This window comes from Lissotriton helveticus, chromosome 7 (assembly GCF_964261635.1).
Source record: "Lissotriton helveticus chromosome 7, aLisHel1.1, whole genome shotgun sequence".
Lineage (NCBI taxonomy): Eukaryota > Metazoa > Chordata > Amphibia > Caudata > Salamandridae > Lissotriton > Lissotriton helveticus.
The window spans coordinates 526,830,398-527,407,113 of record NC_136068.1 but is presented as its reverse complement, the minus strand read 5'-3'; the positions used below and the strand labels follow the sequence as shown (position 1 = coordinate 527,407,113).

General features: G+C 44.5%; 2 protein-coding genes across 2 annotated transcripts; both read left to right on the top strand.

Annotated features, from left to right (window-relative positions):
- Window positions 1-47,153: 47,153 nt before the first annotated feature.
- On the top strand, window positions 47,154-118,131 carry LOC144769146 (serine protease 27-like). Its single transcript, XM_078653154.1, has 6 exons — window positions 47,154-47,235; window positions 60,953-60,973; window positions 61,756-61,918; window positions 93,581-93,852; window positions 99,168-99,337; window positions 116,960-118,131. Exons 1-6 carry the CDS (start codon window positions 47,154-47,156, stop codon window positions 117,287-117,289), a joined length of 1,038 nt encoding a protein of 345 aa, XP_078509280.1. The 3' UTR covers window positions 117,290-118,131.
- Window positions 118,132-297,786: 179,655 nt separating this feature from the next.
- Window positions 297,787-576,416, top strand: LOC144769145 (serine protease 27-like). The gene is made up of 7 exons (XM_078653153.1): window positions 297,787-297,853; window positions 298,090-298,255; window positions 470,185-470,256; window positions 504,639-504,835; window positions 531,307-531,476; window positions 560,962-561,172; window positions 576,049-576,416. The coding sequence occupies exons 1-7, from the start codon at window positions 297,787-297,789 to the stop codon at window positions 576,414-576,416; spliced, it is 1,251 nt and encodes a 416-aa protein (XP_078509279.1).
- Window positions 576,417-576,716: the final 300 nt, after the last annotated feature.

The window sequence follows — 576,716 nt, the reverse complement described above, 5'->3', positions numbered from 1 at the left end:
ATAGATCATTGCTCCTTAAATATTTTCAGGAATCGGCAAATTTGAAATTGCTACAAACTACAGACATAGACTTAGTACGGATTCTGAAGACAGAGGGGGAAAATTTAACGAGGGTAAAATTCTATTCCAAATTAGTGGTAAATCTAATTTTACAACGGTCGAAAGATTTCCAGAGTAGAGGGATTGACGTTATGCCTTTTTGGGGGAATTTCCCATTTGTTAGACCTTCTAAGTCTTCAAGGCCTTTAGGGTCTTCTTTATCTCTCTTGCAGGTAGCCCCTGGAAATGCAGAACAATCCGGCGGTTTTGATGATTTGAAAATTCGCATATCACAAGATCTTCGTCTTGTATCTTACCCTAATCCTCCTATATCCCTCCCCCAGGATAAGGTTGTAGATGAAACTCTCTGTTGGAACTGGTTACCGGGTGTTCTTTCGAAGAATTGACCATTAAGTACCCGCCGAATCCCCATCTTTAGCGATAATATAACGTTATTATCTTGGAACTGTGCTGGGTTAAAGAATTGTCCTGAAAAAATTCAATTCCTGATGTCCTTAAAAGCCAGTGTGATCTGTCTCCAGGAGACTTGGTGTTCGGAGAAACTTCAGATAGGAAGGGATTATTTTGTTCTGGAGGGTTATGCTGTTTCCTCCAGGAGAGGCCATGCTAGTGGGGGTATTGCCTGTCTATTATCCAATCGGATAAAATGGAATTTCTCCCACTATTTGGATCCTTGTAACCTTTTTCAGGCTGTAACACTGTTTAGCCATGACAATGTTGAGGTGTATACACCTTTAGTACTGATTAACGCTTATATTCCCCCCGAAGTTAGTTTTAACGTAACTTTAAAAAGGGTTTTTGTCTATATTCAGAGTCTTAGGGTGAAATCTCCTCCCCCCAATATAATTCTAGTAGGGGATTTGAATTGCAAAATCTCTAATTTAAGTATGAGCCTGTTTCGCGATAAATACAAAGAAGAATCATTACAGATCCCCCAAGCCCTCTTCCCCGAGAAGATTAAAACAAACAAGCGAGGGAAGATACTTCTCAAAGAACTGTCCGATATGGATGGGATCATAGCGAATGGAAGGCTCCCTTCCGATTCCCCTGCAAATTTTACTCACAAATCTTATCAGGGAGAATCAATATTAGATTATGTGATAGTCGAGAATTCTACCTTTGCCCTATTAAAGGATCTCAGGGTTATTGAAACCGTATTCAGCGACCATAAATTACTCTGTGAATATAAATCCTCCGAAATCCGACCAAGGGTCACTTAATAGTGACCTGGTAAGTTTTGGAGTGAAATCAGGAAGATGCTATTGGAACACAAAAGCTGAACGAGATTTGGAGAGTGTTCTTGATGTTGCAATTGATGACCTTGCTATGTGGCACGGTTTTGAAATTGTGTGCTTCCTAGATTTTATGAAGTTAGTGATTTTGGTAGCTAAAAAAACTAATAAAAAGAGGAGTTTGGCAATACCCTCTTGTTCCCTGTGTTTACTCAATATAGAAATAAATAAGTTAGTAAGGGAGCAATATTTGTGTAAATCGGCAGAAGGATCGCGTATGGTAACTTTATTAAAAAGAAGGAGGAGAAGGTTACAAGTGAAATTACGGAAAGAAGGGGAGGATATTATTTGGATAAAACTAAGAGAGGCTGCCTTTAAAGGAGAAATGAGACAGTTCTGGTCTCTCATAGGTGAGGGCTGCGGATCGAGAACAAGACCGCTTCCTATCCCCATTGAAGAACAAACATGGGTGGATTATGTCACAACCCTCTCTGCAAATAATGGAGCAGCGGTTCCCCATATAGGTTCTATTGAGAGTGTTCAGCTTTTGGTCCCTTTATCTGAAAAGGATATTGAATCAGCCAATAAGGAAATGCGCTCTTCTGGGGCAATGGGGCCGGATGAACTTCCAATCTCTGTTTTAAAGCAAAGCGGCGCAAAATGGAGCAAATTGTTATGCCCTGTGTTTAACATTTGTTTTTCTAGCGGAAAGATTCTTCCCTCGTGGAAAGGGAGTATTTTAGTGCCCCTTTTTAAAAAGGGTGACCGATTATCTCCCCAAAATTATCGCCAAATTGCCCTTTTGGATGCAATTGGCAAAGTCTTTGCAAGATGCCTTTTGAAACGACTTAATGATTGGGTGGACCAAGCTAATATACTTCCCCTTGAACAGACGGGATTCCGAAAGAATCATGGTACCATGGATAACTTAACTGCTCTGCAAGTAATAACTGACAAATATATCAGGGTTAGAGGAGGGGGAGTCTATGCAGCCTTTATCGACTTCTCCACGGCTTTCGATAAAGTTGATCGCCCTTTGCTGTGGAAGAAACTACTTACCTTTGGTATGCCAGCTAGGCTGCTAAATCTAGTTCAGGAACTCCACTCTGATACCTGGTGTAGAGTATTGTTGGGTGGAGAGAGAGGCCTATCCCAAGCAATCCCCTCAGCCAATGGTCTTAAACAGGGCTGTTTATTAGCTCCTTTATTGTTTTCCCTTTATGTTTGTGACCTCCCCCAGACCTTATCTTTAAGAAAAGGAATTGCCCCCACTTTAGGGGACAAACCGGTTGCATGCTTAATGTATGCAGATGATATTCTTCTTTTAGACCTTACTCCGAAGGGACTTAATAATCGTCTGCATGCATAGCATTTATTTGCTGAGTGCCACCATTTGAAGATCAACATCTCTAAAAGCAAGGTAATGTGCATCACGGGGAAGAAAAAATTGAAATCCGGAAATTTCAGTTGGTTTTTAGGCAGTGAGAAACTGGAAATTGTAAAATCTTATGTCTTTCTGGGGAAAATAGTATGCGGCAACTAGAGCGACAAGGCTCACATAGATAATAACATTAGGAAAGCTAAGACACAGGGAAATGGACTGAGTGCTCTTTATAAAGCCACTGGCAGAAGACATTTTGTCCATTTACTAGAGGCCTTCCGTGCAAAAATTCCAGCCTCTCTGCTCTATGGCATCTAGCTTATTGATCTGGGGCAATGGGGTTTTTTAGATACTATCGAGGGTAGACTTTTGCGACATTTAACTTTGGTCAATAATGCTTGTACAGTGGAATCCCTCAGACTTGAATTGGGCATACGAAGTAGTTGGGTTCAGGCCCTGGCAGGAGTAATACGTAGGGTCTTTTGCCTAGCCAAGGGTAAATCGGCTACTTTAAGATTTCTGATTAAAAAAGAATTACTGGGTCCCCTGAAAGAACATTCTTTACTTATAAAGAATTTCAGAAGGGCTGTTATTTTACTGGAATTGGAGGAATCAACTTTTTTTTTGTTATCTCCACATCAGCTAAAGTCGTCATTAAAACTGGCTACATGGGAGTTAAATTTTAGGAGGGACAGAGATGTCCTTATTACAAAGAAAGGTATTACTGAGGTTTTGAACTCTTACTTATTTAAACATATACAACCTTATGCATCCTGGAACCTCCCCCACGGCCTACGCCGTTTTTGGTTCCTCTTGAGACATGATCTTCTCCCTTTAAATAAATTACTAGCTAGATGGTATGGTTCTTCCGATAAATGTAATTTATGTAGCAATAACAACCCAATTCAGGATATTGCCCATATCCTTTTCATATGCCCTGCCCCAATGGCTCATCGCCGAAAGTGGGTGAGACCAATATGTCTACAGTTAAGCATTTTCTCTGCTAAATCCTTACTCGATGCCATTTTCAACCCTCCTAATGAAATGTTTTGTTACAGAATATTTAACTTTTTTAAATGTTTCTTAGAATTATATTAATAGACATGATTTCCATTTTCCAGTCTCTGTATAAATAGAATGTATTTTAGGGATTTTATGTTTTGTAATTTTTGTTGTCATTTATGTCTTGTTAATATGTGGATCTCAACCGAGTTCCAAATCATATTCAAATAAAATTGAAATCGTGTACTGCCTCCAACCGAAGGATTGGTAGAGCAAGTCAGGATTGCATCCTCAGTAAATCTGAAAGACTGTATGAAGTAAACAAAAGAGCTGAACCTGCCCGGGCTTTCAGACTGTCAGAGGCACAGGTCTGACATATGACTGACACAATCCCATCCCTACCAGCCTATCAGAGGCACTGATCTGGCCACTGACTTTTGGTCTGTTCACCCTGCCTTCCCTAGCATCCTACAGTAGCCACACTGCACACATGGCATTAAGCAGTATAAGAGGTCATCCTCTTTTTATGCTGGTCTGTTTCTGTTGGTTGGGTGTGCTGGGCTTGAGGGTCAGTTTGCAAGCAGACCAGTCTGAGGATTGGGCACATCTTTTATATATGTCTAATGTTTTCTTCACACTTGTGCTTTAAAATGCTATATTTGGATCCCTTTTTTAAACAAGTTGCAGTAACTATGGGCCAGATGTAGGTAGCCCTTTACCGATCGGAATCGGCCGAAAATACCGATTTTCGGCCGTTTCCGATCGGTAAAGGGCTATGGAGATGTAGGGGCACATTTTCGGTAATTTTACCGAATCGTTATCATTACCGAATCGGTAAATTTACCGAGTCGGTAATATTTACCGATTCGGTAATGATAACGATTCGGTAAAATTACCGAAAATGTTATGTAGGTAGCCCATGTACCATCAGCACATGGCTTACAGAATCGGTATTTTACCATGGAATACAAATCCATGGTAAAAAACCGATTCCTGTGTACATGCACATCTGTGCATGTACACATGTGCCATGTGACAGACAGACGTGCCCTTAGGGCATGTCTGTGTGCCACATTGCACACATGGCCGTTTTGGGGGTGCTAGAGGGTGTCAAAGTGACACCCCCTGCACCCTTGTGAATTCTATAATTACCGATTCGGTAAATACCGATTCGGAAATGCCTAATCATTCCTATGGGCTTCAAAGCCCATAGGAAAGAATGGGCATTACCGATTCGGTATTTACCAAATCGGTAATTATAGAATTGTTAAGGATTCGGTAACGAATCCAGATGTTGGGACCTACATCCCATTTACCGATTTTAAAATACCGATTCGGTAAGATTCGGTATTTCAAAATCGGTAAATGGGATTTACCTACATCGGGCCCTATGTGGCATAAAAGCCACAATTTGAATCAATTTTTTTCAAAAAATTCTTGTGGGGGAGAACCCCCCGCACCCTCCTTTTACACTTCGGGCTCGCTTGCTTCGCTCGCTCATTATACTAGGGTACAAAAAATTGCGGCCACCACTTCCAAAATGCACCAGCCACCCCTGAGTGGGACACCGGCCAGTTGCCTCCCTCCTGCAAGGGCTGTGCGAAGATTTGTCTTGGTTTTGTTGTACGTCAGGAAAAGATCCTTATCAGGGCAGAGGCGCAGGACAGAACGTGGTGTTAATGCAAGGGCTGCTGGCTTTGGAACTGGGGAACGGGGTTCGAGTCTCGGCTTCGACTCAGTGTCACAAGACTTTGGTTAAATCCCTTAATGTCCCTGTGTCTAAAAATTAATGTGTAATGAAACTGGTGCTCATGTATAGAGCTCCATTACCTCCAGGTCGAGTTTGCGCTGCATAACATTGCATAAAAACTGGATACCTTCACGTCCCGACTTCTGCCATTCTGTTTGGAAAAGAAACCACGCACCACCGCTTACATTCAAGCTGATCCTATCACAGTGAATACGTTATCAGTTAAAATACTCTGCTGCTCATGGGGCCTCGGTCTATGATATATTAAATATCGTTAAAAATGAAATCCAGACTTCCCCTTTCACAATTTTAAAATACATCCACAGCACTCAATTTGTTCTGTAAAAAAATGAAAGTTCACAAAACTGTAGTCTTGTTCCATGTGAAATATCTAAGTTTCAGAATTTGAGAATATTCCAAAATCGTCTCTATTATCCTTACATTCAAGCCAAAATGTTTTTAGTCAATTCCGACTTCATGAGGGCTAGAAGACCATATAATATATGTGACAAATTAGTTATTACAATTTCGTAAACTCCCAAACACCAGGTGACACACACTTAAAGGAAACAGAAGACCTTATCTAAAATCCAAAAAAAATGTTTTAAGAAATATATCAAGCTATTGAAATGCTTAGGGGCAGATTTACAAGAAAGTGCAGCAGTGTGGCACAGCAAGCCCTTTTGCTTCACCGCGATGCGAGCACAGAAATGCAACATATTTACAATGATATGTCACATTCCTGTGCTCTCCCCTGTGCTGGTGCACAAACTGCTGCCATGCACCGGCGCAAGCACCCTTGCACCATGGTGCAAGGATGCCTGCGTCGTGGGGAGTTTGTTTGTGTGCAGGAAGGGGCACCTTCCTGCATGAAAACAATCACTACAGGCATTTTCCTCATTCAATGCATGCTGTAGAATGCAGCACACATTCAAAGAGGAAAAAAACGAGAAGAAATAAAAAAAATTCTCCTTGTTGCTCCTTGCTATGCCACCCCTAGGGAGGGGAAGCATACTGACCCATTTCCAGGCTTACGATTCCTAGTACATCTGGCAATGTGTCTGGTTCCATGGGTGTTGCGTGGGAACACCCACAGCAACACCCATGGAATGCCCGTTTCACGTAAAGTGCTATGTGTAAAGGGACCATATTTTCAAGGACAGGAAATGCCTCGCATGCTGGCTTTTCCTGTCCTTGTAAATATGGGACAGTGAAACGCGCTGGCGGTGCGTCACGAAAAGTGATAGACTGGCAGACTACCATTAATGCCGGAGAACATCACACTCACCTCAATTCATGGAAGTACAACCCAGTTCGGGCATGAATCACAAAGCAGCCACCAAATGTGTATATATCATATCTGAAATACAGGTATATGTATATAACATATCTGATATACAGATATATGACAAGTCAGCCAAATTCCATCCTAAAATAGAAAGCAGTAATCTGGGTGTGCATAATCCTTAGAATCCAGCATGACTCCAATAGTACCACGTGCAATCAAAAACACATTAATTTTTTCACTGCAATCTCAAATCAAATAGCACTTCATAAAACTGGGTGAGAACATATCTGAGTGTAGTCTAATATGTGTCCTCTGCTTTTTAAGATGGAATTTGACTGATGTATCATACATCTGTATTTCAAATCTGGCATACACACATATCTGTGATTCAGATAGGGTAATTAGACATTTGGTTGTTGTATTGTGATATAGTGTCTGAACTGGATTGCACTTCCATTAATAAAAGGTGAGCGTGATGTTCTTCAGGCATTAATGATACTCAAATGCATGGTCTGAAAGTGTTGCTTGGCTCACATTATACTGGCTGTGATAAAAAGCTCAGCTCAGGAGTGGAACGCGTTTGTTGTGACACATCAGGTCTCTCCGGTATAATTCAACTTAATGAGTGTTTGACAGGCTAAGTTTTTCAATTGCTTGATATAATTCTTAACACTTTTTTAATGGGTTTTGCTTATGGTCTTCTGTTTCCTTTATGAGTGTGTCAATTGGTATTTGAGAGTTTATGAAACTATAATTGCTAAACGTTAATGTGTGACACATTATATGGCCCAGCTCTGATAAGGTCTGAATTGGCGAAATACTTGTTTGTTAGAATGGAGGAATAATAAAGACGACTTTAGAATATCCTCAGAGACTGCAATGTTCATTCTTTGGATGACTGGAAAAGGAGAGTGCTTGAGGGGTCATTGTTTAACTGTTTGGGATCTTCCCACTGAGCAGCCAGTCACTCATTCCCTCTGGAAGCATTAAGGGGCACATGGATCAATTTATTTATTTTTAACATTTCTAGAGCGCACTGTTACCCGGAGGTGTCCTGGCGCTAACATGGTTGAACTGGTGTGTGAGGGTAAGGTGCTTTATTGGGTGAAGAGCCAGGTCTTCAACGCTCTTCTGAAAGATAACAGGTCGGGCAACTGTCTAATGTTGAGGGGTAGTTTATTCCAGGATACTGCTGCGCCTAAGGAAAAACTCCTACCCCCCCCATCTTGCTTTCTTGACTCTGGGGACTGATACCAGTGCCTGCTGCCCTGATCTAAGGGTTCTTGCCAGCTCATACCAGTAGAATAGTAGCTTCATACATCTAGGGCCAAGATCGTGTAATGCTTTGAAGACCACACAGAGTGCCTTAACGGTTATTCGTTTCCGCACTGGCAACCAGTGCAGTTTCGCCAGGTCCTGGGCCACCGATGCGAACTTAGGGGTGTCTGTTATCAGGCGTGCGGCTGCATTCTGTAGGATCTGGAGCTTATTTAGTACGCTCTGTTGGGCGTTCAGCATAAGGCTGTTACAGTAGTCTAACCGAGATAGAACTAAACCGGTTACCACTGTTTTTCTATGCTCTAGTTTCAAAAATGGTAGCACTTTCCTAATTGTTTTGAAGATAAAGTGCGTGGACGAGGCAAGTGCGTTGATCTGAGGTTTAAAGGATAACGAATCATCAACCAGGATGCCTAGATTTTTCACCTTAGTCACTGGGGAGGGAAGAGTTCCCATTTCTTCATGCCACCATCTCGGGACCAGAAGTTGTCTTTGGAGCCAAAGAGTAGCACTTCTGTCTTTGAAGAATTTAGCTTAAGACAGTTTTGTGCCATCCAATTACCCACTTCTCGCATGCAGCCTTTGAAACTGTCCGCTGTGCTATCTATTTCACCCGGCAGCAGTGACACCACTATCTGCGTATCATCCGCGTATGCTGTGAGGTTAAAACCGAAGGATCGAATTATCGGGGCTAGAGTGGAAACATAGACATTAAAAAGGGTCGGGCTCAAGGAGGAGCCCTGGGGCACTCCACAAGGAAGCGCAAAAGGGCTTGATTCAAAGTCCCCCAGTGCCACCGTCTGAGTCCTGTTGGAGAGGAAGGCCTGCAAGATCTTCAAGACCTTTCCTTGAACTCGGCAGGCCCTCAACCGGTCCACCAACAACTTGTGATGGACCGTGTCGAAGGCCGTGGAAAGATCCAACAGGATTAGGGCGGCTCTTCCTCCTCCGTCCAACACTCTTCTAATGTCTTCCACAGACTTGATTAGGGCGGATTCCTGCAGTGTTCTGCACGGAAACCATGTTGGCAAGGGTCTAGATGTTCTCCTGTTTTTGCATTCGCAAACAGTGCGAATCGCAAAATTCAACGTTTGCGAATGCAAATTCCTTTTTTGGGATGCATTAAGGTTTTTGCTTTTTTCGCAATATCAGAAATCCCAATTTATTTGCGATTTCTTAAATTGCGATTGTATTTAAGAAATCGCAATTTTGCGATTTCTTAAATGCAATGCATGATTGTTTTTAAATTGTGAAATCGCAAATAGGAAGTGGAAAATTACCATGAAAATTACCTTCATGGTAATTTGCGAAAACTTTCAAAAATGCACAAAAGTGCATTTTTGAAAGTTTCATTTTACACACACACATGCCCTTGGGGCATGTGTGTGTGAAAAATGCACTTAAAGGTACATTTCAGGGGTGCAGGGGGGGGTCTGCACCCTTGAAATTGCATTCTTATTTTGCGATTCCTTAATTGCGAATCGCAAAATGAGAATGCCTTCACATTCATTCCTATGGGCCTCTAGGCCCAAAGGAATCAATGGAAAGAGATTCCTTAATTGCGATTTGCAAATTGTGAATCGCAATTAAGGAAAAATAAGAAATCGCAAAATAAATTGCGATTTTTTGATGCATAGCCGTTTGCGATTTCTTATTTGCAATTCCTTAATTTTCGCAATTAAGAAATCGCAAACGGCAACGTTGATGCATGTGACCGTAAGAGTTTAAGCCTACGCAAATTGATGTGATTACATAGGTTGTGTGCGACCATTTTCTCCTGGATGCCATTGGGAGTGATAAAGCTTTTCATGTACATTTTTTTAGATCCTTCCTAAAGACACTACTCAACTCTCATAGTATGTAGTCTCTGTAACTATAGATTTATGGGATATTTCCTCAAGATATCTTTCAAGGTCTGTCTTACATTCCAATAAAGGTGCTCACTTCTTCATGAAAACGCGGGCTGTTTTGCTTTTTATTTTAACTGCCAAGATTTACGCTGACTTGGCAGGGACCATTTATAGAAAACTGCTGAGTTTTGGGGCGTGAACCAGTGAAAAGTTAATTCCATCTCGCATAAAGGTTCGGTTCCCCTTCACCTCTGCTAGCAGATGTACACCACAATCTCACAGCCCGTCTTACCCCTCTCCATTTCTTAAGCCCACCAACAAGATGTGTCCGTAAAACACAATAAGAATTTCTCCCTGGAGGTCACATAACTGCTTGGAGAAATGGTCACCTTGCCCAAATATTTAACTTATTCAAAAGCTCAAAGACTGTCCAGGAAAATGGCAATAGTCGGACATGTTAGGGGAGAGGAAATATTTTGGGATTTTAACTGCAGTATTGTACGAAGGAGCTTAGATTATTACAACACACTATCTTCAGTGTCCATGTATGTGGGTCTGTCTGATTCCAATCTACTGGATAATGTCACGACAAGAACAAACACAGTAAAAAAATGCACTATAAAGTCTCAATATAACAACCCTTGCCTTCTTTACCCCCGTTGGCCTGTCTTAGATGTGTACAGCAGAATCCAAATTTAGCATCCCTATTTCCACATGCTGTGGGCATTGTCTGTCATAAAGTACTTTGCCCGACTAAGTCATCTTTAAAGATGTGCTTCAATTACCCAAATGTTTTGCAGCTTTTGGGACTTATTGTGATGTAACGAACATGCTTAAAAGTCTGAAGTGAACAACCTCTTTGCCCAAGGGTTGTGCCCAAAACAGTGGCCCCTCACTTTGCGCCACCTCCAACTGAATGTGATGCCACAAAAAGCCCTTGGCAGAGCCAAGAAATAAAATGCTTCCTACTTGGTGTCCATGAGTTTCCCTCTTCTCATTCCCTCTTGTCAGCAGCGAGATTCCTTCATTAGGGTGATGGGTGACAGATAATGTGACATGGGCTCTCAGGGGTTTGGGGTGCTTCTGAAACCAACTTTTTTGTTAATAGGAAAGTTTTCGTAGAAAGACGTTTCGCCCGCATTATTTTCTCGGGCCATATTTATGTAATCTGATACCTATTTTCTGCGTGCTGTTGCAAGAGAACACGAGGACTCACGCAAATACTTTAAAAGTGGAGGGAAGTATCCTTTCGGTTAGAGCTGCTGACTTTGGAGATGAGGAACCGGGTACAAGCCTTGGTGTCTTCTCAGCATCCTGTGATTCTGGACAAATCACTAAGGGGCATATTAACAAAGCGGCGCTATAAAATTATCACCGTTTTTGCCTAATCAGCAAAGACACGCTATTGCGTGTTTTGCTGACTTAGCACCCGCTTCCAGCACGCCTAACTTTGCATCGCTAATGAGATGCAAAGTAGGCGTGGCTGTGAAACCAATCAGGGAAAATATCGCGAAGGCAGCTTCGCGATATTAACAAGGAAGGGTAGCGAATATTTAAATCGCGTTAAGTATGCCTTAAGGCAGGAATTTAACATCTGTTAAATTCCTGACCAAGGCATACTTAACATAGGGGGTGGATTCTGTGGCTAAGACCACAACCCTATCATCTAGGTTATCGCCGTTTTCCATGGCATGGAAAACAGCAATATCCACACAATCTCTGGAACTTTTATCACCTCGGCGATGCCCGCTGTTGATAACGCGGTACCGGGCGATAAATTCCAAAGATAGCCGGTGATAAATATGCAAGCGCTAAGCGCGCTTTGCAATATTTATCGCCGGCCCTTGTTAATATGCCCCCCTATCTCCCCACGCCTACCATAAAACAACTATTTGCAGTGCCATAGGTCTCACATTTTGGCGGGTTTGAGCTATTGGCATTTATGTTATGGTTTTTAAAGCATAAATAACAGGCATTGTAATTTACAATGCCAATAGCTTAAACTTGCGTAAATGCGAGACCTATTGATTTGCAAATGCTTGTTTAAACTTTGCAATTGTGTAACTCCTAAAACCAGCAAAAGGTCTTTTTGTTTAAACTGTGAAGTTCTGATTTATCAAACTTTGCTAATTAACACAACCCTTGAATTAATTAGGGCCACACCAGAGGCAGGGACAAAATCAAGAAGTAAAGGCAGCAAGGGAGACTTGGTCATCCCATATTCCAATAATGTGTGCATGTGTACTTACGGAGTTCTAGAAAGACCCAGTTCAAGGTACCCTTTAGTAGAGTTAGGGATATATAAGTAGAGATGAATTGAAAAGACAAACACGGAAAGAAACAAAGTATAAACATAGTAAAATACAGTTGAATAAAGAAAGATATTCCTAAAATACAAAATACAGAGAGAGTCAGAGCAGAGCCTCGGGGTGTTTAATTCGATGAGTAATTGATGTTTCCAAGCGTGGAAGGTGTTTGGGCCAAGGACGTGTCAGAAACCGGTAAAACGGGTTTAATAGTCGCTTTCCAGGTTATTTTTAGACAGACAGTACGAGCTGTCCAACTGGCTCGGATTTAGGTCTATTGAAATTCATTTCACAGATAACGTCATTGCTTTCTTGTTTGCTCAGCGTGTCAGTGCGTCTGGAGTAGTGATGTGCGGCTCTTCTGAAACATGAGAACTGCCAGCTTTCATTGGTGTGAAGGAGAGACGGGAGGGCGGCGCCTGCGAGCACAGCGGCTGTGTTACAGGTGCCACACACCGGTCTCAGACGGCTTCCCAGTTGCATGTTGCCATTGTTTTTAAGGGATCTGAGGAAACAGTACCAGTGGAGCAGCAAGGGGCGGTGCGGGGGACCCAAGCTTACCCATACTGTAGGGGGCCCCTCAGCCCCTGCTGATGTGAGTGTTAGGGGTCCCTTCGGCATATCTTTCAGGGGGGGGGGGGGGGCTCACGTTTTGTTACGTCACTGGTGACATAGGCCCTGGTGCAAGCAGGCAAAATGCCATGTCCCCCCCCCCCACCCCCGATCCTTTGTTTAAGTGATTACAGAAAGTCATAATTTGGGTTCAGCAGACTCCTACGCCTATCTATGGCACCACTGCAGCTGGTGCAAAACTTATAGCTCTACTATTGAACAGCTCAGACTTGCTGCAAACTAAACAGGAGTTCCTAGTGCAACAATTGGTGAGCAGACGGGAGGGCCATTCTGCTCTGGAACAAATCAGGAGTTTCTCAGAGCCGGGATGAGACAGCTTCCCTCCCGGGGTGGCGACTTTCTAATTGCGGCTGCAGCTGAATATTTCACAGGTCTTTAAAAGACAATTTGCTTGTTAATGAGGTTTTGTTGTTTTTTCACCACTTTTTAGAGCCCCTGCATCTCCACTCTGCCTATTGCTGGAAGAATTAGCTGCCCCACCCCCCCAAAATTATTTCTTAGCAACCCCTCCCCGAAATTTGGCTCTAGTTGCTCCTCTGCTCAGAGCACACCTAGCAGCCTAGCACTAATCATGTTCACGCTCTACCTGGTATGTAACGTTTACAACGAAATTTTTACAACGCACTACCATTACAACGCAGGCATTATCACGCATGCTATTACAACGCATTGCGCTGGGGGGGCGCTCTAGGATAGGGAATAAGTTTAATTTTCTATCCAACACTTTCTCTAGTGTCCACAGGGACTGGAGTTGGAATAGAAAATTATACTTACCACTATCCAGCACCTCTAAGCGCTATGCGTTGTAATGGTATGCGTGGTAAAAACCGCGTTGTAAAGGTATGCGTGGTAAAAGTATGCGTTGTAACGTCATACATCCGCTCTACCTACACCCATCCTCTGCCAATTTACGATGCTTTGTCTGAATCCATCATTTAATCTACTCCAGAGCTGTACCCTGCTTCTTTCCTCATTTCCTTGCATCTACTGCCCCTTCACTGTCTCTCCTTCTCTGTGCTACCACTTATCAGTGGCGTAACAAAGGCCCCCGCAGACCCATAGTGCTCCCCTCAAGGCAGTACCCTGGCCCTGAGAGTTCCCGGAGTAAGTCAGGAAGGGGCCCCCTTCATGCACTTTGTGGGAGGGCCTCAAGTTTCGTTACGCCACTGCACTATATCATTATCCCCTTTAGCTGGGCTGGGCATGTTTTTTAGAATTATATCAACCAAAAGGAAGGGGGGGACCAGGAGCTGATTACGGTCCAGTGTCCGTGCTCCTAAATCTAGTCATCAACTCAAAATGGGGGGGACACTGTTCTGTAGGTGGGGATGCCAGAAGTCACCCACTCAACCCTATGAAAAAGAGAAAAAGAAAAGGCATACAATTACGCCTTTGATGTATGTTTGTTGTTTGTCCCTTTCTTACTGTCTCATTTCTCTCCTAGGTCACACCAGGAGGGGTTCAACTATTTAGTTGTAGCCTTACTGTAGGGTACACAGCTGTGGTTTTCCCTGACCTCACAGAGGGTCGTTTTATCCCTTTAACTCACTAGCACTTCTACACCACGACTTGTTTTTTGGTCCTGATGAAACGCAATGGATCATTGTGACCAACCAGGTGCAAAACATGTAGACCTTTTAGTTACTTGGGCACATTACGCCTACTGGAGTAACACACCACCTTCGTTTTTTTATTCTGACAAGGGTACCACCACAATAAATATCCCCTTTTGGTAACCCTTAGCCAGTTTTAACTTACACACACTCTCTCACCCTCCTCATAGGACTCCCCCCAACACACCAGCACCCATCTGACGGCAGTTCTTAAAAGATCTCCGCTAAAGTAACCCTTTGGGGGACCCGTAGTGCATTGCAGCACCGGCCCGACGAGGAGCAAACGGCCAATGATGAAGCATGACCTTCCTTCAGGGTGTGTGCGGGCAACAAGAGACAAGACTTGTTCTTGCTTCGGATCAGTGGGTTATAGACCTAGGACTATCTCTTTTCTTTCTTTTTCTCTTTTTCATTGGGTTGAGTGGGTGACTCCTGGCACCCCCACCTACGGAACAGTGTCCCCCATTTTGAGTTCATGTTGTCAGAATGTCAAATGAGCGCATCCCCAAACAGCTTTTCTATGGAGAACTCACTTAGGGAAATCACTCCCATGGAAGGCAAGAGAAGCGGTTCAAGGACACGCTGAAGGCCCTCCTGAAGTCCCTCGTGATCAACACCTCCAGATGGGAAACTCTCGCACTGAACCATCCAGCATGGCGCAGCCTCATTCATAAAGGCTGCCAAACATCTGAGGCGAAGTGTACTGCTGAGCCTCAAAGAAAGCGTGAGCTGTGCAAGTCCAGAGCTGCCTGCACATCACTGACGGAGTCATCACATGTCTGCCCGAATTGGACTTCTCAGTCATCTTCGGGTTCACAGAGCCAAATCAAGCAATCAATGAGATGTCATGGTCTTCATGGGCAACAATGGATAACGATGGACGATAATCATCTCCTTTTGGCTGCATTAGCTGCTTTACATCCTCCTCTTTTACTATACCCATCTTTAATTCCATGCCTTTGTCTTTCTCCATCTATTCCTTTATTCTCTCCTCCTTTGTCTTCTCTCCCACTTGCTCTTTACCTTTTGCTCTTCTGCATTTTTTTACTCTTTTTCTTCTCTCTCTTTCTCGTTATTGCCTTCAAATAAACACATAAGCAAACAGCTATTGAGACACAGCAAAGGTAGTTTTTTTTCACCTGATTGAGTTTAAGGTGATACACTTGTGCCAGAAGGTGGAAAGGGAGAATAAAATAGCCCAATATGGCCTGCTCAGCCCTTCTATCTTATAGCTCCTCACCTGCAAATATAGATGAGCAAAAACTGTCAACTATTTCATATCACGTAAGTAGTTCATCCACTCCCTTTTATTTATTTATTTATTTTATTTGGACATGACCAGCACATTTATAATCGGGGAAAAGAAATACAAAAATACCCGAATGAAAATGGAAACCACATCTGTGTGAACTGCTCACAATGGATATGGACCAACATTAGATTACTACAGTGGCATCAAAAGGCCGAAATTGGCGATAGGTGCTGCAGTTATCCTTTCCTTGCAGCCTTCGCTACCCCCCAACACTCCCACAGCTTCTGGAGTGGTCGCATGAAGTGGGGAGAGCTATTTTGTCAGTGATCAATAATCTTCCACCCTTAAACTGTGCAGAGACATCATCTTTGAATCTTTCTTATAGGCATCCAGCGTTGGTCCATTAGGGCCAAATCTGTGCTAAATATTAAGGATACTCACACGGAATTTGCATATAATAGAATATTAGAATTATTTTACAGGGTCAGTGTATACTATGAAAATATGACCCGGACCCTGTCCTCCTGAACCTATATTGAAAATAGCAGACTTATTTAGCAGCTTCTCTGGTCAGGGAAACTGCTCTCCCATTGCCCAGCTCTGTTGTTGGGCTCCTACCCCCGCAACTCTCTGCTCGCAGGTAGGTGGTCGAGGCCCTCCTCTACCCACAGGCTCCTGCCTGCGCCTTATCCCTGGTGATCCAGTGGTAGAGCCTTGCTCTTCTGCTGGTCCGCTCTGCCAGCATTCCTGGTTGTCTTCCCTGCTTTGTTTGCCTGTGCCATGTCTGTCTGTCTCTTGCCAATTGACCGTTGTGCAGAATATTTCTCTTTGTCTCTTCTGCCTGTCTCTCTTTGTGCCTCTGTCCCCTGTGCCTCGTTGTCTTTTTTGTGCCTCCATTGTCCTTTTGTGCCTCTGTCGCTTGTGTCTTTTTTCTTGTTTTTCTGACTCTTTGGCCCATTTTTTCCCTGCTGCCACTATTGCTCTCTTTCCACGTGCTGCTGCCCCCGCGGCCACTCCCACCCCTGCCTGATCTCTCTCCCTCCTCCCTGCTGCTCTCCCTCCCCCCAACCCCAACAAAATGGTGGCCACTGCACAGCTGCACCACCGGTGTGCCAAAGGCCAGTGCCAGGCACCCTGGTCCTCCGACCACCCATAGCTACGCCTCAGCTGCCCACCACACACTCAACCCCGGAAGAAACAACAACTGCCAGTGGTCAATGCCGAAAACCACACATGGCCAGTTCTCCTGCCGACAATGCGGCCGTACCTCCCCCCACCTCTGGAAGCACACTGCTACCTCCAACCCACAGGGCAACAGTGTGCTTGAGCTGCATCCTCCTCTGCATCCGCTCCCTACATAGACACGCAGTAGACATTTGGGACCTCCTCAACACCCTTTCACCCACCATCACCTTCCTCACAGAGACCTAGACCACGGCCAGCTCTGCACCCGACATTGCAACCGCTATCCCTGAGGGATACAAGATTCAGAGGAAGGACCACCTCATCCATCCTGGAGGGAGACTCGTCATCTTACACAAAAAATGCCTCCCCCTCATTACAGCCAGCACGAACGACTCCTCGTCCCCCATGAAACACCTCAATTTCCAGATCCAGACCAAATCCAGAATGACTCCACGCAACACCCTAGCCCACAGTCCTCCTGGACCATGTACCACATCAAAGACCTTATCGCGCCCAATGCCCTCACCTCCATGGACCACGTACTACTTGGAGACCTGAATTTCCACCTCGAAAGCCACAGCGACCCCAACTCCATCGCCTTCCTTGACAACCTCGCCAACATCAAACTGAAACAGCTCATCACTACCCTCACCCACAAGGCAGTAGACACCCATGACCCAATCTTCACAGGAGGAAACAACATCTGCTTCAGCCATACCACGCAACCCATCTGGACGGACCACCACTGTGTACATTTTTAATTTTTGAAGCCCATCGCACACAAGCCTACATCACAGCTCCCGCACAGGATCTGAAGCATGGTCACCGAAGAGCACCTCAACTCTGCCCTCAATCATCCCCTTCCAACCGCCACGACAGACACCAACTCAGCAGCCTGTGAACTCCACAATGGATCACAGAATGAGCAAACACGCTTGCCCACCTCCGGAAGCCAAACAGACAACCCGTCACAAAAGCCACCTGATTCACTACCGACCTCCGAGAATCAAGACGTACGTGCTGATGACTCAAAAAAGCATGGAGGAACAGCAAAACCTCTGAAGCATGCACAGCCTACAAAACTGCCATGACAGAACACCACAAACGCATCAGATCCACGAAGAGGAACTTCATCCAGGATAGAATCCTCTCCAACTCCCACAACTCTATGGAACTCCTCAGCATCATACAAGAATTCACCAACCCCCCTCAGTGAAATCTCAGATGCCCCTCCCTCCCAGGACCTCTGCAAAAAACTTGGATCCTACTTCCATCTGAAGATCAAGACTCTCTACGATAACTTCAACTAACAGAACCAAGGCACAACACTTCTCCCACCACAGGCAATGCCACTCAGCCTACTATCACCATCTGGACCCCTCTCACCACAGAAGACACAGCTAAGACCATGAGGAGCATACACTCTGCCTGCCAGATGTCTTCTACAGAGCAGCCACTGCCATAGCACCCGAACTACGATATACTATCAACTTCACCTTCAAAACCATCACATTCCCTGAGGACTGGAAATACGCAGAAGTTAAGCCCTTCCTCAAGAAGCCCTCAGCAGATCCGACGTACCTCAAGAACTACAGAGCCATCTCTCTCCTCCCCTTTGCAGTCAAAGTCACAGAGAAGATCGTCAACATCCAGCTCACAAACTTCATAGAATTCAAATCCATCTCAACACCTCTTAAACCGGATTCTGCAGCAAACCACAGCGCTAAGACCGCCCTCCTAGCCGACATCCGCATTCTCCTGGGACAGAGCCACATGGCTGCCCTAATCCTACTAGACCTATCACCAGCCTTCAACACCATCTCCCACCGCACTCTTACAGCCAGACTGACATACAGGGAACTGTCCTAGACTGGATCCGCTCCTTCCTCAACGGTGGAACCCGAAGAATCAGACTCCCACCTGTTGGACATGGCCCTTTTTGCAGGGTTATCCCCAAACTTTTTGCTTCCTCCTCTGTTGTTTTTCCTGACCTGTGGTTGTTGCCAATAGGACTCTGGGCACTTTACCACTGCTGATCAGTTTTAAAGTGCATATGCTCTCTGTATACATTGTTATTGTGATTGGTTACCCATGATTGGCATATTTATTTTACCAGGAAGTCCCTAGTAAACTGCACCATGTGTGCCAGGGCTGGTGACTCAAATGCTACTAGTGGGCCTGCAGCACTGATTGTGCCACCCACAGGAGTAGCCCTAAAATGGTGTTTCAGGCCTGCCACTACAGTGCTTGTGTGCAGTTGCTAACTGCCATGCTGACCTGACCAGTTTCCACACTGGCCAGGCCTAACCCTTCCCTTTCTGTACAAATTGGACACCCCTATGGAAGGCCCAAGGTACCCCCCTGGGCTGGGTGCAGTGTATGTGAAAAGTAGAGCATGTACTAGTGTGGGTGACATGCTCTGGTAGTGAATTACATCCATTTTCGTTTTTCACTATTGAAAGGCTATCTTGCCCATAGGCTATAATGAGGAATGCTGTGTATAATGTTTACCTGCATATCTTCCCATAGGAGCAAGATGGAAAATTGAAGTCTGGTATCCCTAAACACAGAATTTATTAACACATCTTTTAGGAAGGACGGTTTATATATCCTGTGAAAGTGGCACTTTTAGAAAGTGGCTGCTTTCTTGTCTGACCTTTCTGTGTGCCTTTATCTGTTTGTGAATTGACTGTCTGGTTTGTGAGTGACAGGGCTGGGGGATTCCAGGAGACAGAATGAGTCCGCCCAGTCGTGAATAGTGAGATCTGCATCTAGATGGGAGGGAGGAGTTGCACCTGGGACCTGAATAGGACTGAGCCTGCCCCCCAGAGTGCTGGCTCCACCCCCTGTGGTGCGTCTGATGTCTCTGCCCTGAACTGTGAAAGGAGATAGGGAATCATGTCAACAAAGTGCTCCAGGGCTGTGCTTTCCCTCCACAATGCTGGCTCCACCTCCTGTGGGGCATCAGATGTTTTTGCTATGCACTGTGAAAGCAAAGAAGTAGTCATGTAAACAGAGTGCTCCAGAACTGGTTTGGACCGGGCTCAGAGCCCTCCTGCACAAAGGGAACACAGACATTTTGGGGTATAAGTACAGGACCCCAGACCACTGAACTTTAGATCATCCTGGAATCAAGAAGGAACCTCTGCCAAGGAGAAAGCTGGAAGACTGAAGAGGAAGGACTGTCCTGCTGTGTGCTTGTGGACTGACCTGCAGTTGCTTTGCAGCCAAGGACTTTGCTGTGTGCTGTGTCCCCTTGCTAGAGATCTCCAAGGGCCTGAGGGGAGCTGGCCTCCTGTTAAGAAGGCCCAGGAACAAAAGGACTTCACTCCCAGCTTCCCCACTTAACTCTGCTGAGTGAGTTCTGCCCTTCCTAGAGTGCTTGATCCAATTGTGGGGCCTCTGGAGGTTGTTGCCTGCTGGACAAGGAGAAAAGAAGACAATCTGCAAATTTCACGCACCGCTCGCTTGTGGAGCGCATCAGCGACGGTGCAAGGAAATTCCCAACGCCGCGTAGATCGAGATCGTCGTAGCGCCTGTTGCCGCTGCGAGAACTGACGCATCGTTCACTTGCGGAACGCATCGCCCTGGTGCCGAAAGATTCGTGTCGCTGCGAGTATCGTCGCAGAATCTGTCGTCGCTGGGTGAGATCGCCGCACCGCTTGCTTGCGGACCGTATCACGTCGCTGTGAACATCGTCGCAGAGCCATCACATCGATTGGCCACGAGAGGAGAAGATCGACGCTGCGCAGTGCATCACCGCCGTACCTGAGATCGTCGCCGTTCCGAAGATCGTCGCATCGTGCCTGTGCGAGACGCTACCTACCGAACCTGTGCACCGGAATCCATACAAGGTATTGCATCCATCCCCATACAGACCGGATTCATCGCAACACGCCTGCTGCATCCAGCTGGGCTGTCGCATTGCTTTCCCAGGGTCTCAGGAGTGACGCATTGCTTCTTTTTCAACGCTGCAGCTTCCATTTGGACCTTTAGTCTCATCTACAGGTACTTTGGGCTAAACGTGACGCAACTGTGGATTGATTTGATGCAAACCCTAGAACTCTTTTAAAATCATATTATTGAACTGTGTATGTTGGATTTTTGTTGTTTTGGTCTTGTGTGGTTTAGATAAAGTTACTTTATTTTTCTAAACTGGTGTGGAAATCATTTGTGGTGTTTTCACTGTGTTACTGTGAGTGTTGGTAATCATACTTTACACATTGCCTTTGATACGCCTGTCTGCCCGTGCCAAGCTACCAAGGGGGTGGCAGGGGTTATCTAAAGAGTGTATCCCCCTTACTCTGACTAGAAGCAAGGGTCCCTATTTGGACATTGGTACCTACCTCTGCCAACTAGAGACCCCCAGATCTAACATTGGTGGTTATCGGTGAGGATTTGAACTTGTATTTGTACTTGACCCACAGTAATTGGTGTACACCACTAGTCTAGTGCAGACCACTACGCAACCACATACTGTGTTTTGTTTTGGTTCTATTTTTGATCGTAACCCTGAAAGTATCCACGCATCATGTCTCAGAATCGTAAACCAGCAAGTGAGGTTGCGGAACTGGAGTTTGATATTGAAATATTAAGTGATTACAAAGTAGGTCAACTCAAGCAGTTCTGCAGGAGCTTTGAATGTCCCATGAAGCGCCGCTCCAAGAAGGAGGAGCTACAAAAGACCTTAAGGGCCTGATGGGAGACCAAAGAGCCTGGGGAGACAGATAGTGCAGAAGTGGATGAGGATGCAGAAGGGGATGGTGTCAGGTGATAGGATCTGCCTGTGTCCAGAGCAGCCTCCAGGGCTGGCAGCAACTATTCCGCTAGAAGTTTTTCCCCAGAGGAGTTGGAGGAAAACCAAAGGGTTAGAGATCATGAATTAGAAGTCACAAGGCTTGAGATGATGCTGATGGAAGCAGAAGCCCAGAACAAGGCAGAGCAGAGCAAGAAGATGTATGCCTTGGAAGAATTGAAATTTACCTTGGCACATGAATTAAGAATGAGGGAGATTGATTTGGAGCTCGAGAGGCTTGAGGCCATGAATGTCTCAGCTGAAGAAGAAAAATGTGTAGCTCAAGAAGTGAGCTTTGCTGAGTTGGAGGAGGAGTTCAGCTCAGATGGTGGCAGCAAGATTATAGTATCTAGTGCTGAGAGAAAAGTACAAACACCCAGAGATGTGGCGCCTGACTTGAGGGAGGGGGTTTAGGTTTATGATGTAGTTCCAGTGGTGTGCGGTGTCCCTGAAGTATATTGGGGAACTGACAAAGGGGACCATATTCCTAGTGGTGGGAGGGACACTCTACTGACTCTAGATGAGAGGGGCAGGGAGAGGGGTTCCCCCATGGTAGAAACCTTGGTGTGTGAGTGTGGAGACCGCCCAGAAGAGTGTGGGTGGTGTGACAAAGACAGTCTGACACTTTCTTGAAAATCTCAGGAGAGTGGTGTGGGGTACTTGTGTGAGGCACTGGAGGGTGAGGCAAAGGATAGCTTGGTTAACAACTGTGGGTGGCTGTGTGATTCATTTGTTTGAAAGCATATTCTAAGTCCCTGTTTTCCAGAGTTATGCCAACACCCGGTGGATTGTGAGTTCTCTAATTCCAGGGAGCTTGCATTGGAGGCAGACCCCTTGGTGGATTCCAGAGGGTATGAAGAGGCATTGGGGAGTGATCCCAAAAGGAGTGGCACAGATATCTTCCAGACCTGTGAGGTGGAAGAGTTTCAGAGTAGCACAGTTAGGTCCCAGTGTAGTTGGAGGGGTGTAGGGGCTCACGTCCTGTAGAGAAGGAGTGAGTGTGGGACTGTGGGTCCCAAGGTGCCCGAAACCCAGTCTCGGGGCCTGGAGAGTTCCTTAAGGGAACACTAGGTTGGGGACCTAGGCTGTACTTGCAGGCCATTTGAGGAAGATCTCCTAGTGTCAGGAGAACCTGGGGCCTCTGTAAACAGAGCTCCAGTGGTTCTGGTGTCTGGCGGTGCCACTCTATTTGGGAGGGTGCAGAAGTCCAGAATGAGGGGTGAGAGGGGGGATGTGTGCCCCAGTGGGAGAACCAGTGGGTCAGGGACCAGCTAGAAGACTGAGTCTCCTAGGAGTGACCATGGTGACACCACTTCTGTCCTAGGGGATATTCGTGCACTGTCAGGTGGACAGGGGTCGGGAGATCTGCACCAGGCAGACTGTCACAAGACACATGAGTCATGTGTCACCCTCAAAGGGAAACTGTGTGGGTCCCCAGAAGTCCTGGCATGCCAGGCAAGTGAACGACCACAGGGGTTAGTCCCTGGGTTGGGAGACCAGGTTCAGGATCTGCCTGACCTGGAGGAATGGACATCTGTAATCAGGGTCCTGACCGGTTTGGCTTCCAGGGGTACCAACTCCAGTGGGGAGGGTGCAGTACTCCGGAAGGGGGTACAGAGGGAGGGAGTCCTCACCTCTGACCCCGGTGCCACCGTAGGATTTAGACCCTAGATTGGGAGACCAGTTGTTGAAGAAAGGTCCTGAACTGGTAGGAGAGTTGTGTTCTGAGGGCGTCTCTCTTGGGAGGAGAGTGCGGGAACCCAGAAGGAGGGGTAGGGAGAGGGAAGCCTCACCCGTGACCTTTAGTCAGCCTGAGGGTACAGACGGGCTGGCGAGCCAGTGTCAGGATATCCTACCTTACTTGGCAAGGGAGAGAGTGGAAAAAAGGTGCCAGGTACCTGGGGCTACTACCCCCACTTTCTGACGCCACAGAGGTTAGAGAGGCTTGAATGGCATGAAGCCTAGCTCTCATCACTGACTGTTGTCAGTGGCCCCTGTGGCTGTTTGTCCTGGTGGACAGGGTGTCCCCTGGAAGGGGAGCAGAAGTCACACCCTTGGTGTGAACTGGGCCACACCATTGTGTTGGCCAGGTGGGTACTGTCTACCAGTGTGGCCACATCGGTGAGTGAAGTCCTGGTGCGCCGGGCAAGTGTTCAACCGCTGGGGTTGGTCCCTGGGTTGGGAAGCCAGGCTCAGGTGTTGCCTGACTTGGAGGGAGGGACATCTGTAAGCAGTGTCCCTACCAGTTTGTCTTCTAGGGGTACCACTCCAAGTGGGAGGGTGCAGAACTCTTGAAGGGGGTGCAGAGGGAGTCCTTGCCTCTGACCCCAGTTTGCCTGGAGAGTTTAGACCCTAGGTTGAAGGGCCAGGTTTGGGGTGTCCCCCCAGACCTGGAATCCCAGTTGCAGGATAGAACCCCTGAACTGGTGGGTAAATGGTGCAGGACGCCTGCCACATGTGCCCTCACTATTCTAGAAGGGGGTACCGCTCCAGGTAGGAAGGTACAGAGCCCCAAGGAAGAGGATGACTGGGTATGGGGAAGCTCACCCAGCCTCCTGTCCAGCCGCCGGATACAGGCCCGGGACTGGTGGGTCAGTGCCAGGATGTCAGACATGACCTGACAGGAGGGAGAGTGGATAAAGGGTGCCAAGCACCTGGTGCTACTGCTCCCCACCCTCTGACGCCACAGGGGTTTGAGAGTCCTGGGAGGCATAAGGCATGGGTCTCCTTCCTCACCACTGTCAGTGGCCACTGTGGCTTGCTGTCTGTCTATTGGGACACACCTGTGAGCAAGTTAGGTTTAGGTGCTGCACAGATGGTGTTCACAGAGGAGGAGAAAGGTTCCACATGGATTGGCTTGGTGGACCCTGAGAGTATGGATAGAGTTATCCAACTGGGTTCAGGAAGGCGTAGAACAGGAATAGTACCCTGCTGTTCGGGCCAGTTTCCGTGTTCTATCGCCCTAAGCAGGGAATCCCATTGAGGTATTGTTTGGTCTACCCTGGCATTAGGCTGGAAGGGGGTTGTGTAGGAAATGGCACTTTTTGCAGAGTTATCCCCAAACTTTTTGCTTCCTCCTCCCTTTTTTTTCCTGACCTGTTGTTGTTGGCAATAGAACTCTGGGCACTTTGCCACTGCTGATCAGTGCTAAAGTGCATATGCTCTCTGTATAAATCGTTATTGTGATTGGTTATCCATGATTGGCATAGATGTGTTACCAGGAAGTCCAAAGTAAAGTGCACTGGGTGTGCCAGGGCTGGTTACTCAAATGATACTAGTGGGCCTGCAGCACTGATTGTGCTACCCACAGGAGTAACCCTAAAATGGTGTCTCAGGCCTGCCGCCGCAGTGCCTGTGTGCAGTTTCTAACTGCCATGCTGACCTGACCAGTGTCCACACTGGCCAGGCCTAACCCTACCCTTTCTGTACACATTGGACACCCCTATGGAAGGCCCACGGTACCCCCTGGGCAGGGAGCAGTGCATGTGAAAGGTAGAGTATGTACTAGTGTGGGTGACATGCTCTGGTAGTGAATTACGGTCATTTTTGTTTTTCACTGTTGAAAGGCTATCTTGCCCATAGGCTATAATGAGGAATGCTGTGTATAATGTTTACCTGCATATCTTCCCACAGGAGCAAGATGGAGAATTGAAGTTTGGAATCCCTGAACTCAGAATTTAATAACACATCTTTTAGGAAGGATGTTTTTTAAATCCTGTGTTTGAAAGCGGCACTTTTAGAAAGTGGCTGCTTTCTTGTCTGACCTTTCCGTGTGCCTTTGGCTGTTTGTGAATTGACTGTCTGGTTTGTGAGGGACAGGTTGGGGGATTCCAGGTGACAGAATGAGTCCGCCCAGTGGTGAATAGAGAGATCTGCATCTAGATGGGAGGGGGGAGTTGCACCTGGGACCTGAATAGGACTGAGCCTGCCCCCACAGTGCTGGCTCCACCCCCGTGGTGCGTCAGATGTCTCTGCCCTGCACTGTGAAAGGAGAGAAGGAATCATGTCAATGAAGTGCTCCAGGGCTGTGCTTTCCCTCCACAATGCTGGCTCCACCTCCTGTGGGGAGTCTGATGTTTCTGCTCTGCACTGTGAAAGGAAAGAAGGAGTCATGTAAACAGAGTGCTCTAGAACTGGTTTGGACCGGGCTCAGAGCCCTCCTGCACAAAGGGAACACAGAATTTTTGGGGCATCAGTACATGACCCAAACCACTGAACTCTAGATCATCCTGGAATCAAGAAGGAACCTCTGCCAAGGAGAAAGCTGGAAGACTGAAGAGGAAGGACTGTCCTGCTGTGTGCTTGTGGACTGACCTGCAGTTGCTTTGCTGCCAAGGAGAGTTGAAGGACTTTGCTGTGTGCTATGTCCCCTTGCTTGAAGAGATCTCCAAGGGCCTGAGGATAGCTGGCCTCCTGTTAAGAAGTCCCAGGATCAAAAGGACTTCACCCCCAGTTTCCCCCCTGAACTCTGCTGAGTGAGTTCTGCCTTCCTAGAGTGCTTGATCCAATTGTGGGGTCTCTGGAAGTTGTTGCCTGCTGTTTGGGAAGCTGGACAAGGAGAAAAGAAGACAATCTGCAATTTTCACAAATCGCTCGCTTGCGGAGCGCATCATTGACAGTGCGAGGAAATTCCCATCGCCACTAAGATCGAGATCGTCACAGCGTATGTTGCCGCTGCGAAAACCGAAGCATCGTTCACTTGTGGAACGCATCGCCCCGGGGCAGAAAGATTCCTGTCGTTGCGAGTATCGTCGCAGAGCCTGTCATCGCTGAGTGAGATCACCGCACTGCTTGCTTGCGGACCGCATCACGTCGCTGCGAACATCGTCGCAGAGCCATCTCATCGAGGGGCCGTGAGAGAATAAGATCGACGCTGCGCTGCGAATCGCCACCGCACCTGAGTTCGTCGCCATCCCGATGATCGTCGCATCGTGCCTGTGTGAGACGCTTCTTACTGAACCTGCGCACTGGAATCCATACAAGGTATCGCATCCCTCCCTATATAGACCGGATTCGTCGCAACACGCCCGCTGCGTCCAGCTGGGCTGTCACATCGCCTCCACAGGGTCTCAGGAGTGACGCTTCGCTTGTTTTTCAATGCTGCAGCTTCCATTTTGAACTTTTGTCGCATCTACAGGTACTTTGGGCTAAACGTGATGCAACTGTGGACTATTTTGATGCAAACCCTAGAACTCTTTTAAAATTATATTCTTGAGCTGTGTATGTTGAGTTTTCGTTGTTTTGGTCGTGTGTGGTTTAAATAAAGTTACTTTATTTTTCTAAACTGGTGTGGAGTCCATTTGTGGTGTTTTCACTGTGTTACTGTGAGTGTTGGTACAAATACCTTACACATTGCCTTTGATAAACCTGTCTGCTCGTGCCAAGCTACCAAGGGGGTGAGCAGGGATTATCTAAAGAGTGTATCCCCCTTTCCCTGACTAGAAGCAAGGGTCCTTATTTGGACATTGGTACCGACCTCTGTCAACTAGGGACCCCCAGATCTAACACCGCCCTTCCTCTCTGAGTCCACAGAGACCAGCTGAGGAGTACCCCAAGGATCCTTACTGAGCCCCACGCTCTTCAACATCTACATGGAACCCTCGCTACCATCGTCAGAGAGCATAGACTCAGCATAGTATCCTACGCAGATGACACCCAGCTCATCCTCTCCCTCGCCAAGGAACCCATCATCACCAGACACAGCTTTGAGAAAGGAATAAAAGACGTCGCATCCTGGATCCTTTTCCTTGGATCCACCCACTCTGCATGGGCCAACACCTAGTGGCCCACCACCCTCAGCAACCCCCTGAATCCAGAAAGGCGTTCACACAGGCACTCATAACCAATAAACTGGACTAAGGGAACACCCTCCACGCTGGGATCAACAAATCTCTACTCCTCAAACTCCAGACCATTCAGAACATGGCAGCCAGACTCGTCCTCGGCATCCACGACAAGACCACATCACCCAGCACCTACGAGACCTCCACTGGCTCCCCGTCGAAAAGAGAGTGACCTTCAAGTTGCTTATTCAGATCCAGATCTCTGTACTGGGGTGAATGTATGACATTGTTCTGCATTCTGTACATCAATTGTTGTTTTTCCATTTGTCACCCCGAGTGGGACGGGTATGCCCAGACGTGGGTCCCCGTGCTCTCCATGACATTGGAGACAAGCTATCCTGGCAGAAGAGGGGTGAAACCCCGAAACCAGTCCTAGGATCCTTGTTTCCAGTCCAGCAAGGACTGGCCTGGCAGTTTGGGCTGGACTATTCCCATTGGGCACAGTGTCAAGAATGATTTGCATATGGCTGGGTTCAAACTGGAATGGCATGGTGAGCAAGCAAAAAAACGATGGATTTTGGCCCAGATCTCTGTACTGGGGTGAATATATGACATCGTTCTGCATTCTGTCCATCAATTGTTGTTTTTGCATTTGTCAGATTACTTAGAAGCACTAATTTTCTCACTTTAACACCAGCAATTGTGACATTGGTGAATTTTGGTGACTATAAAAAAAGACTGGTAATAAGTGTTTTTTTAAAAATCTATATTATCATTGTACAAACTAATGTCAAATGATCTAGTTGGAAAATTGCTTTATGTGCCTAGGTGACTTAGTCCTCAGTTGTGTATGCTCTGCTTAGTGATATATATCAATACAAAACCAATACCTCAGGGTTTAGAATTCATCAGGTGTGTTGATATATCAAAAATGTGGCATAACACACAGATTTAGATTTCGATACTTTATGGAATAAGGACCATATGCCCTGTGATTTTACAGGCTTTTCAACTGTTCACTTTTGGCAGGTTTAACCTGCAGAAATTTAAAGGTGCAATCTTTATCATTCCTAGGGGTGGGCAGAACTTGCAGAGTTTCACTCTGTGGAATACAAACAGGCAGAAAATATGCAAGTTGCACTGCTCATTATGTAATTTAGCCCCAGGAGTTGCACAAAATAACCAGTGTGAATTGCACCATAAAGTGCGCAAGAGCATGCTACCATTTTGGTGAATTTCAGTAGCACTTGAGTAGAAGAACTACACAAGAAGCAGCCCTCTGAGTGCAACCACTCACAACCATCTGTGACTGCCCTCATTGGAAAATCACATTAGGAGACACCAAATCTCACTCATGTCTGCCAGCTCGCATTTCTGGAGCCCCGCAGGAGAAATATTCTGCCTCCAGAGTAATGAGGAGTCACCAAATTCTGCCAATACCACGGGCGGAATGAAACATTCCGTCCACCCCTGATCGTACCCTGTAATTACTAAGTGTGAGTTGCATTTCACCACTAGCAATTGTGATCACAATTACAGGGAGTATGAAGTTTGTCTCACCCCTTGTAATTACGATTGCCACACAAAATGTTGCACAAGGCTTAATAATTAACAAGGTAGTCATAATCACAGACTCAGAATGAGCACTGCCCAAATAGTTCATAATGCGATACTGTGTTTTAAAATCTTTCTACAGAATAATATACTTTTAGATTCCCCTTATACTCACATCTAGATAGCATGGTCTGGCTTCTTTGTAGGAATGAGAACAGATTCAAGGAGCAATAGTGGTGTCCATTTGTGTAGTGCATATCACAAACCAAAATGCCTCTTGCCGATTAAAGAATGTGTTATTACTGTCAAATTAAATGGTACTCATTTTATCACAATGTAAATCATATCTAGTTTCAAACCTGTGCGCTTTTGTTTCTGCTTGACTAGGGCCCAGTCATCTTCATCAAAGACTGTTCCCTGAGCTTGTCGACACCGATCGGCATATGTTTCCATTTTGCACTTTCGAGAAGTGTCCGTGGCCCAAACCTTATCAGCACTCAGAGATCGGTCTACTGTCCACTATGGTCATTTGGTTCCGATGACTCTCCCAAATAGCACGGTGGAAAGACTCTCATCAGCCGTGGAATGAGGAGTTGAACAATAAGCCCAGAGGACTTGACACAGGGCCTAGTTTAGCTCGATCACCTCCATAGATGCTCGTTGAATTACCCTTTTCAGTGTATCCAAGAATCTTCACACAACAACATAGGTTTGGGGCCACAGAGGTGTACTCTTTGATGCTTGATATTAAGTCTAACCAGACTCTCCTTGAATTATTTGCTATTGAACAGCAGACCACTGTTAGATTTCAGAATGGCACGGATATCCCACGCTGCAAATATGTCATTCAGCCGCTCAATGACCTTGTCATGGGTTGTTGATTATACCTCCTCTACTAAAGGAAAGTGTGAATGCTCATCAATGATTACCATAAGATGATTTCTGTATTTCCAAAGCCTGTGCAGAAAGGTCAGATATTGTCAATGGATGCTGCGTCACTTTGGGGGGAAACCAGGTGAAAAGATGGCACTCTTTTAGTTCTTCCTCAACTCACTCGTAGTGGTGCGGGAACCACAATCGGTCTCTGAGGCTTCTTTTGGTGGGTAAAAATCATGATGTTCTTCATGGGCTAGTTCAGTGACTTGCTGTCTTAGGCTCCCAGGTATGATGATCCTCAAGCCTCTCAATACAACACCTTCTCTGGCCATGGACAGTTCATCCGGTACATTTTTTTAATTCAACTGTGTCCGCCAAAGGGCTAGTATGTTTCTTCAATGATTGAGTTTAAATTATGTCTTTGTGGACAAGCTTGCTCTTATTGGCATTAGTAGCAGTAATAATCTGTTCAATGGATAGGGCTGCAGGTGTGCTAGACCTCACAATGAAGTGAATGTACTCCTCAGCTGTTTTGGATGTTGAACGGTGACGATGTAGTGGTACTTGTGAAAAGTAATCAGCAGGGTTCTGATCTGTACCTGACTTGTGTACAGTTGCAAAGCTGTATTCTTGAAATCGCAATCCCCACCTATCAATGCAAGGGGGCATCTTGGCGTTTGGATTTCCAAAAATAGTGAGCAGCGCTTTAGTGGTCTGTAATGATAGAGAATTATTTTTCATGCAGGAACACATGAAAATGTTTGCAGGCCACACCACAGCCAGGCTCTCCTTCTCTGACTGAGAATAGGCATGTTCTGTGTCAGACAGGCTTTGACTAGCATAGGCCACAATGTGTCTCTGAGCATTCGGATGACCATTGTAATGAGCAAGGATTGTCCCCAGCCCCATCCGGCTTGCATCTACTGTGATCTCAGTATGTAACTTCGGGTCAAAATAGGATATGTTGGTTGCATTTTCAATCACATGTTTTATTCCTTTGAAGTTTTGATCACATTCAGCAGAACACTGGAAAGGGACATTTTGTTTTATCAAGTCTCTCAATGGGGCACTGACAGTAGAAAAATCACAAATGTACCTTGAGCAATAACCGGACATACCTAAGAAAGATCGCAGCATGGGAATGCAAGATTGACTAAAGCATGTAACATATAAGCAGGAACAACATGATTGCCTTTATGCTTTAACACTTATTATTCAGAAATCTATGAGATTTTGCCTGAAAGGTTGACATAACTACAGGGCCTGGAAGGGACCCGTTTAAATGGCCACTGCTTATATCCTTACGAAACATAAGCAGTATGGTTTAATAACACCACTTTCCTTAACACGCAGTACACATTTTATGAACTAAAATAAGGAAAACTGCTGATAAGGGTCACAATAAACATTTCCCACTCCATTCATCAACCAGGTATTGCATTACCTCCAGGAATGGTGCACTGCCCCACCCAGTGAAAGTAATGTTAAAAAAAAGACGAGAAAACAAAAGTACTTCTTCACTGGCAAACTCTGTAAAGTGGCGCTAATGTGTTTGGGTGTGAATAAAGCCAATCTGGCCACTGTGGGACACTCTGTCATGCTTCATTTAGTTATTTTTCATATTTTAAACTTTTTTTTTCTCTCTGTCCTGAGGCTGCACTTTTGAATACACAAATGTCAGAAAAAGACGACATTTCCAGCAAAAGTGTTTCTTTCCCCCTTTTGGGGCCATTTCATAGGGAAACAAATGAAGGAAAGGAGAGGAAAGAGAGGGTAAGAGCCAGTGGTGTAGCTAGATCTTGTGCCGCAAGTGTTGATCCCTATATTTGCCGCCTGCGCCAGCCACATGTAAAAAGGGGGGTGCTGGCAATTCCTGTGGTTGCTGCACTGCGACCGCTGCAGGTAAGAGTGGGGGGAGGCCGCTACTCTCAATACTCCTGCTGCTCAGGACAGACCGCCCCCCGCGTACTACGCCACTGGGAAGAGCCATTTATTGAAGTCATGGTTTCATTCCGCAAGTTAGGAGGAGTGAGACAGAGACTGAAAGAGAGGGAAGAAGAGGAAGAGGAAGAAAGAGAGAGGGATGGACAGCCGACAGCAACATTGCAGGAGAAGGGGACACTGTCCTTGTCTTCTCCAGGGCAAGAAGGGAAGGCAGAGTCCTTTTCCTTCCCTGCCCACCCAGCCCGTCCCCAAAAGTGCACAAATGGCCGAGCCTTATCTATAGCCCTTTGCTATTTCTGCAGTCCTGGGACGCATTTTTAAAATAAAAAAGTTTGGGAATAGATTCTGCCTATCCTGCCCTCTTCGACCACTAATTGTACTCAAAATTCTAACATAGAACGAAAAACAATGTAATACCCAATTTCTGGTGTGTGTATGAAAACAATCCCTAGGGTCAAGTATGGTGACCAGACATCAATTTCCCCTTCACACTCACTAACATCCTCATAGGGCTGTTACTCCTCAAGATTATTTTGATTCTAGCATATCTTACTGAGTGCTGTGTTGAGAACTGACATGCTGCATACAACATGAACAAACTGCGTGTTGTGCCTTAACCTTAGATTCTGATTCATTTTATAGGCGGAGCTCTATCTACAAGTTCTAAAAAGGTGCACAGACCATAGGGGAGGTAGGGTGAAGCACAGGTTAACATTGTGCCTGAGTATCAGTAGACACCAGCTTTATTGAGAAACCATAATCATCTGAAGCAAGGTTACAAATGTGTCCACTTATTATTCACCCTTCAATGAGGGCTACCTCTTTTGGAGGAATACTTGTTCAGATACGCAGCTTGATCTCTTTTAGGGCTTGGCTAGGCAGCGCATGCACTGTCTCGTCGAGAGATGCTGTATACACTATAGTGGGGGAAGCTGCACCCTCTTTCAACCCATCTTTTTTATTGGTTTTAATAATGAATGCTGCATTGTGATTGGTGTTTGGCTTGTAAGTCCCTCCTCTTGATGTCTATGTCATCATTTTGATCCTTTCGAAGCTAGCAGCCCCTTTACTTCAAAAAGTAATTTGTTCCCATGGATCACCCCCTCCACTTTTGCAGTACGTAACTTCTTGGGCCACCACCACCCCCCTCGCACTCACGTTTGTGACTTTTTTCCCGCCTGCTCTCCCATTTGAAATGCAATAGAACTTGCGTAAATGTGAGTTCTATTGCATTGCAAATGCTTGTTTTTAAAGTAGTGCGCGAAACCATACATCGTACAAATGCGCGCCAAAAAGTGTTCATGTGGCGCGCATGCGTACGATGTAAGGCATCGGGTGCATGTTTCCAATTATATTCAGCTTTCTTTATTTTCATATAACACAACTACATTATGCATAATTGTCTATCTTACTTATTTTGCCGCATGAACCATTTTCTAGAAATCACACCTACTGTGCTGAAATTCTGCACGCCTACAACTTTCCTCAAAGACGCTACTGTAATTCAGAATTCAAACATGACTTCCTTTCTGGTTCGAGGTATTTTCATTTTGTTTCCCACTCATGAGGAAAGCGCTCCCAGATCCGAGATGGCGCCATGTTTAGTCCGATAATTATGATTGTCCTTTCTCTTCGTCTCATTTACAGTCCACCCTAGAACTAGCTTTTATACGTCATAGTGTACCGTTTCCTAGCAACTACCCGCAGGCTCCGAGTCGCCTCAGAGTACAAGAGAAACTGGTCTGAGCGCTGGTCACCCGCAATAGGGACTGGGAGTAATGTTCAGATCTAACTATGCCGACCATTCGAAACCCCCTCCCGTACCACAAGTACGAGAATGATGGCACTTACTGCTGCTTTGGCCCAGTAGAACAGGTATTGTGCATTAAAAGCCACCTTGGCGCAGTGCCACCCCCCCTCATCCCACCTTCTGCAATTCTATTTCTCTCTAAAATAATTTTCTGATCTATTCCGTCTTCTTTGCTTTTCTGTGCATTGTGTGCAGATGTGTATTGCTATATGGCAATGAACAGCGCTTTGCTTGCTTAATGCCTCAACAGTTACCTGCACAGCCTTCATATCCCTGGAAATGGCAAACCAAAATATTTGAAACTCAATAGAGGGCAAGAAAGCCTATTTTACCACAATTTGTTACTATTACTTGTAGGAAGTACATGGCGGGTGTACATCTCACACCACCGTAAGCTTACTACAAAGCCATAGACATATTTCCTGGGCTAAACAACATGGGAACTTCGGTGACTTGCAGTTGTAGCAAGCTAAATAACAGTAGATGTTGTAGCACCAAAAATAATGTGTTGCAATTTCTAAATACTTATAAGGTCCCAAAGCCGAGACCACTTGCATTGCAAATGCTTGTTTACAACTTGGGCAATTAAAAAAAATATACACTATTTTCCAAAATGCTTTATTGCTCGTCTTCGGTGATGCCTACTGACAGACAAGAAAACACTGCATTCATAACGAAAGAGAATGTTTATAAAAGGGCACGTTGTGCTTCTGGACTTGCTGCATTCCTTTAGTTAATAGGAGCACAGCTGCAGGGCACATTGTGTGCCTTTTTGAAAGTATTGATGGTAATTGCAGCACCATGTGGAAGCATGACGGGTGCTGTGATTAACAAGAATACTTTAAAAAAGACATAAAATCTGCCCTGCAGCTGCGCTCTATTTACAAAAGGAATGCAACAAGTCTAGAAACACACCGTGTGCTTTCAGGATCATCTGAAAGCACAAGTAGTGCTTCTAGACAGTGAAAACTGTGTGCCTTTGTGAAAGTATTCATGTTAATTGTAGCATATGGCGGGTGCTGCGATTGCCATGAATACTTTCAAAAAGGCACACAATTTCCTCCACAGCTGCACTCTATTAACAAAAGGAATGCAGCAAGTGCAGGAGCCACTTGCTGATGAACTTCAGTTGTACTCCTCTTTAACCCCACAGGCAGCCGTGTAAGAAGGACACTTACCATCCACTCATGTTCTCCTCTTCCAACAAACAAGGAAATTACAGTTTTTCACACTGCTCGCGTTTTAAAACTGATGGAGCGAACGGTCTGTCATGGGATGTGCTGTGTGTGCGTGCTTCACACACGACACTGCGCTCTCTGGGTAGCATTGATAAGCGCTTGCACGCACACTTTACTTGGAACAGTGGCCAGTAGTCATTCCCCCATCGGAGAATATGTGCCCAAAGAATATAAGTTTGGTCTTGTGAAACTCTCACTTTGCTGCGTTCAGAGTGAGACCTGCATCATCAAATAGCTGGCACACTTGAGTTAGAGCCTCGTCATACTCCTTTTGTGTTGCTCCAAATATCAATATGTCATCACTGTAATTAAAAACATGCGTAACCGGTTGAATTATTCGACGCATAACATCCTGAAATATTTTTGATGCCGATGACACTCCAAAGCTCAACCTTTTGTATCTGAACAAACCAACATGAGTCGAAAAAGTAGTGATGTACCTACGTTCTCTTCCAACTCAAGTTGATGGTATTCCTTGTTCAGGTCAAAATGTGAGAAGACTTTGGTACCATTCACTTGCATATCATGTCCGCTATGTGTTGACTAGGATGTCTTTCTCTCTCAATTGCTTTGTTGATTTGGAGCATATCAAACAGATGCACACTGCACTTTCATTGTCATTTTTTGGCACCACTACTATGGGCAACACCCATGGCGTAGGACTGGTGGATTACTCCATGATGTCAATCTTCAACAGCCTTTCTAGTTGTTTCTCAACAGCTTCCTTTAGGTGAAAAGCTACTCTGCCGTTGGGCAACAGGGCGAATATCCTCAATAATATGAAGTCCCACTTTCATGGTCTTGAGCCTTCCTCTGCCATGAAAGAACAAAGGGAACTGACTCACAATTTGAGAGTGAGTGTGGAGATTGTAATTGAGAGATATCGTTCCCATGATCGCAGCAGTAGCAAAAGTGAGTAAGCATGCACTGGACAAAGTTCCTTGAAGAACGTGAATCGGCGCTAGCACTGATCCTGCTTTATTTCGTATTGTCACTGTGAATGACCCTTGACTCTGCAATGGTTTAGAAGCAGCCCACTTATATAATGTCGTGTTTGATGGGTTGAGGTGCGGCACATGAGATAGGCTGTTGAGCTTTTTGACTGCCATGATGTTAATCGACACACCATTGTCTGTCATGAAGGTCATGGGGCAACTGTTACATTTTATTGTGATCTTAAGGCAATGTTGAAATTAATTCAGTTGTTTCCTTTGGTGGTGTACCCTTGTCTTTTGTTCTTCCTTGCAAGCAGCCAAACCATCATCGCACATCTATCTTCTTCACTGGCGTTTGATAATGAGGTTCAGGAGCCTTTGTCGGATGAACTTGACGACAATTGGCTTCATCTGGTTTCTACTTCTCATAACTGATGTTGTTTTTTGGCTTTGTGGGCGTGGCAAGAATGCTTTTGGTACCTTCTGGCATCCATTTTCTCTTCTCTCTGTTACAGTTTTGATTTCTCTTTCACTTTGCATCATCTTCTGAAGAGGTTTTTTTCAAACAACCTCTGCACAGCTGTCCTAAGGCTAGACATTTGCCTTCGTGGAAAAAAGAAAACGCATATTGGAGACACAACGTTGTGTTCTTTGGAGACGTCAACTTGCATGCATCTACCTTGTGCCTGCTCTTTCATCGGCCCTTGCAGCTATTTGTGCTTTCTCTAAACTGAGCATCTCTCTTAACATTTATATACTGAAAGTGTCTGACAGACAGCCATCGTATGGCTTCGTCATCATTAAATTCACTAAACTCATAGTGCTTGATAAGCACATCAAGTCTTTCAACAAACTCATCAATCGTTTCACCGCCTTGCTGTCTCGCTTGATTGAAAATACACCTTTCATAGTTGACATTCGGCATTGGATTGAACTTGGCTTTCTTGATTTGACGGTATTATACTGCATCAGTTTGTGAAATTTTCGTTATCACTTCTTTTATTCTAGCACCAGCAAGGTTTTTTAAGTACTTAATGATTTTCTTATTGTCTGCTTCTTTCAGCACACCTATGAGTCATCGAACATCCTGATCCATGCAGTACACCTTACACCAATATTCTACTTTTTCTGATGGTGGTTACAGGGACACAGCTGCATCATATATTGCACGCTTTTCTGCTGCTGTTGAAAGCAAAGGATGTTTGGGCGACTGTTGCTGCTCACCCATACCTGTCACTTCTTCAAGCACTGGCCGAGTTTTAACACTTGAGTCGTCACACCAGATCAGAGGTCGTAAGGCAGCATCTTCTTTTTTGACGGTGTGTAGTGCTTTCGTCTCTCGCACTTGGTTTTCTCTGCCTTTAGCTTCTTGCTTTGTTGAGTTGTGGTTGCCTCTAGCATTTCGCTTTGTATCAATGATGGTTCTGTGTCATGATTTGGTGCAGTATCTTTTATTTTGGTCTTACCAGTGAGTTTCTCGCATGCTTTACGAATCCCCTCCTCCACAAGGCCCTCAACTTCTTCAATGGCCGTATATGGTCTGGAGCAGGGTTTCATCTCCACACATGCCAAATTCGATCTGCTTATCATCGATTTCGGCGCACCTGGTACGCACAAGCGATTTGCTGAAGCATTGCAGACTCTCAAGGAGAGCGGTCTCATTTCTCGGGGCACATATCCCCACTTCATCACCAGATGTAGTGTCCTCCCCAGCCCGGGAACATGCAAATGAATATGCCACACACACAGCTCTGTAACATACATCTTTATTCCTTAGCATATGATCATACATTGCCCTCTCATTATGTCACAGCTGTTAATAACCACACTTTAACACCTCCAGAAGATTATGTAATTTCTCTGTTAAGTCCTCCCAGATCCAAAAGGGTCCTTGCGCACATAGTCTCACAACACTACACTTGTTAGCACTGAGTGTTTTTTCACTATCAGATAAATGAGTAACAACAAAAATATCGTAGTGAATTATTAGAATTATTAGAACTGACAATGTTTAAATTCTGATAATATAGGACTGTGATTTCAGCTTGTGGACTGGGGAATGGTCTTCGGAGTGTAAAACCGACAGCAACACCCATGGAACGCCCCTTCCACACAAAGTGCTGCGTGTGAGGCCATATTTACAAGGAGAGGAAAAGTCAAGCAGGGTGGATTTTGCTCTTCTTGTAAATATGGAGAAGTGAAATGTGCCTCCAGTACGTCACAAAAAGTGACGTACTGGTGGTGCATGGGGCTTTTAAATCTGCCCCTATAACTCTCCATCACTTCCTCCTCCTTTACCTGATTCATGGCTGAATTATTTAAATCCCCAGTGACTGCCTCTGCAAGCCCAGTCAGTTCAGCAATGCCCAAGGACAAACAGCTTCCCACCAAGTTTCTTTCTTTCAAAACGTCTGAAACTGCTCTAGCAAGGAATGAGTCAATAGTAGTAAGATTCGCATACGTCGCAGACTCCACACTCACAAGCTTTTGCTTGCCCATAATGTCCAATAATCCAATAATGCCCTAAGTTTTAAAGGAGTATGAGCCACAATTAGGATAGAAATACAATCTTTAACAGCAGATAAAGCCTGAGGGAACAGACAGGACAAATCTGAACACTGCACTCCTCATAGAAAGTATCATCTTACTTCTTAGATGGAAGTCCTGGCTGGGTGCAATACTTTTCATGAAATATTGACAGTCCCAAAGCACAATAGATGGGAGCAAAGTAAAAAAAAAAAACAAAGCCAAGAAGCAGGACCATCCCAGCCTTATCCGTCTGTGGACGGACGCAGATGGCCCCGCTCTTGGCCCAGGCATCCCCCTGGCATGGCCCCCACACATCTCGCACCGGAGTGGGAGAGGCAGTGTTATAAGCGCAGCCGCAGTGGGTTCGTAAATTTGCACCCTGAGACTGGAAGTTACACCAGTGTGATGAATTGCGTCGTAAAAACAAGAGGCGTGTCAGCTACCTGCCAAGAAAGTTTCCCGCGCTGGGGTGGGATAGACAGCGCTACAATCATGATGGCCACAACTCTCCCATGTGACAGCATGGTCAGTTAGGGCAGTTTCACCCTGGGACAGAGAGCCCCACCAGGGTGATGAATGGTGGGCAAAGAAACAAGAGCAGTGTCAGCCCCCTGCCAAGAAAGCGTCCAAGTTAGCCCAAAAGTCAAATATGTTTCCAACATAATTCATCAGTCAAACTATCATGCTAAGTTTGTTGTAACCATCCCTCTAAAGTTGTGTGCTCATGGGAGATTGAGGTGGTTCGGTGCATGATATATTTGTGCAATGCTAAAAGAGAAAGGATGTCAACCCTGCATCCCAAATAAAGAGGCAAAATATAAACATGGCTCCTAGCACAAGCAATGTCATGGCAACACAACTATGAGTCATTCAAGCCTGGTTAATTTAGTGCTCCCAACATGGGCAAAAGGAAAATGACTGCTGTGTAGGCGGCCCCCGGTAGGCAGCACGGTAGTGACCATTGACTCATTTTTTACGAGGGCAGCATGTGTGATAATGCAGGAGAAAGCCCTGAATGGGAGAAGGCTCTCGCACAGGCAGAGAAACTTGCCCAGGGGTCTGCTGTGGCCATGAATAGTGAAGCGCAGGAGATCACAGAGGGTTATTGTGGGGATGTCAGCAGGGATTTTAAGCTCCCTTGAATATGTGCCCAGACTCCTGGTGGCCCATCCTGGTGAGCTAGCAACACCTTCAAACATCTTGACAGCCAAACCGATAGCGGGCAATGACTTAGTTTTGGACTGTCCTCCAGCTAAGAGGAAGCAAATAGGCTGTAACAAGGCCACACGGAAGTCTCCACGGTCCAAATCTCCACTACCAGCCGGCCCCAATCTTGGACAGTTGTTGGACACTTTCCTTGTGAGACTGGAGTCAATGACTAAATCCCTCCTAGCACTGATCATTTTAAAGTTGAAGGGGTTTAGAGGAGTGTTAATGCTTCCATCCCCACATGTAATAAATGCCACATAAGGTTAGAACCAGTGGGTGGGGGGAAGGGGGAAATCCTGTTCTGTGTCTGACAACTCGAATCAAACTTCACAGGCTTCATGCACTAAAGACCCTGAGTTCGGGGAAGTGTCTTGTAGATCTAGACATAACAGGTTGCCCGGAGAGCTGATTCCAACACCCCAGGCAGCCCAGGTAGCCCAAATGGGTAGACCCGTAACATTTAAGGACACCCATTACTTACACGCACCCTGCCCCATCCCGTTATGTCCAAGGACTAAAACCAACGCATTCTCGACTTGCCCCCGCATCCACTCCTCTAGTTGCAGTTTTGATAGGGGTTACCCCAATTTTTTCAAGCTTCTGAGGAAACCTCCCTGGAAGTTATTCACAAGGTCACTCACTGGTGTGATAAGAATGTGGTAAATGGCCATAACATATCCTCTGATATCATTATGGCCAGAAGAGTGGGATGGATTGGCCATTGGTCAATAAAAGTAGAGGGGGATTGCATAGTTGTCAATTTCAAGCACTCTGTGCAGGCTAAGTTGCTAGTGGGTTGTGTTTATAAGAGTAGCTCTACCTCCACAATCAGAATTGTCCCCTTACAGTTCTTCTATCCCCCAAGCAGCCACTGGCCATTCCTCAATGGCAGCTACCCTCAGAAAGAGACAGGCCCGGCATATAAGTAACATGGATACAGTCCTACCCATGAGTAACTGCTTTCAACCCCTAGCCAGTCTTCAGGGCCTGGATGAAAACGACTGACTAAAGCTGGAGGATGAAATTCAGGGCAATAAATCACCTCATATGGTCCCCAACAACTTAATCCCACCAGCTTCTATGGGATGTATGTCATCACAACGCATGCTTTTACTCCGCATTCCATTACAACCCAGTTTTTACAACGCAAGCCGTTACAATGGCTTGCGTTGGGGGCGCTGGATAGTGGAATAGTTTAATTATCTATTCCAACTCCAGTCCCCGTGGATAGTAGGGAAGATGTTGGATAGAAAATAAACTATTCCCCATCCTACAGCGCCCTCCAGCGGAAGTCGTTGTAACGACTTGCGTTGTAATAGCTGCATCGTAATGGTAGTGCGGAGTAAAAGTTGCGTTGTAAAGGATGTTTCCCGCTTCTATGCCTGACCCAATGTGCGATAAATCAACCAGCACTATTCCCCTATTAGCCTTTTCTGTTGCTCCATGTATAAAGGCTCTCTCGTGGAACATAGCTGGCCTTAGGTTGAAAAGGGGCAATATACTTTGGGAAAATTTCCTTTTAATGCACCACATTATTGCCCTGCAAGAAACTTGGGAGGCAAATTAATGTTTTTACCTAGACGGTTTCATCTCATTTTGTAAATATGTTACTCCATCGAATATGGGATGAGCAAGAGGGGGCTTGCTTTTAATGTTTTCACTCAAACTTTCTTGTAAGACCAGAATGATTGAATGTCAATCACCACGTGTGCTAGCAGTAGCGTTGTCTTCTAAGAATCTTCCCAACCCTGCTAGTGGTCAATTTTTATAATTACTTTTCCTGAAGTCATGAATTAGAACACCTTCTAGCTCTAGAGGAACTCTTGGATCACTATGAGGAAGATAAACTACTTTATCATGACCTGATAATTCTAGGGGATTTTAACATTCATTAGTGCTATTCTAATTGTATTTTAACATCGCAGCAGGGGAATCCTTTACCTCCATCTAATCATTTTGAGCACAAACTGCCAGGCATATTCTTAGAAGGTCTTCCTTCAGCCCACAATTTACACTGCTTACGGCAAGCAGACACGTCGACTTCGGATCCTACTTATGCAGAAAACAGAAGGCCCAGTTTCATCAATCTTATTATGTTGTCTGTGTCTTTAGTCTTGGTTGCAGAGAACCTGAGTGTCTCTTGGTCTGGCCTCAGCGGTCATAATCCCCTCACACTCACAAGTCCCTATTGACTTTACCTGAGTCATTCCAGTCAATCCTTTCTTTTTATTGTATTCGACTTCTTCTGCCAGCCAACATGTATTCCATCAGTGGGTGTCCCCATGACTTTCCCAGGGCCGGGAAAGCACTACAATTAGCTGCCTAGGGCTAACACAGGCACCCTTGCACCATAGGGCAAGGGAGCCCGAGTTGCAGGGAATGATTGTTTATATGCATGACGCGATTTCTTACTTCTATGTGTGCTTTTGTTACTTCTAAATGTGCAGCATTATTCAGCACACATAGAAGTGGCAAATCGAAATGATTTAATGATTGTTATGTGCCAAAAGGGACATAGAGAATATTCAATAACGATGTTTTGCTCTTTCTATGCCCACAGCAACACCCATTGCACACCCTATTTATGCAAAGTGATGACTGTAAAGGGGCCGTATTTACAAAGCGGCGTTAAGCCACTCAAAGTGGCTTAGTGCTGCTTTGTAAATATCGAGATGGGTATAACACCACCAGAACTAAAAGTGACGTTCTGGTGGAACTATCCCCTTGTAAATATACCCTTTTTGTTCACTAGCAAGATTGTCACATAATTCACTTTACTTTTCTTTCTACGACAGAAAATTGAGAGCAGTTTTTAAACACCATTCCCCACTGTTAGACCTCTCAGCCTTAGGGTGGTCTTTCCCCGTGATTTTTTGCCCTTGCCTCATTTTTTCCTACCTACTTTTTGTTGGCCCTTAGGTCTTCGGGCACCTTTTCATAGCTAATCTGTGTTAGGGTGCAGGTGCTCTCTACTTTCAACATGGCTGCCACTGGCCCCTGCTACTGCAGCGTGGTCTTTTTAGTGTAGCACCCTAGTTGCCAGGAGCAGGCTGGGTCCCCATACATTGTTGCAACACCAGCCACCCAGCCCCTGTCCATAGTTAGAGTGGGGAAGCTCCTGGAACCTTCCAGAAGGAAGGCGGACCTGACTTTTCCCGCCTTAGAGAGTGGTCACCTGACCTGGGCATATATAAGCAAGGGAGGGAACTTTTTCTAGTCAGTTGGGGCATCACTGACCTGGGGAACCCACGCCGGAGTTTTAGGCGGGAGGGCCTAGTGAGGAACCTATGCTACTGGGAGTGACAGGATCTAGGTGCTGCCTCTTAAGCTGGGTGAGGTGTCCAAAGCTAGCCCCCTGATCTGGCCCAGTGGTAGGGAACCCCAGGGTCCATCTGCAGTGACTGAGGAGAAATTCTTCAAGCCTTCAACTCATCTTCCCCCCCTCTTCCACTTCAAGAAACAAGCAACTAAGGACGCAGAATCATCCAAGCGCCAAGAAACCTGCTTCCTGGGACCAGGTACTGGACTGTGCTGCCCTGCCTACAACTGGGCCTACCTGTCTCCCCCTGACTGAACTGTGGGCCAAGCGCTACAACTTGCTCCCATCCTGCCTGCCCTGAGCTAACTGTGCCCACGAGACTCTAGCGCTGAAGCCCCTGTGAGGCACTGGTATTCTAAAGTGCTTCTCCTCCTCAGGAAACATCTTGTCAGCGAGGCGCTGCATTTGCCCCCCAAGCGCTCACCTGCTGTCCCCAAGCGCTGCGATAGCCTGTCGCTGTCTGCCGCTGTCACGCCGGGCCTGGAGGCGCCAGTGGCCCCCTCCTTCTGCCTAGCCGAGACTGCCCCTCAGGCGCTGTCGCACAGCGCACTAAATCACCGCCGTAGCCCACGGAAGCACTGGGATACCCCTCGGCGAACCCCGGTACCAGAAGAGGGCCGCCGCAGTGAGGCCGGGCCCCACCCGACTAAGAGGAGGTCCCGCGGCGGGCCCCCGGAGCCTGAGGAAGGCCGCCACATAGTCCAGTCAGGCCTCGTTAGGCCTGAAGCCAAGTCGCTGCCTCCATCACGTGACGAGGGCGCTCGGCCTCGTCATTGGCCGCGCCCCCGTCTTCCTGTGCCGCGATTGGTCCCGCGGCCCGGCCCACATTGCTCTCTCATTGGCCGTCACCGCGGGCCCCGCTGACACGGCCCGGCGGCCGAAGAGAGCTGCACTCCACTACGGAGGGGGCCGCTGAGCCTGAGAGCCCCCTCCGTAGTGGAGTGCAGCTCTCTTCGGCCGCCGGGCCCTGCCGCCCCAAATGCTGGTCCAGCTTCGCCCCGGTGCCGGGGCCCCAGAACTTCCCCCGCGGCGCACAGGGCCGGAGCTCCTTTCCCCCCTAAGCGGACACTTCGCAAGGGCCCCAGAGGGCCGAAGAACACAAGGTAACCCCCTGGGGAGGAGGGCGGTAGGCCGAGTAAGGCCCGAGGTCGCCCCTCCCCCGGGGTTAGCTGAGACTGGGTCCTGTTGGCCCCCTTCTGAATGTGCCTCATTATATCGTTTTGACTGCAGATCTACAAGCCTGAGTTATTCATAGTGAACCATATTTACAAGCCTGAAATGTGTATAGTGTACCATATTTACAAGCCTGAAATGTTCATAGTATACCATATTTACAAGCCTGTTAATGAGAGGGAGAGTCACTTCCATGTACTGAATTTTCTTGCAGAGGTGGACTTCCATAGTATTCTGATGATCTGATCTGGGTCGCAACCCGACCTGTATTCACAAGAAGAAAGGCTTGTCGGGGATGACTAAAGGCTGTGTTCTTTGAAGTTCCTTGTTAGACTGAGATACTTGCTGATATGTTTTATTCCTTTCCAGGAAAATCGTCCATGAGAGGTTTGATGTGTTAATTAGACGCATTACTATAGTCGCCTCTTGTAGGATCCTCCAGGTTTATACAATTACCCCTTTGCCTGTCAAAGAGTCGGATGCGACAGGCGGGGTTAGTTAATGTTTCACTGCATAGATGAGCTGGTTGTTATTTTAATGAAATGTCTTACTGAAATGATTATCTGAAATGTTTACCCCTTCACAGGAAATGCAATCTGCACGCGATTCATGAAATGTCTTAATGAAATGCTTGTCTGAAATGCTAATGAATTACCAATGCATTGCTCCAATTGAAAGCCTATATAAAAGATCTTGATTTTTCAAATGCAACTACTGGTGTGGTCTCCAATATTGCGCCACTGTGTGTTTCATTGGATGTGTGTGTTAAGTAGCTGCTTTACACGTAAGCCCCTGGCTGCCTTCCTGCTCGAGCCATGCTACCCCCCGGAGAACTGGCGTTCCCAGTTCTTACATTGGTGGCGAGCGGTGGGATCCAGGACCTGTAGCTACCTAACACCCTCCAGTGGGACAGAGTGCGCTGCAAATAATTGGACACCTATCGTGCTACAAGCAAACCCAATTGCTCACCACTGTCTAGCCTGCAACAAAGTGTGTTGAACCAGTATTGTTGCCTTCGTCCTAGAATTTTTCTTCCAGGTTATCTAGGTCCTCACCTGACAGAATGGAGTTCCAGCTGGCTGACCTTGATAGGTACACGGCAGTGCAGTTAAGGGAGTTTTGTCAGGGGATGGGGGTGCCTGTGGGGACGAGAGCTGTAAAAGAAGAGCTCCGTACCGGCTTAAGGGCATGGGTAAGGGCCCACCCAGAGGAAGAAGAGGTTGGGGAACAGGTCACACACGGGGAGACGGACACTTAGGAAGACCCAGGCCTACTCAACATTGACATATCAGACAATGCATTGCCAGGAAGACGTTCCGGGGCAGGGAGTAGTGTATCTAGGGGGAGTGTGTCACCACAGGAGTACAAGGACAGGAGGGAGGAGAGGCGATTGAGGTGGAAGCTTACCAAGTTAGAGCACGAGAGGGAGAGAGAAAGGGAAGATAAGAATCTAGCTTTAGAGAGAGAAAGGGAAGATAAGCAGTTTGCTTTGGAGAGAGAAAAATTAGCATTGGAAGAAAGGAAGTGGGCGCACGAGCTGCAGCTCAAGGAAATGGAGCAGCAAGCATTGCAGTTGAGTGCGCCAGGAAGTCCTAATGGTGGCATCGTACCAGGAGCTCATCAGGAGCCCAGATCCTGGTTACCTAAGGAGGTGATAGCGAGCTACACCAAGGGGGATGACATTGCCAGGTGGTTGGAGGCGTATGAAGTGGCCTAACTGCCCATGGGGTGCCTGAGAAACACTGGGGAGGTGGTTTGCACCGGTATATACCTCCTGATGTCAGGGACTCACTCCTGTATTTAGAGAAGGCAGACCAGTTTAGGTATACCCCCATGAAGGAGGCGCTTATCAAACATTTTGGCCTCACCCCTGAAAGGTATCGCCAGAGGTTTCGTGGCAGCCATAAGCTGTCCACGCAGAATTGGGTGGATTTTTTTGAGTATGCCCGAAAGGCTCTGGATGGTTGGGCGCGTGGCAGCGAGGTGTGTGATTTTGAGAGCTTGTATAACCTTTTTATGAGAGAGCACCTCTTGGATAAGTGTTTTCCGGAGTTGCGCCAACATTTGGTGGATCGCAAGCTTACTGATTCCCGTGACCTCGCGGAGGAGGCGGATATTTGGGTTAGCACCCGGGTGTCACACAAGGGCCCCGGGGGAGATGGCCAGAAAGGCGGACAGGGCGCCCCCCAGAAGAAAGAGGGTGGTGATAAAAGAACAGAGTTCTCACGAGGCCCACAAACTAGACAGTTTGGGAAAGGAGTAGGTACCCCACCTCAGAACCGTTCCCCAAAACCCACTTACCCTGACAAGAGTCAGCAGCCAAAAGTGGTCCGGTGCTATGAGTGCGGAGAGGTCGGACACTACAAGGGAGACCCCCAGTGTCGCAAACGGCCCCCAGCCCCCACTGGTGGCAATAGTCCCGGGGTGGCTAGTATAGCGCTTGGGTTGGAGCTGCCCCTAGATAGGGAAGGGGAGTGGACAGGCCTGACCCTGGTTTCACTCGGGGATAAGGAGATGGTCCCAGTGACGCCCTTACCATCAAATACTGCTAAGAACCAGCAGAGGGTGAAGGTCAATGGGGAGGAGGCGGATGCTCTGAGGGACACAGGAGCCAGCATGACCACCGTAGTGAGGCGGCTGGTGTCCCCTGAGCAGGTTGTTCCTGAAGTGTACCATCCGGCCGTGTTGGCTGGCGGCAGAATGAGCTACTATCCCGTGGCTCAAGTTCCCTTTGAATGGGGAGGAGTGTCAGGCCCGTTGAGAGTTGGGATCAGCCCTGCCTTGCCTGTGGACTGTCTGCTCGGTAATGACCTCGAACATACCGCCTGGAAGGAAGTGGAGTTTAAGGCCCACACTGAGATGCTGGGATTACCAGGGTGGACGTGCGTAGTCACGCGGTCCCTGGCTGCCCGGCAAGAAGCTCAACCCGGGTTGGAGCCTGAAACAACGGCCCAACCCACTGTCGGGCCAGAGGAGAGTGTTGTGGAGGACACACCCCGTGTGACGCATGGGGAGCCCACGGAGGTAACCTCGGAGTCCGTGGAGGTGGATGTCGTTCCCGGGGGGATTTGCCGACCCTTGCTGGGTGGCATGTGGAAGGAGGTCCTACCAGGGAGGAATTCTGACGGGCACAGAAGGAGTGCCCCACGCTTGAAGACATGCGGCGACAGGCCAAAGCCCAAGCGGTGAACAAGGAGATCGGCAACTACCACGTGTATTGTGAGGATGGCCTCCTGTACAGTGAGCCAAGGGTTCCGGTGCATGGATCCTCGAGGGCCTTAGTGGTCCCCCAGTGATACCGAGCCTTTTTGATGGAACTGACGCATGAGATACCTCTAGCCGGACACCTGGGCCAGGACAAGACCTTTGCAAGGCTAGTCCCCGATTTTTATTGGCCTAGGATGAGAGTTGCCTCTGACTCCTATTGCAAGACCTGCAAGACTTGCCAGGCCAGTGGCAAGACTGGGACCAAATTGAAGGCCCCATTGGAACCACTCCCGGTGGTCGGGGCCCCTTTCGAGCGGGTCGGAATCGACATCGTTGGGCCATTGGACCCTCCGACCTCTGCGGGGCATCGGTTCATTCTGGTGTTAGTGGACCACGCCACTCGGTACCCGGAGGCCATACCTCTGAGGACCGTTACTGCACCTGTGGTGGCGTGGGCCCTGATGGGGATATTTACCCGAGTGGGATTCCCCAAGGTCGTGGTGTCGGACAGGGGCACAAATTTCATGTCGGCCTACATGCAGGCCATGTGGAAGGAGTGCGGAGTGATCTATTGGTTCTCCACTCCTTACCACCCCCAGACTAACGGGCTCGTAGAGCGCTTCAACAAGACCTTGAAGGGGATGATCCGGAGTCTGCCAGAAGACCTGAGGCGGAAATGGGACATCCTCCTCCCTTGCTTGCTGTTCTCGTACCGCGAGGTACCCCAGAAGGGAGTCGGGTTCAGCCCCTTCGAATTGCTCTATGGCCATCCCGTTAGGGGACCCCTCAGTCTGGTCAAGGAGGGTTGGGAGAAGACTTTAAAGAATCTTCCCCGTGATGTTGTCAGCTACATGCTGACCTTCCGCAGCCAGATGGCTAAGCTGTGGAAGGAAGCCTCAGACAATCTGGAGGCTAGCCAAGCCGTCAATGTAGGAGTGGTATGACCACAACGCTCGGACGGTGGAGTTGGACACTGGACAGAAGGTGTGGGTCATGGAGCCTGGGGAGCTTAGTGCCCTCCAGGACTGGTGGACCGGTCCGTATGAGATTGTGGAGCGTAGAGGCCAGACCACCTATGTTGTGGACTTGAAGACCCCCCTACAGCCCCACCGGGTGCTCCACGTCAACCGCCTGAAGCCTCATCATGAGCGATCGGAGTTTGCTCTCCTCATGGTGACGGATGGGAGCGAGGAGGAGGAAAGTGAGCCTCTCCCTGACCTTCTAGCGGCCCAGGAGAAGGATGGTTCAGTAGAGGGAGTTGTCCTCTCTCCATCCTTGACCCCAGAACAACAGAGGGACTGCCGCCAGGTTTTGGCGCAGCACGCCTCGTTGTTCTCCCTCACGCCTGGAATCACACATCTGTGTACCCATGATGTGGACACAGGGGACAGTCCGCCAGTAAAAACCACGTCTTACCGGCTGTCCGATAAAGTAAAGAACAGCATCCAGGGTGAGGTGACCAAGATGCTGGAGTTGGGAGTAATCGAACCCTCCAGCAGCCCGTGGGCTAGTCCGGTCGTGTTGGTGCCGAAAGCGGCCCCACCGGTCGCCACACCAGAACTTCGGTTCTGTGTGGACTATCGGGGGTTCAATTCTGTCACCAAGACAGATGCTCACCCGATACCCCGGGCAGACGAGCTGATTGACCGGCTGGGAGCAGCCAAGTACCTCAGCACCATCGACTTAACATCAGGGTACTGGCAGATTGCCATGGCCAATGGAGCAAAGGAGAAGACAGCGTTCTCCACCCCTGAGGGCCACTTCCAATTTCGGGTGATGCCCTTCGGGCTCAAGAATGCTCCGGCCACCTTCCAGCGGTTGGTGAACCAGGTATTATCTGGCCTAGAGTCCTTCCCAGCAGCTTACCCGGATGACATAGTTGTCTTCAGTAGCACCTGGGAGGACCATCTGCAGCATCTCCAGCAGGTGCTACGGGTGTTACAACAGGCTGGCTTGACCATCAAAGCTAGCAAGTGCCAGATTGGACAGGGCTCTGTCGTGTACCTGGGACACTTGGTGGGCGGAGGTAAGGTGCAACCCCTCCAGGCCAAGATTGAGACCATCATGGCCTGGGAGCCCCCCAAAACTCAGAATGAGGTCCGAGCTTTCCGCGGCCTCACTGGCTATTACCGCAGGTTCGTCAAGGGATATGGCACCATCGTGGCCCCCTTGACCGAGTTGACGTCCAAAAAGCAGCCACGTCAGGTCATCTGGACGGCTGCTTGCCAGGAGGCATTTGAAACACTGAAGCGCGCGATGTGCACCGCTCCGGTGCTGGCCACTCCGGACTTCCAAAAAGAATTCATCGCGCAGACAGATGCCTCAGAGCATGGCGTAGGCGCCGTGCTGTCGCAACTCAACCATGATGGCCAAGACCGACCTGTGGCCTTCATCTCCCAAAGACTCCTCCCTCGGGAACGGCGATGGAGTACCATCGAGCGAGAAGCCTTTGCTGTGGTCTAGGCTTTGAAGAAGTTGAGGCCCTACCTTTTTGGCTCTCACTTCCTGGTTCAAACCGACCACCGACCCCTTCGCTGGCTCATGCAAATGAGAGGCGAAAACCCAAAGTTGCTAAGGTGGTCCATTTCCCTACAGGGGATGGACTTTGGGGTGGAACATCGGCCCAGAGCTGACCACGCCAATGCTGACGGTCTCTCCCGGTTCTTCCGCCTTAGTGATGAGAACTCCCTAGAGGTTGGGTAGCTCTCCCCACTTTCAGCTGGGGGGGACGCATGTTAGACCTGTCAGCCCCAGGGTGGTCTTTCCCCGTGATTTTTTGCCCTTGCCTCATTTTTCCCACTTACTTTTTGTTGGCACCTTTTCATAGCTAATCTGTGTTAGGGTGCAGGTGCTCTCTACTTTCAACATGGCTGCCACTGGCCCCTGCTACTGCAGCGTGGTCTTTTTAGTGTAGCACCCTAGTTGCCAGGAGCAGGCTGGGTCCCCATACATTGTTGCAACACCAGCCACCCAGCCCCTGTCCATAGTTAGAGTGGGGAAGCTCCTGGAACCTTACAGAAGGAAGGCGGACCTGACTTTTCCCGCCTTAGAGAGTGGTCACCTGACCTGGGCATATATAAGCAAGGGAGGGAACTTTTTCTAGTCAGTTGGGGCATCACTGACCTGGGGAACCCACGCCGGAGTTTTAGGCGGGAGGGCCTAGTGAGGAAGCTATGCTACTGGGAGTGACAGGATCTAGGTGCTGCCTCTTAAGCTGGGTGAGGTGTCCAAAGCTAGCCCCCTGATCTGGCCCAGTGGTAGGGAACCCCAGAGCCCATCTGCAGTGACTGAGGAGAAATTCTTCAAGCCTTCAACTCATCTTCCCCCCCCTCTTCCACTTCAAGAAACAAGCAACTAAGGGCGCAGAATCATCCAAGCGCCAAGAAACCTGCTTCCTGGGACCAGGTACTGGACTGTGCTGCCCTCCCTACAACTGGGCCTACCTGTCTCCCCCTGACTGAACTGTGGGCCAAGCGCTACAACTTGCTCCCATCCTGCCTGCCCTGAGCTAACTGTGCCCACGAGACTCTAGCGCTGAAGCCCCTGTGAGGCACTGGTATTCTAAAGCGCTTCTACATCTTGTCAGCGAGGCGCTGCATTTGCCCCCCCAAGCGCTCACCTGCTGTCCCCAAGCGCTGCGATAGCCTGTCGCTGTCTGCCGCTGTCGTGCCGGGCCTGGAGGCGCCAGTGGCCCCCTCCTTCTGCCTAGCCGAGACTGCCCCTCAGGCGCTGTCGCGCAGCGCACTAAATCACCGCCGCAGCCCACAGAAGCACTGGGATACCCCTCGGCGGCCCCCGGTACCAGAAGAGGGCCGCCGCAGTGAGGCGGGGCCCCACCCGACTAAGAGGAGGTCCGGCAGCGGGCCCCCGGAGCCTGAGATAGGCCGCCACGTAGTCCAGTCAGGCCTCGTTAGGCCTGAAGCCAAGTCGCTGCCTCCATCACGTGACGAGGGCGCTCGGCCTCGTCATTGGCCGCGCCCCCGTCTTCCTGTGCCGCGATTGGTCCCGCGGCCCGGCCCACACTGCTCCCTCATTGGCCGTCACCGCGGGCCCCGCTGACACAGCCCGGCGGCCGAAGAGAGCTGCACTCCACTACGGAGGGGGCCGCTGAGCCTGAGAGCCCCCTCCGCTTGCCACCCCAAACGCTGGTCCAGCTTCGCCCCGGTGCCGGGGCCCCAGAACTGCCCCCGTGGCGCACAGGGCCGGAGCTCCTTTCCCCCCCAAGCGGACACTTCGCAAGGGCCCCGGAGGGACGAAGAACACAAGGTAACCCCCTGGGGAGGAGGGCGGTAGGCCGAGTAAGGCCCGAGGTCGCCCCTCCCCCGGGGTTAGCTCAGGCTGGGTCCTGTTGGCCCCCTTCTGAATGTGCCTCATTATATCGTTTTGCCTGCAGATCTACAAGCCTGAGTTATTCATATTGCACCATATTTACAAGCCTGAAATGTGTATAGTGTACCATATTTACAAGCCTGAAATGTTCATAGTGTACCATATTTACAAGCCTGTTAATGAGAGGGAGAGTCACTTCCCTGTACTGAATTTTCTTGCAGAGGTGGACTTCCATAGTATTCTGATGATCTGATCTGGGTCGCAACCCGACCTGTATTCACAAGAAGAAAGGCTTGTCGGGGATGACTAAAGGCTGTGTTCTTTGAAGTTCCTTGTTAGACTGAGATACTTGCTGATATGTTTTATTCCTTTCCAGGAAAAGCGTCCATGAGAGGTTTGATGTGTTAATTAGACGCATTACTATAGTCGCTTCTTGTAGTATCCTCCAGGCTTATACAATTACCCCTTTGCCTGTCAAAGAGTCTGATGCGACAGGCGGGATTAGTTAATGTTTCACTGCATAGATGAGCTGGTTGTTATTTTAATGAAATGTCTTACTGAAATGCTTATCTGAAATGTTTACCCCTTCACAGGAAATGCAATCTGCACTCGATTCATGAAATGTCTTAATGAAATGCTTTTCTGATCTGCTAATGAATTACCAATGCATTGCTCCAATTGAAAGCCTATATAAAAGATATTGATTTTTCAAATACAACTACTGGTGTGGTCTCCATTATTGCGCCACTGTGTGTTTCATTGGATGTGTGTGTTAAGTAGCTGCTTTACACGTAAGCCCCTGGCTGCCTTCCTGCTCGAGCCATGCCCCCCGGAGAACTGGCGGTCCCAGTTCTTACACCCACGTTAACAGAATAAGCAGCACTTTGTCAGGAGACCTGATATTTGACCTCTATCTTTGAAGTGGAACAAATGTGACAAGATAAATACAGAATTTAAAGGAATCTTTATTTATTGCTTTTACTTTCCTCACCCAATAAAAACTGGCGCGTGAGCAACAGTTTGGGAAACACTGCTTTAAAGGCATGGCAGGCTAAGTTTTGAATCATCAGCTGATATACTAATATATATATATCCCAAGTCATGCAGTGCCTGCCAGCATCCCTTAAGGTGACGTCAGGCTTGAAGCTGGAACTTTATGGTTTAGTACTCCCTCCAACAACCGGTCTGTGTATTTGACCCTATCCCTATACGAATGCCTTATATACATTTTCTGGCATGGTGTTCAATGAAGCAAGGAGCTTTTTAAATGATAGCGAAACACTGTGAAAATAGAACAATGCTTCTTATTCAAAAACATGTATGTGGACATCTACTGTTCCCTCCCTTCCTGTTTGCCACAGATCAGAGCACATAAGGTCGTCTGTTTCATAGCTATTTCTTCAGCTGCTGCTTTTACAAAACCATGCTGCTCCAGACAATGACAAATATCCTTCTAAGTCTTGCTAGCATCAGTTAAAAAGAAACATATTCGTTCAAGCAGAGATTATTGGCTGGAATAAAATTACAAACAAGCCTGCTTTCTGCTTTGTAGACAGTGGTGTAGCTGGTGGGGGGGGGGGGTAATCTGCCCCCAGGCAGCACGAGGTTTGGGGATGGCAGCCTCTCCCTGCTATCAACTGCCGTCTCAGAGCGGCAACAGAAACCCCCCGCTTCTCCTTAATGCATTTGCCGCGACAGTGGACACTGGCAGAAAGGCACATTGGGATTAGGCAATAATATGACAACTTTCTAAAAGTGGCATTTTCTGATTAGTAACTTAAAATCCTACTGTACCATTAATTAGATTTTTTCAATTTCAATTCAAATGAGTGAAAGAAGCATTTTTCTAGCTGTCCTTAAACTGAGGTTATCATTTAATAAGTGTAATAAGGTAGCGCAGGGTTAGTCTATGGGAGTGACAGCCTTGCTACAGTGAACAAATGACTTGATATCATCAGGGACTGCCTAAACCTAGAAGATGAACATAAGATTGTTTGGCTGCAATATGGGAAGTGTACACTCAGAGCTTTGAGTTTGGAAGGGTTATATGTAAATCCACCTAGTTGTACGACTATGTCCAAGACAAGAATTAAAGAAATATTTTTAGCGAAGGTCATGTGTGAGAGAGAGGATTGAAGTCAACTAAAATCCTTAGTAAAGATGTACCTTATGTCCTCCCATCACACAGACCGATTAATCGTATTTTGTGTTTGTGACAAACCCCCAACATCGTTTCATTTTAGTGATGTTTTGTATGAATTTCATTCCCCTGATGATGGCCTTTCCAAACAATATGCACTCATTAACTGACTTGCCAGCCTGTCCTTGTGATGGGAGTTCAACGTAGTCGGATTTACACATATTGTTCTTTTGCAGTTTCATTGATCTACAAAGGAAGATGTTGATTCTCCCTTTTTTGTGCAAATACAATTTGAGGCAATGTCGCTCAGCCTTTTCCTTTATAACAAAACTGAGTGATCCTTTTGTATGTTATGCAACTGGTCTAACATGAACAGTAGGAGAGCTACTATAGGATAGGAGACCTAAGGTTAGTAGTGGTGTGTTTATTAATTAATTGTGATGGCACTATGCACTTTATGATGATGTCCTTCCTTATGGCTTTTTAAAAATGTTAACCTAAGATTTTTAAATGGGTTTATTCTTATTTTTATATTAAGTATTACATGTCATAGGTATACTTTTAGTGCTGTTATTATCTTGTGTACTTTGTATGCTTTGGAAACATTGCAAAATAAAGAATTTTGACTGACTGACTGACGAGGAGTTTTTCACTGTCAGGTCATGGAAAACATAAATACACCTCCCACACATTTTTAAATACCATGTACCTTGTGCTATACGCCTATAGGGGCTCCTTCAGGGGTGATATATAAGAATTAAAACAGAAGGCTTAGGCCTGGAAAAGGTTTATTTTGCCAGGTTGAAATGACATATTTTCACTCCAGGCCACAGTGACAGGTCTAACACATGTTTTACAGTGCTTATTTAGCAAGTGACACAGTGTGTGCTGCAGCCCCTTTGTAGGATTTCATGTACAGGCCCTGACTATGGCTACACGAAGTACCATATACTAGGAATTTCCAAATAATTTAAATGCACCAATGGGGTGTATATTGTGAGAAGTTAGCCTGGCATATGATGTTCACTAGTTCTAGTGGGCACCTTGCACCAGTCTAATCGACCCATATTGATGGTGGTTGTAAAGTCAGCCTTATAGAAAGCTATTCTATTGGTAGCATGGGCCAGCAGTCATTAGGCTAAGACTTTAGAGAGCGCATTAAGCAAGTTGTTTTACCAATTATAATCCCTTGAGTACCAAATGAAAGGACACCACACAAGATATATATCAAATATATATGTATTTATTCTACACAACCCCTCTGCTCTCTTTATGAGGGCAGAGGTAAAAGCACAATGCAAGTTACTCAATTAGCATACGATAAGTTGCACAGTATACGTTTTGCCCAACGGGCCTCACAAACCATATACTAAAATAGTGATATAAGAACCACGTCTGGAATAGGAAGTAGGCCTGGGCCCTAGGGAATCGCTGGGGCTACACTAAACAGCAAAAGGTTAGAAAGTAGGAGGCCCATGGGAGACGCGTGCAGTGTCTATACACAGCCGTGAGTTACCATTGACTTTCCATGGGAAACAAAGAAGTTAAAAAGTTACTGTTTAAGGGCACTTCCGGATGGACTACGACAAAACCCCTTTAGACTAGGACACTTCGAGAGTCAAGACCCATGGGAGCACCGGAGTACTCGTGTTACCTCACCCAGGGAAGCCGGGTGCATAGGTGCCTTTTGGTGTTGGGTTTTGTTGTCGTTTTCAATGGAGATCTGCAAATAAGTGCTGCAGGTGACCAGAGGAAAAGTGTCCGGGTGGATCCAAGGGTGGATCGAAGATCTGAAGAACCTGAAAGCAGAAGGTGAAGCTTGTCTCTGCAGCCACGAGGTCCAGGAGGTGTCGATGACAACTAGGAGCTGGATTTGAGTTGTCCCACAAAGGATCTAGTTGACTGAGGTGTAGGTATCCGGATTGGACCCAAAAAGCCTTAGCAAACGCAATTCACGCGGGAGATGAAAATTGGCTTCGGCGCAGACCAGCAAGGTCTGTGGCGCTTCTCCTTTGCAGGGAAGCTGGAGCAATCCTGGAGCAACCAGGAAAGCAAGTTATAATTCTTCAGAGGGCTCACTAGCCAACAGGCTAGGAACCGGGAAGACGCGTCAAGCTGAAATGCAAGAGCAGGCCCCACGGGACACTCGTAAAGTGTGGAGGGCTGAGCTTCGGTGCAAATGGTGCTCGGATCTGGGGCTTCTTGTACCCCAATGCACAACTGCGAGATACCTCAGGAGTCAATGCAGTTAGCAAAATGCAGGATGTCCAGGAGTTCTGGTCCCACGTCTCTCGTGTTTGCCACGGGTCTCAGCTTTGCTGGGATCGTTGAGCAGGGACAGAGATGTCTGGAAGTCTGTGTCCTGTGTCGCAGAGTCTTCGAGTTGCGGCAGGAGCCTCGACAATGCAGACTGGCAAGTTACTGGTGGTGCCTGTTTGCACAGGGTGGTCTCTCCTTGACCACAAGGGAGATGTCTTCCATCTTCCAGTCGAAATGGAACGTTGAAGGTCCAGGATATGTCTTTCAAAGATTCGTCCAGTGTAATCTAAAGTCCTAGGGACACAGCTCCTATACTTATACCAAGTTTAGGGGTTGGACTATGTGGCAGGTCCCTCCTATGGGTGGACCTGAGAAGGGGGTGGTTACACCCCTTTCCCTTTGTCCAGTTTTGTACCAGAGCTGGGGCTGGAGTGCCCCAGCAACTGGTTTGAACCGGGCTATGCATGGAGCACCTTGTGTGCCCCAGGCAGTGTCTGAAAAGCCTTCACTGAAGGCAGCCCTCCCTGCCCAATACACATAATACTGTCTGGGGAGGTGCCAGCACCTCCTTGGACAGGAAACCTATTGTCCAGGCCTCCCCTGCCGGAGTTTCATCCAGCAGCAGGAGGTCAGACTTGTGTCTGTGGCAGCAGCATCCATTTTGTGATGCTGAGGCTCTGTTTAACTTTAACCAGGTTTACCAGTAACTACATGTCTTCTCCCTCTAGAAGTGTCGAATGCTACCCCCGCCACCAGAACTGGTGGGGGGTAGTATTCCAAAGTGTTTGACACCTTACACAACATGTTTCGATAAAGCCAAACCAAAGTAAGTATTAACCACGAGGATTATAATTAGGCTGTCCTGTTTTCAATTTCTATTTTTGGTAAATTCTGGTGGGGTTTTTTCAGTGTTTTCAATATCATAAAAAACAGTTGTTATCAGTGGTTACACATTTTCGCGCCACTAAAAACAACAGAAAAAGTGTTTTTTCGGTGTTTATGGAACGTTTTGCTTTTACTATTGCTTGCTTTCTGCACTGAAAGAGCATGGTATATAGACAGTGTACTTATAGTGTATATGAGGTCCAAATAGATTTTTGCAAACTAATCTTATTGTAGTACACCATACAATACTTCTTCAGTGAGTCTTTGGGTCATGTGCGCTCGCTCTTTCCTTCCCATGTAATCTTCTGTGAAAATCCCCTCTCAGCATTCATAGCCCCTTGGGCTGAGAACCATCAGCTAAGGGACACAGTAGGGATGACTCTTTCTTTGATAACACATAAAGCACGAGAATGATAAGTATTTGCGTTTTAGTTCCTGTGAATAAGAAAAGAGTGCACCAGAATGGACTAAAAAGTCAATAGCATCCCTCATTAAGTCTGAAGATGGTAAAGATGCTTTCAGCATACACTCTAACAAGTGGCAATGATCTCCTACAGGGAGTCACTTCAGCTCGGGTATCAATTTTGACAGGTCATCACGCAACTTTTTTATATACGTAGCTGAATCACTGCAAATACAAACAATATCACTCCAATCTTTGTTGAACTTGGAAAGAACCTTTTTTGCAGAGCATTACAAGTGACACTGAGTTCAATGCTTTCCAAAAGTCTGGTGTTATGTTTTCACCACTATCCCAGATGCTTGGTGATACATATACTTGTCACTATACCTTGCATTGAATGTTTAAAGCCTGAGGTGTTGGCAATTCACCTACTATCAATACTGACCCACTAGAAACTATGGTCTGATGTATTAAGAGTTTTTACCCATTCTCTGTGGGTAAATGTGATGACACATATTAGGAAATTTTATTATGAAACCAGCCATTTTACCTACCAGTGAAAGAATCAAATGCAGCCAAAATATCAAATATGAGTTTGATATTTTCTGATTCTCTACAGTTTATAAAATAAATAAACTAGACCTAAAACATGAAACTAAACCCTGCATCTTTAGACCAAAAGCCACAAAACTGAAAAAAAGTAAAAGGAAGAAGAAACAAAATTTTAGTGGCATCCCTAAAGAACAAAATGCAAGCAGAATAATATTAGCCAGTCTTCCTTACTGCTAGCTTGTATAACAAAGTTACATGGTATTGACACCTTCAGGAAGAAAAAAATGCCTCTTTCACTCTCTTTGAATGGCATTTAGTTTGTGGATGTGCAGGTGTTTTTTCAGTGTTTATATGTTTTCACCGGTGAGGGCTATTTATCTTTCAGTGGGGTTTTATCAGTTATTATAGGTTTAAACTTAAAACCCCACAGCCTAATTATAATGCACTTAAGAGTATATGGTATGGCTATATCATAGAACAGCTATGAGGAGATGGTTCCGAAAGCTGCATAGGGGCTCAGCTCATGCTAGGGCACCCTCTCACATAAAACCAAGCATTCTGCCTCCAGGATTGATAAGGCCTGCCATAGGAGTGGCTTATAGGTTACTATGTGTCTATATATAAGGTAGATATAGGTATACTATATCTAAGTAAGGGGTGATTACACCACCTTACCCAGGCTGTGTGAACAGACCTGTGGTGTCTGTTTGGAGGGCCAGCCAGGGGTGGCATAATACATGCTGCAGCTCCTGGTAGGCCGTTGATGCACCTATGCCCTGGGTACCTATGGTACACTGTAGAGGGGCTCACAAGGGTGACCCAGTAACCAATCTGGTATGTACCTAAAGTACATGGAGTCCATTTTATAGAGAAAGCCGATAGACTGGGGCCCTGAATAGCAGGGTCCCAGGCCAACTAAGTCGAAAACCAGCAAAACACTAGGCAAAAAGTGGGGGTAACCATATAGTCAGATATCCACCTTCCTACATATATCACTTTTACAATGTGTAAGGGAAAGAGCACAAGCACTTTGCCACTGGTTTGTAGAGGTAAAAAGCATAGTAAGAGCCAATCAAAGTGAATACAGCAAAACATGGGGAAGAAATGGCAAAAAGTCCGGGGAAGTACCAGGGCAAGGGTGTCAGGTCTAACCATTTAATTCTCCATTTTACAACTTAAAAAAACGAATCAAATTTCCATACCTGTGCTATAACAGATCTTGCAAACAGGGACCCTGAAAAAACTAAACTATGTATTTCCTTCTGAACCATGAGAATTCGACTTTGCCCTTGATCAGATCTATCCTTAAGCTGGGTTCAACTCTGACCCCGAATACTGTGCTGCACTGATGGAAAACGTGCTGGCAGAATTAATCTAAACCTAGGTAGCTCCATAATAAATACTCCAAAGTCCAAGGGTCAGGACCACAGAGTGTGCAGGCAGAGGAGGGTGAATTCAATTTCTCTCAGGGGTACTAGAGGTGCATCAGCTTGACATACTGGATTGTTCTCCGATTTTCTGAAAGTGGGATCTTATGCATTTTCATAAGTGCATGTAGCTATTCGTCTTCAGTAATCTGCCTGTCCTTATAATCTTTACTAAAATATTGATTTAGCTACTTCTGCTTCTTTAAGAAACTGCCTTTCCTAAATTCACGGTTTTAAATATTAATATTCACCCCATCACTTTTTTCAAACCAAAATAACTCCATAACTGTAAAGGTTTAAAAAAACTAAACTAGGACTGCCATCCTGTGACACTCTTGAATAATTCGAAAGTCATGAAGCTCCCACTTTCTTGTAATTGGCTTAGTTCCAGAATCAGTTATCTTTTCAGGGAGCTTCAGATTTTTCCATACGAGGAGCAGATCGTTTCTTCAACTCAGGTTTTCAGCCTTGTCAGGTATTGATATGATAGAGCTACTAGCACCTGAAATCTGACCTTCAGGAGCCAAACAACTGTGGTAGCCATATGGTAGCCATTCTCCTGGATCATCAGATGTAACATCACACAACTGAGCAGCCCCTGAGTCATGGGAAGCAGCATCCTTTTAAACACTGCACAGTTGAAGTAAAGAAATAGTCATCTGTCTTCAGACATGCCCAGACCCCTTCATGAACCCAAACCCCTTTATCCAATGATGCTCTAAGTTTTCATCTGCTTATTTGCCTGGAATTTCCAGATCAAATTAAGCCCCTGCCATAAGATTTAATTTAAAAAGACCAGTGACAAAGCTCAGGTTTTCTAAATTCTCAGAGCAGATCTTATTTTGCTCTGTACTGTCCTATGCAATTTGCTATTCTAAACTACTCTTTGGTAGTTTCGTTTTTGATTGGCATTGTCTGTGTCTAAGCAAACACAATCAGAATAAAAGGAAAATGAAATGCTTATGTGTGGAAGGTGAGAAGTAGGGGCCAGATGTACGACCATGTCATTTTGCAAGTCGCAATTTGCGATTCGCAAAATCATTTGTACAACAGTGTCAGAGACACTGTTTGCGATTCTCAATGGGGGTCGCAAATTGCATGCCTCATCAATATTCATGAGGCACTCGCAATTTGCGACCCCATTGAGAATGGCTGGCCTTCCCAGGTATTGTGGGCTGCTGGGCTCAGCAGACCTCCATGTCTGTGACTGCTTTTAGATAAAGCTGTTTTTAAAAAAAAAAAATGCAACCTGTTTTCCTTAAAGGAAAACTGGATGTATTTAAAAAAAAGAAAAATTAAATGTTTGCGTTTCATTTTTTAAGGGCAGGTAGTGGTCCCTGGGACCACTGGATGCCCCAATAAATATTTTCCCCAGCCCTGTTGCGATTGCATTACCACCCTCTGGAAGAGGGCTGTAAATTGTGAGTGTTTTGCGTCCGCAATTGAAGTCACAAAACATTCTTCCATGGCTTGTGGGGTCGCTACTAATTGCGAGTCGCAAAACTCTATTTTGCGAGTCAAAACTTATTTGCGACTCGCAAGTTAGTGTTAGTACATGGCCCAGAGGATTTTTGCATGCGCAAGCGGGTCGCAAACCCGTTTGCGCATGCAATTTTCCGTTGTACATCTTGCCCTGAATGCGCTATCGGATAAGTACATCTTACTTTCCTTAAAAAACAGTTACCAGTTGAGCCACATCTGTATCTAGTAATCCAGGATCAAAATCAATTAATACATGTTATTCTTTCCTTTCAGGTGTCCTGATGTCTGATCAAGGTGAGTCGACATTTTTATTTCTGATTTGTAATAGGCAGAAAAGAGTTACTATAGGGCCATGTCTGATAATGTTTCTCATAGTTTAATCAACACATTCACTGGATGAAGGCATGTTTACACACTTATTGATTCGGAGGAATGCGCTCCGATCTGCACAGATCTGCCAAAGTTAGCTTGAAACTCACTCACAGCAGGTGTTTCCAGTTTACCTTGTGCACACCGTGTGATCCCAGCTCCTCGCCTGGTGATCCTGTGAAGGGGGCCTACATCTTGTGACACACAGTGGCATCATGTGTGTTGAAAGGTCTGAGCTTGCTGTGCAGTTGTCGAAATAAAATCTTGATGTCCCTCATTGAGCAACAGATTAAATGTGATTCTAAGGTTGTTGGATTTGCAAAACTTGGGCAAAGGAGATAAAGTGTCCTGTGTCCTGTAGCAAAACCTAAAAATCACAACAACTATGAGTTTCGGGTAAATTATGACAATTGGAACAAAAGACTTTAAAACAGTATTTGGACTTGCAAGAGACTAGGAAGAGAGCAGAACTGTGACTTTTTATCCAATACTTTTTGTACTGCAATCTCCAGTTTTCAGACCTTAAGCATTACTATGCGTTTTTGAAGCAAATTGAAATTAAAAACATATTTTCAGAGAATTCCTAAATCGAATGTAGCTGATTCTTTACTGTGTGTTTAGTTGTCACCCAGGATTGAGTTTTCACAGGTTTAAAAAGAAAAAAGACTGCGAGCATGCCTTCATCAAAATCTTTGTTTTCTTTTCAGTATGTGGGAAACCAGCTTTTAATGCTCGGATCGTGGGTGGGCAGGGGGCCAAGAACGGAGAGTGGCCCTGGCAGATTAGTTTGCGCTACAACAGTAAGCACCTGTGCGGAGGGTCCCTGATATCAAACCAGTGGGTGGTGACTGCTGCACACTGTTTCCCCAGGTAAGCACCTTAAAGAAGATCCTGGCTAGCATTAAGGTCTCCATTTGCAAAGATAATTCTTTCACTTCTGTTTATTCTCATTTGCATTTGTAGGAGAGAAAGTGAATCATGTACTAACTGCATAAGTAGCCTGTTTGCAACAGGCACTTGTATATGTTTTTTTTTTTGTTTAAGAAATTTATATTAATCATTTTGAAATAGGAAACGATACATAAATCATAAATATTGGGAAAAAGCACATATTAATAAGTATTATAAAACAGCTGTATCGAGAAATAAATAAAGATTGAGAAAGGAAAAGAGAAAGGGAAAAGGGAGATAGAGGGGGGATAGAAAAGATAGAAGAAGAAAGGAAAGTATGAAATGAAAGGAGGGAAGGAAAAGAAAGAGAGAACAGGAGGAACACGTGGGAATAAGATATGGAAGTCAAATAGTAGAGTTGGAAGAAAGATAAGTGGTGAAGGGGAGCCAGAGGAGATCGGATTTGATTTTTAGGGGAATAGAAGAGGATGAAGCGATAGCGATCCTGTGTTCATCACAAATGTAGTTCCACCAAGTATGAACAGAAAGCTTAGAGTTATCTTTCCAACACGATAAAATAACTTTAAATGCAAGAGCAATAAACAGGTCCAATAATCTTGCAGAAGAAGATACAATATCAATATCAGTAGACAAAGAACCTAAAAAAACATTCTGTATGGATAATGAAGCTGAACAACAAAACATTGGCATGCAAATATTACAAACTTCATTCCAAAATGACAAAACAGGGGAACACTCATATTATTGATGTTTAAGCGTCCCAGTTTCTGTAGAGCATGACCAACAAAGTGGAGAGGAAGTATGGGAAAACTTATGAATACTAACAGGGGTAATAATAACTCTATGATATATGAAAAATAAAGATTGAGTAATACGAGCAGCAATAGATACTTTAAACAATTTGGACCACAAACGATCCCACAACGAAACGGGGAGGGAAACATCAAGGTCAGTTTCCCAAGCAGTCTCAATAGTTGATTTAGGACGATTTTTAACAGTTGATGACAAAATTGTATAAACAAGATGATGTATCTATGTAAGTAAGGTAGGTGGTACACACAGCAGGTTATATTTATATTGGTTTATTGTCAGAGAAGATATCAGGTACATGAGCCCACGCCAACCGCTACACTGCTATGCCTGGAATGCCAACACCCTGGATTCCAAGTTCCAGTGCATGCGGCGGGTGCGAGACACAAACACGAGGATACAACACATCCTCCTTTCTTGAAAAGAAAAGAAACTATTACAACAAGAAAGATGCAAGCAAAATTATACAATGAATAAAAGTAACTTAACAGTCCAATATGATGAATTTAATTTCCAACATTGTAGTCCTTGTGCCAGGTGGGGGGTTTCCTAATCCGGGGATTACCCACATTGCGAGCGGAAATGGGAACAGACAAAAGCGAATGAGAAGTTGTGGGAAAACGACAGGAATTGGAAGAAAGAGAAGCTCCTGTTAGGTTAGAAGGGGTAGGACCTCTTGTTGGAGACATTCTCATACATATAGAAGTAACCTTAACAACCTTGGGGAGGCTCCAAACATTTCCGTCTGACAATTGTACAACTTGCCTTCCCACTCTAACAACCAGCAAAGGATCTGAGAAACGTGACATACCAGATTTAATAAAACCTGACTTTCGCACTCGTACCCAATCTCCTACCTTGCACGGATTGATGTCTGAAGCACAAATCACAGGCGTACTACGTTTCTTGTGATTACCGACAAACAGATCCCTCATCCAGGGCTGGCTCATATTATATACACCCCTTCTCCCCCTCATTTTTTCAAAAGGAGACAAGTCTCCTTCAGATTTTGGGGTGTTCCTATAACTCCACAAGAGTTTTCTAACAGCATCGTAGCAATTCTCTCCGTTGCACACTGCAAGTTGTAAACCCTCCTTGAGCACCCTGATCCACCTTTCTACCATGCCATTACCTTGAGGATAATATACTGAAGAGCGTTTGTGTAATATTCCATGGTTGTTGCAAAAGGATTTCATCTCTGCAGAGGTGAACTGTGTACCATTATCAGATAGGATGGAAGTAGGGAAACCTTCTTTTTCAAAAACTGATTTTAAAAAATCGATAAGTACTCTAGAAGATACATGAGGTACAAATTTCACCTCAGGCCAACTGGAGAACTGGTCTATTAACACTATAGCATAAACTGGACTATGACCTAAAGACATCGGACCAGCAATATCTACAGAAATGCATTCCCAGGGCTTTGAAGGTCTCGAGACAGAATCATGTTGATATTTTATGGGTTTCTGTGCTTTATCACTCACACAACATTCAACACAAGATCTAACTTTTTCCTCAATCAACCTGTCGACCCCAGGCCACCAAAATTCACTCCTTATTCTCCTCTTCATACTGGACATGCCCGGGTGACCCTCATGTGCCATGTCTAAAATAGTGTTCCTCAAACCGTGAGGTACAACTAAAAGCAAACCCCTCAATAAAATTTCACCCTGGATGGATAATTCTTGAGCTACATGGAAGTACGGTAAGGTAGTAGAAGATAGGTTGTTTTTGGGAGGCCAACCATTTTCAACGAAAGACAAAACATCCAGGTAATCACGATCCTCACCACAAGCTAATGCCCAATCATTTTCGCGAATGCAACCTTTGGACACTTCACAAATCGACACAACTTTATCAGGATCATTATCAGGAGCAACTTGATTGTCATCTTTTACAGGTAGCCTAGAAAGAAAATCAGCTAGGACGTTTTTTGCTCCTGGAATGTATTCTACTGTAAAATGAAAGTCTTGTAATTTATATTGCCATCTGGCAATCCTAGAAGTGGCTTTACTACAACCTTTAGTTGTAAAAAGATCCACCAGAGGACGATGATCAGAACGAACAACAAAGTCAGTACCATACACATATCTGCGAAAGTATTCAATACCCCACCAGCAAGCCAAAGCCTCTTTCTCCAAAGTGGAATATTTAGTTTCTGCACCTCGTAATGGTCTTGATGCAAAAGCAATGGTAACGAAACTAAAATTTTGCTTCTGCATCAACACTGCCCCAATACCAACATTGCTTGCATCAGTGACAATAAATGATTTACAATTGGTGTCAAATGGGGATAAGGCAGGAGCAGAAATGATGCATTTCTTTACAAATATAAATTGATTCTTACAATTGTCATCCCAAATAAATTGTTGTTGATTTGTCATCAATTTCCGTAAGTGAGAAGTTTTATCAGAAAAAGAAGGAATGAACTTTGCGTAGTACTCGGCTAAACCGAGGAACGATCTGAGCTGATCTTTGTTGACAGGTTCGGGAGCATTTTCAATAGCCTTAACTAAACTTAATTTGGGAGAGATACCTTCTTTGCTAATTGAATGGCCTAGATAATCTACAGAATTTTTTCCGAATTTGCACTTTTCTTTGGTAAGGGTTAAACCGTTGTCTTGAAGTATGGATAAAACTTTAAATAAAATTCCAGAATGCTCACATTTGTCTTTACCGAAAACTAGTATGTCGTCTTGGAAATATAGTACATTAGAGACATTTCTTAACATATTGTGCATGACTCTCTGAAACACTGAGGACGCGGACACTAGGCCAAAAGGCATTCTTTTATACCTGTAAGCACCCTCAGTGGTTATAAAAGATGTAAAATGCTTACTGTCCTCGTGGAGAACTATCTGATGGTATGCGTTAGATAAATCCAATGCGGTGAAGACTGATGCATCCTTGAGTTTTGAGAACATTTCTCCGATATTGGGTAGGGGATGTCTATCAACCCACACATTAGAATTTAAATCGCGCATATCCACACAAAGACGAATTTTCCCATTAGGCTTGTGGGCTACAACTACTGGAGAAAGCCACTCAGAGGATTCAATTTCCTCAATTACATCTAGATCACATAATCTCTGAAGTTCTTTCTTAACAGATTCTCTTAGGGCTAAAGGAATATTGCGTACCTTATGTACTTTGGGAACAGCATTGTGTTTCAGAACAATTTTATGTTTGAAGTTTTTTAGCATACCCAATTTAGAGGAAAAAACTTGTGGAAAAAGAGTTTCCCATTTGTTGTCAGAAGGTACATCCACAGAATTGACAAAATCAGAATACCCCAGAACTTGATCGGGATGATTGGGATCAAGTTTCATCATTAACTCTCTTTGTTGTGGCCAACCCAATAAGCACGACCCATCTTTGGCAACATATACTTTTGCAGGAATTGACTTGCCCTTAAATGATAAAGTGGAATGAAAATACCCAAATACATCGATAGGTTTTTTACCATAACCTCGTAACCTAATATCAGAAGGAAATAAAGATATGACATCAGGAAATTCTTTCAATAAAACATCGTCACCAATCAAGGTGTACTTTGCACCTGAGTCTGCCATGACTTTTATGGATTTAGATCCGATCTGTAGCATACAGAAAGGTGAATCTTTTTTTTCTTCTCCTACTTCGTATACGGTGCGCACGTCATCATATATGTCATCATCCTCGTCTACAGCTTGAACTTGGGAAAACCTAGGGCGTCTCGAATCTGAAGAAAAGTTTTTTGATTTATTGCGATTCTTGCACATCCTCGCAAAATGACCTCTAGATTTACAATAATTGCAGAATTGTCCCATAGCCGGACATCTTTTATCTGTTGCGACGTGTCCGGGAAAACCACATTTGAAGCAAACCACTTCTTTTCTGAAACCTTGAAATGATGAAGAATGTTGTGTTGGTTTGTTAGAAGTAGCTTCAATCGGACTTTTCTTGACAGTTTGAACCAAAGAGACATTGGGTCTATCCAGAACGATGGGAGATTCTTTCAGTTTTTTATCGGATAATTCTTTGATGCCTAATTTCATGTCTTCAAAGCGATGTGCAATGTCAAGGGCTTTTGAAAGAGACAAATCTTTTGCATCAAGTAATTTTTCTTGAAGTTTCACATCAGAAACATTATGTACAAGTTGGTCTCTCACCATCTGATCATGGAACTGTTGGTAGTTACACTTGGCAGCAAGAATTCTTAAGTCTTTTACAAAGGAATCGATAGGTTCAATTGGCAGTTGTTGTCTACTTAGAAATTTATGCCGTGCCACGACCTCATTGACTTTCTTGATGAATTGTTTATCAAGCTGCATTATGGCATTTTCATAAACATCAGTGTCTTCTTCGGAGGAATTGTCTAAAGCCAGAGGAGGAAGGTGAGAAAGAACTTGTCTTCCTTCAGCGCCAAGTGAATGTTTAAGAATGGCAAGTTTACGTTTATCTGTGTAATTCTCTCCACCAATGGCCTCTAGATATGCTTCAAATCCTTCACGCCATTGTTTCCACTCTAAGGTTGGTTCACCTGGGCTTGCTAAAAATGGAGGAGGAGCGTTGAAACCCTCCATAATTGTAAATAAAAGATACTAAAATTAATAATAATAAAATGCCTGGTTTAGATAAAGAGATTTCTTTTGTATGAATTGTTATGATGTCATAAACAAGATTCTGCTGTATTCAGATTCTTTTAAATTTGTTTTAGAGAAATGTTTATTGTGATGTAGACAGAGTCTATTGTTTAGTTTATCAGGAACTTCTTTGAAACAGTCTATTATGATGTCACAAACACGAGTGATGCTTTGTAAAATCTGGCAGCTTTAGAAATGCGCTTGTGCTGACACAGCTTGCAGGTTCTATTTAGAATGTGGAGCGCGCGTTTGTGCGCATGCGTCAATACGCACGTTTTTATTAGAATTTTGAGCGTGTGCGCACATAGAGAAACGGAAGCGTCTTTTAGAGAAACGGTGAAAATTGAATAAAAGTCTCACCGCTTAATAGGAAAGAGCGGGATTTTCACCAATACTTGAAGTTGACGATGGTGAAGCTTCCGCAATGTTCGCTGAGGACATTCAAGCTGCAACACTCGCAACGGTAATCTTGGTCCGGAGGTCCCGTGTCTGTGGGCTCTTCAATCGCGTTGGTTCACTTCTCCATCGTCGCCAGTGATGTATCTATGTAAGTAAGGTAGGTGGTACACACAGCAGGTTATATTTATATTGGTTTATTGTCAGAGAAGATATCAGGTACATGAGCCCACGCCAACCGCTACACTGCTATGCCTGGAATGCCAACACCCTGGATTCCAAGTTCCAGTGCATGCGGCGGGTGAGAGACACAAACACGAGGATACAACACAAGAGCAGCCTTAGGTTGATGAGTGGAAAATAGAGGGTAGAGTGGAGTAGTAGGGATGAAAAAGGGAAAAATATCAGGCAATGAGAGAGAAGATAAATGAGATTGAATGGCAGACGTTATAATGGTATATTCATTGGTAAATGATGAAGGCAAATGAAATAAATTTTGCATTACCTGAAACGGAATGATAGAACCATCAACAAAAAACTGGTGAACAAACAAAATATCCTTTTCTTTCCAATGTTTAAAGTAAAACGATTTGCCCTTGTATCTAAGAAATGTGTTATACCACACAACAGATGATAAAAAACATTGTAAAGGGGAAAGAGTAGAAGAGAAAACATTATGTAATACTGTTTGGGAGTATTTTATAATAGGGTATTTAGTTTAAAAAGAACAATTTGACATAAAAACAGTATGTTGAAATGAGAAATCTTTCAAGAGAGAGCGTTCAAGGAGAACCCATTTCGTAATGGGGTTATTTGTAAAGTCATATGCCAGGGAAAAGGTTTGTTTAATCAGGAAGGCGGAGTGGTATGTTTTAAAATTGGGAAATCGCACACCACCTTCAGTTTTGGGACGAGTCAGCTTATGCAAGGCTATTCGGGGATGCTTGTTATTCCACAAGAATTTAGTACAAGTAGAAATAATGCGGGAAAAATATGAATTGGGAATTTTAAAGGGGAGCATGGAGACAGTATAAAGAACGTGAGGGGTACACATCATTTTAATCGTGTCTAATCTACCCCACCAGGAAATAAATAAGGGGGACCAAAGTTGAAGGAGGGACTGGAGTTTCTTTAAAAGGGAATCAAAAGTAAATTTAAGGGTATCAACAAGGGATGATGAAAACCATATTCCAAGGTATTTAATTTTGGTGGGACAACAAGCAAAGTCAGTATTATTGAACATGTATTGATAACAAATCGAATTTAGGGGCAGAACTTCCGTTTTGGATAGATTGAGTTTATATCCCGATATAGAGGAATACAACCGAACCTCATCCAGGAAATGTGGAAGGGAAGATTCAGGGTTAGACATATAAACCAATACATCATCCGCATAAGCAGACAACTTAATCTCAATAGAAGAGAGTTTAAAGCCAGTAATTCGAGGGTTTGAACGAATTCTTTCTAAAAAAGGATCCAGACATAAAATAAATAATAATGGGGAGAGGGGACATCCCTGAGGAGTGCCTCTGGATAAAGAAAAATATTTGGAGAATTGATTGTTAACAAAAATACTGGCACGGGGTGACGAGTAAAGGAGTTTAACCAAGGAGATAAAGGAGGGACCAAATCCAAACCATTTTAGGGTATGAAACATGAACTGCCAGTTAATACGGTCAAAAGCTTTTTGAGCATCTAGGGATAGAGCTGCCAACGGAACTTTAAGATTTTTACTATGAGCAATGACATTGGAAAATAAGCGAGCATTGTCAGCATTAAGTCTACCTTTCACAAACCCCACTTGGTCCGTTTTGATTAGTTGAGGAATAATGGAGTCAAGACGTGAGGCCAGGATTTTAGCAAACATTTTGCAATCATAATTAATTAAAGATATAGGGCGATAATTTTTACACTGTGAATGATCTTTGTCGGGTTTCGGGATTATTATAATTAGAGCATCCAAAAAGAACCCAGAAGCCTTAGCAACTGAAATAAAAGAATTAAATAATTGTAGGAGTTTTGGTGCAAAAAAAGTATGAAAGGAAGAGTAAAACTCAACAGTAAGCCCATCTTGGCCGGGTGCCTTTGATTTTTTGAGAGAAGAAATGGCCCGAGTAACTTCCTGAAGGGTAATATCTCTTTCTAATGAAGCAAAGTCATCTGGAAGGGAAGGGGGAGGAGGAAGACCATCAAAAAAGGACGCTAAGTTTAAGTCTGAAGGGTGCGTATCATCAGTGTATAAGGACTGGTAATAATTATGAAATACTTCAGCAATATCTTCATCGGATGAAACAAGCTTATTACTAGAGTCATTAAAGATAGGACCTACATTTTTACGTTCCAATTTGATTTTTAAATAATTTGCCAGCATTTTCCCCGCTTTATTCTGGCCACCATGGTATTTCGATTTTATTTTATGGAGAGTGTTGCAAGCTTCATTAGTGACAATTTTGTTTAGATCCGTTTTGGCTAGAATTAGGTCTTGTAGGGCAGAAGAGGATTTAGAGGAAAAATAAGAGTGTTCAAGACACTTAATTTCCTGAAGTTGATCTTCATTTTTTTTCCTATTGAGTTTCTTTTTCTTAGAGACATAGGATATAGTAAACGCACGAAAAGCAGCCTTAAAAGCATCCCAGTTATTGGGAATGGAGGTGTCAGAGGAATTATTAAAGGAGAAAAATTTGTTAAAAAACTCCATACTTTCCATCATAAAAACAGTGTCAGACAAAAGAAAGGAATAAAATTTCCAACGACTAAATTTAGATGGGCAGAGGGATAGGTCAAGTGCAGTGGAAACAGGAGCATGGTCGGAAATAAAAATAGAGCCAATTACAGATTTTTGAAGGGAAGGGAGTAAAGATTTACTAACCATAATATAATCAATCCTCGAGCGAGTATGATGTACATTCGAGAAAAATTTATATTCTAACAAATCAGGATTACACATTTTCCATGAGTCGAATAAAGGACGTGAGGCAATGGCAGATTGAAAACTCTTGTGAGATTTATCAGGTTGAAATTTACTGGAGGATAATCTATATGAGAATGGATCTAACCATTGGTTGAAGTCACCAGCAATGACAAAGTCAGGACAGTCTATGGACGAAATCAGGACTTTGATACCTTCTCAAAATTTTGGATCAGGGCGGACCGGGCCATAAACGTTTAGTAATACCATTGTCTTATTGTGGATGACAACCTTAGCCAAAGCCCAACGCCCTTCATCGTCATTCTGAGAGGAAACAATCTGAACATTTAATGCTTTATGAAATAAAATAGCAACCCCCCTTTTTTATGAACAGCAGGAGAAAACACAACCTGACCAACCCACTGCCTTTTCAGCTTAATAGATTCAACATCAGAACAATGCGTTTCTTGAAGAAAAACAACCTGAGAATTAAGTTTAGACAAGTGAGACAATACCTTTTGACGCTTGACAGGGTGGCCAAGACCTCGAACATTCCACGAAACAAAGTTACACATGATGGCAGGAAGGAAGGATGGGCGACACATGGAGTAGACACATGGCAATGGGATAACTACAAAAAGGGAAATAACAGACAAATACGTTACATGAGAAGGGATCTCCCAACACACTCATATTACGGATGTAAAATATACCTGAAGTGAAAAAAAATAACAACATGAAGAAAAAATGAGAAGAATAGACCACTTAGGAATAGAATAGAAGAGAAAGAGGGAGAAAGGGCAAAGAGGCCAGGTAAAAGAAGATAGGAAGACAGGAGAGGAAAAAGGGTAAGAGATAAAGAAAAGAAATGAAAAAGTAGACAGATCAAGGCAAAGGAGCCTGATCGGAGAAGAGAAGAACAACCAAGACATCTGGAGCGAGGATACACCAGAGAGGGGACACAACCCCACGAGCTGCCAAAGAAGGGACATAAACAGGAAGAAAGAAAAAAGAAAAGTAAGTAAGAGCGGAACCACGAGAAGAAGAACAGAGATTAGGAGAAAAAAGACCAATGGAGGCCAAAATGACATCAAGAAGAATCACAATGAAGAGCCAGAGAAAGAGAAACATTAGGCAGCAGTGTCCATATTGGAAGGAGAGACACTCTGTAGGTAAGTGCGAAGCGTTTGTGGATCATCAAAGGATCTGGTGCGGCCATTATGCGTGATTTTGCAAAAGCACGGATGTAGTATGCCATATTGAATGTTCAGCTGCCTCTTTAAAGGGTGAAGATTCAGGAATTCCTTGCGTCGGGCGTTCGTGGCAGTCGAAAGATCTTGTGAGATAAAGATGTGGCCGGACCACTGGAGACATCGCTTGAGTCTAGCGGCTTTCAAAACAGACATTAACTCTGTGAACTCTAAAAAAAGCCAGATGATTCCGCGAGGTTTGGAGGAGTTGGCGTTTATACGGCCTAGACGGTGAGCTCTCTGTATATTAAGAGGGTGAGACGCAGGTTGAAGATCCAAAAGTTCCTGTTGGAATTTACGAATGAAAGACACCATGTCTGGACCCTCCAAATTTTCCGGAATACCATAAACGCGTAGATTATTTCTTCGATTACGATTTTCCAAATCCTCTGTGTGTAGTTTGAGTTTGTGGATTTCTTGCTCCAGTAATGGGATTTTAGCTGAGGCATCTTGAATAACCCCTACACGTTGTTCCACATTCAAAACCTTGCCCTCCATAATCACCCAACGTTCCTCAATTTGCTTAAGTTTTTCATTGGTAGCGGTCATGAATGGTTGGAGACCACAAACCTCCTCAAGAATGGAATCCAGGACAGGGTTCGAGGAAGATGGAATGGGCGAAGGCGGGTCATTTTTAGGTCTCTTAGGTTTGGCACCAGTGTGCGACAGTTTTGGAGTATGTGAGTCATTAGCCATAGTGGAGATGTAGAGGTGTGCTAAAAGCAGGACAAGACGTGCACCACAGAGACTGCCAATAACCCTGACGAGACGTCACAACTCAAAGGTGCTCAAGCAGCAATAAGTATGTGCCAAGAGAACAAGTGTGACAAAAGGAGCTAAGGTAGATGACCAAAAAGCTCTTGAATGACTGACTGAGCACTATGCTGATAGACCATAAGTAAATGACGCAGAGGTGCACATGGAAAAGACTGAAAACCTCATAGGAAACACCAGCTTGATCCAACAGCAGTAAATTGTGAGATTATAAGGCACATTTCACTTTGCAGATCACCGTGATATCAAAGGCATGATAGAAATAAACAGCCTCTTCAAAACCGGCATTCCTAAAATGGCGGCCGATTTTCCTCACAGAAAGTATATGGAAAACGTTGCACACTCAAAGGCACGAAGCACCCCACAAAGCACATCAAGGATATAGTTGAAGAGTCATTGAAGCAAGCAGCGCAAACATGCCAAGCAGTGTGAGAAGCATTACAGCTGAGGCGGTAAAAGAAATGACCGTATAAACACTAACTCGGGCTCAGCGGCCAAAATGGCGGCCGCCCGCGTCGCAGGAGAGAAGAAAATTACCGCCGATACTTAATGAAGGCACGCTGCACCAAGACCTCCCATAACAGTGTTCTTAGGGTCTCTGCACCTTCCGACGATGATTGCAGCAAGTACAGCCGTTCAACGAACGGCAAAAGGGGCTCTTACGGCATCCGCGGGTCGAGTCCGAAGCGGAGCTCACGGAGAAGCCATCCTCTCCCATTGGCGTGCAAGCCACGCCCCCCTTGTGTATGTTTTTAACATGTTAAAATAAAAGGATCCACACGCTAGTCCATATATAGTTTGTTTTGTGGGGATGTTCAGGTTGTGCTTTAAGTATGGTGAAAAAGTTGGGGAAAGGATTTCTCAAGAGTCATTAAAACTAGTTTTGCTTGGGGGTGTGGCATAAGAACCAACCATAAGAAAACTAGATCAGAAGTATGGCTTATATACCTAAGAACGTGGAAAGTGTGGCTAAGTGCATGGTGTATATGACTAAGTGCATGGTCTGTGTCATTTGTAACATGGCCATTGTAGCTACATGTAAGGCCGATATAACTAAGAGCATGGTATAAGTCAGTGCTTCTTAACCTGGGGTCCACTGACCCCTTGGTCCCCCTACTCAGAGGCTACGTAACTAGTTAGGCAAATAAATAATATTAGCAGACTAAAAAAGTATATACTCGTAAAAAGCAAGGCATAAAATTGAAAATGCTCTATAAGTGTGAAGGAATTTGAAATTGTAGGCTAAATTAAAGTTTGTATCCTTAACTTGACTCATAGGAATATTACAAGTACAGCAAACAAAATCTAGTGTAGGAAGTTGGTGACTTTAATCGAAGCACTGGAATGTGCCAACTTAAAGAGAGGATGTTTTAGGAACAAACATGCAAAGCGTCTAGCACATCTCGTTGTACTTTAGAAATAAAACCACATTTTGAAAAGCTCCAACCTTCCCATTTGAACTAAGGTTTTGGCTTCTGCATATCTTTTGTTTTAGAATTGAAGCAAATATGTCATAATCTCTGTATTTGTTTGATGTATTCTTGATCCGTGATTTTTATATTGGTTTGAGGTTTGAAAAGTAGATATTGCTTATCTGGTGGTCCCTGGCTTCCAGGAGTGATTCAGTGGGGTCCACAGAAGTCAAAAGATACGTGTCTGCTGATGTAGGTAACTAAGAGCGCTGTATATGTAAGTAAGGGATTTGCCGGAGTTACTAAAGGCATGACCTTTTAAACATTGACTATAATTCTTTGCCCCTTGCTCTCCCAAGTCTTTTTCGTCTCTTTATTTATCTAAGTTTTGTAAATTAAAGTGGCAGATTAGAATCCATGTCAACGCACTACAGGTGAAGATTGACAAATTTGAAAACAGTCGCAAAAGGAACAAGCATTTGCAATGCAATAGGTCTCGCATTAGGAAAGTTCGAGCTATTGGTATTGTGAATGACACATTTTGTATTTATGTGTTGGTTTTGAAAATAGCTAAATTATTAGCTTTGTCATTTACAATGCCAATTGTTTTAACTTTCGCAAATGTGACACCTATACCATTTGTAATGCAATATGTGTTGTATTTACGTGACTTAGATGTATTGATATTACAAATAACAATGGCTTTTAGTTTTTTTTAAATATTTAATACTTAAATAAATGTTATTGTAATTTATAATGGCAATAGCTTAAACTTTTGTAAATAACTTTTATGAAGATTATGTTCAGTGTATTTTATTGTGACGAAAATCCAAGAACAGAAGTAAAATTTTAACATCTTTTTGTGACATTTGTAATAAAGCTTGAAACATTGAGAGAACACATTTGAACCAGTTGTTGTTGAATGGTTGCACAGATTGATGTTGTGGTGGCGCTGAGTGATGTTGTGGTGGGCCTAGTGATCCTGTGGCGTTCAGTGATGCTATGGTAGCGCATAGTGATGTTGCGGTGGTGCTGAGTGATGCTGTGGTGATGCGATAGATAGAGGGAGGGCGATAGATAGATGGAGGGCGATAGATAGATATACAGATAGATAGAGTGAGGGCGATAGATAAATAGACAGATAGATAGAGTGAGGGCGATAGATAGATAGAGTGAGGGCGATAGATAGATAGATAGAGTGAGGGCGATAGATAGATAGATAGAGTGAGGGCTATAAATAGAGTGAGGGCGCTAGATAGATAGAGTGAGGGCGATAGAGTGAGAATAATAGATAGATAGAGTGAGGGTGATAGATAGATAGATAGAGTGAGGGCGATAGAGAGGAGTGTAGAGAGAGGGGTGTAGAGAGAGGGTGTAGAGAGAGAGGGGTGTAGAGAGAGGGGTGTAGAGAGAGGGGTGTAGAGAGAGGTGTAGAGAGAGAGAGGGGTAGAGAGCGAGGGGGGTGTAGAGAGGGGGTATAGAGAGGGGGTGTAGAGAGAGGGGTGTAGAGAGAGATGGGTGTAGAGAGAGAGGAGGAAAATTGTGATAGAATACGAGTCCCAGCATGCAAAGTGCTGTCCAAAACAGCTTGAACTAGCTGTAGGTGTTCCACGTGGCAGATGCAGTGACGTAATGCAAATAATGCCCCCTACCCCACAGAATGCTAAAAGGACCCCCACACCTCACAGATACTCACTGTCCTTTTGGCTTATGATGGGTCAGTGGGCCCCTCAAGGGTGGCACCTGCCGCTCTGCAGGTGACCCGTGTTACTCCACTGGGGTGATGCACACTTCAGTTCTGTATGCAAAGTATAAGGCAGCATCAGGACAGACTCTTTCAAGGAGCCTCAAATGTTATGATAGGAGGGGATTAGGGTACAGAGTGATAAAGTGCTTTGCTGAGGATCAGAAGGAAACAGGGCAAATTTAAAGCGGCAGTAGGCCACGTAGCACTGCACATTGTTGAAAGTATCGGCAGAGGGGGAAACGGTTAATGACTTGAAAATGCCACTGGCGCCACCAAAGTAAACAGAGGCTGGCAACGTGTTAGTGCTGGGGGGGAGTGGATTTGCAGTGCAAGGTCTCAACGTTGGCTCTCCTCTGTGAGAAATCCACAGATGCGTTTGTGCTTCCAGGGTGGAGAGGGCTCCGAACAGGAGGAGGGAGCAGGAAAGCCAAAAAAACTTCTGAATTTGTAAAGCACTGCAATATTTTGTGTGTAAGTGCATGATATAAAAAACTGCATTCCCCCCCAAAAATGGCATGCAGGGCTAGGGACGAAACAGGCACTTATAAAACAGTGATTTATAATATACCACTGCTTGTAAAGGCTTGTAGGGTTAAGGGTGAAACCATTTTGATGGGTAACAAAATGTGTATAATAAATGGTTTCCTCTAACCTTTTGGTAGGCTGGAGATGAAGCAACCATTTATGACGCAGTGGTATCTTTAAACAAACACTGTTTTTGAATAGCCAGTGGAGGTGGGCGAGTAAAACATAAAGTGTCTTGCTTTGAACGGCTACTAGGGCAGAGGAAATAAAACATGCAGCGCCTAGAAAGGGCATGTGAATCGAGTCAAAATGAGTGGATTTTAAGTGGAATAGTGTGTCTGTCAATTATATATAAGAATTTGCTACTACTGAATGGACAGTACATCTGGGGAAGTGAAATATGCATGGTTTTCAAGGGCTGGTAAAACATGTGAAACATACTCAATTGTAAGTGGAATGTTTCTTCCGAAGGCCCGAGAAAGCTGAACATAGTGAGCAGCAATTGAACAAACCAGCAAATAAATTATATAAAACCCATGTAAACACAATGCTATAGGTGACAGTTTGGAATACTGACAGCAATGTAAGTTTAGGAATAAAAAATCCAGCACAACATGGGCACGAAGTCCCGACTGTCAACAAGGCATCATCAATAGAAATTGAAACATGCTGATGCATCAGCTGGATAAGCGAGAAACAAAGGCCCCAATTATCTGAGACTGAAATGGTTAATAAAAAGTGTGCCTGTAGCCAGATGGTTGAGCTAGGTAGAAAATAGTCTGCTTCAAAGCTGTTACATACAATAAGCTGCAGCTTCCAAAAGAGCGTTAGGGTTGGGGATGAAGCTGAACTATATTTAAATCCTAATTTAAAAAATGGTATCTATGTATGTTCCTTAGGGCTGGGGATAAGGCAGGCATTTTAGAGTGAGGGCGGTAGAGTGAGAGCGTGAGGGCGGTAGAGTGAGGGCGTTAGAGTGGTAGAGTGAGGGCGGTAGAGTGGTAGAGTGAGGGCGGTAGAGTGAGGGCGGTAGAGTGGTAGAGTGAGGGCGGTAGAGTGGTAGAGTGAGGGCGGTAGAGTGAGGATGGTAGAGTGGTATAGTGAGGGCGATAGAGTGAGGGCAGTAGAGCGGTAGAGTGAGGGCGGTACGGTGAGGGCGGTACAGTGAGGGTGTTAGAGCTGTAGAGTGAGGGCGGTAGAGTGGTAGAGGGATGGTGGTAGAGTGGTAGAGTGAGGGCGGTAGAGTGGTAGAGTGAGGGCAGTAGAGTGAGGGTAGTAGAGTGGTAGAGTGAGGGCCGTAGAGTGGTAGAGTGAGGGCCGTAGAGTGGTAGAGTGAGGGCGGTAGAGAGAGAGCGGTAGAGTGGTAGAGTGAGGGCGGTAGAGTGAGGGCTGTAGAGTGGTAGAGTGGGGGTGGTAGAGTGAGGGAGGTAGAGTGAGGGTGGTAGAGTGGTAGAGTGAGGGCAGTAGACCAGTAGAGTGAGGGCGGTAGTGCGGTAGAGTGAGGGCGGTATAGTGAGGGCGGTAGATTCAACGATTCTGCTTATCCAGCTACATAGAGAAGACGTGTTCTTCTCAAGTCTCAGTGGGGCCAACTCACTCAACTGACGCAGTGCCTGCTTGCCACGGTACCTGCATTTCAATGCACACCACCTGCTTAGATTGAAACAAACTCCTGCACCTCCATCATTCAATCATATTTGATGTATGGAAATCACACCCGTGCATTTTCAATATACACGTATTCAACCATGGGGCAAAAATGTAATTTCATAGAAATCGTTAATAGAGAAGCATGTTGTGAAATTGCAACTCAAGAAAAATAATCGACCCTCCTCAGCTTCTAAATAACCGCGCCTGCTGGAACCTGAGACATGGGTCCTTGGGACGGGTTTGGTTGAAATGCAAAGCAAATCCTCCATATAAATTCCACATACAGGGCACTCTGATCAGTAAGAAGGTAAACAACTAAACAAACTAAGTGCAGGTCGTCAGAAAACTACATCTGGAACAGATATTGCTACCGCCAGGCTCTTAACAGATACATAGAATATGTTTTCGATAACATAGTATATTTTTATTTTGAAATTTACAAGGGTGATCCACCGTTGGGGCTTGTAAAAAAAGAGCAGTGCAGAGCGGGTGGGGGAGAAGGAGGCTGGCGACAGAGCAACATGGAAAGTAGATTTGGAGAGAGGTGCACATGAGCGACGGCTGAAAAGCAAACGACACTCTTATGAATATAAAAATAAATGAATTAATGTACGAGGCACAGAAAAGCTGTATTGAAATGTGCACAGAAACGTGGGGACAATGGACTATGTAAAGACTTTCATTAGGGGAGTAGCATTGCTGTGGCGGGGGCGGGGGATCGCATTCCTTTGAAGTCTGATTGGCGGGGGAGCGGCTTGCTTTGAAGTCACAGACAAATGGTGTATGGAGTGCGATGTGGCTGGTGATGTGCACGCGCGTGGCTCACATGAGCTGTGCCTAATCTGCAGTTTGGGAAGACTTTTCGGAAGCCTTACTAGAATCTCGCCGAACAATGCTTACGCATTGGTTCAGCGAGACCTAAAAAAGAGGTGCAGATGAGCAGTAGACCAAAAATGGACAGAAGAAGGGATGTCAAATATGTGTAGGATATCACAGAAGACTTATGCCTTGATTACGAGTTTAGATGGAATTTATCGCCCCTGATAAATTGCAATACCACTGGGTACGTTATTTATCAGGGGCAATTTGTAACACCTATTACGAGTCTATGGGGAATAACATGTGGACTTTGGTGTTTAATGCCTCAAAATATGCATGAGACAGTAAATACCGTATGTTTTACCCTGTTAAATCTCATCAGGTTTGACCTTCAGAAATGTAATGAAGATTGAGCTATTTAACGCATGCCATAAATATTGGGTGAGTTAAATACCTTGAAATTCAAAGGTCTGAGCCATGTGTAAACAGGGGTAGAAGCAGGAGTCAGAATATTACGAGCAACTTGTAATCAGGCCCTTAGCAGGCTCATAATAAGTAGCAATTCAGGTGATCCATTATTGTAGGACTTTTTCATGATATTTTACTTCTACTCTGTTCACCTTCCCTTGTAGGCGGTTCTCGTAGGTTTCTGTATTTTCTTGTGTCCCATGTTTCTCGTCAATCACTGCATCCTCTCCCTTCTGACTCTCCTTCCACATATCCATTTCCATTGACTGTCCTATTTTGGGTAACCCCCTTTGCCTCCTCTCATTCTGTTCTTTGTTTTGTTTCTATGCTTTTGTGTGTGTATTTCTTTTCCTTTGTCTTTCACTGACTCACAGGCCCTCTTGCCCAAATCACTGTCTCGCTCTCTATTTCTGTCTTCCCAATTCAGTCTGTCTTTTCTTGCATTTTTTTATCATCAACATTCCCTCATTTTCTTTCCTTTCTCTTCTTCGTCTTTCTATCATTCTCTGTAGTTGCTGAACTGCGCCAGCATTGCGTTTTACTCAGGATTTCTTTTTACATCTAAAAGTTGAGATTTCAAAACACTGAGCTGAAGACAGAAATAGAAGAGTTCTAATATGTGTGGGCACCATCTTGGATTCCTATTTTCAGCCCAGCTCAAGATATCACCTGCATTGTAACTCCAAGTATAATCCAAGTCTAGATAGTGGGTTTCCAGTTCCTGCTGGTCCTCCTCAGCAGTGGTTCCTATTTAAGGACGCTTGCTATTAGTGGGCCTGCAAAACATATTGTGCCACACACTAGAGTAGCACTTTAAAGCATGTTCCCGGCCTAGCATTGCAGCCTGAGTGCAGTTTTAAAAGGCCAATTCGACTTGGCAATATAACCCCCTTGTCAAGCCTTAAATTCCTCATTTTGTGCATATAAGTGACCCCACTGTAGGTCCTAAGCAGCCTATAGGGCAGGGTGCATTTTAAATAAACGATTGGACATGCACCTTTAAGTTTAAATTTCCTCGTAGTGAAAAACTCCTAAATTCATTTTTTACTTCCGTGAGGCCTACCTGGACATCATTGGGGATTCCTTATTACATTTAATAAGTGCTAACTTTGATTGGGACCAGGTAGGCATTTAATGGTTGGTACCTATGAAATTGTGAAGAAAAATCCTTTCTAATGGTAAAGTCGGATTTTAAATGACAATTTTGAAATGCCACTTTTAGAAAATTAAAATAACAAACAATGGAAAGGAATGCTGAAAAATGCAAACATTCACCCCCAGCCACAAAGATCTGGGTTTACTCCACCATTTATTTGCTCACCACGTCACCCCCATTTGGACACAGCAATATGCAAATCAGTCTTGACCCTGGTCCTAATGGGAACAGTCCCGCCCAAACTGTAAAGCCAGGTCTTCCGTGGACCAGAAGCAAGCATCCTGGGACCGGTTTTGGGGTATCACCCCTCATCAGCCAGGCTACCTTGAATCTAGTGGTGCAGTGAGCACAGGACCCACGTCTGGGCATACCCATCCCACTTGGAGCAAAAAATGCAAAAGGAAGAAATGATGGACTGGAAGCAAGCATCTTGAGATTGGTTTTGAAGTATCACTGCTCATCAGCCAGGCTATCTTGCACACACACACAAGAGTAAGTAAATTGCATTACTCTGGGTGCGGAGATATGTAACTTACTTTCTCAAAGGTGCAAGTTACCTTTGTGAATTAGTCCCTCCATCTTTACTCCACCATATTTTCTGAGTGACAGCTTGATATTTGATTTTTTGAATGGGGAAACTAACTTGCTGACTATTGTAAAAACATAGATGATGTGTTGGTCATCTGGGAAGGTGATCTTCGATCCATTGAAGTATTCATGGTATGGCTGAACGCACAGAATCCTTTTCTCAAATTCACCAGCTCCGCATCACGTGACAAAATGGTATTCCTGGATCTTAACATCTACCCGGAAGGGGGGCGATTAAAGCCAATCACTCACTTTAAGCCCACATCAAAGAATTGACTACTAAGATACGACAGCTTCCACCCACGTAACCTACGTGATAATCTTTTTGTACACCCATTAGCTAGGGGCACAAGTATGTATTGCAGTGGCATACCCCTTTGGATTATATGTTCCATCCCACCTTTTTGTTACTCTACAATGATGTCAACACAAACACATCAGTGTTTTGTATGTGCCTCATAAAAAGAAAACTTGACTCATTCTGTAGAGAAAACCTGAGTCCTGTGCCAAAACGCGTCTTTCTAAATACAGGCGCTTTCCTTGGGAGTAACGCTGTGTTTTCCATTGGGAATCACTGAACAACGGGACTACACGCATGCACGCGACACATAACAGCTGCAAACCGCTAGTACGCATGGGCCGAGTAGCGCCTTTTCCATCTGCCTGCCACTGCCACCCCTCTTACAAAGGAGAGTCTTCTAGATTGAGGGGGCCTGTGCGAAGACGCGCCGTTTCACATAGGGAACAGATGCAAGAGATACCATGATCTTTTCACCACGCCCGGATATACCTTAAATGGTATTAAGCGTCATCTGGCAGACCCGGGAGTTTCTCCCAATTATTCAATTAAAGAGGGTATTGAAGCCTGTCCCTCTTCGCTCCACATTCAACCACGGAGCTGCGAACGGGACGGTTGGAACAAGGAAAACCTCTTGATTTGTAAGTACGGCATAGCCGAGGCAATGACCACAAGACTACAACTGGATTTTAACTATGTGAATACCAATACAAACTAGACTACAAAGAATATATGTTTTTTCTTGCTCGATGTTTAGGATGCTAATAAGCACCTGATCCCTCAGTTTTTCAGGTTCATGTCGCGATTCAGCAAATGGTAGCAAGTATGCATCTCTCTTACCAACCTTTTTTACCACAGGAAAATACTTAATTGAATCCATGACCACCATTATAATCAATGGCCTTATGAATAGAGTGTGTGATTTATGTTATGTGTTTGTCTGTCTTGTACTTGTACAATTTTTTACAGGGCACTGCACCGGAATGGAATGACCTTATGTGTCTAGAGAGTGTTATTGTCACTTTTTTAGGTCACTATCGAACCATGCTGGATGTTACAACTAAAATACCACATGTGTTTTTCTTCTCCTGTGTTCTTTTTGTTCATTCTAGGTCCTCATTGCAGGTACTTTTTGATAGAAATCGAATGAATAGGCACATTTAGCGCATTACTTACATATTAATACATATAGTATAGGTAATGTAATCCTTTTCCAGACGTGAGTAAGGTGGGGATCTGTGCACCCCGTCCTGAAGAAGAAGCCTTGCTTCAAAACATGTTGACGCACAAGTGAGGTATTGTACATTAAATACAATAATACCTCCACCACACCTCCTTTAACAATACCAGTATGGCGGCCCAATAAAAATATTTTAGACCCCACATGCCAGGTATTTTTTAACACTCACACGTTAATTCACTCCTGACCCCACCACTCACATAATATCCAATACCCTCACGCACCACACATAGTGTTTACATTGGTGCTCCCGCGTAGTCGCTGGTTAGTAGCACGCCGCATTCCGTAGAGGGATGCGAAGACCCCTATGATGAAGCATGACACCAAGGGCCCTTTTGGTGTGTGAGGGGTATTTAAAGAACACAGTGTGCTCCCCACCATTTTAGGGACCATACCAAACACAAATCTGCGGATTCCTTTTGTTTATTTATATTGCGGCCGGGGAGACCGAATCCACATTTCTTTCCACTCCCTCTTTTTGTTTTGTTTATTGTAAAAATAGTTACCTAGTTGTGAATGTATAAAAGCAACAGATTTATTCGATGTTACTTTTAGCTGTTATCCCAGCTAGGAGGCGACAACAGAAAGAATTTACTAAAGCAACAGTGACTATTTCCATAATGGAAAATGTAATGTTGATTGCTCATGAATAATAGAGAAAGAATGCACGTTATTAGCCTATCCGACAACGTTGCTGAAACATGGGCATCAACTGGAGCAGGGCATCTTAATGGAATGGAAGACTTCAGATGAGAAGTTTGGGGCTTTACAAAAGATGCCTAAACCTGCCAGCGATGACCTCAACAGTTTGATCAGAAATAAGCTAACAGTTAAGATCAGTACAGGTATATGTTATTTCCTGACAGACAGCCATCCAATCCAATTAACCGCTCCGTCACCAGCCTCGGTTGAGCTGTGCTCATGACGGAGCGGTTCCGTCATGGTCCCGTCCGCTCAATAGAACGCGCAGGTGCGATATCAGCGCCGAGCAGGCGCGTCGGGCGGGCCATGACGGAACCGCTCCGTCATCAGCACAGCGCTACCGCAGCTGATGACGGAGCGGTTCCGTCATCAGCGTGGAAGTAGTTAAAGAGAACAGCTAATCAAATGGATCAATTACAATGTGATGTAGACTGGAGGTGGGTTACAGGGTTTCAATCAAGGGGTAGTGGGTGGGGGACAGGGATACTGGAGAAGCGAGACTGATAAAGAGATGGGAGAGAGTGCAGTATGGAGTTAACACCATATGTTCGGAAGTACGAAACAGTGCAGTGTTATGACAGATTTTATCAACGATGTTACAAAAATATAAAAATATTCTTTTCGTGATACACTATGGATTCCGACAGGTGATTTCAGCAGGAAGTTCTCTGTCAGATAATTGTATAAAGTACCCTTGAAGACAAACTTTCAAATGTGTGGAAGATATTGAGCTGCTCTGTCAGAAACTATTGCATGTGGTATAGCACGAAGATCAAAAAAATTGTCTGTCAGTAAACATTAGGCCATTTCTTAAGCTGTAAGCAGCATAGACAGAGGCGAGAAATGAGCCACTTTTGAAGATGTATCAACTGTAACCATTAGGAACTGAAACTCTTCTGAAAGTGGATGAGCTGCGATCACTTCAGCATAGATCATGTACTATGCTTCAGGAGCCACTGGTACGGGCTGCAAATATCCGAAAGGTTTGGAATGTAATCATTTATTTTGAGTACAGGAAGGGCACAAATTGACATACATAATGAAGATCCTCTAACTCATTAGGATACAATTGTTCCTGAGCCTCTTTCGCACTTTCTAAAAAGGAGTGAACATTTCAAATTAAATTCTGATGAAAAAAATTACTGGTATATCTACTTAAGTATGAGGTAAGACATCAGCGAACAAAAGAGTTTTTACATAAAAATGGCATTAAGTTCTTATGGTCAGTCCGAATTTCAAAGAGCTCTCTAGTGCCCATCAGTAATTGTCTGAGTTCAGTAAAATGTATCTTCATAGCTAGTAACTCTTTTAAGGACTGAATAGTTCCATCCAGTTTCAGGTAGAACATGGGGCAGATAGAAAATGGCGTTGTCACCCATCACTTTTTTTGCACTTGCAAAATGTTGTCCGCACCTGCTCTTTCAAAGGCATTGGTGTTTACAGTTAGCTTTTTAGCACAGGATTGGAGCAGGGATGAATATATTCATGAGCATATTAAATAAAATACCCTTTTTCCTTGTGCATCCAAATAAAGTCCTCCATTGTTGCTTTCTTTCTTTAGAGTACAAATAATATTATTGGTTAAACTTGCAAAATATTTAAAGAATTGAGGACAAACAAATTCGAAAAACAATAGAAACCTGGGCTTCTTTTACATTTGTGGGAAAAGGCCACCGAAGGAGTGTGCTCAAGACCGACCAGATCCAAGGCTGTCAAAGTCCTCTTTCTCACATTCAGTTTTTTTTCTATCTTACAAGTGAAATGCTGTTGGTGTCAAGATAATACAATAATCAGACGTTCTCGATGTTCAGTGAGAGTTTTGGAAAAAAACGCAGGAAAATATTATTAACCCAAAATGATTTAACACAGTGGAAAAAAGTGATCCATGAAATTTAAGGCTGGGTGGAGCTCGCGGAGTTGTATTTCGTGGAATTCCACGGAGTTGCCAAACAACTCCACAGAATTCTGAGGAGTTCCGTGAGCATGCAGAGTACTTAAATGCCTGCCATGATCCACTGTTGCCTATATTGGGCAGTGCCAGAAATGCAGTCAGGTGTACAGGGTGTGCAAACTTGGCTGACCTTGAACTCCTTCCCGCCGTTGAAAGCAAACACTGTCACCCAGCTCACCAACGATGCTGCATGTTTCTCTGGTAACGCTCCCTCTCTGGCAGGTAGGTAGCACCAACCAACACAGGCAGAGCTGTTGGCGCCTTACCGCTGAACTCAAACCCACAGTTTGGTTGAGCAGAGGAGTAGAAGGAGGTCAACAGAGGTCATCTGGCTGAGGCATCCCCTCAGCGGCAGTAATCGACCAGCCAGCTGCGGCCTTCTCCCTCCGGAAAGGGCGGCACCATGACCAGGCTCTCTCCTCTCTACAGCTTCAACCAGGGGAGCTTATCTGTGCATTGGTAAGAAGTAAACTCATCATGGTGACAACCATCTTAGGGAAAGGCAATCCTATTAGTAACTGTTAGTTACTACTAATAGGGATGCCTGACCCTAAGATGGCCATAAACATGACACATTCACTACTCTCCCAAGCACAGACTAGCTTCCCTGGCTGAAGACTTGTGCTGTGCTCTGCTGAGGTGACGTGTAGGCGGCCCAGGCTCCTCATGGGCCCGGGCACAGAGGCAGTTTTAGCAGGGACGTTTGTGGTGCAGTGGAGCCCGAGGGCTGCATTGGGATCTATGTAAGCAGCAGCATGACAATGCTCCAAGTGCCAACGCAGCCTACAGAAAGCATATGTTAGGGGTTAGCAGCTGGCTCCAGATTAGAGAGACAAGGTGAGGCTTTGTGCATGATGGCTTGCATAACTGGCCTCTATTAAACAGATTGTTGAGCAGCCTACGAAAGGAAACGAGGCATCAGCACATCTCTTTGTTGGCACAATCAGGGAGTGCAGGACAAAAACCCTCCAGAGGGGTGAGTGGTGACCTCCGACTCGAGCATGTCAGTGAATGCTTCAACAAAAAAACGGTAGTAGTGTCCAAAAATGGAAAAGTCAGCAACATTCAAAAGAAACACGTTTCATAACATTAATAGGTAAGTGCGCGTTGTAAATAAACACAACAATAGTATAAAATGGGTGTTCAAGAAACTCAAAGTACCCACTACCTAAAGGTACTATATCAGTGCACATAAATGTGCAACCAGAATTACTGCCTGAGAGGTGAGGTTCTAATTACAGCACACCAAAAAATATTTACATTATTTAAGTCTTTATGTGTGTATTGCACAGGTAAAAGATTAAACAATTGTCACCAGTAAAGTCTATGGAGCAACATAAGATTCACACAGTATAAGGATAAACAATGATCCAATGTAGAGTCAAGAAAAAGGTCCTCTTCAGATAGCGTTAATTTTTGTTATTCTTCTTTATTCAAAGCTCATAAAAAACAGGTTTTTTCCCCACAGAGACTTCATCAGGCCCAAAGAGTGAGGTAAACATGTAACTGGATTCACTTCAACAGGAGAGTGAGCATATTTATCTTGACAAACGTATCATCATTATTTAATACGGCGATGTATCATAGGCGAAGAAATTAATATAAAAAACACTGTCAGAATCAATAGGCTATTGCAGGCGACGAGGCGGGATACTAGCGCTGCTGCCATTTGGCAGACTGCAACTTATCAAGGTTGCGAATGCGGACTTCTCTAACCCTCTACTGAGTCCGTGCAAATTTACTGTGTGACTCATGCCACGGGATCCTTCGTATAACTTTGGATTCTGACAGTGCTTTTTCATATTCATTTCTTCGCCTATGATACATCGCCGTATTAAATAATGATGATACGTTTGTCAAGATAAATATGCTCACTCTCCTGTTGAAGTGAATCCAGTTACGTGTTTACCTCACTCTTTTGGCCTTGATGAAGTCTCTGTGGGAGACGAAACACGTGTTGGCGGATTTGTATGCTGGGGAAAAAACCTGTTTTTTATGAACTTTGAATAAAGAAGAATAACAAAAATGAACGCTATCTGAAGAGGACCTTTTCTTGACTCTACATTGGATCATTGTTTATCCTTATACTGTGTGAATCTTATGTTGCTCCATAGACTTTACTGGTGACAATTGTTTAATCTTTTACCTGTGCAATACACACATAAAGACTTAAATAATTTAAATATTTTTTGGTGTGCTGTAATTAGAACCTCACCTCTCAGGTATGTCAGTGAATGCTGTTGCGCCAGCGGTAGGCAGAGTTTTTGCACCAAACTATGTGCTCCGAATTGAGTGCAGAGGGACAAAACTCTGCAAACTCCGTTGCAGAGAAGAGTTTGCCGCCCAACCCTAGAAATGATGGAAAAATAGCAGGAGCTGTGCGCAGCCTGTAAGACATTATGCCATATTCAAAATGCCCCAAAAGAGTATGCACCTTGCATAAAATACTGAAAATCTGGTGAGATACCAGCAGGAGACTGGTTAATGAAGAATATGTTCTTAGAAACACATTTACTATCCAAACCAGTTTCCTGCGTTTTGAAAAATATCATAGGAAATTTCAAGAAAATTAGCCCAAAATGTGGGAATTTTGCAATTTGCCCAGTGTAATTAATATTCTACCCTGATCTGGTGTTCTTTCTAGATTATAGTAGAGTAGCAGGAATAGTTCTGAGATCTTTTGTCAATCTATACACATGTAAAGCAAGTATGGGTAAGGATGGAATATATATCACTAAAATAGCAATATAATATTCATAGGTAAGAAACACTGCATCTTGATCCCCACACAAAACAATTTATATCTCACAGACATGAATTCTAATCTTAATTTGGTAATCAACTTTGCGTCAAAGCAAGAACATTTTCAGCTTAGTCTATTGACGTATGCAAATTATCTGTCTGGAGTCTTAAAATCATGTAAACGTCTTATTCATGAATTTGAATAAAACTATAATCCAAACACTTGGCTTAAAGAAGAATACTTCTATCTGCTACATCATCAGAATTAAAATTGATGTGGGTAAAAGTTATCCTGATTTGGGTACTACTTTCTCCCCCACAATGAGCTAGTCCTTACAGGTTGAGAATAAGATCCTTAAAACATTGGCAATTTGCAGCAGGTCAAAAAGCTTTAACAGTCACTTTTGTAGATTATCAGAGGTTCCTTTGAGAAAGGGATAGTGTGCCAAATTAGTTTCAATGCTGCTTTAAGCAACACCTGGTTATGCTACTTATTCATTTAATGATAAAATAAATCTTATCACAGAAATGATTATAAAGTAATTATTTCATTCCATACAAGCAACACCCAAAATCTTGATTGTTTGTTTTACCTTTTGCTTATGAAATAGGCTCCTCTAAATATGTTTGTTAATCTCTTCTGAACTGATATATATATAAATATGAAACTAATTGTGTCATAATGAGCTTTTATCAAACTACAGAAGCACTAAAAGCTTGAAATGCCCTTCGCAAAACTGCGAGAGGATGATAACATAGGCTTTGTATTGTAATTCCCAGTCCACCAGCATCCCTAACTTTTTACTTTTGAGGTTGGTGCTGGGAGAGCACCTAGATCTGATGACCGACAATTTGGTGACCAACTGGACATGTTATTGCCAAACAGGATGACCTCGGTTTTAATAGAATTGAATTTCAGACAAGAACAGTCCATCCACTTGTTGATGGCTCTCATGCAATTTCTGAAAATGCCACCAAAGTTGCTACATTTTTTTGCCAGGGAATCTATTATTTGTGTTTCATTGGCATATGAAGCCAATGACAAGCCAAACAATTTTATCAAGGTGGCCAGCGGCGTAACGTATAGATTAAACAAAGTAAGGGGTAGAGATGATCCCTGAGGGCCCTCCACAGGGTAAAAAGTATGGGTCTGAATTAAATTTGCCTAACGACACCACTTACCAGCGTCCAGCAAGATAGGATTTTAAAAGGGGCTGGGTATGGAAGCCCAGATATGGACCAACAGCTGTTTGTATCAAGATATTAAGATTAGGCTATTTTACAATAGGAAGAACTGATGCTGACTTCCAGGGGGTGAGAGAAGTCCCTGTGTTGAATATGGCAGAAAATATGGAAGACAGATGGTGTGCTTTTACTTCCACTACTAGATGTACTATCTTAGGAGGGCATGGATCATAAGGAGGACCCGCTTTAATACTGGGAATAATCTCTGCAATCTGCTCTGCTGAAAGGGCTACAAATAGTCCAAATTGGCAATCTTAATTCTTAATTCGGTGGATACATTGTTAGAATGTCCGCTAGTGATTTTTTAAAAAATATTAATGATTTTCTTGAAAAAAGCCAGCTAAGGATTCACAGAACTCTTGGTTTTTGACAGCTGCATTGTTTACGGTAAGAGTGATCAACTTTTTTATAGTTTGGAAGAGAGTTTTATTAGCATCAATTTCTGTTTTTATTTGTTCTTTATAATATCTTGAGTTGGCCACAAAGGTAAGTTTTTTGTAACTTGCTAGACAGAGTTTATATGTTTCCCTCTCTTCTTCCTTGTATTCTGTGTTCCATTTACGCTCTTGTCTCCTACAGTTCAGGTTAGCGGCCCTGAGTGATTCATCAAACCACACCTAGGACATCTTTTTTGTTTTTGGCAGGACATTTAACTGGGACGATGTCATGAAGAGCCAAATTAATCCAATTAGAATAATCCTCTGCCATCTGGTCTTAATTAGTGTCTATTGGGAGTAGTGCAATAATAGATTATATAAATCAGCAGTTTGTATTTTATGCCAAGCACGGCTAGCCTGACTTGACGTACGTGGTGTTGGAAAAGATCTCGCTTGCAGGCTTAATTGCCACATTACTGCATGGTGATCCGTCCAGGTTAAAGGAATAGAGTGAATGAAACTAATATTAGGATTGTTGGTAAGTATCCCATCTAATAAGTGATCTGTCCAATGAGTGGGCCCCTTCACTATTTGGGTAAGGCCTAGACCTGAATGGGAATCTAATAAGTATTCAGTTTCCGGCATTAGAGCAATTTTCTAAATGAAAGTTGAAATCACCAATGACTGTGAAAACAGATTTTGACATGGGAGATTCCAGTGACTGGTTGACTTTATCTGCAAATGTTGCTCTTTGTCCAGGGGGCGATAAATAAGCATGCCATTAAAAGATTGAGTTTTTGTGAGTTCAATGTTAAATAACACCGCTTCCATTCCCTCAATAGAGACCAGGTTGAAGACCACTAGCATATGATCTCGATAGATTACTGCTAACCCTCCTCCTCATTTTTTTGGTCTGTCTAGGTGAAAGATCGTGTAGCCATTAGGGATCACTGCCTTGATTTCTGCGTCGGACTTATCATCTGCCTATGTTTCCATAGCAAACGCCAAACTGATTTGATGAGTCGAACTAAATTTGGCCACTAAAAATAATGTTTAATTATAGATCTGATGTTCATGAGAACTCATGTAATAACTGGCCTGTCTGCTGCCAATTTCTTCCTATTTAAACATCTCTCAGAGATAGTACCCTCCGTGGGAGGGACTAAAATTCAGGAGACTGCTGTTGCAAGACGGGTACGAGATAGATGAAGATTCAAGCAAGGCTACTGTGCTTATGGGTAAACAATTAGCTGACTTACCAGTATATTTAAGGGAAAAGAGTGATACTCTTGAATAGCTGTAAAACTGGTGTGAAGCTGAATTAAAATGACCACGGTAACCGGCGCAGATGGGCTTGTCTTAAGGGTGTGTGAGGCCATTATATCCAACATATTGGATACCCACGCGTTTATCCACGAGGCACGGGTGCAACCAACACTAAACCCCCGCTCTCATTAGGAACAGCCTGGTACTTCTTGTGTTTCTTGTCTTAAGAAGCCCATCATGAGAGGGTAATGGTGGGGCATGGCAATTGCCGCACTTGCAGCATGAGCAAACAAAGAGAGAACAGATAAGGAAACCTAAAAATACAAACTGAGGTCCAGCAACCTCTGTCTGAGAGGACAGGAGCCCCTGTACCTGCATACTACTGGTAAATTAAAACTGAGGCAAATCAATGTGGGAGTATATAACTCATAAACGTATTAAAGCATTTCAAGATGGTGCCAATAATGCAGAGCCAGGCAACACCGAAAAGGGCACCTTAGTGTCTACAAGGAAATAATGGGCTTTGGGCTTTGGGCTTTAGTGTGTATCTGTAGGCTGGGTTTATGATTTAATGCAGTTGATGTTTATCCTCTTGCATCATTGAATATCCTGGTTATTGCGATAATAATAAAGAAGATCTTGAGGCCTGGGCTTTGAAGTTGGCCTACTGGACCTCCTTTTGTTCTGTTATATATCTCTATATCACCCATGGAGAATGTTGGACCAGAGCAGACCGCATCATTTTTTCGGTAACTGCTGTTTACCACCATTAGGCATTTGTGGTCGAGGAGCTGTCAAATTTCTGTGCAGCAAAGGCTTGAATAGGAAAGGCGGTGTCACTGACCTGTGAAAGAGTGGGTTCCAGAGATGAGGCAGCAGACTTTAGGGCAGACTGAGGTTGTCACTTGCATGCATAGACGTGCACAGTTGGAAACATAGCAGTAGCATTTTTGTGGAACTCAACTTTTTTTCACCACATTGATAACATTTTGTTCTTTTTGAGAAACATAACTTCCTGCATTTATGATGATGTTCATTGCCTTTTCCTATTGCGAAAATGGTGTTACTCTGTCATTTATTGGCGTGGGTCTCTGACTGTCACAGACAAATCATTAAGGGCCAGATGTACGAGCATTGGAGATTGCAACTAGCAAATTGCGCCACATTGCAAGTCGCAATTTGCGAGTCACAATTGACAACGTACAACAGTGTCTGAGACACTGTTTTCAATTCCCAATCATGTCTCAAATTGTATGCCTCATGCATATTCATTCATTCAATTTGCGACCACATTGGCAATGGCTGGCACTCCCTGGGATGGTGGCATGCTGGGGTCAGCAGACCTCCATGTCTGGGACTCGTTTTAAATAAAGCAGTGTTTAATTTTTAGATGCAGCCCATTTTCCTTAAAGGAAAACGGTATGCATTTAAAAAAAAAAAAACTTTTTTTTTTTTCTTAAGGTCAGGCAATGGTCCTTGGAACCACTGCCTGCTCTGAAAAATTGTTTGGGCACCCATTCACAAAGTGGAAGAGGTCCCCTGGGGAACCCCTTCTTGTTTGTGAATAGTTTACCACCCTCTTGAAGAGGGTGATAAACTGAGAGTGTTTTGCAACCGCAATTGCGGTCGAAAAAAATTCTTACATAGGGTACAGACTCGCTGTTAGGAAGGGAGGCCCTTGGAACGCCCCTTTCTGATATGTAAATGTAAATGTAGTTGAGCTTATATAGCGCACAGCTACCCGCAGTGGGTGTCCCGGCGCTTGCTTAGGGAACCCTTCCTGGTATTCCCCTGTGAGATAGCAGGGTATCCACAAGGTGAAAGTCAGGCATCCCGACGCGAGGGGCCGTTGTGGAGATTAAGCAAGCTATTGCCCAGAGTCGCAGAGTGTGAACCCGTGAGTCGAGGAGGCACCGGGGCGAGAATTATCGAGTCCGTGGAATTTTTAGCCCAAGACCCCGCCGAGGCGGGGAATTGAACCCTGGTCCAGGACCAATCTCAGCTTCCGGGTCTGCTGCCTCTAACCCCTGAGCCACACTTCTCTAAATATAGCGAGATCCTAACCCTATTTTGTAAGTCGCTATTTAATTAACGACTCGCAAAGTAGGTTTAGTACATGGGCCATATGTTTTTTGCATGCACCACGGGTCTAAAACCCATTTGGGCATGCAAAAATCTGTCATACATCTGGCCCTCAATCTTATATCAGATAACTTTCATCATATCATTGCAGAAAAGTCATATATACCATCTGAAGACTTAAGGACCACTGTACATGCACTGTTATTCTCACACTATGACGATGGCAATGCAATACTAGTAGGTCTCCCCAAAACAGTGCCAGCAATACTCAGAGCCATTGACACACAGCTATAACTGTTGTGAAAGGCACCAAAGAACTTGACCACATCACTCCTATCATGAAAGAACTCCATTCGCTAACCTTAGACGTGTGAATTCACTACAACCTGTCGTACGCCTATTAAGCCTAGATCTAGTCATTTTCCCCTACTTGAAAGCGATACTCATGATCACTGGAGAGAATTGAAGAAGAGGCAAATCATGTAAATAATAAATAAATAAATCAACAAGCCTTTTCTTCACTCTAAGATCTGAAACTTTATTCCGTCTCCCAAAATTTGTATTAATTATTTTTGTTTTGTTTTCCCAGTTCTTACAGCCATTCCAAGTACCGTGTGGTTCTTGGTGACTATGAACTCAACAGCTTGAACCTCAACTCGTATTCCTCAACCCTCAAGAACGTGATCATTAATCCCACCTACTCCGGTGAAGCAACGAGTGGGGACATCGCACTAGTGGAACTCAGCAGTCCAGTGACCTTCACAGCCTTTATCATTCCAGTCTGCCTGCCGAGTGCCCTGGTCAATTTCCCAAATGGAATGGGCTGTTGGGTCACTGGTTGGGGGGACATTCAGTCTGGACGTAAGTGAAGCGTGAAAGAAATTGAAGCTAGCAGCTGCTCCTTGACCATCACAGTTCTTTCTACTCTCCATCCACTTCCGGGTGATTGTAGTGCAGATGTTCTTGCTCCATTCCTGTTCTGCTGTGTTCTGTTTTGTTTACTCCTCTTCCTTAATCAATATCATAGGTAGGTTGTAGAGATGGGACAATCATTGAAACAAATTTAAATGCTAAATATCGGCAGAGATTTACAAACAGTTGACGCGACGCAGGGCAGCAAGCAATGTTGCAGTGTTGCGTGAACTGAAGAGCACAGAAATGTGCCATATCCACAAAGAAGTGCGGCAGTTCGGTTCTCTCAATGTGCTGGCGCATTTTCAGCAGCCATGCGCCAGCACAATCACATTTGCACTTTACTGTGAATATGTCTGCAATGGGGTCTCTTCCTGCATACAAACTATGCTTTAAGACATGTTCCTGTTTGTACATGTGCCGTAGAATGCAGCACACATGCAAAGAAATATTTATCCTCTTTACGCCAGCCTAGGGAAGAGAAGCACAATTCTGAAAAAGCTTTTTCTATGTTGTGTAAAATTGCAAGAGGTATCCCAAGTGCAACAACGTCTTTGTCACTGGCTATTTCCAACCTTAGACTGTGGAGGTACTGGCAGTGTCCGTTAGGAAAATGCTGCATCCATCCATATTCTCAAAGGGCCCAAGGGGGCATATAATCAAGGGCCATTTTGCCACTTTTTTTCTTTTAAACCAAAAAAGTAGGCAAAAATGACATTGCCCTATCTACAAGGGGATGTTAACTGGTAACATGTATTAGCGCATGTTAGCACCCGTTTTCCCGACGCCTCGCTTTGCATATCTAATGAGATGCAAAGTGGGCGTCACTGGGCAGTACTCCTTGTAAATTATCGCTGATGTGCACATCACGATATTTACAAGGAGGCCCATGCATTTTTGCAGATGTTAGTTTTGGGCGAAAACCGCGGTTTTTGCCAAAAATTAACGTCTGCAAAAATGCTGACTTAGGTATACTTACGATTGGGGAGGATTATGCTGATACGACCACAGGGTCGTATCAGCAAGGTTATCGCCGCTTTCCATGGAACATCGCTGCAAAACCAGCGTTGTACCATGGAGAACAGTGATATCCCCGCTATCGCTTGAATTTTTATTGCCTCAGTGATACGCGTTGTTAATAACGCGCTAACCGGGCGATAGACGGCGATAAATAAAAAAGCGCTAAGCGCACTTTGGGATATTTATCGCTGTCTATTGCTGATATGACCCCCAAATCTTTTCTCGACTATGAGAATAAACTTTTTCAATCTAGTGCTTTTCAAGTCAGGTGAATGGAAATATATTCATGGTAAGAAATTGTGTGGTGAAATATGGCAGATTCTCCATGGGAACACATTTTTGCTCCATCTCAGATGAAAAAGTTTTTATCACAAATTTTAACGAGAATTCATCAATTCATCTGCATCTTGCTTATGAATTGTATGTATTTTAGCGGCAATGCCGCTCTTTTTTATGATTTAAACCAAATCAAAATTAAGAAATTTCAGTCTCAGATGGGTGGCAAGTGAGAGAAGTTGCAGATGTCGAGAAAATTCACAGAAGCTTTTACCGTTTGGTCCATGGTCACTTGTCTATCTCTCCATGTAAAAGCTTGTGTGATTGAAGCTTTTTTTAAACTTAAAACAGAAAGTCCAGTACAAAGTCAGCAACATGACATTTGACAGGAATATTGTCCAACGCATTTCGGTAAAAAGCTGTCCTAGTCACTGAAAAATTGTTGCGTACAATCCAAAACCCACAGGCCAGGCCATGGTCTTCATTAAACGCAACTTAGAATTGTCAGTATTTCACGGCAAAAACCATTTTTGTGACTTACAATGGGAACTATTTTGAGGGAAGATTAAGCCTGAACAGAGATTGAGAAGTCCCACACACGTTTCCCAGACCCAGGTGGGTTCTGCAGGTTCATCCCAGGGAGTGCATCTAGGAGAACCAAAAGACAGAACTATATTGTAACAGAAAAGGTAAACATATATTGATTAAATGACACAGAAACTAGAAAATTGAACCAGGAAAATGAACCCTTTGAGGATAATGATGCCTCAAACTATTTTCCTACAGTGGGGTTAAAAAACATAAGGATTTAAGTTTCTGTGTTTATTTTTGTGGTTTCTAGGGCCATTTTTCCAATGTTTTCCTAATTTATGAAATTCATTGTTTATAAGTATTTCCCGCACCCCCAAGAATAGAGAGGGGCAGAATTCCTCTATTGTGAGGAAAAGTGTGGCATGCGGTTGAATTTGGCATTATTGGAGTATTATGGTTTACAATTTCTGCCCCGAATTGCACAATTGTCAGAAATGGTGCTCTATGCCCTTAAACATCAGTATTTGGCATCCTATCATCTTTTTACCACAGACACAGTTCCATACCCATGTTTTGCCGCCTACAAATTCCCCACATTCTTCTGCAATGGACTTTCTCTGCCCGCCAGTAGTGCATGCCAATCCTAAAGATAAATGTGAGGAACTGGCCAGTTTCTTCCACTCAAAAATAGATACCATCTTATCCTCTCTGCCCGCTATGCCCCAACTCTCTGAGCCGGCTGTTGGTTTAATAAGCTGTCTGACTGAATTGGTCTCCTTTGGCCCCTTCTCGGAAGAGGAGGTTATAAAGGTCCTGCTGGAGATGAAGAGTGGATCCCCGAGTGATCCTGTGCCCATGAAACATCTTAAACTTGTGGCTAGTACTCTGTCAGCTCCGCTGACCGACCTTATTAACCTTTCTCTCTCGCATGGCATAGTCCCTCAAAGATGGAAAAGGGCTGTAGTAAAAGCCTTACTGAAGAAACCAGGCTTAGATCCCGCTAATTTGACTAACTTCAGGCCAATTTCGCTTCTGCCGGGGTTTTCTAAAATCGCCGAGAAGCTGGTTAACCGTCAGCTGTCCTATCATCTTGAGTCCAACCACCTGTTGGGAGACTCCCAGACTGGTTTCCGTCCCGGCCAGGGAACGGACACAGCCCTGCTGGCGGTAGTGGAGGAAGCAAGGAGCACTCTTGACTCTGGAGGATCAGTGGCAGTGATCCTCCTTGACTTGAGTGCTGCCTTTGATACCGTGAGTCATCAGGTGCTCCTCCAACGCCTGTCAGAGGTAGGTGTCTCAGGGACGGCCCTGAAATGGTTGGGATCTTTCCTCTCCAACCGTTTCTACCAGGTCTGGGAAGGGGCAGAGCAGTCTTCCTTATTCCCTCTTCAATGTGGAGTCCCGTAGGGCTCGTCGTTGAGCCCTACCTTGTTCAATGCATACATGACTCCACTTGAACGAGTGGTAGCCCCTTCGGGGCTGAAGATCATCAGCTATGCTGATGATACTCAGCTGGTGGTGGGCCTCACTCAGCTGGCGGAGCAACCCAATGTGCTACATGACTGCCTGGACAATGTCTATCAGTGGATGTCCAACTCGGCTCTTAAGCTGAATGGAGGAAAAACTGAGCTGATGCTCCTGGGTAACTCCAGTCCCTCCATTATTGCTGGCTGTTGGCCCCGGTCTCTTGGCGACCCACCATCCCCCAAGAAAGAGATCAAGTCCTTGGGAGTATGGTTGGAGGAAGATCTGTCCTTTAGGACTCACGCCAGGAAGACCGCGGGGGTCTGCTTCGGTTTACTGAAGTCAGCCCGAAAGGTGCTACCACTGCTTCCGGATTCAGCCAAGAAGCTCCTGATGCGTGGTTTAATCCTTTCAAGGCTTGACTATGGAAATGCCCTGTTTCTTGGTGCCCCCGAAGCGACCTTTAAAACTCTCCAACAGGTGCAAAACGCAGCCGCTAGAGTCTTGATGGAGATCCCTAGAAGGCAGTCGGCTGCCCCGGCCCTTAAAGCGCTTCACTGGCTCCCTGTCAAGGAGCGGGTGAAATTTAAGGCGCTGTGTACGGCCCATAAAATCTTACATGGCAAAGGCCCTCCCATCCTTCTTAATATGGCCCGTCCTTATAAACCCTCACGCCCTTTGCGCTCGGACCAGCAACATCTTTTGCGATCTGCGAGAGTTAAGAGAGCTAGAACTGGGGGCAGGCGTTTCTCGGTACAGGTGGCATCTCTGTGGAACTCTCTGCCCCTTAAGATTCGCTCAGAGCCCAAGCTCCTACTATTCAGGAAACTTCTTAAGACATACTTGTTTCCATAGCAGTGAGTAATCGAGTCTCTCCTTCTTTTTTGGTCTGTCGCGCCGGGATGCCCCTGGGTAAGCTGAGCGCGTTACAAGTTTCATATAATAATAATAATAATAATAATAATTATGACTCTCCCAGCAGAAAATTGATGGAGTTGAACCAAAATAGCAAAATGGGACATCCAGTGCAGATCAGAATAAAAGGCCATAGTGCGACCTTCTGTTTGACCTGGTTAATATGTTTCAGCGTCATCAGCACTTTGCTTCAAGTCTTGGATAATATGGGGTTTCCACTGTTCCAGTTTTGCTAACTTTCTTCTTTTTGAGATTCCAGTTATCTGAACAGTTGCATGAATAATTAGTGTCTCTAGAGGTTTCCAAAGCAGACGTAGGTCGGCTGCACTTTCTGGAATGGCTTGGGAATGTTCCATACTGATGGCTATTACATTCCTGTGAACTTGCCTCCCTGTTTTTGCCATTGGAAATTCAATTCGACAGTGTGCTTTGGTCAATCATGAAACCTCAGCCAGTTTATAGTGCGGTGGTGCTTTCGTATGTATCTGGGACCCTTGCGGAGGGTGCGTATGATATGTAAGTGTGCTTTGCAGGCAGGTTTGATCTACACATGCTTTATCAGGCTCAGTGGGAATATGTATATTATTGTTGTATTTATTAAGTGGTGTACCAACTTCGGCCAAGCTATTGATTACATGAAAATTTAGGTAATTGCTGAACTCATCAAAATCATCAAATGAATGTCTTACTAGATCAGGACTCGAAAGGTCTGTTGATAATCTATTAAATGGTCACATTTTGTGAATAGACTCCAATGCTGAGGCTAAACTTCAAGGGTAAACTGTAGTATGGCAGTCATTCAAGGTGACATACATTCCCCCGAACCCCACAAATGGGGTAAAATGTTGATGTTTATAGAGGACCCCGGGACTCTCGCCTTCACGCCACCGCTTTCCGCACACACTCGGCTGCTGCCTGCAGTTGTCTGATTCTACAGGCTTTTATTAATTGGGAACCTGTGCAGAGGTAAAAACAAGGATTAGCATTGATGACTTTTGCTTCCGCAGTTGACAACTTAACCTAACATGTGCCCAACCACCTGACTTTTTTTGTTCCAGAGAGTTTGCCGTCCCCAATGACCCTGCAGGAAGTTCAGGTCCCACTCATCGATGCTGCCTCCTGTGACATTCTGTACCACATAGACTCCTTGGTGAGTCCAGCTACTAAAGAAGTCCAGGACGACATGATCTGCGCTGGCTACCCCGAGGGGAAGAAGGACTCCTGCCAGGTAAAGTGACTTGCCGTTCCTTGGATTGGTGAGATGGTGAGCCTGGATATAAAGCCTATTTGAAGGATCATGAGGAATGTGCAGTTTTACTGGCTACTTTTATTTTACTCACTCTAGGGGGTGTAAACCAGGCCCTTGCATTTCACTTGGTGCCAGCCCCTCACCACCCAGGTGCTGGTCAAAGGGAGGAGGGCATCAGTCACCTATCCTCCCGCCCTGAAATTCTATCTGCGTGTAAGGGGAGGACCTCCACACACTATGCAAGTTCCCTCATCTGTTTTAATATGCTACTCATTATGTAACCATAAGTGTGTTGGTGTTACTTGTACCAGCAGCGGCTCCTCTGCTAAGGCAGAGGAGGTCGCACCACTGCTCTCAGAGAAGTCTTAAAGGAAAAATAAATGATAATAACACAATGTTATAATCATTTTATTTTTCCGTACTGGCTTAGGTGTGGGACAGGCCGGGCTGGACTGGCCAGAGCAGGGGGAGGAGTGATGGGGACTCTCTAAGTGCGCATCATGGTTTGGCCAGCCGTCTTTAGTTGGCCAAACAGTCAAGCGCACTTAGCATTTTCTCCACCTGGCAGTATTGCACAGCCTGGGTGGAGAACATGCACAGGCTCCCATGTCTGAGCACCAAACCACGGCGCTCAGACCAATCATAATATAGCGGTCAAGCTGATGATCGCAGCATCCTGATTGACTAGAGGAGTCTGGGAGCCTGTGTGCTTCCTGCTTCGTTGTAAGAAGCAGGACAGAGGAGCCGTGGTGACAGTACCCAGGTAAGTGCAATTTTTTTTTCATTCCTCTCTCTCCCCGCTACCCTTGTTTGGTAGCAGCCGCCACTGACTTGTACAGTTCTCAAATTGATGCAACTAATCACAAGAGCATGCCCCAAACACGGTCAAATGACATCAGTGCCATTGAACATCTTTGAGAGAAGTCAACTTTTCATGCAAACAGTATGTTGAAAGGTGATGGCCAATGGAATAATAAGTTGACATGAGCTGCAGAAATCAACAAGAAAATAGGCCTGTTGGCAAACATTTGCCTAACCACCAGTACAACCAATGGTAATAAGACAGTAGTGTTTTGTTCCTACTTTTTGATGGACAATCACAGTGGATGGGTTTTCCCATGATCACATCCTCCCATGCAACCTGCAGCAGCTGCTGTTTTACATCTACATTTGCTAATGCACCAGAATAATTGCAGCGGTGCATTCTTTTGTTTGCATCTCACCCAAATGCATCAGCATGGGGAAGACAGATGAAGGAGACAGGTCAAATCAAGCTATTTACTTCCATAGGGTCACTGTAAGAAATTGGGTACTTTCTGAGGGGGGTGAAACCCTTCTCAAGCAGCAACCACAATTGTTCTCAAGGTGAAGTCACAAGCATCGCTAAATTTACCTGTGCTCAACTCTCAGGTAATTTGGCACAAAGTAATCAGGCTTAACTGAGAGGCAATGTGGAAAGTACTTGTGTAACACTACAAACAGTAACACAGTGACAACACACCATAAAGGATCCCACAACAGATTTAGGATAGTAGAGATTTGTTTTAAATAAATAAAACAAGACAAAAATGACATAAATCCAATCAGTAGCAGGTTGAAAGATTTCAGTAAAAATAGCACCAAAAAGCACAAAGGGCCAACTGTGGATATCTGGTCATGCCGGACCAGAACAAAAGTCACAAGTTCAGGGCTACTGTGATGGATCGCATGCCTGCAGCAGGGACCCAGTTGGGTCCACTGAACAAAGTACCTTAATTATGATTTGCCAAGCATTGTGATGGTCTATGTTGAAGATGCATTGTGCAGTCAAAACAATGTGTTAGTTCTGAGATTATACATGGTGCCCTTCCTCTGGATGGTGGGAGAAGCTTCCAGAAATTCCCTTTGAGATACCCCGGCATCCTATCTTCCCTGTCTAGACTCCAGACTATGGCGGGGTTGCAGCCCTTTGTGTGATGGCAGGACACAATCTATTCAAGTGTAAGTAGGGCTGGGCCCAGCTGTGTCCTCCCATCCTGCCAGTGATGGCCCCTCCAGGCACACCTAAGCTCTCTATTGTGTGTGGCTGTCTAGGAGGAATACACAAAGCTCAACTGTCAACAACACCCAGTCATGTGACCCAGAGATATGCTACAGGCACTAAATGGCTAAGGAGGAAAATGCCAACTTTCTAAAAGTATACACAAGGAGATGATGGACAGAGCGCTGAAACTATTCAGACGCTCACCCCCAGTCACAGATCTGGGTTGAATCCATCATCGTTCTTTAGCTCTCTTCGCCACCTCAATTCAGACCCAGCTATATGCAAATCAGTCTTGACCCTGTGTCTTGGGGAAAACAGTCCAGCCTGAACTGCCAAGCCAGGTCTTCCCTGGACTGGAAAAAAGGATTCTGGGACCGGTTTCAGGGTAACACCCCATATCAGCCAGGCTAGCTTGAAACCAGTGGCAAAGTGAGCAAGGGACCCATGTCTGGGTGGTGAAGCGAATTAAAGAACGATGATGGATTCAACCCAGATTTGTGACTGGGGGTGAGTGTCAGAAAAGTTTGAGCGCTCCGTCCATCATCTCCTTGTGTTTGCTTTGTTTGCCCTAAGTTGGCAATGCTTCCAGTAATAGCCAAAATACTGGAAAAACACGTGAACTCGTTGCTCTCGGCCTTCCTAGAAACACATGTCCTTCTGAATCCCACGCAAACAGGATTCCACCCCAAGCACGGAACTGAAACAGCCTTACTCACTGTAGTTGAGGAATCTAAGAGAATCCTTAATCAAGGAGGAGCTGTGGCCATCATCCTCCTGTGGAAACTCCAGTTCCAGGTTTTTCGGCAAACGTCAGTCTGGCAGTTTGGTCTGTTGCCGAGAACAGCAGCAGCAGTGGTTACGGCGGTAACGGCGGGAGCGAGGGAGCGAGCCACAGAGGGTGCACTAAGCCGGTGTGACCAGTAGTTTTTCACCAGCTTTCAGCTCCCGTCTCCCGGCTTCTGATTCCCGACCCTGGGCCCAGCTGCCCTTGCGGCTCAGACGGCAGGAAGGCAAGTTTCCTAGCGGCTTGCTCCGCAGCCGGAGAGAGGCTGGGGAGAGGCAGGCAAACAGACCTCGAGGTTGGCGGCACTGGTTGCACTGGCCCAGCGTTGAAGCAACCTTTCATTATTCCTGCCTTCTTTCTGCTTGCCTCCCTGCCCCTTTCATCTGGGCAGCCGTTCAATCCGTTTTCACCGCCATTTTCACTGCCATTCTCATTATCGCCTTCCACTGTGCTTCACTGTGCTTCATTGCCGCCTTGTCGAAGCTTGGACTTTGCTGACGTTTTAACTGGAGCAAAGGTGAGAAGGCAAGCTGCAAACTGTCAATAATGTTATTGTCACTGCCACTGTCACTGTTGCTGAAGGCTGAAGCCACGCCACCTGAGAGGCGCGTAGGACTGAGCGCAGGAAAGAGCGTGCATAGTTCCACTGGGAGGGTGCAAGTGCAAGGTGCAGGGGACCCTTTCCTGGATCCTTCCAGAGGCCATAGTATGCCTTGCTTGCGGCCTGAATCCCACTGACCCTTTCATTAAACCTCACACACTTTAGTTGCCTTAATTTCCTGGGAAAGGAAGTTAGTGGAAATTCGGCCCAGCACCTGGCTCTGCATTAGGAGGAAGGATTTTAGACAATTCTGACTCATCAAGCCAGCTGCACCTGCGGGTATACCAGTGGGCAGGGAAATAATGAGGTCGGGCAGAGTAAGAAAAGCCCCAGTGAAAGCCAAATCGAAACCTTAACCTCAACCTGATCCCAAGGCAACAAAATGGAAGAGCGAGGATAGGAGTGGGCTTAGGGTTACTAGCCCATCTGACTTTAGCCCAGATAGTCCCAAGACAAAACGCAAAAAAACCAAACAGGCTAATAAATAATCTGGCACCCAACATGATCCTCAGCCCCTTTAACAGATTGTCACATAACGTGTCAACTAGCAATGTCTTTCTACTCCAGGAAGAGAGTAAATCTCCTACCATAACTCCTAACAGAGATAATGGACCTTTAATGGGAGAGGGTGCTGTAGCCAACACAAGGCTCGGTCCCGAGGATGAGTCCCTAATTGGAATTGATGGGATGCCACAGAGGAGAATCCCTTGTTCCTTGCAGCCTAGAATTTACACCAAATTCTCCTTTTTGAAAGATCTTGGCACAGGTATCTTCTCCAAGAGCGGTGCTATAGAAGGGCTGCAAACTCCTCTTTTGCCCATATAAAGTAGTCTTGCTCAACCTCCTCAATCAACCAAAAAGCAAACCACAGCATTAACTCACTCCAACTATAGACATCAAGAAGGAGCAGATAGTCTAAACCGGAACTCACCTTCTGGTTGTTCCGACCAAACTGTACTCCTTACAACAGGGCCAACTTTCGAACCAACTCATCCTGGTAACAGATCTAAAGATAAAGTCAATGTGAACATTAGGGAGTTAGAGTTGCTCCCTTGGTACAGTCATAAAATAATGCAACTGGCAGATGAATCAAATAAACCTTGCATAAATAAGGAGCATGTTTTCTATCAACTGGACTACCACGTTGCTCTAAAGAAGCTCAGGGTAGCAATTGCGGGTCCCTCATTTCTCCAACAAGGGGGGAACTACACCAAGATCAGACTCCTTGTTCTTTCCATCTACCCCACAAGTTGCGGAGACTGGTCCTGGTACTGATCCTCCAACTACATTGCTGCAAGAAGAGCCTGACACAGGACTTGTCAACAAGCCCCAGCAAGTCCTCTCACAAATAGCATCTCAGTAGGAGAAAAAAAAAACAAGGGAGAATATATTACAACCAAAAAGGCTCTTTTCCTCAATCCTTGTCTCCTCCTTGTTTGGATGATATAAAGCTCTCGGCGGTTTTGTCGGAACCCGGCAATCCTCACGAAAAACTTCAACCAGTACAAAGTCAGTCACTCCCAAAGAAAGACTCCCACACATCAAATGTTGACAACGCTGACAACGCTGACATGTCCTTCTTAGCCTCTCCAGAGTGGGAGGAACTAATTGCCTCCTACAGTCATGACCCTACAATCAAATCTAAAATTGCAAGCTCAGAACAAAGCAACATTGGGAATACAAACAATAATAAAAAAATTATCTGGGAATCCTTACTCAGTAGAATGCAATGTTCAATAGTGGCACTGTAATTCCAATCCCACAAACTGGACCTCCAACTAACAGTTTTGCAACTTTACTTCAGGGATCGACAGAAAGTTAGCCGACCTGAATGAATTAATAAAGAGAGGGCAAGAAGCGGCCATTAAAACACAATCACTGCAACAAGAATGTTCTTTTGCCCCAATAGTGGTTAAATTATTGATGCTTCTGACGATGCTGGGCAATTTATTGTCCATCTTGAAACCAACAGCAACAAGCCAGGAAACCGTCAGAAATTCTAACTTCATGGAGGGTAGCTCAACATCGACCATACAACCAACAGCGACAACATCACTAAATAGCAAACCCTTATCAGGAGAAAGCGATCATAAGCTAACCATCTAAACAGGATCACCAGACAAACAAAAAAAAACACTAATAAAAATTGGTCGTAAGCAAAAAAGCAAAGGAAGGAACAGCAAATCCACTACCCAACTGACCATTCATTCCCAGCCAAGACTAGCCACAATCGATCCCAAAAGCGAGGAATTATTAAAATCTACAGCGTCAGCCCCTGCAGAAGGCACAAAGACTTACTTTACAAGAACCAATTCTTCAAAGATACAGCAAAGGGACCTTTGTCCTCCACCTAGTACTTGTAACACTCTGGAAGATAGTACTAGTAACACTCCGGGAGATAATCACAAACCAACAAGAAGACTGTCAGGAAGTATCCCTGTTCCAAGCCCTTCTATCCAGGGTAGAAACATGGCAAGAATTAACTCAAGGCAAGATCTGCCCTCAACACTAAGTGACAGAAGGGCATCCATTGAAGGAATAAAAATTATAAGGGCAAAGCCAGGTGTGGTCACACAGGTCAGTCAATACGAGCAACTGTTTCCCACCAAACATATTCCTGAGTAAGGCACCAGCTCGCAAGACGAAACTCGGCCTTCAACTGATAAATTAACTTTACCTTATAACAACCCTAAATACGAACTACACAATTTAAAAGCTTTTCATCTAGGTTCTATAGCCCAAGAAGCAAACAGTAAGTTTGGTGAACACACTCAAAATCAGGAATCACCAGTTCAAAAAGCAATTGATAATGATGGCACATTCCCTCACAATCAGGAAATACTAAAGGAGGAAGTGACAACTACTATAACACTTCTTCCACAATAGAAGTCACGAGGTCGCGCGGACATATTGAACAGAGGGAAAGTACTACGGCTCTTACACTCTATTACAACTCTAGTGGATATCACTACTTCTGATCTACTGTCAATTGAATTTTTGCCTAACAACAGTAGCCAAAGTCCCAAAGCAACCAACACCAGATGGAGAACTTTGGAGGTAGCAGGAAGAATTTTATGAGAAAGAAAGAAATCTCTAAATAGGGGGATAATTCTGAAGTCATTTCCAAAGCCGCATTATCCAACACCTTTTCTAAGAAATGAAACAAAAAAGCCCACGCCTGTCGACTTCTTCATTCCTGAAAGGAGCAAGAAGTAGATCTCCAGGCACATTGACAGATGCCAGCCTGACAATTGCACTGCTACCAGCTCCAGGACAATCTGCCCCAACATAAGCTCCAATAAATAACAACTGGGCATGCAGCCATGCACACAGCAGCTAATAACATCAGTAAGTACAAATTGACAACAGGCAACTGTAACTTACGCACCCTTACCAGAGTGGGATAGTACCACCATATGTGTCTGGAATATCAATGGCATAGCCTCTAAAACAAGAGATCAAGAGACTCTAAACTACTTTAAAATCTTTCGACATAATTCAGCTTCAGGAGACCTGAGAAGACAAGCCCTTTGAACTGCAAGGTTATACCTCTTACTAATTCCCAGCAACCAAGGCTCAGTATTTGGCCACCGCTCGGCGGGCTTACTGCTTTTAGCCTCCATAACCAAAATAGGAGAGATTGTTCAAATAAATATTCAGCTAATAATATAATAATCCACATTTGTATAGCGCACAATCACCCGTTAGGGTCTCTAGGCGCTGGGGGCCGTCGGGAAGATTAAGCAAGCTATTGCCCAGAGTTGCATGGTGCTGGGCTAACCTGCCGCCGGAGCCGGGGATCGAACCCTGATCCCGAGATTCCAGCGTCAGTCGCCCTGGCCGCGGCGCCACACCTCTCCCTAACACCTCCAATCTGTATACAGGCCGCAAAAATAATTCTTAAGCTTAACCAGCTCAAACAGGAAATAATAATAATAAATGTTTATGTAACCCAAAACAGAAAACAAGTGTGGCGAACAAGCTACCTACAGAATTAAAGAGATTAATGGATGAGCAAGCTCCTGATCTCATTATTCTAGCAGGAGATTTCAATATGCACTTCCTAGGGCTCACTACAGATGATGACCCTACGCAAGTCCTCCCAGGCGCTTGGTGAATCCCGAAGCACGGCACAACACAGTCCATCAAGCCAGCGAGAAGCGCGGAAAAACTGCTCCAGGAATTGGAGCATCTAAATTTGAGAGCTGTAAATGGTCATTTCAAAGAGGACAACCCACCACCAGCCACGTGTCACTCACCAACAGTCTCCTCACATCTTGAATTTACTTTTACAACTCTTACACTGTTTAATACAATTGTCAGCTTTAAGATTGGAAATGACGAATTGAGAGAGAGATGTAGGTAAGTTCAATTTTGTGAGTCCTTAATAGCGATTTTCACCGAATCACTATTAAGGACTCGCAAAATTGAATGTAGGTAGGAATCGCAAAAATATTTGTGATTCCTTAATATTCCTTGATTGTGAATCGCAAATTGAGATTCGCAATCAAGGAATACCATCCCATTCATTCCCATAGGAATTAATAGGATTTGTGCCCGCAATTTGCGTGTAACCAAGAGGCAATCGCAAATTCCGGGCGCAATTTCAAGGGTGCAAGTGTTCCAAAAGGACACTCTGTTGCACCCCTGAAATGTGCATGTGTGCACATGTGGTGCACATACATGCCCTAAGGGAATGAATGTGTGCCACATGGCACTTTTAAAAAGGCAAAAAAGTGCTTTTTTAAAGGAAATCGCTAATTACCACCAACTTGAAGTTGGTGGTAATTAGCGATTCCTTAAGGCTAAAGGGCACTTTCTTTTGTGCTACTTACATTGCATTTAGGGAATCGTAATTTGTAATTCATTAAATGCAATCGCAAAATAAGGAATCGCAATTTATGCGATTCCTTATTTGGCCAGTGTTTAATCTTACCTACATTGCTCAAAGCCAAATTGTGATCGCAAAGGCTGAAATTCTGCAAATTTCGGAGTTTGCAGTCAATATTTGGCCCTGAGTGATCACGTAGCACAAGAGCTAAGCCTTCTAACAAATCCAAGTCGAACACCAGACATAAGTAACACCATTGTACAGGACGAGACCAGCAATCTCAATAGAATAAGGTTCAACTCTAATAATATTGAGGAAATATCACTTAAAGCTAAAGATCTGTATAACCAATTAGAAGCCGAGCCTCGGGAACTCTGGGAAGAGTTTGTTACATCTCTTGGAGTGGCATTCACTAACTGCAGAGCAACAGGCAGAAGAATGTCTCAGCCATTACAGCTAATACAACAAAAAGCCCAAACTCAAAAAAACTAAATCATTCCATAAACCAAACTTTAAAATTTCGTCGTAAGTTTCCAAACAACCCCAGTTTACAAAGCACTCTCTGTGAACTAAAGACAATAGCAAAATGGAGGAGATGGGCACACAAAAGAGCAACGGAAAATGAGTTATGGGCAAAGCTTCATTTCAATGCCAATCAGAAAAATTGCGCTACATTTTGGCAAAGTGTCAATAAACTACAGTGACCCAGTCACCACGGCATGGACTCCAATATTGCAGCAGCCACCTGGGTTGATTATCTTTCCAAACATTTCAATAACCTGGAGATAAATTCTGCTAGTCCCTGTTCGTCCCTCCAGGAAAAAATCTGTCTTAATAGCCTTTCAACAGAAGCGCTAAAACAACACCGCCTACATGATGAGGTCAGTAGAAAATAAATGCTGACGCAGCAGGAGCCACATTTTTTATCAGGTCCAACCTGCCCATCATCTGCAGCAGAGGAGCAGAATTGCACAGCAGCATTGGCAATAGGGAAACAAATAGCGAGAGGCAGACAGGGTGGGGCCCCCGGCCCCAACGGCATCCCTCCAATGCTGTATAAATCTGACCCTGAATTCTGGAGCAAAGCATTATCCCCAGTTTTTAGACACGCCATAGGGACTACCATAATTCCAGAGTCATGCGCTAGACTCAATTATCAGCCCAATACATAAACAGGGAGACAGGTCTGTTCCAAATGATTATCAATTAATAGCCCTCATAGACACTGAGGCAAAGTACTGTATGGGGATCTTTTTAAATGAACTGGCCTGTTGGACCTCCACGAACCGCATCATTCCAATAACACAAACAGGCTTCCACAAAGGGCAAGGCACTACTACTAACATCATGGCCCTAACCATGCTTATAGTTACTGCGAAGCACGGAAAATTCCCTGTTATATCTCTGCTTCATAGATTACTCCACAGCTTTCGATCACATAGACCGCATTAAGCTCTGGTGTAAATTGGACAGCTGGGGATACAAGCCACCCTCCTAGATATACTTAGGCTTTTGCACACCAATACGTGGATAAGAATAAAGCTAGGTGCAGGATGGCACCTCTCAACAAGAATTCCCACCAATAAGGGCTTAAAACAAGGATGTTTTCTAGCTCTGCTGCTATTCAGCCTTTTTTTGACTGAATTACCGATGTAATTGGATCACTGTTCATCACACGCACCGAAGCTAGGTAATACGACATTAACACATTTGCTATACGCTGACGATCTAGTCCTGATTAGTCAGACCCCAATTGGCCTTCAGCACCTCCTGGACGTAACTCAAAAATTCTCTTAACAATATTCTTTGAAAATAAACTTCAAAAAAACAAAAATTATGAAAGTAAATTACTATAAGAAGAGAATTCCCAGTTGGTATTTGGATGGTAATCAACTAAGCCAAGTAACAAGCTATAAGTACTTAGGCATCCTTTTAAATCAACACAATTCCTTCAAGCCACAAATGGAATCCTTACGAAGGAAGGGAACTATGACCTATCTAGCACTAAAACCTTTGAAGAATCTGCTGCCTGACCTAACGCTAGATCCTTTTCTAAAGGTCCTGCAAGCAAAATTTCATCCCACAATCACCGATGGGAGTGACTCATTAAGAGGGAAAGACGCAACAACTCTAGATAGTAGAATAATGACCTCCTATCGAGCGACCTTTTAGGTCCCCAAATACGTCTCTCCAGCCCAAATAAGGTTGGAATTTGGGCTTCAAAACCAGGTGATAGAGTAAAGGGGAGCCTTTGTAAAATGCTGGCATAAGATCAAAGCAGTCGTGGAAGGGACTTTGAATGACCATCTCTGGGTAGAGTTGTCTCATACCGGAAAATCGGCAGCTAACAAATATCTATTGGAATCCATCAAGATTTTAGGCCTGACAGACCTGTGGAATTGCCCAACGGCTTATTCTGTATTTTAAAACATTGTTACAAAGACAACAAGGCTAATATCAGTCATAGAGGACAAGAAAGCACTATCAAAGAGAGCCCTAGGTTGGGCTGTGCATAGCAATTTTGACATCCTTAAAACGCAACCCTACCTAAAGGCTGGATCTAAGTTGTCGACCAAGGACCATTTTTTAAAACTTCGATTGGAAGTTGGTTAAATTGCCCCGTTTTTGCTGCCGTGGGTAGAAAGAGGAGGAGACCAGCCATGCCGCCTGTGTGCCTGTGGCATGGAAAACCTTATTCACATTATCTGCATCTGCAACAAAATAAAGGACAGAAGGTGCACCCTACTAAAACCATCCTTTAACCATCATTGAGTCAGGTCCTGCAGGCAGGCGGTAATGCTGTGCTTTAATCCAACTTTACTAAAGCTAACCTGCCACCTTACAAAATTCTTAGATCTCACTACATTGAGATTGAAAAAAGTAACATCATCGGCCACAAACCTTGCTCTATAAGATGGGAATGGGAATCTTTTGATCTTGTTTATCAACATAACTTGAGAATACTTACAATAGCATTATGATGTCACAAACAGGTGCAATCACCGTCAACAAAACCACCCCAACCGCCAAAGGCCCGCATGATGCACTCACCACAGAAACCCTAACGTACATTCTTCTCAACGTGCGTTCCCTCCACCGACACGCCGTAGAGATCTGGGACCTGATAGACACCCTCTCGTCCGACGTCTCCTTCCTCACGGAAACATGGACCAGCACCTCCTCTGACCCGACATCGCCATTGCCATCCCGACTGCTCCAAGATACAGAAAAAGGACCGGCCCCACCGCCCAGGAGGAGGGCTCGTCATCGCACACAAGACACTCATCCAACTCTCCACATCCAGCATGAATGACCCTCACTCTAACACCTCCACCTCCACTTCCAGATCCAGACCAGCCCCAGGACCACACTATGCGGTACCCTCATCTACAGACCACCTGGACCCCACACCCTGTCCTCAACTACCATCACCGAACTCGCCGCACCCCACACCATCACCTCCATGGAATACATCCTGCTCGGGGACCTGAATTTCCACCTCGACAACCGCAACAACCCAGACTCCACCACTCTCCTTGACAACCTCGGACTGAAGCAACTGGTCAACATGCCCACGCACACGGCTGGACACACCCTCGACCCAATCTTCACGGGGGACCAACATCTACTTCAGCCACACCACCCAGCCCCTCTGGACGGACCACCACTGCGTTCATTTCACCTTCAACACCACCTCCGCACCCAAGCCCGCCCGTGACTGCCACGGAGGAACTGGAGCAAGGTCACAGTGGAGCACCTCAAAAGCACCCTTCTCCAAGACCCCCAAGCGACACAACCAACTTCAACTCCGCAGCCAAGGAATTTCGCCGCTGGATCTCCTGCTGCGAAGACAAGCTCGCACTCCTCCGCCACCCCGCCAGACAACGCCCCCGGAAGGCCGCCTGGTTCACCGCAGAACTCCAAGAAGCCAGACGCTCCTGCAGATGCCTAGAGAAAACCTGGCAAAACCAGAAAACCATGGAAGCTCGGAACAATCAAAGGGGTACAAAAGGGGGTGATGATGGACAGAGCATCTGAACCAATCAAACACTCACACCCAGTCAACAGATCTGGGTTTAATCCATCACCGTTCTTTAGCCCACTCTGCCACCCCAGTTTAGACATGGCCATATGCAAATCAGTCTGACCCTGTGCCTCTTGGGAACAGTCCAGCCCGAAATGCCAAGCCATGCCTTCCCCGGACCGGAAACAAGCTTCCTAGGACCGGTTTCTGGCATTCCAGGCGTCTTCAGCCAGGCTTGCTTGAATCCAGTGGCAAAGTGAGCAAGGGACTCACGTCTGAGCATACCCTGCCAACTTATGGCGACAAAGCGGTACAAAAGGGGGTGGTGATGGACGGAGCATCTGAACCAATCAAACACTCACACCCAGTCAACAGATATGGGTTTAATCCATCACCGTTCTTTAGCCCATCTGCCACCCCAGTTCAGACATGGCCATATGCAAATCAGTCTGACCCTGTGCCTCATGGGAACAGTCCAGCCCGAACTGCCAAGCCATGCCTTCCCTGGACCGGAAACAAGCTTCCTAGGACTGGTGTCTGGCATTCCAGCCGTCTTCAGCCAGGCTTGCTTGAATCCAGTGGCAAAGTGAGCAAGGGACTCACGTATGAGCATACCCTGCCAATTTATGGCGACAAAGCGGTACAAAAGGGGGTGGTGATGGACAGATCTGTTGACTGGGTGTGAGTGTTTGACTGGTTCAGATGCTCCGTCCATCACCACCCGCTTTTGTACCGCTTTGTTGCCATAAGTTGGCAGGGTATGCTCAGACGTGAGTCCCTTGCTCACTTTGCCACTGGATTCAAGCAAGCCTGGCTGAAGACGGCTGGAATGCCAGAAACCAGTCATAGGAAGCTTGTTTCCAGTCCAGGGAAGGCATGGCTTGGCAGTTCGGGCTGGACTGTTCCCATGAGGCACAGGGTAAGACTGATTTGCATATGGCCATGTCTGAACTGGGGTGGCAGAGTGGGCTAAAGAACGGTGATGGATTAAACCCATATCTGTTGACTGGGTGTTAGTGTTTGATTGGTTCAGATGCTCTGTCCATCACCACCCCCTTTTGTGCAGCTTTGTCATCATAAGTTGGCAGGGTATGCTCAGACGTGAGTCCCTTGCTCACTTTGACAAGGGACTCACGTCTGAGCATACCCTGCCAACTTATGGCGGCAAAGCGGTACAAAAGGGGGTGGTGATGGACGGAGCATCTGAACCAATCAGATGCTCCTATTTGGATTCAAGCAAGCCTGGCTGAAGACGGCTGTAATGCCAGAAACCGGTCCTAGGAAGCTTGAATCTGGTCCAGGGAAGGCATGGCTTGGCAGTTTGGGCGGACTGTTCCCATGAGGCACACGGTCAGACTGATTTGCATACGCCATGTCTGAACTGGGGTGGCAGAGTGGGCTAAAGAACGGTGTTGGATTAAACCCAGATCTGTTGACTGGGTGTGAGTGTTTGATTGGTTCAGATGCTCCGTCCATCACCACCACCCCCTTTTGTACCGGAACAATCAAAGGATCACCATGAAGGAATACCACCGGTGCATAAGAGACACCAAACGTGCCTTTATAAGAGACAAAGTCCAGACCAACGCTACCAAAACCAAGGAACTGTTCAACGTCATTATGGAGATATCCAGACTTGATCATGGAAATGCTATCCTCACTAGTACAGCGAAATCCCACCTGGCTCCCCTCAAAACTAGTCTAAACGCAGCAGCCAGAATGGTAACCGGAGTCAGGAAACTTTAGCACATTGCACCTGCACTCAAAGAACTAAAATGGCTTCCAGTTGAGATACGTGCCAGCTTCAGAACTGCCTGTCTCACACACAAAGCCCTCCACACAGGGAAACCCAAATACCTGGCTTCCAAACTCAATAGGGCCAGCCAGACAAGGAACCTCAGGAGCTCCAACTCCCTACTGCTCATCCCCATGAAAACACGCAAACAAAAAAACGTCGCACGATCCTTCACTGGAAACGCACCCAATATCTGGAATTCCATGGCAGCAAATATTAGAACTATCCCGTCCTTTGTAAAATTCATAAAACTCCTAAAAGACCTCTTCCTCAACTGCGCTTTCTCGAACAGTTAACCCTCGCTGTTGGATACTTGCCGACTTTCTGCAGCACCTTGCCACTTTCTCACCAGCATCTACCTCCTCCAAGTGCCCGTACGCCATCCCCTTGGTACCCCTCCTCCCTGTAATTGGTTTCCGTTCATGACAGGGTGTGAGGCTCCCAGGACTGCCTCACTTCAGTTGTAGCATCACACGTCGGAACAATATGAACCAATTTGTATACCTATGCCTGATTTTTGTCTTCCTGCCTTATAATCTGTTGCAAAGCACTCCGATATCCTCGGGTCTGGCCAGAGCTATATAAAACTACTTAGCTGAAAAAAATAAAATAAAATACATTCAGCAGTTCGCAAAACCACCCAGCAAAGCCAAGGACATCACACCTCCCAAGAACTCTGCAACAAGCTCAGCTCCTACTTCCATGTGAAGATCAAAGTTCTCTATGACAACTTCAAAGAACAGACACCGGATATCACCCCCCTCTTGCCGCCGATAAGCCATCCATCACGAACTGGAATCCCGCCACCATAGAACACATCACCACTACCATGAAGAAAACGCACTCCGGAGCCCCATCGGACCTCTGCACACCACACATATTCCACAGGGCCGCTGCCACCATTGCACCTGAACTGGGACTGACCATCAACGCCTCCTACATGTCCGGCATTTTCCCAGACGACTGGAAGTGAGCGGAGGTAAAACCCCTCCTCAAGAAACCCACACCCGACCCAACGGATCTGAAAAACTACAGGCCCATCTCTCTCCTCCCTTTCGCAGACAAAGTCACAGAGCGACTCGTGAACGCCCAGCTGACCACCTTCATCGAAGAGAACACCATACTAGAAGCCTCCCAATCTGGATTCCGCAGCAACCACAGCACTGAGACTGCTCTCCTTGCCGCCACTGACGACATCCGCATGCTACTCGACCAGGGACATACTGCGGCCATCATCCTTTGAAACCTCTCTGCAGCCTTCAGCACTGTTTCCCATCGCACGCTGGCAGCCAGACTTCACGACACAGGGATACCAGGAGCCGCCCTCAACTGGATCCAATCCTTTCTCTCTGGCAAAAACCAGAGGATCAGACTCTCCCCTTCCTCACCGAACCCACTGACATCAACTGCGGAGTACCCCAAGGCTCATCGCTCAGCCCCATGCTCTTCAACATCTACATGGCCCATCTCGCCGCCATCGTCAGACAGCAATGGCTAAGCATTGTATCCTACGCCGACGACATCCAGCTCATTCTCTCACTCACAAACAATCCCAAAGACACCAGACTCTGCTTCCAGGAAGGAATGAAGAACATGGCAGCCTGGATGAAGGACAGCAGTTTGAAGCTCAACTCAGAGAAGTCTGAGGTCCTCATCCTCGGAGCCTGCAACTCTGCCTGGGACAACACCTGGTGGCCCACCGACCTCTGGAGCCCTCCCACTCCAGCTGACCATGCACGAAACCTCCGCATCATCCTTGACTCCTCCCTCTTCACGAACCACCAGGTCAACGACGTCACATCCACCAGCTTCAACTGCCTGTGCATGCTCCGCAAGACCTTCAAATGGATTCCCCCGTCTGCAGAAAGACCGTTACCCACACACTCATAACCAGCAGACTGGACTACGGCAACACCCTATACGCTGGAATCAACAAAGCTCTACTACAAAGACTCCAGGCCATCCAGAAAGCTGCGGCCTGACTCGTCCTCGGGACTCCACGTCACGAACACATGACCCAACACCTACGAGACCTCCACTGGCTCTTCGTCGAGAAAAGGGCCACTTTCAAACTCCTCACCCATGCCTACAAATCCCTCAACAACATCGGACCCAAATACCTCAACAAGAGAGTTTCCTTCCACGTACCCAAGAGGAACCTCCGCTCCACCGACCTCTCCCTGGCAGAGGTCCCTCTCATCCGCAGAAACAGAACAGGCGGGAGATCCTTCTCCTACATCGCAGCCAAGACCTGGAACGAGGTCCCCGTGAACATCAGATGCTCCCCAACCCTGCACACTTTCAGGAAGAACCTGATTACCTGGCTCCTCGACTGATCCGGAGTCCCCCCCCCCCCCCCTCAACAGTGCCTTGAGACCCTCATGGGTAAGTAGTGTGCTATATAAACCCCTGATTGATTAATTGAGAGGGCTGGTCAATCAGTCATTGCACACTTACATTGTACTCACCACTTCTACACCTGCCTCGCAAAGATGCTGCAGCAGGAACAAATAGAATGCTAATAACAACAAGTTATTATCATTTAAATGTTCCTTTACTTTCACTACTGAAAGCAGAGGAGCAATGCTCCTCTGTCTTAGCGGAGGAGCCGCCACCATAGTGCTCTGAAAGGTCTTTTGCAGATAATTGAACAAGAAATGGAAAATGTAATTACTTTTGCCTCCAGGTCATTTTCACCTGCTGAGGAAAAGTACTTAATCATAGAATGTGAAACCCTGGCATGTGTATGTGCCTTGGAGCATTTCTGAGCATATGGGTGGGGTGACCATGTATGGTGCGTTATTATCACAAACCTTTGGTTTAAGGTGTTGACAATAAAGGGAGAAAATAATGCTTCTGCAAGGATTGCCAGGTTTTCAATGAAGTTGCAAGATTTTTGTTATAGTATAAACTATGTTCCAGGTAATGAAAATGTAATTGCTGATTTTCTTTCTCATGTGCCAAAACAGTTAGAACAGAGTGTCTCACTTGGTCACATTATAACCTACTTCAAACTTGACATCACATTTTCAAATCTTTAATTCTCAAATAGCTTGAAGGTTTATCAAATCAGGTATCACAACATAATTTAGCCGATTCAAGTTCAACTGGATTTAGGTTGACTCATCTTGTATTTGAGGCATTATGTTAATTGTGGCCTGATCAGAAATGTGGTTTACCACAGGAGAAACCCCTGAAGTGGCATATGTGGTAAACCACTGATGATCCATCCTGCTTTGAAGCATTTGCCTTGGTTCAACTGAGCGTCAGTGATTGTGGCTTTTCTTCAGCTCTGGGTTAGGTATAACACTTCACTGGATTTTCAGATGAATTACCAATTTATACTCGAAAGTTTTGCTGGTTAGTGGATGAACAGCTGTTTGGGGCAGAAGTATCAGCTTGGCATTTTGGAGAAGTTGCAGTATGCATATAGGGTGTGAATGGTGGACAGTGAGATGTGTATCAAAGCTTTTTCTGGATTGTACTTAAGAATTACATTGCATTTTTACAACCCATTTCTAAAGCTTGATTTTGAACCCTCAGGGAGACTCCGGTGGACCTCTGGTGTGTGAGGTTGATGGGATCTGGCTGCTGGCTGGAATTGTAAGCTGGGGAGAAGGATGCGCGGAGCCGAACCGCCCTGGAGTGTATACCAGAGTGGCTGCCTATTCCAGCTGGATACAGCAGTATTTGCCTGTGATGGAATTCAGCATTATGAAGACTGCCAGCAACACCACAGTGGTCACCCCATTAACTACCAGCAGCACATATGTAGGGCAAAAAAACCAGCAGAGCCTAGTGACGTCAAACCAGGCCGTGTGCGCCAGCTCCATGGTTGTCCTTCTGACAGCCTTCCTGCTCAGCTGCCTGTAGACCAGAAGTAGACCAACCACATCAGATGGACAATTAGATTTTAGCTGGGAATTTCTAATCGCCAAGCGTCACTTAAGAGCATAAGTAATGCAAATGCACCTTGACTGCAATCAATAGCAACATTTGCCGTGGTCTCACAACGTGTATATGAGAAGCATGCTAGTGATTTCTATTTATAGTGGCTCGGTGATGGTACTGACCACCTTAACGACAAACGTACATCAAGAACTTTCTTGTTATTTCTGTTTTTTGCTGCTTTTGGGCACAAACAATTTCTGATAGTGAAGTTAACAGGGAACACTTTGTTCTCCTCTAGATCAGGGATTTGGAAAATGTGGCTACATAATTACAGGACGTCCCCATAGGAATCTCTCAAGTTCAAAAGCTTGGTCCCCAAGCCATGGTTCATGTATGGACTAAAATTAGTTGCACTGTTGACTCTATACCAGACCCATAACAAGTTTGATGTCTGTGCAAACATTTTTTAGGTGATTTCATTGGAATTCATCAGAGGCTTTTGGCATTATGGATTTTCCTTGAGTATGCCGCTATTTTCCTGTTTCTGATGTCAGGCATATTCTTGTCTCCCAAAAAAGACGGGTTAATCTGAGCATTTGTGTCTTGTTCCCTCATTCCAGTGCACCCGGACAATAAGAAATTTTGAATGACGGCAAACTTCTTCAATGGCCTCCCCTGGCTCAGCATTTTTTTCCAGGAGCCACCCTATATTAACCAGGCCCGCAAACAAACATTTTCCACTAAGAGTCAGTTAATGTGTATTTATTTATATTTGCTTTATGGAATTATCAAATTCACTCAGCATAGCTTTGTAGTACCTTAATACCAACTACCGCATTATTTGAATGTAAAGTAAAAAAACAACAATTGATTATGGCTTTTTTTCAGTGCTGATGAAGAAAATCCTTTGAAGTATATAATGGTCATTATTGATGATTTATGTGTTGTAGGGTGAGGAGTCAGAGGGGATATATTTATATTTGTTTGCTTTAGGAGTTAGGTTAATTAAAAAATGTAAAGGTTGAGACTGGGGATGTGGTTGGGTTTAGGGACTGTGGCTAGAGTTATGCTTAAGCGTAATTTTAATATTAGGGATTCATTAGCCTAATATTTGAGTTTAAGATTGTGATTAGGGTTGACATTATGGTTTGTTTCGGACTGCGATTAGAGTGACGGTTAGAAATAATATCAGGATGAATTATGTTTAGCTTAAGAGTTAGGGTATTTGCTACGGTTTTGGCTGTTGTCCATGATTTTCATTATTCTAGGATTCATTATAATTGTTTCATATTCTAGAATGTATTAGGTTAACTTTACTTGTTTTTAATAATGTAGAGCACTTTTTTGTCTGGTAGGAATTATTTCCTATCTAGTGTTCGTTATCCTCAGTATGGTCGTGAGATCATTTTCTTAAAAATCAAAAGAGACTGCCTAGTCAGGAAAAGTGCAACGCTAAAAAGTAATGCCAAAAACACCTTGAGCCTCATTTATGAAAAGTGACACATCACTGCGTGAAAACAGCAATGCGTCACTTTTCATTGCACCCTCCTTGCGACATGCCGGATGAGTCATAGTTACAGTATGACACATCATGTCGCAATGAGTTACATATACGTCAGTATTTCTGACATATCTGTAGGCACAAAATTTACGCATTGCTGGAGTGTGTCACAAAAGTGATGCAACTCCATCAATGGGTCATTTCACATGGGCAAGTCCCATTTCAAATGTGCCTGCGTCAGTCTTACGACTGCTGTTAGGCAGGCATAAGATATTGACGCATTTGCGTCCTAGAAGTGATGCAGTGAAATCTCATTGATTTCACTGCATCACTTCTATGAGGCTTACTTACGTCAGAATACCCACCCTGCATACATTATACCTGGCACAGGTATAGTGTGGCAGAGGGGTTTACAAAGTGACACATCTACCTAGATGCTTCACTTAGTAAATATGAAGCAACATGGCACATTTTTTACCCTGCTGGTGCGTCACAAAAAGTGACGCATGGTGTCATAAATAAGCCCCCTTATGTAGAGCTGTTGCATCATAGAGTTCACCTGATGTTAGTTTCGGTGCCATGGGTGGCCTAAGGGTACATCATATAGAACATACTTAGAAGATGAATGGCTGCCTCGTCTGCACTTCAAATTTCTTCTAACTAATCGTCTTGCCTTGGGCGGGTCTGTTGCTCTTCACTCTCGCGTGACATTTCTGGAGCACCCCCGTCGAGAAAGGCCTACTGACAAAGAAAGTTTCCGCCTGTGCAGCTTGCAGGAAGCAGAGGACTTGAAATGACTCGGTGAATGACGCAGAAACTAAACTGGTGGTGCAAGGGAGGGGATGAATGGAAATTTGAAGGGGAAAAAAGGCACATTACAAGCCTTGAAAGGAATATGTCCCACATAATCCCTCCGGGCCAGCCAGAATGGTAGAGGGGTCATTATAACCAAGGGCCTGCGCTTTTTGTGGGCCTTGCCCTATGCTGCAAATCAGGGCCTCATTTAAGAAAAGTGTTGCAGTGCTGCGTGAAAACAACAATGTGACACTTTTCAGTGCGCAATCCTTGTGACACAATGGATGCACCATATTTACTGTATGGCGCTCCATGTTGCAAGAATTTACAGATACGTCAGTATTTCTGACGTATCTGTAGGTGCAAAAGTGGAGCATTACTGGGGTGTGTCTGAAAACAGACGGAACTCCAGCAATGTGTCCTTTCACATGGGGTAAGCTTCATGTGAAAGGGCCTGTGTCAGCTTTACGCCTGCTGTGAGGAAGACATAAAGATTTGACACAGAGACGTCCTAGAAGTGTCGCAGAGAAATCTGATCGATATTCTGCAATACTTTTACAAGCCTTTTTTGCGGCTGAACACTCACCCTGCATACATTATACCTGATGGAGGTATAATATAGCCCAGGGGTTTACAAAGTAACGCATCTGCATAAATGCATCACTTTGTAAATATGTTGCAGTTTGGCACATATTTTGCGCCGCTGCGTCACAAACAGTGACGCACTCGCAAGCACAAGGGGCACATAAAAAAGCCTCTCAGTTTTTAGATTTTAAAGCAAAGCTGTCTGTGGCGTTTTCTCTTTCCAAACAGGACATTTTTAAAACTTTGAAACAGGTTCTCATCCCATGAAGAGCCCCACTTCAAATTATTGCCCAGGCCCTGCAGAATCTTCTGACATGCCTGCCCCCTCTAGTGGCTGTGCCTATATTTTAGTTACATTTTATTTCAGATGACAAGCACTTTCGTCCGATCAGTCCATCCTCGCTGCTTCTCCTGTTCCTTGTATTTAAACAGTTAACCACATTAGTGTGTATAACATCTTGAGAAAGTTACTCCCTTATTTGTCAATTTTTAATGGAGTTGTTATTTACAAACATAAAGTGCCTTCAGACACTCTTATTCTGGCTTTCAGTGGGAGAAATGCAGGGATTCCCAACACCGTTCTGATATTAATTGTCTAACATATATACCATTCAATCTCTTGGCCAAATGCAAAGGTAACATTAGCTTGACCTCAAAAATCTTTAAGAACCATGGCAGTATTTGTCCATCTTATCTACAATAAATACTACAGCACTTTATCTACTCCATTTAAGACTGCCTGTCAGAAGGGGGGACCAAATCCACTGAGCTAGACTTCGACAGGTCACATTTCAATGGAAAGTATCATTAGCATACAGCAGAAGCAGTTTTTTTTATTTTTTTCTAGGGGATTTGTCATATTGTGATTCCATTGCCGTCACAATCTGCCAAAAGAAGGATGGTTGAACCTGGTTTGCATTAACAGAGCATTCATGGGATTGTAGGCTCCAATTTTGTAAAGTGGTAATATTTACCTCTAGTGTACTGGGGCCTACCGACTACAGATCCAGAATACATCACTATGTAAACCATGTAAGTATTCGTTCTTAGGGCTCGCAAAGCAGAGTGATGGAAGGTTCACCCAGGAATATGGAGTAGGGTTCTTGATTCACAGATCAATACAGCATACAATGGCACACAATGAATCAGGGTTTAGCCAGTGCTTTGTCTTAAGATAACATACATTTTTCTTCCTTCAGCACAATACTATAATCTAATATTACAGATATAGATATCTATAGTTTAAGTGAGGTAAGCAGACGTTTATGGTTGTCATTAATGGAATACTCCCAGTGATTAGGGGATTTCTCTGCCTCTGTGTGATCAAATCACACCCCAGAACTTCTTCCATCTTGACATCTTGAGCTATCACAATGCAATATTGGAATTCAAATACCATGTGTATATCTATCCTGTAATGGGTAGGCCATTTGTCCCACTATTGAGTATTTCTTTTGTCCTCTTCTGGTAATTGTAGAGAAGGCTTACCCAGTGTCTCAGTTAGGAATTGACTCAATATTTCATTCAGTGCTTCTCAATATAGTAGGTATGTGCTGGGGCACATTTGGGTCTCAGAGTATCTGTCGCACTCTTAGCACATGCACACAGATTGCACTCCTCAGTCACTCCTCAGTGTCAGTCTGCTTTGCTGGAAAGCAGACATTGTTGATGGCTCCAGCTGTGGATGCAGAGATGTTGGTCAAGGTCCATGGTATTGTGGAGAGTTGAACTGAATCTTGGCATCTTCTTCCAAATGTATGGTGATCACTTAGGGTCAAACCAAGCCCTCAAACCAAACAGAACCTTAGAACCCACCCCAGGCATGATTTGTTGTCAGGACAGCACTTCTACAGGAATCTGCGAGGTACTTGAGCTGACACTCAGTTCTGCTATGGTGATGTAGGTGATAGAGGGCATTCTTAAACTGTGTCTCAGTCTGGTGGCATCATTCTTGGTGCTCAGTGTCACAATTCAAGATACTAGCCAAGCACTCATGTGTCTTTCTCAGTGTAACTTGTAAGCACACGCCAACCTGGCTTCTTGTTCAGGGGATTTCTCTTCCGATTTGCAGAACATGAGAGTAGACCTTCAACCTCCTGTGAGGGTTTTGCCAGGTGGTAGTTTAATAGAGACAGACAGCAATGGCTCACCACAACTCAGGTGAGTAACTCCAAGCTTTGAATTTCTCTGTTGGCCTGAGTGCTTTGTACTTCACTCCTCCCTGTGGAGGTCCCACCTCCATCTCACTGGGCTGCAGGTTATTCCTCTAGGTAGAAACACACTTCAAGGATTCCTACAGCGGCCCTATATTCCTCTTGGTAGCCCATGCTCTGATCCTCTTCATAACAGCTTCCCCTAATAAGATTTCAGAAAGACTTTCACATCTCTTCCAGTCCTGGGGAAATAGTGGCACTAGGAGGAATTAATCACTGCACCACCAAATATAGTCACAAAAAAATATATCCGATTACATCAATATTGCCCACCTCAAATGGTCATACATCAAACATAATAGAGCACAAAAGATGAGAGGCAACATATAAACAAGAAAAATCAGTTCAACATAAAATCAACTCTCAGTAAAGTCAGCAAATCTATCCATAGTCTCCAATTTTGTCTGAATGTTCTTTTTTTACTTTTCAAACTTGAAATTTGATACAAACAGACAAAACCAATGTTCAGGGCAACCAACGTTCAAGGAACAACAAATCTTGTGCCGGCGATGATAAAAGCAAAGGGCAGCCAAAGTCTACCAGGATTCCAAGTTCTTCACTGCCTGCTTCAATGTAATGTCCAGTAACTGTAATTGATCCACTTGAAATGTTTAAGTGATCGTAATTTGTTGACCAAGTCATGTGTTTTTTTGGTAAAAACACAGTTACATGTGGGAAAAACGTAGTCCCAATAAGAGGAGTATGTTGCCTCTAATCTTTTATGTTATCTTACATATCTGGCAAAGAGACTAGCAGTCTGGTTTTTCAATGTTGTATTGAATTTTCCATTAATGTAACAAGAGTCATACATTCACAAAGAATATAATACGTAGTCAAATCGTCAAGCTGGGAAAGTAAACCAACAAGGTAAAATGCAAACCCATATTCCATCTGTAGACCAGGCCTCCTTGGAGGATCCACATGAGGAAAAATACCAAAAACAGCTGAATATAAATCTCCAAGAACAGACACAGTAAGTGACCAAGAAGGCAACAAATACTTCTTAACAGCTTAAATTGAGGGAAATGAAGAACACAGTAATCGAAAGGGGGAAGGGAGAAAAGAAACATACTCCCACAGTGGGGGAAAGGAGAGAAAGGGAACACCCTTATGGAAGGAAATAAAATAAGATGGCCTTCTGCCCTCAATACCTTCCAGGCCAAGTCGCAATGACCCATCCCTACAAGATTAAAATAAAAAAAACACCATTAATAAAAGCAGACCACAATGAAGATCGAATTCTGTGAAACCTGAAAATAAATGGTCTCATGAACATCACTTAGGGATCTGCATGAAGCATGATGCAGGGTGAGGTACCTCGTAGATCCCTTAAGTGTATGGATGTGTTTGTTTCTTTAAACTTTAGGAAAAGAGCCCCCAACATTTACAAATATCAGCAATTTGTCATTTAGCCTATATATAAGGTGCTCAAATTGTGTCACATTGTATGTGTTGACCAACAAGGTCTTTAATATGGGAGTTAGATTTGATTTCCATAGTCTCAGTTTTACCAATTTAGCCACCCCTAGGGCAGTGGAGAACTATCTATTAACATGTTGGGTCGTAGAAGGAAGGTCAGAAGTATCATGAAGGAGCACTAGCCACGCACTCTAAGGTATGTGTACCCAAGATCTTTCCTCATATGATCCCAAACCTTCAACCAGAAGGGTCTCAGCTCATTGCATTCCCATAAAATATGGACTATATCGCAGTCATTTACGCCACATTTCCAACACCGTGATTCCACACTAAGACGGGCATTGTGTAACCTTGAAGGTGACCAGTGCCAACTGTAGAGGATCTTAAAAAAATGACTTAAATGTGGTGAATACCATCAGTAATTCAAGTGGACCAGTGAATTTCCTCCCTACTGATCATGTATCCAGATTGAGCCAAAGAGGGGCTTTAGAGTGAACACAGTGCGGGACTTGCATCAGCCTATGAGCCCTATGCCACGCATACTGGGAAGTATGAAAGGTCGGTGTGAGGAGAGGAGTAACAAAAGGCCTTGAAGTGTAGTAAATGGATAGTTCCTCAGACTCCTGCAATATGTGACATTCCAGCAACACCCATAAGGGCATGGAACTGGAAGTCGACAACCAGTACACAGAGTGGGCAAGTTGTTGTGCCAACCACTATTCTTCCAGCTAGGGGAGACCTAAGCTGCCCTACTCTGATATGGAGTGGAGCCTAGCCTCCTTTATTCTATCTGAATCCCAAATTGAGTGGGAGAAGGAGCGCTGGATGCTCTGCAGATGAGAGACCGATATAACGAGGGTCAAAATTCCAAAGATGTAGTTAAATTTGAGGAGGGCATTCATTGATCTGAACAATACCCCACAGGGACAGGTACAGGGCATACCACCTTTTAAAATCATGCTCCATACAATCCACAATGGGTTGCACATTGCCCAGAACCATGTATTCCAAACCTCAATTAATATGCACCCTGAGGTATTTTTAATGGGACTGAAGCCACTTGAATGGTAGGCTACCTAGAGAGGCTCTCGTGATGGATGGCATTAGGGGCGGGGCCTCACATTTCAAACAATTTATCTTACAGACAGAAAACTGGGAAAAAAGTCCAACTGAGAGATCATCCCAGCTGCCGAGGCTGAGGGGTTTGATGATGTCAAGATTTTGTCATCCCTCTAGTAATTTGCCTTAACCTCCACCACTGTTGTGTGAATCCCCCTAAGGTTGTGAACAACGGAGGAAAGGGATACCCCTGTCTCGTGCCGCAGTGGATGTCAAAATAAAGGGAAGAGAAATCCCCACATGCGACAGATGCAGTTGGAGCACAGTACATGCCCCTAGTTAATGTGAGAAAGTCGGGACCTATGCCCATTCTCTGCATGGACGAAAGAGATAACTCCAATCAACAAGGTCAAAAGCCTTTTCGGTGTGCAAGGAGAGGAGGACATTCTCTTCCACCTCATCCCTAACCTGCCAAATAATATGCGAGAAAGTAGGCAAATGATTAGTCGAAGAGTGCCTGGGGATGAAGCCGACCTGGGAGGAGTGGATAAAAGTCATGATAACTTTGTTCAAATGTGTCGCCAGTACCTTTGCCATCTAAACATCCACATTTATCAAAGAAATTGGGTGATAACTAGAGCATTCCAGGGGTTCCTTCCACAGTTTCGGGAGGACCGAAATTTGTGCCCTGAGGAACTTAGCAGAGAGGTGCCCGTCTAGTGCCTCCTGATAAACCAAGACTAAGATGGGGATAGTCTGGGCTTTAGAAGCTTTATAAAATTCAGCCAGAAGGCGGTCTTCACTATGGGTCTTCCCGGTGGGCATGGCATCAATCACAAAGGCAATTTACTCTGCCGTGATTGCTCCCTCCAGATGTGCAGAGTGGGTGGGTGTCAGCTTTGGAAGTTTCAGGCTGTTACAAAAGTAAATACTACATCTGGGGCCAGGGGTGTTCCAGACGTGTATAGGCATTTATAATATTTCTTGAGTTCTGGCACTATTGCCGTCGGATGAGTGACAAGGCAAGTCTCTGGATTACGGATGGCACAAATAGTCCTAGAAGAATTTTGTTGGTTGGTTAGTAAGCCAATAGCCTACTTGCCTTTTTCACCCCTTTAGTAATGTCACTATCATATGCGGAAGATACTTTTCTCTGCCTCTGTGATACAGAGTTGTTCAACTGGTATTTAGTCATTAGAAGCTCTTGGAGAAAGGACAGGTCCTGTAAGGAAGAGTAGGCAGAATAGGCATTAGTCAGTTGCCCGATCCTTGCCTCCAGCTGCCGTCTGGATTCTGAAAACCTCTGTTTGGTCGCCGAATCCCTCATCTGTATACCACGAATCACTGCTTTTCCTGCCCCCACAATGGCTGCTCCGAGGTCACTGAGCCCCCATTATCTTCCAAATATATTTCTGCATATTCTGTGAGGTGATATTTTGCCTCCGGGCCCGTATAATGGGAGCGATTGAAGACCAAGATCCTTGTAGGGGTGTATGCACACCCTGGTCTAAATGCAGCTCCACAAGGTTATGATCTAAGACCCCACAAGGGGCTCTGTTCACATCTGGGGTCTCTAAAGGGGTAGAAAGGAAGTAGTCAATGCGAGGCAGAATGTTATATGGGCAGAAGGTGAAGGTGTAGTCTTCAGTTTGTGGGTAAAAGAGTCACTAGGGTTGCAGAGAGCATGATCCTGCATTAGGTCTCATAGGGCATACCTCTCCCCATCATGGCTCATGTCTGGCCTCCCTACCTGTCAAAAAAAAGGGACAAGTGTAGCGTTTGAGTCCCCTTGAATGATGACAGTAAAGGTGCCAAATGATGTTGGCAACCAACTGAAAGAAACCCAGACTTAGATGTCTGTTGGGCATACACAGAGCCCACATTTACAGTTGTCTCCAGTATTGAGTGCATGGAAAACACATAGCTGCCACCGGGGTCCGACCAAGTTTGGCGTGTTCTATGCTAGGTGTTTGTGGAGAAGTGTTTGCAACACCCCATTTCCTAAGTGGAGCACCTGTCTCAACCCAATGGGGGTGAAATGCTAGCATGGTGGACCCGGCCCATCCAGTCTCTCTGTAAGTTATCGCTCTCTAATGGGGTCAGGTGAATTTCTTGGAGGAGGGGGATGTCATGTTTGTGTTGACCCAAAAAGGTAAGAATATTCTTCCATTTGATGAAATGTTTCAGGCCATGTTCATTGAGTGAAAATACCTTCAAGGGTCTTTGCAACAGGGGATACGCCATGAGACCAATATATGCTGGAATGACGCGATGTCAGGTCCCAATGGGTAGGTAGAACAGCAAGCAAGCGGCTCCCCTAGAGTGGGATACTAAGATAGGTCAAGTTAGTGGGGTGTTCTGAAAGGGGTGTTGGAGATGGTAGGTGTGTGCCCAGTGGGAGAGGAGCTTGGAGAGAAATAGCTACCTGAAATTCCAGTATATGTGGCGAAACCGTTCTCTAGGGCAGGGATAGGTCCTGGGACAGTGAAGGGACCCTGGAGGACATAGAAAGTGAACCTGTAAATGGGGTGCAAGAGGGGGCACTGGTACCAAGAGGAGTGGAATTGCTATTTAGGAAAAGAAAAATAAGAATTTCGTACAGCTGACCCTATGTCACCGTAGACAGAGATGTTCCACATGCAAATCACTCTTAGTCCTGCCCATATAGGAATAGTACAGCATGAACTGCTGCGTCAGGTCCCCACCATATGATGGAGTGGCTCACCAACAGCTGAGATTTATTCAAGAACTTCTTTTTCTTTTTTTTTTACAGTTGATGCCTGAAGTGTGATAGGTAAGCCACTGGCTCTCTCTAGTAAAGGACTGAAGCTATCACAAAATAGGCCAAAACCAGTCTGGAGTTGCTTGCTATGAGCTTGTAGTTTCATACCTGTGAAGCTTGTGCTAGGTTCATGGATCCAACTAGTATTTGTAAATCTTTGGGGTCTTGCTGGGAGCTGAAACCTCATTTGAAGATCCAAGAACCCAGCAGCAATTCCTGGGTTACTCTGCGACTTGCCACACGTGTCAGGGTATCAGAGTGTGCTCACCTTACATTTGTTTCTGGATACGGGGACTATAAGGAAGTGCCTCTTTTTCAGTGATCATCCTCATATTTTGGATTGAAGCTGCTGGATTTTCTACTTTGTGAGTTCACTGAGTCCTGCCAAACCGGCTTCACTTCCTGAGCTCTCACCCTCTAAAAGGTATATGTATGATTAGTTCACCCACAATTGTCATAAGTTAACTTATGGATAAGCCCCTATTAAATGGTACCAGGGGTACCCAGGGCCTGTCTGTTAAGGTGTCCCTCATGCACTGCAGCCCTTATTGTTCCACGACAAGTGTGACAATGCAAAGCTTGGTATTGCTGACTGTCCGAGAAGTTTTTAAACTGCTAACTCAACATTTCCATATAATGTGAAGGTAAACCCCAAACCTTCCTTTTTAATATTAATAAGTCACCCCTAAGGCTTACCAAGCCCTAAAGGCAGGGTGCATTATATTAAAAAGTTGGACATGTGTTTTATAACTTTGTATGGCCTGACAGTAAAAATCCTTCATTGTCTTTTTTACCATGGAAAGGTTAGTAGGCTATTGGCGAGTACAGGGTCACACACTGACAACTCAGCAGTGCTAACTTACAAATGGGATTACTAAATATGATACTGTGATGTATCAAAAAGATTGTTACATCAAACCAGACTTGATGATCAAGTTAAATTTAAAGTAATTTTTGCACAAATGGCAACTTTAGTGTCAAAAGTTTTTCAGCAGCCATGAATGGTTTCTGGCCATAAGACAGCCTTCGGCCCTTCTGAGGGTGAGGGACTCGCAGCAAAGCCCTGGAATAGCCTCCCCCTCTGGACCTCATCCTCTCTTCAGGAATATAGAAAGGGATTCAGGACCTGGTTGTTCTACTATTCCATCTGAGTAGATGTCTCTCAGTGCATGGATACCCTCATGGGTGATTAGCAGCAGCTCTGTAAATCCTGTTTGATTGATTGATTAATCATCACTGACTACCAAACTGAAGCCCATTGGAGATCAAGTCCTTAACACTTAAACGTTTCACTCAAGTCTGCTGAACCTGGGAAATTCATCGGAGAGCAGTTGGGTCCCCCAGCAGGGAAGTTACTGCCAGTTAAAGGGAACTACTAATTTTGTTGAAACCAGAGGCCAGTAGAACAGTGGCAACTGGCTTTTGGCTGGGATTACTCCGAACTTCAGGGGACATGGACCCCTATGGACAAAGTTGCCTCACTGTATATGTGTAATGAGTGGTGGCCCCTGTCACCAGTTCAGCATTCTCAGCATCCTAGAGCATCTTTGGCACCCTGTATCCCTTGCATTAGCACCATTTCATTAAAGTCTATGGCGGCTCACCCATAAACCCTGAAATTTGACTGGAGACTGCGTTAACTGTGAGGTAACTGTTCAAGTGGACTTTAGTATGACACTTTAGAACAGTTTGGAAAGTTTTCCGCTATTGTGATATATTTCAATGATTTATTGCATTTGAGTGAAAAGCAGTGATTTATTGTTCCTTTAAGAATTCCTATCAACTGAACCCTTCCGTGGTTTTTGTTGTTAGGTGTCCATCTAAGGAGAAAAATACAACCTATATTTATAAATTGGTGTCTGATTTTTATTATGTTGTATTTATTTCCTATTCAACTGTTTTGACACTTCCCAATGCTTTGTACTTGTTCCTTTGATAAAGCCTGACTACTCAGAGCCACAACTATAAGGAGTTGGGCTAACCCAGGACAGGTTTGTGAGTTTATTATTTGGTGATGCCACACAAACTTAATAAAAATAAACCAGTTCCTCACAGGGACCAAATCCCCAAGTCATTTCATGGCAGTTGCAACATTTTTACAGATGTGTCAGCCAACCCATCGGAGGGCTTTAGTTTCATGACTTTGGGTTTACAAAATTGAAAGGGACAACTGCAGAGAAAGATCCTTCATCCACTCATTTTAGTATTATTTGAATTTTGACACTAGGGAGGACGACAAATATGGGTTCCCAGAACTCCATCAATGAAATCGTCGATAGATATCTAAAATGTCTCTAAAATGTAACGTCTTGATGCCTAGACATGGGACACATTTTATGAAAGTGAAACTACAACTTTACTCAAAAAGCTGGCTTTTGATGGTTTGGTGTACATCTCTTCAGTGGTTTTTGAGATGTAAGAATTTAAAAAAGTTGCTGAGTGGGCATTAAAGGGGTAACACTTGTAAATCTGTGGGGTCCTTCACAAATCCAGAAATAAAAAAAAAATATGATTCCATCTTCACTTTCAGATCCACGGTTCCAGTAGTAGCGTGGATAAGAGTAATCTGATTGGCGAACCGAGTAGAAAAGTTTCTCTTAAGGTGGCCACATCAGAGTGGTTCCCTTGTCCTGAACAAAAAAATAAAAGAGCATATAAGGGGGAAGGGTTGGCACCCCCTGCCCTTAGGCCATAGGGAGGGGAAATATAAAAAAAATTAAAATCAGTCACAAGATCCTCAGATCTTTTACAGGATTTTCAGAGCCACAACAAATCAAATCGGGGCTGGGGTCCGACGTATAGAGTTAGGTACTGTTGGTCACCATTTTAGGTGTTGGGGTTCCAACAATCCTGAAAAGACACCACGGATCCAGTGCGAGCTTTGTTTCTGGGTATTGTAAATCTAGGGCAAGCTTTTCTAACACAAGCATCACTTATCACTGATTCATGGAGGTGAATTTGGAACCGTGAACCTCCAAAATTGGGCAGTATAGGTCAGAGAATCTTACTCTGGGTTCACAAGTCCAGGAATAATGTTTGTCCTAGATTTGCCATTACAAAAATAAACAAAAAAACTAAATAAATATGGTCAGGCCAGGCTCTATGACCCAAAATGTCTCCACAGCACATTTGGCCACCTGCAGCAGGTGTTGGCTCCTGTGCTGGGGTCAGTGTAGCCCATGACCAATGCTAGGCCCTCTGGCCAACCCGCGCTGTGAAGAGCAGGGGTTCACTGTCTGTGGCAGGTTGGGTTCAGGGTCTAGCACAGGCCAGCCCATGTCTAACACCAGCTGAACATGGCCGTGCACAGAAGGCTGGTCACCCGTAGTCAGTGTGGCGCAGGATTTGGTTAGAGATCATTTGCTGTGATCAACCCCTGCTGTGCGCAGCCAAAGTCCCTGCGCTATGGGTTTGGCTGCCTTCAGCTGTTTGAGCATCAAACCCCTTGCGAAGCCAATGCACAGAATGGGGTGTGACAGGTAAGGCGCAGGGCATGAATCCAGGCCGGGCACAGCAGCAAAACCCTAGGGTGGTCTGCCAAAGGCCATGTACAGTGAGCGCTGGAAATGACATCATACAAAACAATTACATTTACTGAAAAAACACAGTTAGAAACTGAACTATGGTTCTGGCTCAAATGCACAACCGCCCTGAAATTTGCCAGTTATTGTACATTTTCTCAAATGCTGCAGCCAGCCAATCAGATCATTTTGGCACCACCGGTCATTGTCTAGACCCATGATAACTAATTGACCAATGGAAATAAAAGCTACAGCAGCTCAGAAGTGGTTTTCATTTCATTTTATTTTTTGATACTGGAGGGTCAAACCATTAATGACCAACGCAAGTCTCTGTTTAAATGATAATTTAATAAAAACAGCTGAATAGATTTACACCAAATCGCGAAAAGCACACTATGAGTAAACTTCAAACTTTGCACCAAATTTAGTGTCAATCCATTGCTGTTTATTCTGTATCCCCCACCACCTGTTTTGGCCTTTTCACTCATATTCACTCACAGATAGACATACTCTTTCTCTCATATAAAACACTCTTATCCACACGCACACACACAACATCCATTTAAAAGCATTCTTTACTTATTTCAGCTGCCATCAAAGGTCCCATTCCAGATCCCGATGTTCCATTTGTTAAATAGTAATTACTAGACTATTATTCACTACAACTATGATAACAAAATGGAATGCAAATAGGGGACTGATGGCCATAGGGGCATGCCTTCACAGTGTTCTTGCCACTGATTTCCCACCTATGAGGCCAGGGGTTGCAAAGAAAGTGCCATGTGTAGTGAGGAGCATGCTAGAGTTTGTCCCCTAGCGACTCTTAAATGATGCTTATGAAAACAGCCTCTTAAAGACCATGAAAAACCAATAAGCCAAAGAGAGGAGCCAACATTTAGGATACATTATTATGATCCCATGAAAGGAGGCTTTTGGAAATTGGGTTGTAGGTTGACTGGGATATGAGCCCTAATCAGGCACCAACCGCAATCCTAGTCAGGGTAAGAAGCAGGCAAATCATAAATTAACCGGTGCTCCCCCGCAGGTAGCTTGGCACGGAGCAGTCAGGCTTAAGTTAGAGGCAATGTGTAAAGTACTTGTGCAACATTTCAAACAGCAAAACTGTGAAAACACCACACAAAAAGATTCCACACCAGGTTTGAAAGAATACAACTCAATTTAATAAATAAAACATGACCAAAACAACAAAAATCCAATATCTACAACTGTAGATATTAATTTTTAAAGAATAAAGTAAAAATAACATGAAAAGGCATTAGGCTAAAGAAGGGACATGTGGTCATGCTGGAACAGGACAAAGTCAAAAGTTCAGGCCAATCGCAATGGAGCAGAGGCCGGCTACAAAGACCAGATTGAGCCCGTGGCGCAAAGTACAATATTTCAAGCTGCAGCAACGTCAAAGATCCTTTTGACGGAAGAAGTGCAGAGTGCAAACAGGGCAATGCGCTGATGTCAACCAGCATGTCAGCGGCGAAACGCTGGTCTGGCAGCACAACAGCGATGATGCGTCAGGTCCGATGCAATAGGGAGTTTTAGCATCGACTTTTATGCTGTTGTCGAGGGAGGTACAAGGACTTTACTTGAAGGGCGTCGCACAGTGGTAGTTGTGAAGAGCAGAGCAAAGGCTCCAAGCCATGCAGATGCAGCAATGCATCCATTGTGGTCCACTCAAACAGGGACGAGGCACCGGTTCCGATCTGTGCAATGGTGAAGATGCATCTATGTGGACCATGCAGTAGTGGCGATGTACCGGTTCTGTCTCTGAAAGGGAGAAGAATTGTTGAGCAAGCACATTAGGCCCACTTCTAAGGGTCAAGGACAAGAGTGACATGACGTGGCATGGCGTGGCTCCACTTGGCAAGGTAGATGTACAAGTGGTAGAATCCAGGAGCAGAAGTAGGATAGTTGGAAGTCTGTTCTGGCCCTGAGACTTCAGATCGGGCGACTAGCAAGCTAGCCCTTGGAGTCACACTGATGTCTGGGGGTCAAGTGATGCAGATACTGTTCTCCTCACCCACACCAGTGTGGTAGCAGGTCAGCACAGCAAGAAAGCAGTTCTTCCAGAGGAGCAGTCCAGCAGAGTGCCATTCCATCAGCAGCACAGCAGTCCTTATTCCTGAGAGAGTATCTACAGGTCCAAGGGTATCCTGAAGTGGTGGTGTCAAAGGTACAATAATTTTACCCAGTTGTGCCTTTGAAGTTGGGGAGACTTCAAATACATGCCTTTGAAGTACACAGAGGTCCTCCCTTCCTGCCCTGGCTCCCGGCTCACTACAGGGGGTATGCAGTCCTTTGTGTGGGGACAGAACACAGCCAATTCAGGAGTAAGTGAGAGTGGGTCCAGCTCCTCCCTCCCATCCTGCCAGGATGGCACATCAAGTCACACCTGAGCTCCCATTGAGTGTGGCTGTCTAGGAGGAATTCAAAAAGCCCAACTGTAATCTTCCCGAGATGTATATCAGAGACAGGCAGCAGGCATCAAATGGCTAAAAAGAGAAAATGCCAACTTCCTAAAAGTCGCATTTTCAGAATTGCAATTTATGTTTATATTTTTTTATTGTTGCATGAAAACACGCAATGACAATCAGAAGAGCTATGACAGCTCAGTGGTTCAGCTTTAGAATATCAAGTTGTAACTTTTTAATGAACTCCCCGTGATAACCCACCCAACTCAACTTCCCCCACCCCCACATGGTGGTCATTGAACACCAAACCATGAGAATGAGAATATCCACAATTAGTTCATGAAGGCGAGTTACCAGAGTTGATCGTTCTGAGGGTCCGGTCAATCAGAGCAACTTCAGATATCTGGGAGAGGTCAGTCCTGTAAACTCTTGAGAAAGGAGCGTGAGCTATGTTTTCCAAATATCCATATATGAGTCCTTTTGATGTGTAGGTGTCAAAGAGAGCCTCTCCATCCCCAGCACATGCTAAATACAATGTGGCCAATTTTACCAGATCAACACCGTATCCATTCCCCAGAGAGCTAGTATAGACTAGTGTGCCACACCCAGTATGAGGGCTATATGACGACCCATTCGAGATTTAAGTGGGTATGTGATTGGGTTCGGAAGTCCCACTATAGTGTATATGGAATATCTGGGTATCTGTGTTTCAAAATAAGTATCTATATCAGTCAAATATATTTCCAGAATTGTGTTAGTCTAGGGCACTCCCACAGGATGTGTAACAAAGTTCCAGGAGAGTTGCAATGCCTCCAACTCCTATCACTGCCTGCCAGATTCTGACTATGGAATTGAACAGGGGTCAGATACCAATAGGTGGCAATTTTCATTGCAGACTCTATGCTTGAGGTGTTGGTGGCTGTGTGTAATGCTTGGTAATAAATATCCAGTCACTCCTTGAGGGACAACTGCCTGTTGAGTTCATATTCCCACCTGACATGCACTGGTGATTTTGATCTTGTCTCCTCGTTTTCGCAATATCTCATATATTTTAGTAATGAGGTGCATATCTGATTCTTTGCTAAGAAGCCATCATTCAAATTTCGTCAGATGCCACTGCGCAGCTTCCCTGATAGCAGGCTGCATCAGTCAATGTCTTATCCTATGTGTAAAGAAACCATTCTTTTTCAGGTATAGCAAAATCAGTTTGTGCTAATCAAAAGGTAGGTTGCCTACTGCTTCGAAGAAGTGACCTAGAGACCGCCATCCCGCCTGCTGCCAGGTTCGGAGCAGAGCGCCATCCAGACCCGGCGAGAAGTCCGAATTTCCCACTACCAGGGTCAAAGGAGAAGGAAACAATGTGAGGCCATAGCACTGTTCCTGCCAGTGCCCTGTCCAAAAACAGCCATGGCTTCTCCAATTCTGGACGAGATCACTCAGCCAGAAACCCAATATGAGCTCCCTGGAAGTAATGTAGAAAGCTTGGGAATCCCAAGCCTCCCTCATGTGGGGGCCGCCAGCTATGGTCGCGTTACATCTGAGGTCTTCTGCCCGCCCACACAAAATGCTGTAGTGCTTCTTGTAGAGTTTGTAGCATGCCTGCGGGGGGCTGTAAGGGGAGAGCTTGGAAGATGTAAACATTTTTGTGAAGATTCTTCATTTTTGGGGTGGCGATATGTCCGAACAAATAGAGGGAATATAGCTGCCACTGTGCAAGATCAACCTTCACTCTCTTAGTCAGGCCTTGGTAGTTGAGAATCCTACACCCTTCAAGGGTCAGGCCAGCTGAATACCCAAGTAAGGGATAGATAGATCCAGATGCCCACTGTATCAAGTGGTTCTGAGTCAAATAGACCTTAACGATGGGACGACACAGTGAGATCCAGGGCCTGTGATTTAGCGAGATTAATATGGAAGCCCGGCGCCTTCCCACATTGACTCACCTAATCCAGGAAGCTGGGAAGGGCCTCTCGGAGATCATTGAGGGACACAATTACATTGTCGTTGTATAAGGTAATAAAGTACTCATCATACCTCAGTAATTTTTGGGTTATCCCCCACCATGTGGATGAAGGGCTCCATTTAGAGAGCAAATAGCAGGGGTGCAAGGGGCACCCCTGCCTTTTACCAAAGCATATTGGAAATTGGGCAGAACTTCTCCCATGGACTCTAACAGAGGCCTCAGGGTTCCCATAGTTGCAATGAATCCAGGCACAGAACCTCTCACCTACGCCAAAATAGGCCATCGTCTCAGCTAAGTAAGGTTAGTGAATGCAGTCGAAAGCCTTTTCGGCACTGATGGAAAATATCATAACTTCTCTCTGGGAACGATTAGCTTTACCTTTAGGATGAAAACATCGTTTGGTGTTGTCTGTGCAGTGCCTATGGGTAATTAAACCCTCCTGATCAGGGGCCTCAAATTCAGGCATTGAGGGCGTGAGGCGGTCTTATAATATACATGTAAATAGTTTAGCATCAACATTTATTAGAGAGATGGGTCGATAGGATCTGTAATGCTACTTATCTTTACCCAGTTTTGCTATGACCACTATGGAAGCTTCTGTCATTGAAGGGGGAGCATAGCGGAACTCATGATTGAGTTGAATACTCTAGAATGGAGCAGAGCTATAGACATTCAGAAAACCTTATAAAAAGTCACCGGAAAACGTCCGGATCAGACGACTTAAGGGGTTTCTGTCTAAAGATTGCTGATATGACTTCTTCTTTTCTAATCGGACCATTTACCCTGGTTGCCTGATCTTTAGTCAAGCATGTCACTTTGGACCCTCCCAGGTAGTGAGCTATATTAAGGTTGGGAAGAGCGTGTGCATAGTAGAAGTATTTGTCAAATTTTCCAAACCTTGCAGCCACAGGCCCATCCCCTTCAATAAGGTCTCCTTCTTTAGTCAGTAAGGAGCCCACCATTGTATCCTGATGTTGGGCCCCGAGTTTATTTGCCAATAACCTCCCATATTTGTTACCCCCTATATAAAATTTGTGTTTAGGATGGAGTAGGGACTATTCTGCGCTATCTAGATTCAACCCCGCCAGTTGTTTTTTGATGGATTCCAACTTGTGCCACACCCTTGTGGCCCCTGTTCTATGATGAATGCATTCCAGCTCCCATACTTGCTGCTGTACTTGCATTAATTTATTGTTCCTTATTTTACTTTCTGCCGTTGAGATTGCAATAAACTCCCCTTCAATAACCACCTTCAAAGCATCCCAGACTATCGAGACAGGCGTATCGGGGGTATCATTAATCCTTAAATAATCAACAATTGCCCTCTCTATTTGTTGGAGCACAACTGGTCTCCAAAGGAGAATCTCCCACAGCTACCATGCCCGGGTAGTAGTGTCATTTCAGGGTAGTACAAGGGCTAAGGAATGGACTGAGTGATCCAACAGAGAATGCTGTCCTATTCCCACAGAAGTGACAGCCATCTGAACATCTCTAGAGCTCAAGAAGTGGTCTAGTGGAGCCTATGATTTATGTTTGTGAGAATAGATGGTATAATCTCGCTTTAGTGGATATCGATCCCGCCACATATCCTTCAGCCCCATCTAGTTGAGCCAAAGAGCTCACCCTTTTGGTGATAATTCCTGCTGCACCTTGTCTATGGGCTGATCAGTCCAGATCATTATGAAAGACCAAGTTAAAATACCCCACCAAGTTAGTCCCACCTGTCCTGTGTTGTCATAGTGTCTGCTACAGCTGTGTGCAAAAACTGTTCCTGTCCCTCATTTCGTGTAAACAGGGAGCCCAGTACCAGAGTGTGTGGTGTATGCGATAAACAAGGAGGCAGCTCCTAACTTCTGCTATTTTGGATCACACTTTCCCCTGAAAAGACTGTGACAACAATATTGCTACCCCTGCTGCCTTTCGTGCAAGGTGGAGATGTACTGCTGGGGAAAGGCCCTGGTCGTAAGCCGATGCCAATCACTCACTAGTCAGTGAGTCTCTTGGAGTAAGCAAATGTCTGCATTTGTGTTCCAGATCGGAAATGATAGCATATCGCTTAACTGGATTATTGACCACAGTGACATTGAGAGTCAGAACTCTCAAAGTATTTTGTGAGGAATTTATTAGGTGTCTCTACTATGCATAAATACTGAATCCTGACCCTAGAATGACCTTTTTCCCGCCTGACAATATGAACAACCCATCCATCCAATATGTAAAAAAACAAGATATCCATACCTTAGTTGAGAGAGCCCCAACTAGAACATAAGCAAACCAATTTCCCTGGATCGAGGAGGTCATCGGAGTATCCGACTCCAATCCATTAGTAAAAGAACAGAAGAGATTTGTGACTATCACACCAGTGTCCAACGCAGCCTACCCTCTCTGACCCCGACCACCCCAACCACCCACAGCCCCCAACACTCCATCAAAAGCTTAAGCTCTGACATGCTCAAGAAGGGTCCCTGGATGATGAATCCTCTGAAAATCTCAAGAAGAGCATTTTTCTCTGAAGGGATAATAGTGTAGTCTGGCCTGGATCCTCCAGGCTTCGAAGAGGCTCATCTCCATATCGGGCATCTGTCAGCTGTGCGCCCCACAGTTACTGCTCTTGATCTAGGCTCCTCTCTAAACTTGATCTGCAACAGTTCACATGCCGCCATGAGGGAGAGAATTTGGTGAAGCTTATCTTGCCATCAAAAGAAAATCCAGAAAGGGTGTCCACAGGAGTATTGAAGATTCTTGTCTCTGAGGAATCGAGTGACCATGCAAAACTCTCATCTCTTCTGGAATATGATGGCAGAGAGATCCTGGAACAAATGTAGCGTATGGTCTAGAAACTGCAGGGCAGTGACTCCCTGGCTTGGCGAAGTATCGGTTCTTTCAAGGGAAAGTTATGAACGCAAGTCAATATATCGGTAGGTCATATTTCTCTGGGTCTCGGTAGGCCCACTCTGTGGGTCCTATCTAAGTGAATGTCTGAGGCACGTGTCCCCCTCCAAGATCTGAACAAATAGAGCCATCACGTAGGCTTTGATGTCCTCCTCCTCTGCTGCCTTTGGAGCCCCCTTATGTTGTTCTGTTGAGACCTATTTTCCATGTCCTCCACGTGGGCCTGGAGGTCTAGCTGTTGCTCTGAGAGGTGAAGTATTTCCTGTTGCAATTGATCTATTTCTTGGTCTTTGGAGGTCTCATGACTTTCTAGAGCATCTACCTTGTCACCAATGTCCGTAAACTCCTTTCTGACTGCCTTTATTTCATGAGTAAGGTCTCTCTTGACCACCAGGAGGACATCTCTCAGAGAGGCAAACAGGGTCTCCAGGTATGAGCGCATTACCGGGCCTCCAGAATCTTCTTTTCAGGTGAGGCGGCGATACTAGATGTCACCAAGTGTTCCCCCATCAAGGGCACCTCGGTCTTTGCAAAAATATCCTTGAGGTTGTCCCACTTTTTGTTGTGTGTGGCTGCCATCTTTCAGCTTGGGTCTGGGTTGGTAATCAGAGATCCCACACCTTCACAGGGCGCGACCCCGGGCCTTGCACAGTCTTCTAATTCATGCCTGGCTAGCAGCGGTATAACCCAAAACGGAATGGACTATCTCTTACCAGTGAGCTAAGGCGTTCCCCTTCAATGACAACAGCAGGGGCGAGGCCATGTGCTCGCCAAGCCACACACGTCCCTGAATCCGCCGGGGCCCACTGCCCTGGATGCCAGCATTCCTCTCTCTTTCCCCCAGTTTGACCAGTCCAGTCAATTTAGCATTCTGGGCAAGGCTGAGCCCACAGCTCCCAATTAGTTCTCGTGATTGGCCAGGGCCCACAACCAGCCATCACTGCCACCAGCACAGACAAGTAATGCAGCCTACAGCTGGATTCCATTTTTAGACACCACTGATCGAGTCGGGAGAGAGGAGGGCCAAGGTGCACACTTAGTGAGTAAAGGCAGGGAGGTGCATACAGATTACAGTTCCCCTCAGCGAGGGAGATCACTCCGGTCAGACTGAGTTTCTCTACCTCACTCATCCATCTCTGTTGTGACTGGGATCCTCCCCTGGACAGGCCTCTGGAGACAATCCACTCTGTTAGGTCCCCTCCAGTGGCAAAGCTGTGGGGGCAGCATTCTTTTGGGGCACAGCAGAGGTAATCAAGTCATCTGTTGACTACCACCCCTGAGAGCAAGTCATATGTCGACCAGCAACCACCTGCTCTTACCTGTACAGGGCGGGAAACTCGGGGTCCACCCTGGGTATCAATAGGTCTAGCTATGCCACTGGTCCCCACGCCCCCCGGGCTTCCGGAGCGGCGAATCAGCGCTGCAGCCTAACACCCATCTTCTTGGGTGCTCTGCCAGATGCAGGCACCATCTTGAAATCCTATTGCGCCGCTGCCCTGGCGGACCCCGTCACTGGCCAAAGTAAAGCACTCAGCCCCCCGTTTTCGGAGAAACACCCTGTGGGCGGCATGGCAGCACCAGGTCAGCTATCCCCCAACCAACCAATGGGCTCTGGCGGGCACCGCTTCTTCACCCATGTGGCCCGCGGCTCGGCTCTCCTGTCGTACCTCAGAGCTACACCGATGATCTCTAAGACTGATGTGGAGGAAACAAGGCCCTGTGGCTCACAATCGAAGTGTGTGGCCCCCTGGTCTCCCTGCTAACCCACCAGGCCTGTTCCAAACAGGTTTGCCAGTGAGAAACACAGGGCTGCCAGAGTCCGGGTTGGAGGAGCCGTTAGCCACATCTGCTCACCTTGCCATCTTGGCCTCACTCCCAGAATTGCAATTTAAAATCTAGTTTCACCATAATTTGGGATTTAAAATTGTGATTCTGGAGATATCAAACATCAAAAGTCCATCTCTTCACAATTGGGAATTACACTTATATGGGAGATATAGGTCTTGCAGTAATGAGAAACTAATTGGAGAGTTTTTCACTACTAAGATATGAAAAAACTTAAGAGTATATATCCTGCCTTTTAAATACATTGCACTCTGCCCTCTGGGTTATCCAGGGGCTACCTTAGGGGTGACTTACATGTATAAAAAGGGATGGTTTAGGCCTGGCAAGAGGTTTATGTTGCCAGGTCGAAATGACAGTGTAAAGTGCACAGGCCTAAGAAATGGATGGAGTGCTACTTAAGTGTGTGGCACAAGCAGCGCTGCAAGCCCACTAGTATCATTTATTTTACAGGCCTCTGGCACATGTAGTGCCACTTTACTAGGGACTTATAAGTAAATTAAATATGCCATTTGGGTATGAGCCAATATTACCATGTCTAGAGGAGACATCACATGCACTCTACCACTGATTAGCAGAGGTACAGTGCTCAGAGTTCTAAGGCCAACAAAAACAAGGTTACAAAAAGTGGAGAAGCAAGGCAAAAATGCTGGCGGAGAGGGCAATTTTCCAAAAGAGGCTAGGCCTTGCCAGAGGGGTGGAACCCATGCCAGGTTTACTTCTGATATGAGGGATTGTGAATGTCCTGAATACTTACTGGTAATCTTTAATATGACAAGGCCAAGTCTTCCTTGTCACAGTTCTTCCAAAGTCAGGTGGGCCCACACTTAGGAGTTAAATAATCCAGTTGCCCCATAGAAAAAGAAGAGACTTCCAAAACAGTTTTATAATTGTAGCTTCTCCTCTTGCTGTTCCCTCACCAGACATACTGTTCAGTACGCATTGTGTAGACTGGGAGAGGGCAAAACCGGTCCATGGGGAGGTGAGAGAATCTAAGAGCTGTGACAAGGAAATAGTGGTCTAAGAGGAATGAAGATTACCAGTAAGCAATCAGGACAACAAAACCTCATCCATCTTCCTTGTCACAGTTTTTACAAAATGAGGGTGCACCAAGTAGTGCTTGGACCTCTGCATACACCCTTAAAATGGAAAAGCGACCCCAAAAAGCGAGTCAACCGACAGCCTGCAGGTCAAGGAAAATACTTGCTGACAACTAGAACACATGGAGGCAAAGGATAAGCATAGGATGTGAATAATCCCACATGCAATACACCAAGACAGATACATCCAAACCAAGGATGAGCTGAGAGAGGGCTCTTTGGGTCACAGCAACCCTGAGAATGGGATAACTTCATAGTTATTCCAACCCCAATGAGCGTTGTGAATACGACCTAGGCCAGGTTTTTTGACTTTTGTCTCCACAAAAGTTTTTTGTTCATTGCTAAATACTAGGAGGGTGAACCTGGTCATACGCTCTTGTTCCCCCCTTTTTTTGATACAACGAAATTTAAAATAAGCCTGCGTAATTGGTGTAACTTCATGATTTTCATATTACGCTTCTTACTCAAAATTCCCGAAATTGCTCCATGTAGCGTTTGGTCTAGAAACTGCAGGGGCAGTGACTCCCTGGCTTTGCGAAGTATTGGTTCTTTCAAGGGAAAGTTATAAACGCAAGTGAATATATCAGTAGGTCATATTTCTCTGGGTCTCGGTAGGCCCACTCTGTGGGTCCTATCTAAGTGAATGTCTGAGGCATGTGTCCCCCTCCCAAGATCTGAACAAATAGAGCCATCACATAGGCTTTGATGTCCTCCTCCGCTGCTGCCTATGGAGCCCCCTTATCCATATGTTGTTCTGTTGAGACCTATTTTCCATGTCCTCCACGTGGGCCTGGAGGTCTAGTTGTTGTTCTGAGAGGTTAAGTATTTCCTGTTGCAATTAATCTATTTCTTGGTCTTTGGCAGTCTCATGACTTTCTAGAGCATCTACCCTGTCACCAATGTCCGTAAACTCCTTTCTGACTGCCTTTATTTCATGAGTAAGGTCTCTCTTGACCACCAGTAGGACATCTCTCAGAGAGGCAAACAGGGTCTCCAGGTATGGGCACATGACTGGGCCTCCAGAATCTTCTTTTTAGGTGAGGCGGCTATACTAGATGTCACCGAGTGTTCCCCCATCAAGGGCACCTCGGTCTTTGTAAAAATATCCTTGAGGTTGTCCCACTTTTTGTTGTGTGTGGCTGCCATCTTTCAGCTTGGGTTTGGGTTGGTAATCAGAGATCCCACACCTCCACAGGGCGCGACCCCGGGGCTTGCACAGTCTTCTAATTCATGCCTGGCTAGCAGCGATATAACCCAAAACGGAATGGACTATCTCTTACCAGTGAGCTACGGAGTTCCGCTTCAATGACAACAGCAGGGGCGAGGCCATGTGCTCGTCAAGCCATACACATCCCTGAATCCACAGGGGCTCACTGCCCTGGATGCCAGCATTCCTCTCTCTTTCCCCCAGTTTGACCAGTCCAGTCACTTTAGCATTCTGGACAAGGCTGAGCCCACAGCTCCCATTTAGTTCTTGTGATTGGCCAGGGCCCACAACCAGCCATCACTGCCACCAGCACAGACAAGTAATGCGGCCTACAGCTGGATTCCATTTTTAGACACCACCGATCAAGTCGGGAGAGAGGAGGGCCAAGGTGCACACTTAGTGAGTAAAGGCAGGAGGTGCATGCAGATTACAGCTCCCCTCAGCGAGGGAGATCACTCCGGTCAGACTGAGTTTCTCTACCTCACGCATCCGTCTCTGTTGTGACTGGGATCCTCCCCTGAGCAGGCCTCTGGAGACAATCCACTCTGTTAGGTCCCCTCCAGTGGCAAAGCTGTGGGGGCAGTATTCTTTTTGGGCACAGCGGAGGTAATCAAGTCATCTGTTGACTACCACCCCTGAGAACAAGCAACCACCTGCTCTTACCTGTACAGGGCGGGAAACTCAGGGTCCATCCTGGGCATCAATAGGTCTAGCTATGCCACTGGTCCCCATGGCCCCCCGGGCCTCCGGAGCGGGGAATCAGTGCTGCAGCCACACACCCATCTTCTTGTGTGCTCTGCCAGATGCGGGCACCATCTTGAAATCCTATTGTGCCGCTGCCCTGGCGGACCCCGTCACTGGCCGAAGTAAAGCACTCAGCCTCCGGTTGTTGGAGAAACCTCCTCTGGGCGGCATGGCAGCACCAGGTCAGCTATCCCCCAACCAACCAATGGGCTCTGGCGGGCACCGCTTCTTCACCCATGTGGCCCTCGGCTCGGCTCTCCTGCCGTACCTCTGAGCTATGCCAATGATCTCTAAGACTGACGTGGAGGAAAGAAGGCCCTGTGGCTCACAATCAAAGTGTGTGGCCACCTGGTCTCCCTGCTAACCCACCAGGGCCATTCCAAACAGGTGTGCCAGTGAGAAACAGGGGGCAGCCAGAGTCCAGGTTGGAGGAGCCGTGAGCCACATCTGCTCACCTTGCCATCTTGGCCTCACTCCCAGAATTGCAATTCAAAATCTAGCTTCACCATAATTTGGGATTTTAAATTGTGATTCTGGAGATATCAAACTTCAAAAGTCCATCTCTTCACAATTGGGAATTACACTTATATGGGAGACATAGGTCTTGCAGTAATGAGAAACTAATTGGAGAGTTTTTCACTACTAGGATATGAAAAAACATAAGAGTATATATATCCTGCCTTTTAAATACATTGCACTCTGCCCTCTGGGTTATCTAGGGGCTACCTTAGGGGTGACTTACATGTATGAAAAGGGATGGTTTAGGCCTGGCAAGAGGTTTATCTTTCCAGGTGGAAATGGCAGTGTAAAGTACACAGGCATGGCAGGACTAAGAAATGGATGGAGTGCTATTTAAGTGTGTGGCACAAGCAGCTCCGCAAGCCCACTAGCATCATTTATTTTACAGGCCTCTGGCACATGTAGTGCCACTTTACTCGGGACTTATATGTAAATTAAATATGCCATGTGGGTATGACCCAATATTACCATGTCTAGAGTAGACAGCACATGCACTCTACCACTGATTAGCAGTGGTACAGTGCTCAGAGTTCTAAGGCCAACAAAAATAAGGTTACAAAAAGTGGGAAGCAAGGCAAAAATGCTGGCGGAGAGGGCAATTTTCTGAAAGAGGCCAGGCCTTGCCAGAGGGGTGGAGCCCATGCCAGGTTTACTTCTGATATGAGGGATTGTGAATGTCCTGAATACTTACTGGTAATCTTTAATATGACAAGTCCAAGTCTTCCTTGTCACAGTTCTTCCAAAGTCAGGTGGGCCCACACTTAGGAGTTAAATAATCCAGTTGCCCGTAGAAAAAGAAGAGACTACCAAAACAGTTTTATAATTGTAGCTTCTCCTCTTGCTATTCCCTCACCAGACATACTGTTCAGTACGCATTGTGTAGACTGGGAGATGGCAAAACCGGTCCATGGGGAGGTGAGAGAATCTAAGAGCTGTGACAAGGAAATAGTGGACTAAGAGTAATGAAGATTACCAGTAAGCAATCAGGACAACAAAACCTCATCCATCTTCCTTGTCACAGTTTTTACAAAATGAGGGCGCACCAAGTAGTGCTTGGACCTCTGCCTCCACCCTTAAAATGGAAAAGCGACCCCAAAAAGCGAGTCAACCGACAGCCTGCAGGTCAAGGAATATACTTGCTGACAACTAGAACACATGGAGGCAAAGGACAAGCATAGGATGTGAATAATCCCACATACACCAAGACAGATACATCCAAACCAAGGATGAGCTGAGAGAGGGCTCTTTGGGTCACAGGAACCCTGAGAATGGGATGACAGAGATGTGCATCAAGAAATACTCTAAGCAAAAAGATTAGGGAAAGAAGGGGGGGATTTCCCCTAAACCAAATCAAGACCATGCCATTGGTTGACATCAAATCCCTCTGAGGCATACAGTCCAAGAATGGGAAGAGCAACTCATCAAACCTGGAAGTGGATTACTTGCCCCAGGCAACACTGCACAAGAATTATAGAGAGGATAAGTTAGCTCTAGTGTCATAGAAAAAGGACTTCCTGGTGAGCAGGACATGCAACCAGCCACAGGTCACACGTGGTCTCTCCCAAGAGAGCACAAGATACATGGAACCAATATTATAGCCTTATAGCCCGCCGTAGAGGGCTATACCGGCTATTAAAGGCCCTCTCCAGCGTTAAAGGCCCCGAGCCGAAGGCGAGGGCCTTTAACAAGGGAGAGGGACTTTAATAGCGGTATAGCCCATCTACGAAGGGCTATAAGGCTATTAGAACATTCTGTCACTAGAGGACAGAATGTTCTAACAAAAAATACAAATCCTTTTGGGAGCGTGAGGGGATTTGAATCCCCTCAGGTTCCCTGAAGCCTTTGTTCACAGCCAGAGCTGTAAACAAAGAAACATTGGAATGTTGGAGCTCGAGGCTTATACCAGCCATTATAAGCCCAGAGCGCTCCATTGTTTTCAATGGAGCTCCCAACATTCCAATGTTCTAATAAACGTTAAACACAGCAACTTTGATTTCTACCATGTGCAATGGAACAGTCTTAATTACAGGGAACCAACACCATCTCACAAAACCTAGATTCAGGAAAGAACAATGTAAGATTGTCACCAGACACTCACATTGATGATGAAAACAGACAAACCAAACCATTATAATTTTTTTTTTAAATTGAGCAAGGAACCAAATATACATCATACATAGAACATCTAAACCAGATCAAATGTTCCAAGGAACCCCACTGTGCTATGGTTGAAATCTTTGCATAAGTCACCGTCCAAAATAGATAAACCGTTAAGGGAAAGGTAATGTGTGTGACCCAAGATGGATGACTTCCTAATTAGAGAATACAACACAATCATGGATGGCCTAAATTTGTCATGAAAAAAACTCCGCTAGCAAGACAACGTAGGATAAGAAGACCAGTGATAGCAAACAAAGCAGATCCCAATCTGGAAAACAAAACAGACAAGGCTCAGGCGAAATTTAAAATATGTTCAGTAAACACAAATTTACTGAACGTATACTGATACTCCATTCCCTTTGGGTTCATAAAGGAGTAACTCTCATTTTTTTTGAGAAATTTAAAATATGCCTGCGTAATTGGTGTAACTTCATGAATTTCATATTACGCTTCTTACTCAAAATTCGAGAAATTGCTCCATTAAGCCACATCAATTTGTTAAGCCATAAATAACAGCAAAAGCATAACGCAGGAGTGTGGGAACAACATAAACCGCAAAGCAACTGAGTGGCTGTTGGCCACAGCGCTTCTGTTTTCGCACTTATATATATATATATATATATATATAGTCTTTATTCGGTTTTTAAAATACATAAAAAACCATGAAAGCTTTTCACAGTTATATAAAACATTTCACAATTAAAAATGAAGGAACATACTACAGTACATTAATATACAATGTCCGAATCTAACAGTGGGGGTCACTAGCTAATGTTGCTGATTGTACATACAACTTCTTTTGCAGATTTAACTCAATTACGTGACGATCTGGGGCCATTATCATAGATTTAGCCTATGTTTCCAAACAGATTTCAAAAATTTCACTACAAGTTTGCAAATCCATTCAGACTCTAAGAACTGTAAACGCAGCATGGCTGGACGGCATCTTCTAAAGCCCATTAACTTCAACAAGGGTAAAAGTCAGCGCTTACGGTAATCATCATAGAACTTGCAAAACATAACAGAATGGATAGTAGACTGTTCTGAAGTGTCATCACAAGGGCATAAGGGGAGAGTATGGTCCCAGCAATTTTGAACCGGAAAAGTCACCAGACGATGGAAAATATTCAATCAAAATCTGAGCAGAAGGAAACGCTCAAACTGTGACAAATAATACAATAAGTAGGCCTGAATTGAAAAGGTTGTCTGGATTGCCATTGAATGTTGGACAGAGGTTTTACTTCCTACTTTGGCGATTCGCAACTCCTCTAAGTGGCTTAAAGCCCTCAGTTTCAATTCCTTTTTGGATATCTTGCAGATTAAGTCTGGTGTTACATAACAATCCCCTAAGCCCAAATCATTCAGAAAATTATTTACATATCTAACCCAGCTAATTTTAGATGCACTATCCAATGCCATACAATCAGCGAGGACTTGTTTAGTAAATGTGTTCTTACAAGACGTCCAGATTCTGCGCCACAGCAAAATTGGTTGAATCTTTGCCAAATCCTCTAAATGTGGAATCCCCAATTCAAAATGACAAGCAAACGTTGAGATGGATTTAGGTGCCACTAATAGAATCTTAAAAAAGTATTCTCCGCCACTTGCAAGGGACCAACGTTTGCATGCCCCCATACTCCGGCCCCGTACAGGGCAATTGCCTGGCACTTTGCTCTATAAATCTGCAAAAGTTCTAATGGTGGCCTTTTGCCCAACTTCTGCGAAAAAGCTATAAGCGCCGCAATTGCTTGCAGCAAAAGTAATCTCCGAGCTTCTATGGCGGGTTTCCAGTTTAGCTTGTCATCTATTATAATACCTAGATAGGGGTATTGGCCCGTGGTTTCGATTTTTTTTGTGGCTAGGAAGATTTGTTTACCCCCTTTCCCTCTGCCAGCTACCATCACATATGATTTTTTTATATTTATTCTTAGATCTAGGCTCCCTATAAAAGTGACATAACTATCCAGGGCCTGCTGCAGTTCTTGTGGAGTACGCGCCAGTATTACCGCCTCATCCGCGTATAGGAGAGCGGGGACCGGACGTTTTCCTATTTGTGGGAGATCCTGGGCCCCCCTCAACATTGCCTCCTCCAACCTATTGGTGTAGAGTGAAAAGAGGAAGGGGGCCAGGACACACCCCTGCCGAACACCCCGCTCTACCCCAAATGACGCGGATAACTCCCCTTTCACTCCAAATCGTACCCTCGCAGAAGCATTAGAGTACAACTCCCTCAGATAATCAATCAAAGGAGCATCAATGCTCATGGATAAGAGAACGGTCCACAGTTTTGCGTGGGACACACAATCAAAAGCAGCGGACAGGTCGACATACACCATGTACAACCTGCCCTGCTTCGCTGTGGCATATTTACCCAAGAGCACTGATAGGTTCAGGGCTTGCTCGGTCGTCCCAAATCCCTCCCTGAACCCAAACTGAAGGTCCAAAAGGATCCCACCATCATCAGCCCACTGCTGTAGGCGCTCAAGGATCACTCTCCCCACCACCTTGCCTAATGAGTCCAGCAGTGAAATCGGACGATAGCAGGATACGTCTAGCCTATCGCCTTTTTTAAAAATTGGGACCATAATGGATTTGGTCCAGGAAGCCAACAATCCCTTTTCCGTTGTTGCTCTAAGCACCCTTGTTAAAATGGGGGCCCACAGATCCATATTAGATTTGAAAAAATCTACGGGAACCCCATTTGGGCCCGGCGCTTTCCCATTTTTGCTTGCCTTTAGCGCCAGACATACCTCCCTTATAGCGGGTTCCCACAGTATTGGATAAGCCACTGGGCATTGATTCACGCTAGATGCTGAATCCAGGACTCCTCTGTCAGGGCATAGCTGAAATATTTTTGAAAAGTGTTCCACCCAAACAGACTCCTCAATTGCGACTTCTATTATTGGGATATTATGAGAGTCTATTAAATAAGGGGATTTTACCACTCGCCAGAATGCCTCACTGTTTCCGTCCAGGGAGCTTTTATGGAGTTGATCCCATAATTCTTGTTTTAATTCAGCCTTCCTCACCTTACAGGCTGTATTGTAATCCTTTCTAAGCATTCTTATTTCCTGTTGGTCTCTATTTTCTTTATTTAATGCTACTTTCATCTTTTTATGTGCTGCCGTGCATTTTTTACTAAACCAACCTGGTTTCGTACAGGCCTGTCTTTGTGACTTAACCGTTAACAATTCCTTTATCTTCCCCATAATTAACTCAAAGTTATACAGAATTTCCTCTGCCGGAGTACCCATATCTAGACATTTAGCTATCAAAGGATAAACTGCAATTATCAGGGCTTTAGTTACTTCCCCCGGGTCACACTTATCCCATCTTAGGGAAAACCCATTTATTTTGGATATGTGCAGGGTATTCTGCGTTAGGGCACAAGCTATGTTTTGTGAGGACAGCCGAGTGCTTATTAAATGGAGATCAATACTCAAGGCACAGTGGTCACTTAAATTGTTCACTAACACATCAAAGCTCGTAACTCTGTTAGCAATAGTATTTGAAACTAAAATGTAGTCTATTGTTGACCCACAGCCCCTCCCCCGAAAGGTTGGAGCCAATAGTCCAGAATGCACGTCGGGCTTATTAGCCATAGTAAGCCCCAGATTGAATAGGACATTGTTCAGATATAGCCCCGTGCTAGTATGACTGAAATGTGCTATTGGATCGTCATGTTCGTCCACAAAACCACATAAGTTACTATTACTGAACTAACTCTACCTCCTACTTTCTGCATCAACTTAGAAAGCCTTTCACGAATACGGGCTAACATCTTCTCCACCTGGTCCTCCACTAGGTTATTATAAAAGTTAAGGAGAAGAAAGGTCTCTTTGTTATTTAGCGTTAAGCTAAGCAGCTGGTAGTTAGGGTCTAGATGTACTACTGTAATTTTTAGGCCCCATATCGTGTTGGATATGAAAACTGTCAGTCCTCCTTTGGACCTACCTGAAGTAACTGGTAGTGCGGGCGTAAATAGGTTTTATATCCTATAAGATGTAACTCTGTTCTCGCCCAAGTCTCCTGGAGACAGATTATACTATGATTCTGAACAAAGTTCAGTAAAGTACCATCTTCGACCTTTGAGCGGAGACCCGCTATATTCCACGAAATGATTTTTAATGGTTGACCTACATTTCGTTTAGTACTGTCCACCAAAATGGGATTAAGACCTTCCGGTTTTAACTCAACCACAGAGACAGACTCTGTGGGTATATCACCAGATATGTCGGAACAAATACCACCATTGAATTTGGCCGCTATATTAGGGGATGCCTCAATTTCTTCCAAGCTGGAATGGAAATGAGGGATGGAACTTCTGCTATATCCCATTTCATTTTGTGAATCCCGACCTTCCGTTAAAAAATTACCCATTCTTTCATTCGGAATTGCCAATATATGACCTTATTTTTAAGGCTACATGATGCTCTTTAACTCCCTCCGGAAGAGTTGGTACTCCAGCCATAATGATTACAAATGGAGCAGATTCCGGGGGTAGGTCGACCCTTCTCTGAGTTGGATTAATTTTATGTTGTGGGGTTGCTGGACCAATATCTGATTTATTTTGTTGATTGTACTCTTTATCCCCCTGTCCCGCTTTTTCTCTATTTCGCGTGGTCGGTTTTAATTTCAGGGCCGCTTTTGGAGCGGATAATTTTGGTATTAAGGGTAGGGTTTCAACATTCTTGGACGGCAACGGAGGTAATCTATCCTCTACACGAGTCTTTTTTGATTGTACTAAAGGAGGCATAGCACCCTGTATACTGGACAGCGATGGATTTTTTAAGACCTCCTTTTCTATAATAGCTAATTGTTCCCCTATCCTCTTCACCCTTTCTATTAACGGGGAAATTAATGATTTAATCAGTTTTTCCTTGCTGGGCAATAACTCTTTGGCGAGTGTAGTTGGCAGCTGTTCCACTAGAGTGTTTATTGTTGTAGTCTTTCGTGTCCCTCTCAGTTGGACTCTAGGATCTGGTTCACGTTTCCTATTCTGTCACCCAAACAGGCATTGCCCTGCTTCCTTTTTTTCGATGGTGGGGGGATAGTGCTAGTGGTTTTGACTAGTACCTCATCTGTAGTGGGCCCGTTCATCAATGACTCAGCTTCGACATTTGATGAAGCATTTAGTGAGTTTTCAATTGAGGTTACAGTTTCATTTAGCTCCTGTGTTAATAAATCCAGAAGCGGCGACTGTGATAGGTCTTTTGCATTTTGGGGATTGTGAATTTGGGCTACCTCAGCATTCTGTTTATGAGGTGACACCGCTATCTGTATTTGGCCCAATGACAATCGTTTTTTACTCAGCTCCAGAGAGAGGCGTTTTTCTGTTAATACAATCTCTTTTTCAAGGACTGAGGCGGCCCTCGTAATGAAGGCGCCTAGAGTCCCCCTAACAGAACCTCCCCCCAACGAAGGCCTACCTATACCACCACTAAGTCTACTCATAATTAAATACCCTCAAGGGAAAGAGAGAAAAGAAAATGTCAGGAAATCCCCAAGGGAAATCCTAACTTACTTCCTGAATACTTATAGGAACACCAATATAACTAGGCAAACAACTAAACAGATAAGGGCCAACAACTCACAGTATATTTGCACTGTATGTCCTGGTTTATAATGTTAATGGTGTGGCCCAGCCCAGGCTCGGCCAGCCCCGGACGGCCGCAGACGGCCCCGCCCTTGTCCCGGGCTTCGCCCGGGCCAGTCCCGCGATGCGCGGAATTAACCTTGATGATATAGGGGCGGGTAGGCGGGGCTAATTAGGGGAAGAGGCACCAGCTGGCAGCAACAGAGAATGCTGGTCCTCGCAGTCCCCACACCCACAGTTGTCCTTTAGTTGCCCCGGTAAAACGCCAGTTCCAGCCCAGCTTCAGGGACCAGTCAATGAGGCAGCAAAGTTCAGGGACACACAGGAACACGCAATACAGGGCTCCAGCAGCAAAACGGCTCAGAGGAACACACAGTGAAGGGCTCCAGCAGCGAACGGCTCCCGCGTAGCGGGGGCCGTGAGATGTTATGTATGCTGCGAGCGGTAGGCGGGACTAATTAGGGAAAGAGGCACCAGCTGGCAGCAACAGAGAATGCTGGTCCTCGCAGTCCCCAACACCCGCAGTTGTCCTTTAGTTGCCCCGGTAGAACGCCAGTTCCAGCCCAGCTTAAGGGACCAGTCAATGAGGCAGCAAAGATCAGGGACACACAGGAACACGCAATAAAGGGCTCCAGCAGCAAAACGGCTCAGAGGAACACACAGTGAAGGGCTCTAGCAGCGAACGGCTCCCGCGTAGCGGGGGCCGTGAGATGTTATGTATGCTGCGAGCGGTAGGCGGGGCTAATTAGGGGAAGAGGCACCAGCTGGCAGCAACAGAGAATGCTGGTCCTCGCAGTCCCCAACACCCGCAGTTGTCCTTTAGTTGCCCCGGTACAACGCCAGTTCCAGCTCAGCTTCAGGGACCAGTCAATGAGGCAGCAAAGTTCAGGGACACACAGGAACACGCAATAAAGGGCTCCAGCAGCAAAACAGCTCAGAGGAACACACAGTGAAGGGCTCCAGCAGCGAACGGCACTTATTTAAGCACAAAATGCATCATCACAGTAAGAAAATTGACACAAGGACCCATTGATTGCAAAAATGTAGTGCTAAGTAATGGATTTTCATCTCATGTATATAGGCATAATTTTGCTTAAATTTGCCAACATTTCAAGTAATTATGCAAAAGCAGATTACTCGAATTTCGCACTCCCCAAAAACGGACCTTCAACATCATAGATGAAAGAAATGAAAAGACAATAGACCATAAACAGCATTAAGGTTGTACAGAAAATATGAAGAGCAGAGGCCAACATCCCTGTTGCCAAGGTCTAGTGTCTAGTCCCTGCCTCTCTGGCTAGAACAGGAGTGGCACAATCTCTATCAGCAGTCACAGGCAAAATGCACCTTAACACTCGCAACAGTGCTTTAACCCTTCTGAAGCAACACCGAAGGGCAAGCACGTGTAATGAAATAAACGTACCTGGAGCATCACCCCCATAACAACTCTCCAGAAATGAGATTTCAGGTGATGCCAGTGGAGTCAGGTAACTAGTAGAAATTGCTCCAGCAATGTCCTATAATAACACCAATATCACTCAATCATCCCAGACGAATAGCATCTGTTACCACGCATGCCAAAACAACGAGTGGCTTAACAACGCAGTCAATACCATGACTGTGTTGTTACCACGAGTTACATTACAATGCAAGTCATTACAATGATGTGCTTTAAGGAAGCGCTGGACTTTGGAATAGTTTAAATTACTATTCCAACTCCAGTTGGTGTCCCAGTATGGAAGGTGTTCAAAATCTCTAGAAGTGAGAGAGATAGGTGGCCTAATTAATGGTATACACTGTGGAATGAAGGTGTATTCTAATAGACTCACGTTATCAACTTCCATGTTGGGAATATAAATTATTGGCACATCTTATCCCATGGATAATGTAAAGGTGACATGTGGTTCTATGTACGAGGAACATAAGGATATAATAATCACAAATCAAAGATGATTGAATTGTGTAGAGATTTTGAGAATGGGTTTCCACATGTTCACTTCCAATAATGTTAAGAAATAACAACACTATGTCACAGGTACAGTGGGCTGGATTATGTGGGCACACTGCAACCAGAATGGTGTTGTTAATTGTATCTTTTAGCCCTGAAGAAGTCGTGGGTTAATCCTGACAAGACGAAGCACGTGTTGGCTAAATGCTGAATGACGATTGAAAATAAAGACAACAACGAATATTGATTGCCTTTGTATTGAAATAACCTAATCAATTGTGTTGTTTCACGTAAGGTGTGTGCTCAGGAATATCGCTGAATAATATCACTTACCCGAGTTGCACAAAGACCAGAGCAGACGCCATCAAAGAGGTTGCACAACATGAGTGACAGGAAGGAAGCAACATTAATTACCGGACATTCCTAAAGGTGACAACAACCTACTCAAGACGAAGAAGCAACTTGTTCCACTAGATGCCACTGAAAAGAAGAAGGCTCATACAATTCTACTAGAATGAGTCATAATCTACCCTGAAACCATCTGTCAGTAACACAGTCCCTCTGAGTAATAGCAAAAAAACAAACAGAAACAATAGAGGCGGCTGATGCACCCGGTTCCTAAAAAGCATGGAAGACAGAGCTACAGCATTCTAAAATCAGAAATTTTGCAGAGTGAAAAAAATATGTATAGGAATAGATATGTCCAACAACTGTAGGCCTTAAATCAGTCCAACAAATTCAATTGCAACAGGGAGAAAAAAACACATAATCCATAAACAAGCCAAATAAGTGATTTTATGAAATAGAGTACCTGAAGTGTAGACAGGAACAAGAGCACCCTTACTAAACCCAATTATGTACAAAATAACAATAGTCAGTAAACAAAATATACAAATATCAACATACATCTGGAAAAAAAGTCGTGAGCTATGGAAAAAAATAATGCTGAAGTCTAATTTAAAGGGTGGATTCACGGGACACACAATACAACTGGAATATCACTAAAAACTGAAAAGACAGCTACAAGAAATCAGTTGAGAGAACAGGAAACAATTCATGCCACCAAGGCAGTGCCACAACACTGGGACTTACACTAACTCTGCATGTTATCAAGTAGTGTGAATTAACGTGAACCAGGAAAACAGTTGCTAAAATACAATGGTGTCTGACAGGAAAACCCAGGAACAGAACCCAACAACAACATTTGGCAAAAATGAAACCAATACCAGGACCAACACTATGGTCATAGGTGCAAACATCAATGATCTCACTGGACCAGAATAGAGGTTGCAACACTTGTGAAAATATTGTGTTAAACATGCTAACTACACGCACCTGAACGATCCCAGCAATCAGTATTCCCCTTACAGCCATTTCAAAGACATGATCCGGACCGGCCTCTGCGGTGCAGGATGGGGACTAGCAGCACAGGCCTTGAGGTGCAAATCATCCCTAAAGCAAGACATAAACTCCATTTATAGTGATAGAAATGCTTTTTACTCTCTAATGCAAGTCGTTGAAAAACCTTGCGCTGGGCCTTCAGTGGTCAAAGAACAATAACACCTGTGGGAAGTAAGCCTTTACAGCCTGATCGTTCTCCTACCTCGCCGCCAAGACCTGGAACACCCTCACCTGCTCCTCAGGCAATCAGGGTCACTGACCCAATTCAGGAAGGACCTCAAGACCTGGCTCTTCGAATGATCCTCCACCCAATCCGTCTAGCAGCTCACCTCCCCCAGCGCCTTGAGACCCTTACGGTGAGGGGGCACGCTCTACAAGCCCCTGATTTATGGATTGATTGGATACTGCATATAAAAACGTGATGGATATATTGCAAATGCAATAGGATATAAAGCAGTTGCAATAAGGCTGTCGAGATAACTATCACATCTGTGATAGAGTACCTGACAATTAGGCCCTTAGTCTTCAGACAGTCAGGGACCTTAACCACTAGGATTCTAAAAGAAACCATCCGCCATTCCAAAAAGGGAATTACTGAAAAGCATAGTCAAGAACATTGCGCACTACGGGTAAAGCATAGATTAAAGACAAGGGAAATGAGCAGCCAAGGAAATATCTCATCGAAGCAAAGCAATAAAAACATACATTGCAAAAGAACTTGATACGATGTAAAAATCATTAAAATCAGAAATGTCAAAGGAAAAAAAAGTAGATCTATGATCTATTGGTCTGTGTGCTCATCAGTTTCAAAACACTGACTTCTCTTGATTAGTGAGATGTATGATACATTTTAGGATTCCAGAGGGCTTACTTCTACCAGCACCTTAAACAAGTATTTTCACACCCTGGGATCTGCAGCCTTTAAGTAGGAACACACCACACTGCTGACAGTGAGCAAGATCCTGAAGAAGTTTATAATATTACATATTTTCGGGGCAAGATGGCCGCCGAGACGCCGTAGAGGAGAGTCGCATCTGATCTCCCTCCTGCTGAAAAGTTATATGCAGTGAATTGGTGCCCTCTTTTCGGAAAAATAAAACCGTTCCAGAATGAATGTTATCTTCCGGCAAAATTACCACTAAAAATTCGACTTTGGGTGGCCATGAAGTAAAAGAAAGAAAGAACGACAGGTGAAATTAAGGAGCAACTAACGCAACATAAGAGAACATACGAGAGTAGTTGCAGGAGGTAATGGTTGGATCATTATCACTGTGGTTTCGAATAGAATTTGTCTCCCAGTTCAAGGAGAAGACCTTCTCTAAAATAAGCTCCCTGTTCTCCGCAGCGGCTCAGGCAAGACGACCTGACTGGAGGGTCCTGTTAAAATCAATGGCGCCTAAACTTCTGCGGTCGCCTAAAAAAACTCGTGACCCTCAAGGTAGATGTGGGAAGGAAGAAGACGAGGAAGTTCTTACAGATGGCTCTGGGGCCCCCGCTTCTAACCTGAAAGGCAAAGTACGAACAAAAGCGCAGCAGAGGCGGGAGGCTGCTAAAGAAAACAAAATACGCAAGCTCCGTGAAAAAGAAGCGGAAAGGAAAAAAATGATATCGGCTCCCAAGAAATGCAACGAAACGCAATCTATCGCTAATGAGGCAGCGGGAAGAGAGACTCTATTCCGTCAAACCACCATAGTGGAATCATTCTCCCCGATACCCTTACCGGGCGCTTTGCAGGTCTTGAAGCCGGCTCTGTCCCGAGGACTCGAGATACCTTCTTTGGCTTCCCTCTGCGGTGTGGCTGCTGGAGGGAGACGGCTAGATGGCGTGACGAGTGTGATGAGTATGACAGGCGCGATAAGTAAAGCAAGCGCATCTGGAGAGGCGACTCTTCCGTCCGCGTCTATGAGCGGTATGGAAGTTACAGAACCCCTGAGACCGGAAGGCTTTTCTATGGACCCTGCCGGAGGCGGGGCAGAGAGATCAAAGACAGGAGATATGGAAGCCGAAGCCGAAGGATCCCTTAAAGGTACAGTGCTCGAGGCTGGTATATCATCTCCCAATAAACAAGGCAATAATGACACTCGTGAGGATATCCAATGTACTGATAATATTACTGATATTATTACTGCTGGTTCCGAATTGGTATCAGACTCATTTCAACAGAGTGGGGCCAAGGATATAAATGTGGTTCTGTCAAATTTAAGCACAACGCCCAACCCCAACCCGGCTAAAAAGATCCTAGCGTCAATGGGAGTAACTTTGGCTTCTCCAAGCGAGGACGTTTTCTATACTGGCAATGATGAGGCTGATGAAGAGGATGAGGCAGTAAGCACCAACTCAGATAGTATGTCTGCTTCAGATTCAGATCTGGAAACGTCTCTGGGTCCTGAATCCGGTAACGACTCAGATGCAGATAAAGAGACAGAAGGTGATAGCGTCTCTTCCACTACAGATAAGGAGTTAGGAACTACTGATTTGGGGTGTGAGACTGTACAAAAGGGCCCCAAAGCACTTCAAAGTTCTACTGCCGGAAAGACAGTTAAACCAGCGTTCAAGAGTAGATCGAAGCGTAGGAGAAAGACCAGGAGCAAGACAAAAAAAAATATGTCTAAGCAAAAACATTTAAACAGTGCAATGTACGAGGAATCGGCAAAATCGGTTGTAAAATTGGTTGCAAAAAAACTCGAGTACAATGCACAAGAAAGCTCCACACCACCCATGGCGGGTGCAGCTAATATAGACATGAGCATGATGGATCTCGACACCCGGAGTCCTGAAATGAACCCCTCTAACTTTGAAGTCTTATTATCAACCCTTAAACAAATGCAGGACGAGGCACGCATTGAGAGCCAAAGGGCTAGTAAAAGAGCCAAGCATGCTAACAAAAAAATACAATCCTCACTACACAAGATAAATAAAATGTACGAGGAAGTAGTTGGGAGGGTGGTTGAGGTGGAGGCGAGAACCGGCAAGATGGAGGATGACCTCATGAAGTTACAAGATGACAAGAGAGATCAGGATAAGACCACAATGGACATACTCTGGAAGCTGGAGGAATCTGAGAATAGGCAGAGACGTAATAATGTAAGGATACTTGGCGTACAGGAAGGGAAGGAAGGTGGGGATATGCGAAAATTTGTGATTGACTTATTGAAGGGAGCCTTCCCCGAGATGGCCCCTTGGGACTGGGAGCACGAGATTCAGCGTGCACACCGGTTCCCGATGATGCGGAAAGAATCACAGACCAAACCACGTGCTATTTTGATATATGTGGGAAATTTCTTACTACGTGAAGAGATTATGGCCAAGGCAAAGCCGCAGGCTAGATGTACGTACAAGGACATTGTCTTTTTCGCTCGTCCTGACTTTTGCCATACTACAGTAGAAAGGCGCTGGAGGATGAGGCAAATGATTACCCCTTTTCAGAACTTGGGGTGTGAGGTTTATCTTTTATTTCCAGCACGTCTGAAGATTGGGCTAAACGGAATTTTCAAGGTCTTCCACTCCGAAATTATGGCCCAGGAGTACTTAAGCTTCTTACGTGAGACCAGGAGTAAACATAAGGCACAAGATAAAGAACTGGGAGAGCAAGTCTCACAGGTGGTGGCTACCCGAGACATTCCTCGAAAGAAATAGAGAGGGAAAGGACGTAACATTCTTTTAGGCAAAATGTTTATTGCTCCCCCACCCTCCTTTTTTTTTTATTTGTGCGTCACTTAGATTTGTAGGTGTTTCTCACGCCTTGCACCCTGCAAGGGAAAAATACTTGTTGTTTGTTTTTTCACTCACTTGCACAAAGTGATGAATTAAGGATATATATGAATAATTGTAGCAGGAATATATTGCACAAGTGTTAGTCTTAGGAGGCAAGGGGTGTAGATAAGGAGTCACTACATGAGGGATTAGAGGGAGAAGGCTTTGAGGCTTATTAGTATCGCAGCATCGTGGCGAGAGCACCAAGTGAGAAATTCCTGGTATGCGTATATCGGGGGGGGGAGGAGGATGGGATACCCTGTTGGCATCGTCGGTCAGACATAGGTCCTTATGACCTAATTGCCCGTAGGGGGGGTGGGGCTTCGTGGGTGGGTAGTCAGGGGTGGGGGAGGGAGGGGAAATGGGCAGGGCACTCGAGGTTCGTGGGAAAAAAAAGAAAAATTTGACATAGGCAGGAATTTGTTGTACTTTGTTTTATGTGTTGAATTGAAAGGTATAAGGTATAAGAACTTTAAGAATGTTAAGACAGTATTGGAAACTAAAGCAAGAGAAAACCCATTTACTAAGACACTAATTAATCGTTGTTATTTAGCGGCTACCCTCAAATTCAGCTATGACACTTAGATTTGTAACATGGAATGTGTGCGGTCTAAATGATGTTCAAAAAAGACAAAAGATAGCTACTCGACTACGCCAGATGAATGTGGATTATATTCTTCTACAGGAAACTGATATAATGAGCACACAGGAGTTTTGTCTCAATCAGTTAGGGTTTCATTTAATAGCAAGATCTAGGCTTGGGGCAAAGAATAGAGGGGTAGCTATTCTCTCAAGAAGTAAGAACGTGGTAATTGGTAGAAAATTAGAGGATAAATGGGGTAGATGGGCAATAGCAGAGGTATTAATAGACGGAGTTTGGACGACCCTGGTGTCAGTCTATGGTTCAACACAGGATGACCCAGAAATTTTGCAGTTTTTAGATGCAGAATTAGCAGGATGGCCACCACAGGTAGTTATAGGAGGCGATTTAAACATTAACGGGGCAGATGGGTTGGAGATAGGGTCCTATAAAGGCAGAAAGAAAAGAGTGCATAAGGCATTGATCAAACTTCTAGAGAATAATACTCTACAAGATGTATGGGGTAGTACTAGGTTGGACCAAGCAGGATTTACGTATTATTCTGCACCGCATCGTATCTGTGTTCGATTAGATTATTTTTTAGTATCCAACGATTTATTATCTAGAGTAGAAATTGAAAGGCTATCACGAATTTTTAGTGACCACAACCCTTTACTTCTAACGATTAATGTAGGAGGAAGAATTAGACAAAGTAGGACTTGGACTTTTGAAAGAGCACTTCTTTTAGATAATAACTATATACGACATATGTCTAAATGGATTAGTGAATACTTTGAAAATAATAGAGGGAGCGCCCCTGTAGGGGTTGTATGGGACGCATTCAAGGCTGGTGCCCGTGGAGAGACATGCAGCTTTAGCGCGTATAAACGAAAAGCAGTGCGTATTAGAGATAGCAACTTGGAGAGGGCCGTATTCGAGGCAGAGGAACAGTTTTATAACTGTGTAGTAAGGGGTGAATCGATTGAACAATCAAGAATAGAGCTGATGAAGGCAAAAAGTGAGGCTGAGGAGGAGTTGGCGAACAGGGCAGCGCAGTATTATACTATAAAAAGAGAAAGATGCTATGAGTATAGCGAAAAAGTCGGTCGTGTTTTAGCTATGCGGACCAGACAGATAGCTGCATCTGGCATAGTCAGGGAGATTAGGGATGAGCACGGAAAGATACATTTAGACTCGACCGAAATAAGGGAAGTCTTCAGGAAATTCTATCAGAAATTATATGATCAGCAACGTTTTTGTACACCAGAAGAGATAAGCGATTATCTCCAGCATATTCCGTTTGAAGGGGTAGATACTGAAGACGCAGAAGGCTTGGAGAAATTGCTGAGCAAAACAGAAATTCAAGAAGCCATGGCCAATCTCCCATCTGGAAAGGCTGCCGGCCCGGATCAACTCCCTCTGGAGTTTTATAAAACATTTTGGGGGAGCTTAGGCCAAGACTTAATTAACACGTTTCAAACTGCACAAACTGGGGAGTCTATTCCTAAAACCTGGGGAGCCGCAGATATTGTTCTAATATTAAAAAAGGGAAAAAAAGCGACTGAGCCAGGGTCTTATAGACCTATTACATTGATAAACAACGATACGAAAATATACTCGAAAGTACTAGCAACAAGATTTGCAGGGATAATTGGCACCTTAGTTAGTAACAACCAACACGGATTTATCCCTGGTAGAGGGACGACTCATCACACCAGGAAAGTTATAACCCTGTTCGATGCTGCCGAGGTCACAGGAGACCCGATGGCCGTAATGCTGTTAGACGCAGAGAAAGCGTTCGATCGGGTCTCCTGGGAATATCTCTGGCACATCTTAATAAGAGCGGGTATAAAGGGGGGTTTTGTGAAAGCCTTACAGTCTTTGTACAACGACCCGGTTGCAGCTCTGAGAGTTAATGGGGGGACTACGGATCAATTTCATATTAAGAGAGGCACCCGACAGGGGTGTTCCTGTTCCCCTCTCTTATTTGCCATGTATATGGATCCGTTAATCCGTAGGATAGAGCTATCTCCAGATATTTCCCCACTGAATACATTACTTGGCCCTTGTAAAATCCTAGCCTACGCTGATGACGTGGCGGTGGTAACTCCAAACCCCACGGAGGCGATAGAGATGCTAGAGGCGGAAGCCCGTAAATTTGGGCATATTTTGGGTTATGCCCTGAATACTACAAAGACACAGATCATCAAAAATGTTATGATAGTTTGTGGAGATAATCGAGTGGTTCAGGAAGAACTGTATTTAGGTATTATTATCTCAGCTGACCTCAACAATCTCGTGGGAAAAAATATAGCCCCAATAATAGAGAAGGTTAAAAAAGATCTAGACCGGTATGAGAATCTACATCTATCATTAGTTGGACGTGTCAATATTATTAAAAGGCTGGTTTTGCCGAAATTTTTGTATATATTTAGAGCAATCCCACTAGCTATAGACAATAAGTGGTTCAAAATTTGCGAGCAAATGATTAATCGCTTTATCTGGGCAAAAGGCAAGACGCGGAGGGCCCTGAGATTCATGTCACTCCCACGGGAGAGAGGAGGTTGGTCACTACCAGATTTAAAGTTATATTATTGGGTTGCAGCACTGCAATACATGGGAGGTCTGATTGGAGGGGCTGAAGTGGAGGGTTGGGATAAGTTAGGGTCGTTGGCAATATACGGTCTGGTTCTTGGTATGAATGCTGAAAATGTGTTTTTAAGATTTACAGAGGGCAGCTACTTCAAAAGAACACGGTTCAAGACAGTAATAGCCGCACATAATATCTGGAAAGGGTTTTCAAAGAAAGCGGGAATTGGGAAGTTCAATTTCTATACCAGATTGAAGGATAACCCTTCCTTACCTAGCGAGGTTTTCTCGGGAGATGTTTTTAAAGAATGGAATAGCCATGGGATAAGAAAAGTCGGTGATCTGATGGGCCCACAAGGTATTCTGCAATTTGTGGATCTACAAAACAGCTTTTCATTAGACACAAAACACTTTTTCAAATATCTCCAAGTAAGAAGTTGCCTTTTGAAAAAACAAGGGGGTACATTGGGTTTTGGAACAAGTATATTGTTGGATCTTATAGAGAGCGGTTCTGACTGCACTATTAAAAGATATTATCTAGAAATGACAACTTTAAAGAAAGATGATCTAGAGAAATGGATAGATAGATGGTCATTAGACCTGGAATCGGATGGGGATATCTTTATTGAGTCGTTGGAAATGGGGAAAACAATGTTATGTTCATCATCCCTCCAGGCCCAGCATTATAAGATGTTATACCATCTATACTATACACCAGCAAAGATTGCTCAGTGGGGCGGCACATCAGGTACTACCTACTTTAGATGCGGAAGTACAAATGCTGATTTGGCACATATTTTCGCATCTTGTCCACATCTGGATAAATTGAAACGGGACATTGTGGAATTTTTTCAAAGGGCAATTTCAATAACAATAGAACTAACACCGGCTATTATGCTATTGGGGATTAGTTCAGATCAAATGAGCTGTAAAAACTTTATATTTGTGTCAATGGCAATTTTGAGGCTGTTACTGGCTTCTACCTGGTTGGACCCTAATCCACCAACATATCACCAATGGCTAGGAAAAGTAATGTCAATACAAAAATTGGAAACTGCCATTTACGCTAGGAAGGGTAAAAAGGGGAAGAAATTGGGTATGCAAATCTGGGAACCGTTCATACGATGGAAGTATGGACTAGACACTTAGAGTATTAAGAATTTCCTTATATTGCTTATGTTGGTTATATTTTCGCTTACTGATATGTATTTGTATGAATATGCTTATGTCTTTATGGTATTGCAGTCATGGTGTCCTGCCCATGTATTAACAAAATAGGGGAAAAAAGTCTCCCAAAAAAAAATAAACAAATAACAAAAAACAATTCTCATTCAGGTCACAGGTAACCTGTATAAACTGCATATGATGTCAGACTCAGAGACCAGCAACTCTGCAAGATCACAGGCTCCTACCTACTCTACTGAGTGGCGTTCCAGATCGAGGAATGGGCATCCTCCCCTCTGCAGCCTGAAACCAAAGCCTGAAGCCTCATCCTAAGAGGTAGGGGGCAGCACCTACAGCAGGCAGGACTATAGTTAGCTGAAATATCACCTTTCCAAGCGCTACGGCACAGGGGTCATGAAACATACCCCACGGTAGCTTAGTACAGCACCGGAGGAGGCCTGAGCCCTGGTGTAAGCTTACGATAAATCTCTCAACCTGTAGTAGGAGCCCCTCTGGAATTAAAAAATCTAAAAAATGCAAAGTTACTCTAAAACAACATACACTTATCATCGCGCTAGAAAAGAAGGGGGCATATAGCTTATGCATTTAGTGGACACACACAAAATCGGATGTCTGTTGAGTCCTTGGGGTTCCTACGGAAAAGGAACAGCCAATATTTTTTAAAAATGCATTCGGGAAAATACATTTTTCATTTTCTAAAGTCGATTGCCCAACTCCTCGGTGTAGTAATGGGGCCGGCGATGTATCCCTGCATGCACAATATGGAGTGACTGCATCTCTCACCTGTCATCGGTAAAGGCTGTCACAACATATGTTATGTTAGGTGTATGTGTAAAACGCCTGGCACTGAGCAGGTGTATGTGCCTAGCACTGTCTATATTAGTTTGGTTAACTGAAAAGCCAGGTCTCCAGCTTTCTGTGAAATTTAAGCAGAGAGGAAGAGGCTCTGATGAGGAGTGGAAGGCTATTTTATGCTTTAGGAGGGATGTGAGGGAACACCTGTCCTCCTGATATGGTTATGTGTATGTGTGGGATGTTTGTGAGTGGGAGTCCCGTGGATCAGAGGTGATTGTGTGGTTGCTGGAAGGTGATGTGACTGTTCAGGTAGGTAGGGCCTAAGTTATGTAGTGCCTTGAATGTGTGTGAGGAGTTTAAAATTAGTGTGTTTGTGTATTGGAAGCCAGTGGAACTCCCTGAATTGTGGTGTGATGTGGCTTCTCTGTGTAAGATTGAGGAAGAGTACTCGAGTTCTGGGTGGTTTGTAGTCTTCTAGTAAGTTGCTGGTTGGTCCCAGTGTACAGGGTGTTCCAGTAGTCCAAAGTGTTGTTTGGGAGCCATTTGTAGGTCTCCCACAGCATCTTCAGGGTCTGGAAGTAAGTTGCAGTGAAGTCGCTGTCTTGTGCAGTCATGTCCAGTTTGCTGTCAATGATTATTATGAGGTTCCTGACTTGGGTGCTGGGTCTGGGTGTATGTATACATATCCTAACATATCCTAACATGCGCTGGGAGAGACTTGATGCTGCACCTCCTATCCTTCAGCTGGAAGCTCATACACTGCATATCCTAACAAGCATCTGATCTGTACTGAGACAGAAATATCCCAGTATGCATAACGCATGATTGTGACATGGCATACCACAGGATCCACTGGGGTCATGGCAATGTACATAGGTCACACTTTTCACCCTTCCACGTACTAGAAGAGCTCTGATGCTGCATATGCCGCCATGTGTGAGGAAGCTTACACGACATATCCCACAACATAGACTTGGGCTATGACCCTGAACAATTAAGCAGATATTGAATGTGTTTGTGACACAGCATATCTGCAATCTTACATTGGACCTGGCACTGAGTGCCTGTGATGCTACACATATACGATCATGGACTCCCTTTGGCGGTGACACTGTACATCCCAACAGTCACCGGTGTGCTGTGACTCTGCATATCCCGACAATACCTGTTGGATGACACTGTATATCCTAGCAGGCTCCTTGGACTGTGACAGGAAGATTCCAACAAGGACCCTGGAGCTCATGAAACTGAATATCTCTACATATATATATATATATATATATATATATATATATATATATATATATATATATACATACATATTACCTACTGGCGGTCGCCAGTAGGTATATATAGTTAGGATTTTTTCTCTATGGGTTTTTTGAAAATTCTATGTCTAATAACTTTGGCGTTTGTGGACGGAATTGGCTGAAATTTTCAGGAAAATGGCACATTAGTATATGTTTGAAAATGTAAGGTGCTCTATGTTTAACTGTATAGACAAGAAAATGGAAGTGTCATTGATTCTTCACAGGACTGACTAGGTGTGTGAGTAACTCCATGGATGAGTGGCAGACTGTGAGTGTCTGTATAGGTGTATGAGTGCATATGATAGTGTTGTAAAGATGAGTGATTGTATGTATGAATGATTGTATGGGTGAATGAGTGAAGGTGTGTGTAGACATAGGAATCAGTGAGTGCGTATATAGTAACTAGTATTGGTGTGTCAATGGTTTCAAAAATTATACTCTGTATTTAACACTGGGTGAAACAGAGGTTATATTAAAATGTGAGGAGATGCATTGTATTGTCACATGAATGATATCATCAGTGATGTGGTCATTGATGTCAAATGAGATGTCATCAGTGATGTCATTTGAGATGTCATCAGTGATGTCATCAGTGATGTCACTGACCATGTCATGAATGATGTAATATGTGACATCATCAGCAGTGGATTGCGGGTGCACGATATATAGTTAGTGCAACTAACTATATATGGAATTTCAATGGTTTTGTGTGAGTAAAACAAGGTTTTCGAAATGCTAATTCCTAACTATATATGGTCTATAACCTATGGTTTTTTCAGTGAATTTTCAAGGTTTTGTAAATGCTAATTCCTAACTATATATGGTCTATAACCTATGGTTTTTTCAGTGAATTTCATTGGTTTTTTAACAGCTAATATCTGTAGCTGTAAAATGTATTCTTCTTTAAATCCAAAAATATATTTTATATGTTTATTAATAATTTTTTTTTTTATATTTTTTTTTCTTCACTCCCGCTTCGCGAATCGGGAAGCTTCCCGTTAGCTGACCTTGATGCCGCGAAATAGACCGCGAGCCGGTAAACGTTCCTTTACCGCAACTGCCGCGTTAGAAAACAACATCGTGACGCCTCGCGTCCGCATGACGTTTCGCGTTGTTGCGTGATACGTCATATGACGTGCTACGTTAGCGAACTGGTACGCGAACCGAGGCGCGAAGCGCAGGTTCCTGGAAGCAAACCGGGAGGCGGCGCAAAGCGCGTAACGTAAACACAGCAGGTCATGTGACTTGGTAATAACACTTTTCATTGGTTCATTTCACTTTTGGTTTCCTAATGATGTAAGACTAGGTCATATAATCTAAAATGAACACTTTTCATTGGTTGAGAACTATTGTTTTTCCCAAATGATGAAAATCCCTCCTTCTTTCCTCACTCTGACTTTCATCATTGTGAGAGAAAGACCCTTTGTTACCAGTGAGCAATGGCTTCTTTAGTAGCTTCAGCTGGTGCTTCCCCACCACCTCCACCACATCCAAGGAAGAGAGGACCACCTGCTGAAGTTATAATTCAGCAAGAAGAGGAAGAGGAAGAAGAGCAAGAAGAGAGGCAGTTTTTGCCTGAGGAGCCCAGGACGTCTCACCGGAAAGAAAACTTCATTTGGCAATTTTTTAAATTTCCCAAAGGTCAGAAAAAAGTAAATGCAAGATACGTAACTTGCCTTATATGTCAAGATAGACTGTCCAGAGGGACCGAGAAAAAATACAGTTACGGAAACTACACAATGCATCGCCATATGATTAGGTGGCATCCTAACAACTACAGTGCTGCACAGTTTCGTAACGACCTAGATAATCTCCCTATTATGGCCAGACGATCTGTTGTTCCAGAAGTGACGGGACCAGAGGGCAGGGAGATGGTGCCAAATATACAAATGAGATTTGGTGAAGTAAAACAAGTCTGCGTACATTGCAGTGGATTCATTTGCTACAGAGAAAGTAGCATCACTCTGATCAACAGAGCTATTGACAATCATATGCAAGTTTGTACGAAACGCCCCAAACAATAAATTCTTTTTTTTTTTGTTGCTCCTGTTGAGCCCTTTACAATGAATCGTTTTCGTTCCCCCCCCGAAAAAAAACCAAAAAAAATATAAAACGGTTCAGAAAAATTCAAAAAAAGTAAAAAAATGTTCAGAAAAATAATAAAAAAAATATAAAACAACAAAAACAATAAAAAAAAAGTTCTTTTCAGAACTACCTCCCCGTTATTAAAAAATTGGTACAATATTTGGAACTGTGCCAACCTCTATTTCTCTTAGTTCGCTTCCCAGTTCACTCGCCGGTACGCGAACCGGGAGCGAACCAAAAAAATTTCTTTGAAAAAAAGAACAGTAAGTATAAGGGAAGGAAACAGACAGTTATGTTAAAAGAAAGACAGCTATAGGGGAGTAAACTAGAGATACTATTACCCGTAATCCACTGCTGATGATGTCACATATTACATCATTCATGACATGGTCAGTGACATCATCAGCAGAGGATTGCGGGTAACAGTATCCCTACTTTACTCCCTATAGCTGTCTTTCTTTTAACATAACTGTCTGTTTCCTTCCCTTATACTTACTGTTCTTTTTAAAAAAAATTTTTAGATCAGTCAGAAACAGTGAAAGTAATGAAATATAAAAGACTACGTAGAATATGAGCACTGTATGCAACAACTTTGACACTTACAGAAGCCTCACCTTCTCCATGCCTCCTACACAGTTCTACATGTACATCATAAATGCAAACAGAACAGAATTAATTATACATGTTAAATGGTTTATTTTTGCTGTTCTCAGAATGTATCAAATTTCACTAAAACAGTGACTTGAAGGTATTCATCATATAACAGCGGGGAAAAAAAACACAATCAAAATGATTGTGTTTAAAAAACCCATACAATATAACAAATCAGAATTCAGAACTCCTTAGAGTTAACTTACTTTCCATGATGGCGAAGGATGTCCTATGAACAGCTTACACTCTGTTGTGCTGTTATTACTTTCAACCCGCCACTTTCTGAAAGAAAACCTCCATTGTTTTCAAAAACATGTTACATACAATAAATGACTTCTCGCTCTCTACCACACGTTTCCACAAGGCCAAATCGTGTCTGAGCCATTTATAACTCTTAGAATTCTTGTAAGCCAATCCCGTCATGTTGTATTTCCGCAACTTTCACAATTAAAATGTTGAAGATCATTTTCACAATCCTGGACTAGTAATATCTTCCCCTTCTTGCTCAATCATGTTCTACATTTCCTATCACACTGATACTGCTTACTATGAAGCAATCTTACACTACCTTTATAACTAGTACAATCATTTAATTCTCTACATCACTTTTAATCACAAAGCAATGTAAAACAGTAGACAGCATTGCAGACTTACATTCCCTCTACTCCATGTTTTGATTGGCTGCTTCAATTAGCTTATAAAAAGAAACAGTTTTTCTGAACTCATTCAACGTGCACGTATTTCTCCATGACGTCCAGTGTTATGGTAAGAAGTTATGTCTCTGTACTACACTTATCCTCAAGGCCAAATCGTGTAGGAGCCATTAGAACTTCTTGAAATTCCTCAGAGCACATCCCGAGATTCTTTCCCTAAAATTTTGGTTTTAAAAACACCAGGTAAGAGTTTTTAAGGTCATACGGCAATTTTTTTTTGAAAATTAAAACAGAATCATTGCAGAATGACCAGCCATTTCTAAACTTTAAATAAGCTGTGTAATGTCCTGATGTTATTGAAGGACCATCATGATATATAATTGCTACAGTTACAAAAGTCCTTCCTGATATTGACAACTGTGAAGCCACAACATTTTTAATTAAAGTTGTCAATTTTGTTCCATCAGGCCTACATCGTTGGAACATTAAAATGACATACTGGCCATATGTTCGTATAAATAATGTGGACATCATTTCAGATTTACATTGGCTACACTCCATGTTGTGATCAGCTGCTTTTACTAGCTTATTAAAAGAGACTGATTTACTGTCTGGCAAAGTTAAATATATAAATCGTTCTGAGTCTACACTAGTAGTACTTGATACCCTACAGTTCTCGCAGTCATGCTGCCATTGATAAGAAAGCCCAAACAGGTGATCTACATCTACACCTTCATCATGCAATACATCAAGCATATACATTAAAAACTCCTGACAATCTTGCTGACTATTTTGAGAGAATTGTGTTTGGCCTGAACATCTGTCTAACAGATTTCGAATTTCAGACACACTTTCTTTTTTTAATCTGTTTTTATTGTTAGCAGGCTGACAGAGAACAAACAAATAAAAAATTAATAATAATACGTAAAACACAATACATATATATAATGTCTATCATACATGACGCATACACAGTTAAGTCGGTGCTGCAATTGAAAACTGAAGAAGAGCCAAAAAAGAAAAAAAGGAAAAAAAAAAAAAAAAAAGGGAGAAGGGCAAAGACAATAAAGAAAAGAGCAATTTCATGTTACCAATCTCAAAATGCAATAGTAATTGTCTAATAGCACAGATATTCATAAGTATAACATCAGCGTTCTATAAAAGTTCCCCAATTTTTTTCATATTTTCTCATTGCCTTTACGCCCCTGATGTTTGCTAAAGCAAGCTCCATTGAGTGTACTTCAATTACCAATGCCCACCAATCCCAAATTTTCGGTGTTTCTGAGCTAATCCAGGCTCTTGCCACAGTTAATTTAGCACAAGATGTTAATATTGTGATCAGAGCAGCATGTGGAAGTGGAGCTGGATAGATATCTAATAAAACAGCCGCAGCTGTTAACGCTGGTATCTGTATCTGTTTCATATGCAAAATTTTTTCAATTTCGTACCAGAAAGTTTTCAAATTCGGGCATGAGAACAACATATGTATCAGATCTGCCGCTTCAGTAGAGCATTTAGGGCATTTAGTACGATCACTATAAGTATTGTTAGGGGACCATTTAGAGATTTTTTCAGGCGTGTAATATAACATACATGTTGTCCTAAATTGTTGGAGTCTTAAACTAGAAGATCGTACTCGCTTATTAATATTCATCAGAGAGTTTATTATCTGTTTAGAAGTTATGTTTGATCCCAGTATTCTGCTCCATTTATCAGCAAGCTTACTGCAGTCGTTAGGTTTAACAGCAATAAAAATTCTATATGTCTCACTTATAACAGATTTGTTTTTTGATGAGTGTAAGCAGGTCCAGATGTCACATTCTGGAGCTTTTAAAATTTGTTTTTTATTAATCAAATAATCATGTATCTGTAGAAATTTGTATCTCATACTTTCAGATAGATTATATAGTTGCTTAAGGGTGTTGAAATCCATGAAGCCCTGTGTATTGTATAAGTCCCCTAAGGTATTAATACCAAGTCTAGCCCATCCGTGGCCGGTGTTATCATTAAAGATATTTGGTAGGCCTGGATTTCCCCATATTGATAAATTTGCATGAAAAATGTTAGTGTCACAGAAAGATAGTATATTGCGCCATATCTTTGTAATATCTCTTGCTGTCTTAAATTTGACTCTTTTGTAATAATTGGGATCATTAGTTCTAAATAGAAATAGATTTGAGTCAGATTTTAACATGAAATAATGAAAAAATAAAGTCCTTCCTTCATTGAGTAAGGAGCGTAAACGATTAGTAAAAGCAGACCAAAAATATAATTTAAAATCCGGAAAATTAAGCCCACCTTCATGTGTGTCATTTTTCATAAGATTTAATGATCTTCTCGCCTTTTTATACCCCCATATAAAACTGCTAAATATTCCATCCAGTTTCTTAAAAAATTGATTATTTAATGTAAATGGTATAGATCGAAATAGGTATATAAATTTAGGCAATACCTTCATTTTTATCAAATTAATTCTGCCAATTATATTGAGAGGTAGCCTATGCCATTTTTTTAATAGTAGCTTAGTAGATTTAATTAATTCATCATAATTTATTTTATTGGTGTCTTGTACTTTGGCTGTTATTCTTATTCCCAAATAAGTGGCTATTTTGCATATCTCAGGCACCATCACAGGTGGGGCATAGTTAACTATTATTTGCGTTTTTTGTAGGTTTAATTTATAACCCGCTACCTTGCCATATTTCTCTGCTTCTAATATTATTCCTTTTTGGGCCGCTACAACATCTTCCGTGTAAACCGCTATGTCGTCAGCGTATGCTGTTATTTTTAATTCTTGGTGTCCTGATTTAAACGGTATAATCTGGGTTTGAGATTGAAGGGCTTGTAAAAAAGGTTCTAAAGAAAGTGCAAATAAAAGAGGTGAGAGAGGGCAGCCTTGTCGAGTTCCTCGTAAAATCCTGAAATCTCGCGATACCAGCCCCCCATAGCTAGTGCATGCAGTTGGTTTGTCGTACAGTGCTTTGATGCTTTTTAAGAATTCCCCCCCAAACCTTAATTTAGATAGTACGCACCAGAGAAAATCCCACCCCACTCGGTCAAAAGCTTTTTCAGCATCTAACAAGATCATACCGAGTGGGGTGGCATCAGTCCCCGCAACGTCAAATGCTGTTATGGCCGTATTAACATGTATGGTAGTGTCTCTCCCAATAATGAAACCATGTTGCTGTGGATGGGTAATCATGGGCATAATAGGGGCTAGTCTTAAAGCTAAAATTTTGGCAAAAATTTTCGCATCAGTATTAATCAGTGAGATAGGGCGATAAGACCCTCTTTCTTCTTTCGGTTTGTCCTTCTTCAGAAAAAATATTATTTTGGCCCTGTTCCAAGATTGTGGAGTTTTTCCTTCAAGGCCTACAGATTGGATTGCTTTCAGCAAGGGTTGTTCAAGTTCTTTTAGACATATTTTATACATTTCTAATGGTATGGTGTCTTCCCCTGCTGCTTTTCCTGAGGGTAAAGAAGCAATAGCTTGATGTAATTCTAGCATAGTTATTTCATCCGACAGCGAGTCTATCTCTATGATGTTTTGAGTGTCTATGGTATAGTTTTCAATATATTTCTGTATATCGTCTATGCTAGGGGTCAATTCTGGAGTGTATAAATTCTTATAATAGTCAGCGAATTGTTCCAAAATATCTTGAGGTTTATTATAGATTTGGTTTCCTCTCCCCCGTATACTTGTAATTGTAGCTTTTGCTCTATCTTCAGCAGTTTTATAGGCCAGGATTTTCCCGATTTTATCCCCACCTTCATATTGGGTTATTTTAAATTTATGTAGGCTGTTTATACTTTTTTTGATAAATTTAGATTTTACCTCATTTTTCAGTGACGTGAGTTTAAGCCCTATTTCTATGCTCGATGGCAAGTTGGCCTGGAGAGATGATGACAAAAGTTCCTCTTGGATAGTTATTTTTGACATCAAAGTATCCTTCTTTTTTTTTAATTCTATGTTTTGTCTAATCACGTAAGTCTGAGTGTAGCCTCTAATACTAGCTTTACAGGCATCCCAAACTATTGCTGGTGATGCTGAATTTGAGTTTATATTTATGAATTCTGTAAGATGTACTTTTAGCTGTGTTATATAATCTACATCCGATATTAAATGTCTTGGGAAAGAAAAAGGCCTAGGCGTGATTCTGTTACCTGTTGTTTTGAATGATAAAATTATAGCATTATGGTCAGAAGATATGCGTGGACATAGGATCATAGAGCTTGTATTCAATAAGTTGTCGCTTATAAGTGCCATATCGAGCCTTGAACATAATTTATGGGGTGCCGAGTAGTACGTATACCCTGGCCTACTAGCATATAAATTTCGCCAAGCATCTTTTAAATTGTGTATGCGACATATATCAAATATAGAAGCCCTTGTTTTATGCATTCTTTGATGTCCCCCAGATCTGGTTGTGTCTATTCTATAATCCATGATGCAATTAAAGTCACCCATAATAATAAGTTCTCCAATCCAGTCTAATAGCTTGATATTCAATTCGTCAAAAACAGTAGGGTCATCTATATTACACCCGTATACCACACATAAAACATAATTGACATTCTCAAACCGTATCTGGGCAACAGCCCATCTACCATTTTTATCACAAGATGTTTGTATTATCTCAGCCTTAAATCGTTTATCTTTAAGTATAGCAACTCCCCTAACAGGTTGGCCATATGCTGAGCAAATGATAACTTCGTATCCTAAATGGTTGAGCAGTTTTCTATCCTTCCCTGTGATATGTGTCTCAGATAAAAGGGCGACATGAGAGTTATGCACTTTTAATTCTTCTTTTATCAGCATTTGTTTATTCTTGCTATTTAGCCCGGCAACATTCCAGGCTAGACATTTTATTTCATACATCTATACATCAGTTTAACCAAAAAAAGGGGCAAAATTAGAGCCTTGCTCTCGAAACTTATCTTATATTGATCAGAGTATTGTCTTAATCTCATGTATTGTGTTCTAAGAGTTCGTTTAATGTACATAAAAATTCCAATATCATTGTTTAATTCCGTCACCTCAGCCTGCAAACCATTTTTTTTATTTTTACCTCCCCCACCCTCAACCCCCCAAAGTGCGGAGAACACCCTCCCGCCACCCCCCTCCCCCCTAGCTCTCACCCCAGCCGGGGTAGAGCCATCCCTCAGCATCTGCTGCCGCTGGATGGGCAGCTGGTTGGCAGGTCAGCACCAGACCCCCCACCCTCTCTTCACTTAGGCAATCCATAAATCCATAAGTCCACCGAAGAGAAGATAATTTGGTATTAATCTAGAATGATGCTATACGCATTACCTAGATGAGCTTGTGGATTTTGACAATTGACAATTGACAATTGGGCTAAACTTGATTATGAATAAATTCTTAATATAGAAAAGTCATTTTTACAATGTCTCCGTTTATGTTAGTACCTAGTTCTTAGTTTTGGAGTTGGTCTTGCTTGAGCCAGCTGCAGTGTCGGCTAAATATGCTTCTGCTTCGTTTATGTCCGTAAAAAAGTGGGTGCGGCCCCCTTTTATTACCTTTAGGCGTGCTGGTTCTTGAAGGAAGACTTGGGCACCGCTTAATTTGATTGGGTCTATCAACTTACGTAGCAACCACCGTCTTTCCATAGTTTCTTTACTAAGATCAGAGCGGACAAAGATCGAGATCGCACCAATAGTTACCGGGGTGTTAGGACGGGCTCTCTGCCAGATTGCTTGACGAAGTAAAAAATTGCCAAAAAAAACCAGGAAGGGGCGCGGGAACTGGCCCCCTCTGTTTCTCTGTATTAGAGGAAGGCGATGCGCTCTCTGAATTTGTGAGTCCCAGTCCCAGTCCGCTAAATCAGGGAAGGCTTTCTGAAGTAGTCCCACTAAGTAGGCCCTCGGATCAGATCCTTCTGTCCCTTCCGGTATACCAAAAATTCTTAGGTTCGAGCGTCTCTGTCTATTTTCCAAATCTTCAACTTTTTGTTGTAAAGTTGCAATCTGTATTTCATGTTTATCTGATGAGGATGTAGTTTTAGCACTTGTTTCTTCCACATCAGCGACTCTTTGCTGTAGTTCCGCGATATCTTGTGAAATTCCTCCAAATTTTCCGGTCAGTTCTTGTAGGGCTGCCTGTACCTTATTATTATCCTCTCTCAGCTGTAGATAATGTTCTTGAGCCTCAGCCCGTTGATTACTTAATAGCTGAAGTATTATATCCAGTGGGGAGGCATCAGTTGAGTCTCGTGAGTTTGGTTCCCCTTCAGAGGTAGTTGTATAGGCAGTTATATGGCTATTGTTCTCCAAGATATTATGAGGAGATAAGAGTTCATAAGAGGAATGCGCAGGAGATATAGGAAGAGCAGTATTCTCTGTTATATTTATATCTGTTACAGCAGGGGAGAGTGTTTGTGGCTCTGACGTCTCACCCTCTATTGCAGGGATATCTATGATAGAGCCTTGTTGATCATGCAGCAATGGTATTGACATTTGTTCAGAAAAAGTATCTGATGCTGTGTTAAGTGGCGCGTTAGACAGATTATGTGAAGTAGTAGAGGGATCGCTATTCCCACTGTTGACATCATCCTTATTATTAGCATCACTAGTGTTTCTTTGTATAGTTTTGTTAGGAAATAATTCAGTTGGGCTTGCTCCAGACAATCTTTGGGTCATATTTTTCACTAGCCCTTTTGTCACCATCCATCTTATTAACGGGCTTTTGTCTTGTAAGGCTTTTATCGAAGTCTGACTGTTATTTATCATAGAACTATTTGGCCGTAAGCCTAGTTTGCTACTTTTTTTTTTGCCTTGGATTTGTTTCTTTTGTGCACGCCCCCTCTTAGTTTTAGTTTTTGATTTTGTGTTTATGCCGACATTATTCTCCTTCTCCCCTGACTCGTCTTCTGTTTCAGCGTCACAATCTTCAAAAGAGCTCTGTTCAGTAAAGTCTGTCAGCTCTATTGCCAAATCTCCCACTAGCCCGCCTTCAGCTATGTCAGCTATAGGTACAATAGCGATAGTTCCTTGATCAGTACTGGTTGCTACCCCTGTTAAATCAACGTCTACCCCGCCAAAAATACTTTGTATATCTGTACATAAACTAAAGCTTGACTCTCTTAGTGTTTCTGTTTCTGTTGCTGTTTCTGCTCCTGCAGTTATGTCTATAACTTGGGCCCCATTTAGGATATTTGCTGAATCTTCCTCATCTGTCCTTTCTTCTGTCATTATATTGCTTTTGGCGTCATTTTTAGTGGTGATTTTAGCTGCTATCTCCCCCATATGCCCAGTTTTTTTCCCAGTCACAACCGAAGAAATGTTAATCTTTTTCGGTACCTGCTTTGTGATGCTGTTATCATCCTGTCATTGAGCTCCCATCGTATCTTCAATCGTCTCTGCGGATTCTGTAAGAGCGGGAAGTTTTATTTTCTTCTTTTTCTCCCCTTCCCTACCAGCAACTAGGGCGTTTAGCACAATTGGGGGTGCAAGTGCAAGCGTTTCCCGAGGTGTATTCCCTGGCATGCCCAAAGTCTGTGGAGTCAGAGGGGGAGCAGACGCCGCAGCTGTTGTCAGGTTAGATGAGTTTAGCTGTGGCGGTATTTGCATAGGTTGAGCAGGAGAAGGCGCCGGTTTACTCACTGTGTTTTTGCTGTTCCTCGTAGTTCTGGGAGGGTGCTTCGGTGACATTCTTCCTTGTCTCCAGAAATTCGAAGCCTGTCGACTCAGGCGGCTCAGACGTGCAAGTCCAAGTCCAGGTGAGCGGAGCCCAGAGCCTTTGAGCAGACCAAAAATCGTCTGCCGAAAAAACTCAGTAGTAGCGGTAAGAAAGAGCATTGATAGCATTAATACTAAGTTGCCGTCGCAAACCTTTTCCCGACACAGTGGGGTTTCCTCACGCTATCTTCAGTCCAACCACTGACTCCAACCACTGACTCCTTTACCGGTGCGGTACGGCACAGTTCCTCACACCTGCGTCAAGATTAACAGCATCCGCGTAGAGCCGACTTCCTCTCCCGGCATAGGCTTCCCCGCATTCGTATCTGTTCTCAGAGTACCGGTGCAAAGCTGCCGTCGCTGACTTTCTCCATCGGCACCATCGGCACCATCGGCACCCGGCACAATGCAGCGCAGCTCCCTCGCACAAATATTGGCCTCAGTTCTCTCTTTTAATTCTGCTTAGCTTTTTCGGTGGATATCACATCTCGCATGTGAAGAGTGAGAGGAGAGACTCCGGGTGAGCTGCTGGCGTCGATCCTCACTCCGCCATCTTGGATCCCCGAATTTCAGACACACTTTCTATGTTTGTTCTATCAGTGCTACATTTCTCTAACACAGAATTTAACAAACTGCAAAATCTTTGATCAGAATTGACCACAATCTCTTCTTTTACATTTTCTAGAGAAAACAAAACATTAACCACTACATTAGCATAGCAGTTGACACCAGAACTGTGGGGAGATGGCAATCATTTAAGACTGAACATGAGAAAATGACAGAGGACATGCGTTGGAAGATGGAGGATTTTGAGAATCGGCAGAGGAGGAATAATGTCCGCCTTTTGGGTGTGGAGGAAGGGGCAGAAGGGCAGGACGTCAGGCAGTTTGTGATAAATCTTTTGAGTGGCGCGTTCCCAGAGTCCCAGTGGCAGTGGGAAACAGAAATACAGAGGGCGCACAGGTTCCCTTTTGCATTAAAGAGGGTGGGAGAAGTAGGGGGAGCAGGCAGAGGTGGGCAAAAAAATCAGCCAAGGGCTATACTAGTCTATGTTGGGAACTTTTTGCTCAGGGAAGAGATCCTAGCTAAAGCAAGGCCAGAGAGTAGGAGAACTTTTGAGAATAATACTTTTTTTGCCAGGCCTGACTTCTGCCATTTCACCGTAGAGAGGAGGTGGAAGATGAGGCAGCTGATTGCACCATTTCAGGCTCTTGGTTTTGAGGCGTATTTACTTTACCCTGCTAGATTGAAGGTAATTGTTAGAGGGAAAACTTGGATGTTCAACTCAGAAATTAAAGCGGGGATTTTTCTAGAGGAAATGAAGAAACAAAAAGGAGTATGAGTGCCCGGGGAGTATATAGGATATAGTGGGATCAGTGGGTGACACGAAAAAGTAAATGGCTGGCTGAGAGAAGGAAGCGATATGCACAACACAAGGCGGGTACACATAGGTCGGCTGACCTATTTGCCTGTGAAGGGGGGGGGATGGGGAGGGGTGAGCAGAGCAGGGGCGGCAAGGGAGGGGGGTGTGGGGGGGAGAATAACAATTGTCTGATTATGATTTTGCACATTGTCATGTTTTTGGGATACAGAGGAGATATACAGACTGGTTTGAGGCTGATAAAGACTGCTTTTTGTGGTTGGTATCTACACATGTTAACACAATGGCATGTAGGATAGCGTCAATTAATGTGTGTGGCTTAAATGATTTGAATAAGAGAATAAGGGTAGCTGCATATCTAAAAACCCTGCGGTTGGATTTGGTATGTTTGCAGGAAACCCATATTGAGGCGAGCAAGATGAATCTTATGGAACAACTTGGGTTCAGGGTACTGGCTAGCTCTAAACAAGAAACTAGGACCAGAGGAGTGGCAATCTTGGGTAGACACAGGGATATGGTAGTGGGGAAAAAGAAGGAGGATAAATGGGGAAGATGGGCTGTAGCGGAAATTTCCTTCCGGGGTCAGAAAATATCATTAGCCACAATTTATGGATCTACTGAAGACGATCCTGAGGTATTTCAGTTTCTTGATGCGGAGTTGGCTCAGTGGCCTGAACCCATAATCTGCTGTGGTGATTTTAACATACATGATTTAGAGAGTTCATTTACACAGATAGATGCAATTTATAGAGGGAGAAAAAGGAAGGTGTTCAGGGCTCTGGCTGATATGGTTATGAATAACTCTTTGATTGATCCTTGGATAAAACTACATCCTCATCTTGATGGAAGTACTTTTTTCTCGGCCCCACATAAAATATTGGTTAGGCTAGACTATTTTCTTATAACTAGTAGCTTGTTAGCTGGGACACAGATTGAGAAACTTCCAAGGGTGATTTCAGACCACAGCCCGGTAATACTTACCATTAAAAATAATTACTTACAAAGAGCACCCGCACAATGGACGTTTGAGAGGGGACTTTTAAGAGATCCTGCATATAAGGAGCACATGTCAAAATGGATTAAAGGGTTTTGGGATATCAATAGGGGGACAGCAGCTATAGGAGTAGTTTGGGATGCATTTAAGGCGGGAATAAGGGGTGAAACATTGAGTTTTGTGCTGGGAAGACAAAAAAGAGAAAGGGAAAGGAGAGAGCTGATAGAGTATAAATTACTAAGGGAGGAGGAGAATTTAAGTAGGTCAATAAGAAATAATAGTCCTTTAGAGGATTGTCTGCTTAGAATAATAGCATTAAAAGCAGAGGCAGTGGAAGGCCTGGCTAGACAGGCGGTAGACAAATTTTTGTCCAACAAGGAAAAGTCATATGAGCTTAGTGAGAAGGTAGGGCGGGTGCTGGCAGCTAGAACTAGGCAGAGAGCAGCTGAAGCAGGAGTAAAAGAAATATGGGATATACAGGGAAATCTGGTTATGGAGACTGATGCAGTAAGAGAGGTATTTAGGAAATTCTACGCAGATTTATATACTCCAGAAGAGGTACCAAACTTGGGGGAGATTGAGGAGTATTTGGATAACATACCCCCTCCGGCGATTTTAGAAGAGGATAAAGAAATACTGGATAGTCCAATACTGCTAGGAGAGGTGGAGGAAGCTCTTGATAGCCTGCCGAAAGGCAAAGCAACAGGGCCAGACCAAATTCCGCTAGAATTTTATCAGATTTTTAAAAACGAACTCTTGGCGGATATGTGTATAATTATGCAACAAGCACAGGTAGGAGACCTTAGCCCAGAGTCCTGGGGGGGGGCTAATATAATAGTAATCTTAAAAAAAGGAAAGCCATCAGAAATGCCAGGATCGTATAGGCCAATTACATTAATGAACTCGGATATCAAAATATATTCCAAGATTTTAGCAAAGAGACTGGCAGGAGTAATTGAGCAGTTAGTGACCCCTATCCAGCACGGCTTTATACCTGGGAAAGGGACTACGCAGCACGTAAGAACTGTGATTACAGTATTTGATCACGCAGAAACATTAGGAGATCCTGTAGCAGCACTTTTCCTCGATGCCGAGAAGGCATTCGATAGGGTGGACTGGAAATATCTTTGGTGTGTAATGAGATGGTGTGGGTTGGGTGGTTCCTTTATAAAAGCGATCCAGGTATTGTATAAGAATCCAGCAGCAAGGATAAGGGTGAATGGGGGGCTTTCAGATGAAGTAAAAATCGCCAGGGGGACCAGACAGGGATGCCCTTCCTCTCCCCTATTGTTCGCATTATACCTGGAACCCTTACTACGTAGGTTGGAGGAGAATGTAAGGATACCTCCAATGAAAAGAAATGAAAATGTGGTGAAGTCCTTAGCCTACGCAGATGATGTGGCAATTTTAACTCCAAACCCTACTCTAGCTATAAAGGAGATAGAGTTAGAGGCTCAGAAATTTGGGAAACTATCAGGGTACAGTTTAAATAGAACAAAGACCCAGATTATTAAGAATAGATATACTCCGTGCGCGGATAGTAGGGTAGTTGACTCAGCAGTATATCTAGGAGTAGTACTAACTGCAAGTTTGGAGAGAGTAGTAGAGATGAATTTGGATCCTCTAATAGGTAAAGTTAAAAAAGAACTTGAAAGAATGAATAACCTACACCTTTCCCTTATGGGATGCACAAACGTTGTCAAAATGTTAATCCTACCTAAATTTTTATATTTTTTCCGTACAATTCCTTTAGTTTTCGAAGCTAGATGGTTTAATTTAATAGAAAGGATACTGAACAGATTTATCTGGGCACATGGAAAGACTCGCAGAGAGTACAGGTACATGACTTTACCCAGAGAGAGGGGGGGCTGGGGAGCCCCTGACTTTAGGTTGTATCAGATGGCTGCTGCATTACAATACATGCAGGGAATAATTGGGGGCGGAGGAAGCGATACAAGGGTTGTGACCATGTCCACGGAAGTGTATGCTATTATCCTGGGGGCGGAGGCAGAAAATAATTTGTTAAATAGAGTAGAATTTGGATACTATAAAAGAACAAGGTTTAAGACCATGATGGCAGCATCTAGAATATGGAATACATTCCTTAAAAGAATGGGAATGGGCAGATATAATAGGTATGTAAGGCTTTATAAAAACAGTTCCTTTCCGATAGAAATTTTTGGTGATTCAACAATGTTGGGATGGACACAGAAAGGGATAGAACAGATTGGGGATATAATGGATGGGGATGGGGTAATCCAGTTCTTAGATCTTTGTGCTAAATATGGGGTTGAGAGAAAGGATTTCTTTAAATACTTGCAGGTAAGGAGTTTTTTATCACACAAGCAAAGTGGTAGGGAGGGGTTTAATAAAAATGAGCTTTTGGAAAAGATAAAAGCAGGAGGGGATTGCACAATCAGATCCTTTTATGCAATACTAACCAAAGGGAAGGTGGATGATTTGGAGAAAGTTAGCACTAAGTGGGTTGGAAAGTTGGGAGTGGATGCAGGAAGTTTTCAAGAATCATTAAATTTGGGATGTACCATTTTGCGCTCTGGACCCCTGCAATCGCAACACTACAAGACGCTATTCTCGCTGTATTACACCCCAGCTAGAATAGCTAAGTGGGGAGGGTCCACTGGAATTACTTGCCCACGGTGTAATGCAGCAGCTGCCGATATTATTCATATGTTTGCTACCTGCCCCCAGTTATATACCTTGATCCGAAGTATAGAAGATTTTATTATCAATACTCTTGATATAAGAGTTAAACTAACATCTAGGATGATCTTGTTTGGAGTAGATAATCAAGTTGGATTGGACCATAAAGAATTTATGTTTGTAGCAACTGCAGTATTGAGACTAACAATTGCAAGAGTATGGTTGGATAAGGTACCCCCTGATTTACAAGTATGGCTGTCAAATCTGTTAGCTAGCTATAATCTTGAGAAAGCTATATATGCTCGGAAGGGGAAGAGGGGAAGGAGACTTGGGTTGAAAATTTGGGAACCAATAAACAAATGGAAAGAGAGGATGGTACTGTAATTTGATGAATAGCAAAGGGTAGGTTTCTTGATATATGATTTGGTGATATAAACGTACTTTGGATATTGTTTGTATTGTTTTGAAAAGCTTCAAACCAGTGATAATCTGTAAAATGTATAAAAATATGTTTTGTAATTCAATGTGCAAGTTAACAAGAAAAAGGGGAAAAATAAAAAATAAAAAATAAAAAAAGAACTGTTTTCAAATTGAAAACCAACAACATCTTCAACAGAATCCTTTTTGTTTCTGCTTATAATTTCAGGTTCATCGACTTTTCGTCTTTTTGCTACAACCTCCCCAGTATTGGTCACATTTCTTTGTTTCCGGCCTACCACACGTTTCTCAAACAAAGGATACTGAGGCAAATGTGGCGCATACTCTCTTCTTAACCTATTGTATTCCTTAACACAATCTAGATCCGCACAAATGTTTGTGACATCACACTCAATCAAGTACAATCCCGATAAAGTTCTAACTCGTGACAATGCCACATATGCCATACCCTCCTTGAACACAGAACTGCCAATATTCACCAATGCACAGTCTACACTTAAACCTTGCGATTTATGGATTGTCACCGCATATGCCAAGCAAACAGGAAACTGCTTACGACGAACATATAAGTCTTTTACAAGCAAAAATCTAGCAGAACAACGACCAATTAGCTGTACTTCCTTAATGCCATCAAATTTAATTTTTAAAAATTCAATTCCATCTCTATTTCTGTATTTCACAAAATCAACAACATTACCCATTGATCCATTTACCAGACCTCTTTCAACATGTAAATTCCTTCTTAAAATTATACGGCAGTTCAAGCACACATTCAGAGTCTTTTCAAAACCTGCAGTTTTAGATATACTCTTCTCTAATGAATCCAATTTTGTTTTCAGATTCTCAGACAAAATAATTGTTGATCCCATATGCTCTACTCTGTCAATAGCTTCCAGTTTCACAATCTCTTGCTTTTCTAAATACAACATTTTGTTGTTGAATTTGGCACATTCTGCAAGAGTTGGCATCAAACATATTCCAGATTTTTTCTCAGTAATTTTCTGAAAAATATTCTCAGGCACAACATCATGGTCTGGATATAAATTTGTCAGTAATCGTGCATGTAAAGCTTCTTTCCCATGCTCGGTCACTTTTCCAATTCTAACATCTTGTAGAATAGTCTTGTAAACTTCATCCTTTGCCTGACGCATATTTTCATGCAGTTCAACATAATTGAAGTTTAACCATATATTGACGTTGCCAATGCTCCCTAAGCACTTCCTGGTATCTTCATGCGTGAGCATTTTGAACACAGGTTGCCCTTTCACTGGTGTCAGCTGCAGAAGATCTCCGAAAACAATGATGTGTTTGCCACCAAATAACACATCATACTCTGTTTTGAGAACTTCTTGCATTCTCAAATGCACAAAGGCAAGCATGACATTGGAAACCATGCTTACTTTGTCAATGATAAGAAGTTTCATTTTCCTCAAGACTCTTGAAACTTCAAAACAAGCATCTCCAGATAGCTTGTGATATTCTAATTTGTTGTCATGCTCCACTGGCAGCATCAGTAAACGATGTAAAGTAATCCCTTTAATGTTATGTGCTGCCAGTCCAGTTGGAGCGGTGACAACACAAGACAGCGATGACTCTGTCCTTTCCTGCAAATAACAAGAAATTGCTTTAATAAGGAAACTTTTTCCAGTTCCCGCTTCTCCACTCACGTACAGTCGGACAGGCTTCAACGACGTACATGAGCACTCTTTCTTGTCATGACTTAATCCATGATCAATTTGCATGGTAACTTCGTCATATATTTTCCTCTGCTCAACGTTGAGTTGTCTTTCCAACTCTTCTAAGTTAACCGCATCCTCCTGAGCATGTGCCATGGCTCTTTCCACTTCATTCATAGCAGTGGCAGCTTCATTTTCGATAACAGGTCCTCCTAGTGGATCCTGACTCAATGAAGCAGAACTCTGACTGTCCTGAGAACTATCTCTGGCAATCTCGGCTGCAATCGTTGCTTCCTGCTCAATTTCCACATTCAACATTTCTACATATTTGGGAAAAGCAGGACATTCTATGGTCTCCTTGGCAGCATTGAAAGAGTCTTTGTAACAAAGGAAATCTCCAAGCAGTTCCTCTTCTGCACGCCAAGGCTTAAAAAGTTGCAAAAGTGCTAAATAGAAAAACTCATTTTTTTAAGGAGATTCGCCACTCAATTTTCGATGGTTTATCAAGTGGCATTTTCTTTGCTTGACCAGACATCCCTCACTTCCTATTACAGCATACACTCCTTTCTCAGTATCTTCTTTGATGTTCCTCTTGAATATGTAATTTTGCAAAACCTCATAGAGACAAACATTCTCGAGGTGACTGCTTCGATTTGGATAATATGTATCCAACATGTTGGTCTTCAAAATGTCGGTACTGTTTGGCTCCTTTTCCGCCAAATACTCAATTTCCCGCACAGGTTTGAGAACTCGATTACGCGTTGCAGCAAGACCAACACTCGCCCAAACGATACTCCTGGACTTGGCATAGAGACTTGCTGAAGACAACCGGTCAGAACATTCGTAAGCTCCGATTTCTCGATGCGACAACATCTTCAGACTGAAACTGTACAACTTCTTGCTGAGGCTCTTTTCATGGGAAATGTCCTCCCACATATCCTTTAATTCTGTCTTCTCTTTTTTGGTGATGTAAGATGTCACATACCGAGCCACAGCCATACAGTTATCAGCCACAAACTGTATATCCATGTTAGCATTCCACATGGACAAAATCACCGGGTTGTAGTCGTTGATGTACTTAGACTCTTTGTTCCTCTTCAAATTGTATGTGTTTTTAGGTGATTTCTTCATCACATTATGTCGCAGCGAAGACATCAAACTGTTCACTCTTCCTTTAGAAATCACCGGTCGTGGAAAGCCGAAACGACATTTGGTGTAGAACTTGTCTTTGTTCCGGAATTTACGACGACAGTACTTTCCACATCGATGGCTTTGGAAACGTAGAACTTTTTCGCTTAGGCTTTTTTTCTCCTTTGCGTTTGGAACAGCACACGTAGAATACTGTTCTATGAAACTCATCACTGAGTCTTCTGCATCCGTTCCAAATTTAGGTGCATCCTTGATCCACAGCAACATATGTATATGAGGAGCACCTCTTGCTTGGTACTCCTTCCTCCAGAAGAAATCCAACACCTCTCCAAGAGGTGGATTCTTCTTATTCATGATGAAAGACATCATACCTTCAAATCTATGATTGAAGTACCTACATACATTGACTGGATCCAAAGAGCACAGTTCTCCGGGTGTCTTGAATTCGATGTTTTCTACGTTAGCATTTGCCTCTCGTAGAAATTCAAGTAAGTCTTCCCAGCCATACTCAGCACAGCTCAGAGTGAGGAACCATGTGGGAGTTCCTAAGTTCCTCAGCATACATTTTAAATCACCATGACGACGGTACCAGTACTCATTAGTACCACGCTGACACGCCATGAGATTAATCAGGCGAGAATCCAAAATACTGTCTTGGACATTGACTTTATCCATAAAGTCACTTGCCGAGATGTTTTGCATGTGTATACCACTTTTCAAGATGTGGTTCACTGCATATGAGAGTCCAGACAGATCGCTTTCAAACAGGAGATGAAACAAATAAGGAATGCATTGTCGAAACCTAGGATCTCCTGCATACAATCGCAAAGTCCGGTATTCAGAAGCAGGAATTTGATGAGGTCGCTCATCATATCTTCCTCCCTGACCTGTTGGAAAAAGCTGTGGGAAACACCGAGCTTCCAAACTTTCCTCCCAAACACTAATGGGACTCCCTTTCGCTTGTTTCATTTGAAACAACTCAATAGCATTCCCCATGACTTCCTTGGAATGCAAAGGATGAACACTATAATGTTCATATATTTCTTCACTAGTACAGGGTTCTACTTTCTCAATTTGACCAGCACACAAATCGCTATCCTCTTCCTCACTTACTTCCTCTTCTGCAACATATACATTTTTATAGTATTTTTTTTTTTTTTCAAATACAATGTTGCCCTTTTGACTTTCCTAACATCTACTAAATCTTGCCATATTTTCTTATTCTTTGTCGGAACCCCATTAACTAAGATAACAAGAGGTTCCTCTTCCACTTTTTCTACTCCAATTGTGTTAATGTTTTTCTTCAAATCTAGAGGCAAATAAACAACTCTTCCCTTTAATCCTCTCTGTAAATCTGATGGAGGCAATTTCCCTGTCTTTGGCTCCATTCTTACAATAGCCTGAAAGGGATGGATACTTTGAATCAAAATAGATTCATAAGTATTTAAATCCTTCAATTCAGAAGGAATCTCAACCAATTCCAGATTATTATGAACTGCTCTAGCAGGCATCTGGTTTTGATTTAATTTGTTACAACAATAAGTACACACACGTTGATCCAATCCCAAATCAAAAAAATTTCTACCATCAAGTATGTTGTAAAATCCTTCCATTCACTATTATTTTCCCTTTCACTTTTTCCATATAAATCCACTAACTTAGTCTGATTCTTATAATAAGTGCGTCGACAACACACACAAGTGAAATTTGGCCTCTCACTTGATTTCACCTCAAACGTCGCAATTTCCCTCTGGAAATTATCTGTACTGGAAACCTGTACACTATCTTCCACATTACTCTCTTCTTCTTGGTCAATTTCAACATTCTCCTCTTTACTTCCAAAGTAACAAAACTCAATTTCTTCACATATATTCTTCACATCTATTTCAGAACCATGCAAAAGAGCAGCGCATAATTGTTTAAGCATAATTGCTGGACTCTTAGCATAATACAACATTCTAACTAATTTCCTCACTTTATTGTGATGCACTGCTAGCATCCTGAAATGATGAAAAACACTCTGGCATACTCTCCTGGAAAGACAAGCCAGTGAATGACCATGCAAACCTATCACTTCTCTCACTCTGCAAGGATCTAATTCTTGCAACAACTTCATTTTCTGCTTCAAACTTTTCTTATTAAATGACCGTATAAAATCACAAAGCAAATTGATGGAATCCTGTCGTACACTGCAAATACTACTACACTTCCAGGTGTACACAGGACCCTTAGGACGTCTCCCTAAAACCTCATTACCTAACACCTCTTCTATCTCTGTTGTCACAAGTTTTTCTTTTTCAACTGGACAACCATCTTTCACTTCATAAGCTCGACCACTGGTGTCAACTGCATGCACCAAATCATTATCCTGGCAATAACTCTCCTCATTAAAAAATGCCTCAGAGCTTGAACTATGCATCCATTCTCCAGAAAAAACTTCACAAAAATTACTACGATTAACTATTCTCTTCCATCTACTATTTCTTTTGAAATCATAAATTGCCTTGTTTAGCTTCCTAATTCTATTGATTGTCAAAATAAATAACTTACGTTTAATTTCAAATGCCTGATCAATAACTTTCTCAACTATTTTTTTTCTCTTATAAAAAAACACTTTCTGTTGACCTTTCTTAATATTTTTTAACAAATTGCCAATTATCCTGTTGCGGAACATTCGTTTACGAATGTCCCTAAACTGTTGTTTCCTTCTACTTTCATGCATAGAGTTATCTCTTACTCTAGCAGTAACATTTTTCATTGGCCTTTCCTTACCGTTTGAATTGCTTCTCCTTTTCTGGACTGAAACATTTTCTGTAGTAATATTTTTTTTACTACAGATATTTCTTATGAATGTTTTTGTACTCTTACCCGGTGCTTTCTTGGTGACTTGACAAATCTTTTTGTTAGAGGACTGCTGCTTTTTTTCATTCACCTGCTGTCTTTGACGTTTTGCAGCCTTTCTCACTCTTTCTTTGGTTGGCATGCTGAAATCTTGAAATGATCTGCAGTTGAATCTGTGGTAAAATATAATAAAAAATGTTATTAAGCATTATTACCCAACAGTAAATTAATAACAGTCATCAAAAACTTAACACACTACTTAACATTTTTACATAGAAGATTTTTTTGTACATGGCAAATTTAGAATACAGAAATAGCAGAAAAGAAATGGAATTTATATTCATTTTACCTGTGCTGTTTTATATATGAATCTGATCTAATTTTATGACCATATTTTAATATTTTATTGAAGACACTACACATAACCTGTTTTTGAAGATGTCTTTATTTTTAAATTAAACGGTTTACATTTTTACTATTTATTTATTATAAATTTATAAAATAAATGTTTATAGTTCCATAGGCTCAAGCACGTCAGCTTCCCATCCTATGTCATACAATTCTGACAAATCTGCATCCTCATCACGTTCTTCTTCATCCTCAGGATTTAAATCATCCAAGGGATCAACATCCACTGATGTTTCAATTACGAGTTCAATGATGAGGTCGAAATCAACTGATTGCTGATTGTCGCTCATGTTGATGTTGTCTTTATCTTTAAAGAAAGATAACAACAATGAGATGTTGCAGAGTAAGAGACAAATCTCAGAGATTATAATAGTAAAATTGTTTAACAAGAGTAACATTTTGCAGCTATTATTTAACCATGTCCAGCGATGCTGAGGAGCGGAGGTGAAGCCTATGTCCAATTTTTCACTGAACAGGACTCATCTCTTCTTAACCTTGGATAAACCTCACCGACTCTGTGTCCCCTGCACATAATTAAATGTAAAGGGGCAGATTTATATTAACTAGCACATCCCCAGGGATGCACCAGTTAACGTGCACCGCTGCTCTGCCACCCACGGTGTGCCGCATTTACAATCAGATAGGACAAAGCTGCATCAAAACCCTGCGCCTGCTTGAAGCAGGCATAGATCTTGACGCAGGTAGGCTGAAAGCTAAAGCAACAACTAAGTGTCGTGTGCAGAAGTTGCAAAAAAGGTAAAATGGCGTTTAAACCAGTAATGAGCCCATGCTAACTTAACACAGTGTAAAGATATCCAGGATCTACATCAGTTTGTGGTTCACAAACCTGGCAGGTACAAGGCACTGAGGCTTTGCACCGTGCATGTCTCATCTCAAATCATATGTTGTTTGTGAATGAAACAATTTCCCAGACCAAATGCTTTGGATTGGCTACTTCTAAAAAATTAAACACCCCTACTATCCCGGAGTTAGAGGAATATGATGGTTGGAGTAATTTTACTCGGTTGTCCATTAGTGATTTACAGGCCCTACTCCGTAATTCTTCCTTTAACATTTCCAGTATAAATCCAAAAGGTTGGCTGCTTTGGCAACGTGCCTTATCCACGGTTTAATAACGCTGCCTTTTGCTTTATATAAGTTTTCAAATTGTATGAAATATATACCAATAGGTCGTTATGAACCTTTAGGTAGTGGTTTTCTTCATGAGGTCTGGTCGCTTCCATACACATACAGATGTTTCAAAGATGATCAAGAAGTTTATCTGAATGGAGAGGAATGCACTGAGACGCCAGATCATTCACTAATGTGTAGGCACATACAGTTACACGGTTCATGCAACAAAGACCGACCAAATATGGCTTGCGTGTTGCAAGGCACGCCAGTTCCTGCTATCATCCCCACGTTCAGTTGTTGGAAAATGGTAGTTATTTGATGCTCAATAATGAAGATTGTTCTGGGTTAATTAAAAGTATTCCTTTTATCGTAACAGTAAGTGAACGGGTTATTTGCTGCAGAAATGTTCTATTTCCTCCCACACATGAACATAGGGAGTTTTCAATCTGGCCACAAATACCAACCTTGGGAGCAGATTTCAACGGCATGGCAAGAATAAGGGCTCTTTTGTCTCAGAGAGAGGTGGCCTTGAGTTCGGCCCGTGAAACTTTTGTGCTTCTCATAGCGAACACCCGTACAGAGGTGCAGACCCTTTTAAATACTGATTCGCCTTTCCATTTCAGCAAGATGGTTCGGACTATCTTTAACGCGTCCTCCACAAAGGGCCTGGCGCATTTTTTTAAAGTTGTTACCAGTGGTCTCGTGACTTCATTTGAGAAAATCTTTGGAGTCATCCCTGCTTTCTTTCATTCTATTTTTTCCACTGTGCTTGGTGGATTCCCATTTTTACTTGCATTAGCAGCGGACGCTCTTGTGCTTTTTTACATTTTTAAATATGGATGTCCCTCCTGTGCAAGGTCCCGCCCTGCAGCTGCTGACGCTGTTCCGCAATCGCATGCTTGAATATTATGGCACAATGCCGTTGGCGATATTAAGCACGGCATATGGATTATCTTTTCGATTCTCCTACTTCACCTGTGTCCAGCCTGTATTTCACTGCCTGACCTGTGATTTCGATTGGGCCATTGATTTGTGTCTCTGCGGACCGGTTTCTCCTGACGTCGACTTTAATCAGCTGATGAGTCCTATCATTACTCACGAGTTGGTTTGTCCTGGCGAAAGGATTATGGCTGTGGCATTGATGCATGGACTAATTGGTCCCTGGAATTTACTGGCGGCAACACAGTCTTTCTTGGAACAGAGCTTTCTTGAAAACCCACCGAGCTGTCCTCTGATGGTGATAGAGGATCCGGTGCTGGGAGAGCACGTATGTTCTTTTCCGCTTTTAAATTGGATGGCTGAACTCTTTTTGGATGAAGACGGTGACTTCCTATTGGAGGCTGTTGCAGCTTATTTTACATACACAGTTATGTCATAGACCTTTTTCATGTTTGATATGCTGAGTACTAGCATTTCATTGACAATTCATTGACTTATTTGTCAAGTTTTTATTATTTAGCTTGCCTATTGGCTTAAGCCTCGATAAAGTAGTTGGCTGTTTTATTTTTCTTTAGCATTAAATTTTCCTAGTTTTTAATGTTTTACCTTGCGGACCGTCCACATATAAAGTTGCAATCTGCTCTCATGAGATGGCACTTCTATTATCTTATTCAGTTCGTTTCCGGATCATGGGTAGGTGTCATCTAGATCCTGGATATCTTTACACCGTGTTAAGTTAGCATGGGCTCATTACCGGTTTAAACGCCATTTTTCCTTTTTTGCAACTTCTGCACACGACACTTAGTTGTTGCTTTAGCTTTCAACCTAGTAGTTCATCGTGGTTTACATGAGAATAATATGTTATTGCTCTACTATCTGCTTTGCTTGTTAAACTATATCTGTACAGCGAGTGCTGAAGTTTCAAGAACAACACGATACAGAATTGTTATGAGGTCTGATCTCCACGACTTCATACTCATAACATAAGTGCAGCTTCTGCCAATTCTGGGCATGAGGCGGGTTTTATATTGCTTTGCCGAACACACATACACAACACTTGATGCGGTTCACATGAAGAGAGAGCTGGTGTATGCTGATGTGATTCCTTCAAATCTAAGACACTAAAGTATGGGCACGCCCTAAACCAACACAAAGAGACCTTCTTAGCAAATAATATAATATGGGTATTAGGGAGGGTGAGATATAAGAAGCCGCGGGCCGTGGAGGGAGTTACGGTGGGGCAGGGAGGCGGGGAGGGGGAGGGGCAGGGTGGAGAGGGCTAAAAAACGGCACCTGGATAATTACAGCTAAGTAAACAATTTAAATAATAAAACAAATTTCGTAGCGCGCACTGCATCGCAAAATGCGATGCAGTGCGCGCTACGAAATTCGTTTTATTAATCAAATTGTTTACTTACCTGTAATTATCCAGGTGCCGTTTTTTAGCCCTCTCCACCCTGCCCCTCCCCCTCCCCGCCTCCCTGCCCCACCGTAACTCCCTCCACGGCCCGCGGCTGCTTATAAGTGTTGCTAACTCTTATTCATTTACAGCATGTTAACATACTGTCACCATTCGCTTTTTATGTACTAGTAACTATGCTGGTAATTTTGCTACTGATAATATGTGTACTTGTATTATCTAAGATACTACGCCTGAGAAGACGGCATTAGTAAATAAACATTTCAAATGCACATGTGTTCTTCTTAACTCCATGTTCTGGTTTCTAATAAATATATAACGACCGAGTGTTCATGAGTTCCACGTATCCTAAGGTACTATAAGTTCATATTCTGGATTGTCTAAACATTGAGAGTTTGTTATATCCAATGTGACACTGTACCTAGCTTGCTAAGGGGTTTTTGAGTACTAAGGTGAGTTTTGGGGCACCCTAATTCGCCGAGGTTCCAATCCTCTGTGCACAGTTCTGTGTGAGAACAGAAACCCTGCGACAGGGGCACCCCTGAGCCTTGCTGGAGCTTCATCACACTTGCGATACAACTCCAGCAATGCACCACCTTTACGGCACAGATACGTCACACATCTGTGCTGTTTTTGCTCCATGATGCGCCGCATTGTAAATGCAGCACACCATGGGTGGCGGAACAGCGGCACAGGATGACTAACACATCCCTGGTGATGCGCCAGTCATCATAAATCTATCCCTCTGCTTCTTATCTTGTTAGAGATGAACCGCCATATGTATCATCAAAGTTTTTTGCATTTCCTAAATAGCGAACTTTAAGGAATAAATAGCGATTCTTTACCATTCCTAGTTTGCGATGAGCTATTTGCTAATTACAAATTACCCATTCATTTCCATGGAGCAGGAGGCCCATAGGAATGAAGGTGCAATTTGCGATTAGCAATTACCTCATCGCAAATTACGAATTTTTCCGAGGGTGCAGGGGTGTCTCAAGAACACCCTGCTGCACCCCTGAAAAAGAAATTTGGGGGCATATGGCGCACATAAATTTTGAAAACATTCCTTTACCTCAAAAACGATTTTCAACTCATAATTTGAAAACACTGCCCACGGGGAAATGACTTAAAATGTCCTCAAGACACATGAAAGTGTTTTTTTAAAGCCTTTGCAACTTTTTTGGGTCACTTTTAACATGGCTATGTAACTCAAACAGTCAAAATCTAAATTTACCATGCACAGGTGGGAGCATATTTACAAGGAATTTGCTCCACGGGGAAAGGTCTTTTAATTTAATATTGGAAAAATAACATCAGAGACACTGAAATGCCTTATAAAGAAGCATACACCATTATGTCCTTGTCATAAATTTTAAAAGCATTCATTTTCCCCAAAAACGATTTTCAAGTCATAATTTAAAAACACTCCACATGGGGAAATGACTTAAAATGTCCTTAAGACACATGAATGCGTTTTTTGATTGCCTTTGCAGCATGTTTCGGTCACCTTTAACATGCCTATGTAACGCAAACATTCAAAATCTAAATTTGCCATGCACAGGTGGGAGCATATTTACAAGCAATTTGCTCCACAGAGAAACTTCTTACATTGAAATGGGAAAAATAACATCAGAGACACTCAATTGCCTTATAAAGAAGCATACACCATTATGTCCTTGTCATAAATATTAAAACCATTGCTTTTCCTCAAAAACGATTTACAAGTCATAATTTGAAAACACTCCACAGCTCCTATGCACATAAAAACCCTGTCAGTACTAATACTTCACATTTTCTCCAATTACAATTTCTCAAAGAAACAAAATCTATTTGTAAAACACTTGACACAAACCAACATTTGAAAAACACAACTTTCTTCATAATTTTCTCCTTAAAGCACACTATTTTCTATCTAAATTAAAGAAATCTTTTCTCACCTTAGCAAATACTTTGAGTTTCAAAACAGTCTCTGAAACACACCAATTTGTCTTCAGCAGAGCAAAAGGTATGCACTCCAGAGTCTGCAGCTATCAAAAGCACAGAAATGCTGTAATTCTTCACACATATCTCTCATGTCACCCAATCAAAACTCTTCCCTCACTTTTTTTCAAATCAAAACCCTTCCCCCCTCTGCCCTCTCTGCTTTTTCTGCATAGCAACCACCTCTTGCAAGACCTCTGGTGTTTCCAAGTTCACACAACAATGTTGCAATTGAACTCTGAACTCTCAGTGCACCTGCATATCCAGTGCATACTTTCATTTAATGATTTTTTCTTCGCCACTCAAAATACATCTTTCAACGAACTCATCCATGCACCCTAACTTTCTGTTTTCAGCAATCAAAATCCACCAATCACTCTTACTGCTTCATTAACACAGAAACTCCTCCGTTTTTTTCATTTTACACTCTCATTTTTTCAACTGCCATTTCATTGCCACACTTCATCTGACTGCAGGAGAACCTTGCTCTCGCCATGTTTTCTGTCTGGATTGTTGGACATAGTTACATCTATTGGGCTCAGAGGTACGCTGAAAACAGGAATTTACCTAACCTCAATTTACAAGATGTGGAAATTAAGTGGTTTGGCCACAGAGGATTAAAATGTCACCAATTGATACCATTGGTGAAAACCTTTATGCATTTGCCAAAACCTGACCTGTTAATTGTGCACTGTGGAGGTAATGATTTGGGCACTTTGACTGGGGTAGGTCTGGAAATGCTTTTAAAGGACACCTTTGAGCAATTGATGGCACTTTTTCCTCAGACTGCCTTGGTATATTCAAATATATGCCAAAGACAGAAATGGAGGTGGTCGAACCAATTTTGTCCACAAATTGAGAAATCGAGGAAGCATGTAAACAAATCTGTTTCAGCTTACATGAGAGACCATGGAATGGGCTCCCTGTACAACAATAACTTGCGTTACTACATGCAAGATATCTACAGAGGAGATGGAGTTCACTTCTCAGATGAGGGCAACAGAATTTTCATTCTGAATTTAAGACTGTGCATTGGTACCTACTTATAAGTACCTAAATGTACCATAAACCCAAAAGCTCTTCTCAGAGCTACCCTACATCTGATCACTCACAATTATTATTTTACTCTAACTTTTTTCACTAATTTTCAAGAAAGTACGCTCCCCAGAACGCTTCGCGGTTCGCGAACCGGGCGCACTCCACGCAAAAAAACTAAAAAAACGATATTTTTTTTTTTTGCCCTGCGAGACCCTTTTAAAGCCTCCACATCAAACCTAGGGGGTCAGGGAGGATCTACTATGCCCCCTTATGGTCATTTGCCCCTTCGCTTTGGCCTCCTCTTGTCTCTCGATCCTACCGAGAGACAAGATGGCGGCCGCTACGGACAGTTTGGAATGTTTACAGACGCCGAAGAACCAATTAGCTTCGCAAAGCTCCGTAACGCGAAAAGTACGCGAAGCGGAGCGCTGTTACAGATATATATCTTTTTTTGAACATTAATTTCTCAAAATCCACTGGAGCACATATATTGAGACCTAGCAAAGGCACATCGGGCTACCAGTCCCTACAATTTTGCCAACTTTCGTGCAAATCCATTCAGCCGTTCGATTATTATTATTTTATTTTTTTTGCCCCGCGGGGCCCTTTTAAAACCTCCACATCAAACCTAGAGGGTCAGGGAGGATCTACTATGCCCCCTTATGGTCATTTGCCCCTTCGCTTTGGCCTCCTCTTGTCTCTCGATCCTACCGAGAGACAAGATGGCGGCCGCTACGGACTGTTTGGAATGTTTACAGACGCCGGAGAACCAATCAGCTTCGCTTCACAAAGCTCCGTAACGCGTAAAGTCCGCGAACCGGAGCGCTGCCCGGTCCGCTGTTACAGATATATATCTTTTTTTGAACGTTAATTTCTCAAAATCCACTGAAGCACATATATTGAGACCTAGCAAAGGCACATCGGGCTACCAGTCCCTACAATTTTGCCAAGTTTCGTGCAAATCCATTCAGCCGTTCGGGCTAAAAGTGAGGCCAACCGCCCTATGGAAAACTCAATGTTAAAAACACGTTTTGGGACCCCCCTTTTTTCTCAGCCCCCCCTTGACGAACCCCCCCCAAATTTTCAAGGGCTACTCAGAAACAAAATGTGCCATTTTCCTGAAAATTTCAGCCAATTCCGTCCACAAACGCCAAAGTTATTAGACATAGAATTTTCAAAAATCCCATAGAGAAAAAATCCTAACTATATATACCTACTGGCGACCGCCAGTAGGTAATATATATATATATATATATTACCTACTGGCGATAGCCAGTAGGTATATATAGTTAGGATTTTTTCTCTATGGGATTTCTGAAAATTCTATGTCTAATAACTTTGGCGTTTGTGGACGGAATTGGCTGAAATTTTCAGGAAAATGGCACATTTTGTTTCTGAGCAGCCCCTGAAAATTTGGGGGGGTTTCGTCAAGGGGGGGCCGAGAAAAAAGGGGGGTCCCAAAACGCGTTTTTCCCATTCATTTTTCTATAGGGCAGTTGGACTCACTTTTAGCTCGAACGGCTGAATGGATTTACATGAAACTTCCAAAATTGCAGATATGGTTTGCCCGACATGCCTTTGCTATGTCTCAATATATGTGCTCCAGTGGATTTTGAGAAATTAACGTTTAAAAAAAAATATATATATCTGTAACAGCGCTCCGGTTAGCGCCCCGGTTCGCGTACCTGACGCGTAACGGAACTTCGCGAAGCGAAGCTGATTGGCTCTCCGGTGTCTGTCAACATTCTAAACAGTCCAGAGCGGCCGCCATCTTGTCTCTCGGTAGGATCGAGAGACAAGATGTGGTGAAAAACGAAGGGGGAAATGAAGGAAAGGGGGCAAGGTAGACCCCTCCTGACCCCCTAGGATTGATGAGGGGGATATTAAAGTGCCCCGCGGGGCAAAAAAAAAAAAAAAAATTTTTTTGCGATTTTTCGCCGTAGAGGCGCGTCCCGGTACGCGAACCGGGCAGCTAACCGGCAGCGTAACTGGAGTCCGCCATCTTGTGTTTTTGGAGCGTCTGGTTCGCGTACCGGGTAGCGTCCCGGTAAGCGTAACAAGGGAAAAACCAAGAGAAACAGTAAAAAATAAATTAAGGGAATAGATTTCCAGCAAACTTGGTAAACTTGGTAAAATTGTAGCGACTGTTTTTTTGATGTACCTTTGCAAGGCCTCAAGATATGTGCACGTGTGGATTTTGTCTAATTAAGGTTAAAAAAAATATATATATCTGTAAGCGTGCTCCGGCGCGCTTACGTTACAGGTTTTGTTTGCGCTGCAGAGCCGATACGTCACGGTTATGCGACGCGTCATGAGGCGTGTCACGTGGCTATGTGATACGTCACGTAATAAAGAATATATTTTACAGCTATAGATATTAGCTTTTAAAAAACCAATGAAATTCACTGAAAAAACCATAGGTTATAGACCATATATAGTTAGGAATTTGCATTTACAAAACCTTGAAAATTCACTGAAAAAACCATAGGTTAGAGACCATATATAGTTAGCTGGACATTTTATTGACAAAACCAATGAAATTCCATATATAGTTAGTTGCACTAACTATATATCGCGCACCCGCAATCCACTGCTGATGATGTCACATATTACATCATTCATGACATGGTCAGTGACATCACTGATGACATCACTGATGACATCTCAAATGACATCACTGATGACATCATGACACACCAATACCAGTTACTACATACGCACTCACTGATTCCTACGTCTACACACACATTCACTCATTCACCCATACAATCACTCATACATACAGTCACTCATTATTACAACACTATCATATGCACTCATACACCTATGCAGACACTCACACACTGCCACTCATCCATGGAGTTACTCACACACCTAGTCAGTCCTGTAAAGAATCAATCACACTTCGATTTCCTCATCTATACAGTTAAACACAGAACAACATACTTCAGTGACATCACTGATGACATCACTGATGACATCTCAATTGACATCACTTATGACATCACTGATGACATCTCAAATGACATCACTGATGACATCATGACACACCAATACCAGTTACTACATACGCACTCACTGATTCCAACGTCTACACACACATTCACTCATTCACCCATACAATCACTCATACATACAGTCACTTATTATTACAACACTATCATATGCACTCATACACCTATGCAGACACTCACACACTGCCACTCATCCATGGAGTTACTCACACACCCAGTCAGTCCTGTAAAGAATCAATCACACTTCGATTTCCTCATCTATACAGTTAAACACAGAACACCATACTTTTTCACACATATACTAACACATACTTACTCTCTTATACAATCACTGATACAAGTACACATTGATATGCACAGAGTCACACACCTCCCAGCCAGCCACACACACACTCAGTCTTCCATACATCCACTCATTCTTCAATATGTAAAACATATTTAAACTTTACAAAAACACACAGACACTAGATGATGTCATCAGTGATGTCATCAGTGATGTCATTTGAGATGTCATCAGTGATGTCATCAGTGATGTCATCAGTGATGTCACTGACCATGTCATGAATGATGTAATATGTGACATCATCAGCAGTGGATTGCGGGTGCGCGATATATAGTTAGTGCAACTAACTATATATGGAATTTCATTGGCTTTATGTCAATAAAATGTCCAGCTAACTATATATGGTCTCTAACCTATGGTTTTTTCAGTGAATTTTCAAGGTTTTGTAAATGCAAATTACTAACTATATATGGTCTATAACCTATGGTTTTTTCAGTGTATATATATATATATATATATGTGGGATGACTATATGTAACTTCACATGTATGTAACCCTGACAATAGAATTTTCCAGTAGTATAGATGTGCAATTAGTAATGGTAAATTTATACTTACAATATATGCTTATGTTGTAATCCTGCCTTTCCTTTTCTCGTGGTATGTTCTGCCTTGTTCACCCCTCCCCCATTGGTCTGTTCTGCCAGAGCTTGCCTTAGAATGTTGGCAATGCTCTGGCATTCTTGGAGAGATGGTGACTGAATAAAGCCTGCTTATACTTACATCTGCCTCAGAATCTTCTTTACAACACTGGCAACGGGAAACGGCGCAGGGGGCCTTGCTGTCACCACCCCTTTCAGTGCTCTCTCCATCGTATTCTTGTTCATGTTCATAGTTGATGTCCATGTCGTGAAGGATCTTCTAGCAACTCATACCTTTCACGAGGACTAGCTGGCTGGTATGCGCCAAGGGTTATCATCCTGTGGATTTGGACTATCCCTTTATTCAGGAGGTGTGAGTGGGGCTTGATTTCCATGTACTGTAAGTTAATTGGGCCAGTGCATGAAAATTTAGGTGGCTCCTATCGTTGGTAAACTCCTTGGAAATCGAGCCACACTGCTGCCGGGAAGCCTACCTGCCAGACGCTCTTCTGCCTTCCTGCCCCTGGGGCCCTGACGCTGTAGGTCTCGCCGCTGCCGCGTTCTCCACTCCTCGCGGCTGGTGGCGGCTGGAGACTACAGCTCCCAGAGGGCAGTGCGACCACTTCCGGCCACTTCCTGCCGCTGCGCGCCTGGAGGCGCTACTTTAGCAGGAGGCTCCCTCGGTGGAGCGGGGAAATCGAGCCACACTGCTGCCGGGAAGCCTACCTGCCAGACGCTCTTCTGCCTTCCTGCCCCTGGGGCCCTGACGCTGTAGGTCTCGCCGCTGCCGCGTTCTCCACTCCTCGCGGCTGGTGGCGGCTGGAGACTACAGCTCCCAGAGGGCAGTGCGACCACTTCCGGCCACTTCCTGCCGCTGCGCGCCTGGAGGCGCTACTTTAGCAGGACGCTACTTTAGCAGGACGCTCCCTCCGCGTCGCGGGACGCGCGCGGGCAGCAGCGCCGGGCTAAGCCCGAGCAAAGGGCGGGCCCTCTGAGGCCCTCAGAGGTCATCAGTGGTCGGGCGGGCCACCCCACTAACATCTCCTTCGTAAGGTTTGCCTCTTATCAGGTAAATAGAATGGGCGATTGCACGGACATAAGTAATTCTGCTGATGCCCCCATCCAGGAAATAGATACCTCATTTTCAATATTAACTTCTTTTGAGACACTAATTGATACCGCGTTCAATGAAATTGTCGAAACTGAAAGAAGGTTCTCTATGGGCCCTATGAACACTAATCAACCACACGCCACGAGTTGCCTAAAAGTCAACACTCACATAAACCCGGAGGTTAGAGTGGTTAAATCATCACATTCTGTTGTTACTGTGCCCACTGTTCTGGACGATGAAAATACTGTTATATACATAGCCCCAGAAATAGCCCCTGACTCTACATTAGAACCAACATCTGCGGAGGCTACCATCAAGGCATCTGATAATGCTGCTGCTAAGAGAAAGAGGGCTCCTGTGAAATTATCCCACAATAAAAGGAAGCAGCCACTAAGGAGTGTAAACCAACCAACGCCACAAAGCATGTGGACTAGGGAGAAGAAACAGAAATTAAATCAACGAATTGTATCTGCCCAGGATCAATCTCATCTGGGTGAGGTTGTAGTCATAAATAACGAAGACTCAAATTTTATGTCTAGTTCCACCCAGACTGAGCTCCCCAATGTAAACAATACAAATAGTCATTACTCTAAATCAGAGGGGAATCTTATTGAGACCATCGCAGATACTATTTTTAAACAGCTCGAAGGTCAAATGAACAAACAATTTAATAATATTTTTAAAAGACTTGACAGACTGGAAAACCTAATTAAAAATGATGATGCCAAAAGAAAAGGTACAGTGAGCTTGGATAAAATAAGAGTAGAACGTTTGTTAAAGGACCTGGAATCCACCACTCGTGTTCTTACTAGGGGGGACCAGGTCATTAATAGGGATAAGGAACCACAGGTTGCTACTCATTCATCACTAACTATTACACCTGCGGTTATCCAATGTAACAGCACAAGAGGTGGCAACCAGTCTGTTCCCTCAACTAAATCCTCTTTGCTTCCAAGTATCGCTACCAGTGTTTCTGACAAATCCTCCGTTTCCCCTATTGTTGTAACTGGTTCATCCACAGCAATTAACAATAGTATTTCAGCGGCAGGCACTATCACAATGCAGAAGGCCGCCCCAGATCCCAGCCAGCGCTATAATAAGATCATACATGAAGACACTAGGCCTGTTAAACACCAAGGGCCTGCCTTCCACCTTCCACCTGAGGCTTGTCCTTATGTTTTAGTTCTGGCTGGTATCCCATCCCTTAGGGAAGGCCAAGGAGAATTGTGGGTTCAACTGCACAATAAGTGTATAGACTGGTTAGCAAAGCATAAGGGGGTGGGCTATGACATTTCTAAAGAGATTCTGTCCACAAGACGAGTAACCTGGGTCGGTCCTCTATTCAAAAACATTAATGGGGACTGCATTGTAATTAACTTCAGAAACCCTGGAACTGCAAAATTCCTGTTGAACAGAACCTCTGTTCGACATGGCCCATCTACTGTGGTGAAACCCCTACCGCTAAATTATTTCTACCGTCCCCCACACAAAATGATGCAGCCCCCACCGGTTTTCCCCTTACACAATAGGTTTGCAATATTTCAGGATTTGGAATCTTTGGATTGACTGCCTCCCACTACCACTGAACCGATTCCTGTGTGTTCTGTTATTGATCGGTCAGTGGAAACATTTCCTGAGGCGCCTCTGTCGACATCTAACACCTTTTTATCTGGTATATCATGTGAACAACAAGGGCTCATTACATTAACATCCGTCCCAGATTCTGACCAGGGCCCTTGTTCTAGGCCAGATAATAATTTAAAAATTCTTAGTTGGAATATTGCCGGGCTGAAGGCAAAGATGGAAATTACCTCCTGGAAAGATTGGGTTAACTGTCATGACATATTAATGTTCCAAGAAACCTGGTGCACAGTTGATTTGTTATTTGAGGGGTATACCTGCCATAATAAGATTGTTCCAGTTCCTCCGTTTGGTCGTCCTAGCGGTGGATTATCAATCTGGATAAAGATTACTGCGGAAGTCAAAGTTGAGACCCTGCTAACAAATTGCACTAGCTTTATGGCATTATCGTATACTCAGAGGACAAGACTATGCTTAATCAATTTCTATAATAATGACTTTTTGTCCCTACCTAACCCCAATTTTATTCTTCTGTTTGATTTTATTGATGAAATTATGGATGGTCAGAAATTTGGGAAATTTGATGGTATCTGCCTAGGAGGGGATTTTAACGCCCATATACATTCAAGAAACCCCCCATGTAAAAGAGGAACAGAACTATCAAATCTTCTCATAACTAGAGACCTTGTAAATCGTATGGAATATGTAGGTATGGAGGATAGCACCGCCCCATTTTCCACTTTTATTGGTCATGGGGGTGGTACTACAATTGATTATGTCTTTGTTTCACCTCCTGTCGCTAATGCTCTAATAAGGGCTGAAGTTGTATGTAAAATTTATAGCGACCATTACCCAATTGTTATTCACCTATCACTTTTGAGGGGTAAGTGTATACGAAAGGAAATAGGTGCTAAAAACTTGAAGGTTTCAACTGATAAATTGAGGGTAATTTGGAAGGGCGTGGATAATAGGGGAATCCTAGCTAAAATTATTAAAAAATACCCAGTTTTGATCGAAAATTGTCTCACCACTGATGACCATGGGGTTAACATAATTACGTCATTTTCTGAACTCTGTTCCGTAATAAAAGGTGAGATCTCCAGACCAGCTTCTAGTAAAGCTGTGGAAACACCTAGATGGTTCGATGCCCTCTGTTCAAAAGCAAACAGGAATTTGAGAGCTGCCCTAAAAGCTGAACCAAGGGACCTACCACAAATAAGATTGCTCAGAACAGAGTACAAACGTACCCTACGAACTAGATCAAATGAACTGCTTAAATCTCACTGGGGCTCCCTGGCCCGCTCAGCCGAATTGAAAGATACCACAGGGTTTTGGAAAGAGGTAAAGGAGATAAGATCTATAGGCTCTAATCTAACGGAGATTAACTGCAACATCACCGGCCTTGTCTGGATGGAACATTTTGAAAAATTTATGCAACACCAGATACTCCTCCTTTGACTCTATTACCTTTAAACCCACTTAATATTTCTGTATCTGAGGTTGAGGATGCAATATTAGAAAGCGCTGGAAACAAAGCGCCCGGCCCTGACGGCCTCTCAATTGACCAGTTGAAGTGTGAGCCCGTTTTTTGTGCTCCACTGTTATGTAATGTTTTTAACAATTTAACAAACGGGCAAATTCCAGAAACATGGTCCTGCAGCACAATCGTTCCAATTTTTAAAAAGGGTGACAGACTGGACCCGGGGTGTTACCGCCCCATTTCATTAATTGATAATACTTTGAAAGTTTTGGGGCGGATCATATTTAAAAGGATTAGAACTTGGGCTGACGAGAGTAAGATCCTACATCCCACCCAGCTTGGTTTCCGTAGTGGCGTTGGAACGGTGGAACAATGCTTAAACCTGAACCTGATTATGGCGAAATATAATATTGCCAAGAAATCCCCTCTATATTTTGGATTTATGGATTTGAGTTCCGCTTTTGATTTTGTTAACCGTTCCCGCCTTTGGTCCACCCTTCTTGAGTATGGTTTAGATGATTATTTGGTCCACTTTTTAGCTTTTTTACACCGTGATTTAAAAGCACGTGTGCGTATAAATCAATCTGGTGAAGTTTCTGATGACATCAGTATCGGTAGGGGGGTCAGACAAGGGTGTGTGCTGGCCCCCCTCCTGTTTATCTTGTATATTAATAATTTAAGCGGCTCCCTGAGTATTCTAACAAAAGATGTACCTCATGTAAATGGAGTCCCAATACCTACCCTTCTTTACGCTGATGATGCGGTCCTGATGGGCCGCACCCCGAAGGCACTCCGCATTTTAATTTCCGGGTTTGTTCTTTTTATGGCCGACTTAGGCTTGATAACTAATTTTAAAAAATCATTAATTATGAGCTGCGGTCCTAAAAATTATAAAATTGCCGAGATCAAATCAGGGTCAAATGTTTTGAAAAGTACCAGTACCTTTCCATATCTGGGGTTGCTGTTCTCAAACACTGGTACATGGCATGCACATGTATCTTATGCTAGGAATAAGTTGGGCAAGGCTATAAATTGTGTCACCTCTTTGAGACAACCCAACTATGCTGACGTAATCACACCACTGGTTAAGATCTATCAAACTCAATGTATGCCAACTGGCACCTATGGCGCCGAGGTCTGGGGCTACACAAAATGCTCCCACATTCAAATGGAAGAAAACCGGTTTTGCCGGAAGGTGCTCGGCGGGGTTATTTGTTCCCCTAACTATGTATGCCATAATGAGTTAAATATTTCATACATAGAAGATTTTGTAAGATCAAGACCAGTACTTTTCTGGCTAAAGCTATGGAATAACCCGGCTGCCATTTTGACCCGTGAAATAATTTTAGATTGTTTAAAATGCGATAGGGCAAACTGCATACGTGGTTAAAAGCGGTAAAAGACTGCCTTGAAAGTGTAGGGCAGGGTTCTCTGTTTTCCACACCAAGTTTAATAAACCGCTCCCATAAGACTATTATTCTTAGGGCACTATATGATTTGTATAGAGGAGAACGTGAAGGGAAGAACTCGACTAAATGCACTGTAATTAAATATATGGGCTATTCGGAACCACACATTAAACACCCTGGCCCACCATATAGGTATTTACGTTTGCAACTTAGTAGGTGGAACAGGGGTTTACTGTTTCGTTTCCGAGACGGAAGTATAGTAAACTTACTGAACTTCCCTTTGGGTTACAATAAACATTTAGAAAGCTTGAATTGCTATTGTAACCCCAGCTTGAAACAGAGTCTTATGCATTTCCTGTTCTTTTGCGGTTTCTATAAAAAGCTTTCCGCTCATTATTTAATGCCTTACTGTAGAAAACATGAACTGACCAATTTTAAACTAGCATTAAGGTCGTTTTTATTATTGGGATCGGATGAAGTTATATTCAGGGTGAGCTACTTTCTTAAAGCAGCTGTCAGATTACGAGCCACTTTATTTACCGATGTATAATTATCGCACATTGCACTTTTTCCTATGTATTTTAATAAAATTTTAAAAGCTGTATATTCCTTTATAAAGATTGTTTTTTGTGGACACATTGATAATGCTGCTACCACCCATCCATTTCTTAAACCATGTTGATTAGAATGTATCTTTTTAACCGTGTATTTTTAAATTGTGTATGTAGATGTTTTTATAAAAGGAACAATTAGCGTGTAAATATGAAATTGAAATTTGATTATGTCTGATCGCTCTTAGACTTGTTTTCCAGATGTCATTATGTACTGCAAAGTTTTTATTGTATTTTGTATGTACTTTTATGGATGTTTTTATTCCGAATAAAGATCTTTTGACTTTGACTTTGGTAAACTCCTTGGTGTGGGGAAGATTATCCCAAGGGCGAGGTGTTGCCCTTACTCGCTACCAATAGGGTTTGTACCTTTGGGCTGCGTATGGTGCCGGGGCTGGTGGATCCCACGATAACAAGTATTGAATGCACCAATTATTTGAACAAGAAACCAGACGTATCTCGGTGGAGCCCTTTTTTCCCCTGCCAGCGGCTCTCCGTTACCTGTGCGAACACGTCAGTTGAGTCATCGTATACTCGCCAGCCTCTGGGGTGTTTTCCTCGTGCCCTGACAGAGTTTTCTTCCTTGGGAATTCCGATCTGCGAGAATCTTACAACCCGGTAGACGATCCTGTCAGAGGCGTGCCCAGCGCCCCAGCCGCTTTGACGGACGTATTCAGGGAGACGCTCCCGGCGCTTCAGTCTCTTTAGAGCCACCATTGAGCTTTCCCTTCAACTCCAATCAGCTGCGTGACGTTGCGCCCCAGTCATCTCAGAGTTGCCATTCCAGCTCCTTTCTTCAAGTTCCAGTCAGCGGTGTACACGGGCGGCGTTTCAGTTGCCTCTCCGCCGCCTGTGAGCGTTCTACTCCAAAGTGCTTCATATGTTGTGGACATCAATTGGATCCGCTCAGGTGTTTTCGAAGAGCTTCTCCTTCAAAGCCTTCTATGTACCTCAAGTAAGAATGTTCTGTTGTTAAGGATAATTCAGCCTGTTTCTCCAGATTTCCCTTCTATATTCCTTGTGCTGCGTTTCTTCAAGAGCAACGCCTCGTGACACGCTTTTGTGTCTGCGTAGAGCCCCCAGTCGTTTTGCTGATTTGCATACCCAGTCAATCTTTTAGAACAATTTTGTGATCTGCTTGACAGAGTTCCCTCCTCCAGTTTCCGCATTGCCTTTTGTTTTGAATAACTCTGCTGGGCACATATTTTGTTAGGGAAACGCAAGGTATTTTTTTCTCTTGTCCCGCGTTTTGCCTAATTTGACGTGCTCCATCCATCATATACTCTCATCTTCTCAGCTGAGTGTCACTGCGTCCTCACGGTGATACACACACCATTCTATTTAATTTTCTCTCTCTACAGAATCTTCGACTGTGTATTTCCTGTTTCCTATAGGGACACACACACCTCTAATCTCCAGGACTCTTTATCTATGGTGTAAGCTTTTTGTTCCCCATTGTAACCTAGTTTACTATTTACTTCAAATACAGGAGCCACTGATAAATGTTGTGTACCTCATCTGGATTCTTGTGACTTTCAGTTCATCCTGTACTTTGCCATCTAGTTGCGCTTAAATGTATTACTGTGAATGATTTTCAAGTGTGTGCATTCTTCATTCTTATCTGGTGTACCATTGTTCATTCATTTTATGTGTAATTTATCCCGAGCTATTTCTGCGAAATAGTATTCTTTCCATGTTGGAGGGCGTTAATTCACTTGAAGAGTGAAATTTAGCTGTGAGAAGTTTTTTAAGAGTCCACTTCAGTCCTTCTCTGCATCTTCCTTCATATTTAAGGAGGGGGGCTCCTGCCCTGCGGTTCCTTCATCCATGGCTGCTTCATCCACGAGCCAACCGCCCTCATTTTTAAACGAAATTGGGGATCCTGAAATCCATCGGAAGGATTGGATTAATTTGTTTGATTCTTACCTGATTGCTATTGGGGGGGAAAAGTTATCTACTCTCCGCAAGCAACATGTTCTACTACACAACCTTGGTGTTCAGGGTAGGAAAATATACGACACCCTACCTGATCCAGAGTTAGAGGATGATGAAGTTGATTTAGATGCTTTCAAAATCACCCTTTTGAAACTAGAAACACATTTCGGGGACAAAGTGAACGTGGTCCTAGAGCGGCACAAGTTCTTTACTCATGTTCAGGGCAAACAAGAGTCAGTCACTAATTACATAGCCGCACTCAGAGGCCTAACTCAATTATGTGAGTTTGGTGAGCTTAATGACTCTCTCATCAGGGATCAGTTAGTAAGATGTACCCACAACCCCCGTATTAAAGAAAAACTTCTTTCTAAAAACCCTTCCTTACAAGAAGCCATTAGTATTGTGCAATCCATTGAACACACTGCCAAGTGTATTTTAGAAATGAACCCACGCAAAGAACCAGTCTGCAGTGTAACCAATACTAAAAGTACAGGTGATGACAACAATGATACTGAAATTCTAAAGATAAGACCCAGAGAAGTTAAGACTGAAAAACATGCTAGCGTGACTGAAGGATTAAAATGTTTCAGATGTGGCAGCAGCAACCATCTTGCGAACAGTTTCCATTGCACTGCCCGCAATTCTTCTTGTATGAAGTGCAATAAGAAGGGCCATTTTGCAAGAGTGTGCAAAGAAGGGGAAAATAAGCAAGTGAAAATGGTTGGCAGGGATGAAGAAGACTCTCTTAAGTATATATTTCAAGTGAAGAATGCTGGGGAGAATACCTCAGTGAGTGATTCCACACAACATAAGTTTCCTGAATGCACCATTTATTTGAACAAGAAACCTTTGACAATGTTTGCTGACTCTTGTTCTCCATTCATATTAGTTAATCAAAAGGATATGAATGACCTATTTGGTATCATTAATCTCAACTTGTTAGAACCTAACATATCCCCCATGAGTTATGCCAATGAACCTATTCTTCTGGTGGGCATGATAGAAATGTGTATTACTTTCAGGGATAGTACTACTGTTGGTAAGGTCTATACTGTAAAAGAAGGGTCAAACTTGTTAGGTTGGCACCATCAAAGGGAGTTAGGGATCATGCTTGACCCTAGTAATAAAGATCTGGTCTGTCTAAACAATAATACTCAAGATCAAGTTTCTACCGTAACGGAGAAAGATTTGAGAAATTATTCTTCTGAGGGTGATAGTGTAAGCGTGTCCAGAAACTCAGACATAGTACCAAGTGTCCCGTGGACCAAAGTTGCTTTAGAAGTAATTGGTCCTTTAGGTTAGTTAGAAACAAGTAAGAAATTCATGTTTTTATTCATTGACTTTACGTCCAAGTGGATCAAGCACAAGTTTGTATCTGATGCTACGACTAGTACCCTTGTTGAATTTTTAAAAGAATCATTCACCACTGAAGGTGTACCGGAAACTTTAGTCACTGGGAAAAATGTAATGTTTTCATCTTGTGAAATGGAAAAAATCATAGAGATTCTGGTAATCAAACACGAAGAAGCTGATTGTTGTACTTCGGTAACAAATGAGCTCATTGCCAACTCTATTCAGATAATTGTTAAGAACATGCTAATTGCTCTTGGCAACAATCTGGATGTGGTCAAAACCATAAGAGATGGGGTTTGGACCCATCATACATCTCCCACTGAAGGAAGAAATATATCACCATTTTCCACCTTCAGAGGGAGAGATCCAAGGGTTTCCAACATTCCGCACAGTGCTTATCTACGTTAGCTCCAGGTCAATTTTGGCAGACTTTTCGCCGTTTTCTATTGCTATAGGAAATGTTAACTTTTGTTGCAGAACTCCTTGCAGGTTGGTTGTTTACACCCACGCTCTTTTTTTTCTTAAATTTTTTTTTATTTTCCATTATGTTGTCCGTAGGGAGATGTGTTGTAATCCTGCCTTTCCTTTTCTCGTGGTATGTTCCGCCTTGTTCCCCCCTCCCCCATTGGCCTGTTCTGCCAGAGCTTGCCTTAGAATGTTGGTAATGCTCTGGCAGTCTTGGAAAGATGGTGACTGAATAAAGCCTGCTTATACTTACATCTGCCTCAGAATCTTCTTTACAACAACTTACCCATGCAATAATTCGGTTGTGGATATTTTCCCCATGATAACCTTGTAAAATAAAAAAATTCTGTGTATTACTGACATACAACCACTGTGATACTTCACAGTCCAGAACACACTGGAAGAGAATGTGACCCGGGACTTCCTAACAGGTATCTGAGTTATGTGATTGCTTCTCGTCGCATGCTTTAGGTCCTTTGAGCCTTTAGAGTCCGCTGTACAGGAACTGGGTTGTAAGACAGGAAATACCAGCAGGCATGGGGATCTTTGATCTCCTAAACTAAACAATCCACTAAATCTACTCTCTGATATTCTAGATAATGTATGCTAAGATAGCTCAGTAGGTTAATATGCCTGCTACACCAATATATATATAACCTTTCAATCCTTTTTAAGCCTATTGAGTAGATCATTTTTACAAAGATATTGAAATTAATATCAAGTGACTCAAGCATAAGTGTCTTTCCTTTTTTTAAGTATTTTTAACATTCAATAAGAATAAACAAACCAAGATCCACATTTTGGTGTCAGGCGTCTTTTAAGAGCAGGAATTGCAGGTGTGGTGTAGAACCTAACATAGGGGTGATGACTGGTGTGAAATTTCTAGTTTGCAGGGTCAGTCAGTGCAAATGCAGTTTTTGCACTTGTCAGGACGTAAATAAATATTAGTGCAAAAACCAACTGCAACAAGCGCACCCTGTGTAATCCAGAAAGGATGGTGCAAAATTGCTATAGTGCAGTCTATATAACCTAGCCCCACTTTCCTAAATGTTTTAAATATTGTATCATAGCCCATTGCTGGGGGCTATACCAGTTGCTAAGGCCCCCTTCCTAGGTTACAGGCCCAAGCTGCATGTGAGTGTCTAAAATGAGGGAGAGGTCTTTTAATGATAGGTATAACCCAAGACATTGTATTAATCCGTGTGGATAACCAGGGGTTTCCAAATATAGGTGTCACACAAGGCATTGACCTACAATGTTATTGAAGGAGAATGTCTCTGTCATATACTGAAACTGAATTCCTGTGATTAATGTGCAGAACAATAAGTGAGAAGCCCAATGGTTTGATCAGAGTCCCGCGGCAAGCATTTCTTGAGTGTCAGTTTGCTGAATACCAAGGCTGTAGTCTTGAGGCCACTCCATGCCTCTTTAATATACCATGTGCCCCCCCCCTTTATCTCATTTATTCAGGTTCCTCCTTTCTTCCTCCCTTTGTCACACTTCTCCATCTTTCTCTAGCTTTCTTTAACCCCACCTCTTCCCCTCAGGATTCGGGTACTTTTTACTCTCTTGCTTTGGGTCAAAATCTAAAGCGGAAAAATAAGTGCCAGTCCTCGAAAATGAGTAATGTTGGACTCCACCTGCAACCACCGGCTCATAATAAGCTGCTGGAGTGGATTTGGCCGTCTCCCTCTTCTCTTTCCATTTTGGCCCATTATTGACTGATTGAAGCAAAAGGGAGATGACATTCAATTGAACAGATTCACACAAGGGCTGATCCTCCATTATGGCCGAAGAGCTTCGCCCTACTGCTTGAACCAGCAGATGCACGTGATAAAAAGTGATAGTAAAGCATTTAATAAAACTGCTTTATTATAATTTTATTTTACTCTGGAGGAACAGCTGAGTCTTGAGGGCAGGGCTTCTGACAGCAGGAGGAGTGGTGAGCTCTGGCACTACCAGTGGGCATGTAGGTGTGGTCTGCCGTCCATGGCCGGCTAAACCAACATCCGCACTTGGATATCTCCAAGCTGTCACTTGGAGATATCCACAGGGCTCAGGAGCACAGGCTCCCAGTCTCTGCTGGAGCGTGGAACTAGCCCACTCCACCCAAAGGCTACACTCCTCTCATGCTCTGGGTAATACCAGCATGAGAGTAGTGTCTGGATTGGTGCAGGGCACTCTGTGAGCATGTGTGAGAATCATTGCGTAAGAGCTGAAGAGGCGGCGAGGCGGCGGACGTTAGGCTTTCAGGTACGATTTTATTCTTTTGTATTCCCCACTGCCCCAATGTTTTCCCCAGCTGACAGCCCCCACTGTATCCACATTTGTGCAACCAGTTTGACTACACAAGGAAGACTAGGAATTGGAGGATACAGTTTAGTAGATGTATTACAAATTTGCAATAAGTCCCGAATTTAGGCAAGTGATGATAATATCAATGAGATACAAAATCAGGGCCGGCTCTAGAGCGGTGCAATCGGTGCCACCGTACCAGGCGGTGGCTTGCGGTGGGGGTGTTATTTTTGTAAGTATATAAACAATTTAAAAGCATCTGCTGCTGTGTTCCTGGCCTCCATACATTTTCAAGCATTAATTCAAACTTCAAGATAACTCTGGTGATTAATCGTGTACCTGGAAAGAGACTGGAGGTTTGTTTAGTGGAAGTTTTGACTCATGGAAAGGCAGCACAGAGGGTTAAAATGCCAGCTGCTAGGAACGTGTACCATGCAGATCACAAAGTGCATATATTGTAAATAGGTCAGTAGGTTACTGCTTCTGTAAACAAGCTCTTTTTGCTATTTGTAGTTTGTAAGTCAAAATCCTAATATAGAACATTGAGCTATTAATTGTCATGAAAGAGCTGCATGCAAACTGCAAGGTATATGCTAGAGCTGTATGTTTTTTGCAGTCTTTCATTTTTCTAATCTTCCCAAAGGGTTTATTTGGGTAGAAAACAATTCTTATTATTAAAGAGAACCCCTGACAATGATGTTAGGGTTTTAAATTCTGAATTTGTGGTTTTCCAGAAAAAGGACTCTTAAACTATATTGTTTATCAGTATCAATCACATGTCACTCCTACATTACACCTTGTAGCTATGTCTTATGTACATTTCCTATACACTGATTTATACACATATGATTGTCTCTGTGCAATGTGTGTGTGATGTAAAGTGCTCTAACACCAACACTGGTATGAGTTGTGCTATAAAACTAAATTAATCTGTGAGTTAATTGTTATGGAGACTTGAGGGGCACAGTTAAATGATGCTAGTGAGGGAATTTGTGGCAGAGATGGCCATTTGGGGGCGCCAACAAACATTGTCGCACAGGGCGCCACCAGTGTTAAAGCAGGCCCTGTACAAAATTACAGTAGGTAAGTTCAGCTTTCGAAATAAGTTCAGCCTTTGAAGTAGAAGACATGAAATAAATGCAACCACAAAGATTCAGATGGTAACAAATAACATTTGGTGTTCCTTAAGGAAACTCAGGGGCATATTATCAAGGGCTGGTGTTAAAATTATCGCCATTTTATCGGCAGGAAACTGCCGATAAAACGGCGATAATGGGCTTGATAATACGCCCTTGTTAATTCCCATAGAAGCCCATGTTCTGGTGTTAACATGGGCTTCTATGGGAATTACCAAGGGCGTATTATCTAGCCCATTATCGCTGTTTTATCAGCAGTTTTCCTGCCGATAAAACGGCGATAATTTTAACACCGGTCCTTGATAATATGCTCAATAGATTCTCTTCACTAAACATGAATAAGCTTTAAAGTCATCAAGCTAAAAGTCCAAGAAGAATTAGAGGATAGTTGAAATCATCTACTCTAAGCTTTAGATCAAGATAGGGATGGTTCTAAGCATGGGTAACTAGAAGGATCAGGAGAATATATAGGAAGGTGTCAGCACTTCTATAAAAGTATTTTAAAGAACGGAATAAGTGTTAGCATAAAGTCACACTTAGACAAGAATAAGGGCAGCATAGAGGTCTGTACCTCTCAAAGTCCAAAAGAATGTGCCCTACAGTGAACTATGTTAACACCAAGATATAGGGAAAGCATGAGATTCCTATGGTGTACTCTTGATCACAACACCATTGTCCAAAGAGAAAAGAGTGTTTAGCTGCTTTGCAATATGACTCCCAATTCTCAAAGCTTCGGCTAAGGCAACCGTTCTCAGCGATGAATATCTTGACACTCCTGATATACAATGAATAGCCGGTCTGCTTGTAACATGTTGGATCATCATGTTCTTGCCAAGATTTCTTTCCCAGCCTTGCTAACACTAATACATCGTACTCCTAACGTTTACTAATTAAATCACAAGAAGGCACTTGCAAGGGAAAAGTTATTGCAAGTAGAATGAAAAAAGATAACTTCACATTTAAAGAAATGCAGGCCTGGTCAGGCTAACGTTAATATGAACACAGAATGTGCATATTTAATATGTGACTATATGGACACGTACAACTACAAATAAATGCAAACATTACTCATAAATTTAGGATTACACTCACATAATACTATCAGTAAATGCCATATAACTCAGAATATGCAAATATATAGAAGTGAATGAGAACTTCTTTATATATTATTAATGAAAACATTTGAAAACATGTATATGAATGTATCTCTAGTTTCTACAGGTAATACGTTTCTGGTGTAAGGATGGTTCCAATAGAGAGTACGTGTTATATTTCACATTAATAATGTTAAGGCACAAAGTGTCCACCCACACACACACACACACACACACATTTTATATATATATATATATATATATATATATATATATATATATATATATATATATATATATATATATATATATATATATATATATATTACCTACTGGCGGTCGCCAGTAGGTATATATAGTTAGGATTTTTTCTCTATGGGATTTTTGAAAATTCTATGTCTAATAACTTTGGCGTTTGTGGACGGAATTGGCTGAAATTTTCAGGAAAATGGCACATTTTGTTTCTGAGCAGCCCCTGAAAATTGGGGGGGGTTCGTCCAGGGGGGTCGAGAAAAATTGAGTTTTCCATAGGGCGGTTGGCCTCACTTTTAGCCCGAACGGCTGAATGGATTTGCACGAAACTTGGCAAAATTGTAGGGACTGGTAGCCCGATGTGCCTTTTGTAGGTCTCAATATATGTGCTACAGTGGATTTTGAGAAATTAACGTTTAAAAAAAGATATATATCTGTAACAGCGGACCGGGCAGCGCTCCAGTTCGCGTACTTTTCGCGCAACGGAGCTTTGTGAAGCGAAGCTGATTGGTTCTCCGGCGTCTGTAAACATTCTAAACAGTCCGTAGCGGCCGCCATCTTGTCTCTAGGTAGGATCGAGAGACAAGAGGAGGCCAAAGCGAAGGGGCAAATGACCATAAGGGGGCATAGTAGATCCTCCCTGACCTCTTAGGTTTGATGTACCATTTTGCCAAGTTTGGTGTAATTCCGTTCAGCCATTCAGGCTGTAGACGTATCTAAATGTCAATAATCGAACGGCTGAATGGATTTGCACGAAACTTGGCAAAATATTAGGGACTGGTAGCCCGATGTGCCTTTGCTAGGTCTCAATATATGTGCTCCAGTGGATTTTGAGAAATTAACGTTCAAAAAAAGATATATATCTGTAACAGCGCTCCGCTTCGCGTACTTTTCGCGTTACGGAGCTTTGCGAAGCTGATTGGTTCTCCGGCGTCTGTCAACATTACAAACAGTCCGTAGCAGCCGCCATCTTGTCTCTCGGTAGGATCGAGAGACAAGAGGAGGCCAAAGCGAAGGGGCAAATGACCATAAGGGGGCATAGTAGATCCTTCCTGACCTCTTAGGTTTGATGTACCATTTTGCCAAGTTTGGTGTAATTCCGTTCAGCCATTCAGGCTGTAGACGTATGTAAATGTCCTATGGAAAATTGCATGGGGAAAACACATTTGAAAGTGTTGAAATTTAGAACCAATTAAAATGTTACTTTGGTTTTGTATTTGTGTGTGATGAAAGTTAATTGGTTATGTATATATCTCAAATGAGAGGAAACCACAGCCATTTTGTGATACTACTGTCTGAGGTACATTTGTGAGGAATTTTTGGTGGTGAATTTCTGGTGTTTGATTTACACAGTACTAACACTTCTCCTACTTTTAAAAAGGTGAGTTGTTAATTTGTAAGGGGAACTATGTTGTACACTTGAAGATAATTTGAAAAATGTTTTCTGTTATTTATTTGCAGTCCTTCTGTTATACTAAATACTTGATAAAGTTAGTTTTATATTATGTATTACTAAAAACGATAAATGAAAGTGATTATTTTTTTCTGCAATTTACAGCAAGCAATTTCAAAATAAAATGGCTCACAATGAAGAGACCGTGGCAATTTCTTTTGCATTGTCCACTACATTGATTGAAATTGAGAGCACCAATAATGAAATATTGTCACAAGGAGGAGATGACTTGTATGATTTCATTAGATTGATTGAAATTGACAGCACCAATAATGAAATATTGTCACAAGGAGGAGATGACTTGAATGATTCCACTACATTGATTGAAATTGAGAGCACCAATAATGAAATATTGTCACGAGGAGATGACTTGAATGATTCCACTACATTGATTGAAATTGACAGCACCAATAATGAAATATTGTCACAAGGAGGAGATGACTGGAATGATTCCACTACATTGATTGAAATTGACAGCACCAATAATTAAATATTGTCACAAGGAGGAGATGACTTGAATGATTTTTTTGATCAATCTGTTGATGGCGAATTTATCGAATGTTTGGAGACCATAGAGTTACAAGAATCATCATTGCAGACTTTTAATGAGGAGATTCCAGATGAGATGATTGAAGAGGAAATTGCTGATGAGGACATGTTACTAGTTCTTTCAAATTTAGAAAATTCTGAAGAATAAATTTATATTTAGAAATCAAAAATTGTTTGAGACATTATTCATTTTTATTTTTAATTTATGAGGTTGTAGCGAAGTGATTGTAGTATAAAATGAGACTTATAGTATAGAGTGCAACATTTTTATGTTACATGGTAAGTTTACTCATATTTACTTCCCTTCTCCCACTATATTATCTCCAATGTGTATTTGACATCTCTTCTTCATCTCCGGCCTCCTTTCTCTCACTGTGTGTCTCTGATGCATCTTATCGCTGCTATTTTGTGTAATTACAGAAGAGAGTAAAATAAAATAGTTCGGAACGTGAAAAGGGGGCAAAGTAGAGTACCCCTCACCCCCTAGGCCTTCTCAGGCGGTCCCAAAAGGATCAGCTTCTGCTTTCCTGAGAGATTATGGTATGAGTTCCATATACCACAATAATTTGCATTACAACATGCAAGATATATATCTCCTATTACCAACTTTTGGAGATATTCACGCTAAGCGCGAATATCTCCAAAAAGTAACACCTGCCCTGAGCAGTTCTTAGCCATGTTATCCAATGGGAGGTGGATAACATGGCTAAGAGCATTAGCTCGGTAATGCATGAATATCGCTGACTTTTTAGCGATATTCATGCATTGCGGCCGTTTTTTATCGCATTTGCGATAAACCTTGATAATAGCAAGGTTTATCTTCGATAATTTCTGACGATGCTTAGCGGTAAAAAATTCGTTGGTAAGCATCGATAGCGATAAATATCGCTTAACTTTGGTAATATGCACCAACGTCTGTTAACGTTTGATTCGAAGGAAATGAGGAAGTGTTGAAAAACATTGTTTGCGCCATCTTGCCTTTTTTGAAATGCCACACTTTTGTCGTGCACGGCAGCCATTTTAGATGCCTTGACCAGACCCACTCTCTGCACGCTGTCGATTCGTAGCATGGCTCCCCACCCTCGCAAGCATCTTCCCCAGGCACTGGTCACCCCCGCTCTCTGTCTTATGCATGGGCAATAAACCTCCCCCCATCTGCGCTGCTCTTCCCTGAGAATCACACTCTGTGCCCGCCCGACACCTCCCTTTCGCCCTATTCACTACCGCACCCTCTGACACTCCTCTTCCTCTGTGTCCGATTGTCCAGGCTATCAGCTAGCCCTGCAGATGTAGTTTATGGCTCCAGCTGTAAAGAATCACCCCTCTTCAAAGGAGTTATAGTAGATCAAGGCCCACACCCGATGAGATCCGTCACACCACACGTGTTCCTACTATCTGAAAACCATCCTGTATTGTGATTGGGGAGGGGACCGAGCCTGAAGCGGAAGATTCTAGGAATGACTCTTTGTACATCAAAGTTTTTACAATTATGTGTCACATTAAAAATATATAGCACTCCAACAAAGTAGTAGGAATATAAAACTTTAATAACATATAAATATATACAACAAAACAAAAACAGTAAAAACATTTAAACAACGAAGAGACCGTGGCAATTTCTTTTGAATTCCTGATGAGGACATGTTACTAGTTCTTTCAAATTATGAAAATTCAGAAGATGTTGCCTGGGGGTGGGTCGTCAGTAGCAGTCTGTTGTGCGAATAGTTCCAAGGCAGCAGAACGCGCTGAAATCTAGATGGCACGAAAGTGATGTCTAGTAAGTTGCCGCCCAGCAAATAACGGCGTGGGGCGCCGCGGGGGTGAGTGAGTCCAGTAGGCACCACAGCTATTCTTACCGGCATTGCAGAATTACTTCTGGGGACAATGCCTGTGCTGTAGCAGGGTCACAGCAGAAACAAAAAGGATTTTGTTGAAGATGTTGTTGGTTTTCAATTTGAAAACAGTTCTGGTGTCAACTGCTATGGTAATGTAGTGGTTAATGTTTTGTTTTCTCTAGAAAATGTTGCAGAGGGGGAGGCAGTCCAAAGTTCCGTTAAAAGGGCAAAGGAAAGGATCGGTGGTTTGAACTATCACTTCAAAAGGGGAGGGGGTGCAACAATTTTTCCTACCGGGTCACACTGTGCTTTCACCGGAACTGAGGTCTGCAGGATTCTAGTAATTCAAAGTGAGGCTGGCGCCAGCATGGGAGCGCCGACGTCCCGCGGATACAGTTTCGTCACTCCACGGGCGATCATGGCAGTCATTCCCCATCGGGGGTCGGAGACTCCCGCGGCTCCTGTAGAATCTTCAAGGTCGTGGAGGACTACGGTGGTGGAGTCAACCAGTGACCGGGCCATTTCTTCATGCTGGGCCCGCTCTTGCCAGGTCGATCGCCATTTTGAGAGTTCGGCAGCTACCGGCGATCGCGGGGTCACATGAGCGGACGGGCTCCACCCTGCCGGGCGAGACGTTGCAGCATCGCCACAGTGGACGAACCCTTTTCGGGGCGCCTGGAGCGCTGAGGGTGCAGCTGGGAAGCCTTCACCTGAGGAGGCGGGAGAGGCCTGTTCGCACCGTCTCTCCCTCCCAGTGCACCCCACGGCGCCCCGCTTGACATTTGTTATGGCCGGTGGCGATGAGGACGGGGGGGGGGGTCGGAGGCATGTGCAAGACATCCCCCCCAGTGTTGTCAAAGCCATTTTTGAAGAAAGAAGTGGTGCCTGGCGTGTTGCCGCTGCTATTACGAAGGAGAAAAGAAAAAATGTCCCGTCCGTCTTTGGGCCGGGCTTCCGGTGGATGTCGGCCGGACGCCCCTGGCTCTGGCCCCATGAACGGGTTCCTTGGTTTATCGGCTGCAGCCGGATCCCGTCGGCCTCGGCCCCCCAACCGTTGGTGGCCGGACCGGAAGAGCATGTGGCGGGACTACCTGAAACTCTCAAGGGCCACCGCGGCCGGACTGGGAGAGAGAGGGGAGGGTCGAGGAGACATTCCCCCCCCTGCAACTCTTCAGCGTTGTAAAGGCAATCCCCTGGCCGGGTCCCGCTGGCCTCGGCCTCTCCTCCGGCTACACCCTACGTTAGGATCTCCTGGCCGAGGCGTGGCAGCAGGACCCGCCTTATATGGGCTGCTCCCGGCTGGGCGTAGCCGCAACCCTGCCCCACCTTGGAAGTTTCCAGAGTGGGGGCGGATGTTCTACTGACTTGCATTTTCCCTAGTCTATCGATTTTTTTGGCGTGGCAGGCGGTGGGACAGCGAGGGGTGATTTGGTTTCTCTTACTGTTTTTCTGGTCTCTCACCACTGGCATATTTCTAACGTTTTCTTGTTTCTAGGACATTAATAGGTTTTATCATTACGTTATGTTATCGTTTCTTTGTTCGTTGTTTAATAAAAGTTCATGTTCATCAGTGGCCTACTGATTTTCGTTTTCCTATTCTTTTCTTTCCAGGTTGTTTCATGCTAAAGTTTCTGTTAACAGGATACAGTGATCACTTCGTTATTATTGCATATGTCCTTTTCACTAGGGGTGCTCTCTGGTCGGGCCAGATGACGTATCTCTAGTAAATGGTCCGGGTGAAACAGGTGCATCAATCAGTGGGGAGTAGATAGGCATGACAGATTACAACGGGGGAGAAAGGTCCGCATTACGTACCCTTTCACTATTTGCAAAGATTTTCCTACGTATATTTGCAAACAGGGAATACCTCCAAAAAGAACCAATTCCCAAACAGTCAATGTTTGGGGAAACAATCAATCAATGAGGAACGAAATAGGCACGACGTGTTAAAGGTTTGCGTTACCTACCCTTCACTATCTGCAAAGGGAGAGAGAATATTCCTATTCTTCCTCGTTTGCGGCAGAGAAGATTCTTAAGAGAACCAACTTCGAACAATTCAATGGTCGATTCAAACAATCAACAAGGGGTACTGTGAACACAAATGAACGCCGCTTATGTACATACACATTGGTATTATCAACAGGTTGTTCCTAATGTTTCTATTTTAGGGAGGTCAAAAAGAGATCCCATTAGTGGCCTACTGATTTTGCTCGATTCCTTTTGTTTTTTTACACGATTTTTCGCTATCTGCAAAGACTAAACAGAGTATTGCGACTCTGTGCTTGTTTGTAAATAGAGAATGAACCAAAGAGAACAATCAATCAAATTGAGAGAGAAGCAGGCACGACGGATTACAACGGGGGCAAAGGCCTGCGTTAACTACCCTTCACTATCTGCAAAGAGAGAGTACTCCTAATAGAAATGAGGGGTGGGGGGCAGCATTCAAAGCAGATCAGTGTGCATAAACACGAAAATGTTTTTACTTACCACGTACTTGACATTCGACAGCTTATGATATTTGCTATTAAAAAACCATTGAAATTCACTGAAAAAACCATAGGTTATAGACCATATATAGTTAGGAATTAGCATTTACAAAACCTTGAAAATTCACTGAAAAAACCATAGGTTATAGACCATATATAGTTAGGAATTAGCATTTAAAAAACCTTATTTTACTCACACAAAACCATTGAAATTCCATATATAGTTAGTTGCACTAACTATATATCGCGCACCCGCAATCCACTGCTGATCATGTCACATATTACATCATTCATGACATGGTCAGTGACATCACTGATGACATCACTGATGACATCTCAAATGACATCACTGATGACATCACTGATGACGTCTCATTTGACATCATTCTTGTGCTAATACGATAAACCTCTTCAGACTCTAATATAACCTTAGATACACTCAGTGTATACAGACACTCACACACTGCCACTCATCCATGGAGTTACTCACACACCCAGTCAGTCATGCAAAGAAACAATCTCACCTCCATTTCTTCAACTATACAGTTATACACACCTTACTTATTGAAACATATACTAACACATATTTACTCTCTTATACAATCCCTGATACAAGTTCACAATGATCGATACAACCACTCACTCATTCAGTGGCTCTCATGCACAGTTATTTATATATGCCAACTCTCACATGTACTGTGTTTTACATATGTACTTACTATGACATGTAGCATTGAGATATCCATTCACTCATCAATACACTCATGCACACAGTCAACTGCCCATGTAGCTGTTTCCACATGCACTCTTGAACTCATACACCTAGTGAATAAACTGCTCACACATCTATGCACAGAGTCACACACCTTCCAGCCACCCCCACACAAACTCAATCTCCCACAGAAATACTTGGGCAACCAATTAATAACACATATAGCCTCTCGTATAGCTAATGATCAACACATGCAGCAGTTTACATCACAACAGACATAATGATGCACAAATTAAGACAGTTTAGTCACTAACCCATGCATTCAGTGAGACACATTTAATCACTCACTCATACAGTCAGTCACGCACCTACTAAATCCTTCATCCAGACACTTATACATCCACTCATTCTTCAATATGTAAGACATATTTTAACTTTACAGAAACATACAGTCACTGGATGTTGTCATCAGTGATGTCATCAGTGATGTCATTTGAGATGTCATCAGTGATGTCATCAGTGATGTCACTGACCATGTCATGAATGATGTAATATGTGACATGATCAGCAGTGGATTGCGGGTGCGCGATATATAGTTAGTGCAACTAACTATATATGGAATTTCAATGGTTTTGTGTGAGTAAAATAAGGTTTTTTAAATGCTAATTCCTAACTATATATGGTCTATAACCTATGGTTTTTTCAGTGAATATATATATATACCGGATACCGGAATTACCAGAGTCCGCCTGTGTGTTCGGGACATGTGGCGGTGCAGGGGCTTTAAATAGCCTCACAGAGGGTAAGGTGTTGATTTCAGCCTTACTCCCGTCTACGGCGAATCCCGGTGACATCAGGGTGAAGCGGTTGGGGACATATGGAGACGGCGAGTTCCACACGCATGGGTAAAGGAGGACGCCCCACGGCTAATTTGTGCATCGCTCCACGCAACAACCTTCCGGATACAAACATGGACAATGCATGCTGGGACTGGTAGGCGTTTGATCCATTAACGTCCTACCAAGGATGTATGCGCATGGTATATACCTTTAAGGAGTGGTGCGCAGAGCAACCTATCAGGTGGGGGCAGATATTTAATCTAAGAAGTACGACCCTCCCTGAACTATTCATACCCCTGGCGCTGAAGAAGGCGGAAAAACACGCCGAAATGCATTCGCCTAATGCGGGTTGTGGGACTGTTACTCGCCTTTGCCTGTGGAATAAAAGCTGTTTTCCATGGTTCCCCTGTTGTTGGTCTCTTCACTGGATCTTCGTGAAAAGGTGTGGAATGGTGATATTTCAGCGCGTTTTCCAGTAACGCGCCAAGGGACCCCCGCTTTCTAAAGTTGGCTATGGATACTGGAAAATAGGATTTCATCCGGGGTACCGGAATTACCAGAGTCCCCCTGTGTGTTCGGGACATGTGGCGGTGTAGGGGCTTTAAATAGCCTCACAGAGGGTAAGGTGTTGATTTCAGCCTTACTCCCGTCTACGGCGAATCCCGGTGACATCAGGGTGAAGCGGTTGGGGACATATGGAGACAGCGAGTTCCACACGTATGGGTAAAGGAGGACGCCCCACGGCTAATTTGTGCATCGCTCCACGCAACAACCTTCCGGATACAAACATGGACAATGCATGCTGGGACTGGTAGGCGTTTGATCCATTAACGTCCTACCAAGGATGTATGCGCATGGTATATACCTTTAAGGAGTGGTGCGCAGAGCAACCTATCAGGTGGGGGCAGATATTTAATCTAAGAAGTACGACCCTCCCTGAACTATTCATACCCCTGGCGCTGAAGAAGGCGGAAAAACACGCCGTAATGCATTCGCCTAATGCGGGTTGTGGGACTGTTACTCACCTTTGCCTGTGGAATAAAAGCTGTTTTCCATGGTTCCCCTGTTGTTGGTCTCTTCACTGGATCTTCGTGAAAAGGTGTGGAATGGTGATATTTCAGCGCGTTTTCCAGTAACGCGCCAAGGGACCCCCGCTTTCTAAAGTTGGCTCTGGATACTGGAAAATAGGATTTCATCCGGGGTACCGGAATTACCAGAGTCCCCCTGTGTGTTCGGGACATGTGGCGGTGTAGGGGCTTTAAATAGCCTCACAGAGGGTAAGGTGTTGATTTCAGCCTTACTCCCGTCTACGGCGAATCCCGGTGACATCAGGGTGAAGCGGTTGGGGACATATGGAGACGGCGAGTTCCACACGCATGGGTAAAGGAGGACGCCCCACGGCTAATTTGTGCATCGCTCCACGCAACAACCTTCCGGATACAAACATGGACAATGCATGCTGGGACTGGTAGGCGTTTGATCCATTAACGTCCTACCAAGGATGTATGCGCATGGTATATACCTTTAAGGAGTGGTGCGCAGAGCAACCTATCAGGTGGGGGCAGATATTTAATCTAAGAAGTACGACCCTCCCTGAACTATTCATACCCCTGGCGCTGAAGAAGGCGGAAAAACACGCCGAAATGCATTCGCCTAATGCGGGTTGTGGGACTGTTACTCGCCTTTGCCTGTGGAATAAAAGCTGTTTTCCATGGTTCCCCTGTTGTTGGTCTCTTCACTGGATCTTCGTGAAAAGGTGTGGAATGGTGATATTTCAGCGCGTTTTCCAGTAACGCGCCAAGGGACCCCCGCTTTCTAAAGTTGGCTCTGGATACTGGAAAATAGGATTTCATCCGGGGTACCAGAATTACCAGAGTCCCCCTGTGTGTTCGGGACATGTGGCGGTGTAGGGGCTTTAAATAGCCTCACAGAGGGTAAGGTGTTGATTTCAGCCTTACTCCCGTCTACGGCGAATCCCGGTGACATCAGGGTGAAGCGGTTGGGGACATATGGAGACGGCGAGTTCCACACGCATGGGTAAAGGAGGACGCCCCATGGCTAATTTGTGCATCGCTCCACGCAACAACCTTCCGGATACAAACATGGACAATGCATGCTGGGACTGGTAGGCGTTTGATCCATTAACGTCCTACCAAGGATGTATGCGCATGGTATATACCTTTAAGGAGTGGTGCGCAGAGCAACCTATCAGGTGGGGGCAGATATTTAATCTAAGAAGTACGACCCTCCCTGAACTATTCATACCCCTGGCGCTGAAGAAGGCGGAAAAACACGCCGAAATGCATTCGCCTAATGCGGGTTGTGGGACTGTTACTCGCCTTTGCCTGTGGAATAAAAGCTGTTTTCCATGGTTCCCCTGTTGTTGGTCTCTTCACTGGATCTTCGTGAAAAGGTGTCGAATGGTGATATTTCAGCGCGTTTTCCAGTAACGCGCCAAGGGACCCCCGCTTTCTAAAGTTGGCTCTGGATACTGAAAAATAGGATTTCATCCGGGGTACCGGAATTACCAGAGTCCCCCTGTGTGTTCGGGACATGTGGCAGTGTAGGGGCTTTAAATAGCCTCACAGAGGGTAAGGTGTTGATTTCAGCCTTACTCCCGTCTACGGCGAATCCCGGTGACATCAGGGTGAAGCAGTTGGGGACATATGGAGACGGCGAGTTCCACACGCATGGGTAAAGGAGGACGCCCCACGGCTAATTTGTGCATCGCTCCACGCAACAACCTTCCGGATACAAACATGGACAATGCATGCTGGGACTGGTAGGCGTTTGATCCATTAACGTCCTACCAAGGATGTATGCGCATGGTATATACCTTTAAGGAGTGGTGCGCAGAGCAACCTATCAGGTGGGGGCAGATATTTAATCTAAGAAGTACGACCCTCCCTGAACTATTCATACCCCTGGCGCTGAAGAAGGCGGAAAAACACGCCGAAATGCATTCGCCTAATGCGGGTTGTGGGACTGTTACTCGCCTTTGCCTGTGGAATAAAAGCTGTTTTCCATGGTTCCCCTGTTGTTGGTCTCTTCACTGGATCTTCGTGAAAAGGTGTGGAATGGTGATATATATATATATATATATATATATATATATATATATATGTATATATATATATATATATATATATATATATATATATATATTACCTACTGGCGGTCGCCAGTAGGTAGGTATAGTTAGGATTGTTTTCCATAGGAAAACCGCAACATTCTATTGGGAATAACTTTGGCGTTGATGGATGGAATTGGCTGAACTTCTCCAAGAAAATGGCCAGCCCTACTCTGCTCCTTCCCTGAAAGTTTGGGGGGGATTTGTTAAGCGGGGGTCGAGATAAAAGGGGGGTCCATAAACATGTTTTCCCCATGTTAATTTCCATAGGGCGGTTGGACTCACTTTTAGCCCGAACGGCTGAATGGATTTCCACCAAACTTGGCAAAATTGTAGGGACTGGTAGCCCGATGTGCCTTTGCTATGTCTCAAGATATGTGCTCCAGTGGATTTTGAGTAATTTAGGTCCAAAAAAAATATATATCTATAAGCGCGCCCCGGTACGCGCACCGGGGCTCGCACCAGCGCGCTACGCGAGTACGCGAGCGGAAAGCTGATTGGCTCTCGGGTGTCTGTCAACATTCCAAACAGTCGGGAGCGGCCGCCATCTTGTGTCTCGGTAGGATCGAGGCACAAGAGGTGGCAAAAACAAAGGGGGAAATGACCAAAAGGGGGCAGGGTAGACCCCCCCTGACCCCCTAGGTTTGATGTGGGGGCCATAAAAGGCCAAGAGTGCAATGGACAGGACTCACCTCCTCTGACCCTTGGACAAGCCTCACCTCCTCTGCTCCCCTGGACAGGCCTCACCTCATCTGCACTCCTGGTTAGGCCTCACCTTATCTGCATCCTGTTACCATCAATTATACCCAATACATTGAGGCCTGTCCAGGGCGCATGGAGGAGGTGAGGCTTGTCCAAGGGTCAGAGGAGGTGAGTCCTGTCCATTGCACTCTTGGACACAGGCCTCACCTCCTCTGCACCCCTGGACAGGCCTCACCTCATATGCACAATATGCTTACTAATCTGAGAAAACACAGGTGACATGATTGTGAAATGTGCTAATATATTTTTTAATCATGCAGATACTATCTAATCCTTGTCAATAATGTAAAACCAATTCATGTGCCTGAAATCTTTTTTTAGAATAACATTTAAAAAACAGAGAAAAGGTCATATGTATAAGCTTTTCATTACACTACTGAAACCTCGCTCATTTATAAAATACAATTCCTTTATGCACCAACATTTGTTTACCAAGTATTATCAAGAATGTATAAGTCTCTCTTATATTCTCTTCCTGACTTACTCTATTTTTCCACCAGTCCCCTTCTAACACCCTCTCTCTGACTTATTCTTTTTTACATCCTGACTCTGTGTTACACTGTCTTACACTCTCTCTTTGACTTACTTTCTCTTACACCCTGTCTCTGATTTATTCCCTCTCTCTCATTACTCCTTCTTACACCCTCTCTCTGATTTACTTCCTCTTACACCCTCTCTCAAACTTACTCTCTCTCTCTACCTTTTACAGCCTCTCTCTATTTTAGTCTCTTTTACACCCTCTCACCTTCTAACACCCTCTCTCTGTCTTACATCATTTTACACCCTCTCTCTGACTTACACCCTGTTACATCCTTTTTCTGACTTACTCCCTTTCTCCCTTTCTTTGACTTACTCCCTCTCCCTATTACATCCTTTTTCTGTCTTACAACATATTATACACTCTTTCTGTCTTACTCCTTCTCTATGTTTTACTCCCTCTACCTGTTTCTTTGTCTGACTCTCTCTGTCTTTTTGTGTTACTTCCTCTAGCTCTTTTTCTCTGTCTTACTCCTAGTTACATAGTTACTGTGGTATAAACTTAGATATGTTATAAACTAGTGTTTATATCGTTTGCTTATTGTCATTGCTTTGTTGTTTGGTAATAGTGGTCTATAATGTGTTACTTTTTTCTTTACCACAGATTGAAATCAAGATTTCAATAGTAAGGAAATATGCCCTCAAGGCAGAGGAGAAGAAAAGATACCAAGCGGAAAAAATCAAAAACAGCAACGGAATTAAAGCACTCCTCTACAACAAATACTTCAAAAAACAGAAAAAAAGCTCCTGGTAAGACAACTAAGTCTTTCTTTCGGAACATAGGTAGATAAAAAAAAAATGTTAATGGGAATGTAAATATACAGAAGGAGAGAGCAAATTTGAAAAGGAAGGAGAGGCCCCCCAAAAATGTTACTACTGGAGCAGGAGAGAACAATATGTATAGGAATAGAAGGCAAAACCAATTTAGGGACATTCTTAAACGAATGTTTTGCAATAGGGTAGTTTTAAATTTGTTAAAAAATGTTAAAAAAGGTATACAGAGAGCTGCTTTTTACAAGAAAAACAAAAATGTAGAGAAGATTGTTGATCAAGCTTTTGAAGTTAAGAAAAAATTATTTATTTTAGTAATCAATAGAATTAGGATACTTAACAAGGCAAGTGATGTTTTCAAATCGAATAGTAGATGCAAAAGAATAGTTAATCGGACTAATTTTTGTGAAGTTTTTTCTGGAGAATGGATACATAGTTCAAGTTATGAGCCATTTTTTAATGAGGAGAGTTACTTCCAGGAGAATGTTTTGGTGCATGCAGTTGACACCAGTGGTTGAGCATATTAAGTAAAAGATGGTTGTCCGATTGAAAAAGAGAAACTTGTGTCTAGAGATGCAGAAGAGGTGTTAGCTGATGAAGTTTTAGGGAGACGTACTAAGGGTCCAGTTTACACTTGGAAGTGTAGTAGTATTTGTAGTGTGCGACAGGATTCAATCGCTTTGCTTCATAATTTCTTACGTACATATAGTAAGAAATGTCTAAAACAGAAAATGAAGATGTTGCAAGACTTAGATCCTTGCAGAGTGAGAGAAAACACAGGTTTGCATGGGCATTCACTGGCTTGTCTTTCTAGAAAAGTAAGTCAGAGTGTTTTTCATCATTTTAGGATGTTAGCAGTGCATCATAATAAAATGAGGAAATTAGTGAGAAGGTTGTATTATGCAAAAAGTCCAGCACTTAAGCTTAAACAGTTAAACAGTGCTCTTTTGCATGGAACTGAATTAGATGTGAAGAAGATTTGTGAAGAAATTGAGATTTGTTATTTTGGTGAAAAAGAGGACAGTGTAGAAAATGACACAGAAATAGAAAGTAATGTGGAAGACAATGTACAGATTTCAAGTACATAAAAGTTTGACCAGGAAATTACCAAGTTTAAGGTGAAATCAAGTGAAAGCCCTAATTTTACTTGTGTATGTTGTCGACGGACTCATTATAAGATTCAGACTAGGATAGTTGATTTATATGCAAAAAGTGAAATGGAAAAAAATAGTGAATGGAAGAATTTTGCAACTTATTTGTTGGTGGAGAATTCTTTTGATTTGAGTTCTGATCAGCGTATTTGTAATTATTGTTTTAAAAAATTAAATGAAAACAGAATGCCTGCTAGAGCTGTTCATAATAATCTTGAGTTGGTACACATTCCTTCTGAATTGATGGATTTAAATACCTATGAGTCTATTCTGATTCAATGTGTACATCCTTTTCAGGCTATTGTTCGCATGGAGCCTAAGATAGGGAAATTGCCTCCTTCAGATTTACAGAGAGGATTAAAGGGAAGAGTTGTTTATTTGCCTCTAGATTTCAAGAAAAATATTGATACAATTGGTGTAGAAAAAGTGGAAGAGGAACCTCTGGTTATCCTAGTTAATGGGGTTCCGACAAAGAGTAAGAAAATCTGGCAAGATTTAGTGGATGTTAGGAAAGTCAAAAAGGCAACGTTGTATTTGGTCAAAAACAATGAGTACTACAAACATGTATGTGTTGGAGCAGAGGAAACAGCTGCAGAAGAAGACAGTGCTTGTTCAGCCGGCCAAATTGAAAAAGTTGATGTGTCTAGAAGTGAAGAAATATATGAACATTATACTGTTCATCCTTTGCATTCCAAAGAAGTAATAGGAAATGCAATTGACTTGTTTCAAATGAAAGCAGCAAAAGGAAGTCCCATTAGTGTATGGGAAGAAAGTTTGGAAGCTCGTTGTTTTCCACAGTTATTTCGAACAGGTCGAGGTTGACGATATGACGATCGACCAGTTCAAAATCCTGCATCTGAATACTGGACTTTAAGATTATATGCTGAAGATCCAAGGTTTCGTCAATGCATTCCGTATTTGTTTCATCTACTGTATGAAAGTGACTTATCTGGGCTTTCTTATGCAGTAAACCATATACTGAAAAGTGGAGCACATCTGCAAAATGTTTCGGCGAGGGACTTTATGGAGAAAGTCACAATCTGCAAGACAATATTTTGGAATCTCATCTAATCAATCTCATGGCATGTCAGCGTGGTACAAACGAGTATTGGTACCGTCGTCATGGGGAATTGAAATGTATGCTAAGAAACTTAGGAACTCCTACATGGTTCCTCACTCTTAGCTGTGCTGAGTATGAATGGGACGACTTACTTTAATTTCTACGAGAGGCAAATGCAAATATACAAAATATTGAATTCAAAACACCTGGAGAACTGTGTTCTTTGGATTCAGTGAATGTATGCAGATATTTCAATCATAGATTTGAAGCTATGATGTCTTTTATTACCAACAAAAAAAATCCTCCCCTTGGAGAGGTTTTGGATTTCTTTTGGAGAAAGAAGTATCAAGCGAGAGGTGCTCCTCACATACATATGTTGTTATGTGTTAAAGATGCACCCAAATTTGGAACAGATTCGGATGAAACAGTGATGAGTTTCATTGAAGAGTATTCAACATGTGCTGTTCTGAAAACTACTGAAGAAAACAGTTTAAGGCAACAAGTTTTACGCTTTCAATCCCATCGTTGTGGAAAGTACTGTCGTCGAAAATTCAGAAACAAGGACAAGTTCTACACAAAATGTCGTTTCGGGTTTCCACGACCAGTGATTTCTAAAGGAAGAGTAAATAATTTGATGTCTTCTCTGCGACATACTGTGACGATGAAATCACCAAAAAATACATACAATTTAAAAAGAAACGAAGAGTCCAAGTACATCAACGACTACAACCCAGTGATATTGTCCATGTGGAATGCTAACATGGATATTCAGTTTGTTGCTGACAACTCTATTGCTATGGCTCGATATGTGACGTCTTACATCACAAAAAAAGAAAAGACAGAACTGAAGGAAATGTGGGAGGACATTTAACATGAAAAGAGTATAAGTAAAAAATTATACAGTTTCAGTCTGAAGATGTTGTCGCATCAAGAAATTGGAGCATATGAATGTTCTGGTCGGTTATCATCAGCAAGTCTCTATGCCAAATCTAGAACAATTATTTGGGCGAGTCTAGGTCTTGCTGCAACACGAAACCGAGTTTTGAAATCTGTACAAGAAATTAAGTATTTGGCGGAAAAAGAACCAAACAGTACAGATATTTTGAAGACAAACATGTTGGATAAATACTATCCAAATAGAAGTAGTCATCTTGAGAACACTTGTTTGTATGAAGTTCTGCAAAACTATACTTATAAGAGGAACATCACAGAAGATATCAATAATGGAATATATGCTGTCATTGGGTGTGAAGGATGTCTAGTGAAGCAGAGAAAAGGCCATTTGATTAATCATCGAAAATTGAGTTGCGAATCTCCAGACAAAAGGGAATTTTACTATTTAGCACTTTTGCAACTCTTTAAGCCATGGCGTACAGAAGAGGAACTACTTGGAGATTTTCTCTGTTACGAAGATTCTTTTAATGCAACCAAGGATACCATAGAATGTCCTGTTTTTCCAAATTATTTGCAAATGGTGAACGAAGAAATAAAGCAAGAAGCCACAATTGTTGCAGAGATTGCTAAAGACAGTTCTCAAGACAGTCAGAGTTCTACTTCATTGAGTCAGGACCCACTAGGAGGACCAATTATTCAAAATGATGCTGCCACTGCCATGGATGAGGTAGAAAGAGCTATGGAACAAGCTGAAGAGGATGTAATTAACTTAGAAGATTTGGTGAAACAACTAAACGTTGAGCAGAAACAGATATATGACGAAGTCACAGAACAGATTGAACATGGATTCAGTCATGAGAAAAAAGAGTGCTCATGTACATCATTTAAGCCTGTCCGACTGTACGTGAGTGGAGAAGCGGGAACTGGAAAAATTTTCTGATTAAAGCAATTGCAACTTATGTGCAGAAAAGGACTGAATCCCCACTGTCTTGTGTTGTAACCGCTCCAACTGGGCTGGCAGCATATAACATTAAAGGGATTACTTTACATCGTTTACTGATGCTACCAGTTGAGCATGATAATAAATTGCAATACCACAAGCTACCTGGAGATGCGTGTTCAGAAGTTTCCAGAGTCCTGAAGAAAATGAAACTTCTTATCATTGATGAAGTAAGCATGGTCTCAAATCTAATGCTTGCTTTTGTGCATTTGAGAATGCAAGAAATTCTTAGAACAGAGTATGATGTGTTATTTGGAGGGAAACACATTATTGTTTTTGGAGATCTACTGCAGTTAACTCCAGTGAAAGGACGACCAGTGTTTAAAATACTCACGCATGAAGATACCAGGAAGTGCCTAGGAAGCATTGGAAACGTTAATATATGGTTAAATTTCAAATATGCAGAACTGCTTCAAAATATGCGACAGGCAAAGGATGAAGATTATAAAAATATTCTACAAGATGTAAGAATCGGAAAAGTAAGTGAGCATGGGAAAGAAGCTTTACATGCACGATTAATTTCAAATTTGTATCCTAATGAAAACATTCTTCCAGAGATTATTTTTAAGAAAATTACTGAGAACAAATCTGGGATATGTTTGATGCCAACTCTGCAAGAATGTTCCATCTTCAACAACAAAATGTTACAGTTAGAAAATGAAGAGATTGTGAAACTGGAAGCTATAGATAAAATAGAGCATATGGGAGCAACAATTATTTTGTCAGAAAATTTGAAATCAAAATTGCATTCATTAGAGAAGAGTATATCTAAAACTGCTGGTTTTGAAAAGACTCTGAATGTGTGTTTAAATTGTCGTATCATTTTGAGAAGGAATTTAAATGTTGAAAGAGGTCTGGTAAATGGAGCAATGGGTCATGTTGTTGAATTTCTGAATTACAGAAATAGAGATGGAATTGAATTTTTAAAAATTAAATTTGATGGCATTGACCAAATACAACAAATCAGTCGTTGTTCAGCTAGATTTTTGCTTGTAAAAGACTTATATGTTCGCCGAAAACAGTTTCCTGTTTGTTTGGCATATGCGGTGGCAATTCATAAATCTCAAGGTTTAAGTGTAGATAGTGCTTTGGTGAACATTGGAAGTTCTGTGTTTAAAGAGGGTATGGCATATGTGCCATTATCACGAGTCAGAACTTTATCAGGATTGTACTTGATTGAGTGTGATGAGACAAAGATTTGTGCAGACCTAGATTGTGTTAAAGAATACAATAGGTTAAGAAGAGAGTATGCTCCACATTTGCCTCAATATCCTCTGTTTGAAAAACGTGTGGTAGGCCGAAAAAGAAGAAATGAGAATAATTGCAATGAGGTAGTATCAAAAAGACAAAAAGTAGATGAAACTGTAATTGTAAGCAGAAAGAAAAAGGATTCTGTTGAAGATGTTATTGGATTTCAGTTTGAAAACAGTTCTGGTGTCAACTGCTATGCTAATGTAGTGGTCAATGTTGTTTTTTTTCTTCAAACTTTACAAGAACAGATTATTGAAAATCAGGATCAAAGATTCTGCTGTTTATTGAATTCTGTGTTTGAGAAATGTAGCAGTGATAGAGCAAAAATAGAAAGTGTTTCAGAAATTCGAAATCTTTTAGACATATGTTCTGGTCAAAAACAATTTTCACAGAATATTCAGCAGGATTGTCCGGAATTTTTAATGTATATGTTTGATGCATTGGAAGATGAAGGTGTAGATATAAAAAATCTTTTTAGCCTTTCTTATCAATGGCAGCATGACTGCGACAATTGGAGTTTATCAAGTAGTACTAGAATAGACACTGAAAGGTTTATATATTTGACTTTACCAGATTGCAAATCAGTGTCTTTTAATAATCTAGTTAAAGCAGCTGATCACAATATGGTGTGTACCCAATGTAAGTCTGCAATGCTGTCCACATTATTTATACAAACTTATGGTCAGTATGTCATTTTAATGTTCCAACGATGTAGACCTGATGGAACTAAATTGACAACTTCTATTAAAAATGTTGTGGCTTCTCAGTTATCAATTTCAGGAAGAACCTTTGCAACTGTAGCTATTATTTATCATGACGGTCCTTCAACAACATCAGGGCATTATACAATTTATTTAAAATGTCGAAAAGGTTGGACTAACTGTAATAATACTCATTTGACTTTCAAACAACGTTTGCCTTTTGACTTAAAAAATTCTTACCTAGTGTTTTTAGAACCGAAATTTAAGTAAAGGTAATTGGCCTATAAAGACGGGAGCCGTTAATAAAAGTTAGTCTGCTGTTTAAAATTATATTGTGAGTAAAACTGATCAAGATAATATAAAAATTCTAGTTCTCATATAGGTACGGTAAGTGGATCTCATAGTAAGTGATATCAGTATTATAGGAAATGTTGAACATGAGTGAGCCAGAGATGGAAATATGAATTTTTAAACATTGTGAAAATGTTGTATGAGCCTTTCTTTCAGAACGTCCGGAAAAACGGTAATTTCTGAGTTTGTTTTGAGTAATTTGAAAACATACTGATACATCTGACACTATTTGGCCTTAAGGAAAGGTGATGGAATGAGTAAAGAGTCATGACTGAACACAAGGAGGAAATGAAAACATTGAAACATATTTCAGATGTTCTTGGAGTTTTTCTTATAGAAAGTCAATTAAATGGAATTTTTAGAGAATAGCAGAGTACTTTCCAACGAAAAGGACCTTCATGATGTACTATTTGGCCTAAAGGAAAAGTAAGTAAATCAAAGATTAGTGTACATATGTCATTTGTAAGTTTATATGGTTTTTTTTAAACACAATCTTTTAGATTGTGTTTTTTTCCCGCTGTCATATGATGAGTAGTTTGAACTCACTGTTTTTAGTGAAATTCAATATATTCTGACAACAGCAAAAATAAACTATCTAACATGTTGTACAAGTTATTCTATAGTTTGTATTGTGTAATTTAAATTGTATTCCCATTGTCTCACACCCACTTTCCTTTTTCCACCCTCTTTCAGCTCTCTTTACTCACTCACACTGTCTTTCTCTCACTCTGTTTTACCCCTGTTCCTTTACTCCACTTCTTTCACAACCCCTCATTCCCATTTCAACTGTCTGCATCCCCTCTCTCCCTTGCAACACTTTTCAGCTTTCAGTCTCTCTGCTTTACTTCCCTTTTCCGTCTTTTCCTCCTTTGCTCTTTTAGTAATTCCTCTTTAGTCACTCACCTCTTTTGTCGCACTCTGTCACTATAACTCACCCACTCTCCCTGACTTATCTTTCTTTGCTCCTTTCTTTTGTCCTCTTCTCTCTGTTTTTCATTCACTACCTCTATGTCCTCAGTCCCTCACTCTCCTTGTGTTATGCTCACTTGTGTTTATCTACCTTCTATCAATTCTCTTACAACAACTTCACTGCTCCTCTCTCATCGTTCTTCATCCCCTTTTCTTTTACTCCGGTTCCATTACTACCCCTCATTTCCTATTTTTCAGTGTTCTTCTCTTTACTTTCATCACCGAATCACATTCTCTCAGTTCCACTGCTTTAGTCCTCTTCCCCTCTCTTTCCTTCTTTTGCTCCCTTACTCATTTTCCTTTCCTCACTCATTGTACTCCACTTCACTCAGTCCTTCCCTTAGTCCCTCTGTCTACTAACTTCCTCACTTCTTTTCTCTCAATCCTTCTATATTATCCTCTCTCCCTTCATCCCTTCACTCTGTGACTCCCCTTCACTCACTCTCAGTCATCTTCCATTCCTCATTCTTGTAAATGCATCCTCAATCAGACTCCTTTCCCTCTCAGTCATTCCCTTTTTACTTACTCCTCTTTCCTGATTTAGTTTTGCTAACTCACATTCTTTTAGTATCTTTCTTACCTTCAGTTCATTTCTCTCTTCTTCTCTTCCTTTCTGTCACTGAATGTATCTGCCTTACTTTTAGTAATTTGCTCTTCTTCTATTTCTTTTTCCCTCTTTTTGTCCTTCTACATTACTTTATTTCCCTTTCTGTGTCCTTCACTCTTACTTTATTTCTTAGTACACTTTTATGATTTTTAACCTCTTGACCTGTCACTTCTATTTGAAAAAAAATATTTTACTAATTATAACTTATTTTTTCTTCTCTCTTTCACAGATACAAAGTGTAGTAAAAACATGTAATTATGTTTACATTAATTATATGGTAAGTGTGACTAAAGAAATGTAGTTTGTCATCACCCTTTGCTTTAACCTCACTACTATTCTCTCACCCTACCTCACTCCTGTTTCCTTACTCTGCTTCCCTCACTTATTCTTATCCTCCATGTTTACTCCTCTTTCTCTTACTCTCCTTCCACATTCAACTTCTTTCAGTCCCCCTGCTTTACTTCCCTTACCCTCTGTTCCCTTCCTTCGCTCCCTCACTCATTCCCTTTCCCTTACTCACTTACTCCACTCCTCTCACTCCTTCTCTCAGTCCGTCTGTCCTCACAGTTCCTCACTCCCGTCCCCTCACTCTGTCTCTCTTACCCTCACTGTCTCTGTCCCCTCACTCTGTCACTACTCTTTCGTCATGCTCACTCCCTATAACTCACCCACACTCCCTCACTTACCTTTTTTTGCTGCTTCACTCAGTCCCTTTTCAGTCACTCCTTCCTTTACTCTCTCTATCTTTTCTCTCTGTCACTCCCCATGTCTTACCCTTATTCACTTTTATCCACCCTCTTTCACCCCCCTTTACTTACACACACTGCTCTTTTCTCACCCTCCCTCACCGCTGTTCATTTACTCCGATTCCGTCACTACCCCTCATTCCCCATCCTTTACTGTCCTTCCCTTTACTTTCAACACCCACTCACATTCTCCCAGTACCTCTGTCTTCTTCCTCTCTCTTCCCTTCTTTCGCTCCCTTATTCATTTTCCTTTTCTCACGTACACCCTATTACACCTTCTCTCTGTCTTACTATCTAATACACAGTCCCTCTGTGTCGCTCCCTCTAGCTCTCTTTCTCTTAAAATCACTCTCTCTGTCCCCTTCCCTCATGCTCACTCCTTCATTATTTTTTTTCCTTTTATTTTGGTGCACGCCCCGGTGCGCGTACCGGTACGCGTACCCTGGAGAAAAAAGAATGACAGTTTTTTAAAAATGTAGCATTTTTTTATAAATTGGAGGTAGTTCTAAAAATAACTGTTTTTTTTATTCTTTTTGTTGTTTTATATTTTTTTATTGTTTTTTTTAACATTTTAAACTTTTTTTGGCTTTTATGAACAATTTTATATTTTTTTTGTAATTTTTATGGGGACAAACAAAAAACAGGGAATTGTAAACGGCTCAACTGGAGCAAAAAAAATCAGGAAAAAATTAAGGTTTCTTTCTGCGATTGTGGTTGTCTCCAGCACGGTTAATTAGTTTTATACTTTTCTCTCTGTATGAAATTGTAGTTCCACAAAACATACAAACTATTTTAAAACCCCCAAACTGGGGTTGGATGTTCGGGACCATCTCCCTTGTCTCTGGACCCGATGGAGTGGGTTGTTTGCTTTTGGAGGTGCTGGGAGAAGATTGGGGAGGGTTTCTGGTCAGTTCTCTGACCTCTGCCGCAGAATAGTTGTTTGAATGCCGGCGTTGCATGTGGCGAATCATTGTATGATTCCCAAATGAATATTTTTTTGCAGGGTTCCCCCTGAAAAATACAGTGCCACAGATCAGACATGTCATTTTCCCCGCATTCACTTTTTTTTGTCCCCTTGGGATTTTAAAAAAATCCCACACAAAGTGCTCCTTCGGTTTATAGGGGATATCATCTTCTCGCAGGAACCGCCTCTCCTCCTCCTCCTCTTCCTCCTCTTCTTCTTCTTCACAACCACTGTGGTGTTGTGGTGGTCCTTGTGGTGGTGGTGGTGGTGGTGGTGGTTGAGGTGCTCCTGCTGCTCCTGCTACTGTAGCCATTACTACAAACAGGTCTTCCTCAGTCAAAGTACAAAGAAAGAATGAGGAAAAAAGGTGGGGGCTTTCCTCATTTGGAAAATAAAATTGTTCTGAACCAATGAAAAGTGTTATTTTCAGGTCACATGACCCGACGCGCTTACGCTACGTGCCCCGGGGCGCAACCGGGGGCGCGTAGCGTAAGCGCGTCGGGGGCGCCCAGGGGCGCTTACGTTAGGCGATCATATGCGCTCGGGCGCTTCCGGGTGCGCTTACGCCGTGCGTCATAAGACGCATCTCGCGGCTACGCGATACGTCACGATGATGTTTTCGTTTGCGGCAATAGCGCTAACGGGACGCTCACCGGTACGCCCACCGGGGCGTGCCGCAAGACTGCGCTTACCGGTGCGCTCACCGGGACGCGCACCGGAAGCGCTCCAGGGCAAAAAAATAAATAAATAAATAAACATGAACAATATACATTAAAAAAATAGTATTACATAAATATACAATATAGGATTCTTTATAAAAAATATTATATTTCATAGCTATAGAAATTAGCTATTAAAAAACCTATGAAATTCACTGAAAAAACCATAGGTTTCACACCAGTTATAGTTAGGAATTAGCATTTAAAAAACTTATTAAATTCACTGAAAAAACCATAGGTTTCACACCAGTTATAGTTAGGAATTAGCATTTAAAAAACCTATTAAATTCACTGAAAAAACAATAGATTTGACACCAGTTATAGTTAGCTGGAAATGTTACTGACATAAAACCATTGAAATTCCAGTTATAGTTAGTTGGACTCACTATAACTTGCGCGCCTGCAATGCACTGCTGATGACATCACATATTACATCACTCATGACATGGTCAGTGACATCACTCATGACATCATTGATGACACCATCCTTGTGATAGAGTGACAGACCACTTTTCAGTGTAATGTAACCCTTGAAACACATATTCAAAAATAGAAACTAAAATTTACAAAAAAATGGAGATACCCATACCAGTTACAACAACCAATTCAGTAATTCCAACATCTATATACACATCCACTCATTCACCAACAGTTCTATATAGTCACTCATACATATACTCACTCATCATATGTAGTGATACACATATACATCCTGTTACACACCGACAGTCATCCAAAAGTTACTCACACATGCAAATAAACTATTGAACATCCGTTTATTTGCATATACAGCTATACACACACTACCACCTTACTTCTAAGGAAACTTACATATACTTACTCTCTTAAACAATCACTTATACAAACACATACTTATTTAAACAGGAACTCTTACAATCTCTCACTCTCACATATACACTTATCAATACTCACATATACTAGATTGAAACATATGTAGTTACTGATAAAGACACTAGTGAGACAGTCATTCACTCACTAACACACACATATACACACTCATCCACCCATACAGTCCTGCACATATGCTGTCTTCAAAACACATACAAACAGTGAGTCAGTCATTGATGCATCTATGTGCTAAGTAATACCCCCACCAAACTATACAGACACTCATACTGATACTAAAGAAAACATCTAATAACCCATATACATACACATGTAGCTACTCACCAACCCAAGCAGCCACTTATACACAAAGTAAAACACTGATACATATATTTAAATATTTAAACATTACTCGCTAATATATGTATTCACTAAGATACACTTAATAAGCCAGTTACCCAATCAAGTTTTTTTTAAAAACATCCATTTAGACACTTATTTAAAAATGTATTCTTACATCGACCTTTACATATACATATACAAAACATAATTCTTTTTCAGAAAGACACACATTCACTGGATGGTGTCATCAGTGATGTCATGAGTGATGTCACTGACCATGTCATGAGTGATGTAATATGTGACGTCATCAGCAGTGCATTGCAGGCGCACAAGTTATAGTGAGTCCAACTAACTATAACTGGAATTTAAATGGTTTTATGTCAGTAAAATTTCCAGCTAACTGTAACTGGTGTCAAACCTATGGTTTTTTCAGTGAATTTAATAGGTTTTTTAAATGCTAATTCCTAAATATAACTGGTGTGAAACCTATGGTTTTTTCAGTGAATATATATATATATATATATATATATATATATATATATATATATATATATATATATATATATATATATATTACCTACTGGTGATAGCCAGTAGGTATATATAGTTAGGATTGTTTTCCATAGGGAAATCGCAACATTCTATTGGGAATAACTTTGGCGCCGGTTGACGAATCTTCCTTACTGACTGATGTCACTGACCATGTCATGAATGATCTAATATGTGACATCATCAGCAGTGGATTGCGGGTGCGCGAAATATAGTTAGTACAACTAACTATATAGGAGCAATTTCATTGGTTTTGTATGAGTAAAATGTCCAGCTAACTATAACACCACTAAAACTTAGTTTTTTGAGTGAATTTCAAAGGTTTTTTAAAAACTAATTCCTAACTATATAACTCCTGAAACCTATGTTTTTTTCAGTGAATTTCAAAGGTTTTTTTAAATGCTAATTCCTAACTATATAGGGCCTGAAACCTATGGTTTTTTCAGTGAATATATATATATATATATATATATATATTTGTATATATGCAGAAGTTGATTATTTACACGTACTTGGCTGTAGTCTCCATATTCTCTACTTTCCATAAGGCCTGAGATATTGTTTTGTTGCATCATCCGCCTTTCCCTTTCTGTCAGCCGCACGTCACACCTTCTGTAGGTGTATAATAGCTCACTGATTTAATGCACCTGCCGAATGACTCAGTCTTTCCAAGCTCTGAGAACCACTAAATGAACGTATGTATCAGTTAGGCTCTTTCTGGCAAAAGAGGTTTTTCAGTTTTATACTGTCACTAAGATAGTATAGTGAATTAATGCAAGAGCTGAGCAGAGCCTTCATCTCAGGTATGGATCTCAGAAGGCCCACTCTGGTGTTCATCTTTCTAAATAGCAACAGAGGGCATGATTTAGAGTTGGATGGTAAATAAACAATCTCGGATTTGCTAAGGATGTGGTACATCTTCTGTTGAGGAGTTCTCCTCCAGTGGAGAATTTGGTGGCAAATTACCTCCCACATATGAATAGTTTAAGAGAGGCTCCAATGGAGACAAATTAGGGGATTTTTCTATAAATACCAAATTCGAAAGAAGGCCCTTTGGGTCTGAAATGTGAAGAAAAAACTGGTCTGAAAAAGTGGATGCAATTCTAAGACACTATACTATTGTCATATTTACTCGTTTGCATTATTTTGTGAAAATCAATACACATAAAGATTAATCTTGACTTCAAACTGCTCCCCAACTTTTAGTGACAAGTCTTTAATTTAGTGAGATCACCTGTGTGTTTGCACTGCATAATGTCCAGTGCAGGTATCTCAGAGAGACCTGCCTAATTACTATTGATTATTCATGTCGCACAAGGATATCCCTGTCGCACAAAGACAATTGCCTTCAAGGAACACTAGACCGCCATACCTCTGTCTGTATTCACAAAAAACACAAAAGCAGCCTGTGGTCCTTAACCACTGCTGCTTAAAAAAATCTCGTCTGGGTGCACAACAGGGACCAGGCAATGGACCCCTGGCCCTCCTGCTTTCCTTAATGTGATTTTTCAAATCACTGAATTTCCAACCACAAAATGGCTTTGTCCATAGAGCCCTTCGTTCAGTAGTTTTTTGACAAAATTGGCAATATTGCTTATACTTTTCTTGAGAATGGAATGTTATACATAATTGCAGGCAGTATCATCATAACAGTTGCATTATTACAATGTGCGAAAGGGTATAATGTCTCTATAACAAGTTGACAATTACTTTCTTATTACAAGTAAGTTATAATGTCAGAGTGCACTTATAATTTTAAAAAGTGGTTGGCTGCAAGTAATACATTGTTACAGGTGACTAGTGGAGAAGTGTGGCTCACTGGTTAGAGGAGGCAGACCTGGAAGCAGAGGTCAGCCCGGGACCAGGGTTCAATTCCCGGCTCGGCGGGGTCTTGAGTCCTAAAATGTCCATGGACTTGACAATTCTCGCTCCGGTGCCTACTCGATTCACGGGTTCACACTCTGCGACTCTGGGCAATAGCTTGCTTAATCTCCACAACGGCCCCTCGCGGCGAGATGCCTGGCTTTCACCTTGCGGATACTCTGCCGGGGTTATCTCACAGGGGAATACCAGGACGGGTTCCCTAAGCAAGCGCTTAGAAACCGCTTGGTGATTTGCGCTATATAAATTCCTGTACATTTACATTTACATAGTGATTTCAGTAACCTCTTGGATTGAGGGTGCATAAGTCACTAGTGGGTGGAGCGAAGATGAAGTTCGAGCACCGGTGCCTGAGGCCTCTCACATGCTGATGTCAGTCCCAGTTCAGCATTACAAGAATGCCATGCTGAATGGAAACTATGAGCGGTACAAAAGGGGGTGGTGATGGACGGAGCATCTGAATCAATCAAACACTCACACCCAGTCAAGATATCTGGGTTTAATCCATCACCGTTCTTTAGCCCACTCTGCCACCCCAGTTCAGACATGGCTATATGCAAATCAGTCTGACCCTGTGCCTCATGGGAACAGTCCAGCCCGAACTGCCAAGCAATGTCTTCCCTGGACCGGAAACAAGCTTCCGAGGACCGGTTTCTGGCATTCCAGCCGTCTTCAGCCCGGCTTGCTCGAATTCAGTGGCAAAGTGAGCAAGGGACTCACGTCTGACCATACCCTGCCACACTTATGGTGGCCAAAAGCAGTACAAAAGGGGGTGGTGATGGACAGAGCATCTGAATCAATCAAACACTCACACCCAGTCAAAAGATCTGGGTTTAATCCATCACCGTTCTTTAGCCCACTCTGCCACCCCAGTTCAGACATGGCTATATGCAAATCAGTCTGACCCTGTGCCTCATGGGAACAGTCCAGCCCGAACTGCCAAGCAATGTCTTCCCTGGACCGGAAACAAGCTTCCGAGGACCGGTTTCTGGCATTCCAGCCGTCTGCAGCCCGGCTTGCTCGAATCCAGTGGCAAAGTGAGCAAGGGACTCACGTCTGAGCATACCCTGCCACACTTATGGTGGCCAAAAGCGGTACAAAAGGGGGTGGTGATGGACGGAGCATCTGAATCAATCAAACACTCACACCCAGTCAAAAGATCTGGGTTTAATCCATCACCGTTCTTTAGCCCACTCAGCCACCCCAGTTCAGACATGGCTATATGCAAATCAGTCTGACCCTGTGCCTCATGGGAACAGTCCAGCCCGAACTGCCAAGCAATGTCTTCCCTGGACCGGAAACAAGCTTCCGAGGACCGGTTTCAGGCATTCCAGCCGTCTTCAGCCCAGCTTGCTCGAATCCAGTGGCAAAGTGAGCAAGGGAATCACGTCTGAGCATACCCTGCCACACTTATGGTGGACAAAAGCGGTACAAAAGGGGGTGGTGATGGACGGAGCATCTGAATCAATCAAACACTCACACCCAGTCAAAAGATCTGGGTTTAATCCATCACCGTTCTTTAGCCCACTCTGCCACCCCAGTTCAGACATGGCTATATGCAAATCAGTCTGACCCTGTGCCTCATGGGAACAGTCCAGCCCGAACTGCCAAGCAATGTCTTCCCTGGACCGGAAACAAGCTTCTGAGGACCGGTTTCTGACATTCCAGCCGTCTTCAGCCCGGCTTGCTCGAATCCAGTGGCAAAGTGAGCAAGGGACTCACGTCTGAGCATACCCTGCCACACTTATGGTGGCCAAAAGCGGTACAAAAGGGGGTGGTGATGGACGGAGCATCTGAATCAATCAAACACTCACACCCAGTCAAAAGATCTGGGTTTAATCCATCACCGTTCTTTAGCCCACTCTGCCACCCCAGTTCAGACATGGCTATATGCAAATCAGTCTGACCCTGTGCCTCATGGGAACAGTCCAGCCCGAACTGCCAAGCAATGTCTTCCCTGGACCGGAAACTAGCTTCCGAGGACCGCTTTCTGGCATTCCAGCTGTCTGCAGCCCGGCTTGCTCGAATCCAATGGCAAAGTGAGCAAGGGACTCACGTCTGAGCATACCCTGCCACACTTATGGTGGCCAAAAGCGGTACAAAAGGGGGTGGTGATGGACGGAGCATCTGAATCAATCAAACACTCACACCCAGTCAAAAGATCTGGGTTTAATCCATCACCGTTCTTTAGCCCACTCAGCCACCCCAGTTCAGACATGGCTATATGCAAATCAGTCTGACCCTGTGCCTCATGGGAACAGTCCAGCCCGAACTGCCAAGCAATGTCTTCCCTGGACCGGAAACAAGCTTCCGAGGACCGGTTTCAGGCATTCCAGCCGTCTTCAGCCCGGCTTGCTCGAATCCAGTGGCAAAGTGAGCAAGGGAATCACGTCTGAGCATACCCTGCCACACTTATGGTGGACAAAAGCGGTACAAAAGGGGGTGGTGATGGACGGAGCATCTGAATCAATCAAACACTCACACCCAGTCAAAAGATCTGGGTTTAATCCATCACCGTTCTTTAGCCCACTCTGCCACCCCAGTTCAGACATGGCTATATGCAAATCAGTCTGACCCTGTGCCTCATGGGAACCGTCCAGCCCGAACTGCCAAGCAATGTCTTCCCTGGACCGGAAACAAGCTTCTGAGGACCGGTTTCTGACATTCCAGCCGTCTTCAGCCCGGCTTGCTCGAATCCAGTGGCAAAGTGAGCAAGGGACTCACGTCTGAGCATACCCTGCCACACTTATGGTGGCCAAAAGTGGTACAAAAGGGGGTGGTGATGGACGGAGCATCTGAATCAATCAAACACTCACACCCAGTCAAAAGATCTGGGTTTAATCCATCACCGTTCTTTAGCCCACTCAGCCACCCCAGTTCAGACATGGCTATATGCAAATCAGTCTGACCCTGTGCCTCATGGGAACAGTCCAGCCCGAACTGCCAAGCAATGTCTTCCCTGGACCGGAAACAAGCTTCCGAGGACCGGTTTCAGGCATTCCAGCCGTCTTCAGCCCGGCTTGCTCGAATCCAGTGGCAAAGTGAGCAAGGGAATCACGTCTGAGCATACCCTGCCACACTTATGGTGGCCAAAAGCGGTACAAAAGGGGGTGGTGATGGACGGAGCATCTGAATCAATCAAACACTCACACCCAGTCAAAAGATCTGGGTTTAATCCATCACCGTTCTTTAGCCCACTCTGCCACCCCAGTTCAGACATGGCTATATGCAAATCAGTCTGACCCTGTGCCTCATGGGAACAGTCCAGCCCGAACTGCCAAGCAATGTCTTCCCTGGACCGGAAACAAGCTTCTGAAGACCGGTTTCTGACATTCCAGCCGTCTTCAGCCCGGCTTGCTCGAATCCAGTGGCAAAGTGAGCAAGGGACTCACGTCTGAGCATACCCTGCCACACTTATGGTTGCCAAAAGCGGTACAAAAGGGGGTGGTGATGGACGGAGCATCTGAATCAATCAAACACTCACACCGAGTCAAAAGATCTGGGTTTAATCCATCACCGTTCTTTAGCCCACTCTGCCACCCCAGTTCAGACATGGCTATATGCAAATCAGTCTGACCCTGTGCCTCATGGGAACAGTCCAGCCCGAACTGCTAAGCAATGTTTTCCCTGGACCGGAAACAAGCTTCCGAGGACCGGTTTCTGACATTCCAGCCATCTTCAGCCCGGCTTGCTCGAATCCAGTGGCAAAGTGAGCAAGGGACTCACGTCTGAGCATACCCTGCCATACTTATGGTTGCCAAAAGCGGTACAAAAGGCGGTGGTGATGGACGGAGCATCTGAATCAATCAAACACTCACACCCAGTCAAAAGATCTGGGTTTAATCCATCACCGTTCTTTAGGCCACTCTGCCACCCCAGTTCAGACATGGCTATATGCAAATCAGTCTGACCCTGTGCCTCATGGGAACAGTCCAGCCCGAACTGCCAAGCAATGTCTTCCCTGGACTGGAAACAAACTTCCGAGGACCGATTTCTGGCATTCCAGCCGTCTTCAGCCCGGCTTGCTCGAATCCAGTGGCAAAGTGAGCAAGAGACTCACGTCTGAGCATACCCTGCCAAACTTATGGTGGCCAAAAGCGGTACAAAAGGGGGTGGTGATGGATGGAGCATCTGAATCAATCAAACACTCACACCCAGTCAAAAGATCTGGGTTTAATCCATCACCGTTCTTTAGCCCACTCTGCCACCCCAGTTCAGACATGGCTATATGCAAATCAGTCTGACCCTGTGCCTCATGGGAACAGTCCAGCCCGAACTGCCAAGCAATGTCTTCCCTGGACCGGAAACAAGCTTCCGAGTACCGGTTTCTGGCATTCCAGCCGTCTTCAGCCCGGCTTGCTCGAATTCAGTGGCAAAGTGAGCAAGGGACTCACGTCTGAGCATACCCTGCCACACTTATGGTGGCCAAAAGCAGTACAAAAGGGGGTGGTGATGGACGGAGCATCTGAATCAATCAGACACTCACACCCAGTCAAAAGATCTGGGTTTAATCCATCACCGTTCTTTAGCCCACTCTGCCACCCCAGTTTAGACATGGCTATATGCAAATCAGTCTGACCCTGTGCCTCATGGGAACAGTCCAGCCCGAACTGCCAAGCAATGTCTTCCCTGGACCGGAAACAAGCTTCCGAGGACCGGTTTCTGGCATTCCAGCCGTCTGCAGCCCAGCTTGCTCGAATCCAGTGGCAAAGTGAGCAAGGGACTCACGTCTGAGCATACCCTGCCACACTTATGGTGGCCAAAAGCGGTACAAACGGGGGTGGTGATGGACGGAGCATCTGAATCAATCAAACACTCACACCCAGTCAAAAGATCTGGGTTTAATCCATCACCGTTCTTTAGCCCACTCTGCCACCCCAGTTCAGACATGGCTATATGCAAATCAGTCTGACCCTGTGCCTCATGGGAACAGTCCAGCCCGAACTGCCAAGCAATGTTTTCCCTGGACCGGAAACAAGCTTCCGAGGACCGGTTTCTGACATTCCAACCGTCTTCAGCCCGGCTTGCTCGAATCCAGTGGCAAAGTGAGCAAGGGACTCACGTCTGAGCATACCCTGCCACACTTATGGTTGCCAAAAGCGGTACAAAAGGGGGTGGTGATGGACGGAGCATCTGAATCAATCAAACACTCACACCCAGTCAAAAGATCTGGGTTTAATCCATCACCGTTCTTTAGCCCACTCTGCCACCCCAGTTCAGACATGGCTATATGCAAATCAGTCTGACCCTGTGCCTCATGGGAACAGTCCAGCCCGAACTGCCAAGCAATGTCTTCCCTGGACTGGAAACAAACTTCCGAGGACCGGTTTCTGGCATTCCAGCCGTCTTCAGCCCGGCTTGCTCGAATCCAGTGGCAAAGTGAGCAAGAGACTCACGTCTGAGCATACCCTGCCAAACTTATGGTGGCCAAAAGCGGTACAAAAGGGGGTGATGATGGACGGAGCATCTGAATCAATCAAACACTCACACCCAGTCAAAAGATCTGGGTTTAATCCATCACCGTTCTTTAGCCCACTCTGCCACCCCAGTTCAGACATGGCTATATGCAAATCAGTCTGACCCTGTGCCTCATGGGAACAGTCCAGCCCGAACTGCCAAGCAATGTCTTCCCTGGACCGGAAACAAGCTTCCGAGGACCGGTTTCTGGCATTCCAGCCGTCTTCAGCCCGGCTTGCTCGAATTCAGTGGCAAAGTGAGCAAGGGACTCACGTCTGAGCATACCCTGCCACACTTATGGTTGCCAAAAGCGGTACAAAAGGGGGTGGTGATGGACGGAGCATCTGAATCAATCAAACACTCACACCCAGTCAAAAGATCTGGGTTTAATCCATCACCGTTCTTTAGCCCACTCTGCCACCCCAGTTCAGACATGGCTATATGCAAATCAGTCTGACCCTGTGCCTCATGGGAACAGTCCAGCCCGAACTGCCAAGCAATGTCTTCCCTGGACTGGAAACAAACTTCCGAGGACCGGTTTCTGGCATTCCAGCCGTCTTCAGCCCGGCTTGCTCGAATCCAGTGGCAAAGTGAGCAAGAGACTCACGTCTGAGCATACCCTGCCAAACTTATGGTGGCCAAAAGCGGTACAAAAGGGGGTGGTGATGGACGGAGCATCTGAATCAATCAAACGCTCACACCCAGTCAAAAGATCTGGGTTTAATCCATCACCGTTCTTTAGCCCACTCTGCCACCCCAGTTCAGACATGGCTATATGCAAATCAGTCTGACCCTGTGCCTCATGGGAACAGTCCAGCCCGAACTGCCAAGCAATGTCTTCCCTGGACCGGAAACAAGCTTCCGAGGACCGGTTTCTGGCATTCCAGCCATCTTCAGCCCGGCTTGCTCGAATTCAGTGGCAAAGTGAGCAAGGGACTCACGTCTGAGCATACCCTGCCACACTTATGGTGGCCAAAAGCAGTTCAAAAGGGGGTGGTGATGGACGGAGCATCTGAATCAATCAAACACTCACACCCAGTCAAAAGATCTGGGTTTAATCCATCACCGTTCTTTAGCCCACTCTGCCACCCCAGTTCAGACATGGCTATATGCAAATCAGTCTGACCCTGTGCCTCATGGGAACAGTCCAGCCCGAACTGCCAAGCAATGTCTTCCCTGGACCGGAAACAAGCTTCCGAGGACCGGTTTCAGGCATTCCAGCCGTCTTCAGCCCGGCTTGCTCGAATCCAGTGGCTAAGTGAGCAAGGGACTCACGTCTGAGCATACCCTGCCACACTTATGGTGGCCAAAAGCGGTACAAAAGGGGGTGGTGATGGACGGAGCATCTGAATCAATCAAACACTCACACCCAGTCAAAAGATCTGGGTTTAATCCATCACCGTTCTTTAGCCCACTCTGCCACCCCAGTTCAGACATGGCTATATGCAAATCAGTCTGACCCTGTGCCTCATGGGAACAGTCCAGCCCGAACTGCCAAGCAATGTCTTCCCTGGATCGGAAGCAAGCTTCCGAGGACCGTTTTCTGACATTCCAGCCGTCTTCAGCCCGGCTTGCTCGAATCCAGTGGCAAAGTGAGCAAGGGACTCACGTCTGAGCATACCCTGCCACACATATGGTTGCCAAAAGCGGTACAAAAGGGGGTGGTGATGGACGGAGCATCTGAATCAATCAAACACTCACACCGAGTCAAAAGATCTGGGTTTAATCCATCACCGTTCTTTAGCCCACTCTGCCACCCCAGTTCAGACATGGCTATATGCAAATCAGTCTGACCCTGTGCCTCATGGGAACAGTCCAGCCCGAACTGCCAAGCAATGTTTTCCCTGGACCGGAAACAAGCTTCCGAGGACCGGTTTCTGACATTCCAGCCGTCTTCAGCCCGGCTTGCTCGAATCCAGTGGCAAAGTGAGCAAGGGACTCACGTCTGAGCATACCCTGCCACACTTATGGTTGCCAAAAGCGGTACAAAAGGGGGTGGTGATGGACGGAGCATCTGAATCAATCAAACACTCACACCCAGTCAAAAGATCTGGGTTTAATCCATCACCGTTGTTTAGCCCACTCTGCCACCCCAGTTCAGACATGGCTATATGCAAATCAGTCTGACCCTGTGCCTCATGGGAACAGTCCAGCCCGAACTGCCAAGCAATGTCTTCCCTGGACCGAAAACAAACTTCCGAGGACCGGTTTCTGGCATTCCAGCCGTCTTCAGCCCGGCTTGCTCGAATCCAGTGGCAAAGTGAGCAAGAGACTCACGTTTGAGCATACCCTGCCAAACTTATGGTGGCCAAAAGCGGTACAAAAGGGGGTGGTGATGGACGGAGCATCTGAATCAATCAAACACTCACACCCAGTAAAAAGATCTGGGTTTAATCCATCACCGTTCTTTAGCCCACTCTGCCACCCCAGTTCAGACTTGGCTATATGCAAATCAGTCTGACCCTGTGCCTCATGGGAACAGTCCAGCCCGAACTGCCAAGCAATGTCTTCCCTGGACCGGAAACAAGCTTCCGAGGACCGGTTTCTGGCATTCCAGCCGTCTTCAGCCCGGCTTGATCGAATTCAGTGGCAAAGTGAGCAAGGGACTCACGTCTGAGCATACCCTGCCACACTTATGGTGGCCAAAAGCAGTACAAAAGGGGGTGGTGATGGACGGAGCATCTGAATCAATCAAACACTCACACCCAGTCAAAAGATCTGGGTTTAATCCATCACCGTTCTTTAGCCCACTCTGCCACCCCAATTCAGACATGGCTATATGCAAATCAGTCTGACCCTGTGCCTCATGGGAACAGTCCAGCCCGAACTGCCAAGCAATGTCTTCCCTGGACCGGAAACAAGCTTCCGAAGACCGGTTTCAGGCATTCCAGCCGTCTTCAGCCCGGCTTGCTCGAATCCAGTGGCAAAGTGAGCAAGGGACTCACGTCTGAGCATACCCTGCCACACTTATGGTGGCCAAAAGCGGTACAAAAGGGGGTGGTGATGGACGGAGCATCTGAATCAATCAAACACTCACACCCAGTCAAAAGATCTGGGTTTAATCCATCACCGTTCTTTAGCCCACTCTGCCACCCCAGTTCAGACATGGCTATATGCAAATCAGTCTGACCCTGTGCCTCATGGGAACAGTCCAGCCCGAACTGCCAAGCAATGTCTTCCCTGGACCGGAAACAAGCTTCCGAGGACCGGTTTCTGGCATTCCAGCCGTCTTCAGCCCGGCTTGCTCGAATTCAGTGGCAAAGTGAGCAAGGGACTCACGTCTGATTAACCCTGCCACACTTATGGTGGCCAAAAGCAGTACAAAAGGGGGTGGTGATGGACGGAGCATCTGAATCAATCAAACACTCACACCCAGTCAAAAGATCTGGGTTTAATCCATCACCGTTCTTTAGCCCACTCTGCCACCCCAGTTCAGACATGGCTATATGCAAATCAGTCTGACCCTGTGCCTCATGGGAACAGTCCAGCCCGAACTGCCAAGCAATGTCTTCCCTGGACCGGAAACAAGCTTCCGAGGACCGGTTTCTGGCATTCCAGCCGTCTGCAGCCCAGCTTGCTCGAATCTAGTGGCAAAGTGAGCAAGGGACTCACGTCTGAGCATACCCTGCCACACTTATGGTGGCCAAAAGCGGTACAAAAGGGGGTGGTGATGGACGGAGCATCTGAATCAATCAAACACTCACACCCAGTCAAAAGATCTGGGTTTAATCCATCACCGTTCTTTAGCCCACTCTGCCACCCCAGTTCAGACATGGCTATATGCAAATCAGTCTGACCCTGTGCCTCATGGGAACAGTCCAGCCCGAACTGCCAAGCAATGTTTTCCCTGGACCGGAAACAAGCTTCCGAGGACCGGTTTCTGACATTCCAGCCATCTTCAGCCCGGCTTGCTCGAATCCAGTGGCAAAGTGAGCAAGGGACTCACGTCCGAGCATACCCTGCCACACTTATGGTGGCCAAAAGCGGTACAAAAGGGGGTGGTGATGGACAGAGCATCTGAATCAATCAAACACTCACACCCAGTCAAAAGATCTGGGTTTAATCCATCACCGTTCTTTAGCCCACTCTGCCACCCCAGTTCAGACATGGCTATATGCAAATCAGTCTGACCCTGTGCCTCATGGGAACAGTCCAGCCCGAACTGCCAAGCAATGTCTTCCCTGGATCGGAAGCAAGCTTCCGAGGACCGGTTTCTGACATTCCAGCCGTCTTCAGCCCGGCTTGCTCGAATCCAGTGGCAAAGTGAGCAAGGGACTCACGTCTGAGCATACCCTGCCACACTTATGGTTGCCAAAAGCGGTACAAAAGGGGGTGGTGATGGACGGAGCATCTGAATCAATCAAATACTCACACCGAGTCAAAAGATCTGGGTTTAATCCATCACCGTTCTTTAGCCCACTCTGCCACCCCAGTTCAGACATGGCTAGATGCAAATCAGTCTGACCCTGTGCCTCATGGGAACAGTCCAGCCCGAACTGCCAAGCAATGTTTTCCCTGGACCGGAAACAAGCTTCCGAGGACCGGTTTCTGACATTCCAGCCGTCTTCAGCCCGGCTTGCTCGAATCCAGTGGCAAAGTGAGCAAGGGACTCACGTCTGAGCATACCCTGCCACACTTATGGTTGCCAAAAGCGGTACAAAAGGGGATGGTGATGGACGGAGCATCTGAATCAATCAAACACTCACACCCAGTCAAAAGATCTGGGTTTAATCCATCACCGTTCTTTAGCCCACTCTGCCACCCCAGTTCAGACATGGCTATATGCAAATCAGTCTGACCCTGTGCCTCATGGGAACAGTCCAGCCCGAACTGCCAAGCAATGTCTTCCCTGGACCGGAAACAAACTTCCGAGGACCGGTTTCTGGCATTCCAGCCATCTTCAGCCCGGCTTGCTCGAATCCAGTGGCAAAGTGAGCAAGAGACTCACGTCTGAGCATACCCTGCCAAACTTATGGTGGCCAAAAGCGGTACAAAAGGGGGTGGTGATGGACGGAGCATCTGAATCAATCAAACACTCACACCCAGTCAAAAGATCTGGGTTTAATCCATCACCGTTCTTTAGCCCACTCTGCCACCCCAGTTCAGACATGGCTATATGCAAATCAGTCTGACCCTGTGCCTCATGGGAACAGTCCAGCCCGAACTGCCAAGCAATGTCTTCCCTGGACCGGAAACAAGCTTCCGAGGACCGGTTTCTGGCATTCCAGCCGTCTTCAGCCCGGCTTGCTCGAATTCAGTGGCAAAGTGAGCAAGGGACTCACGTCTGAGCATACCCTGCCACACTTATGGTGGCCAAAAGCAGTACAAAAGGGGGTGGTGATGGACGGAGCATCTGAATCAATCAAACACTCACACCCAGTCAAAAGATCTGGGTTTAATCCATCACCGTTCTTTAGCCCACTCTGCCACCCCAGTTCAGACATGGCTATATGCAAATCAGTCTGACCCTGTGCCTCATGGGAACAGTCCAGCCCGAACTGCCAAGCAATGTCTTCCCTGGACCGGAAACAAGCTTCCGAGGACCGGTTTCTGACATTCCAGCCGTCTGCAGCCCAGCTTGCTCGAATCCAGTGGCAAAGTGAGCAAGGGACTCACGTCTGAGCATACCCTGCCACACTTATGGTGGCCAAAAGCGGTACAAAAGGGGGTGGTGATGGACGGAGCATCTGAATCAATCAAACACTCACACCCAGTCAAAAGATCTGGGTTTAATCCATCACCGTTCTTTAGCCCACTCTGCCACCCCAGTTCAGACATGGCTATATGCAAATCAGTCTGACCCTGTGCCTCATGGGAACAGTCCAGCCCGAACTGCCAAGCAATGTTTTCCCTGGACCGGAAACAAGCTTCCGAGGACCGGTTTCTGACATTCCAACCGTCTTCAGCCCGGCTTGCTCGAATCCAGTGGCAAAGTGAGCAAGGGACTCACGTCTGAGCATACCCTGCCACACTTATGGTTGCCAAAAGCGGTACAAAAGGGGGTGGTGATGGACGGAGCATCTGAATCAATCAAACACTCACACCCAGTCAAAAGATCTGGGTTTAATCCATCACCGTTCTTTAGCCCACTCTGCCACCCCAGTTCAGACATGGCTATATGCAAATCAGTCTGACCCTGTGCCTCATGGGAACAGTCCAGCCCGAACTGCCAAGCAATGTCTTCCCTGGACCGGAAACAAGCTTCCGAGGACCGGTTTCTGACATTCCAGCCGTCTGCAGCCCAGCTTGCTCGAATCCAGTGGCAAAGTGAGCAAGGGACTCACGTCTGAGCATACCCTGCCACACTTATGGTGGCCAAAAGCGGTACAAAAGGGGGTGGTGATGGACGGAGCATCTGAATCAATCAAACACTCACACCCAGTCAAAAGATCTGGGTTTAATCCATCACCGTTCTTTAGCCCACTCTGCCACCCCAGTTCAGACATGGCTATATGCAAATCAGTCTGACCCTGTGCCTCATGGGAACAGTCCAGCCCGAACTGCCAAGCAATGTTTTCCCTGGACCGGAAACAAGCTTCCGAGGACCGGTTTCTGACATTCCAACCGTCTTCAGCCCGGCTTGCTCGAATCCAGTGGCAAAGTGAGCAAGGGACTCACGTCTGAGCATACCCTGCCACACTTATGGTTGCCAAAAGCGGTACAAAAGGGGGTGGTGATGGACGGAGCATCTGAATCAATCAAACACTCACACCCAGTCAAAAGATCTGGGTTTAATCCATCACCGTTCTTTAGCCCACTCTGCCACCCCAGTTCAGACATGGCTATATGCAAATCAGTCTGACCCTGTGCCTCATGGGAACAGTCCAGCCCGAACTGCCAAGCAATGTCTTCCCTGGACTGGAAACAAACTTCCGAGGACCGGTTTCTGGCATTCCAGCCGTCTTCAGCCCGGCTTGCTCGAATCCAGTGGCAAAGTGAGCAAGAGACTCATGTCTGAGCATACCCTGCCAAACTTATGGTGGCCAAAAGCGGTACAAAAGGGGGTGGTGATGGACGGAGCATCTGAATCAATCAAACACTCACACCCAGTCAAAAGATCTGGGTTTAATCCATCACCGTTCTTTAGCCCACTCTGCCACCCCAGTTCAGACATGGCTATATGCAAATCAGTCTGACCCTGTGCCTCATGGGAACAGTCCAGCCCGAACTGCCAAGCAATGTCTTCCCTGGACCGGAAACAAGCTTCCGAGGACCGGTTTCTGGCATTCCAGCCGTCTTCAGCCCGTCTTGCTCGAATTCAGTGGCAAAGTGAGCAAGGGACTCACGTCTGAGCATACCCTGCCACACTTATGGTGGCCAAAAGCAGTTCAAAAGGGGGTGGTGATGGACGGAGCATCTGAATCAATCACACACTCACACCCAGTCAAAAGATCTGGGTTTAATCCATCACCGTTCTTTAGCCCACTCTGCCACCCCAGTTCAGACATGGCTATATGCAAATCAGTCTGACCCTGTGCCTCATGGGAACAGTCCAGCCCGAACTGCCAAGCAATGTCTTCCCTGGACCGGAAACAAGCTTCCGAGGACCGGTTTCAGGCATTCCAGCCGTCTTCAGCCCGGCTTGCTCGAATCCAGTGGCAAAGTGAGCAAGGGACTCACGTCTGAGCATACCCTGCCACACTTATGGTGGCCAAAAGCGGTACAAAAAGGGGGTGGTGATGGACGGAGCATCTGAATCAATCAAACACTCACACCCAGTCAAAAGATCTGGGTTTAATCCATCACCGTTCTTTAGCCCACTCTGCCACCCCAGTTCAGACATGGCTATATGCAAATCAGTCTGACCCTGTGCCTCATGGGAACAGTCCAGCCCGAACTGCCAAGCAATGTCTTCCCTGGATCGGAAGCAAGCTTCCGAGGACCGGTTTCTGACATTCCAGCCGTCTTCAGCCCGGCTTGCTCGAATCCAGTGGCAAAGTGAGCAAGGGACTCACGTCTGAGCATACCCTGCCACACTTATGGTTGCCAAAAGCGGTACAAAAGGGGGTGGTGATGGACGGAGCATCTGAATCAATCAAACACTCACACCGAGTCAAAAGATCTGGGTTTAATCCATCACCGTTCTTTAGCCCACTCTGCCACCCCAGTTCAGACATGGCTATATGCAAATCAGTCTGACCCTGTGCCTCATGGGAACAGTCCAGCCCGAACTGCCAAGCAATGTTTTCCCTGGACCGGAAACAAGCTTCCGAGGACCGGTTTCTGACATTCCAGCCGTCTTCAGCCCGGCTTGCTCGAATCCAGTGGCAAAGTGAGCAAGGGACTCACGTCTGAGCATACCCTGCCACACTTATGGTTGCCAAAAGCGGTACAAAAGGGGGTGGTGATGGACGGAGCATCTGAATCAATCAAACACTCACACCCAGTCAAAAGATCTGGGTTTAATCCATCACCGTTCTTTAGCCCACTCTGCCACCCCAGTTCAGACATGGCTATATGCAAATCAGTCTGACCCTGTGCCTCATGGGAACAGTCCAGCCCGAACTGCCAAGCAATGTCTTCCCTGGACTGGAAACAAACTTCCGAGGACCGGTTTCTGGCATTCCAGCCGTCTTCAGCCCGGCTTGCTCGAATCCAGTGGCAAAGTGAGCAAGAGACTCACGTCTGAGCATACCCTGCCAAACTTATGGTGGCCAAAAGCGGTACAAAAGGGGGTGGTGATGGACGGAGCATCTGAATCAATCAAACACTCACACCCAGTAAAAAGATCTGGGTTTAATCCATCACCGTTCTTTAGCCCACTCTGCCACCCCAGTTCAGACTTGGCTATATGCAAATCAGTCTGACCCTGTGCCTCATGGGAACAGTCCAGCCCGAACTGCCAAGCAATGTCTTCCCTGGACCGGAAACAAGCTTCCGAGGACCGGTTTCTGGCATTCCAGCCGTCTTCAGCCCGGCTTGCTCGAATTCAGTGGCAAAGTGAGCAAGGGACTCACGTCTGAGCATACCCTGCCACACTTATGGTGGCCAAAAGCAGTACAAAAGGGGGTGGTGATGGACGGAGCATCTGAATCAATCAAACACTCACACCCAGTCAAAAGATCTGGGTTTAATCCATCACCGTTCTTTAGCCCACTCTGCCACCCCAGTTCAGACATGGCTATATGCAAATCAGTCTGACCCTGTGCCTCATGGGAACAGTCCAGCCCGAACTGCCAAGCAATGTCTTCCCTGGACCGGAAACAAGCTTCCGAGGACCGGTTTCAGGCATTCCAGCCGTCTTCAGCCCGGCTTGCTCGAATCCAGTGGCAAAGTGAGCAAGGGACTCACGTCTGAGCATACCCTGCCACACTTATGGTGGCCAAAAGCGGTACAAAAGGGGGTGGTGATGGACGGAGCATCTGAATCAATCAAACACTCACACCCAGTCAAAAGATCTGGGTTTAATCCATCACCGTTCTTTAGCCCACTCTGCCACCCCAGTTCAGACATGGCTATATGCAAATCAGTCTGACCCTGTGCCTCATGGGAACAGTCCAGCCCGAACTGCCAAGCAATGTCTTCCCTGGACCGGAAACAAGCTTCCGAGGACCGGTTTCTGGCATTCCAGCCGTCTTCAGCCCGGCTTGCTCGAATTCAGTGGCAAAGTGAGCAAGGGACTCACGTCTGAGCATACCCTGCCACACTTATGGTGGCCAAAAGCAGTACAAAAGGGGGTGGTGATGGACGGAGCATCTGAATCAATCAAACACTCACACCCAGTCAAAAGATCTGGGTTTAATCCATCACCGTTCTTTAGCCCACTCTGCCACCCCAGTTCAGACATGGCTATATGCAAATCAGTCTGACCCTGTGCCTCATGGGAACAGTCCAGCCCGAACTGCCAAGCAATGTCTTCCCTGGACCGGAAACAAGCTTCCGAGGACCGGTTTCTGGCATTCCAGCCGTCTGCAGCCCAGCTTGCTCGAATCCAGTGGCAAAGTAAGCAAGGGACTCACGTCTGAGCATACCCTGCCACACTTATGGTGGCCAAAAGCGGTACAAAAGGGGGTGGTGATGGATGGAGCATCTGAATCAATCAAACACTCACACCCAGTCAAAAGATCTGGGTTTAATCCATCACCGTTCTTTAGCCCACTCTGCCACCCCTGTTCAGACATGGCTATATGCAAATCAGTCTGACCCTGTGCCTCATGGGAACAGTCCAGCCCGAACTGCCAAGCAATGTTTTCCCTGGACCGGAAACAAGCTTCCGAGGACCGGTTTCTGACATTCCAGCCGTCTTCAGCCCGGCTTGCTCGAATCCAGTGGCAAAGTGAGCAAGGGACTCACGTCTGAGCATACCCTGCCAAACTTATGGTGGCCAAAAGCGGTACAAAAGGGGGTGGTGATGGACGGAGCATCTGAATCAATCAAACACTCACACCCAGTAAAAAGATCTGGGTTTAATCCATCACCGTTCTTTAGCCCACTCTGCCACCCCAGTTCAGACTTGGCTATATGCAAATCAGTCTGACCCTGTGCCTCATGGGAACAGTCCAGCCCGAACTGCCAAGCAATGTCTTCCCTGGACCGGAAACAAGCTTCCGAGGACCGGTTTCTGGCATTCCAGCCGTCTTCAGCCCGGCTTGCTCGAATTCAGTGGCAAAGTGAGCAAGGGACTCACGTCTGAGCATACCCTGCCACACTTATGGTGGCCAAAAGCAGTACAAAAGGGGGTGGTGATGGACGGAGCATCTGAATCAATCAAACACTCACACCCAGTCAAAAGATCTGGGTTTAATCCATCACCGTTCTTTAGCCCACTCTGCCACCCCAGTTCAGACATGGCTATATGCAAATCAGTCTGACCCTGTGCCTCATGGGAACAGTCCAGCCCGAACTGCCAAGCAATGTCTTCCCTGGACCGGAAACAAGCTTCCGAGGACCGGTTTCAGGCATTCCAGCCGTCTTCAGCCCGGCTTGCTCGAATCCAGTGGCAAAGTGAGCAAGGGACTCACGTCTGAGCATACCCTGCCACACTTATGGTGGCCAAAAGCGGTACAAAAGGGGGTGGTGATGGACGGAGCATCTGAATCAATCAAACACTCACACCCAGTCAAAAGATCTGGGTTTAATCCATCACCGTTCTTTAGCCCACTCTGCCACCCCAGTTCAGACATGGCTATATGCAAATCAGTCTGACCCTGTGCCTCATGGGAACAGTCCAGCCCGAACTGCCAAGCAATGTCTTCCCTGGACCGGAAACAAGCTTCCGAGGACCGGTTTCTGGCATTCCAGCCGTCTTCAGCCCGGCTTGCTCGAATTCAGTGGCAAAGTGAGCAAGGGACTCACGTCTGAGCATACCCTGCCACACTTATGGTGGCCAAAAGCAGTACAAAAGGGGGTGGTGATGGACGGAGCATCTGAATCAATCAAACACTCACACCCAGTCAAAAGATCTGGGTTTAATCCATCACCGTTCTTTAGCCCACTCTGCCACCCCAGTTCAGACATGGCTATATGCAAATCAGTCTGACCCTGTGCCTCATGGGAACAGTCCAGCCCGAACTGCCAAGCAATGTCTTCCCTGGACCGGAAACAAGCTTCCGAGGACCGGTTTCTGGCATTCCAGCCGTCTGCAGCCCAGCTTGCTCGAATCCAGTGGCAAAGTAAGCAAGGGACTCACGTCTGAGCATACCCTGCCACACTTATGGTGGCCAAAAGCGGTACAAAAGGGGGTGGTGATGGATGGAGCATCTGAATCAATCAAACACTCACACCCAGTCAAAAGATCTGGGTTTAATCCATCACCGTTCTTTAGCCCACTCTGCCACCCCAGTTCAGACATGGCTATATGCAAATCAGTCTGACCCTGTGCCTCATGGGAACAGTCCAGCCCGAACTGCCAAGCAATGTTTTCCCTGGACCGGAAACAAGCTTCCGAGGACCGGTTTCTGACATTCCAGCCGTCTTCAGCCCGGCTTGCTCGAATCCAGTGGCAAAGTGAGCAAGGGACTCACGTCTGAGCATACCCTGCCACACTTATGGTTGCCAAAAGCGGTACAAAAGGGGGTGGTGATGGACGGAGCATCTGAATCAATCAAACACTCACACCCAGTCAAAAGATCTGGGTTTAATCCATCACCGTTCTTTAGCCCACTCTGCCACCCCAGTTCAGACATGGCTATATGCAAATCAGTCTGACCCTGTGCCTCATGGGAACAGTCCAGCCCGAACTGCCAAGCAATGTCTTCCCTGGACCGGAAACAAGCTTCCGAGGACCGGTTTCTGGCATTCCAGCCGTCTTCAGCCCGGCTTGCTCGAATTCAGTGGCAAAGTGAGCAAGGGACTCACGTCTGAGCATACCCTGCCACACTTATGGTGGCCAAAAGCAGTACAAAAGGGGGTGGTGATGGACGGAGCATCTGAATCAATCAAACACTCACACCCAGTCAAAAGATCTGGGTTTAATCCATCACCGTTCTTTAGCCCACTCTGCCACCCCAGTTCAGACATGGCTATATGCAAATCAGTCTGACCCGGTGCCTCATGGGAACAGTCCAGCCCGAACTGCCAAGCAATGTCTTCCCTGGACCGGAAACAAGCTTCCGAGGACCGGTTTCAGGCATTCCAGCCGTCTTCAGCCCGGCTTGCTCGAATCCAGTGGCAAAGTGAGCAAGGGACTCACGTCTGAGCATACCCTGCCACACTTATGGTGGCCAAAAGCGGTACAAAAGGGGGTGGTGATGGACGGAGCATCTGAATCAATCAAACACTCACACCCAGTCAAAAGATCTGGGTTTAATCCATCACCGTTCTTTAGCCCACTCTGCCACCCCAGTTCAGACATGGCTATATGCAAATCAGTCTGACCCTGTGCCTCATGGGAACAGTCCAGCCCGAACTGCCAAGCAATGTCTTCCCTGGATCGGAAGCAAGCTTCCGAGGACCGGTTTCTGACATTCCAGCCGTCTTCAGCCCGGCTTGCTCGAATCCAGTGGCAAAGTGAGCAAGGGACTCACGTCTGAGCATACCCTGCCACACTTATGGTTGCCAAAAGCGGTACAAAAGGGGGTGGTGATGGACGGAGCATCTGAATCAATCAAACACTCACACCCAGTCAAAAGATCTGGGTTTAATCCATCACCGTTCTTTAGCCCACTCTGCCACCCCAGTTCAGACATGGCTATATGCAAATCAGTCTGACCCTGTGCCTCATGGGAACAGTCCAGCCCGAACTGCCAAGCAATGTCTTCCCTGGACCGGAAACAAACTTCCGAGGACCGGTTTCTGGCATTCCAGCCGTCTTCAGCCCGGCTTGCTCGAATCCAGTGGCAAAGTGAGCAAGAGACTCACGTCTGAGCATACCCTGCCAAACTTATGGTGGCCAAAAGCGGTACAAAAGGGGGTGGTGATGGACGGAGCATCTGAATCATCCAAACACTCACACCCAGTCAAAAGATCTGGGTTTAATCCATCACCGTTCTTTAGCCCACTCTGCCACCCCAGTTCAGACATGGCTATATGCAAATCAGTCTGACCCTGTGCCTCATGGGAACAGTCCAGCCCGAACTGCCAAGCAATGTCTTCCCTGGACCGGAAACAAGCTTCCGAGGACCGGTTTCTGGCATTCCAGCCGTCTTCAGCCCGGCTTGCTCGAATTCAGTGGCAAAGTGAGCAAGGGACTCACGTCTGAGCATACCCTGCCACACTTATGGTGGCCAAAAGCAGTACAAAAGGGGGTGGTGATGGACGGAGCATCTGAATCAATCAAACACTCACGCCCAGTCAAAAGATCTGGGTTTAATCCATCACCGTTCTTTAGCCCACTCTGCCACCCCAGTTCAGACATGGCTATATGCAAATCAGTCTGACCCTGTGCCTCATGGGAACAGTCCAGCCCGAACTGCCAAGCAATGTCTTCCCTGGACCGGAAACAAGCTTCCGAGGACCGGTTTCAGGCATTCCAGTCGTCTTCAGCCCGGCTTGCTCGAATCCAGTGGCAAAGTGAGCAAGGGACTCACGTCTGAGCATACCCTGCCACACTTATGGTGGCCAAAAGCGGTACAAAAGGGGGTGGTGATGGACGGAGCATCTGAATCAATCAAACACTCACACCCAGTCAAAAGATCTGGGTTTAATCCATCACCGTTCTTTAGCCCACTCTGCCACCCCAGTTCAGACATGGCTATATGCAAATCAGTCTGACCCTGTGCCTCATGGGAACAGTCCAGCCCGAACTGCCAAGCAATGTCTTCCCTGGACCGGAAACAAGCTTCCGAGGACCGGTTTCTGGCATTCCAGCCGTCTTCAGCTCGGCTTGCTCGAATCCAGTGGCAAAGTGAGCAAGGGACTCACGTCTGAGCATACCCTGCCACACTTATGGTGGCCAAAAGCAGTACAAAAGGGGGTGGTGATGGACGGAGCATCTGAATCAATCAAACACTCACACCCAGTCAAAAGATCTGGGTTTAATCCATCACCGTTCTTTAGCCCACTCTGCCACCCCAGTTCAGACATGGCTATATGCAAATCAGTCTGACCCTGTGCCTCATGGGAACAGTCCAGCCCGAACTGCCAAGCAATGTTTTCCCTGGACCGGAAACAAGCTTCCGAGGACCGGTTTCTGACATTCCAGCCGTCTTCAGCCCGGCTTGCTCGAATCCAGTGGCAAAGTGAGCAAGGGACTCACGTCTGAGCATACCCTGCCACACTTATGGTTGCCAAAAGCGGTACAAAAGGGGGTGGTGATGGACGGAGCATCTGAATCAATCAAACACTCACACCCAGCCAAAAGATCTGGGTTTAATCCATCACCGTTCTTTAGCCCACTCTGCCACCCCAGTTCAGACATGGCTATATGCAAATCAGTCTGACCCTGTGCCTCATGGGAACAGTCCAGCCCGAACTGCCAAGCAATGTCTTCCCTGGACTGGAAACAAACTTCCGAGGACCGGTTTCTGGCATTCCAGCCGTCTTCAGCCCGGCTTGCTCGAATCCAGTGGCAAAGTGAGCAAGAGACTCACGTCTGAGCATACCCTGCCAAACTTATGGTGGCCAAAAGCGGTACAAAAGGGGGTGGTGATGGACGGAGCATCTGAATCAATCAAACACTCACACCCAATCAAAAGATCTGGGTTTAATCCATCACCGTTCTTTAGCCCACTCTGCCACCCCAGTTCAGACATGGCTATATGCAAATCAGTCTGACCCTGTGCCTCATGGGAACAGTCCAGCCCGAACTGCCAAGCAATGTCTTCCCTGGACCGGAAACAAGCTTCCGAGGACCGGTTTCTGGCATTCCAGCCGTCTTCAGCCCCGCTTGCTCGAATTCAGTGGCAAAGTGAGCAAGGGACTCACGTCTGAGCATACCCTGCCACACTTATGGTGGCCAAAAGCAGTACAAAAGGGGGTGGTGATGGACGGAGCATCTGAATCAATCAAACACTCACACCCAGTCAAAAGATCTGGGTTTAATCCATCACCGTTCTTTAGCCCACTCTGCCACCCCAGTTCAGACATGGCTATATGCAAATCAGTCTGACCCTGTGCCTCATGGGAACAGTCCAGCCCGAACTGCCAAGCAATGTCTTCCCTGGACCGGAAACAAGCTTCCGAGGACCGGTTTCTGGCATTCCAGCCATCTGCAGCCCGGCTTGCTCGAATCCAGTGGCAAAGTGAGCAAGGGACTCACGTCTGAGCATACCCTGCCACACTTATGGTGGCCAAAAGCAGTACAAAAGGGGGTGGTGATGGACGGAGCATCTGAATCAATCAAACACTCACACCCAGTCAAAAGATCTGGGTTTAATCCATCACCGTTCTTTAGCCCACTCTGCCACCCCAGTTCAGACATGGCTATATGCAAATCAGTCTGACCCTGTGCCTCATGGGAACAGTCCAGCCCGAACTGCCAAGCAATGTCTTCCCTGGACCGGAAACAAGCTTCCGAGGACCGGTTTCAGGCATTCCAGCCGTCTTCAGCCCGGCTTGCTCGAATCCAGTGGCAAAGTGAGCAAGGGACTCACGTCTGAGCATACCCTGCCACACTTATGGTGGCCAAAAGCGGTACAAAAGGGGGTGGTGATGGACGGAGCATCTGAATCAATCAAACACTCACACCCAGTCAAAATATCCAGGTTTAATCCATCACCGTTCTTTAGCCCACTCTGCCACCACAGTTCAGACATGGCTATATGCAAATCAGTCTGACCCTGTGCCTCATGGGAACAGTCCAGCCCGAACTGCCAAGCAATGTCTTCCCTGGATCGGAAGCAAGCTTCCGAGGACCGGTTTCTGACATTCCAGCCGTCTTCAGCCCGGCTTGCTCGAATCCAGTGGCAAAGTGAGCAAGGGACTCACGTCTGAGCATACCCTGCCACACTTATGGTTGCCAAAAGCGGTACAAAAGGGGGTTGTGATGGACGGAGCATCTGAATCAATCAAACACTCACACCGAGTCAAAAGATCTGGGTTTAATCCATCACCGTTCTTTAGCCCACTCTGCCACCCCAGTTCAGACATGGCTATATGCAAATCAGTCTGACCCTGTGCCTCATGGGAACAGTCCAGCCCGAACTGCCAAGCAATGTTTTCCCTGGACCGGAAACAAGCTTCCGAGGACCGGTTTCTGACATTCCAGCCGTCTTCAGCCCGGCTTGCTCGAATCCAGTGGCAAAGTGAGCAAGGGACTCACGTCTGAGCATACCCTGCCACACTTATGGTTGCCAAAAGCGGTACAAAAGGGGGTGGTGATGGACGGAGCATCTGAATCAATCAAACACTCACACCCAGTCAAAAGATCTGGGTTTAATCCATCACCGTTCTTTAGCCCACTCTGCCACCCCAGTTCAGACATGGCTATATGCAAATCAGTCTGACCCTGTGCCTCATGGGAACAGTCCAGCCCGAACTGCCAAGCAATGTCTTCCCTGGACCGGAAACAAACTTCCGAGGACCGGTTTCTGGCATTCCAGCCGTCTTCAGCCCGGCTTGCTCGAATCCAGTGGCAAAGTGAGCAAGAGACTCACGTCTGAGCATACCCTGCCAAACTTATGGTCGCCAAAAGTGGTACAAAAGGGGGTGGTGATGGACGGAGCATCTGAATCAATCAAACACTCACACCCTGTCAAAAGATCTGGGTTTAATCCATCACCGTTCTTTAGCCCACTCTGCCACCCCAGTTCAGACATGGCTATATGCAAATCAGTCTGACCCTGTGCCTCATGGGAACAGTCCAGCCCGAACTGCCAAGCAATGTCTTCCCTGGACCGGAAACAAGCTTCCGAGGACCGGTTTCTGGCATTCCAGCCGTCTTCAGCCCGGCTTGCTCGAATTCAGTGGCAAAGTGAGCAAGGGACTCACGTCTGAGCATACCCTGCCACACTTATGGTGGCCAAAAGCAGTACAAAAGGGGGTGGTGATGGACGGAGCATCTGAATCAATCAAACACTCACACCCAGTCAAAAGATCTGGGTTTAATCCATCACCGTTCTTTAGCCCACTCTGCCACCCCAGTTCAGACATGGCTATATGCAAATCAGTCTGACCCTGTGCCTCATGGGAACAGTCCAGCCCGAACTGCCCAGCCATGTCTTCCCTGGACCGGAAACAAGCTTCCGAGGACCGGTTTCTGGCATTCCAGCCGTCTGCAGCCCGGCTTGCTCGAATCCAGTGGCAAAGTGAGCAAGGGACTCACGTCTGAGCATACTCTGCCACACTTATGGTGGCCAAAAGCGGTACAAAAGGGGGTGGTGATGGACGGAGCATCTGAATCAATCAAGCACTCACACCCAGTCAAAAGATCTGGGTTTAATCCATCACCGTTCTTTAGCCCACTCTGCCACCCCAGTTCAGACATGGCTATATGCAAATCAGTCTGACCCTGTGCCTCATGGGAACAGTCCAGCCTGAACTGCCAAGCAATGTCTTCCCTGGACCGGAAACAAGCTTCCGAGGACCGGTTTCAGGCATTCCAGCCGTCTTCAGCCCGGCTTGCTCGAATTCAGTGGCAAAGTGAGCAAGGGACTCACGTCTGAGCATACCCTGCCACACTTATGGTGGCCAAAAGCGGTACAAAAGGGGGTGGTGATGGACGGAGCATCTGAATCAATCAAACACTCACACCCAGTCAAAAGATCTGGGTTTAATCCATCACCGTTCTTTAGCCCACTCTGCCACCCCAGTTCAGACATGGCTATATGCAAATCAGTCTGACCCTGTGCCTCATGGGAACAGTCCAGCCCGAACTGCCAAGCAATGTCTTCCCTGGACCGGAAACAAGCTTCCGAGGACCGGTTTCTGACATTCCAGCCGTCTTCAGCCCGGCTTGCTCGAATCCAGTGGCAAAGTGAGCAAGGGACTCACGTCTGAGCATACCCTGCCACACTTATGGTTGCCAAAAGCGGTACAAAAGGGGGTGGTGATGGACGGAGCATCTGAATCAATCAAACACTCACACCGAGTCAAAAGATCTGGGTTTAATCCATCACCGTTCTTTAGCCCACTCTGCCACCCAGTTCAGACATGGCTATATGCAAATCAGTCTGACCCTGTGCCTCATGGGAACAGTCCAGCCCGAACTGCCAAGCAATGTTTTCCCTGGACCGGAAACAAGCTTCCGAGGACCGGTTTCTGACATTCCAGCCGTCTTCAGCCCGGCTTGCTCGAATCCAGTGGCAAAGTGAGCAAGGGACTCACGTCTGAGCATACCCTGCCACACTTATGGTTGCCAAAAGTGGTACAAAAGGGGGTGGTGATGGACGGAGCATCTGAATCAATCAAACACTCACACCCAGTCAAAAGATCTGGGTTTAATCCATCACCGTTCTTTAGCCCACTCTGCCACCCCAGTTCAGACATGGCTATATGCAAATCAGTCTGACCCTGTGCCTCATGGGAACAGTCCAGCCCGAACTGCCAAGCAATGTCTTACCTGGACCGGAAACAAACTTCCGAGGACCGGTTTCTGGCATTCCAGCCATCTTCAGCCCGGCTTGCTCGAATCCAGTGGCAAAGTGAGCAAGAGACTCACGTCTGAGCATACCCTGCCAAACTTATGGTGGCCAAAAGCGGTACAAAAGGGGGTGGTGTTGGACGGAGCATCTGAATCAATCCAACACTCACACCCAGTCAAAAGATCTGGGTTTAATCCATCACCGTTCTTTAGCCCACTCTGCCTATGAGGCATATTCACGAGGAAGTGGTGGTGAGAGGCGTTAGCCTCCTTGGCTTAACGCCTCTCACCGCCACTTCAGAAGCGCCAGGCTGCACCCTATTCTCAAGAATGTGGTGCAGCCAGCGGTAGAAGTGGGCGGGGACGGAAGGGCACGGCGTGCCCCTACTTCTAAAAATTATTTCAGTCCGTTCCCCTACTTTTTTCTTTCAATAAAGCATCCCAGGACGGCAAGAATAGTCCTACTTAAAACGAGAACTTTTTTTTCAGCTTCCAGGGGCTGCTCACACTTCTCTGTTGTTTCCAGAGGCTGCAGCAGCCCCTCCCTGAGCTAGCACAGACTGCGGGCAGGCCCATTGTCATTCCGATTGAGGCTGATTATCCCCTTTGGAATGACAATGCGCCCGCCCGCTGCCTGCCATTGGCATATGCCAGTGAGATCTGCATGAGGTGTCTCCGGTATCTGGGTGCAGGCCATGGCTCGTTTTGCAACAAATATACCGCCAGATAAGAGCTCTGCCAATTGAGGTCAGAGTTCCCAATCTGTCAAACTCTAAGGCTCTTATTTTCTTTAAATAATTAATGATTATAAGCACATTATTTTTTCTGGCAAGAGCATGTGGGCTGTTGCATATTTTCTCTAGTTTTTCATTTAAACTATTAGCAATTTTAACGTAAGATTAATTGCATCCCAGGAACCAAGTGGTAACCTTGGGTCACACATATTTTTCATGTTATCCGAAACAAATAAAAGCACCTCTTCTTTCTTCGATGTATTAACCATATTTAAAAAACAACAATGGGTCTCCAGGTGCACTCTATTCCATTTGTATTTTAACTAGACCTAAAAACAGTAGTGTCTCGTAAAACCTCCTTAGCCATTAACAGAAAATCAATGGATGTTTAATAGTCGATTTTCAGTGATTTCACACGTTAACTCTTTATAGTGATAAAATATTAGAGTTGTTAAAATGTAAAACAATATAAAAACACTGATGTTAGCAGGATTTACGCCATTTCCCATGGATGTGCCCATAAAATGATCCCTACAAAAACTTCACATGACTAAGACATAAGAATACGGAAAGTATAAGGATTAATCAAGAAATTCAAGTCCTGGCAGGAAACAATGAGTTGTATTTTACTGAGTGATTTATGCCAACTGTTTGCATGTTTATAACTGCTTTAATGTATAGGGGCATGCTTATCACCATAATTCTATGGGCACACAAACTAGTTTATTTTAACAAACTGACTACACTGAACTGAGTACCTGTGTGCCCTAAACTGGAAATACATTGAATAACACAAGAGACTTGGGAATAGACAGTGCCGCCAAATCTGGGACTAGTAGAAAGGCCCTGAAGAGGCAGAACACATTCTAAAGAGCTGGGTGATCCTCTGCCTTGACAAGGCACCGTCTGGGTCACACTGCTTCCAATCCACTTATGGCAAGCGTGTCCCTGAACCAGCAAGAGGAGAGCTTAGCCTCTGGCACAACACAGGAACCTCTGCCTCAACAAGGGTTCGGCTGGGAGTTTCCCCGGCCTGGACCCAAACCCATCTCTGCACAATACAACTTCTCTTCAACTCAAAGTCACAGGACTGCAGATGCCATGAATGCATTCTGCCTTTACTTCTGTTCTGTTCGGCATGGAAGTTAAAAAAACATTATATTGCTTGTTAGAAAGATTATGTTAAAGGTGCAAACTTTAAAACATCTGCCAAAAGAGTATGCATAGTTAAGCACAGGCAGGAATTGTACAGGAAGTTCAAAAGGGTAAGTGGTCCTGTGTGAGGGTCCTTATGAATAACATTAATGTGCTTACCTCAGAGGTCTACCCAAATACCTTCTTTTGTGTGCCAAACATGCTCATGTGTGTCATTCAGGCAGGAACCCAATTCAAAGGATATTCAGGAAGAATCTGCATCTTACACTAACAGTGATCCATGACGTTTATATCTAATAAGTATACATATCTGCAGTATTGCATTGAAAAAGGTAACTATGCCGGACTGGCCGTTCCAGGCATCAGGCGTTTCCCAGGGCTACTGGAAGGGTAGGGGCCAGTTTAGTTTGGAGAGACCGGTTTTGTACAAGTGCAGGAGTTTTAAAAACACAGCAAGGTTCTTTGTATATTCAGCAGGTTTTGGTCAACAATACAAGTGCCAAGATAACTTTGGTGATCAATGTACCTGCTGGAGAGAGATGGGAGCGTGTTTTGTCTAGTGGCTGTTTTACTCATCTAAAGTAGCGCAGAGGGGTAATATGCCTGCTGCAAAGAACGTGTACCATGCATATCAAAGAGCAATATGTTATGTGCATAGTTCAGTGGGTACTGCTTTGTGTTCAGTTCTCGAATGAAAGGACACTTGAATACATATGACCTGGCAGTTTGGGCTGGACTGGTCCCATTGGGTGCAGGATCAAGACTGATTTGCATATGGCTGGGTCCAAACTGGAATGGCAGGGTGAGCAAAAAACAATGGATTTAGGTCCAGATCTCTGTACTGGGGTGAATGTATGACATTGTTCTGCATTCTGTCCATCTTGTTCTTTTTGCTTTTGTCACCCCAAGTGGGACGGGTATGTCCAGACGTGGGTCCTGTGCTCTCCATGCCACTGGAATCAAGCTATCCTGGCTGATGAGGCCTGAAAGCCCGAAACCAGTCCTAGGATGCTTGATTCCGGTCCAGGGAGGACCTGGCCTGGCAGTTCGGGCTGGACTGTTCCCATTGGGCGTAGGATCAAGACTGATTTGCATATGGCTGGGTCCAAACTGGAATGGCATGGTGAGCAAAGAAACAATGGATTTAGGCCCAGGTCTCTGTACTGGGGTGAATGTATGACATTGTTCTGAATTCTGTCCATCAGTTGTTCTTTTTACTTTTGTCACCCCAAGTGGGACGGGTATGCCCAGATATGGCTCTCGTGCTCTTCATGCCACTGGAATCAAGCTATCCTGGCTGATGAGGGCTGAAAGCTCCAAACCGGTCCTAAGATGCTTGTTTCCAGTCCAGGGAGGACCTGGCCTGGCAGTTTGGACTGGACTGTTCCCATTGGGCGCAGGATCAAGACTGATTTGCATATGTTGCACGCTTTACATAAACCTGCATTCTCTATGAGTGTTTGCTTTTTCCTGAATTAAAACTAAAATAAACATGTTTATCCATTGTTTGAATTAAATAACGTTATAAGCTGTAACTGGTCAGTGAAATGCTAAACGTACAAAAAATTGGAATGTTTTGCTATTTCTAGCCACACCCCTAACCCCGCCCACTGATCCAATGTTATGTTATGTTATGATATTGATTTTTATTATGCGCACAGCTGCTCCAGCGAAGGAGCGTCCTGGCGCAGTGACAAGGTAGGACACAACATAACAGAAACTAAACATTAAGACCACTGGAGAACATTTTAAAACAAGAAAGTCTTAATAGATTTCCGGAAAAGCATAAGGTCCTCCAACAGGCGGATTTCAACCGGGAGGGAATTCCAGAGGGTTGCAGCTTTAACACTAAAAGAGCGTCCGCCCGCCCGACAGAGCCTGAATCTGGGGACTACAGCAAGAGCCTGACCTTGAGAACGAAGAGTACGTGTAGGTACATAAAAAGACAGGAAGCTAGACATGATTTGAGGGCCTATGCCTTTCAAAATTTTAAAGGCCAGACACAGGATTTTAAAATAAATTCGCTTCCTCACTGGAAGCCAGTGCAAGGAGTGGAGGACGCTTGACACAGGGCAAAATCTGGGCAGGCCTACAATTGCTCTGGCCGCAGCATTTTGTACCCGTTGTAAACGGGTAATTTCTGCCAGGTTAGCCCCTACCAGGAGAGAGCTGGCATAATCCAGGCACGAGATGACAGTAGCCTGTATAACCAGCTGCCTGGTTGGGGCATCAAAAAACTTAAGGGCAGGTCTTAAACCCCTAAGAAGTCCGAAACAACATGCTGCTGTTTTCTTAGTGTGGCCGACAAAAGTAAGACCGGCATCCAGCCAAACTCTCAGGTTTTTCAATTCCAATACAGGGGTTGGAGTAGGTCCCAACTCAGCCGGCCACCATTGATCACCCCATAATTCCACTCGCTTTCCGATGATCATCACCTCAGTCTTGGTGGCATTAAGCTGGAGACAGTTCCCTGTCAACCAGGTAGCCACCGCCTTCAGTCCGTTCTGAAACCTGGGGGCATCATATTCCGCGTCCCCGCTGAGAGTAACCGCCAGCTGAGTGTCGTCGGCATATGAGACCAGGGTTAGGCCCCACTGCCTAACGACTTCAGCCAGCGGTCTCACGTATAGGTTGAATAACGTGGGACTCAGCGAGGATCCCTGTGGAACCCCCATGGCCAGCGGCTGAAAATTGAACTTGAAGGGAGGGGTGGCCACACAAAAGGAACGACCATCAAGAATGGAGCGGAACCACTGCAGAGCCTGGCCCCCGACACCAATCTCCGCGAGCCGGTGCAACAGGATGCTGTGGGACACCATGTCAAAGGCGGCGCTGAGGTCTAATAATATCAGCGCCGCCGTCTGACCAGCATCCAGCACCGCTCTCAGATGCTCTACCATCACGAGAAGGGCGGTTTCCGTGCTGTGCCCAGCACGGAAGCCATTCTGTGTGGGGTCAAGGGCATTAGACCGGACAAGATGTTCCGACAGGGCCAGATTAACATGAGCCTCCATTATCTTCGCCGGCCAGGGTAACAAAGAGATCGGGCAGTAACTTTCGGGCTTCGAGGGGTCCAGGGTGGGCTTCTTAAGAATTGGGGAAACCACCGCCTGCTTCCATTTCGTTGGAACCACACCTGACTCCAGTGAGAGGTTGACTAAAGAGCACACAGCCGAGCGTCCCAAGAAGGCCTGATCTCTAAAAAGAGCAGATCTTACTGGATCCAACGGAGAGCCAGATTTGACCTTCGACGCAAGTTTGTCAAACCCTTCCGGGAGTAGGGGAGGGAAAGAATGCAGGGTAGGGTGTCTTAAAGCCCCATCTGAGACTCCCAGGTCAGTCCCTGTGCTGGGGAATGTCCGATAGATAGCCTGGACCTTTCCCAAAAAGTAAGAGGCCAGAGACTCACAGTGGGAGATAGACCCCGAATCCACAGAGGGAGTCCGCTTCGCCAAAAGATCTTTCACGGCCTTGAATATAGTCTTTGACGGATTTAAGCTGTTACGAAATTCCGCAGCATAAAATGCCGCACGGGCCTTACAAATAGCCCGGTGATAGATCCTGAGGGAGGCAACATATGCAGCTTTCAAATCAGCCTCATAAGTCCTTCGCCATGCTCTCTCCATCCGTCTGCAGATTCCTTTCAAGGCACGCAAGGCACCGTCGTACCAAGGGCTCGACTCTCTGGTACTGATTTTACTCGAAACGATGGGAATCAGAGAGTCCAAGGCCCTAGAGATCCAAGAGCAAAACTGGTCATAGCCTGCTTCCACATCATTCAGTGGGCCCAGGGGCTCTACCGCTAGGAGACGATGGAGATCATCCAGCCTAAGTTTATTCCAGTGTCTCCTGGATACCCTTTTGACCGAGGGAATGGAGGGGATCACAGGTAAAAGACAGTGGATGGTCACCAAAAAGTGATCTGTCCACCCAAGCGGAGAGATGGAAATAACCTTTGTCTCAGCCAGATTGGTAAAACAGGGGTCCAGAATATGACCCCCTACATGAGTGGGCTAAGATACCTGCTGGGTGAGCTGGAGAGCCTCAAGGTCAGCCAGGATGCTGCGTATCGTCGGGTTAGTTGGAATATCAAAATGTAGGTTCAGATCACCCAGGATGGAATAGTTAGCACAGCCCATAGCTAATGTGCTGACAGCATCGGGGAATGAGTTTCTGAACACCACATCACTACCCGGTGGTCGATATACAATCATCCCAGAGAACGTAAACTGGGGGCTTACCGAGATTTTAAAACGAGGCGCTTTCGCAACCGGCGATGTTAAGGCTACTCCATACGCAGGCAAAACAGGACCTGACTATTAGGGCTATACCTCCACCTCTCGATGACCGATTTAAGGTGTACATTGAATAACCAGGGGGGCAAGCTAGATTAATAATAGCTGCATCCGCATCCTGCAGCCAGGTCTCTGTAATGGCAAAAACATCAGGAGCTTCATCCTCAATGAGATCATAGATGTCTTGATAGTGCTTCGATAACGATCTGACGTTCAAATTCAGGACCCGTAAATAAGGTGGCAAGCCCTTGACAGGGGGGGCAGCTGGTATACTCCTCCGGGGGATGAAACCCGGACGGTCAAGCACCCATCCGTTACAAGGGCACTGAAACGGGCCACAAAGAGGATGAACAGGAGAGAACCTGCACCGATGAATGGCCTGTCCGATAGCGCACAAACTCTCTCTGGAGTACGTGAGCATCGCGGCGCACGTCAGATGTATCGCCTGCCGCAGTCCACTTACCCGCAGCGCCCCGCACGGCCTTAGCGCGGACGGGCGCAGACGGGCACGACTCCGGCCACGCGAAGGCGCGCCCGCTACACGATCCCGCTACGCTAGGCGGGGAGCTTTAAATAACTGTCCCTCAGTAGCACCTGCGCACTAGAGCGCTCGCCGGTAGTAGCCCCTGAACACACCACCACCACACCACTCCAAGATGGCGGCCAATACCAAAACTATCCCCACCCCAGAACCGGACCCGCACTAGCGGCGGTGAAATAACTATTATAGTGCAGGTAAAGGGTCAAGATAAAAGCAGGGGATAATAACCCAAAAGTAAACACAAATAGCAAACAGGGATTTTAAAACAGCTTTCAGCAATAAGAAGCGCCAAGCGCACAAGCAGCGTAGCGTAGCGCTACCTTGTCGGTTATTCCCGCCACCTGATTCTCCACCCACAGTTCCCCTACTTTTTTTTCCCCACTTCAACCAATGGGTGCAGCCTTGCGTTTAACCCTGTGACGGCGCTAAGTTTCATACTTAACGCCAACGCAGGCACCCTTGCACCGGAGTGCAAGGGTGTCTGCGAGCAGTGAGGTTTGTTTATGTACAGAATGGTGGCCCTTCCTGTAAATAAACAAACCTAAAACGCCGTTTAGTAACTTACATGTGTGCTGCGTCCTGCAGCACACATGTAAGTTACAATACGGCATTTTTAAAAGGTTTGTTTATGTAAAGGAATGGAGACCTTCCTGTACATAAACAAATCTTGGCATTTTGCTATTTCCATGTGTGCTGCACAAGGCAGCACACATAGAAAAAGAAAAAACGAGGAGAAATTAAGCATTTCTCCTCGTTCGCCAACTTAAGACCAGGATTTTTCTGGTCTTAAGTTCGGCGCTGCCACCTATTATCCCCGCCCTTGATAATAGGTAGCAGTGTCGAATTTAATGGGTGTTGTGGTGGTACACCTACCGCCAAACCCACTGCACGCCCCCTTTCACTGTTAGTTTAGCGTAAAAGGGGCCCTATTCTCAAGGCAGCGTTAAGCCACTTAACGTGGCTTTAAACCACGTTAAGTGGGTTATAGCTGCCTTGAGAATAGGGTGCTGGCCCTATCGCAACAGGAATGTCAAAAAAGTGATGTTCCCGTGGCGATAGGGGCTTAAGAATATGCCCCTTTGAATGTCTGGTGCCAGGCCACTCTTTCTGAATCTCTCCCTATACATGTATGTCAGAGTTCCTTGGGGCGCACACATCATTTGCCAGGGCCATCGCAGCCCTGCTCGCGCCCCCACGACCTTTCACCAATAAATAACATGACGTTAACAGGCGTCAGCCCTTCCTGGCCTAGTTCGGGCCCAGTCTGTTGTGACAAGCAACACACTCTGTGGTCTCGTATAATGACGTACCACAGCTGTGTCTGGACACATACAGGCCCAAAGCTGAGTGTATTTTATGTTCATTCTGGGTCTTCTATTCCTGTGCATTCCATTATGAAATCAGCACTACACGTATCTGGAGCCAAAGAAAAGTCCTGGACTGGATTAGTTGTTCACAAACGGTCCTGTGAAACCAGAATACACTGCTCCAGTACCATTTATAGGCACTGAAGCACCTTTAAACAATCCCCGTATCCTCCCAAATGTGTGCATTATATGGGATTAAGAAAGCTCAAGGGTGCATAAAAAGGATAGCGCAAGTCACCGTGGGGCTTCATAGAAATGCTGCTGCGAGGGTCATGGGCTGTTAGTTACAGCTTGTCCTCTTGACTTGAGGTATATATATATGAAAGCAGCATTTAAACACCTTGGAGAAATGTAATCATTATTGTGACTACAAGCTGAGTGAAATCCTGTCTGTGCACTGTACAAATATCGCAATGGCACCCGGAAGTACTCTCCCATGCGTGACATCACTTCATACGAATTAGAGATGGACGAGCCACTGAAAGTTCGTGCCAGGTTGGAGCCTGAAGCCTGACCCTGACCGTGGCTCGGGTCGAGGTCCTGCTGGAACCTCGAGCCCATAAGAGCCAGCTTTTAAGTGGCTTCTTCTGCCACCCCTAACCTGGATGTGGCGTTAGAGCCAGAGCTGTCGACATTTGGAGCTGGGGAACCCGCCTCGAGGCTCGGCGTCCAGTGACATCTTAAGCATTTTGGGGGCCCAGAGCCAAATGTATTTTGGGAGCCTCTTTTCGAAATAGCTTTGAATTTATTATTCAATGTCCTGCCCTCTTTGGCTGACTTTGTTTACATCTAATATTCGGGGATAGTGACCTGTGTTTACAATATTGCACCACAGCAGCATTTCAGTAATATTACTGCAAATAATATTTGTGACCCCCCTCTCCCATTTCTCATATGTGAGGTCCTATTGTGATCTAAAATAAACTTTTTTTTATGGATGTTAAATGAAACAAACACATTTCTCAACAAAATGTCTGTAATAGACTCCCACACATCAGACGCATTAAAAAAAAAATGAAAGGAAAACGGTGTTTTAAGCAATCTGTTGTGACGGCAACGAGCTGTGTAGGGTTCATATGTTTCTGGGCCGCCAAGTCACCGAGGATCTAGGAAATATTGAACAGATGATGTCAAGAAGGCTCTAGAACAGAGTTCGTTGCTACAGGTGACGTCACAGTGCGCATAATGGAGACAGAAACTTGCATAGTAACTTCCGAGCAGAACAAGCCACTGAAGTAGACTTCAAAGAAGCAAAGATATTAGAGCAGGTCACCACGGCAAGTGACTCACGAATTAAAGTTCTTGGTACAGAAAAAGGGGCTGAAAGTCAAGATCACACTCAGGTTCGACAGAAAGCGATATGCATAATTAGAGGAAGAAGAGAAAGGAGGAAGGCCAACGAGGTATTGACAGCACACGGAGGAACTGCTGAGCTATGAAGAGATGCGATGTGGGCAGAGAAAAAGCAGGAAAGCTAACAGCTGTTGGAGAAACAGCTTAACAAAGGCAAACACTTGAAACGTGAGGTACAGAAATAACAAGACGTTCAAAGGCTGAGCAACGGAAGAAAAGGTGGAGCAGCGGGATTAGACTTCGGAAGGAACCGAAGATGATAATCGAAGATTTGTATCTCCTGCTGATTATATGCCTCCAGATAAGTGAGTGTGCTTTGTACTCCTGGGGGTCCAAAGCCAACGCTCTCTCCTTCTTCTTTTCATAATAATCAATCTTTTCTTCCGTCGTTTCTTCTTCTCTTCGTTCCCTTACTCTCCTCACACTCTCACTACTATGTTAGAAATTGGGGGGCAGATTTACAAGAACTGGCGCATCTCTGCATATTTGCAGAGATGCGCCAGTTCATTTGCGTGATAGAAAAATAGACTTGCGCCACCATGGATGCGCCGCATTACCGCGGCGCAAGGACAGACAGATGCGTGACGCATCTTTTGTCGGAAAGGCAATGCATTGCTGGAGTCGTGTCGTAAGCATGACCCAACTCCAGCAATGGTCAGGAATGCCTATACCGACCATGCTGCTTCACTCCTTACACCTGCTTCAAGCAGGCACAAGGTTTTGACGCAGTGGCGTCGTAAAAGTCACTCTTCACGGAGTCACTTTTACGAGGATTCTTTGTGACGGGACTCCCACCCTGCATACCTTATACGTGACACAGGTATAATGTAGCGCAGGGATTTACAACATGACGCATCTCCCTATTTGCGTCACGTTGTAAATATGTTGCATTGTGGTGCATTGTTTAAGACGCCGCTGCGTCACAGAAGTGATGCAACTGCGGTGTAAAGTTGGCCCAAGGGGCTTGTAAATCTGCCTCTGGGTTTTTGGTTGGCAGAGGTACGCACCCTGTCCAAGCTGAAATCCTAATCCTTGTCAGGGTAAGTCTGATACACACTTTAAATTAACCTGTGCTTGGCACAGAGCAGGCAGGCTTAATTTAAGAGTAAATGTGTAAAATATTTGTGCGAAACAACACACAGTAACACAGTGTAAACACTATAAATAGGCTCCTCACTGAGTTAGAAAAATAAATAATATTTCTACTAATAAAGCAAGAACAAAACAACAATAATCCAATAATGTAGCAAGAAGAGGCGAAGAGGGAGAGGTATATTTCCAATGAAGTTAATTCTAAAAGTTACACCCACAGCCAAGAGCGTGTGATGCCTGCGAAGCAATCCAAGCAACAGAATAACGTTGCCTGAACACCTCACATGCATTGTGCCACTCCAGATCACAGAACAACATTTGCTACATAGACGCACAAGGATACTCACAAGGATACGCAATACTACAACTTACCTTCCCTTTCATTTTATATAGGCCTGCAGCAAAAGGCTTTGAGGTCGAGGTTTATTTCCAAAGAAGAATATTCCAAAAGGTTCACCCACAACCAGGAGTGTGTGATGGCTACGAAGCAATGCAAGCAACCGAATAACGTTGCCTAAACATCACGCATGCATGGTTCCACTCATATCACAGAACAACATTTAAAACATCAAGAGCATCCTCGTGCGACATACACGCATGAGGATACTCACATGGATATGTAATACTACAACTACCTAGAATTTGAGATATCAATTTTTAAAGAATAAATGTAAAAATAGCAATAATTGCTATGGGGCTTTTCTGGTCACGCTGGACAAGGGCAAAGTCAAGAGTTCAGGCTGACTGAGATAGAGCGTGGTCCAGATACAGGAGCCATACAAGGCCAGCTGAACAATGTACCTTGATCCTAGTCACAACTGTGAGTTGCGGAATGCAACCTAGTGATGCATCAGTCTGGATTCTGCAGTCAATGTAATGCATAGATTTTGCTCCTGCAAAGGGTCGATGTGCTGGTTAAGCTACATGCAGACTGGAGATGCGTCAATTTTACCATAGCAAGCACCAGGATTCACTTTCAATGGGCCAGGCACAGGATCAGGTGATGAGACTTTGATATCCTCGAGTCTCACAAAGGCAGGCAAGTCAGCATGCCCTTGGAGATCACTTTGGATTCAAGCAAGAACCCAGTTCTTACTCAGCAGGGGCCGAGGGTAGCAGGCAGTAGGCCAGCACAGCAGAGACTCAGTTCTTCCAAAGCAGCAGTCCAGCAGAGTGGTACAGTCCTTGTAGCAACAGGGCAGACCTCCTTTCTGGCAGAGTTTCTTTACAGGTCCAGAAGTGTCTGATTTGGTGGGGTCAGAGACACAGTACTTTTACCCAGTTGTGCCATTGATGTGGGGATGACTTTAAAGAAGGGCACAGAGGTCCTTTCTTCCTAGCCCTGGCTCCAGACTTACTACAGGGAGATAATCAGCCCTTTTTGTGGGGACAGGACACTGCCCATTCAGGTGTAAGTTAAGGCTCCTTCCTCCCATCCTGCCAAGGATGAGCCCTCGGGATACAGATGGATTCTCAGACACACCTACTCTTCCTTTGTGAGTAGCTGTCTAGAGGGAATGCTCAGAGTCAAGCTGTCACTCACCCCAAATGGGTACTGGTGGCAGGCTAAAGGCACACCGATGATAGCAGAGACATCGCAACTTTCCAAAACTTTAATTTCTGAAAAAGTAATGTTAAATCCAACTCTTCCAGCAAAGATATTTTGTCATTACCATTCCAATGATATGAAACATGACAGGGCTACTCTTTCTCAATCACTAGTTACAGCATAGAAGTGTGATAAGCAATTCCCGATGTTAACCTTTGAGAGGAGTAGGCCTCACATTAGTAAAAAATGAATTTAGGTGTTGTTCACTGCCAGTGCATGCAAAACTTAAAAGTACATATCCTACATTTTACTTACACAGCACCCTGCCCTATGGGCTACCTAGAGCTTACCTTAGTCGTGACTTATGTGTAATAAAAGGGTGGTTCAAGGATTGGAAAGGGGTTTTAAATTCCAAGTAGACCTGGCAGTAGAAATGCACACAAAGGCTCTGTAGTGGCAGGCCTGAGACATGTTTAAAGTGTTACTTGTGTGAGTGGCACAATCAGTGCTGCAGCCCACTAGTTTACATAGGGAAATGTTCCCAGAGGAATTATTTGCACATCATTCAAATAGTTAAACGTGTCATGTCAATGATTTTATTGTATACCATCAATCAGTCACCCATGTTTTAAAAAACACAGACATACTGTTCTTAGCAACATTATATAAATATATGACTGAATCCATTTTTTCTTATAAATTGTGAATACATGTAGTATAAAAACATTCAATACAGCAATATACATAGCAGTATATCAGTATATGAACACTGGCACCACCATATAATCCCTAAAACATTATTAGTATGCATTCATTGTAGGGATCTAGGGAAACACATGATCCTTCTAACAAAGCAGATTGATAAATCCATAATCCCAGTAGTTAAATCCTTATTTTTCAACTTGGTCAAAAAGGACAGAAGCATCACAAGGTGTAATCAATGATGTTGAAGAGCTTAAATTATGGATGTTGCAGGCTCAGGTGGCGAAAAAAGTCCCCAAGTCTATCATCAGGACTACATGTTAGGAAAGAATCAATCCTGCAAATACTGACAAAAACCACCAACCATACTAATAAGACATAAAAATAACAATACCCCAAACCATTATGTGCATCACTTGCCCACAATCTCAACACCACAGTGTCCCTTAAATCCTTCGGTGCTCATGACGGAGCGGTTCCGTCATGAGCGCCGGTTGGGCTGTGCTAATGACGGAACCGCTCCGTCACGGCCCCGCCCGCTCAATAGAACCTTCAGCACAGCGCAAAAATTCACGCCGCGCTGAAGGGATTAAAGCATAAGAACACCAGAGTCAAGTGCACCAACTCTAACCAATGAAAAATGATGGACACCTGAATAGCGTTTAGTGTACATTATGGTAGTGCTGTGGGGCACCCAAAGCTCGCCAAGTCTGAAAAATAATCCAATGTGCAGAATAGTCCACTCTTGTAGTAAGTACCTTGTCTCCAAAGTATCTATTGCCTGCATAAAGGCTCAGCCAAATTACCTTATGCAATGACTAAATCACATTAAAAGTGAAGCACATAAACTCCTTAGAAACTCAGGTTAAAGCTACACAACTGAATCAGGCAGTATAATTCCATGCACAGGCTCTGAAGTGGCAAGCCTTAGACGTGTTTAAACTGCTACTTGTCTGGGTGGCACAATCAATGCTGCAGGCCCACTAGTAGCATTTAATTTACAGGCCCTAGGCACATGTATTGCACATTGACAGGGACTTTTAAGTAAATTAAATATGCCAATTGGGTATTAGCCAATATTACTATGGTTAGAGTAGAGAGCACATGCCCTTTATCACTGGCTAGCAGTGGTAAAGTGCTTGGAGTCCTAATGCCAACAAAAACAAGTTTAGAAAAAGAAGAGGTGAAAGGCAAAGTGTTTGTGATGACCCTTCATAGAGGGCCATTTTTCAACATCCTACCACCAAATCCTACTTCTCTTGTTATTTATTCTCCCCCTCACTAACTCCTTTCAGCCCCTCTCTTTTACTATCCACTGGGTGATTTCACCAATGTGATGTGGCATTACACACACTTTTTGACCCCTGAAGATATTGATCAAAGTGATATTAGATCACTTTCAACCCCACACAACAATACATGTGTATATTTTCAGACACTTGTGAATCTTCACATATCATCGTATTGTGGGGCAGTTACTGCGGTTCTCCAAGTCAGTGGACCGTCCTGATCCAGCACATAATATGAGAGGTGTGTTGTGTTCAGCACCTATTTGTGCAGGTTCTGGAAGTTAAGGGTGTTATTGAAGGGGTCTTAAGGAGATCTCCATTTGTTTGCAGAGATCACATCTTTTGTAACAGTCACAGACATACATGCACACACCAAGGACCAGATGTACGACGAGATTTTGCATGCGCAAACAGGTTTGTGAACCCCTTTGCACATGCAAAATCACTGTTGGCCATGTACAATTCCTAAATAGCGAGTCGCAATTTATTTGCGACTCGCTATTTAGGAAATGCGAGGTGCAATTAGGAAGGGGCGTTCCTTTCCTAATTGCGTCCGCAATGCTATGTGTGAATGTTTTGTGACCGCAATTGCAGTTGCAAAACACTCTTCAAGAGGGTGGTAATGCAGTTGCAATTTAGGAGGGGTCCCCAGGGAACCCATTCCACTCCGTGACTGTCTGTAAAAAAATATTTTAAGGTCAGGCAGTGGTCCCAGGAACCACAGCCTGCCCTTAAAAAAATGAAACAGAAACGTTTAATTTCATTTTTTTTTTAATGCATCTTGTTTTCTTTTAAGGAAATGGGCTGCTTTTGAAGAAAAAAAAAGCTGGTTTATTAAAAAGCAGTCCCAGACATGGTGGTCTGCTGAGCCCAGCAGGCCACCATCCCTGGGAGGGCTGGTATTCCCAATGGGCTCGCAAATTGCGCGAGAGGCTCATTAATATTAATGAGCCTCACAATTTGCGACCCCATTGAGAATGTCAAAACTGTGTAATTGCACTGTTGTACATTTCATTTAGCGCCTCGCAATTTGAGACTCGCAATGAGTCACAAATTGCGAGGCGCTATATGTAAGGGTCGTACATCTGGCCCCAAGTACTGATCATCACAGTCATGGTCTAAAGCTTACATTAAAAACACACACATAAAAAGTCTGGAGGTCTTGCATATAAGCAAAATAAACATGTTACTTAGAGACTTAAATGAGGGCTATTCTCAAAGGTAATTTTCAGCCATAAACTTATGGTTACAGACAAAAACAGCTCCATTGGCGCTTGACGAGAATCCACAAAGGATTGCCGGCAGGCAGAAATGGATTTACTTCTGTGGATTTCTCTGCCCCAAGTGCGGATACATTTGCAGTAGAAAATCTGACACAAGGGGAGGGAAGTGGGCTTTACAAGGCTCTCCAAAAAACTGTTAAACTTCTACATTTGAGGGCATTTGAAAACTGCAATGACTCCTTTAATTTACTACAGCAAAAGACTGCAGTACTGATTCCTTTGGCCTTCTCACATTGCCCTCCTAGTAGTACTCCTGGACACCTGCTGGAGAGAAGATTTCTGGTTATGTTACTCAGATTGTTTGCGTAGGGCAAAACATGGTATTCTGTACACATATGTTGGCATACATTTATCAGTGTAGATGTACTGCTTTTTAGTGAATAGTCAACAGGATTTGTTCAAATATATATTTTTTTTACAACACCAGTGATGAAGGTAAGCATATATCAAGCCTAAGTATCATGCTAATACGAAAACCAACACACTAATCATTTCTGAAAACACAAAGCAAAAGTTGAGTTATGGAGGGTTGCTGAGGTCGTGAGCAAGTAAGTAGGGAAATAGTGTAGGATACAAAGTGAAATGGCCTTTACTGTGACAATCATGTCTAGTTTCTAACATGACTCTCACACAAAGGGGCAGATTTACTACCCCCCTGCGCCACCAGTACGTCACTTTTTGTGACGTACTGGAGGTGCATTTCACCCTGCGTGGATTTTCCTGTCCTTGTAAATATGGCCCCTTTACGCACAGCACTTTGCGTGGTAGGGGCATTCCATGGGTGTTGCTGTGGCTGTTCCCACATAACACCCATGGAACGAGACACATTTCCAGATTTAGGAGGAATTGTAAATCTGGAAATGCATGTCAAGGCTATGCCTCCGGCTTAGCGAGGTGCAATGAGGAGAAATGTTTTCATTTCTCCTTGTTTTTTCCTCTTTCAAAGTGTGCTGCATTCTACTGCAAGCATTGAAAGTGGAAAATGCTTGTAGTGATTGTTTTTTTGCAGGAAGGTGCCCCTTGCGGCACAAAAACAATCCCCATGATGCATGCATCCTTGCACTATGGTGTAAGGATGCCTGTGCCGGGGCATGGCTGCAGTTTGTGCGCCAGCGCAAGGGAGAGCACAGGAATGCGACATATTATTGTAAATATGTTGCATTCCTGTGCTTCGGAAGTGCTGCAGCGTGGCGCAGCCAAAGGGCTTGCATTGCCATGCTGCGGAACTTCCTTCCAGATCTGCTCCAAAGTATTTACTCCAGTTTTTCAGAATCACCCTGCCTCCTTATGGATTTCATTGTCAAGAATATAAGCACCAGGGACAGCTCTGGAGCTATTCATGATGCTGAAGGTCCATAGGAAAGCATTTGGTAATAACCTTACATGGAAGCGTTGTCTGAAGATATTGTGAAGACCGCCCTGTGTACTAACAAGGGGCCATAGTCTAACATTGGTCCATTGCTTTCTATGTGTCCTCCAGAAAGCAGAAAAGCCACATAATGTCTTTTAACTTTCGAAATCACAAATATCAAAACGGTTACTTCTGACACATGCATTTCTGCATGAGAGGGCAGCCTACCGATTTTATCAAAGCCTTTTAGGTTCATATATCTGGAATTGTTAGGGCAGAAGACGTTTAATTTTCAATATAGTCCTCCATTTTAACCGTTCTCTTTTCTTAAATTTGCATTTTGACCTTATTCTTACTTCTTAAATATTTTGTTTTTTCTGATGCATCATCTTTAAAAAACGCAGGTACATAAACCTGTTTAAATCATTACAATCAAGGCACAGCAAATTTAAATTAGCTATAATGTATAAAAATCAACTAATTCTCCTTTAATAGTGAACACATAATTCCGTCTCGGGTATTGAACGAAGGAAATGTTCAATAACAAATACTAACAATGTATTGCAAAATTCTGTATAAAATATTGCACATAAAAAAAAATCATGATACATAATGAAGATTGCTCTGAATTATGGGAAGAAATTTCTTTATGCATAACCTACTCAGAGGGTACAAAAATTGCGACTCTGGTAATAATTACATCAACCCTGTTAATTCTTAAAAATCTCAGCGCTATTTATGATTGTCTGACCCTTAAAAGAGGGCAGACTGGCTTGATCCATGTCTTCTGGGGGCCGTGAAAAGCGCTGCAGGTAAAAAGCAAGGGGGACATAAAGCGCTGCAGCAGAATGTCCCTCCCCGTCAAATATTGCAACTGTCGATTGGCAGTATCTCATATCTGCAATGTATTCACAACTGCTTAGCTAGGGAGCACCTCATTTTTTCAAAGAACGGCTCAAGTAGTGGGGTAGATATTGGTCTAAAAATCTGTCTGTCAGACTTCCCATTTTATATTTTCGCAGCTCCTCATCCCAAAGGTAAGCCTTTTAGGGTTCTTTTGTTTTTTTTAATGACAGACTTAGGCACCTAGGGCCCGATGAAGGAAGCCTAATACCGGTCGGTAAAGGTCAAAATTACCGAATTTCGGCCGCTACCGACCGGTATTAGGCTTTTCTAATGTAGGGGACTAATCTAAGGATTCGGTAAATTACCGAATTCTTAAATACCGATTTGGTAAATTACCGAATTCCTAATGTAGGGAGCACTTAAATGAGTGCTTTTCCCATGTTAGGATTCGTTATTTACCACCAACCACAAGTTGGTGGTAAATAACGAAAACCCCCTAAAAAGCAATTTCATGCAAATTATTTCAGTGCCATGTGGCAGACTAAGGGCATGTATGTGTGCCACATGTGCACCCATACACAATTGAGGGGTGCAACAGGGTGTCAAAGTGACCCCCTGCTACACTTCAATGTTTTCCCCCTTTTACCAAATCGGTATTTACAGATTCTGCAATTCCCATTCATTCCTATGGGACTCCAGGCCCAAAGGAATGAATGGGGAATACCGAATCGGTAAATACCGATTCGTTAAATACCAAATCTTAACAATTCGGAAATACCGAATTTTTCGTTTACCAATTCTAAAATACCGAATCGGTAAAATTCGGTATTTTAGAGTGGGTAAATGTCCCTCACCTACATCTGGCACCAGATGAGCATCAGTAGGGGATCCTGTAACAAAACTTGGTGACTTCAATGAAGGATGCCCTCTTTAATATGATATAATGTTCTGGGGAGTTGGTATTGTGGGAGCGTGTGGATGCATCTTTTTGTTGGAGTGGGGATGTTGGTATATGTTTGTGAATGACAGTTGACGGTTCACACTCGTGTCTTCCTCAAACAATAACATGCAGTGCGCGGCAGGGCACAAGCACGACATGGGAATTTTGTGCTTGTGTATACAACAGATCCTCACAGAGCAGCAAGGTCTAAGCGATAAAGCACATTTTGAAGTACACTAGCCAAGGAATTCTTGTACAGCCCTTTGTGTGAAACATTTCCCCGTGAGGTGACCTGTATAGATCTAGTTCCTCTGTGGACCAGAGTCTTTGCCAATACAACAAAGGGTGAAACTTGACCTTTTGTGAAGATCTGATGCATACCTAAGTCAATTAATTAAGGCAATGGAGAGGCACTCTGTGGAAGATTTAGCAGGGACCACAAAAATGAATTTTTGACCACAGCTAACCTTGCTTCCATTGCATGTCTCCATAGCTCCGATCCATACACGGCTGTCCCCTTAGCCTTAACATTATATAATTCAAAGACTGGAGAAAGAATTCTTGCATTTGTATTCTTTTATAATTTGAAGATAGACATCGACTCCTGCTGCAACTTGAGCACTCTCTTGTTAATCTGCTGTGACCAGGGGAAGCTGTTAGTCAGCCTCCCTCTTAGAAAGTCAAAATCTGTCACTAGGTCAAGTATTTCATTGTGTGCCTTAATAAACCCCAGACGAACTCCCTTTTCTATTCAACTAGAAATAGTCAGCTCCTTCTTACTACCACACCTTACTCTGGCATAATTCGTCTCATGTAGTCTGATTTGGATAGGTACCATATTACCAGGGGCTCCCACGGCGGACAGAACTCTCCAGAGCTTGTGACAAGGAATTACATCGAACACTGCTTTCAGATTGACAAATGCCACATACAAGTGGCCCTTCTATAATATCACTCTTTCCAGTGAATTAAGCAAGGTCTAAATATATGGTTGATTGTGCTGCTTATGATTAATACAATTGATAGGTTTCTTAAAAACTGGGAAACAGAAAAACTTCTTCAGTCCGTCAAACTAATCGCACTATACTTTTGAGGGTTATCACGACTGCCTTTCTTATGGATGGGGACAAGCACTGAATCATGCCAGGATTTAGGTAGCTCACCACCTATTAGTATGCAATTCATAAAAAGGTTGAGATATTGGACACTTATAAGAGGTTCCAAAGCATATATGTCTCCTGGTATGTAATCAGGCCCCGGGACCTTCCCAGGAACTATTGAAGCAAGGGCATCAAGGAAGTATTTAAGAGTAATGTCTAAAGGCCTTGGCATTTCATTAGTCTTGGCAATGTCTATATCTAGAGAGCACTTGTCGCCTTGTCAGTTTCCAAATATAGATCCTGAAAGTGCTCAAGCCAAACTGGGAGCTGAAGGTGATGATCAACTTTGGTTAATGAGTGTCGCTGCCATGAGTTACTATACCCCAAAATAATTTGTTCTCCTCTGTTGTGGCTGCGGTCATCAGTTCATTCCATACTTCAGTCTCCCAATTAGATCTAGCCATGGACAACAATAACTTATAATTTATCCTTGGCAAACGTATTTGTTATCGATATTTGGCTTTAATGGATTTTATTATGCTGTCCTAGCTGTACTGCATTGTTTGTTGTACCAAGTATGGTTGGATTTCGATTTAGGAGTTCCTTTGCATGTTTTAGTGAAGGACTCGCGAAGATAATTCGATAAATCTTTGTGATACTTCAATGAGGATTCCACTCCTTTAGAATTTCGCTCCTTCCTCGGATGTTCAATTTCCCATTTGCCCTTGGATACAAGCCATTAAAAACGAGCCTCCAACCCTTTTAGCCAATTAGCCAGGGCTCTTCATGGCAATAATATTTCAAAATAATTATATTTGTCTCCAGGCACTGATCAGCGTGTGGTCCTCACACCATCTGAGTGAGTTACTGAAATGCATTTACGAACATCTCCAATCCAAGGGATCACTTTGTTATTCAATGAGTCTCTACATTCTCTTGTCCCACCAGAACGTCTAGCCTCGCTGTGTAAGTATATCAGACCCGCCTGAACCAAGATCATAATCCCAAAAGGGATTGAGAGGGGGTTTCTGGCAAGACACATAGGACACATTTGCTGGCTAGTGGTAGTCCCATGTTCTAATAGAAACCAGGCAACTGATTGAGGCAAGTGTGGGACAGCAGCCCAGTTCCCCTTCACAGTAAGTGAGATCTTCAATGGGGAACAACACATTTTCCAAGTGGCCTCTTTCATCAGAAAACTGGAGCTAGAGCTTGCTTTTTGGCCCAAGACTATCATCACTCCCACGTTGCAGTAATATGGTAGGCTGATGATTTAGGGAAAGCTGCTGTTGAAGACAGGGTGTAAATGCGGTCAGTTGGGTAGATAATATGTTGACCTGTGACCTGAGTTCTGCTAACTCTATCTTAAGGTCATTCACGTCCAGGACCACATCGCAATACAATGGATTTTGTTGAGTGCTGCCGCTAGAAGAGGAGGAGCTATTTACATTAGTGAGATGAGTGTGATTAACAAGATCCGGCTCTGCCAATATAGCAAAATTAAAGAAAAAGGGGTCAATTAAGCACTATCCTATGCGTTATAACAAAAACATGACCTATTAGTCATTACAATTCCATATTCAAAATAGTCATAGCATTGTACATTTCAATAACAAAGTTTGTCTTGAGACAGGATAATCAAGCCAAAGTCCTTTTATGTATGTTTGTTCCAATTATTCATAAATCTCAGAAGAAACAGACAAATATCAGAAGAAACAGCCAACACGTGTTTCGTCGGTACACAGTCTGTACTAAGTCTTTCTCAAGGCTCGACGGTTGAATGGAACACGATAGATGAAAATAGGTTGCTGATGATGATGAACGCGAAGCGGTATAGAGCGTTCCAGACCCGAGCAAAGGTAATGTCCAGGTGTACTAATCCCAGTAACCCTTTGGAGAATTGTGTAACATAGATAGAAAACGTGAAAGTAGGAGATTCAATGTATATCTGTTCTGTTTATCCCCAGACACAATCACCCAAGAAGTATAGCTCAGTGGATCAGAGTAACTATCGAATGAGGTAGTCAAGGCTCGGGAATCTGGGTAAAAGGCCAATCCGGTACGTTGGAGAACAATAAATAGCTATCAAAGCTATTATACGTCATTTGCCGTGTTAAGGCACCACATCAGTAATCCAAAGTTATAGCATCCAGTCTGCTTGATAACGCGACTGCCAATATAGCAAAATGATTTTCACAAACCACAATAGGTTCATGAGGAACCAAGGCAGGAGTTGTTTCACACAATGTCTCAATCTTAAGATCCTTCATGATGACGCTCCCTTTTGAAGCAACAGAGTGAGACCTTCTCAGCAGGCTAGATGGTTTGCATGGTGTGCCTGATTTTTCGCAAATATTTTTGCTAGTGGTTTGCTTTTAAGGGGAGAACTAGAGATAATAGATGGATTGAAAATAGTCTCAACTTCATCAATTAAAGCATTTATTTCTCTCAGCATATTGCTCTTTGAAGGCTGATTCACTAATGTTTTTAATTCGCCATTCCCACCGTGGCCTCAACTGCTTTTCTTTTTTCCATTTTTGCCAGGATATCTCTGTACACTACTCATTTCACACCTTGGTCGAAGGTATACTTGTAGATAGCTAAAGCAAAAAACATCGACCTTATCGCAGAAAGTGTTATTTGTGATGTGGCAGGCACTCTTTGCATTAGGAGGCCATTAGCCTTGCATATCTGACATCAGCCAAGGGGGAGGGAGGGGGGGGTTCAGTCTCTTCTGGCCAATGACAGGCAAAGATGGGCCTGCTCTTGTCCCAGTCTACTCCCAGGCACACACTGCGGGCAAGAAGCATTGGTTTCAAAGGGACTGGCTCCACCTCCACAAATCACTGCACTGTTGTTCTGCCCCAACTTGATGAAAGTGTGACCCCTTTGACTTTACTGTGTTGACAAATGTGTCATCTTAGAACTGGTACCAATCCTCACTCCATTTCCTTCGAGATACATTTTGACTTCTTGACCACAGCTACCACTCCTGAGTCAAAGGAGCGTTGGAGTTTTGCATTAATATTGGACCCATTTGTATTAAGCACTACAAGAGGGATTAAGCACTAAAAACAGATAAACATCAATCCAACACAAAAACACCCAGTGTCAGAACCCCTTTCAGAGCGCCACGATGCAAGCAGGGGTTACTGGGTCCAACTGTGGGGACTGAGGCCTTTTACTCCTGATGACCCGGGGCCTGACTTACTATGGATTCTGAGTAACTGGGTCAAGTACCCCTTCTGCACTTGACTTTCAGGGTATGCGTGGTGTGAGCAGTTCGAGGCTCTCCCGGGAGGTGGGTGGGGCATAGTGTGAATACAGGGGAATGAACGGAGGCTAATGACTCAAAATACATGCAGCAGCAGCAATAAATAGGTGTCCAGCCAAATATTCACATTTATGAAAAAACAAAAGTATTTTGTTTTTTAGCGCTTACCCACACCAAGGGATTATACAATATGCAAAAACAACTACACAATCCCCCTTGAGGTCGGGCAGCTACTATTGGTAACATACAGGGTATTTCCCACTAGCAGTCCGAGTCTCAAGAGTCCACTCAACTCTCAGTTAAAGAGATAAAATCAAGAGTGTTTGAGTGCAACAGTACTACTAGAAGCAAGTTCCCCAAGGCTGACAGGCCCACAACCAGTCTTACCAACACCAGCAGGAAGGAAACGCTCAGAGTTCCTAAGTGTGCCCCATCTACAAGCTCTCGCGGCATCTGCAACCAAGTTCAGGTAAGTCAGCAGCAGGTTAACCAGCCAGCTACACTCAGATAGTGAAGAATCTCTCACTCATGGTTGCACTCCTGATGCAACCAGAGGCTTCCTGCAGCTCCTCTTGTTGCATAAGTGTTTGTTCGGCTCCCAATGGGGGTGGCTACTACAGTCTCCTCCTCGGCTCTTTACTTGGCTGACAGTGCATCCATGGCATTCACATTATTCCAGCAGGACAGAACAAGCCACAGTCCTTGGTGCTCCTGGTGAACCCCTCTGGCATTTGGGATCCCCGCAACTCACAATCCATGGATGTCAGTTCAATCAGCAGTGCAATACTTCCCATGGTGGCCCCTCTTGACAGATAAAGTTGCCACTTTGCTACCACACAGGGCTATAGCCCCTTTCTGCTTGGCAGTCTTACTCCAGTGGCCCCTCCTGGCACACGGGGTTGCAGCTCTTCTACCGCACAGAGCTAAGGCCCGTTCCCTAGCATACAGGAGTGGCTGACTGTATCCTGCACACAGGCAATGATCCGATTGGTACAGCAGCTGTTTCCTCACACCTCGAACAGGGTGTCCACTTGACGGGATTCTCACTGGACCTTCCTCCCTGCAGCGCTCTGCTCTTCCCCACAAGGCACATTGGTCTTGAAAAACTGGCAGGTACTGGTGCTCCAAGCATCAGGGCAGGTGGTTTCAGAATCACTGGGTGATGTCCTCTCACCCAGCAGGGAGACTAGCAGGCCTTGGCCCTCAGTGCAGTCCACAGGCAGAAGCCTTGCAGAGATTCCCCTCCTCACGCAGCCCATATGATTTCTTGGCAGATGACACTTTTTGGGGTCTCATCCTCTCCTTCTAAAAGTCCATTTCCAGACATCAAATGTGATTTAGGGTCTGAGTCTTTGAAGATATGGGCTCAGCTTCTTTTGAGGTACCCACTTTTCTACTCCTTAATTTTGAAACGTAGTATCTTACAGCAGATTGTCTCTTAAAATGATAGTCCCACAACCTAGGTTATGGGAGTGACCAGAGCTCACACCTAGTTATCAGCTGCATTAATGTATGCATCAAAAGGTTTGCCCAAGACCCCAGCCCTTATCTTCATGATTCTCTTGACATCCCCGTCGCCTTCCAGAGATGTGCCCAGGCACCTTCCTTGTGACCTCTCGCTGAATCAAAGAGCACACTATGAAGTGTTCAGGGGAGGCCTGGTACTCTCCTCCCTAGTGAGTGTTCCATACAGCTTAGAGGAATGGAGCAATGCGCAAATCTGTCTAGGGGATCTCTCTACCTCCTCTCCATGGTTCACCATGCAGGCCTAACTCTTCAAAAAAATGGAACCCAGGGTCCTCCATGTATTGAATCATCAACAGACACCCAGTGCATGTGTACTGCATGCACGCACTGCACAGTACTGTCTCCTCCATGTACTATACCATTAACAGGCACAATACAACCAGCATATGCCTTTAACATGCATGCAGTGAACCTTCTTGTATTATACCACTCACAGACAGACACACTCAGCACATGCATTTATCTTGCACGCACTGCACAACACTACATCCTTCAGGTACAGTACCACTCATAGGCACATGCACATCCAGCACATGCATACACCATGCACACACTGCTCAGTACTGTACTATCCCTGTATTGTACTCTTCCCAGGCCCACATGCACTCAGCACAGATACACCACTTCTGCACTGTGCAGATCATCACACCAAATCTGGTGCAGGCCAAGGGTATGTTAAGCACCCAGCAGGGGAACCTTTTCTGTGAGTGAGCCTGTAGGCCTCACTCTAGTGAAATAGGTTAAAAAGGACTTGTCCATTCATACTGATCACTACAATGTGTGCTGCCACCACCACCCTTGGGCTGCTTAACTCCTGGTGAAATCAGTAGCCTTCTACCACAATGATGGTTGCACTTTGGTCGCCCCTTCCGGTCTAACAAGACCGCAGTCTGTGAGACAGGCATATGTCATGGCATACACATGATGTGTGTTTGCCTATAACAACAAAAATCATCATTAGGGATTCAGACAGAAGTACAGTTGGGCGCTCAGGGCAGGAGTGAGACTCTATTTTTTTTTTTTTTTATCATTTTTTTATTAACTTTTATATCAAATGAAAAGCAGTCACAATACATCATCAGCAGTTAAAGGTGATACAACATTACAGTCATGCCTATGGGGCGTAGACATTGATCTATGGATCTATGGATTAGGGGCATGAGGACACTAGTGACTGATGCAGTGTGAGAACGGGGGAAACACTGGGAGAAAAAGAGGGGGGAACTAGTAACCCCTTGTGGGTAGAGGGAGATGGAGAGCGTGAGCCGTGGAGTGCAGGGGAGAGAGGGGCATCACCCCAAGGAGGGAAGAAGAACCGGGGGAGAGGGGAGCGGGGGGGGCGAAGATTGAGGCTGGGGGGTGCAGAATTATGCAGATTGTACAGGGCACATCCATGAGGAAGGTGATGGGGGAGGGATGACGGAGGGTAAGGGGGAGGGGAGATGTGGGGCAAGCAGCTGGGGGTGGCGAGGTGTGGTGAGGGTTGGGGGGACGATATCAAATGCTTGCTAAAGGGGCAGTGGGGCTGTCTGGGATGCCACAGCGCGTTGCGAGGTGTTCGGGGTGTCACGTTGGTGGGCTAGCTTGAAATGGTGGGATAACGTGGCCCAGTCCAAAGATATGGGACGCTTGCGCTGGCCTTGTGCCTCCTCCTCCCGCAGTGCGTCCTCCTCCGCATTAACCCATTTTTTCACTGCACCCACCCATGCCTCGAAGGAGGATCTGGTAGCTGCCCGCCAGTGCATGGCTATGTTCCTCTTGGCTAAAAGCAGGGATAGTGCAGCATATCTGACCTGCACCTTATGTCTCTTTGGCCCACGGAAGGTTCCTATCGCAACTGCCACTCAGGAACGTAGGTCTGCGAGGCCGGTGAGGGTAGAAATCGAGTCCAGAACGGCCGACCAGTAGGCCTGAAGGGTTGGGCAACTCCAGAACATGTGCAAGAGGTGCGCGTCAGGAGATTGACAGCGGGGGCATAAGAACTGTGTGTCGGGAAAGAAACGCTGCAGACGTGCTGGGGATTGATAGGCCCGGTGTAGGATATAGAATTGTATATTTTTTAACCTGGCGTTTCGTGAGACTTTCTTAGGGAATTCTAGCGCCCTCACCTATTCCCGGTCATGTAAGGGACGTCCTATTTCGTCCTCCCATGTAGCCCTCAGAGTGAGTAAGGGTGTGTGTGTGAGTTCCCTGATCGACTTATATAGCCAGGTGACGAGATGTCTGCCACAACCCATGTAAAGTATGGTGTGAATGACCCGGTGCGTCGCGGGCTCGCCGGCAGTGACGTCGCTGTGTGGGCGGAAGCAGTCAATGAGTTGGCGATGCATCAGAAATTGTCCTGGCGGGAGGCCGTGGTCCTCTATGAGTATGACATACGGGCGAAGTTGGCCCTCCGCAAACAGCGCCTCCGCCTCTGTGATCTCAGAGACTGTCCACACGCGTACCATGGCAATTGTGAAATATGAGTCCCTTCGGGGCCAGCCCGCCAGTGGTCGTCGCAGGGAGTAGCAAGGAGTTCCCGGTGCCATGCGGTGTATACGCAACATACACTGGCGGGCCACGGACACCTGTAAGGGATATGACCGGCGGGGCCTAGTGCCGGGGAGCAGTAGGCGCCGGAGTTCAGGGCTGGGAATAGGGCCATGTACCGTATGAGTTTCCCCGGAGTGTCTGCCGGCAGTCCAGTAGGACAGCCACTGAAGTTGTGCCGCTAAGAAGTACGACTCGAAGGCAGGGGCACCCAGGCCCCCCTGTGTAGTGGGTAGTTGAAGTTTGGCAATGGATATTCTGTGACGGCCGTTTCCCCACACGAGTGTGCGCAGCAGCGTATCTAGCTGCCGGAAGAAACTTCTGGGTGGGACAACGGGAAGGTTGGTATAGTAGTATAATAGTCGGGGGACGATGACCATTTTAGCAAGTGCCACTCGACGGATAGGGGCCAGTGGGAGGTGTTTCCAGAATCCCATCAAGGCGCGGACACTGCCTAGGACTCTACGATGGTTGCCCTCGTATAGGTCAGAGGGCGAGCGATATAGGCGGACCCCTAGATAACGTGGGGCGCCTGCGGCCCAGGAGAGGGTCTGCACACTAATCCGAACTTCCCGAGGGTCCAGGGAATGGTGTAGGGGGTACACCACTGATTTCTCCCAGTTCACTTGGAGGCCTGATGCTTCTGCGAACTCGGATAGGACCGTACAAATGGGGGTTAGGTCCTCGGTGATGTCCCGGACATATAATAGAAGCTCATCCACGTACATTGAGACACAGTGGATCGTATCGGCTATGGGGATGCCCCACACTGCACATTCCAGGCGCAGACGAATTGCCAACGGCTCCACAGCCAAGGCGAAGATCAGCGGCGAAAGGGGGCAGCCCTGTCTCGTGCCCAGTTTGACTCGCAGTGGGGCTGAGATGTATTTGCCGAGTCTGACCCGGGACGTTAGTTTAGTGTAGAGCAGCCAAGTGTATTGCAGAAGTGTGGGACCTATGCCCGTAAGGCCAGGTTACTGTGTCGAAGGCTTTTTCTAGATCTAAGATAATGCAGGCCGCGCGTGGAAAGGCGTCACCCACCTGATCCTGAATATGAAAGACCTGTCTGATATTCTGGGAGGTGTTCCTGCCAGGGACAAAGCCGTTTTGGTCTGGGTGTATTAGGGGATGAAGAATTTGTACAAATCGGGAGGCCAGGATTTTCCCCAGGAGTTTACAGTCCGCTGAGAGGAGCGTGATAGGGCGATAGGAGGATAGCAGTTGCGGGTCTCTATGCAGTTTGAGAAAGGATATAATCGCCGACACCCTGAGAGAGCCCGGGAGTTCTCCATACTCGAGAGGTTCGGCGAACATGGCCGTTAACCGGGGAGTTAACAAAGTGGAGAAGGTACTGTAGTACTCGAGAGGTAGCCCATCTAGGCCTGGGGCCTTGTTCCGAGCGAGGGAGTGTATCGCACTAGAGACGTCGGCCGCAGTGATTCTCGCGTCCAGGGTTTTGCTGACTGTCTCCGCAATATGGGGAAGTGGCAATGGATCCAGGAATTGGGGGATTGCCTCCCGCCGTTGGTGTGTCCGGGTGCTGTACACAGCGGCATAATAGTGATGGAACGCATGAAGTATGTCCTGTTGGGAGCGCACCAGAGTGCCCGCGGGGGTCCGAATTTCGGTAATTGGCGTCGCGTCCGAGTGTTGACACGCAAGCCATGCCAGTAGTGTGCCCGTTTTGTCCCGCTCCTTGTGGACGCGAGTGGCATAGGCTCGGAAATTAAATTTGTGCATATCCGCTACAGCGGTTGCATATTTCAATTTGGCCTCGGCCACCTGGGCTGCTGTGGCCGACTGAGCATCTTCCTGCTTGGTGAGGGATGCTAGCGTCCGCTCTGTGTCGGGGAGTGTGCGTTCGAGCGTACGGCGGACCCCCGCTATCTGTTTAATGCAGGTGCCCCGCGTCACTACTTTGAACGCGTATCATTCCACGAGTCTGGAGGTGGTGGTCCCGGTGTTGTAAGTGAAATATTTTCTGATCGATTGTGCATGATCATGTCTGAATACCTGATCCGTGAGGCAGTCTCTTGGGAGGCGCCAATTGGGCACCGGAGGGTGGGGCGGCCTCCACCGGAGCCGCAGGATGTGTGCGTCGTGGTCTGAGATCACGCGGCCTAAGTAATCAGTGTGTTGGACCTTGGGTATGAGTGACGGAGTGCATAGAAACCTGTCCAGTCTGGTCCGCAGATTATGTGGGATGGAGTGAAACGAATACAGCCTACTAACGGGGTGGTGTGCCCTCCATGCGTCCACCAGGGACCAGTGTGTAACCCAACGTCGGAACCTCCCGGAGCGTGTGTGGGCTGGGGAATGTGGAGGTGGTGGATGGGATCTGTCAAGCGTAATGTCAAGCTCACAGTTGTAGTCGCCCCCCAGTATCCACGGGAGCTTGGCGAATTGGGCAAGCGCGCCCGAGAGGGAGTCCCAATATCTATCCTGCTCTGTGTTGGGTGCTTATATGCTTCCTAAGAGGACCGGCTGCCCATCCAGTAGACCCTCCAACAGGACATATCTTCCCTCCTTGTCTACCACCCTACGCGTCTCCCGAAAGGGGGTACCAGGGCGAACCCAGATAAGCGCGCCGTGCGCAAATGCCGAATAGGATGTGGCGCAAATAAGTCCGCGCCAGCGGGATCATAGTTTGTCGGTCTCCGCTGCTGTGAGATGCGTTTCTTGCAGAAACGCGATTTGGGCTTGTTGGCGCTTAATGTAGGCAAAGCCGTGTATCTCTTACATGGCATGTGTAAGCAGCGCACGTTCAGGGTGAGTATGCTTAGATCTGTGTGCTGCATTGAGTGGCAGAAGAGGGGTGGCCTGCGCCTATATGCGGCTTCTCTAGTATGGGATACATGCACGTGCCCATGTGTGTAGTGGCACGGCGCGTGGGGATATCTCCTGTGTGTCTTCCTCTATATATGTCATTTGCCCTGATGCTCATGTCTTCTGTGGGGCATTGGGGAAAGGAGAACGGGGAAACAAAACTAGCAACTGGATGGGGAAACTGTCCCAATACATGGGGCGCATCGGCGAGCTCGATGCGTCCAAACTAGCTCTCCAAGAGTCAGGGAGCGAACAGTCACATCTAGGGGGTGACCGGCCTGAGGAGTGATTCTCTAAAGGTATTTTTAATATCACTATCTCAAGCTCAGATCCCATTATTCTTTTTCCTAATTTTTGTCTTTAAGATTTATTTTTATATTTGTCTTACAAGTAAAAGTAAAAGAAAGTGGAATGGAATATTAGAAAACTAATCTTTTTCATTTCTCTTTCCAGGTGTTCCGTATGCCACAAGTCATGCAGGTAAATTAATCTCTAAATGTCATTATAACTCTCATCCAATGTATTATGAAGTGAGGACATTACCGTCTTTTCCAGAAGAACTATTGGGAGGGAAAAGGGACACTTACCCTCACCACGCTTACCGGCAGGTGCAGGTAAGCGCGGTTGAACGAAGAGGGATGGGGGGATTTCAACAGACCACTGAATAGGATTTATTTAATTTTCCCTATTCTGTCATTTGTCAACATCCCCCACCCTGCCTCACTGCCACAGCGCGCTTACTTGCATTGGCCACAGCTGCATTCAATCCATATCCACTTCCTGCTTTTAAGAGGAAAATCTGAATCGGGTCCTTACTATTAAATTCTGCGCTTCTCCTTGAGAAGGATTTTTGATAAAACCTATGCACAATCTTTTCAAGCCTTTTAACTTGATTCACCCTACATAGACCACATGGGGCCTGATGCTACTAGTCGTAAAAATATGGTTGTAATTTGTGACCAGAAAAAACGTAATAAACTGACCAATGTACTCATAGGTTTGTTCACTAAATGTCCAATCGGGTTGGATTACAATTTGACTCACGCAATGACTATTTAGAAGGTATGCTGCATTTTGTGACTCACTCTGCTTATTAGCTATCTCAGGGATGGTGACTTGATAGGGTCAGCAGGCCACTATGTCTGCGACCATCTTTCAAAAAAGCATTATTTTAAAAATAATGCGCCTGTTAAGGGAAACAGGAGTATGTATAAAAAGAAAAGTTTACTTTTTGTGAAAATGGGAAGGTAAACCAAAGAAGAACTCTTTCTTTTTGTGAATTGACTACCACCCCAACTTGAAAGTCAGCAATTATTCAATGTTTTTGTGACTGGATTACGGTCTCAAAGCATTGCTACATGTCATAGTGATTCCCAAGTTGGATGGGACGCCAAGAACATGGAACTTCGAATTTGTGAAACAGTATTCATATACAATCCCCTCTAAATAGTCAGTAAAAGTTGTGTTGTGTTACTCAAATACATAGTGATAACCTATTTTGCAGTCGCAAATGCTCCAATTTTGTGAAGCGCTGTGATTTCATCTGCCATATAAGTTTGTGCATCTGGCTCACAAAGTGCAGACATCATGGTAAATACTTCCTTGGGGTTTTTTGGGTGGACCTCGAGTTTGGGAAATACTGAGCTTCCTCCATTGAATATATGATTTTGTTTACTGCATCAATGTGGATAGAATTAAGAGGGCTCTTTATTCTTTTTGTACAACTTAGCATTGAGCTCTTTAATTAAGGATGACTTACATGTGCAAATGACAAATTTACTAACTGTTCATTCACATGTTGGTCCTTGCCAAAAGTCCTCAATATTTCCCATGCTGTCCAAAGTGACCATACCCTTATGGGGATAAAGAGGTACACTTGTTTCTATGTGACTGCCAGCTTTCTTCATTATGTAGGACAACATGTTGGACTAAGAAAAAGGAATGATTTTCTAGAGATACTCTTTTCTTGTCTCCCACACTGTAAACTTTGAAATCCACCCCAAACATTTTTAGGTCTCGCCTGGCGAAAGCAGCGCATGGCCTGCTCTCGCTATTGCGAGTACCTTTTGTAATTGATTCTGCCTAGGGCTTTCGTGCACGTGTCTGCATGGACAAACATGGCTGCTCTTGCCATTTGTCCATAGCAGACAGCATGCACATGTCCATAGGGACTGTGGACAGTACGACACCATTTTGTTGCCATAGCAACTAAAATGCCGCTTCGCATGTGCTTTGCTTTTATTTTTGCTGTCAGTTCCCCCGGGGCACAAGCAGGCATCCACTTCTGTCTTTTTGCTGCGATCAGTTGTCCTGACAAAAGTGGATGCCTGCTTGTGCCCCGGTGGAACTGCAGGACAGCTGATAACAGCAAAAAGACAGAAGTGGATGCCTGCTTGTGCCCCGGGGGAACGAACAGCAAAAACAAGCAGACATCCACTTCTGTCTTTTTGCTGCGATCAGCTGGTTTTGAATATTGCACCACTCGGACCTCTGACTCTCTTGCAATGCATAGGTTGTCTTCCCACTTTTCCAGAAGCAATACAGGGGGATCCCGGCAGACTCTGTGTGTTTTCCTGCTGAGGCAGCTCAGTGTTTGGTGTCTGATTGGAGGTGACCTCCGTCAAGGCATACAGCACTACAAAGGTGGCAAATGAGCAATAACAAATATATGGGAGGTAAGCCATTTACTGTTAGCGCCACAGCTCCTCCATCTCACAAAGCCCTAATGACACACTCTGGGAGCACGCATGGGTAAGGGCTCTGACAAGATGGAGAAGGTGCGCACAACTCAGAGGATGTGAAACATGCGAGGACAAGACAGGCCAAGCTTGTTGTTTTGAGAAACTGGTCACCCTAGCATGCTGTCGTATTTGCGCAGAGGAGGCTCCCGGATTTGGGTCCTTTTGCAGCGAGCCTGTTTGTGCACCCCACAGCTGCCCGACAAGCACGGGCATGTGCTTGACTGCGGTGCCTGGCTGCACTTCACTGCCACCCACATCTGCATCTGCAGGGCCCTCTGAGTGACAGCTCCCGGGGATCAAATACAGCTGACACAATATTCAGACAAGCCGTTCTGCGGTTAACAGAACAAAGCGACATGCATCACATCGCAGGCAGGCCGCCCTGTCAGCCGCCACAGTGCTGAAACTGCATGCTTTGCAGCACATACGTGTATGCTAGTATATATATATATATATACATATATATATATATATAGATATATATATTAGCACCAAAGCACTTTGCAGACGTGAAGTAGCTTGTTCGTGGAGGAGGAAGGGGGACTATTTGTGATTTACTCACGCTTCGTTAGTTTGTCAACCTTAGTTTTCAAGACATGTTTTTCATGCAAATTTAGTACACTGTTCCCTATATGTGGAGTTTAAAGTTATGGGCTTTGAGTTGTATGGGATGTTACATTTATTGTGGCTCACAAGGGAATAGAACATTTTATTGGTGGAACCCTACGTTATAGAAAATAAGTTCAATTTTACCTCACTCACTGAGGGAGCCATCTTGATTATTTGAGCTGTCTTTGTTTACTTTGAAGGATTTTCCACACGTTATCTTGGGAAGATGCGACCAGTCTCTGAAATGGTTGTTCTTGAACTTGATATTGAAATGCAGATGATGGGAGTGCCAGGTCCTGGGTTTCACAGAAAAAAACAAAAAAAAAATGTGTTTGATTATTCTAAGATGTTAAGAGTGTGTGGGCATGCCCATGAGGGATAATGTGCTGCATTGCTAAACACTTATAAGGTCCCAAAGGCGAGACCTATTGGCTATGCCAATGCTTGTTATAGTGGGTAAGGGGGTTGACTGCAGTCCTCCAGATGGGTCATAATATATAGCTTACTACACACTTTTGTTTTACACTAGTTTGCGGTCAACCTGTCAACAGCGATGATCGGATTGTGGGTGGAGAGGACTCAGAAGCAGGTAAATGGCCTTGGCAGGTCAGCATACAGATCCGTGGCCATCACACTTGTGGAGGATCCTTGATCGCCAAAGACTGGGTGCTGACAGCCGCACACTGCTTTCTACAGTAAGTATTGCACATCTCTTCTACCTTGTAGTGCCTGCTCTTTTCCGAGAATCCCACGTAGATTGAATACTGCTCATCAGTTGAGTAGTATAACTTCTGTTTGACAAGCTTAAAATGGCACAAGTAGTGAAAACCAAATCCCAGACTAGTTTGCCTCTCTGTGAATCACAGAGTGAGTGGTTGACGGAGTGATGCGTTATTGAGCGTTTGAGAAAAGTTAGGGAGCTTGAAAACATTAAATAATAAATATATACATATATATATATATATATATATATATATCCTTTTATTTGCTACTTCCAATATATACATATATATATATATATATATATATATATATATATATATATGTATATATATATATTTATAGATATATACATATATATATATATATATACATATAGCAATCAGCAAATAAAAGGATCCCACATACTCCGGTGCAGTGTAGTATTTCATTGAACGTGCTAGGCAAGGCACAAGCACCAACGCGTTTTGGTGCCCACATGCACCTTGGTCACGACCATGTTGTATCATACTTTTTTTATACTCCTTCTGTCAACAATAGCAAACTCAACATAGTAGAATGACTACCTGTGTTTTCAGTGTATAGTCGCCCTCTTGCAGTGGCTTACAGAGCATATTAAAAAGTGTTGTCAAACAATTTGCAAACATCATACTCAACATTTTCATTATACACTGACATAGATTGTAAAATGGTATTTGCGAGTCGCGTATATCGTCTACTTTCATCTTTCCAGTTTATAACCTTGCTAACAAGCAATCACAAACTCCTTATTGTTTGCTCTCCATCTTTTAGTAGTTTTCAAGTACATGCTTAAACTGTGTAACCCTCTTTACATATTAAAGTGAAATATATGGATCATTGAAGAGCTGTCAACCCATAATTTTCGATGCCTCATCATGATCTGGCCCTATCATATGTATCTTATTATAATGTTCATACACTTGTGATGGTTCCGCCTAAGTGGGCTAAATTGCCTTCTGTAAACTTAATCAGTTACTCCCCTCTCCAAACATTTCTCTTTAGATTGAACATTTTATCATTTTATAGCCACTTCAAACAAATAAATCAATGGATTAAACCAGTAATGTTTTTGCAACCCTCCCATAGAAGTAGTCACTATGCTTTAGCCACTGACAGGTTTTCCTTTGAAGCTTCTCAAACAGCTTGTCCCCTGCAAATAAACACAAAATATAAACACAATAATGGTTACAATTCCTTCTCAGGACTGTTCTTTCAGTATTAAAACGATGATCATTGAACTGGCAACAGGAATCCTAAACATTTCATAATTTAAAGGTGTACAAAAAGCTCATTGCCAATGTTCAAACCTAGTGGTTCCTTACAGTCCATTTCTCAAATGTACTGTGACTCCAGTCTTCTGAGTGCCTTCTCTCTGTCCCACTATCTTGATCTTTTAGGCGCACTATCACTACACTGTATTTCAACACCTTGTGATCTCCTCCATGTATTTTATGAAAGTGTCTCTTAAGTGTGGCAGGATTCGCCTGTGTGCATGTAGAATAGTACTTTCTACATACGACTTAGAGCAGGGACACACTAGGGCGTATAGTGCGTGTTAGACCTGGCACCATTGGCGTGGGTCTCCCTTCCATTTTTGCTGTTGCTTCATACATTTTTGCTGGTGTTAGATGCTTTGGGCACTGTGCCACTGCTATCCAGTGCCACAGTGCACACGCTCCCTAATGTAAATTGATGTACTAATCAGTGGTTCCATGTTTGGGTATTTGGTTTACTTGTCAGACCCTGGTCTAGTGCACTGAGTGTGCCAGGGTGTGTAATCCAAATGCTGCTGGTGGGCCTGCAGCACTAGTTGTGCCACCCACGGAAGCAGCCTTGTAAAATGTGTCTAAGGTCTGCAATTGCAGAGCCTGCGTGCAGTCTGGTACTGTCATGCTGACTGGACAAGTGCACCCACTACCCAGTCCCTAAACCTTCCCTTTTCTTCATATCAGTCACCACTATGGTAGGCCCAAGGGCAGGGTACATTGTAAGTATAAGGTAGGATAAGCCCTGATATGTGTGGCATGTCCCAATAGTGAATTACAGCCATTTTCGTTTTTCATGATTGCAAGGCTACCTGTTCTCCTTAGGCCGGAACGGGTTGTTAGAATTGTTACACTTTATAATCCTAACAGACTCAGAGAACATGGTAGAAATTCGAGTTTAGTATGCCCGAACTCAGAATAATAAAATACATCTTTTAGTAACGTTTTTTTAATATTCTGTGTTTGCAAATACCACTTTTAGAAAGTAGGTATTTGCTTGTCTAACCATTCAAACCTGCCTCTGCTAGTTTGTGTATTCCTATGTCTGGTTTCTGTGAGTGACAGGGCTGGGGAATTCCAGGAGACAGACTGAGTCACCCAGTGGTGAATAGAGAGATCTGCATCTTGATGGGAGGGAGGAGTGTACCTGACCTCTGAATAGGGCTGTGCCTGCCTTCCACAATGCTGGCTCCACCCCCTGGGGAGCGGCTGATGTCTCTGCCCTGCACACTGAGAAAAGAGAAGGAAGACTGTCAACAGAGTACTCCAGGACTGTACTTGCCTTCCACAATGCTGGCTCCACCTCCTCTGGGGAGTCTGATGTTTCTGCCTTGCACTGTGAAAGGAGAGGAGAAGTCTGGAAAACAAAGTGCTCAGGAACTGGTTTGGACTAGGCAAAGGCCCCTCTCCCATCAGAAAACAGAGGATTTCTGGGTATAAATATTGAGATCCTGATCCCATGAAATTAGATCACTCTGAACAACAACAAGAAACCTTGACTGAGGAGAGGAACCTAAAGAAACCGAGGAGAGACTATTCCCAAGCTGAAGTGCTGCTTGGGGGATTGGCCTGCAATGGTTGCCTTACTGCCAAAGGAAGGAGAAAGGAACTTTTGAATAACTCTGCTTTCAACTTGTGAAGGATCTCCAAGGGCTTTGAAAAGAGCTGGCCTCCTGCTGAAGTCTCAGGGAATACAGACTTCATCCCCCAGCTCCCCAGAGTTCCTTTGGAAGTGCCTGCTCCTGTTCTGGGCCTTCTGAGGAACGGCGTGTCGCAAGGAGCTGGAAGCGCAACTCAAGGAGAAGAAGCGTGTCGCCGTCGCTGTGCCTGCCGTCGCAACTCCGGAGAAGGAGGGTGTCACCGCTGTGGTTGTCGCACTGCACCCCATCAGGAGAAGAATCTCGCAACGAGGTCGGAGCGTGTCGCCGTCACTGTGCCTGCCGTCGCAACTCCGAAGAAGGAGGGTGTCCCGCTGGAACTGTCGCATTGCACCGCATCGACCATGAGCACCTCGCATCCCCGAGAAGCGCGCCACCGTCGGAGCTGCTGCCATCGCATCTTGAATGTCGCCGCTGTAGTTGTCGCATCGAGCGGAAGCTTCACGCATCGTGGAGAAGGGCATCGCCGCTGGAGCTGTTGCCGTTGCATCGTAAGGGTGTCGCCGCTGCAGTCCACGCATCGAACTGAGAGTTTCTCGGATCCCCGAGAAGCGTGCTGCATCTGGAAGATCTTCATGTCTTTATTTCTTTGCACCTGACTTTGCCGCATTTCCCATCGCTGTGCCATTGCTTGTCGTGGAAGCGCAACACAACTTGAGGTACATTGACGCAGAGTGTCGCATCTAAGAACTAAACTAAACTAAGCTTAAATCTACCATCTTAAAGTAATCATAGTGTGTATTTTTGTCGTTTATGGTCTTGTGGTAACTCTATATAAAGTCTACTTATTTTTGATATACTACCTGTGTGGTGTCCATTTGTTGTGTTGTCACTGGGTTACTGTATGTGGTTACAACTGCTTAACTTACAACGCCTCTGAAATAAAGCCTTACTGCTCTCGCCACGCAGCCTAGAGGGTGAGCAGGGATTATTTTAGGTGTGTAACCCCCTTTCCTTGACTAGATGAGAGGGTCCCTGTTTGTCACAAGTACCTACCTGTGCCAACCAGAGACCCCCAAATCTAACATTGGTAGCAGCGGAAGGATTTCAAATTTGCATTTGTGACTCATGTACAGAGACTGGTGAACACTATTTAGAGAGTACAGACCATGACGATACCGCACTTTTTGGTAGATTCCTTTCTGATTTTTGGATATGCCTATTTTTGAAAGATGCCTAATTCAGTAGAGAGAGCAGAATCCATAGCCTCTGTTGATCTTGAATGGGAAGAAGAGAAATTGGAAAGCTACAAAGTTGCACACCTGAAGTACTTTTGCAAAAAGTTCAATGTTTCCACCTCTGGGTTCAGAGTGAAGGAAGATTTCTACAAGGCGCTGAGGGCCTGGGTAGAAGCAAGGAAAACTCCTGTGATTGAGGAGGAGGATAATGCAATTGTACAACAAAAAGGGCTGTTGGGCCCAGGAGGAAGGAATCCACCTTCCCCTGTGTTGGAACCTAAATATGTCAGGTCACCTAGGGTAGCCTGGCCTAGGGTAAGACAAAATCACTAGAGGCACATGTGTAAAGGTTGCAGACCACCCAGCAGTAATTCAATGCAATAACACGCAAAAATGACACTACACCAAAATTTGTGTAAAAATACGAACTTGTTTATAAAAATATTCTCTGCTCTCTTGTCTTCAGATATCACAGTTCAGTACATTACATTTATCCATGAAATTATGAAGATTTTCAAAGTTGCCAAATTATGTCATTAATCAGCATTAACAGCACATTACATTAGTCTCCAAACTTTGCTAGACTTGACTCCTCTGAAGGGTTTTATACCTTTACCCCCTCTCCACCTTTGACTCCAGAAGAATGGGCTAGCCTCACTCACTTTAGTTTCTCTAAGCAAGTGGAGGTTGGAATATAGTTATTTAATCACAAAACGGGGAACATCCTACATTCAAAGTTAAGTTTCAGAAGATCCTTTCAAGAACCAAGATGGGCATTACCCAGTACTAGCCCAATCCTAATATAGCCAACCGGAAGTCTTTGCTCCTTTAAGAGAGACGCTAAAGCCTCTAAGATCCCCCTCACGACCTCTCCTTACTTTGTTTTATGTTGGGCCCACCGGCCGGTGTCTCCGTTTGATGGGGGGAAAAAGACAAAAGGACCCAGACTTCTCCGGCCGAAGTTGCGGCCCCTCGTCCCTCCTCCTCGTTAGCGCGGAGTCAGGGAAAGAGGACACACCAGTCGCACCTCTCCGCTTGAAGTGCGCTCTCCTTTGGAAACCGGGCCGCCCCGCTCCCTCTCTTCTCAGAGAAGCAGGGGCCCGCCTTGATGTAGCTCCCAGCGCTTAAGCGGGAAGCCCGGTGCTCGGCGGCTGCTCCCCGAAGATCTCCTCACCGGCTGCTGACAGGATTTCCCCCGCGAGGACGCAATCGCGCATGCGCGGGGAGTAAGCGGACCAGCCAACAGAGTCTGCTCCGCAGCGGCCTGCTCGGTCCTAGGCCCCTCCTGTGATGGATCACCAGTTCAACTTGGAATATGCGCAGTGGCGCCGGGCACTATACTGCTAGTCCCCTTTTTCTCTTTCTTAAAGCAGCGCTGTCACGGAAGCGCGAACAGCGCCCCAGGGGTCCCGCTCACGGCGGAATCAGGGAAGACGGCTTAGCCCCAATAACCCTGTCACCCCACTCTTTCTCCTCACGAGTGGGGAGGTTTGCTCACACGCTGCAGGACCAAACACCGGTAAGGGGGTCTCGGCGTCATGCAGGGCAGGAACCTGCTTCACACCATGGAGAGAGAGGGTTAGAGGTGGAATCCCTCACATTTGGGCCCCCAGATCTCCAGTTACAGCAGTAATCCACTAACCCTCCATACTGGACAGGAACAGGTGCACAGGAGAACTCCTTGTTTGGTTGCCACAGCAGGGATCTCCACAGCTCCACAGTCCACTGGGATTAACCCCTTCACCTAACTTGGGCACCTCCCTGACCAGGGTCAGCAGGACGAAACTAACTCGGCTAGGACAGCAGGAATGGGGGGCGGGGAACCCAGACAGAGGGCAACCCTTGTAGAGCAGTCCACCCTGAAGGACCCTACCTCTTCCAGACCTCAGCCTTCACTCTAGCTGTTCCTCACTGGCAAGACAAAATGGTTGCCCAGAATTCCGCCTTTTATAGGCTGACCCTCAGGAGTCCAGAAGGGACCAGAAGGTTCTGGAATGCCCTACTCTATCCTATGGGACAGGTTCTAAGTATGTCAGTTATGACAGTTCGTAGCCACCATTTTGTGGCTCCAAAGAAATTCCTGTCAGGAAAGGCCTCTAGGCCTGAGGTGAAAAACTATAAGGGCGAAAGAGCACCTATCCCCTAGACCAACACCTTGTAAAATCTAGTGGACACAAAAATGAATAAGGTTATGAGGGGCAAAAAGGGAACAAAATAAATAATAAATTGGAGGGACTACGCAAAGGGCCAGACAGGTCTAACACGCGTCCCCCCCAGCTGAAAGTGGGGAGAGCTACCCAACCCCTTGGGAGTCCTCATCACTAAGGCGGAAATACCTGGAGAGACCGTCTGCATTGGCGTGGTCCACTCCAGGCCGATGTTCCACCCGGAAGTCCATTCCCTGTAGGGAGATAGACCATCTCAGCAACTTGGGATTCTCCCCCTTCATCTGCATTAGCCAACGAAGGGGTCGGTGGTCAGTCTGAACCAGGAAGTGTGAGCCAAACAGGTATGGCCGCAGCTTCTTCAGAGCCCACACCACCGCAAAAGCTTCCCTTTCAATGGCACTCCACTTCTGTTCCCGGGGAAGCAGTCTCCTAGATATGAAGACTACAGGCTGATCCAGGCCCTCTTCATTCAGTTGCGATAACACTGCCCCAATGCCATGTTCTGATGCATCTGTCTGGACAATGAACTCCTTGGAGAAGTCTGGGGCCCTCAGGACCGGTGCTGCACACATTGCCTGCTTCAACTTTTCAAAGGCTTGCTGACAAGCCTCCGTCCAAACTACCCGTCGAGGTTGTTTCTTTGAGGTGAGCTCTGTGAGGGGCGCTACAATAGTGCCATACCCCTTCACAAAGCGACGGTAGTAGCCTGTGAGACCCAGGAAAGCTTGGACCTCAGTCTGTGTCTTAGGGGGTTCCCAGGCCATGACTGCCTCAATCTTTGCCTGCACAGCACTGTCCCCCTACCCACCAAGTGTCCAAGGTACACAACCGACCCCTGCCCAATCTGACATTTGCTGGCCTTGATTGTCAATCCAGCTTGTTTCAGGGCCTGGAGAACTGCTTGCAAATGTTGCAAATGGTCCTCCCAACTGCTACTGAAGACAGCAATGTCATCCAGATAGGCAGCGGAGAAACCCTCCATTCCGGAGAGGACCTGATTCACCAGCCGCTGAAAAGTGGCAGGGGCGTTTTTGAGCCCAAAGGGCATCACACAAAATTGGAAGTGTCCCTCAGGCGTGGAGAAGGCTGACCTTTCCTTTGCTCCATCTGTCAAGGAGATCTGCCAGTACCCTGAAGTGAGGTCAAAGGTACTTAGGTATTGGGCAGCTCCTAGCCGGTCAATTAACTCATCCGCCCTAGGGATCGGATGGGCATCAGTTTTTGTAACTGAGTTCAGTCCCCGGTAATCCACACAGAACCTCAAATCTGGCGTGGTGCCTGGTGGAGCGGCTTTTGGCACTAGCACCACCGGACTGGACCAGGGGCTGTTGGAAGGTTCTATCACTCCTAGCTCTAGCATCTTGGCAACCTCTCCATGGATGCTAGCCTTCACCTTGTCGGACAGCCAGTAGGTCTTTGACTTCACTGGTGGGCTGTCCCCTGTGTCCACATCATGGGTACACAGGTGAGTCCTTCCCAGGACAAGGGAGGACAACGTAGAGTACTGCTCCAGTATCTGGCGACAGTCTTCCCGCTGTTCAGGAGTTAGGGTGGGAGAGAGAATCACTCCCTCCACTGACCCATCCTTTTCTTGAGACGAAAACAAGTCTGGGAGAGGTTCACTTTCCGCTTCCTCTCCCCCATCAGTCACCATCATTAAGATGACCTCGGGCCTCTCATGGTGGGGTTTGAGTCCCTTGGCATGAAGCACCCGTAGGGGCTGTCGTGGGGTCTTAAGGTCCACCAGGTATGTGGCCTTACCCTTCTTCTCCAACACCTCAAAGGGGCCTGTCCAGCGATCCTGGAGGGCACTAAGCTCTCCAGGCTCCATCACCCACACTTGTTGGCCAGGCTCCAATTCCACCTGGTGAGCATTGTGGTCATACCACTCTTTCATGACTGCCTGGCTGGCCTCCAAGTTGTCAGAAGCTTGCTTCCACAACTTCGCCATTTGGCTCCTGAAGGCCAGCATGTAGCTCACCACATCCTGGGGGGGTTTCCTGGGAGACTTTTCCCAACCATCCTTCACCAGGCTGAGAGGACCGTGCACACTTACCCATACAGAAGTTCGAAGGGGCTGAAGCCCACTCCCTTCTGTGGCACTTCCCTGTAGGAGAATAGCAAACAGGGTAGGAGGACATCCCATTTCCTCCGCAGACTTTCAGGCAGACTTCTGATCATGCCCTTCAAGGTCTTGTTGAACCTCTCGACCAGTCCATTGGACTGGGGGTGATAGGGAGTGGTGAACCGGTAGGTCACTCCACACTCCTTCCACATTGCCCGCATGTATGCTGACATAAAGTTGGTCCCCTTGTCGGACACAACTTCCTTGGGGAATCCCACTCGGGTAAAGATCCCCATCAGGGCCCTAGCCACCACAGGTGCAGTGACAGTCCTCAGAGGAATTGCCTCTGGGTACCGTGTGGCATGATCCACCAGAACCAGGATAAACCTGTGACCAGCTGTTGTTGGTGGATCCAATGGCCCTACAATGTCGATGCCCACCCTTTCAAAGGGGGTGCTAACGACTGGAAGTGGTTCCAGGGGAGCTTTCAGCTTCACCCCTGTTTTCCCACTGGCCTGGCAGGATACACATGTCCGACAGTAAGTGTTGGACGCCACTTTCATCTGAGGCCAGTAAAAGTGGGGGACAAGCCGAGCAAAGGTCTTGTCCTGACCTAAGTGTCCTGCCAAGGGTATTGCATGAGCCAATTCCAGCAGAAAGGCTCGGTATTGTTGCGGGACTACCAAGGCCCTTGATGAACCAGGTAAGGGTACCTTGGGTTCACTGTAGAGGAGTCCATCCTCCCAGTAAATATGGTAGTGTCTCGTAACATCACCTGCTGCCTGGGCTTCAGCCTGTCGCCTCAGTCCCTCCAGGGTAGGGCACTCCCTCTGCCCCTTACAGAATTCCTCTCTAGTAGGCCCCCCCTCCACATGCCACTCAGCAGGGATGGGTAGGTCCTCCAGAGAGACTACTTCCCCCTCCACGGACTCCTGGTCCACCACCGCAGGTGGCCGATCTGTCACATGGGGTGTGGAAGTCGAAGCAGGCTCTTCCTGTCTTCGGGTCTGTCCCTTTTTGGCAGCGGGTTGGGCCTTCGTTCCAGGCTCCAACCCAAGCGGACTCCCTCTCCGGGCAGTCGCAGACCTTGTGCTCACACAGGCCCAGTCAGGTGTACCCAGCATCACAGAGTGCGTCCGGTATTCCACCTCTCTCCAAGCGTTGTGCTCCATATCATTCCCCAGCAGACAATCAACTGGCACGGCATGGCTTACGGCAACTCGAAGTGAACCTGCAACCCCTTCCCACTCAAAGGGAACCTCAGCCATGGGATAGTGGCCCATTCTGCCGTCAGCCATCGCGGCGGGGTGGAGTACATTGGGAATCACCTGCTCTGGAGACACCAGTTGACTTCTCACCATAGTCATACTGGCTCCTGTATCTCTCAGAGCCTCCCCTCTCTGGCCATTGATGGTGATCCATTGCCCATACTTAACAGTATTTGGGGGCACCTGGATCTTAGGAACCATCTCCCGTTCCCCCAGGGACACTAAGGTGACACCCGCCCACTCACCCCCCTTATCTAAGGGCAACTCCTCCCCGAGCGCTACACTAGCTACTCCCGGTGGTTTTCCTCCGGTGGGAGGGGGTGGTCTCTTTGGGCATCTGACATCTCCCTTATAATGTCCAACACCACCACACTCGAAGCAGTGGAGAACCTTTGGCTGCTGGCTTTGGCCAGGATTAGGGTTCCTGGGCGGGTTTGCCTCAGGGGTGAAACCTGTTCCCTTTCCCTGGAAATTGTTTTGGGGACCTTTAGGGAACTCCCGCTTTTTATCTCCCCCCTCCTTCTTCTGAGGGGCGCCCTGTCCGGCCTTTTGGGAATCCCCTCCAGTCCCCTTTGAGGATACCCGGGTACTTGCCCAGATGTCCGCCTCCTCTGCAAGCTTCCGGGGATTGGTCAGCTTGCTGTCCACCAGGTGTTGGCGCAGCTCGGGAAAGCATTTCTCGAGGAGGTGCTCTTTCAAAAATAGATCATACAACCCCTCATAATCCTTCACCTCACTGCCCTTGACCCAGCCCTCTAATGCCTTTCTTGCATAATCAAGGAAGTCCACCCAGTTCTGGGTGCTTAACTTGTGGCTCCCCCTGAACTTCTGGCGATACCTTTCCGGGGTAAGCCCAAACTTCCTGACCAATGCTAGCTTCATGGTGGGGTAGTTGGTCTGCTCCTCTGATTCCAAGGCCAGCAAGGTGTCCCGACCAGTAGGAGGCATGTACTTATACAACCCCCCCCCCCAGTGCTTCTCCTGGATCCCATGGGCTCTTAAGGAGACCTCATAGGCTGCCAGCCACTTGGCTATGTCATCCCCCTGACTATAGCTGGCAATTATATCCTTAGGCAGGTAGGGTCTGGACTCCCTGGTTGGTTCTCTGGTTTCCCTGCCACCATTTGGAATTGGAAAGGGTCCCCGTTGCAGGGCCTAGAGTTCTAACTCCTTTAGTTTGAATTCATGAGCCATTCTCCGCTCTTCCTTCTCCTGTTCTAACCTCCTCTTCTCCCTCCTTTCTTCCAACTCCATTTTTGCTATTTCCCACCATAACAGTCTATCCTCTCTCCTGTCAGCTAACTTGGTTTCTGACAACCCTCTCGATGACACACTGCTGCCCTCCCGTGAGGTTGCCTTGGGGCTGATTGACATCTCACCCACCCCCGGGGGACATTCCGCAGTCCTATCAATGACAGTACCTCTGTCCGATTCCTCCTCTTCCACCGTTCCCTCCTCATTGCGCGCTTCCACCCAAGCCCACAAACTGGTCTGGAGTTCCCCCTTCTTGGCACCACGCTTAAAGAACACTCCCAATTGTTGACAGAAATCTTTTAGCTGGGCCAATGAATAAGTGTCCAGTTTTTCCAGTGCAAATTCCATTTTGCAAAAGGCAACACAAGGTTAAGCACACAAAAAGAATAGAGTGGCAAGGGCAACCTGAAGCTACCTCCACCCCACCACCAGGAACAAATTTGGAAAAACAAAAGTAAAAATTAGGAGGGCCGCTAGGAGAAAACTCCAGGTGTAGGCTAGTGGATTACACTAAATTACTACAGAGTAGTTGCAACCACAGTCAAGATCCCACCGCTAGACACCAACATGTTGGAACCTAAATATGTCAGGTCACCTAGGGTAGCCTGGCCTAGGGTAAGACAAAATCACTAGAGGCACATGTGTAAAGGTTGCAGACCACCCAGCAGTAATTCAATGCAATAACACGCAAAAATTACTCTACACCAAAATTTGTGTAAAAATACGAACTTGTTTATAAAAATATTCTCTGCTCTCTTGTCTTCAGATATCACAGTTCAGTACATTACATTTATCCATGAAATTATGAAGATTTTCAAAGTTGCCAAATTATGTCATTAATCAGCATTAACAGCACATTACATTAGTCTCCAAACTTTGCTAGACTTGACTCCTCTGAAGGGTTTTATACCTTTACCCCCTCTCCACCTTTGACTCCAGAAGAATGGGCTAGCCTCACTCACTTTAGTTTCTCTAAGCAAGGGGAGGTTGGAAAATAGTTATTTAATCACAAAACGGGGAACATCCTACATTCAAAGTTAAGTTTCAGAAGATCCTTTCAAGAACCTAGATGGGCATTACCCAGTACTAGCCCAATCCTAATATAGCCAACCGGAAGTCTTTGCTCCTTTAAGAGAGACGCTAAAGCCTCCAAGATCCCCCTCACGACCTCTCCCTACTTTGTTTTATGTTGGGCCCACCGGCCGGTGTCTCCGTTTGCTGGGGGGAAAAAGACAAAAGGACCCAGACTCCTCCGGCCGAAGTTGCGGCCCCTCGTCCCTCCTCCTCGTTAGCGCGGAGTCAGGGAAAGAGGACACACCAGTCGCACCTCTCGGCTTGAAGTGTGCTCTCCTTTGGAAACCGGGCCGCCCCGCTCCCTCTCTTCTCAGAGAAGCAGGGGCCCGCCTTGATGTAGCTCCCAGCGCTTAAGCGGGAAGCCCGGTGCTCGGCGGCTGCTCCCCGAAGATCTCCTCACCGGCTGCTGACAGGATTTCCCCCGCGAGGACGCAATCGCGCATGCGCGGGGAGTAAGCGGACCAGCCAACAGAGTCTGCTCCGCAGCGGCCTGCTCGGTCCTAGGCCCCTCCTGTGATGGATCACCAGTTAAACTTGGAATATGCGCAGTGGCGCCGGGCACTATACCGCTAGTCCCCTTTTTCTCTTTCTTAAAGCAGCGCTGTCACGGAAGCGCGAACAGCGCCCCAGGGGTCCCGCTCACGGCGGAATCAGGGAAGACGGCTCAGCCCCAATAACCCTGTCACCCCACTCTTTCTCCTCACGAGTGGGGAGGTTTGCTCACACGCTGCAGGACCAAACACCGGTAAGGGGGTCTCGGCGTCATGCAGGGCAGAAACCTGCTTCACACCATGGAGAGAGGGGGTTAGAGGTGGAATCCCTCACATTTGGGCCCCCAGATCTCCAGTTACAGCAGTAATCCACTAACCCTCCATACTGGACAGGAACAGGTGCACAGGAGAACTCCTTGTTTGGTTCCCACAGCAGGGATCTCCACAGCTCCACAGTCCACTGGGATTGACCCCTTCACCTAACTTGGGCACCTCCCTGACCAGGGTCAGCAGGATGAAACTAACTCGGCTAGGACAGCAGGAATGGGGGCGGGGAACCCAGACAGAGGGCAACCCTTGTAGAGCAGTCCACCCTTAAGGACCCTACCCCTTCCAGACCTCAGCCTTCACTCTAGCTGTTCCTCACTGGCAAGACAAAATGGTTGCCCAGCATTCCGCCTTTTATAGGCTGACCCTCAGGAGTCCAGAAGGGACCAGAAGGTTCTGGAATGCCCTACTCTATCCTATGGGACAGGTTCTAAGTATGTCAGTTATGACAGTTGGTAGCCACCATTTTGTGACTCCAAAGAAATTCCTGTCAGGAAAGGCCTCTAGGCCTGAGGTGAAAAACTATAAAGGCGAAAGAGCACCTATCCCCTAGACCAACACCTTGTAAAATCTAGTGGACACAAAAATGAATAAGGTTATGAGGGGCAAAAAGGGAACAAAATAAATAATAAATTGGAGGGACTACGCAAAGGGCCAGACAGGTCTAATACCCTGCAAGTAGCCATGCTTCTAACAAAAGTCTGTCTCCAGAGGAGTTGGAGGACAGAGAGAGATCAAGAAGGCATGAAATGGAATTAACCAGGTTCAAGGTTGATAGTCAGCTAGAAATCGAAAATAGAAAGTTGGATCTTGAGGAAAAGAAAATGCAGTTTGAGCATGAAAAAGCTTTGAGGGAGTTGGAGTTAAAAGCCAAAAGTTTAGAAATTACTCCCTCTGGTAGCAGCGCGCCTTCAGTACCCTCAGAGAGTAGAGTGTATATCCCCAAAGATGTGGTGAAAGAGTTTTACAAAAATGATGATATTGGTTAGTGGGTCAGAGCCTATGAGGTAGCCATGTCTTCCCAGCGGGTCCCTGAGAGAGATTGGGGAGCGGGGCTGTGGGGAATGTTCCTTAGTGAGGGGCGGGATACATTGTTAGACCTGCCTTCTGAAGTCCACAATTCATACAGCCACATGAAAGATTCATTGATGCCTAGATATGGTTTGACACCTGAGCTCTATAGGCAGAGGTTCAGGAAATGCAAAAAGTTAGAAAACAGTACTCAGGTTGAATATGTCACTTTCTTTTGCAGAGCATTGGATGGTTGGGTAAAGGGCAGCAAGGTTAATGATTTTCAAGGTCTCTTTGATTTGATTGCATGGGAGCACTTGTCTGATAATTGTTTTCCAGAGGTGCACCCCATCTGATAGATAGCAAGCTGAATAATCCTAGGAAGCTTGCTGAGGAGGCGGACCGCTGGGTCAGTACCGGGGTCCACAAGGGTCACATGGGAGACTCAGCCAAAGGTAGGCAGGGTCCCAAGCAGAAGAGTGGGGGGACAAGGGTAAACAGAAGGAGTTCCGCAAAGGGCCCCAAAGTAGTCTCCAAGGGAACCCCGTGAAAGGTTCCCAGCCTTCCCCTGAGAAAAATCAAGGGGCCCGACAAGTGGTCCTTTTCCCCAGGGGCCCCTGAAATGTTACAAGTGTGGTGATCTGGGTCATTAGGCGAATTATACCAGGTGCCGCCTGTTTGGTAAACAATTCAGAAAAGGGGGTGGTGATGAACAGAGTGTCTGAATTAAGCAGACCACTCTTACCCAGTCCAAAGATCAGGGCTTGATCCATCACCGTTATTTATCTCACTGCCCCATCCCAGCTCAGAACCTGGCTATATGCAAATTAGTCTGTCCCTGGCCCAGTGCATCATGGGAACAGGGCAGACCAAACTACCAAGCCAATTCTTCACCAGAAAGGAGACAAGCTACCGGGGACCGGTTTCTGGCATTTCAGCCTCTTCGGCCCGGCTTGCTTGAATCCTGATGGAGCAGTGAGAAAGGGACTCATGTCTGAGTATACCCTGCCACACCTGTAGTGGCCAAAAACGATTCAGAAAAGGGGGTGGTGATGAACAGAGTGTCTGAATTAAGCAGACCACTCTTACCCAGTCCAAAGATCAGGGCTTGATCCATCACCGTTATTTATCTCACTGCCCCATCCCAGCTCAGAACCTGGCTATATGCAAATTAGTCTGTCCCTGGCCCAGTGCATCATGGGAACAGGGCAGACCAAACTACCAAGCCAATTCTTCACCAGAAAGGAGACAAGCTACCGGGGACCGGTTTCTGGCATTTCAGCCTCTTCGGCCCGGCTTGCTTGAATCCTGATGGAGCAGTGAGAAAGGGACTCATGTCTGAGTATACCCTGCCACACCTGTAGTGGCCAAAAACGATTCAGAAAAGGGGGTGGTGATGAACAGAGTGTCTGAATTAAGCAGACCACTCTTACCCAGTCCAAAGATCAGGGCTTGATCCATCACCGTTATTCATCTCACTGCCCCATCCCAGCTCAGAACCTGGCTATATGCAAATTAGTCTGTCCCTGGCCCAGTGCATCATGGGAACAGGGCAGACCAAACTACCAAGCCAATTCTTCACCAGAAAGGAGACAAGCTACCGGGGACCGGTTTCTGGCATTTCAGCCTCTTCGGCCCGGCTTGCTTGAATCCTGATGGAGCAGTGAGAAAGGGACTCATGTCTGAGTATACCCTGCCACACCTGTAGTGGCCAAAAACGATTCAGAAAAGGGGGTGGTGATGAACAGAGTGTCTGAATTAAGCAGACCACTCTTACCCAGTCCAAAGATCAGGGCTTGATCCATCACCGTTATTTATCTCACTGCCCCATCCCAGCTCAGAACCTGGCTATATGCAAATTAGTCTGTCCCTGGCCCAGTGCATCATGGGAACAGGGCAGACCAAACTACCAAGCCAATTCTTCACCAGAAAGGAGACAAGCTACCGGGGACCGGTTTCTGGCATTTCAGCCTCTTCGGCCCGGCTTGCTTGAATCCTGATGGAGCAGTGAGAAAGGGACTCATGTCTGAGTATACCCTGCCACACCTGTAGTGGCCAAAAACGATTCAGAAATCTGGTCTGCCCTGTTCCCATGATGCACTGGGCCAGGGTCAGACTAATTTGCATACAGCCAGGTTCTGAAACTGGGATGGTGCAATGAGCTAAAAAACGGTGTTGGATCTAGCCCTGATCTCTTGACTGGGTGAGAGTACTCTGCTTAATTCAGAGACTCTGTCCATCACCACCCCTTGTTGTAAATAATTTTGTCCACCCTAAGCGTGGAAGGGTAGCTCAGATGTGGGTCCCTTGCTCATTGCACCATCAGGATTCAAGCAAGCCGGGCCGAAGACGGCTGAAATGCCAGAAACCGGTCCCCGGAAGCTTGTTTCCTTCCCAGTGTAAGAATTGGCTTTTGTAGTCTGGTCTGCCCTGTTCCCATGATGCACTGGGCCAGGGTCAGACTAATTTGCATACAGCCAGGTTCTGAAACTGGGATGGTGCAATGAGCTAAAAAACGGTGTTGGATCTAGCCCTGATCTCTTGACTGGGTGAGAGTACTCTGCTTAATTCAGAGACTCTGTCCATCACCACCCCTTGTTGTAAATAATTTTGTCCACCCTAAGCGTGGAAGGGTAGCTCAGATGTGGGTCCCTTGCTCATTGCACCATCAGGATTCAAGCAAGCCGGGCCGAAGACGGCTGAAATGCCAGAAACCGGTCCCCGGAAGCTTGTTTCCTTCCCAGTGTAAGAATTGGCTTTTGTAGTCTGGTCTGCCCTGTTCCCATGATGCACTGGGCCAGGGTCAGACTAATTTGCATACAGCCAGGTTCTGAAACTGGGATGGTGCAATGAGCTAAAAAACGGTGTTGGATCTAGCCCTGATCTCTTGACTGGGTGAGAGTACTCTGCTTAATTCAGAGACTCTGTCCATCACCACCCCTTGTTGTAAATAATTTTGTCCACCCTAAGCGTGGAAGGGTAGCTCAGATGTGGGTCCCTTGCTCATTGCACCATCAGGATTCAAGCAAGCCGGGCCGAAGACGGCTGAAATGCCAGAAACCGGTCCCCGGAAGCTTGTTTCCTTCCCAGTGTAAGAATTGGCTTTTGTAGTCTGGTCTGCCCTGTTCCCATGATGCACTGGGCCAGGGTCAGACTAATTTGCATACAGCCAGGTTCTGAAACTGGGATGGTGCAATGAGCTAAAAAACGGTGTTGGATCTAGCCCTGATCTCTTGACTGGGTGAGAGTACTCTGCTTAATTCAGAGACTCTGTCCATCACCACCCCTTGTTGTAAATAATTTTGTCCACCCTAAGCGTGGAAGGGTAGCTCAGATGTGGGTCCCTTGCTCATTGCACCATCAGGATTCAAGCAAGCCGGGCCGAAGACGGCTGAAATGCCAGAAACCGGTCCCCGGAAGCTTGTTTCCTTCCCAGTGTAAGAATTGGCTTTTGTAGTCTGGTCTGCCCTGTTCCCATGATGCACTGGGCCAGGGTCAGACTAATTTGCATACAGCCAGGTTCTGAAACTGGGATGGTGCAATGAGCTAAAAAACGGTGTTGGATCTAGCCCTGATCTCCTGACTGGGTGAGAGTACTCTGCTTAATTCAGAGACTCTGTCCATCACCACCCCTTGTTGTAAATAATTTTGTCCACCCTAAGCGTGGAAGGGTAGCTCAGATGTGGGTCCCTTGCTCATTGCACCATCAGGATTCAAGCAAGCCGGGCCGAAGACGGCTGAAATGCCAGAAACCGGTCCCCGGAAGCTTGTTTCCTTCCCAGTGTAAGAATTGGCTTTTGTAGTCTGGTCTGCCCTGTTCCCATGATGCACTGGGCCAGGGTCAGACTAATTTGCATACAGCCAGGTTCTGAAACTGGGATGGTGCAATGAGCTAAAAAACGGTGTTGGATCTAGCCCTGATCTCTTGACTGGGTGAGAGTACTCTGCTTAATTCAGAGACTCTGTCCATCACCACCCCTTGTTGTAAATAATTTTGTCCACCCTAAGCGTGGAAGGGTAGCTCAGATGTGGGTCCCTTGCTCATTGCACCATCAGGATTCAAGCAAGCCGGGCCGAAGACGGCTGAAATGCCAGAAACCGGTCCCCGGAAGCTTGTTTCCTTCCCAGTGTAAGAATTGGCTTTTGTAGTCTGGTCTGCCCTGTTCCCATGATGCACTGGGCCAGGGTCAGACTAATTTGCATACAGCCAGGTTCTGAAACTGGGATGGTGCAATGAGCTAAAAAACGGTGTTGGATCTAGCCCTGATCTCTTGACTGGGTGAGAGTACTCTGCTTAATTCAGAGACTCTGTCCATCACCACCCCTTGTTGTAAATAATTTTGTCCACCCTAAGCGTGGAAGGGTAGCTCAGATGTGGGTCCCTTGCTCATTGCACCATCAGGATTCAAGCAAGCCGGGCCGAAGACGGCTGAAATGCCAGAAACCGGTCCCCGGAAGCTTGTTTCCTTCCCAGTGTAAGAATTGGCTTTTGTAGTCTGGTCTGCCCTGTTCCCATGATGCACTGGGCCAGGGTCAGACTAATTTGCATACAGCCAGGTTCTGAAACTGGGATGGTGCAATGAGCTAAAAAACGGTGTTGGATCTAGCCCTGATCTCTTGACTGGGTGAGAGTACTCTGCTTAATTCAGAGACTCTGTCCATCACCACCCCTTGTTGTAAATAATTTTGTCCACCCTAAGCGTGGAAGGGTAGCTCAGATGTGGGTCCCTTGCTCATTGCACCATCAGGATTCAAGCAAGCCGGGCCGAAGACGGCTGAAATGCCAGAAACCGGTCCCCGGAAGCTTGTTTCCTTCCCAGTGTAAGAATTGGCTTTTGTAGTCTGGTCTGCCCTGTTCCCATGATGCACTGGGCCAGGGTCAGACTAATTTGCATACAGCCAGGTTCTGAAACTGGGATGGTGCAATGAGCTAAAAAACGGTGTTGGATCTAGCCCTGATCTCTTGACTGGGTGAGAGTACTCTGCTTAATTCAGAGACTCTGTCCATCACCACCCCTTGTTGTAAATAATTTTGTCCACCCTAAGCGTGGAAGGGTAGCTCAGATGTGGGTCCCTTGCTCATTGCACCATCAGGATTCAAGCAAGCCGGGCCGAAGACGGCTGAAATGCCAGAAACCGGTCCCCGGAAGCTTGTTTCCTTCCCAGTGTAAGAATTGGCTTTTGTAGTCTGGTCTGCCCTGTTCCCATGATGCACTGGGCCAGGGTCAGACTAATTTGCATACAGCCAGGTTCTGAAACTGGGATGGTGCAATGAGCTAAAAAACGGTGTTGGATCTAGCCCTGATCTCTTGACTGGGTGAGAGTACTCTGCTTAATTCAGAGACTCTGTCCATCACCACCCCTTGTTGTAAATAATGTTTGGTAAACAAGCACCCACTGGTGCTCCGCCCCGGCAGATGGCTAGTGTAGCCTTGTGGGAGGAGAGTGAAGTTCAAGGTGGGGGGGTCCCGTACAGATGTCTTGTCTCTTTAGGAGACTGTGAGACAGTCTCAGAAGCTCAGCTGCCAAGGAACACTAAGAAATATGGTCAGCGAGTGACGGACAATGGCCGAAATGTGGAGGCTCTTAGAGACACAGGAGCCAGTGTGACAGCTGTCAGGTGTCACCTGGTGACTCAAGAGCAGATTGTACCTCATGCATTTTGCCGAGTTGTTAACGCAGACAACACAGAGAGTCATTGTCCAATGACTCAGGTTCCCTTTGAGTGGGGGGGTCTCTGGAACTCTTCAGGTAGCTGTGAGGCCCACCATGCCTGTTGACTGTTTGCTAGGTAATGATTTGGAGAGCTCCCCTTGGGAAAAGGTGGAGAAAACAAGTCACTTGAAGATGGTTGGAATGCCTGACTGGGCGTGCGTGACTACCCGGTCGATGTCAGCCAGTAGGGGTTCTCAAGAGGACCTGGAGCCTGAGAGGGAGGCCCAGGAACCTGCTGAAGAGAGAAGTGGCGAGGGGCGCAGGAAACCGGCCCTGAAGTCCCCACGGCCCAGGAGGAGGTAGACCCGGAGAGGGATGCCCTGAAGCCTGCCGGGGAACAGAGAGCTGAACTGGGAGACCTGCCTGAGCTGACCCGTTGGCAGCAAGAAGGAGGTCCCTCCAGGGAGGAATTTTGCAAGAAAAAAAGAGAGTGCCCTTCTCTTGTGGGCGTGCGGCAACAGGCTGCAAGCCAGGCAGCAGGTGATCAGTCAGGGTCACACTTGATTTACTTGGAGAATGGTCTCCTGTATAGCGAGCCTAAGGTTGCTGAACCTGGGTCAGCCCGAGTGCTGGTGGTACCCCAAAAGTTCAGAGCCTTCCTACTGGGGCTGGCTCATGATGTGCCATTAGCAGGACATTTGGGGCAGGACAAGACCTTTGAAAGGCTTGTCACCCACTTTCATTGGCCCCAAATGCGCAAAAGTTCTGAAACTCATTGCAGGACTTGTCAGACTTGCCAGGCAAGTGGAAAGAGTGGAAGGAAGCACAAGGCCCCTCTCCAGCCATTCCCTGTGGTCAGTACCCCCTTTGAGCGGGTGGGGATTGACATTGTGGGCCACTGGACCCCAGACAGCCATAGGCAACAGGTTTATCCTGCTGGACCATGCCACCCGGTGCCCGGAAGCCATACCTCTGAGGACAGTGACGGCCCCAGTGGTGGGACGAGCACTGATGGGAATTTTCTCCCAAGTGGGATTCCCTCGCTAGGTAGTGTCTGACCGGGGAACCAACTTTATTTCCAAGTATATGAAGTCCCTGTGGCAGGAGTGTGGGGTAACGTACAAGTTCACCACTCCCTACAACCCCCAAGGAAATGGGCTGGTTGAAAGGTTCAACCGGACCCTGAAGGGCATGATTATGGGTCTTGAGGAACCCATGAGGCATAAGTGGGAAGTCCTCTTACCATGTCTACTTTTTGCATACCGGGAGGTGCCACAGAAATCTCTAGGGTTCAGTCCCTTTGAGCTTCTCTATGGACACCCGGTCAGAGGACCTCTGAGTCTGGTTAAATAAGGCTGGGAGCAATCTCCCAGGAAACCTCCCCAGGATTTATATGGCTACATGCTGGCCTTTAGGAACCAGACCAGGTGCTTCAGTGAACTCACTCAGGCGAATCTGGAGGCCAGCCAGGAGGAGATGAAGCGCTGGTATGACCAGAATGCCACTCTGGAGAGCTTCAGCCTGGACAGAAGGTGTGGGTCATAGCCCCAGTGGAGCCCTGTGCGCTCCAAGATAAGTGGACCAGACCATTTGAGGTTGTGGAGCGCAAGAGTCTTGTTACCTACTTGGTGGACTTGCGGTCTCCGAGGAACCCCTTGAGGGTCCTACATGTCAACCGCCTTAAGCCCCACTTAGAGAGGTCTGAAGTGGGTATGCTCTTGGCAACAGATGCTGGGATGGAAGAGGAGACTGAGCCTCTTCCTGACCTCCTGTCAGCCTCAGAGCAAGATGGGTCAGTGGATGGCGTTAAACTCTATTCCACACTGACCCCTGAGCAACAGAATGACTGTCGCCAGTTGCTTGGACAGTTTTCTGATCAGTTCTCCCTGGTTCCTAGTGTCACAGATTGGTGCATCCATGATGTGGACACAGGAGACAGCTTACCTCTGAAGCACAAGTCTTACAGGGTAACTGACAGGGTCAGAGCTTGCATTAAAGAGGAGGTCTTAAAGATGCTTGCACTTGGGGTGATTGAGTCATCTAGCAGTCCTTGGGCCAGCCCAGTGGTCTTGGTCCCGAAGGCTGCAGCGCCGGGTGCCACACCCGAACTCTGGTTCTTTGTGGACTACAGAGGGCTCAATTCAGTCAGGAAGACTGACAAACACCCCATCCCCAGAGCTGATGAGCTCATTGATTGGCTAGGGACTGCATTGTACCTCAGCACGTTTGATTTAACGTCTGTGTACTGGCAGATCACCTTGACTGATTGGGCAAAGGAGTGGTCGGCATTCTCCACACCAGATGGGCATTTCCAGTTCCGGGTTATGCCTTTTGGGATGAAGAATGCCCCTGCCAACTTTCAGAGGTTGGTCAACCAGGTGTTGGTTGGGCTGGAGGAATTGAGTGCCTTCTACCTGGATGACATCGCAGTGTTCAGTGTCACTTGGGAAGAACATCTGCGCCACCTCTGGGAAATGTTGTTTGCGCTGCGGAAAGCAGGCCTCACAATCAAGGCGAGCAAGTGCCAGATAGGGCAGGGCTCCGCGATGTACTTGGGACACCAAGTTGGGAGCGGCCAGGTGGCACCCCTACAACCCAAGATGGAAACCATCCTGGCTTGGGAGCCGCCCAAAACCCAGACAGAGGTGAGAGCCTTCCTAGGTCTCACAGGGTATTACAGGAGGTTTGTCAAAGGGTATGGCAACATTGTTGCACCCTTGACAGAGCTGACTTCCAAGAAGCAGCCCAAGAAGGTGATCTGGACTGATGCCTGTCAGAAAGCTTTTGAGGCCCTGAAAGCTGCCATGTGCACGGCGCCCGTGCTCCGGGCACCCAACTTCTCAAGAGAGTTCATTGTCCAGACAGACGCTTCAGAGCATGGTGTGGGGGCTGTTTTGTCACAGAAGAATGAGGAGGGCCTAGATCAACCTGTAGCGTTTATCAGTAGAAGGTTACGTTCAAGGGAACGGAGGTGGAGTGCTATTGAGCGTGAGGCATTTGCTGTGGTCTGGGCACTGAAGAAGCTGAGACCATACCTGTTTGGGACTCACTTCCGGGTTCAGACAGACCACAGACCCCTCAGGTTGTTGATGCAGATGAGGGTGACAATCCAAAGCTGTTGAGGTGGTCTATTTCCCTACAGGGTATGGACTTTACGGTGGAACACCGCCCTGGTACAGAACACGGCAACGCTGATGGTCTGTCCAGATTTTTCCGCCTTAGTGAAGAGAACTCCCAGGAGTTAGGGTAGTTATCCCCACTATTAAGCTGGAGGGGACACGTGTTAGACCTGGCACCATTGGTGTTGATCTCCCTTCCATTTTTGCTGTTGCCTCATGTGTTTTGCTGGTATTAGATGATTTGGGCACGGTGTCACTGCTATTCAGTGCCACAGTGCAAGTGATCCCTATTGTAAATTGATGTATTAATCAGTGGTACATGTTTGGCTATTTGGTTTACTTGTCAGAACCTAGTCTAGAGCACTGAGTGTGCCAGGGCGTGTAATTCAAATGCTGCTGGTGGGCCTTCAGCACTGGTTGTGCCACCCACAGAAGCAGCCTTGTAAAATGTGTCTAAGGTCTGCCATTGTAGAGCCTGCGTGCAGTCTGGTACTGTCATGCTGACTGAGTAAGTGCACCCACTTCCTAGTCCCTAAACCTTCCCTTTTCTTCATATCAGTCACCCGTATGGTAGGCCCAAGGGCAGGGTGCCTTGTAAGTATAAGGTAGGACAAGCCCTGATATGTGTGGCATGTCCTAATAGTGAATTACAGCCATTTTCGTTTTTCACTATTGCAAGGCTACCCGTTCTCCTTAGGCCAGAATGGGGTGTTAGAATTGTTACACATTATAATCCTAACAGGCTCAGAGAATATGGTAGAAAATCGAGTTTAGTATGCCTGAACTCAGAATAATAAAAAACATATTTTAGTAAAGTTTATTTTAATATTCTGTGTTTGCAAATACCACTTTTAGAAAGTAGATATTTGCTTGTCTAACCATTCAAACCTGCCTCTGCTAGTTTGTGTATCCCTATGTCTGGTTTCTGTGAGTGACAGGGCTGGGGAATTCCAGGAGACAGGCTGAGTCACCCAGTGGTGAATAGAGAGATCTGCATCTTGATGGGAGGGAGGAGTGTGCCTGAACTCTGAATAGGGCTGTGCCTGCCTTCCACAATGCTGGCACAACCCCCTGGGGAGCGGCTGATGTCTCTGCCCTGCACACGAAGAGAAGAGAAGGAAGACTGTCAACAGAGTACTCCAGGACTGTACTTGCCTTCCACAATGCTGGCTCCACCTCCTGTGGGGCGTCTGATGTTTCTGCCTTGCACTGTGAAAAGAGAGGAGACGTCTGGAAAACAAAGTGCTCAGGAACTGGTTTGGACTAGGCAAAGGCCCCTCTCTCCTCAGAGAACAAATGATTTCTGGGTATAAATATTGGCATGCTGATCCCATGAAATTAGATCACTCTGAACAACAAGAAGGAACCTTGAATGAGGAGAGGAACCTGAAGAAACTGAGGAGAGACTATTCCCAAGCTGAAGTGCTGCTTGGGGGATTGGCCTGCAGCGGTTGCCTTACTGCCAAAGGAAGGAGAATGGAACTTTTGAGTAACTTTGCTTTCAACTTGTGAAGGATCTCCAAGGGCTTGGAAAAGAGCTTGCCTCCTGCAGAAGTCTAAAGGACAACAGATTTCACCCCCCAGCTCCGCAGAGGTCTTTTGGAAGTGCTTGCTGATGTTTTGGGCCTTCTGAGAAACTGCGTCTCGCAAGGAGCTGGAAGCGTGACTCAACGAGTAGAAGCATGTCGCCATCGCTGTGCCTGCCGTCGCAACTCCGGGGAAAGGAGGGTGTCGCAGCTGGAACTGTCGCACTGCACCGCATCGGAGAGAAGCGTGCCGCAACGAAGAGGCAGCGTGTCGCCGTCGCTGCTGCTGCCGTCACAACTCCGAAGAAGGAGGGTGTCGCCGATGTGGTTGTCGCACTGCACCGCATCAGGAGAAGAATCTCGCAACAATGTTTGAGCGTGTTGCCGTCGCTGTGCCTGCCGTCGCAACTCCGAAGAAGGAGGGTGTCGCCGCTGGAACTGTCGCATTGCACAGCATCGACAAAGTGCACCTCGCATCCCCGTGAAGCGCTCCGCCGTCGGAGCTGCTGCCGTTGTATCTTGGATGTCGCCGCTGTAATTGTCGCATCGAGTGGAAGCTTCATGCAGCGTGGAGAAGAGCATCGCCGCTGGAGCTGTTGCTGTCGCATCGCAAGGGTGTCGCCGCTGCAGTCCACGCATCAAACTGAGAGTTTCTCGCATCCTCGAGAAGCGTGCCGCATCTGGAAGATCTTCACGTCTTTATTTCTTTGCACCTGACTTTGCCGCCTTTCCCATCGCTGCGACATTGCTTGTCGTGGAGGCGCAACGCAACTTAAGGTATATTGATGCAGAGTGTCGCATCTAAGAACTGAACTAAACTAAGCTTAAATCTACCTTTTTAAAGTAATCATAATGTGTATTTTTGTCGTTTATGGTCTTGTGGTAACTCTATATAAAGTCTACCTATTTTTGATATACAACCTGTGTGGTGTCCATTTGTAGTGTTGTCACTGGGTTACTGTATGTGGTCACAACTGCTTAACTAACAATGCCTCTGAAATAAAGCCTTGACTGCTCTCGCCACGCAGCCTAGAAGGTGAGCAGGGGTTATTTTAGGTGTGTTACCCCCTTTCCATGACTAGAGGAGAGGGTCCCTGTTTGTCACAGGTACCTACCTGTGCCAACCAGAGACCCCCAAATCTAACAGTGCGAAATTAGTTTTGCATGTCAACTTTTTCTTTATTGTGATTGTTTTTCCAAATGGAGTTTTGAATTCACGCTGATTCAACCCATTCTGACATGCCTTGCATTTCAAGCACTTTTTCGTTTTACTCTTTCTATTAGTCATACAAAGAAAACAATACTGCATCAGTACTTGTGACCAGCCCGCGTGAACATAACAGTTGATTACAGCATTTTATAACATTTTGAGAAATCAAACATTAAGACCACCTCACATGTCTTTCTTTCAGGACCTCCACACTGTTGCCCACTCTACCTGTAGCATTTCAAGCACTTTTTAAAGCCTGGTTTAGGTCTAAGCCAAGTATGTACTGTTGATACCACCTCATTCTTAACTAGTAGGTCTTTCATAGATCTCGCTTCTTGATAGGTTACTTGTGTTCCATTAGGACAGTTCTTACCTATGATTGGATCTTTTTTTATTAAGTGCCAATGTTTAGCTAATGCTTTTCTAAGCATGATGTATTTTCATTATATTTGGGAATGAATCACTCTCCCTCCTGTTCAGTTCCTTTCTTCCTAACAGATTTGTCAGTAAACAAAATGAGTTCCATTCTTAATTTCGAAACTTTTTTCTGAGCTTCTTATAGTACTGGTGCTGTGTACCCTCTCTGTCGCAGTCTAGTTAGCATAATGGATTGGGTTTTCAGGAAATATTCTTCTGCACTGAAATTGCATCTCGCCCCCAGTTACTCTCCGTTCGGAATACTGTTTTTTAGTGTGTGCAAGTGAAAACTCCTAGCATGCAATATGTTGGTTCCTGCCGTTTGTTTCCTACACACAGTGGTCAATAGCTTGGAATCTTTCACAATAACTTGTACATCCAAAATGTTAATCATTGTATTACTCATTTCATAAGCAAATTTGAGATTCCATGAGTTTGAGTAATTACAAAAGCCCTGGCTGTGTTCTCATCCCCTTTCCAGAGTGCAAACACATCATCAATGTAGCGCAGCGACTGAACTATATGTTCAGTCCATTCTTTTAACTCTTGGCAATTGAGCATCTTTTCCTCCCACCAGCCCATATGCAAATTCACAAAGCTGGGGGAAAAGCATGTGCCCATTGAGGTCCCTTGTTGCTGCTGAAAGAGCTCACCATTAAACAGGAAAATGTTATATCTCGAACACCATTCCATCATTTGTAAAATCATCTCAATGTGTTTGTAAAATTTCATGGCCCTGGCTCTTAGAAAATGTTGTGTGGCTTTCAGTCCATCTCTACGCCTAATGCTTGTTTACAGTGAGGTCACGTTTGAGGAGAACATGGGCTAGCTGTACTACCCTATTTTGCAAGCGGAAATGGGTTTGCGACCCTTTTGCACATGCAAAATATCACAGGGCCATGTACAATTCCTAAATAGCGAGTTGAAATTTATGTATGACTCGCTAATTAGGAATTGTGAGTCACTATTAGGAAGGGGCGTTCCCTTTCTAATAGCGACCCCAAAGCCATGAATAAATGTTTTGGGACCGCAATTGAGGTCGCAACACACTTGCAAAGAGGTAACGCACTTGCAAAAGGGAAGGGGTCCTGCAGCCCCGGGGACTGCCACCTCTCCGGGCCATTGAGTTAATAAGTGTAGGGGGCCTCGCAGGCCCCCCAAGTCCCGGAGAACACCACCTCCCGGGGCATTGAATATGTAAATACGGAGGTCCGTAGCAGATCCCCGGCCCAGGGGACCACCACCTCCCCGGGGCTTCAAACTTGCTGGGAGCTGGGCCACACAGCCCCCCTCCTGGAACCCTCCTTGGCCCTTGGGACCACCATCCTCCAGGATCGGCTGCATCAATGTCCCAAGAAAACCTGCTTTTGCTTCCATGAAGCAAAGCAGATTGCTTTTGGACAGCTCCCCTTGTCTAAAAGCAATGCCCGCTCCCACAGGAGGCGGTGAGCCGGCTGGGACCTCGGGGCATTAGGGCTCCCCCCGCAGTCCCTAACGGAATGTCATCAATTATGTAATTGGAGATGACATCTGATTTCACTGACCATGTCAAGAATGATGTAATATGTGAGGTCATCAACAGTGCATTGCGGGGCGCGGGTTATAATTAGCTCAACTAAGTATAGCAGCTGAATGTCTCTGGTTTTGTAAAAGTGAAATGTCCAACTTGGCCCCACAGGAATTTTGCTTACATGACCAATAGAAATTCATTCTTTGTCATTTTTTCTGCACAAGAGTCCTGCTGGAGTTGTGCAGAAAGAAATACGTTAAAGACATTTTGAACAAAAATTTCTCTAAGATAGCTCAACAGAATAACACCGAATACCGTAGAGCACACTTTCTGGATAAATATTTAGCTTTCTGCCCTTTTTGATGTAATTCTGTTAAGCAGTTTTTTATGTATCATTCTCCAATTTTTCCCATGGAAATTGCATGAGTAAAACAGTGGTTTAGGAGCCCCTTTTTCTTGGTCTCAGCTTGATGGATTACCCCAAAACTTCCCAAAAAAGAGCTGAGTTTGCTGAAACCTTTTGGAACACTTTGTTAAAATATTTTATTAGCAAAAACAATATGCAAATATACATTCACAAAACAAACCAAAGGTTAACGATAAGTAGATAAGTTATAGTTAGGGAAATTACATTTGTGTTTGCTATAGAAACCCAACTTAAACTACACTAACATTAGACATTCTAAAGTTTTGGTTATATTTTTAATTTATCATTTATGCACCACTTAATATGTCATCCTTATAATTCACATTCATAGTTATGCACTACCTTAAAACTCAAATAACCCACGCAATTCAATACACAGCCTTCTTACCTCACTGGTTATACAAGGGGAAATAACCAGTGGTGGCTCCTCTACTAGCACCACCCTCCTGCTGCTGCGGCAGCTTGCGTGAGGGGGCAGGGTTGGGCTGCAGAGCACGGGAGGAGTGGGACAACTCTCATAAGTGCGCAATGACTGTTTGATCGGCCCTCTCGGGCCACCCAAAACAGTCATGCGCACTTTACTTGCTCTCCATGTGGGCTGAATTACAGCCTGCATGGAGAACATGCCCACCACTCCAGCGCCTGGCTGAGTGCCGTGTTACAGCGCTCAAACCAATCACAAAGTTGCATTGCAGCATTGTGATTGGTCAGGGGAGCCTGGCTGTGCTTCCTGTTCCTGGAGTCGGTCGCAGGAGAGCAGGAGCATAGATGCGGGTCCCGGCAGCAAGGTACGTTTTAATTTTTTTTTTTAATTCCTTGCGACCCGCGCCTCCCCGCCCCCCCAGCCTGCCACCCATGGGCCCTGCTGGCGGCCACTATAAATAACTCAACGTAATCATCTGAGTTTAGGAAGATTAGCTGGTAAATGTTGCTAAAAAACAAAGGGTTAACAATTGTTAAACAATCCCACTTGGAAGCTGTCTCTACCTGTGAATACCTCCGCATTGACATCACCAGCAACTGCAGGCCAGTTTGCAAATTGCACATGTTTTACCACCTGCCGGGAGACAACCTCCCCTTCTTTGAAGATGTAATGGAAATCAATTCCTCAAATGCGGGACATCATCATCCCCAAATCTTCCTTGGAGACTTCAACCCTCACTGGAATGACTTGAAAGACCCGGCAGTGATAACTTTCAAAACCTTCCTGGCGGACCTCAGCCTAGTTCAAATATGTGATAGTCCTACACACACCCTAGGCTCGATCCTGGAACTTATTATTGCTAAACCAAATGCTATTCAATTGGTTTCGATTGCCTCGTGTGACTGACCTGATCATCACTATATCTCCTTTCACATCATTGAACCCTGGTCCAAGAAAAGATTACAACACAAGAACCCCAAGCTCTGGAAACGATCTCTTTGAAACTCAAACATGGATGACCTGATCTCCATCAGCAAGAACACCTTGCTGCCTCCTACTGACATGTCTGAGGTACAGGACCTCACGGAACATTACAACAGCTCTATACTGAGTATCCTAGACTCCGTTGTCCCCCTACAACTATAAAGACAGTCCTCCAAAGACTCCAAACCTTGGTTCAACTATTGCTTAAATTCAGAGAGATGCAATCTGAGACTTGCTGAATGATCCTGAAGAAGATCTCTGTCCCCGGAACTCCTCATGTTCCTGAGAACTAGAAGAAGCTCTTACAACAAACATATCAAGAGGGCAAAATTGAACTTTTTCAGAAGCTAACTAGATAATGCCAGAAACAGACCAAAAAAACTTTTCGAACTGATCAAACTCCAATCCAACATTCTTCCCACCCTTCCATATCGTCTACATTACCTTGCTTATCATTGTTGTTGTTGTTGTTTTACCTGCAACTCTGTTTGTACCTCTTTACATCTATAACGTGCTCTGATACCCGCTTGGGTCACATTCGCGCTATATAAAACTTTATAAGTAAATAAATAAATAAACAATTCTACAAAATTACTAATGCTCCCACTCACACCTCATAGAACCTTTCATACACCCACTCCCACTCCCACATAGCCATTTACAAATCCATTCACAGATCTATACCAGTACTTACACACCCACTCACTGATTCCTAGATATACACACACATCCACTCACCCACCCATAGAGCCACTCATACAACCACTCACTCACTATTACAGCCACTTACATATCCACTCATACACCCATACAGCCACTCACATATTGAGGCAGTCACCCATAGAGCTACTCACACACATACTCACTCACCGATACAGTCAATCATACCGCCACTTACTCACCCATACTGCTACACACACACCCACTTACTTACTCATACAGACACTAACACATACATACTCACCTATACAGTCACTGACACAGGCACACACTCACCCATACAGCCACACTCATATTCACTCACTCACCCATACAGTCACTCATATACCCTGTCACTCACATATACTGTCTTTTACGTGCCTATTTACTTATCCACATCCACTTACTCACTGACACAGCAACACTCACACTCACTCACCCACATAGCCCCTCACAAATGCACTCATTAACCCATACAGGCAGTCACACACCCCCATCACCCACGCACACATAAACTCAGACACCCTTACAGGTACTCAGACAACCAGTCACTCACCCATACAGCAACTCACATACCCACTCACAAACCCACACAGCAAATTAAACACCAACTGACAGACTGATACATACATTCACAAAACCAGTCACTCAACCATACATTGACTAAGACACCTAATCACTCTTTCATACAGTCGCGCACCCACTGAATCATCCATACAGGCACTCATTCACCAATACACCTTGGTATATACCTTTAACACTCATAAACTTTTAAACATCACACAAAGTCACTGGAGGATATCATCAGTGATGTCATTTGAGCTGTCACTAGTGATATAATCAGTGATGTCACTGACCATGTAATGAGTTAGGTAATATGTGAGGTCATAATCAGTGCATTGCAGGGGCGTCAGTTATCGTTAGCTCAGCTAACCATAACTGCTGAATTTGGGTTTTTTCAGTGGAGATATATATATATATATATATATATATATATATATATATATATATATATATATATATATATATATATATATATAATCCTTTCGGTTGCAAACATTCGAGGGCACACTGGAGCCAATACCTTTAAAAAAGTTTATTAGAGTGTCCGACTGACAAACGCATGCCGGCGAAACCGCCTGCCTCAGTGTCAGTTTGTAAATCTTTTTCACGTGATTAAATAAAGTTACCATTTTCCAAACAAACAAAATAATGTCAGTGACATAGAAACAAATCATTAGAACAGAGCTTTCCAAACTCTGTGTCGGGACACAGTACTGTGACGCCTGCCATGTGTGGGTGTGTCCCTGGATGATGAATAGCTGCCAAGGTTTCAGATTGCGATCATGGCTCCCTCTACAGTCAGCGTGCACTACAAAGGATTCCTTTTTTTTTTTTTTTTTTTTTTTTTTTTTTTTTTGTTTAAATATTTTTTTTTTCCCCTTTTTCTTGTTAACTTGCACATTAGATTACAAAACAAAACAAAACTGAACATTTTTTCATTTTACAGAGTATCACTGGTTTGACGCTTTTCAAATCATAAACCAAAATACATTTATAACACCAAATCATATAGCAGAAGAACCTAACCTTAAATCTCCATCACTTACTATACCATCCTCCCTTTCCATATGTTTATTGGTTCCCAAATTTTCAACCCCAATCTCCTTCCCCTCTTCCCCTTCCGAGCATATATAGCTCTCTCAAGATTATAGCTAGCTAGCAGATTTGATAGCCATACCTGTAAGTCAGGGGGTAGCTTGTCCAACCATACTCTTGCAATTATTAATCTCAGTACTGCCATTGCCACAAACATGAATTCCTTATGAACCAATCCAACTTGATTATCTACTCCAAACAGAATCATCCTAGGCGTTAGTTTAATTCTTATATCAAGAGTGTTATTAATAAAATCTTCTATACTTTGGATCAAGGTATATAACTGAGGGCAAGTAGCAAACATATGGATAATGTCGGCAGCTACTGCATTACACCGTGGACAAGTAACTCCAGTGGACTCTCCCCACTTAGCTAGCCTCGCTGGGGTGTAATACAGCGAGTATAGCGTCTTATAATGTTGCGATTGCAAGGGTCCAGAGCGCAGGATGGTACATCCCAAGTTTAAAGAATCTTGAAAGCTTCCTGCATCCTCTCCCAACTTTCCGACCCACTTAGTGCTAACTTTCTCCAGATCATCTAACTTCCCTTTGGTTAGTATTGCATAGAAAGATCTAATTGTGCAATCCCCTCCTGCTTTTATCTTTTCCAAAAGTTCATTTTTATTAAACCCCTCCCTGCCGCCTTGCTTGTGCAATAAAAAACTCCGTACCTGCAGGTATTTGAAGAAGTCCTTTCTCTCAATCCCATATTTAGCACAAAGATCTATGAACTGGATTACCCCATCCCCATCTATTATATCCCCAATCTGTTCTATCCCTTTCTGCATCCATCCCAACATTGTTGAGTCACCAAAAATTTCCATCGGAAAGGAACAGTTTTTGTAAAGCCTTACATACCTATTATATCTGCCCATTCCCATTCTCTTAAGAAATGTATTCCATATTCTAGTTGCTGCCATCATGGTCTTAAACCTTGTTCTTTTATAATATCCAAATTCTACTCTATTTAACAAATTATTTTCTGCCTCCGCCCCCAATATAATGGCATACACTTCCGTAGACAATGTCCCAACCCTTGCACCACTTCCTCCACCCCCAATTATTCCCTGCATGTATTGTAATGCAGCAGCCATCTGATACATCCGAAAGTCAGGGGCTCCCCATCCCCCTCTCTCTCTGGGTAGAGTCATGTACCTATACGCTCTACGGGTCTTTCCATGTGCCCAGATAAATCTGTTCAGAGTCCTTTCTATTAAATTAAACCATCTGGCTTCGAAAATTAAAGGAATAGTGCGGAAAAAATATAAAAATTTTGGTAAAATTAACATTTTGACAACATTTGTGCATCCCATAAGGGAAAGGTGCAGGTTATTCATTCTTTCAAGGTCTTTCTTAACTTTGCCTATTAGGGGATCCAAATTTAACTCTACAACTCTTTCCAAATTTGCGGTTAGTGCTACTCCTAAATATACTGCTGAATCAACCACCCTAGTATCCACACACGGTGTATGTCTATTTTTAATAATCTGGGTCTTAGTTCTATTTAAGCTGTACCCTGATAGTTTCCCAAATTTCTGAGCCTCTAACTCTATCTCCTTTATAGCTAGAGTAGGGTTCGGAGTTAAAATTGCCACGTCATCTGCGTAGGCTAAGGACTTCACCACATTTTAATTTCTTTTCATTGGAGGTATCCTTGCATTCTCCTCCAACCTACGTAGCAGGGGTTCCAGATATAGTGCGAACAATAGGGGAGAGGAAGGGCATCCCTGTCTGGTCCCCCTGGCTATTTTTACTACATCTGAAAGCCCCCCATTCACCCTTATCCTCGCTGCCGGATTCTTATACAGTACCTGGATCGCTTTTATAAAGGATTCACCCAACCCACACCATCTCATTACACACCAAAGGTATTTCCAGTCCACCCTATCGAATGCCTTCTCGGCATCGAGAAAAAGTGCTGCTACAGGATCTCCTAGTATTTCTGCGTGGTCGAATACTGTAATTACAGTTCTTACATGTTGCGTAGTCCCTTTCCCAGGTATGAAGCCATGCTGGATAGGGGTCACTAACTGCTCAATCACTCCTGCAAGTCTCTTCGCTAGAATCTTAGAATATATCTTAATATCCGAGTTCATTAATGTTATTGGCCTGTATGATCCTGGCGTTTCTGGTGGCTTTCCTTTTTTTAAAATTACTATTATATTAGCCCCCCCCATGACTCTGGGCTAGTGTCTCCTACCTGCGCTTGTTGCATAATTATACACATGTCTGCTAATAGTTCATTTTTGAAAGTCTGATAAAATTCTAACGGAATTTGGTCTGGCCCTGTTGCTTTACCTTTCGGCAGGCTGTCCAGAGCTTCCTCCACCTCTCCTAACAATATTGGACTGTCCAATATTTCTTTATCCTCTTCTGAGATCGCCGACGGGGATATGTTATCTAAATACTCCTCAATCTCCCCCAAGCTTGGTACCTCTTCTGGAGTATATAAATCTGCATAGAACTTCCTAAATACCTCTCTTACTGCATCTGTCTCCATAACCAAATTTCCCTGTATATCCCGTATTTCCTTTACTCCTGCTTCGGCTGCTCTCTGCCTAGTTCTAACTGCCAGCACCCGCCCTACCTTTTCACTAAGCTCATATGTCTTTTCTTTGTTGGACAGAAACGTATCTACCGCCTGCCTAGCCAGACCTTCCACTGCCTCTGCCTTTAATGCTATTATTTTAACCAGACAATCCTCCAAAGGACTATTATTCCTTATTAACCTACTTAGATTCTCCTCCTCCCTTAATAATTTGTGCTCTACCAGCTCTCTCCTTACCCTTTCTCTTTTTTGTCTACCCAACACAAAGCTCAATGTTTCACCCCTTATTCCTGCTTTAAATGTATCCCAGACTACTCCCACACCTGCCGTCCCCCTATTAATATCCCAAAACCCTTTAATCCATTTTGACATATGCTCCTTATATGCAAGATCCCTTAAAAGTCCCCTCTCAAACGTCCATTGTGCAGTCGATCTTTGTAAGCAATTATTTTCAATGGTAAGTATTACTGGGCTGTGATCTGAAACCACCCTTGGGAGTTTCTCAATCTGTGCCCCCGATAACAAGCTACTAGTTATAAGAAAATAATCCAGCCTAACCAATATTTTATGAGGGACCGAGAAAAAGGTACTTCCATCAAGATGTGGATGTAATTTTACCCAAGGATCAATCAAAGAATTATTCCTAACCATATCCGCCAGTGCCCTGAACACCTTCCTTTTCCTCCCTCTATAAATTGCATCTATCTGTGTAAATGAGCTCTCTAGATCATGTAAATTGAGATCACCACAACAGATTATGGGTTCAGGCCACTGCGCCAGCTCTGCATCAAGAAACTGAAATACCTCAGGATCATCTTCAGTGGATCCGTAGATGGTGGCTAATGATATTTTCTGTCCCCGAAAGGAAATTTCCGCTATAGCCCACCTTCCCCATTTATCCTCCTTCTTTTTCCCCACTACCATATCCCTGTGTTTGCCCAAAATTGCCACTCCTCTAGTCCTAGTTTCTTGTTTAGAACTGGCCAATACCCTGAACCCAAGTTGTTCCATTAGATACATCTTGCTCGCCTCAATATGGGTTTCCTGCAGACATATCAAGTCCAACCGCAAGGTTTTTAAATATGCAGCTACCTTCATTCTCTTATTCAAATCATTTAGACCGCACACATTAATTGATGCTATCCTACATATCATTGTATTAACAAGTGTATATACCAACTAAAACAGTCAATCTTTATCAGCCTCAAACCAATCTGTATATCTCCTCTATCTCCCACCAACATACCAATGTGCAAAATCATAAGTAACCAACTGTTATTCTTCCCCCCCACACCCCCCTCCCCTGCCGCCCCTGCTCTACTCACCCCTCCCCATCCCCCCCCCTTCACAGGCAAATAGGTCAGCCGACCTATGTGTGCCCGCCTTCTGTTGCGCAAATCGCTTCCCTCTCTCATCCAACTATTTGCTTTTTCATGTCACCCACTGATCCCTTTATATCCTATACTCCCCCGGGCACTTATGCTCCTTTTTGTTTCTTCATTTCCTCTAGAAAGATTCCTGCTTTGATTTCTGAGTTAAACATCCAGGTTTTCCCTCTGACAATTACCTTTAATCTAGCAGGGTAGAGTAAATACGCCTCAGAACCAAGAGCCTGAAATGGTGCAATCAGCTGCCTCATCTTCCACCTCCTCTCTACAGTAAAATGACAGAAGTCAGGCCTGGCGAAAAAGATACTATTCTCAAAAGTTCTCCTACTCTCTGGCCTTGCTTTGGCTAGGATCTCTTCCCTAAGCAGAAAATTCCCAACATAGACTAGTATAGCCCTTGGCTGATTTTTTTGCCCACCTCTTCCTGCTCCCCCTACTTCTCCCCCCCTCTTTAATACAAAGGGGAACCTGTGTGCTCTTTGTATTTCTGTTTCCCACTGCCACTGAGACTCTGGGAATGCGCCCCTCAAAAGATTTATCACAAACTGCCTAACGTCCTGCCCCTCATCAGTGATGTCATTTGAGCTGTCACTAGTGATATAATCAGTGATGTCACTGACCATGTAATGAGTTAGGTAATATGTGAGGTCATAATCAGTGCATTGCAGGGGCGTCAGTTATCGTTAGCTCAGCTAACCATAACTGCTGAATTTGGGTTTTTTCAGTGGAGATATATATATATATATATATATATATATATATATATATATATATATATATATATATATATATAATCCTTTCGGTTGCAAACATTCGAGGGCACACTGGAGCCAATACCTTTAAAAAAGTTTATTAGAGTGTCCGACTGACAAACGCATGCCGGCGAAACCGCCTGCCTCAGTGTCAGTTTGTAAATCTTTTTCACGTGATTAAATAAACTTACCATTTTCCAAACAAACAAAATAATGTCAGTGACATAGAAACAAATCATTAGAACAGAGCTTTCCAAACTCTGTGTCGGGACACAGTACTGTGACGCCTGCCATGTGTGGGTGTGTCCCTGGATGATGAATAGCTGCCAAGGTTTCAGATTGCGATCATGGCTCCCTCTACAGTCAGCGTGCACTACAAAGGATTCCACAGCATTCAGTAAATACTTCATGCTACAGCTAGAAGTCTGTGCTGATCTTGGAGCTAGTGCTTTTTGCCTGAAATGTTAGCTTTAGAAAAAAGAAGACTAAAAGGGTAACCTGATTTAGTCCTTACTAGACTGTACCTCACCTGCAACATCTGTAGTTTGAGAACCCCCCGCCACCCCCTTAGGTGGTTCGGGCTCGCTCGCTACGCTTGCTACACTGCTTTACTGTGTCGTGAAATGATGAATGTCTAGAAAGTGTGTCACCAACAAAAAAGTTTGGAAAGCTGTGCATTAGAACCTTTGTAAATGGGCAGTCATATTGGAGTGTTGTTTCACAATATACTCTCCAAAATATATGTATTCATATAAATTGGAAAGAAATTGATCAGTGCCATGTTAATCGCACATTGCATTCAGCTTCACACACATTGTTTTGTCATTTCAAATGGAAAGGACGACAGAAACGCTTTTTCGTCAATGTCCCTTCACAGGTTAGGTATTCCGCCATGAATGGGCTTTTACCCTCTATTTTTCAACATTACATCTGCATTGCAAATTCTTCATGTTGTCAGTAGAAATTCGTACTTATAACGCCCCGATGGGCTTATATTCATATCTTTTAAATCCCTCTCCATTCAAAATTAAATTTACATCGTATTCTGCCCTTATTTACAGGTAATGTCATTCCCCCCCCCCCCAAAAAAAAAAAAAAAAAATATATATATATATATATATATCCCAAAAACTCTGATTTTTCAGCGACGCACTCCACTGCAGGTAAAATCATTCATTTCATGCTTTTGAAGGTCGCTACTCCTCCGTTATTGCTGCCTTTCGCCAACGCGTTTCAAAGCTGTTCACTTTTTCTTCTGGGCTGATGACCAGTGCGAGTCACTTCCCTACATGTATCCAATCCCTTAAATGCTTTGTAGCAGTGTCAGTACATGTTGGGACTTATGGTTGCTTAGTAGCCTCATTTTTAAATATGGGGAAAGTTAAAAGATTGTTTATTAACCATAGTGGGTCCCGCAATTCGTCATCTTGCTGTGTGAGGGTTAACGGGACTTTTAAATCACTGTATTTAAAAGGCTCTCCAGTGAGCCCCAGATGGGATTGCTTCCTTCTATTTAAGCTCCCTGCTGTGCTATGAACATTAAGAAAGTTCCTGGTGATACGGCGCTCTTTCCTACGGCTTCTTCCTCATTAGCTAGGTGGTGCTCTCACTACGACCAATGCCGCCGTTTGATTTATTTATTCCAAAAGCTCTGACTTTTCAGCGACGCACCCCACTGCAGGTAAAATCATTCAGTTCATGCTTTTGATATGTATATGATATATATAAAATCAGGGGAGTGGCTTTGGGGCCTGTTTTTCTCCCAGTTATGCGTGCTTGCATATGGAATACTGGGAGGAACAGGTCCTCATACCCAACTACCCTGACATCATGAGTTCAAAGGTCATCAAATGGATGCGATATATCGATGACCTTCGGATTATATGGGACGGGACAGAATGTGAAGTCAATGTATTTTTAGATAGTTTGAATCACAACAATCTGAACCTGGGTTTCACTAGTAATATCAGTGCTACATCAGTCTGTTTCTTGGATGTTGAGATCTATGTTAATAATGGTAAACTTCAGACTAAACTTTTCCGTAAGCCTACTGCTGGGAATGCAGTCCTACATGCTACTAGTCACCATCCTGCACGCCTCATACGTAGTATAACGTATGGAGAGATGCTCCGTATTAGGAGAATATGCAGCACAGATAGGGACTGCAGAGAAGCTCAGATAGCTTGCAAGGACAGGTTCCTGAGAAGAGGCTATAAAACTGAGATTATAGACAAAGCAATGCTCAGGGCTAATTCTCAGGACAGGTCACAGTTGATAAACACTAGTTCCAGCAGTATGAGGAAGACAATAAGTATGGGCAAAATCAGCGAAATCGCGGTCCGCGAAATCATGCGAATACGAATTCGCGATCCGCATAATTCGCGAATTTGTGCAAAATTGCGAATTTTTGGTTTTTGCATGTTCGTGGGGCTTTTTGCGTGTTCGTGGGGCTTTGTGCATGTTCGCGAGCCGCTTGCATGGCGAAGTTACCCATGCGGTCGTGTATGGGCACAGCACCCTCTGGTTCACCACTGCCACCCACTGGTTCATCACTGTCACCCTCTAGTTCATTACTGCCACCCTCTAGTTCACCACTGCCACCCTCAGGATCATCACTGCGGAGTGGAGAAGTGTGGCTCAGGGGTTAGAGGCGGCAGACCCGGAAGCTGAGATCGGTCCTGGACTAGGGTTCAATTCCCCGCCTCGGCGGGTCTTGGGCTAAAAATTCCACGGACTCGATAATTCTCGCCCGGTGCCTCCTCGACTCACGGGTTCACACTCTGCGACTCTGGGCAATAGCTTGCTTAATCTCCACAACGGCCCCTCGCGGCGGGATGCCTGACTTTCACCTTGTGGATACCCTGCTATCTCACAGGGGAATACCAGGAAGGGTTCCCTAAGCAAGCGCAGGGAAACCCACTGCGGGTAGCTGTGCGCTATATAAGCTCAACTACATTTACATTTACATTTACTGCCACCCTCTGGTTCATTACTGCCACCCTCTGGTTCATCACAGCACCCTCTGGTTCACCAGTGCCACCCTCTGGTTCACCACTGCCACCCTCTGGTTCATCACTGCCACCCTCTGGTTCACCCCTGACACCTTCAGGTTCAGCACTCACCACTGCCACCCTGTGGTTCATCACAGCGCCCTCTGGTTCACCCCTACTGCTACCCTCTGGTTCAGCACTCACCACTGCCACCCTCTGGTTCATCACAGCACCCTCTGGTTCACCACTGCCACCCTCGGGATCATCACTGTCCCCCTCTAGTTCATCACTGCCACCCTATGGTTCACCGCTGCCACTCTCTGGTTCACCACTGCCACCCTCTGGTTCACCACTGCCACCCTCTGGTTCACCACTGCCACCCTCTGGTTCATCACAGCACCCTCTGGTTCACCACTGCCACCCTCTGGTTCACCACTGCCACCCTCTGGTTCATCACAGCACCCTCTGGTTCATGCCTGCCACCCTCAGGTTCAGCACTCACTACTGCCACCCTCTGGTTCATCACTGCCACCCTCTGGGTCATTACTGCCACCCTCTGGTTCACCACTGCCACCCTCAGGATCATCACTGCCACCCTCTGGTTCATTACTGCCACCCTCTGGTTCATCACAGCACTCTCTGGTTCACCAGTGCCACCCTCTGGTTCAACACTGCCACCCTCTGGTTCACCCCTGCTACCCTCAGGTTCAGCACTCACCGCTGCCACCCTCTGGTTCATCACAGCGCCCTCTGGTTAACCCCTGCTGCCACCCTCTGGTTCAGCACTCACCACTGCCACCCTCTGGTTCATCACTGCCACCCTCTGGTTCACCACTGCCACCCTCTGGTTCACCACTACCACCCTAGGGTTCATCACAGCACCCTCTGGTTCACCACTGCCACCCTCTGGTTCACCCCTGCCACCCTCAGGTTCAGCACTGACACCCTCTGGTTCACCCCTGCCACCCTCTGGTTCAGCACTGCCACCTTCTGGTTCACCAGTGCCACCCTCTGGTTCTGCACTGCCACCCTCTGGTTCATCACAACACCCTCTGCTTCACCAGTGCCACACTCTGGTTCATCCCTGCAACCCTCTGGTTCATCCCTGCCACCCTCTGGTTCATCACTGCCACCCTCTGGTTCAGCACTGCCACCCTCTGGTTCACCAGTGCCACCCTCTGGTTCACCAGTGCCACCCTCTGGTTCACCAGTGCCACCCTCTGGTTCATTACTGCCACCCTCTGGTTGATCACTGCCACCCTCTGGTTCGCCACTGCCCCCTCTGGATCATCACTGCCACCTTCCAGTTCATTACTGCCACCCTCTGGTTCATCACAGCACCCTCTGGTTCACCAGTGCCACCCTCTGGTTCATCCCTGCCACCCTCTGGTTCATCACTGCCACCCTCTGGTTCATAACTGCCACCCTCTGGTTCAGCACTGCCACCCTCTGGTTCATCATAGCACCCTCTGGTTCACCAGTGCCACCCTCTGGTTCATCTCTGCCACCCTCTGGTTCATCCCTGCCACCCTCTGGTTCATCACTGTCACCCTCTGGTTCAGCACTGCCACCTTCTGGTTCATCACAGCACCCTCTGGTTCACCACTGTAGATTATGGGGGAAAGCACACCTGCCCAACTGAGATGAATTAATTTGGGGCTGGTTAATGTGTCACTGAATTTGAGCTTCAAGTCTGGCACCTGCTTCCTTAGCTGTAAGTGATTCCTGTTGCAGTTAAAAAAAAATTACAGGAGCATTGTGCCATACTTGTAACTATTCTCTGACCCTGCTTTGAGGGTCGGAGCAGGGTCAGAGAATAGTTGCAAGTAGTCAACTGAAATCTGGAGGAGCCCCTCAGGTAGCACTACACGGAATGGTTAAATATTAGCTTGAACTTTTGCACCTGCTTTCAGTTTTCCAAAATTCGCTTTTCTGCCATTTCGCGAGATTCGCGGTGCGCGAATCGGTGCGAAATCGAACTTGCAATCCGCAAATTCGTGCGAATTTGCGGATTTCCTTTTTTTTTGCATGTTCGCACGTTTTTTTGCTTATTCGCGGACCGCTTGCAGCGCACCGACCCCGAGGTTGCCCATGCGGTCGTGTATGGGCGCGGCCATCTTGTTTGCGTGACGTATTTCCGTGTCCGGGCGTTGTTGCATGCTTGCGTCATATGCGGCGGCGATTACGTGTTCCTGGGCGTTTTTGCGTGCTCGCGGGGAAAATATTGCGTGAACTTACCCACGCGGTCCTCTACGGGCGTGGCCATCTTGTTTTTCATTCACCGCTATGGTTTTGGGCATGCTACCTTTCTATCCATCTCACATCTTCGTAATCCTATGTTTTTCTGAACTTTTTTTGTCTTTTTTTGCTTATTATCTCTCTCTTCAATTTCCTACATCTATATTTTGTGCTTTTTTTTTTACTTTTTGTTACTTTATTACCTACTTTATTTCTTTCGCTCTCTGTTATTTTCTTTCACACCTATTCTTCTTTCCTTCTTCTTGTGCCCAGGACCATGGCTAAGGGAGGCGACAAGGGCAAGGGGAAGGGCCCAGCACCCCGTACCCAGCTCCCTTGCAGGCGTTTGAGGGGCAAGGAACTCCAGGCCAGGGAGATCTTCTCCGCGGTGGAGGTGGCCGCCTTGATGGTGTTTGTGCAAGTCCACCTCCCTAAAACCGTGGCAGCAGGTGGGCGGATTGCTTCCGGTTACGGCCTCTGGGAGCGTCGCCAGCTGTGGGAGAAGGTGTGCCGGCGCATGTATAAGGAGTCTGGGGTCCGGCGCACCTACCAGCAAGTGACGCACCGGTGGAGTGACATCTTGGATCGGGAGCATGACATGCTCGACCTGCTCGGTGTGGAGATCTCTGGCCTTGGTAAGTAGCTATTTAATAACAACTTTTTTTCCTTCTGCTCTGTTATATTACTAATCTATTTTTTTTCTGAAGAGTACGAATGCTGCTGATTCGATTACATTGCAGGTAAATTAATGTTTAAATAGCTTCTGTCATTTCAGGTGCTCGCCTGGTTATTGGTGTTGCTACTATGCTTACCTGTTTGCAACTTTTTAGTCATTTGAGAGCATTACTGCGTAATGCTAGAGACAGTAGACTCAAGTCTAGTCCTTCTTTGTACTCCTGCTGCTGCCACTTTGAAGAGATAGTGGTAGATTGATACGTTGAGTATATTATTTATTACTTGTTATAGGACATTTGTTACTGGTCTGCAATCATGATGACGGACTGTGTCTCACGCGACGTCTCGTGCTGCTGAGTGATGGCAGTCGTAGTAGAACCTTTTTGTTGTTGATGTAGTTAGTGAATTACATAACTTTCCTATTAGATGGTCTGCGAATCCTGCAATACTGTACTATTATCCTCCTAGTTGACCAGATCAGATGCAATTGATGTTAATTTGTTTCCCCGACATAATTTTAGATTGAGTACAAAGAAATCAAATATTTCCCAAAAAACAATCATCCATGTTGTGTTTCACTATTTCATGATCACCAGGACCTCCCAGGGGCAAGGCGGCGGCGGCGACAGAGACTCCGGTGGCAGAAGGTGGAGAGGCTCAGTCCCTTGCAGGCTCTTCTGCTGGCCCCAGTAAGTTGTTCTATTGTTATATTAATAGTTATACTTCCCAACTTTTACAGCTCCTATTCATTACAAACTGGTTCCTAATAATTCTATGTTTTACAAAATAGTCTTTGATCTTCTTCTAATGTAGACTACTTTCTACATTCTTATCCTGCCTCTACCATCACTCTCTCTGCTACTACTATTTACAATTATGAGTCGGTCTGTGTAGGTAGCTACGCTTGCCCATTCGGCAAACGGTGTGAAACAAAACTCCTCTGATACATCAATAGCTCTAGGCACTGAGTGCAGTCCTCTGGGTTGCCCTTGCTGTCTATTCCAGTCTTCTTAATGTAAGTGCTTTGACAATTTCCAACAACAAAATGTCATTGTTTACACCAAGTAAAAGGTAGCAGTTGCCTTTTTGATTTGAGAGGAGCACATCCCACACCACTAGTGTTTCAGGGACTATTCTGCACACAAAGAAGTATGGACAAGATAAATAGGACATTGTTGATGATAGGTGCAGTTCGACTTTCGACATACCTCAGTCCGAACAGAAGTTGAACCCCCATTCCCCTGACCGACTAGAATGTCTGACCAATGATTTTACGACCCAGAAGAACAGAAGAAGACTACCTCCGAGTCCCGGCCTATCTGAGTCACTGAAACATGACTGCCAAGTGCATTAGTTCAAACCTTTCCGCTCACTCGTGAACAAAAACCACAGAGTGTTTGTTAGTTTCAAAGTTTTATTTTCAATTAAGAAATGAAAACATTATTTCTTTATTTTTAATAGCGTAGTATTCTGATGGATGAAGATGATGTTAAAGTTTAAACAACATTTCCATGAATTAAATTAGTATGACTCAAACTTAATAATAGTTAACAGACACAGGACATTATTAGAATAACTGTGCGTGAGCCCCCACCTTCTTTAAAGTACTTAAAGTACTGCTGGTGATGACTCAGTAGTAGTTGGTGAATCGTCTGGCAGAAGGGCAATGGAATCTTCTTTCTGTAATGAGAAAAATGGTGCACGTTAAGCAAGCATTCATCAGTTGTCATAAGAAGAAGTGTAGCATTTAATGGAATAAGCATATCAAAGGTTAACACCCTCCCCAAAACCGTTACTTTTTTTCAATCCCAGTAATAAAAAATGTTTTATGTGACATTTTCTTCCATTACGAGACAAAATAGGGGGTTGTGTATGGCATCTGAAAATATGACATGTTTTTCCTTGACGTCACAACATCTGATGCGGCACAGATGACCACCAGTGCCGGGGCCAGCAGTGCGGAGGGGTCCACTCTGGATGCGGCGGCGCCAACAGGAGGAGCTGGGGGGGAAGACTCAGCGGCGGCGGATGGTGGTAAGTTATTATACTCCTTACTTATTGAATTTTTTTTGAGTACGCTCGTAAAGGAGTGTATGATGTACTGTACAGTAGTACACAGTACACTAGTATAAGTACACTGTACTGTCAAGAACATTTACTAATTTAGAACTACTTTTTGGGCTATCACGGAGAAGACAGTCAACCTTGACTTGTAATAGCATTAGCGGCGGTACTTCTCTGGTAACCAATGGCCATCTCTATTTTCACTTCAACTCAGCTGGCAAATTTTTATTGTGCGCCCAAGTCAGATCAGATATAGTTTAGGGATGTGAAGAACGAAAAGTTAAAGAAGGGTGAAACGAAGGACGACCGAGTCTTAATATTTAATTATGACTGTAAAGAATGGTTTTGTTGAATGCAATTCAACATAAGAAAGAAGACAGCGGTTTCCAAAATATAATGAAAAGGGTGTTAGTTGGTTGTTGACAAAAATACATTTTGGTACATTTGAGACATTAAGAAGAATCATAGACGTACTTTGGAAGCCTGGATGTTATCTTCTTTATCTTCCTCGTCGATAGCAGAGGTGTATGATGTAGTAGAGCAGACGCTGAGTGGATGAAGTATGGCCATTGGCAGTGCCACCCCTATACAAAAGTAAGACATTCCTATCCCCACCTGCATGTACTGCTTAAAGTACTGCGAGTCTGCATCATCTTGGCCTGTGTCTGTATTTCTTGGGTGAAAGCTGAGTGAGTTGCCATTATGGCGGCTACCACAAGTTCACGTACCAGTAATTTCTTTTGCAAAACAAGAGAAAAAAAAGTAAAAAAGGCCTTTTTTTAGTACTCTCTGACTATGTATGTAGTAGTGAATCCACCTATAGTGCTGCTAGTGGAATTCCTGAAACTCACAGTGTCACAGGCTTACAAAGGCGGCGGAAAGATACATGCCAAAATGTTATACTGTGTTTGCTATTTGCTGGTGTTACTGAGTGTCAACCTTCCATTGAATTATTTTGACTTTATGTTAAAGACTATTGGCTGCAGTATTTTTCTTTCTTTCTTCATAGATGCTACTCCCAAAAAGATCACCCGTAAGGAGATGTCTGTCCGGGCCAGGGCCCGTAAGCTGGAGGCTATTTGTGCCGAGTATCGGCGGTTGTGGACTCGGGAGCATGAGGAGACATCAACATCTACATCCTCCTCCACTGCCCCCGGATCCACCAGCCAGAAGCCTCCAGCCAAACGGAGCCGTGGCTCGACAGCCTCCCGCCGCCGCCGCATAGCAGCAACAACATCAGCGCCCCCCCCCCCAGATCCTGGATCGTTCGTGTGCGCCGACTATGCAAAAGAGTGGACTACCTGGAGCGGTTGGCCACAAAAAACATCAGCGCCAGCTCCGGGACCTCCACAAAGAGCAGCGGGACATGAAGCAACAGCTTGCAAAACTACGCCACCGGAGGAAGTGACTGTCCCTTGCCCTTTTTTTAAAGACTGTTGGGGGGTGGGAATTGGGTGTTTGGGAAAGGGGACTTTTGGACTTTTGGACATTGGTTGGGGTTAGGTAGGGGGTGAGTTGGGTTAATTTATTTCATTTTTTGACTACCTCAATATAATTCTTAATAATTATTTTTCATACCAAAACATAGTATACGCGTTCATATTATTTTGTGTAGGGGTGGGCGGTGGTTACTGGACGTTTGGTTTTTTCCAACTTACCAGCATGAATGAAACATCTAGTCCTCAAATGTACCAAAGTGCCAGTAACCGAGTTAGTGAATTCAGTAGCCCTACTACTACTTTACTAGTAGTACTGGCAATCTCTGCTCTCCTCCCAGTCCTAGCTCATTATTCTACCTCTCCAAAATGCTTATCTTACCTGTGATTCGTGATTGAGAATCGGGGTAGCCCCAGGGCGGGCTGCATTGCAAATGGTGATTAAGGTTGGTTGTTGACTTGAATCCTCGACGGATGCAATATCATTGTTGTGCTGGTAGCAGTAGTGGTACACACTTGCAGTATCACCATATGAAAAAAAGAGGAAATTAAACATTGAGTGGCCTGAGCGTAGCATTAGAAACAGTACAATAGATAGTACGGTACAGAACAGTGCCCTAAATTGTAGCCTAAGCAGTGCCAACGTAAGGTAAGCATTAAGCATTAGATTGTTCACGTCGTGTAGGAGGAGGATGTTCTTATTATCAATCCACGATGGCGCACATGAACTTCTGGTTGCTTTGACCTTATCCTCCCCAGCAAGTGTGTGGAATTTATTGTTGTTGTCAGTCACACCTCAATGAAATACCACACAGCCCGGGGAAAGAGGGTTAGGGTTTGAAAATTAGATGGGAATGTTTTTTTGGGGGAAAGTTTGGTAGAGAGGAAAAAAACACAGCATGGACAGTCAAACAACAAATGAAGAGAAACAAATCTTTGGATTTGAAGATATTGATAAACCTTTAAAGGGACATAAAGGACTACTGCATGCCAGAAGTTGTTTACTAAATGGATGGTTAGCTTACTGAAAAGTAGTACTACTACTTACTGCAACTTACTAGTAACTACGAAGGAACAAGTTGGCAGTACAGGGCTGCAGTCATTACGCAATTTCACTTGCCTCTCTGCCCTCAGAGAATAAACACTTAGAACATTAAATTAGTGTTAAACATAGCAAAGACGTATCAAATAGCTGGAGGGATGAATTTGAAGCAGAGATCGAACAAACGCACAGAGTCACACTCGTAGAAGTAAGTTCAAGTTCACAAGACTATCATTTAAAAGATAAGGAGAATTTTGGATAATGTTACTGTTTTTTGTAGTTGTCCCGTTGAATTTGTGAAGTTGATGCATCCAGCCATTCCTCTTATTCGCGGTACTCCTTCATTCCATCGGATGCTCCGTCGATCAATCTTGGTGACCAGACACACTGACTGTCCACTGCCTGCCTGATGCGGATTTGCGGATCACTAATTGTAAGCCTGAGTAGTACATCGATGGCACAGGGTGAAAGCCTGCCTGTAATTGATGATAGAAAAACACAACAGTAAGTGTTAAAGACACCTCTGAGAAAAAAATATATAAGGCACGCTGTGTAGTGCAAAAATTATACTGTCACTTTCAGAGATGACAATCCCCAAAATCTAGAAAACCCCACATTACCCTCCCAAAAACGTGCAGAATACTGCTGCTACCTCGCAGAGGTCTAATTTCAAATCGTGCCAAAACGCACTCAGAAAGTATGGCCAAAACCCCCCTTTTCCACCATGGATTTTCTTCAAACCACTTGCAATCAAAATTAGACATTCCAACAAGTGTTCCAAGACCCCACCCAGTCGTAAAAATCTTGAACCCCCGCCCAAACACATGCAATACAATACTGCTAACCCTAACGAGCCCTAAGTTAAGAATAGTGGCAAACGCTTTCTTTAACTAGGCCAAATCCCCCCTTTCCCACCATGGTTTTTCTTCAAACCACTTGCAACCAAAATTACACATTCCCACAAGTGCTCTAAGACCCCAGAACCCAGTTGCAAAAATCTAGAACACTCTCAAACACATGCAATACTGCTGCCAGTGCTAACCCTAACGAGCCCTAAGTTAAAAAAAGTGCCAAAACGCTTTTCAGCAAGGATTTTCTCCAAACCACTTTTATCCGGTATTAGACCTTCCCAGCAATGCCCCAAGACCCGCCAACACACTGACTGTCCACTGCCTGCCTGATGCGGATTTGCGGATCACTAATTGTAAGCCTGAGTAGTACATCGATGGCACAGGGTGAAAGCCTGCCTGTAATTGATGATAGAAAAACACAACAGTAAGTGTTAAAGACACCTCGGAGAAAAAAATATATAAGGCACGCTGTGTAGTGCAGAAATTATACTGTCACTTTCAGAGATGACAATCCCCAAAATCTAGAACACCCCACATTACCCTCCCAAAAACGTGCAGAATACTGCTGCTACCTCGCAGAGGCCTAATTTCAAATCGTGCCAAAACGCACTCAGAAAGTATGTCCAAAACCCCCCTTTTCCACCATGGATTTTCTTCAAACCACTTGCAATCAAAATTAGACATTCCAACAAGTGTTCCAAGACCCCACCCAGTCGTAAAAATCTTGAACCCCCGCCCAAACACATGCAATACAATAATGCTAACCCTAACGAGCCCTAAGTTAAGAATAGTGGCAAACGCTTTCTTTAACTAGGCCAAATCCCTCCTTTCCCACCATGGTGTTTCTTCAAACCACTTGCAACCAAAATTACACATTCCCACAAGTGCTCTAAGACCCCAGAACCCAGTTGCAAAAATCTAGAACACTCTCAAACACATGCAATACTGCTGCCAGTGCTAACCCTAACGAGCCCTAAGTTGAAAAAAGTGCCAAAACGCTTTTCAGCATGGATTTTCTCCAAACCACTTTTATCCGGTATTAGACCTTCCCAGCAATGCCCCAAGACCCGCCAACCCACCCGCAAAAAAGCAGAACACCCCCAAACAGGCAAAAAGCAAAAATGGAAAATCTCATACTTAGAATCGGCCTTCTTTCAATTCTGTCCAAACTCGCTGTGCAGCTAGGCCATAACTCCCGTTTTCCACCATGGATTTCCTGAAAAACAAATGCAATCAAAATTATACTGTGCCAGCAGTGTTCCCAGACCCCAAAACCCACCCCCAAACACCAGGAACCCCCCAAACAGCACCCCAAAGACAAGCAAGTGAGCAAAAACGCAAAAACTTTTTCAACTCCGAATTTCTCCAAAACACTTTTATCCAGTATTAGACCTTCCCAGCAATGCCCCCAGACCCGTCAACCCAGGCGGAAACAAGTAGAAGACCACCAAACAGGCATAAAGCAACTATACAAAAATGGGGACAGAAATTGTCAGGCAAATTTCCAAAATCACTCCGCGCGCGCTCTGCAGCTAGGCCCTAACTCCCCTTTGCCACCATGGATTTCCTTCAAACCTCTTGCAATCAAAAGTATCCATACCCAGCATTGCTCCAAGACTCCAAAACGCACCCCAAAACACCAGGAACCCCCCCAAACAGGCCCCCGAAAATGCTAAAGTGAGCAAAATGCCTGAAAATGGAAAACAAATGTCACCTCCGATTTTCTCCAAAACACTTTTATCCTGTATTAGACCTTCCCAGAAATGCCCTCAGACCCATCAACCCAGGTGGAAACAAGTAGAAGACCCTCAAACAGCCAAAAAGCAAAACCTTAAAAAGTGAGACTTAGTACATTTCGGGCCAACCTGGAATTCAGTCCAAATGCGCTGTGCAGCTAGGCCCTAACTCTCCTTTTCCACCATGGATTTCCTGAAAAACAAATGCAATCAACATTAGACTGTGCCAGTAGTGCTCCCAGACCCCCGACCCAGCACCGCAAATCTAGAAGATCCCCAAATAAACCCAAAAACCTGCAATACTGGTATATTGAAAACATGGCAAATTGCACTGTTCACAAAAAACAAACAGCAATTGGTTTCAACAGAGACAGACAACCATTGCTGTCCACTGCATGCCATCTTCTCATTCTTCATTACCTGTTCTACTTTATGTCCGCATCTTCTTCGGAAAGTGAGGGCCCACAGGGAAGCCTCTCCTGTAAATTTCATAAGTAGGTCTGTCAACAATCAGCAAGCATGTAGTCAGTCAGTTATTTCAGTCCCACTTGAGGGGACTCGTCTACGAAGACAACGTTTGTTTTTTCTCCATAATCCATCCATCTGCCTTGAGGGAAATGGATAGGGGGAGTCTGGAGGAGGAGGTTAGAGGAGCATGATTGAATTGTGAACTTGTGAACATCTGAATGCAGACTGCGGCACCTTCAAATCAATAAGGAAAATAAGATGAAGACAGTGCTGATGATGGACTTATTGTGATTAGGTGATTAGAGTTTTGTTGTGGTAAAAGTAGCAAAACAAAGAAAGACACACAGGAATAAAAGTGAATAAGTACGGAAAAAAAGGAAGTAATTTTCAGTCCTCGTGTCAGGGAAGCAGAGCTCGTCCTCCAAGTCTATGAATTGAGACGGGAGTAGGTCTGATGACCGAGAAGAACTTCCGTCGTCGTCACCTAAGTCGGTGTCCTCTTCTTCCTGCGAGCATTCACGTATTTTGTAATCGGGTGGTATGAAGTGCTGATTCATCTTGATTATTGTTTACCTCTCCACATTTTTGGGCAGACGGCGGGTCCTTTTTGAAGTAACAATGGCACCAGCAGCACTGAAAACACATTCAGAAGACATGCTTGCGAGTGGGCAAGACAAATAATTTAGAGCCAGGTTGGTGATCAGTCGCCATTTTGAGCTTTTCGTATACCAATATCCCAATGGGTTCTCATTATGACAGACCTCTGTTGGGTCATCCAGATAGGCCTGCACCACCGTCTCAAGGTTATCCAGGGTTGATCCACTTTGCGTACCATCTGCGACCTTTTCATCAGTGGACCGAGCTAACCCTTGCTGAGTTAGCCAATCCCCTTCAATATTTGTTTGCGGCCTGGTGCAGGTGAGGATGATGATATGGTTGCTTGTGTCGTTAACGGCTGTGAGGGAAAGTGACTCCCTTCGGCCACAGATTGAGAAGTGGAACTTGACGCCGGATGGCCTGCTGATTCAGTTGTACTTGTGCTGCCTCCTTGAAGGTTCTGCCGGTCTTTTTCTAACCGAGTGGCTGACACAGCTAGCCAATGTTTGTACTTTGAAACATCTGCTTCAGAAAAAGGAATGAAAGTATTGGTGGGCAGTGCCTTTTTGTACCGTGGATCAAGAATAGTGGCACAAATGTAATGTTGTTCTGTATGTATCTTTTGAAACCTTTGATTGTCAAGTAGGTGCCATAATAACTTCTCCGCCAAACCATACGCTTCTCGCTTTTCACCATCAACTTGGAACGTTGAAGACACCTCCTTCAGTTGGTGCTCTAGCATGCGCAACAATGGGATAGCTTTGCTCAAAGAACAGTCCTCCCTGCTGACTTCACGCGTGAAGAGCTCAAAAGGACGAAGCATGTCTGTCAGGCTTGCAATTAGCTTCCATTCCTCCAACTCTAGCATCATGTCTTTGTGAGTAGAATCCAGTTTAAAGACAAACTCATGTATTACCTCCCACTGCTCAGACAGACGCTCAAGCATGTAATAGGTTGAGTTCCAACGTGTTGCCACCTCCTGGATTAGTCCTTTGACTGGCAGTTTATGTTCATATTGAAGGCTCCTCCGCTGCTTCCGGGCCTTAAAAGAATGGTTGAAATGTGTGCAGATTTTTTGGCAGATGGTCAGTAATTTGACGACTGGCTCTTCTGTTTTCAAGAAGGCTTGCACCACGATGTTAATACTGTGCGCCAAACACGGCACTCTGAAATAGCCACCGTTGTCCATGGCCTTAACTATATTACTGCCATTATCCGTGGAAACATAACCAACTGTGTGGTTTCTTGGATGCAGCCATCCATTGACCTTCCTGTTAAACTCCTCCAAAAGGTTAGGTGCAGTGTGAGATTTCTCCATGGCAAACATGCCTACTGTTGCATGTTTGCGAGTAGCTTTAAAAACTTCCTCGGTGTCAACATCTTTGTGTTTTAACTGTTTTTCGACCCCTGCAAAAGAGACCCAGTGTGCAGTGATGCACATGCTTGGCAACTGGTCCACATGTCTGTTGTCATGTGGATAGTGTGAACAGCACTCTTCAGAATAGCTGCGCCAATCACCTCCAGCACATCTTGATGTAGTGCTGGAACAGCAACCCTTGCAAAATAGGACCGGCTAGGAACCTTCCATTTTGGGCAGACTGTTGCCACCAATTCACGAAAACCCACCCCTTCCACGAAAGAGAAAGGGAGAAGGTCCAGCCCTAGCATTTTAGCCAGCTTTGCGTTATACAGACACACCGTTGGGTGGTTGCGTTCAAATGGCGCATCCGACCAAAACATGCTGCTAATGGTGCGCTGGACCGTTTTACGTGATGATGATGATGATGATGATGCAGACTTCAAACCAGTTAGGCTCATTGATTTAGTTTTTTGCATTGGTGTCTGTCCCAGACTCTTAGTGTGCATCATACATGGTGCAGGGGTAGAGGGTGTGGGCGCTACCACTGCAGTGCTGCTGCCAGGGGTACTGGGTGTACCAGAAAAAATGTCTGTCGCTTCTTCACTTCCCCCTGCACCATCAGCCTCTTGTCATCATCATCAGATGCAATGTCAATGGATACATTTGGATCAGTTCTACTTTGGACTTCCTGGATCTTACTTAGGTGCGCATACCACTGGATAGGGTGGTGTTTTTTTAGATGACCTCTCTGGCCTCCGGTACCATAGGTGGCACTAAGCTTACCCCGACTAACTGATACTTTACAAATCGAACAAACGACCAGGTTTTCCGCCTTTTTGCTAACAGTAAAGAAGTCCCAAACTGGGGACTGGAGATGTCTGCTGGTGGTGGAGGCGCTACTTTGACTTTCAATGCCAGATGAAGTGGAGGATGGGCGTGGCTGAATTTGTTTCTGATGTTCACTTACGGCACCACTACTTGAGGTAATGGAGTTCGAGCTGGATGGAGGTCCCTGCCGGCCCTTCTGATGAGAAAATATGGAAGCTGGAGGTCGTGTTGGTGTTGTAGTTAACTGCGTTGGTGGTGGTACCAGTGTCACGCCGACCACATCCCGCTCAGCAGCCATTCGGGCTAGGGTTAAAATGTTTGTCTGCTGCATGCCCGCTGTGGCTGGAGTGACGTCTGTGATGACTGGGTCATCATCAGACTCTTCATCAGCAACAGAAGGCGCCACGTCTTGTTCATCGTCAGCAACCATAAGTCGAAGCCTTGCGGGAACCTTCCTTTTAGGCTTAGCTACCTTTGTCGGCTCATGGCGTGCCTCACTGTCAGACTGCATTGGTGGGTTCCAATCAAGATCAAGGTCATCAGAATGAAGGGGGCTTGAAGAAGAACTTGTAGTTGTAGCAGCCCTCCTTAACCTTTTTCTTGCTGGGGATCTGGAAGACAATGGATCATCCTCAGGAGGAGTGGCTTCCTCGGATGATTCTTCCACTTGAATATCAATTTCCTTATGTGCCCCTACTTCTGGAGGAACAAGCGTTGTAGGCAGTTGTGCCGCTCCATGAACCGCTAGTGGCACCTCTCCATGCACCTCTACTTGCGCCTCTCCTTGTGCATGTACTTGCGCCTCTCCTTGCCCATGTACTTGCGCCTCTCCTTGCCCATGTACTTGCGCCTCTCCTTGCCCATGTACTTGCGCCTCTCCTTGCCCATGTACTTGCGCCTCTCATTGCCCATGTACTTGCGCCTCTCCTTGCCCATGTACTTGCGCTTGTACTAGTTGCACTTGTGGTTGTCGTTGCGGCTGTGATTGTTGAACACTCGCCAGCTGAGTTACACCCGGCGTTGATTGGATGGTACTTTCTTGTGATGAGCCAACATCACTGGTCGATGGTGATTGAACAACCAAAGTGGCTGTCGCAGCAGCACTCATGGTCTTGGACCTAACTTGGCGTGGTGGCACTGACACCAATGAGGCAGAGGTGCTGCTTCCAGCTTGGTCCCCGGCGGACACCGCTGCTGCTGCAGGCGTAGTTTTTTTCCCCCAAAAAAGGTGTCGGTGGGCACACCCGTCTCCTTGGTAGGTGGTGCCACTTGATTCTTCTGCTCCTTCTTACTGGCAGTGGCACTGGCAACTTTCTTCACTGAGGCGCTACGGCCACCTTTCTTTGGGCCCATCTTCTTCAGATGTCAGAACAGCAGGCCGCAGTTGCACGAGTTGCAGAGTTGTCTTGTCTGTGGCCACACGTGATGTCCCGTGACGTTGTGCTGCACACACCGCTGCAGGACTTCTTCCTGGCACTGGTGGTTCTCTTGTGCACCTAAAAGCAATGGAAGGCAGAGGATCATCAGTTATACACCCCAAAAAGTCAAAAAACACATAAAAATCACCACAATCCCATGCCATCCATGCCCTCAATGATGTTTAAATACAAGACACCCCACAGAAAGACTAGGCCCATGCACCACTGAGTACCCCTGGGCATAATGGATGAAAGCTAGGCAAAATGGGTGCAGGCCTGAGAACACTGCCTGCCTTCAAAATGGCCTCTTTCCCCCCCAGCACATGGCCAGGCCCTGCCTGTACCAGCACTCAAAATGGCCCCCACCCACATGCCCAGTCCCCAACAACACCCACAAAAATCGAAAAACACATAAAAATCACCACAATCCCATGCCATCCATGCCCTTAATGATGTTTAAATTCAAGACACCCCACAGCAAGACTAGGCCTATGCACCACTGAGTACCCCTGGGCATAATGGATGAAAGCTAGGCAAAATGGGTGCAGGCCTGAGAACACTGCCTGCCTTCAAAATGGCCCCTTGCCCCCAGCACATGGCCAGGCCCTGCCTGTACCAGCACTCAAAATGGCCCCCACCCACATGCCCAGTCCCCAACAACACCCCCAAAAATCGAAAAACACATCAAAATCACCACAACCCCATGCCATCAATGCTCTCAATGATGTTTAAATTCAAGACACCCCACAGAAAGACTAGGCCCATGCACAACTCACTACCCCTGGGCATAATGGATGAAAGCTAGGCAAAATGGGTGCAGGCCTGAGAACACTGCCTGCCTTCAAAATGGCCCCTTGCCCCCCAGCACATGGCCAGGCCCTGCCTGTACCAGCATTCACAATGGCACCCACCCACATGCCCAGTCCCCAACAAAACCCCCAAAAATCGAAAAACACATAAAAATCACCACAATCCCATGCCATCCATGCCCTCAATGATGTTTAAATTCAAGACACCCCACAGAAAGACTAGGCCCATGCACCACTCACTACCCCTGGGCATTATGGATGAAAGCTAGGCAAAATGGGTACAGGCCTGAGAACACTGCCTGCCTTCAAAATGGCCCCTTGCCCCCCAGCACATGGCCAGGCCCTGCCTGTACCAGCACTCAAAATGTCTCCCACCCACATGCCCAGTCCCCAACAACAACCCCAAAAATCGAAAAACACATACAAATCACCACAATCCCATGCCATCCATGCCCTCAATGATGTTTAAATTCAAGACACCCCACAGAAAGACTAGGCCCATGCACCACTGAGTACCCCTGGGCATAATGGATGAAAGCTAGGCAAAATGGGTGCAGGCCTGAGAACACTGCCTGCCTTCAAAATGTCCCCTTGCCCCCCAGCACATGGCCAGGCCCTGCCTGTACCAGCACTCAAAATTGCCCCCACCCAAATGGCCAGTCCCCAACAACACCCCCAAAAATCGAAAAACACGTAAAAATCACCACAATCCCATGTCATCCATGCCCTCAATGATGTTTAAATTCAAGACACCCCACAGAAAGTCTAGACCCATGCACCACTGAGTACCCTTGGGCATAATGGATGAAAGCTAGGCAAAATGGGTGCAGGCCTGAGAACACTGCCTGCCTTCAAAATGGCCCCTTGCCCCCCAGCCCATGGCCAGGCCCTGCCTGTACCAGCACTTAAAATGCCCCCCACCCACATGGCCAGTCCCCAACAACACCCCCAAAAATCGAAAAACACATAAAAATCACCCCAATCCCATGCCAACCATGCCCTCAATGATGTTTAAATGCAAGACACCCCACAGAAAGACTAGGCCCATGCACTACTCACTACCCCTGGGCATAATGGATAAAAGCTAGGCAAAATGGGTGCAGGCCTGAGAACACTGCCTGCCTTCAAAATGGCCCCTGGCCCCCCAGCACATGGCCAGGCCCTGCCTGTTCCAGCACTCAAAATGGCCCCCACCCACATGCCCAGTCCCCAAAAACACCCCAAAAATCGAAAAACACATAAAAATCACCACAATCCCATGCCATCCATGCTCTCAATGATGTGTAAATTCAAGACACCCCACAGAAAGACTAGGCCCATGCACCACTCACTACCCCTGGGCATAATGGATGAAAGCTAGGCAAAATGGGTGCAGGCCTGAGAGCACTGCCTGCCTTCAATATGGCCCCTTGCCCCCCAGCACATGGCCAGGCCCTGCCTGTACCAGCATTCACAATGGCCCCCACCCACATGCCCAGTCCCCAACAACACCCCCAAAAATCGAAAAACACATAAAAATCACCACAATCCCATGCCATCCATGCCACCAAGGATGTTTAAATTCAAGACACCCCACAGAAAGACTAGGCCCATGCACCACTCACTACCCCTGGGCATTATGGATGAAAGCTAGGCAAAATGGGTACAGGCCTGAGAACACTGCCTGCCTTCAAAATGGCCCCTTGCCCCCAGCACATGGCCAGGCCCTGCCTGTACCAGCACTCAAAATGTCCCCCACCCACATGCCCAGTCCCCAACAACAACCCCAAATATCGAAAAACACATACAAATCACAACAATCCCATGCCATCCACGCCCTCAATGATGTTTAAATTCAAGACACCCCTCAGAAAGACTAGGCCCATGCACCACTGAGTACCCCTGGGCATAATGGATGAAAGCTAGGCAAAATGGGTGCAGGCCTGTGAACACTGCCTGCCTTCAAAATGTCCCCTTGCCCCCCAGCACATGGCCAGGCCCTGCCTGTACCAGCACTCAAAATGGCCCCCACCCACATGGCCAGTCCCCAACAACACCCCCAAAAATCGAAAAACACGTAAAAATCACCACAATCCCATGCCATCCATGCCCTCAATGATGTTTAAATTCAAGACACCCCACAGAAAGACTAGGCCCATGCACCACTGAGTACCCTTGGGCATAATGGATGAAAGCTAGGCAAAATGGGTGCAGGCCTGAGAACACTGCCTGCTTTCAAAATTGCCCCTTGCCCCCCAGCCCATGGCCAGGCCCTGCCTGTACCAGCACTCAAAATGCCCCCCACCCACATGGCCAGTCCCCAACAACAACCCCAAAAATCGAAAAACACATAAAAATCACCCCAATCCCATGCCATCCATGCCCTCAATGATGTTTAAATTCAAGACACCCCAGAGAAAGACTAGGCCCATGCACCACTCACTACCCCTGGGCATAATGGATAAAAGCTAGGCAAAATGGGTGCAGGCCTGAGAACACTGCCTGCCTTCAAAATGGCCTCTTGCCCTCCAGCACATGGCCAGGCCCTGCCTGTACCAGCACTCAAAATGGCCCCCACCCACATGCCCAGTCCCCAAAAACACCCCCAAAATCGAAAACCACATAAAAATCACCACAATCCCATGCCATCCATGCCCTCAATGATGTTTAAATTCAAGACACCCCACAGAAAGACTAGGCCCATGCACCACTCACTACCCCTGGGCATAATGGATGAAAGCTAGGCAAAATGGGTGCAGGCCTGGGAACACTGTTTGCCTTCAAAATGGCCCCTTGCCCCCCAGCACATGGCCATGCCCTGCTTGTACCAGCACTCACAATGGCCCCCACCTACATGCCCAGTCCCCAACAACACCCCCAAAAATCGAAAAACACATAAAAATCACCACAATCCCATGCCATCCATGCCCTCAATGATGTTTAAATTCAAGACACCCCACAGAAAGACTAGGCCCATGCACCACTCACTACCCCTGGGCATTATGGATGAAAGCTAGGCAAAATGGGTGCAGGCCTGAAAACACTGCCTGCCTTCAAAATGGCCCCTTGCCCCCTAGCACATGGCCAGGCCCTGCCTTTACCAGCACTCAAAATGGCCCCCACCCACATGCCCAGTCCCCAACAACACCCACAAAAATCGAAAAACACATACAAATCACCACAATCCCATGCCATCCATGCCCTTAATGATGTTTAAATTCAAGACACCCCACAGCAAGACTAGACCCATGCACCACTCACTACCCCTGGGCATAATGGATAAAAGCTAGGCAAAATGGGTGCAGGCCTGAGAACACTGCCTGCCTTCAAAATGGCCTCTTGCCCTCCAGCACATGGCCAGGCCCTGCCTGTACCAGCACTCAAAATGGCCCCCACCCACATGCCCAGTCCCCAAAAACACCCCCAAAATCGAAAACCACATAAAAATCACCACAATCCCATGCCATCCATGCCCTCAATGATGTTTAAATTCAAGACACCCCACAGAAAGACTAGGCCCATGCACCACTCACTACCCCTGGGCATAATGGATGAAAGCTAGGCAAAATGGGTGCAGGCCTGGGAACACTGTTTGCCTTCAAAATGGCCCCTTGCCCCCCAGCACATGGCCAGGCCCTGCTTGTACCAGCACTCACAATGGCCCCCACCTATATGCCCAGTCCCCAACAACACCCCCAAAAATCGAAAAACACATAAAAATCACCACAATCCCATGCCATCCATGCCCTCAATGATGTTTAAATTCAAGACACCCCACAGAAAGACTAGGCCCATGCACCACTCACTACCCCTGGGCATTATGGATGAAAGCTAGGCAAAATGGGTGCAGGCCTGAAAACACTGCCTGCCTTCAAAATGGCCCCTTGCCCCCTAGCACATGGCCAGGCCCTGCCTTTACCAGCACTCAAAATGGCCCCCACCCACATGCCCAGTCCCCAACAACACCCACAAAAATCGAAAAACACATACAAATCACCACAATCCCATGCCATCCATGCCCTTAATGATGTTTAAATTCAAGACACCCCACAGCAAGTCTAGACCCATGCACCACTGAGTACCCCTGGGCATAATGGATGAAAGCTAGGCAAAATGGGTGCAGGCCTGAGAACACTGCCTGCCTTCAAAATGGCCCCTTGCCCCCAGCACATGGCCAGGCCCTGCCTGTACCAGCACTCAAAATGGCCCCCACCCACATGCCCAGTCCCCAACAACACCCCCAAAAATCGAAAAACACATCAAAATCACCACAATCCCATGCCATCCATGCTCTCAATGATGTTTAAATTCAAGACACCCCACAGAAAGACTAGGCTCATGCACCACTCACTACCCCTGGGCATAATGGATGAAAGCTAGGCGAAATGGGTGCAGGCCTGAGAACACTGCCTGCCTGCAAAATGGCCCCTTGCCCCCCAGCACATGGCCAGGCCCTGCCTGTACAGGCATTCACAATGGCCCCCACCCACATGCCCAGTCCCCAACAACACCCCCAAAAATCGAAAAACACATAAAAATCACCACAATCCCATGCCATCCACGCCCTCAATGATGTTTAAATTCAAGACACCCCACAGAAAGACTAGGCCCATGCACCACTCAGTACCCATGGGCATAATGGATGAAAGCTAGGCAAAATGGGTGCAGGCCTGAGAACACTGCCTGCCTTCAAATATCCCCTTGCCCCCCAGCACATGGCCAGGCCCTGCCTGTACCAGCACTCAAAATGGCCCACACCCACATGGCCAGTTCCCAACAACACCCCCAAAAATCGAAAAACAGATACAAATTACCACAATCCCATGCCATCCATGCCCTCAATGATGTTTAAATTCAAGACACCCCTCAAAAAGACTAGGCCCATGCACCACTGAGTACCCTTGGGCATAATGGATGAAAGCTAGGCAAAATAGGTGCAGGCCTGAGAACACTGCCTGCCTTCAAAATGGCCCCTTGCCCCCCAGCACATGGCCAGGCCCTGCTTGTACCAGCACTCACAATGGCCCCCACCTACATGCCCAGTCCCCAACAACACCCCCAAAAATCGAAAAACACATAAAAATCACCACAATCCCATGCCATCCATGCCCTCAATGATGTTTAAATTCAAGACACCCCACAGAAAGACTAGGCCCATGCACCACTCACTACCCCTGGGCATTATGGATGAAAGCTAGGCAAAATGGGTGCAGGCCTGAAAACACTGCCTGCCTTCAAAATGGCCCCTTGCCCCCCAGCACATGGCCAGGCCCTGCCTTTACCAGCACTCTAAATGGCCCCCACCCACATGCCCAGTCCCCAACAACACCCACAAAAATCGAAAAACACATACAAATCACCACAATCCCATGCCATCCATGCCCTTAATGATGTTTAAATTCAAGACACCCCACAGCAAAACTAGACCCATGCACCACTGAGTACCCCTGGGCATAATGGAAGAAAGCTAGGCAAAATGGGTGCAGGCCTGAGAACACTGCCTGCCTTCAAAATGGCCCCTTGCCCCCAGCACATGGCCAGGCCCTGCCTGTACCAGCACTCAAAATGGCCCCCACCCACATGCCCAGTCCCCAACAACACCCCCAAAAATCGAAAAACACATCAAAATCACCACAATCCCATGCCATCCATGCTCTCAATGATGTTTAAATTCAAGACACCCCACAGAAAGACTAGGCCCATGCACCACTCACTACCCCTGGGCATAATGGATGAAAGCTAGGCGAAATGGGTGCAGGCCTGAGAACACTGCCTGCCTGCAAAATGGCCCCTTGCCCCCCAGCACATGGCCAGGCCCTGCCTGTACAGGCATTCACAATGGCCCCCACCCACATGCCCAGTCCCCAACAACACCCCCAAAAATCGAAAAACACATAAAAATCACCACAATCCCATGCCATCCACGCCCTCAATGATGTTTAAATTCAAGACACCCCACAGAAAGACTAGGCCCATGCACCACTCAGTACCCATGGACATTATGGATGAAAGCTAGGCAAAATGGGTACAGGCCTGAGAACACTGCCTGCCTTCAAAATGGCCCCTTGCCCCCCAGCACATGGCCAAGCCCTGCCTGTACCAGCACTCAAAATGTCCCCCACCCACATGCCCAGTCCCCAAAAACAACCCCAAAAATCGAAAAACACATACAAATCACCACAATCCCATGCCATCTATGCCCTCAATGATGTTTAAATTCAAGACACCCCACAGAAAGACTAGGCCATTCACCACTGAGTACCCCTGGGCATAATGGATGAAAGCTAGGCAAAATGGGTGCAGGCCTGAGAACACTGCCTGCCTTCAAAATGTCCCCTTGCCCCCCAGCACATGGCCAGGCCCTGCCTGTACCAGCACTCAGAATGGCCCCCACCTACATGCCCAGTCCCCAACATTACCCCCAAAAATCGAAAAACACATAAAAATCACCAAAATCCAATGCCATCCATGCCCTCAATGATGTTTAAATTCAAGACACCCCACAGAAAGACTAGGCCCATGCACCACTCACTACCCCTGGGCATTATGGATGAAAGCTAGGCAAAATGGGTGCAGGCCTGAAAACACTGCCTGCCTTCAAAATGGCCCCTTACCCCCCAGCACATGGCCAGGCCCTGCCTGTACCAGCACTTAAAATGTCCCCCACCCACATGCCCAGTCCCCAACAACAACCCCAAAAATAGAAAAACACATAAAAATCACCACAATCCCATGCCATCCATGCCCTCAATGATGTTTAAATTCAAGATACCCCACAGAAAGACTAGGCCCATGCACCACTCACTACCCCTGGGCATAATGGATAAAAGCTAGGCAAAATGGGTGCAGGCCTGAGAACACTGCCTGCCTTCAAAATGGCCCCTTGCCCCCCAGCACATGGCCAGGCCCTGCCTGTACCAGCACTCAAAATGGCCCCCCACCCACAAGTCCAGTCCCCAACAACACCCCAAAAATCAAAAAACACATAAAAATCACCACAATCCCATGCCATCCATGCCCTCAATGATGTTTAAATTCAAGACACCCCACAGAAAGACTAGGCCCATGCACCACTCACTACCCCAGGGTATTATGGATGAAAGCTAGGCAAAATGGGTGCAGGCCTGAAAACACTGCCTGCCTTCAAAATGGCCCCTTGCCCCCCAGCACATGGCCAGGCCGTGCCTGTACCAGCACTCAAAATGTCCCCCACCCACATGCCCAGTCCCCACCAACAACCCCAAAAATAGAAAAACACATAAAAATCACCACAATCCCATGCCATCCATGCCCTCAATGATGTTTAAATTCAAGACACCCCACAGAAAGACTTGGCCCATGCACCACTGAGTACCCCTGGGCATAATGGATGAAAGCTAGGCAAAATGGGTGCAGGCCTGAGAACACTGCCTGCCTTCAAATATCCCCTTGCCCCCCAGCACATGGCCAGGCCCTGCCTGTACCAGCACTCAAAATGGCCCACACCCACATGGCCAGTTCCCAACAACACCCCCAAAAATCGAAAAACAGATACAAATTACCACAATCCCATGCCATCCATGCCCTCAATGATGTTTAAATTCAAGACACCCCTCAAAAAGACTAGGCCCATGCACCACTGAGTACCCTTGGGCATAATGGATGAAAGCTAGGCAAAATAGGTGCAGGCCTGAGAACACTGCCTGCCTTCAAAATGGCCCCTTGCCCCCCAGTACATGGCCAGGCCCTGCCTGTACCAGCACTCAAAATGCCCCCCACCCACATGGCCAGTCCCCAACAACACCCCCAAAAATCGAAAAACACAAAAATCTCCACAATCCCATGCCATCCATGCCCTCAATGATGTTTAAATTCAAGACACCCCACAGAAAGACTAGGCCCATGCACCACTGAGTACCCTTGGGCATAATGGATGAAAGCTAGGCAAAATGGGTGCAGGCCTGAGAACACTGCCTGCTTTCAAAATGGCCCCTTGCCCCCCAGCCCATGGCCAGGCCCTGCCTGTACCAGCACTCAAAATGGCCCCCACCCACATGGCCAGTCCCCAACAACAACCCCAAAATCGAAAAACACATAAAAATCACCCCAATCCCATGCCATCCATGCCCTCAATGATGTTTAAATTCAAGACACCCCACAGAAAGACTAGACCCATGCACCACTCACTACCCCTGGGCATAATGGATAAAAGCTAGGCAAAATGGGTGCAGGCCTGAAAACACTGCCTGCCTTCAAAATGGCCCCTTGCCCCCAGCACATGGCCAGGCCCTGCCTGTACCAGCACTCAAAATGGCCCCCACCCACATGCCCAGTCCCCAACAACACCCCCAAAAATCGAAAAACACATCAAAATCACTACAATCCCATGCCATCCATGCTCTCAATGATATTTAAATTCAAGACACCCCACAGAAAGACTAGGCCCATGCACCACTCACTACCCCTGGGCATAATGGATGAAAGCTAGGCAAAATGGGTGCAGGCCTGAGAACACTGCCTGCCTTCAAAATGGCCCCTTGCCCCCCAGCACATGGCCAGGCCCTGCCTGTACAGGCATTCACAATGGCCCCCACCCAAATGGCCAGTCCCCAACAACACCCACAAAAATCGAAAAACACGTAAAAATCACCACAATCCCATGCCATTCATGCCCTCAATGATGTTTAAATTCAAGACACTCCACAGAAAGTCTAGGCCCATGCACCACTGAGTACCCTTGGGCATAATGGATGAAAGCTAGGCAACATGGGTGCAGGCCTGAGAACACTGCCTGCCTTCAAAATGGCCCCTTGCCCCCCAGCCCATGGCCAGGCCCTGCCTGTACCAGCACTCAAAATGGCCCCCACCCACATGTCCAGTCCCCAAAAACACCCCAAAAATCGAAAAAACACATAAAAATCACCACAATCCCATGCCATCCATGCCCTCAATGATGTTTAAATTCAAGACACCCCACAGAAAGACTAGGCCCATGCACCACTGAGTACCCCTGGGCATAATGGATGAAAGCTAGGCAAAATGGGTGCAGGCCTGAGAACACTGCCTGCCTTCAAAATGGCCCCTTGCCCCTAGCACATGGCCAGGCCCTGCCTGTACCAGCACTCAAAATGGCCCCCACCCACATGCCCAGTCCCCAACAACACCCCCAAAAATCGAAAAACACATCAAAATCACCACAATCCCATGCCATCCATGCTCTCAATGATGTTTAAATTCAAGACACCCCACAGAAAGACTAGGCCCATGCACCACTCACTACCCCTGGGCATAATGGATGAAAGCTAGGCAAAATGGGTGCAGGCCTGAGAACACTGCCTGCCTTCAAAATGGCCCCTTGCCCCCCAGCACATGGCCAAGCCCTGCCTGTACCAGCATTCACAATGGCCCCCACCCACATGCCCAGTCCCCAACAACACCCCCAAAAATCGAAAAACACATAAAAATCACTACAATCCCATGCCATCCATGCCCTCAGGGATGTTTAAATTCAAGACACCCCACAGAAAGACTAGGCCCATGCACCACTGAGTACCCCTGGGCATAATGGATGAAAGCTAGGCAAAATGGGTGCAGGCCTGAGAACACTGCCTGCCTTCAAAATGTCCCCTTGCCCCCAGCACATGGCCAGGCCCTGCCTGTACCAGCACTCAAAATGGCCCCCACCCACATGGCCAGTCCCCAACAACACCCCCAAAAATCGAAAAACACGTAAAAATCACCACAATCCCATGCCATCCATGCCCTCAATGATGTTTAAATTCAAGACACCCCACAGAAAGACTAGGCCCATGCACCACAGAGTACCCTTGGGCATAATGGATGAAAGCTAGGCAAAATGGGTGCAGGCCTGAGAACACTGCCTGCTTTCAAAATGGCCCCTTGCCCCCCAGCCCATGGCCAGGCCCTGCCTGTACCAGCATTCACAATGGCCCCCACCCACATGCCCAGTCCCCAACAACACCCCCAAAAATCGAAAAACACATAAAAATGACTACAATCCCATGCCATCCATGCCCTCAAGGATGTTTAAATTCAAGACACCCCACAGAAAGACTAGGCCCATGCACCACTCACTACCCCTGGGCATAATGGATGAAAGCTAGGCAAAATGGGTGCAGGCCTGAGAACACTGCCTGCCTTCAAAATGGCCCCTTGCCCCCCAGCACATGGCCAAGCCCTGCCTGTACCAGCATTCACAATGGCCCCCACCCACATGCCCAGTCCCCAACAACACCCCCAAAAATCGAAAAACACATAAAAATCACTACAATCCCATGCCATCCATGCCCTCAAGGATGTTTAAATTCAAGACACCCCACAGAAAGACTAGGCCCATGCACCACTCACTGCCCCTGGGCATTATGGATGAAAGCTAGGCAAAATGGGTACAGGCCTGAGAACACTGCCTGCCTTCAAAATGGCCCCTTGCCCCCCAGCACATGGCCAGGCCCTGCCTGTACCAGCACTCAAAATGTCCCCCACCCACATGCCCAGTCCCCAACAACAACCCCAAATATCGAAAAACACATACAAATCACCACAATCCCATGCCATCCATGCCCTCAATGATGTTTAAATTCAAGACACCCCACAGAAAGACTAGGCCCATGCACCACTGAGTACCCCTGGGCATAATGGATGAAAGCTAGGCAAAATGGGTGCAGGCCTGAGAACACTGTCTGCCTTCAAAATGTCCCCTTGCCCCCAGCACATGGCCAGGCTCTGCCTGTACCAGCACTCAAAATGGCCCCCACCCACATGGCCAGTCCCCAACAACACCCCCAAAAATCGAAAAACACGTACAAATCACCACAATCCCATGCCGTCCATGCCCTCAATGATGTTTAAATTCAAGACACCCCACAGAAAGACTAGGCCCATGCACCACAGAGTACCCTTGGGCATAATGGATGAAAGCTAGGCAAAATGGGTGCAGGCCTGAGAACACTGCCTGCTTTCAAAATGGCCCCTTGCCCCCCAGCCCATGGCCAGGCCCTGCCTGTACCAGCATTCACAATGGCCCCCACCCACATGCCCAGTCCCCAACAACACCCCCAAAAATAGAAAAACACATAAAAATCACTACAATCCCATGCCATCCATGCCCTCAAGGATGTTTAAATTCAAGACACCCCACAGAAAGACTAGGCCCATGCACCACTCACTACCCCTGGGCATAATGGATGAAAGCTAGGCAAAATGGGTGCAGGCCTGAGAACACTGCCTGCCTTCAAAATGGCCCCTTGCCCCCCAGCACATGGCCAGGCCCTGCCTGTACAGGCATTCACAATGGCCCCCACCCACATGCCCAGTCCCCAACAACACCCCCAAAAATAAAAAAACACATAAAAATCACCACAATCCCATGCCATCCATGCCCTCAATGATGTTTAAATTCAAGACACCCCACAGAAAGACTAGGCCCATGCACCACTCACTACCCCTGGGCATTATGGATGAAAGCTAGGCAAAATGGGTACAGGCCTGAGAACACTGCCTGCCTTCAAAATGGCCCCTTGCCCCCCAGCACATGGCCAAGCCCTGCCTGTACCAGCACTCAAAATGTCCCCCACCCACATGCCCAGTCCCCAACAACAACCCCAAATATAGAAAAACACATACAAATCACCACAATCCCATGCCATCCATGCCCTCAATGATGTTTAAATTCAAGACACCCCACAGAAAGACTAGGCCCATGCACCACTGAGTACCCCTGGGCATAATGGATGAAAGCTAGGCAAAATGGGTGCAGGCCTGAGAACACTGCCTGCCTTCAAAATGTCCCCTTGCCCCCCAGCACATGGCCAGGCCCTGCCTGTACCAGCACTCAAAATTGCCCCCACCCAAATGGCCAGTCCCCAACAACACCCACAAAAATCGAAAAACACGTAAAAATCACCACAATCCCATGCCATTCATGCCCTCAATGATGTTTAAATTCAAGACACTCCACAGAAAGTCTAGGCCCATGCACCACTGAGTACCCTTGGACATAATGGATGAAAGCTAGGCAACATGGGTGCAGGCCTGAGAACACTGCCTGCCTTCAAAATGGCCCCTTGCCCCCCAGCCCATGGCCAGGCCCTGCCTGTACCAGCACTCAAAATGGCCCCCACCCACATGTCCAGTCCCCAAAAACACCCCAAAAATCGAAAAAACACATAAAAATCACCACAATCCCATGCCATCCATGCCCTCAATGATGTTTAAATTCAAGACACCCCACAGAAAGACTAGGCCCATGCACCACTGAGTACCCCTGGGCATAATGGATGAAAGCTAGGCAAAATGGGTGCAGGCCTGAGAACACTGCCTGCCTTCAAAATGGCCCCTTGCCCCTAGCACATGGCCAGGCCCTGCCTGTACCAGCACTCAAAATGGCCCCCACCCACATGCCCAGTCCCCAACAACACCCCCAAAAATCGAAAAACACATCAAAATCACCACAATCCCATGCCATCCATGCTCTCAATGATGTTTAAATTCAAGACACCCCACAGAAAGACTAGGCCCATGCACCACTCACTACCCCTGGGCATAATGGATGAAAGCTAGGCAAAATGGGTGCAGGCCTGAGAACACTGCCTGCCTTCAAAATGGCCCCTTGCCCCCCAGCACATGGCCAAGCCCTGCCTGTACCAGCATTCACAATGGCCCCCACCCACATGCCCAGTCCCCAACAACACCCCCAAAAATCGAAAAACACATAAAAATCACTACAATCCCATGCCATCCATGCCCTCAGGGATGTTTAAATTCAAGACACCCCACAGAAAGACTAGGCCCATGCACCACTCACTGCCCCTGGGCATTATGGATGAAAGCTAGGCAAAATGGGTACAGGCCTGAGAACACTGCCTGCCTTCAAAATGACCCCTTGCCCCCCAGCACATGGCCAGGCCCTGCCTGTACCAGCACTCAAAATGTCCCCCACCCACATGCCCAGTCCCCAACAACAACCCCAAATATCGAAAAACACATACAAATCACCACAATCCCATGCCATCCATGCCCTCAATGATGTTTAAATTCAAGACACCCCACAGAAAGACTAGGCCCATGCACCACTGAGTACCCCTGGGCATAATGGATGAAAGCTAGGCAAAATGGGTGCAGGCCTGAGAACACTGCCTGCCTTCAAAATGTCCCCTTGCCCCCAGCACATGGCCAGGCCCTGCCTGTACCAGCACTCAAAATGGCCCCCACCCACATGGCCAGTCCCCAACAACACCCCCAAAAATCGAAAAACACGTAAAAATCACCACAATCCCATGCCATCCATGCCCTCAATGATGTTTAAATTCAAGACACCCCACAGAAAGACTAGGCCCATGCACCACAGAGTACCCTTGGGCATAATGGATGAAAGCTAGGCAAAATGGGTGCAGGCCTGAGAACACTGCCTGCTTTCAAAATGGCCCCTTGCCCCCCAGCCCATGGCCAGGCCCTGCCTGTACCAGCATTCACAATGGCCCCCACCCACATGCCCAGTCCCCAACAACACCCCCAAAAATCGAAAAACACATAAAAATCACTACAATCCCATGCCATCCATGCCCTCAAGGATGTTTAAATTCAAGACACCCCACAGAAAGACTAGGCCCATGCACCACTCACTACCCCTGGGCATAATGGATGAAAGCTAGGCAAAATGGGTGCAGGCCTGAGAACACTGCCTGCCTTCAAAATGGCCCCTTGCCCCCCAGCACATGGCCAAGCCCTGCCTGTACCAGCATTCACAATGGCCCCCACCCACATGCCCAGTCCCCAACAACACCCCCAAAAATCGAAAAACACATAAAAATCACTACAATCCCATGCCATCCATGCCCTCAAGGATGTTTAAATTCAAGACACCCCACAGAAAGACTAGGCCCATGCACCACTCACTGCCCCTGGGCATTATGGATGAAAGCTAGGCAAAATGGGTACAGGCCTGAGAACACTGCCTGCCTTCAAAATGGCCCCTTGCCCCCCAGCACATGGCCAGGCCCTGCCTGTACCAGCACTCAAAATGTCCCCCACCCACATGCCCAGTCCCCAACAACAACCCCAAATATCGAAAAACACATACAAATCACCACAATCCCATGCCATCCATGCCCTCAATGATGTTTAAATTCAAGACACCCCACAGAAAGACTAGGCCCATGCACCACTGAGTACCCCTGGGCATAATGGATGAAAGCTAGGCAAAATGGGTGCAGGCCTGAGAACACTGTCTGCCTTCAAAATGTCCCCTTGCCCCCAGCACATGGCCAGGCTCTGCCTGTACCAGCACTCAAAATGGCCCCCACCCACATGGCCAGTCCCCAACAACACCCCCAAAAATCGAAAAACACGTACAAATCACCACAATCCCATGCCGTCCATGCCCTCAATGATGTTTAAATTCAAGACACCCCACAGAAAGACTAGGCCCATGCACCACAGAGTACCCTTGGGCATAATGGATGAAAGCTAGGCAAAATGGGTGCAGGCCTGAGAACACTGCCTGCTTTCAAAATGGCCCCTTGCCCCCCAGCCCATGGCCAGGCCCTGCCTGTACCAGCATTCACAATGGCCCCCACCCACATGCCCAGTCCCCAACAACACCCCCAAAAATAGAAAAACACATACAAATCACTACAATCCCATGCCATCCATGCCCTCAAGGATGTTTAAATTCAAGACACCCCACAGAAAGACTAGGCCCATGCACCACTCACTACCCCTGGGCATAATGGATGAAAGCTAGGCAAAATGGGTGCAGGCCTGAGAACACTGCCTGCCTTCAAAATGGCCCCTTGCCCCCCAGCACATGGCCAAGCCCTGCCTGTACCAGCATTCACAATGGCCCCCACCCACATGCCCAGTCCCCAACAACACCCCCAAAAATCGAAAAACACATAAAAATCACTACAATCCCATGCCATCCATGCCCTCAAGGATGTTTAAATTCAAGACACCCCACAGAAAGACTAGGCCCATGCACCACTCACTGCCCCTGGGCATTATGGATGAAAGCTAGGCAAAATGGGTACAGGCCTGAGAACACTGCCTGCCTTCAAAATGGCCCCTTGCCCCCCAGCAAATGGCCAGGCCCTGCCTGTACCAGCACTCAAAATGTCCCCCACCCACATGCCCAGTCCCCAACAACAACCCCAAATATCGAAAAACACATACAAATCACCACAATCCCATGCCATCCATGCCCTCAATGATGTTTAAATTCAAGACACCCCACAGAAAGACTAGGCCCATGCACCACTGAGTACCCCTGGGCATAATGGATGAAAGCTAGGCAAAATGGGTGGAGGCCTGAGAACACTGCCTGCCTTCAAAATGTCCCCTTGCCCCCAGCACATGGCCAGGCCCTGCCTGTACCAGCACTCAAAATGGCCCCCACCCACTTGGCCAGTCCCCAACAACACCCCCAAAAATCGAAAAACACGTAAAAATCACCACAATCCCATGCCATCCATGCCCTCAATGATGTTTAAATTCAAGACACCCCACAGAAAGACTAGGCCCATGCACCACAGAGTACCCTTGGGCATAATGGATGAAAGCTAGGCAAAATGGGTGCAGGCCTGAGAACACTGCCTGCTTTCAAAATGGCCCCTTGCCCCCCAGCCCATGGCCAGGCCCTGCCTGTACCAGCACTCAAAATGCCCCCCACCCACATGGCCAGTCCCCAACAACAACCCCAAAAATCGAAAAACACATAAAAATCACCCCAATCCCATGCCATCCATGCCCTCAATGATGTTTAAATTCAAGACACCCCACAGAAAGACTAGGCCCATGCACCACCCACTACCCCTGGGCATAATGGATAAAAGCTAGGCAAAATGGGTGCAGGCCTGAGAACACTGCCTGCCTTCAAAATGGCCCCTTGACCCCCAGCACATGGCCAGACCCTGCCTGTACCAGCACTCACAATGGCCCCCACCTACATGCCCAGTCCCCAACAACACCCCCAAAAATCGAAAAACACATAAAAATCACCACAATCCCATGCCATCCATGCCCTCAATGATGTTTAAATTCAAGACACCCCACAGAAAGACTAGGCCCATGCACCACTCACTACCCCTGGGCATTATGGATGAAAGCTAGGCAAAATGGGTGCAGGCCTGAAAACACTGCCTGCCTTCAAAATGGCCCCTTGCCCCCCAGCACATGGCCAGGCCCTGCCTGTACCAGCACTCAAAATGTCCCCCACCCACATGCCCAGTCCCCAACAACAACCCCAAAAATAGAAAAACACATAAAAATCACCACAATCCCATGCCATCCATGCCCTCAATGATGTTTAAATTCAAGACACCCCACAGAAAGACTAGGCCCATGCACCACTGAGTACCCCTGGGCATAATGGATGAAAGCTAGGCAAAATGGGTGCAGGCCTGAGAACACTGCCTGCCTTCAAATATCCCCTTGCCCCCCAGCACATGGCCAGGCCCTGCCTGTACCAGCACTCAAAATGGCCCCCACCCACATGGCCAGTTCCCAACAACACCCCCAAAAATCGAAAAACAGATACAAATCACCACAATCCCATGCCATCCATGCCCTCAATGATGTTTAAATTCAAGACATTCCACAGAAAGACTAGGCCCATGCACCACTGAGTACCCTTGGGCATAATGGATGAAAGCTAGGCAAATGGGTGCAGGCCTGAGAACACTGCCTGCCTTCAAAATGGCCCCTTGCCCCCCAGCACATGGCCAGGCCCTGCCTGTACCAGCACTCAAAATGCCCCCCACCCACATGGCCAGTCCCCAACAACACCCCCAAAAATCGAAAAACACGTAAAAATCACCACAATCCCATGCCATCCATGCCCTCAATGATGCTTAAATTCAAGACACTCCACAGAAAGTCTAGGCCCATGCACCACTGAGTACCCTTGGGCATAATGGATGAAAGCTAGGCAACATGGGTGCAGGCCTGAGAACACTGCCTGCCTTCAAAATGGCCCCTTGCCCCCCAGCCCATGGCCAGGCCCTGCCTGTACCAGCACTCAAAATGGCCCCCACCCACATGCCCAGTCCCCAACAACACCCCCAAAAATCGAAAAACACATACAAATCACTACAATCCCATGCCATCCATGCCCTCAATATGTTTAAATTCAAGACACCCCACAGAAAGACTAGGCCCATGCACCACTCACTGCCCCTGGGCATTATGGATGAAAGCTAGGCAAAATGGGTACATGCCTGAGAACACTGCCTGCCTTCAAAATGGCCCCTTGCCCCCCAGCACATGGCCAGGCCCTGCCTGTACCAGCACTCAAAATGTCCCCCACCCACATGCCCAGTCCCCAACAACAACCCCAAATATCGAAAAACACATACAAATCACCACAATCCCATGCCATCCATGCCCTCAATGATGTTTAAATTCAAGACACCCCACAGAAAGACTAGGCCCATGCACCACTGAGTACCCCTGGGCATAATGGATGAAAGCTAGGCAAAATGGGTGCAGGCCTGAGAACACTGCCTGCCTTCAAAATGTCCCCTTGCCCCCAGCACATGGCCAGGCCCTGCCTGTACCAGCACTCAAAATGGCCCCCACCCACATGGCCAGTCCCCAACAACACCCCCAAAAATCGAAAAACACGTAAAAATCACCACAATCCCATGCCATCCATGCCCTCAATGATGTTTAAATTCAAGACACCCCACAGAAAGACTAGGCCCATGCACCACAGAGTACCCTTGGGCATAATGGATGAAAGCTAGGCAAAATGGGTGCAGGCCTGAGAACACTGCCTGCTTTCAAAATGGCCCCTTGCCCCCCAGCCCATGGCCAGGCCCTGCCTGTACCAGCATTCACAATGGCCCCCACCCACATGCCCAGTCCCCAACAACACCCCCAAAAATCGAAAAACACATAAAAATCACTACAATCCCATGCCATCCATGCCCTCAAGGATGTTTAAATTCAAGACACCCCACAGAAAGACTAGGCCCATGCACCACTCACTACCCCTGGGCATAATGGATGAAAGCTAGGCAAAATGGGTGCAGGCCTGAGAACACTGCCTGCCTTCAAAATGGCCCCTTGCCCCCCAGCACATGGCCAATCCCTGCCTGTACCAGCATTCACAATGGCCCCCACCCACATGCCCAGTCCCCAACAACACCCCCAAAAATCGAAAAACACATAAAAATCACTACAATCCCATGCCATCCATGCCCTCAAGGATGTTTAAATTCAAGACACCCCACAGAAAGACTAGGCCCATGCACCACTCACTGCCCCTGGGCATTATGGATGAAAGCTAGGCAAAATGGGTACAGGCCTGAGAACACTGCCTGCCTTCAAAATGGCCCCTTGCCCCCCAGCACATGGCCAGGCCCTGCCTGTACCAGCACTCAAAATGTCCCCCACCCACATGCCCAGTCCCCAACAACAACCCCAAATATCGAAAAACACATACAAATCACCACAATCCCATGCCATCCATGCCCTCAATGATGTTTAAATTCAAGACACCCCACAGAAAGACTAGGCCCATGCACCACTGAGTACCCCTGGGCATAATGGATGAAAGCTAGGCAAAATGGGTGCAGGCCTGAGAACACTGCCTGCCTTCAAAATGTCCCCTTGCCCCCAGCACATGGCCAGGCCCTGCCTGTACCAGCACTCAAAATGGCCCCCACCCACATGGCCAGTCCCCAACAACACCCCCAAAAATCGAAAAACACGTAAAAATCACCACAATCCCATGCCATCCATGCCCTCAATGATGTTTAAATTCAAGACACCCCACAGAAAGACTAGGCCCATGCACCACAAAGTACCCTTGGGCATAATGGATGAAAGCTAGGCAAAATGGGTGCAGGCCTGAGAACACTGCCTGCTTTCAAAATGGCCCCTTGCCCCCCAGCCCATGGCCAGGCCCTGCCTGTACCAGCACATAAAATGCCCCCCACCCACATGGCCAGTCCCCAACAACAACCCCAAAAATCGCAAAAACACATAAAAATCACCCCATTCCCATGCCATCCATGCCCTCAATGATGTTTAAATTCAAGACACCCCACAGAAAGACTAGGCCCATGCACCACTCACTACCCCTGAGCATAATGGATAAAAGCTAGGCAAAATGGGTGCAGGCCTGAGAACACTGCCTGCCTTCAAAATGGCCCCTTGACCCCCAGCACATGGCCAGGCCCTGCCTGTACCAGCACTCAAAATGGCCCCCACCCACATGCCCAGTCCCCAAAAACACCCCCAAAATCGAAAAACACATAAAAATCACCACAATCCCATGCCATCCATGCCCTCAATGATGTTTAAATTCAAGACATCCCACAGAAAGACTAGGCCCATGCACCACTCACTACCCCTGGGCATAATGGATGAAAGCTAGGCAAAATGGGTGCAGGCCTGGGAACACTGTTTGCCTTCAAAATGGCCCCTTGCCCCCAGCACATGGCCAGGCCCTGCCTGTACCAGCACTCACAATGGCCCCCACCTACATGCCCAGTCCCCAACAACACCCCAAAAAATCGAAAAACACATAAAAATCACCACAATCCTATGCCATCCATGCCCTCAATGATGTTTAAATTCAAGACACCCCACAGAAAGACTAGGCCCATGCACCACTCACTACCCCTGGGCATTATGGATGAAAGCTAGGCAAAATGGGTGCAGGCCTGAAAACACTGCCTGCCTTCAAAATGGCCCCTTGCCCCCCAGCACATGGCCAGGCCCTGCCTGTACCAGCACTCAAAATGTCCCCCACCCACATGCCCAGTCCCCAACAACAACCCCAAAAATAGAAAAACACATAAAAATCACCACAATCCCATGCCATCCATGCCCTCAATGATGTTTAAATTCAAGACACCCCACAGAAAGACTAGGCCCATGCACCACTGAGTACCCCTGGGCATAATGGATGAAAGCTAGGCAAAATGGGTGCAGGCCTGAGAACACTGCCTGCCTTCAAATATCCCCTTGCCCCCCAGCACATGGCCAGGCCCTGCCTGTACCAGCACTCAAAATGGCCCCCACCCACATGGCCAGTTCCCAACAACACCCCCAAAAATCGAAAAACACGTAAAAATCACCACAATCCCATGCCATCCATGCCCTCAATGATGTTTAAATTCAAGACACCCCACAGAAAGACTAGGCCCATGCACCACAGAGTACCCTTGGGCATAATGGATGAAAGCTAGGCAAAATGGGTGCAGGCCTGAGAACACTGCCTGCTTTCAAAATGGCCCCTTGCCCCCCCCGCCCATGGCCAGGCCCTGCCTGTACCAGCACTCAAAATGCCCTCCACCCACATGGCCAGTCCCCAACAACAACCCCAAAAATCGAAAAACACATAAAAATCACCCCAATCCCATGCCATCCATGCCCTCAATGATGTTTAAATTCAAGACACCCCACAGAAAGACTAGGCCCATGCACCACTCACTACCCCTGGGCATAATGGATAAAAGCTAGGCAAAATGGGTTCAGGCCTGAGAACACTGCCTGCCTTCAAAATGGCCCCTTGACCCCCAGCACATGGCCAGGCCCTGCCTGTACCAGCACTCAAAATGGCCCCCACCCACATGCCCAGTCCCCAAAAACACCCCCAAAATCGAAAAACACATAAAAATCACCACAATCCCATGCCATCCATGCCCTCAATGATGTTTAAATTCAAGACATCCCACAGAAAGACTAGGCCCATGCACCACTCACTACCCCTGGGCATAATGGATGAAAGCTAGGCAAAATGGGTGCAGGCCTGGGAACACTGTTTGCCTTCAAAATGGCCCCTTGCCCCCAGCACATGGCTAGGCCCTGCCTGTACCAGCACTCACAATGGCCCCCACCTACATGCCCAGTCCCCAACAACACCCCAAAAAATCGAAAAACACATAAAAATCACCACAATCCCATGCCATCCATGCCCTCAATGATGTTTAAATTCAAGACACCCCACAGAAAGACTAGGCCCATGCACCACTCACTACCCCTGGGCATTATGGATGAAAGCTAGGCAAAATGGGTGCAGGCCTGAAAACACTGCCTGCCTTCAAAATGGCCCCTTGCCCCCCAGCACATGGCCAGGCCCTGCCTGTACCAGCACTCAAAATGTCCCCCACCCACATGCCCAGTCCCCAACAACAACCCCAAAAATAGAAAAACACATAAAAATCACCACAATCCCATGCCATCCATGCCCTCAATGATGTTTAAATTCAAGACACCCCACAGAAAGACTAGGCCCATGCACCACTCACTACCCCTGGGCATAATGGATAAAAGCTAGGCAAAATGGGTGCAGGCCTGAGAACACTGCCTGCCTTCAAATATCCCCTTGCCCCCCAGCACATGGCCAGGCCCTGCCTGTACCAGCACTCAAAATGGCCCCCACCCACATGGCCAGTTCCCAACAACACCCCCAAAAATCGAAAAACAGATACAAATCACCACAATCCCATGCCATCCATGCCCTCAATGATGTTTAAATTCAAGACATTCCACAGAAAGACTAGGCCCATGCACCACTGAGTACCCTTGGGCATAATGGATGAAAGCTAGGCAACATGGGTGCAGGCCTGAGAACACTGCCTGCCTTCAAAATGGCCCCTTGCCCCCCAGCCCATGGCCAGGCCCTGCCTGTACCAGCACTCAAAATGGCCCCCACCCACATGCCCAGTCCCCAACAACACCCCCAAAAATCGAAAAACACATCAAAATCACCACAATCCCATGCCATCCATGCTCTCAATGATGTTTAAATTCAAGACACCCCACAGAAAGACTAGGCCCATGCACCACTCACTACCCCTGGGCATAATGGATGAAAGCTAGTCAAAATGGGTGCAGGCCTGAGAACACTGCCTGCCTTCAAAATGGCCCCTTGCCCCCCAGCACATGGCCAGGCCCTGCCTGTACCAGCATTCACAATGGCCCCCACCCACATGCCCAGTCCCCAACAACACCCCCAAAAATCGAAAAACACATAAAAATCACTACAATCCCATGCCATCCATGCCCTCAAGGATGTTTAAATTCAAGACACCCCACAGAAAGACTAGGCCCATGCACCACTCACTGCCCCTGGGCATTATGGATGAAAGCTAGGCAAAATGGGTACAGGCCTGAGAACACTGCCTGCCCTCAAAATGGCCCCTTGCCCCCCAGCACATGGCCAGGCCCTGCCTGTACCAGCACTCAAAATGTCCCCCACCCACATGCCCAGTCCCCAACAACAACCCCAAATATCGAAAAACACATACAAATCACCACAATCCCATGCCATCCATGCCCTCAATGATGTTTAAATTCAAGACACCCCACAGAAAGACTAGGCCCATGCACCACTGAGTACCCCTGGGCATAATGGATGAAAGCTAGGCAAAATGGGTGCAGGCCTGAGAACACTGCCTGCCTTCAAAATGTCCCCTTGCCCCCAGCACATGGCCAGGCCCTGCCTGTACCAGCACTCAAAATGGCCCCCACCCACATGGCCAGTCCCCAACAACACCCCCAAAAATTGAAAAACATGTAAAAATTACCACAATCCCATGCCATCCATGCCCTCAATGATGTTTAAATTCAAGACACCCCACAGAAAGACTAGGCCCATGCACCACAGAGTACCCTTGGGCATAATGGATGAAAGCTAGGCAAAATGGGTGCAGGCCTGAGAACACTGCCTGCTTTCAAAATGGCCCCTTGCCCCCCAGCCCATGGCCAGGCCCTGCCTGTACCAGCACTCAAAATGCCCCCCACCCACATGGCCAGTCCCCAACAACAACCCCAAAAATCGAAAAACACATAAAAATCACCCCAATCCCATGCCATCCATGCCCTCAATGATGTTTAAATTCAAGACACCCCACAGAAAGACTAGGCCCATGCACCACTCACTACCCCTGGGCATAATGGATAAAAGCTAGGCAAAATGGGTGCAGGCCTGAGAACACTGCCTGCCTTCAAAATGGCCCCTTGACCCCCAGCACATGGCCAGGCCATGCCTGTACCAGCACTCAAAATGGCCCCCACCCACATGCCCAGTCCCCAAAAACACCCCCAAAATCGAAAAACACATAAAAATCACCACAATCCCATGCCATCCATGCCCTCAATGATGTTTAAATTCAAGACACCCCACAGAAAGACTAGGCCCATGCACCACTCACTACCCCTGGGCATAATGGATGAAAGCTAGGCAAAATGGGTGCAGGCCTGGGAACACTGTTTGCCTTCAAAATGGCCCCTTGCCCCCAGCACATGGCCAGGCCCTGCCTGTACCAGCACTCACAATGGCCCCCACCTACATGCCCAGTCCCCAACAACACCCCCAAAATCGAAAAACACATAAAAATCACCACAATCCCATGCCATCCATGCCCTCAAGGATGTTTAAATTCAAGACACCCCACAGAAAGACTAGGCCCATGCACCACTCACTGCCCCTGGGCATTATGGATGAAAGCTAGGCAAAATGGGTACAGGCCTGAGAACACTGCCTGCCCTCAAAATGGCCCCTTGCCCCCCAGCACATGGCCAGGCCCTGCCTGTACCAGCACTCAAAATGTCCCCCACCCACATGCCCAGTCCCCAACAACAACCCCAAATATCGAAAAACACATACAAATCACCACAATCCCATGCCATCCATGCCCTCAATGATGTTTAAATTCAAGACACCCCACAGAAAGACTAGGCCCATGCACCACTGAGTACCCCTGGGCATAATGGATGAAAGCTAGGCAAAATGGGTGCAGGCCTGAGAACACTGCCTGCCTTCAAAATGTCCCCTTGCCCCCAGCACATGGCCAGGCCCTGCCTGTACCAGCACTCAAAATGGCCCCCACCCACATGGCCAGTCCCCAACAACACCCCCAAAAATTGAAAAACATGTAAAAATTACCACAATCCCATGCCATCCATGCCCTCAATGATGTTTAAATTCAAGACACCCCACAGAAAGACTAGGCCCATGCACCACAGAGTACCCTTGGGCATAATGGATGAAAGCTAGGCAAAATGGGTGCAGGCCTGAGAACACTGCCTGCTTTCAAAATGGCCCCTTGCCCCCCAGCCCATGGCCAGGCCCTGCCTGTACCAGCACTCAAAATGCCCCCCACCCACATGGCCAGTCCCCAACAACAACCCCAAAAATCGAAAAACACATAAAAATCACCCCAATCCCATGCCATCCATGCCCTCAATGATGTTTAAATTCAAGACACCCCACAGAAAGACTAGGCCCATGCACCACTCACTACCCCTGGGCATAATGGATAAAAGCTAGGCAAAATGGGTGCAGGCCTGAGAACACTGCCTGCCTTCAAAATGGCCCCTTGACCCCCAGCACATGGCCAGGCCATGCCTGTACCAGCACTCAAAATGGCCCCCACCCACATGCCCAGTCCCCAAAAACACCCCCAAAATCGAAAAACACATAAAAATCACCACAATCCCATGCCATCCATGCCCTCAATGATGTTTAAATTCAAGACACCCCACAGAAAGACTAGGCCCATGCACCACTCACTACCCCTGGGCATAATGGATGAAAGCTAGGCAAAATGGGTGCAGGCCTGGGAACACTGTTTGCCTTCAAAATGGCCCCTTGCCCCCAGCACATGGCCAGGCCCTGCCTGTACCAGCACTCACAATGGCCCCCACCTACATGCCCAGTCCCCAACAACACCCCCAAAAACCGAAAAACACATAAAAATCACCACAATCCCATGCCATCCATGCCCTCAATGATGTTTAAATTCAAGACACCCCACAGAAAGACTAGGCCCATGCACCACTCACTACCCCTGGGCATTATGGATGAAAGCTAGGCAAAATGGGTGCAGGCCTGAAAACACTGCCTGCCTTCAAAATGGCCCCTTGCCCCCCAGCACATGGCCAGGCCCTGCCTGTACCAGCACTCAAAATGTCCCCCACCCACATGCCCAGTCCCCAACAACAACCCCAAAAATTTAAAAACACATAAAAATCACCACATTCCCATGCCATCCATGCCCTCAATGATGTTTAAATTCAAGACACCCCACAGAAAGACTAGGCCCATGCACCACTGAGTACCCATGGGCATAATGGATGAAAGCTAGGCAAAATGGGTGCAGGCCTGAGAACACTGCCTGCCTTCAAATATCCCCTTGCCCCCCAGCACATGGCCAGGCCCTTCCTGTACCAGCACTCAAAATGGCCCCCACCCACATGGCCAGTTCCCAACAACACCCCCAAAAATCGAAAAACAGATACAAATCACCACAATCCCATGCCATCCATGCCCTCGATGATGTTTAAATTCAAGACATTCCACAGAAAGACTAGGCCCATGCACCACTGAGTACCCTTGGGCATAATGGATGAAAGCTAGGCAAAATGGGTGCAGGCCTGAGAACACTGCCTGCCTTCAAAATGGCCCCTTGCCCCCCAGCACATGGCCAGGCCCTGCCTGTACCAGCACTCAAAATGCCCCCCACCCACATGGCCAGTCCCCAACAACACCCCCAAAAATCGAAAAACACATAGAAATCACCACAATCCCATGCCATCCATGCCCTCAATGATGTTTAAATTCAAGACACCCCACAGAAAGACTAGGCCCATGCACCACTCACTACCCCTGGGCATTATGGATGAAAGCTAGGCAAAATGGGTGCAGGCCTGAAAACACTGCCTGCCTTCAAAATGGCCCCTTGCCCCCAGCACGTGGCCAGGCCCTGCCTGTACCAGCACTCACAATGGCCCCCACCTACATGCCCAGTCCCCAACAACACCCCCAAAAACCGAAAAACACATAAAAATCACCACAATCCCATGCCATCCATGCCCTCAATGATGTTTAAATTCAAGACACCCCACAGAAAGACTAGGCCCATGCACCACTCACTACCCCTGGGCATTATGGATGAAAGCTAGGCAAAATGGGTGCAGGCCTGAAAACACTGCCTGCCTTCAAAATGGCCCCTTGCCCCCCAGCACATGGCCAGGCCCTGCCTGTACCAGCACTCAAAATGTCCCCCACCCACATGCCCAGTCCCCAACAACAACCCCAAAAATAGAAAAACACATAAAAATCACCACAATCCCATGCCATCCATGCCCTCAATGATGTTTAAATTCAAGACACCCCACAGAAAGACTAGGCCCATGCACCACTGAGTACCCCTGGGCATAATGGATGAAAGCTAGGCAAAATGGGTGCAGGCCTGAGAACACTGCCTGCCTTCAAATATCCCCTTGCCCCCCAGCACATGGCCAGGCCCTGCCTTTACCAGCACTCAAAATGGCCCCCACCCACATGGCCAGTTCCCAACAACACCCCCAAAAATCGAAAAACAGATACAAATCACCACAATCCCATGCCATCCATGCCCTCGATGATGTTTAAATTCAAGACATTCCACAGAAAGACTAGGCCCATGCACCACTGAGTACCCTTGGGCATAATGGATGAAAGCTAGGCAAAATGGGTGCAGGCCTGAGAACACTGCCTGCCTTCAAAATGGCCCCTTGCCCCCCAGCACATGGCCAGGCCCAGCCTGTACCAGCACTCAAAATGCCCCCCACCCACATGGCCAGTCCCCAACAACACCCCCAAAAATCGAAAAACACATAGAAATCACCACAATCCCATGCCATCCATGCCCTCAATGATGTTTAAATTCAAGACACCCCACAGAAAGACTAGGCCCATGCACCACTCACTACCCCTGGGCATAATGGATAAAAGCGAGGCAAAATGGGTGCAGGCCTGAGAACACTGCCTGCCTTCAAAATGGCCCCTTGGCCCCCAGCACATGGCCAGGCCCTGCCTGTACCAGCACTCAAAATGGCCCCCACCCACAAGTCCAGTCCCCAACAACACCCCAAAAATCAAAAAACACATAAAAATCACCACAATCCCATGCCATCCATGCCCTCAATGATGTTTAAATTCAAGACACCCCACAGAAAGACTAGGCCCATGCACCACTCACTACCCCTGGGCATTATGGATGAAAGCTAGGCAAATTGGGTGCAGGCCTGAAAACACTGCCTGCCTTCAAAATGGCCCCTTGCCCCCAGCACATGGCCAGGCCCTGCCTGTACCAGCACTCAAAATGTCCCCCACCCACATGCCCAGTCCCCAACAACAACCCCAAAAATAGAAAAACACATAAAAATCACCACAATCCCATGCCATCCATGCCCTCAATGATGTTTAAATTCAAGACACCCCACAGAAAGACTAGGCCCATGCACCACTGAGTACCCCTGGGCATAATGGATGAAAGCTAGGCAAAATGGGTGCAGGCCTGAGAACACTGCCTGCCTTCAAATATCCCCTTGCCCCCCAGCACATGGCCAGGCCCTGCCTGTACCAGCACTCAAAATGGCCCCCACCCACATGGCCAGTTCCTAACAACACCCCCAAAAATCGAAAAACAGATACAAATTACCACAATCCCATGCCATCCATGCCCTCAATGATGTTTAAATTCAAGACACCCCACAGAAAGACTAGGCCCATGCACCACTGAGTACCCTTGGGCATAATGGATGAAAGCTAGGCAAAATGGGTGCAGGCCTGAGAACACTGCCTGCCTTCAAAATGGCCCCTTGCCCCCCAGCACATGGCCAGGCCCTGCCTGTACCAGCACTCAAAATGCCCCCCACCCACATGGCCAGTCCCCAACAACACCCCCAAAAATCGAAAAACACATAAAAATCACCACAATCCCATGCCATCCATGCCCTCAATGATGTTTAAATTCAAGACACCCCACAGAAAGACTAGGCCCATGCACCACTGAGTACCCCTGGGCATAATGGATGAAAGCTAGGCAAAATGGGTGCAGGCCTGAGAACACTGCCTGCCTTCAAAATGTCCCCTTGCCCCCAGCACATGGCCAGGCCCTGCCTGTACCAGCACTCAAAATGGCCCCCACCCACATGGCCAGTCCCCAACAACACCCCCAAAAATTGAAAAACATGTAAAAATTACCACAATCCCATGCCATCCATGCCCTCAATGATGTTTAAATTCAAGACACCCCACAGAAAGACTAGGCCCATGCACCACAGAGTACACTTGGGCATAATGGATGAAAGCTAGGCAAAATGGGTGCAGGCCTGAGAACACTGCCTGCTTTCAAAATGGCCCCTTGCCCCCCAGCCCATGGCCAGGCCCTGCCTGTACCAGCACTCAAAATGCCCCCCACCCACATGGCCAGTCCCCAACAACAACCCCAAAAATCGAAAAACACATAAAAATCACCCCAATCCCATGCCATCCATGCCCTCAATGATGTTTAAATTCAAGACACCCCACAGAAAGACTAGGCCCATGCACCACTCACTACCCCTGGGCATAATGGATAAAAGCTAGGCAAAATGGGTGCAGGCCTGAGAACACTGCCTGCCTTCAAAATGGCCCCTTGACCCCCAGCACATGGCCAGGCCATGCCTGTACCAGCACTCAAAATGGCCCCCACCCACATGCCCAGTCCCCAAAAACACCCCCAAAATCGAAAAACACATAAAAATCACCACAATCCCATGCCATCCATGCCCTCAATGATGTTTAAATTCAAGACACCCCACAGAAAGACTAGGCCCATGCACCACTCACTACCCCTGGGCATAATGGATGAAAGCTAGGCAAAATGGGTGCAGGCCTGGGAACACTGTTTGCCTTCAAAATGGCCCCTTGCCCCCAGCACATGGCCAGGCCCTGCCTGTACCAGCACTCACAATGGCCCCCACCTACATGCCCAGTCCCCAACAACACCCCCAAAAACCGAAAAACACATAAAAATCACCACAATCCCATGCCATCCATGCCCTCAATGATGTTTAAATTCAAGACACCCCACAGAAAGACTAGGCCCATGCACCACTCACTACCCCTGGGCATTATGGATGAAAGCTAGGCAAAATGGGTGCAGGCCTGAAAACACTGCCTGCCTTCAAAATGGCCCCTTGCCCCCCAGCACATGGCCAGGCCCTGCCTGTACCAGCACTCAAAATGTCCCCCACCCACATGCCCAGTCCCCAACAACAACCCCAAAAATTTAAAAACACATAAAAATCACCACATTCCCATGCCATCCATGCCCTCAATGATGTTTAAATTCAAGACACCCCACAGAAAGACTAGGCCCATGCACCACTGAGTACCCCTGGGCATAATGGATGAAAGCTAGGCAAAATGGGTGCAGGCCTGAGAACACTGCCTGCCTTCAAATATCCCCTTGCCCCCCAGCACATGGCCAGGCCCTTCCTGTACCAGCACTCAAAATGGCCCCCACCCACATGGCCAGTTCCCAACAACACCCCCAAAAATCGAAAAACAGATACAAATCACCACAATCCCATGCCATCCATGCCCTCGATGATGTTTAAATTCAAGACATTCCACAGAAAGACTAGGCCCATGCACCACTGAGTACCCTTGGGCATAATGGATGAAAGCTAGGCAAAATGGGTGCAGGCCTGAGAACACTGCCTGCCTTCAAAATGGCCCCTTGCCCCCCAGCACATGGCCAGGCCCTGCCTGTACCAGCACTCAAAATGCCCCCCACCCACATGGCCAGTCCCCAACAACACCCCCAAAAATCGAAAAACACATAGAAATCACCACAATCCCATGCCATCCATGCCCTCAATGATGTTTAAATTCAAGACACCCCACAGAAAGACTAGGCCCATGCACCACTCACTACCCCTGGGCATTATGGATGAAAGCTAGGCAAAATGGGTGCAGGCCTGAAAACACTGCCTGCCTTCAAAATGGCCCCTTGCCCCCAGCACGTGGCCAGGCCCTGCCTGTACCAGCACTCACAATGGCCCCCACCTACATGCCCAGTCCCCAACAACACCCCCAAAAACCGAAAAACACATAAAAATCACCACAATCCCATGCCATCCATGCCCTCAATGATGTTTAAATTCAAGACACCCCACAGAAAGACTAGGCCCATGCACCACTCACTACCCCTGGGCATTATGGATGAAAGCTAGGCAAAATGGGTGCAGGCCTGAAAACACTGCCTGCCTTCAAAATGGCCCCTTGCCCCCCAGCACATGGCCAGGCCCTGCCTGTACCAGCACTCAAAATGTCCCCCACCCACATGCCCAGTCCCCAACAACAACCCCAAAAATAGAAAAACACATAAAAATCACCACAATCCCATGCCATCCATGCCCTCAATGATGTTTAAATTCAAGACACCCCACAGAAAGACTAGGCCCATGCACCACTGAGTACCCCTGGGCATAATGGATGAAAGCTAGGCAAAATGGGTGCAGGCCTGAGAACACTGCCTGCCTTCAAATATCCCCTTGCCCCCCAGCACATGGCCAGGCCCTGCCTGTACCAGCACTCAAAATGGCCCCCACCCACATGGCCAGTTCCCAACAACACCCCCAAAAATCGAAAAACAGATACAAATCACCACAATCCCATGCCATCCATGCCCTCGATGATGTTTAAATTCAAGACATTCCACAGAAAGACTAGGCCCATGCACCACTGAGTACCCTTGGGCATAATGGATGAAAGCTAGGCAAAATGGGTGCAGGCCTGAGAACACTGCCTGCCTTCAAAATGGCCCCTTGCCCCCCAGCACATGGCCAGGCCCTGCCTGTACCAGCACTCAAAATGCCCCCCACCCACATGGCCAGTCCCCAACAACACCCCCAAAAATCGAAAAACACATAGAAATCACCACAATCCCATGCCATCCATGCCCTCAATGATGTTTAAATTCAAGACACCCCACAGAAAGACTAGGCCCATGCACCACTCACTACCCCTGGGCATAATGGATAAAAGCGAGGCAAAATGGGTGCAGGCCTGAGAACACTGCCTGCCTTCAAAATGGCCCCTTGGCCCCCAGCACATGGCCAGGCCCTGCCTGTACCAGCACTCAAAATGGCCCCCACCCACAAGTCCAGTCCCCAACAACACCCCAAAAATCAAAAAACACATAAAAATCACCACAATCCCATGCCATCCATGCCCTCAATGATGTTTAAATTCAAGACACCCCACAGAAAGACTAGGCCCATGCACCACTCACTACCCCTGGGCATTATGGATGAAAGCTAGGCAAATTGGGTGCAGGCCTGAAAACACTGCCTGCCTTCAAAATGGCCCCTTGCCCCCAGCACATGGCCAGGCCCTGCCTGTACCAGCACTCAAAATGTCCCCCACCCACATGCCCAGTCCCCAACAACAACCCCAAAAATAGAAAAACACATAAAAATCACCACAATCCCATGCCATCCATGCCCTCAATGATGTTTAAATTCAAGACACCCCACAGAAAGACTAGGCCCATGCACCACTGAGTACCCCTGGGCATAATGGATGAAAGCTAGGCAAAATGGGTGCAGGCCTGAGAACACTGCCTGCCTTCAAATATCCCCTTGCCCCCCAGCACATGGCCAGGCCCTGCCTGTACCAGCACTCAAAATGGCCCCCACCCACATGGCCAGTTCCTAACAACACCCCCAAAAATCGAAAAACAGATACAAATTACCACAATCCCATGCCATCCATGCCCTCAATGATGTTTAAATTCAAGACACCCCACAGAAAGACTAGGCCCATGCACCACTGAGTACCCTTGGGCATAATGGATGAAAGCTAGGCAAAATGGGTGCAGGCCTGAGAACACTGCCTGCCTTCAAAATGGCCCCTTGCCCCCCAGCACATGGCCAGGCCCTGCCTGTACCAGCACTCAAAATGCCCCCCACCCACATGGCCAGTCCCCAACAACACCCCCAAAAATCGAAAAACACATAAAAATCACCACAATCCCATGCCATCCATGCCCTCAATGATGTTTAAATTCAAGACACCCCACAGAAAGACTAGGCCCATGCACCACTCACTACCCCTGGGCATAATGGATGAAAGCTAGGCAAAATGGGTGCAGGCCTGGGAACACTGTTTGCCTTCAAAATGGCCCCTTGCCCCCAGCACATGGCCAGGCCCTGCCTGTACCAGCACTCACAATGGCCCCCACCTACATGCCCAGTCCCCAACAACACCCCCAAAAACCGAAAAACACATAAAAATCACCACAATCCCATGCCATCCATGCCCTCAATGATGTTTAAATTCAAGACACCCCACAGAAAGACTAGGCCCATGCACCACTCACTACCCCTGGGCATTATGGATGAAAGCTAGGCAAAATGGGTGCAGGCCTGAAAACACTGCCTGCCTTCAAAATGGCCCCTTGCCCCCCAGCACATGGCCAGGCCCTGCCTGTACCAGCACTCAAAATGTCCCCCACCCACATGCCCAGTCCCCAACAACAACCCCAAAAATTTAAAAACACATAAAAATCACCACATTCCCATGCCATCCATGCCCTCAATGATGTTTAAATTCAAGACACCCCACAGAAAGACTAGGCCCATGCACCACTGAGTACCCCTGGGCATAATGGATGAAAGCTAGGCAAAATGGGTGCAGGCCTGAGAACACTGCCTGCCTTCAAATATCCCCTTGCCCCCCAGCACATGGCCAGGCCCTTCCTGTACCAGCACTCAAAATGGCCCCCACCCACATGGCCAGTTCCCAACAACACCCCCAAAAATCGAAAAACAGATACAAATCACCACAATCCCATGCCATCCATGCCCTCGATGATGTTTAAATTCAAGACATTCCACAGAAAGACTAGGCCCATGCACCACTGAGTACCCTTGGGCATAATGGATGAAAGCTAGGCAAAATGGGTGCAGGCCTGAGAACACTGCCTGCCTTCAAAATGGCCCCTTGCCCCCCAGCACATGGCCAGGCCCTGCCTGTACCAGCACTCAAAATGCCCCCCACCCACATGGCCAGTCCCCAACAACACCCCCAAAAATCGAAAAACACATAGAAATCACCACAATCCCATGCCATCCATGCCCTCAATGATGTTTAAATTCAAGACACCCCACAGAAAGACTAGGCCCATGCACCACTCACTACCCCTGGGCATTATGGATGAAAGCTAGGCAAAATGGGTGCAGGCCTGAAAACACTGCCTGCCTTCAAAATGGCCCCTTGCCCCCAGCACGTGGCCAGGCCCTGCCTGTACCAGCACTCACAATGGCCCCCACCTACATGCCCAGTCCCCAACAACACCCCCAAAAACCGAAAAACACATAAAAATCACCACAATCCCATGCCATCCATGCCCTCAATGATGTTTAAATTCAAGACACCCCACAGAAAGACTAGGCCCATGCACCACTCACTACCCCTGGGCATTATGGATGAAAGCTAGGCAAAATGGGTGCAGGCCTGAAAACACTGCCTGCCTTCAAAATGGCCCCTTGCCCCCCAGCACATGGCCAGGCCCTGCCTGTACCAGCACTCAAAATGTCCCCCACCCACATGCCCAGTCCCCAACAACAACCCCAAAAATAGAAAAACACATAAAAATCACCACAATCCCATGCCATCCATGCCCTCAATGATGTTTAAATTCAAGACACCCCACAGAAAGACTAGGCCCATGCACCACTGAGTACCCCTGGGCATAATGGATGAAAGCTAGGCAAAATGGGTGCAGGCCTGAGAACACTGCCTGCCTTCAAATATCCCCTTGCCCCCCAGCACATGGCCAGGCCCTGCCTGTACCAGCACTCAAAATGGCCCCCACCCACATGGCCAGTTCCCAACAACACCCCCAAAAATCGAAAAACAGATACAAATCACCACAATCCCATGCCATCCATGCCCTCGATGATGTTTAAATTCAAGACATTCCACAGAAAGACTAGGCCCATGCACCACTGAGTACCCTTGGGCATAATGGATGAAAGCTAGGCAAAATGGGTGCAGTCCTGAGAACACTGCCTGCCTTCAAAATGGCCCCTTGCCCCCCAGCACATGGCCAGGCCCTGCCTGTACCAGCACTCAAAATGCCCCCCACCCACATGGCCAGTCCCCAACAACACCCCCAAAAATCGAAAAACACATAGAAATCACCACAATCCCATGCCATCCATGCCCTCAATGATGTTTAAATTCAAGACACCCCACAGAAAGACTAGGCCCATGCACCACTCACTACCCCTGGGCATAATGGATAAAAGCGAGGCAAAATGGGTGCAGGCCTGAGAACACTGCCTGCCTTCAAAATGGCCCCTTGGCCCCCAGCACATGGCCAGGCCCTGCCTGTACCAGCACTCAAAATGGCCCCCACCCACAAGTCCAGTCCCCAACAACACCCCAAAAATCAAAAAACACATAAAAATCACCACAATCCCATGCCATCCATGCCCTCAATGATGTTTAAATTCAAGACACCCCACAGAAAGACTAGGCCCATGCACCACTCACTACCCCTGGGCATTATGGATGAAAGCTAGGCAAATTGGGTGCAGGCCTGAAAACACTGCCTGCCTTCAAAATGGCCCCTTGCCCCCAGCACATGGCCAGGCCCTGCCTGTACCAGCACTCAAAATGTCCCCCACCCACATGCCCAGTCCCCAACAACAACCCCAAAAATAGAAAAACACATAAAAATCACCACAATCCCATGCCATCCATGCCCTCAATGATGTTTAAATTCAAGACACCCCACAGAAAGACTAGGCCCATGCACCACTGAGTACCCCTGGGCATAATGGATGAAAGCTAGGCAAAATGGGTGCAGGCCTGAGAACACTGCCTGCCTTCAAATATCCCCTTGCCCCCCAGCACATGGCCAGGCCCTGCCTGTACCAGCACTCAAAATGGCCCCCACCCACATGGCCAGTTCCTAACAACACCCCCAAAAATCGAAAAACAGATACAAATTACCACAATCCCATGCCATCCATGCCCTCAATGATGTTTAAATTCAAGACACCCCACAGAAAGACTAGGCCCATGCACCACTGAGTACCCTTGGGCATAATGGATGAAAGCTAGGCAAAATGGGTGCAGGCCTGAGAACACTGCCTGCCTTCAAAATGGCCCCTTGCCCCCCAGCACATGGCCAGGCCCTGCCTGTACCAGCACTCAAAATGCCCCCCACCCACATGGCCAGTCCCCAACAACACCCCCAAAAATCGAAAAACACATAAAAATCACCACAATCCCATGCCATCCATGCCCTCAATGATGTTTAAATTCAAGACACCCCACAGAAAGACTAGGCCCATGCACCACTCACTACCCCTGGGCATAATGGATAAAAGCTAGGCAAAATGGGTGCAGGCCTGAGAACACTGCCTGCCTTCAAAATGGCCCCTTGCCCCCCAGCACATGGCCAGGCCCTGCCTGTACCAGCACTCAAAATGGCCCCCGCCCACAAGTCCAGTCCCCAACAACACCCCAAAAATCAAAAAACACATAAAAATCACCACAATCCCATGCCACCATACACTCAATGATGTTTAAATTCAAGACACCCCACAGAAAGACTAGGCCCATGCACCACTCACTACTCCTGGGCCTACTGGCTAGTGAGGCTTTACAAGCACCCCAAAATAAAAAAATAAAAAACATATAACAGTGAGCTAAAATTCCATGACATAAATGAGAATTAAGTTTAAAAAAAATCAGAGAAACCGTTGTATCATGCACCCATGACTAACCCTGGGCCTACTGGATACTGTGGCTAGCTACCACCACAATATATATTTTGTTAAAGTTGTGAAAAAAGTTTTAGAACTGGAGTTGCCTCAACTGCAATGCCCCAAACAAACAATACTAACTTACTTGTAAAATCTCAAGTCCAAAAGTGATCCAAACTCCAAAGTCCAAAAAGTCCTCAAATACAAAAATCCACCAGCAGCAAGAAAAAGTAATCCTTCCAGCTCAACAGCCAAATGAAAAGTGGCCAGTACATGGACAAAGCACTGGGAGGAGCCTGCTGGACAGGAACAGGAAGTTGGAGACTCTGAGGCACTTCCTTCCTCCCACCCCACCCCAAAAAATGGACTCCTGCACCAAAAAGTGCAGCCAAATGTCAATCTGAGGAGTTATTCTGATCAAAATCATCATTTTCACAAGGTTTATGCTTCCTGCGGTGGATTTCTTGTGCAGATTTGCAATTTTTGCAATTTCGGGAACTCGAGCTGTTCAAACCTCCCGCCGGAAGTCAGCTGCGCGCCGTCGCAGGCATTTATGACGTACTCGCGTTGTCAAACTCTCGCCGTGCAAGATGGCAAGCCGCGATGACGTAATTGTGTTCGAAAAACCCTCGCGCGATCACGCAGCAAGATCGAAAATGGCGCAGCACCCGCAAAACCGGGAGAAAAACAACTCGCCAGGCTCAGAGTCAACGCCGCGCGCGCGAGATTGTATTTTTCCAGCGCGTCCAAGCAAAATAATTCGTAGCTTGCGAATTTGCGAATTAATGGGTAATTTCGCGCGATTCGTGGATCGCGAAATCGTCAAAAATCCACAAATTCGCCCGCGAAATGGATTTTACGCCCACGCTTAGAAGACAACCAGTGTAGAGCAATATGAGACCCGGCTATTTTCACGTTCAATAGTCAGCATTCAACGATACAAAAAATCGTGAAAAGGAACTGGGCACTGATTACTAGTGACCCAGTTATAGGCAATTGCGTTACAGATTCTCCAAGCATTGCCTATAAAAGAGCCAGGACCATGAGTAATTGTTTGGTCTCAAGCAGTCCAGAAGTAAGAACCACGGGCTCATGGTTAAACAGCAGCAAGGGTTTCCTCAGGTGTTCTACGTGTAAGGCCTGTAAGCATGGAACAAGTAAAACTGAATATACCACTCCTTTCAGTACTAGACCTACACTCATCAAACACAAGTTGACTTGTAGGACAGAATACGCAGTATATGTGCTGGAATGTTCCTGTGGTCTACGTTACGTGGGAAGTACTAGACCACAGGTGTACAAGAGAATCCTCCAGCACTTGAGGGCTATTACAAAACAGAGATACTGCGTATCCAGTAGCTCGTCACTTCGAGGATAGACATAACAAGAACCCTGCTATGCTCAAGTATTTTGTAATAGATACAGTTCCTCCACAGAGGAGGGGCGGTGACGAGAGTCTCTATTACGTAAAGTAGAAACCAGACATATTATCTTGTTAGATACTAAGAGCCCGAATCGTATGAATGCCAGTGAAGATTGTTTTACTTACCTGTAGTATTTAAATCCAAATTTAGAAACTGCCCGTCATGCTGTATTTATATCTATTTTAGTTGCCTCTGCACTTTTTAACCATTATGGTTTAGTTTTATGTTTTCAGCACTTAGTCACTTTACATCTTGGGTTTTCACTCATAGTTTGCACTGATTTTAGCCAGTATTTATTTGCGTAATTTTGCACATTTGCGCATTGCACAGTATTATGACAAACCGGTATTGGCCCACTTGGGCTTGACTTCAATGTGCTTTCCTGGATATTTAGGTGAATACTGAGATTTTGCACTTACCGGCAAAGATTTTGCACATGTACAGGTCCTAGTTACTTGAATATGTTCAAGGGATTGTTTTCTTTTAGGGTATTTATATTCCTTTGAGATATGTGCTCAACACATTAATTGTGTGTTACAGGGTAATGTCAGTAATTATGAGAAATATTTAAAATTTTAAACACATTTATTACTTATTTATATGTTTTATACATGAATTTTGCATTGCTGACATTTGAAAAATTATTTACAAAACCTGAACTTGGCTGATTAACAGAATGTACTTTTCAGTCTTTTTTCTGCGCAAATTGTATTGCTTATTATGCACATAATAGTATGTCTTTCATGTTAATAATGCTGGCACTTTGCCTTTATAAGGAGCACTCCGCCCCTTTAAAGGTTGTCATGTGATCAAGGCCTCGTTAGGCTGAAACGCGTCATTGTGGTATGGTGTAGAGCACAATAAATCACCTTGCACCAGTTCCTGGGTTTGCCTCGTTTCTTTTGAAAGCCATTCTTCTGAGACGTCTGTTTACCACACACACACACAAACACATATACATATATATATATATATATATATATATATATATATATATATATATTCCAACCAAACTACAGAGACCCATTTAGCTGCAGCCACGCAAGAACTCCGTTTCGAACTCCTTTATTAATCAGCCTGCCAGCAGGTTACCAAACGTGACGCTTTTCCAGTAATAAAACGCCAAATGCATTTCGAGAGTCTCTGCTCTCTTCCTCAGTGGCAAAGTCATCATATGCTGGCTCACTCCCTCGTATATAGTCCCCGCCTCTTGGGCGTTGGCAGTCAGAGGCGTTTCTGGGATCAGTAGTTTCTATGTGAATGGAGTGATCCCCAGCGAAATGGATGCAAATATTAAACCCAAGTGGGATGAAGGCACATCACGTTTGTTCGCCTGCCTTGCTTTGTTGCTGTTAATGGAGCGTTTTCAGGGGATACCTCTGCACTACTCCTCAAAACGTTCTTGTCCATTAGTCCTCCGTGGTATAGAGGACCGGCTCTGTTGTAACAGGGTGCTGCAAACCATGACCGGGCGGCCGTTATTCATTCCAACCAAACTACAGAGACCCATTTAGCTGCAGCCACGCAAGAACTCCGTTTCGAACTCCTTTATTAATCAGCCTGCCAGCAGGTTACCAAACGTGACGCTTTTCCAGTAATAAAACGCCAAATGCATTTCGAGAGTCTCTATATCTCTCTATATATATATATTACCTACTGGCGGTCGCCAGTAGGTATATATAGTTAGGATCGATTTCCATAGGGAAATCGCAACATTCTATTTGGAATAACTTTGGCGCCGGTTGAGCAATCAGGCTGAATTTTTCAGCAACTTTGCCTCGCGGCACTCCGCTCCTTCCCTGAAAGTTTGGCGGGGATTCGTCAAGCGGGGGCTAAGATAAAAGGGGGTCCCAAAACGTGTTTTCCCCATGTTAATTTCCATAGGGCGGTCTGTCGCAGTTTTAGCTCGAACGGCTGAATGGATTTTCACCAAACTTGGCAAAATTGTAGGGACTGGTACCCCGATGTGCCTTTGCTATGTCTCAAGATATGTGCTCCAGTGGATTTTGAGTAATTTAGGTTTAAAAAAAATTATATATCTGTAAGCGCTCCCCGTTACGCCGACCGGGGAGCGCTCCGGGCGCGCCACGCGACTTGCGCACGGCAAGCTGATTGGTTCTGGGGTGTCTGTAAACATTCGAAACAGTCAGCAGCGGCCGCCATCTTGTGTCTCGGTAGGATTGAGATACAAGAGGTGGCAAAAATCAAAGGGGGAAATGAGCAAAAGGGGGCAGGGTACACGCCCCCTGACCCCCTAGGTTTGATGTAGGGGCCATAAAAGGGTCCCGTGGGACATTTTTTTTTTCCCGATTTTCGCGGGGGTAGCGCCCGGTACGCGCACCGGGGAGCGTACCAGGGAGCGTACTTAGGTGAAAAATAGTGAAAATAATAGTGTAAAATAATCATTTTGAGTGATTACAGGTAGGGTAGCTCTGAAAAGAGCTTTTGGGTTCTGTGGCTGTTTTAGGTACCTACAAGTGTGTCCCACACACACCCACATGCACACAACCCCACACCCACACACTCCCCACACACACTTCACACATGCACACTTCCACCCACAGTCAAACACCCCACACCCCCACATCGACACCTTACACATCCACAGCTACACCCACATCCCACACACCCACACTCAAACACACACCTCACCCCCCTTCCACCACACACACACACATGCACATACACACAAATATCTCACAGACACACCCCACACATCCCACACACACATCTCCCCCCAACACACACAGAGACAACTCACAGACACATCCACACATCTCATACATACATACACATCCTAAACACATACCTCCCACACCCACACACACCCCACACACACCTCACACACCCACACTCCCACCTACACTCAAACACCCCACACACCCACACCCACACACACACCTTACATACCAATATCCCCACCCACATCCATATACCCCACACACCTATACACCTCATCCCCCCTAGACACACAGACACACACATACACACCTCACGGACACCCCCAGCACATCCCCCACACACACCTCCCCCACCCCCACACATGGGGAAAACTCAGTGAAACACTAAAATAATAATTTAAAGTGCTTAGAGGTAGGGTATCTCTGAATAGAGTTGTTGTGTTGTGTGGGTGATTTAAGTACCAACATGTAGGTACCAATGCAGAGTCTTAAATTCAATGTACACCGTTTACTCTGTAGATAATTTGCATGTTGTTATAGAAGTTATTGTGGTATATGGAATCCATACCATAGTCAGTCAGGAAAGCAGAAACAGATCCTTTAAGCACTCCCTGAGAAGACATACGGGATCATGGGTAGTCTACCCTGCTCCCTTATGATGTTTTAAAATTGCACAGTATATTGTAAGTTTCACTTTATACTATAATATAAACATAATTATTTTGGTAGTACTTCATGAATTAGATATAAAAATGAATAATGTCTCAAACAATGTTTAATTATTAAATAAAAATGTATTGGTCAGAATTTTCATAGTTCAATAAAACTTCCAGCATTACATCATCTGGAATCTCCTCAAACATGCATGTTTCTATGTCGTGTAAACATTCAATAAATTGTTCATCCAAAGACTGATCCATAAAATCTTCATCCAAAAAATCTTCATTTAGAATCTCCTCAGATGTAATCTCGAAGGAAATATTGATATTTTCTTGCTTCCCTTCCATTTTTTTGCTGTAAATTGCATAAAAAATAACTATATCAGTAGATTTAGGGCAGTGTTGTGTTTAAGTTCAGACAGGTAGTTCTGTTTTTTTAACAGTTAAGTTAACTTTGGGTAGTGTATGGTAACAGGCAGGAAGTAGAAATAAAAAAAAGTGCTTGTGAAGAAGCGTAAGTAAATTTATAGCAGAGAAGCCTAAGTCAATCAATAAATATAACAGATGAGCCTATCTCTATCTACAACTATAGCAGAGGGACAGTAAATAATTATCAGAAAACGTTTTTACAAATTAACTTAAAGTGCCCCTTACAAATTATCAACTTACTTTAGAGAGAGGTGGAGAAGAAAAAATGCGAAAATCCTTTCAAGATGTACCTCAGGTAGTTGTAGTCAAAATGGCCGTGTTTCCCTCTCATTTTTCATTTATATTCATGTACATAACCAATCAAATGTCAGGAAAAAAAAATAGAAAATGAAAGTAACATTTTAATTGGTTGTCAATTCTAACACTTCAGATGTGTTTTTGTTATGTAATTTACCTCAGGATATTTAGACAGGGCTACAGGCCAAATGGCTGAATGGAATTCCACCAAATTTGGGAAAATGGTAGGGACTGGTATGTAGTATTGCCTATTCTATATTTGGTGAATTTTTCTACAGAGGTTTTCATGTAAATTAACTTTTAAAAAAATTTGGGAGTGGGTATAAGGGGGCATCGTAGGCACTGCTTGACCCTCTAGGTTTTCTGAGGGGGTCTTAGGAGGCCGAAATAGGCAAACAAGAAAAAAACAATTTTATTTTTCGCGGGGGGAGCGCCCGGTACGCGCACTGGGAAGAGTACCGGGGAGCGTACTATAGTGAAAAATAGTGAAAAAAGTTAGAAAAAGATAATCATTTGGAGTGATCAGAGATAGGGTAGCCCTGAAAAGGGCTTTTGGGTTTTGTGGCTGATTTAGGTACCTACAAGTAGGTACCAATGCACAGTCTTAAATTCAGGAGGAATATTCTATTCCCTTCATCTGAGAAGTGCACACCATCTTCTCTGTAAATATCTTGCATGTTGTAACGCAAGTTGTTGTTGTATATTGAACCCATTCCATAGTCTCTCGTGTAAGCAGAAACAGATTTATTCACATGTTTCCGTGTTTTTTCAAATTGTGGACAAAATTGGTTGGACCACTTCCATTTCTGCCTTTGGCATATATTGGAATATACCAAGACAGTTTGTGGAAAAAGTGCCATCAATTGCTCAAAGGTGTCCTTTAAAAGCATTTCCAGACCTACCCCAGTGAAAGTGCCCAAGTCATTTCCTCCACAGTGCACAATTAACAGGTCAGGGTGTGGAAAATGCAAAAAGGTTTTCACCAATGGAATCAATTGGTGACATTTTAATCCTCTGTGGCCAATCCATTTTATGTTCACGTTTGATAAATCAAGGTTGTGTAAATTTCTGGTACTAGCATACCTTTGAGCCCAGTGGATATAGCTATGTCCAATAATCCAGACAGAATACATGGTCAGAGGAGATTCTGGTGAAGTTAGATGAAGTGTGGAAAAGAAATGGCAGTTGGAATAATAGGAGTTTGCAAAAAAACCTGTGGAGTTTCAGTGCTCTTGAATCACAAGCAATGATTGGTAGAATGAGATAGGTGAAAACTGAAAGTTAGGGTGCATGGTTGTGTTCTGTGTAAGAAGTAATTTGAATGGTTAAAAAAAAGTTATTTAAAGAAACCTTACACCAGATAAGCTGGTGTATTTGCAGGTCAAACATCCTTGCAGAGGTGATTTGCAACATTGTAGAATAAACTTTTAACCCTGGCAGCTCAGTGAGGAGGGAGTTGCTATGGTAACAGGTAGAAAGGGCTGAGGGGGGAAGGGTGTTGGTTTGAATATAGAGAGGGAAGAGTTTTCATTGGTTAACAAAAAGGGATATCTGTGTAGAATTAGAGGTTTTCTGTGCCTTTATGGTTTGCAGTGCTTGGAGAACATACCTTTTGCTCTGCTAAAGAAATATTGGTGTGTGTATCTGACACTGTTGTGACTGTCCTAAAGCATTTGTAAAGGTGAGTTATGATTCATTTAATATACATAGAGACTTGTATACTCTATGGAGAAGATTTGGAAGAAAATTGTGGTCTTTACATGTTGCTTTGTATCATGCTTTTTGATAATGCTTGGTAAAAAGTTTTTACTGCATAGAGTAATTGTATTTTGTAAAATTGTGAATTTTTAGTCGTGACATGGAATGCTTCTACGTAGGACTTGTGCTGTGTTTTGTAAATGTGATGTAAAAAACGATTTTGGGGGGAAAAAATAGTTTTTACATGTTTTAAAAGGAATAAAAAATGTGTGCATGTTTAATAGAAATACATTTGACTCTTTACAATGATGTTACCTGTGTTAACTCAGTGTAGGAAACATATTGAGTTTGTTTGCATAGAGGAATTGTAATTTATAAAATTGTGAAGCTCCATGTGAAAGCTTTTGCCTTAGTCTTATCCCTGCTGTGAGGCAGATGGTTGCACATAGGATCTGTGCTGTGTTTCCTAAATGTGATGTTAAAAACGATTTTGCGGAAATGAATGTTTTTTACATATTTGAGTATATTGTGGTGCAGAGGTTTAAGACGTGACGCATCTAATTACATGTCTCACTTTTTAAATATGGTGGAAAAAGGTACATGTTTGGGTTTTCCTGGGGAGCGTAGGTAGTGAGGCTTGTGTCTGAAAATGCAGTGGACTAGGCTTCATGAAGCATAAGAATAGTTTTTACATTTTTTAAAAGGAATAAAGAATGTGTGCATGTTTAATAGAAATACATTTGACTCTTTAGAATGATGTTAGCTGTGTTAACTCAGTGTAGGAAGCATATTGAGTTTGTTTGTATAGAGGAATTGTAATTTGTAAAATTGTGAAGCTTCATGTGAAAGCTTTTGCCTTAGTCTTATCCCTGCTGTGAGGTAGGTGGTTGTAAATATGATCTGTGCTGTGTTTCCTAAATGTGATGTCAAAAACGATTTTGGGGAAAATAAATGGATTTTACATTTTTGAGTATAATGTGGCGCAAAGGTTTAAAAAATGACGCATACATGCGTCACTTTTTAAATATGGGGAAAAAGGTACATGTTTGGGCTTTCCTGGGGAGCCTAGGTGGTGAGGATTGTATCTAAGTGTGCAGTGGACTAGGCTTCATGAAGCATATCCCTGTCTGCATTCTTAGACATAGGTGTCAATTTGACTCTTTACAATGATGTTAGCTGTGTTTTAAAACAGTGTAGGAAGCTTATTGAGTTTGTTTGCATTGAGGAATTGTATTTTGTAAAATTGTGAAGCTCCATGAGAAATTGTTTGCCTCACTCTTATTCCTGTTGTGAGGCAGGTGCAAGCCTAGTCCACTGCACTCTTAGACACAAGCTTCACCAACTACGCTCCCCAGGAAAACCCAAACAAGTACCTTTTTGCTCCATATTTAAAAATTGATGCATGTAGGTAGATGCGTCACTTTTTAAACCTCTGCGCCACATTATAATCAAAAATGTAAAAACCAATCATTTTCTCCAAAATCGTTTTTGACATCACATTTAGGAAACACAGCACAGATCCTATTTACAATCATCTGCCTCACAGCAGGGATAAGACTGAGGCAAAATCTTGCACGTGCCTCACAACAGGAATAAGACTGAGGCAAACGCTTTCTCATGGAGCTTCACAATTTTATAAAATACAATTTTATATAACTATATAACTCAATATTTTCTTGGGAAGCATAGGTGGTAAAGCCTGTGTATAAGAGTGCAGTGGAGTTAGACATAGGTCTGATCTTCTTTGTAGTTGTGGACAGAGCTGTCTTCCACTATATTTTTCAATACAGTCCTCACCTTTTGTGCACCACTGGAGAATCCTCACCTGATCTGAAACCCTGTATTGATCGTTTGCTTTTTGTCATTGCTTTGTTGTTTGGTAATAGTGGTCTATAATGTGCTACTGTTTTTCTTTAACACAGATTGAAATCGTTAATTGAAGAAAAAGCGAAGATGCCCACAAAGGAAAGGACAAAGAAACAACGTAACCGGGAAAAATCAAAAACAGCAACGGAATTACAGCATTCTTCCACAACATATACTTCAAAAAACAGGAACAAAGCTCCTGGTAAGACAACTAAGTCTTTTTTACGCAACATATGTACATCCAGAAAAAATAATGGACACCATGTAGAAAAAGAAAACGAGAGAGTAAAATTGAAAAGGAAGGAGAGAACTTCAAAGAATCCTAAAACTGGAGCAGGAGAGAATAATATGTATAGGAATAGAAGGCAGAATCAGTTTAGAGACATTCGTAGACGAATGTTTCGCAATAGGGTGGTTTTAAATTTGTTAAAAAACATTAGGAAAGGTAAACAGAGAGCTGCTTTTTATAAGAAAAAGAAAAGTGTAGAGAAGATTGTTGATCAGGCTTTTGAAGTTAAGAAAAAATTATTTATTTTAATAATCAATAGAATTAGGACACTTAACAAGACAATTGATGTTTTCAAATCAAACAGTAGATGGAAAAGAGTAATTAATCGGACTAATTTTTGTAAAGTTTTTTCTGGAGAATGGATGCACAGTTCAAGTTGTGAGCCATTTTTTAATGAGGAGAGTTACTTCCAGGAGAATGATTTAGTGCATGCAGTTGACACCAGTGGTCGAGCGTATGAAGTGAAAGACGGTTGTCCGATTGAAAAAGAGAAACTTGTGCCTAGAGAACCAGAAGAGGTGTTATCTGATGGAGTTTTAGGGAGACGTACTAAGGGTCCAGTGTACACTTGGAAGTGTAGTAGTATTTGTAGTGTGCGACAGGAATCAATTGATTTGTTTTGTAATTTCTTACGTACATATAGTAAGAAAAGTCTAAAGCAGAAAATGAAGTTGTTGCAAGACTTAGATCCTTGCAGAGTGAGAGGAATCACAGGTTTGCAAGGCCATTCACTGGCTTGTCTTACTAGAAAAGTCTGTCAGAGTGTTTTTCATCATTTTAGGATGTTAGCAGTGCATCATACCAAAGTGAGGAAATTAGTGAGAATGTTGTATTATGCAAAAAGTCCAGCACTTAAGCTTAAACAATTAAACAGTGCTCTTTTGCATGGAACAGAATTAGATGTGAAGAAGATTTGTGAAGAAATTGAGATTTGTTATTTTCGTGAGCAAGAGGACAGTGTAGAAATTGAGACAGCAATTCAAGGTAATGTGGAAGACAATGTACAGATTTTAAATACAGAAAAGTTTGAGAAGGAAACTACCAGATTTAAGGTGAAATCAAGTGAAAGGCCGAATTTTACTTGTGTGTGTTGTCGACGGACTCATTATAAGATTCAGACTAGGTTAGTTGATTTATATGCAAAAAGTGAAAAGATGGATAATTATGAGTGGAAATATTTAGCAACTTATTTGTGGGTGGAGAATTCTTTTGATTTGAGTTCTGATCAGCGTATTTGTAAATATTGTTATGACAAATTAAATCAAAACAGAATGCCTGCTAGAGCTGTTCATAATAATCTGGAGTTGATAGACATTCCCCGTGGATTGATAGATTTAAATACATATGAGTCTATTTTGATTCAATGTGTCCATCCTCTTCAGGCAATTGTTCGCATGGAGCCTAAGATAGGGAAATTGCCTCCTACAGATTTGCAGAGAGGATTAAAGGGAAGAGTTGTTTATTTGCCCCTAGATTTGAAAAAAAATATTGATACAATTGGTATAGAAAAAGTAGAAGAGGAACCTTTAGTCATTCTAGTTAATGGGGTTCCAACAAAGAGTAAAAAAATCTGGCAAAATTTAGTGGATGTTAGGAAAGTCAAAAAGGCAACGTTGTATTTAGTCAAAAACAATGAGTACTACAAAGATGTATGTGTTGCAGCAGAGGAAACAGCTACAGATGAAGACAGTGATTGTTCAGGCGGCCAAATTGAAAACGTTGATGTGTCTAGAAGTGAAGAAATATATGAACATTATAATGTTCATCCTTTACATTCCAAAGAAGTAATGGGGAATGCAATTGACTTGTTTCAAATGAAAACAGCAAAAGGAAGTCCCATTAGTGTATGGGAAGAAAGTTTGGAAGCTCGTTGTTTTCCACAGCTATTTCCAACAGGTCGAGGTGGACGATATGACGATCGACCACTTCAAATTCCTGCATCTGAATATCGAACTGTAAGATTATATGCTGAAGATGCAAGGTTTCGTCAATGCATTCCCTATTTGTTTCATCTACTGTATGAAAGTGACTTGTCTGGGCTTTCTTATGCAGTAAACCATATTCTGAAAAGTGGAGCACATCTACAAAATGTTTCGGCGAGGGACTTTATGGAGAAAGTGAATCTGCAAGATAATATTTTAGAATCTCATCTAATCAATCTCATGGCATGTCAGCGTGGTACAAATGAGTATTGGTACCGTCGCCATGGTGAATTGAAATGTATGCTAAGAAACTTAGGAACTCCTACATGGTTCCTCACTCTTAGCTGTGCCGAGTATGCATGGGAGGACTTACTTCAATTTCTACGAGAGGCCAATGCTAATATACAAAATATAGAATTCAAAACACCTGGAGAACTGTGCACTTTGGATCCAGTGAATGTATGCAGATATTTTAATCATAGATGTGAAGCTATGATGTCTTTTATTACCAACAAAAAAAATCCTCCCCTTGGAGAGGTTTTGGATTTCTTTTGGAGAAAGGAGTATCAAGCGAGAGGTGCTCCTCACATACATATGTTGTTGTGGATTAAAGATGCACCCAAATTTGGAACAGATTCGGATGAGACAGTGATGATTTTCATTGAAGAGTATTCAACCTGTGCTGTTCCGAAAACTACGGAAGAAAACAGTTTAAGGCAACAAGTTTTACGCTTTCAATCCCATCGTTGTGGAAAGTACTGTCGTCGAAAATTCAGAAACAAGGACAAGTTCTACACAAAATGTCGTTTCAGCTTTCCATGACCAGTGATTTCTAAAGGAAGAGTAAATAATTTGATGTCTTCTCTGCGACATACTGTGACGAGGAAATCACCAAAAAATACATACAATTTAAAAAGAGACGAAGAGTCCAAGTACATCAACGACTACAACCCAGTGATTTTGTCCATGTGGAATGCTAACATGGATATTCAATTCATTGCTGACAACTCTATTGCTGTGGCTCGATATGTGACGTCTTACATCACAAAAAAAGAAAAGACAGAACTAAAGGAAATGTGGGAGGACATTTCACATGAAAAGAGTCTAAGCAAGAAATTATACAGTTACAGTCTGAAGATGTTGTCGCATCGAGAAATTGGAGCGTATGAATGTTCTGATCGATTGTCGTCAGCAAGTCTCTATGCCAAATCTAGAACCATCATTTGGGTGAGTCTAGGTCTTGCTGCAACACGAAATCGAGTTTTGAAATCTGTACAAGAGATAGAGTATTTGGCGGAGAAAGAACCAGAAAGTACAGATATTTTGAAGACAAACATGTTGGATACATACTATCCAAATAGAAGTCATCACCTTGAGAACGCTTGTCTCTATGAAGTTCTGCAGAGATATATTTATGAGAGGAACATCAGAGTAGATATCAATAATGGAATATATGGAGTCATTGGATGTGAAGGATGTCTAGTGAAACAGAAAAAAGGTCATTTGATTAATCATCGCAAATTGAGTTGTGATAATCCAGATAAAAGAGAATTTTATTATTTGGCTCTTTTGCAACTGTTTAAACCATGGCGTGAAGAAGAAGAAGAAGAAGAAGAGGAACTTCTTGGAGATTTTCTCTGTTATGAAGACTCCTTTAATGCAACGAAGGATACCATAGAATGTCCTGTTTTTCCAAATTATCTGCAAATGTTGAATGAAGAAATAGAGCAAGAAATAGAGCAAGAAGCCACAATTGCTGCAGAGATTGCGAGAGACAGTTCTCAAGGCAGTCAGAGTTCTGCTTCATTGAGTCAGGATCCACTAGAAGGACCAATTATCCAAAATGAAGCTGCTACTGCCATGGATGAGGTGGAAAGAGGTATGGAACAAGGTCAAGATGATGAAGTTAACTTAGAAGATTTGGTGAAACAACTAAACCTTGAGCAGAAACAGATATATGACGAAGTCACAGAACAGATTGAACATGGATTCAGTCATGAGAAAAAAGAATGCTCATGTACATCATTTAAGCCTGTCCAACTGTACGTGAGTGGAGAAGCGGGAACTGGAAAAAGTTTTCTGATTAAAGCCATTGCAACTTATCTGCAGAAAAGGACTGAATCACCACTGTCTTGTGTTGTTACTGCTCCAACTGGGCTGGCAGCACATAACATTAAAGGGATTACTTTACATCATTTACTGATGCTGCCAGTGGAGCATGATAACAAATTGGAGTATCACAAGCTATCAGGAGATGCGTGTTCCGAAGTTTCGAGAGTCCTGAAGAAAATGAAACTTCTTATCATTGATGAAGTAAGCATGGTGTCAAATATCATGCTTGCTTTTGTGCATTTGAGAATGCAAGAAATTCTTAGAACAGACTATGATGTCTCTTTTGGTGGAAAACATATTATTGTTTTTGGAGATCTTCTGCAGTTGACTCCAGTGAAAGGACAACCTGTGTTCAAAATGCTCACACATGAAGATACCAGGAAGTGCTTAGGGAACATCGGAAACGTTAATATATGGTTAAACTTTAAATATGCAGAACTGCTTCAAAATATGCGGCAGGCAAATGATGAAGATTATAAAAATATTCTACAAGATGTAAGGATCGGAAAAGTAAGTCAGCAAGGGAAAGAAGCTTTAAATGCACGATTAATTTCAAATTTGTACCCAAATGAAAACATTCTTCCAGAGAACATATTTAAGAAAATTAACGAGAAGAAATCTGGCATATGTTTGTTGCCAACTCTGAAAGAATGTTCCATGTTCAACAACAAAATGTTACAGTTAGAAAATGAAGAGATAGTGAAACTGGAAGCTATTGATGAAATAGAGCATATGGGAGCAACAATTATTTTGTCTGAAAATTTGAAATCAAAATTGGATTCATTAGAGAAGATATATCTAAAACTGCTGGTTTTGAAAAGACTCTGAATGTGTGTTTGAATTGTCGTGTCATTTTAAGAAGGAATTTAAATGTTGAAAGAGGTCTAGTAAATGGAGCAATGGGTTATGTTGTTGGTTTTCTGAATTACAAAAATAGAGATGGAATTGAAATTTTAAAAATTAAATTTGATGACATTGATGAAATAGAACAAATTTGTCGTTGTTCAGCTAGATTTTTGCTCAGGAAAGACTTATATGTTCGCCGAAAACAGTTTCCTATTTGTTTGGCATATGCGGTGACAATTCATAAGTCTCAAGGTTTAAGTGTAGATAGTGCTTAGGTGAACATTGGAAGTTCTGTGTTTAAAGAGGGTATGGCATATGTGGCATTATCACGAGTCAGAACTTTAGCAGGATTGTACTTGATTGAGTGTGATGAAACAAAGATTTGTGCAGATTTAGATTGTGTAAAAGAATACAATAGGTTAAGAAGAGAGTATGCTCCACATTTGCCTCAATATCCTCTGATTGAAAAACGTGTGGTAGGCCGAAAAAGAAGAAATGAGAGTAATTGCAGTGAGGTATCAGCAAAAAGGCATAAAGTAGATAAAAGTGTAATTGTAAAGAGAAACAAAAAGGATTCTGTTGAAGATGTTGTTGGATTTCAGTTTGAAAACAGTTCTGGTGTCAACTGCTATGCTAATGTGGTAGTTAATGTTGTTTTTTTTCTTCAAAATTTACAAAGAGAGATTGTTGAAAATCGGGAACAAACATTGTGCTGTTTATTGAATTCTGTGTTAGAGAAATGTAGTAGTGATAGAGCTAAAATAGAAAGTGTTTCAGAAATTAGAAATCTTCTAGATATATGTTCAGGTCAAAATCAATTTTCACAGAATATTCAGCAGGATTGTCAGGAATTTGTAATGTATATGTTTGATGTATTACAAGATGAAGGAGTAGATATAAAAAATCTATTTGGCCTTTCTTATCAATGGCAACATGACTGTGATAACTGTGCTTCATCAAGTACTACTAGAATAGACTCTGAAAGATTTATATATTTAACTTTACCAGACTGCAAATCAGTGTCTTTCAATAATCTAGTTAAAGCAGCGGATCACAATATGGTGTGTACCCAATGTAAGTCTGCAATGCTGTCCACATTATTTCTACAAAATTATGGTCACTATGTTATTTTAATGTTCCAACGATGTAGACCTGATGGTACTAAATTGACAACTTCTATTAAAAATGTTGTGGCTTCTCAGTTATCGATATCAGGAAGAACCTTTGCAACTGTAGCTATTATTTTTCATGACGGTCCTTCTACAACATCAGGGCATTACACATGCTATTTAAAAACTTCTAAAGGTTGGACCCAATGTAACGACAATAATTTGACTTTCAAACAACGTTTGCCTTTTGGCTTTATAAATTCATACCTAGTGTTTTTACAGCCAAAATTTAGGTAAAGGTAATTGGCCTATGAAGACGGGAGGAGTACTCATATATACTCATACATCTGACACTATTTGGCCAAATGGAAAGGTGCAAGAATGAGTAAAGAGTCATGACTGAAAAAAAGGAGTATATTAAATTTTTGAAAATATTTCAGATGTTCTTGGAGCTTTTCTTGTAGAAAGTCGATGAAATGGATTTCTAAGTGAACAGCAAAATACTATGTAACGAGAAAAGGACCTCCATGATATACTATTTGGCCTCAAGGAAAAGTAAGTCAATCAAAGATTAGCGTACATTTGTCGTTTGTCAGTATGTAAGGTTTTTTTTAAAACACAATCTTTTAGATTGTGTTTTTTTTTCCCGCTGTCATATGATGAGTAATTTGAACTCACTGCTTTAAGTGAAATTCAATATATTCTGAGAACAGCAAAAATAAACTATGTAACATGTTGTAGAAATTATTCTATAGTTTGGATTGTGTAAATTAAATTGTATTCCCATTCTCTGACATCCACTCTCCCTCGCTTATCTTTGTTTGCTTCTTACTTTTGACCTCTTCTCTCTATTTTTCGTTCACTACTTCTCTGTACTCAGTGCCTCACTCTACTTGTATTATTTTCACTAGTGTTTATCTACCTTCTATCACTTCTTTTACAACAACTTCACTGCTCCTCTCTCGTCGTTCTTCATCCCATTTCTTTTACTCTGGTTCCGTTACTATCCATCATTTCCTTTTTTTCATTGTCCTTCTCTTTACTTTCATCACCAAATTATTTTTTCTCAGTAGCACTGTTTTAGTCGTGTTCTCCTCTCTTTCCTTTTTTTTGCTCACTTACATTTTTTCTTTTCTCACTCATTGTACTCCACCTCACTCTGTTTTTCTCTTAGTGTGTCTACCTTATAACTTCCTTAGGCCATTTCCTTCAATTGTTGTATATTATTCTCTCTCCCTTCATCCTTTCACTCTATGACTGTTCTTCACTTACTCTCAGTTATCTTCTATTCCTCATTCTTCTAAATGCATCATTAATTAGACTGTTTTCTGTCTCAGTCATTATCTTTTTACTTACTTCTGTTTCCTGATTTAGTTTTGCTAACTCACATTGTTTTAGTATCTTTCTTACTTTCAGTTCATTTCTCTGTACTTCTCTCTCTTTTTCTTAGTGAATCTATATGCCTTACTCATTGTAATTTGCTCTCCTTCTATTTCTTTTTCCCTTTTTTTGTCCTTCTAACTTAGTTTATTTCCCTTTCTGTGTTCTTCACTCACTATATTTCTAAATAGAGTGTTATGATGTTTTTAGCTCTTCATTGGTATATTTTAATTTAAAATACATATTTTACTAATTATAACTTATATTTTTTTTCTCTCTTTCACAGATACCAACTGTAGTAAAAAAAATTAAAGTTACATTTATTATATGGTAAGTATGACTAAAAAAATGTCGTTTGTTATCACCCTTTGCTTTAAGGTCACTAACATTTTCCCAATCTACCTCACTCCTGTGTTTTTACTCTGCTTCTCTCACTTATTTTTATTCTCCATGTTTACTCCCCTTCCATTATTTACCCTCTCATATTCAACTTCTTTTGATCCCTATTCTTTACTTCACTTACCCTCTGTTCCCTTCCTTTGCTTATTTAAACATTCTCTTTTTCTTAATTATTTACCTTACTCCTACATATATACCTCATCCCTCTCCCAACACATACACACACCTGTAACATACACCCCAAACACACACACCACACCTACACATCATACACCCCTCCCACACACACTCCTCAAAAACACACACACATTCCATACACACACATACATTGAACACATATACACCCCACACTCATACACTTCTCACACATATTTCACACACCCTCATCTCTACCCACACCAAAACACTCCACACAACCACACCCACAGACACACCTTACACACCCACACTCCGACCTACACCCACTAACTCCCTGTAAGTCACACACACTGCATTACTCATCTTTTTTTGCTGTTGTACTCAAGCCCATTCAGGTACTGTTCCTTTTACTCTCTTTGTCCTCTCTCTTTGTCACTCACCATGTGTTATCCTAATTCAATATTTCTCCCTCTATCACCCCTCTTTACTTTTACTATGGGTAGCGCACCGGGGAGCGTAACAAGGGGAAAACAGTAAAATAATATTTTAGAGTGCTTTGAGGTAGGGTAGCTGTTGTGTTGTGTGGGTGATTTACTTACTGCACTCCTTTTCTCAGTACCTCTGTTCTCACAGTTCTTCATTCCCGTTCACTCAGTCCGTCTATCTTACTGTAATTGTCTGTCTCTTCACTCTTTGACTACTTGTTCATTATGCTTTCTCCCTGAAGTTCAAGCACATTACGTTATTTACATTTCTTTGCTGCTTCAATTATTCCATTTCTGTTACTTCTTCTTTTCTTCTTTTAGTTTTTTTCTCTGTCAATCCACATGTTTTAACTTTATTCGATGTTATCCATCTTATTTCATCCCTCTTTATTTATGCACACTACTTTTTTCTCTCTCTCCTTTACCAGTGTTATTTAAATCTGGTTCCGTTATTACCTTTTATTTGTACATCATTTTTTCTCTTTCCTTTTAGTCTTTACAGACACTCACATTCTTCATGTGCCTCTGCTTTAGTATTCTTCTTCTCTCTTTCTTTGTTTCACAGCCTTATATTTTTTACATTTTCTCTCTTACACTTTGTTATATCTTTTACACTGTTTTACTATGTATTACACAGTACATCTGTGTTGCTCTCTCTTGCTGTCTGTCTCTTAACATTACTCTCTCTTTCTCTTTCTCCTATGCTCTCCTTCTCTTGTTTTTTTTTTCTTTTTTTTGTGTTGCGCTAACGGGGCGCTCACCGGTGCGCGTACCGGGAAGCGCACCCATGAGAAAAATGAAGTGAAGAGTGCTAAAAATTTTAGTAATTTTTTAAAAATGGGAGGTAGTTCTGAAAATAACTTTTTTGTTAATGTTTTTGTTGTTTTATATATATTTTTTTTTTCTGAACATTTTTTGTTGTATTTTTTGAACAATTTTATGTTTTTTTTGTTTTTTTTGGGGGGGAACAACAAAAAACAGGCATTAGAAAGGGCTCAACAGGAGCAAAAAAAAAAAAAATAACTTTTTGGGGCGTTTTGAGCACTTGTGATTTTCAAATGCTCTGTTCATTAAAATCACACTCATCTCCCCGTGGCAAAGTAGTCCCCCACAATAAATACACACTAGCTTGATGTGTTGAAAATTGCTCTGGATATTGGGGACCGTCTCCCTCGCCTCTGGTCCCGAAAAACTTTCCTGTGTTGAGGTGGTGGCCACAGTAGTTCGTGGGTTTTCACGGAGGTCACGCACCTCAGCCACGCTGTAATTTATTGGATGCCACCTTTGCATGTGGCGATGCGTATTATAGTTCCCATAGCTATATTTTTTATCTGTGCCTCGGGACAGAACTTCTTTGCAGATCAGGCATGTGACATGACGGGCATTGACTTTTTTTTGGCATTCTGGGAATGTAAAAAATTGCCAAATGAAACTGTCCTTGTGGTGGGATTTCCGGGGCTGTTCAGGCAAGAATACTCTCTCATGTACCTCCTCTTCCTCTTCTTCCTCCTCTTCCTAGGGGTTGGGAAGGAACTGGGTAGGTGGTCCTTCCTTCCTAGGAGGTGGTGGTGGTGGTGGGGGTGCACCAGCTGCAGTTACTATTGAAGCCATCTCTTAATAATAAAAATAGGTCTTCCTCTCACAAAGTTGAAAGTCAGAGTGAGAAAAAAGGTGGGGGCTTTCATCATTTGGGAAAAAAAATGTTCTAAACCAATGAAAAGTGTTATTTTTAGGTCACATGACCTAGCCTTACATCATTAGGAAACCAAAAGTGAAATGAACCAATAAAAAGTTTTATTAACAAGTCAAATGACCTGTTACGCTTACGTTACGCGCTCCGCGCCGCGCCCCGGATCGCTTCCGGGGTGCTGCGCTTCGCGCCTCGGTTCGCGCTCCGGAGCACTTCCGGGTGCGCTAACGCGGCGCATCATAAGACGCATTACGCGGCAACGCGATACGTCGCGCTTACGCGACGCGTCACGATGTTGTTTTCTAACGCGGCAGTTGCGCTAACGGAACGTTTACCGGTTTGCGGACCGGGTCGCGGCACCAAATTGAGCTAACGGGAAGCTACCTGGTGCGCGGACCGGTAGCGAAACAAAAAAAAAATATATATATATATATATATATATACATAAAAAAATTATTATTTTTCGATTCAAAGAAGAATACATTTTACAGCTTTTGATATTTGCTATTAAAAAACCATTGAAATTCACTGAAAAAACCATAGGTTATAGACCATATATAGTTAGGAATTAGCATTTACAAAACCTTGAAAATTCACTGAAAAAACCATAGGTTGTAGACCATATATAGTTAGGAATTAGCATTTTTAAAACCTTATTTTACTCACACAAAACCATTGAAATTCGCATATATAGTTAGTTGTGCTAACTATATATTTCGCGCACCCGCAATCCACTGCTGATGATGTCACATATTACATCATTCATGACATGGTCAGTGACATCACTGATGACATCCCTGATGACATCTCAAATGACATCACTGATGACATCACTGATGACATCTCATTTGACATGACTGATCACATCACTGATAACATCATTCATGTGATAATACGATGAACTTCTTCAGACTCTAATATAACCTTATATACACTCAGTGTAAACAGACACTCACAGAGTGTCACTCATCCATGGAGTTACTCACACACCTAGTCAGTCATGCAAAGAATCAATCACACCTCCATTTCCTCAACTATACAGTTATACACACCTTACTTATTCAAACAGATACTAACACATATTTACTCTCTTATACAATCCCTGATACAATTTCAGAATGATCCATACAGCCACTCACACATTCACTGGCTCTTATGCACAGTTATTTATATATGTCAACTCTCACATATACTGTGTTTTACATATGTTCTTACTTTGACATGTAGCACTGAGATATCCATTCACTCACCAATACACTCATGCACACAGTCAACCGCCCATACAGCTGTTTCCACATGCACTTTTGAACCCATACATCTAGTGAATCAACTGCGCACACATCTATGCACAGAGTCATACACCTCCCAACCACCCACACACACACCCAGTCTCCCATACAAATACTTGGGCAACCAATCAATAACCCATATAGTTACTCATATAGCTACTGATCAACACATGCAGCAGTTTACAAAACAACAGACATAATGATGAACAAATTAAGACAGTTTAGTCACTAACCCATGCACTCAGTGAGACACATTTAATCACTCACTCATACAGTCAGTCATGCACCTACTAAATCCTTCATCCAGACACTTATACATCCACTCATTCTTCAATATGTAAGACATATTTAAACTTTACAGAAACATACAGACACTGGATGTTGATATCAGTGATGTCATCAGTGATGTCATTTGATATGTCATCAGTGATGTCATCAGTGATGTCACTGACCATGTCATGAATGATGTAATATGTGACATCATCAGCAGTGGATTGCGGGTGCGCGAAATATATAGTTAGTACAACTAACTATATATGCGAATTTCAATGGTTTTGTGTGAGTAAAATAAGGTTTTAAAAATGCTAATTCCTAACTATATATGGTCTATAACCTAAGGTTTTTTCAGTGAATAAATATATATATATAAATATATATATATATACATACAAACATACATACATATATATGTATATATATATATATTACCTACTGGCGGTCGCCAGTAGGTATATATAGTTAGGATTTTTTCTCTATGGGTTTTTTGAAAATTCTATGTCTAATAACTTTGGCGTTTGTGGACGGAATTGGCTGAAATTTTCAGGAAAATGGCACATTTTGTTTCCGAGCAGCCCTTGAAAATTTGGGGGGGGTTCGTCCAGTGGGGGCCGAGAAAAAAGGGGGGTCCCAAAACGTGTTTTTAACATTGAGTTTTCCATAGGGCGGTTGGCCTCACTTTTAGCCCGAACGGCTGAATGGATTTGCACGAAACTTGGCAAAATTGTAGGGACTGGTAGCCCGATGTGCCTTTTGTAGGTCTCAATATATGTGCTCCAGTGGATTTTGAGAAATTAACGTTTAAAAAAAGATATATATCTGTAACAGCGGACCGGGCAGCGCTCTGGTTCGCGGACTTTTCGCGCAACGGAGCTTTGTGAAGCGAAGCTGATTGGTTCTCCGGCGTCTGTCAACATTCCAAACAGTCCGTAGCGGCCGCCATCTTGTCTCTCGGTAGGATCGAGAGACAAGAGGAGGTCAAAACAAAGGGGGAAATAACTATAAGGGGGCATAGTAGATCCTCGCTGACCCCCTAGGTTTGATGTGGAGGTTTTAAAAGGGCCCCGCGGGGCAAAAAATAATAATAATAATAATAATTGAACGGCTGAATGGATTTGCACGAAACTTGGCAAAATATTAGGGACTGGTAGCCCGATGTGCCTTTGCTAGGTCTCAATATATGTGCTCCAGTGGATTTTGAGAAATTAACGTTCAAAAAAAGATATATATCTGTAACAGCGCTCCGCTTCGCGTAACGGAGGTTTGCGAAGCTGATTGGTCATTCTGTCACTGGGCTATAGTTGGGCTACATCTGGCTGATATTTGGGCTACATTTGTTTTTTTGTGTGTCTGGCGGCCATCTTTGGGCTACATTGGGCTACATTGGGCTTCATTGGGCTACATTCGGCTAATTAGCAAATAGCTCATCGCAAACTAGGAATGGTAAAGAATCGCTATTTATTCCTTAAAGTTCGCTATTTAGGAAATGCAAAAAACTTTGATGATATATATGGCGGTTCATCTCTAACAAGATAAGAAGCATAGGGATACATTTATGATGACTGGCGCATCACCAGGGATGTGTTAGTCATTCTGTGCCGCTGTTCCGTCACCTATGGTGTGCTGCATTTACAATGCGGCGCATCATGGGGCAAAAACAGCACAGATGCGTGATGTATCTGTGCCGTAAAGGTGGCGCATTGCTGGAGTTGTATCGCAAGTGTGATGAAGCTCCAGCAAGGGTCGGGGGTGCCCCTGTCGCAGGGTTTCTGTTCTCACACAGAACTGTGGACAGAGGATTGGAACCTCGGCGAATGCATTGCTGGAGTTGTATCGCAAGTGTGATGAAGCTCCAGCAAGGGTCGGGGGTGCCCCTGTCGCAGGGTTTCTGTTGTCACACAGAACTGTGGACAGAGGATTGGAACCTCGGCGAATTAGGGTGTCCCAAAACTCACGTTAGTAATCAAAAACTCCTTAGCAAGCTAGGTACAGTGTCACATTGGATATAACAAACTCTCAATGTTTAGACAATCCAGAATATGAACTTATAGTACCTCAGGATACGTGGAACTCATGAACAGTCGGTCGTTATAGATTTCTTAGAAACCAGAACATGGAGTTAAGAAGAACAGATGTGTATTTGAAATGTTTATTTACTAATGCCGTCTTCTCAGGCGTAGTACCTTAGATAATAAAAGTACACATATTATCAGTAGCAAAATTACCAGCATAGTTACTAGTACATAAAAAGTGAATGGTGATAGTATGTTAACATGCTGTAAATGAATAAGAGTTAGCAACACTTATAAGCAGCCGCGGGCCGTGGAGGGAGTTACGGTGAGGCAGGGAGGCGGGGAGGGGGAGAAGCAGGGTGGAGAATACAAGTACACATATTATCAGTAGCAAAATTACCAGCATAGTTACTAGTACATAAAAAGCGAATGGTGACAGTATGTTAACATGCTGTAAATGAATAAGAGTTAGCAACACTTATAAGCAGCCGCGGGCCGTGGAGGGAGTTACGGTGGGGCAGGGAGGCGGGGAGGGGGAGGGGCAAGGTAGAGAGGGCTCCACCCTGCTTCTCCCCCTCCCTGCCTCCCTGCCCCATCGTAACTCCCTCCACGGCCCGCGGCTGCTTATATCTCACCCTCCCTAATACACATATTATATGATTTGCTAAGAAGGTCTCTTTGTGTTGGTTTAGGGCGTGCCCATACTTTAGTGTCTTAGATTTGAAGGAATCACATCACCATACACCAGCTCTCTCTTCATGTGAACCGCATCAACTGTTGTGTATGTGTGTTCGGCAAAGCAATATAAAACCCGCCTCATGCCCAGAATTGGCAGAAGTTGCACTTATGTTATGAGTATGAAGTCGTGGAGATCAGACCTCATAACAATTCTGTATCGTGTTGTTCTTGAAACTTTAGCACTCGCTGTACAGATATAGTTTAACAAGTAAAGCAGATAGTAGACCAATAACATATTATTCTCATGTAAACCACGATGAACTACTAGGTGGAAAGCTAAAGCAACAACTAAGTGTCGTGTGCAGAAGTTGCAAAAAAGGAAAAATGGCATTTAAACCGGTAATGAGCCCATGCTAACTTAACACGGTGTAAAGATATCCAGGACCTAGATGACACCTCCTCATGATCCGGAAACGAACTGAATAAGATAATAGAAGTGCCATCTCATGAGAGCAGATTGCAAGTTTATATGTGGACGGTCCGCAAGGTAAAGCATTAAAAACTAGGAAAATTTAATGCTAAAGAAAAATAAAACAGCCAAGTACTTTATCGAGTCTTAAGCCAATAGGCAAGGTAAATAATAAAAACTTGACAAATAAGTCAATGAATTGTCAATGAAATGCTAGTACTCAGCATATCAAACATGAAAAAGGTCTATGACATAACTGTGTATGCAAAATAAGCTGCAACAGCCTCCAATAGGAAGTCACCGTCTTCATCCGAAAACAGTTCAGCCATCCAATTTAAAAGCGGAAAAGAACATACGTGCTCTCCCAGCACCGGATCCTCTATCACCATCAGAGGACAGCTCGGTGGGTTTTCAAGAAAGCTCTCTTCCAAGAAAGACTGTGCTGCCGCCAGTAAATTCCAGGGACCAAGTAGTCCATGCATCAATGCCACAGCCATAATCCTTTCGCCAGGACAAACCAACTCGTGAGTAATGATAGGAGTCATCAGCTGATTAAAGTCGACGTCAGGAGAAACCGGTCCGCAGAGACACAAATCAATGGCCCAATCGAAATCACAGGTCAGGCAGTGAAATACAGGCTGGACACAGGTGAAGTAGGAGAACCGAAAAGATAATCCATATGCCGTGCTTAATATCGCCAACGGCATTGTGCCATAATATTCTAGCATGCGATTGCGGAACAGTGTCAGCAGCTGCAGGGTCGGAGGTTGCATAGGAGGGACATCCATATTTAAAAATGTAAAAAAGCACAAGAGCGTCCGCTGGTAATGCAAGTAAAAATGCCAATCCACGAACCAGAGTGCAGAAAATACAATGAAAGGAAGCAGGGATGACTCCAAAGATTTTCTCAAATGAAGTCACGAGACCACTGGTAACAACTTTAAAAAAGTGTGTCAGGGACTTTGTGGAGGATGCGTTAAAGATAGTCGGAAACATGTTGCTGAAATTGAAAGGCAAATCTTAATTGAAAAGGGTGTGCACCTCTGTACGGGTGTTCGCTATGTGAAGTACGAAAGTTTCACGGGCCGAACTCAAGGCCACCTCTCTCTGAGACAAAAGAGCTCTTATTCTTGCCATGCCGTTGAAACGTGTCCCAAGGTTGGTATTTGTGGCCAGATTGAAAACTCCCTATGTTCATGTGTGGGAGGAAATAGAACATTTCTGCAGCAAATAACCCGTTCACTTACTGTTACGATAAAAGGAATACTTTTAATTAACTCAGAACAATCTTCATTATTGAGCATCAAATAACTACCATTTTCCAACAACTTGAACGTGGGGATGATAGCAGGAACTGGCGTGCCTTGCAACACGCAAGCCATATTTGGTCGGTGTTTGTTGCATGAACCGTGTAACTGTATGTGCCTACACATTAGTGAATGATCTGGCGTCTCAGTGCATTCCTCTCCATTCAGATAAACTTCTTGATCATCTTTGAAACATCTGTATGTGTATGGAAGCGACCAGACCTCATGAAGAAAAGCACTACCTAAAGGTTCATAACGACCTATTGGTATATATTTCATACAATTTGAAAACTTATATAAAGCAAAAGGCAGCGTTATTAAACCGTGGATAAGGCATGTTGTCAAAAAACCCGCAATCCTCTGCTGATGATGTCACTGAGCATGTCATGAATGATGTAATATGTGACATCATCAGCAGTGGATTACGGGTAATAGTATCTCTAGTTTACTCCCCTATAGCTGTCTTTATTTTAACATAAGTGTGTGTTTCCCTCCCTTATACTTACTGTTTTTGGTTCGCTTCCAGTTCGCGTACCGGCGAGCGAACTAGGAAGCGAACTAAGAGAAATAGAGGTTGGCACAGTTCCAAATATTGTACCAATTTTTTAATAACGGGGAGGTAGTTCTGAAAAGAACTTTTTTTTTATTTTTCTGAACATTTTTTTACTGTTTTTGAATTTTTCGGAACAGTTTTATATTTTTTTGGGTTTTTCTTGGAGGGGGCAATGAAAACGATTCATTGTAAAGGGCTCAACAGGAGCAACAAAACAAAAAAAAGAAGTATTTATTATTTTGGGCGTTTCGGACAAACTTGCATATGATAGTCAATAGCTCTGTTGATCAGAGTGATGCTTCTTTCTCCGTAGGAAATGAATCCATCGCAAAATACGCAGGTGTGTTTTACTTCACCAAATCTCATTTGTATATTTGGCACCATCTCCCTGCCCTCTGGTCCCGTTACTTCCGGTACAACAGATCTTCTGGCCATAATAGGGAGATTATCTAGGTCGTTCCGAAACTGTGCAGCACTGTAGTTGTTAGGATGCCACCTAGTCATATGGCGATGCATTGTGTAGTTTCCGAAACTGTATTTTTTGTCGGTCCCTCTGGACAGTCTATCTTGACATATAAGGCAAGTTACGTATCTTGCATTTACTTTTTTCTGACCTTTGGGAATTTTAAAAAATTGCCAAATGAAGTTTTCTTTCCGGTGAGACGTCCTGGGCTGCTCAGGCAAAAACTGCCTCTCTTCGTGCCCGTCCTCCTGTTCCTCTTCTTCTTCTTCTTGTTGAATTATAACTTGAGCAGGTGGTCCACTCTTCCTTGGATGTGGTGGAGGTGGTGGGGAAGCACCAGCTGAAGCTACTAAAGAAGCCATTGCTCAGTGATCACAAAGGGTCTTTCTCTCACAATGATGAAAGTCAGAGTGAGGAAAGAAGGAGGGATTTTCATCATTTGGGAAAAACAAGAGTTCTCAACCAATCAAAAGTGTTCATTTTAGATTATATGACCTAGTCTTACATCATTAGGAAACCAAAAGTGAAATGAACCAATGAAAAGTGTTATTACCAAGTCACATGACTTGCTGTGTTTACGTTAAGCGCTTTGCAGGGCCTCCCGGTTTGCTTCCAGAAACCTGCGCTTTGCGACTCGCTTCGCGTACCAGTTCGCTAACGTAGTACGTCATATGACGTATCACGCGACAACGTGAAACGTCATGCGGACGGGAGGCGTCACGATGTTGTTTTGTAACGCGGCACTTGCGGTAAAGAAACGTTTACCGGCTCGCGGTCTATTTCGCGGCATCAAGGTCAGCTAACGGGAAGCTTCCCGATTTGCGAAGCGGGAACAAAGAAAAAAAAATATTAAAAAAAAAAATTATTCATAAACATATAAAATATATTTTTGGATTTAAAGAAGAATACATTTTACAGCTACAGATATTAGCTGTTAAAAAACCAATGAAATTCACAGAAAAAACCATAGGTTATGGACCATATATAGTTAGGAATTAGCATTTACAAAACCTTGAAAATTCACTGAAAAAACCATAGGTTATAGACCATATATAGTTAGGAATTAGCATTTACAAAACCTTGAAAATTCACTGAAAAAACCATAGGTTATAGACCATATATAGTTAGGAATTAGCATTTAAAAAACCTTATTTTACTCACACAAAACCATTGAAATTCCATATATAGTTAGTTGCACTAACTATATATCGCGCACCCGCAATCCACTGCTGATCATGTCACATATTACATCATTCATGACATGGTCAGTGACATCACTGATGACATCACTGATGACATCTCAAATGACATCACTGATGACATCACTGATGACATCTCATTTGACATCATTCTTGTGCTAATACGATAAACCTCTTCAGACTCTAATATAACCTTAGATACACTCAGTGTATACAGACACTCACACACTGCCACTCATCCATGGAGTTACTCACACACCCAGTCAGTCATGCAAAGAAACAATCTCACCTCCATTTCTTCAACTATACAGTTAAACACACCTTACTTATTGAAACATATACTAACACATATTTACTCTCTTATACAATCCCTGATACAAGTTCACAATGATCGATACAACCACTCACTCATTCAGTGGCTCTCATGCACAGTTATTTATATATGCCAACTCTCACATGTACTGTGTTTTACATATGTACTTACTATGACATGTAGCATTGAGATATCCATTCACTCATCAATACACTCATGCACACAGTCAACTGCCCATGTAGCTGTTTCCACATGCACTCTTGAACTCATACACCTAGTGAATAAACTGCTCACACATCTATGCATAGAGTCTCACACCTTCCAGCCACCCCCACACAAACTCAATCTCCCATAGAAATACTTGGGCAACCAATTAATAACACATATAGCCTCTCGTATAGCTAATGATCAACACATGCAGCAGTTTACAGAACAACAGACATAATGATGCACAAATTAAGACAGTTTAGTCACTAACCCATGCATTCAGTGAGACACATTTAATCACTCACTCATACAGTCAGTCATGCACCTACTAAATCCTTCATCCAGACACTTATACATCCACTCAAGACATATTTTAACTTTACAGAAAAATACAGTCACTGGATGTTGTCATCAGTGATGTCATCAGTGATGTCATTTGAGATGTCATCAGTGATGTCATCAGTGATGTCACTGACCATGTCATGAATGATGTAATATGTGACATGATCAGCAGTGGATTGCGGGTGCGCGATATATAGTTAGTGCAACTAACTATATATGGAATTTCAATGGTTTTGTGTGAGTAAAATAAGGTTTTTTAAATGCTAATTCCTAACTATATATGGTCTATAACCTATGGTTTTTTCAGTGAATATATATATATATATATTACCTACTGGCGGTCGCCAGTAGGTAGTTATAGTTAGGATTGATTTCCATAGGGAAATCGCAACATTCTATTGGGAATAACTTTGGCGCCGGTTGAGGAATCTGCCTGAATTTCTCAGTAACTTTGCCTTGCGGCGCTCCGCTCCTTCCCTGAAAGTTTGGGGGGATTCGTCAAGCGGGGGCCAAGATAAAAGGGGGGTCCCAAAACGTGTTTTCCCCATGTTAATTTCCATAGGGCGGTCGGTCGCACTTTTAGCTCGAACGGCTGAATGGATTTTCACCAAACTTGGCAAAATTGTAGGAACTGGTAGCCCGATGTGCCTTTGCTATGTCTCAAGATATGTGCTCCAGAGGATTTTGAGTAATTTAGGTTAAAAAAAATGTATATATCTATGGCAGCGCCTCGGTACGCGCACCGGGGAGCGCTCCGGGCGCGCCACGCGACTTGCGCACGGAAAGCTAATTGGTTCTCGGGTGTCTATAAACATTCGAAACAGTCCGCAGCGGCCGCCATCTTGTGTCTCGGTAGGATCGAGACACAAGAGGTGGCGAAAAACAAAGGGGGAAATGACCAAAAGGGGGCAGGGTAGACCCCCCCTGACCCCCTAGGTTTGATGTGGGGGCCATAAAAGGGTCCCGCGGGGAAAAAAAATATATACGCGGAACGGGGAGCGGATTGGGGAGTGTACTACGGGGAAAACAGAGTGAATAGGGAAAATAATAATTCAAAGTGATTAGAGGTAGGGTAGCTCTGCATAGAGTTGTTGTGTTGTTTGGGTGTTTTAAGTACCAACATGTAGGTATCAATGTTGAGTCTTAAATTTAATGTACACCGTATCCTCTGTAGATATCTTGCATGTTGTTACAGAAGTTATTGTGCTATATGGAATCCATATCATAGTCTGTCAGGAAAGCAGAAAGAACATGGAGGCAGGAGATGAAAAAGAGATGTCAAATACACATTGGAGATAATATAGTGGGAGAAAGGAAGTATCTATGAGCAAAATTACTATTTAACACAAAAAAATTGCACAGTATACTATAAGTCTGACTTTACATTATAATCAATTTGGTATTAGTTTAAAAATTACATATAAAAATGAATAATGTCTCAAACAATTTTCGAATTATTAAATATAAATTTATTTTTGAGATTCATTTTCCATATTAAATATAACGTCTAACATTTGACTGTCCGAAATGTCCTCATTTTGAAGGAGGAAATCCACAGATTCTACACATTGTAGAAGTTCATGGTCTCATGATTCGTCCTTGAATTCAATGTCATTTGGTTCAATGTTTTCTTCATTGTTCTTTGCAAGGACAATTTCAAATGAAACTTTTTGTTCTCCTTCCATTTTGGCTGAAATTTGCATTAAAAAAATATATATCAGTAGAGATAGGGCACTGTTGGGTTTAAGTTTAGATAGGTAGTTTTTAACAGTGAATTTATCTTTGGGCAGTGTATGGTATCAGACTGGAAGTAGAAATATAAAAAAGTGTATGTGATGAAACCTAAGTAAATTCATAATTATACAAGACAAGCCTAAATCCATCCATAACTATAACAGAGAAGTCTATCTAAATCTATAACTATTACAGAGGGATAGTATATAACTATCAGAAAAAGTTTTCCATATTAACTTAAAGTGCACAATATACTTCAGTTTTCAAAATAACAACTTACCTTTAAAAAGAAGTTGAAGTTATTAGTGAAAATCCTTTTGAAATGTACACCAGGAAGTAGTAGTCAAAATGGCTGTGTTTCCCACTCTTTCTTTATATATATTCATGTACATAACCAATCAAATGTCAGGTAAAAAAAGTAGAAAATGAAAGTAACATTTTAATTGGTTGTCAATTCTAACACTTTAGATGTGTTTTTGTGAAGTAATTTACCTCAGGGTATTTAGAGAGGTCTACAGGCTAAATGGCTAAATGGAATTCCATCGAATTTGGGAAAATTGTAGGGATTGGTATGTAGTATGAGCTATTCTATATTTGGTGAAAGTGTCTCCAGTGGTTTTTATGTAAATTAACTTTTAAGATTTTTTTTAGAGCGCTTCCCGGTGCGCGCCCCGGTACGCATACCGGCAGCGCTACGGCAGTCCTTTATTTTGTTTTCGGTAGATTTAAGACAGAAAATGGAGGACAAACAACGTTGGGAATGGGTATAAGGGGGCATCGTAGGCACTCCCTGACCCTCTAGGTTTTCTGAGGGGGTCTTAGGAGGCCCAAATAGGCAAAAAAAAAAATGTTTTATTTTTCGCGGGGGGAGCGCCCGGTAAGCGTACCGGGGAGCGTACCGGGGAGCGTATTTTAGTGAAAAACAGTGAAAAAAATTAGAAAAAGATAATCATTTGGAGTGATCAGAGATACGGTAGCCCTGAAAAGGGCTTTTGGGTTCTGTGGCTGATTTAGGTACCTACAAGTAGGTACCAATGCACAGTCTTAAATTCAGGAGGAATATTCTATTCCCCTCATCTGAGAAGTGCACACCATCTCCTCTGTAGATATCTTGCATGTTGTAACGCAAGTTGTTGTTGTATATTGAACCCATTCCATAGTCTCTCATGTAAGCAGAAACAGATTTATTCACATCCCCCTTCCAACACATACACACACCTGTAACATACACCCCAAACACACCACACACACACCTCATACACATAAAAAATCCTCCCACAAACACTCCTCAAACACACACACACATTCCATACACACACATACATCGCACACATATACACCCCACACTCATACACTCCTCACACATATTTCACACACCCTCACCTCCACCCACATCGAAACACCCCACACAGCCACACCCACAGACACACCTTACACACCCACACCACGACCTACACCCACTGACTCCCTATAAGTCACACACACTGCATTACTTATCTTTTTTTGCCGTTTTACTCAAGCCCATTCAGGTACTGTTTCCTTTACTCTCTTTGTCCTCTCTCTTTGTCACTCCCCATGTGTTATCCTAATTCAATTTTTCTCCCTCTTTCACCCCTCTTTACTTTTACTACCTGGTCTTTTCTCACTTTCCCTCATCGTTCTTCATTTATCGTGGTTCAGCCACTACCCTTCATTCTCCATTTTTTACTATCCTTTCTTTTTCTTTTAACAGCCAATCACAGTCTCACACTATCTCTACTTTAGTGTTCTTCCTCGCTCTTCCTTTCTTTTGCTCCTTTAGTCATTTTACTTTTCTCACTTTCATCCAATTACACCTTCTCTATTTTTTACTATGTAATAAACAATCCCTCTGTGGTCATCTTGTAGCTCTTTTTCTCTTAACATAACTCTGTTTGTGTCCTTCCCTCATGCTAACTGCTTCATTAAATTTGTTTTTTCTTTTTTTGGGGGGGCGCGCCCCGGTACGCGTACCCTAAGGACAAAAAATTGACAGAGATCCTTTAAAAATATAGGTTTAATTTTATAAATGTGAGGTAGTTCTGAAAATAACTTTTTTTTAATTCTTTTTGTTGTTTTATATTTTTTTTATTATTTTACTGAACATTTTTTTTTGTATTTTTGAACAATTTTATTTTTTTTGTGTTTTTTAAGGGAACAAAGAAAAAACAGGGAAGTGGAAATGGCTCAACAGGAGCAAAAAAAGAAAAGAATTAGTGCTTTCTTGTTGCATTGGTGGTTGTCCAAAGCATTATTTATTAAGGTGACACTAAGTTTACCATAACATAACGTTTTGCCACAGAAAATGCAAACATTTTTTATGGTGCCAAATTTTTGGCACCATTTGGCGTGCTTCAGGACCAGAAAGTGAGTCTTCAGTAGAGGAGGTGCTGGCCACAGGGGGTGGGTTGTTCTGAAGTTCCTGTACTTCAGCGTGGGCTAAGTTATTGGGATGAAACCTCTCCATGTGGCGGATCATGGTAAAATTACCAAATGAATATTTCTTTAGGGGATTGCCCCTGGAGAGGACTGAGCCACAAATTAGACAGGTGACTTTGGGGGCATTCACATTTTTTTTGTCTTCAGGGATTGAAAAGAATTGCCAAATATAGTGCACTTTAACATGCCTTTGCCTTGGTTCTTCATGCAGGAAGCGCCTTGATTGTTCCTCCTCCTCCTCTTCTTCCTCTTCTTCTTCTTCTCCTCCAAGGAACTGTGGTGGTGGACCTTCTTTTCTTGGTGGTGGTGGTGGTGGTGGGGGTGCACCAGCTGCAGCTACAAGTGATGCCATTGCAGTGATCAAAAATAGCTCTTGCTCTCTCAATGAAGAAAGTTAGAATGAGGAAAAAAGGAGGGGGCTTTCATCATTTGGAGAACAAAAATGATGAGAACCAATGAAAAGTGTTATTTTCAGGTCACATGACCCGACACATGACCCGATGCGCTTACGTTACACGCTCCGGCGCGCTTACGCTATGCGCACCGGGCCACGCCACGGAGCGCTTCCGGGTGCGTTTACGCAGCGCGTCATAAGACACATCGCACGGCAATGCGATACGTCGCGCTTACGCGACGCGCCATAAGACGCATTACGTGGCTACGCGATACGTCACGCTTAGGCGACGCGTCACGATGTGGTTTTTTTCAATCGCGGCAATAGCGCTAATGGGACGCTCCCCGGTACGCGCCCCAGGGCGCGCCGCAATATTGCGCTTACCTGTGCGTTCACCGGTAAGCGCACCGGGAGCGCCCCGGGTTAAAAATAAAAATAAAATAAAAATTGACATAATTATACAATATAAAATTCGCTTTAAAATGTATTCTTTTTTATAACTATAAACATTTGCTATTAAAAAAACATTGAAATTCAATGAAAAAACCATAGGTTTCACACCAGTTATAGTTAGGAATTAGCATTAAAAAAAACGATTAAATTCATTTAAAAAACCATAGGTTTCACATCTGTTATAGTTAGCTGGAAGTTTTACTCGCATAAAACCAATGAAATTCCCACATTATAGTTAGTTGGACTCACTATAACTTGCGCGTGCAATGCACTGCTGATGACGTCACATATTACATGGTCAGTGACATCACTCATGACATCACTGATGACACCATCCAGTGACTGTGTGTCTTTTTGAAAAATAAATATTAGTGAGTAATGTTTAAATATTTAAATATATTAATTAGTGTTTCACTTTGTGTATAAGTGACTGCATGGGTTGGTGAGTAGGTACATGTGTATGTATATAGGTTATTAGATGTTTTTCTTAGTATCAGTATGAGTGTTTGTATGGTTTGGTGGAGGTATTACCTAGCACATAGATGCATGAATGACTGACTCTCTCTTTGTATGTGTTTTGAAGACAGCATATGTGCAGGACTGTATGGGTGGATGACTGTGTATATGTGTGTGTTACTGAGTGAATGAGTGTCTCACTAGTTTCTTTATCAGTAACTACATATGTTTTAATCTAGTGTATGTGAATATTGATGTATATAAGTGAGTATATCTAAGAGTAAGAGATTGTAAGAGTTCCTATTTAAATTAGTATTTGTTTCTATAAGTGATTGTTTAAGAGAGTAAGTATGTGTAAGTTTTCTTTGAAGTAAAGTGGTAGTGTGTGTATAGCTGTATATGCAAATAAATGGATGTTCAATAGTTTATTTGCATGTGTGTGTATGTGTGTGAGTAACTTTTGGATGACTGTCGGTGTGTAACAGGATGTATAGGTGTATCACTACATATGATGAGTGAGTATATGTATGAGTGACTATATAGAACTGTTGGTGAATCAGTGCATGTGTATATAGATGGTGGAATTATTCAATTGGTTGTAGTAACTGGTATGGGTATCTCCATTTTTTTGAAAATGTTACTTTTTATTTTTGAATATGTGTTTCAAGGGTTACATTTCAGTGAAAGGAGGTCTGTCATTCTGTCACAAGGATGGTGTCATCAGTGATGTCATGAGTGATGTCACTGACCATGTCATGAGTGATGTAATATGTGACGTCATCAGCAGTGCATTGCACGCGCAAGTTATAGTGAGTCCAACTAACTATAACATGGGAATTTCATTGGTTTTATGCGAATAAAACTTCCAGCTAACTATAACTGATGTGAAACCTATGGTTTTTTAAATGAATGTAATCATTTTTTAATGCTAATTCCTAACTATAACTGGTGTGAAACCTATGGTTTTTTCAGTGAATATATATATATATATATATATATGTATATATACATATATATATATATGCAACAAACTTTGCTTCCTGTTCCTCTTACAGCGCCACTGAAGAAGGGAATCTAACACTCCTGAAAATGCGTCTGGCGAAGAATGGATTATGCCGGTTTACTGTTAGTTTTGCCTGCTTGCACATAAGCCATTAAACAAAGAAAGCAACATTTCTGTCTGCGGCGTCACTTCAATTGGGGCTTACCTGTCTTGTTGGATGTGTGCGGCTGTTTGCCAAGTCACGAGGTGAGGCCCATCGCTGCCATGCGAATCCGTGCTGGCCCCATGGAGGTGCTGGCAAGAACGGAAGACAGAGAAGGTTGGAACCATTGACAGGATGGGGCCGCTTTGATGCTTGTCGTGGCTTATGGAAAAGCAGGGCAGGCTGCTGCTGAGACTGCATTGACCCACTGGGGAATAATTTTGGAATAATTATGAGACACGGGAAACAAGCCCACTTGGGAGTATGTGTAACGCACCACAAGTACCAGAAGGTCATGGGAGGGGTGCGCCCCTGGTGGCGGGTAATTAAAAGAACGTGTGCGTGTAACGAACTTTGCTTCCTGTTCATCTTATCAGTGCCACTGAAGTAGGGAATCTAACACTCCTGAAACGCATCTGGCGAAGAATGGATTATGCAGGTTTACTGTTAGTTTTGCCTGCTTGCACATAAGCCATTAAACAAAGAGAGCAAACTTTCTGTCAGTGGCGTCACTTCAATTGGGGCTTACCTGTCTTGTTCGATGTGTGCGGCTGTTTGCCAAGTCACTAGGTGAGGCCCATCGCTGCCATGCGAGTCCGTGCTGGCCCCATTGAGGTGCTGGCAAGAACGGAAGACAGAGAAGGTTGGAACCATTGACAGGATGGGGCCGCTTTGATGCTTGTCGTGGCTTATGGAAAAGCAGGGCAGGCTGCTGCTGAGACTGCATTGACCCACTGGGGAATAATTTTGGATTAATTATAAGACACGGGAATCAAGCCCACTTGGGAGTATGGGTAACGCACCACAAGTACCAGAAGGCCATGGGAGGGCCGCGCCCCTGGTGGCGGGCAATTAAAAGAACATGTGCGTGCAACGAACTTTGCTTCCTGTCCATCTTATCAGCGCCACTGAAGAAGGGAATCTAACACTCCTGAAACGCGTCTGGCGAAGAATGGATTATGCCGGTTTACTGTTAGTTTTGCCTGCTTGCACATAAGCCATTAAACAAAGAGAGCAAAATTTCTGTCTGCAGCGTCACTTCAATTGGGGCTTATCTGTCTTGTTGGATGTGTGCGGCTGTTTGCCAAGTCACGAGGTGAGGGCCATCGCATATATATATGTATATTACCTACTGGCGGTCGCCAGTAGGTAGTTATAGTTAGGACCTAGTTTCCATAGGAAATAGGAAATCCACAACATTCTATTTGGAACAACTTTGGCACTGGTGGACGAATCTTTGTGAATTTCTCCAAGAAAATGGCCTGCTTGGTTCTGCTTCTACCCTGAAAGTTTGGGGGAGATTCGTCAAGAGAGGGCCGAGGAAAAAAGGGGGGTCCCAAAACATGTTTTCCCCATGCAATTTTCCATAGGGACCTTTAGCCAGGGCTACAGCCCGAACGGCTGAACGGAATTACATGAAATTTGGCAGAGAGGTAGAGTTCTGTTCGCAGTTTGTGTTTTTTGTTAAATGGTGTAAATCCGTTCAGTAGTTTTTGAGAAAATTGCATTTAAATCATAGCGATATCTAGAGACGGAGTTCAGCACGCGTACTGAAATCTGTTCAATTACGAGCGCGAGCTGCATGCTGATTGGCTGTGAACTGTCTGTCAACACTCGAAACCAGGAAGTGTTGGTGGCCATCTTGTGCCTCGCTAGAACCGAGTCACAAGAAAACAGTAAAACAAAGTTCAGAAATAAGGGAAGGGGGTAGGGTAGAGACATTCTGACCCTCTAGGCTTGCTCAGGGGGTCATACATTGAATGCTTAGGCTCTATTTTTCAAAAAAAAATAAGAAAAATCGCGGCATATGCGTATGGAAATACGTACAATTACGAGCAGGAGCTGCATGCTGATTGGCTGTCAATACTCCAAACCAGGAAGTGTTGGCAACCATGTTGTTTGTCGGGAGAGCAGAGTAAACAGTAAAACAAAGTTGAGAAATAAGGAAACGGGGCTGGGTAGAAACATTCTGAAGAAACCAAGCACTATCACAGGGCTAGAGGGATGTTTAGAGACCAAGCCTAAGTATTATCCCCCATTGGAACTAAGCTAATAAACAACAAACTTAGGGGTCTATTAAAGAAAACCAATAGTGATTCTATATTGTTGTACCCATGTCAATTGTACACCAGGACAAACACCGTAGAACTAACAGACCATATCACCAAAGGTGAAGCACCAGTAAGCGTAAGTCACCCCTGGTTAAGGATTCCCATCAAAGGTCTTGTATGGATCAATATTCTCATTTGGTAATCCTTATCAGGTATTGTGTCTCTTGATCATTGAGACCAGCATACCCTGATTGCCAGTTCGGGGTAGCGACCCACAATCACTCGGTACTACCACATGATGTTGATATGATGGGAAAGTGCAGTGCAAAAACGAATAAGTGGTGATTAAAAAAGGATAGGAACTTAACAAAAACGATTTTAATAGGAGTTAGCCCCTTCCTCTTTAAAAACAAGAACAGTATAACAACGTAATCGCAGTTCACACAAATAGCTGCGAGGAGACCAACATGTTTCAGCCACGGGATGGTTACCTAGGCTTTCGTCAGGGTCTCTGTTCTATATATATGCTACTGATTCAGAGTGAATAAAGTGTGAAAAACTATACAAAAAAACACACAAGTGAACAACAGTAAAGGATATGATATTCCTTCATCTGTATAAACTCCTCTCTTCGGTACCTGGTTGACTTAATACCAAAATACCCGGGGAGTGGACCTCACCTCTTCCTGGACCTGGCTCAGGATATGTGAGACCCCGCTCTGTCCGTCGTTGTCTCAGACTGTTGCTGAGTTCTTGCGGGTGCGCGAGTTTTATTTAGCAGAACTAACTATAACGGAGGAATTTCTATGGTTTTGTACGAGTGAAATGTCCAGCTAACTATAATACCCCTGAAACCTATGTTTTGTTCTGTGAATTTCTAAGGTTTTTTAAATGCTAATTTCTAACTATAACGTAATTGAAACGTATGTTTTTTTCAGTGAATTTCAAAACTTTTTTAAATGCTAATTTCTAACTATAACGTCTCTGAAACCTATGGTTTTTTCAGTGAATTTCAAAGGTTTTTTAAATTCAAATTTTTAGGTGTAATGGTACTTATACCAATTTTTTTGTTCTGATTTTCTAGTTTACCTGTTTATTTATATATATTTTATTCATTAAATAACATTATATATTTTTCTGAAAATTGCAAAAAAACATTTTTTTTTAATTCAGACTGAAATATTGTTTAATTTTTTTATTTTATTTTTTTCATTTAATATGTTTATATCATTTTTTTCCAAATTTTTTTAGGATCGCGCACCCAAAGCATACACATCACGGTGGGTGCGCGGATTCTAGCCGCCATTTTAGAAAAGTCATGAAGGATCCGTGTACGGTGTGCGACAGCCGCGTGTTTTTCAGTTATATCATATATATTTCAAATTACGAGATGTGCGCGATTGGAATGCGACCCGTCAGCGACTCCTGCTCCGACGCATTCGCAACACATGCGCATTACGGTACACGATCGCTTGCACAGTGGCGGGTCCCACGTGACGTCATATACGTGCTGGGGCGCGTTGGGTGCGCAACTCCCGCAAAAAGTTTTTATGATATATATGTGTCTTTAATATACATATTAGGGCAAAGATGATCTAAGATATTCATAAAAATAATGTATTTGTTCTTACAATAAACTTATATTATTTTTAAATCTATTTTCGCAAAGCCGCGTCGGGTGCGTGCTTTGTGAGCGCAGAGTGCGCGGATCCTATGTGACCTAAAAATAAAAAGATTTCATTGGTTCATAACATTTCCCACTGTAACTATTGAAAGATCCCACCCATTTTAATCATTCTTGTTAGAGCATCTTTAGAGCGATCTCTTTTCCTACAAGAACCCTTCTTGCTTGTTTTTTTTGGTGTTTTTAAAAAAATATCAAACAAAATGGCATCTGGAGAGCAGCAGCAGCAGGAGGAAGTATCTTCTGAAGAAGAATTCTTGCAGGAGGCACTGCGTCCACAGAGGCCGGAATCTGTTGTGTGGAAATTCTTCACTTTTCCACCTGGAGAGAATAAAGTAAATACGAGAAAGGTGACGTGCAAAATTTGTGACCGAGTCCTGTCAAGAGGCAGGGAAAAAAAATATTCTTGTGGCACTGCTTCTATGTACAAGCATCTCCTGACCACACATCCTCCCAATCTTGCTCGGGAGGAAATGAGGCAAGCTGCTTTGAACAATTCACCTGCTGTGGCAAGTATGTCTGGAGCTTCCTCAGGAACACCTGCAATGGACATTAGGCCAGAAATCTCCTTTCTCGAGCAACCCTGCGTTGAGTACAAGAAATATATGCTTCGGTGAGTGGTCGGTGGATGCAGTTTGTGCTGCGCAACCTAACCATCGTTGTTAAAAAAAAGAATTGTTTTGTTTTTGGAATGATAAGTAATTCCAAAGGTTTCCTGTTTTATTCATTCTTTTTTTGTTCATTGTTTGAAAAAACACCAAAAAAATACAAAATTGTTAAAAAAATAAAATTACAAAAGAAAAAAAAGTTCTTATCAGAACTGCCTTATCTGGTTAAAGAAAGAACTATAATTGCAAGGTAATGTGTGAAAGTTTGGTTGAATATATGTATACAGCATGATTGACTGAAAGAATGCATTAGTAGTGTATGGTGAATTTATAGGTGACGATTTATGAGGAAGTATTGCAGCGTACCTCTGCAATCTCTTTAGCTGCACTGCACTGTGGCACTTCCGAAGCACAGGGATGTGACATATGTACATGAATATGTTGCAACTCTATGCTTCCCTCTGCAATGCTGCACAAACTGCAGCCATGCGGTGACACAGGCACCCTTGCACCATGGTGCAAGGATGTCTGTGTCGTGCGGAGATTGTTTTTGTGCAGGAAGGGACATCTTCCTGCACAAAAACAATCAGTAAAGGCATTTTCCTCTTTCAATGTATGCTGTGAAATGCAGCATGCATTGAAAGATAAAAAAATGAGGAGAATGAAAACAATTCTCCTCGCTGCGCCTTACTACACTAACTCTAGGATGGCGCAGCACTCACACACATCTCCAGATTTACGGTTTCTCATAAATTTGGAGATGTGTCTTGTTCTATGGGTGTTGCGTGGGAACACCCACAGCAACACCTATGGAACGCCCCTTCAAAGCAAATTTCTCTGTATGAAGGGGTCGTATTTACAAGGAGAGGAAAAACCATGCAGGGTGGCTTTTCCTCTCCTTGTAAATATGAAGGAGTGCATTGCGCCATCACCACGTTACAAAAAGTGACGTACTGGTGGTGCAGGGTGCTTGTAAATCTGCCCCATAAGTGCTTAGGTATTGGCAGACTGATACAATAAGAACATAGTGCTGGATGGGTGATTGAAGAAGTGCATGGGACAGACTGGACAATTCCTACACTGCATGAGTACTAACTGGGTATTTAGAAGAGTGTATCAATAGTATGTAGCTAGTTAGAGGTCTGTTTGGATAGTGCACAAAATATTATAGCTGTACTTGTGTTATAAGCTAGGCCATTCCATAAGTTCATGACTAGTAACTAGAATAATTACAGTATTACAGGGGGCGGAGCTTGCCGGCGACTAAAATGGCCGCATAAGCCCCGAGCTCCGCTCGGTGATATAAGGAATCCTTCAATAATCCTACATTAGCAGTAGCTATAGCACGCAAAACCTGATCTCCTCACCTGCGGAGAGCCGTGCTGTGTCGAGTGTGAATTCCGACGCTGCGCCGACCCTGGATCCCCGCGAACGACGAACAGGCGGGGTGGAGCTGCGGTAGGCCGGGAAGCAGCGGCCTTGAGTGCAGAGGCAGCCCGCGCACCGTAACAGCGCGTGCGGGCGTGGAGTGACGTCCACCCGGGAGCGTTGCGAACCCACACGAACTGCCCGGAACGGGTGCTGGCTCTCACCGGGGGACAACGGCCAAGACTGCCTTGGGCTGGCGCCTCGCTGCTGCGACTCCGGAGGACCCGGTTAGAGCTAGCTCGCTCCCCCCCCGACTGTGTGGTCGACTGCGAGAGGCAGCAGCAGCGGTGCAGGACTGGAGGAGGCCTAGCGACGAGGTGGGAGTGGTACGGTGCTTAATACGGACTGGTGTGGGCGCTGCAGCACGAGTGCTGACGCCTTGAGGAGGAGAGACTGCGGGGACCCCGGGTCGACTGAGGCGGCCGGCGCTAGCACGGCGAGCCCTCGAGTGCGCCCAGAGGTGGTGGCCCATAACTCGGGGATTGCTGGGCACTGCTCCTGCAGGGACAGAGCGACGGACGCCAGCGGGGGAGCCGACGTTGACAGCTTTGTGGCGCTTTGAGGCCGAACTGTTGGAGGCGCTACATGGGGACCTGTGCTTGATTTGGCTGGAAGTGAAAGACGGGCACTAAGGACGGGTCTAGCTGGCGCGCCCTCTGGACTGTGCGGGTGCGGCCGGGCCTGAACCTCCCACTACAAGATCGCCGAAACAGCTGTGGTGTGGGCCCCCGCTGGGCAGTTGACAAGTTTGCGGGCTGGAGTTGCGACCTAACTCCGGTGATAGCTTGATACCTGGCTGAAGTGACCGCTGCATACCTGGACCAAACTGCGGAAGACGGGGCCGCCCGGTGGCGATTGGGTTGGTGTCAGCACAGCGGTGAGGACGCGGAAGCACCATATAAATAACACTCTATCCAAGAGTTCTGCACGGCTGTTAGTTCGACCGACCTCGGTACATATTTTGCCTCGCGGGGAGGGCTACCCCTGCAGGCGTCGTACATGATGGGTCGTGGGGACAAGACACAGACTAAAATTTCCTTTGAGCAACGGCGGTCTAAGTCACAAGACGCGGCGCACAAAAAAAATGGCGCTTTGCAGGAAGGCAAAGGTGCCGACGGGGATGCTGAGATAAAATCTATGCTGCTAGCGATGGATAAGGGCCTTCAAAATAGCATGGCGACATTGGGGTCAAAAATTGATGCCCTTACCTACCGAATGGACAGGATGGCCGAAGGATAGACAAGCACGCAGAAAGACTGGATATGTCTGAGCGGAGGCTAATGGAAGTGGAGGAAGCGCACATGGAGCTGAACACCGGGCATCAAAAAATTGAGTCATTAATGAAGGCCCTGCAGGACAAGACCGAGGACTTGGAGGCGTGGTCTCGACGCTGCAACCTACGGATCACGGGCCTTCCGGAAACAACTCAGACGGGAAACATGGAGAGATTTGTGGAAAAACTACTCATCTCTCTACTTGGAGAGGAAACTTTTTCCCCGCTGTTTGTGATCCAGCGTGCCCACCGCTCCTTGGGACCACGACCGAAGCCGGGTGCCCCCCCACGCCCGATCATTGCTAAAGTACTTAATTACAGAGACAGGGACACGGCTCTCCGACAAGCCAGAGACAAGAAATCGCTCAAATATGAGGGGTTGGAGATCTCTTTGTACCCGATTACACCGCCAGAGTACAGGAAGCTCGCAAACATTTTGCTCCGTATAAGAAGCAGCTTAGAGACTTAGGCTTGGACTATGCGATGTTGTTATGTTATGTTATGTTATGTTACAGTTTTTTTTATATAGCGCACAGCGACTCAAAAAGAGTATCCTGGCGCTTTCACAGCGAGACTTACAGAAAGTAACACAACACGACAATAAAAACAGCAGGGAATAAAATAAACGGAGAAAGGAGCCTATAAAGTAAACAACCAAGTCTTAAGACCTTTCCTGAAGGCCAACAGACTAGTGGCACCACGAAGTGTCAGCGGCAGGGCGTTCCACAACTGGGGGGCGCGCAGACCAAAGGAGCGACCTCCAATGCGGGCTTTTTGGACGCGCGGCACAACAGCCAAAAACTGTGATTCTGATCTGAGCGTCCGGGCCGGATGATAAAAGGACAATCTCCTTTGGAGATACTTTGCGCCTCCAGAGTGTAGGGCCTTATAGGTCAAAGTCAGCGTCTTAAAGATAATACGGTTGCGAATAGGCAGCCAGTGCAGGGCCTGCAAGAGGCCCGACACCCTAGCTCGCCTATTTAAGCCATAAATGGCTCTAGCCGCCGCATTCTGCGTCACCTGAAGGCGCTGTAACAGATACTCCGGCAGGCCCAGGTAGAGGACGTTGGCATAGTCCAACCTGGACCCGATCAGAGCCTGCACAGTCAGTTTCCGATGTTCTTCCGATAACAAGGGTAGAAACTTTCTAAGTACCTTCAGGAGACCGAAGCAAGAACCCGTCACTCCCAGAATCTGGGCTCTCATCGACAGACCCTTGTCCATCTTCACCCCCAGGTTCTTGGCAACTAAAGAAGGGGAGGAAGGTGGAAACATGTCAATAGGCCACCAGCCATGCCAGTCAGGGTCAGACGCGCACCCAAAGAAGAGCACCTCAGATTTCTCTGGATTGCACTTGAGGCCACTCAAATGAAACCATCTGAAAACAGCCCCAAGGCAATCCCGGATGCTCTCCCCATTAAAATCTCCTCCCCTCTCACAGGAGAAGAGGAGCTGAGTGTCGTCTGCATAGGACACGATCCGGGCCCCGAAAGACTCCGCCAGAGCCGCCAAAGGGGTCATAAAGATGTTAAAGAGGGTCGGGCTCAAAATAGAGCCCTGAGGGACCCCAACACCCAGTGGCGGCATCACAGCAGAATCCGGCGGGGTCCAGACCGTTTGTCGGCGGTCGGCTAGAAATGAAACAAACCAGCTGAGCACCGTCCCCCTGAGGCCTATCTCGAAAAGTCTCGAGAGCAGGCGATCATGGGGGACGGTGTCAAACGCCGCCGACAGGTCCAACATGACCAGCATGGCCCTGCCTCCAGAGTCCAAGACTCCTTTGATGTCTTCCGACACCTCCAGGAGTGCAGTCTCAGTACTGAGATTAGGGCGGAAGCCTGATTGGGAGGGATGCAAAAGCTCATGCCCTTCCAAAAAATTGGAGAGCACCATTTGAATGTGCTTCTCCAAGATTTTCATCAAGGCAGGCAGGAGAGAAATTGGTCTATAATTGACCAACGCCTCCGGGTCAAGGCCAGGCTTTTTCAGCAAGGGGATCACCATAGCCTGTTTCCAGGCTGATGGGACCAAGCCCTGGCTCAATGATGAATTAAGTAAAGGGTTGACCAAAGGATTTAGGACTTCCGCCATTCTAGAGAGGAACTTTGCCGGACAAGGGTCCAGAGGCGAGCCGGACTTAAGAGCGCCCATAAGTCCTAACGACTCAGCGGCTGACAGGAGCGGGAAGACTGCCAGCGAGGGGCCAGATGTAACAGCCAGGTGGAAGTCCTCCCTTATACAGGTTACACCTGCAGGCACCGCCCGATGGAAAGAGTCCTGGATAAGCTTTATCTTGTCAGTAAAAAACTTGGCAAGGTCCGCCGCCCAGGACTTTAAAGGCATATCGTGGGCGACATTTGAGCGGGGAGCTGTAAATTCCTTCACAATGGAAAAGATTTCCTTGCAGGAGTTAGAGGCAGCCTCTATTCTCCCAGCAAGGTAAACCCTTTTCCCAGAACGAATGTCCCGTTGATAGGCCTTCACCGCAGATTTATAACGCAGTTTAGCCTCAGGATCGTATTGGGCACGCCACGCTCTTTCCGCCGCCCTGCAAGACTGCCGGGCAGACGCCAGTGTCGCCGTGAACCACGGGGCCGAGACCCGTTTCAAAGTAGAACGGGGGGCCATCACTGGGGCAAGGTCATCAAGTCTGTCCACTAGCCAGCCCTGCAGGGCTTCCAAGTCCTTCTCAAGATCACCCGTGCAAAGGCACGGGTGGTCAAGAGCTGCCTGCGCAAGCATTGCCGGTGTTACGGAGTGATAAGCCCGGTGGGCGCGTTGCTGTTGCTGAGACCCCATATTGACAGGTCTCATCGCGCCTTTGACCAAAAATTTGGCCAGCCAGTGATCAGACCACAGCACCGGAATTATCTCCTTCACCTCAAGGGGAATGGTAGAAAACACCTGGTCCAGGGTATGCCCCTTCACATGGGTGGGTCCCACAAGAAACGGCGTTAAGCCCAAGGGGGCAGTAGCCTCCAAGAGTTTGATGGTGTCCGAGTCTGATGGAATATCCATGTGGAGATTGAAGTCTCCAGCGACAATGCACTGAGCTGCTTTCAGCACCAGCCCAGATAGGACAGACTCAAAGTCTTCAAAAAAAGTGCCCAAAGGGCCAGGTGGTCTGTACACCAACAAACCCTTAAAGGATTGGTGAGGTGCCAGGGTGATGGAAAAAGCAAGGGACTCAGAGCCCCGGATGTCATCAATCGGCAGGATGGAACAAACCACGCTTTCCTGCACCACCAGGGCCACTCCTCCGCCCCTACCCTTAGGTCTATCCTGCCTGTAGATGTTGTAGCCAGGAGGGATGGCCGCTGCCACATCAGGGTTGGAAAAATCCCCCAGCCAAGTCTCAGTTAACATGAGACAAAGGGGCTTTTCCAGCTCTAAGAGGTCATAAATCTCTTGCGCATGTCTGGCAAGAGATCTAGTATTTAGCAGCATGCAAAGATGGCCAGCATGCTCGATCGGTTTCTTGGGGGAGAAAACACGGTACAGCTCGGAAGCCAACCGCATCCAGGGCAGCAGCACTTACCCCTGAACCGACCAGGAAAAACGGTGCGGCAGCCCCCGTGAGGGGGGGGGAGAGGGCGAAGTGAGCGTAACTCACCTGATGTATAGTGACGCCAAGAAGACTCTATGACGGAGTCAGGCGATAGTAGAGCCCCGTCCGCCGCCCCGCCTGCCTCCGGGACGCTGACGGGCGCAGACGGGCTGGACTCTGGCGTGACTCCGGCGGTAATCCGGCGCAACCGCTGCGCGTGACCGCTGCGCGTAAACATCGCTCCTTAATAAACTATCCGTCGCCTGCGCCACTAGACCGCCCCACCCGGGCCCCTCACCCAATATGGCCGCCACTGAAGCCCAGGGCTCCCACAGCCAGCCCACAGGAGACCGGGACCCGCAAAACGCGGTGAGTCGACTATTATAGTGCAAGTGAGGGCGCTCAAGTTTAAAAACAAGGGTTACCAAAATAAGCAGTAAAGCAAATATAAAAACAGGTTTCTTTTAAAACGCGCTGCTAAATCGCGCATCAGATAAACACAGCGCCTGGAAGCGCTCTGGTAGGTCTCGCGCCCGCTCGCAGTTCAGCGGGACCAAGAATGGCAAGGGCGAGCCTCCTGGGTTGCCTCCTTAATAAACTGTCCGTCGCCTGCGCCACTAGACCGCCCCGCCCGGGCCCCTCACCCAATATGGCCGCCACTGAAGCCCAGGGCTCCCACAGCCAGCCCACAGGAGACCGGGACCCGCAAAACGCGGTGAGTCGACTATTATAGTGCAAGTGAGGGCGCTCAAGTTTAAAAACAAGGGTTACCAAAATAAGCAGTAACGCAAATATAAAAACAGGTTTCTTTTAAAACGCGCTGCTAAATCGCGCATCAGATAAACACAGCGCCTGGAAGCGCTCTGGTAGGTCTCGCGCCCGCTCGCAGTTCAGCGGGACCAAGAATGGCAAGCGAATGTACCTGGCGAAGCTAAGGGTCAATAGACAATGGTACTCTCACCTGTTTACGGACCCACGTGCCCTGCAGCAGGCTCTAAAAGGTTGGTCGAGGGAAAATCGCAAGGCTGCTGATGTGCCCCGAAGCGAGGCAGGAGGGAGCAGTCGGCTGGACGAGCAGGAGTGATTGGCCGCTTACAGCTGTCCCTGCGTAACGGTGAGGTACAGAGGTAGTGCCCCACGGAGGAGCTATTATAGACTGCCGGGGATGGAGGGGAAGGGGGGTTACACTTGGAGGAATGAGTAGTCCCCAGGTCTACAGTAGAGAGACTAACGTTACAAGTGAATTCACTGCTGCAGTCACATGTGATTCAGGGTCCGAGAAACGCTCTACGCGCACAGGCGACACACTGTTGATATGGGGTCTGTAATACAATACAATGCTGTAGTTTTGCTTTGATCATTCATAAATATAGGGGGTTTTGTACTATGCTCGCAGATTTTCCTTTGGACTTACCTACTTTGGAAGTAGGTGACCAGTACCCCCTAGAACTGCTGATGTACATAGTACACTGCAGCGGGCAGTGGGTTTCATGTCTCGGGCATAGTGCATATTGGCACTGTTTGCTGAAAGCATGGCAACCTCGGCCCCGGTGCTTAATGCTCCTATTTGACTCTCAGGAGTTAGAATTGTTTGGGGAAGGAAAGAGAGGGAGGGGGGATGGGATTGGGCTCAGCAAGGCCAGGTTGTGGGCGGTCTGCTGTGGGAGGGGGCGGGTACTTGCTGGTTATTGTTATTTGGAGGTGGGGACTCATTGTTTGCACACACTGCCTACCCTGAGCTTAAGAGTTTCACTGCCACTTATGTTACACACGCTCCTGACAGATAACAAATTCCCTGTTGGGGTCTCATGAGACTGTCTGCCACTCAACCCACACTTACAACAATGCGATGATGAGTACACCTGACTCGAGCACGCACGACTCACCAGCTGGGCTTCGGGCTCTTACATGGAATGTGTGTGGCCTCAATGACTATTGCAAACTCAGGAAAGTGATGAGCTACTTACAGCGGCAGAGGATAGACTTGGCACTCTTGCAAGAGACACACCTACCACTCAAAAGCAAGATGTGACTGAGCAGAGGTCTGGTGGGCAATGTAGCGGCGGCTGGCTTCACGACGCATTCCAGGGGAGTGTTAACCTGGGTCAACCCTAGATCGAAGCTGACACTGAAGCTACTACAGGCAGACAGGGAGGGCCGTTATGTGATAACACGGTGTACAGGTGTGGGACTGGATTTACTAGTCATTAATGTTTATGGCCCTATTTACGACTCCCCGGAATTCTATCATATCTTGGCCGGTGTGGCGCGCACCTACCCCGCGTCGCAGACGCTGTGGGGAGGGGACTTTAACTTGATACTGGTCCCGGCCCTGGATAGATCAGCTGGCCCACCACGTGAACCTTCCGCTGCGGCTCAGGCGTTGCAAGCAGAAATAACTAGACATGATATGGAAGATGTATGGAGGTACAAACACAAATCACAGGGTGGGTTTACACACTACTCTGCCTACCATGACATACACACGCGGATTGACTACTGGCTGGTGAGCTCCTGTTTGCTGCAGCGCGCCAGTACTTGCGCTGTTATGGCACGTACTCTCTCGGACCACTCTCCGCTCCTACTGGAGTTGGAGTCCCCTAAAAAGGCGATCCCCCGTTCATGTGGCGATTTCTCCCGTTTTCGCTTCTAGACCCACAGTTCCGAGGTGAGCTTGCGGAAGAGATTGATGCCTTTTTTGAGGATAACATAGGGTCGGTAGACAATTTCCAATCAATCTGGGAGGCCTTTAAGGTGTACATTAGGGGCATAGCTATGTCCAAACACTCGAGCGTTCTCAAATCCATCCGGCAAAGACTGTCATTGTTAGAAAAGAAACTAGCAATATTGGAGGAACGACAGAGGAACACACCGGACTTAGCGATAGTTGAGGAAATGAAAGCACTTATTATCGAGTACAATGAGGAGGCGGACAGAGAGGTCCAACACATGGGCAAATATGCCACTGCACGAACATATGGAGAGGGAGACCTACCTAGCTCACTCCTAGCTAAAATACTGAGGGGCAGCAGGGGGAGGTCCCAGATCTCGGAGTTGAAGACGATAGATGGCAAAGTAGTCACAGACAAGAGGGAGATAGAGACTGAGTTTAGGAACTATTACACTGACCTGTATTCCTCCAGAAGCGGAGACCTATGGGATGATATTTCAGACTATCTTGAACACATATCATTGCCCATGCTTATTAACGCGCACCGGGAGTTCCTCATGCAGCCCATAGAGAACGATGAAATTGTAGAGGCCCTGTCGGGCATGCGCTCTGGCAGTGCTCCGGGTGCGGATGGGCTCACAGTGGCTTTTATAAAGCATTCCAGGAGAAGTTAGTCCCACACTTATCCACGCTGTTTGACGACATCTGCGTGGAGGGGAGCATGCCACGATCAATGAGAGAAGCGCTAATAGTCACAATTCTAAAACCTGGAAAGGCTCACAATGAGTGCAGCTCCTACACGCCACTTTCGTTATTAAATGTTGACGCTAAGCTCTACGCAAAGGTATTGGCTGCTCGCCTCGCACTCTTAGCCCCCGAGCTGGTTGCACTGGAACAGGCGGGTTTCATCCCGGAGAGAAATTTGTCCTATAATATTCCAACGGTACTAGGCACTATGCAACATATTAGGCAGGACACGAAAGCCATCGCGGTCTTCCTCGACATTGAGAAGGCCTTCGAATCCGTCGAGTGGCCATTTTTGAGTAGAGTACTGCGACGAATGGGGTTGGGCGAGCCGTTTCTCCAAATGCTAGGCGCTCTATACCACAAACCGACAGCCAGGCTCCGACTGGGGGATTTGGTGACAGACCCTCTCCCTATTAGCAGGAGTACTAGACAGGGCTGCCCACTGTCCCCACTGTTATACGCGCTGGTGGCAGAGCCTTTCGCCTGTGCACTCCGGGAATACCATGGGAATGAGGGAGTCAACTTTCCAACATATAAGATTGTTGTTTCGACATACGCAGACGACACACTGTTGTATGTTCGTGATCCAGAAAATAATTTGTCTACAATGTTGAGGGAAGTGGTATGATTTGGAGCACTTTCAGGCCTCAGAGTCAATTGGACGAAATCAGTAGCATTTCCCCTCACCCCAGCGACCTGCAGGTTCGATATGGAATACCCATTGCAGTGATCTATAGACCCGGTTCGATATTTAGGTGTCAGACTTCACACGGATTCGGAAATATTGCTACGAGAAAACTACGGGGTGGCATACAGCAAGCTGGAAGACGATGTAGAAGCGTGGTGCAAGCTCCCGCTCTCCCTTATGGGACGCATAGCCATCATGAAAATGGTGGTCCACCCCAGATTCCTTTTTTTGTTCAGCACCATTCCAATGGTACTCTCTAAAGCCTTCTTCCAGACCATGACACAGCTCATGATCAAGCTAGCGTGGGGAGGCAAACAACCCAGAGCGAAGTGGACTCTACTTATGCTGCCATATGACATGGGCGGACTGGGTGCCCCTGATCTTGAGCTATATTACAGAGTGGCGCAGGCAGCCCACCTTCACACGTGGATCCACGGAGAAGCAAAGAACCCCCACCTCCGCATGGTAAAGCTCTTTGCGGATCCTCTGCCGCTCCCAGCCACGGTCTTCAGACCAGTAGATCGAAGAACGGGTATCTTGGACTCCATTGAAGCCACCAATCATGCATGGCTCTCTCTCTTACAGGCTCGGAGGGGCGCGCTTTTATATTCTCCTAGCATGCCCATTGACTGGGCCCTGAGGCCAGGGCCTGTGAGAGAAAAAGGCATGGTGCAAGCGTTAAGCAAACTGCACATCAATACGGCGGGAGACTTATTCACGGATGGGACAGTGAAAACAAGTGAGCAGATAACAACGGAGGGAGGTGGCATACCCCTACTATACCGTTTCCAATACCACAGGGTGCATAGCGCACTTATGGACCTGTTAGGTCCTGACCTGGCGGAACCGCTGGAGGTCCCGGAACTCACATGTGTGATCGGGACAGAGACCCCTAGGAAGTTGATCGCTAAGCTGTACAAAATCGCAATGGAGCACAAAAGGCACCAATCCACGAAAGCGAGAACGGCATGGCAAACTGACCTGCAAGCCGAAATCAATGATGAAATGTGGAGGTACTGTTGTGCGAATACTAACAAGGTGTCGCTGAATGGCAGGCATAGGATGGTGCATTTCAAAGTTATCCAGAGGGTTTATTACACCCCAGAACGACTACACAGATATGGCCTGAGACAATCTGCTGAGTGTGAAAGATGTCACGAACCGGTGGCAGATTTTATGCATCTGGCGTGGTATTGCCCAGGGGTACTTCAATATAGGGACAACATTTTCACAGCCATAAACACGATCCTGGAACTTAAATTGACCCCAGACCCGGCGCTGGCGCTGCAAGGATATTCCAGAAGCTTGTTTCCTTTCCAGTAAAGAATTGGCTTGGTAGTTTGGTCTGCCCTGTTCCCATGACGCACTGGGCCAGGGACAGACTAATTTGCATGTAGCCAGGTTCTGAACTGGGATGGTGCAGTGAGCTAAAAAACGGTGATGGATCAAGCCCTGATCTTATGACTGGGTAGGAGTGTTCTGCTTAATTCAGATACTCTGTCCATCACCACCCCCTTTGTGAATCGTTTTGGCCACCATAAGTGTGGAAGGGTATGCTCATATGTGAGTCCCTTGCTCACTGCACCATCAGGATTCAAGCAAGCCGGGCCGAAGACGGCTGTAATGCCAGAAACCGGTCCCCGGAAGCTTGTTTCCTTTCCAGTAAAGAATTGGCTTGGTAGTTTCGTCTGCCCTGTTCCCATGACGCACTGGGCCAGGGACAGACTAATTTGCATGTAGCCAGGTTCTGAACTGGGATGGTGCAGTGAGCTAAAAAACGGTAATGGATCAAGCCCTGATCTTTTGACTGGGTAGGAGTGTTCTGCTTAATTAAGATACTCTGTCCATCACCACCCCCTTTTCTGTATCGTTTTGGCCACTATAGGAGTGGAAGGGTATGCTCAGACATGAGTCCCTTGCTCACTGCACCATCAGGATTCAAGCAAGCCGGGCCGAAGACGGCTGTAATGCCAGAAACCGGTCCCCGGAAGCTTGTTTCCTTTCCAGTAAAGAATTGGCTTGGTAGTTTGGTCTGCCCTGTTCCCATGACGCACTGGGCCAGGGACAGACTAATTTGCATGTAGCCAGGTTCTGAACTGGGATGGTGCAGTGAGCTAAAAAACGGTGATGGATCAAGCCCTGATCTTTTGACTGGGTAGGAGTGTTCTGCTTAATTCAGATACTCTGTCCATCACCACCCCCCTTTGTGAATAGGATATTCCAGAGGCTTGCCGGTGGCAGTCCGGCGACTTACAGATATGGGTATGTTAATAGCCAGGAGGGTTGTGGCGATATGCTGGATGAGGGGGCCACTACCAACAGCCAAAAGGTGGGCTAATGACATGCTGTATTGCTGTATACAATCTGAGCTCTATAGTGACCTTCTCCCCCCCACGTCCCGACCGAAAAACTTCTGGGGCCTATACCTGACACACTTGAAGGCTGGGGATACTAATGATGACGCGGGAGTAGCCCGGAACGGGGAGGGACAGATTCCTGATGCAATCACACACACAGGGGACGAACAACATACCAACGCAACGGGCGACGTACTTGTAGTGATACATGGGAGCAAATCACACATAGGGAGTGGTGGACCTCAGCAACATGGGCATGCAATCAGAAGCCAGCGGGTCATGACCACTCTTAGAATAAATAGGTGTGCTCGTGCTACTCCGCACGGCACTGTCAGGCTGCGGACATGAGTGAGCAGACTACCCGGTAAACCAGCTACCACAGGGGTGTCAGGAGGCACTTGGATACCAATCCTAGATCGCGAGATCACAGGGAGGGGGTAGGAGTGCTCAGGGCAGTTGGGTGGGGAGGGAATAGTTAATACATGTTACTTGGTTGGCTCTAGACAGGATTAAACAAAAAGTGCCCCACCAAATCTAAATCATCCGTGTGACAGACCGGTCAAAAGGGGTATAGTATCCCAATTTTAATACATATACCAAGGGTGTGTGAAATAACACTACTCCTACGGTCAGGATGTATAAATAACTTGACACAACAAAAATAGCAACACAGGCCAACACATTCAAAGACTAAAAAGAATGTGAAAAATATGTGAAGGATAGAGTGAGTGCCTCACGGTAGCAACACCCGAGGGGGTTCCCGGCTAACAATCACCGGTATACCCACTTCTCATCATTGGTCACTCACTCTATATAAATAAGATAGAAATGCACATAAATACAATACACAGTGCACAAATGAGAATAGCGACAAAGACAGACTAGTTTATACAGATAAACACTACTGAACACAAACGTGTGAACATAGACCCCCACACAGACAGATATAAAAACACAGGGCAGTGTTTTGCTGGCTACTTATCCTTTATTCTGATGCTGCAAAAACCTCCCGTTTAAAAATGGTTAATTAAATACCATGCAGATTCTTCCTCAAGCGACATGTTTCATTGCTCTTATTTAAGCAATTTCATAAGAGCATATGAGGGTTTTCCTATTCTCAATCTTCACATATAAAATGTATAGTAGGACCTGTATGAACATAAAAACGAGCATTTTACTGATTGTGCTGCACCCCTTCAACGAAGAGAGTGCTAAAAGAAAGTCACACTAGACAGGAACATGACATGAACGCAATAGAACCTAGTGGGGATAGATAAATACGTACTGAGGGATAAATTAATTGTGGCACAAGATTGGCAGGGGGGTAGGGTTGTCCTATTGTCTACGCAATGACAGCAGAGATTTGATTACTGAATGTGCAGTTTGCCGCCGGACCCCAGGGTTGTTGGCTAAATGGCTGTGTGATCCTACTGTAAAATTTCTTGTTTCGGATTCAGTTCCCTCCGCCGCCGGCCCCATGGGTTGTAGGCTACAGGCTGTGTACAGACATCGAAAGAGAGCAATAAAGGTAGTTTGAAATAAAAAATAAAAAATAATTACAGTATTACAAACAGAGTGTATAGTGAATGTATCAGTGCTTAGGTATTGGTCAAGTAATAGTATAAGTAGGTAGTGCTGGATGGGTGATTGGAGAAATGCATGGGACAGACATGAGGATTCCTACACTGGATAGGTACTAACTGGGTATTTAGAAGAGCATATCAATAGTTTGTAGCTAGTTAGAGGTGTGCATGCATAGTGTACAAAATATTGTACCTGCACTTGTGTTATTGGCTGGGCCATTCCTTAAGTATATGACTAATAACTGGAGTAATTTCAGTGCTGCAAAGAGAGTGCATGCTAAATTTATTAGTGCTTTGGTGTTGGCAGAGTGATAGGATACGTAGATAGTGCTGGATGGTTAAATGGAAAAGTGCATGGGACAGACAGTAGGATCCCTAGACTGCATAGGAACTAATGAGTATTTAAAAGACTGTATCAATGCTATGTAGCTGATTAGAGGTCTGCATGCATAGTGCACAGAATATTGTAGCTGTACTAGTATTTTGTGTCTATGGTTTCGAGAATGGTAGTCTGTATTTTAGGGTGTGAGGAGGTGCATCAGATGATCACGTGGAAATGTCATCAGTGATGTCATATGAGATGTCATGAGTGATGTCATCAGTGATGTCACTGACCATGTCATGAGTGATATAAAATGTGACGTCATCACTGATGACATCATCCACGTGATCATCTGATGCACCTCCTCACACCCTAAAATACAGACCACCATTCTCAAAACCATAGACACACCAATACTAGTACAGCTACAATATTCTGTGCACTATGCATGCAGACCTCTAACCAGCTACATACTATTGATACACTCTTTTAAATACCCAGTTAGTACCTATGCAGTCTAGGAATCCTTCTGTCTGTCCCAGGCACTACTCCATTCACCCATCCAGCACTATCTATGTATCCTATCACTCCACCAATACCTAAGCACGTATATATTCAGCATGCACTTTCTTTGCAACACTGAAATTACTCCAGTTATTAGTCATATACTTAAGGAATGGCATAGTCACTAACACAAGTGCAGGTACAATATTTTGTACACTATGCATGCACACCTCTAACCAGCTACAAACTATTGATACTCTTCTAAATACCCAGTTAGTACCTAAGCAGTGTAGGAATCCTCCTGTCTGTCCCATACATTTCTCCAATCACCCATCCAGCACTATCTACTTATCCTATTACTCCACCAACACCTAATCACTCATACATTCACTATACACTCTGTTTGTAATACTATAATTATTCTAGTTACTAGTCATGAACTTATGGAATGGCCTAGCTACTAACACAAGTTCAGCTATAATATTTTGTGCACTATCCAAGCAGGCCTCTACCTAGCTACATACTATTGATACACTCTTCTAAATAACCAGTTAGTACTCATGCAGTCTAGAAATCGTCCAGTCTGTCCCATGCACTTCTTTATTCACTTATCTACCACTATCTACTTATCCTATCACTCCACCAATATGTAAGAACTTATAAATTAAGTGTTCACTCTGTTTGCAGCACTGACATCATTCCAATTACTAGTGGTATTCTTATAAATTGACCTAGGCACCAGCCCAAGTACACATAAAATATTCTGTGCATAATCCCTACAAATCTCTAAGCAGATACATACTATTGGTCCACTCCATTAAATACTGAAGTAGTACCAACGCAGAGTAGGATACCTCCTGTCAGTCTCATGCAATTCTTTAATTACCCATCCAGCACTATGTTCTTATTGTATTAGTCTGCCAATACCTAGGCACTTATGGGGCATATTTACAAGTACCCTGCGTCACCAGTACGTCACTTTTTGTAAGGTAGTGAAGGCGCCAGGCACTCCTTCATATTTACAAGGAGAGGAAAAGCTACCCTTCATGGTATTTTCTCTTCATGTAAATACGACCCCTTCATACACAGAAATTTGCATTGAAGGGGCGTTCCATAGGTGTTGCTGTGGGTGTTCCCATGCAACACCCATATAACAAGACACATCTCCTGATTTATGAGAAATCGTAAATCTGGAGATGTGTGTGAATGCTGCGCTATCCTAGAGTTGGTGTAGCAAGGCGCAACAAGGAGAATTGTTTTCATTTCTCCTCATTTTTTCCTCTTTCAATGCATGCTGCATTCCACAGCATACATTGAAAGAGAAAAATGCATTTACTTATTGATTTTGTGCAGGAAGGTGTCCCTTCCTGCACAAAAACAATCTCTGCACGACACAAACATCCTTGCACCATGGTGAAAGGGTGCCTGTGTCACCGCATGGCTGCAGTTTGTGCAGCAATGCAGAGGGAAGCACAGAGTTGCAACATATTCATGTATATATGTCACATCCCTGTGCTTCGGAAGTGCCACAGTGCAGACAGTCCTAGAGAGTCACTACACACCCATTTACCCACTCATATAGCCACTCACACTGCTGCTCACTCACCCATACTGTCACTAACACACCCACTCACTCACCAATACAGCCACTCACACAGAATCTCACTCCCAAATACAGCTACTCACACACCCACATATACACCAATGTAGCCACTTACACACTCATGCACATATGGACACCTACAGTCACACAGCCACTCACAAAATATGTTAGAAGTAGTATCACTCAGTAGTACTGAACTCAGTATATTAGTTAAGTTTTGTAGTAGGTTAGTATATATATTTAACACGCATAAACTCTAAAAAAACACTTACACTCACTTCATTATGTCATCAGTGATGTCATTTGAGACATGTAACTATAACTGCTGAATTTCACTGGTTTTGTATGAGTGAAATCCGCGCCTAACTATAAAGTCCCTGTAACCTTTTTTTTTCATTGAATATATATATATATATATATATATATATATATATATATATATATTCACTGAAAAAACCATAGGTTATAGACCATATATAGTTAGGAATTAGCATTTAGAAAACCTTATTTTACTCACACAAAACCATTGAAATTCCATATATAGTTAGTTGCACTAACTATATATCGCGCACCCGCAATCCACTGCTGATGATGTCACATATTACATCATTCATGACATGGTCAGTGACATCACTGATGACATCACTGATGACATCTCAAATGACATCACTGATGACATCACTGATAACAACATCCAGTGATTTTTTGTTTCTATAAAGTTTAAATATGTCTTACATATTGAAGAATGAGTGGATGTGTAAGTGTCTGGACGAAGGATTTAGTAGGTGCATGACTGACTGTATGAGTGAGTGATTAAATGTGTCTCACTGACTGCATGGGTTAGTGACTAAACTGTCTTAATTTGTGCATCATTATGTCTGTTGTTCTGTAAACTGCTGCATGTGTTGATCAGTAGCTATATGAGTAACTATATGGGTTATTGATTGATTGCCCAAGTATTTGTATGGGAGACTGAGTGTGTGTGTGGCTAGCTGGGAGGTGTGTGACTCTGTGCAGATCAATCTGTACTTGTATCAATGATTGTATAAGAAGGTAAGTATGTGTTAGTATATGTTTGAAAATGTAAGGTGCTCTATGTTTAACTGTATAGACAAGAAAATGGAAGTGTCATTGATTCTTTACAGGACTGACTAGGTGTGTGAGTAACTCCATGGATGAGTGGCAGACTGTGAGTGTCTGTATAGGTGTATGAGTGCATATGATAGTGTTGTAAAGATGAGTGATTGTATGTATGAATGATTGTATGGGTGAATGAGTGAAGGTGTGTGTAGACGTAGCAATCAGTGAGTGCGTATGTAGTAACTAGTATTGGTGTGTCAATGGTTTCAAAAATTATACTCTCTTTTTAACACTGGGTGAAACAGAGGTTATATTAAAATGTGAGGAGATGCATTGTATTGTCACATGAATGATATCATCAGTGATGTGGTCATTGATGTCAAATGAGATGTCATCAGTGATGTCATCAGTGATGTCATTTGAGATGTCATCAGTGATGTCATCAGTGATGTCACTGACCATGTCATGAATGATGTAATATGTGACATCATCAGCAGTGGATTGCGGGTGCGCGATATATAGTTAGTGCAACTAACTATATATGGAATTTCAATGGTTTTGTGTGAGTAAAATAAGGTTTTCTAAATGCTAATTCCTAACTATATATGGTCTATAACCTATGTTTTTTTCAGTGAATTTTCAAGGTTTTGTAAATGCTAATTCCTAACTATATATGGTCTATAACCTATGGTTTTTTCTGTGAATTTCATTGGTTTTTTAACAGCTAATATCTGTAGCTGTAAAATGTATTCTTCTTTAAATCCAAAAATATATTTTATATGTTTATGAATAATTTTTTTTTTTAATATTTTTTTTTCTTCGTTCCCGCTTTGCGAATCGGGAAGCTTCCCGTTAGCTGACCTTGATGCCGCGAAATAGACCGCGAGCCGGTAAACGTTTCTTTACCGCAAGTGCCGCGTTAGAAAACAACATCGTGACGCCTCCCGTCCGCATGACGTTTCACGTTGTCGCGTGATACGTCATATGACGTGCTACGTTAGCGAACTGGTACGCGAAGCGAGTCGCAAAGCGCAGGTTTCTGGAAGCAAACCGGGAGGCCCTGCAAAGCGCTTAACGTAAACACAGCAAGTCATGTGACTTGGTAATAACACTTTTCATTGGTTCATTTCACTTTTGGTTTCCTAATGATGTAAGACTAGGTCATATAATCTAAAATGAACACTTTTGATTGGTTGAGAACTCTTGTTTTTCCCAAATGATGAAAATCCCTCCTTCTTTCCTCACTCTGACTTTCATCATTGTGAGAGAAAGACCCTTTGTGATCACTGAGCAATGGCTTCTTTAGTAGCTTCAGCTGGTGCTTCCCCACCACCTCCACCACATCCAAGGAAGAGTGGACCACCTGCTCAAGTTATAATTCAACAAGAAGAAGAAGAAGAGGAACAGGACGACGAGCACGAAGAGAGGCAGTTTTTGCCTGAGCAGCCCAGGACGTCTCACCGGAAAGAAAACTTCATTTGGCAATTTTTTAAAATTCCCAAAGGTCAGAAAAAAGTAAATGCAAGATACGTAACTTGCCTTATATGTCAAGATAGACTGTCCAGAGGAACCGAGAAAAAATACAGTTTCGGAAACTACACAATGCATCGCCATATGACTAGGTGGCATCCTAACAACTACAGTGCTGCACAGTTTCGGAACGACCTAGATAATCTCCCTATTATGGCCAGAAGATCTGTTGTACCGGAAGTAACGGGACCAGAGGGCAGGGAGATGGTGCCAAATATACAAATGAAATTTGGTGAAGTAAAACACATCTGCGTATTTTGCGATGGATTCATTTCCTACGGAGAAAAAAGCATCACTCTGATCAACAGAGCTATTGACTATCATATGCAAGTTTGTACGAAACGCCCAAAATAATAAATACTTCTTTTTTTGTTTTGTTGCTCCTGTTGAGCCCTTTACAATGAATCGTTTTCATTGCCCCCTCCAAGAAAAACCACAAAAAATATAAAACTGTTCAGAAAAATTCAAAAAAAGTAAAAAAATGTTCCGAAAAATAATAAAAAAAATATAAAACAACAAAAACAATAAAAAAAAAAATTCTTTTCAGAACTACCTCCCCGTTATTAAAAAATTGGTACAATATTTGGAACTGTGCCAACCTCTATTTCTCTTAGTTCGCTTCCCAGTTCGCTCGCCGGTACGCGAACCAGAAGCGAACCAAAAACAGTAAGTATAAGGGAAGGAAACAGACACTTATGTTAAAAGAAAGACAGCTATAGGGGAGTAAACTAGAGATACTATTACCCGTAATCCACTGCTGATGATGTCACATATTACATCATTCATGACATGCTCACTGACATCATCAGCAGAGGATTGCGGGTTTTTTGGCAACGTGCCTTATCCACGGTTTAATAACGCTGCCTTTTGCTTTATATAAGTTTTCAAATTGTATGAAATATATACCAATAGGTCGTTATGAACCTTTAGGTAGTGCTTTTCTTCATGAGGTCTGGTCGCTTCCATACACATACAGATGTTTCAAAGATGATCAAGAAGTTTATCTGAATGGAGAGGAATGCACTGAGACGCCAGATCATTCACTAATGTGTAGGCACATACAGTTACACGGTTCATGCAACAAACACCGACCAAATATGGCTTGCGTGTTGCAAGGCACGCCAGTTCCTGCTATCATCCCCACGTTCAAGTTGTTGGAAAATGGTAGTTATTTGATGCTCAATAATGAAGATTGTTCTGAGTTAATTAAAAGTATTCCTTTTATCGTAACAGTAAGTGAACGGGTTATTTGCTGCAGAAATGTTCTATTTCCTCCCACACATGAACATAGGGAGTTTTCAATCTGGCCACAAATACCAACCTTGGGACAGATTTCAACGGCATGGCAAGAATAAGAGCTCTTTTGTCTCAGAGAGAGGTGGCCTTGAGTTCGGCCCGTGAAACTTTCGTGCTTCACATAGCGAACACCCGTACAGAGGTGCAGACCCTTTTCAATTCAGATTTGCCTTTCAATTTCAGCAAGATGGTTCCGACTATCTTTAACGCATCCTCCACAAAGACCCTGGCGCACTTTTTTAAAGTTGTTACCAGTGGTCTCGTGACTTCATTTGAGAAAATCTTTGGAGTCATCCCTGCTTCCTTTCATTCTATTTTCTCCACTCTGGTTCGTGGATTGGCATTTTTACTTGCATTACCAGCGGACGCTCTTGTGCTTTTTTACATTTTTAAATATGGATGTCCCTCCTATGCAACCTCCCACCCTGCAGCTGCTGACACTGTTCCACAATCGCATGCTAGAATATTATGGCACAATGCCGTTGGCGATATTAAGCACGGCATATGGATTATCTTTTCGATTCTCCTACTTCACCTGTGTCCAGCCTGTATTTCACTGCCTGACCTGTGATTTCGATTGGGCCATTGATTTGTGTCTCTGCGGACCGGTTTCGCCTGACGTCGACTTTAATCAGCTGATGACTCCTATCATTACTCACGAGTTGGTTTGTCCTGGCGAAAGGATTATGGCTGTGGCATTGATGCATGGACTACTTGGTCCCTGGAATTTACTGGCGGCAGCACAGTCTTTCTTGGAACAGAGCTTTCTTGAAAACCCACCGAGCTGTCCTCTGATGGTGATAGAGGATCCGGTGCTGGGAGAGCACGTATGTTCTTTTCCGCTTTTAAATTGGATGGCTGAACTGTTTTCGGATGAAGACGGTGACTTCCTATTGGAGGCTGTTGCAGCTTATTTTGCATACACAGTTATGTCATAGACCTTTTTCTTGTTTGATATGCTGAGTACTAGCATTTCATTGACAATTCATTGACTTATTTGTCAAGTTTTTATTATTTACCTTGCCTATTGGCTTAAGACTCGATAAAGTACTTGGCTGTTTTATTTTTCTTTAGCATTAAATTTTCCTAGTTTTTAATGCTTTACCTTGCGGACCGTCCACATATAAACTTGCAATCTGCTCTCATGAGATGGCACTTCTATTATCTTATTCAGTTCGTTTCCGGATCATGGGGAGGTGTCATCTAGGTCCTGGATATCTTTACACCGTGTTAAGTTAGCATGGGCTCATTACCAGTTTAAACGCCATTTTTCCTTTTTTGCAACTTCTGCACACGACACTTAGTTGTTGCTTTAGCTTTCCACCTAGTAGTTCATCGTGGTTTACATGAGAATAATATGTTATTGCTCTACTATCTGCTTTGCTTGTTAAACTATATCTGTACAGCGAGTGCTAAAGTTTCAAGAACAACACGATACAGAATTGTTATGAGGTCTGATCTCCACGACTTCATACTCATAACATAAGTGCAACTTCTGCCAATTCTGGGCATGAGGCGGGTTTTATATTGCTTTGCCGAACACACATACACAACAGTTGATGCGGTTCACATGAAGAGAGAGCTGGTGTATGCTGATGTGATTCCTTCAAATCTAAGACACTAAAGTATGGGCACGCCCTAAACCAACACAAAGAGACCTTCTTAGCAAATAATATATTATGTGTATTAGGGAGGGTGAGATATAAGCAGCCGCGGGCCGTGGAGGGAGTTACGGTGAGGCAGGGAGGCGGGGAGGGGGAGAAGCAGGGTGGAGCCCTCTCTACCTTGCCCCTCCCCCTCCCCGCGTCTCTGCCCCACCGTAACTCCCTCCACGGCCCGCGGCTGCTTATAAGTGTTGCTAACTCTTATTCATTTACAGCATGTTAACATACTGTCACCATTCGCTTTTTATGTACTAGTAACTATGCTGGTAATTTTGCTACTGATAATATGTGTACTTGTATTCTCCACCCTGCTTCTCCCCCTCCCCGCCTCCCTGCCTCACCGTAACTCCCTCCACGGCCCGCGGCTGCTTATAAGTGTTGCTAACTCTTATTCATTTACAGCATGTTAACATACTATCACCATTCGCTTTTTATGTACTAGTAACTATGCTGGTAATTTTGCTACTGATAATATGTGTACTTGTATTATCTAAGATACTACGCCTGAGAAGACGGCATTAGTAAATAAACATTTCAAATACACATGTGTTCTTCTTAACTCCATGTTCTGGTTTCTAAGAAATATATAACGACCGACTGTTCATGAGTTCCACGTATCCTGAGGTACTATAAGTTCATATTCTGGATTGTCTAAACATTGAGAGTTTGTTATATCCAATGTGACACTGTACCTAGCTTGCTAAGGAGTTTTTGATTACTAACGTGAGTTTTGGGACACCCTAATTCGCCGAGGTTCCAATCCTCTGTCCACAGTTCTGTGTGACAACAGAAACCCTGCGACAGGGGCACCCCCGACCCTTGCTGGAGCTTCATCACACTTGCGATACAACTCCAGCAATGCGCCACCTTTATGGCACAGATACATCACGCATCTGTGCTGTTTTTGCCCCATGATGCGCTGCATTGTAAATGCAGCACACCATAGGTGACGAAACAGCGGCACAGAATGACTAACACATCCCTGGTGATGCGCCAGTCATCATAAATGTATCCCTATGCTTCTTATCTTGTTAGAGATGAACCGCCATATGTATCATCAAAGTTTTTTGCATTTCCTAAATAGCGAACTTTAAGGAATAAATAGCGATTCTTTACCATTCCTAGTTTGCGATTAGCTATTTGCTAATTACAAATTACCCATTCATTTCCTTCATTTCCATAGGGCGGTTGGACTCACTTTTAGCTCGAACGGCTGAATGGATTTCCACGAAACTTGGCAAAATTGTAGGGACTGGTAGCCCGATGTGCCTTTGCTATGTCTCAAGATATATGCTCCAGTGGTTTTTACGAAAATTAACTTTGAAAAATATATATTGGGCTACATTGGCCTATATATATGTTGGAGCCCAAATGTAGCCCAATGTAGCCCAATGAAGCCCAATGTAGCCCAATGTAGCCCAAAGATGGCCGCCAGACACACAAAAAAACAAATGTAGCCCAAATATCAGCCAGATGTAGCCCAACTATAGCCCAGTGACAGAATGACCAATCAGCTTCGCAAACCTCCGTTACGCGAAGCGGAGCGCTGTTACAGATATATATCTTTTTTTGAACGTTAATTTCTCAAAATCCACTGGAGCACATATATTGAGACCTAGCAAAGGCACATCGGGCTACCAGTCCCTAATATTTTGCCAAGTTTCGTGCAAATCCATTCAGCCGTTCGATTATTATTATTATTTTTTTTTTTTGTCCCGCGGGGCCCTTTTAAAACCTCCACATCAAACCTAGGGGGTCAGCGAGGATCTACTATGCCCCCTTATAGTTATTTCCCCCTTTGTTTTGACCTCCTCTTGTCTCTCGATCCTACCGAGAGACAAGATGGCGGCCGCTACGGACTTTTTGGAATGTTGGCAGACGCCGGAGAACCAATCAGCTTCGCTTCACAAAGCTCCGTTGCGCGTAAAGTACGCGTCCTGGGACGCTGCCAGGTCCGCTGTTACAGATATATATCTTTTTTTAAACGTTAATTTCTCAAAATCCACTGGAGCACATATATTGAGACCTACAAAAGGCACATCGGGCTACCAGTCCCTACAATTTTGCCAAGTTTCGTGCAAATCCATTCAGCCGTTCGGGCTAAAAGTGAGGCCAACCGCCCTATGGAAAACTCAATGTTAAAAACACGTTTTGGGACCCCCCTTTTTTCTCGGCCCCCCCTTGACGAACCCCCCCCAAATTTTCAAGGGCTGCTCAGAAACAAAATGTGCCATTTTCCTGAAAATTTCAGCCAATTCCGTCCACAAACGCCAAAGTTATTAGACATAGAATTTTCAAAAATCCCATAGAGAAAAAAGCCTAACTATATATACCTACTGGCGACCGCCAGTAGGTAATATATATACACAGAAAAAAACCATATGTTTTAGGGGAGTTATAGTTAGCTGGACATTTTACTCGTACAAACCATAGAAATTCCTCCGTTATAGTTAGTTCTGCTAACTATAACTCGCGCACCCGCAATCCACTGCTGATGATGTCACATATTACATCATTCTTGACATGGACAGTGACATCACTGATGACATCACTGATGACATCTCAAATGATATCACTGACAAGCACACCGTATGCCAAACACTAATAGTGAAATGCACAGTAAACAAAAAATCTTTTTTTGCATGTTTGTTTCCATTGTGCATGTTACCCTTAAACCATCTGCCAGCGTTTTAAAAATGCTTCAATGTGCAATGCATCAGAACAGGCCATTTTCCATAGCTTCCAGATTCCTCAGGTCCGTGCGTGAGTAACTCATCCAGTCAGGTTTTTGGAAATTTATAGCCCCAATTTTATAATCGGATAAACTGAAATATCAGTCTCAGACTGCAAACATACACTACTGAAGTATGCACCTGGAAAAATTAGGTGCTATGTTTCCTGAAAAACCAGAAACCAAAACATAAACAAACCGTGCTAAAATATACTATCACCTGGAATTATGCGCACAAAAAAACGAATATACCCCAGCAACTGTTGCAAGCTATCTGCTAGCTAGGAAACCTAGCTCAGATTCTTCTGTCTGGTGCAAAATGTGATCAATGGTATAACCCCCCACCAATCTCCCCAACTGGCTGTTTCTTCTCCTGCTCAACCAGGGTACTCTGATAATCATCACTGCTTAGCAGTACCCAAACCCCTCTATGCGCCTTCCCATTTCAGACCTCTGCATCCACTTAGTTCACTGGACTAGAGCATCTTCAAAGATATGATGGTCACTGCCTCCTAACTAGCATTTACGATGGTACTAAAACTGAACTGCTCTAAAACCCCATCTCTTCTTTCCCAGTTTTATCTATTCTCAAACTTGACCCGAATGCATCAGGTATCAGAGCGCTTTACATGAACACCAGTCATGTTACACAAGGATGCATTTATTTTTGTTAGGCACGTCGAGATTAAGTGATTTGCCCAGAATCACAGGATGTTGAGCGTCGTTCTCGAGACTCAAACCTGGTTTCCCAGATTTGTGGTTGATGGCCCTAGCCGTTAGGCCGCATCCTCTCCCCATTCAATAAAAAGAAAACAACTAACTCAATTATTGCTATGTGAGTAATAAGGAAACAACATTTTGTGTTAGATTGCATCAATTTGTCATCAAAAGGAAGCATAGATCTTATATTTGTTACTACACTATCTTCAGGTGACAACCCTAATCTAAACCAGAGATTTAAATTAAGGAAAATTTAGAAAGGTGTCAGCTGTGAGAGTCCTCTGTAGAAGAAACTCCAACATGGGTCAAGTGGCATAAAGCCACACTAACCAAAGCAGAGGTCTGTACCTCAAGGTGTCCTAAATCAGGATGTTCCACAAACTGTAAGCAGTCAATTTCAATACTATCAGCACACACTGGTTTTTATACACCGCCTTGCTGTTCTCATAAATCGTTACTCCAGCCGACTTTTGTCTCGTCTCCTTGTCCCATGAGAATTCCCCTCCCATTTTAATGCATTTCTTCATACCAATTGCAGCTTTACATACATACCTCCTCATCTACTAAGAAAAAACACCTTTTCTCTCACTAACAAAGTCTTGTCCACCTGCAGTGGGAATACAAAATGCATGCAACATTTCTCTGAGAAATCTCTGTTAACTTAAGACCTAGTCTTGACACACATCACTTATGTGCCCAAAATCATTTCTTCAGATAACAATATAGTGCTTCCTTCACAGTGCCTTAGAAATAGGAAGGCATTTTCCATGTTGAATTTCTATATGCAGACCAGCATTTTTGTTGGTACACTCTAAGCAAATAAGTAGTTCATGTCTTGTGCTGTTAACTATTCTATGTCTACAAAACACATATGTTTATATGCCCACTGTTGTCTACAAAAACATGTTTATATGCCCATTCAAGATGAGTATTTGCTCCATGATCTGTTGTATTGAAAATCTTGGACTGTAAGTTCTGAAGAGACCTGATGGTGGTAAATACAAGATAGAAGTCAGTGCCTGCTAGATGTAAGGGGGGGGTGACAAACTGGAGATGGGGCTATGGAAGGGGTGGAGAGATGCAAAGATTGAGTTGAGAATGAGGTAGATATGAGAGGGGAACAAAAGGGATAGAGAATAGTGGATGACATAGATAGAAAGGGAGACTGTGAAAATACAGTTTAGAGGAGGCCAGAGCGACTGTGAGAAGGAACTATGAGAGATATAAAGAGTACAAGTCAAATATGTTGTTAAATAGTTCAAAGGCGGCACTGTTTCAATGACTCTACACGCCTTCCTGCGAATACTGAGCCTAGGTTCTGCAACACAAGGCTAGAAATCCAGCAAAGCACTATATTTTTTCAAATTGTGCACACTTGTTCAGTAAGCAAAAGTGGATCAGTCTTTACACAACCGTATGTTAATAAATATTTAGATAGACAAATCATGATTAGGCAGTATACAAGTTTCCAAAGAGAAAGAACAGTTATTAAGCATTATAGCTTGCTGCTGAGGGCAATAATGAGTGATGGGCCCGAGCTAGAGTTACAGGCCTGAAGCACAGACAAGGGTGTGTAACCATGATAACCGGCTTTCACAACTGTTATAGCCTGAGGACTCTAAGGATATCACAACATTCCAACCAGTATGGGTAAAATGTAATACATTGTAAGGGAGAAAAAGAAATACGAACACTGGAACTTTAGAGCAGAAGGTATTACTGCCTCTGAGCCACTTCACTGTATTTAATGGAGATCCCAACATTCCAATGTATTAAAAGAAATGATGAATTTCTGTTCTGGCAGAGAGAGAATAGCTACATCTCATCACACGTTCTGTTCATAAGCATCAGTGGGATCAGTTCTCAATGAGTTTGAGTTGAGGTAAAAAACCAACTGCAGGCTTTTCTCATGGATACTCAACAGTATGAAATTCCAAAACAGAGACTATCATTCTGGTTAGGATCTATAACTATTTGTAATAATCTATGCCTTTAACAATAATACGTTGTTGTACGGCCAAAACCTCAACATGATTTATAAAATACAAAATGGATCCATTTTCATTAAAATGAGCAAGACTGCTTGAATATTTTACCAAAACTGCAGTTTTAATAGAGTTCACAAATGTATGAAATACTTTCTTACAAGCATAAAAGGGTACGAAGACCACACACGTAGTTCCACGGATGAAAGCACATACATGGACGGACAGCGCATTTCTAATAAAGTATAATGACATTTAAAGAGAAGTTACTCTCATCTGAGATTCAAAGCAAAACGCAATCAGTAGAACGTACTCCTAAAGCGCACCTAATGAGCAAAGTGCGCCTGCATTCACAATTGCATCAGTCTAGGCTGTGGATAAGACTAGTAATAATGACATTGCATTTATGACGGGACGGCAGCAATCAAGCTAAAATTGAGTTTGTGAGAGAGACATTGGGGGTGAAGAAGATAGTATAACTGCCTACTGCATGTATAACGTCCAATTGTAATTAAAATCCTGAGTTTACATACGGCTTTTGAAAAAGAAATGGAAATATTTCAACACAAGAGAGTCATGGGAACCGGAGTCAACATGCACTCTCCCACGTGGGAAATAGAGAGCATGGAAGTGGACAGGAAAACCCTGTTTTAGCAGCAGCCCCTGCGGGAACAGACAGAAAGACAACTGTGAAACTAAGGGACGACACAGAGTGGTCTCACAACCGGGAGGTGAGGTGTACAGTGTAACAACAGGCACAGAGGCGTAGCTAGAGCTTGTGGCACCAGGGGCCATCTCTCAGATTTCTGCCCCTGGAGGGGTGCTGGGGAAAAAGGACCGAGAGACATGTAGTATCGCCGCTAATAGTTACCTCGATCATGCAATTTACATGCACATACATGACACGGTCCAAGGCTACACAGTTTAATCCACCGGTGACTGGCAGTACAAAGGAGAACACACAGACTGCCACCCTGCAGGATTTCAGGAAGGGCCTAAAAACATTGTTATTCGATTAACGTCCCTCATCAGCAGCACCGCCCCACCCCCCAGCGCCTAGATACCCTCACAGGTGATAGGTAGCGCTATGCAAATCCTGTTTGTTTGATTGATTGACAGCCGATTTCCACACATCGTTTTTGCGCTATATTAGTTTTATCTGTAAAACTGTATGTCTTTGCAAGTTGAGTGACCCCTTCAATGGAGATTGTGCTGTCTATAAATGACAGTGCGAGAACACACCATGCTTTAATGATATATGTGCAACATTGTGAGTACAGTGATGAAACAGCAATGCAACTCTGAAAATTGTTTGAGCACCACTGGGTGTTCCAAATCCTGTTTCTCTTTGTTATTACCTTCTCTGACTCAAGGACATTCTAGTCCCCCTCCCATATGAGTGTGTCACAAGCCCCCAAAATAGTGCCGCCTGGGGCAGTCCGCCCCTCCCGCCCCTCCCTAGCTACGCCACTGCCTCACTCTATCTATCTATCGCCCTCACTCACTCTATCTATCTAGCTATCTATCTACCTATCTATCTACCTATGTATCTATCTATCTATCTATCTATCTATCTATCTACCTATCTACCTACCTATCTATCTATCTATCTATCTATCTATCTATCTATCTATTGCCCTCACACTATCTATCGCCCTCACTCTATCTATCTGTCTATCTATCTGTCTATCTGTCTATCTATCTATCTATCTATCTATCTATCTATCTATCTATCTATCTATCTATCTATCTATCTATCTATCTATCTATCTATCTATCTATCTATCTATCTATCTATCTATCTATCGCCCTCACTCTATCTATCTATTGCCCTCTTTCTATCTATCTATCTATCTATCTATCTATCTATCTATCTATCTATCTATCTATCTATCTATCTATCACCCTCACTCTATCTATATATCGTCTTCTATCTTTCTATCGCCCTCACTCTATCTATCGCCCTCACTCTATCTATCTATCTATCTATCTATCTATCTATCTATCTATCTATCTATCACCCTCACTCTATCTATATATCGTCTTCTATCTTTCTATTGCCCTCTAGCTATCTATGGATTGCTCTCACTCTATCTATCTATCGCCCTCACTCTATCTATCTATCGGCCTCACTCTATCTATCTGTCTATCTATCGCCCTCACTTTATCTGTCTATCTATCGCACTCTATCTATCGCCATCACTCTATCTATTGATCGCCCTCACTCTGTCTATCTATCTATCTATCTAATGCCCTCACTCTTTTTATCTATCTACCGCCCTCACTCTATCTATCACCCTCCCTCTATCTATCTATCGCCCTCACTCTATCTATCAGTCGCCCTCCCTCTATCCATCTATCGCACCACCACAGCATCACTCAGGGGCACCACAGCATCACTCAGGGCCACCACAACATCACTATGCGCTACCACTCCATCACTGAGTGCCACAGCATCACTCGTCGCCACCACAACATCACTCAGCGCCACCACAGCATCAATCTGTGCAACCATTCAACAACAACTGGTTCAAATATGTTCTCTCAATGTTTCAGGCTTTATTACAAATGTCACAAAAAGATGTTAATATTTCACTTCTGTTCTTGGATTTTCGTCACCATAAAATACACTGAACATAATCTTCACAAAAGTTATTTATAAAAGTTTAAGCTATTGCCTTTATAAATTACAATAACTTTTATTTAAGTATTAAATATTTTAAAAAAATGAAAAGCCATTGTTATTTGTAATATCAATACATCTAAGTCACGTAAATACAAAACATGTTGCATTACAAATGCTATAGGTGTCACATTTTCGACAGTTAAAACTATTGCCATTGCAGATGACAAAGCTATTAATTTCGCTATTTTCAAAACCAACACATAAATAAAAAATGGGTCATTTACAATACCAATAACTCAAACTTTCCTAATGCGAGACCTATTGCATTGCAAATGCTTGTTCTGTTTACTGATGAACACTTGGGGATGTGTTGTTTACATGTCAACCCCTCCCCCTTCCGCACATAACAGTCATTACTTGTACCTGTATCACTTCGGCTCGCTATACCTGCGCTTTTTGGCTCTTTGAGCTAGACCCACGCTGTGGGCGCGCCTTCCTTGCTCACATGTGTAATCTTACATAACCTCAGCGCTGACCTCTAGGAAGAGAGTCTTTGGTAGAAGCAGGGAATAAAACCTCAGCTTTCTAAGCGTTTGCATTAACATGACCCACAGGGCTGGGGGGAAACAAAAGGGACCTTATGTGAAATAAAAGTGTGGTTCAGAAAATTCGTTTACGGCGCTTTCAAGGAATAGCAGCACAGCACCGCCCTCACCCCAAAATACTGGCCTCCCACACACCTTGCGAGGATAAACATGCCCTTAGCTCTACCCTCCACCCCCTCCTGATCTGCAGTGAGAACACGTTGTGATTTTTAATGTAAAACTAAACACAAATGCATGTCCCACTCCATGTCCTCTCTTTTTTTTAAAGCACACAAGTCCTGCTTAGCTTTAGAAATAAACTCTTATTTCATTTTAATGAACATGAAAGAATATTAAGAAATAATCGCAGACATTATACTCAAGATTGTCCTCTACTATAAAACAACAACGTTCAGTTTAAAGAGGGAGCACCGCCTGCGTTGTACGAAATGCCTAACATTAAACAAATACCTGGTCTTGAATGCTCAGGCCTCCGAGGAACTGGAAGCAACAGACACTTCGGTTCCCAAACCTGCCCTGATTGGGTCAGTTATTTATTATCCACGGAACCTGCATTCCTGGTCGGAAATGTGCCTTGTCCTAGTCACATGACGTTCCGGTCTTTTCACGTCCACGCAGCGTGGCAGCTGTGCTTGGAGTTTGATTAAAAGCCACCAGAACGTGCGTGCCACCAGTGCCGTGCGTCCGCCCCCAAAATAGTGCCGCCTGGGGAGGTCCGCCCCTCCCTAGCTACGCCGCTGCACAGGTATAGAAGAACTTCAACTGTAGGTACCAGGAAGTGATAATGCATGCAACTCTCTGAACAAAAATGAAGGCTGTTTTGTCTCTTGCCAGCGTACAAAAGACTGTTTCTTAGGGACTCTTCAAATCATGCTGCTCTCCCGCCCTCCGATGAATCAGCCAGAATTAATTCAAAGGAGTAAAGGAACTGGCAGTATCATTTCCGGGTGCAAAACAGCGCTTCCGTTCACAGGACAACAAGGGGGAGAACGTGAATCCAGTGGTGGCCGGTGCACATGCGTGGTGCCTGTAACATGCCTCGGTATTCACAATTGTGCAACATACAGCTTCATCTGGCTCGTTCGTGGATTCTGCGTGGCTTTGGCCACATATTTTGGAAATTGGAGTGTCTCCTTAATATTTTGCTGTGAAATAATTGTAAGAAATTTGACGGTTATCCTTGTTCGAATTGCGGACGACCATTGTTTTCAGTTAAAGGAAGCCAAAGACTTCTGTTTACAAGATGGCACTCACCCTACATAAGAAATGTCATGTTTCCACAACATGGCCTCCGACTTGTTCATTCTGGCATTATCGGACACCGGTGCTTCTTAAGCGAAAATCACAGTCCTAACGCAGTGGCAATCGGCACATTTTTTTCATCCAATGGAAAAAAACAACAACAGAGTTTCTGCATGTACTCTGCCTATTACCACTGTCGAACTAAATGTACTCATGCACTTGACAGAAATAAATCTACTACCCCTGTTTCCAGAATGAACAAGCGCCTCCCGAAAACTAAAACAGAATCGCGCAGGAGCTTATCTTTATGGGGCCATGTAATTGAAACACATGGCCTGTGAGGAAGTCAAGTGAGCCATTCCAAGTGGGACGGCTCACAGAGAGAAAACTGTACGTCATAAAATGCTCTTTCCCAATGGCTGGCAACCATTTAGCCTAAACGGTGACGCTGGCCAATGGGAAAGAAGGGCCGGGGCTTAAAGCCTGATGCCCCTCTAAATCATTATATCTTGCCAGAGAGACTGCGCATGTGCGCAGCTCTATGCTTTGACCTAAAAAAAATTCAAACTGAAATATTGTTTCATTTTTTTGTTTTATTTTTAATTTCAATATATGTATATTATATTCTTTTTTTGCACTTTTCTTTCGGAGTCGCCCACCCGAAGCGTACACATCACAGTGGGTGCGTGGATTCTAGCCGCCATTTTAGAAAAGTCATGAAGGATCCATGTACGGTGTGGGACAGCTGCGTGTTTTTCATTTACATCATATGCATTTAATTTTACGTGATGAGCGCGATTGGTATGCGACCATTCCGCGACTCCTGCACATTCACGACACATGCGCATTACGGTACACGACGCTTGCGCAGTGGCGGGTCCCGCGTGACATCATATACGTTCTGGGGCACACTGGGTGCGCGACTCCTGCAAAAAAAATGTATGTCTGGCGCGTCCTCAGGAACACCTGCAATGGACATTAGCCCAGAATTCGCCTTTCTTGAGCAACACTGCGTGAAGTGTAAGAAACCTATATGCTTCAGTGAGCAGTCTGTAGATGCATTTTTAATTTTTTTTGTTTGTTTTTGGAATGATAAGTATTTTCAAAAGTTTCCTGTTTCTTATCAGAACTACCTTATCTGGTTAAAGAAATAACTATAATTGCAAGGTAATGTAATGTGTGAAAGTTTGGTTGAATATATGTATACAGCATGACTGACTGAAAGAATGCATTAGTAGTGTATGGTGAATTTATAGGTGAAGATTTATGAGGAAGTACTGCAGCGTGACACTGCAAGCTCTTTAGCTGCACTGCACTGTGGCACTTCTGAAACACAGGGATGTGACATATGTGCATACGTTTTTATCCTTTTTCTTAATCATAACGTCCCTGTAACCTTTGTTTTTTTAGTGAATTTCTAAGGTTTTTCAAATTATTTTTCCTACCTATAACATCCCTGTAACCTTTAATTTTCTATATTGAATTTCTATGTTTTTTTAACCAGTAGTCGTGTTTGAAGAGTGGTGCAGAAAGGGGACTGGGCCTCTTACCAGCTCTCAGGAATTCCACTATATGGGACTTACAGAAGGGCTTCTTGGCCCCCAAGGTCCCTCAATATCCAAGAGAATTTCACCCCCTGACCACTATTACTCCAGGAGGTGCCTTTGCAGAGTGGTGGAGCAAGGGGCGGGGCCTCTGGCTAGCTTTCAGCAATCCTGCAGTGTGGGAATTTCTGAAGGTAACAGGAGGGGTTCTTGACCCCAAAGAACCCTCAGAATCCAATGGGACTTCATCCCCCAACCAATAGTAGGCAGGAGGTGCGTTTGCAGAGTGGTGGAAAAAGGGGCCGTATACACCAAAGACCACTCAGCTTTCTCTCTGTGTGTGACTTGCTGGAGGTAACAGGAGGGGTGTCTGGGGTACAAGGATCTTCAGCATCCAAGAAGGCTTCATCCCCCAAACAGTAGTGCGCCAGGAAGTGCGTTTTGGATAGTCATGGAGAAAGGGGGTGGGCCTCTGATGACCTCTCATCAATCCCACTGTGTGGGACTTTCTGGAGGTAACAGGAGAGGTAGTTGGCCCCCCAGGACCCTCCATAGCTAAGGGGACTTCATCCCCCAACTGGTAGTTTGCCAGGAGGTGCATTTGCAGAGTGGTAGAGAAAGGGGAAGGGCCTTCAATGACTTCTCAGCAATCCCACTGTGTGGGACATGCTAGAGGGGGGCCACACTTCCCTGGGTCAATTTGGGCACTGGGGACCCCATCCTCCGGGGCCCAGCCATTTTTTATTTTATTTTTATACTTTTAGGGGAGGGGGTCCACATGACAAACATCTATGTCCCGGGGTTGGGCACCTGGGGCATAGCAGGAGCCGTCCCAGGGTGGCATTACCTAGTGTCACCTATGGCTTTGGGGGGCGCATGGCCCCCTTCTTTTTTTGTTGTTGGGCCTGCCCCAGGGTGGTGGCAGTCCCTGGGGCCAAACTTAATAAGCCTAAGGAGGTGGAGCCTGTGCACCCCGCCCCCATATTATCGAATTGTCCCCAGGACCTGGCCAATTACAAATGAAGCAGGAGAGCCTGCCCTTCATTTTTTTTTATTTCAGCAGGATCTGTGGATCTTGCCCAAAAAAATCTTTTAATGCTTTTTTGGACCTGCGGGGTGCCTGTGGGACACCTCCAAGAGACCTAGGTAGTCAGGGTCTTTATACCCTGCCTCCTTTTCTTTTTCATATGTTTTTTCTGGGAATCAGCTCAACCCGAGTCCCAAGATGGCTGCCAATACTTCCTGGTTCGAAGTGTTGACAGCAAATTATATCTCAGCGCGAGATTTGGGGGAGTCCTGGATCCTTCGTGTACCTATATATACCATTGGACATTTATTTAATTAACTCCGCAACTACTGAATGTAATTACACCACTTTACAACAAGGTCGCTTTCTGGACCAATAGCTACCTTTCGGCCAAATTTGGTGTAATTCCGTTCAGCAGTTCTGGCTCTAGGTGTGTCTAAAGTTCCGGTAGAAATAGACAAGAGGAAAATGCATTTTCCCCCTTTTTCTCAGCACCCTCTTGACAGATCACCCCAAAATATTCGAGACAGCAGCTGAGCGGCAAACTAGTTTCGAAACTTTTGCAATGATCTATCAAACAAAGCCAAAGTTATTGGTAAATTAAAAAACGTCCTTCCTATAGAAACTACATCCTAACTATAACTACCTACAGGCAACCACCAGTAGGTAATATACATTTTCAAAGTATCTAAATGAGGAATATAAATGATAAATACATACTTACATACATATAATTACATTCATAGTATTACGCTAATCAATATTCTGGATACAATATTTTGATAGCACAATATTTTTGTGCTTCATATTCTGACATACAAACATTTTCAACCAAGTCAACACTACTCCCGCCTTTGATCTATTACACATTGCATCACTGCTGTAATTCATGCCATATTCCCTACTTGCAAGTGTACATCCTCAGCAAATAATAACTCACAAAAGGGTCTCAATTGGAGAAATTATAACCATTCACGGTACCACTCCACTATATGTGTCTCACAAAAGGCAACCTATTGGTAAAATGCTGAAATATAAATCAATGTGTACAGAGTGATTTATATTAAAAAGAATTGGGCATTTGCTTCTCAAAGACGAGAACCGTCACTCACCGCTCGGGTGACATGCTTCATCATTGGGTTCCCTCTTAGACACAGTGACCGTGAGGTACACTGTGTGGGCTACGACTCTCCCGCAGGATAGGAGCGTGAGGTGTTTTTCACTCCAATGTAATATGTGAGTGAGGGGCAGAGTGCAAAAATTATAACAAAAAGTGTAATAAAATCATCTCATCTAGGGAAAATTGTCTTTAATCAGTATCCCCAATGGATGATATAAAAGCCAGTGTAACGATAAGGATACAGATGTACCCTATCAGACTAGGTCAACATGTTTCTGCCAGATAAAAAGTTTGCGGCATTCATCAGGACCATTGTCATGTCACTCTGCTATAAATTGTGATACACAAAAAAACATACTTATGTGGATACTATCTGGACCACCTTCCGTCTGGTCTAGTCTCTGTAACAAAACATTCCTAAATTACTAAAATATTCATACACATGCCAACATGGTCAATTCCCAAGTGTACGTGACAAGTGCCAACACACCACCATTGTGACAAAACAGTGGGAGAATCAAAATTCTCACCCATAAGCAGAACAAATTCTGCCTCTACCTTACATAGGTCCTTTGTCTATGTTCGGGTACCTTCAGGGAAATTAAAACACATCAGAGGTAGTTTCACAGTCGTTTTCAGATATGTAATAGACACAAAGGATAAAACAAGGATGGGAGTTTATGTACTTTCACAAGCACTGTCTGTGCAGTGTATAATCTAAAACTCCCCCTTATCTTTTCTTCCATCAGGACTAATAGGATGTATGTACCTTATCCTACTTAATCAATTAATCGTCCTAATCTTCAAAACTCATTCTCTTAACATAATCCGATCTTCTCCAGCCAAAACACCTTCGGTTGTCCTGATAATAACCGAATCCATTATCAAACTCATACCGACCAAATCAACAAAGCGTTGAATTAAAAACCAAAATCTCGTTTAGGTGAAGAACATCGATATAACAAGCCTTTCTCATGATTCAGCACACGATATTCGTAAACTTAGGGACTCACAGAAATTCTTCGAGCCCACACTCACCGGAAACACCCGTCATCACTGCTTCCATGACAAAGATCGAAGGGAGACCTACCTTCCTCTGCTTCCACTTCAAATGCAGTGCTCGCGTCTCCCGACCCGGAAGTACAACAAACCTCTTCCAGTTACTGGGACACGAGTCAGCATCAGATTTCAAATAACCAAAGGACCATTAAAAAAGGCATATTTGTAAACGTGCTAGATGATCTGCGCTATGCTCCCAACATTGTATGCTATCGCATAGTAAAATTTACTTCTTTTTTACAATGCTACCCACCAATGGTATTTATTCCGGTGCTCTGACTTATGGGATATGTAGTACATAAGACTACAAAGTACCTCTGAGGGCACACACAAGCAAAGTGGCGCCCACAATGCACACAACAAGGGTAAGATAATGGCTGATTATGACGCCCCCATGTTCTGAAGTATATAAATTATTGTGTTACATATTGGGATTATGAGCACAAACACAAAAAAAAGAAAGGGGCAAATGCACCCCACACAATTAATAGTCATGTGTGTATATTTATGTGGAAGTTAGAGTCACAGTCAGACCTATAATGTACACATGCCATACAGGAATCCCTGATATATATTATAGTATGTTATTCAAATGGGACAATGAAGATACAATGCAGGTGTAATACTAAATGTCACCTAACTATAGTGCATTCCACTGTATTTCTTCATTCAGACCCAGGATAGGCCTCTTCATGCGGAACACCCATCTTTGCTCCCTGCGAAAAAGAACTTTGTCTAAGGGTCCCATGTTGATGTCATATCTTGGTTTATCAATGACAACCTATGTAAAGTCATCCTCTGTATGAGATTGTTCTGAAAAATGACGTGTCATACGTGTGCTAGTTTTTGTACAGCGAAACGCACTTCGAGGTTCCACCATCCTCTGTTTCACCTTTCGGGTTGTAATTCCAATATAGACCAATTGGCAAGTGCATTTAATCATATAAATAACACCACTCGTGTTACAATTAGTGTGTGAATTAAGTACCCATGTTGTTTTTAAGCCTAACTCCAACTGTGTGACATTACTGGTAAAAGGGCATACAGAGCAAGATCCACATTGATAGTGACCCACCACAGGTACAGTCCCACATAACGTTGTTTTCCTGCCCTCTTGTTCTGTACATCTAGGTCGTGTATGCACTAGTAAATCACGAAGATTATTACTTCATTTTATTGCAAAAAGAGGTCTTTCCAATGCTCCTGTATTTAAGATGTGCCATGATTTCTTAACAGCCTTCTTAACATTCTCTGTCAAGTTACTGAAGGTTGTAACACAAACCATCCTGTTGTTCTCAGGTTTTTCATATGTTTCTAACAGGGCCTCTCTATGATTGTGCCGGCTCTCTTCTCTGCTCCACGTACTAGTCTATTTGGATAATTCCTAACCAGTAGTTCCTCACTCAAATTTTTTGCATGTATCTTATACCTTGCCATTTCACTACAGTTCCTAGGTAGCCTTAGAAACTGTCCTATTGGTAGGTTATTCAATAAGGCTCAAGGGTGAAAACTGTAGTAACTAAGTAATGAATTCCTGGCCATGCGTTTCTGGTGTAATTCAGTGTGAATCTTCCCTTCCTTAGGGTACAATCATAGATCTAAATATGATATCGTACTTTTACTGGATTCACCAGTGAATCTCAAATTGGGATCCTGGCAATTCAGCCATATATATAGGAACCAACAAGTGCACTTCAAACTTAAGTGGCCAGTCCTCACTGCTGGGAATCATTAACATCAGGAATGCACTGGCCCTGTCCAGCCCTCACACTCATTTTGCAGGTAATGATTAAAAAATAAAATGGTCATAAAATGATGTTATTACCATTTTCCTTTTCAGGCTTTTCTGTGCAGCAGTGTGTGTGTGGGGGGGGGGGGACACACTCCTCTGTTCCCATGGAGGAACCGCTGCTGAGGCAGCACAATGTTCAGAGTCAGAAAATACTTTATTTGGCAAAATGCTATAAAAGACATACATACCAGTAACAAGCTAAAATACAATCCAGCACAACCATCTAACATAATGAGATAGAAGTTATTAAGAGCAAATACTCTAAAACAGTAAGTAGGCTGCACCTGCTTCCTCAGACTAAGAGTAGCCTGAATTAATTAGTACACACTGAAACAGACAAATCATTGATAAGCAGTTACAGATAAAAAGTGTACATATATACAAAAGAAGGGGGTTCCCGTGGGTTACTTAGAGATGTAGGCAGGCCATAGGGGGAAAACAACTGTGAATAGAACAAAAGAAAGCACCCTGCCTAGGGATATAATGGCCCTTGCTAGAGGGTCCAAAAGGTATATAAAATGGGGTGATTTAACCTAGAAGCTGACACTGCACACAACAAACACAAGGTCAATCCAAGTAGACTCTACAGAACATATTGGAAATATATATGTTTTTATTTCTTTTAGATATATTTTTCTTAGAATTGAGGTAACAAAAAATTATAAAAGGTGAATTGTACTTTAGTTTCACGTGATACATTTAGAGCATAAAAAAGACAAACACTGATATAGGAACAACAACGGAATGGGGAAATAATACTACATTAAGACCTATCCAGTACCAACCACATTTCAAACACACTATCACACTTACTTATATGTATTCTCACTCTACCTCATTCTACCATTCAACTTTCATTCTTCCATTCATTCTTCTAATCCTGGCGTGTGCAACACATAGAAAATCAATATGTTGCATGGATCGGGATGTTATTCCAGGCAGATGACTTTTACTACGGGTCCTGATGTATTTAGGACAAAGAACCGTATTCCTGGGAACATAAGCCGACGCGCGTTTCGGTGACAGGCCGATGAGGCCACACCTTCGTCAGGGCTAGGGGCAGTATACTGGGAGGGACACAGGTATAAAATCTGAAAAATAGAAAGCAAAAAGGTCTCAATTTTCTGTTCTATATATATATGCAATATCTATCAAACAGATATATATGTACAACATATACTTTTCATTGTTCCAGTTCGTTTTAACATTTTAAACACACATTGGATATAGGGACGATACACATGATGTTGACCCTTTGTAGCTGTGCAATGTCAAACTTCATAGAGACACTCCCTGGGGTAGATTCCCTATTCCGTGGAATCTATAAAAGGCATAATGATAGCCTAGGCTAAATGAACCGTAGAGCGTATTTCATTACAATAGTTCATACATACATTTCATTAAAGCTATATACACACTTTCATTCTTGTACACACATGACCAGTTTATTAAAGTAAGGCCCAAAATTCTAGAAGACACGTTGTTATATTTTTCCTCAATATTAGTTGCGGGTCTCAGCTATAGACCGAGAACTGAGTTCCTTGTTTTATATAGAGAGAATTGAAGGGTGGTTATTGGCTTGTTTTGTAAAACATATACAATGATATTTACCTGTATATTTTTCTATTAAGGAAAACCACAGGCGTATGGTTGGATCTGCTGCGCTGGGAGGTTAATCTTTTTAACTTTCATTGACTGGACTCCAGAGATATTGATCCTATAGTGGGAGTAGATTAGAACCTTTATTGTATTTGTTATAAATCATGGCCACGGCAGAGTTAGATATCTGACCTGGCATTTTCAGAATATAACATATTTTTAAATCACTAATCTATATAATCGTAGGCCTATGGTGGAGCTTTATATTAGTTCCAGGTTCCTTTAGTGATGGGTTGGACTAGCAACTTGTCATCGCTCATATAGTTCAAAATCACATTTGAACAGATCGCTATATTTCCATGAGTTATCAAGGGGGACTTACTGGCTGATCTCAGTTTACCATAAACAAGATATCATATCCAGTATAGTGTACCTGAAACGTCTTGAGAAAATAAGCTCAAGTGTTAGGCGAAATAGGCTGGATTTTCGGGCACAGGAGGATAATAATTTTCAGACCACTCCCTGTAAAGAAGATAAAACACGCTTATTCTGGCCCTTATTTAGCTATATAATCCAACTGTCCAATAGGTAAATTACATAGCCTTTTTTACCTGGATATGTCACGGATCCAAAGGCAATATCCAGTGAAATTCTGATCGAGGGCAGGTCGATTTGAGAGGCGGTCTACGGACTCTATATTTCCGATGATTTAAGACGGCACGCGGCTATCCGTCAAAGTTTCTATAGGGAAGGGGGATGAGATTAGCACATTAAAGTAAAGTATCCCTGAGATTTTTCACGTAGTTGAAAACAATAATTGTCAAATATACATACCGGAAAAACCGGTGCGGACTTCGATACTGTGTTTTCTACCACACGGAAGGACAAGTCACTCAGATTCCTAGTGACGATTAACAGAAGGAAAAAGGGGAGCCCATTACTATCATGATTCACCCGGTCCTGTTTAAAAAAATCCCACATAGTCACTTCGGGATAGTTACCTTCCAAGAGCAGACAAGCGTTTTTAAATGGAGTTCCGTCGACTTCTCCACTCGGCCTATTGCCACGAAGGAAGACGGGTCGATGAGGTTCCTAGTGGTGAAATAACAAGAAATGGAACCTGTTACATATCTCTAATATCTAATATCCGATATCGTCTAATCCCCAGATTACCATTCTAGGACAATTACCTTCAAGACGAGAACCGTCTTCTTCAAATGGGGTTCCGCCGACTGCACCGGTCGGCCTACTACGGGAGACAGGATTCTCGCCTGTTTCCTTTCTATCTCTATTTAAATAGGGGAATATTCGCGCCTCACGGAAAGCTGGACCAGCTGTGTTGGAGGGGCGCGACCATCAACGACGGACTCATTTCTCCTATACGGCGTCCAGTCGCCATCTTGTGTAAACTAATAGAGCGCTAATGCATTAGTTACCAGCCTTATTTACACTGGAAGTAATGACGCGGCCATCTTGGGTAAACTAACTAAGGGTTGTCGAACGTTCAAGACAGGCCTGATGGTTTTCGTAGTTGCATAGCGACCATTTTTAAATATAAGGTTCCAAGTCCAATTCAGCCAACAGAAAAATAAAAAACATTACTTTAGGGTCCATTGTATTGATCCCTTTTTGTCTCTCTTATATTGTTAAAGAGGCCATAAACACGTATATATGAACTACAAAAGTTTGCCAGGTATTTTTTTTATCCTTCGTTGTCTATATAATTTTTATATCAGATAGGCAGGGACTCCTTTTACAAGAACGCCTGGTGCCAGGGACAATCTTCATTTAATCCTTTTTCCACAGCATTCAGATAAAAAATCCAAAATACCTCCCGTTTTTTTCGGAGGCACACCGGGTCAGTTCCTGGGATGGCTTTTATCTTTTCCAAGATAAACCAGCTAAGTTCCAATTCTTTATGGTCTTTCTCGAGCCAATGTGCTACCATAGGGGCTGCTGATTTTTTATTTCTAATGTTAGACTTATGTTCCCCTATTCGTACCCGGCATTCTCTACCTGTTTCCCCAACATATGGGAGATTGCACGGGCACAATATTAGATAAACGATGTTACTGGTGCGGCAATTGGTCATGGTGGTATTGTGTCTAACAGAAATCGTGCGGTTGTTGGTACTCACAGTATCACCAACAATGGCCAGTGGGCAAATATGGCATGACCCACATTTGTGGTTGCCATATATTGGTTCCAACCCTGTTATGGCGGTTTGGTTATTTACCGGAGTTTCTTGTATTTTGCCCCTTACCAGATGATTTTTCTGGTAAGGGGCAAAATACAAGAAACTCTAACAGAAAACGATTTCTGTTAGACACAATACCACCATGACCAATTGCCGCACCAGTAACATCGTTTATCTAATATTGTGCCCGTGCAATCTCCCATATGTTGGGGAAACAGGTAGAGAATGCCGGGTACGAATAGGGGAACATAAGTCTAACATTAGAAATCAAAAATCAGCAGCCCCTATGGTAGCACATTGGCTCGAGAAAGACCATAAAGAATTGGAACTTCGCTGGTTTATCTTGGAAAAGATAAAAGGCAGCCCAGGAACTGACCCGGTGTGCCTCCGAAAAAAACGGGAGGTATTTTGGATTTTTTATCTGAATGCTGTGGAAAAAGGATTAAATGAAGATTGTCCCTGGCACCAGGCGTTCTTGTAAAAGGAGTCCCTGCCTATCTGATATAAAAATTATATAGACAATGAAGGATTAAAAAAAATACCTGGCAAACTTTTGTAGTTCATATATACGTGTTTATGGCCTCTTTAACAATATAAGAGAGACAAAAAGGGATCAATACAATGGACCCTAAAGTAATGTTTTTTATTTTTCTGTTGGCTGAATTGGACTTGGAACCTTATATTTAAAAATGGTCGCTATATAACTACGAAAACCATCAGGCCTGTCTTGAACGTTCGACAACCCTTAGTTAGTTTACCCAAGATGGCCGCGTCATTACTTCCAGTGTAAATAAGGCTGGTAACTAATGCATTAGCGCTCTATTAGTTTACACAAGATGGCGACTGGACGCCGTATAGGAGAAATGAGTCCGTCGTTGGTGGTCGCGCCCCTCCAACACAGCTGGTCCAGCTTTCCGTGAGGCGCGAATATTCCCCTATTTAAATAGAGATAGAAAGGAAACAGGCGAGAATCCTGTCTCCCGTAGTAGGCCGACTGGTGCAGTCGGCGGAACCCCATTTGAAGAAGACGGTTCTCGTCTTGAAGGTAATTGTCCTAGAATGGTAATCTGGGGATTAGACGATATCGGATATTAGATATTAGAGATATGTAACAGGTTCCATTTCTTGTTATTTCACCACTAGGAACCTCATCGACCCGTCTTCCTTCGTGGCAATAGGCCGAGTGGAGAAGTCGACGGAACTCCATTTAAAAACGCTTGTCTGCTCTTGGAAGGTAACTATCCTGAAGTGACTATGTGGGATTTTTTTAAACAGGACCGGGTGAATCATGATAGTAATGGGCTCCCCTTTTTCCTTCTGTTAATCGTCACTAGGAATCTGAGTGACTTGTCCTTCCGTGTGGTAGAAAACACAGTATCGAAGTCCGCACCGGTTTTTCCGGTATGTATATTTGACAATTATTGTTTTCAACTACGTGAAAAATCTCAGGGATACTTTACTTTAATGTGCTAATCTCATCCCCCTTCCCTATAGAAACTTTGACGGATAGCCGCGTGCCGTCTTAAATCATCGGAAATATAGAGTCCGTAGACCGCCTCTCAAATCGACCTGCCCTCGATCAGAATTTCGCTGGATATTGCCTTTGGATCCGTGACATATCCAGGTAAAAAAGGCTATGTAATTTACCTATTGGACAGTTGGATTATATAGCTAAATAAGGGCCAGAATAAGCGTGTTTTATCTTCTTTACAGGGAGTGGTCTGAAAATTATTAACCTCCTGTGCCCGAAAATCCAGCCTATTTCGCCTAACATTTGAGCTTATTTTCTCAAGACGTTTCAGGTACACTATACTGGATATGATATCTTGTTTATGGTAAACTGAGATCAGCCAGTAAGTCCCCCTTGATAACTCATGGAAATATAGCGATCTGTTCAAATGTGATTTTGAACTATATGAGCGATGACAAGTTGCTAGTCCAACCCATCACTAAAGGAACCTGGAACTAATATAAAGCTCCACCATAGGCCTACGATTATATAGATTAGTGATTTAAAAATATGTTATATTCTGAAAATGCCAGGTCAGATATCTAACTCTGCCGTGGCCATGATTTATAACAAATACAATAAAGGTTCTAATCTACTCCCACTATAGGATCAATATCTCTGGAGTCCAGTCAATGAAAGGTAAAAAGATTAACCTCCCAGCGCAACAGATCCAACCATACGCCTGTGGTTTTCCTTAATAGAAAAATATACAGGTAAATATCATTGTATATGTTTTACAAAACAAGCCAATAACCACCCTTCAATTCTCTCTATATAAAACAAGGAACTCAGTTCTCGGTCTATAGCTGAGACCCGCAACTAATATTGAGGAAAAATATAACAACGTGTCTTCTAGAATTTTGGGCCTTACTTTAATAAACTGGTCATGTGTGTACAAGAATGAAAGTGTGTATATAGCTTTAATGAAATGTATGTATGAACTATTGTAATGAAATACGCTCTACGGTTCATTTAGCCTAGGCTATCATTATGCCTTTTATAGATTCCACGGAATAGGGAATCTACCCCAGGGAGTGTCTCTATGATGTTTGACATTGCACAGCTACAAAGGGTCAACATCATGTGTATCGTCCCTATATCCAATGTGTGTTTAAAATGTTAAAACGAACTGGAACAATGAAAAGTATATGTTGTACATATATATCTGTTTGATAGATATTGCATATATATATAGAACAGAAAATTGAGACCTTTTTGCTTTCTATTTTTCAGATTTTATACCTGTGTCCCTCCCAGTATACTGCCCCTAGCCCTGACGAAGGTGTGGCCTCATCGGCCTGTCACCGAAACGCGCGTCGGCTTATGTTCCCAGGAATACGGTTCTTTGTCCTAAATACATCAGGACCCGTAGTAAAAGTCATCTGCCTGAAATAACATCCCGATCCATGCAACATATTGATTTTCTATGTGTTGCACACGCCAGGATTAGAAGAATGAATGGAAGAATGAAAGTTGAATGGTAGAATGAGGTAGAGTGAGAATACATATAAGTAAGTGTGATAGTGTGTTTGAAATGTGGTTGGTACTGGGTAGGTCTTAATGTAGTATTATTTCCCCATTCCGTTGTTGTTCCTATATCAGTGTTTGTCTTTTTTATGCTCTAAATGTATCACGTGAAACTAAAGTACAATTCACCTTTTATAATTTTTTGTTACCTCAATTCTAAGAAAAATATATCTAAAAGAAATAAAAACATATATATTTCCAATATGTTCTGTAGAGTCTACTTGGATTGACCTTGTGTTTGTTGTGTGCAGTGTCAGCTTCTAGGTTAAATCACCCCATTTTATATACCTTTTGGACCCTCTAGCAAGGGCCATTATATCCCTAGGCAGGGTGCTTTCTTTTGTTCTATTCACAGATAAAAAGTGTGTCACTCTACACTGTCATATATTCACAGACTTCACACACTGAAACAGACAAATCATTTGTAAGCAATTGCAGCTAACTAAAGTGCCCCTCTACACTGTCATATATTCACAGGCTTCAAAACAGCTATCAGAAACAACTTTCTTGGTGCTGATACTGGATCGCTTTAGCAGTGAGCGAGATTAGAGGTTGTAATGCAACCTCACTAAAAAGTGTGCACTGTTAAACCGGAACTGTGACTCAAAAGGAATCTATGATGTGCAGAAAGAACAAATCTTAAATTTGGCTCCATGGTGTCAAGAGTCAAGAGCAGTAGATTATTTCTAACCTTGCTTTTTGTGAACTCCAGATGCTCCCTATAAAAAACATATTTAGTCAGAAATAGATTTTATACAGTCTCTTTATTGTTTGACCTAATATAATTAGGATTGTAAAAAAACTCTGACTTGCCCATCCTAGTGAAATGAGTATTGCGATAAGACAACCATGGCACTTTAAAGAAAGACAATCTAAAAATGACACAACTATTGAAGGTAGTCTCTTCTTTTACCCAAATGGTCACCCAAAGTAGCAAGGGGCAAAGACTAATGTAATCCTCCGAATATGCTACTCCCCGCTCTGAATGGTAAATGGTTGTAGGCGTGCAATCAGGAACTGCTAAAAGCTGCTTTAAAAAGGTGCTCCCCATTCTCTGAATACAGGATAAATCACATATCCCCAGATACCTGCACCATAAGGGAAGTACAAATGCATCTGGATTTAGACATTAATCATAACTGCCACTGACTGAGAGCCTAACTTTGCTAAGAATCTGAAGATTGCCTCATTATATTGTTCGAAGAGCATCTTTCTCAGTTTCAACAAATGGTGCCAGTTGCATTCAATGTCTAAGGGAACCCCTAAATGAATAAAAGTTGGTATTCCGTCAAGATACACCTTTAATTGGATGGCTTTTAAACCTAGTACTCCTCATGCCATACAACATTATAAAGGACTTTGTGTGGTTAGTCATTGAATCTATACCCTCCATAAAAGCAGTAAATTAATTTAGTAGTTTCTGCATACCATTTTCCATTCTCAACATAAGAACAGACTCATCTGCATAAAGCAAAACAGGGATTGATCTATCTCCTAGTTTGGGATTGTCTGTCTCAGCCTTAGATAGTGAAAGCTCCAAATCAGGTATAAATACATTAAATCTAATTCAGTGCAAACAAACGAGTTACGAGGCTGCAGTCCGAGTCTTACCAGGGCGGAGGACGAAGCGAAGAGCACAGCATGTGGCGGCGTGCAGGAAAACCCTTTGGAGTGGTGAGGAGAGGTGCGGGGAGCCGGAGCGGAGCCGGCAGAGTCCTCCCCCTGCACTACGACCCTGAAGCCGCCGCCGCCGCCGCAACCCTGAAGCTGCCACAGCCGCAGAGGCCAACGAGGAAGTCTTGGAGGGCGGAGCAGAGGAGCGGAGGAGCGGAGGGGCGATGAGCTAAGGAGTTGGGATCAGCCGGTGCCGGAGTCCTGTCCCGTCCGAGAGAGGTGAGCAGTGAGCAGTGGTGGCACAGCAGCTCATGCCCTTGCACCCGCTTTAGCCCCCACACCCAAGACCACACAAGCACGGAGGGTTAACCTGGTGGTGCACTTTACAACCAAGGACCCAGGTGGGGAAAAAGAAGGGAAGAGAACCATCCAGCTTTCCACCCCGTTTTTTTTTTGTCTTTATTAAAACCCAAACGCAAACCCTAAAGGTGATCAGTAGCCGGCGCAGAGAGGAGATGACAATTTTTTCTTGCGGTTAGCGTTAACTGAGGAAGAGCAGGAAGACATCAAGTGCCTGGATAACCTTATTACACTCACAGACAAAGATCACGTAAAGAACACCAAAAGTGACCATCTACAGAGGACTAGGCGGCAACAGGGGCCCGTAGGTGCCCACAGGTTTCTGTACAGGAGAAAAAAAAATAAACACAGAAAAAAAAACACAAACAAAAACACAGATATAACCATATCAGGATGAGATCTGGAACCAACCGACAAATGATCCCAAGTAAAAGACAGAAAAAAAAAATTCAATATCCGACCAGTCCCCCAAAGACGTCCCCACTCTAGCAACCAAAGGCGAGAATATGGCACAGGGAACAAGCGAGAGGTTGGACCAGGGAGGTTTGGTCCCAATAACCGACAATCCCAGTCTAGCCCCCGGAAAACAGCAGCAAAAAAAAATGAACACATTATTTTTTTTAAAAGGCCCTGTTTCCGCGATTTTTGCATTATCAAAGGAGGCCCACAACCTCCCGAGTCCAATTCACCCTGATAAGATTAATTCATCAGTCCAGACAGAGAAACTCATCAAAGATAATCAGTTAACGGATCCATTCTACCACGAGAAAATAACAACACTGTCCCTTTTAAATGCACAAAATACCAACACCCCGGAAAAAAACATGGTGACAATGAGGAAAATTGAATTTTGCCTTGTCATGTGTGCCTACGTGTTCCCCATCCTATGTAATATGTGCATGATTAATATGCATATATCCCCCAATGATCGATTAAAGACGCAATTATAGTTGTGTCCAACGTTAGTATGCCAGTTTCCAGTCCTCGTGAAAGCAACGAGTATTAGGCCTATGTTGCCAACGTTTTACATTATGCACGTTAATACGTCGAATTGTCCCCGTTTCTAGGCCTCAAAGGGCCTGAACACCAGATTCAAGCTCCAGTCTCCTGAAACCACTCCGAGGAGCGATGCAGCCCCTCCCGCATCCCTGACCCTTCGCTTACTTTCTGCCAAGCAGCGCGGTGCCCGGCCTGGCCTGCCTGCCTGTCTGCCAAGAATATGTTATGCCTCTAGTTATCAGTCCAGCTCTCCGTCTTCACATTCCTAAGCTAACGAACCGCATAAACATCTTCAGCTATAGTCTAGCCTTCCTGTCTCCATGTAAGAGAATTACTGAATTAATATCCATAGAAGATTCATAGCACACGCAATACACGTAGAATATATGCATGCACCAGCCTTAGTGTCAAGTAGCCTTTGTCCTGATAGCTTCTAGATTCTATCCACATGTACTCCAAACACCAGATACCAGATATGCTATAGGTACATGTCGTCCTGACATCGCAGACTTTAGTCTCCTCTTCTAGTGCAGAAGTCAGAGCCCCCAGCTCTCCCCAGTTACACGTCATGGTCCGTTTGCGCGCACCACTAGGTTAAAGGTTCCAGCTGCCCGGGTAGCCCCCTCCATGTATCCACCCATTTATGACACTTCTGTGACGTTTTCATCACATGTCTCCATGCACGCCTTCTTTGTACGCCCATGTGTTCTTATCTTACGTTTGTCACTTGTTACGCCTACTGTATGCAATGTAATTGTACTGTTTTACTATATATATCATGTACTGTTAATGAGACGTTGCAGCTGCCATTCCATGCCATTCTATTTCAGGCTGTTCCGATCCTGTCCCTTCCCTTGTGCCTGAATAAAGCCTGTTCAACTCAGATACCCCGGATCCTGCCTCTTATTTATTGAGCTATCTGTTTTATTTAATGCATAGAAAAATAGTACCGGTAATTAATTATTTATTTACCACATAAATGGCGCCCGAATAGGGACTTACCTCTTCCCCACGCGCCGGCGATGTAACGCAGGCCCCCTGACCCTTCTACAGCCGTGACGGAACCTCTACCGTGCACGTGCAGATATTTCTGCTTCAAGTCTCCCTCAGGCCCACGGAGGAGACGGAGACTGCGATCCGGCATCCAGACGAGGCGGTGCGGTGAGGAAGGCGGTTCGTCCCGACCAGAGCCCAAGCCGAGAGAGCAAGGTCCGAGGTATCCGGAGGCCCACCTGTAACCGAAGCCCGAAGCCCGAAGCGCATGCGTAGTGCGTAGTAGTAACCAGACGTCGTAACAGTCCAGTCCAGTCCGAGGCCTTCAGTTCTGCTTCCCGTGAGTACCGTTGCTGGGGGAGTATCTAGACGGGGTCATTAGTTTGTCTCCGGTCCGATGGGTTTGGGTACGCAGATCCAGTCCGACGTGTCCATCTAGGTGGATACGGTATGACGTGTCTCTTTATGAGACCGGTATGTTCTGTACTGTTTTAGCAGTGCATCCAGTAATTCTAGTAAGTCTGTTCTCGAGAAATTCAAGCGTTATGTTTTCAGTGTATTAGGTAGTATTCTGTTCGAACTGTTATTAATGTATTTCTATGTCGTGGTATGAGTGATTTGTTTGCCATTTCATTACTGTGATTATCGTGTATTGTGTTTAAGTTTAAGTTCAAGTACGGCTCAAATATGCCGCTGTTTTCGAAATTACGTCAGATAAAAACCAGAAAAGGGTTACTCGAAGAATCAGTTCCTGTCCCTCCTAGGGACAGTCCTGGACATTTCATGTATCACAAGCATGGCTTAGATGCCATACTGTATCTAGATTTATGGGCTGATTATACTCAGCATCTTGAAGAGAAATATAGATGGCCTGTATCAGGTACATGGGATGCCGAGTGCATTATGCGAGTAGAAGAAGCATTATGGAAAAAGAAAGCCAGACAGTCCCAGAAAGATGCCATAGAGTTATGGCGTAAAGAATCTCATAAAAGAACAGAGAAAGAATTCAGAGAAAGCAAGAATAGTAGCAGACAAAGAGAATGATTCTTTAGACGAAGATGTAGACACCGAAAATCCCAGCAGAATAGCGTATGTAGGTAGAACGAGACTTCCCGATAGACATTCACGCCTAGATTACAAGAAAGTTTTTTCTCCTCCCGTACCAGAACAGTGTTCTCTTGAACAGGTATTCCAGGCTACAGATAAAGTTCTGAAATTACGAATAGGTTATAGTGAGCTTAGTACCATGCATGAACAAGAACGAGCCCGATCAGCAGTCCGATGGACTAGTGATTCTACCACGTTTTCAGATGAAATAGTGGCCCAAACGTTTCTGAAGCTGCCCCCAGCCGAGCAGCGACTGGTGGGTATGTACATGATCCAGCACCTCATTACACTGTACGAGAGTCAGAATTCTGATCCAGGTCCCTTATATAATGTACTGAACGAGTTACTCCTAAACAGATGGAAAGGTCTAGGTACCGATTTAATTAACGTCATTCTAGAACAGCGTCACAGATACAGAACGTTCCTGACTCCGCATTTTGCTCCAATTTCACCCCCTTTCTACATAGATAGACAGAATCCGTTGCGAGACGTGCATCCTGTTAAGGGAGAGGGGGGTAATCTCGAACGAGTATTTGTTTACACCCCTATAACGAAAATAGAATTACTAGAAATGAAAAAGTTAGTGCCCTGTCACGATAAAGATCCAGCAGGGTTCCACCGTGAATTAAAAGACATGCTCCGTATGGGAGAATACACGTATCCTGATATCATAAAAATGTTAAAGGTCCTGCTGCCTGCGGGCATATATGAAAAACTTAAAGAAAAAGAATGGGAGGTGGGAGAGAAAAAGATAGATTGGCCGCATTAGAGAACGAAGATAACACACGAGTCCCAGGTACTGGTCTTGGGGATAAAGCCAAAGAATTGCCCGAACTGTTAATACAAGTCTTGCCAAGATTACTAGCCACGAAAAAGGAAGACTGGGATGCCATCTCAGCCTGTAAACAGAAACAAGACGAAGACACTAGTGATTTTTATTCCAGATTTGAGAAATGTTTCATTATAAATAGTGGTCTGAAAACAAGTAGTGAATCGTATCCACATCTCTTCGTTACCAAACTAGTTGAGAATTCTTTACCACAAGTTAAAAATCGAGTACTGAAAGTCGAAAGTACCTGGCAAGCTAATACTCCGTCACAAATGCTCCAGATGCTACAGTATCACCAGAATAGAATCAGGGAGGAGCAGGAACATGAAAGGAGACGTATGAAAGACACGAAAATGAAAGTACTAGTTGCACAGTCTGTTCCACAAGACAGCCAGAAGAGGGGTCCGAATCAAACTAGTCATCCTACAACTCCCGTTAAAGGGACATGCAATTACTGTAAACAGCCAGGTCATTATATAAACGAATGTGCAGTTCTGAAACATAACATAGCTACAGGTAAAACGAAAGAGAGACCACGTCCTCCTAGACAAGAACAAGTTTAGCAGAATACGCAACCACCGCAGAACGCACAACAGACAGTTACAGTACCGCAGCCTATAGCTGCCACACAACACGTTACACAGCAGATGTACCAGTACGCACAGTCGGAATATCCAGAATATCAGCAGTATTCATGAAACAGCCTAGAGAGGGAGGTTGGCTTGCCTCTCATCGAAATTCCTGTAGATCAAGAGGGTCCCTATGTACACAGTCAAGTATTAGGGAAAGACAGAAAGTTTCTGATTGATACAGGGGCAAGTAGGACTACCATCAGTCATGACGAGGTTCCAGGGGCTCCGCTCTCAGGCTCTAGAAATGTTTCCCTTGGATTTTCAGGAAAGCCTATCGTTAATGAAATATCGAAACCAGTTTCCCTAGAAGTCGGTCCATTGTCCCGAACTACAGACTTGTTACTTACGAAATCATGTCCAGAAAATTTACTAGGTATTAAGACACTGAAAGAATTAGGAGCAGTCATATGCTGCTCCCCAGAAGGAGTGAGATTGTTTTTACGTGATTTTAAAGGTCATTATGTATTACGTGATTTTGATCCAAGATTATTGAATGTACCTCAGCATTTATGGGCGCAAGGTCCAACTGATGTAGGTTGTATGCACATTACACCCTATCGTGTCACTCTGAAGCAAGGTGTTGTATTACCACGAATCCGACAGTACAAATTGCCACCCGAGGCTGTAGCAGCCTTATCAAAAATTATTGACGAGCTCATTGCTCAAGGAGTAGTTGTAGAAACTGACTCCAATGTATGTAATTCTCCTATTATTCCGATTCTTAAACGTACTGATCCAAATGCACCTCCAGTTTATCGATTAGTGATTGATCTTCGAGAACTTAATAAATGTATCATACCCCAGTACCCTGTGGTTCCAGATATTTCTTCCCTATTGACTGCCATTGATTCCGAAGCTACGTTCTTTACTGTTATTGATCTCAAGAACGCATTCTTTAGTGTCCCCATTCATCCAGACAGCCAGTTCCTTTTCGGATTCTGTTTAAATGGAAGGAGCTATAAATTCACACGAGCACCTCAAGGTTTCACAGAAAGTCCTAGCATTTACAGTCAAGCACTTAAAAGACAACTAGACAATATTCACATGCCAACTGACACTGCCCTGCTCCAGTATGTCGATGATCTATTGATCACAGCCCGTTCTGAACGTGACTGCGAACGTGCGTCACTTACAGTCTTGTATTTCCTGGCCGAGATGGGGCACAAGGTGTCCCCTTCAAAACTGCAATTCTGTGTCCAGCAAGTGGTCTACCTTGGACACTTACTGTCCAAGAGGGGTAGGCAGTTGACACCAGACCGTATCCAGTTAATAGCACATCTTCCACAGCCCAAGACTCAGAAGGAGGTGCGAGCTTTTATCGGCCTCACTTCTTACTGCAGACAATGGATTCCTCAGTACGCATATCTAGCCAAGCCACTGATACAGTTAACGACACAGGAGGCAGCCACATTGACTGTCCTCCCTTGGACCCAGGAACATACACTTGTTTTCAATGAGTTAAAGAAAGCTTTATGTAACGCATCTGTATTAGCGACACCGAACTATAGTAAGCCTTTTACACTTTTAGTCACTGAACGTGATGGTACAGCATTATCTGTCCTCACACAAGATCAAGCAGGACAACACAAGCCTTGTGCTTATTTTTCTAGCACATTAGATCCCGTAGCCCAGGCTCTGCCTGCGTGCCTCAAGTCAGTTGCAGCCACAGCTCTAGCTATCAGACAAAGTGATTCCATAGTATTAGGACACTCCCTGACAGTACAAGTCCCACACTCCATGGAAGTTCTTTTAAACCGAACACAGACTCAGCACTTGACAATTGCACGTTTAACAGGTTATGAACTGACACTGTTTCAGCCACACATAGAAATCAGACGCTGCAACATTTTAAATCCTGCTACACTGTTACCCTCAGTTACTTCAAATCCTGCCACACATGACTGCGTGGAAGTTATTAACATCATGACCAAGCCAAGACAAGACTTGACTGACATTGCATTACCTGATCCTGACCTGACACTTTATGTGGATGGTTCATGTATGAGAACAAGTACAGGAGAATTAGTAGCCGCGTATGCAGTGACTACTGAAACTGAAGTTATAGAAACACATCGTATCGACACCCTGTCTGCTCAAGCAGCAGAGCTAATCGCTCTGACCCAAGCCTGCATACGAGCCAAGAACCTGAAAGTAAACATATATACAGATTCACGTTATGCATTCGGAGTCGTACACGACTTTGGAGTACTCTGGCAAGAAAGGGGTTTCATGACCTCCCATGGCCAAGATTCAACATGGCCCCCTCATTCAAGCTCTGTTAGAAGCAATACATTTACCGAAAGCCATCGCTGTTATGAAGTGCAAAGCACATACGAAAGCCACTGACATCATTTCCCAGGGTAACGACCTGGCAGATCGAACAGTCAAGCTTACAGCTCAGACTCTAGACCTTCCAGTTAACACGACACAGACAGACATTCCAGTCCAGACGACTTGCATGACAGTTAAGGACCCTACACAAGACGTACTAGATATACAGTCACATGCTACCCCAGACGAAATCAAGAAATGGTCTGAACAAGGAGGGGTCCAGACAGATCAGGGATGGTTGACGAAGGGAAAAGCCACATGGTTTCTCCCCGACTCTATGGTTCAAGTCATTATTAACACCGCACATAGTCCAGCACATTTAGGAGAAAAAGCCATGATAGACAGCATCCAGAACATTTGGTTTAACAAGCATTTACGAGCAGCAGCCAAACAGAAAGTACGTACCTGCATGATATGTTGTCAGTTCAATCCAGGTAAAGGTGTCCCGGTGGAACAAGGTGGATTCCATCCTCCTGACCACCCTTTTGAAGTCCTCCAGATGGATTATATTCAGATGGACCGATGTCGAGGTTTCAAGTATGTCCTCGTAGTTGTATGCGCTTTGTCCAGATGGACAGAAGCATATCCAGTTCCAGATTACACTGCCGCGACCACTGCCAGGCAGTTGGTTCGTGAGTTTTTTCCCCGCTATGGTTTGCCCAGGGTCGTGTATTCAGATAACGGCCAGCCATTCTCATCCGAACTCATGAAACAAGTATCTCTTCTGTTAGGGTATCAGTGGAAGTTCCACTGTGTACGACACCCCGAGGCAGCTGGTCTCGTCGAGAGACATAACCAGACTCTGAAAATCCGCATTGCCAAGGTTTGCGCAGAAAAAGGCGTAGATTGGATGGTAGCACTGCCAGTCGCCCTTTTTTACATGAGAATGGTCGCTCACTCCCGTTCAGGTCTGTCCCCTTACGAGGTAGTTTTCGGTCGTCCCCCGAACATGTGGGGTACACCTAGGCCACGTACAATTACCGATGTTGACAGTAATATGCTGACAGATTACCTGGCTTCCTTGATGTCTGCACTACTCTCTTGTCGTTCACAGGTCGCTGCTGCCTTTCCAGACAACACGCAAGTGAAACCGCACGAGGTCGTTCCAGGTGATTTAGTGTTGATCCGGAATTTTGATCGTTCAAGTCAGCCAGTTTAATTGTCTAAGTCCCTCTCGGGTGAAACGGTTAGACAGGTTCCTGACATGTATGAGATAGACCCACATAGTGAGGGAGTTAGTCGAAACTCTAAGAGAATACGTTATCGAAAGAATCTTCGAAGTCGATGTATTGTTACTCTATTAATTATGTTATTTCTGAGTCTTACGATTACAGGCATAAGTTATGTTTTACATATATATTTTCCTCCTATCGTTTCACATGTACATTTTTCCTCTAATGTTACAGTAGAGCACACCTTTAGTGAACTACCTCCTCACGAGTTATCCTATCGTCTTGCCATGCGCAATAATACTTTTATCCGTATGTTACACTATTCACACCAGACTAGCAATGCCACAAATTGTTGGGTGTGTGGTCGACTCCCCCCTTTCCAGACACCGAAGGGAGTTCTGCCACTCTTTCCCTATCCGTTTTCACACAATGGTTCATGTGGAGCATGGTCCACGTTAACGTCATCCTCAAACGATATGTCCCTTCTGAATAGAACATGTTTCCCAGACAAGGAAGGTCTTTCCCATAGAACAGGGTTAGATCTAGAAAATGAAGTATATGATCTAGGTAATTATTCCTCGAATTTCATGGTTTTGAATGTTCAGTCCGAGACTACTCCAGATTTGCCTGCTATTACAGTCCTACCAGTGAAAGGCGAATTATGTGTCAGAAAGAATGGTTCAGTACATCTAGGACATAGTGATTGTACTACTGTGGTCGAGTATAGTGACAGTGGGAAATCTAATTTCAAAGCCTCACGTCATTCATATTTTGTGTGTGGTCAGACCGCATATGTTCGTCTGCCCCTAGATTGGGATGGAACATGTTACATTGCCGTCCTACTGCCACCAGTTTTCCTAGCCCCATCCGATTATCACAGAAACACACATCTAGTACACGTCAGACATAGAAGGGAGATCGAGTCCCCAATTGTCGATCAAACTGAAACTGCCTTAGAACAGTATCAAGACTTCAATAAAGGTTTCTTTTTCTTCATAGGTCCTGTCCAGAATAGTAAGCTAATACGTAGGCTAACCAGAACCCTTGAAGCAGTAGTGAATGAGACTACTTCCGCTCTAGGTAACTTAACTGAAGAACAATCTGCTATGAGATTTGTCGTACTTCAAAATCGTCTCGTCCTTGACGTCATACTGGCCGATAGGGGCGGAGCTTGTAGAGTCATCGGATCTAGTTGCTGCATTTTCATTCCTAATAACGCACCGTCTGTTTATTCAGCTATAACCAGACTTCATAAAATAGCCCATCAGTTACACCAGAATCCAGGCACCTGGACATGGTCCGGTTGGCTCTGGAGTATAATATCTGCCTGGGGATGGAAAGTATTGTCTTTCCTGGGTATAGTAGTAATGATCATATTCAGTTGTTGCCTATGTTTACAATGTGGCCCTGCGATTTGCGGCTTGTGCGCTACTTCTTGTATTCCAAGTCCAAAGTCCCGTTCCAAGAAGATTCGAGACGAGCAAATGATGCTCTATGAACAGATAGATGGTATCATGAATATTGATGTTTCCTGATGGAAACGTAGGGCACAAGGAGGGAATGAGGAAAATTGAATTTTGCCTTGTCATGTGTGCCTACGTGTTCCCCATCCTATGTAATATGTGCATGATTAATATGCATATATCCCCCTATGATCGATTAAAGACGCAATTATAGTTGTGTCCAACGTTAGTATGCCAGTTTCCAGTCCTCGTGAAAGCAACGAGTATTAGGCCTATGTTGCCAACGTTTTACATTATGCACGTTAATACGTTGAATTGTCCCCGTTTCTAGGCCTCAAAGGGCCTGAACACCAGATTCAAGCTCCAGTCTCCTGAAACCACTCCGAGGAGCGATGCAGCCCCTCCCGCATCCCTGACCCTTCGCTTACTTTCTGCCAAGCAGCGCGGTGCCCGGCCTGGCCTGCCTGCCTGTCTGCCAAGAATATGTTATGCCTCTAGATATCAGTCCAGCTCTCCGTCTTCACATTCCTAAGCTAACGAACCGCATAAACATCTTCAGCTATAGTCTAGCCTTCCTGTCTCCATGTAAGAGAATTACTGAATTAATATCCATAGAAGATTCATAGCACACGCAATACACGTAGAATATATGCATGCACCAGCCTTAGTGTCAAGTAGCCTTTGTCCTGATAGCTTCTAGATTCTATTAACATGTACTCCAAACACCAGATACCAGATATGCTATAGGTACATGTCGTCCTGACATCGCAGACTTTAGTCTCCTCTTCTAGTGCAGAAGTCAGAGCCCCCAGCTCTCCCCAGTTACACGTCATGGTCCGTTTGCGCGCACCACTAGGTTAAAGGTTCCAGCTGCCCAGGTAGCCCCCTCCATGTATCCACCCATTTATGACACTTCTGTGACGTTTTCATCACATGTCTCCATGCACGCCTTCTTTGTACGCCCATGTGTTCTTATCTTACGTTTGTCACTTGTTACGCCTACTGTATGCAATGTAATTGTACTGTTTTACTATATATATCATGTACTGTTAATGAGACGTTGCAGCTGCCATTCCATGCCATTCTATTTCAGGCTGTTCCGATCCTGTCCCTTCCCTTGTGCCTGATTAAAGCCTGTTCAACTCAAATACCCCGGATCCTGCCTCTTATTTATTGAGCTATCTGTTTTATTTAATGCATAGAAAAATAGTACCGGTAATAATTATTTATTTACCACAACCGTACAGGCCCAAGTTCACAAGCCAAGCGGGGAACACAACAACTTGGACCCTATGACGGACATGGTCAACAAAACTTCAAGCCCATTAAGCACACAAGAAACAAAGGGCATACATACAAATCTATCATACCTATTGACATCAATGGGACAGGAGTTGCTTGAAAACATCTTTGGTGAAGCAGGATCTTTAAATAAAAGCAATAAAGATCAAGGCAAGTTGTGCAAGGGGAATAAAAGGAGAGAATCAAGCCGTCCAACAATCCGGAGCCAAGAAGAGGAGGACACCAGGGTAAACCCCTCCCTAGTATCAAGTGTCCTAAAATCGATTGAAAAAATAAATACAAAAACAACAACTAAGAGGGCACTTCAACTAGGGCAAACCCCGAAGCAATTCCTAAATACAAAGGAGCACAGGCTAGTGCCAGTGTCATCAACGCAGCGTAACTCTGAGACCTGCAGCAGTAGTCAGAGAATCTTGATAGACGATTCCACGAACGATGGAAGTGACGTAAACAAGGACCTCCAGTCGGTACCCTTAACAATCTCAACAGCAAGTAGGATTGAACAACCTGACGACCATCCAGGTAACGGAGGAAGTCCACAACACAACATACATTGGGGGAATGCGCTAATCAGCACATTGGACCAGGCAATAAGAGCACTCAATTACCAATCAGATAAAATGGAGGTCCAAATAGACTTAATAAATATCATCGCAGAGCATATAGCGAACATAAGCTCCAAGGCTGATACAATAATAACCCTACTGGTTAACCAGGGAAACACGGACAAAATTACAAACATAGACAAAAATAACACAGGCAACGCAAACCAACCTGCAATAAAGTTAAACAAAACAACTGCGAGTGTGGTACAATTATTGAAAAACTTGCGTCTCTCCCAGCCATTTTAAAAGACATTCTTGGAGATGTGATCTAAAGGGAAACAGGGAAACCCCATATAAAACTCCCAACAAAGAAATACCAAAAGCTCCAAGCCTACAAACAAAAAGGAGTACTGACAACGAAGGGGTCCGTAAAGATAACCCTCATACAAATAAAGAGTCTGAAGATGGGGTAATGGAAATACACGAGGCACAAACCAACGAACATTCGCTTACCCCTCTACTGGAGCACCAAGACAAATTAACAAAAAGACAAACGAAGAGAGCCAGGAAGGCACGACCCAAAAAAAAAAAAAAACACTGCCTCCGTACAACTCTTCCCCATCTTTACAAAGAACGTAAGTCATGGGCAAGAAACGACTACCATCGTGCCAAAACCCCTCACCAGTAGACAGGACCAACCATACTCGGAAAGGGTGAGCCACTCATTTGAGAACTCGACAACGGTGGACTCTTCCCACAAATCAATATCAATAATCTCCGAGGAGACAAGGCAGAGTACACAACAACCAGCACACTGACACAGTCCTAAGAGGACAGAAAAATTAAACAGCGCATCCAAGAACACCAGCGGAAAATTATAACCACAAGAAACAAGAAAAAGAACCAGTTTTTCTAACCACAATAGTCAACATGGAGGTCAGTCCGGTCCCACTACACAGGAAAAAAAGAGAGAGAGTACAAAAAACAAGTAACGGGTCCTTGAATGACAATATAAGCAACTAAAATAGGGAACCTAAACTCGTACAGTTTGCAGTAGACCAGACGGCACTCAAGATCACCACAAACGGAAGGGGTAGGAGTGTCATTTTAAAGAATAACACTCACGAACACGAGCTAATATCTGAACACACGGATTTGGGAAACCTGAAGCTATCTGAAAAAAGGAATGTGGTAATCAAAAGTCAGGCAAAGGTTACAACCACAAATACATGGATCACAAGAGCAAAAGATCCCCAAATGGACAGGGAAGGAATTAAAATAAAAGAACTGGATCAGATCGAACCAGTACTTACCTTTATTCCGGAATATGCAACAAAAGGAAGACAGGACACCCTCAATAGAGGAAACATCATAAAACTAGTTAAGGAAATCCCGGAATTAAATGGAATAGCCTCAAAAGATATTGACTCAGTGGAGTTCCAACAAAATAAAACTAAGTACTGAACATTCAGTATTCACCTGGACATCAAAGGAGCTGGCAGTTAAAATCTTTGCCCACAAAGCAATATTTGAGAGCTGGGGAATAACCCTTCAGCAACATAAGTGACCCTGATATCCCTACCCCCTTTTTAATAGTCCAGCCCAATTAAAGGAGGAGGAACTGCAAAGCCGCAAGGCAAAAACTTGCTTACATGCAGCCCGGTCATTGTCCCAGGGAATAACACTAAGATCTAACACCAATACCAAAAACCAGACACTGAAAAGCGGACCTTACGGTAGCAACCAGGACTAGTCATGGATTCCATCGGCGTTAACCAAAAAGAGTTCCTAGAAAAGCCATAGACACCAAAGATAGAGAACAAATACAAGTTCTACACACCGAAGAAACAAACCTGGCAACGATCAAAATATGTTCATGGAATGTGCACGGGTTTGGTGGTATGGAGCAGGACCACCAAACCCAAACATTTTTTGGAGATCAAGACATAATACTCTTACAAGAGACTTAGAACTTGACCCTCCCAGGAATGCCAGAATTTACTGATCATCACATATTAGCTGAGAGAGTGTCAAAATACGGACACCCACGAGGTGGGCTATCAACTTTTGTGTCACAAAAATGTAATTGGGAACTGGAGGAACTGGACGTAGGGCTAAAGTGGGTTCAGGTCACAAAAATCATAATAAAGCCACAGGACCAGTTACTACTGTTAAACATCTACATACATCCAGACCAAAAAGTAAAAAACGAAAAATGGGACTGTTACCCAAACTCATTAAAACCCTTCAAAAAACCAACAAAGCAAGCTCGATGATAATATCTGGAGACTTTAATTGCAACCTACTGAGCGCCGACAAGGGCAGACCAAACAGGGAGAAAGGAAAAGCACATGTCCACAAACAAGTTCCACAGAGCATCATAAAAACAATGGGCCTAACAATTCTAAGTAGCAAAAAAAAGGCCCACTCTTTGCCACTACCTACCTATATGAGTGGAAACGTTAAACCTACCATAGACTTTACAATCGTAAGCGCCAGTATAACAAGCTCCATAGTGGAATTCTCAATAGTTCAGTGCCTGGAAAGTGATCACTTCCCCCAAATCATATGGATGAACATCGCAGTTTCAAGAGCTGAAAAATTATGCTCGCTACAGGAACAGCCAGAAAAATGTAACCTCCGAAAAATAAAGTGGAGGGAAGGAGAAACAAAGAACATCCAGTCCACAGCCAGTAACCTTGTTACCAAACTCGGGAGCCTAGAACAAGGAGACCCAGTAAAAAACTGGGAAATTTAATGGAGGTCCTGAAGGAAAAACACTTTGTTCCGATAGGGGTGAAAAGAGTAGGAAAAGTAAAATCGGCTCCTTGGTTCAACTCCGAATTAAAACTTGAAAAGAGAAAACTAGCCAGGGCATTAAAGATCCGACAAAGATCGGCCAAACAGGGAAACACGCTAAACAATATCGTCATTGGAAGCATGAGAAAAAAATACAGGGAAAAACTATGGACGGCAAAGGCACACTATAAAGAATCGATTTGGTAAAAACTAGTGTTTACAAGCAAAAAATCTAACTTCCGAGACTTTTGGGCCATCATTAATGACCTAAACTCAGGTGTAGCATTACAACAGGACCCCGGGATCGGGAACAGGACCTGGGGAGATTACGTGAAGAACCTTTATTTAAGAAAGGAATTACATAAAATGAAAACAACCAAGGTTCATAATCAGATAACGATCACGATAAATTAAAAGTTACAGATGCTAGTAAAAGTAAGCACGAAAACGCTGACCCTGAAAAAGACATTTTTCATCGAGAGACCTTGACCACGCGTACCCATGTAAAAATGCTAATCGAAAAAGTGAAAGCAGAGGGGGCTCCTGGCCCAAATGGTCTCCCAACAGCAGTATTTAAAACCAACGAAGAATTTTGGGCCGAACACTTAACAGTGTTATTCAACCACATTTTTATAAATGGAACCGTACCTGCTTTATGGAAAGGAAACATCATTCACCCAATCTATAAGAAAGGGGACCGAAAACACCCTGCGAACTATAGGTTGATTTCCTTAATCGACGTTGAAGCCAAGCTTTACGCTTCGTGCCTCTTGGAAGAGCTTCAAGACAGGGCAAAATCCATCAACATAATCCCTAGTTTTCAAATTGGATTTAGACAAGGGATGGGGAAGACCACAAACCTGACCACCATGGGCCTATTAACGGAGAATGCCAAAAAAAAGAACCAACGACTATATGGGTGTTTTGTCGACATAAAAGCAGCTTTCGACCACGTAAGCAGGCCAAGACTCCGGGGAAAGCTGAGAAAATGGGGGCTGCCGGTCAAATTAATAAACGCAATAATCAGCCTGTACAGTGAAACATGGGCAAAGGTAAAACAAGGGAATGGTACCAGTCTAACAGAAAAAATTGAGACCCAGGATGGCCTAAAACAAGGGTGTGTCCTAGCCCCCATCCTTTTTAACATATACCTAGCAGACATCGGATGCAACCTAGAAAAAATCAAGAGCCACGCCCCGAAACTTGGTAACGTTTCAGTCCCAATTCTGCAGTATGCAGATGATATAGTATTACTAAGCAACACTCCAATAGGACTGCAACGCCTAGTAAACAGGTTATCAACTTATTTAGCACAAGAAAATCTGGACCTGAATTAAGAAAAAACAAAAGTGGTTCGGCTAGTGGAGGGGAAGAAGAAATTGAACTTCAATTGGACAACTAACAACTTAGCCCTAGAAGAACAGGACTCATATAAGTACTTGGGGATGACACTTGAGGAAGGGAACCAACAAAAAAAAGTACCTCCTGGTAATAAAAGAGAAGTCCCAATCATTAATCTACGCATACAGGCAATTGCAACAAAAAATGGCCGGCCCGAACTATACTCACCTACTGAACGTAATGGCTGCCCAAATCATACCTACCCTGTCATACGGGTTATCCTCGTGGTTAGGATGGGAGGCAGAAATGTTAAACAACCTACAAAACAAAATCTATAAAGTAGTGTTTAACTTGCCACACTCAGCCGCGCCTGCCCAAGTCCTTCTCGAATTTGGCCTACAGAATCAAAAATTCCGGTCAATGTCCACGTTCGCAAAGTTATGTCACAAAATTCGCTCTGCCCCAAGCGAGTCAATGAATAACATCTGCTGGAAGGAAATAAATTATCACGAAAACCAGCTTAACATCACCTCATGGGAGAGCTACCTCAGTACCTGTTTGAACACACTGGAATTACAAGAAGTATGGAATAAAAAAATAGACCAAGTGCACTTCTCTAAAGCAGCCAACGGGTCCGCAAAAAGGATCTCCTTGTTAGAAGACAAAACATCTTTAATGAAACGGCGCCACGCATGGACAGGAGCCAACTCTTACACCTAACAAAAACCACAGGGATACTTAGCCTCACACTACAGCCAACATTTAAAAAAGGCTCTGTTAGCATACCGAATGGGCATGCATTATTCAAAGGATTTAAGGCCCTCGTGGAAACAACAAGTAGAAAGTCCCAACTGTAGACTGTGCGGACACCAGAAGGAAACTTTGCTGCATCGGCTATGTGCATGTCCAGCACTACTAGGTCTAAGAAGATTGTACCTACAGGCCATTTTTAATACGTTAAAAATCCGCACTTGCCGGCAAGCAGTGACAAGTTGGCTAGGAGGCACATCATCTATCTTGGCATGTCGGGGAGTTAAATTTATGACCAAGGTAACAAAACTGATGCAAGAAAGTGAACCGACAAAGGAATCCCAGGCCTAGCACAAATAGTGGTTTAAGGAAGGAAATTCGTGGTGGTAGAGTGGACAATATTGTAAACTTTGATAACGAACTTAATAATGTATACAATGGATGAAATATGAAAAGTGCTGTTTTTATTTGGGATAGAACACTTGTATTTTTTATACTGTTTTAGATTTTTGTAATTTTTACTGTGCTCAAATATTGTAATGATTTTAATTTGGAAAACAATAAAATGAAATTAATTAATTAAATTAATTAATTAAAAATTAATTAAAATTAAATTAAATTATTAAAATTAAAAATAATATAAAAAGTGAACAGGTAGGGGGCCAGAACACACCTTTGCTTGACCTCCCTCCCTGTCTTGATTGAATCTGAGCACTCACCAGAGGAGCCATACCTAATGTAGGCTATAAATTCCATATACAGTTGTCTCAAGCACTATGGGCTCTTCAACACCTGTTGAACTCATCAAATCCAAACGCTCTGCACAATTCACACAATCAAAGGCAGAGGTTAAGCCTATTAAGGCTAGATTGAGCCAGCCCTTCTTCACATTGGTGTATGCATCAATGAAGTGATACAAGTTTGGGAATTGCTCTGTGGTCCATAGTCCTTTCAGAAAGCCAAACTGGACCTCGGGTAAGATGGGATCCTTTGCTGTCCATGACTCAGGACTACCAAGAAGGACTCTATTCACCACTCTTGAGGTGGGATCGATTAAGGATATTGGTTAGTAACACTTTGGGGCAGCCATGTCCCCCTTTTTGCATATCGGCATCGTTTTTGACTGAGACCATGATTTAGGAAGGCCAAGAAGAGCAGAACACCTCAGGGTGACTGAGAGTAAAGGCACTCACAAATCATTATTATGACTAAACAGATCCATAGGAACTCCATCTCGACCCGAAGCCTTGTTACTGTGGGCTACTGATGCATCAAGGAAGATGGATATATCAGTAGTCGCATTGCAAGCATATTTAAAAGAAGGGACGTTAACTTTTCCAAAATAAACAGTAGTCAATATTTTGACTCACTACCCTCAGACTCTCCCATGTGTCCTATCAGACGCATTCTTTTTTCCTGTAAATGCCTGTTAAATGGAAATCTACATATCTTGATATCCTTGCTATTACTGGGGGGGGGTTCTTGAGGTCAATCGTAAATCTTCAATAGGCTTTAGAACAGAGATTATCTGGCATGCTTTACACATCTAGGCTTTACCAGTGTTGGCAACAATTGGCTGTGCTTTGATAAATAGCAGTGAAAGACTTTTGGACTGCAGTTGCCTCCAAAACATCCACAGACACGCATGGAAGTACTCTTCATTTTTGGTTAATAGGGCGGTTCAAAGCACAGCAGGGTCTATAAAGCACAATTTTCATTGAATCCTTTTTTCTTGTCAGTTTCAAGATCCACAGACCTGAGGGTGATGCGCATAAGGCCATGTTTCAAGGAAACAATGAGCACCAACGGATTATGATCACTAAAACAATTGGGTGTGATGAACAAGTTAGTGACCGAATGTCTAAAATGTTTTAAATTATTATATAGTCAATCATACTGCTGGAGCCCCACCCTGTAAATGGGACCAGTTCATATGGTGTAGCTGGTACAAGCTGAAGGGCTACAATAAGATTGTCTGTGGGGCTAGGTTGATCCATGCTGAGGGTACTGAGCCAGTCTGCTTCTGTGATTTTGCCCCAGATGTGGCTTGACATGCTAAACCTGGCAGGAGTGTTGATTTGAGATGTGTTGATTTGGAAGTGGATGATGGAGTGGTCCGTCCATGTGAGCAGTGTGGGGGAGTTGTAGTTGATGTTGTCCCTTTTGGTAAAGATGAAGTCCAGTGTTTGGCCTTCAGTGTGTGTTGGTTCTAAGATGAGCTGGGTGAGTCTGAAGTTGTTCAAGCTTTGGAGGAGCCTTGAGGAGCAGGGGTCGTTTTAGTCTTCGAGTTGAATGTTGAGGTCACCGAGGAGAGTGTAGGCTCTGGAGTCGACGATAAGTGGAGTGACAAAGTCTGTGATGATAATGGTAAAGGTGGCTCGTGGTCCCAGTGATTGGTGAGGGAGGTTCCCGGTCAAAGTGAAGTTTTCAGAGATTTGTAGCTTAAAGTGCAGGTGATCCTCAAAAGAGGTGGGTTTCTGGGTGGATGTTGTGCATTTGATGGATTACTTATACTACTCCTGGCTGTGAAGGCGGTCCTGTCTGGCAATCTTGTAGCCCAATGGGATTGCCATGGTGATGTCAGAGCCAATGAGAAGTTGAGCAAGGTCTCTGTGATAAAGAGGATGTCAGCTGCGTTGCTACTCAGCTGGCTCCATATTTCAGTTGTGTTTGCTGAGTGGTTGTTTGTTGATGTTACTTGTAATGATTACAGGTCAAAATGCTACATTCCTACATTAGTTTCTGAAACAATCAGATTGTAGTGATAGCCTTTTTATTTATATTTGTAGGCAAGTATTTTTTTAACAAACATGCACCCTTTAACTTTGTTTCTTGAGTTTCCCGCTGCCTCATTTAGAATGGAGAGATAGCAAGTTTTCAAATTACAGAGCCACCCTTGCCTCTGCCATAAAATGGCCATCTGATGCACCCTCTATTGATGGCAGCTGCACTGAAAATAGATCACCTATTTTTTTCTGTCAAGGTTTACCAATTGAACCATAGCAGTGCCATACATTAAAAGTGAGTAAAATAGAAGGGAGGTCTCCTCTCAGATCCAATCAGGGACGAGGAGAGTAATAGAGGAAAACAAAGGAATGGTCCCTAGTTGGCCTAGAATGTACTCGCTCATCGCATTGTTAAATTGGTGCTACGCACTCTTTTAAATCCACATCCGGTCGGTGGAATCACCAGGCTATGGAAAGAGTTGCATGATGTGAATTTATGCTGTTTATGCGCATACTACTGATGACCATTGAATTGTGAATTAAAAATTGTACAATTTTCTAAATCTTGTGTTATGAATTGTTTTGTATTCCTTTTCCCTCAATTATTGTGATTTATTTTTCATGTGGTTATGGCATTTTCAGGCTAATCGCCGGCTCACCCCCCTTCACTCCCCTTTCACATCCTCCTAAGAGAAAAATACTCATTTCTCTGCCTAAATTCTAGGCCAACTAGGGACCATTCCTTTGTTTTCCTCCATACATTAAAAGTGAGCACAATAAAAATGTTAAGCTAACTCAGCTCCTTCATGGAAAGTTTCTGAGTGATCCATAAGTGGAGTCGGAGAAAAAGAGAGGGTCCCAAAGCACATTTTTCCTAAGCAATTTTTTGTGATTTGGTGTTAATGTTCTCAACCATTTTTTTCGAAATGAAGATCCAAATGCATGTTTATGTTGCTTTGAAGTACCCCTGCAGTACTGCAAACTCAAAACACCTGATCTGATTGGCTGACTGTAACATGAAGAGACAGTTGCAGCTGTGAATATATGACTCGAGGACTCAGTCCTTTAGTTGTTGAAAATAAATAAATATATGGAATAAGGTGGCATTTTTGGGGCACAAACTGGGGTCAAATGAAAAAGATTTTTCTAGATGCCGCCGTAGCAGCGACATTCTAATGCAACGCTTAGCAAGGTCTCTGTGAAAGTTGCAGTACATCAGTGCCCCCCAAAAAAGGGTGGAGCCTTGCGGTGCTACAAGACCATAGGTGTTGGCCAGCAACAGGGTCTTCACCATCCTGTGGCAAATCCCACACTAAGCAAGGCAGGAAGGCCGTGTACAGCAGTTGGCCACCTGCCAGGTGGGTGGTTAGGAGCAGGGCATTCAGCCAGTTCCATGCTGCACACCTCCAAAGGTCATATACAATGGGGTCTAGGCCTAGTTAGGGATGATGATAAAATAATACGTTATATTAAAACCCTAAAAGTTCACTGAAAAACAAAACACTAGTTAAAGTGACGTTATAGTTAGGTTTAGATATAAGATCTTAGTTTACACAAAAATAAACTGAAATTCACTGAAAAAAACACAGGTTAATGTGACGTTATATTAAGGTGCAAATGTCAGTTAAAACGTAAAAAACAATGAAATTCATCGGTTATTTTTAACTGAAGTAATTATAATTTGCCCCTCACCATGCACTGCTCATGATCTTACGTATTACATCACTCATGACACGTTCTATGACATTATTGATAAAATCAATGCAACATCTGAAGAAAAATCCTTTAGAACAACATTGTGCATGGCAGGGGTGTGAGTTATAGTTGCTTTAGATAACTGTAACTGGTGAATTTCCATTTTTCTTTTAAACTTTATTTTTTAACTGACAACTGACATTTTCACCTAAGTGTAAATGTGTGTTTGTATGTGTGTGTGAGAGAGAGAGTGATTGTATTGATTTATAAAATCCTAAACAGAAGCATTATCCGCTTGATTTGAAATTAAATGCTTTTTTACAATGAGCATTGAGCGTGAAAATCCATCTCAGCTTTGAGGTATAATGAGTGACTATGATTAATATGAGGCTAAGGGCCAATTATTTGGCTTGTTGAATTGTCTGTCTGTGTTTATGAAGATTTAATATTGGGAATCTCATGTTTATATTTTTCTTGTAGTGTGAATTATTTTATATTTCTGTAATCATTTATCGTCATGGAAATAAATAAAATGAAATGTTTTTCCACTCTAAAGTAAGCAAAAGAAGATTAAGTGTTGGGCTTTGGAGAGGTCAGATTTAACTGTTCCAACTCCAATCAGATCAACATTAGGGAAAGTGTGTGGTTTTGGAGGGAGGTCAGATTTACTATTACTACTCCAACAAGAGCAAAATGATGGAAAGTGTTGGACTTTGGAGGCATCAGGTGTAAAATGTCCACACCAATCTAAGCACCATTAGGGAAAGTGTTAGACTTAAGATGGGTTAGATTTACTATTCCCACTTCAATCTAAGCAACAGTGTAGAAAGTGTTGGAATTTGGAGGGGTCTGATTTACTATTCCTTCCAATAAAATATTTGAATATGGACTAAAAAAAGGAATTTGAAAATAGCTCTAAAATAATAAACACAATTATTACATATAAAACAAATACAACTTATTTTCGTAAATATACATTTTTATATTGTAAATAAAAAACATTTTAGGAACAAATTTCAATTAAAACACATGCCACCTCACTGCCATAAAATAAATATCAGCAATTAATTTCAATTAAATAGAAAATACTACAAAAATGCCATATTATTATTAATACAGTAAACATTAAATAGAGCAGTTAATATAATACATTAAATAAAAAAGAATTATGTATTGGAAATAGTAATTTATATGCTAAGAAATTTCAATCCAATGCAAACCCTGTAACCCGCTATGAAATTAACAATTTCTAATTATATAAAATTACATTTCATTTAAAAATATACCAAATATAGTATGGCATAATGAACACAAATATTAAAAAATACTAATACTGAATAATATTAAGATAACTAAATTGTAGCAAACTAATTAAACAATATTATATACAACTATATTAGAAAACAATATATACAAATTTATTTTAAAAACACTATTAAATAAGTAAAAAAACGGTATTCTTACATTCCATATTACATTCCACAGTATTCTTTCTTAATATCACAATATTATGGTAACTATATTCGAGACCCTTGATATGTTTGACCTGATATTTTGTTGGAATACCATATAAGCTATTTATGACTCTACTGTGGTTCACACCTACTTAGCCCCCATCTTTAACATTCATATCCTTGACAGTTATACACTCACACATCAACTTCAGGTGGCAAATCAGGGGGTGATGTCACCATCCTACGTAAAATAAATTTTCAATTTGCGACTGTCCCAGCAACTTTTCTTATTCCTCCCCATGCCTATTCTCCAATACTTGCTCTTCCACATTTTCTTCTCATCATATTTCATCTAGTATCCTCCTCCCAAGCCTAGAACAAGGCTACAAAAAGCTCTTGATATCTGACTCTAATTGTCTATAATGTACAGATACCATACCTCTTATATTTAACACCTATCTCAGTGACCCCAACCTCCAAGATAACCATTAGTTATTTCAGTTAAAAGTTATGAGAAATTAATTTTTGGGCATCACAACCACAATCCAATTCATCACACATACCACTGCACCCACTGACTGGAAATGTGACAATCTGGATCTATTCAAATCTGTCCCACATTCTCTGAGATGCCCGTAACCTACCCTCACAAACTGGTTGCAAAACAGTGGCATTCCAGTTATAACACCACCATAAAGCCACCTGCATAACAAATAAAATACATGATGGTGTTTTTGTGGAATTTTGCCATGTAAACATTCAAACAAACACTAAACCTTTATTCTAATGCCATCAACTAACTCTGATTGGCCCTTTACTAATCATGAAACTACTTTCTAGGCTCAGACTGATCAATATATGCCTCCACACATTAGAAAGTCCCTAAACCTTCTGCACTCTGTACAGAGACCCTAAATGCTGATAGAAGGATTAGCTGAAAAGACATGCCAGAGGGTGAAAATTCCCTAAATCTCTTAGCATAGTCAGAACTCTGAAAGCTGGTGCAATCATAATAAATGACAACATTCAGAAATAAATCTAAAAGTGTTTTCAAAGATTGCAAGCACTTCCACAGTGCACTTCCTTCTCCTCATAACCATACTGTATAGAAATCTAAAGACTTTAAAGGTTACTTAAGGAAATAATCATGATCAGTGATGACATCAACACCACAAATACTGACACTGATATAACTTTAATTAATTCCTGCCTCATCCACTTGTGGTACCTACAACCCTTAAGAATCCAATTTTTACCTAAAATCCTGAATGGTAACTTCTTAAAACAGTGCATTCTCTCTCACAAACATTGAATTTCTTCCACCTGAAAGCCTAATCCTTTACTTGATGTATCACCTTCTCGTTTTATGGAAGCATCTTCCCATCCTTGGTCACTTGCTACCACTCTAATAGGAATCAATTTGTTTATATAGAGCTCATTCCCTTCCTCACTCCTTCCATTCCACTGCTGCGGCTCAGCTCATACTTGGACTTATACAACTTCATATGTATTTGAGTCTTTGTGAGCAGTACTTACCTGTAGGACTTGGCACTTTTTGGCTAAAGTTCCCTAAACTTGTTGCTTTCCCCTAGACCTTTTTTCTGACATGGTGTTGCCAACCTAGATGCTTTGGTCACTTTGCCACTGTTGATCATGTCCAAAGTGCAAGTGCTCCCTGTGTAAAGTATAATGATAATTAGTTGTCCATGATTGTATGTTTGCCTTACTAGTAAAGTCCCTAGTAAAGTGCACTATGTGTGCCAGGGCTAATAATGCAAATGCTACTAGTGGACCTGCAGCACTAGTTGTGCCACCCACACATGTAGCCTTAAAGAGAGAACTCAGGCCTACCACTGCAGTGCCTGCGCAAACTCTGTTAAACTGCAATGTTGTCCTGACTAGTGCACCCTCTTGCCAGGCCTTACCCTTCCCTTTCTATGCACATCAGACACCCCTATGGTAGGTCCGAGAAGGTGTCATTGTCAGGGAGGCACCCAGAACTGGTTTGAACAGGGGTCAGTGCCCCCCTGAACACAAAGCCTTCAGAGACATTTAGGGGTATAACTATGAGAGGTGAAGTCCCTGAACTTTCGAGAAATGGATTGAGCAAGATTGAACAAGACTGAAGCTCCTTTGTGGTCAAGAGGAAGCTTTGCCAAGGGAGAAACAACTGAAGATACTGAAGGAAAAGACTGACCCTTGTTGTGTGTTCTGGGGCTGGCCTGCTGTTTGCTGTTTTAATGAAGGAGAGGCTAAAGGGACTTTGCTGTGTGCTGTGTCCCCCTGCTTGAAAGGACTTTTCATTGCTGTGTCCTGAAGTGACTTATCCCCAAGGGCCCAAGGTGAGCTGGCTCCCTGTTGCAGAAATTCAGGAACACAAAAGTTTCGAGGAGAGTCTCAGCAATGCTGTGTGCGTGTGCTTTGGGCAGCCTTAGACCTTCGTAAGGAGTGCCCTGTGATCGTGGGCACCTGGAGTCCAAGCGAGTCTCAGCGACGCTGTGTGCTTGTGCTTTTTGCAGCCTGAGCCCTTCGTGAGGGTTGTCCTGTGATCGGGTGCCCCGAAGTCCAAGTGAGTCTCAGCGAAGCTGTGTGCGTGTGCTTTGTGCAGCCTGAGACCTTTGTGAAGATTGCCTTGTTATCGTGTCCACTGGAGTCCAAGTGAGTCTCAGCAACGCTGTGTGCGTGTGCTTTGTGCAGCCTGAGACCTTTGTGAGGATTGCCTTGTTATCGTGCACCCAGAGTTCAAATGAGCCTCAGCGACGCTGTGTGCATGAGCTTCATGCAGCCTGAGACCTTCACGAGGAGTGCCCTGTGATCGTGCACCCGAAGCTCAAGTGAGTCTCAGAGACGCTGTGTGCGTGTGCCCTATGGCAGCCGGAGATCTTCGTAGCAGTAGTGGCCCGGACCGGCAGCCCGGGAGGAGCTGCGCCGCCGGCCCGAGCGGGACCTCAAGCCAACCTTGTCGAGAGAGGGCCCGAGTCCCACTGCCCGGAATTCACAAAGATTGAACCGGAGGCCAAGTCACTGGAAGAGGAGAGGAGAGTGAGATCGCACCCCCAGGTAACATGTGTCAACGCCTGGGTGGGGTGCGGGCTCAGAGGGAGATGCTCTTGGCCTCTCAGCGTGAGCCTCTAATTTGGTTTGTATCATGGCCCGTACTTGCCAAGGGAGTGGCAGTACCGGGGCTGGAGTTCAGAGCTTCACTTTTTGTTACACCATACCCGTGTAGGGGGCAACTGTTGACAGAAGCTCACTGTGAGTCAGCAGGAGTAGCAGAGAGACCGCCTAAAGTACCGTGATCGGTGCTGGAGTGTATTTTACATTGCATCATATCTGCATAAAGAACTACCTGATTAGTGTATTACGCATTGCATTATTCCTGCATAACAAACTACCTGATTAGTTTATTACACATGGCATTATTTCTCCATAATGAACAACCTGCTTGTCGTATGACGCATTGCATTGTTTCTGCATAACGAACTACCTGATTAGCATATTGCGCATTGCATTATTCCTGCATAACAAACTACCTAATTAGTGTGTTACGCATTGCATTATTTCTGCATAACAATGGTGGTGATTGTTGCATTACGCATTGCATTTTTCTTACATTGCAGAGTGCCTGATTGTTGCATTAAGCATTACATTATTTTTACATTGCAAAGTGCCTGATTCTAGCATTACAAACTGTATAGCATTGTATTTGGACTACAGTGGAACATTTAGAAGAGCTCATTAATATTGCCAGAACTTACAAGGACTGGCTGGCCTTACAATCGGCCAGGAGGAATATCACAAATACGCATATGTTAGATTTATATTGTGTGGTCTTATCGTATATCTTTTTATATAAATTTATACTCATTTTAATGAAACTCGTGTGGAGTCCATTTGTGGTATCATCATTCGGTTGCTGTAAGCGTGGTTGCAAATACTTTACACATTTGCCTTGAAGATAGGCCTGGCTGGTCTTGCCAAGCTACCAAGGGGGTGAGCGGGGGCTATCTGAGAAGGTATCCTTCCTTTCCCTGACGTAGAAACGAGGGTCCCTATTTGGCCTAAGGTACCTACCTCAGTCAACCAGGGATCCCAGGTCTAACATTACTCAACAGAAGAGAACTCGGCTTCAATATGCCACTGACATTTTAATTTGACTCCAAAGTACCAAAAGCTAAGAGCCATATCTACAAATCGGATCTTGCCTGGATGGCACCCAAGCATATATGGTTGCTTTTCACCTTATACCTAGTCCAACTAATATTGAATTATTTTCATAAATTGTTGCACATTCCTTCCTCAAGTCAATAGCTACTTCAGTAGCATGAATCTTGATTTATTATCATCTTGCTTCAATTAATTTAAAATGCTCAGATTTTTATATTGACTCAAACCTGTCATTCAAGGATCATCTGATGAGATAAACTAGTGCAGCCTTCTGGCATAAACCAAGCTGTTCCTCCCACAAATGTTCTACCTCCCCATAGTCTAAGTCCTCATTATATTTCGCATTGGTGGATTCATTGCCTTGTTAAAGGACCCCTCAAATATCTCTTTCTAAATTAAAGATTTTAGTACTCGTCGCAGACCACTGGATAACATGTCCAAAGAAACCAGGTCACATGATTTCAAGCGTAAATCAACCACACTGACAAATGACAAATACACTGGCAACTGGCAATTGCGTAACTCACCAGGCATCAATGGTTATATTTGAAATCCAAATATGTCAGAAAGAAAGTGCCTTCAAACAGGTATTCTCTGCATAAACTTACAGATCCTCCTCTTGCACCTCACACTAATTCCCAATTCCATAGGAAAAAATATGCATGAGGTGTCATACCAAAATGTTTGTGGATAGCCATGAGTTTTGCTCAGCTTACAGTCAATATTGAGCTAGTAAACTATCATATCCATTGTTAGTGTTTATATTATGCTTGTATACCACTGGTTGGTAAGGGGTGACCCATGGGTATCCCCATGGGCCCGAATGGGAAGGCTCCGGGCACAGGGGGGCCTGAGACAGGCCGCCAGAGTCTGATTCCGACTGCGGATTTGAGTCAGACAGCACGATTCGGAAAAGTTGTCTGAATCCAGCATCGTACTAGGTCGTTCGGAAACACGGCTCGTAGAGACGTACAATTCTGCTCCGTATGGTTTGGTCATTCCAAATATCATCTGGTTCTGATTGGTATATTCCTAACGCCTAACTTGCATCGTACTCGGGCGGTCGGAAACCTTTCCAAGTGGTCAAAAAGACACGTTTCCTATCAATTTGGACGAAGCAAGTGCCGTTAGTAGGCCTTCCTAACCGCATCGGAATTGGGCCCTAAGAAGTAGGTCATACTGGATTGACAATTTTCCAATCCATAACAGTAGGCCCTACCAAAATCAGACGATTGTATCTTACTAGGAAAAACTTCAATAATGTTTCTTGATTTAGGATAAAATAGGAAAGCAGAAACCTATGCATGTCTATACAGAGATTGCTCAGTGCCTTAGAGTGGGTGGCCAAGACTTACTATCCCTCGAGTTACATCAGAATTGTAAGGTAAAGCAGCACATATGCTGTGTGTGGCATGAAAGGAGAGAAGAAAGCTGCATAAGAGTATCCAGAACTGATACTGATCAGAAACATATAGGGCATAGATTTAAGGGTTTAGGAAATTACGTTTTCTTTGGATTTCTGCAAAGGAAGCTACTTTTGTCAGGTGCATGAAGGAGTGTACCGGGTTAGCCAAAAAGCTAGGATTCTACTAAAATTGGAGGATGGTGTTTATCTTCAGTAGGAGGTAGGACACTCGATACAAATACTTGATCTACCCTTTCTTAAAAGTATTTTAAGGTCTGATTCACGCACGTATTAGATACTCCCCTCAGATCGCTATCATGTTTTCAATTTTGTAAGCCATGGTTTTGTGAAGGCATTCAGTAGTAAAGTTTAAGATGCTGAATAGAACAGTAGCCAGGGCTGCAGATGCAGTACAAGGAATAAGGGATTCCAACCTACCTGTGACTCTAAGGGCCAAAATATGAGTCTGGCGGTCCGCGGACCGCCAGACCCATGGTGGCGCAGCATTGGTGGTCCAGCCACTGCTGCACCTGTGGTCTGACCAACCTGTTAGGACTTGAGCGGTTAGATCGTAATTGAACCACTGGCTTCACCAGGGAATTGCCTTTACCTGGTGGTGGCGCAGCGGTCAGGGGCTAAGTAATATGTAGGTTGTGGTGCTGCTGCACCGCCAAGCATATTACAAGTTTCAGGACAGCCAGCGGTTTCATGGAGGTCTTTCCTCCTTGAAATGGCTGACGGTGCTGGAACGAAGGGGACCCTACAGGGCCCGCTGTGCCCCCTCAGCCTGGGGATGCATGCAGGGGAGCACAACATGCGCCCGCTATGTGCATGCACCCAGGTTCCTGCACAGCATGGACTTTAAAGTCCAAAATTCACTGGTTTTCCCATTGTGGTGCCTCTTTCAAAGGCACCACACTTCAGTGGAACCGCCATACCGCCTGCCCCCCAGACCACTAGATTACTTCAGCTGCAACTCTTGGCGGTGCAGGAGTGTGGCTGTGGCAGGCCACTCGCCCCCCTGCACCGCCAAAAGTCATATTTAGGCCCTAGTGACATGGGAAGTTTTACAAACGGTGGCTGCAGTAACCTAAATTTTAATTTGGTATGGACGATCTAACTGAAATAAATAAAATATGTTCTAAAGTCGATCGAAGGCCTAATCATTGCGAGTTTACTGGAAAATATAGATTCATTGATGGCTACAGAGTGCCTTATAATATTCCACACAGAGCACCAGTTTTAGGCACCTGGACTTTTCTAAGATGTATTTTAAAGTTTGTTTTTGTCTGGCTGGTGTTTTTCAGGGCATACGATTCTCCAAAAGATTTCCATGCAGTTTTGGGAATGCACCAGTTAACAAAATGGCAGCACGATGGTAGGAGTTCAATGGTGAAGCACGTGATTCTCAACCCTCGCTTCCGAGGTACAACAGGAGGCGGGGATATCGCTTTACTGAAGCTGGAGAAACCCTTGACCTTCACAAGTCGTCTCCTTCCCGTCTGTCTGCCGGACAGCTCTGTTCATTTTCCATCAGGGATGGAATGCTGGGTAACCGGCTGGGGAAGCATTGCGGAACACGGTAAGACATATGGTTGAATAGGAAAATCCCTAGATATATCACAAAAATATAAGTTGGAAAACAAATGCACCAATCGTAATTATTATGTATTTTACAGAAGTTGTGACTCATAAAAGAAGGTGACAGGACATTCCTCATCGCTGTGTTTTTCTTTTTACACATTTATAGAAAATAATAAAACAGTTTACACACATCTTTAAGATGCCTACAAATATTCACTGTTAGATCTGGCACAGTCTCCCTTCCATTTTTGCTGTTGCTCATGTATTTTTGCTGGTGTTAGATGCTTTGGGCACTGTGCCACTGCTATCCAGTGTCACAGTGCAAGTGCTCCCTATTGTAAATTGATGTATTATTCAGTGGTTCCATGTTTGGCTATTTGGTTTACTTGCCAGACCCTAGTACCGTGCACTGAGTGTGCCCAGGACGTGTAAATCCAAATGCTGCTGGTGTGCCTGCAGCACTGGTTGTGCCACTCACAGGAGCAGCCCTGTAAAATGTGTCTAAGGTCTGCTATTGCAGAGCCTGTGTGCAGTCTGGTACTGTCATGCTGACTGGGCAAGTGTACCCACTTGCTAGTCCCTAAACCTTCCCTTTTCTTCATATTAGTCACCCCTATGGTAGGCCCTAGGGCAGGGTGCATTGTAAGTATAAGGTAGGACAAGCCCTGATGTGTGTGGCATGTCCTAATAGTGAATTACAGCCATTTTTGTTTTTCACTATTGCAAGGCTACCTGTTCTCAATAGGCCAGAATGGGCTGTTAGATTATTTCATGTTTATAATCCTAAAAGACTCGGAGAACATGGTAGAAATTTGAGTTTAGCATGTTTGAATTCAGAATAATAAAATACATCATTTAGTGAAGTTGATTTTAATATTCTGTGTTTGCAAATACCACTTTTAGAAAGTAGGTATTTGCTTGTCTAACCATTCTAACCTGCCTCTGCTAGGTTGTGTATTCCTTTGTCTAGTTTTGTGATTGGCATGGCTGGGGGATTCCAAGAGACAGGCCGAGTCACCCAGTGGTGAATAGAGCGATCTGCATCTAGATAGGAGGGAAGAGTTGCACCTGAACCTTGAATAGGGCTGTGCCTGCCTTCCACAATGCTGGCTTCACCCCCTGGGGAGTGGCTGATGTCTCTGCCCTGCACACTGAAAGAAGAGAAGGAGTCCTGTAAACAAAGTGCTCAAGGACTGTACTTGCCTTCCACAATGCTGGCTCCACCTCCTGGGGGGCGTCTGATGTGCCTGCCCTGCACTGTTGAAGGAAAGGAGAAGTCTGGTAAACAGAGTGCTTCAGAACTGGTTTGGACTGGGCAAAGGCCCCTCCCCCCTCAGGGAACAAAGGATTTTGGGGTATAAATATTGGGACCCTGATCCCATGAAACTAGATTACTTTTGGACTACAAGAAGAAACCTTTACTGAGGAGAGGAACCTGAAGAAACTGAGGAGAGACTATTCCCAAGCTGAAGTGCTGCTTGGGGGATTGGCCTGCAGTGGTTGCCTTACTGCCAAAGGAAGGAGAAAGGATCTTAGTGTACTTTGCTTTCAACTTGTGAAGTATCTCCAAGGGCTTGGAAAAGAGCTTGCCTCCTGCAGAAGTCTCGGAGACAACTGACTTCACCCCCAGCTCCCCAGAGTTCTTTTGGAAGTGTCTGCTGCTGTTTTGGGCCTTCTAAGGAACGGCGTGTCGCAAAGAGCTGGAAGCCCGACTCAACGAGAAGAAGCGTGTTGCCGTCGCTGGGCCTGCCGTTGCAACTCCGAAGGAGGGTGTCGCCGCTGGAACTGTCGCACTACACCGCATCGGAGAGAAGCGTGCCGCAACAAAGAGGAAGCGTGTCGCCGTCGCGGCTGCTTCCGTCACAACTCTGAAGGAGGGTGTCGCTGCTGTAGCTGTCGCATTGCACCACATCAGGAGAAGAATCTCGCAACGAGGTTGGATCATGTTGCCGTCACTGTGCCTGCAGTTCCAACTCCAAAGGAGGGTGTTGCACTGCACTGCATCGAAGAAGAGCACCTCGCATTCCCCAGGAAGCGCGCCACCGTCGGAGCTGCTGCCGTCGCATCATGGATGTCGCTGCTGTAGTTGTCGCATCGTGCGGAAGCTTCACACATCGTGGGAGAAGAGTGTTGCCGCTGGAGCTGTTGCGGTCGCATCGCAAGGGTGTCACCGCTACAGTCCACGCATCAAACCGAGAACTTCTCGCATCCCCGAGAAGCGTGCCGCATCTGGAAGATCTTCACGTCTTTATTTCTTTGCACCTGAAGTTTGCCGCATTCCCATCGCTGCGACACTTCTTGTTGTGGAAGCACATTGCAACCTAAGGTACATTGACGCAAAGTGTTTACATCTAAGAACTGAACTGAACTAAGCTTAAATCTACCATCGTAAAGTAATAGTATTGTATATTTTTGTCATTTATGGTCTTGTGGTAACTCTATATAAAGTATACTTATTTTTTATATAAAACCTTGTGTGGTGTCCATCTGTAGTGTTGTCATTGGGTTACTGTACGTGGTCACAAATGCTTAACACACAACGCCTCTGAGATAAAGCCTGTCTGCTCGTGCCAAGCTACCAAGGGGGTGAGCAGGGGTTATTTTAGGACTGTAATCCCCTTATCCTGACTAGAGGTGAGGGTCCATATTTGTCACAAGTACTTACCTGTGCCAACTAGAGACCCCCAAATCTAACATTCACCTTAAGGGAAACATTTGAGGAATATTATTTTTTCTGTAAGATTACAGATCGAAAGATCATAGAACAGCCCCTCTCTCCCATCCTTGATATTTTCTGTCCCCAGCACTGAAACTTCAAGTTATAACTCGAGGTAAAACAGGGGGATGTTTCATGGATCACTATTAGATTTCTAGATATGTGAGAATAATGTACATATGATAGTAATTGTGAATACAACATGTCCAGCGCACTCCATTTAACACCTTTGAACCTGATGTTGTCTACAGATGCTTTCAAAGACAAGCATTGGCAAAGTCAGCAGGTCTAGCATTGGACGCTGCCTTTCTGGCAATTCTTGTTTTGGGAAGTTTTTTTATCAAACTTTATTGTTCAAGAAGCTGCTGGGCCATCTTCAATCTGGAAAAAACCCACTGACTAAAGGCAAAAATAGTTTTTGTCTCAAAAATGCAGACATTATAATCTTTACTCCCGGGCATTGAAAGGAATTGTTGCACTTGGACTTGTTGGCTAAAGTTCACTTAAACTTTTTGCTTTTCCTCTAAACCGTTTTCCTGACAGAGAGTTCTGAAGTTAGATATTTTAGGTACTTGCCACTGCTAATCAGTGTGCAAGTACAGATGTTCCCTGTATAAATTGTAGTGGTGATTGATTGTCTCTGATTGGTATGTTTGCCTTACTAGCAAGATCCCTAAGTGATGTGCACTGTGTGTGCAGGAGCTAATACAAAAGAATGTGCAGAGAGGGAACATAGGTCTTCAGTGTAGGGCATTCACGCATTATGCTAAATTTGCATATTGTCCTGACAAGTGCTACCACTTGTCAGGCCTTACTTTCCCTTTTGCATACACATGGGGCACCCCTGTAGGACATCCAGGGTAACCCTAGGCAGGGTGTGGTCGAGGTAAAAGGCAAGACCTGTGCCAGTTTGGGTGCTAGGCCCTGACAGTGGAAAATACTACATTTCATTTTCCCGGGTGAAAGGCCATCCTGCCCATAGGACAGAATGGGGAGGCTGGGTGTAGTATTTTTAGCCTAGTTTCCCAAGAATTGGAAATGGAACAGTGAAGTTTGGCATGTCTGGACTCACAGCATCATAACACATCTTTTTGGGTAGATGGGTTTGTCGCTGTGTGTCGAGAAACTGCTGTTTGAGAAAATGCCTGAGTTTGTGCTTTAGACCTTTTTGTGTGTCTCAGCAGAATGTGAATTGCCTGACTGGATCTGGGAGAGGTGAGAAAGGCTGAGTGAGGGTGTGCCCCCGGGGAGTGGTGGAGATGGTGCCAGGCTGTCCTGCACCTGGAGCGGGGAGAAGGAGGGGCTTTGCGAGGTGAAGAGGCCTGGTTCAAAGCCATAAAACAAAAGACCCATCTCCCGCTGAGTGATTAAAGCTCCAGGTCCCCAGTATCAAAGGGAGGATGGTGACACTGGGGGGGGCGATATGCAGAACTGATTTAGGGAGGGGTCGGGGACCCCTGAGCACAAGGAAACTTCAAAGACAATGAGGGTATAACTGGAAAAACTGTAACCCCAAGACTTTGGTTATGTCCATTTTAGCACTCCAGGGGAAGGCACAAAAAACAATGCCTCCTGGCATACCTTCTTGCCAATCCCTGAACAAACAATCTATAAAACTCTTCTAGCAATCGACCCCTCCAATCACTTTTCTGACCCCCTACCTCCTCCCTTATTCAAAATGATAAAAACTTCTATCCTACCACTATGGGCAAAAATTGTAAAAACCTCTCTGAGACAATGTTCCTTACTGGACTGTCTTAAAATAGGGCAGGTCACACTTATACTAAAGAAATCTGACGCCACCCCATCTGATCTCAACAACTACCTCCCTATATCCAACATCTCCGCATTGGCGAAACTGTTGGAGAAATGTGTACAAGTACAATTATGCAATCATATTGAGAATTTGAACCTCCTAGACAAGCAACAAACTTGCTTCCGTCAAGATCACAGCACAGAATCTGCACTCACCCACATAATTGATAATATACTAAAAATGCTTGACCACAACAAATCATGCCTAATGATACTGCTTGACTTGTCCCCTGCCTTCGTTACGGTGAAGCACGACAACCTTTTGTCCCTTTTGGAAGGAAGGATGGCCCTCTCCGGCACGGAATTACAATGGTTCTCATCCATCCTAAATAACAGAACACAAAGATTCAAGATGAAGAACTCACTCTCTCAGCCCTTCGTGGTCACCTTAGGCATTCCACTCAGCCCTATCACCCATCCTCTTCAACCTACTAATGGAACTCCTGCCGATTGCATTGAAATCAGCAAATATTTTATATCACCTGTATACGGATGACACCCAACTGTATCTGAAAATCTCCACTCCAGAAGACTTCATTTCCCTCAACACTATTCTACAGAACATGCAAAACTGGCTCACTAACAACCACCTAATACTTAACACCAAAAAATCGGAATTCATTCTCATCTCATCACCCAATCACACACCTAAGATAGACCTATGGCTGAAACACCTAACCTCCTTTGACTGTGCTCCCCTCATCATTGACTCCGCAAAATCCCTGGGAGTCACCTTAGGCAAGCATTTGAATATGAAGACACACATCACTAATGCCACCAAGGGAGCTGATCACTAATTGAGTATATTAAGGAAACTCAAACACTTCCTCCCTCAGGCTGACCGAAAAATGGCAGTGCAAGCCCTAGTGCTACCAAGATTAGACTATGGAAGCACCACCCTCTGCGATCTCCCCAAATACAAGCTAGCTCCGCTGAGGGCATCACTTAATTCTGCGGCTAGATTGGTATCAGGAACTAAAAGAAATAGCCACATTTCTCCAACCTTGAGAGCTCTGAACTGGCTGCATACGAGGCAAGAATACACCTAAAGGTTGCCTGCATGACCAATGAAGCACTCCATAACAACACACCCAGTTACTTAGCTCTAAAGCTGGAATGATCTGGAGGATGCAGACAATTACGAAGTGCGAGTTCTTTACTCCTGAAACCACAATCCTTTCATGAAAAGAGAACTGGTTGCAGAGCGTTCTCGGGGATTACTCCAAAGATCTGGAACTCCTTGCCTCAAGGAGTACGTGGAATCCCATAATTTACCGCCTTTAAAAAAGAAGTAAAAATACTCCTAATGAACAAATTCACGTCCTAGGACTTGATTCTAGGCAGACATCAAGTCACCTATGCGAACCTCTTATCACTGTCTACCTCTTGTGTTTGGAAGGAGAATATTATATGTATGTTTATTAGCACAACCACCTAATGTTCAATAACTGTATATAGTGGAATGTTCTGCTGCCCTCTGGGATCATCATGTGTCGTCTACGGGTCACCTATGTTACCCATTTATTATATACCTGTCTTGTACATAATGACGAATACCTAATGCCTTATACTACCTCATATCTTTATGTTTTATAACTGTATACTGTAAAGCGCTCTGATACCCTTGTGGGTCACGTTCGTGCTATATAAAAACCTTATAAATAAATTAAATAAATAAATATGTTAATGATGTTGTCGAGAACAGTCTCGGTATTGTTCAGAGAAGTGCTAGGAGCGATTTGAAGACGCCGTGGACTGATCGACTCTCTTGCGGCTTTGACCTTTCTGCGATCAGGAAGATAACCTCTGCCTCAGGAAGAGTTGCTGAATAGGCTGAAGGAGACACTTGATCCTTGTTTTGTGATTTGGGGCTTGTGGGCAGTTTGTAGCTCTTGACCGAGGAGAGACTGAAGGAGCGCTGCAGTGGGTCGTGTCCCCCCTTCTTCCTGAGCAGGACTTTGCTGTGTGCTGCGTCCTGTACCCCAAGGGCCCGAGGTGAGCTGACTCCCTGTTTGGAAACACAGGAACATAAATGTTTCCAAGAAGTCTCAAGTGGCGCGGTGGTGGGACCGTGTCGTGGCAGCCTGAGACCTCCAAAGGGGTGCCTAAGGTGTTCGTGGACACCCAGAGCGAATCAAGACTCTCCCACACAGAGTGCTTGTCTCGGTGCGGCTACAGGTGTTGGAGCGCCTGTGGATTGTGGGCATTGTGGAAGAGAGACGAGATTTGGGACGCGCAGGGGGTGCATGATGCAGTGCAGTTCAGGCACTAGTGAAGAGTGCCGGGACATCGTGGGCACTAAGAAGGAGTGAGTCTCCGACACGTGGGTCAGTGGGTGGTGGTGTAGCCAGGGCATTAGTGGAGAGTGCCTGGTACCTTGTGTGCACCAGGAGGAGAGGTGAGACTCAGACGCGCAGTGTGCGTGTCATGGTGCGACCCGGACATTAGTGGAGAGCGCCTGAAAACCGTGTGCACCAGGAGATGGAGTGAGTCTCGGACGCGCCAGGGGTGTGTGTCGAAAGTGCCACCAGAGGTGCTGGTGAGGATTACCGGGGAGCGGTGAGCACCAGGGAGCAAAGAAGTCCTAACAGCGCTGGAGAGGAGGGCCAAGTGACCGGGCCCTCGAAAGCAACATGAGGTAGCATCAGCATCCCGTGGAAGGCTTTGTTGGAGGAGTTTGTGCTGAACGTTGGCGGTCCGGACAGGCAGCCCTGAGAGGAGCTGAACTACCGGCCCAAGTGCACCTTGCCCGTGGTGACAAGGTTCTGGAGCGGGCCAAGCCGCTGCTACAGGAGAGGAGAGTGGGTCGCACCCACCAGGTAAAGGGGATCATCGCCTGAGGTGGGGTGCGGGCCCGGAGGGACACTCTCTCGACCTCTCACAGCTGGCAGCTGTGTGTGCCTGTTGCTTCTGCCCAGATTTGGGTCCGTGCTGGTCCCAGATGGGGCAGTACAGGGGCCAGGGCTCGGAGTGGATCTTGGGTGTCATTGTTGATCCGTGTTGGGGACAACCGGTCGCACAACTTCTAAAAACAGTTGTATAACACTTTGCATATTTGCTGCTAATGAACTATCGAACTATTGGACAACGTCTGACACTAGAGGTGCTTAACGAGCTCAGGGGGCAGTGCGCTACACCCTACGTTATGTTTCTCTAACAGGATACAGGATCATAGCATAGCGCACTGCATTGGTTGTTTACTGCACTGTACTGAATTGCACTGTGACGCATTACCTTATTCCTTCCTTGCACAGGGCATGCTGGTGGTGATATGCATTGCATTGTCTTCCTATCGTACTATACGTAATTGCAGCGTGACGCATTGCTGAATTTCTTCTTTGAACAGGGCATGCTGGTAGCGAACCGAGTTGTTTTATCTTGTGTTGACTCAGTAGTGGGGACTTAGTACTTGATCTTGACACTACGCATTGCATTGTTTCACTGTGGCATGGTACAGGAATCTATTGTTAAGTAGTGCAGTATTCCTTGTATTTTGCAACGTGTGCGAATCTAGTGATTTACATTTACATTTACATTTAACCTGTTGAGAATGGTTAAAAGTAAGTGTAACTGTTGGTTAAAAGCGGTGGTTGGGGTTAGGACTTCCCAACCCACTGGAGACAATATTACCCAGTGTATATATGTGGGAGTTGTATTGTGTGGTCCTTTCACATATCTTTTTATATAAAGTATACTCGTTTTATACAAACTCGTGTGGAGTCCATTTTTGGTGACATAATTTGGATTGCTGTGGGCATGGTTGCACATACTGTACACTTGTGCCTTGGAGATAAGCCTGGCTGCTCGTGACAAGCTACTAAGGGGGTGAGCAGGGCTGTCTCGGACGGTGTCCTTTCTTGGCCTGACGTGGGAGCGGGGGTCTGGGTCACGCACTAACCAACAACGGTGCACGTGGGAACGTCGGTGTCTAACTGGAATAACTTTGGTTGTGGAGGTGCTCCTTGTGAAAGTGCAGTATGCCATCAGACATAATGAAGTCAGCCAAATTCTGAAACGGGCTGAAGCATTGCCCCTTAATGCATACTGGAGTGGTTGGAATAAAACAATGATTGACTCAACAACAGACAAATGGATGACATCTGGCAGGAAAACCCTGTCCGTAAGCATGTTGTACACCTAATTTCAGTAGAATCAAAAGGTCTTGTATTACACAAACCTAAAATCCCAATTGGTTTCACACTGTGAAAGAAGGAAAGAAAGAATAAATCATGAAAAAAGTAATAAAAAAGAAAGCAAGAAAGAACAAAAGAAAGGGTTGCAAAGAGCGATAGAGCACACTGATTTGCTTATATTCACAGTTCATGTGAGCTGACGGGAATAAAGAAAGAAGGAAAAAAAGGAAAGAAGGAAAAAAAAAGGAGGAAAGAAGGAAGGAAGGATGGTAGGAAGGAAAGGGAACGGAAGAAAAAAGAAGCGGAAAAGAAGGGAAGAAGGGAAAAACAAAGGTAATAAAGAGTGAAATAAAAAAGAAGGAAAGACAAAAGGAAAGAAAGAAGGAAGAAAAAATGAAGGAAGGAAGGAAAACACAAGGAAGGATTGAAGGAAGGAACAAAAGAGGGGAGGAAACAAGGAAAAAGAAGGAAACAAGGGAAGAAAGAAGAAAGATGAAAGGACAGAAGGAAGGAAAAAGAAAAAAGGAAAGATGGAAGAAAAAAGAAGGAAAACAAAAAAGAAGGGAAAGGTAAAAAAAAGAAAATGAAACCAAAGAGAAAGGAAAAAAGAAAAAAAGAAAAAAGAAAGAAAGGAAAAGAAGGAAAGAAGGAAAAAGCAAAGAACAAGAAGGAAAGAAAAAGAAAAATAGATGGAAAACAAAAGAAAAAACGAAAGACGGAAAACTAAAGGAAGAGGAGAAAATGAAGCAAAGAAAGAATGGAAATAAAGACAGGAAATGAATGAACACAAGTAGATAAAACCAGAAAAAAAGGAGTAAACCAGGCCACTCCAAAGGAATTGACAACAGCATTAGTAGAAGATGGGATCTAAGAAAGCTGGAATGTGCCCTTTGGTCCCATCAGAAGTGCCCAGATATCACATTGGGCTCTAAACACAAAGACACAACTAAAAGGATTAAAAACTAAAAACAAAAACACTGGCCCTGGAGGGAAATAAAATGCGTGTGGCTTAAGTAGGCTGACCCACTCCTCATGATATATGCTGTAGTGGGTGGAACAATAATGACACAACAACAGAACAATGGATGAAGAAAGGAGGCTGAAATACTCTTTCTCTTAGAGTATTCTACATATAATTGTAGTAATATCAAAAGGTTTTGGCTAATTACAGACCTAGAGTAGCTGGAATCCAGAAAAATGTCTCCAATAGGTACTAAATTATTATAGCAAGAAGTAATTGATTGTTTAATTCATTCTCCTGATTAAATTACAGTATTCAAAATCGATACCTATTGTTGCAGTTAACAAGTTTCACAGGTTCCTCATTGCTTACTAAATTAAAGAAGCACAAAAACAGGATAAGCATCATTCCTTTATTTCATACCTTAGTTCTTAGGCTGCTACAGAGTAGTTCTCACCCCCAATTCAATGCTAAAATCTTTTAATCACGTGTACACCACATAACTCTTCATTCTCCATTCGTTTTACTTCTAAATAACAATGTAATATATCACATGTCCTCACACGCAAATATCCAAGGTGGAGAAACCCATTTAGGACAGTGTTTCGAAGGATAGTTTTCTTTGCAATTCTAATTCTAATTATTGTATGTAAAAGGCACGTTGTCCCTCAACCTAATAGTTACCCTTATCTACAAAACAACTCACACTGTTAGCCTTTAAAAAAAAAACTAACCCCAACTCTAAGCCTAAGTCTTACTCTTATAATTGTCTTTCTCCCATTTCAAGTTGCTTTTTTAGGTTTCAGTTTTAGACAGCTTGTCCTATTTTTTGTCTGTAACCTACTGATGGCAGGATTGCTTTGCTGTCTGTCCCATGTGTATGCTTTTGATTGAATGGCCTTTTTCCCTAATATTGTGCTTGTCCCCCTAGTAATATTTGGTCTCACAATGTTCTCATAGGATGAGTTGTACCCTTGTCTTACTGAGTTGACAGATTAATTTTTGTATTCTCCATTTAACACTTCATATGAATGCATGTGTTTTCTTGTTCTCTCCCTTGCAACTGTCTATGCCCCTAACACTCTCTTTCCTGATGCTTACAACTTCACTCTCTGTCCCATTTCCCATGTTTCATGTTTATTTACTTAGTTGCGATGTGCTACCGGGCCACTTGTTTTCTCTATTTGCTCTCCCGTGCACTTTATTTTCTTTTAATTTACCGTTCTAACTTAGCTGTCTGTAAATTAAAAATGGAGACCATGCAGCACCATGCACACATAGGCATGCATAACTACATACACTCTTAGATCTCAACAAATGCAGGGACATGAGAGACCATCTTGTAATGGGTTATATTACTAGAAAACCTGTTGGTAAATTGCCATCAATATGTGCGTACACGCATCATAATGCACGTTTGCATGAAACTGACTATAAATAAGCACTGGCAAAGCCAGTAGTTTGTCTTTATAGAGCCTAGGCCTATTGGCTTTGCCAAAGCTTGCATTACTTGTATTTTATTTACATTTCAGTTAAAAGAAAGCTTAGCAAAAAAATAAATCTGCAATACCAATAGCAAGGCATTTAACATCATACAACATCTGATGGAGACATTACAGAGAGAGAAGCCATGCATTTAGCTGTGGAGAGATACTGTCTTTGTGCCCCTACTTAGAAGGTGAATAGTACACATTAGAAGGCAGATATCTTCATCTGGGCTAGAACAAGCAAAGGACCTTGTTGTACGCATCAAAGCAGCCCAAACCAACTTTTAATGTGTGTGCTGGTCGAAAATAAATATCATTGGGTCATTCCAGTGTTTGGTGCCTACTCTGGCTTACTGCTCCCAGATCCGGCTCCCTTCACTGTGGACAGACACTAGATCCAAGGAAAAGGAGGACGTAGCATGAGACAGTGAGGAAAGTGGAGTCCAACTGAGGAAGTAAGTGTCTGTATCTTAGCCTATACCTCTTCCTTTTTCTTTTGATAAGGAACTTCATTGGGGCGATCAATAGGGCATTAAGTTGAGTTATCTGGTCACATAAGGTATGGCGATCCTGTACTTCCTCTGCCCCCTAACCCCACTTTACATATATTTGGCCAATTTTTTGTCCTGATTTGGAACAGAATCCTATTTGAGGGCATCAGGAAGTTGTCACCTGCTTGGATCAGCAAGACACGCTATGACGTAAAGAAATCCCAATCTTATGCCATTTTAACTAGATGCTCATTGAGAGTTTATAACAAGCAAATGTCTGTGCTACCTAAGAGTCACGGGGTCCTTCAACTCAAATTAAGATGGGAGTCCCCTGCCATATACATAGAATTCAAGGGGACATGTAGCCAATCTCTTATTACTTAACTAGTGGTCTACCTGAAGCTATCATAACTGTTGTAATCTGTTTACACTCATATGTATATTTATAGTGGTACATTCCCACCTCCCTTTGTACCCCTCCCTGTTGGTATGTTCCACTGGAGTCTGCTTTAGAATGTTGACAGCCACCAGGCAGTCTTGGAGAGTGGGTGACAGATTAAAGACAATTCTTACCTTCTCCTGTCTCAGAGTTATCTTCCTTATAACACTGGCGACGAAACCGGCTGCAGTACCTGATCATATTGGAGTGCCTTGTGTGAAGATTCCCTCAGGGAGTGAGGTGGTCTACAGTTGCCCAGTCCTTAGTGCCAGTACATTGAAGAGACTGCCGCAGGCGTTTCCCAGTGAAGAACACAGTGCCTGACTTCTGCTGCCCAGGAGTCTTGATTAAAGACAGTTCTTACCTTCTCCTGTCTCAGAGTTATCTTCCTTACAACAATAACAGTAATAATTGCTGAGATCAAAAGAGCACTCGTGACATATACACTAGTGAGCTACTATGGTCCAAATACTGATGATGTAACACCTTTGAAGAAGCTCTTCTATAATCTGGTTGACTTTCAATCTCCTATTATTCTTGGTGGGGATTTTAATGTTTGATTGAATAATGATCTTGACAGGTCATCAGTTAGGACTCATATTACCTCCTGCAAGATATGGGCATACTTATTAGATATGATGGAGAATTTTAATTTGTGTGATGTCTTCCGTAGAGTCAAGGGTAGAACTAGAGGTTATTCCTTCTATAGTACGAAGAATAGGCATTTCTCGAGAAAAGATTACTTGTTTAATAATAAGAAAGAAGTGGATTTGATAGTCAGGATAGATCATTTGCCTATGCATCTCTCAGATCATGCAGCATTTTTATAAAAAATTGAGAGTAAAGAGACTCAAACAATTAGTAGGTGGACGATGAATAGAAGGATTTTGCTAAAAACTGAGATAATAGAGAAGGTGCGTTGCAACAATGAGGACTTCTTCTTATGGAATTTGGGGTCAGCTCCCGTACATACGGTATGGGATATGTACAAGGCATGGTTGAGAGGTTTAGTCAAAAACCTAACGGTATATTGGGTTAGGAAAGAGAAAAACACCTTAATAAAATAGAGGAGGAGATAGGTAAAATGGAAAATCTATTAAAAGATAATAAAGGCATATAAAGATAAAGAAAGGAATGGGTAGATCAGCTTGAAGAGCTACAGCTGAAATTCAGAACCACACTGGAAGAGAAAGAAACCCAGCAGTGGAAGGTGAGCAGATCTAGGGATATTATGCAAGGGGAATGCTGTGGAAAGCTCCTGGCTTGGAAATCAAGGCTGGATCGAAACCAAAACTTGATAGGGAAAATCCTAGTAGAAGATTCAGGACTAATAGCTGAGGAAAGCAAAAAAATTAGAGCTGCGTTTACTAAATTCTTCCAGGAGCTATATGCAGAAGATCTAGAGGTAACCGAGCAAGAAATACAAGGATGGCTCCTAAGTAAGCAACTTCCTAAACTTACAGAAGCACAAGCCCTCTTTTGAGAAATAGATGGTAGCGAAATTCTGGACACTTTGAAAAGGCAAAAAAAGGGGAAAGCAGCTGGCCCAGATGGGATCCCGATTGAAATGTATTCCCTACAACGGGAAGAGATTATCCCTGTGTAGGTCAAATTATTTAGTTCCATCCTGATAAATGGGGGCCCCATTCCGATGACATGGAATGAAGCAGTTATCTCCCTTATTTTGAAGCCAGGCAAGAACACGACACATTGCCAATCATTTCACCCAATATCTTTACTAAATAATGATTACAAGATATTTTCTGGGGTTTTGGTTGCACGTTTGAATAAGGTAATGGGGCTGTTGATCCACCAAGATCAAAAAGGTTTTCTCCCTGAGTGAAATATGAATGAGCTTAACTACTCCCTGATTGGCTCTATAGATTTAGCTATAGTACATTATGCTCCTCTTGCAATTGTCACGCTAGATGCTGCAAAAGCATTTGACCGCCTTAATTGGAAATATTTAAAGATCACGTTAGAACATTTTGGCCTTAGTAAAAACCTGATAGATACTATTTTTAAAATCTACAGAGCTCCAAAGACAAAGATTCTAGTTAATGATTGCCTGTCTACCCCTGTGCAAATTGAGAGAGGTACAAGACAGGGTTGTCCTCTGTCTCCAGTATTGCTTGATCTTTACATGGAGCCTTTTGCTCAAAGTCTAAGGTTAAATGATGAGATTAAACCTTTTAAAATTGGGGCATATTCTAGGAAGATCTTGCTTTATGCTGATGACCTTATGGTCTACACTTTGGACGTACTATCAACCTTACCTCAACTTATGACGGAAGTGAGGGAATTTGGTAAATTGGCAGGTTATGCGGCAAATGAAGACAAAACAGAAGTAATGATATGGAAACAAGACAGTGGAGAAATAAAATGCGTGGAGGAACTAAGATACCTGGGGATTAAAATAATGAATAGACCTAGGGAAGATAGCAGCTGTTAATTTGGAGAAAGTAGGAAAAGAGATAGACATACTTTTAAAAAGATGGCAGAATCTTCCACTTACGATATATGGCCGTTAATTTGGTGAAAATGTCCATCCTTCCAAAACTCACCGTTCTCTTTGACAATATCCCTCTGCACTTCGAAAAGAAAACTCTCCTGAAGCTACAGGGGAAGATTTCCTCCTTCAAATGGGCAAATAGAGGAATACGCCTCTCATGGAAAAAGCTGAGATGGAAAATGGGACTGGGAGGTATGGGTCTTCCCGACCTCCAGATCTATTGCTGGGCATTCTAACTTAAAAACAGCAGAATGCTTTTACAAAGGCCTGATGACTCTTTATTAGGGGTTATGTTTAAATCCATGCTGGTGGGCCTCCCCGAGGAGGGGTTCTCTTATGAATATGAGGCCCCAACATTTTTCAAAAAAGTCAGACTAAAATGTCTACAGTCAGCGGCAAAAACCTGGTATGAGAAAAGATCGGTCCTAGGGATACTCTATTACAGCAGACTATCCCCTATATGGGACTCACCAGGCACCCCTGAATGTCTATTAGATAGCCTAACAAAAACACTGAATAAGTTAGATATTAGGCAGTGGGCTCAATTGATAGATGACGGACAAAAGTTAACTTGGAGCTACTGGTTCTTTAAGACAAATGGGGCAATATCGAGATTGAAAATTTACCAGATCAATTCCTGGCTCAAGAGTCTGAACTGGCTGAAAAGAGTCTCAAAACAAATGGAGTTGGAACTTCAGATTGCAACGGCAAGAAAAAAAAGAGGTGGCATTATGGTATCAATTTCTTCTTGACGCAGAGCTGGCAGAAATGAAAACACCATACAATGTATGGGATGGATGCTTGCCGAACACGGAGCTGGCAGATTTATGGCAAGTATCTTGCGCTACACTTCACTTGGTGGTTAAACCTGCTGCTTTAAAGAAAAAACACTGTTTTACCCTGCACAGAATCTACTGGATACCAAAAAGGCTGGGAAAAGTTAAAGGAAGTACAGATCTCAGGCGTAAGCGATGTGGTTGCAGAGATGCTGATGACGTAGATATGTTTGCAACTGCTCTAAATTGGGAGAATTCTGGTCAGCAGTTGGTAAGATCATATTGCGCTCCGTAGGTGTCAACGAAGAGGTAAGCCCTGAGTTAATTATTTTTGGGACTTCCCAGGAGATTAAAGATAAATGTGATCTGCATGTAAATCACGATTATTTGATATTTTACATCATACTATTAGCAAGTAGAGAAATCTGTAAACTTTGGGTTCATCCGGAAGCCCCTTCCTGGCAAAATTGGAAGAATTCTGTGTTTTTTTCAAGCAAATAGATAAAAGCAGTCTCAGGTTTTGGAACTCAGTAAAATATTGAAGACCTCTTTGTCCAATGATTACACCCTCTCATTTCAGTAACTGGGAGGGCAGTGCAGTTTTCGTAATAACCCGGTAATTCTGATTGATCTATATCCGATTCTGGGCACTCACGAAGGGCACATCAACTAGTGCTAATCGGTGGTGACATGAGGACAAATAATTTTTAAAAAAACAATAACAGTACCACAAACTTCCCTTGGATGTAAAATGCAATGATGCCAATTGGAACCTAACATTCACCACCTCCAAGAGGGTCCAGAAGATAACCTTGACTCCCTATTGTTGATGGGACGAGGATAGTTGTGATGAGCTACTGGTAAGCAGAAATGGTAGGAACCATATGTGTGGGTTGGAGCTAATAAGCCTCATGTCAACATCCTCTAGTCCGATGGTCTCAGCTCTAGCTTCTCTTATTAATGATTATATACTCCCGGATGTACCAATCACCCTAAGAAAAAAAGATGTGTCTTCAACCTAGTTAGGAAAATAAAACAAGGTGAAGGGAGCAAATCTGACTATAATGAGAGATCAAGAGTGGGCCTCAAAGGGTCCAACCTCTATACTCTTATAATATTTGATCTACCTTCTCAAGAAAATCCTTAATTCTGAGCATATTGTATCGGAATCCTTGAAAGCTCTGCAAAGGATATGGACATTGATCCTAGCTCTACTCAAGAAATGTGTTTTGAACACCGACCACATATTGCAGATTCTCGGGGAGAACATCAAGAAAATTGATCTTAAAAAGGGATGCAGCAATGCAATCAGAAGTTGCTGGGGGGAAATGTAACAGATAACAACGCAAGTGGCTCTGGACATTGGCCCCTCTATAACATATGCAAATAGACAACAGTGTCACAATGAGAAAGATAATAAAGGAAGGCAACATACATTAAACAGCAAATCCAGGAACAAAGGTGAAACAGTATACTCTGTGAGACAACTAGTTAATGAGCAGAATCATTTAATGAACCCATACCCCAGAGCAAAGTTTTTGCCATCATAGACCATGCTCCCCCAGAAGCTGTCACACTAACCACATATCACATAGGTTTATGTGGGGAAACATCCTTTACAACGCAACTTTTACCACGCAGTGCCTTTACGACGCAACTTTTACAACGCAAACCATTACAACGCATTGCGCTGGGGGGTGCTCTAGGATAGGGAATAGGTTTAATTTACTATCCAACACCTTCCCTACTATCCACGGGGACTGGAGTTGGAATAGTAAATTAAACTATTCACTATCCAGCGCCCCAAAGCACTATGCGTTGTAAAGGCATGCATTGTAAAAACAGCGTTGTAAAGGCATGCGATGTAAAAGCATGCGTTGTAATGTCATACATCCGTTTCTGTGACTACCTGCAGCCCTAGTAAATGCAACTAGAGCTACAACCCTATGGAGCGTAGAGCAAGGTTTTAGCACCATCCATGACATTGAGCCATGGCAGAATAGGGACATACTGTAGGAAAAGATTATGATGGATTGGTAGCAAAATATGCTAAAACTAGTAAGTTTACTGGCTAAGCTAAAGGATTTAGAATGGTGATCTTTTATCAAACAAAATAACATGTTGCCTATTTTAGACATAAGCTATAGCAGACGTTATTATGAAAGGATGTAAAACTCACCATATTCCAGTAAGTAAATATGCTGCTGGAAGACTTTCAGGGTACTTAGTCACTGGGGTGTCTACAAAGTTTGAAGGGTCTGCACAAATCTTTAATGTACCAATAATGTCTATGAATATGCTATGTAGTAGATTGAGAAGTGATGGCTCCAGGAAGAAAATCATTGAGAATAGTAAACTTTAAACACCCAGGGAAGAAGGATAGAGGCAGAAACATGTTAGCTGCTCTAAAAGAATTATTGATCATACCCCTGAGCAAAGTTTTAGCCATTATAGACTATGCTCCCCCAGAAGCTGCCACACTAACCACATATCTCATACATTCCTGTGACTACCTGCAGCCCTGGTAAATGCAACTAGATGTGAGGGGTTCAATTGGTGTTGGGGTCATTCACCGGAGCAGTTGTGTTCCTTGGAACCCCACCCCAGACGTCAGGTCAAGTTTAATTTCTCAATAAACTCGTATTTGTCACCCGTGTTGGTGGAACTCCCTCCACATGGACGTAAATTGATTGGAAAAGTGACTATTACCCTTGTAGCACCAGACTAAGGTAAGGGGATACTATATGAGACCGGGACAGTCAGACGTCCTGAAGAAGACCAATGTGACCAACCATATGAGGGCACGCATAGGTCGAAACATGTTGACTGTAGCAGTAAAGGAGGGGTGTTAGGGGGTCCTAATATCCTACCTTATCACCACCATACGTAACCTAGTTTTAATCCTGACCTTGGAACCTATCTATAAAGTTATACTAGGTATCCAGGAGCCGGTTTTAACCTCACTATTCCCTACTGCAAATTTTTGTTCTATCACTGTACCCAGTCCTGGATTGTCATTTCGTGTTGTGAACACTGTTGTCACTTTCAGTTTTGTGTTGTACTTTGTTCTTGTATTTTAATTTTCCCCTCCCTATGCTCCGCCCGGTGCGTGGCTATGCCTCGGCGTCGCAGCAGACCCGATGATGAAGCATGTCACACACATTGTGTGTGAGTGAGGGCAGTTTTTCATAATACACACATGTGTCACTGCTTATAAGCCTCTCTATATGCTTTTCTTTCCTCTCCACCCTTTTCTGTGTATATTACAATAAAGCCCAAGTCCATGACCTTATTACTGTCGATCTTTTTAAAACTGCACCTTTGATATGGGCTAGAGTTTTTTTTAATTATTCAGTTCCATTCTGAGATCCGGCACTACTCCTGAGTCATGGCCAACTGCTACAATTGTTCGGATCCAGAAGAAGGGATTGCTAACAAAACCATCCAATTATCGCCCCATCATCCTTTTAGATGGGGCAGGTAAGATCGGTGAGCGTGTTCTTTTTAACCATATACAAGAAAGAGTGAATGCAATGAATATCGTGACTGGTAATCAAGCAGGTTTCAGGAAGGGTCTAAGAACAATTGAGCAGTTAATGCGCCTGCATTTAACACCTTGCGCGGTGCGGGCGTTCTAAAGAGCGGGCGGGGCTGCGTCGGCCGTTGGACATGCGCAGCACCAGCGAGGTGGCGCTCGCGACGTCCAACGGCCCACGGCAGCATGGAACGGGTTAAGGTATACGAAATATGAAAAACAAATATGCGCCTCTTTGTTTCTAACATTTATTGACCTAAAATCAGCATTTGATTTGGTAAATGGAGATGAACCGTGGCTTGCATTGGTCCAGCAGGGGATATTCTACTATTTTGTAAAGCTCTGCAAAGCTTACACTCTGATACATCAGCACAAGTGTGATATGGTCTGAATGGAGAAGTTACTGATAGATTTCCAATCCTCAAAGGTTATGCGCAAGGAGTGTGTATTAGCTGCTCACCTTTTTTCATTATTTTATGAATGACATTGAACCATGTCTTGAGAGCATGAATTTGAACAATCCAAAACTGTGCAGCAGAAAAATCCCTATATTACTATTTGCAGATTAAGAAGTTGTGTTCATATTTACAGAGTTCTCTATGCATACATTTATAAAGGGTTTTACAGATTATTGTACAGAAAAGTCGCTAATTGTTAACATAACTAAAACAAGGGTTATCATGATGGAACCAAAGACACCTATAAGATATTCTTTCCTGTTAACAATAAGCAATTAGAGAAGGTGTGCAATTTTGACTATTTGGGCATACGTTTCAATAATAGGCTGGTCGGGAAAAAGCATAGAGAAAAAGTTGTGGCCCTTTGAGAGAAGCCGCAGCTGCTGCTAATAGATGCAACCAAATGTTTGAGAGACAATCTTTGAGCTCCCTGTTGCATGAATATAGATATATTGGGTAAATGAAACTATTTACAGAGATGAAGTGTGGGGCTACATAGATGTCTCTGTTCGCCAGAAAGTAGAGAAGAACTGTACTATAAATGGGACCTGGCACTCCCTTGAATGCTCTTTATTTGGAACTGTGTATTAAACCTATTGCTTATATTATTGCTCTTAAATTGGATTCAATTACATAAGCAGGGAAGAACGGTGGGGGCATTTTGTCAGATAACGACGAGGGAACGTTAATTATTTATTTAATTTCCCCTCATGGTCGACTGTCATATCCCCCCCGACTCCCTAACCCGGCCCCACTGCTCTTACCTGTACAGGCCACTGTTGCCTTCAGTTGAAGTGCCTTATGGCCAAACGGAGAAAGCGTAGGGGCGTATTGATAAGATTGGGACACAGTGCATCAAGTCACTTTGCTGTGTTGTGCTATGTCATACAGCGCATTCCTTTTTCCCTGAGTTGGCATTATTTTGTCTGCCTAGCGCCAACGCAGGCACCCTTGCACCACGGTGCAAGGGTGTCTGTGTTGCATGCGGGATTGTTGTTGTGCACAATGGGACACCTTCCTGCACAAAAACAATCCTGCAAGACATATTCCACTTTCTATGTGTGCTGCGGAATGAGGCACACATAAAAATAAGAAACTAATGAGGAGAAATACAAAAAAGATAAGAGAAGGCATGATCTTTTTGGTGCATTCCCAGTTCTACCACTTTTGGTAAATCTAAGAATACATCAAAAACCATTAAATTTACGTGGAAACACCCTCACAATGCCTATGGAACGCCTTCTCAGGGCTGAGTAACACAACTTTTCTCAAAAATATGCCCCTTGATCTTAACAATGAATGTGGTGATTGTTCTTTGGGGGTTAATGGAACTATTTCCAATTTCCTGTTGTCCTGCCCCAAGACCTTAACGGCTTGCATGAAATGGCTTATGCCATTATTTGCCGACTATGGTATTAGGAACCAAACAGAAGCCCTAATATTGTGCTACAGGACAGGTCTCTCTACAATATATAATGTTGTTGCTATTTGCTTCCAACATTTGGTCAGGATTGTGATAAGCAAATAAAAGTAACAACTAGATTGACTTGAACGTACTTGAGCATGGCTACGGGAATCTATTAAAATACAACTGCACATTACTCTTTAGGACAGTTTCCTATCTTGTAATAACTCTTGGATTATATGTCGACTGTTATCCAATTTCAAATTGATTGTTTGTAGTGGTTTTAGAATTGTTTATTATTGTAGCATTTTATTTATTGTATTGTAGTATAGTATTTAATTGTGTGATGCATTCTGGAGTGTTCGTTTAGATATTAATTGTTTTGGTTTTAACTGTTTTACTATATATATATATATATATATATATATAAATATATATATATTAAAATCTCTTTTGCCTCATGTCGGATTCGTTTGGTCGTCTGTTTCGTCCTGGGGACCTGGGGCTGCAGTCTGGCTATTGTTGAGCATATATATATATATATATATATATGAAGAACAAAGTTTGCCAATCACACAGTCTTCTTGGTGGTGGCGGGCTCGAGTGAGGAGGCGATCCTCAGTAATTCTTCACACCAACTTTCGTATTTCAAAGAAGGAAACTCGAGCCTCAGATTCATAAGCGTGATGATTTTAATTAAGCAAAATGGTCAAAAACGGCCGACGCGTTTCGGTGCAGCCGCACCTTGGTCACGTGACCAAGGTGCGGCTGCACCAAAACGCGTCGGGCGTTTTTGACCATTTTGCTTAATTAAAATCATCACGCTTATGAATCTGAGGCTCGAGTTTCCTTCTTTGAAATACGAAAGTTGGTGTGAAGAATATATATATATATATATATATATATATATATATATATATTTTTTTTTTTTTTTTTTTCAGGCTTATGCTGATATTAATGGACAAATAAAGAATTTCCAGACATATATTTTAACGAAACTACTGCTCCTTAAAGCAATCCATGATATTATGGTGCAAAACGAATCTTCCTTTTTTACAATTTATTTTCCCACCGACTATAATAATAATAAAAAACATTTATGCTAAGTTTTTATTTAGCACTTTTGCTATGGGTTAGTCCCTCTTAAGGTATCCACTGTCATGCAATTCTTCATGATAACATTCCCGTCAGTGCAACTCTTTTTAAACAAAACAGTGCAGCGTTTCAGCAAATAAACAAGCCTTTTGGCAAAGAACATATGAAATAGATTTCAATGGTTCAGACAGCTACTATATGATTATTTCATGATGGCATTAGTTGCATCCTCTAAAGCAGTCGCGGCTCACAATACTTGCGGGTGGGGGTTCCTGCGGGGTTTGCGCTGGGGGGGGTTAAAATTAAAATAAAACTTACCTGACTGGGTCCACCTCTGCTTCTGGGCCGGGTCCTGCGTATTCATGCTCCTGAACATGAACAGGAAAAGGCATGGTCAATCCCCTCCCATAAGCCAATCACAACGCTACAATGGCAGCGTTGTGAATGGTGAGGACATCGCCCAACCGGGCGCCTGTAGGGAGGCCATTCTCTCTGCACCCTACATAGAGAAAATGCTCTACCCTGACTGTTTGGTCAGCCCTCTGGGGCCGACCCTCTGGGGCCGACCAAACCAGTCATGCACACTCAGAGTGGTGCAAGCCACTGTTCCCCGACCCGCCCACTGGCCGCCAACCAGGCATACCTCTCACCCGCCCCCAACCAGGCATACCCCTGCCTTCTGCTTTCTCGCAGCGCGAGAAGCAGAAATATAAAGTGGTATTTAAAATACCCTTTTATGTTGCTGCTTCTCGCTCTGCGAGAAAGCAGTGGGCGTCCCTCATTCACCCTAATGGAGGAGCCGCCCCTGCTCTAAAGGTCAGGTACTTTTCTGATCCTCGACCTTAGGATGCAATCTGGAAATTGTCAACTACATGCCAAGAACTGTGGTGCTCTGGAATTAGGTAGCAAACAGCTTTCACTGACTAATATGACATTACAACAACCAAATGGTAAAATGAGAAGTACTAGAATGTACTGAAGAGATTGCACTCCAGGTGCACAGCCTAGGTTGATTAATGCAAATTTTAATGTTCGTGAAATTCACAATCTTAGGTGCTCCTTTGGTGGCGTCTTCCGACCTGTGACGCCTTTTATTTATAACCTTAGTCGTGCTTCCAATGGACCATTAGTCGCATCCCAAAAGGCACACTATAATCTCCTCCTGTGTGAAAAGAGAATTCCACTCAAAGTTTCTTTATTATTCAACTTCTTTTATTCATTGTTTTCAAAGATTTGAATATATTCTCATGATTTTTCTTGTTTCGTCAGAAAACTCATATTCATTAGGTTGTCATTGCTCAAATCACTCCTATGCATTTCGGGCACTAGGACACCCTTCCTCAGGGAGTGGCACTGAAAATTCAGACACATATGAACTCAAAATCAATAACAAATACAAATCATGCCATTATTATAAATATTACAGTATTCTGTAAAATGTGAACAGTAGTGAAAAAACTGTAGTGAAAAACTGGTAAATTAGTGCGTGAATGTGATGTGTTAAAAAGACCAAAGAGTAACCCAAATGCCTAAAAAGTTACACTTACGTGAATTCCCTATTCTCCGTGCAAACATCAACCTGAAACACACCACGATAATCCATTAGCCGCGGAAGTTGTAACACACAACTTTGTTTTCACACCTCCATAAAGCTTATCTACCGCTCTCCAAATAACACTAACCTTATGAGATTATCTTCTGCCGTTCAACAAACAATATCGTGTTTCTCCACGTTTCACCAACTTCAAACCGGACGCCCTCAGCGCTTCTGTGTATGTGCTCAACTGTGCCTCCTATTGTTTACTACCACGATTACGTGACCAATTAGATGTAACAGACAGACTCAAGACCCCGAAGGAAATACTCTCTACTGTTTTAAGATAACGAATAGAAAAAACTCGTGGATAGCATTCGAAAGTCATCGTAGACTGAAAATAAACCTTAACTAGAAATGAATAAACGATCAGCTAAGACTGAAATATAAGAATTCCACGGTAAAAAATTTGAAAAAATCCTGATTGAACCCCAAACAAATGTGAGTGTATGGTTGCACAATGAATCAGTGTTTCAATAAAGTTACATAGTGATTGAATTACATGGTAATTGAATTGACAGGCTAAATTACAGACATTATTCACAAGAACCATCAAGAAAAATGCGACACTAGGTCACGTATCACAGATAACACGCAAATTCAATTCTATGATTAAGCCCATTAGGCCTGTTTGAACACAGTCTTTGAATCCAAGTATTCTCACGCTGCAGAAAATATTTATTATTGTCTCTTCCTTCTTATTTCTCAACACATTCCAATATTAAGAATTTTAATTGTGAGATACTGTGGTGTGCTTCCCAGAAATGTGTTGCTATTGAAGACTTGATGTTATGTGTATGAATGTTTGATTTATGTTCCGTCATTCTAGTTTTAATGTTTCTCTCCGTTTTTCCAACATACGGTTTGCCACAGAGGCATTTGAGTAGGTAAATCATGTTTGATGTGTCACACGTTGCAGTAACTCTGAGTTTTATCTCATGTCCTTTCATGGGGTGATTAATGACATTTCCCTTTATGATATTGTTACAGTTCCCGCAGTTCATGCAAGGTCTTGTACCTTTATATGATTTCATGCTGTCAAATTACTTTTTCAAAATTTCTCCCAAGTTTTTACCTCCGGTATACGCAAAAAGCAGTGGTTTAGAAAAAATGCAGTTGAAATCAGGTTCCAGATTTAAAATTGACCAGTGTCTAGTTATGATTTTCTTGAAATCCTTAGTAGATGTTGAATATTTAGACACTGCCACTATTCTGTTTTCATCAATTTTTATACAAGTCTTAAGCAAATCCATTCACCTGGTATTCTGTACCTTTCTTTTGGCTTCTTCAATAATTTCTTGCGGATAACCTCTATTCAAAAATCTTGATCCCATCTCATTAATTCTTTGTGATGCCTTAGTATCGTTCGATGTTATACGTTTCACTCTTGTCATTTGTGAAAATGGGAGGTGTTGTTTTAAAGAAGTTTGATGAAAACTTGAAAAGTGTAATGTATTATTCTTGTCTGTTGGTTTACGGTTAATGCCGGTTTCTAACTCCTCCTCAGTGATGGTAACCTCCACATCCAGAAATGTAACTTTTTGCTCAGAGATCTCCCATGTCAGTTGTATTCTGTCATCAACGGCATTTAACTCTGTTAGGACAGACTGTAGCCTTTCCCTGGAATTTTTCCAAATTATAAAAATATCATCTATATATCGGATAATAAATTTGGAATTGCTGCGACATTCATCCTTAGAAAAAATGTTGATGTCTTCATACTGTTTCATGAAAATATTGGCATACGCCGGTGCAACGGAATTGCCCATAGATGTGCCTACGAGTTGTTGATACTACTCATTACCATATTTAAAATAACTGTGGTACAATGTAAACAGCATTAGTTCCATGAGAAAAATTTTCATTGGAAGCTCCAGTTCAGTATTCACAATGGCTTGTTCCATAGCTTCTATGCCTTTGGAATGAGGAATTGAAGTATACAATGATCTCACATCAGCTGTGCATAAAATCAATGTTTCGTCTTTTTTGATTTCCACTGATTGTAATTTAAGCAAAAAATCAGTCGTATCCTTGACATACGTTGTCATTTTCTTTACAGTTGGCTGTAAATACTTATCCAGCAGCTGTCCCGGTGTTCGAAATGCATAGGAGTGATTTGAGCAATGACAACCTATCTATTTGTTATCTTAAAACAGTAGAGAGTCTTTCCTTCGGGGTCTTGAGTCTATCTGTTACTTCTAGTTGGTCACGTGATCGTGGTAGCAACCAATAGGAGGCACAGTTGAGCACATACACGGAAACGCTGAGGGCGTCCGGTTTGAAGTTGGTGTAACGCAGAGAAACCCGATATTGTTTGTTGAACGGCAGAAGATAATCTCATAAGGTTAGTGTTATTTGGAGAGCGGTTGATAAGCTTTATGGAGGCGAGAAAACAAGGTTGTGTGTTACAACTTCAGCGGCTAATGGATTATCGTGGTTTGTTTCAGGTTGGCGTTTGCACGGCGAACAGGGAATTCATGTAAGTGTAACTTTTTAGGCACTTTGGTTACTCTTTGGTCTTTTTAACACATCACATTCACGCACTAATTTACCCGTTTTTCACTACCGTTTTTTCACTACCATTCACATTTTAGAGAATATTGTAATATTTAGAATAATGGCATGATTTGTATTTGTTATTGATTTTGAGTTCATATGCTTCTGAATTTTCAGTGCCACCCCCTGAGGAAGGGCGTCCTAGTGCCCGAAATGCATAGGAGTGATTTGAGCAATGACAACCTAATGAATATGAGTTTTCTGACGAAACAAGAAAAATCATGAGAATATATTCAAATCTTTAAAAACAATGAATAAAAGAAGTTGAATAATAAAGAAACTTTGAGTGGAATCCTCTTTTCACACAGGAGGAGATTATAGTGTGACTTTTGGGATGCGACTAATGGTCCATTGGAAGCACGACTAAAGTACTAGAATGTCTCAGAAGATGTATGAAAATCTGAATTCTCAATGTTCTAATGACATTTATTCTCGGCAAAGTCTACTTTCTAAGTCAATTTATGTGTGTTCTTTTCTTTGTCTTCTTTTTCCTAAGTGCCTCTCCCATCCCCCAGAACTTTGCAGGAGCTGATGATTCCCCTGGTTGGGCGCAAGGAATGCAATGAACTCTACCGTAGTGGTACACTGCAGAAGCCAACAGATTGGATGATCAAGAGTGACATGATTTGCGCTGGCTTTCTAAAAGGCGGGAGAGATGCCTGCCAGGTGAGGCTTTCACTTGTTGTTTAGCAGTGGATTATAGGGATCAGGTACATTATGTAATCAGTTAGCTCTCAATTACTTAAACCAAATGAAGAGTCTGTTCACGAAAGCTGAACATTCTAATCGCAATCAGGGCCTTTTATCAGATTTTATTGGCTGGCAGTAGCTTAAAATATTTGTGATTTCTGTTTGGGACAAAAGGCACAGCAGAGACCATATACTCACTTCTTGTGTGGAAAAGGGTGCTTTATTGAAGACAGGTGCACATCACATCAAACAACAACTCTAGGCCTTGGCCTCACAAAAGTAGACCTTACTACACAGTACTTCACCTAATACCCCCTACCCCTAAGTCTCTCGCCCCCTGAACATCTTCATCTTGCAACTGTAACTCCAACCTGACATTGAATTGGTAACCTTTACATCCATAAACACTTTAACCTACATCTATTATGTATCCTAACTCTTAACTTTTCTTTTGCTTCCTCCAGGTTAAACTTTTTTACCAACCCCCCATTGTCCTGCTTCCTCTATGTTAACAACCATCATCTTTATGTATAAACATGGCCACTGAAACTGCCCATCGCCTTGCATCTGCTCCAAGAGACAACCAAATACAAACAATTCCCTTCCTGAACATCTGTGCTCCACACAAACAGCCTACAAGTCTTCAATTACTTATTCCCACCTTATCTAAAAAGGAACCATGATTTCAGGAGCAGGGTGAGGGGAAGAAATTCACTAGCTATTGCTGACGGTCACCATATCGCCTACCAAATGGTGACTGGTCATACAAAATGGACAAATATTTAATGGGCATGAAGGCCAACATAGCCTAACCCAGGGGTTGCTAACCTTTTCTCCAATTAGAGATACTTCTGTTCAATAAAAACCACTACAAGCTACTGTACATTTTTAGTGTTGTAATAGTAACCGCATCCGATAGGATCACATTAGTTGCCACTATATACCATACACCATATACACAAAGTTACCAGCAATAATCACTCCAGTTGATCAGGCACAGTTGCCGGCAGTATTGAGTTCTGAAAAGGTACACATTTTTGTCGCAAATACACATTTTTTAAATGTTGGTACGCATACATTCACATAACCAAGCAAAACCTTCTAATTTAGTAAACTGGGTTTCACCCAGGAGAGCTACTTACAGGTAGCTGGAGAGCTGCTAGTAGCTCCCAAGATACTCGTTGAAGAAGCCTCTCATAGCCTTATCCAGCCCAAAGAAGCCCTGGGCTGCACCATTGTCCCAAACTCCCCTGAGGCACATCGCCGTATGGACGGCTGCCCCCAAAAGCCGATTCCAGAATGCGATTTTCAAGAAACCAAAGGCTGCTTTATCACTGTAAAATATGAATTTTGATATCACTGTATTTTGTGCACCCAACAATTGGCAGGGACTGGAAATAGAATGTTTAGGTTGACTTTCCTGAATAAATTGTTGGTGAAACAATGAACAATGGTGCAGAAAACTATAAAAATTGATATTCTTTTTTGTACAATAAAAGCACCCGGATATGTAATCATCAGCTTTTCTTTTGATGTCCGGTGTAGACACATAGATTAATGTGTTTGTGCATGTGAATGTGGCCGTGTAGTTTCTAGATGGGTGGTAGGTATGTGTGCAAATGTATACAGTTGGCTACACAACATATAATAGTATGCGTGTGTGTATTTGGTCTGCACATTTGGTGGTGGGTGTATGAACATTTAGTGATGGGTAAAACACAAGGCTTTGTAATTGATGGGTGTTTGTAACAATGTATTGGTGGTTTGCCAAACATATCTGATGATGTTGAGCCTGCTCATAAATGACGTTGAGTGGCTTGCTGTATAATGCTGGGTATGTTGCCAGAGGATAGTGGTTATAAACATGAATGAAAGTAAGCATGCTGACATATTATGTTGGGATTGTTGGCATATGAAGTTAATTGTGTGGTTGTGTTTAGATATGCTGTGCTTAATGATGTTTTATTAAGTACAGTGTAGGTGCTTCTGTTTCAAAAGTTATGTGACGTAGCAAACATTTATGCTGGGGGTGGGACTGAAGGCAGACTTAGTACTTCGAGTTTGGGACATAATATGAAGGCCATAGCTAAACTACATTTTTTAATTGATTTTTTACATTTTATGATCAAGCCACTGTTAACATATTAATCATCCTTAACTACTAATGCTGGCTTTGTAGACATGTGATTGATGATGTGTCAGCATATGAGAGTTTGTGTGTATGAATTTATGATGTTGGTTGTGAAGACGTGTTATTGGTGTTTTTTTGGTATATTTGTGGCTACATTATGATGGGTGTGTTGGCGTTTGATGGCTGGTGTGTTGGGGAATGACTGGTGGTGTATTGGTGCATGATGTTTGTGAGGATGTATAATGGTGTGTGTTTTGGCATATGATGTTGGTTGTGTTGAAGTAAACATGATGGGAATGTTGGTGTACTGAGGTACGATGGTGGGTGCTCTGTAGTGCTACTTTGGGTGTGTTGGCATTAGATGGTGGCAATTGTGTCTCATGATGTTAATTGTTTGGACCTACGATGATGGCTGCATAGGGCATGCAAGTGAATTAGTTGGGTTAGGATGTGGGTAGTGTCTGTGGATGTATGATGTGGGTATTTTGGCTTCTGATTTTCTGTATACCTGATGGTTGTTTTGAGATTTATGATGATGGATATGTTGGTGGCTATGTGAATGTAAAAAGTGGGTGTATAACAGTATGTATCTTGACGTACAACAGGGGGTGTCTTGGAATATTATGTGGACATATAATGTTGGTTGTCTAGGCAATTATTTATTATATCCCCAAATTCCTCAAACAGAAAATTAAACAACTCACGTCGGCAATCAATACACTGGCTCATGTTTTCACATTCATTGACCGAGTGCTCTTACAGTGACAGGTACACACATGCTAGTATGTCAAATAATGCATTATAAAATAAGGACAGAAAGTTTCAAAAAAATGTATTCCATGAAGAACATCAACAGGTCAACAAGATAGTGACCAAACTCCTATGCTTATAGCTACATGATTTTCATCATGGAGGTAGTCTCTCTAATATATGTTCTAACCTGGTAAGTGCTACATACCTTATGTTTAGACCTTCCTCTTTCCTGTCCAGCTGGTAGGTACTAGACCATCTCTTATGACACTTGCTGATTGCACCCATTCCTTCAAATCTGCCTTTCAATGGTTCCTTCATGAACTGACACTTGATTTTCATGTCATGACAATACATTTTTTCAACAATACTAATCTGAAATCTAGAAACATATTATCTCTGTTTTACATAAACACTGGTATAAAATCCAAATAGATACAGTTTGGAAGACATCCTGAATCTCCAGGAGTTTACATGTTGAATGGCTACGCAGTGATCTGCAAGTGGGGAACCCTTTTCCTATTCAGCTCTCTTAGACTTGACAGCCTTAGCGTTGTCGCCCCTCAACGTCTTGCCTGCCTCGCTCCCTCCATTTTTCTGACTTCGTTTTTGTTGGTACTAGGACTCTGTTTACTTTACCCCTGCTAACCAGTGCTAAAGAGCTTATGCTCTCTTACCTAAACATGGTAATATTAGTTCTTCCCCAATTGGCATATTTCATTTACCTATAAGTCTCTAGTAAAGTGGTACCCCCTGTTCCCAGGGCCTGTAAATTAAATGCTACTAGTGGGTTTGCAGCACTGATTGTGCCATTCACTAAAGTAGTCCTTCAACCATGTCTCAGACCTGCCACTGCAGAGCCTGTGTATGCAGTTTACACCACCATGTCAACTTGGCAAAATAAATCTTTTGCCAGGTCTAAAACGCCCTGTTTTATTCATATAACTCACCCCTAACGTAGGCCCTAGACAGCCCAAGGGCAGAAGAGCTGATAGAGACGAAGAAGGAGAGAGAGTCCAGGCTTGAGATGGCTTAGCTCAAAATGGAAGAGAAGAGACTAGCAACGGAAACAGCAAAAGAGAAGGCTGAGGCTGGCAGAGTCTTAAAGGAGAAGAAATGCATAGTAGGGGAGAGGAAATATATTTTGGGTTATGAACTGAGTCTTTAGAAGCTGGACATGTGTGTTTATGCTGCCAATACCAATAATACTACCACACTGTTGACAATTTGTATTACGGGTTTGTTAAACCCCAATGCTATATGTTACATTGTGATTTTAATGACATATAATTGTAGGGAAATCTGACTTTGATGTTTATATTGTTAAACCATTATAAAATCATTTACTCATCCACTTTATTTCACTTTTAAAGCATGTGTTATTGTCTGATCCATCACTTGCCACAACATCTGCTTCTGTCTCTCCACTTTTGGGGTTGAGTCTAACCTCTCGTTATTTGTAACTGGCAGGATGACTTTATTTAGATTGTCACACACATCCCTATTTCCACCATGAATGATGATTAAGGTATATTTTGTGTCATAAAAATGCCATTAGATTTAGCATTGTAAGGCAGTCACTATCAGATATTTGTTAGGCCTTGTCTTAACTTACAGGAGAGAAATCTTTGTAGGTTTCAAAATTTGTATTGAAACCATCCAATATCATCCTAATGCATGATTTTGAATGACGTCCTCCCATATATACAAATATCTCTCTCTTCTAGCAACGTCAGTCCTACAACGGCCCGTGTCCACCTTGAGTACATCAACCCATGGCATCAGAGGATTTCCTGTTAGCCACAATCAGGCTCTCTACATCCGTGGGTCAGATAAGTCTGGGCAACTCTGATTTTTACTTCTGTATCTAGCAATATTCATTTCAATAACTTGTATTGTGTATTTATCTTTAATATATTTAAAGAGTTGGCACTTTTGCTCAAGATCACTGTGATAGTATGTCAATAATAATTGAAGCTAATTCTTCTCTCTTCATTTACCAGGTCAGAATATACCTTGGCTGCATTTTGTCTTCCGAATCCCCGGGGAGTGCACACGGCGTGGAGTGTTCAAGATACATGCCGAAACATTAAATAGGACTTTACATGTAAGGGAGCACCGGTGCCCTGGTTCTGATCGGCCCTTTTAATCAATTTATACCAGAATAAGACATGCCCCTTCAGACGCTGTCAGGGACGATGCACCCTGGCCCTGGCCTTTGAATTAATCTCTGTACCAAGCGAAAATGTGGAAAGCGGCATTTGCTGGACAATGATTGTTTTTTCCAGTTCTGCCCAATACTAGTGACAGAGTTGCGGAGATTGATGTCCGTCAACTCTACTCCCGTTGTATACCGCGGCTTGTTTTGATGTCCCTTTGTCCTGTGTCCTTCTTTCAATCCTAGGGGAGTACCTAGTACATCTGTACTCAGAGATATGCTTTGTGAGCCCTGATTGAGACGATGATACATTCAATAAATTGGTCTTAAATTATGCTTTGGATCATAGGAGATCGTGCTGACTAAAGCTATTTATGATATGCGCCTTGATGAAGGAATTTGCTATAGATTCTGTTCCGAAACGCACGTCGGCGCTCTTCTCAACATGCCTGATGAATTGATGTTCTGTCTGAATTCGAATGTATGCAATGTGTGGGAGTGAGTTTGTGTTTGATTGATTGAATGATTGAATTGTGTGTCATTTTTTCATTATTTTATGTGGTTTTTGGGCTGATGTTCTTCTCTTTTGTATTGTCTAAACAAAATGAAATTTTATATGTAATATGATGATCAAAATGAATTTTGTTGTGTCTTATCATTATTAAAATGTGAATACTATCGAAAATTATTATAATTACAAAAAATAAATACTGAAAAGTAAACAGCTGTTCTGTGGGTGTCTATGGTTGGTTTTACATTTTGGAACTCCTCCGTCCTTCTTATACATTGGGGATGTCCTTCTTCATGTTGTTGAATACTTATTCTGCCCTGGTGGGTTGTTCCCCTCGCCTTTACTCACTTTAGGTTTAAGGGCCCCTCTACTGTTTTTTGCAGAGAATATACCTTGGCAACATCCACTACGAGATCACTGGCTCAACCGCTACCATCATGGAGTTCATGCAGAAATTAAACATCTGTGGCTTGAGCAAGTGAGTTGTCAATTTTTTGAGCCATAATAATTCCATGCATATCTCACCCTTTGATTGCCTAGATTTCTTTATGCTCACACTTTACTACATTTATTGTATTTTCTGAAAAATGGCAACTAACGTATGAGAGAAAATTAATTATTAAATGGCATTGATGGTAGTCCACCACAAGTAATAAGGGCAATAACTTGTTAGGTCTAGTTAAAGGTTTCAGTTAATTAAACTTGAGCTTACCCTATGGCACAGAACACACATACATAATTTAAAGACATTTTGTAAAGCATTTTATAATACCAAAACAGTTAAAAAGCCAAAAACATGACACCATAAAATTCCTACACTAGTACTATAAAGAGTAATTTAATGAGCACAGTGTCATCAAAATGCGGGGTAAGCCTATGTTTTGAGAACCGCAAGATCATGGCTTGGGCAGCTTGGAATGCCAGGTTTGCCCAATGTCTATCAAGGCATTGAAAGCCAAAACATTTTTCCTATGTTTTCAGGAGTGATGGAGTGGTGGTAAGGTTCCCAGGACCTCAGAATTAGCATGTGGGTTGAAGGTTTCACTCTAGCAGAGGTCATCAGCAGGGTCCAGATCAGGTCCAATTATTAGAGGCAACTGCACACTTTAGGAAAATAGCATCTTGCTGTGGCCCTCTAGCAGTCAACTGACCCTTGGAGTACACTTGTTTGTTTTGGGTTGAAGTGGGAGCAAGTTCAGCCCTTCAGGCCTCCTCACATGTCTCAAACAGCAGATGTACTGCAGGTTTACTGCTTCCTCTGTTCACCCAGAGATCCAGAATGTTCTGAAGAAGGTGTCACATTTATTTATGCCTATTAATAACATGTGGGTTGGCGATTACTACTGGCGCCTCCCTCACCAATATAGGTAAAGTTCCCAGGGGTATCCTACCCACTTATGTAGTTGTTCTTGTGTGTCCTTTTGCCAACAATCCTAAAGTGCCCCTCACTCACTACATTTAAAATGGAGAAAGTCTGCCACAACTTATGCAAAGCCTACATGTCCATCCAGTGGTGTGGCTAGAGAAATGAGCACTCCTCTCCTGGGTCACTTCAAACCTGTTCTACTGGTAGCCTTCCTGTCTCTGGGCTGGGTGCCTGCCTGACTGGTAGGACAAAAGAGAGGGGCTGTAAAAGTAGGAACTGTATTTGTGATAGACAGGAAAGGAGCCTTTTAAAGTGAATTAAGTTCCAAGACACTGACCGTCTCCCTGCCAGAGGAACAAAACACCTTCCCACACCCAAGCCATTGTTTCTGCTCTGAGAGCAGTTTTTATACCCCATCAGGGCCCTTCACCGGCTGGACGTCAGTTGTGGGCTATTTCAAATTAGCCTCCAAGAACTTCAGGCATGGAAAAGGTAACATTGTAAATTCTGTTTTCCTTAATAAAAATTAAAATCCAACTTTAACATTGAGATGGGCTTTGAATTTTTTTCTACCTGGCTCCCCCCAACCCTGAGCAAGCAGAATAATTATATTATATTGTATACAGTAAAAATAGTGCTTGAGTGCAAGTCACTGTAAGGACATGTTACCTTCAAATTTGTGCATGTCCTGCTTTTGATACCATCATGCAGCCCTGTTGGCTACAAAGCCTACATTGGGTGACTCATTAATATGTTAAAGGGAGGCATTCTCCAGTCAAAAGTTTTTTATTTTAAAGGTCAGGTTGATATTTTAAAACTGCAGCAGCAGATTGTGTGGTAGGCCTGGAGTCATGTTTGTCTTGTCAGACTAGTCAATGGCACAGTACTGCTGTTGTTCACAGATGGTGTTTAACTTCCATGCCATGCAACCTTTATTCACCATACACTATGACCTTATGGGAAAATTAAATATGCCAATTAAGGTTTTGGCCTATTTCAACATGTTTAGGGATCAGAGCACATACACTGGAGACTGGTAAGCATTGAAGATTCTGAAAACCAGCAATAAAAGTCAACAAACAATGGGAGTGACCATGAAAAATGGCCATTTATCGCAAAGCACTGTATGGAACGTTAGGCAGAAAACTGTATTAAATGCACTTCAACTGTTTACATCTTGTTCTTGCAGGTACTCTAGACATTCCTCTGGATGATGATTCTGAACTATCTGCAAGTGGAGGATGGTGGGCAATCTAAGGAGAGAAGACAATCCTCCAACCAACTACCTCAGCAGCTAATGCTAATTGAAATGAAAAAGAGAAGGAGGAGCAGGAGACAGTTAAGGAATGGAAGACCTTGCTGCCCCCAAAGACTACATCTCTCAGACGACTATAGTAAGGTTGGGCAATAGTCTTCCTCTTAAATTGGTGCTGAGGACTGTCACAGCCCAGCCTTTAGCTAGCCATCCATGGATGCTTGTTTAGGTCTTCTGATGGAAGAGGTGTGGCGCCGCGGCTAGGGCGACTGACTCCGGAATCTGGGGATCACGGTTCGATCCCCGGCACTGGCGGCAGATTAGCCCAGCACCATGTGACTCTGGGCAAAAGCTTGCTTAATCTTCCCGACGGCCCCCAGCACCTAGAGACCCTTACGGGTGATTGTGTGCTTTACAAATGTGGATTATTATTATCTGTACACAGCAGTCAATTAACGGAAAACAGTATTACAATGCTGTCTCCACAACACGGTACCTTTACAACACGGTTGTTACAATGACCGCATTGTTACCACGCGTACCATTACATCGCAAGTCGTTTCAACGACTTGCTATAGGAGGTGCGCTGGTGTTGGATTTACAATCCAACACCTTCCCTGCTGTTGCACAAAGTGGAGTATGAGTAGTAAATAATACTATTCCTAAGTCCAGAGTGCCCCCTACAGCAAGTCATTGTAACGACTTGCGATGTACTGGTTTGAGTTGTTACAACACAGTTGTTGTAACAGCCGCGTTGTAATGACATGCGATGTATTTGCATGTGATGTGAAGAACGTATTTCAACTAACATGTATCTCCGTAGAATTTACTTCACATTACTCCCATGAAGGCGTACCTCTGCTCTTCTTTTATTCATGATGAATAATAAGTATCCCCCATTCATCATTCTTTCCCACCCCACATCTGCTTTGTTGACACCCTTCTGGTTGGCATAGTCAGATCCTTCTCTCTGAAAGGATCATTCGTTTCAATAGCAATTTAACGTACAGGAGGATATGGATGCAATGGGCTCCTCTCCATGGAATAGCTGTGCCCCTAAAAAGACCCCCTCAGATGTTTACCAGACATACCAATTTACGGATAACATTGCAAAATGGAGTGACAAAGCTGCACCAAGAATATATCCTCAAAGTTGGAGCGAGCAAAGTTCAAGGTAACATGCCTTGGCCATGAAGATGATAGTGGCAATAATAAAAACATGCCAATGTCATTCTTCACAGCCAATGCCTACTCAAGATTCTACAAAGGCATCTCAGTCTAGGAGGGACACACCAGCTGCCAACATGCCACCTCTGTCCAAATCCCCTACACCACCTCCACCATTCCATTCTCCACTACCACTTACTCAAGAATCTTCTTCTGTGATCCTGGTCCCGATCTGATGATGGTTGACTAGTCTGATCCTCTGAAAAAGAAGATGAAAAAAGAAAGACATTTGTAATTCATATGTCTAATACTGCATTAGAAATCAATTTTGTTTGAAATGGATACCATATCCTTAAATGCCCAAAAAATAAATTGTGAATTATTTATTAAAGTTTTAGCATGCCAATATTCACTTGATAATTTGTTCAAACATTCAATTAAAAAATGACTTTATATAAAAAAAAATTCAATCAGGCATTCAAAGAAGGTATGTAAAAAAGGGTTTTTTACATAATCTTGGGTTCAAAGGTTTTATGGTGTTTTATAACATCTTCAACATATCACCCACCATTGATTTATGTATATTTGCATAAGGCAAAAAAGGTTTTAAAAGAAATGAATTTGTATTATTTTTAATCTTTATGTAAAAAATTGTAAATAATATTTTAATAATTATTAATTTTTTTTTTACATTTTTACGTCAACAATATGATGATTTGAAATTAAAGCACAGGTACACAATGTCCCTTTCACATAAAACACCTTTGATCAAATGGAAATGTTACATATCTTAAATGTTAGCCGCTGTCACAAACTATAGAATATAAAACACATTTCCATTAAGGCATGATACGTTGATTAGTAAATCGAACCAAAAATGCATTACATGCATGTCAATATTTGTAAACTTTCATTCCATACAAAGCACACCAGTAACACAGGTCAAATACAGCATGGTATGTTAGAACAAAGCTCAGACGGCATACATAACTGATACCAATATCAAAATATACTTACTCTTGAATCATTATACAAATAACACACGTATAAATTGCCTGCTGCTCAAGCTCTTCCAGCTGAGTGGGGAGAGTTGGCCAGGATGCTCTCCGGCAGTGCAGTGGGGTCATGCCGGATACCGGGAATGTGGCTTGGAACAAACACCCAGAAGCTCCTTCCAGCACTTCTTGTACTCCGATTCCACTGCAGGGTGTGGGCATCCAGCACACTGCAGTGTGTGCCTAAATATCTCCAAATTTGAGTTTATGCTGCAATGCTCAGCTTAGTATCTCAAACTCTATATGGTTTAGAGGAGCTTTGCATGATACCCTCACAAATAATCTCAAATTCTTCCTCAGTGAATGGGGTGGGTTTCTTGTCTTGCTCTCAGCCATGTTGGGGGTTTGGAAGTAGAAAGGAGCAGCAGGATGGAGGAAGATGCTGTTGTCCTGAATGAGTGACTCAGATGAACACAACATTAGTGACTTACTCTTCCTGTATTTAATTACATGTTTGAAGGGGTGTGCCGCTCTCTGCCCCATGTGTGGGGTGGAGATGTCAGCATGATGGGTGGAAACTCTGCATGTAATTAGAAACCCTTAGCATGGGAAAGGGATACCGCCATATACATGAGAGAGACCATGCATGTGGAGAAACCCCAAACAATAGATGATTCCTCTATTAAAAACATTGCAACTTATTTTGTTTGTGTATTGTCATTTATTTGTCAAAAGTAAGGTTTTTAGTTTGTATGTTTTGAGGCATGAGTGTGCTCTGTGAGAGTTTGTACTTTATGGTTTAAATCTCTGTATTAGCATATCAAACATAACACGGTGAACAGGACCTCCTGCTCCTTCAAGACAGTGCAGTACAGACTTCAAGTCAGCGAATATAATCTTACTAAGTAATTGCTAGGAGCTGGTCAACAATACAGTTCACATAAAACACAGAAGGATGAACAACCGAAACCCCCACCCCCGTCCACAAATCATGAGAAGAACGGAAAGAAAAGAGATAAAAAAGTTAGCGTGGTTTGGGCTTCTGCAAGCGTTCGGAGCCACACTGCTCAGGGATTGGTGTTTCTACCAAGCGAAGAAGTCGCAAATAGCGGGGACAGCTCAGCTCCCGAAATTCCCCAGCAAGCAAAGTCAAGAAAGGTCGCCACAGCTCCGGAAATTCCTCTCCTCTGCCCGCCAAGGTGAGAGATAACTTCTCCATGCCGAGCACCATCCACAATCTGTGTAACCAACCTGAGTGAGGGGGGGCCTGAGGGGATTTCCAATGTGCTAATATGTCTTGTGTGGCTGCCCCATGGGTGATGGCAATAAGGAGGCCCGCCACGATTTCAGGGGTTAAATCAGGGGATTGGGCAGCCCTAGTAGTATATATGTGGGGAAGCGAGGGAGTTGGGTGTCCAAATGGGAATCGATGTCATCAAGGATTGTGGTCCAGTATGAATGAAGCAGATCACAACTCCAAAGTAGGTACTCTAGTGTGCCTAGTTCCCCGCACCCCCTCCAGCAGCGGTCACTAATGCGGGAGTCGAATCGGTGGAGGCGCTCTAGTGTATGGTACCAATAGGTGGCGTTTTTGCTCAGCGTTTCAGTGAGTCCTGCATGGTATGCTGAATGTCGGGCCCTATCGTATATGCCGCTCCATTCCTTATGAGAGAGAGCCCTCCCTAGTTCCCGTTCCCACCGAACCCTGCCGGCGTTATAGGTGTAAGTGGTGGCTGCAAGAAGGTGTTTATATAAGTCGGAGACTAGCTTTTTATCAGAAGAGCGTGTGACCAGCCATTTCTCATATGGGGTGAGGTATCGCTGTGCTCCAGGTCGGACCTGTGCTTGAAGTGCCCAATGGCACACCTGCAGATAGGGCAGCCTGTCCGCCTCAGAAATGCCATAGTCTTCTCTCATTTGCAGGAACGAGAGGATACCATCTAGGTTAAAAAGGTGCCCCAGGGACCGGCAGGAAGAGCGCCGCCAATTCACAAATGCTTTAGAATCCAATCCTGGGGTGAAGTCAGGATTGTTAAACTGCGGGGTCAAAGAGGAGGGAAAGGACGTCAACTCGTGCATGGTGGCGGAGCAGTCCCAGGCTTCCATAACAGTGCTTGTGATGTTAGACGCATACAGGTTAGGCAGCCAATGATGCATCGGGAGGAAGGGGATCCCTTGTAAAGGCATACCCGCCACTGCCTGGTCCTGAAACAGCCAGTGCTTACCAGACTCCAGGCGGTGCCACTCCACCAAGTAGCGGAGCTGCGCTGTGTAGAAGTAAAGTTGCAGATCAGGCACTCCAACTCCACCGTGTTCCGGTGAGAAGACTGCAATTGCCTGCTTGAAGTGTGGCTTGCGGCCCTCCCAGATAAAACGTGCCAAGTCAGACTGAGTCTGTTGGATCCAGCCTGCCGGTGGGCGTAAGGGAAGGGTCTGAAACAGATATGGGATCTGGGGGAGAAGCAACATTTTAACAGCGGAGATCCTACCTAGCCAGGATAGTGAGTGGCGTTTCCATCTCCGGAGTTCCCCACCGATTTGCGTTCAAAGCTTGGTGTAATTCGCATCAACGGTGGCAGGGATATTGGGGCCCAGAAGTACACCCAAATATGGGACCGTCGTGTCGGACCACTGAACGGGATGCTCCTCCTGGATGGAGGGAAGAGTCGAGTCAGACAGGGAAACGTTAAGGGCAATCGGTTTATCGGCATTGATCTTGAACCCGGATGCCTGTGCGAAGCAGTGCAGTTCAATGAAGAGAGCTTGGAGCGATTGGACGGGGTGAGTAAGGGAGAGTAAAATATCATCTGCATATGAGCTAATCTTATGAACATCCCCCCAACTTTAATCCCTGCGATGAGAGCATGGTGTCTAATTCTCTAGGCTAGTGGCTCCATATAAAGTGCGAATAATATGGGGGAAAGAGGGCACCCCTGTCGGGTCCCCCTACCAATAGGGAGGCGGGAGGACGTGTGACCGTGAACAGTAGCAATTAAGTATGCGGGTGCACAGGACATTCCCAAGGCCAAACTGATGCAAAACTTGTTCCAGATAGGGCCAGTGGACCCTATCGAAGGCCTTCTCTGCGTCTATTGCGAGCAGCATGCAATCCCACCGCACACGCGACCCGGCTTCAATTAGATTAAGGACCCGATTGGTATTGTCACTGGTTTGACACTGTGTGATGAAGCCGGTCTGATCCGGCTCCACCAGTTGCGTCATATAAGGAGCCAGCCACCCCGCCAATATGTTCGTATACAGTTTGAGGTCAATATTAAGAAGAGAGATCGGCCAGTACGAACTACAACTGGAGGCATCTTACCCAGGCTTCGGAATGACAGTTATCGATGCTTCCAGCATCTCCGCTGGGATAGCCCCAGGTTGGGCGAAGGAATTAAAGAGATCCCGAAGCAGGGGGGCCACCAGATGGCAAAAAGTTTTATAAAAAGCTGCCGAATAGCCTTCCGTGCCAGGGGATTTCCCCAGTTTGAGGTGCGAAATGGCTGTGATGATCTCCTCCAGAACGATCTCCCTGTCCAAGAGTGCAGCCTGCGCAGGGTTTAATGAGGGAAGCTGTGCGCCCTCCAGGTACTCCAGGCTAGAATGCACATCAAGGGAGTCGCCTGCATAAAGTGACTCATAGAAGGCTCGGAAGGCCTCAGCTATGACCGCGTCTTCCGACACTAGGTCACCCTTTGCCGAACGGAGGGCTTGCACCCCATGTCTCTGACATTGTTCACGAAGCTTATGCGCTAGGAGGCGGCCACATCTGTCCCCTCTGGTATAGTAAGCGTGACGCAGGCGGAGAGCCGCAGATTCTGCCTTATCTTGGTCTAGAGCGGCTAGCTGTTTCCACTCAGTGCACAATTGGCGCCAAGCCTTGGCAGCCCCTGTGCGCTGATGCATTTCCTCCAGCTCAGATACCCGCCGTGAGAGCTCCACTCTTTTCAGCGCCCGCTCTTTATTGTTGGCGGCGGAAGTGGCAATAAATCCTCCCCGCAAGACCGCTTTAAGGGCAGATTATTGCGTCGCCAGGGAGGTCTCGGCGTTGGCATTATGGGCTAGGAATTGAGTAATGGCTGTTTTAATTTGGTCCACAGTCTTTGGGAGATGTAGTAGGGAGTCCCAAAGGCGCCAGCATCGCTGCGGCACAGGGGCAGTGGGAAGCAAAAAGGTAGCCACGACTGGGGAGTGATCCGATAGCGATGCGCCTGATATGCTAGGCACTAGCGGCGGCATTTTAATCATTGTGTTGAGTGATTTTAAAATTGTAAAAGTGTTCTGTTAGACTTGTGCTTCTTGAAATCTTGACTCTACCTACCTTAAGACTTGGTCGTCGCCCCGTTCCACCGCGGCAAGTGCCGATTGTTGTGGAGGGCGTTTTCTGACCTGGGCCCGCCCCCTGAGGGTGCTACACTTCCGCTAGAGGCGTGGCCGGTGCCTTGAAAGCTAGCAGCACAGTCTCCCGCGCAGCAGACGCACGCGGCGGGTAGCGGGCGGGTCGCCGGAGGCTCGCCAAAGGCGAGCCAGTCTGCGCCCATCCGCGCCTGACCGACGCCAGACACCAGGAGCGCTGGTTAATATACATCTCCAATAGCCCCTTATGTCCGCGAGGAGCTACTTGCTCTCCGCAATCAGGCAGTCTGCGTGACCCATCTCTGGCATCCTGGAACCGTAGGCTTGCGGAAGGCGAAGGCGGCGCCGCCGTTCTCTGAGACTTCCCTGACGAAGGCTGTAAGCCGAAATGCATTGGAAGGATTGATGTGATTCAATATGGAAATTTGAATCATGTATAAATATGAAAATGTAAGCAAAACAAAAGAATTGCGCACTATAAGTATGAATAAAATACTTTGGAAATAAAACACAAGCGTTTCAACAAACTTTATTGAATACTCTCAGCTGGATTACACAGCACCCCCATCTGTGCCCTTAGGAGACACCCGCACATCTAGTGCCGGTGCTATCCATATTGAGTTTAACAGTACTCCTGAGCGGGGAGTAATCCTGAGGAGCACGATACACAACTCAAACATTTTTGGAATAACCCAGCAGTGCACAGCCGCTATTTAAAATTCTAACAAACTAGATGGTGCCATCTTTGAGTCTACACTCAAAACCTCCCGTCCGGATTGGCCCAGCAATCTCGAGGAGGCGGATACAGCATATAGGGAGTGGATCATTAAATCACTGGATCTCCTTATTCCTGAGAAAATGTCTAGGGCCAAACGCGAACAGTCCCATCCTTGTTACTCTGAGGCACTCGCGATCGAAAAAAAGCATTGAAAAACACTTGAACGTACCTGGAGGCGCTCATATGACCCTCTAGCAAAAACTAGGTATAGATCTGCCACCAAAGCCTATCACAGACTGATAAAAAAAGCTAAAGCCACCTATTACACCGAGCTGATTAATTCCAGCACTAATCGTTCGAAAACCATCTTTTCCCTAATAAAGGACATGACTAAAACGCCTGAGGTAACTAGCAGCACAATAGTCTCCGACTCTCAGTGCGATGAATTGACCTGTTTTTTTGTTAACAAAGTAAAAGGAATCTATGATTCACTAAACCTCGGTGAGCCTGTTACGACCTACAGTGAAGCCACTGGCCCATATGATCCACCCTATTCTCTTCTTACTCTTCCACCTCTTTCTCAGACAGATCTGGAATTCCTGGCCTCTAAGGTGAAGTCTGGGTCATCAGATGACCCGGTAAAACCTGAGATGTTTTGATCACACCAGGATTCCATCTTGCTTGAGGGACGGGAACTGATCAATAGATCGATCCAATCATCTATAGTCCCCAGCTCCTGGAAACACGCTAAGGTGGTCCCTCTGCTGAAAAAGCCCACCTTGGATCCTTCGCGGCCAGAGTGTTTTAGACCCATTTCTTTGTTGCCATATCTGGCCAAGGTGACAGAATCTCACGTTAATTCCATCTTGACCAAATACTTGGAGACTAATGGGATCCTGGTTGAATCTCAAAACGGTTTCTGAGCTAACCATAGCACGGTGTCCGCTCTTTTGGCAGTCACTGAACAGCTGAGAGCTGCACAAGACCTGGGCGATACTTCAGTCCTGATCCTGCTGGACTTGAGTGCGGCCTTCAACACGGTCTCCTATAAGATCCTACTTAAACGACTTGGGGAGATCGGGGTCGGGGGAGGGGCTCTGGATTGGTTCACGTCTTTTCTATCTGACCGTTCCTTCCAGATTCATGCCCCACCGTACTCGTCCAGCAGGCTCCCCCTCAGTTGCGGGGTCCCACAGGGGTCTGCCCTCAGCCCCACGCTGTTTAATGTGTACGTCCGCCCCCTGGCCGTATTAGCCAGGGAGCGTAATATCAAATTAACAACATAGGCTGACGACACACAGCTTATTTTCACCTTTTCCAGTGACGCCGAGAGGGACCGAGCTAAATTTCAAGGAGATGTACTAGCCATTTCTGGCTGGATGTCAGAGAACTGTCTCCAACTTAACTCGTCTAAAACCGAGGTGCTCTTGGATGGCCGAGATCCTCAGAAGTGGGATGAGCTTTGGTGGCCCCCTACATTGGGCCCACCTCCGATTCCAAAACAGGAAGTAAAAAATCTGGGGGTCCATATGGACCACGCTCTTGCTCTCGACTCCCATGCAAAAAGAGTGGCAGGCACCTGCTACGGTCACCTACGTTATCTCAAGCCCATTTTAGGTTTCTTTGAGCCTTCTACCCGTCAGACAATAGTCCAGTCCATGGTCCTATCTCATCTGGACTACTGTAATGTACTCATGCTGGGCTCAAACCTGACAGTCACTAAAAGACTTCAAAGGGCTCAGAACGCTGCTGCTCGCACTCTCCTTGCTCTGCCAAAACATTGCCCCACTTCTTAGATTTTACGTCGATTACATTGGTTACCTATTAAACAAAGAATTCAATTCAAAACTCTCTGCTTAACTCACAAAATTCTTTACGGCCACGGCCCTCAAATATTGAAGGGACTCTGTACCTTCTACACTCCCACCCTTGCTCTCCGTTCTGCTGACCTCCTTCTTGCCCGCACCATTAGGGTGCGTAGGAGTAGAGCTGGGGGTCGCTCCTTTAAGTCCATGGCTCCGATTCTTTGGAACTCCATCCCCTTGGAAACACGTAACACCATGAATCATCTGCTCTTCCGAAAACTTATCAAAACTTGGCTGTTCTCCTCCCTTTAGGGCCCCCACCCGTACATTGATCACTTCTCTTCCCCTCTCTATTATGCGCCCGTTACGCCTACTGTTGGTCCGTCTGCTAGCGATGGGACGCCCCGTTGCTGGGGTAGCCATGCGCTATATAAATACATTTAACATAACATAGCATGCAGGAAGGATGAATGTTTCCGTAGCCAGCGCCACCAGTGAGGAGGAGCATAGGAAGTAGTCCAGCCTGGCATAAGTCTTATGTGCCCCTGAGTAGTAATTGTAGGACGTGCTATGGGGGTGGAGGTGCCTCCACAAGTCCACAAGGTCTAAATCCCGGAGATGTGCTAGGCCTGACCTGGAGCTAGCCCCTACTTGACCTGTCCGTTGGCAGGAGCGGTCGGTCAGGTTGTGGAATGCAAGATTCAGGTCACTCCCCAGAAGGAAGTGTTGTTCAGAGTTGGCTGTGGTGGCTGTTAGTGCTTTATGGAGGAAGCTATCCTGACCCTCGTTGGGAGCGTACACTGAACCCACGACCAGAGCCTGACCCGCCACCAGGAACCGATATGCAAGCAGGCGTCCCTTGATCTCCGCCTCCCGCTGGATCACCCTGCCCCGGAATGATCTAGAAACCAGTATCGCCACCCCTGCTCACTTAGTAGAGAGGGAGGAAAAAAGCTGGGTAGGGAAGGCTCGAGACTTCATCCGATGGTGGTCTTTATGTAACAGATGAGTCTCTTGCAAAAGGCAGATGCATGCTGCTGAGTGCTCCAAAAGGGACAGACCACTTGCCTTTTGAAGAGGAAAGCCTTTAAAGTGGTGGAGCAAGGAGCGACACGAAATGTGAATATTCAATCAGATTTAATCAACGTCTCTACAGCTTGCTTTTCCAGATGTCATCTGCATTCCTCATGGCTAATTCAGGACCATTTGCACCAAGAGGCAGGTTGTTAGATGTCTCTTTGTCATGTAAGGCAAGTCCCAGTCCAGGGCTTCCTAATTACAAATCTTTCTCAGGAGTGTTATTCTGACTGGTTCTGTTGAAATGAATCAAGACGATATCTCCCAGAACTGGCCAGTTAAGGGACCTCTTAGGACATGAGTGACATGAGTCATCTCGTAACTTTACAGCACAAGTTGCAGCTCAGATTTGGGGATTTAAAACTGGAAAAGATGCTCAAAACAACTCTACTGTGATTAGTTTGAATGCATCTTCAACTTCTAAAAGTGGCATCTGAAAGATTTTACATCTATCCATTACTTTGAATCACTATATTCCACAAAATATTCTAAATATGCTGCAAGTCTGGGGGTGTGAGTCCCAAAGATCAAAACCTAGCCCCCAGTCCGGCCTGAAAGAAAAGATACAAAGAATGTAAGGCCTTCACTTTGTTGGCTAGGGGCCAGATGTAGGTCGCCAAATACCGGTCGGTAACGGCCGATTTCGGCCGTTACCGACCGGTATTTGGAGTTTGAGATGTAGGGGACATTTCATTTACAGAATCGGTATATTTACCGATTCGGTAAATTTACAGATTCTGCAAAATACCGAATCTGTAAATTTACCGAATCGGTAAATCCAGATGTAGGTGGCACTGATAACAGTGCCACAGGCCATTACTGATCCGTTATTTACCATGTAATACAATTGCATGGTAAATAACGAATTCCAGTGTACATGCACATCTGTGCATGTACACCTGTGCCATGTGGCACACATACATGCCTTAAGGGCATGTATGTGTGTCATATGGCACACAAGCCAAAATCAGGGGTGAAACGGGGTGTCAAAGTGACACCCTGTTCCCCTTGCAAAATCGGTAATGTTACCGAATCGGTATTTACCGATTCGGTAATTGCCATTGATTCCTATGGGCCTGTAGGCCCATAGGAATCAATGGCAATTACCAAATCGGTAAATACCGATTCGGTAATTACCGAATCATACAGATTCAGTAAATATTACCAAATTTTTACCTACATCTGATTTACCGAATCTAGAATACCGATTTGGTAAAATTCGGTATTCTAGAGTCGGTAAATCAGATTTACCTCATCTGGGCCTAGGTGTCTTGTGTAATTTGCTTCTTTATCAGTGCTTTCCACTATATTGTTTCTCACCCAAAGGTAGAAAGGTTACTGTGCTGAGTTCCTTACCCTATTGTTAGCACATTTACCTCAAGTTCATTTGAGTCTATGACATTGATGATATAGCCCTACAGGCTGTTGTCAAGGGCTGTACTGGTTGTTAAAGCCCCTGAACTCTAGCTATTGGCTTGAGCTAAAGGCAAGGGCCTATACCAAAAGAAAGGGGCTTTAGCAACTGGAATAGCCCGAGGCAGGTCTGTGCATCAAGACAAGAGGAGGCTCTGATGTGGAGTAGAAGGCTGCTGTATGCTTTAGGAACAAAATGAGGGAATACTGTCCTCCTGATCTGGGTCGGTGTATACATGGGATGTGTGCAAATAGCAGTCCTGCAGTGTAGAGGTGTCTGGGTTGTGGGTGGAAAGAGATGCTACTGTTCAGGTAGGTGGTATGAAATCCTGGTGGATCTGTATGGGGCCCAATGTACTAAGAGCTAGAGTTTAATGAGTGGTACCACTAGCTCTAGCCTTACAATCATTGAGGAACATTACATTACTGTATCAAAGGTTCTGCTACGCATGTCTGCAGTGTCCGAGATAATTAAAAACTCCATGCCAGAGGGACTGGCTGGGATCTCATCCATCTTCAACTTGAACATATATCTAATACATGCCACCATATGCAGTAACACTAAATATAGGTTTTGATAGATAGGACTAAACACCTAATTGTCCAAATGTGGTACTGATTTAGTGCTGACTTCTTCCTAGTTCTTGCTACTTGTTGTTTGATGGGAAATATGTCAGTGGTCCTTGACAATTCCACCTGCTCTTCAAAAATGCATTTTGCCAGCACGATGGCCACTAAAGCATTGCTGCCAAAGCCAGAAGAGATTTTAGTGACACATGGTGTGCAGACAGACAGACCACAAGACTGACAAGTACACATCATTCCGTTGGTGAGAGTTCTAATTCTTTCCGGTAAAGAGGTGTATCCACCACTGATGCATTATATCATGCTGGAAGAAGGTAAATGCCTAGGTGGAGTGCTGGGTGCAATCTCCTAGGAAAGTGATCAAATCTGGCACTAAGCTGGGATATGATATGGAAAAAGCTCTATGACACTTCAGCTTAGTCCCTACACCTCCACATAGGCGTGTCATCCACTACCCTGATTTGTAGAATTATTAATGGGGACATCCCAGCCACCACATTATTGAGCCAGCATTCTACCTTGGAGGGTTGCCGGATGCCCAATGCAGAAAACAAATCATCATGTGGATGGGAAAGAAGCTATTAGATGTAAAAGTGAGTGATTGTGCATAGGTTAAATGCCCTTTGAAATTAGGCCGCTCATGTGACTAAGAGAAAGGGAACCAAATAAGTCATCACTGAGGTCTAATTACTGATGAAATTGACTGTGAGGTTGGCATTGAAGATGGACTTGGAGTGCACATCTGACCACCCGAGGTCTTTTTTGTAGCGCCATAGCTAACCATCAAGGAACCATCCTTGTGGTAACACCCAGGGGGCTACAGCAAGAAGGCCAACTGTTTGCCATACTCATCTCTTCATCTGTGAACCTTTCTGGCCTACATACCAGGAGCCAAGTTCTGTTGGTGTAACTCTTCCCTCTGCTGCAGTTAAAATGTAGTTTAACATACAAAATGTTTACCTTGGGGGAAGCTAATAGAAGCTGTTGCTTCCTAGGTTAAAGAAATACAAGTGGTCTCAAACAGATAAAAAAGGACCAGCTGTTTAATGAATACCCATTTATTTGTGAACACAAGCATGTGCAAACATAGGGTATAAATATTTACATGTGGTACGAATGTCTCAACAGACAGTTACTGTATCACAAGTAGGTGCTCTTTGTGGACGGCACAGTGTTAGTAAATGGTGTGACAATGGTGAACAAAAGTGTGTGGTGATACATATACAAAAACACAATAGGTGTTAACTTGAAAATGCAAAACATTGTAATGAGGGGGGCACTGGATTCAGGATCCTGCCTATGGCAATCATTCATTAAAGTCAATAATAAACACTACAATGTTTCGACCCCAAATTTTCATTTGTAACAGAGTATTCATCAGGACATAAAAAATAGACAACTACAAAAATAAAATCATAAAGACTAACGATAAGGGAGAATGATGTGTTCATGTTGACTTATGAATCACAATATTCAACAAATCGGGGATAATACCATGCATTGAGGTAACTTTACATCTTTTTTAAATGAATGTAATGTAGCAAATCTGAATGAAACAGAATGCACGCACCGATCTAAAACAATATTACAAAAGAGGCTGCCATCAGAGAGTAGTCAAAAGCATTGTATTAGATAATAACTAGCACATCTGACAAATAGGTGTACACGTCAGTGTTAACCCATGGAGGACAAATAAGTGAGGGAGAGGCCCCTACTGGGTAAAAATGTGAGAGCTCAGGTATGGGCATTGTGCTTGGATAAAAGAAAACGGTAACAAGACATAATATTGAAGTAAAAATATAGAATGGACATAATATCGAATCAAAAATATAGAATGGACATAATATAGTTGTTAAAAATATCGAATTGAAGTTAAGTAATATCGATAGTCAAAATATCGAAGTTTAACATATCTAAGTTTAAAATATCGAAGTATATAATATAGGCATTAAAATATATTGATTTTTTTAAAGTGTTTTGTATGTTAGTATATGTGTGAAAAGTGTATAATATTTTTGTAATGTATGTTTAATTTTTTTTAAGTAATGAATTTTATGTTATTTCATTTTTGCGTAGTTTAATTCTGTAGCGGGTTGTGGGTTTATAGGGGAATAGGGTGGGAAGTAATTTAAATATATTAAGTTAAATATACATTTTTAACAATTATTAATTATTTTTAATTTAATGTTGATTTTTAGTTCTGTAGCGGGTTGTGGGTTTATAGGGGAATAGGGTGGGAAGTAATTTAATTGTAATTAATTAAATAATTGTATTTATTTATTGGTATTCTTTTAAATTTTTGGTAATAAATTTGTAATTGGTAATTAATTTTTATGAATTGTTAATTCGTTTTTATTAATTAATTCTTTGATAATTATGATAATTTTGTTAATTTATTTTCTGTAGCAGGTTGTGGGCTTATAGGGGAATAGGGTGGGAAGTAATGTCATTGTAATTAATTGCATAGTAAAAATACTTTTTGTGTATTGATAATTTACTGTTAATTAATTATTAAGTGGTATTAATTTGTATTAATAATTAGTTTATGTTATTGAACATTAATTAGTTGTTAATTAATTATAAATAGGTAATTGATTTTTAATAACTAATATTTATTTGTATTTCTGATTAATTAATTATTACATAATATTGAATTGGTAATTAATTTTAATTAATCTTTTATTGGTATTGATATTTATTTTATTTTTATTAATATATTAAATCATTACTTTCCCTACTGTTTAACTCACTGGAGTGGGAATAGTACGTTTTACCCCTACGCTATCCAACGTTTTCCCTACTGTTGCACTCTCTGGAGTGGGAATAGTAATTTTTACCCTCCCGCTATCCAACGCTCTTCCTACTGTTGCACTCACTGGAGTGGGAATAGTAAATTTTACCCCTACGCTATCCAACGCTTTCCCTACTGTTGCACTCATTGCAGTGGGAATAGTAATTTTTACCCTCCCCCTATCCAATGCTTTCCCTACTGTTGCACTCACTGGAGTGGGAATAGTAATTTGTACCCTCCCACTATCCAACGCTTTCCCTACTGTTGCACTCTGTGGAGTATGAATAGTACATTTTACCCCTACGCTATCCAACGCTTTCCCTACTGTTGCACTCATTGGAGTGGGAATAGTAATTTTTACCCCTACGCTTTCCAGCGCTTTTCCTAGTGTTGCAGTCTCTGGAGTGTGGAATAGTAATTCTTACCCTCCCCCTATCCAACGCTTTCCCTACTGTTGCACTCAATGGACTGGGAATAGTAATTGTTACCCTCCCACTATCCAACACTTTCCCTACTGTTGCACTCACTGAAGTGGGAATAGTAATTTTTACCATCCCACTATCCAACGCTTTCCCTACTGTTGCACTCTGTGGAGTGGGTATAGTACATTTTACCCCTACGCTATCCAATGCTTTCCCTACTGTTGCACTCTCTGGAGTGGGAATAGTAATTTTTACCCCTACGCTATCCAACGTTTTCTCTACTGTTGCACTCTCTGGAGTGGGAATAGTAATTTTACCCCTACATTATCCAACGCTTTCACTACTGTTGCACTCACTGGAGTGGGAATAGTAATTTTTACCCTCCCGCTATCCAACGCTTTCCCTACTGTTGCACTCACTGGAGTGGGAATAGGTATTTTTACCCCTACGCTATCAAACGCTTTCCCTTCTGTTGCACTCACTAGAGTTGTAATAGTAAATCTTACTCTCCCGCTATCGTATGGTAAAAATATTGTATATTGTTTATTAATATTACGTTAATATATATATATATATATACATGTATTAAAAAATAAAACTATTATTTTTTTTACTTACATTAATTATGTATTAATTTTAAGGTTAAGTATTTTAAGTATGTTTAAGTTAATTATATTTATTATTTCATTAATTTTCAATTAATTTTAAGAAATAAAAAAAATCGATATTTTGACTAACTATATTTTTTACAACGATATTTTTGATTCGATATTATTGTACTTACCTGTTTGTAGATAGGAATTCGATATTTTTGCATTCTATATTTTTTCGTCGATATTTTGGTAGGTCTATATTTTTGTATTCTATATTATGTCAGTGATCCAAAGAAAACACCACAGCACAGTGTAAATATAAAAGGCACGCCAGGCAGTGTAAAGTGGGAAAACATACCCACTGTCAAGTATGCAAAATAAGCTCCTTGGATATGTTTGTGGAAGAACAAATACTGGATGTACGCAGGGCATCTCACAGAAAATTGAATTGAAAGGTGTGGTATGATGCAGTCGATCCATACTTACAGCAGTGTTAGACTCTGTAGTCGCTGTGTGTGAATCCACAGGCAACGCGCAGTTGTGTGTCTCTAACTAGTCTGTGTCTCATGTAGCGTGCAATTGGAGACTCATCAGACTAAGTGGCTCACTAACGGGGCTGTAAAACAAGGGGAAAGAGTGCATTCAAGCTTTCCAGCACCTGAGTGAATACTTCAGAAAAGGTCCTTAAAAAAGGAACAAGCATTAATTGCGAAAAAGGGATTGAATAAAAAGGTCATTATTTTGGATCTTCCACAGAAAAGACCATGAGTAACCCTGCAAAAGACCCTTTATTTTATTTAATTTATTTATTTTAAAGGTTTTATATAGCGCTGGCTAGACCCAGAGGTATCAGAGCGCTTTACATGAGCATCAGATCATAGTTACAGGTTACATCGTTACAAAGGTTACACAGTTATTAGAGAATGGCAACATAGTTACTTGTAAGGTCAAGATAAACAATAAGCACAAATACATAAGGGGAAAAGCAGGCAAGGGGAAAGATTCAGGGGAGGGGGGAAGGAGTTGGGGAAGTAGACAGGTAATGAAGGCGGGAAAGAGGAGGGGAGAGTGAAGGACATTGCATGGAAAGAGGAGGGGAAGGGCGACGGAGGCAGTAGATAAGGCACATAAAGAAATGCCAAAAGGTTATAGCTTGAAAAGGGCTTAGAAAAATTGATTGTTTAAAATGTGATAGTAGACAACTAAACAGAAAGAATGCAGTGGACCCTGAATCACCAAACAGCAGTGGAGATCCTATTGTGCATCAAATTGTAGATACCAAAACACAGGGGGACCTTAAACATTTCAAAGACAGCCCAGCCCGGGTAGCACACGAGATCTAAGATGTGAAACTAAATACTAATGACATGCATTGTTTGTAAGCATTTCCAGTACATAGTCATAGTCTCATTCATCCTATACATAGAGAAAACAAGAGTTCATATAATATGAACGTTAGAAAATGGTGGTCTGTCTCCAATCCTCAAGGCTGTTCAGTTAATTTGAGATTTTATCCACAAAGTCAATCCACCTCAGTTCTCTGTTCATCAAGAAGTGTGTTGTGTTGCCACCTCTTGGGTCAGGTGTTATCAGTTCAATCACTTGCCAATGGATATTCTCCATTGTGCGCTGTTGCTCCTGAAAATGTTCAATCAAGGGGGACCCCACCACATTACATTTGATTTGACTCCTGTGTTGCGATATACGGTTGTTCACCTTGTTGTGTGGCCAATGTAGACCATATGGCATACACCACATTATCAGCGTTACAATTTGTCGATGATCTCAGAACAAACTGTGTGTCATCATAAACAAACTTCTTCCTGTCCTTGCAATAATTGCAGGCTATACGATGCACACATTTGAAATGACATGTAACAGGTGGTAAGCCCCATTGTAATGTCAGGGTAGGGAGTTTTAGGATGGTTGCCCTGGTTATCAAATCTGTGTTGTTGGATCCCCTCTTGAATACAAACATAGGTCTATCTTTTTGCAGTATTGTGGTTTTAATCAAATCCCAATGTTTGTTGACAATGACTTTGACCACATACTGTGCTGAAAGTATTTACACAAATGAAGTGATCCACTTTTTTCTGTTCTGGCTTGGGGTACCATGAGTTCCTCTCTTGGGTGGTGACTCTCGTATTGTAGGAGAGAACTTCTTTCTGTGGGCTTGTTGAATAGAGATGCGTACAGTTTGTTGTCTGATAGGACCTTCGAGGGAAGAATGAAATTGTTTGAATGTTATGGTTCATCGTGAATTGGATGTCACTAGACGTGGTGTTAATCCAATTGTGAAGTTCATTGAGTCAGGAGATGGGACCGTTCCATAATAGGAAAACGTCATTAATCTACCTAGTCCATTTTGTGGTGTTATCATGGTCCAGATTGTTGGCAAATATATGTTCTGCCTCATGGTCTGTCATAAAGAGATTTGCTAGGTACGGCCCAAATCCATCCCCCATAGTAACAAGCTTCCTTTGAAAATAACAATTGTTGCCAAAAAGGAAATAATTTTAGATGAGGACTATTTCTGTGTGCAACACTATGTAGCAGGTAGGATCCTGGCAAGGCTGTGGTCTTCAATCTAGAGTTTTTGGGACAACCCTGAGAGCCTCTTGTTGTGAAATATTGGTGTAAGGTGCTTGAATGTCCATAGTGACAAACATATCTATAGATTCATCAAAGTGTGTACCTTCAATGGTGTTGATAAAATCCATGCTGTATCTAATATAGGCCCTGGTTGTCAGCCTTCGTGCTTTACTGAAAAGGTCAATATACTTACAAAGCGGTTCTAGAACCGACCACATTTGGAGACTATAAATCTGTCGGGGGAGTTCTAGATTTTTTTGGCCCTTGGGCAATATGTACAAAACAGGGATGCATGGATTAGGTCTATTCAGATACTCAAATTCATATTGACTCAAGAAGCCTAGATCCAGGTCTTTCCTGGTAATATTCTGGATTGTGGCCTATATGTCTTTGGTCGGGTTACAGTCAATTTTTAAGCAGTAATTTGCTTCTGATAGTTGTCTATAGATGTCATCACAGAAGTCAGTCTTACTCAGAATCACAATTTCACCCCCTTTGTCCGCTGGTTTTACTACAATCTTTGTGTTGTTTCTTAGAGATTTGCAAGCCATGTTTTCCTCTTTAGGGGCGCTGCAGTGGACATAGTTCCATTTGAAGCTACGAATATGTATCTCCCTAATCACCATCTTCTCGAAAATCAAGAATTCTGCAGGTAGTGTGTGTGTGTGGGAGGAAGGAATGTTGAGGTTAGCCTAAGGCCAGAGACATCCTGTTGTCCTTGGTAGCTATTCCGTGGTCAACAATTTAGCCACAAGTGTACACAAGCTAACTTCATCGAACAAGTGAAAAACTTAGGCCTGTCCCCTGGTGCAAGGTGGTATTAACTCCAATATCAGACACAATTACCGTTATGTTTGTTAATTAAAACTGCACATTTTCAGAATCAGCAAGATTATGTGGTTCTCTTTTTAATGTTGTCCTTACTTGCAGAATGTTCATCTATTTTGATTTCTCATTTCCTCTGATTTTATCAAGATCTAAATCTGCGTGAGGCACTTCTGAAGCTACTACTAGGGCCAAAAGTCAATTAAAACCATATTTTAGTATATCAGGTCAAATGTCATGTGAAAGCGCCTTAAGAATTGTGAACAAATAAGGCTATTTCACTGTAGCTTGATGGAAAATAACTCTGCAAATTAGGCAAGCAGTCACACCTTGTTTTCTGTTATTTTGTACTGCTCAATGCAATGCAATTACGGGTATTCTCACCCGGAGTACCAAAACTGAACTTCTGTATGCTTTTCCTGATATTATGTCGGCTGCCATGGGCGCCGATTCAACAAAACACCTGGGGCTGCAGAAGAGACATCACATAAGCACGCATTGACCCAAGGACTTCATAGGAAGTGACATATGACCATTGATGAGTGACCGATATAACCCTTGGCTCTGAATTCTCCTGAAAGTGATGTTACATGATATTAATCCAGGTGGCACCACAGTAACTAACATTGCTCAAGTTAAGAAGATCATAAACACACAATTATAGAATACTACAACAGTTACTAACAGACAAATATTCATTTTGCACACCACCTATTTTTTAAATAGGGTGCTGACAAGATAGGAACATTACACATTTCTCTTTTTATTCTGTGCAAAATGATGTGTTTGTAGGAAGAGGAGACTACATAAATACAAAACAACATTAAGAAGTCAAATGATTTATAACACTGTCATGATTTAATCGTTTCCCAGGTGCATCCCCAAAGCATAAAATGTACCTGTAAATTACAAGAAGACAAACAAAACTATGTTAAAAAAAGACAATAGTAATGGTGTTCACGTGTATTTTTTATGTAGGCCATTTACTGAATGTGAATTGTGATATTGACTTAAATTATTCCTTACCATTATTAACACTTCAGTCAAAGCACAGCGATATTTTTTTTTTGTTCCAACACACACTTTTCCATATGGTCACAGTAATAGAAATGTTTATAAAGTATATTTTTGTATTTCATGTTTTACATTGTACTTGGGAGAGTATACATTGCATTATTGTAGGTATTTATTTTACATAACAAAGAGTTTAAAACCTAGGATAGCAATAGGAGTTGCTAAAAGTAAACTCCACACATCACAGCACTGTTTACCTTATGTCTTGGCAATGCCTTTGCCACTAATTTGAGAGGGCAAGCCATGGGTCGTAGCTGCTACCCCTGGTGACCCCTAAACAACATCCATGTCGGCTGACTTTGATACTGCCAATGCACATTCAATGTTGCCACCCACCTCGAAATACCTATTTTGTACATTGACAAAGCAGTTAAACATAATTCTGAAAGTAAAATAAGTATAGCTTAGTTTGAGGAGGACGTAAGTACCCCTATCCTGTTTAACCACTTAGTGACCAGTGAGGACTAGTCTTAAATCCAGATTCAGCCAGTAACAGAAGTTATCAATTCAATCAGGATTATAAATTCCATAGACAGATTGTGAGTGGTTTGGGAGTATTTCACCCCAGCATTTTGTCTGCTGAGTTTCTGGTCAAAAATCGGGTGAAATACCAAGCAAGAAACAGCCCAGTAATTCCAGGACTGGAAGATATTCTAAATTTTAGTATCTCAATCTCATTAATACAAGTTAAAATGACACAATGATGGTATTCTTGGGTGTGGATTTACCACCGCTCCATTAGCTTGCAACTCATAATTGGCTACTTAAAGCGGGTATAATGTGATAATCAATACTTGTGTCAAACCATCATACGACTTGGGTGTCCATGCTAGGACTGTCGCAATACACATCTAATGACTCTATATTTCTCTTCTAGGGAGATTCTGGTGGCCCTTTGGTGTGCAACATAAACAATACCTGGTTCCAGGCTGGCATTGTGAGCTGGGGAGTCGGATGTGCCTTACCCTATCGCCCCGGCATCTACACTTTAGTTAATTCTTACAGTCGTTGGATTAAGGAACAAGTGCCAAAATTAAAATTTGGATTGGTAAATATCACCCTGTCCTATGGAAGCAATGGCCATCCCGGTAACCTTCCCCCTGCATTGTCACTTGTCATACTCTTCCTAGTTTTCTGGAATGCCACCTAACACATGAGCTGCTCAGGATTGTCCTTACTATCCACTTACAGTTAGCAGCCTAGTGGATTCCCATTATGCTCTGTTTCTGCTCTATAGTCACCACTGAAGCAGAATTTCAAATCATTCCCAAAAAGATTATTCTGGTCAGCATCGATACTTCAAGTTTGTCCATGAAGGAACACCCCTGACCAGGTATTCCATGCCAAGGAAAAGTCTCACCTATTTAGTACACCTTCCCCTGGTGAAAAAAAGGTGGGCCTACCTACTGGCAGACAACGCAAAAATAATTGTGGATTATCTTCTCTTATCAATAAATTTATATTTTGAAAGTGCCTCTGTCTGCAATCACATGTATCTGCTGAGATGTAGCACTCCTGGTTGCTCCTAGCCACAGAGTGACTGGTGGCTATGAAAGAGATTGTTTAACATGTATATGCGGTACATTTATAGGATGGCGGGCAACCCACTGTGCGCAATTATTTAGCAAAAAGCTTAGCTAAAATCCCCTTCTGCCTGCTAGTCCGTCTGCCGTACTCAGAGATCCTGCTCTGCAGTCACCACTGATGCAGAATTAACAGTCATTCCCAACTTCCGTGCTTGTCAGTATGCTCTGAGCTTTAAGTGTGTCCAGTAGTGGCCCCTCCATTAGGGCAGAGGAGTGTTGCCCCTTTGCTGCCAGCGCAGTTAAAGGTGAAAAACATAATGGTAATAAAATGAATTCATTACCATTTTATTTTCACTTTCCTTAGCACGAGCCGTGTTCGGGGGCGGGACCACTGCTGCTCATGCTGCTGGGAGCTGGAGGGTAGTGGTGCTCACTCGATCAGTTTACACAGCACATTTTACTTTGGCCAGCTGTCTTGTGTAGTCAGTGTTAGACTTGGCATCTTCTGGTGTGTTTCCCCTGAGTTTTTGCTTTCTGACCTCCTGGTTTTGACTCTGTTTTTGCTGGCTTAGTGTCTCAAAAACACATTCGCACTGCTTATCAGTGTTAAAGGCCAAGGCTCCTGTCTGTAAATCATGTTATGGATTGGTGGTTCCATTATTGGCATATTTGATTTACTTGTCAGTCCCTAGTAAAGTGCACTGAATATGCCAGGGCCTGTAAATCCAATACTGTTAGTGGGCTGCAGCACTGGATTGTGCCACCCACACAAACAGCCTGTAAATGTGACTCTGGCTGGCCATTGTAGAGCCTGTGTGCAGTCTGGGACTGCCATGTCTACTTGGCAAGAGTCCCCACTTGCCAGGTCCTAACCTTACGTTTTCTTACATGTCAGTCACCCCTAAGGTAGGTCAAAGGTACCCCTGTGGGCAGGGTGCTGTGTATGTGAAAGGTAGAACATGCCCTGGTGTTTGTGGCATGTCCAGATAGTGAATTACTGCCAATTTCATTTTTCACTATTGTAAGGCTCCCTGTTCCCGTAGGACAGAATGGGGAGTTTGTTTATAACATCTTATAAACATCACTGGCCCTGGCAACTAGGTAGTGAAATAAAGTTTAGTATGCCTGAACTCAGAATCTAAAGATGCATCTTTTAGTGAAGGGGATTTTTACATACTTTGTTTGAAAATACCACTTTAGAAAGAAAGGGCCAGATGTAGGTAAATAGTATTTACCGATTCTAAAATACCGAATTTTACCGATTCGGTATTTTAGAATCGGTAAATGCTATGTAGCAAAAAATTCGGTAAAAATTACCGAATCGGTAAGATTCGGTATTTACCAAATCGGAATTTACCAATTCGGTAATTTCCATTCATTCCTATGGGCCTGGAGGCCCATAGGAATGAATGGCAATTACCGAATCGGTAAATACTGATTCGGTAAAATGGGGGACACATTCAAGGGTGCCAGGGTGTCCCTTTGACACCCTGTTGCACCCCTGAATCGTGCTTGTGTGCCGATTTGGCACACATACATGCCCTAAGGGCATGTATGTCTGCCACATGGCACAGTTGAAAATGCACTGATTTGCATTTTCATAGGTATTCCTTATTTACCACCAACTTATAGTTGGTGGTAAATAACGAATCCTAAAATGGGAAACCACTCATTTGAGTGCTCCCTACATTGCAAAATAGATAATTTACAGATTTGGTATTTTAAGGAATCAGTAATTTACCGATTCCTTAAAATACCGAATCGATAAATTACCGAATTTGCAATTTAGGCCACCTACATCCCAAATGCCCAATACCGATCGGTAACGGCCAAAATTCGGTAATTTCGGCCGTTACCGACCGGTATTGGGCCACCTACATCTGGCCCTTAGTATCTTAGTATTTTCTTGCTCAGCCCTCCAGTGGGCCTCTGCTGGGTTTGTGGATTGACTGTTTGGGTTTTGGATGACAAGGCCTGGAGAGGAGCAGTGGCTTCAGGGAGTTTAGGTGGGCCAGGAGAGAGCTGAATAGACCTGGGCAGCATTTAGAGCAGGGGGAGGAGATTTCCTTTCACCTGAATGGGCCGTCTCCACCTCCTGTCAGGAAGCTACACCAGAGAGGGCAGAACTGGTTCTGACTGGACACCAACATTCTCTGCCTGACAGGACAAATTATTGTCGGTTATAAAAAGTGGGTCCCAAACCCCTGAACTTTAAAACTCTTTTAGACCAAGAAAAAGAGCTGGAGAAGCTGTGATGAGGAACTACCACTTTGTTGAGTGCTTTGCTGTGTTGGCCTGCATTAGCTGCTTCTGTCTTGGGCAGTGAAAGGACTGGACTTGAATTTTCTGCAATTTAGTTTTGTGAGTTGCTCCAAGAGCTTGAGGTAGAGCTTGCCCCCTGTTCAAGAAGTCTCAGGAACAGAAAAGACTTCAAGCTCTTCTGCCATCAGCACTGGGACTGTGTGTTTTGTGCTGCAACAGAAGAAAAAGCAACCCAACGCCGTCTATGACACCGCTGCCGACTCCGTGTCCTGAAGGCAATGCAGAAGGCACAGCCGCAACACCGCACCGTGACCCTGGTCTTACCAACGATGCCTGCTGACGCTGCCCCCGAGCTGCTGCTCGCACCGAGGGTTGTTGACCACCTCCCAGATCCTCGATAATAGTATTAATTTAATCATGGAAGAACCTAGCTAGGTCCTCACAAAGCTCTTGGGAGGAAGGTATCATGTTCTTAGCGCAGTCTGGGCTGGTCAAGCTATTTAAAATATTAAAAATACTTCTCGAGCTGTTAGGGGCCTTACGTATCAAGGAGGAAAAATAGTCCGCCTTAGCCATATTGATCGCTTTCTTATATCCCGCAATCTTAGACTTCAAAATAGTCTTATCGATGTCGGGATAGCTACGTCTCCATCTCCTTTCCGCATGCTTACAATCCAGTTTCATATTTTTTAAGTTTTCATTAAACCAAGCAGCTGAAGTTCTACCCCTGTTACGATGATTTTTTAAGGGAGCTACCAAATCCAGGGTTGAGGTGATCTCACTACAAAAGGAAGCATAGTTCTCATCAACTGGCCTGTCAGAGGAAAATCAATCCTCTACCCTGAATAACGGGGCATTGCCCTTCATACGCAAGAGGGACTTCCAGTCTCTACTTACGTAATTACGAACAGAATTTGTACCCCGAGAATTATAGGTAGCAACGTTAACAAAGAATTTGATCAGCGAATGGTCTGTCCAATCCATTGGCAGAATTTCCCCAATCAAAAGATGATTAGCCTCTGAGAAAATGAAATCAAGCATATGCCCTCCTGTATGAGTGGCCTTGGGCACCTGCTGAAAAAGGCCCGAGCGTTCACAGGAATGAAGAACATTCGAATAGGCGGAATCAAGTGACCCGTTACACCAAAGATTAAAATCCCCCAAGATCACCAATCGGCGGTGAGTAGCCGCCATGTCCGTAAACGTCTCCAGCAGGAGTTGCTGCTGCAGTACACTGAGAACCCCAGGAGGACCATAACAGATGATCCCAGTTAGGGCTTGACCATCATTGTTCTTAATAGCAAAGCCAAGTAGCTCAAAACCTGCGATCACATCCACATCGAAAATGACCAGATTCAAGCTATCTTTAAAAATCACCCCCACTCCTCCACCTCTCCCATTCTATCTAGGTTTATGGTGAATGTTATAGCCAGGTGGGCAAGCCAGGATCAATCTCACAACTAGGAGAGGTCCAAGTCTCAGTCATGAACAGAACCTCAAGTTCATGATGTTCCAGCAGCAGCTGAATTTCCGTGAAGTGCTTAGGAAGAGAACTAACATTTGAAAGTCCACACGATAATAATCCGGTGTCAAGAAAGTCAGACAATGGAAAGGCAGACAGGACAAAATCAAGGGCCCCTTACCCCTGCCCACGCTACCAATAGAAAGAAGCTTCTCACTGGTATAGCGGATCGGGCAGCGCCCTTTGTTAGGCCTGTGACAACTGAAGAAACCAGCAAAGTGGCTGGTGCTGGGGGCATCCTTAGTGCGGACGGGCGCAGACAGGTTTGCCTTTGGTGCGCGCCGGCGCGCCCGTTGAGCGCGCATGCGCCATTGTTCGATTTTATATGCTCCCGGCGCAAAAGACTGGAGCGCCAGACTCTAAGATGGCGGATCCGCTCGCACGAATGGACCCAGCCTGCACAGAACTCAGCGTGCCCAATGTCGAGGAAGGCAAGCAGGTCACCAACCACACCGGGACTATTGCGGTGAGTAATTATACATAAAAATTAGGTACCGAGGAGTAGAACAACAGATCTCATCCTCCGCGGCACGAACATCCAAATAGGTGCAGAAAGTGAACAGTAAAAAATATTGCAGATAAAACAGAGTCGGGCTGCCGTAGTGAACCCCCACATCAGTAAGCAACCAAACTCACCAGAGCCAACAATGTAAGCAGCGCGCTCGTGCCGTTGTCCAGTTTTATATGCTCCCGGCGCAAAAGACTAGAGTGCTAAACTCTAAGATGGCTGGTCCGCTCGCATGGACGGACCCAGCCAGCACAGAACTCAGCGTGCCCAATGTCGAGGAAGGCAAGCAGGTCACCAACCACACCGGGACTATTGCGGTGAGTAATTATACATAAAAATTAGGTACCGAGAAGTAGAACAACAGTTCTCAACCTCCATGGCACGAACATCCAAATAGGTGCAGAAAGTGAACAGTAGAAATAATTTAGCAGATAAAACAGAGTTGGACTGCCGTAGCTACCTCCCACTTCAGTAAACAATCCAAACTCACAGGAGCCAACAATGTAAGCGACTATGGTACCCTTATAAGTCCCTAGTATATGATACACATGGAGAGGTAGTGCAGGCATTAGCAGACAGGCATTGTTATTTCAGGGAACACACCTCATGTTTTATATGTTAGGTTTATTAAATGTTTCTCTTTGTTTTGGGTAACTGAGTGTGTTTATTGATAGGCCTCCTTTACATTATAGACCCCTGACGAAGGGCTTTTTTTAGCCTGAAATGCATTGGGTGGATACTCAGGTATAACGTGTATTCCGTCGGGCTGCAAACTGAGGCCTGGATGGGCATTTCTGCAGCAGTTAAAATGTGAAATCACGCAGCCTCGGTGTACAACTTAGTAACCATGTTGAACATTGGAATAAGATAGAATATAAAGGACAACTTGGAGTAAATTGTTTGAATTATTTCAACCTTTGGGAGTATGATGGTTGTGGCTTTTGTCTGGTACTAGATGTTGCACCAGCCAGTTCACACATGTACCCAGGGTATAGGTACCCAAGAGGCCTCCCATGGGCTAAAGCATATATTATGCCACCCATGAGAGGCCATTCAAAATGGAACTACAGGCCTGCCACTGCAGCCTGTGTAAGCTGGTGCTTGCACCACTTACAAAAGATATAGGTTTACTATACCTATAGGTCATTAAAATTAAAACCTATAAGTTACCCCTCTAGCAGGCCTTAACAATCCTGAAGACAGGGTGCTGGGTGTTATGTGAGAGGGGGCCTATGCATGAACAGTGTACCCCTGCAGCCTTCAGAGACCATTCTCCTGGTAACATGTGTGGGGGAGGTATGATTTCACCCCTCAGAAGCAAGCTTTGTGGGTCCCTGGTATTCCCTGTGCCAGCCTTCTCGACCCAGACAGCATAAAATGGAAAGCAGCACAATAAGCATCCTGTCACAGGGAAGTGTGACCACCTCCCAGACAGGATTTAGTGTATTGGAGTGGGGTGGATGCACTGCCAAAAAGCCTGAAAGTCTGTACAAGGGGCACATTTGGTGTTCTGTGTATAGTCCAGTTCAAACCAGTTCTGGGAGGCGTTAGCTCCTGCTCTGGCACGAAACTGGAGAAAGGACATGGGTGTAACCAGCCCCCAGTCCTAACCCTCCCCTGGGAGGGTCCCTGAATCTGTCCAACCCTCTTCTGGGGGTACAAAAGGGCTTACTTGGCTGTAGGACCCTAGATTCGATGTGGACAAGATTCTGAACAAGAAGCCACTGACCTTTGACCGTCTAGACACTCTGGACTTTGCTGAACTTTGACTGGGACCCCCTTCGTCTCCCTCCACCTCCAAAGCATTGTCTGTGCCCGTGCACCCTACAGGCTCCATGCAGGACCTGTGGAACATTAAGGACGACTGAAGTATCTCCCTTGGAGTGAAGGAGTCACTCCCCTGCGTTTGCAGGCAATGTAATGCAACTGACCGGTCTGCTGATCCTGAGCTCCTATGGACTCCGAAGGCTCCAGCAACACAGTAGGTAGGTACATATGTCTCATGAGGTTGAGCTGCCCTCTCAACAAGTTTGAGGCCAGTATCCCTCATGGGGACTGCATAACCTGAACCCCTGTGCAACACATACTTTTGCAATTGCATATGCTTGTTGGTTTTCCCCAACTTTGTCCATTGGGCTGTCCATAGCCCTCACTTCTGCGCACATTTTCCACAAAGGACTTTGGCTTCCCTGCACTCTGTGCCCTGTAAGCTGTTGCTTTGTGAAAAGCAACACAGTAGGTAGGTACATATGTCTCATGAGGTTGAGCTGCCCTCTCAACAAGTTTGAGGCCAGTATCCCTCATGGGGACTGCATAACCTGAACCCCTGTGCAACACATACTTTTGCAATTGCATATGCTTGTTGGTTTTCCCCAACTTTGTCCATTGGGCTGTCCATAGCCCTCACTTCCGCGCACATTTTCTACAAAGGACTTTGGCTTCCCTGCACTCTGTGCCCTGTAAGCTGCTGCTTTGCGACTCCTGTGCCTTCGGCCTGTGAGTCAATTTGACGGACAACACTGCATTTCTTGGGCTCCCCTTGTTGCTCCAGGCCTGCCCTGCACCCCCTTGCTGCGGTGAGTCCTCTGGTCCTTGCTGGGCCAGACTGTACCCATCTTTGACCTTCTTCATGGGTTGCCGCTGCCAAGGCATATTGGTGCTCCTGCCGGACCGCGACCCCTCTACACTAGACATCCTTCATGGGATAGCTCATATCCAGTTCCTGGTCATCCTTGACATCTCCTTATCCCTGCAGCTGTAGAGACAAGGTCTCCTTCGTGCCTCAAGCACCCGACATCGGTGGGCATTCGTCTACCGAGCCCCTGGTCACTCCTGAGTGACCCAGACTCTATCCCGCATTCTTTCAGGTTCCTGCCATCAAGGATTCACCTGTGGATTTCACCTGACACTTTTCTGCTTTCCAGCAGTGGCATTTCTTTGAAGACTCCCATTGAGAACGACAGCTGTTTCCGATGCCACTTCAGGCCTATGCACCCTTCTTCCCTGGGATAGGAAACTCTGGTACTTTGGTATCCACGGGTGGGGTGGCTCTCCAACCTTCTATGTTTCGAAGGGTTTCCTCGTAATCCACTAGGAAGGGTCCTTTCACTTTTTAAAGTTGCAAGCACAACTCTCTCATTAAATTGAACGTATCACACGGTTGTGCTCTCACACTGCACCTGTCCTCCGTGGGCTCCCTATTTACTCACCTTGGGTAGTTCCTTGGGGTCCCAGCAATTCTACACATTCTAGACTCTGTCTTGACTTGGGTCGTCGTTCTTATACCACTATTTTAGTATATGGTTTGGTCTCCCCCTGGAACCCAATGTGTATTAGTGCGACTTAAGATCGTTTCTGTGCTACAGTATTGTGCGCTTTGTATTTATCTATGTGTAGCAGATACTGTGAGGTATTTAAGGTGTTATAATAATAAATATTTCTTCTTATAGCTACTGTGTGGTTCTCCTTTCATTTAACCAATACAATAAGCCTGAAGATTAAGCCTGCTCTCCAAAGTTACCACTTGGATAGCTTTCATAAGGTTATCTTTGACCTCTTAAAACACCATAAGGGTTGTTTGGACAAGTGCAAGGTGCCCACTTTAGTTAGTGGACATCATATACCAGGCCAACTTCTCACAGTTATGTTCAAATGCTTTACACACTGCCTCTATGATAAGCCTGCCTGCTTGTGCCAAGCTACAAAGGGGGTGAGCAGGGGTTATTTTACGAGTGTAACTCCCTTATCCTGACTAGAAGGAAGGGTGCCTACTTGGACAAGGTGCACAAACATTGCCAACTAGAGACCCCCCTTTCCAACAGCCAGCCTGACGTGTGCACTGTAAACATCTCCACCCAGCTGTCTAAGACAACTGGGTGGAGAGCAGGCAAAAGCCCTACGGGAGCATTGAGGCTGCCCACTCCAGCTGATCCTGGTGCTGCTCTCATGTTGCTATCATTATGAGCAGCATGAGAGCACCAGTTGGATTAGTGTGGAGAACTGCTGCAGCCTGCAGGCCAGGCCGGCGCCGAGGGACAGAAGGGGGAGGACCGGAGGTGAGCCAGTGTTGTGTAGTTCCTCTAAATCTTTTTAGGATCTGCACGTATAGACAACATAGACTGTGGGGTTAGTGTCCAGACTGATTCCAGACACTCCCTCCGGGTATGTTTGCCTGTATACTAGCTAGCTCTTAGTGCCACCAGAAACCCCTCTTACCATGAAGAGAATAGTTCTTGGCACCTATCGAAAATGACAACTCTGTCCCATCAGGGATCGTGGAAACAGTACAGTACTTTTCGCTCAGTCACTACTGCTCACTTTGTCTCAGAGAGATACACAAAATAAGTGGTGGGGACGTTTTTCAATAAGCATTTATTGAACCAGCATCATTCTAGTGTAAAATAGGTGTGCTGTAACAACCATAAAACAGAAACAGATATAAATGATTATAAGCGCCAACAGAGTGAAAAGATGGTAGATTTCTACCATAGTGCTAAAACAATGAATACAGGCAGGTATAAAAATACTTGACAGTAAAAATGTGTACTCCTACGATGCGACCCTAACTACATCTACCTAAGTGTACCTAGCATGTATGTAGGTGTAGAGCCAAGAATCCCTCTAGGATAAAGACAACCTCATTGCCTGAAGTGAGAGACTGTGGGACCCCATCTTGCTTTTGAGATGGACACCCCACGAGGGATGTCCGACCACTGCAAGTTGGAGTGTCTGTGTGCAGGAACCTCAGTGTCTCACATCAGTGTGTCAGCATGGACGTCCTTTTTCTCCTCCCCCTGCCTCAGCAAAGATTTGGTGTTTATATACCCAAAGTGGTACCCTCAGGGGATCTACCTTGCTGTGTCATGTCGGACTTAGGATGACGGAAGGAATGACCCTTATACATAGTTATTATGCAGAAGATAGTGGTCCTGCTGTGTTTCCAAGAATTATCATGCATAATGAATGAGGCTAGTTTTCAGGGAAAACCCCACGTCCTGTAAGCAGTACCGTAACTAGATAAAAGGTCAGTCCCAAGAACCGTTATGTAGTGTAATGATGAGGAGAATATAGGTGAAAGGTTAGGTTGCTACCTGAGCCTATATTGGGGTACCCATATAAAAAACATAGCACCAATGCATGCAGTAGGCAAGTACATTTTTATTTTTTACTCTTCACCCACTGATGCATTGTAAGACTCACACTGCCTTCAGCCTCAACACCAAAGTTCTCAGCCGTGGTTCATTCAAAAAACCTGTTGATAACTAGCCATGACTGACAGCTTTGTCGTTGACCAGGCATTGCTGGTCAGTGGTTGCCCCGCCCAATATTTAGGGTGTCAGCCATCACTGAGTACATCTATGGAAGCACTTAAGGCTCAGATGAATGCCAAGTGGGACATCATAACTTTTTCAGCCTGCTCTGCATTACTTTTGTGAAAAAGAAAATAGTAATGGCCTTGACACAACAGGTTTTCTTCAAGAATGTGTGAGACCATTATTTTACAGTGCACTGATTTGCTGTTCCCCCCATTCAACACTGACTCACGGAAAACCATGATGGTCACTCTAACGTCAATACAGCATCTTGACCTTCACTGTAATCTGTTAATAAGGTTTTCTGCACTGCTGCGAGAGCACTCCCAGTTCCACAAACTCAAATATGGCAGGTAAATCTCAATGTTTGGGGGTGAAGGAGCAGGTTTCTATCCCACCAAACTCCAAATGAGGCCCTTATTCTTTATGTAGGCACATTCCCAAGAGTTAAGTCAACCGCACTGGGGCTCTTTTAGACAAAAAAGAAAAGGCACACAATTAGTAATTACTTTAACCATAAACCCTTGTATAAATTCCAGATGACCAGTTACAGACGGTTTCCACTGTATTTTGAAGCACAAAATATTTTTGGGAATTTTAGGGTATATTTGTGCAGCAGAAAAACATGATACATTTCACTCCTTTAATAAAACACCAACTAAAACCAAGAGAACCCAGAAAAAAACACTGCTTACAACTGAAAATGTTCTCCACAATTTCAGAATATTTTATAGAAAATAATCTATGTGAAACCATGTTTAACTTGTTAATTTGAATATCCGTCAAGGAGGAAACATGAGAAATGAGATGGTTAAAAACCAAAGCCCAAGATGATTGTACAATGAAGGTAAGGTCTCTGAGTACAAAACTGACAGATCATGGTCTTTAAATTCAGATTTTAAATGGTGTCAATTGTAAGCTGTGATTTTGGTCAGCCAGAATTTCTGAAATCGCTGAAATCTCTAAATATATTATTGGAATTACAAGTGAAACAAAGTACAAAGTTGACTAACAATGACATACTTAAACTTTGACTCAAACACCAAGGTACTCAGGCCAAAGCAGTGTAGATAAGAATTGCCTACTTCACCTTCTTTTGTTACGATCTACTAAAGGGAAAAAAGGCGTCAGGTGGTTTTCCATAAATAGGAAGCTGACTACTCCACATGCTTCATCCTTTGGGTCGCTCCTTACCGGGAACAACTGATGTAAGGTGGGTTCACCTTGTGCTCTTTGAGTGTTTTGTTTTAATTATATTGTGTGCAGTATTTTAAATGCACCAGCAGAACTGTTAAACCTATAGGTATCCAAGGGGATGAGATAGAGTGGCTCTGGAGGGTGATCCAATTGAAAGGAATGTAGATTAAAACAGTTATGGAAAGTGGGAATGTTTACAGGATGCTTAGTCCCTTTAAAGATAACTGGAGCCATTTCCCTTGTTTTTAAAGTGAAGCTTGATCTGTCATATCAGACCCTCTCTGCATCGGTCACCTTAGATGTTTGCCTTCCTTTGTCAAATCCGTTTTTGTTGGATTTTAGAACTCTGTGCACTGTAGCCCTTCTAATCAGTGGTAAGGTAATTGTGCTCTGTCTTCTAAAAATGGTAAAATTAGCCTACGCCTGATTGGCACATTTAATTTACTTATATGCGCCTAGTAATCGGTAGAACATGTACACAGGGCCTGTAAATTAATGCTGCTAGTGGGCTGTTGCACTCATTGTGCTACTCACTAACATAGCTCTGTAAAACATGTGTCAGGCCTGCAACTGCAGCCTGTAGTGCAGTTTTAACCGGCCATTCTGACCTGGCAAAATAAACTTTTTGACAGGCCTAAACCTTCCTTTATATTATTTAAAGGCAACCCCTACGATAGACCCTAAAATATTATAGGGCAGGGGGCCTGGTATTTAAATAAGTGATAACTTCAGTTTAGGAACAGATAGATAACTGCTTCTTCAACTCAAGTAAAATTATAATTTAGAATCTTCTTTAATGGGAAAGTTTGTTGTCACGACTCGCTCCCTGCATTATCTGCCTACCAATAGGGGGCTGAAGTGTGGGACTCTCCAGTGTTCTGATAAGCTCCCAGAACCTCCCCTTCATGTACATACTGACTTCCAGAAATTTGGGCACCATTTGGAAATTGACATCCATTTCCAATCCATGCCCAGTTTTGTGGAAGCACTGCTCATGACTGAAACTCCATTACCTAGAATTCCCTGCTCACTACTTCATCTCCACCCCTGCAGGCCAAGGATTGGTTGAGGAATTCAGCTCACCTTTGGCTGGCTGCTGCTATCCTGCTCGCACTCGATGCATGTGATTACTGTGAGCTCTTTTAAGCCCCAGTACCCTCAGTCCAGTGTTGGTCATTGTAGCTGTGTACCAGTGAGACCGACCCTTGTTTTCAGTGTTTCCTGAGATTTTGATATCCTTGCTTCCAGTGTTTCCTGAGCTTTTGATATACTTGTTTCCAGTGATTCCTGAGCAATAGTTAATCCTTGTTCCTTGATTCCTGAGCTGTATCTATTATTTTTGCCTGAATTAGAACTGCCTACAATGCTACCTTGTTTCCTGATCTCCTTAGCTGTAGTTATTCCTTCTTCCTGACCTGCTGCTGTTTTCTTTTTTCCTGAATTAGCACAGCCGGCGGTGCTAACTTGACTCCTGAGCTTTAGCTCAATTCTTGTTCTTGCTCCTGAGCCTTAGCATTCCTTGTTCCTGAGCTGCAGCAAATTCCCTTGTTCCTGAACTAGCACTGCCTGCAGTGCTACCTTGACTCCTGAGTCTTAGCATTTCTTGTTCCTGAGCTGCAGCAAATTCTCTTGTTCCTGAACTAGCTCTGCCTGCAGTGCTACCTTGACTCCTGAGATTTTGCTCAGTTCTAGTTCCTGCTCCAGCACTGCCTTCAATGCAACTTTGTTTTCTTGTTTCCTGAACCTGCACTATTCTAGTATACCCTTGTAGCCTCCCCTTCTGTATATCATTTTCCAGTCCCTGCCTTTCTTCCAATTTCCTTGGTTCCAATTCCTAGTTTGCTGTCTTTCTATTTCTGCTATATTACTTTGTATGTTTGTTACTTGCTTTCTGCCAAGTGTGTCCTGTGATTTCCTTCCTTTCCTATTAAGCACTCCTCCTTGCTAGTTCCTTGTCTATTTTGCTTGTGTTTAGTTCCACCCCCTTGCTGTTACTGCCTTGCGTGTTCCTCTTTAATCACCAGGATCCGTGGGCACAGCTGACTACATAGGTGGTATTTCTTGTTTACTGTGAGTATTGTCTTTGAGTTACATTTATAATATCACCATAGGTATCAGGTCCGCAGACCCTGCCTTTTTATGCATATCCTATATGTGGGTATTAGCAGTCAGTATCTGTAACAGCAATTGTGGGTGAGGAACTTACTGAGCTTCTGTCTTACCATGTGGAGCTCCCGAGTGCTTACCCCACATTCCCTTTATTGTTAATGTTGTCTTATATGTATGTCTTGCACGTCCGTCCAGGGTGTAGTTAGTCTGAATGCTAAATTGCCTCGTGAGTGCCCTTCCTTTCTGAGTCTTAGCCATCTTGTTCACTTGTACAGGCTTCCCCTTTGGATCCCTTTTTTTCCTGTGACTCCCTGTGTGATCCTGGGCAGCACTGTACTACTCTTTCTGTGCACAGTACGTTTTCTACCCAGTCCCCAGTCTTTGCTCAAGTCCCTGACTGTGTTCGCGACATAGTCCTGGATAGTCCCTGACAGAATGACCAACCCACATTTCCAGGTTCCCTTGTGAGGGTTTCTTGGCGTTCAGTTAGCTACCATTTTTCTGTTAGATTTACGTGTGAAAATATTGAAAGTGTATCATAATGAAAGGTTTAATAAAGAAACACACTAGTTAGTTCTTCATTTAAGTTTGTGCAGGGCAGTTCACCAGTGCCAAACAATGAAAGGCATTTAGTGTCTACTTTACAATTTGAAAATGTTCACCTTAGTACTGAAACAATGAATCCTCCTATAAAAAATCGACACTTACGTTTTGAATATTTTACTCATTGGCTCTCAAACACCTCTTTGCCAGTTCCGGACTTAATCTTCTGTTCTGATCCAGATTCAATGTCTGTGTCAGCATTGCAAAACGAGAATGATACCTTACTCAGTTTGCTGAACAAGCATTCTGATTCTCTCAGGTCTGCTGTAAGTGGTTGTAAAATACAATGTTCAACCACACAACCAAAGAAAGAGCAGATGCATTTCATAACCTCTACTTTCCATTTAAATAGGGTTACAAAAGGGACCTTGTTAAATACTACGTTCAAAGTAAACTCTGATCAGTTTGCCAAGGGAGAGAGAAGACCTATTAAAACACAGGCAGCTAGTATCAAGTTAGAACAAAATCCAAGGTTTAGTTCTGTTCCTTTTTGTGAGGTTTCCAAGCCTGACACTGTCCTTGTAGAAATGATCTACAGTCTTCACGGGTTATATTTGAATCGAAGATTCTGGAATTACAACAAGAGTATAAAATGTTTCCAGCTTTGAACCCAGAGTTCAAGTGGGAATCTAAAACCCTAGTGCAAGACTACTTTTCTGAATCTATGTTAGCCTCCTTACAAATGGAGAACAAGACCTTTCGCTCCCTTTTGCGTACCCATCAGAGCTGGTCCAGTGATTGTGTTAAACATACTGTGGCTGATCACTCAGATTCTACTCAGAATAACCATTATAACTTGTCTCAAAGTGCAATTAGGGAAAGTATTTGTTTGAACTCTAAAGTTTCTAACTCCTCTGATATTTTCTCATCTAGTGTTAAATTACACCTAGGCACTACATCTGAGATGTGTACCTCCTGTTTTCAGGAACCCCAAATGCCAGGAAAAACACAAAGCATCTCCTTGAGGTCAGGTCTATCTCAGAGATAACCTATAGACAGGCCATTGACATACAGACAAAACCAGAACCTGTGCTCCACATAAACCCTGATGTGACAATATCATGTGACTTAGATCACACTTTTGATTTAACTGATATGACTGATGCCAACCTCCATGCTGAGAAGAAACAAAATACTGACCCCTTGTTTGCTCCCTTGCCTTCAAGCACACCAGGTACTGAAAAGTCAGGAAATTATAATACTCTATGCTCTGATGCATTTGTACCATCTTTTAATGCAGAAGAAATTGAAAAAGCATCCATGACCAAGAAATCTCTGGCTTATTTCCTCTGACTAAGAGATGTAAAGTGCCAAAAGGTAAAAGAAGTCTGGTCATCGGGGACTCTAGAAAAGCACTATTCTTAGCCATCCTGAAGAAAGTTCTTCAGTGTTTTTAATATGCCAAGGAACTGTGAATAGTTCACTACTGACCACAGGGAATCTACTGTTCACAGGCTATCATCATTCCCAGAATTTAAAATCTGTCATCCTTATGCCTCTCCACCTTCAGATGTTTTCTTGTAGTCTTCAGAATTCTCAGCTGGCCTGCTGCCTTCAGAGCCTGAATCCTCAGCCGGCCTGCTGCCTTCAGAG

Bases quoted from the DNA above. Each gene is read 5' to 3' on its own strand.
- LOC144769145 (XM_078653153.1), top strand. From the start codon at position 297,787: ATGCGACCAGTCTCTGAAATGGTTGTTCTTGAACTTGATATTGAAATG. The intron at 531,477-560,961 runs GTGAGGCTTTCA...TTTCTCTTCTAG, and splicing joins GCGGGAGAGATGCCTGCCAG to GGAGATTCTGGTGGCCCTTT. The intron at 561,173-576,048 runs GTAACCTTCCCC...TCCTGTTTTCAG, and splicing joins TGGAAGCAATGGCCATCCCG to GAACCCCAAATGCCAGGAAA.
- LOC144769146 (XM_078653154.1), top strand. From the start codon at position 47,154: ATGCGGCGACAGGCCAAAGCCCAAGCGGTGAACAAGGAGATCGGCAAC. The intron at 47,236-60,952 runs GTGAGCCAAGGG...CTTTCCTTTCAG, and splicing joins TGAGGATGGCCTCCTGTACA to GTGTCCTGATGTCTGATCAA. The intron at 61,919-93,580 runs GTAAGCACCTTA...TTGTTTTCCCAG, and splicing joins GCTGCACACTGTTTCCCCAG to TTCTTACAGCCATTCCAAGT.